The sequence below is a fragment of the Grus americana genome, chromosome 4 (assembly GCF_028858705.1).
Source record: "Grus americana isolate bGruAme1 chromosome 4, bGruAme1.mat, whole genome shotgun sequence".
NCBI lineage: Eukaryota > Metazoa > Chordata > Aves > Gruiformes > Gruidae > Grus > Grus americana.
Window position 1 is genome coordinate 18175713 of NC_072855.1, and position 493635 is coordinate 18669347.

General features: G+C 37.3%; 1 protein-coding gene across 2 annotated transcripts; it reads left to right on the forward strand.

The window, feature by feature from the left end:
- Positions 1 to 206433: 206433 nt before the first annotated feature.
- SLIT2 (slit guidance ligand 2) lies at positions 206434 to 474659 on the forward strand. 2 transcript variants are annotated; one of them, XM_054825078.1, is made up of 36 exons: positions 206435 to 208041; positions 209922 to 209993; positions 211192 to 211263; positions 228571 to 228642; positions 362947 to 363018; positions 373880 to 373951; positions 377905 to 377976; positions 380703 to 380866; positions 382892 to 383030; positions 402073 to 402144; positions 402801 to 402872; positions 403370 to 403441; positions 405319 to 405462; positions 405591 to 405754; positions 410001 to 410151; positions 416633 to 416707; positions 419698 to 419841; positions 421223 to 421366; positions 422460 to 422626; positions 423216 to 423348; positions 426397 to 426465; positions 428923 to 428994; positions 429217 to 429288; positions 430672 to 430743; positions 433249 to 433412; positions 438602 to 438726; positions 438860 to 438957; positions 440363 to 440502; positions 453294 to 453387; positions 455272 to 455409; positions 455501 to 455741; positions 456078 to 456208; positions 461471 to 461625; positions 466711 to 466999; positions 471412 to 471623; positions 472702 to 474659. In XM_054825078.1, the coding sequence occupies exons 1-36, from the start codon at positions 207866 to 207868 to the stop codon at positions 472941 to 472943; spliced, it is 4563 nt and encodes a 1520-aa protein (XP_054681053.1). In that variant the 5' UTR covers positions 206435 to 207865; the 3' UTR covers positions 472944 to 474659. The 2 variants fall into 2 exon arrangements, with proteins under 2 accessions (XP_054681054.1, XP_054681053.1); XM_054825079.1 differs by lacking the exon at positions 428923 to 428994 and having other exon boundaries at positions 206434 to 208041.
- The last annotated feature ends 18976 nt before the right edge of the window (positions 474660 to 493635 follow it).

Genomic DNA, 493635 nt, shown 5'->3' on the forward strand with positions numbered 1-493635 from the left:
CAACATCTTCTTAGTTACTTCATAGGAACCTGGACAAAGAAACTGCTGTACACCATAAAGCTATTTTACTTTAGAATACTATAACATATAAAGTAAAGGACATACTGAAAGGATATTTGGGCCTCAACGCAGTAGTAGAATCTAGTGTAAGATTCTCTCCGCAGTGCATGTGGAGAGTTAGTCAGTTCGGAAAAAGGATCTAAAATATCAAGAAAGCAGGAGGGCAACCTGCTGTTAAGCAATAGATAAGTGCTGAGGAGTCAGGTGTGTCTTAAATCCACTTCTCTGTGGGATTTAGATGATATGCTCAGGGTTGTTGGGAAATACTTTTATTCACTTTGCGCTGGCCACCTGGAATTCTGCTGCAGGTAGGACCTCTGCTGTCCTAAAAAGAGAGCAGGACAACTTTTGTAAAGCATAGCAACATGATTGTGCTGTTCTTCACCTTCTGTACTAAGTTCAGCAGCTACATGTTTATCCAAGACATGCACAGCCTGAAGACTGGTTCTAACTGTTAAAAGAATAAGTGACTGTTTAAGGTAGCTGGCTCTGGGCTAACTATGGCAACAACATCTATCCTCCAGGTGTCTGCTTCTGCTCTTTGCCACAGTGAAAAGTAGAGCCAAATAAGGAAAAAGGAAGAGGAAAGGAGTGATAAGAGATGAAAAATTCCATCTACAAGCACTAGGTTTCAGTATTGTGGGTTTTGGGTTGTTGGTTTTTTTTTTTTTTTGGGGGGGGGGGGGCGTGGTGTTTGTTTTGGTTGGGGTTTTTTTGGTCTTTATCTCCTTGTCCAAGTAGGAGAGCAGAGGCAGAGGTAGGATTGAGTTAGACTATACAAGTGATGTCCCAGGAGGTAGGCGAGTTACCTTTCCAAATAATAGGCATGGTAAAAGTCCTAGGATGACATCAGACAGAGAGAGCAGTCCCCTCTCCTTACTCAGATCTAACCCATCTGTGCTGTAACCCTGCATCCACTAATATTTCCTGCTCCACTGCACCGGTATGACAACCCCAGTGAAGGTGTCCAACAAATGGGCTCAAACTGATTACAGAAGAGCAATGTAGGTGAGTAAGAGAGATTCACTGCCTCCTAGAATGTCTTTAATCTAATTTTCCTACCTATACTGGTTGTGGAAATTTCCCTGGTTCCTCCCAACTCCACCCAGCTTCCATCACACCACAGCTTAAAAAATGTGTATAAATTCATTAGCATTCTGTTGCTGGTACAATACTGGATGTTTCTGGAAAGCAAGGAGAATGAAATAAGTTACCAACCTCATGATGGCAGGATCAATTTTGCTTACTTTCCAGAGGAGCTAGTGCTGGTTGATGCTGCCTGCACTTTATTTCCCTTTCTTCTTGAAAGACTCAGACTAATCCTGTTATGTCCTTGAAGGTATTGCCTTAGCCACATTTATAGGTAAATGTAAATGCAAAATAATTTCATGCTGGAGCTCTCCCATTCTGATAAAACTTGTACAAAAAACCACAAGAACTAGCAGGACTCCTTGCAGGTAACCTAGTAGATGGAGAAAGACCCTGGAACTGAGGGAAGTCCATAACTAGTCCTTAGAATAAAATTCTTTATTTCCATTCTAGCCACATACTCTAAGCTGAAGGCTACATAAAAGAGTATTCTCATCCTTTCCTCTCAGCCAACAAATTTGGAATTCTTTTCTGCACTGAACCCAAACTTAAAAAAAACCAACATGAGAACTGCATGCTTAGAATGGATCATTGCATGATGAGTACCATTTTCCTCAAAGAAGTGTTTAACAGAGGTTTAATCCTTTAAGACAACAAAATGAGGCATGACCCGGAACTTCCACACCTGTGTACGTGCTGAATCTAACAGCATGTGAAAGCTGTAGGCATAGACTAAAACCAGAAAACTAGTTTAAACAGTTCACCTGCAGCAGTGAACCTGTCAAAAGAAGCAGCTGGATGAGGGATCAGGATCAGAACCAGAGAAATGTAGGTGTAAGATAAACACCGAGCTGCTTGCCTCTGACAAGAGTGGAGTCCTTGGGAACGTTAAAACTGTAAAAAGAAAGGCATGTAAAGCTACAATTTTCAGACCATGGTTCTCGACTAAGATACTGAAATTCAGTTCAAGTCCCAGTTTAGCCACCTGCTTTCTTTTTAGACCTTTAAAAGCCCCAGATCTCATCAGAAACAATCTTTCCTCTGTTGTAACGTGCTTTGATCATTACATGCTCCTTAGAAGCAAAACATTTATGTTAATAGGAATAAAAATGTCCATTTCATCACACCTTCTTTGCAGCTTTCATCTGACATGTTATAACAAGCCAAGGACCCATTTCATTACTAAAAAATCCGATAGATAATAATCTCATTCTTCTCTCACCCACTTTTGTGAACTGGCTACAGAAAGTGGCAGTGTTCTGCACAGCGCAGTATTGGCAGCAGCTATTGCCAGCTCAGGCTGTACCTTTGGATGAATTATCAGCTATGCGTTGTGTTTGTCTGCTTTGTGTCAAACTGCTTGCAAATGTGTTTGTCTGCTTTGTGTCAAAGTACTTGCAGGTTACCTTCGCATCACTTTCATAAACAGCAGTTTCATATAAAGTGAATTAGTATTTTGCTTTTCAGTAGATTATGTTCTGAGCAATGTAATAGCTTGCAGAGGAGGAAACTAAAGAGCAAGTGTAAGAGGGATCCATTACTACTATGTAAAATGAATGAGCGATTTTAATTGCAACATGGAAAGGATTTTTTTTCTGTTTAAGTAGAGGGAAAATACAGACAGTGATTACTTCCAGTGAGTTCGCTTTCAGATTGTGCTTCCAAAATATACAGCATTTAGCAACTAACTGGAAGAATACTTTTTATGATATGCTCCAGCTAGACAGATAAACACCTCCACGGTTCAAAACCATCAAGAAAATTCACAAACCAGCACACTTTGTGACTGAGCAGCTGTTCTGTACTTTAATGCTGCTGAAATTTAAAAAGGCAATAGCTCTCCTTAAAAATGCCATGCAGTTTTCAAGGATGATAACTGTTCTGCTTGGGTTTTCTTTACTTATGTTTGACATTTTGAAACAGTTATAATTGACATTATAACTGACTACCTGTCAGAATTGAATTGCATTTAGCTGCTCAACAACATTATCCCTATTGATAGTATTGTCCATCACTGACTAGCATTACCTTATGTGTTTGTACTGCCATACAAACTCTTGTAATTAATAATGGCCAAATCACCAGAGTTTGAGATTTGCTCATATTTGGAAAAGGACCAAAAAATTCATGACTTGAGAAACTTTCCTAAGATGGTTATGCCATTCAGTCATTCAAAAAATGCCGGGTATTGCAGGTAAGAATATCCATTGTGCAATCCAGGATATAGGAAGAAGTATGGTTACATATATACTGCTCCGTGACTTTCTGTGACAATTTCTAGCAGAGGAATCCATCTTTCATCCCTATCCACACTGCAGACCTTCAGCCCCTTTTGGCATCACACATTGCTCCCACTCCTTAGGGGATTCATTGAGCCCTTCCATTTCAACAACATTGTTCCTGGTCAAACAGAGAACCCAGGCTGTGACACAGAAAAGGGCTCTAACACATTCTCAAATTTAGCAGCCCAAGTGAGACCAAACTCAAACCTTTTGGTCACCAGCCTCCCCCACTACTCTTCTGGTGGCTCTGAAAATAGGCAACAGGTAGGACATAATAAGAGAGTGCTTCCTTCCAGGAAAGTCCACATCCCCAGTACACACATGTAACACCCTGTGCTCTGTTGTTGACCTCTCCTTAGCATTCATCCCAGGTCTCAGAGGCCTTTTCCATGTGCCAAAATCACCCGACAAAAAGGATGGTGGAGAATGATCCTTCTTGCATCTGAGTATGATGAACAAAATATATTGATGGTCCTTCCTCATGGGATCAAATCAGGAGGCAAACATCAGCTCCCTGCTGCTTTATTTCTGGCAAGAGCATTCACAGTCATCAGGAAAGGGTGCTCCAGTAGGAACTGTGCCTACTGGACTGGTTCTGTAGAAGCAAACCCAGATGTTTGATAGGAAGTACATAATCTCTTTTATTACTGCAGAATATTTTATCAGTGACCTTCTGAAATAAAGTCAGGCTTAGGTTACCTGTGCCAATGGTAGATAGGCAATATCAAGAGAAATTTCTGCACCAAATTAAGTCTGCTGAAGTGCCAACGGCTTCTGATACTAACCAATAGAAATCTCAGAAAATCTACAAGCTACTTCAACTGCCCAGCTTAACTTTCAAATTACTATTGAGCATGTATGTACAGGAGTTCAGCAAACACTCCTTAAGGAATACTGCCCTTGGCCTTTGCCCCCTTTCAGTCTTCTTTTCCAGTCTCAAGCTCCTGAGTCATCCCAGCCCTGTTCCCGTACTTGCGCTGATTTTGACAATATTCCAAAGCAGCTCTGGAAAGGTTCTTTGTAGGTTCTTTGTAATCATCCCAATCATTGCTAAATGTTTTAAGGAATTTCTCTGATTTTTTTCAAAGGCAAAAAAATTTTGCCCTTCTTTTGGGAAGAGCAAGCCTGTGAGTTGTCACTGAATAATTCCACCTCCCTCCTGTCTCTTTTCTCCAAAATGGCAGCTTGATGATGAGGCCCTGGGATTGGGAAACTGGGGAGGGGCCAGTGGGGAGATCACTAGCTTGGAAGTGGCCTGATTATGTCTGTAAAAAGAACAGGATAATCGGGAAAGAGAATAGGTTCTTTGGACAAAGAAATTGCGGTGCCATAATGATTGCCTACAGATTAATTGTCACTGTCCTCAATATGTTTAGCCCCTGAGGACATCAGACTTAAAAATATTATATCTGGGAATGCTGAGAAAATAATAACTATGTGAGTAGCTGTTATAACCTTTGGGTGAAATGTTTGTGTGTGTCCACCTTTTGTTTAGAAAGAATAGATATTTCCTGAGCTCTGTTCTCCTCCAGAACTCACCCACTTTCTAGCTCCTAGTTTGCCATTGCTGCTCTCTTTGCAGATATCTTTTCACAGTGAGACACGGGGTAGGCAGTAGACCTGGTGGCCCAGTCAAGCTGTTAGGGATATTTCTGAAAGAGCTGGAAGTAAAAGTTCAGTTGCTCCTGATTTTACCGCATAGAAAGCGAGACATACTGAGCACAAGATGCGTGCTGTGCTTGCCTTTCCTGCTTCATGCCAGGTCAACATCACTGCCCTATCTCTTTCTTAAAAGTTTACTTTCAATGGGCTAATATACACGCAAAAGCCAGACCAGCCTATGAGTACACCCGTTCACAGTAGAGATCAAGGATGTAATGGCAACGTGAAGGTACCAAATCGTTCCTACAAGTAAGAAAGTATTGGGACGTTGTCCATAAGTTTGTCTGTGTCTATCCTAAAACTATGCCTTACTGGGACAACCTAGACTGCATTGAATTGTGTTTCTTCTGTGCAAGAACAAAGGCTGAGCAGTGGCTGCTCCAGCTTGCAGGAGTTACCTTGCTTCTCTCGTAACATGCTGAAACTGTAACCAAGGTCAGGAGTGTGTGCTCAATGTTAGAGGACAGCCTAAGCTTTACAGACTTTTCCTTTGGGGGGAGAGGGGGAGGTGTTAGTTGTTGTTTTGGTTTGGGTTTTTTTGTTTTTCCCATTCATTCTTTCCTTCTAGCATGTTCCTCTAGCACTAGTAGCTCGGAAACATTGCTGCTGCCTGAAGCAGCCTGTTTTCACTGTAGCAAGAGAGGAAGGGCAGGAATTGGTTGGCTGAGCAAGCACTGCCACACTGGATAGTTTTCCAAGAGGTCTGATGGAGACAGGAGCATTCATGTGTGTGGAGCAGCCAGCTGGAGCACTGTGCCTGGCAGGGCCATTCCAGGCTCTGTCTGCGGCTTACAGCCAGGAGATTTGGATCTGCTGGCAGCACTCATCTTGAGGTTTTGCCAGCAGTGTCAGAGGAAAGACTCCAAGTGAAAGAAGGAGCTATGACTGCAAAGCCAAAGGGCTAGCAAGCTGTGAGAGGACTAGCTGTGCTGTTCATCATTTGAGTAGTTCTCTAGTAATCCTTGTGAAGATGAGGCAGGCTTTGACTCTGGTCATGGCTCAATATCTGATAGTTTAATAAACAGTTTTATGTGGGGCTCCTCTGGTGGATGTACAAACATCCTGTTGCTGTAAGGCAGTGTACTTAGCTCTACTGAGCCCGGTGCTCTGTTGTGCCACCGTGATTTCACAGGTGGCTTCACACAAGGTTTTGGGAGCCACTCACCATATTCCGGTTTATCAGGTGATAAAAGATATGGATTACAGTACTGTCTGCATGAGAACAAGGTAGAGTAAAATATACAATGTCTTGATACATTAAAACCTTTTCTATGAATGATCTCTAGGTTGTTTGGGTTTTTTTCCCTCTGGGGCATAGAAATAACTGGCCAGGTCATTAAGTTCAGCTTGACTGAAGATTATAAAAAAATAGCAGAGATGGATTTATTCCCTGAAGATGTAACATTTAAGCATTGCTAGACCATAGCAAAATTCATCCATTCATAAAAACCATTTGCTAACAGTCCCAGCATGCTTCCAGTATTTTAGAGAACATGTTGAGGGAAGCAAGAGCACATCAGAGAAATGCTCAGATTGCCACTTCAGTCATATTCTAGCCAACCTCTACCTATACATGGTGCAAAACCAGCAACAAACCCAAAACTAGCCCAGTTTTCAGGAAAAAAAAATGTGTATTTTCCTTAGCCAGGCTAAAGAATGTCATTTAACAGAATCTCTTAAAAGATGGCTAACTTAGTAAAGTAATTGATCAAATTTTTTTACATCTGTAGCAAAGGAGTTGACAATAGAGAAGTTTTCAAGCAGCACTTGTGGGCTACAGTAGATCCAGAAAGAGAGCAAAGTCTTACAGGCAAAGATGAATTAATTAATGATGTAGACGTACCTAGCTGAGGGAACCTAAGAAAAAGTCTAAGATAGAAGAAACAGAAGTCTAAATTATCACTTGCAATTTCTTTTTGGCGTCTTTCTTCTTTGAAAAGATTACCTCAGGATTACTGCAGTGACATCCCTGAAGTATGATTTCTCCTTCTGGATTCACTGTTGCAGGCACTTAAATCCCTGACAGTCCAAATGGTTTGTTACTGTAAAGTTACTTGGAAACATAAATAAAGTGGTACATCTAGATAAGAGTATGCTAACCAAAGTAATGGATTAAACTTTAAGCATCATAATTCCTAACCTGATTTTCATGACATAGTTTTGTGGCAGTTCATCCAGAGGAAACACATTGGGGTGCGTAAGGCTAAACAATAACCCTAGAACTTGGTAGTTGGTGTCTTTAAGCTTCTAAACACAGATGAATGGTCTCACATATGTGTGTGGTACCATGGCACTGATTTGAGTAAGACTTGGTGACTTAGAGGACAGAATTTTCTCTTCTCCAGTTGATCTTGGCGAGTATGTTTGGACAAGAAGCATGAAAGTCTTTTTAAATTATCTCCTGACTTGTGACTGTTTGAACCTCCTCCTGACACTTTTACACCTCTTGACATCTCATAGGACTTTCTGGCCAAGGGAATTTTGTACTATTTTCTCATGATGATGATCAGCAAGGGGCTAGTGACTCCACTGGAAGTTAATGAAGACTTGGAGGACAAAATAAATGAGTTGGTATATTTTTTAAAAATAAATTCATTTAGTCATTTACTCCTTCAAAGTTACAAAAATATAATCGTCAAAATGCTAGCCTTCGAGCTGTTTTCTTGGTTATTTAAAATGAAATTATTTGCTGCATGGAAATTTCCATGGAAAATTCTCTATTTTTTCTCTCTTCCAGGAATCCGCACTGATCCTGGAGTACCAGTAAGATTAATCAACAGTTCAGAAACTATTAGAAACATGTTTCCAGCTGCCCACACTGATTGTCAGGACTTCACAAAAGTTACGACTTCACTCATAATATGACTGAACTTCCAGATCTTAAGAGGAAGAATACTTCAGATACAATACTCCTTCAGCCTACAGGATGAACTAAATAATTCAAATTCATGAACTGCCTTTGAGAAACTTAAACCATTTTGAATCGTAAAACTGAAAGTAGCTCACCACAGAAACAATGAGGGGGAGCAAGAAACAAAGACTATAGTAGTTGGTGAAAAGATGTATGATATTCCCTTTTCTCCTTCCCACCGATTTATTTTTCATCCCGCTTCCCCATAAAGCCTGTTTTGCAAAACATTTTTAGTCTTCTTCCACTGTAGAGAGCCCAGAGTCTTTTTATGGCGCCAGAGCCCAGCTCTCTCTTGGCCCAAATTCTCCCACATTCAGATTCTTCTTTTCCCAAGAGTTTTTTTTCTCCTCAGACATTGACTTGTAGCTATTAAAACTTTCCTCACCAGAGTATTTCTTCCTGATTTATCATCCACAGAAAAATCCAGTTAAGATTATACTAAAAGCATGAATTAAATGCTACATTACTAGGCAGTTAGCATCCATGTAGATGCTCTCACATGCTGTTACTATTCTCATTCCAGATCCTTTGTTATTTTCAGTATCTTTCCATCATGCTACAGTCTGCCAGTGTAGACATGCCCTGAGATTGATTAGAAACGGCTGCCTCCCTTCTTAATTTTCACAGATGTTCCATTCTTTAGCTGCCTGTTTGCTTCTGCTGCAGCCCAGATATCTGGCTGTAGCTTAAAGACAAACCTGAGTTAGTTTTAAAAATGCTTGAGTATCAACAGCAGTATGGAGAGCAGCATCAGCTGAGTGTCTCAGCAAGCATGAGTATTTGATACGACTCTTGAAGTCAACGACTCAGACATGTCTGTATGAGCTGCAAACACTACCCTGACTTGGGTGGTCATCAGGGGAGGTATGTTCTTAAAGAGAGGAAAGTTCTTTGGGGCTGATTTGGTTTTTAATCCAGGTGATAGAGTACTCTCTTACAGAATCCAGCAGATTTTCTCTGTCTTCCTGTTCCTCATTGTATCGTCTGTGGGAAGGAATAGGCTATCTGTCTGATCATTATCCTCACGCCTTTCTTGGATTATCTCTTTTTTGCAATGAAAGTTACTCCAATTAAAAGTTGAAGAAAATACTGTGGGTCTGTTGGTTTTTAATTTATTATTTTCTGACGTCTTGCAGTGATGTAAGAGTGCCAGGGGATACGTCTCAACAGTACTCGGTAAATCTGGCTGAGTGACTGAGAGGTTTGCATTGGGGTTGCAGGACATTTTTGTTTCTTTTTCTTAACATTCTGTATCTGTTAGAATTAAAATCCAATTTATTTGAACTGTAGGGTTGTAGTGAAATCCATTACCCTAAAAATCAAGGCATTTAGCTGTTAAGAATAGGTGTTCACGAGGAAGATATTTATTTACAAAGGTATGCTTTGTGATAACATTGTACCAGACAGCAAATAAAAAAATGTGCAATGGATAAATGTGTTTCAAAATGTATTGCAAATTATTGATTTCTTTCAGGTACCAGCAAAGCAAATATGAAAAGAAAGATAGTAATAATATACATCATGGCAAGCATGTACTTTCCTTGACAGTAAATATTTTATTTTAACATTTTCTATTTAAGGTGTACATTGTAGTGGTGCAGGGAGAGATCCGTACTGATTTATGTCCTTAATAAGATATTGGCTTTTCCTGACAAAGAAAGGGATAGTTGCAAAAATGAGGTACTTTATTGATCAGTGTTGATTAACAGATTTAGAGCACTTTACTTGGTGAAGGTATTCTTTTTTTTCTGCATAGTGATTTTTGTATGCATTAATTAAAACTATTTAACAAATCAATTGTGTAAACATATTGGAGATATTTTGTTGGCATCAGCTAGTTAAGTCATATAGATAATGATTTAAATTAATTATTTTTTTTAATGCTAGGTGGTTGATGCACATTCTTTTTTTTATCACTGTTCTTTGACTGAGAAAACACTGAAACATATTCTCAAATATATGCATGTACCTAAGTCTCTCCATCATTCTCTATTATAACAGATTTAACACATCTTCTGTCCACACTAAGGATGTAAACATATCATGTAGGACCCTTAATTTCACAAACAGCTTCTGGTTTTAACTGAAAGCAACAAAGAAATTGTGATTTATTTTTTTTTTAATCTGAAAGCAACAAAAGAATTTCCTTCATTAAATAACTCTTAACTGCAAGCCTAAAAGTATCATGCCATAACTACTTATGTTAACCAAACTTCAGTTACGTGCATTGTGAACAGTAGCTAGGAACTGAGTGCAAGCAAACAGATCTAAAACTCATTTATCAGTACAGCGCTTTGGCTGCCTTGCCTGTTGCAACTATTATCACCAGGTACCCTATGAGAGACCATTAGAAACACCAGGTTCCCCAGTCCCATTGGGCACTCTTAATGCACTTGTGCTGCAAGTGGACGAAGAACACACATTTAGTGTGTTAGCCTTTGAGTTGAAAGGAAAATGTCATTGTCCTGAGCTTAGAAATTCACCCTTATACATTAATTATATTATCACAGAGACAGCTGATATTAGAGTGTCCTGGGCTTGTAGAGTAATCAGCTCAGCTGGACTGATGTATCCAAGTACCCGTGTTTTGTACAGATGTCAGGTAACCACCATAGAACCTCTTTGATTTGGGAAATCCTTAACTTCTTAAGGAAATAATGTCATGAGGAGTGATGTCATGAATGCTTTATTTTCCACAAGAATATGTCTAGAAGACAAAACAATGAATCTTAATGCCACTCTGAAACTTTAGGCAGTGAGATACCATTGTAAATCTGGCCCTGAGTCAGGAAAGCAGAGGCAGGCTGTGAGACTGCTTTATCTTCATAAAGTAAGCAGAGAAAATAATCTCTGAAGTATTATGGTTTCCATGACACAGATTGGGTTTTTACTTTTCTTTTTTTATGACATTAATACTTAAATCAGTAACAATATGAATCAGTCCTTTGTCCCAAAGATATGAGGGAGAAAAAACCCACTTAGATATAAAAGCTCAAGCCAAACATTTGAATACCTTATGTTCTAATCAGTTGGTTATTAATTGTAATCATCCTGCCCAAGACAAATAGTATTCTCATTTAGCTAGTATCTGATTGGTTTTCAGTCAAACTTGCTCAGTGCTCAAATTGTCATTTGAGACAAAATGAGCCTTACCACTTCAGAGAAATTTAAAACCAAACCAAACCAAACCTTATACATGAAATAGATCAATTCGTAGTTTATTTTGGAGTTTTCTTCCTTATTGAGGGTGTGTGTGTTTATATGTTTGCTTGTTTGTTTTAGTTTTGAGCTAGATCTTCAGTTGATGTAAATCAGGAGAGTTTTTCCAGTTTTAGTGAAGCTATGCACTTTTACCTGGTTGCCTATATAAATCATCTCTTGGTTAGAAGAGCCATCATTCTGCATAAAAAGGTTGCTGAGGTTATCCTGATACTATTAAAGAAAGTTTCGAGTGACCAGGAAAAGGCATTAAAATATATTGCAGCTTCCTACTATTTCATGGATTGTTTCTGTGCTATTGATAGAAAATAGTGCTCATATACACACTGTTTCCCCTAGAGCAGCAACCAAAATTTGTGAATAAATTTCATGTATTTCTTTTTTGTCAGATTACATGTTAACACTAGCATCTAAGCCTTGCAGTTTTGATTCAAGTTTCTTATGACAGTCTTGAGGCCAGGAAATCACACAAAATTAATTTCATTCTTGTAAAAAGAACTGAAAAGAGAAGACTAAATGGTAAACATCAAATACACTCGCATGATAATTCTAATGCTATTCTGTTTACTGTCATATGGTCTTTCTCAGTTGTCATACAGTTACAAAAAAAGAAGATAAATTGTTGATGGGATCTCTGATAAAATTCTTTTTGCAGCATCGACATTAACCAACAATGTAAATGCATTACATCAAGAAAAAATTTAAAAGTTATCTATGAGATTATGTGTTACCTGGGATACAATGGTAATAATAGAACATTCATAGAATCATAGAATCACAGAATGGTTTGGGTTGGAAGGGACCTCAAACATCATCTAGTTCCAACCCCCTGCCATGGGCAGGGACACCCTCCACTAGACCAGGTTGCCCAAAGCCCCATCCAACCTGGCCTTGAACACTTCCAGGGAGGGGGCATCCACAACCTCTCTGGGCAACCTGCTCCAGTGCCTCACCACCCTCACAGTAAAGAATTTCTTTCAAACATCTAATCTAAATCGACCCTCCTTCAGCGTAAACCCATTACCCCTTGTCCTGTCACTACACTCCCTGATAAACAGTCCCTCACCAGCTTTCTTGTAGGCCCCTTCAGGTACTGGTAAGCTGCAATTAGATCTCCCCGGAGCCTTCTCTTCTCCAGGCTGAACAACCCCAACTCTCTCAGCCTGTCCTCATAGGAGAGGTGCTCCAGCCCTCCAATTATTATTTTGCAAATTCCCAATTTTCAGCCATCTGCTGAAAGAGTGATTACTGAACTTTATACTCGTTAAATTTAGGACTTTTTTATATATTTAAGACTTTTCACCTTCTGTCATAAGAAAGGGAGGAAGATCCTGATGTTTTATGTCTATTGCCCAGCGAAAGAACACTAAAGTGCTTGCTGGCTGCATGGAGTTCTTTCAGCAGAAAAGAAAGGTTGAACTAATGAGTTTTTTCCAGTTGTATTTAAAAACATTTTAACAAGAAATAGAGAAAATGTAAATTCTGAGTTCCCAAATACCAGTTAAGGAAAAAAAACAACCCAAGTAATATTAATTTAATGTATATATAAACTTCCTCCAGTAAAATTTCAGCATTTGCCACATTATCTGCCCAAATCTTAAAAATACTAAAAAACTTCTAACATTGTGTAGAGTGAAAAAATTACTGGTAGGTTTAGTTCAACTGTGAAACTGTGAATCTACTCTTTTAGCTCAACAGTAGGCCATGTCTCATGAAATGGTAAAATCGTGATTAGAAGTAATGACCTTCACTGGATTCCATCTACTGATTTTTTTTCTCCCATTGGGAATTACGTATCTGTTTCATACACCAAAAAAGGCAGCTGCATACAATGAAATACTGTAACAGATTTATATATGTAAACATATGAAGGTCTATAAAAGGACTGTTTCATAGTATTTGCTCTTCTGAAAGCATAGGCGTCACTAAGTTGTTATGTGAATAAGAGGAATGTCTCCAGCCTGCATTTTAAAGGAACTTATATCCTAGAAGTACTCTTATAATTGGACCATAATCATGGTTCAGGCACTTGAGTGCTAGTGAAAAAGTGCTAGTAAGGAAGAATCGCATTGAAGTTCTGTTTCATATATCTAGCTGTCATTTTTCCTTACGCTCATTTAATTGGTGCTAAATAGGATTTCATTTCATACCTTCAAAATCACCTATATATCCTTATAGCTGTTCTTCATAATTGACTGAAAACCTACTAGTTAAATATACAATAGAGACACATGCAAATACAAAAGAGTTTTGTTAAGTAAATTGCTGCAGGTAGTAGAATGATCATAACCTACAGTGTACCGCTATGCTATGAACGCTGAGGCAGAAGGCCAGGGCAGAGGGAGATCTAAAGAACTGTAATTCATAAGTCCTTATCAGTAGACACACAATATGTGCTATATGGCAATGTACCTGACTACTTGATGAAAATAATGGGCCTCAACTGAAATGTAAAGTTCTTAGTGTTATGAGAAAGCTGTAGCATTCAAAAGATCTCATGCAAGAAATGAATCTGCGGTAGCAGAAAATTATAGCTATCATCTCAGATCCCATTTCACAGTACAGAAATGTGTGAAAAGTTATGACATTCAGCACCAAGGTATGTGTGCTCTGAAAACAATTTTACTGGAAAATGAGTATGCATAAAGTTCCCCAGCTTTTTTGTAAGATCTTTTAACATTGAATGATAATTCCAAGTTAACTCCTTCCAAAATAGAATAAATAAAAAATTGGACCCTCAGGCTAACAATAAGCGAAACTTCAAAGGAGCCTCTCTGGATCTCCTGGAGAGTAGGGGTTTTTTTACAGCCTTCTCTCCTACATACACAGAACCTGGCCTCTGAGTTCAGCACCCATTTATTTCACATACTATCGTAGCACTGAAATATACTGAGATGTATTTTGTTAAAACGTTTGTACTTGCAAACACACACACAGGCACACACAGACACACACACACTTTTCTTTGTTAGGAAACCAAGAGTGTAACACCATCACTGTATTTACCACAGTCCAAATCTGGCTATGCAAATATGGAGTCTTGTTCGATCTGCACAAAGAACTCCATGGCAATGAGTGGGCAAATGTCAGCAACTTCAGCGGATGTTACAAAGGGCAGACAGCATCCTTTGTTGTACCTACTCAGCACGCTCAGCAATGCTCCTAAGGGCAGGAGCTCCTAAGAGCTACCCCGGCCCTTCTATGGCTGTCTCATACAGAACTGTGGTAGCATAAGACTTTTTTTATTAGGCTGTGCAGGAGATTAAGCTACATGTGTTTGCCCTTGCTTCCCTTCAGGTGTTTGCACTGTAGAGAAATGGAGTAAAAGTAGAAAATATTAACAATGACTGACTGTAGACATTTCCAGATCAAACTCATGTGAATACACGGGGCCAAAACCAGTATTTGTGGCAGGATATATAGTGTAACAAATCCGATGATGTCTTTCAGAATATGTATGTATGACCCATGGACTGAGCAGTACTTGAGAAGACGAGACCTTTTCACTGAGTCAGTATCCTGGTATGTAATCACGGGTTATAAATGAAAAAGGTTATCCTTTTTAAGCAATATTATTCATGAGGTAATAATGGACATCTCATTTACTTTTAACCTCTTCTTTGTACTCTTTGTCTTTTTACTGTTTTCAGTTACAAACAATCTCCTTGGTAATGCCAGCGGTGGTGTTTGCACTGACGTCAGTGGAGTCATCCTCCTGTAAATGAGCCCAGAATTAGGTCTGTGACAGACCAACAGTGCTGCAGAGCTCTCCAGATGAACGATGATATTGTTTGCACTACATATGCTTTTTCCTACAATCATCTAATGTGGAAGACAGCTTCAAACTGTGGCTTTTACTGATAATGTTATCAGCATTCTTTCCTTCCCAAAATCGGGGATTTGGAAGAATGAATTCATTCCTACAACTTTTGATGCTATGAACTTTTGAGGAAGCATTTAGATCAGTTATGTTTTTAAAGAGGGAAGGATCTTCAAAGAAATAAAAATCATTATCTGAATAAATAGTACAGCTAATCACATTTTAACAAAAAAAATTGCTAGCAAGCTTTTATAAAGAAAAAATCTTGAGTTTCAGCAACATCTAACAAGCACACAACAGAATGCTGCTTATCCAGGATTTTTGCAATGAGACCACTCAGGGGCTTAAAATTAAGCAAGTGCTAAGAGCTTTACTGGACCATAGCCAAAATGCTCAGAAACCATGCAGTTTCTCTAAGGCTTAAATAATTTTGAGATATTTTCTATTATACTATTCACCATCTTCCCCTGATTATTGCTCAACATAACAAAAAACATTGTACTTAATACAGGAGCATGAGATTTCCCACTGTTGACCATTTTCCATGCTGGAAATGAATAATATATTCTTAGTCTGTAAACTTGATTGTCCTCTTCATTTATCAGTTTTATGCCAATGGAATTATACTGAATACCTTTTTATTCGAAAGGATTTTGCAAAAGGCTTTCTGAAAATCAAAATATATTATGTTGATCTTAGCTTATAGCCTCTGATTATTGCTTTTAAATATGGTTTTACTCCCTATAGCCAATATATTTTCAATCATTTACATGGTTGGTAAATAATTCTTGCTGTAATCTCTGTAATGATGACATGCCCTATGAGCCATGAAAATTATCTAAATATAAGAATTAAAGCTAGAAAAAAACACACCAAAAACCCAACTCCCACCTCCCCCTGAAATCATAGTTACAGTGGTAGCAGAGTAGGAACAGGTTAAAGCAAAATCAACATGTTTGTTCATTAAAACAATCTGAATAACTAGAAGTAACCATGGCATCAGATTAGTAATTTAATGCCAATTTGTCTTATCTTCAACAGAAAAACAAAACAAAAACCACCTACAATTTTTCATTTCTAATTTATAGTGGATCCATGTGCTAGTACCATAGCAATTATCCAGGAACTGTCAAGAATAAAAAAGAAGAAAATATTTTTTCTTCCTTGGTAACCTTTAGCTTAGTACTGCAGAATAATATGCTCACTCTAGCACAATTAGGCACAATAAATATGAGAATGACTACTCTGATACTTTTTATAAAAAAGAAAAAAAGGTATTTTTCAGAAGGAAAATGCAATATGATATAGAGTTCTTATTTCTACCTTGCATATGAAAAGAATTTCAGAAGCTTTCAGATGTAAACTATGGCAGGAAAATCACTCTGAATGCAGCCAGACTTATTGGATCTGCATATTTGAACAAGAAATCTCATGAGGATGGGCTATCTTCGGCGATTGCCTGCATAGTACTTGCCATATAAAATTTGAGTTACCTGTAGTTACTACTCCCTAACAAGATTCTACATTTTGTTCCTGTGTTTGGAAGCAGGAGGTTGTCACAACAAAAAGTTCCACGACCTATTCCAGGTGCAGAGGAGTAGCATCAGTTCTCTGATGTCTTAGTTGCCTTGAGTTCTGAGAAACAATGCTAAAAGCAAGAGTAAAGAGATTGGAAGAAATGTGGGAATGTGCATGGAAAGAACTGATTAATATTGCCCAAGCTTTGCCGGGTGCAACTTAGCAATAGTTGCTGACAACTTACCTGGAGAAGTGGTGGTAATAGGGCCCCAAATGCATAGAAAATTACTTGATTTGAACAAGTTTTTGATTAACTTAGAGGTACAAAAATTTGGCCAAACCTGTAGCCAAAGAGGACATGATGGAAAAGCGTATGGCTGGAGAGCAGAAAGATTGTTCACTGGGGATTGTCCAGCAAGAGAAAATAGCTGGGTAACAGCGTCAGTGCCTGATGTATAGCCCCCTGAAGTCAGTGGGAATGCTTTAAAGGGATTTAAAGTCTGGATAACAAATTAAAAGCAGAAGCCTGGAAGCAGACATACACTGTCAGTACGAGGGTCAAAGGGTGGCCCTGTGAGAGAGAATGGTGGACCCCCAAAAGCAGCGCATGTAGAATGCAGGTGATTTTCTCCAAGTTCTCCTGTGCAGATTTGTGCAGGGGGACGCAGGACACCTCAGAAACCAGTGCCTCTGGTATTTCATCAGAAGTGCATGAAATCTCCAGTCTGTGGAGATCTGCTGGTACTACATGCGGATTGTGACAGCTGCCATCCCGGTTGTCGTACGGGGGACTGGAAGAGGAGCTCCAGCACTCAGAGCAAAACCTACTGAAGCCTGTAATCAAGCTTTCTGGTATGGATTAGTACAATCACATCCTGTGGAGAGTAAGCACAGATGGAGACCTGTAATACATGTTCACTGGTGAGTTACACAGACACGGACAGGATGTAGCTGACCTCATGCTCTTTAATTTGTTAAGAGCCACTAAAATTATTATCAGTGAGTTTGTGCATCTGACTTGTGCCCTGGGAAAGAGAAAAGCTCTTCTCTTCAATCACTAATTCACCATCAGAAAGCACACTATTTAATCCCCTGGGAAATAATAGACTGTTTAACTGTGTGCCTTGCTTAGAAGTTTGTAGGAATTAAATCTTCATAAATTTATCATCAGAACAAAGTAACATGTTCTGGCAAAAAAAAAAGCCATCCCAAGCCACTTAAACACACTAAAGCACAACCAAAATTTAGTGCTGATAGCAGGGCTTGCTTTTTTACCATAGAAATGCCAACAAGCCTTATTGGTAACAAAACTTGATTTCCCGAGTAGTATGAGATATAAACTTACAGAGAAAAGGTTGGAAAGAATTGCTGGTGGATGGGTGGTACTCCCTCCTTCAGAAGAAAACCTTGCATAAATGAGCTTTGTCTGAGAGAAGCTCTTGTTTGCTAATTTTCAGAGGAAGCGTTTATTGTACTACAATCTCTTCTCCTTCTTCTTAGTCTTTAAGTGGAAGTGTGGGGGAGGACAGTTTAATACAATGCTCTACTGTGTATATGTGTATATTTTTAATTGCAATATATTTTAATGGAATATATTTTCATGTATTAAATAGCAGCAAGGTAGTGCTTATTTCCTCCCAGGAATAAAGGTGCACTAAAAATCTAGTAATATTTTCATTTTGATGTGTTAATATGAATGAGAAGAAAGCTAGTATCTTGTTTTAAACTGGTGTGATATATACATGAGAAAACTTGTTTAGTTGATTTATACAGAAATATGTAAACACACATAAAACCACCCAAACATTGACATGAACAAGCTTGTAATTTTTCCTGGGCAGTTCTGACTAGTGACACAGTTCAGTTTAACGTTGACCTCACGTCAAACATGATGAGAAAACTGTTGGCCTCCTGGAAGTAGGAGCTCACCATATATTTACACATATCTGCAGCAAGGCAGAAGAGCAGGCGTGAGCAGGGAAGAATAACTTGTCAAACAGTTTTTTCTGTGGCATCTGAGATATTCATAGAATCATGGAATCTTTAAGGTTGGAAAAGACCTATAAGATCATCACGTCCAACCGGATACTCCAGTGTATCCCACCTAGTGTCCAGCTGCTGGTGCAGAACTCAGATGTTGGGTAGGTGCTGTGTTGTACTTGCCAGCTCGAACGGCACCAGATGCCCCTGTTTAAGCAACTGCGTTGTCCCTCTTTGCATTTCAAACAGAACTGGAGATCTAGATCTCATGCCTTGGAAAGGTCACAGCTGGGTGTTGGCTCAAGGCTTATCTTCCCGTGAGGATGGTGGAAAGCAGCAGCCCCGGGCTGTAAAGACCGCAGGTTTTCAGTCCAGCAGGAATAAGTTAACTTTCAGAAAAGTCTGGCCAGAATTTCCAAGTTAATACTCACTGGACAGAGATATATATCACTATTTTGTCTCCATGTTTTCTTCTACATCTAAATCAAAGCTTTCACATAGTTCAAGCGCAGTTGTAGGAGTATGTATATATATATATATATATTTTTTCATCCTTTACTCTCCAAATTCAAACAAATTTTCCTTTTAAGGTAATAACATCAGGACATTTCTTGAGGTATTACTTCAGAAATGAGGTGTATTTCCTCTTTTTGATGCTTCTGAAGGATAGGGTGTTGAGAGGAACTATGTCTATTTGACCAGCTGGAGTTTTGCCTAACTGGTCACAGGAAAGAATTGCACAACCTTATGTGTCTAGTACACAGGAAAATATAAATGTCTCAGCTTCCCAAAACTCTGCTAGAAATCATGAGACATTTCAAATTTTTAACTGATACAGACATTTCTTAAAGACAGACATTTTTAGTTCAGATTTATTAACAAAATTTGAACAGCTTAATCACGTTCAAAGTAAAAATATTGCCTCTGGGAGTCAAATGCTTTCTGTTCTGAGCCAAACCTGACCTGTGTGTGTGTGTTCCAGATACCATAGACTCACTGCTTTCTTGTGGGAATTCTTTGCAACATGCAGCTTTTATTAGGGTTAGGAGTTATTGGATCAAATGTTGATGTAAATTCTCATCCTAAAAAAATAATTAAGAATGCCTTTTTTTTTTTTTTTTTTTAAAGCACAACATTTATTTTACTGGAAACATTTGTTTCTCATTTTGGATGTTTTTGGTTTAACATTGTTCTGCCTTGTGAAGTTCATTTTCTTAGTATTGATCATTGCAGCTTCCATTTTGAGTTTTGTCACTGGATTATATTGAGAAAAACCTGTATGTCTTTGTTTTAACCAAAACCACAGAATGTGAGAGAGCTTGCTAAAATCCATCAACAGCAACCTGTGCGGTTGTAGGACACTGCATATTAATATGCTAATCTCATCTGTGTTGAAAACCATCAAAGTTTCTACTGCCATATCTTGGAAAGAAAATTGTCTCTCAGCCATGGATTGTCTTCGCAGTTTGATTCTGAGCAGAAAGCACAACCTTTATGGATCTTGCTTAAATTACATCAAAATATGTTTGGTAGTAATACTTATGTTCAGGAATCTTTGAGAATAATGGTGCTGACATGAAGAAAAAATAAGAATTCCATCCAAAAGACATTTTACAAGGACGCTTTGCTGCATTATTTCATTTTTACACACTTCCTTCCAGTGGTTTCTCAACTTTACTTGTGATGGTAACAGGAGTGGTGATGTAATCTGTGTAAGACTCGAGCAGTCACCAGGATGGAGATATTGTGGCCTTGCTCATTCTTTATGAAACCTGAATGGCTCTTGATCTGACTCTCATGCAGTCAGTGGAATTCTTCCGATTCCCAATGACAAGGGTGAGACATCTGTACTTATCCAGTCCTAGGAGGACTCCTTGTTTGAACCTGACAAGACACAATGATTACAGAAAAATAGAACACTGTAGCAGAGGCTTCCCTGGAGGCTTCCTACCCCAGAGAAACACCAGTCTCTTCCAAGGTCTCTGCTGGCAGCTAATGGGTGCAATAAGGTGGGTTTTTTATTATTATTATTTCCAATTGGACAGATTTTATTTTGTTTGCATCTCTATAGACAAAATGAAACATTTTAGTGAAGAAAATAGTTTTAGATTGTTTTATTCAAATAAATTGTCAGATAAATCTCATATAAGCCTGCCATTAAATTTTATGATTGTGTATAAAAATGGAGGAAAGTTTAATTTTATATTAGTCGGGTAACATCAATTATTTCAAAGTCTAAAAATTACCAGATATAGGAGTACATTCCAACAGGGTTTGGCACATGAAGTTCTCATTCCAGCACCATAAGCAGAAAGTCAGATTTTATAATGAAGGTTTATCTATTTCTGACTACTATACAAAGTGGTCAAATTTCGTGCTAAATTTTACCACTGAGAATAATGAAACTGTTTCATTAGCATGCTCATCTGAAAATGCAACTAATGAAATGTGAAAGAAAAAAAAAAGCATAATAAGGAAGTATTTCCTTTCTCTATGTATTTCTGCATACATTTATGGATGAGAGCATAGTATTCACATTGAATTAATCAAATATAATTTACACTGAGGATCTTATGTCTTTCCTGTGTCATGTAATCTATTTTTAAACTACTGAGAGAGTGTAAAACCAGTGGGATTGCATAGTGTAGAACTACTGTGGAGAAAGCTAGCGCCTGAACAGTAGTCACGTTTAATTTGGGTTTGAATTTGTTCCCTAAAGATGCAATCAAAGGAGCAAATTTAGTAGACTGATATTCAACTCTGATTCATATTCATCATATATAATATCATGAATCAGTTGTATAGGTAACATGAATCAATAAAATACAGTTTGCTCAAAAGATCAAGATACAACATAATTACAGAGGTTTTCATTGTCACTCCAAGTTTTTATTATAATAAATGTTGCTCTTTGTTTTGTTTAGATCCTATGTATCATAAATTATAATTACCCTTTTCTTACATTAATTTGTCCATCCGCCCTTCATATCTCCTTTCATATAAGAACTTCACAGGTCACAAAAGCATCATGAAGCACAGCAGAGGTCATCTGAAATCCATTAGCCTCACCTGGTGGGTGGTTCCAACTAATGGGAAGAAATAGATATAAGTACTTTGCTTGGTTTGTCCCATTCCTCAGGGAGAAAAGTGCTGATAAGATCAGTAGCAAAACACTACAATATGTGAATGTGAACATATGCTGTTTGTTTCTGATTAAGGCAGAAAGTGTAGGAAAGAGAGAAAATATCATTCATCAATAGTCTGTATTTGTATATGCAAAACCCCATCTCTGTATGGATGTACATAAAATATATGTGAACACCGTGCTGTGATTAAGAGGAAATTCAGGGAATATCGCATGTAAATATGACTGTCCCTGAACACACAAAGTCATCATGCAGGAAAGTACTCACATGCATATGAGAAAGGATATTAAAGAAATAAAATGCAACCTCAGCTATGCTTCTTATGGTGCTCCTTAGCAAGAAACTCTGTCCAAATCATCTTTAAATTGAGTCTCTGATGTCCAAGGTGATTGAGTCCAAGGTGGATTTAAAGTTCCAGAGCTTGACTGAGCCAATCCCTCATTTGTTCTGCACTGTACAACAACTTACAAAGTGCAGGTTTTGGGAGGTGCTTAATAAAAGCCCATTATTATCTCTCACATACAAGCAATAAAAAATATAAGAAGGAAAAGGCCCCATTTTTGTATTCAGTTCCTTGGCATATAACTGGAATGCTGTCATCTACATCCAGTCTTGAGGCAAAATTTGCAGATGAATAATGGGAGTTTTGCCTGTTCAAGGACTTCAGGCCAGGTCTGACTTACCAAAAAGCACAGTGCAACTTACGCTGAGGAAGATAAACAAATGACGTTTGTTTAGTTCCTACCCCATCCTTCTGAATCTGAGCATTCCCAGAGTTGAATCTGGGGGGTAACTCTTCTTAGGATGGAGTTAAAACTCAGATCTGAATTTGTTCAAAGCATTTGGATCTGGCAATTTGGGTCAAGCTCATCTCTATCTAATGCTAAAATAAATGCATTGGAATTCCTATGACCTTTTTTTTCTTTCAAGCCTGCCAAAGTCCATGGAATCAAAATCACTATAAACAAATGAACTGTAACTAGACACTATGAAAATTAGTTGCTCTCCAGATCCCACACAAGATGTTTCCAAAAGGCCAGGTAGGTGAGGACCATTTCTCAAGAAGTAGAATATGGGGGTAGGTGAATTCCAGAAAAATCAGTTATACCAAGATTATGATAACTTATAAAATAAACATAAATAGCACTGGAGTGACCACTGAAAGCAACAGACTGAAAGATAGTTTGGCAGAAGAAAATGCTCAGGCACAGTTTATAAAAGTCATATGAAAACATTTCTTAGTACTTTCTAGGTCCTCTGTCAAACTACAGGATCCCTGCTCTTATCAGCACAGATCTTGTAGTGTATCATGCAAAGAGCAAGAAGTGGAATGCGGTTCTTATCTCGACTTGTGATAGAAAACCCAATAAATCTCAGAGAAAGGCTACAAGTGAATTATGAGGGCCTTACTGTCTTATTTATACAACATATTTTTCTTCTTGTAAGAATGATGGTGTTGATTTAATAGTGTGGAGAGAAAGAAATGGAAAATAGGAAAAGGGAAGTGGAGGGGTTTTCTACAAAAAAAGTACGCTGTTTCTTTCACATTTCAGGAAAAAATACAGATTTTATAATTTGTGGAAATGATGACTGTTGTACAGCAGGCAATGGTTTTGGTTTTTCACAGCCTTTAGCTATGTAACCATCAAGCTATGCTATCCTATGTCATTGCTGGGAGCTTTCTGAGCTCCCTGTCCTTGTCACTGTCATAGACGTGCTGTAGGTCAGGCATGACACACCCTAAACTCTAGCTGTCCACGAGAGACTGGATTACAAAACACTTTGATTCACACATCTTCCCAGTGTAGCCAGGTAGCTTAAGTGTGCTGCAATGAGATATTACTCCCCTCGGACAATGGCTGAACTTGGAGTAAGGCGGTTTTTGAAATAATAAGCCCAAAGTTTGCCTTCTGAATAATGGGTGAGTGTGTTCATGAGACAAAGCTTGAGCCTGCCTCTGTCAGCATAGCTAAAATCTTGGATGTCCAGAGAAAGCAAGCCTCTCTAGGGAAGCATCTGAATAACAGTTTTAAAACAAGCCACACATAATTGCTCTGCATTGTAGGGAAAATACAGTAGCCATTCTGGGATTACCTGGCTTCTCTTTCACAGACCATTGGAATGAAGGCCACAAGAATTTCAGCTGCTTCAGAGCAGGTACCTCCTCAGTTCAATTCTTTATTCTCTGCTGACTGGAGTCATTAAGCATATATTTCAGCTTCATGATGCTGAAGCCATAGAAACCCTAAGAACAATTTTAGCCAAGACCGATAAAGAAAGATTAAGGAAGAAGAGATAGACCTTCCTAAATAAGGAATGTTTTAAAGGAGTAATATTATTTTACAGGTGTTGTATTTTTATAATTGCTACATATAGACTTACTTTCCTTTAAAAAACCCCAATGTATTCTTATAATTTATTAGCAATTAAAATATAGGGAATAATCACAGCTGATACAGTATTATATATTGCCACTGACATAACTTGTACCTACTAAAGTTCTGAGCAATGTAAGTACCTACTGAGTTCCAGAGACACCTGTGCAGTATCTGAGATGATACCTACAGCATCGCTGCCATGAAGTCAAGTCTCTGTATGGTTATATGATCCCCTCTGCCAAATTTCTTAAATTACAGTATTAATTTCTGAGCACAACTACTCTGCTTGAATGCATGGGTGGACATTCAATGTGTCTCATTTACAAAACTTTTACATTTATGTTAAATGTGAGACTGTGGCTTGTTTTAGTATAAGAAAAAGCCTGACAAATATTTTTCTAAAGGATTCCACTCTCTTATCAACAATAAAGTACTCTAGAGCTGTCTCACAAAAACTTACTATGTTACTAAAATTGCATACTGCAATATTGAGATTGGTTCATTTTAGCCTGTGGACTGCAGCTCCAGGATGGGTAAAAGGATTCTGAGATCCTATTTCCATTTTTCTCTGTCCAAGCTCTTGGGAAATATGCTTAGTTTGCAGCTTTCAACCAATCTTTCATAGATGCCAGGAACCACAGCGGGGTGTTTTTAGGGTGCATGTGAGGAAGGGCTGGTTGAATGTGAGGTCATGATATGAAATATGTAATCAACTCCTTTCCAACTAGAACTCTATCCATTTAAAACATAAAACCTGTGGTTCTTACTATTGCTTTATTTTTTCTTTTATTTTAAATGCATCCTTTACAGCAAAGCCAAACTGGCTCTGTCTCCTACTAAAACACTCCCACAGAACAAATGAGCATTTTTGTTAAAGCATGGGGATAGCAGAAGAATTATGATTCTGTTGGATAAAATCTTTTTGTTTTAAATAGTTACCATTTTTCCATGGAGAAATCAGACACCTTGTTGGTGTTTTCCTATAGTAAACATAAGGTCACTGAAAGGAAACAGGCTAGATGGAAGATCACCATGGTATTAAATTACTTCCATCTGCAAACACTGTAAATCGTGTAGACATAAAAAGAGAAGTTATGATAAGAACTCTGAAGTGCCGTGTATCTGGACTTTAAGATGTTCTTCTGCTAAGGACTTTATTCTACTGCCAAGATTAAGAAACATGAAGTCATGACTCAGGAGCTGGGCCCTATCAAATATATTCTGCTCTAGAAAAGTACTCCTTCCTCTTGAATTTTCTTTTTCATTCTTTATAGGAAAGATGATCTCAGAATATTGACTGTCCATCGTGATTTCTTATATACACATTTTCTAAGTCCCTGGTTTGACACTAGTTCTAAGAAAGAGCGAAGCTGGGGAAAGTGTTCGAAAAATACAAGCTTATTTTCTTTTTCTATTTCTCAATTGTCCCTAAACAGGCATCACATTTTCTTATTTTTAGTTCAAATATATCTCAGGCTATGAATCCAAATAGAGCGCTTTCTACACACACAGTTCTGCAAGTGCAGGGTATTCGTATGTGCAACTTTAAGCACTTAAATTACTTTCCATTTATAGCACTTATATTAAAAACTTGGGTTTCCAATTTCATCACAGGTGTTTTGGTCACTCATTTCATATAGCATTCTCTTGCTTGATGGTTAGATGACTTCTAAATCTATAAAACCTTTCAAAATTGCTCTGTAAAGACTTTTACTGTATCATCTCATGAAAACGTGTTAATTATGCCTCCTTCAAAAACTGTATGACATACAAACACAAGGTGAAATGAATGCAGTTCAAAAATTTTGCGATCCCTTTAAGTATTTCTGGGAACAATGATATACAGATCAATAAATACATTTAGTCCCCATTCTTTGAGCATTAAGTACTTTCAGTGTTATAAAGAAAAATTCTTCTCTCAACTGTGATTTTTTTTTTATTATTCCTGCTTCTTTTAAAGGAATTTACTTACAATTCTTCAAATGTGTATTTATTTTTTCCGAAAGGATTAATGTGTTTTGGGGATTTCTATCAGTTTAGAACAGCGTGTTCATTGCAGTTCATTGCATGCACTGAGTAAAGTCAACATGTGAATTAAAGTTTTTTCTCAAGGAGGTCCTGCATACTTGCCTAACAAAATACATTACAAATATAACAAAAACATATATGCACAGACCACAGATATAAACATTTTACAAGGGTAATTCCCATTCCCGTCTGTCTTCTCCTTGTGTATCAAACAAATTACTGTAATGTAACAAAGGAAGGGCTGTTCCTTAAGTTGCTTTTCAATTGGAGCCTTGTCTTTATCTATGCACAGAGAGAACAAAAATGTTTATTTATACATTTGGCTCTCTATAGTTGCTACTCAGAAAGTGCTGCGTACAAACATCCAGGATTTCTCCAGCAGAAGGAACACAAACACACATATTGAAGATAATGACTATAGGTGAAAGTTCCATTTGGCAGTTGTCCACACAGCCTGAAGATATTAACAAGGGGACTTTAGAGAGAGATGCCAGATCTCTCTTCATCACTACCCAAAGCATTGTTAGAGAGATGTCTGGCTCCAGGTTCAAGAATTTCTTTCCAGCTAAAAAGAACTCCAGGAGTTTTCTTTGATTCTGCCTTTGATGGGCCCCCAGTAGCCCTCCCAAGGAGATGATGATGAAAGATGGTGATGAAGAAGGTTATAAATTTTTTAAGGAAAATCACCCTCTCCAAAGACCTTCAGTCTTGAGGACTAAGCTAAGAGGAAGAAAAGATGTAGACCAATGGGTCCCTGAAACTGATGTCTCTGACCGTGTTGGAAGAGTATCAGAATTACACAGTAGGAACAGAACCATTCTTTTTAGTCAAACTATTTTTCATTCAAATTCTGGCTTCTTTCTGAAATATTTTAGCAATATAGAAACTATCTTCTCTCTTCAGTTCCAGTTGTTTGATTCTGACAAACTTTTCCCTGCTTTGGTCTTCTCCACAGTTGATCAGAACAATCGAAAACAGATTTACAGGAGAGGATCATTGAATCTTAGGATTTCCATGTCATTTGAAATAATTGGAAACAAAGAAATTTTCCTTCATTCATTGACCTGAAAGGCTCATCTACCTTCTTAGTCAACAGTGGATTTTATTCAGCTAACACCGTACAGTGAAAGCTAACGAAAGTTATTTCATTTAGTTGCCGGCAGAAGAATAAGTCGTCTTTTAGTGCTTGCAGGAGACATATTGGAATATTTCCATGCCAAAATAGCAGTTGAGCATGTTGTAATGATTGTAAGTGGATCATGAAGGAGAAAGGCAAAGTACTTTGGAAGTGGCTAGTCAGTGATCTGTTCTTTTATTTATAACTTCTGAAATTTGTTCCAGCTATTGAACAGTTGAAATATTTATTCCAACTGTTACACTAACCATTAGTCTCTATTTCTTTCCAACCTGTTGATCAAAACAGGTGAAAAAAAGTTTTTTCTTAAGATGGGAAGAGTCAGTTAGCTACTGACAAACCCTGAATTTTAAGATAAACATCTCTATGAAAACTATGGGGGAAATAGCTTTCCACAGAAATATGGCCAAGTGATCTCCCTGTAATTTTTTTACATCTTTTAAATCAGTGGCAGACATATTTACCTTACCAAAATACAGATATTCATAGCACAAATATTTAATCTGAACTTGCAAACCTGAAACCCATTTAAGGTCATTGAAGAGGGACAACAATTTTTTTTTTAATTAATCTCAGCCTATTGTAAATTACAAAAAGAAGAAAGTTTTCACTCTTAACGGACTATTTCTCCTTTCATGATTGACGTGGTTCAGCCCCAGCCGCAGCTGAGCACCAGGTGGCCGCTGGCTCACCCCTCCCCTGGTGGGATGGGGAGGAGAACGGGAAAACAAAGGCAAAACCCCGTGGGCTGGGGTAAGAACAGGTTACTGGGACGGCAGGGGAGAGGGAAACAATCAACAACAGTACTGATAACAGAATGCTCACAAAGGGTGGTAACAGAAAGCAATTTACCAATCTGACAACCCACCGACCAACCCACCGACCAACCCACCGCTCACGGAAGCCACCCCTCTCCAACCAGCCCCCTTTTATGGTGAGCATGATGTCATATGGTGTGGACTACCCCCCGGCCAGCTTGGCTCACCTGTCCTGGCTCCTTGTGAAAATTAACTCTATCCTAGCCTGAACCAGGACAATGATACTCTATTCTGAGTCTTTTTTCCAATGAAAAAATGCTGACACCACAAAATTATGAGCTTGTCCAGATTGTTGCACTTGTTAATATAAATGTGAACTGACTGGAACTGGAAGGTAAGCTACAATAACAGTGTTATATCTCTTGTGTTTTCCTGTACGTTTGTTGTACCCATAGTTGTCATTTGCCTTCCAGTATGTTACAACTCTATTGGACAGAGACTGACTGACCTGTGTATCTACCACAGAACGATATCTACATCTAGCTGTGACTTCACAAAGTCATAATAACATGGCCCTGTCTGTTGGTGGTAATGAATTGCTAGTCCAAAGTTTGGAATAGGCAATTTAAATATATATGTTTTTATATCTATTAATTTCTAAGTATTTAAAGAAAACATTTTAAGCTAGACCTTATAATGTGCAGAGCACTGGGAACAAGAACAAATGTAAAGTAGACCTGAGAATGCATGTAGGTAGAAAACTCAAGTAATGATTTTTGTGATAAGAAAAGTATTGTAGATAGACTAAACCTGGTTTGAATTGGAAAAGACTATCAGTATTAGGAGATTAAAAATGAATATGTGAAGATAGCAGGTGGATTTTAGGAAAGGCTGTATCAGAGCTAAACAAAAACTTTGTTTAAGGATGATTTCACTCCAAGAGGGCAAATACAGATTGCTGTGGCTTTCGGATATGTATATATACACACACGTGCGCGCGTGTGCACGTATACTTTTTATATATATATATGTATACATATGTATCTATTACTTGACACATTCTTGCAGGAAATAATGGGTCAGTTTTCCAGGCATTTTTGGTTTAGAATACATATTATTTTTCTCACTGATGAACCTTATTTCAACAGCATTCCTCTAAACTATAGTGCTTTCTCTAACACAAAATCTTAGGATCCAAAATTATAAGATACAAAATCTCAAGCTGTCCTCTCTGCTTGCCATTCAGACTGTAATATTCTCTTCTCTGAGTTACTTCCCTGATTCTTGAGTCTCTTAATTCCCTGTAATTCCTTGTTCTCTGAGTTTCTTCCCTGCTTCTTCATTCATGTCACACCCCTCCTTTTCCTTTAAAGCCCCGCAAAGCTTAATTCCATTAATTATAAGTATGAAGTTAATACTTACTTATCAACTTTACACACATAATTAACAACTTCTTAGACCAATGATCTCTGTCTGTCTTTCATCTTTGTTTCCAGTATTCAATTAATTACTCCAGCTTTTAACATTACACAACTTCATATTTTCCCTCACACACACAGAAGATATGGAAAAGTATCCCACTCTCTTATACTCTCCTTCAAATGTTTCCTGAAGACTTTTCCGTAAGAGCAACCTCATTATTGATTGTTACTCAGCAACTGGTAAGTATCAGCTATCAATCTCCCTTTGCTGAGTTTGTCTCCCTGTGGTGGGTTGACCCTGGCTGGGGGCCTGGTGCCCACCAGAGCCGCTCTCTCACTCCCCTCGTTCACTAAACAGGGGAGAAAAGGCATAACGAAATGCTTGTAGGTCGAGATAAGGACAGGGAGAGATCACTCACTAATTGTTGTCACGAGCAAAACAGACTGAACTTAGAGAGGGAATTCATCTAATTTATTACTAAGCAAAACAGAGTAGAGGAATGAGAAATAAAATCAAATCTTAAAACACCTCCCCCCACCCCTCCCATCTTCCCAGGCTCAACTCCACTCCCGGCTTCAACCTCCACCCCCTTCAGCAGCACAGGGGGACGGGGAATGGGGGTTACAGTCAGTTCATCTCACGGTGTTTCTGCCGCTTCTTCATCCTCAGGGGGAGGACTCCTCTCATCGTTCCCCTGCTCCAGCATGGAGTCCCTCTCCCATGGGGTGCAGACCTTCAGTAGCAAACTGCTCCAGCGTGGGTCCCCCACGGGGTCACAAGTCCTGCCAGCAAACCTGCTCCGGCGTGGGCTCCCCTCTCCACAGGTCCACAGGTCCTGCCAGGAGCTTGCTCCAGCGTGGGCTTCCCATGGAGCCACAGCCTCCTTCAGGTGCCTCCACCTGCTCCAGCGTGGGGTCCTCCACGGGCTGCAGGTGGAATCGCTACACCCCCTCATCCTTCCTCCATGGGCTGCAGGGGACAGCCTGCTTCACCATGGTCTTCACCACGGGCTGCAGGGGGATCTCTGCTCTGGCGCCTGGAGCTCCTCCTCCCCCTCCATCTGCACTGACCTTGGTGTCTGCAGAGTTTCTTACATCTTCTCACTCCTCTCTCTGGCTGCAAAAGCTCTCTCTCTCTAAGTGTTTTTCTTCTTCTTAAATATGTTATCACAGAGGCGCTGATTGGCTTGGCCTTGGCCAGCGGCGGGTCCATCTTGGAGCCGGCTGGCATTGGCTCTATCAGACACAGGGGGAGCTTCTAGCAGCTTCTCACAGAAGCCACCCCTGTAGCCCCCCCGCTACCAAAACCTTGACACGCAAACCCAACACACTCCCTTCTTCTTCTTCTCACTCTTACAATTATTAACTCTCTTGAATATTCTTCACATTAAAAAAAAAGTACCTAAACAATAACTAAAATGTATAAACAAAACACTTAAATACACATGGAACTGTTCCTGGTTTTCCTCATTTCTGTTTTCTTATTTATATCCTCATTTTCCAGCCTTTATTTTGTTGGTACATTCTCTAGTCTTTATTTCATTAGTGTCTTCTGAAGTTCTTACTGCACAAGGCAGAGGTCATTTTATGATCCAACTCTTAGTTACCTAGCTTTTACTACAGTCTTCACTCACTATCATGTTATGACCATTTAGTATTAACATTTCTTTAATGACTAAACTGTAATTTTAGTCTCTGATCAAATAGAGAACTCTGCTATCTGGAGCTCTCAGCACAGTACCCTAAGTAAAAAGTTAATAATCAGTAAATTAATCAATTGATAACAAGTAATGAGCACCTTAAATAAACAATTAAAATAAATATTTTCTTTCTCCTTTACTGTCTTAGGCCCATGAATTCCATAGGGAAGGCAAATAAAGGCAATAAAAGTTTATTATTAATATACATGGGTTAAAGGGGATTAAAAAGAAAATGAATCAAAGATATAAAGTGTTTTCATTTTGCCTGCTCCAAGTCACTGCAGAATTTCACTTTCTGTCTTATTTATTAAGCGAGACAAATTACCCTAATGTCAAGGAAATATAGCAGGGAGGAAAATGAAACAAGTGGCCAGCGCACTTAAGTATTGCATGTTGTTTCCCTGTAGACAGAATATTCTTTTAAGTTTTGCTTTCACATTTCTTAAAAAAAAAAAAAAAAAAAAAAGCAGACTTCATGGAAGCACTTCAGCAATTAAAATTCCTCTTTTTCCTGTCAGCTTTAACAATCAAGGTTTGCAGCAGCACTGACATCAGTTCAGACTTATCGCCCCTTTGGCAACTTATGCTTCCTGATATCACCTTCCTGATATCAAAGAAATGTTGTAATAAAGTGGATTGTTATTATATTTCCCTCATTTTTTTCATAGATTCATTGAGATTAACACCAGTAGGAATCAAAAGATCATCTTGTCTGACCTGCTTTATATCATAAGCTATTACTTTTCATTCAGTTACCTTATTTTGAACCCTGCTACTTCTATTTAGTTAAAGTTTGTGTTTTCATAAAGCATCTCATCCAGAAACACATCCTGCCTTGATCTGAAGACAATAAAAAAGTGCAGAATCCACTGTTTCCTTTTGGCATTTTTTTTTTCAAAAGTGCTAATAATTCCAAGCAATTTTTTCTAGATTTTCCTGAAGATTTTGGGTGCCACCTTTATTTTCCAATATAAGACCCATGGACATGTCAGTATAAAACTTTTAGGCTGGTTACTGCTCATTTTTCCTAATTCCTAATTCTTCCAAGGCTTTTATTATCCCTTACTGTCACAAGCATCCCAAGACCTCCCAGCCTGCTGTGACCCCAAGTGTTTTCAGAATGAATATTCCCTATGTATGTAAGTAGGACTGCATTCCTCATTCTTAGCTAATTTTGTTCGTATAACCAAACTTGTCCTTTTTCTTTATTATGGATTTATAGTTTTTCATTCATCCAGTAAATTCATCTTGAAAAATTCCTACATCTTATTCATGTTTTTCTATTTAGATGTTCCTCTGCATTAATTATATTCCTAATTTTCATCAGATATGACAAACTGCCTCCTTTGAATCATGGCCTGTTTCTGTTATTTCTGCTGATTTTCTTTTATTTGCTTGCATTGAATAGAAGTTATGCTGACTAGCCAACCATCAATTTCTAGCCCAGTGATTATTACATTGTCTTTATCTCTTGTAATGAAATTCAAAATAGTGTGATCCATGCAAATACCTTACATTACAGTAACTTCTGTGTTAGAAAACGATCCTGTATGATTCTTTAAATAATTTTACTACTGCCTGCCTGAAACCTTCAATGTTTCTCCAAGTGTGAGTCCTCCATTGTACAGTTTTTTTCTTACTGCACAGTACAGACAGATGTTGAACACATCATGGTTTTGGTGTGAGTCTGGTCTGTCACAGATCTCCCCTTCTGGACAATGTTTGTGGGCATGCTTATCAGCAGCTATTCCAGGGCCCAACCATCCAAACTAGTAATAGTTTTACAACAGATAAACCTGTACAACAGGTATTACAATAGGCAATGCCTGTCATAAAGAATGCCACCTATTATGCCCTCTGTGTACTCTGTTTTTTCTGTAAAATTTACAGCCCATGATTTTAGGATAACAATCATAGGAGTCACCCCAGCTGGCTTCACTGATTCCATCCACGTAACATTTTTCTCGCCAAAAAGAATTTCCAGTTTGTATCACTTGTTACCCAGATTCCTAGTATCTGGAGGCTGGAAAATGCCCTTTTCTTTATGTTCTTCATTCTTCATGATGCTCCAAGTCTTAGTTTGTACGTTGCTTCCCTTCCTCATAATTTCACAGTGTGTAGTTAGGTCTTTGTGGAGATTAAAGGGGGATTACAGCATAATGCTGCTTGAATGCCACAGTTACCACAGCAAAAACTGTGAGATTAATGAGGATGTCCTGAAAATGTTCTCTCTCTATGCTCTGGTAGCAATGCCCACCTTTAGGATATGAAGACTAACAGCTGGGCAGGAGAATTAGGCTGTTTAAATCAAAAATCTTGCAGAGCATCTCAAATGAGTAAAGCCATTTGACAGCTCAATACAAAGAAATAACTTGACTCAAACACAAAAATAAAGAACTTTTGAAGTTCTCCTGATGTGGAGGGGAAAAACTAGTACTCTGAAAACCAGTCTTAGACATCAGGAGTAACATATACCATTTTCCACCTCCAGCATTTTAATGAAGAACAAATGCTGCTGAGTGGGGTTCAGTGCCTGAGGGCCCCTACCAGATTGCTGTCTGGGCTAGTGTAGTTCTACGTAAAGCAGTACTGGCGTTCTGCATTAGAACATTTCTTGTCCTGCTACACAGCCTGATGCTGATGCTTGCAGGGGGCCGGGGGCATGAGGAGGACTAGGAGGTGGAAGTGAAAAGGGAGACAGGACGTTTGGTCGTGAACTGCTTACCGGAGAACTTGTCTTTCAGTAGCCACTGTCAGAACCTGGTAAAAACATGCCTTTGATTTTTCTTTTCTATCAGGAAACATGAAATGCTGCCAGCATACATTTTTCTCCGCCAAATATCCAACAAATCTTGCCTTTTGTGGAATGACTGAAACTGAAATCATCTCCCTGTACGACTAGGGTGATGTTCCCTACGTTTTCAAATCATATTTGGACTTCTTCCATAAAGATGTTATCTGATTTCTGGCAGTACCTACTGGGATGCCTGTTAGGCACTGACTTCCCACCTGACCATCGCCAACAGCTGCAGAGGAGTAATAAAACTGGCAACCTAATTCCAGTGAGTGGGAGGTCAATGCAACATCTGTCTTTCTTATCTTCTGCTTATTTGCACATGACTGCACTTTTTTTCTCTTTTGCTGGTCAAAGAGTCTCTCAAGCATTTCAGTAATGCTTGCTTCACTGCATGTTTTGTTAGGTTGTCAGATTTCTGTAACTCATTTAGAACTTGTTTTATTTCAAACAGAGTGGGTAAAGTGGATGCAGATTTTTCAGCTTATGTATTTCTAGTATATCTCCTAGAGTTTAGATTATGATAATCAAATCACTAGAAAGCAGGTTTATGCAATTTATGTGTATGAAAAAAATAAGTAAATGTAGTTGCTGCTTCTACAGAGATACGTAGTTGAAAGCACGTCTAATACTGCAATAACAACACTAAGAAGAGTATGTCAGTGTTAAGCTTCATTGATATGTGTCTTTTTCCCTAAAGCCTCATACTCTGTCAGTGCTATGAACTCATAAAGTAGCATTTTGGCAATGACATTAAATCATAGGAATCTGGGTAAAATTGGTCACTTCTCTCCATCAAATAAAAAGGGAAGCCTACGTACCCAGTGTTAGGGCACACAAATACGTTCAAAGGTGATTTCTGGATTATTCATGTTCATTCAAAAAAATTGAAAATACTGAAGTTTAAACAGTAATAAGTTTAATTACCATTGTTGCTGCTTTAAGCTATGAAAATAATCTACCATTCTCTGCCTCTATATTGTCTACAAAGCACAGTTGCAAGGATGTGGTAAGTGGTAAGTATCGCTCTATCTGTGAAGCATTCAATGTTGCTGCTCCTCGAGCAATGTTGCTAGCCCTCAGAGCAGGCTGAGACGTGGGTACTGGGGTGCATCACCCATCACATTCACAAGGCACTCACAAGGCAGCAACGTGAGCAGAAGCAGGGGGTGAGGACATGCTGAGGACTTGCTTCTTCAAGGGTAGACACTTCCATTGCAGTGCAAAAGTGCATGGTGATACTGATCATTCAATGAATTATTGTTACACCTTGATCTTAAACTCATGTGTTTGTGGGGGATGGGGAGTTGTGAGATAAAGTTGTAAAGAAAAGGTGGAATAACATGTCTGTCTTTTTTTTTTTTAAATGTCAACCTCATGATACTTTGCATTACATTATCAAATTAGCACCAATTAAAATTTAACAAACTGAATTATATTTTTAAAAATAGTTATTATATTAAACTTAATTTTACATAACTAAAACATTTTACATGTGCCAAAGTTTCAAATGTGCTTCAATTGCCAGGGCATTACCTAAAACAAGAGAGAAGGGAAATAGTAAGACAAAGACTATAGATGAAAGTAAATGGGATTGGAAATGAAGAAGATCATAGAAAATACAAAGTTCTTATAAAAAATGAGAAAGTCTGTGAACAGAACAATGAAACAGTAAGGAATGAATGGAATTTACCAAAACCAAAAGAGAGCATTTGAAATTATTTTGACTGAAAAGTAAGAAGAAAGAGGGTTATTCTACTGAGGCTGCTTAAAGAAAGAAACTAAAGCAGCTTTGAATTAAAAGCCAGAGTAGATAGGAATTTCTCTAAAGTAAGCATTATCCAGCTATTTCTGCATCTAGCTTTTGAAAACAGGTCAATACTGGCAGTCAAGGGAATCCACGAGCTGCACAGTACAAGACATGTTAGAAATATCTTCCTGATGGTAGTGGATGGTGTCCAGAACCTATTTTTCCTATGAGAAAAAAAGATGGCAAATGCAGAAACCAAAAATTTATTCTCAATGCCTGGGAAATATACAAATATGACACATTTTATTAATTGTGGATAACAGTCCACCTGGACAAGGATTTCAATTGAAAATAATAACAAACAGAGGAGTTTTGAGCTAGCATGGATGAATAGAAATAAAAAGGAGTAAGGAAGAAAGAAAAGTAATAATGTACCTATAGACCTGTGCAGAAAGTATAAGTTTATGTACCTAGGTATATAGGTCTATACCTATATAGGAGGCCATAGTCTAACAAAGTCAAACAGAAACAAGGCAAAGAGCAGAGAATGAAGTAGGATAGACATATACTTAAAGATTTGAATGAATTTGTCTGTAATAGCACAGAAATCATTAAAACTAACAAAATTAGAGTGGTGGTGAAATATTTGCCTAAATATGTGGTTTAATAAGGCTGGCTGAAGGATAGCAGAAAATGTTTTGGGAGCACATGGAATGAAACCAAAAGATGGTCCTACTCAAGATGAGAGTTAAGTTTGGCTGGCTTGAGCTGTTTATGATTGAAAAACTAAGATTGATCCACACCTGGCTGAAATAATCAGGAGGGGTTTTTCATAATTCTAATGAGTTTTGGATATGTTTTAATAAGCAGGTAAAAATTTGCATGACACAAAACCAGAAAAGATGTCCATCACAAAATAAGAGAGAGAGAGACTAAATCCAAAGAATCTTAGGGAGTGTAGTAACAAAAAAATGTCTTGTGCTACTGTCTACATGAGAGGGGAAATGAAGGAAGAAACAATTCTTTCAATAGTCATCTAAGCTGTAGAGCACAGACCAAGCACACTTTAGTCATTACACTTTTTGTTTGCTTGTTTGTTTGCAGATTTCCAAAGTAGTGTATAAGACTGATAGAAATGAACGATGTGGATTTCTCTGTAATCTGCTCCACAGAAACATCAATGTTAAATTTTGTTTAAACCACATCCAATAAAGACTTGTGAAAACTAATCAACTGTGAGGAGAAGGTTGTAAGATTTTACTGAGGTGCCAGGATATAGCTTTGATTAATAGGATACTAAATAACAGAGAGTAATTTGACTGGTCATGAATTAATCTCTTTTCTTCCTGTTGATAGATCTCATACCTAACTTATCACTATGTCAGATGTTTGATATAAGGTATTAAATCATTTTGAACATTTTTTTAGATTACTCAATTATAAACCTTGTGACTGTTTTATCTTATAGCATTTGTTTGATGACAGCCCATTACACTAAAAAGTCTAGAGGAATCTAATGACTCAGTTATGAAAATTTTAGAGTTAGCAGTAATTAGTATGAACACCTGGCTGTAAGTAGAAGACAGAAAAACAGTTTCTTGAGGGATGCCTTCATTACAGAATAGAAGAAATACCAGGCTTGGCTATTGGTAAAAAAAAAAAAAAAAAAAAAAAAAAAAAAGGGCAAATCCAGAGAGATCACAGAAAAAGATGGAAAGACACATTGAGGACAGACCATATTTTATCCTGTAGTGCTTTGTTATGACAAACCACAAACAGAAATAATAAAATGACAAAAATATATGTCCATGGAAATGTCCAGAATGTGCTAGAGTGGATACATTCCCATTCAAGGACAAGTCCAAAATGAAAGTATTTAATGGAGGAGTAGAAAGTGCAGTGAACATGTTATTTTTCAAATAAAGCAGGCATTCATATTACACAGGTTATGTAAGTGAGTGGGTACACTAATTTTTCAAATGTGTAGGAAATTTTCAGCTGTATTAAGGTCCACAGAATTTTGCTTCAGTTTGGGGATAGTTTTCTTAAGCATGGATTAGAAATGTAGCCTCTAATCTTGCATTTTAATTGACTTAAACTGACTAGCTTTATTCTGATAGATAACCATTGAAATCAGTTAGACCTGCAAGTATTTAGGCAGAATGAATTGAAGTACCATGGCTTTTCTGCCCACAGATGAAAGGCAGGAGAGGGGAGAGAGGAGAGGTGTGATAGGTCCTCATTACTTATATCGCACTGCATTGTTTCTGCAAGGGCATCCTCAAGGGACCTAGTACTGCTCCCAGAAAGAGAAATGAGAGACCGGGAGACCCACACTCATCCATTTTCCCTGTAGGCCCAGGATCAAAATGTCATGGTAATAATTGACAGTAAAGAGAATGAAAACATGTAAGAACATAATTAAATAGGAAAAGTAAAATAGTATTAGAAAATCCATAATAATAATGACTAATGCAATTGACATCTGGCACCACTTTACATTTGTATAGAGTAATTGAGCTGACTAATTGAACTTGTGTCTCTAAATTTTAATGACAAGGCTTAGTATCTAAAATTTAAGCAAAGGAGATTTTCTGAAAATATGAAAATATGTAGAATTATTATTATAATTTCCAGGAAGTGCTGGAATGACTCATGACCTTGTGAGCTCAGTAGTACCAAAACATATAATTCGACTATATAGACAGTAAAATTACAAGCCAAAATTGTCCTTGATTTTATCTCATTTCACCATGCAAACTCAAAAACTTGATTTCCATTTTTTTCTCCTTTGTGCTGTCATGGGGCTGATTTTACTTTGCGTAAGTAAAGCCAAAGAGAGGATCTAGGCCTGAGAAAATATTGTCTTAGAGCATAGTGTCCAAATTTAATTTCCTTAGTTAGTATCAACATAGAACTATGTTGTACTGTTTTAGAGGCAGACACTGATCTCCTTTCGATGTCCAGCTGTTCTCCATTTCCTCTAGAGAAAAGGTGGTAATCCACCTTTGTGTGTGTAATTTTGAAATAATTTGAGTCACAGACCACTATTATGATAATCAGAATCTGAAATTAAATGTTTAAGATGTTAGGCTAGAAAAGGAGAAAGCAGTGTAACAGTGTATTGCATACATGATATTAAGCCAAGATGAAGAAGAAATCTACCGCAAGCACTACTGTCAAATTTCAGCAAATAGTGACTGACCCTATTCCGAGAAGCCCGTAACTACTAATGACACAGATATCTTCCTGGAGTATCTTTCATATATAGAGCTTCCTCTCTCTTAAGGTAACTAGGCTAGGCTAGTAACTTTTACGATAAAACATTTATATAATATTATATAAATAATGCTAAAAATACATCTACACAAGACCTGAGGCTCTTTAGCATAAAGCCAGTGGTATAAAAAACACCCAGTAGCACTTAAACAATGATTCAAAGAGAAACTCCATTCACCAGCCACCTGCAAACAAATACTGTTCACTGCCTCACTCAGACTTAATGGAAAACTTACCCTCATCCATTTCCAAACTCCCAGACAACACACATAATTTGCACTATCCCCAGAAGAGCCGTTTAGTAGTATGTGGGAAAAATAAGGGCCCAAATATGTTGAACTTCAGGGACTTGTGATATAGCTCGATTGGGCTCTATACAGCCATAGTAGCACGGCAACAGGAGAAAGACTACTCCTCGGTCAGGTCATATGCTTTATGGGTCATAATGAAAACAGCTGTTGACATAAGGATATCCAGCCTGGATACCAAAATATTGTTACATGCTTACGTAGGAATGCTTAATTCAAGCTCAAGACCCTGCATTGTGGAACTGCACAATGCTGGGAATGCTTTAAAACTATATCTCCGTGTTGATTTTTTTCTAATCTTGCGATAAGGAAGCCATAGATAATTTGGCAAAGTTATCTGACAGGCTATGATTTCCAGTTAGAAGCTCCACATCTAGTTAGGTGTATTGCAATATACCTTCACTGAAAGCAGCAAAGGCAAAGAGCTGTCCTGAGTTCAAATTCTTTAAACGGATGAAGAAGACACGTTCGGTAAAGTGATTGATATTCTGCCTGTCATACTCCACGTGCTTCCCCAAACCATCCCGATCACATCAGTCTTACAAAGGTCAAGCTGACCTCATTTTTCTGCCACCTCCTGAACCACCACCGAGAGATTATATTGATCTTTGACCCTGCAATCCCTGATACGAGGAGATGACAAGGCAAGCCAGTAAAGCTTTGCTCAACGGTAAACAATAGGCTCCTACTCTCCTGAGTCTTTCATCTGGTGTGCACTTACAAGGTGTAAAATTACAGAGACAAATTTCCTATGCATGATACGCAGAGTAGCATTTAACACACAAAATGTGGCTGTAAATACCAAAAGATAACAGACTGGCAGGCCATATTCCAAAGGATACAAGGTCTTAACAAGGTTACAATAAGGAAGTGCTTTTGATGTAAGGTTGTGACATGTACACCTCATATCTATGTATAAATGAATGTAGCGTGGCTCTATACCACCACAATTTAGTGAGAAATATAAGAACTCTTTTTTGAGGTTTATGGCAAATCCTCAACTGAAGTTTATATACTCTGTTTCAAATTAATGATATATATGTGTTATATATATATTTGCATGTATATTATATATGTATTCATACATAACTCCAAGCTTAAAAGTTGGTTTACATTAAAGTATCATGACATCAAGAAGAAAAGCAATTTAAAAATAGTTGTACGAGTTCATAATTACTCCAGCTGCTCAGGGATGGGATTCAACACAATCAACACCAGCTTAGCGTAGTCCTCAAATCCCATTTAAACCCTCAGGGTCATAGTATCCACTGTGAAGGCACTTATGGGCCCACTGTCCCTGCCCAGCCTCACCTGGGCCTCCCCCCACCCTGCCCATGGCCCCATTTCAGCACATCTGGGGCCATCCGTCCCTGCCCCAGTGATGCTAGAGGAACACTGGTATCTTGTCTTCTGCTCCTCCTGGACAGACCCTGGATCTGGTTTCTCCCCTTGCTGTGTCTGCTGTGGGACCTTGTCACTGGCACTTCTCTCTACCCATCATGGTCAGGTGCTTCTTGGAGAAGGCATCACCTGTGCTGGGTCATCCTTGGCTCCTGGCACATCCTCCCTTACGGAGCAGCCTGGCACTCATTGCTCCATGGCACACTAGTGCAGGTCCTTTGAAGTTACCAGGAGTGTAGATGTTCAGTCACTTGAATCCAAGTTTCCTCTATGGGAACTTAGAAAAATCTGCTGAGTTCAGAACTGGGTATACACTCATCAAATTTCAGACAGGTCTTCAGACTCCTGTAGGATTTTTAGTTTCATTTTGACCTTCTGGGGTCATTTTAACTCTTAATGCTTTGGTTAGAAAGGGAAGTAGGAAAATTTGGTACTTTGAATACTTTTCTTATAATTCATCAATGAACTTTACAATGTGTCCCCTCCTCTGCCCAAGATGCATATTCTCTGCACAACAATTCACAATAAAAACATTATAAACTGCAAAAACACCGATCCGACAAGGTAGCTTATTGCCATTGGTATGTGATTGCTGAAGTAACAGGAAATATTTGTCGCAAGTGTTTCTGCTATAGTTGTGAGAGGCCTTGTGGGATACTTTTCTTAAATGGGGTTAAACTACAACATGACTAAGATGAACTGTTACTTCATAAATAGTCTCAGATGTAAAAAGTGTTGCTTGATAAAAGGTCCAACTGTATGCCAGAAAAATGATGAGAGAAAAAGGAACGACCTTACTTCAAACAGCTTCCAGCAGCTGCTGAACAATGAGCACCCTGAAGCCCTGTTCTTCAGCAAACCCTCAGACTGCATGTCTTGTAGGGTTAGAAAGAGGAGAGGCTTGGAAAAGAAGATTGAATGAGACTTCCCTTCCGCCAAGAATAACACAGAGAACATACAGCAGCCTTACTGGATTCTGGATACTTAAGCACCAAGAGACTTCTTTCCACTGCGCTGAATGAATGGAAGAAAGAAGGAACTTCTGCTCACTTTGAAGAGCTAGGATGAGAGCTCATAAAAAAAAAAGCCAAATAATTTCCTGGCCTGCCCTCTATACCTTTACGCTCACTGAGATGAACAGAAGACATTACTACTTCAAGGAGGGAATATTTCTCCCCTGTTTTGTCACCTTTGGGTCAGCAGTAGGGCTCATTGAGAAAGGCAGAGGCAAGTGTCCAAGCACTGCCAGCGGGGATTCTGTGTTTCAGGGGTTGATGATCTTTCTACACGGGCCATATAGCTTCCCACTTTTTCTCCCTGTACCTTCTCTTATTAATGGCTAGAATATAGGACATGTAGATAAAAACCTCACATATTTTAACAAAAACATTTTACTTCAGCAATCCCATTTTTCTGTTGTGTTTGTCTGGCTGACTCCTTTTACTCCAAACTCTCTCCATTAGTTCTTGAAAAACATCAGTTTAGCTATAAATTTATCATCAAATGGTTAAAATAAAGAGCAACAGAATGATGTGTTTGGCAGGGTGATAATGGTGGACGGGGGCGGGGGGGGGGGATCATCTAAACGTCCTGTACATTTTTCCTTTCCTCTCTTAGTGCTAAGATTCAGGAACCAAAACCTCGCCTATATTATACAGGAATGAGAACAAGTAAATAAGATAAAAGGGGAAAAGGAAAGTGGAGAACTGTGAAAAAGCTTGTTGGCATTACAGTGAATGATATTACAGTTTTGTGACCCAGTCATGTTTGTTATTAATAAAATATAGTTTTAAAGAAGTATTTTAGATATAAACACATCTGTTGCATTAACAATGGATACCAGCTTTGACTTCAAGTTCACTCCACAAGACACTTTCTTAAACTTAAGGGAAAATATATTATGCCTACTCTTTCCTATACAAAGGTGAAGTTTACAATGAGCAAATTAATGCCATCTGTTTATAGTGTATTGTACTTTGTATTGCTAGCAGTTGGTTTATACTCACAACAGAATATTAAATATTGATAGAACTGTGGACTTAACAGCTGTGCCTATTAATGGTTATACCTTTTAATATACTTGACTTTGCTGTAGATTATTAGGAAATGTTCTGTTGCCTGTAAGGCATGGAACATGAAATGGTTACCATTTGAATCTTTGTGGGCTATTAATATGATACAATAGACTAAATGTGGCTACTATGAGATTGCCTCCAGCTGTGAAGAACCAGGTTTGATATTCCTACGCTCCCTTCCATTCTTACGTTCCTCTCTTCACTATTTTGCTGCTAATATAGATGAGACAGGTTTACTGAAGTGTAGTGTCAAGAGAACAAAATCATTCACTTGTTAATGCATCCCAGAGGGAAAACACTACATTTCCTGTTCAAGCCAATGTAGATTAAAAATTAATTCCATTCATAAAGTAACTAAATATTTTGGGGGGTGTATGATTGTGTAATTTGGTTGCTATTAGTCTTTCTGCTTCCGTAGTGGGAACCAGAAGAATTAAAAGTTCCTTTACTGGAAATCAACTATGAAAATTTTGTTAAGAGCAAAATTAGTCACGTACATTACCAGATCCAAAATGTCCACACAGAGGAGAGAACTTCTTCCTTCTGCATAACAGCTACGACTACACTCCAAGGTCATTCCTAGTACTAAATTCACTAGGAGACTCATTGATAGTCTTTTCTTAATTCAGAGATGGATTTTCATCTTTAGAAATGCAATAGCATAAATGACTGCCTTGTCCTACTCAATGGTTACAATAAAAGTGGGAGTGGATTTATCTTTGAAAATCATTGTACCGGTTATGGTTTTGACACTATTATCATTTGATCTCTACCACGTTGGGTTTTTTTGGTTGAACTGCTGCATTTATTTAAAAATAATATTATTAATACTAATGATACTCCCTAGTTTGGTAAAGTGGCTTCTTTCAGAACTGTACTGCTGAAGGTACTGAAACTTAACAAACATTTGGTTATTAGTTGTTCAGCTTATGCAGGGACCCAAGATTCTTCCTGTACCCTGGAATTCAACTTTGAGGTTCTTGGTCCTCTTCAGGTGATTATTTCAAAACATCTCCTATGATGAACAAGTCTTCTGAGCCTAATGGCTTAGAAAAGAGGCAAGCTCTTTCTGAAGAGCAAAGAAAATATGCCTACTCAAACCAACAAAGAAATCATTAGTTTTATGTTTTTCTTCACTAATAACCTTGCAAATATTTGAAGGGCTATATGTTGAATAAATAGGAATAGTCATCATTCTAGACCTCCCAGGAACATGCCCAACATTAGTAACAATTATTAGGTTAGGTTCTATGACAATTATTGTTTATTGCTAACATATTTATTACTTTATTAATATTTTTAAGTCACATGGATAAAAAATTAAAATCTGCATCTATGAATTTATCAGATTATTTTTAAAGTAAATTGAAATACATTTTTAAAATGTTATAGCATTTGTCCTTCTTTGGTAACAATTACACGTTTGTTTTGGAAGTTAATGGTGTAGCATATGCTTCTGTCAGTGATATATCAACAAACTGTATTTATACTGCATTGTATGTTCTCCTAGCCCACCACAGCTGAGGTTTGATTGAGACTGTAGCCTCAAGTGACTATAAACCAAACAATTATTTTTGAGACTAATGTGTATGCTTCCTAATGATTCACAACATTAAACTCTCACTTGGCAAGACAGCAGATACTCTCTTTTTTTTGCTCTAGGCATAAAAATTCTGCAGAACATTTTTTTAAATGGTCGTGGGTGACCAAAATGCAATTTAAAACTTCAATGGTATTTGCTCAGGGTTGCTTGCTTACTTGTAATTGTTTCCAGAATGTTTGTTTGGAAATTTGTTAGATTATGTATCACACGCAATAACTCTATATGCCAAATTCACTGCTGTAATACTTGGCACTGCAATTGGTTATGCTTATTTCAGCACCACTTAAAATAGCTAGTTCTTTATGTAAGCAAGAATAAAGGTGATTTCAGCCTATGGTTCTTTTTTTTCCACATGCAATAGCATTAAATTAGTTGCAGCAGGAGTTATTTCTGACTATATGTTTTGCAATTTATTATGGTCACTTTTTCTCCTTGATAACAGAACTAAACTTCTCTCTCTCCCTTTTTTTTTTTTTTTTCATTCCCTTCCTTCCTTTCTTTTATTTATTTATTTATTTTTTTAAAAATTTGAAGTAATTTTTATTTTCATATCTGGAATAGACTTCATACTATTGTAACAGAGAAATCATTTACATATATCTCAAATCTAAAACAATTTTCCTAACTAACACCTTAAACTAATATGCTTCAGATGAGATTTTAGAGTACTTGATTTTAGAGAACAGCGGGAATAACAGCACCATAAACATTAAATTGGAATATTAATTTATGAAAAAAAAAGTTCTCTATTGACATTCTGAGCAACGATTATATGTCTATTGGAATTCCTGCTAATATCTGAATTTATAGAATCAGTGAATCATTTAGATTCGTAGATACCTCTTGAAATCATCTAGTCCAATCCCTGTGCTCAAGCAGAGTCACCTAAAGCAGGCTGTCCAGGACTGTGTACAGATGGATTATGAATATCTCTATAGTTGGAGACTCCACAACATCTTGTGTCAGTGCTTGACAGTCCTCACAATAAAAAAATGTTTCCTTGTATTCAGATGGAATTTCATGCATTTTAATTTGTGCTTCTTGTCCCATCAGTGGACACTACTGAGAAGAGTCCGGACTGAGCAGTCCCAGTTCTCTCAACCTCTCCCCCTATGACAGATGCTCCAGTTCCTTAACTACCTTTGTGGCCCTGCACTGGACTCCAGTAAGTTAAAATGTTTCTTGTACTGGGGAGCCAGAAATGGGCACAGCACTCCAGATGGTTCTCAGCAATGCTGAGCAGAGGGGCAGGATCACCTCCCTCAACCTGCTGACAACTTTCCTCATCACGCAGCCCAGGATACTGTTGGCCTTTTTTGCTATGAGGGTGCATTGCTGGCACATAATCAGCTTGTTGTCCACCTGGTCTGTGAAAGGTAGATATCTATGGATGACCTAGTTTTCTTTAGGAGAGAATTTTCATCTCAACCTGAGACAGAGAACTAAAGAGATATAGATGTATCATGTTGACAAGGTTTTGTTTCTCTCTATAGAAAGTGACTAGACAGACAAGTCAGGTTGTGAGGACGTTGTACTGGGTCTAGCTAGGATGGAGTTAATTTTTTTTTTTTCATAGGAGCCAACAGGGTGCTGTGTTTTGGATATGTGACTGAAACAGTGTTATCAGTGTTTTGGTTATTGCTGAGCAGTACTTGTACAGCAACAAGGCTTTCCCTTTCTCCCACTCTGCTTCCCCCTAGCAAGTAGGTCAAGGGTGGACAAGAAATTGGGAGGGGACACAACCTGGAGAGCTGACCTAAATTGGCCGAAGTATTCCATGTAGTGTAATGTCATGCTCAGCAATAAAAACTGAGGGGGGAGGGTTTTAGGTGAGATAGCCATTGTTTAGAGACTGTCTGGGCATCATTCTGCTTGTGGGAGGCCATGAGTGACTACCTTTGCATCACTTTCTCCCCCCCCCCCCCCCTTCCTCTTTCCTTCACTTATTAAACTATCTTTAACTTGACTCATGCTGTCACTCTTCCTGTTCTCTCCCCTGTCCCACTGGGACTGGGGGGAGTGAGCAAACAGCTGTGTGCTGCTTAGCTGCTGGCCTCAGTCAACACACCACAGATGTCCACACTGTAAGTCCACATTTCCCATCCCTGCTACCATTCTGACTTCCAGGTAACACGAGGTTTATATATATTTTGGCTCACTAATTTTGATACTCTGCTAACATACTGCTAAGAGCATGAAGTTTCCAACTCTATGAAAATTTTATATGAACAATAGCTTTTGATAAGGAAAATCCAGATCTTTTAATTAAAAGTAATCATAAAGATTTACTGTAGGTAACCTGCATATCACCTTTGTGTGGTATCATCTAAGACAGTTTACCTGCTCTGTCAAAACAACTAAAATTGTAGGCAATTTACTAATGTGATTTGCATAACTTTTCAGACTATGCTAAATAAGTTAAATATGTATTATTCATGATAATCTACTGCAGAAACATTATTGTCAAATAGATACTCTGTTGATCTGCCACTGTCATATTCACTTCCAATCTAATATTTCTAATACAAACCTCAGAAATTTGTGGTTCAGAAAAGATAGTTATAAAAGGAGTCAGAATGGGGTACTTGCCTTAAGAAATCTAGAAATTCAGTAACCAGAGACAGAGATTTAATTAAATAGATAATGAATTAGGTGTTCACTATTCCCAAAGCTGTGCAATAAAAGTTATGAAGAAAATAAATAAAATTCATGTGTTTTAATGCAACACAAACCTGCAATACATTTCATCACTTTGGTGGTATACATTTGAAGAAGATTAAGTTTTTAGCTGTGGAAAAGTAAAGCCTATTAAAACCGTAATCCTGTATCTGTAGCCTATGAGGTTAGGAAATTTTACAAGCAAAAGAGGACAAAGCTTGAAGAGCTCTTCTTGCAAGTTGTAGTCTGGGCTGCTCACCTAAGAATGTCCCTTTCTGAACAATAGACAATCAACACATGAACGCAGTTTTCTTTGTCCCTATTTTTAGATAACTTTAGACCTATTTACACCTTAAACTGAGGGAATTGAAGGTAAGTATTAACACCTTTTTCCATGAACACAGATGAAACATAAAAGTAGAAGCCAAGAAAGAGTAATAAATAGTGCAAAATTCTAATTGTGAAATATGGTTGGATTTAAGATAAATCAGTCAAATGCAGAGTAGAAAAGATATTAATAAGTATTCCTCTCAATGACAAAGGTGAAAGTAACAGTTCTTTTGATCTATTTTATCTCATGAGGTATTCACTATAAACAAGCTGTCATCCTTTATTACAAGTTACATTTGTGCAAATGATTTGTTTTTCCAAAATTGTCTACAAATGAGGCTGCATTTATTCATACATGGTATTTATATATGAATTGGTACTCTTCTGTGAGAGCATTCATAGTAGAATGTATTCACTTGTATATCTTGTATAAAATTGAAAAAGCAAAATATACAAATTGAATATAAATGATGACTTTCTCTTTACCTGAATCGAGAATGCATCTAAATTGTTTAAATGTGATGCACAAATACAATTGTAATATATTTCTGCCTGAGCAAAGGAGGAGAGGAACACATTTTACATATTTTGATAGTTCCAGGTGCTGCTTATCACTTGCTATGTTGCATTTTCTAATGAATTTGTACTTGCATTTCTCTTTATAATGATTAGGTCCCTTTCTCGGCGAATATCTGACCAAGATTACAATTTTTGCTACTGGCCATAAGCTTTGAATTTGAATTCCAGCTACTTGAAGGTGAATTACCCATCAGACAACGAACATTTTTCTTAAGAATAATGAAAAAATACATTTATATAATCCACCATCAGTCTACAGTTAACTGCAGAATATGCAATTAGTTCAAGTGCTCTGTTTCTAAGGTTGTTGACACAAACCCCCCTCTTCTTAGGGCTGCACTTACTGGAGAATTTACTCTGTGCAACTTGTGTGGCTGGGATTGAGTTAACTTCCTTCATAGCAGCCTGTACGGTGCTGTGCTTTCCATTTGTGGCTAAAATAGTGCTGATAACACAAATATTCTGATATTTGTTTTCCCTATTAAACTGTCTTTATCTCAGTCCACAGATCTTCTCCCTCACCTTCTATTTTCTTCCAGTCCCACTGGAGAAGTGAGGCTGGGTGGGTGTTGGCCAGGATCAAACTGCCAGAGTTACATGATTTTTAACTAATCTGTAAATATCCTATGACTGGAGAAGAGCAATACCTCTATTCATAAATAGAAAAACAAACAAATAAACAAACAAAACTGTTCCAAGCAACTATTAGTCTGTTAGCTTGACTTCAATACTATTTTAAGTTATACAATTAATTTCAAAGGAAAGAATAATTTAGAATATGATGGTAAATAGAGTATGACACATTTTCAGCATGGTTTTATGAAGGCTATATTGCATCAAATAGTATCATTTTCTCTGGTAAGATGTGTTAAATAGCTTAATGCTGTGGAGTTAGTATTTTTAAATTTAGGTACAGAAATTAGATAGTGCCCCATAGGAGGTTCTTATTACAAGTAGAAATGTCAGGATTAATATGAATGCTACAAAACAGAGAAGGTAACCAGAGAGGGAAATAGGTGAGAGTTGTTGTAATTTGTGGACTACACTAGTTGGGAGTTTCCACTAATACAGAAGATGACAGGATCATTGTGTAGAAAGAATTAAAAGACAGTGTTGACTAGTGCAAAATGGAATGAAATTTAATGGTACAAAGTGAAAAGTCATGCATTTTCTTTATTTTATGGAGAGAGATTTAAGGCTTCCATGCTTTGCTTCTTAATCCAAAGGCCTTAAGAAGAGAGTATGATGGTATTTCAAACACTTTTGGAGGATAAACATAAAGATACAGATGAACCACTTGGGTTACAAAATAACACCAACATAAGATCAAAAAAAGTTATGAATTAGTCATGAATATATTTTGACATCAAATTAGAAGTTTCTAACCATGTGAGGAGTGATATTCTGGAAGCATTCCAATTAGGTAAAAGAAATCTGAAGGATTTCAAGGTGGAGTTTGACACGCTTATGAAAAGGGTGAAAAGAGGTAAGAAATTAAGTGTATGGAGTGAGTCTTCAGATAGCAAATTCAAGTCTTAGAGATTGGGACACTGGTGTTACAGTCAGGAAATATTGAAAGACATTTGAGTATGGAGCATGGTCTACTTCCTCAGTCAGTCTGGGAGATTTGTTAGCAAATCCTTCACCTTTGCGGAGATCTAGGACGTTAGTGATAACTGTCATCTATTCTGTCTTCCTATGATACATTAGAGTTGCGACTTTGGTCTTTTACTGCAGGTTTAAATTTGGTATACGACATTGGGATGTGCCACTCTTGTAAGATGCTAAATAAAGTAGACGTTTAGTGGTTCTTTCTAAACTAGACATATTGTACGGTTGCTAGCCTATGCCTGATAAGCTTGTTGATGTGGGTTCTCTTTTTCATTCTTGCATTCTTTTACCACCAAAGTTCATCAACTCTACCAAACTCTATCAAGTTCATAATCTATGAAAAATGGTGCCATGTGATGGAATTGTTTCCCAGCTACAAGGAAACTACACGTGAAAACAAAAATATAATCTCTTTATCCAAGATGAGATTTTATGAAATACTCATCAATATAATACTTTACTGACATTATTTGTACTAAGGAGATGACAGCAAGGAACAGGAGTTCTTTTCACAACATATGGTCTAAGACCCTAACCTAAAACCAGTACCTTTTCAAAAGAATTTCTACCAAAAATACAAAATGTGATCACAAGCAGTTGAAGAAATGTTACTGTGAGATATTGTCTAGTTCAGTTTTGTTTTATGTTTCACAGAACAGATGCATTTTTGGAAATCCTTAACCAAATGTCACCTGAGGGACAAGTAGATTTTTGAGTCTAAGAATAACAGATGATTTTACTCATAGTCTAAACAATTTTGAAAATGCTGTAATCACTCAGAATTGTTACATATTTAAATACATAAAAGGTAAATCAGCTCTGAGAAATAGAAGCTGTTAATTTTATTGAGCACTTCTTGCCAACATTTACATGCAGATAAGGAAGTGTTTGTCTCACTTGAACTTTACATTGAAGTCAGGATCACTGCTGAAGAGAGAGAACAAAAGGAAAATGTGCATTCTTACAGCTAGAGAGGCATTCACAAGTAAATATCTCCTGTAATGCTATGCAGAAATGGAAAAAACCTTTACTTACCCTTTCTGGATTTCTTTGTTATTCCTACAGTATTCCATTTTGCACAAGTACAAAATGTATAGTCCTTTAAATGTTACCAGCCTCAAAAAACCCCCAAATCCAAACAAACAAAAACACCACCAAAAAACCACACCAAAAAACACACACAAAAAATCTGTTACCAATTAAGGACATTTTTAAAACTTTTCACAAAGATTTGTTGTTTATAAGCACAAAGATATGATGGAAATTATTTGGGGCTGACAGAAAAGCTGCTGCAGATATCTACTATCCAGCAGGGATACTCGAATAGCTATAGAGTAATTACTAAATTTGTAAGCATACACATCACTGCGCTCAGGACTGCTCAAGTGTAAGTCTTAAGCTTGTCAATAGTCTGAAATTCTCTGAGACCAGTGCTATAGATCTGTGCTTTAGAAGATAGATTATCTGCCTTCTGGTCTAGCTTATGACATGAAATTCCCACCGTGCCTGGTGCCTGGCATGAACAAGAGCCATTTCTGTAGTAAAAGCTAGCAGAGCACAAAGTCAGTGCAGGACAGAATTAGTGCCCTCTTTAGCACTGGACAGCAAATTGGTAGCACTGTGTAATAGCTAATGTAATAACTGGAATATTCATATAATATGGGCTCATCAGTGATCACAAATGTTGAAGGTCTCTGATTTCACAGCTTGGCTAATGTGGAAAAAACTTTCTGGGATATTGGACTTACACTGACTATGTAAGATGATGTAACCTACTGAGTCAACAGCACCAACCTTTTTAGGTTTCTCATGTTTCTTGGAGAACTTTGCATTGGATTTACGTGGCAAGGTGTTGGTCTTGGCAGCAGGGGGGGTTGCTGGGGTGACCTCTGTGAGAAGAGACCAGGGGCTTACCCTGTGTTGGACACAGCTGGTTGCAGGTGACTCCAGGAGACCCACCGCAGGACACAGCTGAGCCCATCAGCCAAGTGGGTGGCGCCTCTGGGAAAACATATTTAAGAAAGGGCAAAGCACTGCACAGCAATGCGAGGAGTGAGGGGAAAAAAAGGTGTGAGAATTACAGAGGAACTGCCAAGGTCAGTGAAGAAGGAAGGGGAGGATGTGCTCCAGGTGCCAGAGCAGGTATTCCCCTGCAGCCTGTGGAAAGGACCACGCTGCAGCAGATATCCACTCTGCAGTACATGGAGGACCCTACAGCAGAGCAGATGGATATTCCCTGCAGAAGGCTGCAGCTAGTGGAGAGCCCATGCAAGAGCAAGTTCTCCTCACAGGAACCGTGACGCATGGAAGGCCCATGCTAGAGCAGAATTTTTCCTGAAGGACTGCAGACCATGGAGTACCTATGCTGGAGCAAGGGAAAGGTGTGAGGAGGAAGCAGCAGCAGAGAGGAGCTGTTATGGATTGACTACAACTTCCATTCCCTGTCCCCTGGCACTGCATAGGGCAGGGGGGACGTAATGGAGATGGGAATGAAGTTGAGCCTGGGAAAAAGGCAAGGGATGGGGGAAGGTGTTTTAAGCTTTGTCTTTGTTTCTGACCATCCTCCTCTATTTTAACTGACAATAAATTAAACTGGTTTTCCCCAAGGCAAGTCTGTTTTGCCCATGACAATAATTGGTAAGTGATCTCCCTGTCTTTATCCTGACCCACAAGCTTTTCCATCTTATTTTCTCCCCTTGTTCTGTTGAGGAGGGGAAATGAGAGAGTGGCTGGGTGGATATCTGGCAGTCAGCCGAGGTCAACCCACCACAAACTTAAACTCAGATACTAATAATTTGCAAAACTTTTAAGTGTTTTTTTCCCTGAAAGCTGGACAGATCAGGGACTATAAAGCTGTTAAACACTATAGATGTAGCAAACCTTGCACAGGATTCACCTGCCAGTGTTTATCAACAGTATTCAATAGCCTGTTGATTGTAATGTGGAACAGTAAACATGCTGATACTGATTGTCTTAATTATGCCTTTCCTAAAATAAGAAATTCACACTCATAAGAACCTGCAAACGCATACTTGTACTACAGAAACCCCTGATATAACTTAAAACAATATAAATCTGTATTTAAATAGAAATATAGAAACTTTAAGTGCTCTTGGAAAAAAACCATGGCAATCAAATATAATTTTTAACAGCAGACTGATCCTTTGCTTATTGAAGTACATGGGAGAACTGTTATTTACTTAGGTGAATCACCACTTAGGCAAATATCTGCAACAGTATATAAGAGTAAATTCAATGTATTTTGTTTACTACCCAGTAGACCCTAAAAACATTGTGCTTGCCCATGAGGCATAAAGTTAAAAATATGCATATTTGATTAACACCTAGACGCCTTCATTAGAAAAGATGTCTTCACTGACCCACAGCTGATTACCTAAAAAGGATGATAACAACCCTCCTTAGCCATAATGTCAGGACAATTGTGGCAAGAGGTTAGGAGAAAAAGATGCGGGGAGGTAAAAGCAAAAATGGGCAGTTAGCAAACCCTTTGTCACTCTAAGAAAAACTTGAGAGCTTCAAGTGTTACTTTCATACTTTTATTTCTTTAGATAAATTGATTTTTGTTTTCCACAGCTCTCAGTATAACAAAATATACTTTTCCAAAATACTTAATTTCTTATTTGTGTCATCATAGTAAGTCCAAAGGAAAAACGTATTAAATTTGAAAACATACTGGTTTGGATATTCTCTACCTAAACACTCAGAAAAGAGGTTTTGGTTGAATACAGTTTTCTCTGACACAGCACCCTCAATGATTCCCAAGTGGTGGCTTGCCTTTTTTCATTTGAGCTTTTGTGTCCATGTCTCAATTTTGTTCTTTCCCAGCACAATATTCATAACTTGGAAGGGAGCCAGGAGGTATGTCCTTGGTTTAACGAAGTAAAGTAATTAGAATATTAAAAACACAACACTGGAATAACAAGATGATATGTGTGAATTTTTCTAGTTCAATTATTGCTTGGTAGCAAAAGTAAGATATTGCAGTACCTCACACCAATCTTTTCCTGATCAGAAGTAGAGTGAAAATCTGCAGAAAGTTTCTAATCTTTCCATGTGATCATTTTCTTGTGGGCTTCTGGTCTTAGAAAAATATTAGCACAAATCCTGGGAACTCTCCACTATCCTGAGTTCAGGGAGCTCTGCGCTTCTGATAATTTCTTTGCTGCCTTTCTCTTCTTAATCTTTTTAGCCACCAAAAAAAATTCCATATCCTGGACTAAATTCAAAACTTCTGGCAAAGTTTACAATTCGCTATATTCACCTGTATCTCATTGAAAAGTCTTACTTGTGTAATGCTCCCCAAAGCTATGCTGCGGGGCAGGAGGACGGGTAGGATGGAAAGGAGAACCATTAACAAAAGAAAGGAAGACAGGAAGAAAATAGGAAAACAGTAATTTGAACAACAGACAAAACACAGCTTTTTCTTTTTCATTTCTTTTTCTCTTTTTCTTTTTCTTTTTCTTTTTCTTCTTTTTCTTCTTTTTCTTCTTTTTCTTTTTTCCTTTTTCTTTTTCTTTTTCTTTTTCTTTTTCTTTTTTTTTTCTTTTTCTTTTCCTTTTTTTTTCTTTAATGTTCTAATCCACAAGATAGCAATATTCCTGAGCACTCAGCACTGTGGAAAACTCAGATTCAGAGTCAGCCTTGAAGTTTGAACCTCAAGCCCATCTCTCTTCCAAATGGAGACTTCAGTGGCCCTCCTGTGCCGAGTGCCACCCCTGATCCTCCCACTAGTCCTATATATGCACAGAGTGCAAACCCAAATTTTAATTTTCAGTCCTGAAAAGCCTGCCAGAGCCAGTACAGCGAGTTACAGGGTAAACAGCTGTTGTGCTCCTAACCATGGCGAGCGGAATGACATGCCTGCTGCCTTCCCCAGGGCACGCTGCCATTCCCTGAATGATAACTAAAGGGTGCGGGGGGAGCAGCGTTGCTCCAGCATGTCAGCAGGCTTTGCCCACTCAGCCCAAACCCAATATAAGCGACATCAGTCGAGTGAGATGTCACTGGTCTGTAAAACACATCTGTGTCTTTAATTACTAACTTGGAAGAAACAATAGTGACCATATTAGTATGCTGGCTGCGGAGACATAAATGCTCATTATAAAATGTTCAAATGTAATAGAAAAAAGAAGAAATGGCTTGTGGTTAAAGGCTTCCTCCAGGCTATTGAAAGCAATACATAATAATTTACCTTGGTGGAATTAATTACTTTGTTCTCTCCTTTTGACTGAAATGTTACTTATTAATTTATTAATTATTAATTTATTAATTTCAGGGTAATAGATGTTTATTGTCTTTCCAAACAGTGCAAATAGACCTAAACAAGAGGATTTTGGTTTGTATTTGTGCATCTGTTTTTCTCTCTGCCAAGAACCTGAAACACACTATTGTAACTTTTTTATTATCATAATCATTATTACTATTGTTTGTGTGTATTGTCTAATGACTCTGCCCTTTGTCACTCTAAGAAAAACTTGAGAACTTTGAGGCAATGAATGTCTATAGCAAAAAAATATGGATTTTTGCCTCCAGAAGTTGTGTTGAATGAAAACAAAAATGGACAAGTCGCATGAAAGCACAGAAGTTAATTTTTGGGAGAACTGCTTAGAATGTTCCTCAGACTGAAATAGTTGCTCAGTGTAAATTTAAAGTTGATGAACCCAAGCGGAAGGCTTTCCTAAGGTACAACTTCTGTTAATATTTGACTGCAAGTGTGGCTTTTAGAATGAAAGATATATATTCTCGCTAATGCTGGCATTCCAAGGGAACATGATAGCAGTACTTATATTAATCAATGCTATTTAATTTTGTTTCTAAATCTTACACCCCTCATTATCTTCCTTGAGTCATACAGTTCCACTGCTTTCTTTCATGTCTTCATTTTTCCCTACTACGCCCTCATCTGTTCATTTGAAATATCATCCTAAACCGGACCCAATAAAGAACGCAGCCAACATATGCAGGTTTTACAACCAGAAGTCCTCAATAGGATTAGAATACCCTAACTGTCACAGCTATGCAATGCAGAATATGGAATATTCCACTCTCTCCAGCTCCAATATGTTCATAGCTTAGACTGGACAGAATTCATAATAATATATTTGAAGTATTACTTATGTCACTCAAGAGGCCCACAGAATTAGGGGATTTAATAATAGATAGCTTTATCATCAGCCACATTATAGATCATAAAAATGCCATATTATAATATCATGCTATATTGAAAGATAGGATAGTTTACATTACTGTGTCCGTGTAAGTGCTATGCTATATGGCTAGCAAGAAAATGTATGTCTATATATATGTGTACACACAGGCACATACACAGATATGTACACATAAAAACACTTTTCACAGCTCTTCAGAAAACTCATGAACATCATCTCTAGTCTCTAGATACCAATTTTGGATCCTTCTTCACTGTCAGGTCAGAATAATTTCTGCTGAAAATCATTGAACACTAGTATGAGAAAATCCCTCACTCAAACCATTTCATTATACTACATAATTAGACAGCATTATCTGAATCCTGTTATTCTGATTAGGGATATTGGTAGACCTTCGAAATAGACATGTGAATTTTCTTAGCACACCTAGCATCTTTTTCTTTGGTGATTGCACAACTGTCTCCTAACTTTGTTTTCATAAGTACAATTTCTTATCCAAGAAATGCCTCTCTAATTTTAATGTGTCGGAAGGAAGAGATGATTAAAAAATCAGCTGAGTGAAATGCTGATTTGTTACCAATATTACCTGAAAGTTTCATTCAATACGAGGATTTAGAGAAAAAAATCAATCGAAATGCTTTAATTTTTAAAATTACTAAGGTACAGATAATTTAATTCAGTTTGGGCTTTATCTTGTTCTGAAAATACATAACTGAGGAAAGAATCTAGTTCATTAGGTGATCCAAGAAAGTCATATTGTTTTGTGCTTCAGCTGTACAATTCACTGCTTGACCACGAATCTGTGCTTCATTAAGATCAAGTTGTAGAGCATGTGATTTTTTTTTCCAGAAATGGTGTATCATTTACCAGCAACAAAGGAGACATTGTGCAGAAGGCAGAAGAAAAAAAGACCAAAGCTGAATCCTCGAGGTACTGGGTTTTGGTTTGTTTTTTGGGGTTTTTTTTGGGTTTTTTGTCTTTTTTTTTTGTTCTGTACTAAACCAGAAGTAATCCAGTGTAACAAGCCAATCTGCTTCCTCGTCATGGAAACTTTAGCAATGAATTATTGATGTTCTTTTGCTCATCATTTTAGGATTTTTAGCCAACTGAAGGGTATGATCTACCTTGTCATATGCCATAGTCAGGTAAAATAGCAATATTGTAGTGTATCCCACTGGGGGTGCTACTAGAGAGAAAATGAGAAATTAATATGTGGTTGTAATATATGCCAAGGTAGCATTTGCGGCAGTTAACAGACAGAAGATTAAAGTATAGAGAGCTGGAAAGATACCAGCTTTCACAGGTCCTGTTAATAATTCTTGCTTCATGTCACAACATTATCACTCTGCAAGAATTCCAGGATATGACTGAACTAAGATCTTGTTCCTCTCCCTGAAGATATGGATTACACAAAAAGACTTTTTCCAGCTCAGCTTGATGGACAAATTTCCACTCTATCTCTTTTTCTTTAACTTGTCCTAACTTGTACCAGCCTTATAAATATTGAAGGGACACTGTTAAGACTAGTAAGCCTAAAATTAAATCTACCAAATTCATCCCATTTGCGAGCATGACACAATGCCCTTCTGCTCTGTCTATATTTTGTTGCTGTGAGCAAAAACAAAGCAATGCGAATTGCAAGCACCCCTCTCTTGAAACTCAGTGGTGTGTCAGTGTGGGTGCCAATGTGATCTGCATATCTGAGGAACTTCAAAGGAATAAAGAGTGAGCAGAGTGTCTTTTAGTCTTAAATCTGTCACATTTCCATCAGTAGTCTGCTTTAGCTTCCCATCTTTGCCTGTTCTTTTGTTGTATTCCAGGTAGGACACATCCTATTGTTTCCCATTTTCCCAAAAAGCAGCAGCATGAACACTGAAAGATGCAAGGAAAACGCCTCCATTCATGTACCCAGAACCAAAGCAGCCTCCAGAAAGCAAGAAAAATCATCACAACGAAAGTCCCAGCCAAACCCTTCATTTCTGGTACAGAGCACACTACATTTCCCAGAAGAAAGAAAATGTTTACAGGCTTATCGCCATATAGGATCAGTCACAAGAGAGAATACGAAGTGTAAATACTCCACTGAGGAAAATTTAATCATCAGGGTTGAAGAAAACTCCACTTACTGTGACCTGGGCTTGCATTGCAGCAAAATTTTCTTGCATTTTCTTGAAGGTGGCACCAGAGTAAAAACAGTATCAGATCCCTGAGCTGTGGCACAAATTGATGCTGGAGCGTCTCCACGGAACTGTTGCAGTGACAGCAACATAATATAATAAATGTTTTATCAATATTTTATAAATTATACTAACCTAGAAAAAAACCCACAAATCTTTTCACTAAACTTTACACTAGACTATTTATTTTTGTCACTTTCATTGAAAAAACCTCCACATCTTACAGAACACTGCAAAAATTGGGAAAGGTCTATAATACTTATTAAAAAATCTTATGTTGGAGAGTTTCACCTTAGCTGTTCTTAATTCAACTTAGAATAGAGGGACTTTATAAAAAGTCTTCACCATGGATGTTACAGAGAAAATTAGACTTCCTCTGGAACGAATCCACGTTGTCAGTCTTCCCAGCAATCTTCACTTTATATATGTGTGTATGCATGTATATATACACACACATATGTACACATATATATGCGTATGTGTATGTGTATGTTTGTGTTTAGAACAATGTAAAAAAAAAAAAAAAAAAGCAATTGAGTTAAATTTCATACATCCAGACCTCCTTTCTGGGAACTGCAGATAATGGAATCAGGGAAACTGGAGAAGTCCTTAAACAAGGCAGTCTCAACTCAGACAAAAATATAGAAGTAGCATGCTGCCTGTAAATCACAATTAAAACACAAACAAAAAGAGCTTGCATAGAAGAAATTTAGAGATACTGTTCTCAAGTAGTAAAACTGAGAATCAAAAAGTCGTTTTATGAGCAGTGGTATGCAATAAACTGAAAAGAAATGAATTTAAACTTTTTTACAGGAATGACCCATTCCAGAAAGCAACATATATTGTGAACTTGGAAATTTCATGATATTTGATAATCCTCTTTTGTAAACCAGAGAATATCTTTAAATTGATTAATCTCCTTGGCAAAGTTCTACATGAAGCATGAAGCAGGATTTCCTATAGACTTTTCTTCTAGGTTGCTGCAAATTCTAACTAGAGGTTTTCCAAGTAGCTGGAGCACTTCTAAGGAGTCTGTTCTGTGTAGATTCTCTAGTGTTTAATAGTATCTGAGTCATGATTCTGGGTTAGCATCAGGTTGGAAAGTTGTGTTGGAGATTTAGATAGCATGCCTAAACACAGGCATCTAATGCTTTCTGAGATATCCTTGGATCTGATAGAGTCAGAGAGGGCCCTTCTGCTATGGTCGCTGGAGGCGAGACAGGAAACCCTAGGTGTGGTGGGTTGACCCTGGCTGGAGGCCAGGTGCCCACCAGAGCCGCTCTCTCACTCCCCCCGTTCACTAGACAGGAGAGAAAAAGCATAACGAAATGCTTGTAGGTCGAGATAAGGACAGGGAGAGATCACTCTCTAATTGTTGTCACGAGCAAAACAGACCAAACTTAGAGAGGGAATTCATCTAATTTATTACTAGGCAAAACAGAGTAGAGGAATGAGAAAATACAATCAACTCTTAAAACACTTCCCCCCACCCCTCCCATCTTCCCGGGCTCAACTTCACTCCCGGCTTCAACCTTCCCCCCCTCAGCGGCACAGGGGGACGGGGAATGGGGGTTACAGTCAGTTCATCTCACGGTGTTTCTGCCGCTTCTTCCTCCTCAGGGGGAGGACTCCTCTCATCGTTCCCCTGCTCCAGCATGGAGTCCCTCTCACGGGGTGCAGACCTTCAGGAGCAAACTGCTCCACCGTGGGATCCCCCACGGGGTCACAAGTCCTGCCAGCAAACCTGCCCTGGCGTGGGCTCCCCTCTTCATGGGTCCACAGGTCCGGCCTGGAACTTGCTCCAGCGTGGGCTTCCCATGGGCCACAGCCTCCTTCAGGTGCCTCCACCTGCTCCGGCGTGGGGTCCTCCACGGGCTGCAGGTGGAATCGCTACACCCCCTCATACTTCCTCCATGGGCTGCAGGGGGACAGCCTGCTTCGCCATGGCCTTCACCACGGGCTGCAGGGGGATCTCTGCTCCGGCGCCTGGAGCACCTCCTCCCCCTCCTTCTGCACTGACCTTGGTGTCTGCAGAGTTTCTTACATCTTCTCACTCCTCTCTCTGGCTGCAAAAGCTCTCGGTGTTTTTTTTCCTTCTTAAATATGTTATCACAGAGGCGCTGATTGGCTTGGCCTTGGCCAGGGGCGGGTCCGTCTTAGAGCCGGCTGGCATTGGCTCTGTCAGACACAGGGGGACCTTCTAGCAGCTTCTCACAGAAGCCACCCCTGTAGCCCCCCCGCTACCAAAACCTTGCCACGCAAACCCAACACATTCCACCCCTCGCCTCTGTGAATCACATATTTAAGAATTATTAAAATATACATTCAACACGAAAACTACACATACACTAATCACATCAACAAGGAAAAGAAAAAGAATTCCCCCCACCAGAATCAAAGCAACACTATCACAACACCAAACAAGACTGGACAATACACACAGAATCCACCTCTCGTCCCTTCACCAATATTTTGCTCTCAAGCTAAGTTCAGTCAATGTTTTGCCCGTTACCTTTTCCAATTACTGTCCTTATCTCGATTTTCTCATGCCCCACGTTGGGCACCAAAAAGGACTGACGTGGTTTAGCCCCAGCCGGCAGCTGGGTGCCACGTGCCGCTCACCCACCCCTCCCCCGGCGGGCTGGGGAGGAGAACGGAAAAACAACGGCAAAGCCTCGAGGGTTGGGATAAGGGCAGGTTACTGGGACAGCAAGGGAGAGGGAAACAATCAACAACAGTGCTGATAACAGATATTCACAATGGGTGATAACAAAGAACAATTTACTGATCCCACGACCGATGGACCGGACGCTCAGCCTGTCCCGGAGCCACCCCCACCCGCCCCTGCCCGACCGGCCCCCTTTTATGGGGAGCATGATGTCACACGGCATGGAATAGCCCCCGGCCAGCTTGGCTCACCTGTCCTGGCTCTTTGTGAAATTAACTCGATCCTTGCCAGAACCAGGACACTAGGATAGTGCAAATATTAGTACAGTCCATGCTCAGGCAAGTAAATCATGCCCTTCTCCATCTAACCTAGTTTTTATGAAACTTGGAGAAACCGAATACATATGAAACCTTTGTCTGTCACATTTTGTTTAAATCTGTCAACAGTTTCAAACACACAGACGTGATGGTATCCCAAGACTCATTTTCTTATGAAATCATGCTCAAATGCCACGTTGAAATAATGTGCAAACACTCCAACCCACAAATGTTAGGTTAGGAACACGCATGAGGAAATAAGCTCCGTTCAGCTTCTAGGAGTTCTCCATGAACTGCAGATGCCCCTCTAACATCTGATCAGCCTTAGCAAGCTGCAGATGCTCATGGAGAACTACAATAACAGCCCAAGAACTGGTTGGAGTCCCATGGGGCTTTGCTTGGGTTCTTTTTCCTTCTCTTTACACAGCAGGGAACAGCTCATGTTCAGTATCTATCCTCACACCTCTCGTCACTCAGACAGGACTGCCTGAGCTATTAGTGTTAAAAAATGAAATTTAGACTTTAGGGGTACTTGCTCCTGAAAACCTTGTGCCACGTATCTCTTGCTATGTTGCTAATGCATGGAAAATAGATCTTCACTTGTCTTAGGTGCCCAGGTCAACAGTACACCCTGTAAATAATGATGTTTATATCAACAGCAATGACTCTTTATTCTCACAAGGCATCCGTGCCTCCTGTTCACTAACACTTGTGACGTGAATAACAACTGACATCAGTTGACCACTCTCCACAGATCCCCAGCAACACTCTGTAGTTTTGTTAACTCAGCTAAGGTATGTTATCTGTTATTTTATTTTGAAGATTTGATTATTTTATTTTTTTTTTATGGAGCTACCATTAACCTACTTTGAAGTGTGACTGACTTGTCACCCAGACCTAAAGAGTCTGACTGGGATTTGTATGTGTTGGCACTACCAGAGCATTAATACAGAAAGAGGCAGCTCTTTCTGCACACTACCAATTAATTGAATAGCAAGATCTGCTGTAATAATAATAATAATAATAAAAAACCCCAAACCAACAACCAAACAGTCATTTTGTCATGATTCCAGTTCTCTTCCTATGGTTTGCAAAGTGAAATTAAATAACACAAAAAAAACCATGACTGTTTCTGAAACAAGAAGCTGCAGGCTGTTTTATGGGAATCTTTAACCATAAACCACCTACCGAGCCCTGTAATTTACTTACACTGCTTACTGAGAAGATGGTGTCCCAGGGATTTTAACCTGGCATCCAAAGGGTTCCAAGGCTTCCTAATTATTTCCAGAATATTGTCAAAAATATATGGGGAAGAAAATTGAACAGGAAGCACAGAATGCCCAAACAAACTAGTTACTTTACCAGAAAGAGAAAATTTGACCTTTTTTTTTTTTTAATCACTGGTTTCCAAAATGTCAATACAACTCATTTTTGTCAGACTTTCTGAATTTTGTGATCTACAGCTTAGATTTGGATGATAAAGAAGTGGGAAAGGGAAAGAAAAAATTTGAAATCTTACTCTCATATATTAGAGACTTAGATTTCTTAGTCTAGGGTTTTTCCTCACTATAACAAGAAAGAAAATAAAAAGGCCACAGATCTCTTCACTTGCTTGTGCCAGTGAGAGCAACTTCTATTTTCTACAGAGGAGATGATTGCTCATTTCTTCAATTTTTCTTATGTTTTACTGTTAAAAAATCCCCTTTAAACTCCTTCCAGTCTAAAAGTTCCTATATTTTGTTTTAAAACTTTCAGTATTACTAATATTTGGGTTTTTTTTTAAAAAAAATCATAGCTCATTTTCTCTGAAAACTCTGAAAAGTCGTGAATGTTCATTCTGTTTTTCCCAGGTTGTGTCTTCAGACAAATTCACAAGGAGGGGAGTCTGGTACCCAGCTCTACAGAGAACGATTTGGATAATTTATATAAACAGACATCAATATCATGTAATGTTTAAAACACTATAATAACAGTGGAACTAGAGAGAGAGATCCTAAGTCAATTGAATTGCCCTCTGGAGAAGCCTATCTCTTTCAGGGAGCCTTGGATAACTGGAAGCAACTCCAGTTGCCTCAGTTAAGTGCTTAAGAGCGAAGTGGGATGAATCCTGTCCCTCTCCTGTTTCCTGCTGAAACATGGATGTTTTTCAAATAGTCGTTAAATGTAGCTGTATAATAAAGCCTTTCTTCCTTGCTCTTCATTGGAAAAAATACCATTACCAGGGCAGAAAACAGGTTAGGGCATCTGATTCATAGGGCACAACGACGTCCCAAGACTTCTATGAACAACTTACACAGCTGAAGACTGGCTCTTTTGCCATTAGATGTTTCCTGGATTGTTATTTCTCAAGAATAAATTATAATAGCAACTTTTTCCTATTATTTGTCAGATAATAATTTGTCTCTTTTTTTGTGTGTGTCCAACAGAAAAAACATTTTTGAAAACAATAAGGTAATCTCTGACATTTTCTACAAATTAAAGCCATATTGTGCTACTTCTCTGTTGATGTTCAGAGGAGTAATAGAATACTGATTTAAAATCTTCTGTTTCTAACAATCCAATTTTTTTGCAACTGACTGTGATACTTTGGTCAGTAATATGTAAGAAAATGCCTTCTGGAGAGATTTCTCATACACAGAAACTAAGCTACAGGCTTATTCTGCATTCTAGACAAGACTGCATGAATCACCTTTTTTTCCTACTTCCTCTCTTTCTTTCTGGCTCTTCCAAAAGGTCTGTTTCTCTCACAGATCCAGAGCCTGGGGATTCAGATTCTTTGCAGTAGTTCTGTTTTGTTATGGATTAACTTTCATTAATTCTATTGCCTTTGCATGAAAGTTTAGTGACAGACAATTCTTTTTAAGAACATAACGCAAAACAAGATATTAGTACTAATGCTTCATTCACAGCATTTGTTTCATTTTCACAAAGATGACTAGAAACCGTGAGTATACCATAGGCTAATCTAGATACATATATGTTATATTTTGATAAACCCTTTTTGAGTGTCAAAGATGAGAGGTATCCCTCTGTTGCCCTGCTGGTAATTCTGGAGTTAAATTTCAGACACAGATGACAAGATCGTGCAAGACAACTTTAGTTCCTCAAAGCTGTGACGTGGTGAAAGATAATTCACTGCATCTCAGGTAGCTGCATTCCAGACTGGGGACTGGTTTTTTGCAGGGGGAGGGGTTGTTTTAATTATTAGCAGCATCTTGAACTGCAGGTAAAGGCAAACTGAAAACTGAAAGCCGAATTTCAAGTGAGACATACATTTCCTCAGTAGTGTTCCCGTTTAAATAGAGCTACAATGAGTCACACTGGACCTAAACACCACCTGAAAACCTATTCAGAACATGGGGTTTTTTCAAGCTATAACTAAATCCCAAGCCTGTATTTGACACTGTTGTGGAACCTTAATTAAAACTGAAAAAACCCAAACACAGCAACAAAAACAAACAAACAAACAAACAAAAATTAGTTTTTGGTTGAGAGCAACAGCTTAGTGAAACGTTAATGTCCTCTAAAAGGACTTTATTTACTTCAGTGAGGATTTTCAGGGTGCCCATCAGCAGAGGGGCTGCAGTCACACTTTCTCCCCGTCCCCTCCACACTCTGTTCTGTACCAGCCTTTACTTCTGCACCGGGCGACTTTCTGTGCAGCTCTGCCCACCCCAGCAAGGACCTGCTCGGCACAAGGACTGAGGTCTGCCGACAAGAAACTCTAGCTCAAATGATCCTAAGAAAAGGGGTTTATTAGACCCTGCATGATTAGAATGCATATTAAGATGCATCATAATGTCAGAGTCTTATAATATTAGGCTGTATTGTCACTCTAATTTCAGAAGAAAAGGTTAGCCCTTGCTGTCCCCTACTCCTTCTTGGGTTGCTTTGGATATTATTCTGTCTGTGTGCAAGATCTCAGATCGCTCATTTGTTATCGTTTAAGGCTGCGTAAACATTTTTTTAAAATCTACTGAGGGCACGATAACTGTAAACAACCTATCAGGCAAGAAAAGAGTTAAATACTGTGGTGGACTGAACGTACAAATGATTGCATCAACTGAAGTCTATGTCAAATATGACGTGATTTACAGAGCTGCGCGTGAGAATGTCAACCTTCTTTGTTCCCCAGTGTAGTTTAGTGACAGTGACTTTATACAGTCTAGCAGCAGTGTCATGAATATTCTCAAGAGTAGGTGGGTGGCACATTCATTGAGAGATGTACAGTGGATTGCATACAAAACTGACAATATTTTTTGAATAATGTTACTAAAACTGTAATAAATCTGCCACCACTTTACATATTTTAAGCTCATTTGTCTCTATTTGAATCTTAACTATGTTTATCACAAGCTATTGTTTTAGCCAAGGCAGCATTATTTTCTTAGCCAGAATCTCTGATTTTGTTGAAAGAAATATATTTTAGGATAATTTTTAACCTGAAATAACCCCCTTACTATATAAACAAGTGAAATAGCCGCAATAAAGCATGATTGATCTTACATGTATTTTTGTTCAAAGTAAGTGTCCTTTGGGTCAATTATCAACCTTAAATGTAGCATCCACAGGAACTCTGTAAAAAGCAGGTTCCTTCTAAAGAAGACACGAATTGTCTGGCCAATCTGACAATCTATATAAAAACCATTTAGCAAAACCAAAATGATCCAGTTCTGGCTTGCTCTGTAATTTAAGACATTATAAGCAGAAATCACTACAGTAGCGGCTTGGCAGATAAGCACAAGGAAGGGACTTGTGGTTGAAACATAGACCTAGAACACAGGAAAAGTGGTTTCTATTCTTGGTCTGAGCACTGGCTTGGTCAGTAGCCACGGGTGACTTACAGCTCCTGAAAGGTGAGTGTCCAGGGATCCCAGTGACTTCATCTGGGATGTGGTCACACACCATTTCTGGAAAACAGTCCCTTGCCCTCTCTATAATTTAGTTTTCCTGTTTATGAAATGATGTTTAGAGACGGTCGGTTTGGGGGTGATGGGAAGCAGTGCCCATTATTTTATCTCTTCTTAATAGTTCACTCAGGGCAGAACAGTAGAATAAGATGGTCATAAAACATTAGTAAATAAATGATTCACAGTTTATTTTCACTATTTATTAATTACACTACTAATACAAAATGTGCTGTTGATTGCCTCTTAAAAACTTTGATGGCTTTTTAATCATTAGGCACAGCAGTGGCTTTCTGCCCTCTCAGCAACCTTGTACTTCAGGAATCAAACTCCCCCTCCCAGCTCCTCAGCACAGGAATCGAGAAATGGTGGTTTATAGTGCATCAGGGTTACAATCACGCTCTTGTGAACATCTGACATGTCTGCATTCCCTAGAGCAGCCTTTTCTTAAGCTAATACTTCTTATAGCAATTCTTTGATATTTTTCAGTGTGCAGTTCCTATATATGCTTTACAATTAGCGTCCCACGTTCACACACACACATATATATATTCACGCTGTCTATCACCCACACACATGCACACAGTATAGGTGCATTTGTAGCTATACACACATAATAAAAGTTATAATTTCATCTAGTAATGAAAAGTGGGAGACATCTGGAGCACCCACCCTGGCTTTCTTAGTGCTTTTACTATAGATACAGGATTATTTAATCAGCTAGAAATCCATTTACTTTGCCCTAATAGCACACTTCTTACACAGTAACCGATGACAAAAGATGAGTGTCTTGTCAGTACCTAGAAACCTTTCTGCCTGATATTCCTTTTTCAAGAATCTCACCTGTATTTTCAGATGCCAATGGTAAGATTATAAATATAGAACATAGAATATTTTGTGAGTTCTGAGATTTTAAAACTTCCTCATCACCCTCTCAAAAGACTGTCACAGCTGTAGTTACCTTTATTAGCAAAGATCTTAAAATACGGAATGATATTTTAAAAATTGTGAAACATTTACTGCCTAGAAACATAGTCTAAATCACTTCGGTGGTAGATATAAGTCTCCCCTGAGGAAAACATTATTAATAAATGTAATTAATTTGGTGAGGCAATGTATACAAAGATATGCAACAGTGAACTCATTAATTTCTGTTGAAATAATTATTTACAAATATTCATCTGGTTTCCCAAGACATGTTAATGAGTTGGAAAAAATGTTTACGTTGTATGATTGGCTGAAAAATGGCTACTGGCTTCTGCCTTCTAAAATAGTACTCCCTTTTTATGATTTCAAACAGAAATACTAAATTGCATCTGAGTTAATGAAATTTTTTTAAGAGATAATTTATTTCCTGAAAACTGCAGCTTTGAATAAGCTGAAATTAGTAATAGATTTACTTAAAAATTATCAAATACCTTAGGCTAAAAAAGAACATCTATCAGAAAAGTGTCATTTTGTCACTTCATTTTAAAGTAATATCTTCATTGGTAAGGTTGCCTACAGCTAATTTTTGAAAGGGTTAAAAACTGAATTAAATTAAAGTTTTTTATGCCTGAAATATGTTTGCATTTGTTTCACTAAGGAAATTTTTGTTGACTAGATATAATTTTTAAAATATTTTTTTTCTGTAAGGTACAGCATGAATCTTGTATTGTTTCCATGGTTTTGCAGCTTAGGCTGTTTTCTGAGAAGGTTTTATTTGTTTTCTAGACTTTTCTTAGAGTAAACTGCTCCATCAGTAACATGCAATAGATGAGAAAGGGTTCCTTTGACTAATGCTTTCTGTCAGAAGGTATCAATTTGCTAACTCCATGGAGAATTTCTGCATAGATTGAAAATCTCAACACTCTCAAATGTTGAGACCAACATTTGAAAAGCATATTTTAATTGTATCCTTTCACCATCATTTTGCAAAAGATTCTTTACACATAATTCTGCCTTTCCATTCATTGACTACTGTGAGTTGACAGTGTGAGAGTTTCTTTCTTTTTTGCATTTTTGGCTTCCTGCTTCATGTTGCCACTTTTCTGGCATTTGCTCAGATAATTTTGTTTGGGGAATGTTGACCCAAGATCAAATCATGTTAATGGGCTTCATCAAGGGTCAGATTCCGTTGCCTAAAGGCAGGCATCTCGTGCCATTTTTACCCTCTAGGGTATCCAGAATATCTGCAAGGAGCTGGCAGATAGGGCATGGGCCCCTCAGGATACCCGTGCCTTTCTGGAGTGCCTGGTGGAGGTCTGAGACACATCCTTAGAGGAAAGTCCTAAACTAAGGAAGAAACAACATCCCCGATTGTTTTCTCACAACACGTAGTTTTGACTGCCCTGCTGAAAATGCCCAATGCGGTAATTTTGTCTGTTTTGCACCACATAATTATATTTTTAAGGACCTTTGTTGATTCTTCAGATTTTAGCCTTATTTAAGGAAATGCAATCCCTATGAAAGTACCCAGATCACATTTAATGCTGATGTCAGTGATGACATAGATCCTAGTGTGAGTAATAAAATAGGGAATTGCACTAACATGGGGTTCACCATGTTCATACAATAAAACGGATCCTTCACGGTCTCTTTACAATCAATCTTTCTCCCTAAAATTTTTCAGCATTATGAGGTCTCATAATCAGACAGTTTTGTAGGATTGTGTTCACTAAAACAGAAAGTCACAGTTACAGAAAGTTTTATGTTAGTAAAACCAAAATAAGACACAAGAGAACTGTTTCCAGATAAAGTGTCATTAAGTCACTTATCCATAAAGGCACTAAGTGACAGCAATAGAAGGTCGAAAACAAGAGGTCAGGGTGTAATAAAAGTAAGCCACACTATTTTTGTTGAGTTTCAACATATGTACTGTAAGTTTTATGAATTTTAAGCATGAATGGAATGCTGTGCTTGGCTAATTGGGGCTTCAGATTGGCTATGGGCCAGTCAGGACTATAGGGATTCAAAGGCTAATAACACTACAAACCCGTCTATGTTCTGCAGCGCTCACTATTCAGTTTTAGAAAATGTTCAGAAAAATCAGGGGACAGTTATAGCGTGCTGTAGTTTCCTCTTGACATATAGCATAGATATATAGACATATAGCATAGATGCTATTCGTGTCTTCATTTTGTGTCAATTATTTATTTCAATTCCAAAGTCTTTATTCTTCGTGCAGGAAATTGTACAGGCCGTCAAAATTACAAAAACTCCTCTGCAAAAGTCAGGGATTTTTAAGTGTTAGGCTGACAAAAACAAACCTTGAGTAAAGATGTCAATAACTCTGGAAGTTGGTGTGGACTTTGCCAGAAAACTTGGGTTTGGGATTTTAATGAAGATGCCATATAAATCAAAATAAAGTAGGTTCTGGGAGATGCATTTTGTTTATTCAAAGTAGTAAGAACTGAAGTGGAACTAGAGGTATTAAATGCTAAAAATCTTTTAATTGTGAGATTTTTTTTTAAATGTAGCTATTTCTTAAACTCCATTTCAGAGCCTTGCTTTTGTCTTAAATCTGGTTTTTAGTGGAATCAATGAAATCCAGTTTTCAGAAAACTGAAAATTCAGAATTAGCTGTCAAAAATACAGCTAGAAACAGTAAATAGAATTATGAACTTTAACAATTTATAGCAATTAGAGGTATTTCTGTGAGCAGCAAAACTAGCAAAGCCAAGCTTCCTGCAGCTTTACATCTTATGGATGGCTTATCCTTTGTCTCACAAGGTTTGAACGTTCATAGCAGTTCTCTCCCACACAGATTCTCCTGTGTCTGATAAACTATTTGAGTTCATGTAACACAGGATATTTTCATGAACTTAATCCTACACACACATACATACACAGACACAAACATGCAAACAGCATAAATCTCGTAACTGGCAATTCCTTAGCCACTTAGTTTTGTTACATATAATCAGACACATTTCTTCTCCAAATGTCTGACCCTAATTTTAATTCATTATGTTGTTTTATAATTATACCTAAGTCTCTTTTGGGTTCTCCAAATCAGCCATACAACTGTACCTTGATTACTGTTCTTCAAACAGCTAAAATAATTCCAACTAATTGCAATTGTGGTACTTTGTTTAGAGTTAAGATCATAGCAATTGAACAGGAAGGAAAAGAAATACACAAGTTTTCTAGTTTTTCACAAAGGTATATTGAAATAAAAATTAAAATCTGAAAAATTTAAAATGCTGGAAAGAAGCCCGCTGAAGAAGCAGCCAAGGCAATCATCTCCTATGGCTCTCAGATGTTCAGCATTTCTCCTGAGATTGGAGGACTTAATCCCACAGATCAACAAACAGCTCTTCCTTTTTCTTGCTGTGGCATATTTTGTCAAAAATGTTAATTAAGCTTTATTTTTGTAGTGACTGTGGCTGTTCAGAACAATATAACATTGGCTATGTGCTGTACATTGCGGTGGAGTTCAAACAGTAAAGCTAGGAGCAAAGAACACTCCTGAAGGTAGAACAAACAAGGAAACACGAATATTACTCTAAATATTAATGTCATTATACTGTGGATATTGTCTGTAAACCCATATCAAGGATATGGCTATGTACCAGTAGGGGCAACGGCGATGAGTAAATCGGCATTACCACAGACTCAGTGCCGAGGCATTCCTTGGGTATTCAGATACAGCAGGGGCAGGCCGAAGTATCATGTGGGAAATGATGCCTCAGCCAGCACACAATGACATTTTCAACCTTTCTGCCTGCTCCCTCCTGCCCTGAACTTCTCATTACACCTCCCATTTAGCTCATTCAGATTGTATTACTGGTAATGCTAATATCTCCATATTTCCTCCAAAGCACATTTTAAAGCAATTATTAGAAATTAGCTTCCTCTTTCACTTCTCATCTCAAAGTACAAAGTACATCATTTTAATATAATTAAAAAATCCATTGGCAGTCAAGGCGTGCCACAGATGGAACACTAATCAGTTCATATTTTCCTGATGAGAGCTACATTTCTGCTCAATTTTGACCCAAAGAAAGTAGGAAAATGGACCAAATAATTAACCTTCCCCTGCTTTCTATGAGACCGGAAAGAGATGCAATGACATAGTATGAACAGGTGATAAGACTCGAGAGGTGCAGACAGCACAGTGACTAGTCTGTGCATGGCAATGACACAGAACAAGATGACAGGATTTATTATATCCTCTCCACATGAACTCATGAATCTTCTCATTCTGTAAACCTCAAGAATTGTTAATTTGTGTCCTGGTGTTCAGCTGGATAGAGTTAATTTTCACAAGAAGCTGGGAGGAAGCACAGCCCAACTAACCCAAACTAGGCAAAGGAGTATTCCATACCATATGACGTCATGCTCAGTATATAAAGCAGGAAGCTGGCTGGGAAGAAGTTGCTGCTCAGGGATGGGCTGGGCATCAGGCTCCCGGTGGTGAGCGTTACATGTCAACTGCTTTGTATATTCTAAGTACTGTTATTGTTGTTTCCCTCTGCCTTTGCTGTCCCAGTAAACTGTCCTTATCCCAACCCACGAGTTTTACCTTTGTCTTCTGATTCTCCTCTGCATCCCACCGTGGGGGGAGGAGTGAACGATTGGACACATGGTGCTCAGCTGCCAGCTGGGGCTAAACCATGACAATTTGATATCTAGGTGTTTAGTGGATTTTTCCTTGCTCTCCTCATTTAGTTTAGAAAGAAAGGTAATCACAAATTCTTAGGCTATCACTGAAAGGTACACACAATGTTGTTGAGTTTTTTTTTTTAAAAAAAAGTTTCACTATATCTGTCTTTCAAAATCACTGTTGTTTTCATGTGTGGGAAAATATGCACTTAGGGAATAGGCCGTTAAACACTGAGTAAACTGATATCAGTAATAAATCTTGTGTATACAGAATTAATCTTAAGCCTAGGGTAAAATAGTAATACATTACCTGATCAGTTGCAGAAACAATCAAGTAGGATGAAACACAGGAAAGCAAATACTGGAAATACTAGATGAAAAAGATTATGAACTAACCTGTTTTCTTGAGTGTATGGGAACTCAGTATATCACAGTTAGAGATGAAATGGATCAAGCGAAAGCAACTACCAGAATTGACATTCCTGGAGTCTCCGTGGGCAGATCAGGAAAATCAAAAGTGGGCCAAGCATCAAAAAAGGAACTATCTAGTCAACATCATTAGCAATCATGACTTTATCTCTGGGTTCCCAGTTTTAATCTGAAAGATATAGGAAAATAAGCAAACTTTAGGAAAAAAACCCCTTTATTCCACTATTCACAGAGCTGTAAACTTTCCAATTCATTCTCTTAAAGCAAGATCCAAATGAGGAACAACTCATGAATTGCTTCCCAAGATATAATTCACAAGTACAGTTTCCAGGAGAGGGCTCCAAAGCAACACTAGTACTCCAGGGAAACTGCCTGAATGTCACTGTCCCACTCTGAGAAACAGTTAATTAGTGATTAATTAAAGGGCTTATGCCCTTCTGAACCCTGTCTAAAAATTTGTATCCTACACTAAGATGGAAAAATGAAATCTGTGAGCTAACATGGGATGTTAATGTTTTGACTTAGAACGATATAACTAAAATGGAAATATGAAAAAATGGAGAAAATAAGAATAAACCCTCATTAGGGTTTTTTTTTTAAAAAATAGTACAATATACATATATGAATAATATATCAACAATATAAAGATAAAAATAATATAAAAATTACATACTATAGAATAAGAAAACTATTATGCCCCACATATTTTCCTAAGCCATACATTTCTGTGCAAACAGAAGCTGTCTAGTTCTTCTAAGGGACCAGCAAGTAACTAGACTGTAGTCAACAACTGGAAAGAAGGAACACAGAGGAATTCAGATATATATGTGAGATATTGTAACAGTTTTTAACTAATGGCCAAACCAAAATAATGGTTGAGACAAGCCTTTAAAAGAAATATATCCTTAAATGTTTTAAACATTTAAATGAGATATAACTTTAATGGAGATATACTTTTAAATCTTTTAAAGTATGTCATCTTTCCCCACTAGTTCTACTATTGAATTTAAGATTTGTTTCAGGGGTAGGTAGTGAATGGCCTGAATTTACCCTGAGGGTGTGCATTCTCAGCCAAACAAATAAGATTAAAATTCAAATTTTCTTAAATGTTGAGTGTTTTGATTCTGTGTTTCATTTAGGCCCAGCATAGCATCAGCTTCAAGATGAACAAGGATTTAGGTTTGAAACCAGGGTCTAGGGTTTGGCCCTGCCTCCAATTAATTGCATAAAGCTGGCTCAGGGATTTTTAAAAGTCTCTGCTGAACATTGTGAAAGATGGATGAGGTGAAATTCCCAGGCACAAAAAATAGAGAGGTGTAATATGTTACTGTATAATGTACTAAACTCAAAGACACAGCTTATTCCACTCAGACACAGCCAAAAGAGCCACTGATGCCAAAAATCCTAAGGAAATATAAGGTTAGTTTTGAAATTTTTGGTTTACTTCCAAATATTTTCCATCTTCAGGCACACAGCTAGCCAGAGCCTATAAAAAGTGTGGAAACCTAAACATTAAGCCTGCCATGTTGACCTCCCGTTTGTAACACCCTTCATGTGATGGGAAATGTTTCCCCGTGCAGTCCCTCCAGCCTCTGGAGCTGCGGGGTCTGTCTGCTGGACCTCACATTGACTTCGTTATGAGATTGTACGCAGCCGCCTGTGGAAGCAGGCCATGGGGCTTCCTATTAAAGCAAACCGGGACACAAAATGTGCATGCTTGTCACACGCTCGTCTGTGAGCTCAGAGCTGCAAATTTGTGTCAGCTGATGCCCGAAGCAAGAGGTAGGTGGAGTCCCTGACCTAGACTTGTGTCTTTCAGGAACATTACTTCTCTGCCTCTCTGAGAAGTGTTCTTGCTCATACACTTCTCTAGTTTTGAGGAAAGCACTAGTTATATGGTTTGGAAGCTTCATGACAGACTCACCTAGCTTTCAGGTGGTACATTTCAAGTGAGTTAACGTACTTCGGTGTTTTGAAAATCTCTTGTAGTAACAAGTATAACAGATGCCCTCCAAGACCTATTTGTGAAGCATGTGAATTTTATTAATGCTTATTTCATGATTTACAATGCAATACAAAATGCTGTGTTACCGGATGGGCGATCTATGAGTCAAAACACTGAATTCCAAAGAAAAGACGCAGATGTTACTATGACAAAATCTATGTCTTTTGAAACATATTTCCTCATTCTCATGAATCTCAATCTTCGCTAGTACAGTGTAAGAAACCTAAAGCATGTTTCTGGGCAAACAGCTATTTCTCTTCAGATACTTCCAGACTTAAAACCTGACTCATTATAAAATGGCTTTGGATCATTTCAGTTCGTCTGGTGAACCGTCTATGAGGGCTGAGTTAATCCATCTGAACCCTTCTGCTCATTCCAACTGCTGTTTAACATTTTGATCTGACAGTTTAATGCTGTTCCATCACAAAATATATGTTCCCATTGAAAACAAACATTTTTCATATTAGCAATAGAGACAACTTCAAGGGATGAGGTTATCACGAGGCAATTACACCCCAGAGGGATTGCAGGCACTTATATCATGATAACCTTATCTTCAGTGTGCCTTATTAAATAATTACAAGACTGCCACAGCCAAGTATAAATACCCATAAGCTTCTCAGCTATGGGCTTATCACTAAATAAAGGTAAATGTTTATGTGAGCCTGGCAACCTCTACTGCTTGTGCTAAATCATCTAAACAAACCTCAGCTTTCCATTTAAATGATGACAAACATTTCATGTTGAACTGGTTTTGTTCTAACAGGACGTTTGCCATTAGAGTGGGACTTGCACTGAGGACTGAGCTCTTTCTCAAGATTCGCCGAACCTTTCAGATTGGAAGAGATCCCTACACGCTCGCTCACTGCATTGTGAATCCCTGCCGAAGTCCTCTCGAGTGCATCGGCCCACACTGATAAAGTTTATGTTAAGAATGGCTCTGACTCAGAAAATCATAATTTTGTTTCCAGTGCTGTTTTCAATATCTACACTGTCTGTTACTCTACGACAAACCATGCCTCCTCATTCTGCCACGTAGTTTGGCAGAATTGTGCAATAGGTACTCCTGGAAAAGTAGAAATAAACATTTTCTGCGCATACATATTCAAGGTTCAAAACCATTGAATTTGGTCGTGTTGACAGACCTTTCCTTTTCACTTTCAATTAAAATTTTAGTGACTGAATTTACTGGCAAAAATAAATTGTAAGCTTCAGTGATCCAATACTCACCAAAAATAAATTAGCAATGAAATGTGATAAATCCAACCTGCACTGGTTGATTTTATGACTGTAATTAAACAGGAAAATAAAATTCTAAATCATCTCCAACACTGATTTTTTTAATGTATCCAGCAATGTAGTTGTATTTCTTTTGATTAAAAATGCTTCTTTCCTTATATTGTGCTAACAATACCAATAATAGGTAGTAGTAATAACCCATAGTTAGGACAATGCCACTAGGCTACTCCAGTTCCGTCATGAAATTCACATGCAACATATTTCCAAACTACTTACAGAAAGAGATAAATGTCATAAGCGAGTCACAAGAACTGGGAATAGTAAATCAATCTGAGAATGGCTGGCACTGAGAGCAGTCTGAGTAAAGAGCTGTTTGCGGCAAGTTTCCCATGTTCCGTGATATACATAAACCAGCAGATTTTACAGAGTGTACAATGAGAAGCAGATTAGGAGCAGAATTCCTTTAGCTATCCCACAGGCGGGAGTGGGGAGAACAGAAAGCTATTCTCATAAATGAGGAACATGGAAAGAGAAAAATAGTCCATGTTCTCTTACAGAGCATAAGAAGGGCAAAAGAATCAGAGAGTAGGTATTTTGTTACATGTAAAAGGGCCTCAAAACAGTGTGGTTTTATGTCTTCAGTGTTTTATAATGTATAAGTAGATGTTAACACAATTAACAACGTGACCCTAGGAAAAAAAATATAGTAAATGCTGAAAATTTGCCCCAATAAGCAGTGAAAATTTAACCTGATTAAAATTTAAATCAAGGTAAAATGACTTGACCCCTTTTGGTTTCCTGTCAACAAAACACTGCCTTCTGGGCATGTGACATACATGAACTTTTCAAGTTATTCAACATGGTGATAGGTTTCCCACATCCAGTAGTCATTTGAGATAAAATATAAACATTTTATCACCTTCAAACATAGATCCTACTTGTTAAGATGGACACTAGTTTGAACACACAAGCTATTCTGTTCCCAAATGTTCACTGTTTTAAGAAGATATGCTTATTCCATTCTTAAAGACAGATCTGGTTAGGAGAGGAATATTTATGTATTGTATTTATTTTTCATAAATCCACGGTGCCCAGAACTGATCAACATATCCTCTTCTAATTGCTTACAGACTGGCAACTACCAGTGCATTAATCACTCAGCTTGCTCAGTACGGCAATGCAATTTACAGGTCTGTGGTCCCCTGTGTCCTCTTCTTTTCCTTTCTGAAAATAATTCAGAGTGTAACAGCAATAATTTTGCCCAGGTTTCCCCCCCCCCCAATTTCTTGACTAGACTTTACTGCAATGAAATCTCAGAAATAATTGACTCCTTTGCCTATGTGTTCAACATTACATAAGGAGTGTAATAAAGCTTTCCTTGCCTGAAAACCAAAATGTTTTCCTATTAATTCTTTTAAAGGATAATTCTCTTAGATTTAGACTGGGATTCCTAAACCTGCGTCATAACCTGATGGTCTTCATGTCTTCTCCATGCATACAGTAACTATGTTTGCCTATTTATACCATTCTGGAAAGCTAAATTAGACAGCTTAACTCCCTCGAGAGAGCAGGCAGTAACTTTGCACACCTATAATAGTCAAAATTCAATTTACATTCAGCAGGGGAAAAAAACAAAAATAAAAAGATTGGCAGAAAAAAAGCACATCTATCACAGATAGAATGAAAAATGGGATTTGACTAGCCCTGACCTGCAAGTTACCAAAAGGGAGCATTTACTTTGCCCTATGCTGCAGAGCATGTCTCTTGTCTTTTCAGCAGATGGTTTTGTCCGGTCGTTTCTTCTCAAAGACTTGCTCTTGGGAGCACTGCCCATGAAAACCAGAGAGCATGAAATGGATCTCAGCAGCATCATCAGCTTGAGCAAGCCCTCCCCCTCTCCTAGTCTGTGTCATGATGCTTGTTCCCTCCCTGTTACTACTCCCCCAGTGGCCTCTTGCTGGAGCATCTTTATAGTCAGCTGCCCAGGCAGCTGCACAGAGAGCAGCGCTGGTGCAAGGGAACGGTGATGCACAGATAAGAATAAGCAGCCAGGCCACAGGCTGGGGAAGAGGGGAGAAACGAAGAGGAAGTGGTCTTGCTGCAGTGCGTCAAACAACAGCACGCAGACCCCCCAGAGAAAAGCTTGTCTGCAGAGACACCAGCAGTATTTCCTGGGAAGGAAAAGACATAGCATATGAGATGGCGTGTCTGGAAGAAGTGATATGCCATCCTATTATGGTCTCTAATGTGAACAGTGCAGCTTTTCCTATCAATCTGCCTTCCTTCGTAGTATAATGTATAGTGGAAATAAACTTTGCCTGTGCCACTGACTCATCTGTGAAAGAGAGGTCTATCTATGGTCTAGAGTATGTCCATGATGGGTTTTATACATTTCTTTGTGGACCATACTTAATAAATAAGCATGGTGTTACCAATCCTATAAAGTCTATATTTACATTGAATAATACTGAAATTGTGTTTCATAACTGAGTTAGGGTTTAAAATAGCAAGGTGGAGTTGGTGGGAGTTAGGTGTGCAATCCTCTGGGCACTATTGAATAACATATTCTATGTTGTGGTGAGAAAATGATGAAGAGGAATGATCAGTTTTACAAGCCTCAAGATATATTGTAACACAGGCAGCTTTTGCTGCTTTGCTATATTATATACTGTGACTGTGCCACAAGAGGATCAGTGTTTTAATTTACATTCTGAGGAATTTTTGTTCTCTGAACTATATAAATAGATGCAAAAAAATGGAGAGACAGTGATTTTTCAATATTGATGCTATCTTGTATTGATCAACAGGGTGATTACACAGGAAATTTAGGTAACAAGTTATGGAGCTGTTCCATGTAATTTTACCAGAATTTCTTCACATGAACGGCTCCACAGTTCAAACCGATGTGAACTCTCGTTTTCCCCCAGTCCCATTAGATCTCAGCTCTCTCTCCTCCTTACCCTCAAGTACTGCACATATTTAGTATAGTCTGTACGCACAGCTCACAGAGTAACTCATTCATTATCTGCATCTTTTTCCCTGAGTGTACATTCAATAATAACATCGGTCATTCACAAATAGCATGCCCGAATACTCTGTAGTTCCCCTCTTGCATAGCAGGCCCTTGTTGTATTCTGCTTTCCATCTGGGAGAAGGGAGGGAGAGAGCACCTCTTTTTTTACTTTTTAGAATTCTCACAGCTTGCACAAACAATTGGTATTCTTGAAGACTTAGAAGACACTGGTTGCAAAAAGAGCAATAAGATCTTATTCTTCCTTGGAGTAAGTTCTGGCTGAAGAGAAAGAATTGGTGGGACCAAACCCACTTCTCAGCTAATTTATTTTGTATTTCAAGTAATTTTCCCTCAGAGGGAGGCTGGCAAAAAATAATGACTGGTTAGGCAGTTTTAGGTTAACTAACAGTCTAAGGGGGAAAAAAATGTAAGGATGAAAAAGCGAACAAAGTAATATTTTAAAGTATTAAGGATTATGTCTGACAAATCCTACCTGTATAATAATAATAAACTATTAATTTACACAAATTCTTTCCTACTGCCTAGAAAATTTGCCCAGTTTCATCCCTTAAAGAACATACAATCAATAGAAATTACGGTAGCATCAGAGCTTTGTACCATTGCTCCCAGGTAGGACAAGCTAAAAGCTTATCTATATGAATCTTTAATTTTTTGAAGAACTGTACCATACGGCTTGGGAGTCACAATTAAAGGCCTAAAATGGAACAGAGTGGGGTAAATTCCTCAGATCACCATGCCTGAAAGAGTTGTATCCTGGTTTCAGCTGGGATAGAGTTAAATTTTCTTCCTAGCAGCTGGTATAGTGCTGTGTTTTGGATTTAGGATGAGAAGAATGTTGATTACACACTGATGTTTTTAGTTATTGCTAAGCAGTCAAGGACTTTTCAGCTTCTCACACGGCCCTGCCAAGAAGCTGGGTGGGGACACAGCTGACCCAGACTGGCCAGAGGGATATTCCATACCATATGACGTCATGCTCTGTATATAACTGGGGGAGTTGACTGGGAGGCACGCAGCTCAGGAACTAGCTGAGCATCTGTTTTGGGTGGTGAGCAATTGTGCTGTGCATCACTTGTTTTGTGTACTCTTTTATCATTATGGCGATGATGATGATGAAGATGATGATCTTCCTTTTCTGTCCTATTAAACGGTCTTTATCTCAACCCATGAATTTTACCTTTTTTCTTTTTGATTCTCTCCCCCATCCCACTGGGGGAGTGAGCAAACAGCTGTGTGGTTTTTTTAGCTGCCTGCCAGGGTAAACCATGACAAGTTGGTAGCAAAATCATTGCTTTGTTTCATATTTGACTATCTCAGAGCAGTTTCTGCTGTCCAGTTGTCACTGATGTCAAGAAACTACTCAGGAGTAAGGTTCAATCTACTGGGTCATAACCTTTGTTGGCCTAACCCTTCTGTGTCTGCAGTAGACCTGTGGCAAAGAACAATAGCTGCAAGTCTGTGTGTTTTGAGTAAAACCTGCAGAATTTTCTATGTTATACATTTGGCATCCCTGTGGGTCTAGTTTGGTCTAATGTTAGTTCAGAGTCTGAATAAGCAGCAGCAGCACAGGTGTGGCCCCATGGAGTTTTCTAAGTCAGTGAGAAACGCTCTTCCTGCTCTCTGTAGAAGGGAACAGTCATTTTCTGATGGCTTTTAGCAGTAATGAATGACCACTCCTTATGTTGGCTCAGTTAACTCTGGCTAATAAAGAAAGTCAAAGTTTTGCCCAGCTATTTGACTGACCACTAACCAGTTGCCCATCTGAGGGAAGAGTGGTGCAGTCCACTTCCTTGGATGGACTCTATGACTAGTACTTGCAAACTCTGGAGGGTGATGCAACTCAGACTATATTCTTGCCCTATGGATGCAAGCATTTTCCCCACAGCAGCCTGCAGCAGTATTAGTAGGGCAATTAACCTGGTTGGGGCTTTCATGTAGTAATTGTAGTGAAAAAACTCTCCAGCAAATAGCAAAATGCAACTGAACCCACAAAAAAATGAGTAACAAACTGCATAGCTACCTAGCTGACAATGTCCATTTAATCACTAAAACTACTAATGTATATTTTAAGAAACCAGCATTAAAGTAGGACAATTTATTTTGGAAGATGCACGATAAACACATTAAAGTTTCAGCACAGTGCCTTTCACAATTCAGTAAAATATGGATTTTGTTCTGTGTTAGCTGCATATTTAGTTCTTTAAAGAACATCCATTTTCAATGTGTTTCTGTTTTTACATTCACCAGAGACCTGTGTGAGGATCTGGAGTACGTACATGAAACATTCAGGACCAAATGGACCAAAAAGATTACAACACTAAGGAGGACACCTAAATTAAACATTTATTCAGCAATGATGTAATCTAGTACTTGTCAAACAAACACACACAAAAAGTTGATTTAAAAATGGAAAGGATGGCATCCTGTCTCACAGACTGTCTTTGAAAATGAAGGTTGTAGAACAATTTCAGGATAGTTATTAGCTAATAATGTGTGCAGAGGCATCACAAGATATTTTATGCATTTAGACATCTATTTTGATTTCTAATGCAGCTGCTTATGTTGGTAACTATTCATCAGTGTGAATAAAATATTTTCAACCTGTCTCTTCAAATTTTGCTCATTACAGTCCAAAAGCTAACGCATTCACTTAAAGGGAGCATTTTGTATAAAATTTGTAACAAATTAGTGATTTTGCAAACATTACCAGATGCTTGCCTCCAGAGCATTTATATGCTGGTTACCTGCAAGATAAACCATCACTCTCAATTTCAACAGCGTACAGTTTCAAGACAGTTCACTGTTCAGTATCACTGAGGGACAGATGTCAACATATACAATACACATAGTTTAGGCCAAATTTTTAGGAAGATGATCAACACCTAAAGTCACGAGCTCTTTTGACAATCAGAGTACTGGGTCATCTGAAGTTTGAGCTTTGAAAGGGCTGGCTAAGAAGTTTTGAAAATCAGGAGATGAACCCAAAAAGTGTGGCTAATTTTGTACTTCCACACAAGGGTATATGGAATGGTGGTTGCTGTAGGATCCTGTGCCTCAGTTTAATCTAGCTTTAATTTTTAATACATTATGGATGTGACTTTTAATTTCTATATTTAATTTATCAGGCGTCTTTAATTTAGGCCAGTAAAAGCTAGCTAAGTTGGTGACGTCCTTCAACTGGAACCCATCCTTATGGACCTGGCTTTGTTGCATCACATACTTATAGACATCATTCACTTTGACATAAAACCATGTTTAGTCAAGAGGAGCAGCTTTCAACGTTCAGTACTATGGGTCCAAATGATCTTAAACCACTTCACAGAGCTACAGTGATGCTTTCTGTCATCTGACAGATGGATCATAATCTAAAGTAAGTGGAAGATGTAAACCTGACTACCTATTTTGGTATCTACAGTGTGTACTAGTCTGGAGGTAATCCTTTATGCAAGGAGGAGAGACTCAGTTCCATTATTTCCAGAAGACTCTCAGAATCACTACTGGATTCAGTATCACAGCTTTTACTGCAGGTTGTTTTTTTTTTCTTTGAATTTGCCAGAAATTTTGCCACTCTGCCAGCTAGTTGAGAAATACCTTTACAAAACAAGACAGCATTTATTAGGCATTCAAAACATAGTATTTAAGATTAGACCAGAGATAAGTAACAAAGCTTTCATGCATCTGCTGGAGGTGGAACAACCTATCTCCCTGAGGCCAAAAGAACGAGAATTTAATTCTGTCTGCTGTGAGAAGCATTAGTGCTCTTGTGGTCACCTCTTTAGTTCTCTGTTTCATACTGAGCCTGGATACTTTAACATATTTCATTCCTTTTGGCCAAAAATTAAGAATCATGTTCTATCATATGACCTTATAGCATATATGGAAAATGACTTGATTACTAAGTGATGATTCTCATTAGAGTAGTCATTGTTATCGATATCACTCTCTCTCTTCAGAAAGAAAGAAACCTTTTTAATCTCAGTAGATGACCAGATAAAAAAGGCATAGAAGGACACTAGTCACATGTATTCTTCACTAAAAAAAGAAAAGAAGCATTCTGTATATTGTCCATGACAGTCAGATCAACCATGCTGTTGTTTTTTGAGTACTGGATCTGTTAGTGCAAACACTGGATCTGTTAGTACAAGCACTAGCACAAAGACACCTAATTCATTTTTCTGTGTAAGCTAAACCAGTACTGTATTTGTACTCTCAAAAAGTAAACAGTGGATAAAAAACAGCCTTCATATTTTTCATATGTTTGTGGATCTTTTAAATGTACATGTGAAAGCAATACTTTGTAAACTCAGTTATAACGAGAGGAATATGCCAATTAAATCCCCTTTCTCTCATAAAAAAAATGTTGAAACAATTCCTTCATGTTCTACCGTTGGGTTAGCAACTTCACACTCATGCAATGTTGATCAAGCCTTTTCATGCCTCACCTAGCAGTAGTAATTCAATTCAATGACTCTGTTGTACTCCACATTGCAGAATGTCAGAATGTGTTTCATGCAATGTCAGTCATGTGCTAATTTGACAAATTATTTCAGATTCAAATGGTGAGAATTCCTTTGAGGATATTTAAACCCAAAGCACAAAATACACATTTGCTTCCCAAAACTCATGTTTTTTAACCCCAGAACTAGAATGAGCAATGCCTGTTTCACTACAGATGTCAATCAAGTTATGCGGGGATTTTTGACCTCCCTTCCAGGAGGAAAATATACCCACAGCATATATACTATATGCTAAAACATCAGAGGACATTACTGGTTTTAGGACGCTGACAACTTTAAGCTTTGAAGAAATGTTCTTTCATACTAAAGTCTGAAAACACAGTTCCCACCTCCCTGTAAAAGTTATGTGAACTTAAGATTTTTAATTTTTTTAAAATGTGATCCAAAACTCACTGAAGTCAAATATAGCATCTCTGTTTGTGAATGGAATATGAATAATTTCATAACAGGAAAGCAGCTTTCTTCTGTTACTCATTGCTAACTTACTATGCCTGATTCTAAAGGAAACAACAACAGTTTTGCACACTGCATTGATCTCTGACATCTTTCATCCGTTACTGCTCGCAAAGACCGACATACATGTTTAAGTAAATTCAGAAAAAAAGCCTAAGACTTCCAACAAATGTTAAACATCTTAGCATAGCTGTTTCACCGAGGCAATTAAAACTTCCTATAATAATTTCCTTTGCTGAAGAAGTAGATATGTCTGATACAGAGATAAACTGGAGAAGAAATGAAACTTACTTGCCAATGGACAAAACAAAGTTATAAAATTGATGGATTTGTATAAAAGGGAGGTTAAAAAAATCCTTGAGTAAGCAAGAGCAGGAGGGTATATTCGGTTAATACAATATATTTTATTCTTCCATAGGCCACACATTTCCCATGACAGACCCTTGTTTTCCTCTCATAGCTTCTGCAGAGCCTCCCTTCCACTTTTTTTCCCCTCCACTTCAGCTTTTCCACACCCTAGGATGAAACAGGAGGCTCACATCAGATGCACCCCATCTACTACTATAGCGTTATAAACCTTTACAGAGAAAAGTCTAGAGCTGAAAGGTTATAACTCTAACTCCTATTTCAAGAATGTAACCATTTATAGGAACTGCAGAAAGGTAATTTTCATAATAATAAATACAGTTTAACATGCTTATAGCACCATGAATCACCTTTCAATCTTTGGCATTATGAGCAACAACAGCACAGCAAATAGCATTACCTCTCTCAGAGCCATTGATTCCATATACAGCATTTATATCATCCAGCAGCCTGACCCTGAAACACGTGTCACGGGATTTATATCAGATGTTAACATGGAGGAAGTTTCACTGCATAATCAAAAATTGAGACCTGTAAAACTAACCTTAAACACCATTGACAGATCTGTTGTCCATTCAATTCACTCTCACCTCATGAAGCTAAGTACAATCACACATATTTAAATGATCTTGTAAAGATGATAAACACCACATAAGTGTTAAAAAGCCCACTAGGGAGCCATCAATTTGAAGAAGGGAACTTAAGAAAAAGCATACATGTATGTGTATAAAACAATCTCAGCTAGAGGGAGCATATGATATATATCTAGTATAATCTCCTCAGAACTGTAAAAAAACCCCACATATCAGACTGAAGGGAAGCTGGTTTTCTCTAGAAGACAGCACAGCTGGACATGTATAGTCACGGAATTCTGGTTTTTGTGGATGGAATATATTCCATGACGGGAAATACTTACTTTTCCACTAATGATTTACATCTGATTAGATGTTAAAAATTTCTCTGTAGGGGAAATCCTTGTCTCCTCTTAAAATTTTATTTCCTAAAAATGACTCTTATCAATGTTAGTTTTACAAATTATAATACAAAAAACTTTACTTTGACAGAAGTTTTTGAAATGTCCTTTTCTGCTCATCACTATCCATCACATTTTTCAGGGTCACATTGTGTCACATCTGACATAACTCAATGTGACATTATAGTTCATAACCCAATACACTCCACTGAGTGATAGTGTCCAATGAGTTTGTGCTAGACCTGTAGAGAGCGGTGCACCAAATAAGCAAATTGGGTAATGAAGAAAACCTTCAGAAGTCCTCAGATGGTTGCTGCAAGGTTCCCTCTGAGGACTTGATCTTCATTTCTTGCCTGAAGGAACAGGCAAGGAAAGTAGACATTCAATGTATTTAGAATCACAAAAGGCCAGATTGCCAACATTCATTTGGTCAGCAGTAGGGGCAAAACTTTTATAGCAAACCCCACAGCTTTTCTTACATTTCTTTATTATTTGTTGAAAACATCAATATGGTTTATTCTTTTATGAAAAATCTTTGGTAGTCTAGAGCTATGGATCATCCAAGGCCTACCCCATGACTTTGCTGTCGTCTTCTATGTGGTCAATTAACTGTGATGACCCTACAAGACCTTTCCCCAAGCTTTTTCATCTCCAGGACTTTCTGCAAAAGAGGGACAGATTTCCATGTGCAGTTAACTTGCACTATGGCTTGTAGTTTATAAATGAGCAAAACGTCACTGAACGTACCCCACAGTTGCCTAACATGGTCCCGCTCTCTTACTTGGGATTCCAGATTTATACAGATTGCAGACAGGCAGCAGTGGGAAGCACACCATGCTTTCTATGATTCACCAGCCTAGACACAGAGACACTCATCCCTAAAATAAAAGTTAACATTTGGAATGTCTCCAAAAGGATAAAAAGAACAACAAGATGACAGATGATTCCAGTTAAATCTCAGGGAACACGGAAGGTTTAAGTAAACATTTTAGTAACAGGGACTTTTTGATTTCTCACCTTTATTCTTGAGAGCAATACCAAACAAAATGTCCAAGTCATTAAGGACCAGAGTTACAGTCATGCAGTGTTCATAGCTAGGCAAGATTTTTGAAACGATGCAGCTGCAGCATCCAACACCTCCTACTGCATCACCTAAAGCTAAATTTCCCAAAGGTTATTTCAGTATATGCTGAGGTAGACATTTCTAAGCAGGTAATCACTAATCTCATTGTCTAATAGTTAACAAGGTATTTCTTAGCTTGCCTTATGCCATCTAAGCCTGTCCCATTATATTAGCCTCAGTCATATATCATCTGACCAAAAGCACAGCTGAAAGCATAAATTTTTTCTGTGACTTAAAAATTTTTAGTTCCTTAAAGCTTTATATGTATGTTTTGTTAGGGAAAAAACAAAGAAAGAACAACAAACACCACCCCCACCCCCCAAACCTCATCAAACACAGTTTTCATCACCTGGATATTTCTTTGATTTTCATTCTTCATCTTACCGAGACATGCATGACTCTCAGGACTCCAGCTTCAGAGTTTGATAAGGGAGGAAGAAAAGGAAATTTTGGATTTGAATCCTACTTTGGTTCTGCAGATTCCCAGGAATCAAAAGATCCCAGTAACAAAAGTTGATAAACTTGAGTTAGTGTCCCTGGATAAGGTCCCTATAATAAAAACAAAGTTTCTAGATGTGGGTTTAGACAGTGACATTGTAAACCAAAATGTATTTGCATCAACTTCTATTTTTTAGAATTAATGTTATGAGAAATTTCAAGATGATAGGAGAAGATATCAGGTCTTCATCAAATATACACAGATGTGTATTATTAAAAATAATTTTAAGCACATTGTGTAAACAAATATTAATGCTGAGCAGGTAGAAATGTTCATACCAGTTTCACATAAAAACAATAGATTTGAAGAAACTTTGATGCTGAAAAAGTAATTTTTTAGGTATGTGCTACAGTGCAAATTAAAATGCAGTTCTAATAAATGCACTTGGCAAAACATGAATTTATATATCTTTGGGTTTGGAGAAAGAACAAGTATCCGCGTGGTCTCCTCAAGCACTGGAATTTATCTGTAAGGTAATTCTTGCCAGAATAATAGTGCAAGGAGTTGCTGATTTTTTAATGCCGTTGTACAGCATGGCTAGTGAATCAAACTGCCTATGGATAATTCAAAACTAACATCTTCTGGATACCAAATCCCTCATCGAAAACATCCTTTCTGTTTTAATGGGTTACCTTTGTATTAATCTGAAAAATAACCAGGGTGACTTTCTTAAAGGAAAATATCTATAAGAAGCTTCAGAAAAGAAGATTATAGCACAGACCTTATGGACTTTTTTTCTGAAATCCTCTCCGCTGTTAAAGCAGCCCAAAACTGCAATAACTGGGAAAACAGTGAGACTGTAAACAAACCAAGAAACAGATACATTGCAGTCAAACACAACTGCATAGACAGAACAGCCAGTGTTTACATGGTACCGTACAGCAAGGCTGTGTCCTGGTGTCCTGGCCTGCATTCAGGCCTGTTTCTAAGCCTGATGATTACCAGTGTAAGAAAGGAATAATTCCCCAAGAATGACGGGAGTAAGACTGGTAGCCTAAAGGCAAGTCAAACCTTAGGGGCAGATGTAAACTTAAAGTCCAAATCAAGATCCACGTGTCCCAAACAATGTTTGCTTGGAGCTGGTATTAAGGCTGTGATCCATTTCTTCCTGCAACCTAGATACTAAATTGCTTTATTTTAGGCAAAGTGAGTGAAAGTGAAGGGGAGAAATCTCTTCTTTCGGAAGTACTGTGTGCCGTGTGGCTGAGCTGTTAAATTTTCCTATGGAATACAAACAGCATTCCACTCCAGTCGTAGCCTGTGTGGGAAGAAGCACAAATACTGGATTCCTTTGCTCGCGTTTGTTCTCTTTGCACTAATGGACTAAAAAAAGAAGAGAGATAGGTGTCAAATTTTCACACAGAAAGTTCCCCAGACCGGAAGATTTAACAAGAAATGCAGTGTAAGAAGCTTCTCTTCCTGTCACTGGGTTAGGGATATGTTAGGAAGCTCAAAAAAAGAAATGGCTTTTGTGTGCATGGCCATTGAAGCACATACCCTGCTCTTTGACTGGCCTCGCTTGAAACAGCTGGTGAAGTCCCACGGGCCCCAGGGTCAGCAGGACCTGCTGAGAGAACCTGAACGTTCCCAGTAGCTCCTCATGGACAAACTGCAACTTCGATAAAACTACAGAGGCAGAAAACTAGGAAATGAATGGTGAGTGATGGGTTTCTGGATGTATTGTATTGAAATTAATGGGAATTCTGCCCCTGGATTCAGTGTCCAGATTTTCACCCAAAACACCTATGAACATGACAAAATAAAATTCAATACATCATGCTGCATGTGAGTGAAGAAAGTAAACTTCAATTGCTAGAAGTTTTGCTCTTCATTCACGCTACAGGTAACTGTGCACTTCCCACAAATAGCTCTGAAACATCGTGTTACTTGTGGGAAAAGAGGAAGGAACTTTTTCATGACCTCCTGAGGTCTTTAGTTTGTATAATTCCTTATTATATCCAAATATTCACATGACTAAAGACGTATAATGAGGCTTCTCTTTCATATGCTGAAGCAAATTAGGGAGCAAGTCTTTTAAAGTCAAAGGTGGCATACCAGCATAAAGATGCTGTGAAGAAATATAGAGTCAGTGATGTACTATAACAAGGTGGAAAAAAAATAAGCATGCAAAGCATCGCAAGCAGTAGAGCCATGAACAAAGAGCATTCCAAGCAAATGTAGGATCATTAGGTTAAATATCGTCAGCTACATGGAAACACTTTGGCAGCCTAAATCATGTAGGAATTTTTGGCTTTAAATCCATTTTTTAAAGATGTAGGAAAAATATCTATAAAAAAATTACAAGTATATAATCCTTTTTCTCCCGGATGTCTGCAGTTATATATCATTTCTGACATTGGCCTTATTTCTAAAGTGCTTGCAGTTCCTATTACCTTCAGTCAAAATTGTGATTACTCAACTTGATAGTGTTTGTTGATGATGTTCAGACAGATCTGTATGCCAAAGAAGATGCAGTCAAGGAGGGTTTTGAATAAATAAAGAAATAAAGAGTATATATGTGAGGAAGGAGAAGGGGAATGTTCTGCACACTGCCATGCCTGGCTAACACCACAGTCTGACTGCAATACCATGTCTTTGAAGCCAAAATGTTCTGCAGCTGTTTCAGGGACAGTTACAAGCACCCTTGAAAATCTGCCCTGTGAGGAAGCTGTGAATGTCCACCCTGTGAGAATATCATCTATGGGAGGAAAAAGCACAGTGCCAGCCTTTTGTCCTAGCCAACAGACAGAAGCTAGCAATGAGGTTTTCAGCAATTAAATCTTACACTGTAATGGTCGAGCACAGAAGGATAATTATGATACCCTTCACCACAATTTTTTTTCTATGGACATTAGCAGCAGCAAGAGTTTCTTTGCAGTCTGACACAAGAGTAATCTCTCCTCCAGGAAAGAGTCTTCGTGTTGTCTTTCATCTTTGCTTTGACAAGCTTAATAGTTGCCTCCTCTTCAAGACCAGGAACCACTCTCTGATATGTTGTCGAACTTTCACCAGAGTAGGGAAACCACTGTGCAAGTCTCCTCAATTCTCAGCAGTCCTGTGCTTTCCTCAAATTAATCTTTTGAATGGGCAGCATTTAATATAAACAATTCATACTCCAGAACATATTCATCTGCCAAACAGTTGAATTCCTGAAAGCATATCTCCTAAATTTATCTACTGATGTCCTAGTTCCCTCCTATTTAGGAAATGTCCTGAAGTCAAAAGATGTGAACAACTATAAAGTCAAAATATGGACATAAACTTGGATTTAGGTTGCAACCTCTGATGAGGCAATTTCTTAAACTTTGGGGTTTTATAAACCAAAAATATTTCTAGATTCTAGGTTTTGTATAAAGAACAGTATAACAAGCTACAACACTAACTCACCAAAGGGGGTGACATCCCATAATGTGGCAGTAACATATAAGCAGCGCACCTGCCCATTATGGACCATCTGCATTGTAATCTGTCTCCTTATATTTACATAAGAAGTTTGCTGTACTATGGTAATTTCCCATCCTGGGGAAGAAAGAGATTGAAATATTTCAATCCTTAAAAAAATGGCTGCTTTCTTGAATCCATCATTATAGTGGAAATCTCATTTTAACAGACATATCATCAGTTCCATCATGTCACTGGAAAACATGTGAAGTAAAATTTCTTTCTATGCGTAGCTGGTTTATCAGGGCATTTTTTTAAGGACAGCAAAATTTTTCTTATTCTTTAGGAGAAAAAAAATAGTGGAAGACATAATTAGATAAAAATTGAGTAATCATATAACTAACACATTTGGCATCACTTCTGACCTGTGGTGTTTTTAATCAGATGGCTATTATTCAGAATACTGAAAAAAAAATTAAGCTGATCTCTTTAAGCATCCTCCATTGTACCCTGACATTTTCCCCCATGCATTGCCACTGAATGAATGGGTATCTACAGCGCCATTTGACAGTGCACTTGATAGAACCCTCACCTCATGCCTCTGTTATTATCAAGGGCCAGTTAAATTTAAATCCAACTTTTGTATCTGCATATGGAAGAATTATTGAAGATTCCTTTTAAAAATAAATGGAAGTTTTAAATATTAGGGGGAAGAAATATCATTTTGCTAATGACCAAAGTTATGAGATGTTAAAGATTGCTCATTGAGCTTAGAAATTCAGACATCAGCAAACAGAATCTTAGTCATGCTCTATTATTTCAGCTCTGACGGGGAAAAAGAGTTGTTTGTTTTTTTTTTTTAATTAATTGAAATAGATTTTGATTCCTTTTGGAATTAAAGCCATTTTATTAAAATTTTTTTGGACAGCAGAATATCATTGGGCAAAATGGTTTTTTCGGCTTGCTCCCTACAGTTACTGGAAGCCATAAAATGGAGATGTGCAGAAGGTATAGCGCTCAAAGTTAAAATGCGGTAAACCATTAGCACAGAACACATTTCCAGGAACTCTTTCCATTTCATGTAAGAGAGTGACATCTATTTCCACCTTTCATTCAACTGAAATCTTTTTAGGAATAAGAAAGAATAACACTTCAAATTAAATAAATTTTACTGTATGGTATCTACAGAAACTAAAATTTAGATAGATTATAACTGCAACATGACAATAGTTTTCTGGCATTTATTAAAGAAGTAATTTGTGAGTTTGAAGCTGAAATTGTGATCGCAAAAAAGGAACATTTTCTGTTTGAGTTTACCTGAAGAGATCGATGGTGACAATGACATTTTCTGTCAAGGCCATTTCTCTGGAACGCCATATACTGTACCCATGTAGTTTCTTTGCTACTGAGAAGCAAACATTGAAATTTCATGTAAGTTTTAAATTGAAAAATCCTCAAAGTTGTACACAGAAGCTGAAAGTTACTCTCCTGAGCTTTGTATGAACAGCAGCCTGTTACAATCATTCATCATGCCCCCTTCACTGCGGACCTATTGATCAGGCAGATGTATAAGGGAATAAAGAGAAGTGTAAGCCATTTCCAGTTACAGGTAAATTGATTCATTAAATCTGTTAAAGAACAAAATATTCAAAGGCATGACAAGGTTCTGCAGTCACCATTCAGCCCAGACAAGAATGCTCTTTATATTATTTATTGTACCAATTCGATTTGCTAAACTGTTTATTTGACATTAAAATATAATTTAAGGAAGCTTAAAAAGGCCAAATTCTGACATCCTCACTCAAAATGAATAAAGATTTTTCTGGAGGCAGCAAGACAATCTACAGCACAGAATTAATAGGCATATGAAAGGTGAGCAATATATTAATGCAGAGCATGATAACAAACTGAAAATATTTTATATTTGTTATGACTGCAGAGTGAAAGAAATTATTAACTTTGATAAAGCGGGGGGTGTGTGTGTGTATTCTATAATCAAAGAGTGTATAATTAGAAATAATGACAATAAATTATATCAGGAAGAAACTGCCAACAATCATATTCATTACCTTATAGGAAATTCCTCAAACTGAGTTTTTATTACGTAGCAATTTCAATCTAAATTGGATAACAAAAAGATAACAGCAGTAAACCTACAGTTCTGATACTGGCAGTGAATTGGAGTCAATAACTTAATAGACCAGATATTTTCTATCACGCTTTCATTAAAGAATATTCAAAGGAGGAATGAGGTATCAAAAATAAGTTACCATATTGAATTATCTTTTCATCATGTCACACACTGAATAATTTATCATCTAAATTTATTTATGAAAAAAAAACACCAAAACAACCCGGAAACTTTCTGTGATGCTAAACCAGGCTGAATTCTTTAGTTATGTCTTTCACGTGATTTTTTACCAGTATAACTAACGGTGAGAAAGACTTACAAATGAGACAGGATGGGAGAATAAAACATGAGAGTAGAAGAAATTACTTTTAGTTACTTTTTACTGGTCCTTATAGTGGAAAAGAATTGAAAACCAATCTGAGTTATGAATATGGATCATATTTTCATTTCACAGGAGGTGCAGGATGCAATGAAGTAGAATTCCTTACTCAGCCACAGAAGTAATGTTACATGTTGTGAGATCAGACAACCAATATAGGAAATATCTACTTAAAAAAAAAGATAACAGGACAGCCTGGCTTCCTGGCTTTCCAGGCCTAGCCTGAAAATTCAGTGTAGTAGAACTCTAAACCAACAATATTAACTGTATAAAAAGCATATTCTCTTAAATGATATGGCCAAAGGAGGTGAGTAATACAGGGAAATCTGTAGTCAAAATAGTCACTGGATCTTTTGCCCTCAAGCTCCCTCCTGCTGCTAGCCGGGTCACTTCAACTTCCCCGCAGTGGAGTTACTCCTTTCAAGTACTTCATAAGATGAAGAAAAGCCGCAGGTGGTCATTTTCTTCTCTCTCCTAATACTTTTCTTGCTTTCACAGGAAAATCTAAGAGATATTACGAAAAACATGAAAAGCTTTGCATTCAAATTAACCTGACTTCATCAGCTCTGAGTGTTTTGTAAGCTCCATTTGTCCGGCTCCCAAAACACAGGTTTAAGGCTCACCAGGACCAAACAGTAGGTGTAGCCATGACTGCAGCTCAAAACTACAGTCCCAGTGAAACAGGTCTATTCTTTCCTAAAGCAAATAGATGTTCAAGATATACAAACCAGTGAAGTGAAAACTGGTCCATCTGGGGTTTGGATAGAAGATTTGGCTAAAACCAGACGCACATGTTACATCTGTGCTGCTGACTGTGATGCAGGGATACTGCCAAGCCATCTTCAAATTAGCTAGCTGAGATACCAGAAGCGGGCTTGCTGAGGCAACACGGGCTTCAAAACCAGGTGCCCAGCCCACATGAGAAGCAGGCTCAGCCCACACTGAGTTCTTTGCTGCTTTGGCTAAATCATTTCTTGTCTCTTTTAGCTACGTTGCAGTCTGCAGAGCAGACATGCCCGCAGGAAAACATAAATGACTCAGTATTAAACCTTGAAGGTTAGAGGCAGAGGTACATCCGAGGACATGTGAATGGTGATGTTATGGGTAAACACACTGATGATGTCTAACAGTCAATGTGCAGGTTGACATCAGGTGATTTTTTTCTCCAGACCTGCAGCCTTAGCCTGGAGACCTTGGCCAAATATGTTCACTTCCGTGCTTTATTTTTAAAATGGGATGATTGCCTAACTCTATATTCCATAAATATTTGAGAAAATTATTACAACATTTTTACATCATACCAAACCTGAAGCACATCTGTAGTAGGCGACTGGTAAGAGATGTGTAGGGGTGAGCAAAAGAACAGAACAACTTCCCAGAGCTTTCTCCCGGACTTTAGTGAATTACAGACCCAAGAGGGATGTCAAAGAATGTTTCTCCCATAAAATTTTGGGTTACTTTTTGAATGCATACGAACTTCTTCACATGTGTCATGTTCTAGAGTGAAGTTAGTGTGAAGAAGTACCTTTTTTTTTTTTCCTTAAACAGCTGTTTACTGATTTCATTTGATGCCTCCGTAGCTCTTGTAGTGGAGGCCCTATGCATTTTCTGCACACCACTTTGTTTTTTGTGCATCTGCTAAATTCTTCATGGGTCTTTTCTTTTTCCACCTAAAATAGGACATCCAGGCAATCTAAATACAGCCCAAGTCCACTCAGCTGTTTGTATTTTCCTTGTCCAGACCTTCTCAATTCTCACACCTACTTTTTTGAAATGTGGACTCTGCATAGTATGGAAGACACCGCTTAATATGCTCAGTTAAATTACAATGTTTCCCATTCTGCTTTTTGTCATTTTTGTAATTATTACTGATTTTGTGTTATGTTCAGTATTTTTCATTGTGCTAATATTTCATAGAACTGTCTATTATAAATCCAAGATTTAATCCCTGAATGGTAACAATCAGTTCTGAGCTTATTACTGTGTACGTAACATTGAGATTTTTTTTTCTGTCACTTTACATGTTTATTTATTCACTATTTTGGTTCCATTTTATGACTAATTCGAAATTGTGTGATTCTCCTGCAAATTTTTTGATAATACCTTGATTTATCACGCTGATATCTAGATAATGATGACAAAAGTTTTTAGCTCATTGTTCATTCAATTTTCCAGATGTTGAAAAGCATACATACAGTACAGATTCCTGTGGGACTTCATTCTCTTTTCTATGAAAACTGCCCTTTTATTTCTACCCTTTATTTCCTGCCTTTTAAACAGCTGTTTTTCCTTGTGACTACATTCTTTCTTATCCCATGGCAGACTGGTTTTGTTAAGAGCAAAAGCTCTTAAACACCCTCACCAAAAGGTAAGAGACATGGTCAAAGGTGTTTTGGTTATTGGGGTTTTTTAGTTTAAATTAAAGTATATTTATCAACTAAAGGTATATCTGAAACATATTATTAATATTATAATGATGTAAGCAATCAGATAACAAGAATGTTCATACGGCAGTCGGTCCATTGTACTATCAAGGAGAGAAAGAAACCATCAATAGGAGTAAGGACGTTGCAGGGACAACACACAAATGCCTTTAGCAATCTTAACCAGTGACACTTAGTAAGACACTTAACCAAATTTAATTCTTTCAGGCAATAAAAAAGTAATGAATGGCTTTTGACTATGATCATGAAATGAAAGGTGCTTAGAATAAATTAACTAATATAAATTTTAGAACATCACTATGAGGAACACCACTTGAGTCACATTATCCATCTGTGAGCTCCACAGAACACAGTGGCAAGGTCCTGGGCACAACGTACAGCAATCCCGTAGCTGGAGACAGTGTATGGTTCTCAGATAACAGCAACAATTTAGAAACAGTCAGAAGACAATTTTAAAAGTTTAGTTAGTATGAATATGCACAAAACCAATGCAGATTTAAGTACACATCGTTACACGTTGTTTAATTATATGTTGTTGCACGGTTATACATAAACTGACCGCAGACTTATCATGTTCCAACCATGGCAGGGCGGTTGGAACTAGATGATCTTTAAGGTCCTTTCCAACCCAAACCACTCTATGATTCTATGGTTCTATGATTATATGTAGCTAGCAAACAAATTAATACACAGGTATCTTATGACTGTCACCCAGTTTCTATTAGAGTGATATTGAAACTTCTTAATCTTTCATTATTCTCATATAAAAGTTTATAGGAGACAAACCATTCAGCTCTGATTCCAGATCATTCTCATCACAGTGAGGTGTTGAGATGTAAGGACTGACTTCAGTATATCTAGAGCTTTTTCAAATATCATTGAACAACAAAACAAAAGATGTAGAAATTCCATTTTATTTTCTGTGACTTAGCATGGATTTTTGCTATGTGTTACACATTAGATGGGAAATATATCTGTATAAATAACTCTGCCACAGATTTCTTTTGTGCACTTGACCAAAACTCCTGTAGACTGATTATCAGCCAACACACTCCAGTCAAGTTCTTGCAAAATTGAACTTGCGTATACATATACCTTTAGCACTTACCCAACAGGCAGATGTTCGGGCCCTAAACTGAGAAAGTTGATTTCAGCTTTCTAAACTGTATTACATTTGGCTGTATCTGAATCCACTTTGTGATGAGTGTATTTCAGTTCACCAAAGTGAGAGCAAAAAGATGATGTTCTTGCCTTGCCTTGCCTTGCCTTGCCTCTCTTACTCATACACAGTTTTGAAAAGTCCTGTTTCATTATGAAGATTTGGACAGAAATGGATCCTTTGAAAAGAATGTTAAGAATAAATCTTACATTATCAAGGGCAGCTGTCTCTTGTTTGTCTGTGAAAGTAATCTTCCTTCATATCCTGATATCTCAGACATAAGGAAATGATTCACCTTTGACACAAGAGAAAAATGTGTTTAGTTCTAAGGCTGCATTTTTTGTAATACTGGGATATATGATTGAATTATATACACTGGTATTCACATAGCCATATGGGTCAAATAATAAAAGTAATTTTGTAGATTAACATAACAAATATTTATATATCTCATTGGTTTTGAAAGTGTAAGTTTCACAAGCACATATTCTGTTTTATTTCAAATGCATGCAGTCGTCTTCCCATCTCTCCCAGGAGCTAAATAAAACAACAACCAAATATTCTAATAATAAAACTTGTCAGAAAAGTGGACTGATATGTATTTTCTGGAAAACAATACTGTTTAAAGACTAAATCAAAGCAAAGTTCTCTGTCAGTCCAAAGACGGGGTACTGTCTTTGATACTATCCACTCCCATAATCATACTTCTAAGACAGTGAACTGAATTTGATCTCTAGCACGTCATTAAGCTTTTATGTTATATAAGAAAGCTAAAAAGTGATTAAAATATGTTATTAAATTGGTCTGTACAATTTTCCAAATTCTTGGTATCAATTCATTTAGAGAGACAGATTTAGATATGAATTTAATGTCACTTCAGGGAGCATCCAAGCTAGATATGAAAAAATCCAATGACGATGAATTTAAGGAAAATATTAAAAAATACATTTATGGATTGATTTGCAATAAAGACAAAGAAACATATCCTAAGAATGTGGAGTAAAAAGGGTTGTAAACTGATTGTGCTTTCCAAACCAATCACAGGATGCTTGATAGTTTAAAGGGAGCAACACATCTAAATGTTAGATTTGATTCAATGAATGATTTCTTTAGTCATCTTCCATTCCCTGCAAAGAATGTCTCAGGACTACAATGTCCACTTTAGTAAAATAATCCACCATAAGCTTACATGAATTTTTTGGCTAGAGAAAAAATGTATTTAACTGAACGTTAAAGATATTTTACTGACATGTCATAAGCATTAGCCATAAGTCACCCACTAGAGCAGAGCAAAATGTAAATAACAAGATTGTCAGAAAAATATTAACCCTGGGGACATTTTCATGAGGAGTGTGAATTCGCAGTGTTATATAGCCAGTTATGGTACAGCAAGAAGCTCCTGGCAGCTGGAGATTTGCAGCCCCATTCTGGCTGCCATCAAGGTGGGAGATTTTTTTTCTTGCAAACAGGAGGAAGAAAGCAAGCATTTCTCCAGCTTCTAAGTATAGGGTGGTTGTGTATTTTCCCAGTTAATACTCCCGAAATATTCACCTATAAAGAAAGATATTTCCACTCCCCCTTTTTGCTCCCCATTTCCACATTCAAGGTGTGATTTTGTTTGCGTTGCTTCATATATCTATATCTAGATTTTGCAAATTGTAATGTTGGCTTTTCCAAAAGAATTAGAGTTTTGGAAATGGTATTCTTTCCCCTTTCTTCAGTTATGTAAATGGCAGATTTACATTAACAAAAGCTCAGTTCCTGTGCATTTAATTATTATGGTCCTAATTCACCACACTCCATTGGTGGGAGAAGGGAAAGGGAAAGGGGAAGGGAAAGGGAAAGGGAAAGGAGAAGGAAAAGGAAAGAGAAAAAAAGGAAAGGAAGGGAAAGGACCTCATTATAGAATCAACAGAATAAAAAAATATGTTGGCTCCTAAACCAGTGTGAAAACTACTCCTTCCTAATCTTTGTTATTTAATTCAGCTGATGGTCTTTTCACTAATAATGAAGTATTTCATAGAATTTGCTGTTTTAAAAGTTTCACATAGTCATGTCATCATTCCTGATGATAATCTAATCATATATCTAAACACATGAAAAACATTGTCCTTAATCAGAACACTGTGAAACCTTATATTTATTTTCATTAAGTGTTTTTGGAATACAATATTCAGCACAGGGACAGGGCAGGGCCTCTTTGTTTTCTTTTTCCTAAAATTATATTTTATTTTGACAAAGTCATTAATCTGGAGAAATTATTTAAAAAATAGACAAGGACAATAACATTTATTGAATGTAGTTGTGATAAAGCTTAGAGAATGGGACTGAAGGAGTTTGATTTAGCTTTTTATTGTTGCCATAGTGCAGAGTAGGCTGGGAAAAAAAGAATTATTTTCCATGCCAAATAAGTCTCTCCATATTAAACTGCTATTTAGTTTTTGGGAGACTTTTTCCCTCCAGTCACACTATTAATTGAATGACTTCACCCTCTCCATAGACGATTAGAGACTGGAACAAATTAGGATCCAGCTTCATATCATTCCTTGTCAGAGTATTCAGCCTCACTGGCCATCTTTTAGGCAGAGAGCTCACCCAGTTCAAAGCCATTCAATGATATGTTTAAGATACTACATCTTCCCTAGCATGGTAATAACTAATGATCGCACTGCTCCCTTTTGATGTGGAGAGTCTTCTGGAGTCATTCGTTAAGCAAGGCCTCCCAAAAGGCATTCAACTTCAACTGTGCGTGCCCTAATGTATAGCAGAATCAAGGCAATCTATCTCAAAGTTTCCACTTTCCAAATAGTAGCACAAATTTCTTTGTTAGCCAATAGTTTCCAACTAAAAGCACAAATTTCTTGTTATTCTTTATGCCTCCACTTCATAAGATCATGACCTTTAGGAGCGCAGGGATGCTACAGCTCCTTGCTGCCCAGCCATCAGACCCCTCTGTCCTTCAGGGCAGCCCTCATTTGCCGGTAGCTTGCATGTCAGTTCATATCAATATGCCCCACTCCATTGTGCATTCCCTGAGCTTTTCAGCATCATCGGCCTAGATGTGCCCTAGCACTAACAAGGAAAGAGAGAAAAAGAAAGAAAAGGCAACATATGAATACCACGAGACCAGAACCTTTATAATGAAAGGAAGTGCTATTCACACAAAGCATAATTAAAGTGGAGCTCATTGCTACAGGATTGTATGGATACCAGAAGAAAGAAAAGGATACAAAAGCAATTACAGAAATCCATGGAAGAATGGCCTATTGAGTGTCTATCTAGTGAACACAAAGGTGCTAGTTCAGTAACTCCGTTAGCCTCAAACTGCCAGAACCTACACTGGAAGAAACACTGCATATTTCCACTTTGTCACTGTATTTGCCTTGCTCTTAAATTGTTTCTCCAAATATCCCCCACCGACCATTATCAGAGACAGGGTATCACCTAGACAGATATGAGAAAATCTCTTCTGTGGACACTAACACCTTAAATAATGGAAATAAAAACATATTTTTGCTAGCTATTCATTGCAGGAATATTGAATGGAGAATAATCTATTGTCAGCTTGATTATCTTCATGACAGCAGTGCAATGGTGTTAGGAATATATCGAAGCATAAAAAGCCCCTTAGAGTGCATAATATAGGAGAATATGCTGTAGCTGTATCATCGTTTGATCTGAAGACTGAGGAAAACAGTTTTCTTCTCTTTGCTTCAAATGCCAAAAATGTTTCAGAATTATGTTGCATTTTGTCAGACTTGTATGGAAATGTTGAGGAATGTCTCTGTAACCTACAGATGAAAGGATCCTAAAATCTTTTCCAGCTATTAGAATTATTTTTTGGATATAGGGTAAGGATTCCTTATGCATGACAAAAAAGGGGATGCTAGAGAAACATTTTCAGAGTTTAGTATTTCATTAACAAGCTTATTTATTAGAAATTTTGTAAAAACCCAACAATTTAATATTGAATGGACTGAAATGTATGTAGTTATTTTTTCATAGGAGGAAAACATCACAAAAAAGTATTGATGGCATATACTTATGATTTGTTGTAAATATAACTACTAAATTAAGGATATGTAATTCCAAAGGAGAAAGATATAAGGAAATTCCATTCAGTATTACATATTGTCATCGAAATATCTGACTTCATGTTTTGATTTTAGCAAAAAAAATTATTTTTATCTGATTCAGCCACTTCCTCTGCAAAAGTGTGACTTTTCAATAAATCATAAATATTGCAGAAGGATTGAAACTTGTCAAAAAGTTGAATATGGAATGTTTGAGGAATATTGTGTCATGAAAGATTTAAGGAGGTATGTGCGTATGCTTCAGCAGCTTAATGATAGAAATGTTCTTTCAATACTCTAAAACTTACGATATTTATTGTATTCACTGCTGTCACAAATGCAGCAGTGGAATATATATAACAAATACTCATACATACATATGTTCCTTGTATAAATAGACTTGATGAGATTGCAGAAACCTACTAAATATTTATTCTGTTGAGACTAAACTTTTAATTAAAATTATTTTCCTTCTATCTGAAAATATTTTAATGGATCTTTCCACTACATGTTTATTGTTAGGAACAAAAATGTAGAAGATATTTAAACTGGCAATACTATGGTTTTAAATTCTGAATTGACTTTACAATAAGTGAGTTGTGAAACTGAGGTCAAAAGATGGTCATCCTAAGGCAAGGAATTCTGTATAGTTAATAGACCACATTTTGGAGCTTTTATCAGATTTCTTCTTTCACAGACATTAACTTGCAAGTTTCACAAGAATCATGTATTCGATGGCTCTGTTGACAGCCAAGTGAGGAGGATGTGTGTATTCCTACACACATTGAATTGATTAGGGTCAGGCTCAGTGGCCTGAGCACACAGGCAGACGTGCCTCCTTGAATTCTGGAGAAAGGTGAGCAGACTGGAGCAGAGACAAGCACACCAGCACTGTCTCTCTGGAGTCGTGCTGCAGATGGCCATGACACTGCTCAATATTTCCAGGCTCCCCACTTGGGAATGAACAAGTGCTAGAATGAAAACAAGACCTCGCTACTACCTCAGTAGCCACCATTTTATCACTGGGCCTGTTGCAACAAAGGCATTTATCCCTTCAAGTCTAACCCCAGAGTGGCTGAGTGTGTTACATAGATACAAAGACAATATGGACGTTAAAACAGTCTAAAAGTCTACTTAGTAATCCTGCCGTATAAATGCTTTATTGGCATGCTCATTCAGAAATAGATGAATATTTGAATTGCTGGAGACTGCCTATTCCAGCCAAGGTGTACTTCCCAGAAGACCTTTGAGGAACCTGCTTCAAAGGCCAACTTGACACAAACTCTGTTACACAGTGGTGGCTATAGTCTAAGTACCAGACAGGTGCGTTGTGAGACAAATACAGGGCTTCCCATCTCCTCTGTCATGGGCAGCTCCCCAGAACATACCTCTCACAGGTAATTTAGACTGTCTGGATGTGGTATTTTCATGGAAGGAGAAACACTGAAGTAGAACCAAGGTTCATGGGAACAGTTTCTCGGTAGTTTTTAAGTGGTAAGAGTTCACAGGAAGAAGGGTCAGATACAAACACAAGGGTGGGGTAAGATACAAACACAACTGTTTTGTTTTCTCTATGTATCCAAGATATACAACTGTTGTACCTGGAGTAAATTAGCTCTCCTAAAGCAACAAGAGCTCACCATTTCACTTTACCTTCACATGCTACAACTTCAAACCAGGATAAGAGTAAGCAAAAATAAGTGGCCATTCCAGACAGTAGAATTATATTTTTTTTTTATACACAGTTTGCTATAGAGCAACAGTTTATTATGTTTTGTAAAGAAGGATGTGCTGAGCAGCAGTAAGAAAAGCTGACATATTATGTGACCTGGGCTGCTGCACTGTGGTTCAGGTCAGCCATTCTGGGAGGAGGGAAGATTGCTTCTACTTGAGAACAAATAATGGACTTAGCTGGGAGATGCTGAATTTGAGAGTGGGCCAGGCAGGCTTGCTAAGCAGGATGAATGAAAGGACACTGTTTAGAGTTCATTGGTAGTAGACTTGCTCGCAATAAAGCCACAGCTAAGTCTCAGTGCAGGAAGAGAGAAGGACACATTCTTAGACACCCCGAGGAGACTATTTAAGGTTTATACCTTCAGAAAGCCACATGCAGCTGCTGGAAAGCCGGACTATAAGAAAAGGGATTCTCTTCCAAGGGTACAATGGACATAGGTCTGTTTACAGAGGTTCTTATTTTATACATTTGAACCAGAAGGTTTGAGCTTCTTGCTACGTAAGAGGTTTTTGTGTTCTACTTCAGTAATTTTTTAGTATTTTAGCTAATAAAATCTAGCTTTAGGAATTGGAAGACTCTTGAGTCTGTTCATCCTTCCTTGCTAATTAATAGGAGAAAACGCACAGTGATGCTACCCTTTTGAAGCTGCATGAAGACATGTTGACAAAACAGTGTTAAGACTTAAAGGCTGTACTTTTGAGTCTTCTGGGAGAGGCAGAGTCTGACTTTTGGCATTTCCTGTCCACGCTTCCTTTCACAGCTCTATGCTGCAAAGACCAGAGTACCTTCAGTATCCTCCCCCACAGACTTACCAGTCCAGTCATCTTAGTGGCAACCCCACGGGCAGTCCTGCAGGTAAGGAGTGACAGGCTGGCACACCTGGCATCAAGGTCGCAGATCAAAGCGGTCTTGTATAGATGTAGCCGATGTTTCTCTAGGTGCGTGACTTTTTTTTCTTTTCTTGAATTACTTCACTGGTTTCCCATTGCTTATGCCTCGGTCAGCATGCCTCATTAGCATATACCAGGCCATGCATTTGATATGAAAGATAAAATAAAAAACAATCAGCAGCACCAGATTTAGTTGCTACTTTAAATGGACTTCAAGATGACACTGGTAAATAAGAAACTCCTTCAGGAACTGGTACGCTGAGGCCAGAGGCTGTCTTCCCAGACTGTCTGTAGTGGGTCTGTCTCTAGTGACTGTGCTGTCAAAGCGCTTGGGATGAGCTTTGGTATGAAATTAAATTAACAGTTTGTAGAAAACATTTTCTGTTATGAAAGAGACAGAGGGACCCTGCTTTTGACACTTTCTGTCAGACCATTTAAGATCACGCTACTTGAAAATAAAATCTTCTGTCCATTTTATAGGAGCATCTTCCCTGGAGCTCGCTTCTGTCAGTGTAAACCGATCAACACGAGGTCAGATGGAAGCGGTCTCTGCCCCTTACCAGCACTGTTAATGCTGTGATTCACAAGGTTCAGTTAACACTATAAATTCCCAAATCACCCTCAGCTATAAGAACAAAAGACTCTGATTATTTGCAATGTAAATTCTCATGCAACTTGTAACTTGAATGACATAATGGAAATTTTTCACTCTGTGGGCTTCGTGTAGTCTCTTGAGCTACCTAGGGGAATCGGTGCAACTTTGTTGGTTTTTGTCTCAGTTTCCTTTGCTCAAATGCCTTCAAAATGAAGTATTATCAAGTGTAAGATTTTTGTCATTGGTTCTTGCTATTCATGGTTCCAGTGTATTATCATTTTCTTACCGGTAAAAAATGTCAAGCCAAAGAAATTGTGGTTAGACTAGATAAAAAATGTTAGTGTTACTTCTAGGGTGAATACATGGTACATGCACAGGCTACAGTTTTGGAGGGGACAAGGAGCAGAAAGATAAGTAGCAAAGGAAGGTTTTTCTTGGGGCTGCTGTCCAGATTTCAAGCCAGAAACTGGGCTAGTGACTTCTATTCCAAACAAATGAAAATTAAAATAATCTGAAACTATCATAGCGTTCATAGGAAGGGAATATTTTGCAGGCACTTATGACAAAGGTACTAGTATCTTTTTAATGAGAAGTGTTCTCAACTCTGAAGGTTTTATCATTTTTTAGTATTTATTTAATATCTATATTTTTTAAAAAATTAAAATTTAAATATCTGAGTTTTAAAGTTTCAAGATTGAGTCATGTGATGTCATATGAATAACAGCTACCAACTAAAAAAAAAAGTTTATATCACAACTTTAACTATGATTCATTTGCTATCATCTAATTAGATCTAAAGTTTCCAAAACCAACAGAAAAAATAAAAGTGACCTTTGATATATGTGTTAAGGCAATTTTATGACTTTTACATACCTGGTTTGACCTTTGAACATTTTGCTTTACAATTGTGAGACAGTCTAAAGAAATAAAAATAGAGATTTTAAATTTCATTTAAAATATAAAACTTCTGTAAATTAGTAAAGAAATTAGTTCTTAAAATAAATTATTAAATTAGTTATTAAAATTATTAAAGAAATCAGTAATGCATTAAATGTTTGTCAAGAATATATATCAAAATAATTAAGCACAGTGATTCCAGATTATAGCCTTGTCTTTTTTCTTAACTTTTATAGTGATATATGAACAACTGATTCACGGAGACATATGATTGAAGGCCAGATCACATTACTTTTCATCCATTTGAAGTATAAATTTCTTACTATAAATTTTGTAATGATACCTTGTCTATTAGTAGGCTGTCTTAGCCTTAAAGAAAAAAATGGAAATTAATTTCATGAAAGTTAAGCCTCACAGGTGTGGGTTTTAAAACAGCAGACTGATGTATAGGAAAAGGGATATAGCATATTTGGTATGGGCCTGAAGTGAGCAGTTTTGCTTGTAACTACCTCAGATAGAGGTGCTGTCATCATCGTAAGCTGTATTATGTTGTTTTATACAAACAATATCTGAATCCAGTCCGTAAGACTGATATGTCATAACTGAATGGAAGCTAGCAAGTGAATTAATTGTTTTAGCATGTAAGTAGGTCTTGGTAACACAGATGGTGCTTTTTTTGTTGTTGAAAACATGTTAACTAAACTATTTCCATATGTTGATTTACCTAGTTATATTGCTGCAGATTGTAACACAGCCCTTGACGAGAGACGGAGCAGATCTCAAACCTCAGGGGGAAGACAGAAAATCATAGCTACTGGTACAAGGGAGGGAAAAAAAACAAACTGCACTTCTTGAATGTCCTGTGACGATTATGTAGGTAGCATTTATAATTTTGTGTTCAAACCATTATAATATACAGCTCATTTCTTGGTATCAACATTCCTTCTAATTGGCCTTGTTACCGATCTTACAAATTCCTATGAAGAATCTTGAATGACTGTCCTTTCGTGCTGCTCTGCAGAGCAGGCTTGTGCATCATTACAAGTTCAGGAATCATCATCTAGGGAATGTTTCTAATTAATGTTGTCTTAAGGGTTTTTTTAAGTAGAGGGACAGTGGAAAGGTTCACAGACACATTCTTCTGCTACCTTGCCTTCATTCTGGTTTGTGGGGGAAGACTTCTCTTGGAACTGCCAATGGCTTTGAGCTGCCACAGCTGTTCCACAGAATATGCAAATTTATGCAAAATCAGAAAGATGAGTTTGTGCCATTAAACCTAGAATGTTCAGTAGAGCTAACAAATGGACATGAGGCAGAAATAACTTTGAATCCCTGCTGACTTGCTTGAGATTTACTATACCCACTCTACCAGGCTTGCAAACAGAATCTGAAATCAAGGGATTTTTCCTTTTTAAATTCTTGCTTGTAAAATCATGTTTGGGAAACAGGAACCAGACATTACTGCCACTTGTCCCAGTTTCCACATTGTATAATGAAATGGTCTATTCTGTTTTTGAAGGGCTAGTGTTGGTTAACCAGTATTCAGGTGTTCAACCATCATCCACAATCATTGCTGAAACAGTATTTTACAATATAGAACAAGTACACTTATTTCTGGGTCCTTCCTAAGGTTCAGGTGACATTAGATGTTACTGGGTCTTATTATGAAGTCAAAAACCAAATAAATTCCCGAAAAGAATTTGTTTAAACTCTAGAAGGAAAGACCACATATAAATCACTAGGATTTGTCACTTGCATATAATCTCAATGTAAATCAGGAGCAAAAGACTTCCATGACTTATGGAAGCAGACATATAAATCTAAGTTTGCTCCAGCAGCAGTGAATTTGAGTATAGGTTTTTATCCTGGTGAAGAAAAAGAAAGAAAAGCAATGTAGTCTCATCTATACATTTATATAGTCTCTTTCATACACAATTTGTTCTCAGAAGCCTTAAAAGTTTATTTCAAAATATCAATTCAATAGCAATTTCATAAACTAAATATTATGGCAAAAGTTCAAACTTAAAGAGGGAAGGAATGGGACAGTTCTGTTATCAGACAAAATTGTATGACAATTTCACCTCAGTCTCATTGACACATATCATTATATTATATTATTAATTAGGGATATGATTTATCCCAGGGGAATTTCATAGAGATAGAACCTTTTAAAATATCAACTGGAGTGGTTGATGCATTTGAGAGTATTAAAAAAAAATTTTTAAATATGCTCAGAGCATCAGATGTGTGATTCCACTATCTCTCCTATTGTTCTCTTAGCGTACAAAGCCTGTGGCAATTTGATCTCATGAGTAATTGGAATAGCAACAGTTCTCCTTGGAGCTAAGCAGAATCTTTTTGATTAAATACATTTGTCATAAAGAGATCAATCAATTAAAAAATCAGGAAGAACTATTTTCCTCAAAACTTTAATCATAAATTTTTGTGGAATCCATGATGGAGTCTCTCATCAAAGCCATGTGCAAGCAAGCTAGTGGTCGGTTACTCCCAATTTTTGTGGGGAATATGGGTAACCCCTAGTGCCATCATCTCCTTCCTCTAACCATCCAGTAATCTTACATTCATGGAAAATCAAGCATGCAAAAGGAGATACTGAAAGAATATTTCAGAACAGCTAGAAACAGAGTAGTTAGAATACACTCCTCCTCTGCTTCCCCTACTGTACGCTCCCTCTGCCCTCCAGTATAAAGCCTGTTGTAGATTTTGTGAAGATAAGAATTCCAACTGGCACAAGTCCAACAAACAAATCTGTTAAAAACTCTCAGCCACATGCACGGGAGTGAAGTGTCATTAATGATAACACATCCAAGGTGCTCAAAGATATTCTCCATGTTAAAACTTCCCTTGTGTCCCTCTTCTCTTCATCCTGTAGCCACATCTACAGTCCTACCATGTAAAACTTCAAAGGCCGAACTCAGATTTTTATGCACTCAGTCTGTTGTTCCAATGAGCTCAGGCTGTGAGGTTACCATTTCTCTACCAGTATAGCATCTGTATGTATGTGCAATGTCTCGAGTTTCAGTACAATCTACCAATGGTGAGTGTGAAGAGAAAAAGCAGGACATTGGACTTCTTAGCTCTCTAACTTTGATTTTTCCCAGTGGGGAAGTAGCAAAGGTCTTCTCTGCCCAGACTAAATCCTCTAATAAATCAGTCTCTGGGATAGAGAGGAGTTCTGTATCATTCCTGCTGGTGTCTGTGTGAGCTGAGGAAAGTGTGTCCATTCTAAACCACTGGAAAAAAGGGGAAGAGGATATTACCAATCAATGTGTGCTTAGAAAATCTATAACGGATGGTGGAAAACAAAACCCATAGGAGATGGAACATTTTACGGCTATCCTACTAAAAACCACTCACTTGCAATACAGCCTAATACATTTCAATTCCTTGGTTTAGTTTTAAATAAGGATATAAAAGTATAACAATGTTGTCAAATTTATTTTTCACAGGACTTCTTGTGTCCAGTGCAAACTGGTAAGATCACATCACATGAGGGTGATGTCACTTTCATATATAAATTTGCTTTCATACATTTGCTAGGGACAATACTGTCCCTGATTCACTTATATATTTATTTTATTTAATAAAACACTTATTTCATGACGGTCAAGAGAGACAGAGAAATGAATTGTTCTGACAAGGAATGTAATACTACATGATGAATCCACCAAGCATTAGACTCGCTGTTTGGGTTGGTTGGTTTGTTTATGTAATTCCCTATAAAACTAGGGGTCGATAGGAAGGCAGCTGACTGGAAGAACACAGCACCAGCACCACCAGCCAGGATCAGGTCTGAGAAAAGGAGAGAAAAGGAAAAAGATATTTACAAGGAATGCATGTACTACCAGACAAGAATAAGCAGGGGATTCACGTCACAAGGTGCAAGTAGCTAGCCTGGAGCCATTGACACAGACACATGTGATACAAGGACCAAAATCAAAGACAATGAGCTAATTTACATATGACCGTTTGTTTAAGGTTATGATCAATAGTCCCTCTCCAGAAGGACCACAACATTAGCAATTATTAAAGGACATGTGCAGCCATGCAAGGTCAGTGGCAAAGTCAGCAGCTCGAGTCACATTGGTGACTTATGTGAGTGGACGATTAAGCAATATAAGGATTGCTGAGGGGCAGGTTAACCCACTATGAACAGGTGATGACTTGGAAATATGCGGCAGAAAGCTACTAAAAGAGACTACTCTCATATAAAGTATGAGAGTCCTGGTAAAAGGGAAATGACGTTACAGCAGCTAGGCTTTTGTGCCTCGCGCTTGGGCCAGTTATCAGCAGGGCGGAAGAAATGAAATGTGAGGGGAGTACAGAAACCTTCATCTTGCGCTGCTTCTCCCGTCCCTTAAACCAGCCGCAGCCATAACCTGGCTGTTCAAGTCTACCATGAGCAGGCAGGTAAAGCAGAGGGAAATGGAGCCTGATGATTTAGGTGTAATAGATAACTGGTGTAATAAGACAACTGGAACAGTAAGATAAAAGGGAGGAACTTGTCCTGCAAAGAAGAAGGAAAAAGGAAGAGGTAGGGACATGGCAATATATATTATCTCTTAACAGCATGTTGTTAAGTGCAGAGAAAATCATGGGTGATGGCAAAGGTGAAAGTACTGTACTGCTATAATGGAAACCATCCACTATATATCACCAGGGCCAGAAGAAGTGGATGAGGGGTTTTGTGAGCAACAACAGAAGTCATCCAAAACACCAGGCTTACAAATAAATGTGAATTTTAATAGCCCATAAGTCTGTGAAAAGGAAAATAGCAAAGGCTGTGATTCTCAGCATTGGTAAGAACTTTTAAAGATAAGAATTGGAGACATCTATGGAGAGAAAGTGCCTCAAAGGGCAGGAAATGGTTAAAAGCACCTAAATTGAAAATATCTTGGGAGAGGAGAGAGTGAAATGATGAAGTTCACGATCCTTAGGAAAAGAATGAGGAACTATAACAAAACAAAACCAAGGCATTTATAGAAAGTAGGCTTCAGTAAATTCATAGAACCGGTAAACAAGGAGTCCTAAGAGAGAAAAAAAGAAATTAAAGTGAACTGTCAGTTCCATAAAGAAACAATATTGTCATGAGTGCAAAATATACTATTACAGAGGAAAGATTAGAGGTGTAGTAAGAGATGAGCTTGATGAAATCATGGGCTCTTTGTGAATTTCAAACATAAAAAGAAAGTGGAAACTAGATCTGGTTACTAAGGTCAAATACAAAAAGTAGAATGAGAGCATAAAGAGAGAGTAAGGTGATGATCAGCGTAAAACCTACACTCTTTAACTAGGAAGCTAAATTATAACAAGAAATCCTTCCATAATAGGAAAGAGTTGGTTGAGCACTTATTGTAGTGGGGGGCTATTACAGACTGATCCAGGAAAAGTGAGTAGGTCAATACTTTTTTGCAAGTTATTACTGAAAATGTCATAGGGCTGTTGTAATAAATACAAGTCACAGAGGGTAAGACCTCCTTCTCTAATAAGGAAGGAGCAGGTCAAACAATATCTAAATGTTAGATGTTCTCTAAATAGTTGAAACAGCTGGTCGTCACCGCAGTGTAATTAAAAAGCTGGCTGATGAAATCACAGTATCATTAGTTGTTATCTCTGAGACACTAGCAAGAACTGGAGACAGGCAAACAGTTTGAAGAAATGGAAATGGGAAAAGAAGCAGCCAGAAAATAACAGAATAACCAGCTTAACAGCAGCTTCTAGAAAAATACTGGAAGAGCTATTCCAATTGTTTTTAAAAACCTAGAAAGAAACAGAAAAATAAGTAACAGCTGGCATGTCATCAACAAGAAATAATGCCAAATCAGTTTAATTTCTCTCTCCCACAGGATAGAAAACTGCATGGGTAGAGAGAGAAACAGCTGATACATAGCTTGACTTCAGCAAGTTTGCAGCACCACTAGTATAATCTTCGAGAGCAAAGCATGGCCTCAATGGAAATATTAGAAGATGGATACAAAGCTTCTTGTATCACATTCTGAAAACAGTTATAATGAGTCCTGTGTCAAAACAAAAGCATGTAATTAGTGAATTTCTGCTGGGGTCTGTCCCAAGTGAGTGTTCTCATTAGTTATGTGGTATAGTTTTATTAAACGTGTAGATAGGACATGGGTGGGAAGATTGCCAGTATAGCTGAGGATACACCTAGAACTCAAAACAATCGAAACAAATCGAAGGTGCCATCTGAAAGAAAACTAAGGTATTTAATAATGACAAGTGCAAGGTATTAATGCAAGTGGGAAACCTCAGCAAGACAGTAACAGTAAATAGCTGTTTGTAACTGTTTTCAAATATATGCAAGTTTGCTGTAGGGAGCAGCAGAGTTGATGGTATTCTGTGTTCATTGTAAGTAGAAAAGGAGTTAATGTACAGGAGATTTAGACAGATACAAGGAGTAAAGCACTGAAATCGACTTTGTCTGAGAAGTTTGTATCTTCCCAACTTCATCAGCAGTGTCTTCAATGTCGACAAATGTCTGTCATCACTGACCTATATAATTCTGTCTTGGACAAGTCAATGGGCTGAATGATGTCTTGGGGTTGCTTCCCTACAATTTCATGCTTCCACGTCTACCCAGAAGCTACTGCAGCCACCTTCAGCAGCTAAGAGGCAAATGCATACTGCTTTCCTATGTGAGAATCCAGCTGAGATGCAGGAATGCATGACAGGATCACCATATGCTCCGCTCTCTCACAGTAGTATTGACAACAGCTCCTTCCTGCCAGCTCTGAAGTATTCTTCATTCCTTCTGTGTAAACCATATGCACAGGGAGAGTGCTGATAAGGAGACACCCTATAGCTAGTGCCAGTAGGCTTCAGCAGATGATGCCTGCAGTACTGGCTTGCAATTTGTCTTTACATTTGGGATTCTATAACGTATCTGCAAGCACCAAATACAGCAGCCTGGCTAGGTAAGTTTACATAGGTACAAGGGTCCGTACAAAAACTGAAGACAGAAGAATATAGTAAGGAAAGCAAGAGCAAAACTGCAGTAATTGCAGAGCTTTCTCAGTCAATCCAGGTATGGATAGAATGTTCCCGTAGGCACAGCATGCATTTTCCTTGGCATCTCTATAATCTTGAAAACAACTTTTCAAGATATTAGAACATCCATAACTTTTAGCATCTGCAGTAAAATGAGAAGACAAAAAATTATAGGAACATGTTTGCATTTCTTTTAAAAAACAGATTTGTATGCCAAATCTAACAGAAAAGACCCAGTCATCTATCACAATTAGGAGAGATATATCCCTCAAGAAGCATTCAAATCATTAAAGATGTAATTTAAAGACTTTTTTTTGATGGATCTGTTACAGGCTACCATTTAGTGTGGGTACACTTCTAAGATCTAGCAATTAACAAGCCCCCAGTATGTCTTTTTCTTGCATCCCTCTGATGTCTGAAAAGTAATAACAGCCAGTCTTAATTTCCTGTGTGAAGAAAATAAACCTCTCTTTCCAAAGGTATTCTGATTTTGAGCTTTAATCTATTGAAGAACATCTGAGGTCTTTTAAATGAAGCAAGCTGAACAACAACATTCAGTCTAGATAGAATCTCTATGCACATGTGTAGTGATAATGGTAACATAACCAGTGGGAATATAAATTCACTGCCCGTGACTTTGTCACAGATATAAAGATCTTCTGGAGAAGGCATGTACATGAAGCGTAAGAATATATGACATTTCCCCACCTCTGCAGGAATCAGTTCATCAGATAATCTGTTTAAGGAAATTCCAGCACTGTAATTTGCCTTTTTGCTTTTAAGCAACAATGCGATAATGCAGAAGCCACGTTCAATGATTTAGAATGATTTAGTTTTCAGGAAGCCCATTAATTTAACCGTATTTTCCCATACTTTTCAGCACCATGTCCTGTCATCTGGAAATAATAGAAACCATAATAGTAAATTCTGAAAGCTAAGAAAAAACATGCAAGTACAGTTCACGTGGTATTTACTGGTATGCTAATGTTAGCCCAGCCTAACCAAAATTACAGTTTCTTGGTAAACCTGGATTAGCTTTCTAGTGAAAAGGATACTGAAGTGACAATCAAAAGCAAATGTGTTGTAGTTCTGTAGTTATTTATATGACAGCATGAACATAAGCCGGATATATGGATCCTGAATCGAAAATATATGGTAAGTGAGCATTTTCTTCTTGCTGCAAAGATGTATAATATACGCTATGAGTGCAAAATGGGAATAAGGAAGAGAAAGAAGATCAGCATATTTCACATGTGACTAAGTTTTCTTTACCTCTCACTCTTAAGAAGTGTTGCTCAGACAATGTTTTTTTAAATATATGTAATTCCTGCACTTTTATTGTAAATTTATATTTCTGTATTCCAAAAGGAAAATTTTCCATAAGGTATTTGGATCTGTCACTTCACTGTCAGTAAATTTAGTCTCCTCACAAAATTTTTCAGTCAGAATATCAGCCTAAAATGAAGCAAGACTTTCTAGTAAAACCCATAACAAACCTCACATGTTGGATTCTGTAGCTCAGTTATAAGCAGTAAATATATTTTTAGTTTTTGACCATGGGTTTAAGATGGATTTAATGGTCTCTAAAGGCAGTTCTCTTTCTTCAGATTAGAAAATAGTCAATTAAATTGAAAAAAAAAAAAAAAGTTCTCTGCACAATAGAGGGGGGAGAAGAAGAGAAGAGGAAAAGCTTTGAAAACTTAGTGTGCTTCCACTCATGAGCACTTAGTGTGCTCATTATGGCTTGTGATTTCTAGGAAATGGTGTGAATTAGAAAGTCCCTAAACACAGGGCCAGTTCTGATGCCATTTAGTTAATGGAAGGTTAAGTGGCTCCTTGCAACCCCCAGTATATGTCTCTATATAAATATATATGTATACATTCACACATAAATATGTGTAGATTTTTGCCTATTTATTTGAGCATATAGACAGACAGACAGACAGATAGATAGGCAGATTATGCAGATACCAGTGTCAGACGCTCCGATAGCTCTGTTTTGAATAGAATATGAAACAAAATAGAGGACAGGACATCTCAGAGGCGTCATAAAGGGCTGCAGCACCTTTCCTACTTAGAATGTGTAAAACTTAATGGCCAATATGGTCCTGGATGAGAATCATTAATATGCACTCGATATTAATTATATTAGATGAGTCACAAAGTGGCTGCATCACAAACCTGATCGTTATTTTGCTTTGAAGTAAAAGACCTTTGGGTCCCTTATCAAACTTCTTACCAAATCACTGCAAGATCTGTACTAAATAATGACAAAACCAGAAGAAAGATTAACAGATTACTTGGCTTTATAAGGTGTACTTAGTTCTTTCACACCTCCCTTTACTCTTTTCCTAATTGTTATATACACCTATGAATGCGATGTTGGTAGCAGAGTGGTCAGCGGAACTGATGCTAGTGTTGCTGCTCTCATAGAGGAGTGTGCAGCTACTCTGATCAAATCCTAATTTCTGTTAAAATTGAAATTAAACTCTCTCTCCGTTTCCATGCCTCGTATCCTTAGATTGTTACAACTGAAGCCTGAAGCCTTTTATACTGCTGAATTTTAGCCACATGAATAACCAATCTGAGAAGAGACTACTCACGAGCTTAAAGTGATTTCCTAGATTTAGGTCCTACTCAATACGGAAAAATTGATAAAGCTGAGAGGATGAAAAGAGGGATTTTCCCTCAGGACTGTAAGTACAGCATCTCAATCAAGAAATACCCAAAAGCTGAAAAGTGAATAAAGCTGAGGAGTAAAATGCTTTCTTTTCTTCTGTATTACTGTTTGAATAATACTCTCCACTAAAGAAGTTTATGGCCCATAAATACATTTCTGCTGATCAGAACACTTAACATGAAGGACAAGCTGACATATATTTTTATATAATTCAAGAAACTGAACTTAAATGAACTGAGATAGGGAAACTAAAATGGACTGGAAGTTTTTCCAAAGGTATTATATCTATATCATGGAACTGGAAAACTGTCAAATTAGAAAATAATTTTCTCAAATATTAACATTTATCACATTTTTCTAGCAGGAAAAAATAATTTATCATAATTATTAGTGATCCATCTACATTTCACTCTCTTTGCTCTCTTCATGAATAATGAGAAACTGAACTGTTCCCTAAAATCCACAAAATATTTGATATCCAATTCAAAGATGGAAGATGACAATGCAAATACTCAGATGCAAAATTGCAAACTATTCTATGGTTCCTTTGACACTGTGTTTAAGGACATACTTTGGTTTTAAAAGAATAGTCTAGAAAGAAGTCTAGGGAATTAAGTCAACTGAAAGCAGAGACATCTGATAAAATCTAACTAAAATTTATTTTTTATTATTATAATTATTTATTTATAATTTTTAATTATTTTTTATTTTTCAGCCATTATTTTTAAGAATTTTGATACAAAATGAGAATTTGCAGATATTTCTCTAAAAATAAGAGGGGAAAATACGTTTTCCTAATGAATAGCAATTTATGCCATATAAAGAATGTCATATGTTAGTTTGAAAAAACCTGGTTTGGAAGGGAAAGAAAAGATTAAGGTCCTAGTTTGCATGTGCCAAATATTTAGATTATGTTTATATCTCTGTTTCCTGTTCAGCAACAGGAACTTAGTGAAAGAATTCCTTTTAATCCTGACAGTCATAGTGTGTCAACAGAAAGAACCAGTGTCTGAGATACCGGGATCATAGGATTAAGTTCAGTTTCAGGACTAATTGTCAGGACTTTGAGCTGGAGGTACAGAAGCAGGCATGAGGTTGTGCTTGTTGGTCCGTGTGCTTACAAGACCAGCAGTTGTATTCCTGGGCAGTAGCTACAATTCCCTGTTGGTGGTGGTCGGTTTTTTTCCTGAAGGACAACCTTAGCAACTCTGAACAGCCAAAAAACTCTGAAAAGGTACTTCTGTATGCAGAATGCAAAATCATAGGCAAGTTCAGTAACCTACAGTAAAAATGAAAAACAAATATTCCCAACAGACTCTGAAGTCAGAAAGCCACATACAAGCCTTTCTTCATCATATACAGACTAAAATTAAATTTCATCCAGATTTTTTCCTTACATGTACATGAGTATGCCTAGAAAATATCTCAGTCCTGATGCACAAAGGTGTAGTGTCAGACAACCTTCTGATCAACTTCTGATCCAATCTTAGGAAACAGCAAAGATTCTGCCAAGGAGTAACTGCCGAATTGACGAATAAAGAAATGATGAATTAATTTAATCCATTCTAAACAGTCTCCATCTGCTAGCAGATGTGATTATGTTATTGAAGACTATAGATAAAACGGTGCCAGCCTGGTGTGTATAATTCCTATGCACAGTCCTGAAGAAATCCTCCTTCAGTACAGGCAGCGTCCTACAGTGAGCACTGCTGTCACTTCTTGTTGCAACCAATAGCTTAGATGGCTGAGGAGAAGCAGACTGCAGGAAACCAGATGTTCCTGGATTTTACTGATACCATGTTCTCAAGAGAGTTAAGACATGAACATATGATTATCTACGTTCCAGATAAAATAGCAATTCCCTGCTGTATACATACTGGAATCTTAAATCCCTCTGCAAACATCGGTTCAGAATACTTGCCTGAGCGTCGGTTCTCCAGCTGACCTTCTTCTACGAGCCCTTTTTCTGGATTGTCCATGAAGAGATCGAACTGCACATGGTAAGGCAAGCTGCTTTCCTCTACACTGTCATATTTTCTTCCATAGGCAGGAAAGGAAGAGAGGTCATTCAGACTGGGACCTTTGTATTTGAGAGATTTCATAAATGACAAGGTGGAACTAAAGGTTACAGCCAGATGTAAAGTAGGATACTGACTGCTTTTAGTGATGGAATGAAATCTGTCTGTACATCATGCCTGTGTCTGTACCAACATGCTGGGTCCATAGCTGTTCAAGCTGCTTACTGACCAGCTCAAACTCTGCCTGTGGAATGGATCAAGTCATCTGTTTCTCAAGGCAAAGAAATTCCAACACACGGGTGGTAGCTCACAGCCTAGATCTGTCCATACAGGCAAGAAGCTTGAGTGTGCCAACAGGCAATAGAGATAGCCAAATTATTCCTTCCAGTCAATCAGTGAATAGCTGCTTGGAAATGATGATTTGGCTTGGAGGCAATAAAAGCCTATGAGGAAATGCAAGACCAAAATTTGAGATGGTTGCTCTCCCCAGGTTGAGGGTTTTGGAAGAGGGGGGATTTCTGTAAAAAAAGTACTGAGATTAGAGTGGTGGTAGGAGATGTTTGTGTGTCTAGGAGTTAAAGAAAAAATATTTAGAAAGTAAATAAGCTTTCTGTGGCGGGTGGCTGGCCATAGAGTCATGACATTAATATGGAAATCGTTAAATTTTTTTTTTTTTTTACATAAGAGCATATTACAGTGTACCTAACATTATCTGATCATTACACTTTCCTAAGGGAAAAATCACCAATGGATTCAGGAATACCTTATATCACTGGGCAGTGATTTTCAATGATCTTTGGTCTGTGAACCCAAAAACATTTCCTAGGGCAGATGGAGGCCATTATTAGAAAGATAAGATTTATGGCATATAATTATGGGAAATATTCTCTGCAATTAGGATATCTTATGGCTTTTAGTAGATGGAATGTAGAAACTTGATCTATCACCAATCATACACATTCCCAGTGAACAAAAAAATGGTGCATAAAATATCCTTGTAACAATGCGTATTTGCTTTGCATATGTTAGTAAGAGCGTAGGCTGAAATAACTGGATTCCAAATACTGTTTTATTAACAAGATGGAGATATATAAGGGCTAACTCTAGATGTAGCTAGCAGCCCCACCAGTGTTCAGATGACTATAGCAGTCTCAGGGGCCCCTACAGTGTCATTTGCAAACTGATGAATCTACAAATCTCCCATATTGTTCTCAAGGGACGGTAGTTACATTTTGCAGAGTTGTATATTTTCTCTATCCCCTAATTTTTTACAATTTTGCTCTTGAACTGTATACATTATGATACCATGCCTGATATTCAACCACACAGTCAGTGAGTGCTTTCTGCAGTAAGCTTTCTGGTAAAAGCATAATGTTTTTCCTGCAGAGTCTTCGTGTCACTGTTGCAGCTCTCTGATATATTTAGTCAAAAGTAATTATCTCATCAGTCACCAACACCTATTTTTTTTTAATTGATATATTTAAACCAGATTTTACCATTTTTGCCTGCACAATACTTTAAACTGTCATGGAATTTCTGCAATCGAATCCTTTAAAGTAATAGCTTTATTTTTCTCCATGCCATCTTAAAAATGACAAAGTTCTGCAGGCATTAGTAGCTTGGGACAGGTTGTTTCTCAGGATTCCTACAATCTCTGAAAGTATTCTGCTTTCTTGGTTAACTGAGTCATTAAGATGTGCAGCTGATTATAGGTTTTAGCCCCTAACAGAATCTGCCTGCTTTTTATACCACCTGTAATTTCATTAGCTATTATTGTTCAAACCCTGCATTATAAATGGCCAAGTCTTTAACTCAGCCATCAATAATCCAGTTTCCCCAGCAAAGACATTTGAAGCTGTTCACTGAGTATTCAAGTCTTACATGACAGTTTTATAAATTCTAGCCCTACACTTCTGCATTTGTTTCTTTCGTTGCTGTCTTCCTATAGTTTCTCACCTTCTCTGTGATGTATATGACACTTTATAATCTAAGGCAACCACATGAACACATTAAAATTTCAAATTACCATGCTTATTAATTATCAACAAAGATATAGATCTATATGACATAAATAATAGCTGATCTGCATGATTTAGGATTACAAATATAGTAATTTGGAGTAGCAAATTTAGAGGGAGCAAAGAAAAAATCCATCCAGGTGGCCTAGCAATTCAGAAAAAATATTTCCAGCAATATATACAGAATAATCTGGGGAAAAAGAAGCTCCATTTTTATTCCTCCAATTGCACAGCTAATGCCATCTTCATAGCTGGGTAAGACTCTTCATACTGTTTGTCATTTGTTTACTTATTTATTACTTTCTCCAAACAGCAGAAATGTTGACTTAGGGTTACAAATACCGGAGATACACAGGGAAAAGTACAGAGCATTTGATTTATATATGCTTTCCAGATGAAATATTAAGAATAACACCTATATTTGTACTGCAGGAATGAAAATAACAACATGATCTATGGGCCTTCTTATTAGCTAAGAATTTCTACATTGCCTATTAGGAAGAGACAACTTTCTGAGGTATTGAATCCAGCCCCCTCCTGCTGTCACTGAATATGGCCAATATTCTCATTCAGAAACCAATCAACTTCCTTTTTAATACTCATTAAATATTTTGTACACCTACATATTTTCATACACCTATTTGTGGACTATCTTCCTACCTTCCTTAAATAAGGGTGTAACAAGACCATTTTTTCCAATCACAGGAAACCATGATGGCCCTGATTTTTCATAAATGAATTCTACACATAGACTTTCACAGCTAGCCATAATCTCGGTTAGTCTACTTTGTTATGATAAACACAAATATACTATCTCCCAAATGACTCAGGATTCAGTTAAATAAAATAATTTAATATTTTACACTTCTTTTGAATATTTTTCTCCAGTGGTCCTTTTTTGCTACTAAAAAAAATGTGAGCTCTTTACCTTCTTTTCCCACCCAAGGGACATAACTACTTGTCTTCTGTTATTCTGGACACCTAAGTAGTGCAAGCACTTACAGAAGAACTCATGAAAACTGTTAATATCTTGCATTGTAGAATTTTAAAAGATTTTTTTTTTTTACGATTCTGTGAACTAGTGAGTTACCTTTACATTTTCCAATCTGCAAACATTTTACAGAAAGATAATTTTTAAAAGTTTTCCAAATTTTTAAAGACACTGGATGTATGTAAAGTTGTCAAAGCATCAGCAATGCTCTTTCATTTGTATTTTTGGTAACACTGCATTTTTTATATGCTACAGTCTTCCTTCAGACCAAATTTTATTTCTGATATGGTTTTGCTGGGGTTTTTTTACTCTTCTACTAGTTTTAATATCACATAGAAACCATATAAATTGACATGAAAACATTATTTTTCTTTCTGCACTTTACCTTCTCCCAAAACATCCATGAATGAAAAGAAAGTGCCATTTCTGCTCCCTCGCTTCACACGCCGTTTTCCATTCTGAAGAGGAGTGCTCTGTTGAAGCAGAGCTCTGTAATGGTACAGTAGCAAGAGAACTGGTACCCTGGAAAACTAGACTTTTCTCCTTCACAGGTTCACAGTACAAAATAGAACAGATTTTATAGCTTGCTGGCAAAAGAATTCCTTACAGTATTTGGTAATATTTACCAAACCAACCTGCCTTCTTGAAACGCCATCAAATAAGATTACTTCTACATGGGCCCAGATCACAGGTTGATATAAAATAAATGAAGAAGCTTCCTTGATACACAGCCACCAATTCATTAATCTACATGAAGCTTCAGGATATTAAAAAAATCTTTGTAAGTAAAAAGGATATAGCTTGTCAGTCTTGTACACTTAAATTGTCAGCTCTCTAGATCAGTGTACAAACCAGCAAGAAGTTCATCTGTTTGCAGGGACCTCCGCCTAAGATGTATGCAACCAATTGTAACTGGTAATTATCACTGCTGTAATTGATCACTATTACAGATTATTGTTGAAATAACATTTTGTTTTATTTCATACTAAGTTTATATCGTTAAAAGAGATAAATGTATAAATTTATCAAGAAGAATAGTTTCTTTTTCATTCTTCTTGTGATCATAGGAAAGAAAATGCCTTTTAAAAGGGGATACCAGCCAGAAAACGTATGACACTGCACATTACATTTTAAATTAATCAGCTTGGCTAATATGATAATGCCTTCACTCAGTGTGTCATACTGTCAAGGACAGGATTGTTTTCTGCTTACAATCAATCTAATTTTCCCAGAGTCAAGAATGGTCACAATTCATGTGCAGGCAGCTCAGCCCATCACTCTTTCACCCGTCTTTTCTGAACTGTGATCGAGCTTTTATCTGGCAGCAACAAAGAGGAATCATTACAGGGATAATCACAAGAAAAAATGCACAATCAGTCTAATGAGAATACTGGCAAGTACACATGAATCTGAACCACACATAACGCTTTCCTGCCATATTTTTAGTCAAGACATACAGAAATCTAAAATATAAGGGAAGACTGAAGATCTAACATGGTTAGCTTCAAGGGAATAACATTGGCAGAAAATGAGGTAAGAACTGATAATAAAATGAATATTTGATGCAGAAAATTTAATGAACACACTACAAAGGCTTCATAAATGCCATGGCCTTGCAAATATAATTCCATTATTTTTTATGTGTAGCAATAAAGATTTTGACAGCTAGACGGAGTCATTGCAAAATATGCTTTCAACCCCGAGGTAATTTATATTATTAAAGCATTGCCTCTGATAGACATTTAAGATGTACAATAGTAGTCACACTTTGCATGGTAATATATTGCATCATTGTTAGGATGTAATTGTAGAAAAACAACTTGAAGATGAAGAGCTTCAAATAAAGGAAGCTTTAAAGTGACTGTGATTACATGTATGTGTTATTAGCATGTTCAAAAAATGTTGTAATTGCTCTTCACCATTGCCATATGTCCCATTTCCCTATCTATATACCAAAAACTGTTGATGTGTCTAGTAAAACACTTTAAAACCTATTATTACAGACAGCTGTTCATCTGTTTTCTGCTTTCAATTTAATTTAACTTCAAATTTAGGGGAAAAAAATGCACAGATTGTAGACTTCCTAGGGAAAGATGTGTTGCCATTTTAATTAACGGAAGCAGCATAAATACATAAAATAGTGTACTTAATTCACCAATAATATCAGCGTACTCTTTAAGCACGGGTCTTTTTGGTTTAGTTTGGTTTTTTTCTTACTTACCCTGGGACCTAACAGAAAGGGTCGTATAATTGGGGATCATTTAGTAGAAGAAATATGAAAGGCTCATTGAAGTTCAATGAAATGAGAAAACTCAAGATTCAGTGAGAAAGAGGAGAGGCACGTAGTGGAGTAGGGCCTCAGGGGAGTGGAGGGTCAGAGCAGAAGCGTGAGGTCCTAATGAACGGCTGCTCTTCTGCTTCCAGCCCGTGCCAGAGGGTGTCTGGGCTCCCTGGGGTTTTGCCTGCACCAGGTGAAGCTGGCAGAAAGGTCCTAACACTGTGACCAGGGGATGAAGAGAAGCCCCAAAAGATAGGATATTTACATTTTTTTCCAAATTGCTTATTTTTTTGTTGATTTTGGAAGAAGAAAGTTTGCTTTGGCTAGCAAATTAAAATAATCTAGCCAGGCTAATTATCCCGTCGCCTCAAGAGGACTGTGGACCACTGCAGGAACCCAGGCATCGTCTCCTTTTCAGCTTTTGCTCTTTTTTCAACAACAATAGGTTCTGCAATATGAAACACAAAATAACTTGAATTCAGTCTTCTCCCAGTCTTCTCCCAGAAGCAAATCCTTCTCAAAGCCTCTGTTTGCACAGCTATGCCTGGAGATAAGCAGTGTATCATGGTGCAGCACACGTACCTAGAGGGGTACCAACTTCCTTAACAAATTCAGCTGCTGAGATGTACAGATATTTAACGTCAACTGGCAGATTATAACTTTAATGTCCTTCTGTAAGAGGGAGATGTCTTGCTACTGCAACAAGCTGTATATATAGAAAAAAAATACAGACACTGTCACATGGAGCTATTCCCCTCACACCCACCCACCAGTAACATCATAAACAGTTAAAATAGTAAATATAGCATAATTACAGTGTTTCTTCAGAAAACCTACTCACAACTGTCCTATGGGAAGAGAGTCTGGCATGCATCTTAGAATAATTTTGTTCCATTTCAGAAACAAGACTTAACATGAACTCTTACAATATTCAAATTCAGAGATCAGTATATACAAAGCATCAAAGACTGCTCTGTCACTAATATTTCATAAATATATTTAATTATTCCTTAGAACTTTAACAGAGGATCATACAAATTTATAATCCCAGATTTTCATGTAACAGTGCCTGAATTTATTTCATATTTGAGGTAGTATGCCAAAGTGACCAGATTTTTTATTTTTTTTTTTTTATTATGCAATGACATAGCCTCTCTGAAAAAATACCCCTGAAAATCCTGCCCTGGTATTTGGAACTAAAACTTCATACATCAGTCTTTGATCCTGAGTGGAGAAAAAGTAAATCCTGGGTTCTGTCTCTGAACTGACTATATTTAGAAGAATCAGCAATTGCTATATAAATAGAGGTTTGTTTCCACTAGGAACAATTCTTGTTTATTTGTATAGATGTCATTAACTATTTCAAGAATACAGTGTCTTAGTGGGCCCTAAGAACTCAAACTATGTAAGAAACATGAAAATGAGATCTGCAGAGTGATACTTATTACCCTTAAAAATATGTTGCTTAGTAGAATATGAGCTACATGCTCCTCGCAAACTCCCCTTGATGGGATAATGGAATAGTTATCAACGTGTGAAAACAATTAAAAAGATATCTCTAGTTTCAAATTTAACTTTGAGCACTTACTTACTGAAAAAAAAAATGAAGTAAAAACTCTAGTTAGCACATCATAATGGTGTAACTCCTCAAGTTGACATCCAATTGCCCACCAGGTTTCCTTTAAAAAATAAAACACTTCTAAAAATTAGGATAAAGAAAACCAGAAATTGATCATGATATCATTAAACTCAGACACAGTACCAGACTGGACAATGCACTTTGGAATAACAGCTTTTGATTATTTTTTATTTATTTATTTATTTTTATTTCTATGCGATGCTGATTGTGAGCATGGTGATATTATTGTCAATATTTGCAACACCTAGGAATTGGGCATTGGCCTTTCAAAGCAATTTCTACAATCATTCTTACTATTGTACATCTGGTGTTATAAAAGGGTCTCCTTTTGTGGAGGATTGACTCCATCTTTGTAGCACAGATTAAAAATCACTATGCTGCTACAGTGAAGACTATAAACTAGCACCTATCAGTCATTTCTGTGATGTTTCCAATCAAAAAGTGTTCATACCAAATACCAGCCTCCAAACATATTGATCAAAAGTATCCTGCAAGTATGGACTTCATCTGCCTTCAAGGTCTAATGAGTAATATGGTGCACCTGCTAATGACAAATTGTTTGCCCATGACAGGCAGCTAGTAATACTCTTACTTGTTTGGAAGACATGCCAGTGTGTATGAAATTGGCCAAAAATTATATAACAACACCTCCTCCTGAGCCTTTTCAGTAAAAGGAGTGCAGTTCTGGTTTGGTTCAACTCACACTTAATCCTCCTATGTACCTGTGGAGGTTTATGAATTAAAATTACATATAAAAGAATGCAAGAGACCAATTTAATGGTCTGTCTTTGAAAATGTAGTCTGGCAGTGTACATTTGCTGCACGAAGTATCTTATTAATACTCTTTGCATTTAGTTACAGGTGGACTCTGATTTTTTTTTAAACATTAGCAATAAAAAGCTGTGAGAATTATTGTGTGACTCAAATTATAATTTTATTAAAATAAGTGGTCCCATACAGATGACTAGATTAATCTCTCTCAGGCTTACAAAACTATCATAGAGCTCATATAATACAAAAGATTTTGATCATCAGAAGGAAAAAAAATTATATTAATTTATTCAGAATATAGGGCTGAATTTTATCGCGAATAGCACAATGCCTCCTACCTGCTGCTTGGCATGTAGCAGAGGAACGCTTTTGCTTTGGGTAAAAATCCAGCATGTTTGGACTTCTTTGCAATTTGCTTCTCCTTCTTTCCAAAAAAACATGTTCTGTTTTCCCAAATATATGCTCCTTCTCCACATATCAGCAGATATTTCTGTGTAATAGATGTAGTATTGTCCCTGACCCTTGGGTGTTCCAGCTGGATGCACTTGACAAGCTCCGGGAGTAGAATCTATTTGCATGACCTTAGAACTTGATATGTCGAGTGTCTTAACTTCCCCATGATGCCGACAATCATGTTTTGATGGATAGGACTAATGAAACATAATTCTGTAGTTATGAAGCCCCCTTGTGCTAGTAGTTGGGTTAAATCTCTTTGAAGCTGGTAGGCATAATAGCTGCTTCTTACAATAAATGTAAAGAGATATTGAACTCTTTAATGGAAACAAATAGCTGAAACAATATGAGCCATGACCAAAATATGGGTACAAGGGAAGACTGCCGTGGAAGCTAAACCATCTGTCAAATGGCCAATATATGGAAGAGATGGTTTGGTGGAAGGAAATATAAATTTGACCAAGGACACGATCATAAAAGTGTCCTTGAAGCTATTGTGGTTCTCAGGAAAAAAACTATGGCAGCTTTGTAAGTTAAGCCCTAACTTTAAAGAAAAACTTAAATACTGGGGAAAAAAAAAAAGCGCATGGAATGGTGGCCACATAAAACTTTCCTTTTTTGCTGTGTTCCTGGAAAAAAAATAATACACAAACATATTAATCAAATTGATCTAATTCTACATAATAGTTTAGCTCAAATAGAAGAAATGACTACACAAGGACAAAATTTGAAAAACGAAGAAGGTAATGTAAATAAATGATAAATAACATGATAGTATTTTACACTTTTCACCTCAAAATTTTCTCTACTGATAGCTAAAAATAACCCCCAAAATCATTTTTGCCATACTGTCAGAATGAAATGAAAAATAACATTACAGATTTTCAGATATAAATAACACCAAATTAACTGATCTACTATGATGCCAGCTAAGCTTAAATGCTTGCTTCCTGGGGGGAAAAAAAAAAAAAAAAGATCAGAACAGCTAGTAAAGACAGCTATTTTACTTTGCATTCTCCCCTTAGTTATTTTTCAGTGACTTTCCAAGATTCTTCCTTTTAAACAATCACTAAGTATAAAAAGAATCACTTTAGTATAGAGTTATTTCACTAACAATTTGCTAAGGCTTTTTTATTCTAATTTACCTAAAATGTTAACCTTCAATTATTGAGTTACTATTCTGAATAAAAATTATAGAGGTTGTTTCCTCTGCAATTGTTTTCAAAATTCTTAAAAGATGAAACTAGTAAAGTCTCTCTGTCACACAAGAATAGCTTAGCCAGAATAAGGTACCACCTACCTCAAGGTCGGATTATGTTTTGAGAGTCTTTCTACAAGGATGTGGAGGTAGATGTGCGCCATGAATAAATGAAGAAAAATAAATATTCTTTAAGATTTCTCAGTATTTCTGTTACAGGGAGTGGCACTGACTGGCTATGGTCTGCATTTTAAGTTTCTTCTCTGTTTGCTGATAGAATATCCACCTGAATCATAGAATCATAGAATACCAGGTTGGAAGGGACCTCAAGCACCATCTGGTCCAACCTTTCCTGGCAAAAGCTCCGTCTAGACAAAAGCACCGTCTAGACAAGATGGTCCAGCACCCCATTCAGCCGAATCTTAAATGTCCAACGTTGGGGAATCCACCACTTCCCTGGGGAGATTATTCCAATGGCTGATTGTTCTCATCGTGAAAAATTTTCCTCTTGTGTCTGATCAGAATCTCCCCAGGAGTAACTTGCACCAGTTACCCCTTGTTTTTTCCATGTGACTCCTTGTAAAAAGGGAGTCTCCATCTTCATTGTAGCCATCCTTTAAATACTAGAATATGGTGACAAGGTCTCTCCTAAACCCTTTTTTCTCAAGGCTGAACAAACCCAATTCCCTCAGCCCTTCCTCATACAGCAGGCTTCCCAGTCCTTTGATCATCTTTGTGGCCATCCTCTGGACCCTCTCCAGCCTGTCCACATCTTTTTGGCATAGTGGGTACCAAAACTGAACACATTATTCCAAGTGTGGCCTGACAAGTGCTGAGTAGAATGGGATAATGACTTCTTTCTCTCTGCTGGTGATGCCCTTGTTGATGCAACCCAGCATCCTGTTGCCTTTCTTTGCCACAGCAGCACACTGTTCACTCATATTGAGCTGTTGTCCAACAGGACCCCCAGGTCCCTTTCCACAGAGCTGCTCTCCAACCAGGTGGATCCCAGTTTGTGCTGCACTCCTGGATTATGTTTTCCCAAGGGCAAGACCTTACACTTGTCCTTGTTGAACTTCATAAGGTTCTTGTTAGCCCACTCTTCCAGCCTATCTAGGTCTTCCTGCAGGGTGGCTCTCCCTTCCAAAGTGCCTGCTTCCTCATTTTGTTATCATCTGCAGACTTCATCAGGGTGCACTTGATCCCATCGTCAATACCACTTATGAAGACATTAAGCAGCAATGGGCCCAGTGTGGATCCCTGGGGGACCTCACTTGTGACAGGTTGCCAGATGGAAAAAGAACTGTTTACCACCACCCTCTGGGTGCAGCCTGTCAGCCAGCCCCAGCCACTGCATGGGCCACTTCTCTAGACCGTAATGCATCACCTGCAAAATATTCACCCTGTAAAGCACCCTTGCTGCTTTAACCTTTAGAGATCTGATTATAAATACAAAAATTCAGGATTATTTTTATTTTTATTGTTATTCATTCCAAGTACTGAACAAAATGGAAGCATAAGCTGAGGACTAGGCAATGAGCTCTGCTGCGGAAACTCAGACATACTTGTTTCACTAAAAGCAGAGACTTGAATATGTCCCTAGCTTTGCCTGTAGTGATAAAACAAAAATGTCACAACTCATTTACTTCAGCTTTGCACTGAATTTGTCCACAATACTTTATTGTTGTGTATCTTTTCCTTGAAAGGCTTGACTGAGAGTTGGAAGCTCTGATTCGCAATGAATCATAATAATTTTTTCAGTCCTGATTTTTCCAATGGAGTGAACGTGTCCAAACACAGAATGGAGTTAGCATTCTGACCCAACATTGATTCAAATACATGCATCAATTCACTAGGCTTTGAAGCATACCCCAGACAATGAGACCCTGTGAAAGATAAACACACTGATTTTACCAAAAAATTGATCTAAATTAAAACCTAAAAGAATAAGGATCTTGTGATTAGTATCTCTGAACTTATTGCTGTTTCTATTGAACGAAGAGCTCATTTAGCTCATAGGGGTATATTGTAGATGCAGATGTGCTGCTTGGTACACTAAGCCCTGGTCTAGCCTAGACAACGTGGCCAGGAGGAGGTGGGTGTATGTCATCATCCTGACTGACAGAAAGCTGAGATGTATCTAGCTGTCCAAGCTAAGGGCTTCTACGTCCCACACTTTAGATGCAAACTTAGATTAATGATAGGCAAACTGATATAAAATGGAAGGATCCATCACGGTTAAAAAATACAAGTGAGGAAGTATTTCCCCCTATGACAATATGAACAATTCTTAAGTTCCTTTACCATAACCATGTAAAAGTTGAACAGGTGTGATCAGACAGTGAATAAAAGAAACAAAAGGCATTTTTTCTTCTGCAAGAGAAGCTGAGGCACTATGTTGAAATGGAGCAAAGGGAACAAATTTCAACTATCCAATTGTATACTTCTGAGCTGCAGTTTGTGAAGCCTACAGTAATTTAACACATGTCGTGGAGCACTTAGAAATGTAATAAAAATCCTGTTTATTACCAGTGCAGCTCTGGGCCAGAGCATTCATGTGAGACTCATCTGATCCTTATACTTGATGACCTTAGAATCTATCTCCATCAGGAAGAGTAAGAAGATTTATTGTTCTAGGGATTTTTATACCCTGCAATACTTTCAGAGGCAGATTTTATATAAATATGATTGTTTACTAAAGCTTAGACTCCTCTGTGTGTCTCAAAATAGCCCTCTGCAGATCTAATATTCTTTTAGAAAAATAAGATTCCACTGCAAGCACAATTCCCCCCTCCTTTTTCCAGATGGTTACCCTCCTCCTGAGGAGCAGAGACAAAGAATTGATAGGGTTGGATGCCTCCACTCATAGATTTCAGCACAGAAAATTCAGCTGTCAGGTAGCACAGCTCTCCCCCTTTGTTCTGAATCTCCTCTTAATTTGTCTTCACAAGAGGAAGTATAACCTAGCCAGTATAACATGCCTGAACCCAAGTGAAAAATCAGATGAATAGAATGGCTGGGACCTTAGCATGAAGGAGTTACAGGTAAACCTACACTGCAGAATTTGCCATCTCTCTAAACTCTTTCCACTGTAAGAGTTCCTACATGGAGATGAGGAATTTAGCTACATGAAGCGTCTCTTCTTCAGTATTCCAGCTTCCTTTAAACTTTTCCATACAGTATGCCAGAACAGACACCCCAGCAGTGCAAAAGCTGTTGCAAGAGGAACTTGGGGAAAATTCCTCACAAATTCTTTTACCCTTTTTCCAAAGTGTTCTCTCAGCAAATTTTTCTTTGTTAGAACTTGCCCTTTAGGCAGGGATGTAAAGCACTGGAGTCAGGATAATGACAGCTGATCCTCAGGTGTCCTTGGATTTTCTCTTCAGCTGCTATTAGGGGAGATATTCATCAGCTGGATGTTGTTGAGACAATCATGATCAGAAACCTGATCTACGTTGTTAACTGATACAATGGAGGCTGACTGCGATGGGCTTTCGCACAAGCCTGCTAGATGATAATGTTCCTCCATCTTCCAGGGAATGGGCTAGAGTGGGCCCTGTGGAGCACAAAAGTGGGTTTTGACTGGGCCAATTGATGAACAGGCAGCCGAACCTGAGACACGCTCCAGAGATGATCTATTAGGGACCAAAGAAGAAAGACAGAATTGGGATAGGAGGAAAGGATGGCAGAATATTTCATTTTTTATAATCAAAATGGACATAGAATAATCAGTCTTCAAAGCAGTAAAAATATGGGGCATTACTTCTCTAGTAAAATGCATTGTATTTATTAAAAGTGGAGCTAGTACCATCAACTTTTATTGACAAACCTAAGCCAGTTTTCTGGCAGCAGTGTAGGACATTCTCAAGTGAGGGAAGCCCATCTTCAAAATCAGAAGACATTTAGCAGAATTTCACCTTGAAATGTTATTATAATGGCCTACATTTTCTAATATGGACTACTATATTCCTACATTGAACACTGACAAAAATGAGATGAAACTGGCATTCAACAAAGGTCCAGATAATACAATACACAAAGTTTCATTGTTCTAATAAAAATTCAAAACTACAAATATTAAAAGTTTTGAAAAGCAACAGGTAAGACATTCAGCAGTTTTTTATTACTTGTAATAATTCATCTTTGATTCTGCATTCACTCAATCTTAGGTTTATAAATATATATAAACAAAAGGTCAAAACAACAGCTAGAAGATAAATTTCTTGAACAGAAAAAGGAAGTGCAGTCACTTGTATACGGATGATTGTATCACTTGCAATGATGAGGATATAAAAAGATGCTTGGATGATTACAAAAAAATATTTGATCACCTCAGGCACTGTATTTGAGGTGTTTGTGCATGTACACTTTAACCTCTATCTCTCAGTTTCTCCTTGTACTTGCCAACTGCAGCATTTTTTTTAAATATGACTCACTGGCAGACAGAAAAAAACTATTAAAGTCTTCTGAGTGAGGCAGAGGAGACTGTTTTTCTGTAAACTCATCACACACGTGTATTTCTACAGTGGTGCTGCAGAGTTAGAGAACAACTTTTTTGAAACACCCAAAAAGCTCCACACTTCCTTAAAACAGACTATTTTAGGAAAGGAACAACTTTCTTAAGAGATACCTACACACCTCTTTAACCTATACTTGTTCGTTAACCTACATTTTTACTTTTTTGTTTGTTTGTTTTTTCAAGAAAAAATCAAGACTTGGCCCTTTGTCGGAATTCTAGTTACATTCTATATCTAGAGAGAAAAAAGTACCCCTTCCTACACCTTCACCATACCAATGCTGAGGTTTTTTTCAAACTGTATGTTTAACATTTCTATATTAGGTCACTCCTCTTCCTAAACCTGTATTTTTCAAACCTTAAGTATAGTACTTCCACAAATGTCTGTTTAACCCTTCAAGTCAATTGGTTTCTGTTGGGCTTTGCCTATTGTTTTCAGGGAGGCAGCTTAGTTTGGAATTTTGGAGTGTTTTTCTAAAGCTAACATTCAGTTCCTAATCTCTCTTGATTGTTAAATATTAATTTATTGACAGACCACACTCAGTGTGTCATAATATATCTGATATTTCCTGTGCCCAGAGGACCAACAAAAACTCGGGTCTAGGAATGACTGCATGCTGAGCCCTGCAGCAATTCTCTTTTCTTTTTTTAATATGTGTTTATATAACTGTTGTGCCTAGCCAGGTCAGGACCCAATTACATTAAGTGCTGTATAAATATTAGCATCCACTTCACCCTTCACAAGGTTCTTGACCACAACGAAAGGTGTGAAAGATCATAAAAAGGGGTAGATTAATTGAGGACCTTGAAGTGATGTCATCATGGTGGTATGTGTAATTTACTGAGTAAAGGCAGCACAATATAGATGGTCTAAGATCTATTTTAAGAGTTAGTCAATTCTTTTTTACCTCTTTTTTTTTTTTTTTACCATTGTCCCTCATATTAAGACTTACATCCATATCAAGTACTATAGCATCTTACCAGATCATTTATTTCTTCTTTATGCTGTAAATATTTTAGTAGCTTCTACCATGAATTTGATTCACTTACTGCAATAAACTGTTTTTTCCATCATCCAATTAAAACCAGCTCTAGTCCGAAAATAACAGTGTTCTTGCCAGGCAAGCATATCTAAGCTTTTGCTAAGTCTTCCAGCTTTACAGGAATTCATAAAGCTTAATTAAACTTGAGACACAAACATCAGTGAAAAAAAAAAATCTTGGAGGAAAACTGAAGAGCCACAATTACTTTTTAGTCTGAAAATTAAGGTCAATGCAAAAAATGTTTCATCTGTGAATAAAATACTTCGGTGCACTGTTTATTCTTATTATCTCACATTCCAGCTATCCTCTTATGTATTAATTGAAAGGTCATGTAGTTTCACTGTAACTTTGAAAGTATGTCTGCACTCTGTTGAAACTTCCTATAACAATACTCCTCAGAGATACTGTCATTCATTCTCAGCTGCAGTAACCCAGGGAGACTACTTTCTTCCTTTTTTTAAGATAGTAGAACAACATTTTCACAAACAGCTGACTGAAGAGCAAAGCTACACCTCACTGGTAATTGCTGTAATTAATTATTCCTTGCACACCTCAGACTTGTGCAAAGTTTTACAGAACAGGTTGGTCTCTAGTGTGATTTTGCAGCAAAAGAAAGTCATTCTTAGGATCCTGAACTTTATTTTTATCAGCATGGTGCTGGTGTTGAAGATCTCTCTCTTTTTTTTTATTTTTTTTTTTCATTTCAGAATGAAATAAGATTCTACTCCAAGGTTCATTAGCCTCTTGCATTGAAAATGGCAGAAAATATCAGTACATCTAGAATGCGGTATTTGAAGAAAGCAAAATATATTTTATTCAGTGTCCAAATGAATTCAGCCTGAGAAAACAAAGGTTGGAAAGTATAAATGTACAAATTCAAACATCTTGTGAACTGTTCTAACCCCTAATCTTGAGTTTGATTAACAATTAATGCTCCCTCAATGAAGTGTCACCAAAAGTTCCCAGTATAAAACCATCAATTTCTTTGACCAGAGGGAATTTGCAGAATTTTTGCTAATTTGATATATTCATAGAATCATGGAATCACAGAATGGTTTGGGTTGGAAGGGAGCTCAAAGACCATCTAGTTCCAATCCCCCTGCTGCGGGCAGGGACACCCTCCACTAGACCAGGTTGCCCAAAGCCCCATCCAACCTGGCCTTGAACACTTCCAGGGAGGGGGCATCCACAACCTCTCTGGGCAACCTGCTCCAGTGCCTCACCACCCTCACAGTAAAGAATTTCTTCCTAACATCTAATCTAAATTGACCCTCTTTTTTAATTTAAACCCATTACCCCTTGTCCTGTCACTACACTCCCTGATAAACAGTCCCTCACCATCTTTCCTGTAGGCCCCTTCAGGTACTGGTAAGCCACAATTAGATCTCCCCGGAGCCGCCTTTTCTCCAGGCTGAACAACGCCAACTCCCTCAGCCTGTCCTCACAGGAGAGGTGCTCCAGCCCTCTGATCAGCTTCATGGCCCTCCTCTGGACTCGCTCCAACAGCTCCATGTCTCTCCTGTACTGGGGCCCCCAGAGCTGGATGCAGTGCTCCAGGTGGGGTCTCACGAGGGCAGAGCAGAGGGGCAGGATCACCCTGCTGTTCATGGGATATAAGAATGGGTTTTCAGCTGAGGATGATTTTATTGTATGCTTTGAAAAGGAGCTCCTTAAATCAGACAGTATTTGAATTTTTAATGATGGAATTCCTTGAAAACCTTTAAAACAGATAGGCATTTTGTTATTCTCCCAATTGATCTGTGAATGTAAGTTAGATAATAAGGCACACAAGCTCTGCTCCAGAGCAGTGACATTTGTTCACGTTGTCAACAGTATAAATAAATATAAATAGTATAAATAAACTACATATAAACTACATAAATATTCTTATAAATTTTAAATCACAGTTTGGTTAAAAATACAAGACAGAGCAATACTTGTTCTGTTCAGGTAGATACTTGATTTCCTTCCAAATCCTGGAAATGTCTACCTGTCTTTCTCAGTATCATTAATCATTTTAGGAAATAAAAAAAGAAGCGATGGTTTCAAGGAAAAAAATAATCAGAATTTTATTTTAAGCATTCTTTAAGCATATGTAAGTCATCATTCTTCTTTTACTTAACTTTTGATCCTGAATTTATAATGGACTTTACTGTTCTTGTGCTTTTTAAACATTTGTGCTCTTAAAGCACTTGCTTAAGGAAGAGATGTACTGCAAGAACTGTAACAAAGTAGCGGATTTATCTTTATGTCCTTTTCTTCCAAAAACATTCTTAAGGATTTTCTAATACTTTGACACATAAACATGCCCTTACAAGGCAGGAGAATCTGAAACTCACCCATACGTCTTACCATGCCTCTGACGGAAAACGTGAAGCTAAAGTAACGTCTTCTCCAGGTGGGACAGGTGAGCTTCGGCAGGCTGTGGAAAGGGTATGGAAATGTCTGCTGGTGCCAAGCCATGTGAAGCAACTATTAATAATCACTTCCTAGTGCTCCTGTTTCTGCTAGGCTGCTGCAATACCACCTGGAAGCTACCAAAGAAGAGGAGCCCTGCTAGGCTACTCTTTTCCAGCCATATGGCCTTTTCAAAAGCTCTTTGCCACTACAAGCTGGTCTCTCCCTAGCACAAAAAGAATTACTTTTACAGCGTTAGGATCCAAACCACATAGAGCACCACTGAAAGAACTTTTCAACTGCATCTGCCTGTAGACCATAGAGAAGTGCTGGTAGGGTTATTGATATCACTGCCCCTCTCGATAATATGCCTCGTTAATGAGAAATAATACTTATAAGCCTAGTAATGGAGGATGGGAATGGTTGCTATGAAGCGCTCTTCGCTAGATCATGTATGGAGCAGAGTTGGTGTTGCTTTCGGAGGGAGCTACTTATTCTGCTTGCTTGACTGGTTGCTATGGTTCAGAGTAAACAGCAGCTGCTCAAGGAAAAGGAGGGGGAACCTCTAACAAAAGGACATGAAAACCATTAGTCTGAAATTGATTAACTGTTAAGGTAGTGATATCTTGGGTATATTCCTCTGGTAAAGTTGAGAGAGATGGGGGGAAATAAAGGACAGAAGCATTATTTCATGCCATTCTGATACTAAACCTTACATTATTGATATTATTTCTCTCTGAAGCTTAAATGAATAATCAAAATGTGACAGTGGAGCAGTTTATCTTTCTATGTCCGTATTGCTGATAGTAAACAAAGGTATTTGAGACAAAGCTGTCATTTCCTGTTCTGAGCACTGAGAAGGATGTGTAGTATTTTAGATGCTGCTGTATGGTAACTGGAGGGACATGTCATTTTTTTACAGGAAAAAATCTCGCATAAATAAATATCTTTAATAGTTTATTACTTAAAATAGAATAGCTTCAGTATAAAAAATAGCGAAGAATGCTGTGAAAAAGCACAGCAGAGCAATATTTTAATTCCCATTCCCCACCATCAAGAAGTAGAAAAGCAAATTCACAGTGTATAATTTTACCAAATTCTAATTAGTCAATTCTACTCCAAACCAAACATGAGGTTGAATTAAGAAAAAAAATTCAAAATATTTGAAGCTGGGAGAAGCAGATCGTTTCTCCACAAGGAGAGTGGAGAAACTTAGCAAAATAATGGCTGTAAATGTTTTCTTATGTAGGAAACTCATCAAAAAGGAGACTTGGGGAAAAAAAGCTGCTGAGAGGAATAGTTCATGATCTGACCTACAATCTTAGAAAGACCGCATCTATTACATGACTATTTTCACATTAAAATTGCAAAGAAAGCTTTGTAATAGTGTCTGAGGGATTTCAGAAAATGGTTTTCAAAGAAAGGCAGTGTGTTCTAAAACCTCTTGAAATTTCTCCCTATAGAAACTATACACTTATGTTTGTCATTCAGCCAGTTAAGGCCAGTTATATGGTATTTGATCTTATAGTTTTGGATGATATTACTGGTGGAATTTCTGCCACTTCTCTTGGGAAGATATTCCAAACAAACAAATATGTAGAGCTATCTGGAGATCTATACCATTTAAATTCAATGTAACTGAAAATTAGGTAGATCCTATGAGTAACTTTTGGAGTAAATCACAGTGTTTGTATTGCACTGAAATGAACATTAAAGATTTAATGGTACTTGCTACAGTTCTATTCACAGAACTGAAATAACAAACATTTTAAGAGCAGCTTATGAATTGACGGAACAAAACTTTCACTGATTTTTGGTTGCATCATGAATATCAAGAAATATTGAGGGACACCTACTAAGCTTGTAAAGACATAAAAAATGACACATAAAATGGAGCTGAGAATCACCAAAGCAAATCATACCATATATTTTATTTTTTCTTTGATTTCATCTCTAGAGCTTTTAAAGGCTTAAATTTTTTTACTTGATAGTTTTTAATGTTGTGAACAATTCTTTTCATTGAATTTGTAACCATTCTTAAAAAGCAGTGCAGATTTCTTTGTAAGCAGTGTCCACCACTGCACCTGTCCCAGTGCAGTTTATATAAACACCATTCCCTTACAGACATAAAAACTGGTGTAATTTTAGAGGACTTCCTTTCCCTTATCCCTGTTCTTGATTGTTATTGTCTACTCGACTGTTCCTATAAAGCTTGTGCATTCTTGAGAGGTTTGCAGCTGGTTAAGTGTCTTTGGATCTGGACCTACCTTTCTTCACCTGTCCTGCAAGTAATCGGGGATCACCAAACCATGCAGTGGCTTTTAGCTACTCCATGATTGGAGATTTTCCCTTCTTCCTCTCCATCTGTCTTAAGGGCATAGGGACATGAAGAATCTTTATAGAGCCTTCATACTTTTATCATACAATAAGTTCTTTTTTTTTTTTTTTTCTGAATCACACCTCTAATTTAGCTGAGTTTTATTCAAACTGCGTGAAGTCAAATTTGTCATAGTCAAACTATCGCTAAGATATTGGAAATATAAACAATAACTATGAGCTTCAGTATTTGTAAATATTCTATTGTGCAGTATACACTAGATTTGCCTCTCCATTTTCCAAAATAACTAACGATCTTTGATGCTCAACTTAAGAATCTTCAGTCACCTTGATTTTTTTTTTTTAAAAAAAGAATATTCATATCCTACTTACCTTAAAAGTAACTTGAGTCTATTAGAAGTCATATGTCTCAATGTCTTCATCTTGGAAAGAAAAAAACAACAAATCAAAAATTTACAGCTCTGAAAGTGTTAAGAAAAGTTAAGTTGGCATTTTTTTCATAATCATTTTTCTTAACAACTATTTTAAAAGATTATCTAGTGTTCAAAGTGGAGCACCCAGTTGTCACTGCCCAGCATAATGCTCAATACTTCACAAGTAGTTTTTATAAACAAGTCTGTAATTCTGTGATCCTGTGTATCATATTAATTCTGCCAAATAACATGATGTAACAGAAGTCTAAGATGATTTGAAGGCTAGCATACTTGCAACAAAATTAATCAGTAGTTTAATAACAGTATTGTCTTCTGCAGAAAAAAAACCCAAAACCCAAAAAACAACACAGAAAATTAAGATCTATAGTTGTGTTTCTTCCCCTTTTGTTTACCTACTCCTTTGGGTTTTTTATACATTTTCTCTACGTTGTACTTACTCTTGCTGCATTATCTAGTGGGTGGTTGTGTCTTCTTGCACACTTAGCAGTGTGAGCACATTTGAGGCAGATATTTACTAAGTGTCTGTCAGAAAGGGAGGGGGTGGGGTGGGGGGGTGAGGCTTGTTCCATTCCACATATAGATCTGAACAAATGGGTCCAGCTGCAGCCGTAACATTTGCAAAGTATCATGAAAATTAGCAAATCTTTTGTCATTTTTCCAAGGACCCTCTCTGTGCTGTTCTTGTTTCAGTGAATATCGGCTTTCAGTAATAATTTTTCAGCATATATCACTGTACTAGCCAATTAAGCTATTTTATTAGATTATCATGATCTCATCCATTCATGTAAGACCTATGACTATTTAAAATTAAAATCCTTCTTTTTTAAATGTTTTACGTTAGTTTAAGACCTCCATATTATGTGAGAAAAAGATGGGATTTGCATAACTTAATAGAGGAAGAAAAATACTCACCTGTCCTTGCCCAAAAATTTGCAATAAGCCTTAGGATTTTTTTTTTTTTTAGTTCTCAATTGAGATCTTGTTCCCCTTGGGGTTGACAATAAAGATACCATTGATTTTAATGATGATAAAATTAGTTCTTAAAAATTCTTATGTCCTGGAAATGAGAAACAAGATTTTAAGGAGTCTGACCACACTGTGATGAAATCCTAGTTTTCATTGCTCCTGCTCGGTTATGTCTTTTCATTCTTGTGAACATGGTTATCTAAAATGTGAAATCTATTGTAGAGAAGCTTTTGGTAGTGGAAATTAGCATGCAGAAGGTGGCATAGCTGAATGGGAAATATGCAGAAGAGAAACATTTGTTTTACCTTCTAAATGAAATAATTTCTCAGAAAATATTTTTCTGAGCCAAGATGGTTTTGACATTAACCCAAAGCATCTACTTTGAGGAGAAGAAGATATTAAAATATTTAGAGATACTAGAAATGTTATACTAAGATAAATATCTTGAATCCTCCTCTCTCTCTCTCTCTGTAATGGTGCACAGCGCACTGTTGCTGAGATATGCAAGCTATCACAGCTATCATGAAACTATGGAAAAGGGGTTTGGAGAAACAGACCCTGGGAGGGAAAGAACCCAAAGGATAAGACTGAAAACTTGGGTGGTTTAGCAAATGTTGTTTGGAAATGCTAAAGTTACTCCTCTGCTACAGCACAACGAAAACTCTGGAAGGAACAGCAGAAAGGTCAAAAATATTGGTGATAGCAGAAGAGCAAGGTTGAGCCTCTTACAGACACATATTCAAATGACTCAAAACCAGAACCATAAATCTAACTTTGAAGAGTGCCCTATTTTTCATCAAAGACAAGTTACTGAATCCTTCTATTTTTCATTCTATTTCTTTATACCAGATGTAGTGAAAATTGTAACTACAGCATGACTCTCTACAATTGTCCCTGCTTAAGAGATGAGAACCTTCCTTTTAACACCAGTAAAGACTGCCCAAATGACTTAGGAAATATAAAAGGAATCAAAGATTTCTAAAGTCAAGTGGAGTCTCTGACTTCAGGGCACTTGAAATTAGGCCCTGTTTTTGAAGTCTGCAGAAACTCCGTGGGTTTAGAATTTAAGTGTTACAGAGTGCTTCTGTTTGTTTTGTGATTCCGCATCCTTCAGCTGTGCAAGGAGTTTCTGCAAATCTTGCTGGGAGTTTACATGGAATAAGGAAAGGCCTGAAAGTTTCTGTAACTACACAACAATTATATTATTAACAGGTAGTGTTAAGAAAAGTTAAATTTTTTTGAGTCATAAAAACGGGTTTGATTTAGATAGCCACTATTCTTAGAATAGAGAAAGTGGTGGAATGAGAGGTTATAGTTGATGAAATGTGACAAAAATACTCAAAATGAAATATTATTTAATAGTTAAGGAAGACCACCTCTATCTTCTCTTATGGGTTAGCATCAGGAAATTACTACTGTCAAAGGAAACTTTGAGAGGCAGCAAGATTGGTTATTAACTGCTATTTATTGAAACCCTACTGCAGCCACAGAAGTTCCTTAATCTCTTTGGAGTTTCTCATGTACTTTTTTTTTTTTTCACTCTTCAGCAAAAGTATTCCAGCAGACAAATTCATCATCATAGATAGTGATTTATCTTTACACTTAACTCAAATTGAAACTGCTATCTCATAGACAGTAAAAGCAGAGATTTTGAACCAGTATTAAATGAATACACATTTTAAAATATTTTGTACAAATGCCATATCAGTCCTTAATCATCTTTGTATCTGCTTACCATATTTAATACTGTAGCTGCCAAAAGATGTGCCAAAAGACATAGAAAGCCTTAGAGAGATTGGCACACTTGAGAGCCACATAAGTTTAAATAATCTCTTTATATCCCAAAATAAGTGGAAGTGGTATTCAGACCAGTCAAGTGCAACTTCACAGAGCAAAAAAATTGGAGTTATCTGTGAGGGAGTCCCAGGGCAGGAAGGATTATATTGATTAATCTGGCCTAGAATATTTTTAAATTCCAGAAGGACATTTTATTAATTTACTAATAGTCTGCGAGAGGGAGAGGAAGGAATTTTTTTTTTTGCCTGTCCAGGTTTAGGACATTTTCAGTCTTCTAACAAATTAAAACAGGCAAGTTTAAACCTTGTGGCCTGAATCTAATCTGAATTTAACTAAACTGGAACAAATATTTTTAAAGCGTTAGAAAGCCTAAACAACTATGGTTCTAATTTTTACCTCCTGTCAAAGGAATCCATGTAGACTTCCTATGCTAAATAGTCACTGGCTAAGGTGTTTAAGAATGAAAACCAAAAATAATAACAATAACAAAAACTCTTGTCAAGTTAATTGCAAACATCTGTAGCCTGATTTGTATTTCAGCTCTTCAATAAACTTTAACAAGAAAAAATACCCAAAGAACTAACACTTTGGGGCATCCATTTATTGCTGAAATTTGCATCTCTGAAACAGTCAAAACAATTTCAGATATGATTTTCACATTTTTAGCAAAGCAAAATAGGGAGAAAAATTGCAGTAATGTCAAAGCAGTTCTTTTCCGAATGTTAAATATAAGTTTCTGAAGAGGGAAGGGGATTCAGGTATTAGGGATTCTGTATTTTGCAAATACAAAATGGAGTAAAAATAAAGCAAAAGGTAGCAGGCATCACTCACTGAAACAGGCTGGAATCCAGCTGTCTTTCCATCCAGTTGAGTACTCTAACGATTACGCTATGCAATGTCATTCTTATTCTTTTCCTGAATTAATATTTAGTTACATGAAGTAGACACTCTTCAAAAGGAGATTGATATTTACTCATTCCACAGTATCCTACAAACCAAGAGTTATCATATTCTCTTGAGATGTGGAAAAGCCAAGTTCAAGTCTTTGCTCTAAATCAAGTGTAAAGAGAGTTTTGGTCCCAGCACTTCAGCACAGCAGATAAGTGCTCTAGCAACTTTACAGGCTGTGGGCGGAAGTAGCCACTGCCTCCTCCACTTGTTTTGTGGATGGTACTGAGATCTGCTGGTTAATCCAGCTGTCTCTTTCCATATTTCTCTTGTTCTTCTTTATACAAAATCGCTTATGATGCACTATATTTCACTTCATTCTGCGAAGATCTTTATTCACTGGAAAAAAAAAATGGAGATGACTGTAAAACAATTTTAAAACATATTGCCTCTGCCTACTGCAGAATGAAATAATTACACAGAACCATGAATAAGTACCAACAATTTTAAGGTATTACATGCATTGACAGATGAGTAGGTTAACTGTGTCTCTAAACCAATCTGAAGAAAGTATTTGGTTTATTCTTAATTTAACTGTTGCAAAGCTTGAAGCTGAATTCATTGGAGCTGGATTCTATGATCCTCGTGGGTCCCTTCCAACTCAGGATATTCTATGATTCTGTGATTCTACGAGTGGTGTGTGCATGAGTGGTGGCTATTGCTGAATAAGACTGTGGCTCCAGATGACCATCACAAGGTTAGTAATTATAATACAATGCTTAATAAGATGACTCCCTAACTATAATCAAGTAAAGGTTTAGAGAAATGCAATGAGCCTACCTTTTCTTTTGAATGAATTAACCAAACTAAGTCCCTACGCTGATCGAGTCTGCAGTCAGGAGAGTGCTTTAAATGATGGGAACCATAATGAAGTTTACTTTTCTGCGTGAGCAGCACAAGGGGAAAAAAGCCTCTTAAAAAAGTCTAGACGGGGCCTAACCTGGACAGGCACAGGAATTAGAAGAGCCCTAGACACAGAACGGAAGAAAAAAATAAGAATTTATAGGTAGATTGAACGATGTCTCAAAACTGCTATCACAGCTGGCTGGATCTAAGGGAGGAACTTGCAGCAGACTGGCCAAAGCCTAAACAAAGAACTGTTACTATCATTTTGAGATGCCAGCTAGGTGCTCCCATAGGCTAGTGTCAGAAAGCTTTGTCGCTGCCTCTCTTCTGCCTGCTTCCATTGCTGTTGGTCCAACACCTTTCAGGAGTGCTTAAAGAGACAGGCATAATAGAAAATTTTGTCATTAATCAAGTTCTTCTTTCTCATCTGTCTTCTCTATGGGTGCTATTTTATAGGCGCAGAACTGTCCATGCCAAACTTCTGTCTAAATTTGCCTGTAAACACGGTAAACACCTTACAAATTGGTTTCTCCTACAATTCTCTGAGAAAATAAACTAGCCACCCTAGCAATGAAACATGCTTTTGCTCTCTTTTGACTGCTGCTCAGGCTTGTTTCAGAGTATGAGAACTGTTCAGTCTTTCACTTATCAAGATTGTGGGTTGCTTTACTGCTAAGAGATCATAAATAACTATATGGGGGAAAAAAAACCTTCCCACTGAAGAAGGAAGGTTAGATGAGGCTTTAAAATAAAATAATAAAAAAACCCATTTAACAATGTTAACACAGATCATATAGCTTGAGATGTTGACTTTCTTGGTAACGGTTGCTATGTAAGGTAATCTGATTTGATGCCATCAACTATAATGAGTGAATATTTCAGGATTATTGCACTACATTAACAAAAGAATAATACAGAGATTCTAAACAAATAAGTACAATGAATTTCAACAGTCAAATGAAAAGAAATACAATGGTGAGTTAAAATTACAAGAAGAGAAGAAAAAGAAAAGAAAGACGGGTGAAAAAGCAAAGATGTTAGGCACTGATTGCACTTTGGAATTTATTGCAGTAAATTCTATGTAGAAACCATTATCAAATCAGAGATACCAAGCATAAGAAACAAACCACGATTCTGTCTTCGAGCATTTTTCCATTAACAAGAAAAAATGATTTGGTGGAAATTCACTTATCCTTTACTCACAGATTTCTTCAACAACATTTCATTGTTCATTAGCCTGTGGATATTAAACTAACGTTCTCTGCATGCAAGTTCATTAATAGTCTTTCAGTTCTCCAGCGGCTCTTTATGAATGCTCAGCAGATACTGCCTTGATTTTTACAGCTTGCACTCATTCACACTTACTGGTCTATCATTTGTATATAGAACTGAAATTTAGCCACATTTGATAAAGAGGTCATGATTCAACTGTGATTTTTGTAAACATCTTCCATTAAAGTCAATTTTTAAAAATCTGTATACATAGTTTGGAGATGACCTAAAAGATTCTCAGAATTGACTTTCAACCTTATTCAAAGCCAGTATTACAAAATTATAGATGAGAAATCTCTCATGAGTAAGCTTTCTTACAAGATGTACGTGTCCTTACTTTGGCTGTAATATAAAAAATATACTCATTAAAACTGTAATTTGATTCTACAGCTGGTGATCCGGTATTCTGGTAGTGCAAAGATGTGAAACTAAAATATTGACTAAAAGAAAAAAAAAAAAAAAATCTCTCAAATTTTTTTAGGCTTGGTTTAAAGTGTTGCTGATATTTCTTGTCAGCTTTCTTTTTCAGCCATGCCATTCATCTCTGTATGTTTTTAAATTATAATCTTTTAAGCATTTTACAAATTCTCAATACTTCAAATATTTAGTTTTCTGCAGTAACCTTTTAGAGTATCTCAAGTCTAATTTTTCATCACCATTGATTACTCGCATACCAATAACTTACCTACATGGCTCCTTTGTTTGAAGTAAACAAACAGAGCTGTGGGTCTCTTTGGCAGTTCAAGCAGTACACATTACAGTGACTCTCAAATTAGCCCCTTTCAGGAACACTTCATGGTTTTCATATTTTGAAATGTCAGAGTAATGGAGATACTTTATTATGGGCATTGTAGTGCTTATACTTCCTGGTTTAGATTGTCATTCAGACCTACAAAGTCTTCAAAAGTTTCCTGTAATTATTTTCTTGGCATTTCTATCTTTCACTTCAGTCCAAATGGTTTATGTTGGCAGGAAATTTGCAAATGTCATTCCTTTCTTCTGATACTCTCCTTTTATATATATTATACCACATGCTCCAGTCCTCCTGAATCACCCTTTTTAATGGGCTTTATATCTTTATATTTTAGGTCTCTTTTGAGACTAAGCCAAAAGTCATTTCTATGTAATTCATCATGTTTTGCTTACAAAAAAAAAAAAAAAAAAAAAGAAAAAATGTTCACTTTATACCTACAGTTCAGCTACTGTGTTCTCATTATCCCTTCTTATATCTGAAAAGAAACAATATTTCAAAATGCTTTGGCTCCTTTTCTTTAGGAAACCACCACGGTTTTCTTTCTACTTGTTACTTTTTCCCTCATTACACAGTTCTGCTTTAACAACACTTACCTGCCATCAATTTCCTTCTGTCTCTTACTTTCTCATTCAGATGCAGCTCCAGTTCAATAGCTCTCAGCTTCTACCTATGACTGGCAGGAAAGCTTGAAGTACAGCTCGGCACCTTCTTCCCCACAGTCTCAAGAGGAGATGTCTGAACCACGTTTTCAAAAGCTCGAATCTCCACTCTGTCATTTATACCCACATATACATTAGCTGCCTTCCCTTGCCATCTAAATTATCTTATCACTGAGCTGTCTAGGACTCTCTTTCGTGTAACAATTTCATTTCACAGCAAGTACTGCACTTTCCCTGTCAGCTCTTTAATTACGACGTCAGGAAAATTGGTGGAGGTTGAGGAGGAAAAGACTATTTCTCTTCTGCTTTGAGGGTGGAGGTTGTGTGTGTTGGGAGGGGGGAGAGGAAGATAAAGGCAGTGAACAAAAAAAAAAAAAGCTGCCTAAAAAAGAGGAGAAAACATTTATTTTTCCTAACAGGACAATCTCAGAAAGAATTATTTGTGCTCTTTCCTGGACTTGGAGACTCTCAGACCCAGGAAAGAGTCTGCATATCTCTAAAACCATCTATAGTGTCATTGATTATCCAGGTACTGCCTATAATTTTGTTGGCACTTTTTAACTTGTCCTTGGAAGTAGGTTGTATAAACATTCGTCTGAATACTTTCACCCAAATAAAAACATCTCATTATTCATCTAACTAAACACATTACAAATTCCATATCTCTCTTCTGTGAAGGACTTCATTTCTTTTTTTTCCCCCAAATGTACAGTCTCTGGTTATTGAAGTGATTCTAAAACTGGTTAACTGCATGAGAAGATCCTGCTATTGTCCAGATCCATGATGAGTTTTAAGTACTGTAGCTCCCATCTTCAGTGTAAGTGACGGAGGAATGCCAGTATGCATTGCTGAGGACTAAAGCAGCAGAGCTACAAATGCGGAGAGATCTGATGGCTTGGTTTTCTGTGTCACTAAGCACTGAATAAGATAATTTGAGACTCAGATCTTTTGACCTCCCCTGGTACTTTTCTGATAATCATTCACAGAACATGATGCTGTGCAAGACCCTAATTGCAGATAAGAGATTTTGTCATTTACATTTGAAAGGGGTTTTTGCGCATATGAACCCTGCAGAAGTTACTGGAGAAGTGATGATGGAAGGATAGATCTGTGATTACAACCTGAGTCTTTTGCTATTATTGTTCCCGTGATAGATAATCAAACAAACAAGCAAATGCATGCTTTACCTTGTCCTCTGTAAAGCATTGCTTCCATTTTTTTCCCCATGAGCATCAGAAATTCTCTTTTCCTGTCTATTGATAGTGTTCATCTCTCTTCTCCTTTTGGTGATGATACAGTGAATCATATGTATTCTGAAGCAGGATGATATTTTAACAATATACGTAGAGAATCTCAAGAATCTCAAGAATTAGAAGTTTATGTGTGTGGTATGTACATGAGCATATAGATTTCAAACTATGAATTGTTTACTTACCTTCAGACCAGCAACAGTCCCATGCACACTGTGGTGGGTTGACCCTGGCTGGATGCCAGGTGCCCACCAAAGCTGCTCTGTCACTCACCTCCTCAGCTGGGCAGGGGAGAGAAAAATATGACCACAGGCTCGTGGGTCGAGATAAGGGCAGGGAGATCACTCAGCAATTACCAACATGAGCAAAACAGACTCGACTTGGGGAAAATCAGTTTAATTTATTACCAACCAAATCAGAGTAAGATAATGAGAAATAAAACCTAAATCTTAAAACCACCTTCCCCCCACCCTTCCCTTCTTCCTGGCCTTAAGTTCACTCCTAACTTTCTCTGCCCCCTCACCCCGAGTGGCACAGGGGGACAGGGAATGGGGGTTGTGGTCAGTTCATCACATGTTGCTTCTGACACTCCTTCGTCCTCAGGGGGAGGACTCCTCACACTCTTTCCCTGCTCCAGCATGCAGTCCTTCCCACACGAGACAGTCCTCCATGAACTCCTCCATCATGGGTCCTTCCCATGGGGTGCAGTTCCTCATGGGACCCCCAGCGTGGGTCCCTTCCATGGGGTGCAGTCCTTCAGGAGCAGACTGCTCCAGCATGGGTCCCCCATGAGGTCACAAGTCCTGCCAGCAGGATGGGCTCTTCTCTCCATGGGTGCACAGGTCCTGCCAGGAGCTTGCTTCAGTGTGGGCTTCCCACAAGGTCACAGCCTCCTTCAGGTGCATCCACCTGCTCCAGCATGGGGTTCTCCATGGGCTGCAGGTGGATATCTGCTCCCCATCATCCTCCATGGGCTGCAGGGGGACAGCCTGCATCACCATGGTCTTCTCCAGGGGCTGCAGGGGAATCTCTGCTCCAGTGCCTGGAGCTCCTCCTCCCCCTCCTTCACTGACCTTGGTGTCTGCAGAGTTGTTTCTCTCACATTTTCTCCCTCCTCTCTTCTGGCTGCTGTTGCACAGCAGTTTTTTTCTCTTCTTAACTACATTATCCCAGAGGTGCTACTACTGTCACTGATGGGCTTGGCCTTGGCCAGTGGCAGGTCCATCTTGGAGCTGACTGGCATTGGCTCTGTTGGACATGGGGGAAGCTTCTAGCATCTTCTCACAGAAGCCACCCCTGTAGCCCTCTCACTACCAAAACCTTGCGACGCAAACCCAATACACGCACAGAGCTCATGACCAAGATTGTCAGACCCTGCCTCAGTATATTCCCACAGATGTGAGAAAGCAGTACCATATAGTTTCTATTACAGGTATACGTGCACCAGTACATATAAGGGCCAAGATTGGTTGTCACTGTATTATAATGCATTCCCCTATTTAACTGTGTGAAATCAACAATAGCAGGCACCTCAAAAATGTTGTGTGTTTGAAATAAATAAAAAATATATACAAAAAAAATCACATTACCTTAAAGTAAGGCAAACATAGAATGGATGGTATATGATTTATGATATGTAAAGTATGTCAATATAGCCATGCATCCCAGACATCACAGATCACTGAAAAATAGAAATTTAATACTTAAAAGACTGGTTCTGAAGTCCATGTTAGAACTTCAAGAGACATTTAGATTCCAAAGATCTGTTGTCACAAATAGTTTAAAATGATAATTTTCCTATCTGAGCACCTCTTCAAGTTACAGTGATATGGATGGAGATGATCCAAAAATGAGAAATTCAAAAGCCCAATATCAGCCCAGCATTTTATTGCTTGCTTTAAAGCCTTACAGACCTGTGTGACACGTGAACTTTGAACATTTATTACTGAAATGAAGCAGCTGCACATTTTAGTATCTTCAAAGGTATAGAGAGCTGGTTTTGAAAGACAAATTCTTTTAACTTCCTTTATTAATTATTTAAAATCTTTTCTGATGATACTCTTCCTTGATTCCTTGATTCTGATTTCTTGCTATTCTATAATTTTACTCTAGATACAATTTGAAGTTTTATTTTTACGGTAATATGTAAGTTTAAAAAAAAAAAAAGAGGCTTCTTTAAGGTCACAACAGTACCACCACAACTCATCACAACAATAATAAATTTAATATATTTTAAGGAGAAATTGGATAGGCTAAGAAGATGAATGAATAAAACAACATTTAAAGCAAATAATACTTGACCTTTTAAGGATGTTTAATAACTTATATGTATAATCTGAAATATGCAAGCTTAGAATCAGAGCTGATATGGTTTACTCACCTAATGTACATTCTGACAGACTTAAAAGCCTATGCCGATCAGTGTGTATGGATGCCTTAGTCAGTGTACATTAATCCACAGATTTTTGATGATCAGAGGATATTGGGTTAAGTATTAGGACAACGTGAAGGATTTTGGAGGCCTGAATTCCCCTCCATGTCCAAATAAAGGTTGAACTTGAGCAAACTATTTAATACCAGGTCTTCATAGGTGAAGACTGGCTCTCAGTAAATTAGAAGTTGTCATTTCTCTCTAGAAGTCCAGAAATTAACCTTTTGCTTATTTGCTTATTGCTTATTTGCTTATTGCCTTTTGTTTATTTTGCTTTGTTTTCTTTCACCTTGAGCTACCTAAATGCCTACAATTTACCTTTGCACTGGGAAAGTTTAAGTCACAAACTGGGTATTTAAAAAACTAGGTATGTCTCAGGAATGGATCCAGCATGAAAATATGTATGTACTTGGCTATGGACTATTTTGAGGAACTACATGCTACCTGTTAAATCTGTGCCATGTTATAAAAGAGAAGCCTAGGATCCCTGGTCAGAGGAAGTGTTAGTCTTAGGGTACTTTGGGTAGCACAGGAAGAGGAAAGAACAATTTTGGTTCTGATTTGTACTGTAAGAATTGCTTCTACAATTTTTCCAGTGAATACTTTATATGAAATTCATGCACAGACCTTGAAGAGGGTCTGGATTGCACTGCTTTCCCTTTTTGTAGACAAGAAACTGCTCATCCATTCATCCATCATCCATTTAATCTTTCACTATATTTTTTTTTCAGCACTAAGAAAAACAGTTGAATCTTCTTCTACAGGCAAAATCAACTGTAATCTGGTGAAAAGGCATTTTCCAAAATTGTAGGATATATTGTTTCAAAACCCTGAAGAGTTGAAACAGGATTGCCAGATGTCAAAACCTGTGTCTATCATGAAAAGAATTGAGCACGTGCTTTTCCCTGTGCTTTCAAAGCTACAAGGGACTTTTCCAGAAGCTTAGTGTCTTAGGATGGTTAGTTTCCAGAAAATATTGCTCATACAGATAAATTTTCCATGTAAAAAGTGACCATGTCAGTCACAAGCACACTGGCACTTCAGTTGTGCTACAGTTTAGCTGCCCAGAACTACAACAAATTACAAATTTTAAAGCTAGCAAACTTTAATTAAATTGTACTCATTGATTAAAAACACATATTTGCATGTCTTGAGAAGGGGACTGGCTCATGTAAGAGACTATCTAGAGAGGGACCAGACTTTCAGGCATAAATAGACAAGAAAATCTTCACTGCGCTCTAGTCCAAAGATTTTAAATGTATTTCAAGTGTTTACAGTTTGTTAGGTCTAGACCTAAGAAGGCTGCATTGTTTTGTGACCCATTTCCTTTCAATGAGCTGACTGTTTCGGGTTTCTTTTGAAGCATGCATCTCTTCTTAGAAACCTTCTCAAAAGCTTCAGTCCTATTATATGCTATTATTTCCCTTTCCTATTTCTGTAGTGTGTAGGCTACACCAAATTCTACTCCTTCATGCACAAGTAGTGTTGCACGGTTAAGTCTCACAATCAGGACACCAGTCTACGTGAATTTCCTCATACTTCGTGACTGTGGCCTTCAATGTATGATGATACAGTGATCAGTGACTGCCTTCCCAGACAAGTGTGACTGCTCTCAGCTGATCTGAATGAGTCAACCTCCTTGTAGTGTATAGCTCTCATTCTTCAATGTATAAGTCAAATTATGCTATCAATGAATTAATGTATTTATTTCTGTGCAGGCTTTTACTGCATCATGGCCAACATTTTCAGCAGGATTAAACCAAGACTAAAAATATCTTCAAATTCTGTTTAACTTAAATAATCTGATAGATCTTTATTAATGGCAAATTTGCCTTACTCACTGTCATTGTCAGGTTGGCAGGTAGGCTAATTTGTCTAAAAAAATTTCTTAATTCTGGAACTTCCCAGTAACTGGTGAGAAGTTTTGAAATGTGGCAACTTGGTGACAAATTCCTATTCTTGTCCCATTGCATTGCTGTTAAACATGGCATTAATGTCAGCTGCACTTTTGAAAAGTAAGCCTAGAAGTGTTGCATTAATGATGTAAGTGAATGGAAATTGGTCTTCTATTTCGGTTAGGAGTCTGATACTGACTTTGCTGTTAACCATTCATAAAAATAAGATGGAAATATTTTGGTATTGTGTGATTATGGAGCTGCATAACTATTGATTTTTGTCACTATTGGTAAAATTTTAATTAAATTATGCAAATGTGGAAGTGAATATTTTCTTGATTTGTGTCTTAAAGCAGAATTTTAGAAGTTCCTTAGTATTTTCCTAATTTGATAGCATTTAAAAAACACTGTAAAAGAGAAAAAAAAAAAAAACCCAGCCAACAACTTTTGGCTAGTGTTCATAGCTTTTGGAAATCATTAGACATGGTTTTCCTTCTATCATACCTTTGGTAAAATATTTCTAGATATCAGTACTTCATTAATGCTTATGCCTAGAGATACTTATAACCTTTCTTCTGTTTTTCTTTCTTCAGACTATAGAAGGGACATAATATAGACTATTTTGAAAGCCTAAGGCAAGTAGCAAAGCAGTCCATAACTCCTTTGATTTTTTGAGAAAATGAAGCATACATTTTTTCATCCATGTTTCTTCCAAAGTTTTGTATAAACAAAGAACAACAGTTTGATTTAGTAACAGCCTAATATCAGATTGTGCCTGGGGATCCATGGTAAACGCTTATTAAATCTGTAGATCTTGATCCCAAGCCAATGGAAAGACTCCTGCAGACCTGAAAGCAATTAAGACTGGTTCTGTTATCCTTAAAATTAAGGAACATGGAAATTTTTTTCTTTCCAGGTGTCCCTAAATCCATATCCTCCTCAAAGGCACAAAGTAGGGAAACAGCACAAGCCCAAATAGCAGCTTTGTGCTTCAAGAGCAGGGGGTGGGAAATAAAGCTGGCCCATTCAGATACTCTGCACTATTATGGAGCAAAAGTGTTGTGTTACATCACTCAGTTATTGACAAAGTGGTATTTTGTACACCTAATTATATATGAACTAAGTATATTGTATATAGGGTATATTAGTATATGTTCACCTGGTATCCTGAGGTTTAACCAGTTGAAAGTCACCAGTTTGCCTTTGCAGTGGAGGTGGCCAGCAGCGTACTGGACCGTACTAGCAAGAGTGCAGCCAGTACGCAGAGGGGAGTGATCCCTTCCCTCCATTTCACACTTGTGAGAGAGCAGCTGGAGTCCAGTTCTGGGCTCCCCAGTACCAGCTGGACCGTACCATACTGCAGTCAGTGCAGACAAGGGTGGCCAAGAGGGTGGAGGAACTGACTCACTACACATACAAGGAGAGGCTGGGAGAACTTTCAGTCTCCTAACCGAGGGTGTCGGGAAGGCAGACCTAACCTCTCCTCAGAGATGCACAGTGATCGGACATGAGGCAGCAGTCACAAGGTGCAAGATGGGAATTCTGGTTAAATATGAAGACATATTTTTTCACTGTGAGGTTAATCAAACTCAGAAAGGTTGTCCATAGAGGTTGTGGAAACTCTGGAGATGTTCAAAGCTTGACTGGGCTTGGCCTTGTTCAGACCCTAAGCAACCTGATCTATGAAGGTCCTGCTCTGGGTAGAAGGTTGCACTACATGTCCTCTAGAGGATACTTTTAGTTATTCTATGACTGTGATTAAATCAGTGGAGTAAGGGCTGAATCTGAGAGAAGGAAGAGGTATTTCCTGATCTTATTGAGCCCTTTGCTTCAAGAGGGGAAAATGGAATATTAATCTTGTTCAAACATTTATCTATTGTCTCAATAGCATGCTAGGAAAGAGTCAGCTGTGTCTCTTTGTTCATAAAAGATCTAATATTTCCTTATTTTACAGACTAGTGTCCCATTCTACTGGGATAGATCCTCCAGATATGCCAGCCACACACTAATGCTAGTAAGTACGTAAAGAAAATACATTCTTGTCAGTTTGAGAAATTTTTTTTGAACTCTACATCAATTAGTTAAATCTGTTTAAACACTATCTTACATATTTATTGACTCTCCTAAATGTATGTTAGAGTTCTGGTTTAGAGTGTGCCTAACTCTGAAGTCCACAGCAAATGGTAATATATTGTGAAGCTTTTTCAGTAAGACAATCTAACAGCATGCTCCGTGGGACTTGCTGTAATGTTGTGTCTAAACTACAATACTGCCTAAGGGAGTGGCACTGGACAGTGTTTTGATTCTCTTCCTCCTCTGCAGATTGTTATCATTTTTCTAGAAAATAAAATATTGCGATACGTCCAGTCTGGTGCCTCAAGACATAGGCCATACAGTGTTATGCCCTTCCTACTGGCACAGGTTTTCTCTAGTGTAGCATAAGTAAGGGAATATTGGTACTGAGCTTCATTTTATAAAGAAATCCTGTCAAATATGCGTGCTGTTTAAAATCCTGAAAACTATCCTGCTGGTGATAGACCAAGATCAAATTACATAGAAAAAGATTTCTCTGGTCAGCCTCAGTACAATGCTTGGGGAAGAGGGAAAGAAATATTAATAGGCCAGTTACTGTTTTCATTACAATTTATATTATTGATTCCAATAGCTTTTTTTAGCATAATAACAAGCAATACAATCTAAATGAAGAAAATCTTTGAAAACAAAAGGCATAGCTAATGCATATATAAGTGAATATCTACCACAAGAATTTTTTTCTTCCTATCCATGCTCATTACATTCATAACACATTGAATTGATTTATAATTCAATCCTAATGGACTTTATGGGGTCTTTTCTCCCTTTCCTCAGTTTTGGAAATCTCTGTTTGGAGTATGACCATTACTGACAGGAATAGGTAAACTGGGTGCACTGATGTACTGAATGCTAACATTTATATATAATGGAATATATGTTGTGTGAGTGTGTGTGGATGTATAATTAAAAACTTAAAACAATGTCACTGTATGCATGAATACCTTATGGATGGTGTTTTTTTGTCAAAAAATGTTATTTAAGAACTGAAAATAAGCTAAATAGGAATGCCAAAATAATATCAGAAAGCATATTACACAGGAACAGTCCATTCTGTATTCCATATATACCATGTACATTCTAGAAAGATGACATCCTAGAACATTTTATAAGGTTTTTAAAATGCTAAAAGAAAGACAAGAATAAAAATCCTGCCTGTAAATCCCAATATTATAATCTTTAACATGAATCCAAATTGTACAGGGCACAAAGGGCACATAAAACTTCTTAAAATGATCTAAAGTAGCAACTTTCTTCCTCAGCTTAAATTCAAAATTTAAAAACCTGATCAGACTGGAAGCTAGTTTCTGGAATCTCCTCTGTCTCACTGAATTAAGTTTCATTCTCAAACCCAGCATGGGCAAATGGTATGGGACTTTAAAATGATACAGCCATAATGCCCAAAAAAGCTCCCACTGGCCCAAATCTGTACCTAATGGGGCACCAAGGAGATGTGAGGCCCTGTGGCAGACTGATTATTTTTTAAAAGAAAACTGCTTGAAGCTGTTGGGGATTTAGACAGTTAGAAAACATGTTCTGGTAAGGAAATTGATATTCACAGAGCAGATGAAGCACAGAAAGTCCACCTAGGTGAATAGTACAGCAATGCAGTAAGCTGAGCTGTATAGACACTCTCTCCACCTGTGAATTATAAGACACTTATTAATTTAATAGATATGCACAATATTTGCAGACAGCATAAACATGACAAGCTTATTAATACTTAAATGCCACTGAGCATGAGCAAATGCTTATAATCCTCCCTCTTTGACTCAATAAGGAGTATGGTTTCATTTGGCTCCTTTATCAGTAAAATCAACCACCGTGCCCATTCACTGGACAGGCTTGGAAACTGCAGGAGTTACATGATTCACCTTGGAATCTGCTTTCCAACACTAAATTATCGCTGTCAGATTTGCACATTTCTTTTTACTTTGGCCTTTTGTTGACTTATTTTTCTGCACTACTCAAGTTATTATGCTTATGAACATGGTATAAGAACGTTTTCCAGCAGCATGAATTAAAACATGATACTTATCTGTCAAATTACATTCTTTCTTTTCCTTCTTTCTCCACAGAGAAGAAATCAGGTGTGAAAATGTATTGTCCCAAGATATGGGGGCGAGGGGGATGGAAGGTCAAAGCAGCACTCTCTTTAGAGTGGCAATGAATGAAACATACAGTAGTTTGAGATCTTGCAGAAATTATTTCCATCATCCTTTGTGGGATCTCAACAAATTATCTTTGGGTACATGATGGATAATCTCATTGTGACAAGGGACTTGAGCTGGCATCCACCATTCTTCTATTTCTTCTCTTTGGTTTTTCCTGTGTTATTTTAGATGATCTTACAATCTCTGGAGCTAGACCATAAATCAAGCCTCAAGATTATGAACATGATACTGTAACGGCCAGTACAAGCAGAGAATAAAGCAGTTGTTTTCATGGCAATCAATATTAATGAGGATCATAACATTCTACCATGGCTTTAATTTGCTATCAGATGAATGGCAATGCTGTGGAATGGACAAATGCTTCTCATTAGGTTATATGGTCAAGCTGAGGACTGTGAAATTCAGCTATTTTTGTAAAAATAAAATACATTATATACTGGCCTCAAGTTTTTGTACAATTGGCAGTTTCTGTGCAATCTGATGTTGTGTTGTTTGGGGTTTTTTTTTAAAATAAGAGGTTTCAAAGACTTAACAAAATAAATTTGCAATGTTTTTCTTATATATTAAGCGCAGAAGGAACTATTTTGATAACTGTCCAAATTCATGTTCAATACCAGTATCTGATTCTTGCTTAGAAAAATCTTACAGGCTTTATCTTCTATTTTGATAAATAACATGTTTTCAAAACAACCTCTTGTCTTGGACAGAAGACTTGAGGTGATAGAGAATCCAACACTCCTCATCTAAATTTAGTCCAAAGGGTAATATCCTTAGTTGTTAATAAATGAAAACTTTTTAAAAAATAAAGAAATAAAGAAAAATAAAGAAAGAAAAAAAAAAAGAAAGAAAAAAACCCACCTGAAGAAATTAGTCATGGTTTGCCTTTCTTCAATTTCTGTCCCAAGCTAGCTGGAAATTTTCCAGTGGAATACTTTTTGGTTTTAATTGGAAATGGCAGTTTGTCAAAGCCAGAAGATTTATTAGAGCCCTATTTCTTTTCTTAGGAAGGGTTTTCAGGTGCAGGATGGGGAGACCTTAGAATAACCAAAACCCTGATGATTCAGAAATTTGCACTGAGTAACAGGGACACCAGTTTAAGCTCTTCATGACTTGCAACAGAGATATAAACCATAGTATGCCATATTCCACACAGATGCATGAGACATACTGACATGCATTCATACTTTTTTCTGAACAACGTGAGAACATCCTGTTTTTTAATACAAGTACAAATTTAAAGAAAATACAAAAATAATGAAGTTTATGAAAATTACCCTTGCACTACTTCTGACCATTGCTTTTGTACACACCTTCCCACCAAAGTTTGCCATCATATCTTTGCTTCGTAAAGGGTCTGTGAATAAATGACTCTTTAACTGAACAGGAAGCTGTACAATGAGTGCCAAGCAACTCGGGTTATTTCACGGATTTTCAGTCTCAGCTTGACTGAGGATGAAGAAAACACTAGTTTAGAGTCAACTTTCTTCCCTCCATCATTCAGTCTGCCCGAAAGACAGAATTTCTTGCACCAGGAAAATGTACGCTATACAGGCAGAGGATGTGACAGAGGCGGACAATGGAAACCGTGGTTGCCGTAAGGCTCCACTTGTCCCATCCCCCAAAGTGAATGACTGCGATTCAGACAGCTGTGCTAACAAATAGCCAACTTTCACTTGCCATAGTTATTCAATATCATCCTGAAGAGTATGCTACATTACTCAGAGTGGTATCTGTGAGTAAACTTGCTGGGGGAATTACTGCTACCTGTGAGACAGCTGAGCTGTGACCCACAAAGAGCCTTGCTGTACTCTGCGGTACCATCCAGATAAAAAAATCTACTCTCTGTGAATACGTCATTTTCTTCACTTAGTGCTAAATTGGTTTTGTCTCTTGTGAACTGAAATGAGAAGATGGCATGACATGCTTCTCTGACATATGTATGCATCACTAACTTCCTGAAATAACAAGTACACCTCATGTCTGCACAGGGGCAATAGATGGTTCTTAAAATGCACATACATATTTTATAGCCTTATTATAGCAGACTAGCTTTTTATTTCTCTTTTAAAGTCTTGTATTTTTAGTAAGGTATTTTCCCATTGTGACAGTCAATCTAACAAAATTATGATAATTGGGTTTATCAACATATCATTTGTTGCCCTCTGGGTGAAATTCACATGCTCTCTAATGAACTGATGAGATTTGAATGAAACACATACTTCTTACACGTGAGAGAATCAGATATTTTCCAGCAGCATAAGTATATACAGTTATAATTATTATACTTGATTTTATCTGAAATGTGGGAAGAGTTTAGGTAGAGAAAGAAAATAACTTCACATACCATTGCACTTTAAAATGTATAATTGCAGGTGTAAGAAAATCAGACTTATTAAGTTCTAGCAACCTGAAGAGTGGGGTTTATGAATTCAAGCACACGACCAAAAACGTTTTCCTGGAAAATGTGTATCTGAATATACTGTCATAAGATTGGCACTGCCTTGGGTCCCTTAAATCATGTGCTAAAGGTAGAGCTCACAAGAATTAGATTGCTGTTGGGAAATTTACCTTCTAAATCACATTTTCCCAAATGCAACATAGCAGCAATGCCTCTCCTTGGAGCAGGACTCAATTCATCAGGCACAGGGAGTCACTGTATTTGCAGACTTGCTATCAGTTTTATTTCAAAGGTGAGATCCTATAACAAGGAAGAAGTAGTAGCTCTGCACTGCACCTGATGGAATGAAAACATCAGGTGAACCAAAGCAGAGAGTTTCATCCACAGTCTGAGAGCTAGCAATTTTGCTAAATAAAGTGAAAAGTGAATGAAAACAAGCCTGTTACGATGGAAGCCTATCACAATATTGGCTCGCTAACCAATGTAGTAAATATTTGTGTATTGACAGTACAAAATTGAAAACTGTTAGCCAGGCTTCAAAAATCATTGTGTCCACAGATCGCAAATTTTAATACTCAAGATTATTATGGATTGGTCTGTTTTCTAATTTCTCAGGGGATTTCCTCTTCATATTTTCTAATACAACACATATATGTGAATCATGCCAGTTCTTACTCATATATACCTTTTACATTGTATAGAGTACATTGTGTCTCTCTGCTTCAGGGTTTCTTTCTTTGATGATCAAACTAAAATAGCTGACTCACTAGGTTTTTAAATTTTAATTTAATGTAATTGTAAATTTTAAGAAATTTACACAGACACAGTACACTAACACCTTTCAGAGTAATAAGAAATCATAAAGCACCAGTATTCTAGTTTGAGTTTGTTGCCCTAGTACTAGCAAAAAGCCTATATAAGTTGATTTGTATATATTTTGTATCCTCAACTGCAGGACTAGTGAAGCCTGATTTCTAATATATGTCTGTCCTTTTCTCCCTAAAATATGTCTCTTTGCCTATTACAGTAAGTACATCTTGCCACCTTTCACCTATGAAACTTTCACAGACCAAGCAGTACAGGTCTGGAACAGCAGTACTGGTCTGGAACAATGGGGACATTAACTGTCTGGTCACTACGAAGATGCAGGCTAATTTGGGCATGTTTCCTTTACTCAGCTGAGGACAAATATCCCATAGAATGATTGAGCAACTGTATCATCTGGTATGCTTCCTAAGTAAAAAAGTCTAGCAATGAAGCTGGTGAAGGATCTAGAGAACAGGTCTTATGAGGAGCGGCTAAGGGAATTGGGGTTGTTTAGCCTGGAGAAAAGAAGACTGAGGGGAGACCTTCTCACTCTCTACAACTACCTGAAAGGAGGTTGTAGACAAGTGGGTGTTGGTCTCTTCTCCCAAGTAACAAATAATAGGACAAGAGGAAATGGCCTCAAGTTGCACCAGGGGACATTTAGATTGGATATTAGGAAAAAATTATTCACCAAAAGGGTTATCAAGCACTGGAACAGGCTGCCCAGGGAAGTGATTGAGTCACCATCCCCAGAGGTATTTAAAAGATGTGTAGATATGGTGCTTAGGGACATGGTTTAGTGGCGGACTTGGCAGTGCAAGGTTAATGGTTGGACCTGATGATCTTAAAGGTCTATTCCAACCAAAATGATTCTATGATTCTAAAACATGCTGCATGTGGCAAAGCAACTGAAATATTGTTCTACTATATTAGTGGATTGATTTATCTGTTTAAACTCAGGTAACTTCATCCAACCTATATGTGTCATAACTGATGAACGATGATGAGAGAAGAAGGATAAAAACTAATGTCTAGGTTGGTGATTTACAGCACCTCTTCTAATTCATAAGGCAGTGAAAATGATGTAGACCTCTAATAGGCTTTCTAAGTATAGATTTTCCAAGTATAACTTCAGACTTCTATCACGAGGCAAGCCAGAAGAAGATATCAAGGAAACAGAAGCAAGAGAAATGCTGATATGCAAAATGGTGTAGAAGTGGTAACCCCTTTGTCCATGTCAGATCTTCTTTAATCACAAGGAACTAACTGAGACTAACTGCAACTAGTTTTAACCATGAAGTAAGTGACAAAACTGGTACAACTACACAATATATTTGTAGTGATGTAGCTTCATTTTAATGACAAAAAGATAAAACAATGTTTCTGTCTTGAAACTGTGTTTCTCTGGAACTGATAACCTTTGCTTGAGATGTTACCATCTGCAGGTATCATGAAATTCTTCATTTGTTAGGACTCTAAAGCTTGTCTTTTCTTAGTAGGCTGACCATCTGAATTTTATGGGACATTAGGACTTAGATATTATAGATTTTAAGGTTTGTATCTCCATGTTAAGTTCATTATTATTGTACTGCATGTAGTCTTTAAACATTAGTTGTATTTTATTTCTCCTTGTTCAAAATTTTAGCAAATTTCTTTTAAATTAACTAATTTTAAATATATTTGTTTCTTTGTGCAGGTTCTTTAAACTTCCCTTGTCCACCCCAGGGTCAACAGAATTAGATTTCCTCTCACAGTTCTCCAAAATTTTCAGGGCTTCATTTCTGTACTTCAGGCATCTGACCGTAATGGTCAAAAATGCCCTCCATGAAAAAGTTGATAGCAGGACTGATTACCAGAGGCAAGATAGCTCTGTAGCTGCAGGTAGCCACACAGGGACTTAAGGACATCTGAAATGATAAATCGCAGCTATTGCCCCAGAGTTGCTATTCTAACTGCATTAAAGGAGCAGACCAGCACCTACTGTTCTGCCTGCTAAAGCTGAGCTGACATAAGGTGGGTCTCATAACGTGCCCCCTGTAAATGACTACGGTACCTGACATTCCCTCACACTTGCTTTTTTAAAAAGTAATGCAGAGCCCTTCTCATGCAGCTACTTCCCATTGCTGTTCTAACATTGCAAAGCTCAAAAAGGGGCCCTCACTGTGGCTGTCTGGGACAAATTCTGCCCCTGGATATGTGTATCTGATTCAGACTGAGATCAGCATTTTTTGAGTCTTAAAAGTAGATGGTGGAGGAATGTCTTATGTACCCTGAATTGAATCATCTCATAAAAAATAAATGAACAAAATCATCATCCAGGAATACTAAAATATGCTCTTGAGGAGTACTGGGACAAGCAGAAGTCCAGCTTGCCAGCAAGTAATTGATCAGGAAAGCTTTGGGGTTTTTGTTTGTTTGTTTGTGGGTTTTTTTGATTTGGTATCAGCATATAAATATCAGATGAAAATTTTCCAAAAGTAGTGCCAATTCATGGTACTAAAAAATATTGCATAACATATATTAATTTGTATTTTAATAAATAGGTGGGACACACAATGCAGTGTTGCTCAGTCTTAAATACTCCAAGCATTAAAAATAAGTCTAAAATCTGAAATCCTTATTCAATCCTAAAAAAAAAAAAAAAAAAAAAAAAATCTGCTCCTGTAAAAACTTGGTCTTTAACTGCTTCACAGGAAGAATAATAGGATTTTTTTTTTCTAGCAAATCCATATAGGGCAGACAGAACTTTGGCTTTAAAACCATATTTGTGGTAATAAAAAAAAATTTTTCTTAAAAGCAAATAGGCAGCACAAGTCATTAGGCACTTTTCTTATGCCTAAATCTCACACACAGATAAAACTGTATGTGCATGGCTAATAAATTCTAACATTTTGAACTTTTAACTTAGTGCTCTGTATAAGTCAAGGGATGTATATGGGAGGGAGGTATTCTTATCTCTCTGGTTCTTCACATATTGCAGGGTGTTTCTCATATATCCAAATTAAAGTCTTTTATTAAATGAAGTATTCCTTTTTTAATATATAAATGTGGCAAGTGTTTTCATATCTAGGTAAGTTTATTTGTTTAAATAGCTCCCATATAGAGATGAATGATTTGAAAGGAAATAGGAACGCTTGCATGATGGGATATGGTTGCCGAGTGATGTCTGTGGGGACTGCTTAGTGTTGATAAATAACTAAGGAATTTGTCTATCAACATTTTGCATAAATGTCAGTCACAGAACTTGTGGTTGAGTTGAGGCATCCCTGAATGACAATGTATTTCTCATTTACGTACAAGCTTTAGAGAGGAAGAATAGGGAAACAGAGAACTTATCTCAGAGCAGCATACGTTCTTTGAATGTGGGTGTCCTCCAGCAGTCTTCTCCAATTGCTTCCTGTGAGACTTTGTAGAATCCAAACAAAACCGAGACCAACTCATGCCTTTGGCAAGTTAGCAAAGTAATATGAGTGTGTTCCATGCCTAAAATATTACGTTTCAAAGAGTCCTTTACATTAAGTCCAGTATCAGGTTTGTCAAGTCTATAGGCTCTTAAAAATGAGACTGTCTTTTCAGATGTGAGAGGAAGCTAGACAGAAAATGCACTAATAGCCTTTTTTAAGTTTTACACTTATTCAGACAATCAACAAATTGTATGTAAGAATCTGAAATTCCCAGATACCTCCACACAGCTGGAACAGTAACAAGAAATAAATACTATAGGGATGGAACAGATATTTTGACAGACTATGTTTCTCCTTATATTTATATAAAAATAGATCTTTTCATATTAGAGGAATCTGAATCAGCTCACACAAAAAGCACATAGTGTAGGTCTGTTATCCTCCCAGTACACTGAGCCCGCTCTGGTTTAGCTCTGCCTCCAAAGCAGTTAGGAGCATGCATATAATGTTCACAAACAGGCCTCAGTGAGTTGATAAAGCACAGCCAGATGTTATTTCAGATTAGGAAGGCCTAGAGAATTTCTTTAGTATTCAACTTTTCCCTAATTAGTCAACTTAAAATAGCCTGAGATTGGTATGCATAATAGCTATCACAATATCTTCATAGCACCAAACAATCTCTTTGCTTTTAAGATCCCTGGTAAGTGATATATATGGGTTTATCTCTTCTCTCTTTGAAAATGCTGTAAAGCAAGGATAACTTGAGGTCGCTCTTGGTTTACATAAATACAAATGAGAGCAGAACCAGGACCAAAGGTCTTACAAGTATTGTCTACCAGACTGCAAAGCTACAAAATGCAACATCACAGAAACTGGCCACTGCTGAGCCTGACAAGTTTCAGGAAGCTGGGTTAGAATTCCTTCTTTCATAATTTCCCATTATGAAAAGGATTTTAAACTCTAAATTCCCCAAGACTCATCTTTTCAAGGTGAGCCCTAGCATATGCAAACCCACAGAGAATCAGCTATCTGTGACAATTTGAATCTAATACTCTTGCTACTATATAAAACTGCACAAACTACAAAAATAGATGATGATAACTTTTAACTTCGATGTTACTTTGGTTACATTTATATATCCTAAAATCCCAATACAAATAGAGTAAGTTAAAGCTATCTTGTGTGTTAAACATGGATGGAAGATAATAGCAGAGAAGGTTACTACAGGAAAATTAAATATTGTAAGAAATGGTAGTGATCTATCACAGGGCACCTTCCCTGTTGAGACAACCGCTACTTAGTATCCTACTTGATGTGGTGTAGGGTGAGCTTTGCTCTGTTGACTTCAGTAGAACTTCAGGGAACTCTGACAAAGTTAAGTTATTTATGGGGAAGGATTCCTGAAAAATCACAATTAAGGAATTTCATTTGTTAATTTATTGTGGACATCTTAAAAAATATTCTTTTTTATATAAAACTTCAAACTGGAATGAAGCCTTCAGAACCATATTTTCTATTAAATGTAGAGCTACGGTGGGATTGATGGAGACAATAGCACTAACAATACAAACTCAGATATACTAACTCAGTGTAGAGAACAAAATGATGCTTGGTTGTTTTTCCCTGAACTTCTATGAGTGTTTCATTTTTATTTTTTATCCCAACTTCAGTAATTCTCAGCATCTCTAAACCATTGTTGTTTCATTGATTGTGATGGAACTATTGAATTTAATAGAACAATGATATCTACTGAAACCTTTCACTTTCATATGCATTAACTGAAGAAAGACCTTGGATAAGATAAATAGTGTTCAGTAATAGTAACGACTCCTTGTGCTCTCATCAATTCTTACCCCGAAGTCAAACACCTAAAAAAGGTCAACATGTGCACAAACATGTACACTTTGGTTTGGTGTGCACATTTTAGTCTGGGGAAATAGTTTGCAGAGTACTCTGAAGCTGTAGGGAACAAAGCAAAAATAATTAAAAAAAAGTTTCCTCTGTCTTCAATACCATGGAAAAAAAGACAATAGCTTTAGGAAGTGTGCATAGGACTAAGCATTTGCTCAGACTGAGGAGTTTACTGATGTACCTTTTAAGAATAAGTGACAATGCTCTTCTCACTGTATATTTTAATATCTCCAGTAATTTTACGTGATTCAGGTAAGCCCTGAGCCTGAAAATACTGAAAACACTTCACTTACTCTGTTCTCTACTTAACGCTGTTAACATACTCAGTACTTTTCTATATTCCTGTCTCTCCTGAAACTCAAACAAACATCAAAGATGAAACAGGAAACGTGTGGAAAAGAGACTTAAGCCTCTTTTTAATGAGGTTTATTTTCAGGTTTGTTACTTTTTAAAATACTGGGTCCTTCAGCTGCAGCCAAAAAAACCTCCTAAGGAAATGACAGATCACATCTCTATGGAATATAATTTCTAGATACTCGAATAGTTCAGCTTAAAAGCAACTCCTTGGTATCTGTGGCAGACTAATGATACATACATATTATACTATTTCATGTCATATACATTTTCTCTCTTTCTCATTCTCTATGTATATATCACTATAAGTTTGATTCTAGATGCATTCTCCACTCTTATCTGATTAACAATTCATATCATCTCAGTGCAAAATTGGTGAGGGAAGGAATTATAATTTTCTTAAAACATTCCACCAATGATTAAACATGTAAGCTAAGATACTTAATCATAAATAGACTACTATTTTAATTTTATTTGCTTACCTTCGGTTATTTAAAAAAAAATCAGTTTTGGTTTGGTTTTTTTTAAATATTCCTCCCTAGGCACTGTGCATTGTAGAAATTTCTACTACCTCTAGTTTGTATTCATTTTAGTTTTTTGGAAAAAAGCCATTCTAAACTAAAGAAAAATGTTCTGATCTGAAACTACAAAATGTTGTTATTCCAGTTGGCATATTCAATATCAAAAATCAAAAAGCCAATGGAATGTAACTGGTAACAGCTAGTTAACAAATATAACTCTGCTGAATTATTACATTTAGAGAGCTCTTATTGTATTACTTAACCTTGCAGTGAACTAGAAAATGAATGTGGTGATTCTAAACTGGTTAAACCGGAAAATATGTTTTATACAGACATGTCTAATGTAGTTTTCTGACAGAGGAATTGGGTAAAAATCTTAACAATTATACAAATGCAGTTTTAAATTGGAGTACTACTTTTAAATCTCTTCTTCCTTTCTGCTTTTTGTTTTTCATTTTCTAGGTTATATTTAGCATCCTTTATTCATCATTTTAAAAGCTTTTATTTAAGTGTTTCCTTTTTCTCTCTCTATAGTCTTATTGTAGTATTCAAGAAAGAATTTTATTCAGAATTGGGGAATTTTTTTTAATCTTCTCTGTACTGATTCATTCTGAACACTTTTTTTTTTTTCCTTTCATAACACCCTGAGTGTTAACTAAGGATTTTCTCCTTTTCCCATCGAAATCAGCCAGAAAGTGCCTTTGATTTCCAGATGACAATACCCAGCACTCGAGCTGTGTCTACCTGCTCCCTCAGAAGCTGTCCCTGTGAAGTGTCCCACGCTGAACTACCTCAGCTGCGTCCCTGCTTCAAAACCTCGGAGCGCTGCTGGAGCTCTTCGGTTGTGTTTGTCGTTCAGCAGAAATGAGGTTTCTCTGTGAAGACAGCTAGCTCATACCTTTCACATAATTTTTCACCTGATACGGCCTTTTACACCGGCTTGTCCGCACCACACACTACTTGTGACCCTGCGTAAGGAGCAGTGAGGAGAGGATGTTTCCTGCAGGCCTACACAGCACGGCTACAGCAGTGGTAATTACTGATATTACTATACTCAGTAAAAATAGGTGGACTCTCATTTAAATTACTATTATTTAAAAATTTCAATTACCATCCTTAAACATTCCTTTACCTGATCCTTTATGTCTGTCAATCCAGCGGTGTGTTCCTGATCTACAGGTACTTTGTCATGTGGTGTCCTCCATGGCAGTCTGAACTGGGTGTCTGTGGCCAGGTGCTGGCAGCGGGTGGCTGCAGGATGGCCTCTGTGAGGAGAGACCAGGGGCTGCCCTGTGCCAGACATGGGTCTGCAATGGACCTACTGCAGGCAAAATATTTAAGAAAGGGCAAAAAACACCAGGCTGAGAAAGGAGGAGGAAAGAAAGAGTGAGAAACTACAGCACAAACCCCCAAGATGAGAGGAGAGCAGGAGGCACTCCAGGCACTGGAGCAGGTATTTCCCTGCAGCCCATGGAGAGAAACATTCCACAGCAGATATCCACGCTGTGGCCCATGGAGGACTCCACACTGGAGCAGGTGGATGTTTCCTGAAGGAACTGCAGCCCGTGGAGAGCCCACATGGGAGTAGGTTGAAGTGTGAGGAAGAAGGAGCTGCAGAGAGGAGCTGATATAGAGTGACCATAGTCCCCCACTCTCCTTGCACCACTTGGGGCCAGGTAGAGAAACCTGGAGTGAAGCTGAGTCTGGGAGAAAGGGGAGGAAAGTTCTTGTTTAAGTTTGTCTTTATTTCTTGCTACCCAAATCTATTTTAAGTGGCAATAAATTGAATTAATTTTCCTGAAGCTGAGTCTCTTTTGCCCACAATAATGACTTGTAAGCAATCTCCCTGCCTTTATTTCAACCCATGAGTTTTCTCACCCTACTTTCTGCCCTTCCCTGCTTAGAAGGAAGATAGAGTGGATGGCTGGGTGGGAATCTGGCTGCTTGCCCAGGCTAACCCACCACACAGTCCCACATTTAAATTAGCTCTCAAGACTACTTGGGAACCTGGAATTGGGGCAATCCACATTTGTGGTTTGGGTTTTTTTGTTTGTTTGAATTTTTTGTTTGTTTCAATTTGGTTTTTGATTAGAAATTTGATGACTTTCTGAGAAGGATTCTAATAATGCCAGCAGATGAGGCTGATTGATTGACAGTCTTCATTCAACCCAGACCCATGATGTCTATGAGGGCAATGCTAGTGGCTGCAGGTGAGTATAGGAGTTTGCCCAAGATTCAGGATGCTTCCAGGTGTATTCTGTAAGAGGCAGGATAGACAGACTGCCAGAGCTGGACTTGGAGATGGATCAAAGCAGACGTGGAGACATGCCAACTCCAAGAAAGGAGTCCAGGGATTGTAGAGACCAAAAGCAAAGCAGTTCCCACAGTATTCTCTGAAGTTTTCTGAAAGGTGGCTGAAGCAATGTCTTCCTCATTTCATTTTAGGTGCCAAGAACAAACTCACAATTTTTTTGGCTCTCCTATATTAAGGACTATCTGACCGTGATGACTGGACAAATGTGGTAAGATAAAGGACTTTCAGGAGAGATAACTGCTGGCTTGTAGTCAGCAGTATTCAATATGCATTTTTGCCAATAGCTCAAATTGTTCGGGACAAGAGGATGGGAGAAAGAAATAAAAGTGAGAAGAGCTCAGTTGTGGACAGATTAAACCTGGAACTGACCTCAGCAAGCTCCTGAGAAATAAGCCAGTACTTTATGTAATGCTATTTATGAGGGATTTTTTGACCCATTTGGCTTGGAGATGTGTTACTGAGACAATGTGCTCATTTGAAAGCTGTCCAAGCTGAAACATGCCCTAGCTCACCATAAGAGTGACACAGTGACAAATACATTTGTGAAGCTTCTGCTAGAGGTGCTTTCCCTTGAATATGGCTAATATCTGAAGGTATGACAGAGAGAGCATGTCACAGAACTAAACTTCTGGGTAGGCTTACCTGCTGCTCGGGGATATTGTTAATAAAACAATCCAGAAGTAAATAAAAGTTTCTTTCATTAGGCTCATTAGACACATTTCTGACAGAGATACCAAATGTTGTCATACAATAGTGACTATGAGTAGAAAGAGGCATTCTCAATGTAAAGACACTAAGAATCTTATCAAACTGCAGCTTGGCCAGCTTCCCAGAAGACTTCCAACAGCTCAGACTGAGTCCCTGAGAAGCCCACTGTCTTATGATCAGGAACAGAATATGAGTGGACTAACAAAAATGGCTGAAATCAGGCTGGACCTGTAGAGAAACCAGGAACCAGAGATGTGACACTCTCAAAAGCTTGTTGAACCAGAATGATTTTAAGGTCCAGGGCAACCTGCTCTAAGTGACCCTGCTTGAGCAAGGGGGTTGATCAAGATGACCTCCAGAGGTGCTTTCCAACCTCATCAAGTCTGTGATTCAGTGATTCTGTGAGACTGCAAGTGTTTTATCTAACCTGGAAAAATGACCTTATCAAATTAGTAAGACTGAGATTGCTTTGAACTATGTTTCTAATCTGAGTCATAGACCAGGCCAGTTGGTAACTGGGAAACTCTCTAAATTGCATGGGAATATGAACACCATCTTGCTTCTTTCCTGGATGAAAAAGTTTGAAGAAATAAAGCATGATAAAGCATGGTGGGACAGACTGAAGTGGTGTGGCAGCAGAGGGACCAACTAAACCAATGTAGATTTTTTTTTCTTCTCCCTTATCAGTGTTCCTCTATTCTTTTACATGTTGGATAAGGTAAAGGCGGTACCTTTTCAAAAGTGATGCCAGTGACTGGGCTCATCCACATCAATAAGTGGGAGAGGGGAACAAGCTGGGGTAGGTAACAACTGTTATAATTTATGGAAGAGGCTAGGATCAAAGACAACAAAAGCTGTTAGTAATATTGTGTCATGGTTTAACATATTGGACAGAAAGACTTACTGTGATTGATGGGTGTCATCTTAGGTTCACATGCAAGTAGTTGCTAAGTATATTTTGGTCACTTGACAACTCTGCTGGAGCATTTTGTGATTTTGGAGCAGGGCGCCAACAGCTGAGCATGCTGTCAGATATGGGCTAAGAGGAGGGCAGATGCTGTGGCTGTACTCATCCTTCTAGGTGATTCTCTACTTGTCATTGCAGTGGTAAATTGGGACCTGGCTACTGTCAGGAATGAAGCCCCTTGACTGTGTAGCACAGGGCATTCCTCTGAGGTATGGTGATAAAGTATCCCCACCTGAGGGGGTTGCCAGCCAAGAATTAGTGTATTGATGGTATTACAGAATTTCTGAAGACATACTCTGGGTATGAAGGTAAGCTGGTGGCAGGTGCACGTAAGAGGTGCAGGCTGTGCTAGGAGCCTCTGAGATAAGTGGTGGCAGATTCCAGGCATATCAAACAGGAGGAACTGTGAAATGGAGTGTTTGTTTCACTCACTTGTGCCACCAAGGGCTTGTCAAGGACTGAGTGCATTCAGGGATTCTTCCTGTCCCAACTAAAATAACCCAGGGCTCTTTCCTGATGCCCTGGAAGAACAATACTATTGTACATCGCCCCATTGATGATGTGAATGGGGCAACGATGGAAAAAAGGTGCCAAGAATGATCTTACAGTACCTCCCTTGCAGTTCAGGCCAGATTCTCCTGAAATCAGATGGAGCACTTCTAGGTATTTCAGATGTAAAGCATCAAGCACTAATTCAGCTTTTGTTACTCAAGACAGCTAGGAAGTATTAAATAACAACAGTTCAAATATACATTTTGCTGTCCTGACAGTTTAGATGTTGCTGACAGAGGACTACCTATAAGTAAACATGGGGATTTGGGGATCCTGTTTCTTGAAAAGGAGTGGGTAATAGTCCCAACGGTTGCATTTAAATGACTTCAAGAGTAGGACTGTTCATTAGCTCAGCCATAGAACTGATATTTGTCTACCTAGACTGCTGCCAAATTACATACTTTATGAACATGAAGTGGAAAGGAGGACTTTATGACTTCCTTTTTCTATTTACTCTCCTGGCATCCCTTGGAATCCCATCTACTCCAGTCCTGCCCTGCAGACAATTTCCCCATGCATTTATTACATTAATTTCTTTTAATGTTTTAAATAACTTTATATTTCCTTTTTGAAAAACAGATTGAATTTTATGATGCATTTCTGTTGACATTGCCTAGAATATTCAGCCCTTGAATTCATATTGAACTCATATCAATCCCCAAGACTCTGAGAATGATAGTGAATGCACTTGTAACTTTTTTTTTTTTCAATTATCTTTCAGCTATATCAATTATCTTTTGGTGCATTTTCATTACTTTTCAGGTGCTATAGCATCAGTCCACCTATTTACATATGAGGAATATTCCATACTGGCTGATAACAGTGTGCCCTCAGGATATATTTGGATATCAAAGTCAATACCAGAGGCATGCTCACTTGCTTTTGTGAGCACTGATTTTTAAATATTATGACATTATTTAATTTAATTACACAAAGAGTGTCCTATGATCAATACAGGGATGCTTTTTTCTTAATCATTGATCCATTTTTCATAAATAGGAATATTTTTCAGCTGTCTAGTAGCAATGATAATGGGAAAATGCAGAGGGGTTTTTTCTATGGCAAAAGGGGAATAAAATAATTTCACATGCCTTAAAAGCATGATAAAACTGGCAGAGGGGTTATAGTTACATCACAAAAATATATTAATGATTCTTGAAAAAGTAATAAAATATATTACTGTAGCTACTATTTGCTATGAAGATGTCTTATAGTGCCCAAAATCCTACAGCAATAAATTAATTAGGAATTATTTTGTTTCCACAACTAAGAAACCACATCAAAGGCTCTGATGACACCATAAAGGAGATGAGCTCCATTATGGGTAATACCGTTACAGTGAAATATTTAGGCCCAACTGAATGTTTTAGATCAAAGGAATCAGCCTACAGGTACAAAACAAGCAACTGAAGTTAGTTAGAAAACAAATTTGTATGAGGTCTAATGTCGGAGATGACTGAAGGAGAGGTTTACTAGCAGATGCTTGTACTCAGATGGAATTACCTGCAGCGAGGGGACAGGGGGCGCGTCTTGGTTGTAGAATGCCAGAGGAAATCACAAGGAACGGGCCTTGGGTTTTACAGACAGACATTGTGTGCAGCCAGGCTATGAAGTTAACAGAAAGGCTTACTCCAATGCTGATTAATACCTGAACTGAAATACTCTTGCATGGATTTAAGTTTAAAATGGGGTGTATAACAGGCAACCAGGTGGAAGAAATTTTTGCTGAAAGAAAACCGAGGCAGTATATAATTCTGAGAATGGACCAAGGGTGAAACTGCAAAAGTGTGATTGTGAAACTTTCAGGCATGGAAACTACCGGCTCTTGTTTAAGAACTGTGGCCGCTGGCTTGATGTCCTGCCTCCATACAGAGAAAAGCAGGAGCCAAGAAGCACCCCTAATCTCTTAATCTCATTGGTAGAATCCAGATCTTGGATTATTTCCCAACCACTAGACATGTTTTCCTAATCTCTGTTTCCACTGGTGACTAGAGATGTCTGTTATCATGAGAGGTCACCTTCTCCCCCCTCTTCTTTTCAGTTTCTTATGCCTTTCCTACCCCCTCCTCATTCTCTTAATCCTTCCCCCTCTCACTTCAATTCTGATCACTTCTTTAACATTCATCTTCTTTTCCTTCTCTGAAAATTATAATCAAAACTTTCAATTTATAGAAAGAGTTTCATACTAACAGTGCTAACATATCTACTAACATATCATACTAACAATCCCAGCTATTTTGTTGGTTTTATCCATTTCTTTTGTTGTTTTTATCCCTTGTTCTGGTGTCATTCTTTGCACGCATATTGTCTTTTTTTCCAATATAATGTGCTTTTTTTTTTTTTGGAATTCATATAATGTTTCACCTGAAAATAACACTTGAACAATAGTGAATATGATGTGAAAATATAACTTTCAGAGTATTTAGATCAAAAAAATCAAGACTAAATTGATTTTTTTCTAAATTTTGTGATTTGGAAAGAGAGGAGTAGAGGAGGGTTTGTAAAAAGGAAAATCAGGGTTCAACTTTTGTTACAGATTCCAAGGCTTGAAAAAAACTTTGTTATCATCCAGTCTGACATCATCTTTGATTGCTTGACAAGAACTGGAAGGAGTTTTTTTAATTAATTGATGTTTTAGCTGTATGCTTTTTAGAAGGAAAAGCTTCAATCTGTTTTTTAAAATGTGTGGCAGATATGCACATACATAAGCTGTTCCAATTCTTAATTACTCTCAGTGCTATAAAAAATACGGTGTTTTTTTCTAGTCTAAACTTGTCTATTTTAAACTATTAGACATATGATTTTTTATGCATTTATCTGATAAAGAACACTCTAATCAAATTGTCTTCCCTATTAAATATTTTTACACTGCTATAAGCCCACCCTATAAACTTCTCTTAGATGAACCTCAGCTTCTTTACTATACTTTTGTAAAGAAAAGCTTCTCCAGTTTCCTTTCCTCCTAATTTTTTCCTTGCAAACCTCCTCATTTTTCCCTTAGCAGTTTAGCCACCCATATTAATATTTAAACTCTTAAATAAATTACTTAATTTTTCAATATGTTTCAGGGGTCAATAGAACGTATGGAGACTTGGCTCCTTTCCAGATCAGGCCAGGCGTTGTCACTAAATTTGGGCTTATGAGTTTAACCTGGTTCACCCATTTTGGAGAATGAAGTTCTAGCTATGTATTACACCTGCAGAGAACCATGTTTTCTTGTGATTTCACCTAATTTTCATGGTGGTAATTAAGATTTTAGTTTTGGGTTTTTTAAAAGCAAACTCTTACCATTGATCTAATTATTTTATAATGTTAATATTTAATTCACACAGACTCTTATCTCCTCTGTTTCACTGGTCTTACTGCATTACTTTCAGTATTTCTAATGAGGAAATAACAGATCCTGAATTACTTCTACGAAGTAGAAGGGAAATGGATATTAAATGCTTTTTTCCCCAAGGTTGCTATTTCACTTCTAACTCACACAAAATGCAAAATTCCAGTTCTAACTCTAGCAGTGTCCTCTGTGTCTGCTTTGTTGATTCTGTTCCTTCATTGACCAAAGATAAATACATAACTCTCAAGCACTAAATGCATAAGATTAGGCCAAGTTTGTTTTCTTTTGGTGTCATTTTGTATTTAGAAGCCAATCCTTGCATCATCAGGTTAATCTTGAAAAACAAAAAACTCAACAACAATTTCAAACCTCTTCTCAGTTAGCCTGGACAGCTCTGAAACATTGTGATGAACATTATAAATCTTAAATCTTTCAATTCAGATCTATAATGGTAGATATTATCTAATCTGTCTATTATATATGCAGTTCTTAACATCTTATACTAAATATCAGAAAAAATTGTTGCTATAAGTAAAGCTAGAGAGATAGAGAAAAAAAAGAGATACAGACATAGCAACAAAATCAAGAACTAATTAGAGCACAACTGCAACAGCTCACTAATAGATTATGGAGGAATGAATGTTAATGATCTCTTATACATCACTGCAATTGTTTTTATGGAGTACTTCTCATTGAGTAGGTTATTAATGTATTCATGGCAAATGCCCCAAATATAATTTCTCTCTGCATATACATATCCAAAGGAGGAATGGCTGGATATAAGATACTGTGGTTGGATTGCTTTGTTACATTGACCCAAGATGACAAAATAGTGCCTCAGAGAATATTAAAAGTCAGCATAACTTAAAGTAGTTTCCTGGCTGCTCTAGTTTAGACTGGGAAGATTAAGTGGTTCCAAGACCTCTGGAAGCAGGAAAGCAAAAGTAACTTGAAGCCTTTTCTATCCCTGGTCCTCAAGTTCTGCATCCAGGAGAGACTGATCTGACTCAGAGATGGTAGCCTTGCCCTGAAGGCTCCAGGCTCAAGGGATGGCTATTCATACCTGCATACAGCTGGAGATTTCAGACACTGAATGCTGTACAGGAGAACCGCGAGTTCAGAAATATGTTTGTGTCTCTTCTTCCTTGTGTGAGCTCTCCTCTCACACTGATATTCATAGATGTCTTCCCTTCTTTTAATGATCTTAGTTATAAAATCCCCTTTAAAAATGCCTTCAACATAAAAGGAGAAAGAAAAACATTCTGGAATGCAAGTCGTCTTCACACCTCATATAGCTTTTGTTGTTGTTTGTTTTTAAGGCCACCGGTTCAGTTCTACTGTTAATGTATTTTTATCAAATACTTAGAGGAATAATCTGTAGATAGAAATAAAGCTTCTCTGACACATTACAGTGCCAACATAAGGTCACTTTAGTAATGAACAGCATAAGTAACTTCTGATTATTTTGGGGGTTGAAGAGTGGCAAAATTTCTTTCTTCTGTATATTGCACATCATTAATGACTGACATTTCTTTATTTATGTGTATTTCTGTGAAAGTCTCTAGAAATAAGAAAGCCAATGAGAAATACACACCATATTTTCTAGTCTTTTGAAATTGGATTAGCCCAATTGAATCACAGGAAAAGATCCTTGTTGTCTTTGAACCAACTCTTTAATGCTTAAGCAAATTAAGTCATTAATGAACAGCATTTCTACTAAATTATTCAAAGCATGATTTCACGATAGCTGGTCAAAAAAACCCAGAAAATTTGAATGAGTACAGGGGGCAAAATTTGTTTACCCATTTCTATTTATCTCAAAGCAAAGGTTTTAAATACTCTGTTCCTAAACCAAAATAAGCTGCAAGAAATCACATATCATTTTACAAAATGACGTGCAACATATCATAAATGTGAAAACTAAGATAAAGCTAGGCAATGTTTGCCATGTCCAACATTGTCTGGAGGAGAGTACTTAATTCCACACAGCAAATTCATACTATACACCCTAAATATTTGAAACCAGCATATACTTCATCTCAGGAATGAAGAATGGATTCTTGGAGAAATACACTGTCTCTGAGGAAGGGGTTCCTAGAAGCTGGACATGGTAATGTAAGACATGTTGAGATGATTCTAATTCAGAAGGGTGATTAAATAAGGATAAGAAATTAAATAAAGACTCCTAAATTTGTACTTCCCATTCATGTATATTATATTAAATGCTATAGATAACGGAAATAACCCTTTCTGTTTCAACAAAGGTTAGACCAACTTCAGGGTAGGGCTGCTGCCTGTCATATGAATGTTGCCATATCATAACTTTCTGACACAGTTCATTGAGTCTACAATCTCTTGTTTCAAGCTTAACCTGGTCAGTGACTGTCTAGACGATACAATTATTTCATTCCTTGTACCATGGAACCATATCTGTAGCATACTGTCTATACAAATGAGTACTAATAAATTACGAATTGGAAGAATAGTTCATGGATTATCTCCAAAGTGAGGCAAGTATCATGGATTATCTGATAAAACAGAGAGCATTTTTATTGCGCTCTTACTAACATTTTACGTTTTTCTTTGTATTCAACACCGTTGAGTCAGTTGGTATTCTAACAATGTATATATAACATAACTCTTTCTTTCTAGACTTTCTTTAAATATTCATTCAGTATCTTTCTGATGAACTTAACATGGACTTGCTGTTTTCTTTGCTTTATCCATGCTGTTAAAATTGTAAGCAAATTTCTGAGAGAAAGGAGGTAGGATAAAGAAAATGACATCTCTTGAAATACACAAATGTATTATACCAGAATAATCACAGATACATTAGTCTTTTCTAAGCTTTATTTTGAAATATAATCATGCATTTAAATAATGAAGCACAGATTAAATTCCCTTTTTATTCTTTCTACTTTTTTACTTTCTTCTCTCTTTAAGAGTAAAAATGTCAAAATTCTTCTTTTAACAGATCAGAATCTCATTACAATAGATTGCTGACATAATGACACCTATCAAGAACATATTTCAGGGGCACAAAGGTCATTGGTCTTATAATACCAGTGAAATATATTGTTATATCATACATGCTATACCATCTATACACCAAAAAGACTTTGACAAACCAATTTGATAATTTAGGATTCTGAAGAAATTACTATCAGAAGTGGCTGTGATAATTGCATTGGCAATCTGGCCGGCACTGACCATATTCACTGCATGTTCTGCAGCCTTCTCCCTGTGTGCCAGAGTTCCTAATTTCTCTTTTACTAAACCCACAGCTCTTTTGCCTACACTCGCTGGAAGCTTGTTTCCCTCTGCCAGTTTCCATCTGTCACGTTCTCCCTCACATCCCTGTTCCATCCATGCATCACACAAATGTTTATGTCATTGTGCTTTACTTATCCGCATATATCTTATACATATCCATGTCTTATAGTTACCCACATCTGGATGCCCTACACTCCTCCCTTTTTACCTGTATCTCCATTCCTTGCTTTCCTTTGACATCTTCCTCTCACTGTTTTCTCCTGGAAATAAACAATTCAGGGACCGAAGATCTGTAAACTGTTTGGGGTAATGAATTGCAATAGCAGGTACAATGCTGTTAAGCAACTGGACATTTACAATTAACAATTGATTAGCTGACAATTATGCAGGTAAGTGAAACAGATGGCTGCGCTAATCATGTGCAAGAGCTGCATACATTCCTCTTCTCTTTTCAATTTCTGTTTACACCAAAATTGACTAGATTCTTTCCCCAGTGTCCAGAACATCCCCTGCAGCTTTAAAATTGATTAAATAGTTTACAAAATGCACCATGCTACTTCAAGACAAAAAAATAAAAAAAATACCAAGCTGAGCCGAGCCTTGCTCTATCAGACTCTACGGGTAAGAAAACTGAGGGTGAAAATAGGTAAAAGTTTTTATAAGATTCTGCCCTACTACTTCAGAAGAGTTAGGCAGCTGCTTCATCTCAAATCAATGAGCATTGCATGTGTCCTTATGAAAGATAAAATTAATGTATGTAGCTACCCCAGCATCTGTCTCTGCTTCTGCTGAAGTCAGTGAAGTAACTTCTGCCAAGTTCTGGGGAAGCAGGTTCAAGCCCTTAATATTATCCACTACAGTCATTGTTATTCATGGTTCTGTATTGATTAACCTGTCTCTAAAAAAAGGAAGGAGAGCACAAAGCACAGAAAGAATTGTTTTAAATGGAAGGTTGCTGATCCTAGATTCTCAAATGTGATACACAGTTGAACAAATCCTGCCAATGGCTTATGATAAGTAGTTGCAATGAAGTTAAATTACAGCCTGAATATTTTTTTTAAGAACATGTAGTTAATTTAATTACATCTAAACCTTACAGGCACAACACTTGAAAAAATAGCTGTCTGACCACCGTTACTATATTAGCATTATTCAAATAACTGTTAATCTAAGAAAGCAGTTTAATAATATCTGCTTTTGTAACAAGTTGCTATGCTGGTTGACTGAGACTTTTCCCACTGAGCCAAGCCAGTAACTTTGTTACGCTGTGTGATAGGTCACATTGGCTTCCTTCGTTCTTTTCTGTTGTGCAACTAGCAAGGGAGGCAGTGATGAAAAAATTCCTTTGAAGAATAATGAAATAAGGCAATAACTATGTTAGATTACCCAATTCCAGGTCTTATATTTTTCAGATAATTTCTTGTAACAAAGGGTCCTAGTCCTGACTGTGAAACAGCAGCATGCAACATCCACTTTTCTCTTTAAATCAGCTTTTATAGAAAAAAATGCAATAAAGCAAATGTTCCTTATATCTGTTTAATGATCTATAACTCAAAAAGCTGTTGAAACTATTATGCTGAAAACTTTTTTTCAGGAAGATTTCCTTCCAGACCCGCAAAACTACATTTTAGACCTGAATTTCTTCAGTACCTTAAAAACCTCAGTTTTGAATGGAAGTGATTATCTAACTCTATTTTTTCTGGTGAATGTAATGGGGAGATGTCTCTCTAGAATGAAGAAAACAACAACAGCACAGAAACTACTTCAATAATTCCCTAACATTTAAATGTTACAATTTATAAGAATCATTCCATGCAGCCATTAGCCAAAAGTTAAAAACTTTTTTTTCTGCAATAAATATTAGCTTTTCATGAGCTTCTTAAAATTTCTCTATAATGTTTATATCTGTGATTTCTGTGTTTTAGAGAGGAAAATCTTGGGTCAAATAACTAGGTACCTTATGTAGAAAGCCAGTATTCTAATATTCTCTTGCTCAGGCTATATCCTCAGGTGAATGACCTGCACCTCCATACATGTCCTCTTCAAATAAATATAAACTTTCTTCTTGAATTCCATTTGCTGACAGATCAGATATTGGGAGGCCAGTTGAAATTCATGGATCTATGCAGGTTTATGCCAGCTGAGCAACTGACCCTAATCCCCCATTCCTCAGTTTATCTGAAAGTAAAAGACTTCTTTTCACACACCAGTTAAGTCTGCTAAGTGACAACAGTGTATTTATCCAGCACGTCATTTACAAAACCCAAGTGCTTAAAATTGAGGAAATGAAATGTTAAGGATGTCATAAATCTTAGTGTTCACAACGAGTCTGAACCAACTCTTACTGAAGTCCACATGAGTCTTTCCACTTATTTCAGTCAGATTTGGACAGGGTCCATAATAAACAAGTATTTTGTCATACGTATAGCCAGATATGCCACTAAGGGATGCTGATCTGTGCATTTGAATGACCTAATATGGCAGAGGCAGTAGCAAGAGGGTGTTGCGTTCTAGATATTTGGTGCAGATACAAACACTATGGAGAGCTCAGGAAAAACTGGTGTAGCCAAAAAGCACCATTTTCCAAGTGTGGGTAACAGCTTTTTCTTCTCTGATTTCTAGTTTTACAACACTTACTCAGATCAAAGAATCTGAAACACAAGGGGAAAACGCTGGCATTTGTTTCTTCTCACTCACCTAGAGTCCTTATTATCAAAGGTAAGAATGGTCTATCACTTTTCACTACATGTGCAATCTATGTATTCCATACCCCTTCAAGGAAATAGGGCTTTTTTTCAAATAATTGAATAAATGCACAACTACATAGTAAAAAATGGTAGCATGATATGTACAAAAGTAGTTCCTCTTTCTCACTGAGTACTGAATTCGTGTATTAAACCCATAGAACCATAGCACTTTTGTAACAGCTTTATGTCAAGCATTCTTATTCAAAATTAGCAATAATGAAGTATATGTACTCTACACAGCTTGCTACACTAACTTTGAGCATCTTACAGTAACTAACCTTAACATTTTAAACATTGGCAGAAGCCTTTCATCCTTATTCATTCTGTTGCGTGGCAAATTCCATTAACAACATGATTAAAGAAAAAGGATCTGAAGGACTCTGAGATTATCTCTTCTGAGGGAGAATCATTACTTCACATTTATATTTTCTTAAGGATTGTTTTTTAAGATGTCATTGACTTTTCTAAATTCAAATAAAAAAGACGTGATTAAAACAGAGTACAAATATGCAAGCAGGACTCAATTTCATAGTTAAAAGTTTGCTCTGTACATGTAGATGGGATTGCTAGTGGCATAAAGCTTTTGAATGAAAAGAAGCAATGGGAGAAGCACCCATAGAAACATTGTTAAAATGCAGCTGGTCCAAACCTGTGGCCCTGTCAAAAAGTAGATCAAAGAAAGTTTTATCAGACATTGACAAAATTAGTCCACCCTACTCAAATTACGCAGACCTAAAGGCTCTATTTTTCTACTGTAGTCTTGTAAAACATAGCGGTCTGTATCGAACTCATGTTGTTAAAATATGGGTTTTTTTTCTTCTTTTAGGTAAACCGCTAAGTGGTTCAGTAGCCTTTCAGTTTCCATGATTTCTTTTGGAGGAAAAACTAATATTTAGAAAGGAAAATTATGGAATAAGATATTCTCCAGAAGTATTTGCACAGTACTATCATCAAATGATAATAGAACTGATGTTTTACAGTAGCACTCCAACTGGTTATATTTATCCAGACAACAGAGGTGGCTTAAGGCTATGATCTTCAACACTGAAACAGGTATATCCAGGAGAATAACAGATACTATCATTATATGCTGAAGAATTCTTATTTTTCTCATGCAAATGAGAAAGATGTTAGATACATCTTATAACACAGGAAATCCAGTCATTTCCTTAAGAAATAAAGTAAATTCAGTCACTGGAACTACTTATACTCTGATTATAGCTTCAATACAACTAGTGAGACGAGAAGGTGATGCAACATACATGTTCGTTATATTCCCAATTTACTTACCTCCCACCCAGTTCCTGGTTTTATATATTCAACATATTAGCTCTGGCTCAGTACTAGACCTGTCAGACTACAGCTGGCTCCTTAAATCCATACACAACGTATATCATATTGTACCCTAAGCCTGATTCAGAGCATACTATGTTTTTACCTATTTGAACCCAAACAATTATCTTGAAGCATTCATTGGACGTAGAGCCAGACCTTGGTGCATTGGGTTGGCTTGCTTTTATCATGAATTTTAATGGTGAGAAAATTGCATCTGTTCCTAACTGCCTTTCAGCTGTTAGTCGCTGCTGCATAGCTGATACCAGCAACAGATGGGGAAGAGGAGAGTTCCTCTTTCTGTAATCAGGTTCTGAACTCAGCTGGGACACCAGTGTGTGGAATTAATGGCAATGCTTCAGTATGGTTGACCTCAATCCCAAACTCAACATCCAGTGAGGAGTATCTGAGATGGCTCTCGTTGTGTGCATAGTGCTGTACTTGAGCTAATAAGCCTCTGTGGAGACGGCACAGTTTTCCATGTAGTTAGTTCTTTTGTAGCAATTTCTGTACATATGGAGCAATTAATCTGCAATCCAGATAAACTATCAACACTCACTTGTGCATGTACATGCCTGTGAGGGTCTAGATAGTACCTATGTACAACAGATAAGATTCTTAGCATTATTTATATTTAAGTTTTGCATTGTTTATATTTAGGTTTTCTGAATTTTTACCAGATATTATGATGGATGATACTCTTTCTGCTTGTAAAGTCTGTTATGTTTAACAAGAGCACCTGGAAAGCAGAGGAAAGTTGTCTGTTGAATTTTTTGGAAGTTTTACTCTATAACACTCTGGAGGATAGAACCCCCTGAAAGGAAGAGAGGGATTAGTCCTCTGCTGAGAGCAAATGAGCATAGAAAATTAGTTTGGGTAAAGAAATTTCAAATGCTTGGTGTCAGGCAAGCTGGCAAAAGAAAAGATTGGGGATTATATATTTATAACCTGAATATAAAAACTTTTTCTAGGAGCTTAGAGAGGACTCTGGAATTTTTAAAAACTTAGAAACCAATGAAAGCGTTTCTGGAATGATAGTCTACCTTCTGGAAAGGTCACAGTAAGTAAAAGGGAGATTTGGGTATGAATCCTTTTGTTTCTATTTTGTCTTATTCAAAATTCTCTCTGTTCTAAGTTCATTGTGCAAGCTATGCTAATATTAAGCCTAGCTTTACAGTTTTTTGTATATTTTTTGTAGGAGAAAAGTTTAGGTATCCTTTTCTGAAAGCACTGCTTGATTTGAATCCCTGCACAGCTGTGTCAGACAAGGGGCATGTGTACTTGTAAGCAGCCTTAAGCCTGAGGTCAGAACCCAGTTTTACTACAGGCAAGTAAATTTCCACTACTCTGAAAACTAGGGCTGAAACAAAAGAGAAAGATCTCATCAGAAAAGAACTTAAAACTTCTTAAATAAATAGAATAGATCTAGGTCTTCCAGTTAAGTAGCTCCAGGATGGGAAGCACTAGGTTGTAGTTTCAAAGTAACCTGTGAAAGATCTCTCTAGAAAAAAGTTTTTGCCATTAAGTGTTAAATGTATTTAAGTGATGTCTCAAAAAACTAAATGATAGCTTGAAGAAAAGATTAGTTTCAGGTATAGTATTCTTTGGCAACCCCTTCCCAATATCAAATCAAGAATTTAGCTCCATTGCTTTTCTTGTGCTGTACTACCCTTCTAAATAAAAGTCTTTCCTAACATCTGAATTTCCAAGGGTCAATAAGTGAGTTTTGCCCATTGTTATATCAAAACTTTGTTACACATTAATATAAAAAGCTTGACTCCCTCATGTTAGTAATAGCCCTTTAAGTGGTTCTAGATAGCCACTAGGTCACCCTTACTCTTCTTCTAAGCAAGCCTAGCTTCCACAACCTCTCCTTTTAGCCCTTGTGGTCTAAGACCCTAACCATCTTTGTAGGCATCTGCTGGACCCTCTCCAGTTTCCAGAAACTCTGCAGAGCAGGAGACTGAGGGGGAAACTGCCCACTTTTTTCCAGATAGAGCTTCACCAGTCCCAAGTAAATGTGACCATAACTTTCCTCAATCTGCTGGCCACATGCCTCCTAACATAGCCCAGTATGTGATTTGCCTCACTTGCAATGAGAGCGCACTCTTGCCTCATGATACTCAACCTGGAGGCCACCTTATCCTCCAGGCCCTTTTCAGCAACCTCTTTTTCAGCCAGTCACTCCTCAAACAGGCACAGATGTATGGGGTTTGTTCTGTGCTAGAAGCAGAATCTTGAAAATCTTGTTAAACTTCAGGAAGTTTCCATAGGTGCAGACCTCAGATTTCTCAGGGTGACTCTGGACTGAGGATCTCGCAATTGTCGTGATAACTGCTGTCTTAAATTAAAACAATTCATAGGATGCATTCCGTGTAATCATCCAGATAATTGATGAAAATGTTGAAAAAAAATGGGGCCCAGTATCAATAGTGAAGTACCCTGCTGATAGTCCATCTGTGTTGGTATTATTTTACTTCACATAGGCATTACATTTGATAATATTGTTAGTGGTTTGCCTTTGAGGATTTCAATTACTTTTTTGTAGGCATGTGATTATTAGTTTATGGATTTTGTTTTGGGTTTGTGTGTGGGTTTTTAATTAACTTATTTCTTATCTAGCCAAAGACATTTTATTGCCAAATATATTTTATTGTCTTTTCTTTCAGCTGGAAAGTCATTTCCTCTATAATCACAACCTCTCCTTTGTACAAGCTTTCCTCACTCTCTGACTTGAGCAATGTCTTTAATTGTCTCTGTGGTCTTTAGGACTCAGACAGCCTTGGGAAGAACAGCTTCAGCTTCTGGGTTACTCACTGTTACTCTGTCCTGTCTAAACTTAAACTACGTCTTTGAAAAGAATGGTTGGCCATTTGGTCTGAGGGTCCCTTTCGCAGGAGGACTTAAAGGTATATCATGAACTTAAAAATGGTATTATGCAGTTTAGTATTTATTTGAGCTTGCTGCTTCCTTGTAACAGAACTTAAATTTTCATGAAAAACAAGAAATTCCCCTAATTGGTACCTTAGGGCAAATCAAAGCAGGCTGGAAAAGTCAGACTGGATTCTTTGCTTTTCATCCATCACTATTACCTGTGAAGGCTTTGACACTTAGAGAAGACCTTCTTCAGTGTGTTTGCTCATTTGTAACTCAATGGGCTTAACAATTACACTATTAAGCTATTTATCCATTTCCTAGTAGTATTGGCTCTGCTGCCCTAAAAAGTGCTTAAGCTAAAGTTTGAACAATGTAAGCACGCATTGGGAATTATAAACTGATTTCTTAAAATCTCTTTTCAAAGTACAATAACGTTTCAGTGTATGCCTGAATTTGTCCTGTGGCCTATTCCTAAAAATAAAACCTTGGATTAATGTCAAGCTTCTCTCCTCCAAATGGTGTGCTGTATCAGCCTTGGTTCAAAGGGTTTGTATTTCAGTGGTATGTTATGTGAGTGATTATAAAGTACTTTGGGAATTTTTAGATGGGAATTACTGTTTACTAGCTCTACTTTTGGATAATTGGTCACGTTATCCGTTACTGGCCTTTGCTGCAAGTTCACAATATAATATGTTCTGGTACATTTGCCTGATTGTTTTATAGAAACTTTTATAAGACTTAACTTAGACTAATGTTTGCCTAGACATTGAATAGATTTTGGTGGCTTCAACTGTATTACATTTATATATACATTATTTATATATACTATGAAAGCAGTGCAATTCCCTGAGATTGCCAGCTTTTATGCTGGTTCTTTCCATTCAGCAGGGTTCGCATTTGGTTTGGGTAAACTAATGTTACCTAGACCATGAGCAATTTTCCCCATGTTGTGCAGTGATTTATCCATAAATTTTGTATAAGGTGAGGAAGGGAGTACTTAATCTACAGTATGGCTCTTAGATGTACCGAAATATAAAATATTTTCCTGTGGGATTAGTGAATTAGCCCCTTGACCTGAGGAAAACTCTTTTTTTATTATAATTATTTTGATTTCCTGCTACTTTATATTTTTGATTCTGAGCTAATTTTTTATTTCAAGTCTTCAGAGGTTTGCATGAGCAACCATTCTTTTACTATCTTACTTGGGAAATTTTCCCTTTGTGACAGAATTATTATGTACTTTGGATGGTACACCATCTGCTTGCCTACCCCAAATTCCCTTTCTTTTACCTGGCACCTGTTTACTGTGTGGCAAATTCTTTCTTTGGTAATAAGTTCAAATTTGTAATGAAGTCCCCTGGAACCAAAACTGAATAAAAGCACATGAGACTGTATACAGTCCAAACTATACTTTTTTTTATGACTGTCCTGGGTGTGCAGTTGTACTGAAGAACCATGATGAAATGTTCTGCTTTTGCATTTGTTTCTCTGTCTGGTGATCACAACAAGAAAATCTCCTGTTGTTTCACAAAGATCTTCCACTTTTGCCTATTGTTGTGAATACTATTCCTCACCAAGGAAAAATTTCAGCCATAAGGAGTGACAATGGATTTATACTGATACTTGTTTTATGTGTCCCTATAGTAAAAACCTTTGTTTTGATATGCAGTGTGGTGTGAGATCAGCAGACAGAAAGAGACTTGAGGTTCCCCTACTTGAGTTAAGCTTTGAAAATAAGAATTCCTGAAAAATTAATATGGCTGTTTTCTATTTGCACTACAGAGAAAACTAATGTACTTCCAATAAATCTGATGATTGATAGAATATGGCATTGACTTCTGAAGGAATGTTTACATCTGGGGGACATGACTTCTTTCTTGAGTGTACAACAGGATTGTTTGATTAAAATGTAGGTATGTGGTTTTATGTTTAACTGAAAAGTAATTCTTGTGAAGATACTTCCAGCAGTTTCAGATCCTTTAACTCCTATGCCTGTGAGAAACTAAAAGAAGAAAAAACAGAACAAAACAAAAACCATACATGCTGTACCTGAGTGAGATTATGCACTTTAGACTTTTAGAATACAAAAGAAAATTAGGACTGTGGATCAAACAATAGCTCACTATCAATGCATTGCAACACATTGTAATTTCAAGGTCCTCCAAGGAATGGTAGTCCACCTTTAGGAGGATGTAGGAAGAGAATAGTAAACAGTATCAAAATAAAACTCTATTCAATACAATGTTTATAGGCTGTGCTTGGATATACGTGGCTTCTGATTACATATTTTCAAAAAAAGGAATTTTAAATAGTTTGCATATTGTCTAGGTTTTTCCCTTGCTATTCACATTTTTATGGCTCAGGAGGGGTAGAAAATATGCAATGGTGATAGAATTGCAGAGCTGTTTAAAATTGTAACACGTTTTGGGAAGAAAATTTACATTTTTTTTCCCACATATGCAATCTCCCACTCATTTGCTTCAGTCTTCGAATAATTAAATGAATATAGTCTTACAGCAGTGGTGTTGGAGCAGCACATCGCTTTGACAGAGCTGAGAATCAACTGCACGGATAACAGACGTTGTGCCTATTTCTTCCAGTGTGGGTTCTAGCCTATAAGTTTATGTGAGGGGATATTGGTGGCTGGTTATTGTTAATTAACGTGGTTGGTTGATTGACTAGATTTTCCATGAGACTCCTGCTGCACCTGCAGATCTGTAACTACAGAATAGGTCAGTGTCCTGGCAGCAGATGAGGGGGTGGGGGCTGTGTCCCACAAAGTCTCCCTGAGCACGCAGCAGTGCCAGGAGGAAGCAGTGGGGGATTGCAGTGGGAGGATGGAGGTTCCTGTCTGCTGATCTAACCCATCGTCTAGGGAGGTTTGCTGCTTGCTGGTGACTCATATCCAGGATGTGGTGGACAGGCTGTCAAGGTTGGTTTGGCCAAAGGACTATTACCCCCTGCAGATCTTCTGCTTGGGCACCATCAGTAGTGCTAGGGGAGACCTGCAGCATATCAAGTGTGACTGCACGGCTCTGGGAGTGAGTGCCAAGGATAAGAAGGCCCAGATGGTCTTCACCTCATTTCTGTCCATGAAGAGGAATGCCTTGAGGAGGAGTGTATAGATCTTGTGGGTCAATAACTGGTTGTTGTTGTGCAACTCATGACAATAGCAGGGATTTAGTTTTCACATCTCTGAGGATCAAGAACTGCCAGGAAGAGAAGGCATCTATCTGACCAAGTGAGGTGAAAGCATCTTTGCCAATAGGCTGGCCCACCTAGTCAGAAGAGCTTTAAATTAGGAATAGAAGGAGAGAGAGATGATGATGCCCAGTTCAGTAAGGAAGTGGTGGACAGTGTTGGCAAGCAAAGGGTGCATGGGTGGACAAGACAGATCTCATAATCAAGAAAACAGCACTGAAAAGTGGGCACTCCCAAGTGTTGCACACAAATAAGGAAATGAAGACAGGACAGCATGATGGGGAATGTGCTTGCCCTTTTCCCAGGAAATGGGAATGAATGGAGCCCATCTGAAGTGCCTGTACACTAATGCACATAGCATGGGCAATGAACAGGAGGTATCAGAGGTCTGTGTGCAGTTTCAGGGCTATGATCTCATTGGGATCACAGAGACGTGGTGGGATAGTTCACATGTGCTGCCATGGCTGGATATAGGCTCTTTAGGAAGGACAGGCCAGGACGGCATTAATGAGGACTCACCTTTCAGGTGAGCGAGCAGCAAGGATGCGCGGAGCTCTGCCTGGGGAAGGGTGATCAGGATTAGCAAGCAGAATAGTGTGAGTGGAGGGTGTCTGCTACCAACTGCTTGGTCAGGAAGAAGTAGGTGAGGCCTTCTTCAGACAACTGGAAGAAGCCTTACATTCACAGGCCCTGGTCCTCATGGGAGCCTTTAACCACCCTGAGATCTGCTGGAGTAGGAAAATGACAGAGCACAAGCAATTCAGGAGCTCTGCACCAGCACATGCTGAGGATCAACTGGCCAAAAGCAGCTTTGCAGAAAAGGATCTGAGGGTTCTGGAGAACAGGAAGTTGATCATGAGCCAGCAATGTATCCTTATGCCAAAGAAGGCTAAGAGCATCCTGGGCTCCAGAAGGAAGAGAGTTCCTGGCATGGTGAGGAAGATGATCCTTCCCCTCTACTCACATCTGGAGTGCTGTGCCCAATGCTTGGCTCCCCATGATTGGAGAGACATGGACATACTGGAGCGAGTCCAGAGAAGAGACATGGATATGATTAAGGGCTTGGAGCCTCTGCCATAGGACGAGATGCTGAGAGGGCTGGGACTGTAGGAGAACAAGTTCAGGGGAATCTTATCAGTGTGTATAAATACCTCATGGGGTGAAAAAAGAATATGGAGCCAGATGTTTCTCAGTGGTGGCCAGTGAATGGACAAGAGGTAACGGGCACAAACTGAAGCACAAGAAATTCCATTTAAATGGAAGAAAACCCCAGAGAGGCTGTGCAGTTTCCATCCTTGGAGATATTTGAAACCTGACTGGGCATGTTCCCAGGCTGACTGCTTTAGATGACCTTGCTTGAGCAGAGGGACTAGACAATGTCCAGAGGTATCTTTCACCATCCACCATTTGGTGACTTCGTGAAACCAATCCTTTGGAGAAAATGGGAAAATATATCTTGACATTCAGTTTATTTTGCAAGCCCATGATCTGAGCTAAATTTGCTAAAAATTATATTTGGTTTCCCAGAAAAAAAAATACTACTTGAAATGAAAAGAATTAAATGGAATATAAAATCTTTATTTTAAAAGTTGTGAAACCATAAACTAAAATACAATGTGTCATTTGCAGCTATACACTAAATATCAGCAGGCTTTAGTGTATTTTCACCAAAGCATTATGTGGGTTACCATGAATGACTTGAGGCTGTGTCTCAAGATATAAATAAACCAAGGATATAGCTTTGTTTCACAACCAAAACATTTCTCATTCCTAGGAGACTGTGTGCAGAGATTAAGCACCTGCATAATTTAAAGGAGGAGAAGTAGTTCCATTGGCTCATATTGGTCTACTTAATTAAAGTCACATCTAGGCATGTTTATAAACTGAAACTTGTTCAAAATCACAAATATATCATCTTCAAATTTATGTCTTGTTGTATACAATTACTATGTCTTTTTCTCCTGTCAAAACAATATCTTGCTGCTAATAATTCAAAAATTCAATTCTAGATTTTTAAATAAATCTTTCCAAACAGCTTTTCTTCAGACATGCCAATTTAAACCACAATAAATCTGATTTCAAAAAGGTAGGCTTTTAGTAAAAATTCTGTCTCAATTATTTAAGATTTTGTTGTTGCAACTGATTATCTCCCTTGCTTTCTTGTTCTCCATATGCAATGTGCTCTAAAATAAAATACTGTGTAGAGCTTCCAGCTTTATAGAATAGTAGAGCTCAAAATTACAGTAAGGAGTGTCATTCTTTATGTGTAAAAGCAAATCACAGACTAATGGTGCAAACTTACACAATTTTAGTATGCTCCATTGACAAGAAAATATTTCTTCCCTATAAGCGAATTTAAATTTATACAAGCACCATGTATAGGTTTAGATCCTTTCTCAGTCAGATCTACCAGCTAATTTTATCATAAGTAGTAGATTGTAATCTATTAATAACATCCTAAATAGTATAACTAAACTAGATAAAGTATAAAAAATAAGAATAAAATATAGATAGTCTGACCCATCTTGGGTTGGATGAATAAAAAATAAAGAGGCAATAAAATGAATGGAAAATATTATGGGTGACAAATTCTGTACTGACTTTTGTCACTAAACCAGTTAGCTGTGAGCTACCTCTGTATATGTTTATATGTATATGTTTATATGTGTATGTATTTGCTTTAAATCAGTCAAAACAACTTTGTCTGAAGAAAGGATGGGAGAAAGGTTCCCTTTCTATGTTTCTCCTGCACTGAAGTATGCAGAATTTCTCTCCTGAAAACCACCTGAGATCAGCTTTGAAAATAAATCTCTGACCTGAACTCAGTAACACTACATTTCTTCTCAAGTAAACTGGCCACCTGCTAGTGGCCTTCAAGGTAAAATTTAGCCATTCTCAATGCATATACTTAGATAATAAGTGGACATAGATCTCGTATCATTGCCATGTATGAACTTTGCCATATCTGCATTTCACTGTTCTTTAGTTCGAATGTGAAAAAAATGTGAGTAAAGTTTAAGCAAGTAAAGTTTGCTTTGTTTACTTGCTGAATTTCCTTGGAGCCAGCAGTTGTGAAACCCTGCTTTCCTCTTTAGGGTGACCCTTGCCAAAAATGTTAGTCTGCAATAGTGCCAGGAGAGTCAGCTTTCAGAGCAGTTAAACTGAAAATATGTTTTTCTATTAAAACAAATAATAGTAAATACTGAATTCTCAGGTTTTAAAAATGATATAATGAGATCATTACAATGATCAAAGCAGGACCGGTTTTGTAAACAGGATAAAGTTGCATTTCGCAGAAAATATTTGCAAATAAAAATATGGGTAGAACACTCATTTTAAGTCATACATCTCTTTTCTTCCAACTCCTTGTGCAGGAGGCCATTGGGATAAAGAGAAGGAAATGGGGTTCACAACCATTTAAGCCCACTGCCCAACAAAGATTCTTGGCTGACAACAGGTTGTGCAACAGGAAAGGTATGGGGATAGTTTGCTTTGCGCCAGCTAAGTGTTGAACCAACAAACATTGAACCCCATGTGCTTCTAGCATCCTTACTGAGCTAGATGAGATTCCTAGAAACCTTATGTCTAGCAGTAGGTATTGCCATATGGCTCAGAGTGAGGTGCAAGAATTCAGTAATGCAGTGATGGAATAATCTGTTCGTATGAGAAGCTTCCTCTGAGCATTTACAAGAGGATGTTCTCGGTACCAGTTCCTATGAAAGTGACATCATCTGAGAAAGGCTTCACAAATTACATGAAGTGGAAAAAAATATAAGAACAAAAATCCTTTACAGAAAGGTATAACATTGGTAAGTGACTGTACCTAGGAACGAATGAGGCTTCCTGAAGAGAGAAATGATACATTTATATGTACGAGAGGAAATGAAAAGAGAGGTGTTATGTAAAAGCAATAAACAATAAAGTAGCGAAGCATTCTTTTGTCTGTTGTAGGTCTGAAAGAGGAAAAATTCTCAGACAAACATAGTATAGTGACCATGTCGTTATTCTATGTGTGACTGTTAAAACATTTATATAACCTATAATTAGATATGAGCCTATTTTTAAAGAAAGAAATGCATTTTGACTTGGAGCATCCAAATAAAGCTGAAGAGTCAGTTTGTTCTAATAAACATTCATAGACCTTAAGAAGACAATTACTTGATGGTTTAACTCATTGCTCTCTTAAATGCCTCTTACTTGACTTGTCTGTTCTGATACAGTTCTCTGAATTTTATCAGACCTGTTATTTTTTAAATTCTGGAAACTGAAGATAATTACTCATAAAATTTTCAAGTAGTAACCTTTTACAAGAAACCTTTTTAATTCAACCATGCTCCTGCTCTTCAATTAGCAAGTTACTATAACCATGAGGACAAGAGAAAATCATCTAATTTTCTGTATCGACAGGAGAATTTGGGAATGGCTTGCTTCATTATTGCACCCTGAGATATTGTTACATTGTTTGTAATTTTTAGCAATCCAGCCCCAATTCAAACAGAAAGTAGTAGGATTAATTTGTTACAGTTATAAGCTACTTTGGAAAATGTACACCAATGGGGAAAATTAAACAGGATGAATTGATTCTGTCATATAGTCTTGTTCTCTTTGTGAACAAAAAGTCAGGAAGGATCGCAATGTGGAAGATACTGGACCTGGAGGAGAAAGAGATACTCCAGCAAAGTACTGAGGATGCTGTCAAATGTCACATAAACCTTAATTAATCTCACATAACCTAAGCATTTAAATGAAATACCTGAGGTAAGAGATGAATCCAGCGTAGGAGTACTCCTACACTTCCTCTGTAGTCAATGAAGAGAGAAAGGCCCTGCTGAAGCATGATTCAGGTTTCAGACAGGATGACTCACTCTGAAGAGATGTCTTTCACTTTTTATTAACTGTTTAGAAACACCAGGCTTGTAAATTGGCTGTCTAAATTTAGATGAGTGAAATCCCTTACTGAAGTTATCCAGTCAGTCAGTGAAAAGAGCTGAGCATCTCGACAGGGTGATTCCTTCTACCCTAAGAGATCTCTCTAAGACACATAGAATGTTTCACGTTCTAGAGATGCTTCTCTCTCTGCAGTAGTGCAGTGAAAGCCTAACTAGCTCAGGCTCTAGTAATACCACACTTTAAATAACTAAAGTTAGGTGAGACTAATCTTTTCCTTAGACTAGTTCCTTACGTAAGTATTTCATTGAGAAAGCTAAAGCTGAGAAGGATGAACCTCAAATACAACACGAGTGCTAGTGTGCAATTATTTTGTTGATTCCAACAGGTTTGCCTTAGTCTAAGATAGTTGTCCACAATGACTGTTGAGTTTGTGAGGGTTGTGCATATTCTTGTATTTTCCCAAATATTCAAATATGTCCGTAATACTCACCAGAAAACTGAAGGCTAAAAGCTAGACTACTTAAAGTGTTTAGGCCTCTAAAAATGTAGACGTTTTTAAAAGATATCCTTGGTCACCTCTCTGCTGCCTTGAAAGCTTCATTACCGTTTAAAATCTGGTTCCATGTGGCTAGTTAATGCCCTTATACTTTTTCCTCTACTAACTTCTTAACTTTATAATGTTTGAATCAAAACTGAGCTCTGGCTGAGTCACACTGGCACGAATAAATCACAGTTGAGAAAGAAATTCTCCCCTGTACAAAATTATAAAATATCTTTTAATTGTTTCTTCACTGAAGGCAATCTTCTCTCCCCTTCTCAGCAAAGTACCCTCCTAACACAGCACTGTGACAGGTGTAGGGCTTCAATGTTGTCAGTTATAATCCTTTATATGTCACACCTTCAATCATGCAATGGGCCATGCATTTTAAACAGAAGTCTGTTTTCTAGTCTGTGGCAACAGAGTGCCAGGACATACACCGTACAACCATATGGGTGTCTCTTTGCAGGACATATGTTGTACATCCTTAGGCACTAAAGCAATTAACAAGCAACTGTAAAGTAAATGTGATCTCCTCTGAAAAGCTCCAGAGCAGCTTTCAGTTTTTAAAATTATATTGCTAATTTATGCCATGAAGAAATTCAGAATGTCAGAGGCAGGTACAGTGATCATAAATAAAAGCAACATTAAGAGGTAAATACAGGTTTCTTTTCAGAAACAATTGTAGTATTTTTCACGTTAGTAGAGCATTATGAAACTCAAGATGTTATAAAAAGTACTAACATTCAAAGGATAATCCAGCATAAGAATATGAAGATACAGTAGTCAAAAAAGACAGTAAAAGCAGAATGCCATCGTTATGATCAGGAGAACGTTTTACTTGTTGGTCAGTGTTTATACAGAACACCACGGGAGAAAACTATTTTTATTTTGGATTTTCTATTGCCTTTGGAAATCTACTGTTGAACCTGCTAGTGGTCACTGAATCCCACAGCTCAGAAGAGGCGAGGCTGCCACAGCACCGCACGCCCAGCTCCAGTCAGTAGTGGGCTGCTTCGCAGTTGCATCATGAGCACACAGATGCAAATGGGTCTTCCTGGTAGATGGTCTAGACCTAAGACTTCACTGGTAGCTGACCCCAAGCCAGTCTCTCCGGCACCTGGCTTGGACCTCCTACTCCCTCCAGTAGCCAACTCTCAAACCCTCTTGTCTCTCCAGTACCCAGCTCAGACCTGTGGCCATGCCAATACCAGGCTCCCAAGCCTCTTGTCCTATCCAGGCTGAGTCCGGCTTAGCGTTCACTCGTGATCACACACTGAGATACACACCCACGCAAGGCACATGCACTCCAGCCTCTCCAGTTGTGCAGGAACACTGTGACCCGTGGTCTCCAGTCCAGGTGCTGGCACTTAGACCTCCACACACACACATGCACACAGGATAAGCAGCTCCTCACCCAGAAAAACAGAGTTTAATGAGAAGAAAGGACAGAGTGCAATGATCAGGCACAGGGCATGGCCACACAGTCGTACTGACCAGCAACGCGTTTGTACAAACCTTTTATCTCTGTTTTCCTCTCCGTTTCCATGTTTTTCCTTCCCAAACGACCATGATCCTTCCCTTTTCCTGCCTTTGATCCTTCCTCTAAACATGCCCTTGTACACTGTCTGGTACAATCCCCAAATGCCCCTCCCTGCATCCCATAATGACTTTGTCATGGTTTAACCCAGCAGGCAGCGAAAACAACCACACAGCCATTCACTCACTTCCCCCCAAGTGGGATTGGGGAGAGAATTGAAAATGAAAAAAAAAAAAAAGTAAAACTTGTCGGTTGAGATAAAGACGGTTTAATAAGACAGAAAAGGATGATGATGGTGGTGATGATGATGATAGAATATACAAAACAAGTGATGCACAGCACAACTTCTCACCACCCAAAGCCGATGCTCAGCTAGTTCTTGAGCTGCGATCCTGCCTCCCGGATAGCTTCCCCCAGCTTTATATACTGAGCATGACGCCATATGGTGTGGAATATCCCTTTGGTCAGTTGGGGTCAGCTGTCCCGGCTGTGTCCCCTCCCAACTCCTTGTGCCCCCTCCCAGCCTCCTCGCTGGTGGGGTGGTGTGAGAAGCAGAAAGGCCTTGGCTCTGTGTAAGCACTGCTCAGCAGCAATGAAAACATCCCTGTGTTATCAGCACTGTTTCTAACACAAATCCAAAACACAGCCCAATACCCACTACTATGAAGAAAATTAACTCTATCCTGGCCAAAACCAGCACAGAGTCCCATAGGCAAGAAGCCCTCCTCAGTCCAAAAGTGCTCTGGAGACCCTCCCCACTGCCTCATTCCAATGGGTATCACCCCCACCCAGGGCTGACACTCTCCTGGGACAGCTCTGGTGGGGCTGGGGCTTGCTTCTCTGGTTAGGTTACTGGCATTCCCCCCAACCCTCCTGTGGTGCCTCTGCTCTCCTTCAGCTTCTGTCACATAACGTAACACGCTGGCACCATAGCTATTGACAACAGGTGGCACAAAAAGAAGAAGCCATGCTGGATTAGACCAACAGAGAGTTTAGACCACTGTTTTGTCTTTATCACTGCCCCACTTTACGATTTACTAACAAAATTGTTCAGCAAAACTCTGCCGAAGGCAAACATCAGCAAACCTTCCTTATGAAATAGATGCGATCTATAGTTAGAGATATTAAGCCAACAATTTGGAATGTCTTCCAAAATTATGATGTTAAATTTTATTCTGGACAATCTCGAAATATATATGTAAATATGTGAAGTGTGTTCCATCCTGCACATCCCTGGAACTTTCTGTGACTAACAGTGCTGGTGAATAATTATGTACTATGCAAAAATACTTCTCGTTGATTTTTAATCTGACAACTTTAACTTCAGTTGAATATGCTATTTTCTTATACTAGAAAAGAAGCTCCCAGTATGCCTTTCTTCATACTACTGATTATTTTTTTCTACTTTATTACAGTCTTTTTATGCACTATTTTCTATGTAGGCAATCTTTTCAACCATTCTTCGTGTACATTTTTTCGTACCCTTAATCACTGCCATTAGCTTTCTCTGAATCTTTTCTGGCATTTGGTTGGGAAACTTGTGACCAAACATTGTTATCACGTAAACCAACATAGCACCCCACATGCAGCTGAGCAGAGAAAACATATAAAATAAGAAGTGTATCATTTTGCCACTAAGAAAAGCATGGTATAGAAATCAGATCATTTAGAAGATGAAAAATAAGATTCAGCAATTGATATGCTGCTTGGTGATAAAATTGGTATTATGAATTGATTTGGTCTACTTGTTGCATGGATAGAAGATGGCAGTTTTCAGGGCTGTGAGAAGACAGAGAGATGCCTTTCAAACTCGGGATGTGCAGAGTACAGAGTGTTAATGACAGGAAGGATGTGTGAAATAGGTGCTGTTCTTTTATGTGTTTGAAGTAAAAAAGATGAGAAGAGACTATTACTCACTAGGTTTTCTTGTTCTGATGCTGAATTTCATTTCTGGAAACTAACTTTTGTCTTTAGGACTCTAATTTGTCCTCTTCAACCACAGAATACACACAAAGTGCTGAAAGCCAATCCTAGCGTTTGCTACAGCTGCGGCGGGGCAACATAAACTAGGAACAGTTTATAACTTTCAGTTAAAATAGCTGTTCTTCTGAAGACACCTTTGTAGTTCGAGAGAGACCTCCTTTGTCGTGCTCTGAGACTTTGCTCCCAGTGATGACACAGAACACTGGCAAGTCTCCACATTTTATTGCCTGGGAGTTTGTAATCACGGAGTCTGAAGGTCCACAGTCAGTCGGATCACACCTCCAGGTGCCCAAACAGACAACGATCAGATCAGATCAGATGAATAGTACTGGGAAAACTAAACCCCCTACATTAAGAGATTTCCAAGGCCTCACTTTATAAGCTTCACTTTCTAAAATGTTTATTTTTCTAAACTTTTCAGATGCAGCATAGAAATAACTTTGATTTTAGCTATGTATAATGCATTTTTAATTGCACAACAAAAATGCTTAACTTCCTCCCTTTTTTGGGCTGTCTTATACTATTTAAAGAAAAGACTTCTGTGTATGAGGAAAAAATATTTACTCCAAAATTAAAAACATGTTTCCACATGGGTGTTCCAGGCTTCTTGTGGGCTGCCAGTTTTAGAAATATTTTGGCTGAAAATTAGGCTGTGGCCTTCATGAGGTTTTGAAATTATTAAAATGTTTTAGCATTTTTCCATGTTTTAGTATTTCTTTTTACACATACTTTTTCATTTCATTTTATTTTACTTTATGGCATTAATGTAGTTTCTTATGAAGTTTCCATTTAAAATAAAGATTGAGAGTGTGAAAAATTTACTACTACAGAATGTTTTATAGGAGATTTCTATACTAGTGAAATGTCTCAAATGCACATGAATGTAAACAACGGCTAGAAATTAAGCTAAGTGCTCTGATGAAATCCTGTTCCCACAAAGACAGGAGTTTTACCATTGGCTTCAGTGAGGCCAAGAACTGGCTCTGTCATGACTTTACATCCTTCTAGGTTACAACCCTGAAACACTCCTGTTAAGCCAAGCAGATAGAAGTATGAGAAGTATGTTGCATCATCTTTATTCAATGTTGTGTAATCTTTATTAAATGAAGAATAAAAATGAACCTAGGCACTTGCTTACATGGTTTGCTGACTTGGGTTTGTTTGAAACGGGCAGTAGATGTGTAACTGGAACGGGCCAAAAGAGAGATAATGGACAAGAGCGGTCTATTCACTGCGCTGCCTGCAGCCACACAACACTTGGCTCAGCTCTTTTCTGCCCTCCTGCTAGTCAGTTCCTCAGCTGGGAAATCACTTCCTATGCTTTTTTTCTCCTGGAAAGCCTGGGTCCAAAAAAAAAACCAAACAAATGCCCATCTCCTCTTCCAGCTACCTCTTCAGTCTCTCTTCCTTATCTTCTTCCAGTTATCTTATTTTTGTACTTCTGCCCTTCTAATATCATCCCTTGCTTATCAGTCAGGACAGCTGAAAATGTCATTGTTTTTGAAGCTACAAGGAAAATGGACAATTTACATGTATAAGCAAAAGCAGTGATCTATTTTACACTATATAATCTCTTTCACCTGAAGTCTGATTACTTCTGTTCAGCAATTTGATGCCCTTTGCCCCCTCAGCTGTACCCACAGTTCTCTGCCAGGACAGCCTGCAAAAGGAAAACAGGAGTGGATGAAGAGAGAATGAGGTAGGTCACTTCTCCACGGGAATGAGATTTAGATGGGTACTATAATTAATTGAGACCTAGCATGTTGAAGTTTCTGGACAAGAAAAAGAGCTGCCTCTATAAGGAGCAGTGAACACTGACTATGTATTTTATATTACAGGCAGGGCTAGTGGTACCATCCACCATTACCAGGGCTTCTTTACATTGCCTTATAAACTTTGCCAGACTCCAGCAGCCAAACAGAAACTATGGGACTAGTTCACACTTCATTCTTTAGGGGCAGGTTCAAAGTGGTTCAGGATTTTGGGTTGTGGTTTTTTCTTTCCTTTTTTTTTTTTTTTTTCCTCCTACCTCCCCCCCCCCCCTTTTTTTTTCACCTGTTTTTGGTTTTTTGATGGGGGTGGGGGGGCACTAAGACTTGATCTCTTTTGAAAAACTTTGTCATCCATGATTTGAAGAGTTGTCTTGAATTTTAGTCTTGATGGGAGCAGTCCTTGTCAAAGGCATGCCAAGAATATATATCTTCTTCTGTCTGAATCTGGATGGCAATCAGACATGGTTAATCATTGAAAAATTGCTTTTTATCCCTCAGCCAGCACTGGATTGCTGCAAACCTTGCTCACTGAGATTCTGAACCTCTGTACGGAAAGAGGGGCTGACGCCTTGTGTGGGACTGCAACCAAGTACAGACAATGTGAAGCAGAAGTGGTATAATACTAACGACTAAAGCTTCAGGTCATAGGCATCTCACGTTGGGCAGCTGAGATTTAGTGAAAACTTCAGACCTTAATTCCTTTGTGCATATAGAATGGTGATTAAATAGCAGCTTCTCATATAGTTGTTGTAAATATTTATGAAGTGCATCAGATGCTAGAGTGACAAGCAACTCGGGACGAAATTCACCATTTTGTTTTCAGCATAGGATATGATTTGTGTACACGTAAAAACAACACGGGGGCTGAGAAATACCACCGACCACAGAACGAACAATATAGAAAAAGCAAAATACTGTTTATCAACTAAATACCACTTTTTGTGTACTGAAAGAGGTGGAGCCCTGTGGAGAATATCTTTGCTTTTATTATTGCCATACGTATACTCCAAGGATTGAAGTAACAGAGGCACTGGAGATTTTGCCTATGCTTTTAGAAAAAAAAAAAAAAAAAAAAAAAAGTGATGATTCAGATACCACTGATTGCAAGTATGTATTTTTTTCCAGCTGTTAACCTCTGTACTGGTGATCTATAATTCATGGATCCCACTGAGGTTTTCTGGGCTAGATAGAATATCAGAGTATTGCATTCAAATTGACTACAAAGTGTCGAATATTTTGTTCTGCCTTCTGCTGGCTACTGACAGTGAATTTGTGTGTTCAGAAAGGCTTCTCTTTAAATCAACACTCCTGTACAATAATATTGCCCCAATGAGAGACTTTAATAATACAAGAAACCAGCGTGTTTAAGTACATAAAACCCACAGTAGGACAGAGAAACCACAACAACCCAGCAGGCCCCTGCAAGAGCAGCAGTTACCGTACTGAGAGGAGGATCAAGGTGAAGACTGCCATATAAATCCAGCATTTATTAGCTTGAGGAAATTATTTAGTACGGCTGAGGTTGCAAAACGAGAGTGAGAAAGGTGGTAAAATGGAGTTTCCAGGCTGAAATAAGCCAGGACTCTTAGCTGTTTGAAAATAATTTCTCAAGTCTGTCTCACTTGTTCTAATAAGCCAAGTCCTGATCGAAGGAATTATTTGTTTTGTAGATGTTGAAAGACTGGTTCCGGGGAAGTCAGTATTCACAGAAATGGTTAAAAATGGTATCAGGGGAGCAAATACTTTGCAATGTTTATTTTGCTGTTTATACACAGTAAAAAATGTCCTGTATTTCATACAACTTTCTTCCTGTTTCAGATGTAGGTGTGAAGTTCTTTTCATTCCTCATCACTGTGTTAACAGAGAGCTGAGCATTTCTCTGATGTGGCAAAGCAGCATGCTGCACGGATGCCATGGACAAGGTGAATTTCTTTGCCAACAAACTGCACGGTTAAGCTGTACTTGCTTTCTTTTGTACAATCTTTATACACTTAACAAGAGGAACCTGAAGTATTTCTTTCCAAGTTGTTAAACTCCTCTTTTGTACTTTACAAGAAGTTATGTTCATATTTGTTAGAAAGACAATTATGAGCCTGTGGACGTTAGCAGGAGAACCAGAAGAGGAGCTTCTTACTCAGAACTGAATTAATATTCTGCCTTAGTATCAGGCCCGCTGGGCTGGTGGAAGTGATATATTTCAGATGAGACACACATCGTTTTGCATAACTGAATTCTGGTGAATAGTATCGATGTTATCAGGACACTGGAGTATTTCAAATGATGAGTGAAATTATTCCGTGTTCTCTAATCCTACATGAGAGGAATCGGATTTGTCTATATTTTCAGCAAAAAAGGTAGAACCTCTGTAGATTTCAACAAAACTATTCCTATGTGTAGAGCTATACATGTATCTTAGCCTTCGAAATACTGAAGAAAGTCTGTTTAAACCCTCCAGTCTCACCTAAAAACCATAAATAAAAAGTTGCAAATTCAAGTGGATAAAATAATGTTCATTTTCTTATCCCAAATTGCCAAAGCTACGTGTAATCTTTTTTGGCAAAAAATTAAGTATTCTTTAGGTACACCTGCAAGTTATCGTTAATGTACAGAAATAGTCTGATAAACTTGTTCTGCTAAGGACCATAAGAATTTTTTTCAAATGACCTTTTCTAATGTATCTTTGAATCTTATCTGTTTTTTTCTTCACAGTGAATTGTGGTTCCATAATCATTCTGGTTCTTTTTCTTATATCCTAAATTCTTATTTGTACCTAAATACCTAGTTTCATACCTGTGTTAACCTTTTCTCTCTGATCAAGCTTGTACAAGCATGGACAATGTGGTCTTTTTTCCAGTACATCTAGAATACATTCAGTTTCACCTAACTCTCAGTGGAACCTCAATCCTTCCTCTGTTCTTTATTTTTACTGATATAAACATTTTGCTCTTGAGAATTATAAAACATATTAAAGTCTGACATCTCTGCTTTCATCTCATGTTTTTTTTCAGGTGTTTATTCATAAGTTTGGACCTGAAACCATTGTCCTCGCTCGTTCTTACATCCTTGGATTACAGATCAAAATTAAGCTGTTCACTTAAAGCAATTTCAAGCCGCCTTCTCTTTAAGGAGTCAGAGATCTCAGACCAACCGGGTTCATAAACTAGGTTCCTGATTATATCAAATGTTATTGTTGTTTCCCTTCATTTAAGTTTAAAAGAATCAGTCACTCAATCTGGTGTTATATTCTATGACCATTTTTTCTAGAAATATTTCATAAAATAGCAAACAAATCTAAACCAGTAGAACTACCACTTGGTGGTTTAGGAATTGTTCGATGATGAAATCTGCTGCCTATTTCATTCAGAAATATCTGCTTCTTCCCAATACTAGTGGAAAACTATACTAGAATCACACAATTCTCAGTAATAATCTTTCTTGTAATGCTGAAAATCTTTGTCCATTTGTGACTTCCACCATGGGTGACTGTAACAAGCTCCCACCATTAACATAATAAAAACTTCCTTCTTTACATACCTATCCCAGGAATTATCCAAAGGTTCTGCCTATAGATGCCTCAGGGAACTGGAGACTGGATTTATGTGACTAATTAATTTTAAGTTCAGTGACTATACCAAAAAAGGGGAAGACATTTCACATGAAAATTTGGGTCAGTGTGAGGATTTTGTTTTCTGATTTATTTTTTTTTAAATAATAAATAATCAATCAGGCAGCTGATCATAATTTCAAATGAAAAATCAAAATATTTAGGTTTGAGCATGTCAAAATAAAATTTTCAACTAAAATAAAGTAGCACTCGTTATTTCAGTCAACACTGCTTATAAAATCATCTTGAATCCCCACGAAACTGCATTTTTCAGTGAGAGAATTGTTCATCTGAAAAAAATTTCCTTGTCTCTTTTCATCTTCACACTACCTTGTTTTCTTAGAACTAGCTTCATTCTTGCTACAGCTGTGGATAAATGTTGATATGCAATATGGACAGACTACGTATCTTTCATTAGGTATTATTCTAAAGGTCTGCAGTAAAACTTGTACTCCATACTCTTAATATATGCTGTTAGCAACAGAGATTTGGGTAGTGAAAAATGTTACAATTCAGAAACACCAATCACAATTTCTACCATTTCCACTGGGAAATGAAGGTATATATTTCTGCCTTTCTTCTCCCCTGTAGTCTTTGTTTTCTAGCGTCTTCACTTCTACCCAGCAGGTATAATGGAGGTGGAACGGTATATAAAAAAAGGCCTTGATCCTTTCTCTTATACTCACACAATTTTTTCCAAAAGAGCTGGAAACATTACTTAACATTACTTGTTTTAAAATAAACATTTGAAGGTTACCCTCTTGCTCCGTTTAGAGAATCTTCTCCTTTCCAGAACCCTTTCCTAGTGGAACTGCTTCTACAAAAAGTCTTCCCTGTTGCTTGTGCGTCATGTTATCAGACAACAGTGCAAAGTGCCAGGTACACAAAAACAATGGGACGGTGAGAGGCAAAAATATTTTGGTGCAAACACTGAGTCACCAACTTGACTGGGAGGAATGTATTTCATGTTCCTGTTAAACTATTGTTCGTAAATGGTTGTGGCTAATGAGTCAAAATTTGTTTGTGAATAGAATATACCCAGCTGAAAACACCTACCAGCTTTCATAGCTAAATATTATTTCTCTAGAAAATGTCTTTTAAATTATCTACAGAGAGAAACCACTTCTTTTCAGGAAAAATATGCTCACACATTTTTAAACAATAAGTGGAAAACAAAGATTCAGCAATATTCTCTCTAGGACTGATACAGTTTCAGTCCTAATCAGATATGATTGAAATAACATTATACCATCCCATGTGGTGATAAAGAAACAAAAATAAACAACATATACATAATAAAAATAATATGTGCCAGGAAGTTTTTGTAAGCTTAGACAAAAGCAAGTTATAACATTTTTTTCTTCCAGGAAAATTCCGGGAAAGTTTGAGAGATCTCAGTATCCTTATCAACTCAGACATTTCACAAGCAGCCTCTTCTCCCTTTCTCCAAAAAACACCCCTTCCCGAACCCAACCTCCTTCTCTCCTCTCAAAAGATATATACTCTACAAACCCCAAACAAATACAGAAATGTCCAGGGCATGCTAGGTTATGGCAAGACCAGTGGGTAGAGTTATTTCAACCAAAATATGTACTGGAAGATTTCAACCCAGGGGTCTTCTTGGGGGGCTTTTTTTTTTTTTTTTTTTTTTTTTAGAATAGAGTCTTCAGACAGAGGACAGAAAGCACTGCAGCTCTGGTTTTCTTGGTGTGGCCAACAGAAGAGTTAATGGTGAACTGACTTCATTTTCCCTCACAGAGAGGCAAAGGAGGATGACACAAAGACTGCCCATGGTTGTTCACAATATTTTCCACTTCTCCTTTTTCTTAAAGAGAACCAGCCATCTCAATTTATAATTGCAGAAAAAGTACCCTTTGTACTAGCATCAGATTCATCCATTTGATATGAACCCTGAAAGGGAAGAAAAAACTATATAAAATCTAAAAGCTACTGTTTTCAAAGTCTTCGGTGATATTACCAACCTTGAGGTGAACCTGGAGAAATCCTTTCCAATTACACTGGGACACATACATTTCTACAAAAGTCTGAAGAGAAGCTGAGAAAGATTTGGAAAGGTCATTATGAAAAGATTAAAAAAAAATCAGTTGTAGCTTGTTCCCTTGTGCCAGGAGTAAGTGTTCTACTTCTGCTGCTAGATGACAGTGAAAGCAAGTTGCGAGTTGCATTGATGGAATAGGTAACAGTTAATCTCAAGAAGTAATGCCATTTTATCCTCAGATTCAGTTACAACAGAAGCAGCCTGACAAAACGAAGGTTGCGAGAAAGGATATGTTCTCTGTTTATAACTACATCAGAGTGGCAATCCCCAGGGAAGGAAAATAACAATTTAACTTAAAGGCCAGATATTAGCACTGAAACAAATGAGTATAAAGTAGCATGACTATGCTTGCTGTGAAAATTAGGTTTCTGTTCGCAAGTAGCCAAAATGAAGGCAAAACCGAATTGTTTTAAGATTGAGTTTTCCTGGTTACATTTGATGGTAAGAGACTAGATCCTCCACCCTGCAAGGATATGATTAGCTTAGCACAAATTATCAGCCTTCATGCAGAAATATCAGCTTCGGTGGTCTGTCTCATGCAAAATGTCAGGCTCGATAATTTGAATAATCTCTTTTACACTGAAGTGTAATGAATTCCTTAGAATTCGCACACACTAAATTGGGAGTTAGGATTCTCAAATACAAATTCCTTACAAATTACAGAAGTGTTTTTTTCATTGAAATGATAAAGTTCTGAAACTGCATGAGGTGGATGAGGTCCCTTGTGCCATCCCATGCAAGATAAGTAATATAGTGTGTTCATTAATCTATGTCATAGGAGTATCGAACATATAACAGCTAGCAGATTTTCTACGTTTGATAGCACCTGAGAGGTCACTGGTAAGGGTTAAAGACTTTGCTAGCACAAATGATGAGCCTTTTACTGGTAGGTGAAGATACACCACAATAAATACTGACTATAAACCACTTAAATCTGTGTTTCAGGTAAATAATGAAATGATTTATCTTTTGCATAAGAACTTGGGGAAAAGATTGGCAATGTCAGACCAGTTTATCTTCTGTTGGTTTTCTCCGCTGAAGCACTTCTTGCATTCTCCCTTTAAGTTTCAGTATCCTGGTTGTTCTTTGGAAATTCATATTCTTAATACAGATTGGGTAGATTTAGCAACAGATGTAGTGTCACATGACTATTGCTGTTTGGACAGCCTTTCATGTAGCTCCTTAATTTACTAGAAAGCATAAACAAAATTTAGCCTAGCTATCTTGAAATAATCTCATGTTGCTATGTGAAATCTAAGCATAAGGGAATCAAATAGAACCCGAATATAGTGTGTATAGTCTGGGTCGTGTGATATTACTGTGTTCACTCACCTCCAACACTTCCATTTCCTCCCTCCCCAGATCTTTCTAGACCTAGCCATGAGGTATTGTCAATATTTTCACAAAGGGCTAAATTCTAATGAGAATCTTGCTGTACAACAGATCTGCATGGAGTACTTGAAGTTCTACTTATCTGAGAAACTGGAATAAATCCACTCCATTCCATGGAGTAATTCAAGGTTTTCATTTTCGGCTCCTAAAAACCAGGAATTTTTTTCAAATAAATTTCCAATCATACTTTATGGTAAAGCATTGTGAGACTCTAGATAGCTCCATGGGAGCCTAAAGGTTTTACACGTGTGAAATCCATGACCTTAAAAATTTGATAGTGTCCCTTTGATATTGGATAAACCTCAGGTCACTCAGCTTTAGCTTAAGGATACATTTCTGAAATATTTACTACCAGTTGTAATGTTTATTATGGGTGTTGTTTCAGAGAAGTCAAGAAGTTTGATCCTTAGCTCCCTTGGAGAAGTTGTACAAACACAGACATGGTCCTATACCCCCTTCCTGCCAGCTAGAGTTTGCTTTAATCTTGTATTTAATTTGGAGGCATTTCAGACCTGTTCTAAACTTGGCTAGCTAACAACTAGAGAAGATAGCTAGCAACTAAATAAAATCTTCTTTGAGCTAAAATATTGTATGGATACACTTACGATTTCCATGTTGCTCTTTAGGCTGTAGTCCACTGTGAAATACCAAAACAGTTAAAGGTCAGAAAATACAGGCTCAGATTTATCCAATGAGACTGTCACAAGTAGTAAATGTTCGGAAGGATTAAAAGCAGAATACTGTTTAAATAATATTTACCCATAGTTTCCGGTGGGTTGCACCTATCCCTTTGTGTCTGTGTTGTAACAGATTCTTACAGAAAAGTCTCTATTTTTTCATGCTTATTCAACAATGCAATACATGGTTTCCCCATTCTTCTGTTGCAAGATCCTGCTTTTTGTTCTCACTGTATGCCTCTTTTTCTCCGCATCCTTTTTTTCTACATTTTTTTTTTTCATTTCCCCATCACTCTTTTATTGTATATGTGATATTAGCCTGGTGCTGAGGCTCTCCTCATGACTTCTTTTGCACTGATCACAGCACAATCTTCCTCCTCTGTTCTGATCTGAATGCTAGCATCATCTCTGCATTGCTTGTTCCACAAGATCTACACTTGCTTACAGGTAAATTACCCAATGAACTTCACATCGGCTTGACAGGCAAAAGACTTAGTTGCCAGTTTTTAAAAAATTGTCTTACTTTCCCTCTACCCTTCACACATCATGTCAACTTAAAAAGGAAAAGCCAGGGGGCTGTGACCGTATTTTTGTTGTACTACTCTACTTCCAAGCACAATTCTGATTGGAAACGCTAATGATCCTGAATTATAAATATGTGATAACAAATAATAAGCAACTAATACACACAGCCAGATGTCCTCTTTGACAATGACAATTACTGCTAGAAGGCTACTTATTTTATGCCCACAGAAAATCATAGCTAAAAAGAACCTGAAAGGACAATTAGCTAATGTCCCCACTCAGACCCTGTATGTGGTACATCTGGATAATCCCTATCTACTATGTGTTTAACATGGTTTAAAATTTCCAGTAAAAATTTGGCTTGAGGCAGATGAAGCAAAGACCAGTATTGTCTTTTGGGTTTCACAGCCTTCTCTACTACCAGATTTTCTGATTCATAAACCTTCTTTCCTGAAAATGAAACCCTTTACTGGTTGTGAATATTAACTGACCACTGTGTTGCTTACAAACACATTTTAATTTCGGAAAGTATTATTACGTTTTCCTTTTTCTGGGTTTTCTTTGTGGGGGGTGTGTGTTTCTTTATTTTTAAACCAGTTAAATGCATTCTTTCAAACTTTTTTCATAGTTCATGTTGTTAAAACTTATATTTTAAGTTTTGTCCCCTGAAGTCTCTCTGTTTTATTTACAGCACATTTTAGGAATGGTGTCCAAAACTGAACACTTTATCCTACCCATAAAAGCTGACAAAAGCTTTTATGAAGCTTTAGGAATTGGTAAGCATTTAAGAATGCTTACCTCCCTTATGTAATATATACCTCATCAGAATTATGTTTGTCTTTTTGTAATGGAATCTCCTTTATCATAAATTTAAGATGATACTTTTTCATCTCCATATCCTTCTCCAGAGTGCTGCTTGCCCTCCTAGTCATTTTGCATTTTTGCATTTGAATTTATTTTTTGAATGCAATGTTATGTTCATGTCTTCCTTAAGATTTACTAATTCCGCGTGTTTTCTCCAGCTTATCAAAATAATTTCGAATTGTCATTCTGCCTTGCAAACTTCTTACATCCCTTTCCATTTTGGTATCATCTGTTAATAGTTATACTTAATTTTCAATCACTAATGAAATCATTCAGTGGCATAATAGTTTTAACAGCTTTTTAAAAGAGTCTATATACACTCCCAGACTAACCATCAACCATACTCTGAATATAGGGTTTGGGGTTTTTTACTCAGTTAAGTGTCCACGTTCCAGCAATTATATTTTGACTATATTTAAGCAGATTGCTTAGAAGAATGTTAATGTGCTTGCTGGCAAATGACCTGCTAATATCACCATCCATCATACTCTCCCTTTACCCAGAAGCTAGTTACCTTGTCACGGAAGGAAACTAGATTACTTTATACTGGTTTTTCTTGCTATACCTAATTTTTCTATCACCTTATTGACCTTCAGTTATTTACAAACTGATGAGTCATTTGGTTCAGTATCTTTCAGGCATGCTATCCTTATAAAACTGTAGTGATGCTCACAGAGCTGATGTTCACCAAGCAGACGTATCTACACAGCACACAGCTTTGTGCTCAGCCGTAGTTGCTGTTACCAACCTCAATCGAGAGTAGCAGCTTTTTGTATTTTGATGTTCTGCATCCTGTTCTGAAGATGTTACCTATTATTATTGACTTTGACCTCCTTATGCTAATAGTTCTGATCTTCCTAGCTTTTTGAGTATCCCTTTAGATTACCCTCCACAGGGTGGAATGTTGTACCATGAAATCCGGAGAAGACAAAACTGCTTTTAGGTGCTGTCAGTATTTTCTGAAACAGCTGTAACAAAATGCTTGCTCCTCAACTGATGAATTTTTCTAACCGTTTTTCTTTTAACATATCTTGTTATAATTTTTCCCTACCTTCTTCCTCTCCGGGAACATTTTCCCCTCATAACTTTGGAAGTGGCTTAGAACTAATTCTGCAGGCAACTGAGGCAGCCGCAGGGCACTCTGTGGGGCAAGGTTCATACTCCAACAATGATACGATACCGTGCCTGACAGAAGGCCTTGTCCTCAGACAATTTCAGACATTGGGAGTCCTCCCATTGAAGAGTTTAGATCACAAAGAGAGAGTTTCAATGTGCCGGCAGGCAAGACACTCAGGGAAATCAATCTGAACGAATGAAAGGTATGCTTCAAAGGTGGGCATGTTAAAAATCAATGAACCCCCCAAATAGGAATAAAATTTGATCTTGCTTGTACTTAGTGTACTTCTCTTTGAAAACCAAGTGCATTAAATTAAGACTGGTTTAGATTTTTGAATCAGCTCTGCACAGAGTAGTTTAGCTACATTTAATGCTTTAGGAATTGATTCAGATTTTCTGATAATTACTATATTAAAAATATTTATTATTTCTTCTTTTTCTGTCTTCTGCAGCATTAGGCACATTGCTGGTACTTGAAACAAATAACGAAAAATACTGAATGGTTAAAATTTGTATTTTCTGGGTTTTGTCTGCCTGGAGTTATAAGATAAAGGATTTTATTAGAGGCATGAAAGCAATATGTTAGATTAAGTTCTTGTTTTTCTTTTCTGTTGCTCGCTAGAAACTTGCACAATCCTTTCTAAATCCTTTGTAAAAACCTAAAACAATCAAATGGGAGAAAAGAGTGAAAAGCATTTATACATGGAAGCTGACATATTCCCATTACAGTCACTGAATCCTCCTTCCTGCATCAATCTAAAAAACTGGAGCATCTCTGTGTCTCTGTAAGACCTAGGATGCCATTACCAGCATTTGAAAACAGTGCAACAATCATATTTACTGGATGTTGTCTAAACAAATGGATCAAAAAATTAAAAAATTTTGTAGGTATGTACATTTTTAGCAATTTTCATTTTGGCTCACATTCTACAGCAAGAGAAGTCAGGAGTAACTTTGCTGGCTTCCGCTTCAGCAGATTAACTCGGATCTAGAATAGTCTTTCTGTGAACAGAATTTGTCCTCTAGGTAACGGGCAAAAAGAGACAGTAAGCCTCTTGCGGGGATTGTGCAGCAGAGACCCCAGGGATGAAGAGACTCAGCTGGACCCAGCCATATGGAAGAAACTACGGACTCCCTGGAGCATTTCCAAACTACACCTTGCTGAAGGCTTAGTCATCCCTGCTGGGGGTTGCCATCTATGAAAGACAAATCACTTTCACCTATTGCAGGGGTCTCCAGAGCTGTTATAAATCGCGCGGAACTGAATTCACCGGCAAGGAAAACTAAAAACAGTTAAAATTTAGTTAAGAGCCCGATGCATCTAGTATTTTCCTAAGAATGCTGAAGATGCACTGACAATAAACAACACTTCAGGAAAATGTATCAGAAACATTGTGTGTATTTAGAATGCAATTTTTCTGAAATGGAAGGTGTTTTTGAAACGAGCACAGCAGTGTTGATGTTGCTACTCGACATATTTTAACGTACGGAACAACACTTGCCCATTTTTTATTTATATATTTTTTTTTCCGAAAATAATTTATGAGAGATTCTGGTGTGTTTCACACTAGAACTGCAGCCGCAGAACACGCCAAGGAAATCCTCTTTCTCCCGCCGTAGCGACCGCTGCACAGAACAGAAAACAAGACCCTCGGTGAAACGCCCGAGATATTTACAAGTGCGGCGGGCGAGGTTTCAGCCCCCCTCCCTCTCCAGGCAAAACACACACACAAGCATCGCGGCCCCGCTCCCTCCTCTCCTTTCTCCCTCGCGGGGCGCTTGACACCCGCAGGCCACGGCTGCGTGAGAAACTCCGCGCAACAACTCCACACTCCGTGCGGCGGGGCGGTGGAGGGGGGAGCTCCGCCGCGCTCCCCAGGGGGGGACACGACCCGCTTCCCCCGGCGCCGCCCCCTCCGCGCTTCCCCAACTTTCATTCATTGTCGGCGTCGCCGCGCTCGCCCCCCCCCCCTCCCCGCGGTGGCCGGGCCGGGGCCGGGCCGGCGCGGCCGGGGCGGGCGGCGGCGCAGCCAGTGAGCGCGGCGCGGGGCGCTGCGGGCGGGGCCGGGGAGGCGCGGCCCCACCGCCCCTATATAGGGCGGCGCGTGGGGCACTCCCGGCTCCGTGGGAGCGGGGCGAGGGGCGCCGCGCTCGGCCAGGCGAGCGGCGGCGGGGGGCGCCGTGCGGCCGCGTGGGGAGCTCTCGGCGAGGTGCCGGCGGCGGTTCGGCTGGCGGCCGCTGCTCTCGGGGAGCACTTTCCGCGGGCGCCGGCAGGCACCTTGCAGCGGGGAGGAGAGCCGGCCTGCGTGCGGCGGTGCCATCCTATTGTTCAAGCGGAGAGACTCGGGGTGCGAGGGAAGGAGCCGGCGTGTCGCCTCCCTTCTCCCGCTTCCCCCGTTCCCCCCCCCCCCCCCCCCCCCCCCCCCGCCCTCTCCGCCGTTTCCCTCAGCGTCGGAGGAGCGCCGCCGCCAGGGAGCCGAGGGCCGGGCCGGGCTCTTCGGCACCGACAGCTCAGGTGCAGCGGCGGGATCGGGGGAAGGGGCGCGAACCCTTCCCGAGGCGCTGTGCGTCGGCGGGCTCCGGGAGAGGAGGAAAGTTGCTCCCTTTCCTGCAGCAACCCTAGGAGCTGCTGAACTGGCCTCACCTGGAAGAACTGAGCAGTTCCTACCTTTCCCGTCAGGTGCCTTTGCCGGAGCAAAGCCATCGTATCCGGGAGACCACGGGGAGCAGAATAACGCACCCCCAACCCCTCCCGCTCTCGCCGCACATCGCTTGTTATCTGGTCTGTCTCGCCGTGCTCCCGGGATCACAGGAGGATCTATAGCTGTGATCTGTCACCGAGGAGAAAGAGGTCGTGGATGAACTCCCTTCCAGCAGGGCAACGAATCACTTCTCGAGCTTATTATTATTATCGTGCTCTAGGACCAGCCCTTTCCTGCTAAACTTGGCTTGGGAGCTTACAGCAGGAGGGGGCGCGGGGGGTGGAAAGCCAAGCCCAACATCATCTTGTGTGTTTGACTTTTTTTTTTTTTTCCCCTCCCTCCTCCTTCCGTGAGACAGTTTGATGAATGCCTGCGAGAAGGGTATGATTTGCTGAGGCGCCTCTGGCAGGGCGGTGTGTGCGCGGTGTCAGCCCCGCCGCCGCCCCCCGTGGGGCTGTGAGCGGCCCGCGGCGGGGGACGCGCGTGGGAGCGGCTGCAGCGCTGCGCGGGCCGCCGCGGAGGAAGCGCGCCGCTTGGGCGGACGGGGCTCCGCGGCCTCTAGCCGGGGGCTCAGAGGGGAGTCACGGCGTTGAAAGGGGCGAGGAGGAAGATAAGGAGCTAGCCCAACTCCGCCGTGCCCTGAGCCCGTGGGTTTGCTTCGCCTTCGCAGGGAGCGTGTGAAGACGAGACCCAAGTGCCGCCTCTCCCCGCCACCCGACGGGCTAGCGAGGGAGGGCCCGGCCCCCCCTCCCAGCGAAGTTGCCTTCAGCCGCGGATCGGTGCCACCCACCTCACTTTGCCGGGGTTGTTTTCTTGGCTGAGCTTTGGATAGAAAGGACTGCGCTTTCTCCGCACTCTGAAAGTTGCCCGAGCGCTCCCCGCGGCGAGGAGGAGGGCGACGCGCCCCGCGCCTCCCCGGGGCCGAGGCCGGCGGGCCCCGGCCGGGCGGCAGCGGGCGGTGATGATGTGCGGCTGGGGGAAGCTCACCCTGTCCCTGGGGCTGCTGCTGGCGATGGCGGGCGAGGTGGCGCCGCAGCCCTGCCCGGCGCAGTGCTCCTGCTCGGGGAGCACCGTGGACTGTCACGGGCTGGCGCTGCGCGGCGTCCCGAGGAACATCCCCCGCAACACCGAGAGGCTGTAAGTAACCCGGCCGGGGCGGCGGCGAGCGCCCCTCGGTCACCGGCGCCCGTCAGGGCTCTTGCCGGCCGGCGGGGCAGAGGTGGCCCCCGGAGCCGGCTCGGTTTGGGGTCCCGACGCCCTTTTGAGGGGGGTGGTGGGGTTCCCTTCCCTTTCCCTGCTGCTGGCGGTGCCGGTTTTACGGCGATGCGCGGAGACGCGGGAGAGGTGGACGCTGCTCCCAGCCGCTGCCTTTCATCCCGGGAAGCCGCGGTGAGGAGCGCGGTTCCCGCCGCCGCGGGGAGCGGGAGCGGCGGGGCGGGCACCACCGCGGCCCGGGGGGTACCCTGAGGCGGCGGCGGAGCGGCCTCTCCCTCCGCCGGCGCCCATTTCCCGGCAAACTTCGCTATCGCGGCTTTCTTTCCCCGAGGCGCTGGGGAAGAGCCGGGCCGCGGCGCCCCGCTGCGCTCCGCGGGCGCAGGCAGGCCCAGGGGCGAGCGGCGGAGCTCCGCGGGCGCGCAACGCTCACTGTCGCCGCGGCTGCCGCGGTGGTTCCGCGCGGGGAGGCGGGCGGGGACGCGCTGCCGCCCGCTGCGCTGGCGTGAAGCTGGAGCCCGGCGGGGCTCTGCCCGGTGCGAGCCCGCATCCGCCTCTGGGCGAGGGCACGCTGGGGCGTTTTAGCTGCTTTCCCACTCACAGGGCACTAAGTTGTGCCTGAACTGTGATCCCTCCTCCTCATCCGCCTTTTGAGACCGTTCGTGTACCCTCCGGCTAGGGTATTTTATAGTGTTGAGAGAGGGCGAGCATGTGGCCGGTTATCTATCATATCGGGCTGCCTTTCAGAAGGGTCTAAGGAGAGTGGAAGAGGTGAGCACATTATTTCTTACTCTCTAATAAGTCATTTAAATGTTGGCGTACGAACACACATCTCGAGTGATGAATTTCACTCAGGAGGGGTATCAGGGACACGTTTCCATTGAGACTTGTGCGCTTTCTTTATGGTGGTGTTTTGGCTAAATGTGGTACAAACACGAAAAAAACAACCCAGGTTCCCCCCCCCCCCCCCAACTACGTTAGGAATGAGCAGTAACTGTTAGGGTACTTTCCATGTAATACCACTTCCTAATGGCTTACCTCAGGAATTGCCAAGTCTGGTTTTATTTGTAGGGATTGGAATTGAGGGAAGTTTATATCTGGACTCGAAAATGTTACAGAAAAACGCGCAAATACCTACAGAAAAGAAAGTAGTGCTGAAGTAGGAACAGAAATGCTAGGGCCTAAATACAGTTTGCTTCTGAGCATGCTTTGCGTTCTGCAGTCAGTATAGCTTCCTGTGCAGCAAGTGAAGAGTTTAGTTTTCACAAAATCATGTTTCCCATCACGCACCCTCCAACGATCTTACGCTTGTTTGGAAACTAATGTTTGCTATAGGAAGTTAAGCCCTATTCTGCCTTTGTAGCAGTACTATGAAAGCTGAAAGTTGCTTAAAAATGTAGAAAATTGTCTTTATTTCAGTCACTTAGGGTTTTTTGCCACAAACAAATACTGTAGCATATATGTGTAGTAGCTTTAGTGGTTTTCTAAATGCAATTATAACCACATTGAGACAGGTTTTGACTCTTCTATGTTGTTAAAGATAAATGTGGGCTGTATAATGGCAGGCAGAACTGACTTTGTAAGAGTCTCTTATTACAAACTTCGAAACTACTACTTTCAAGGTAAACCTTCGTTCAGTCACTTGGAAATCAGGAACTCACACAGTGTTAGTTGTAGGAATGGTTCATTGGATTCATTTACATGTCCCAATTTCTGAAAATGCTGTGCCCGTGAAAACAAACAAAACAATTTAAAAGTAACTTTTGAATGTTTTAATTTTGCTGCTTATAAATTATTCTTCTTAGGGATCTTAACGGAAATAACATCACAAGAATCACCAAGACCGACTTTGCTGGTCTAAGGCACCTTCGAGTTCTGTAAGTTTTTTCTTTCTATCACTGATACCTTTTAGGACTGATGCTACAGTTTATTATAAAATCCATTGAACTATTTGTCTTTCAGTTTATAATCTGGATGGGTTATCACTTTTTAACTATTGTGCTACTGCATCTGAATTTGCAGCCCTTCCCCCATGTGTGATACACTGATAGCAATAAGTTAGCAATTGCCTTAAGTATCATTTGTTTAATTTTTTTTAATCTCTCCTTAACGTTGTGAGAAAACTTGAGGATTTAATTTGGCATGTAGCTTACAAGTAAGAGTTGCTAAAATTGGTTGGAGTGACTTGAGTTTAAGCTTAGCAAATTTGTAGTTCACACTGAAAATGAGTACTCTCAACCTGAAGTATAAGGGAATTCATTAAGAAAAAAGTCAATCCTTTACTGAATTTAAAAGCAAGTCCCAGGTGATGATTCTTGCTTTTCTACGGTTTCTGGGGGAAAAAGGAAACACTTTAACAGCGATTTTGAAGAAGAAATGATTTGGTTTGGGTTTTTTTTGTAAATGCTTTTGTTTCAAGCATTATGAAGCATTTAAAATTGTGTGGGATTTTGGTTTCTTTGAGGAAAAAAATCTAACTAATACCAGGTTTAAAATACTGCGGAATTTAATTAGCTTATTTGTTAAGGCTATTTAATTTGAGCAAGTAGTCATATAAAATCCTTTTCTGTTTCTCTGAAACAGAATCTCGTGTTGTAGTAATTTTTAATTTTTTTTATAAAATTACTGTTACAATTTCTGTGCAATCTTTCACTGATGTTTTTTTCCAACACCACAGTTCAGTATTTTTCTTTTGTTGTTCTCATGTGAGACTAATACTGCCTTCGTACTGTTCAACTGGAGTCTTATAACTTGCCGAAGAGCGATAATGTGTGTGTGTCTGCACGCAACATGTATGCATATGCATAACTTTTTGACTTAGGACCCTTGAAGTAGATAAGCAAATGTAATACCTATTCCTATGTATTTTAGTGAGGAAATTATTTTTTCCCTTTTGAGTATATGAGCCATGTAAATTGTTGATGACAGGGGTCCGGAAGGTTAGAGTGGATGTCACTGTAGAATAACCGTTGTACTGTTTTAATGAAGATGTGGTCGCCTTTAAATGACTGCTGTTAATGCAACAAGTGATCTTGGAAGTATTAAAACTTATATATAAAATTTTCTATATTTCAGTCAGCTCATGGAGAACAAGATTAGTACTATAGAGAGAGGAGCATTCCAGGATTTAAAAGAACTGGAGAGGCTGTAAGTATTTTTGATTCTAAATGTATGAGGTTTTTTTATAAAATCAGTTGTGTGTTAAGGTACTTAGGCCTCTGATTATTTTTTTTAATTTTATTAATTTTTTTGAACTTGATCATCTAGTCTTATTGAAACATGAGAGAAATAAATTCTCAAGCAGTGTGTATTGGACTTGGGTGGGGGGGAAACTTTCATGAGCAGTCCAGACTTGAAGTGTAAACTGCAATTGTTTTGTACGAAATAGCGTGAATACTATCAAATATTTTCCCTTGAATACACAAGGACTTTATGAATACATCTGAAAAAGCCTGTTCTCTGAGGTATGGTGTTGGATGTTAGTCTTGGAGATGTTGGACGTTTTATACAATGTCTTATTGGAAGTAACTGCTAGTTATAAAGCATTGTCATGTTGCATAATATAAAAGCAATAATTGAATTCTACTCCAATTTTTATATGATTAAAGCTTTTATAAAGGCTTAGAAAAAATATGAACTGTTAGCTTTCAAAATTAATTGGATTTGGACTTTAAAAAAAGATTGAGTACCGTGGGGATGAGAGGATGGAGTGGGGATGAGAGGATCTTGTCTGGTGAAGTTGAAGTGCAAACACCTGCTTGGTTGCAGTAGAACACAGAAAATGAGTAATGCTGCCTTTTTATAATTGCATAATTTTCAGTATGTGCCTTCTTATTCTGTTGCATTTCCTCAAATAAAAATATTTTTTAAAATGTATTGTCCACCTTGGAATGTCTGACTCATTAAAGGCTGATTGTTGGATATAGTTTCTGTTTGGAGCTAGGAAGATCTAAGAACACCACTGGTTTAAAGTATGTTCATGCAGACCTTTAGAGTAGCATCTTCATTATTGGGCATCTCAGTTGCTGCATTTTCATTATATCGCCTTTTCTTTAAGCATGCCTCGGAGGTCTTGTTTAGTTTTTAACTTGCTGCTGCTTTAACTTCATAAAGGTATTTCTACTTTACTCCATTGAAAAAGTAGCATTGGCCTTAAACATTCTGTTTGTCTTGTTATAGTTGTGTTCTGTATCCACAGCTGCTGTGTGTTTAAAGACAAAAAAACCCCAAACAAACAAACACAAACCATTATGGTTTGGTTGGTCATATAGACAAAGCTATTCAAGAGACTTAGTAACCACCAGTGTAATAATGATATTTCTATAATAGTTGAAATATGATGTACTTGAGAACTACCTCATTTTTTTCAAATAAACCAAAGTAACTTTTTAACCTAAAAATTGAAAGTGTTACTATATAGTGCAACCTTTTAAAAATAAATTTTAATGAAATTGATTGCTCTTAGAAATGCAGAGTCAGATTTTTTCAAAGTGATATTAAAACAGCCTTAATATAATGCTTTTTTACAATGTGTGTTAAACTTTGTACAAAGTATAGAGATTTAGTATAGCCTTCCCTGCTGAGGGGTATATTGGAATAATATATACACATTCCTAAATTTGGTTTATAGAGTCTAGCTAAAAAATTAAACAGCAGTGTAGTTCATATTGCAAAAGTAAGTACACATACACGAAACACTAATAAACATTAAAAGATCCATGCTTTCACTGTGAATGTTGTTTGACGCTGAGATACCAAATACTTGCTAAGTTGTTTTAAAACAGTATATAGTCAACTTTATTTCTTGATTATCTCAAAGCAAGATCCTGTTTTGTGATTTATTAACAATATTTAAAAAAATTATTTTAATTAGTGTCATAATTTCAAAGAATTTAATGGTGAGATTTCTGAAGTATAGAATTGCCATACTAGAAAAAAAAGAACTTTAGTAGTTAAAACTTAATTTTCTGATTTGTTTACATTTTGCTATTACATCTTCTGCTTTTTTTTTCTTTGGTTTTCTCTTGGTAAGTCTTTAAAATCTTTGGAAAAAAATAGATATTTTCCAGTTACATAAGATACAACTTCTGAAGAGAAATTCTGATAGTTGTGGCTACTTTTGTAGGTTATTTTTGTTCACCCTTCAGCAGGCAAACTATGACATTTGAAAGTTTAGTCATTTAGACCTATCAAGTTAGATTCTGTTTTGTCTTCAGAATTATTTTGCATCTGCTCCAGTACTTGTCAGAGTTTCTTCATTTGTTGGAATTCAGTCAGTGTTAGGTGTGTGGGTGACTTGTAATTTGAATATATATGCAGGATGTCTTTAAACCGCCCCAGCTGTTGGCTAAGAGCAAATATTTCATATTTGTGAGGAAAAGCTGAGAAAATTCCTCTTGTTTACAACTGCCAAGTCCATCTGATGAAGGCGCATTGTTATCTGACAGCCAATTCATCTCCTTGGGATTCTGAAATTCAAAACGATTTCTCAGGAAACTTGTGGATACTTCCTTCAAGTATTTTCTTTTATACATTAAATAGCAAGCACTTTAAAGCTTTTTAGGTTTTTTTTCAAAGTCTTAAGTGTAGGATGTCACATTTCCACTGTAAGTGTAATGTGCCAGGCTACTGTCAAAGAATACCTGATGCAGTCCTTTTAGCATGCCAATGGAAGGTATAAGCGAACCTTACTGCAACTTAAATGAACTCAGTTTGGTTTATAAGATTGTTTACATGAAATATTTCTTATGTTGGAATATCTTGTGCTAGTGCATACAGGCTGAATTTTAAAATGTGTTTCCTGTAGTTCAGTGCTCTCTTTAATGTGAAGAACAGACTTTCACAGTAGTTTCCCTTTGGGGAAAAAATATAAATCCATCTCTCTAGGTTAAATGGTGCATTTGGTTTTTTTTTGGTTTTGAACTGGAATTTCAGTTACAAAATAATTTCTTTTTTAGAACAGTTACTCTAATTTCCAAGGATCTGTTTGGTTGATCAGTGAGTTACTCGTCGTGAATACTCATTTGTAGCTCTGCTGATGCAAAATGCTGAATATCCTCAACTCCCTCTAAGGGAAGTAAAGACCTGAAGCACTTTGCAGAATTAATCTCTGAGAGAAGAAACTCTCAGCTTGCTCTTCAGAAGAGAACTACTTAAAATATGATTTGATTAAATCTATGTATACCTCTCTCAGGTGGATAGAAATGTTTCTCCTGTAGTTTAGTAGTTAAGCAACAACAAATCTCTAGTACAGTAGATATATGTAGTAGTATGTACACAAAGCTATTTAGACCTAATATGCTCTATAACAGGAATTTGTGTCACACCAGTGTAATTGTAGAAGTGCAATGGAAACCAAAACCACAATAAATACTGCCATAACAAGTGATTGTTACTACAGCAGTCCTGCTGGCATTTTAAAGTAAAAATGTTCAGTTAGCAATAAGTGATTGTATAGTAGTACCTACTATGTAAGAACTGGGAGGGAAAACGAGATGGAAACTAGCAACTTACTTAAGTTTTAGGTTTGTGGAACTTCAGTTGCTGGAGAGATCCTGGTGAGGCTGAAAGTGATGTTGCTATAAGCCTTTTAGTTGGATACTTCTCTGAAAAGTCTTCAGCCAAATAAATGGGTATAGGCTGCAGTGTTCACTTAGTTACAGTCTCCATCAGTCTTGTCTGAAGGCTCAGCTCTTACGGGGCTACTAGCTCTGGTCCAGACCAATTTGGTGCAACGCTACCTGACCTCGTAAGCCTGCCATGAATATGGCTTTTTTCACAGCATGTATCTTGAACAGCTGAATCAGTGGTCTGTTGCGTTGTGTAGATGCTCTGTCTGATGGTACAACCCTCCTCAGTACGTACTGCCCGTTTTTAATCAGTGGGACAGGTTGGACCTTTGTGTACATCCTGAAGCAGTGTCAAAAACTCTTGGATTAATTATGATCTTGGCTGTCCTGTATTTAACATCTGCAAGACTTTCTATATTAACTAGTAACCTGTATGATGAGCCCGTGTTCCTATGAGTAGGGCCTCTAAGAGTATGTGGCTGTTCAGTACATGGCAGGTCCCGTAAAGAAGGGATCGGGATGTGTCGTGTTACGTTGTCTAAACCTGTCTTACATAGGTCACAGTGATGTATCGGTGGTGGGTTTCACTGTGCTTCATGGTGGGAAGGCACAAAGGCTCAAGGTATGGAGAATTTCCACAACATTTTAGAATTTCCAAGGACCACTGTTTGTTATGGGAGACAAAACCTTTTGAAATGATTCCTTACTAGAATGTGAAACTAAACGCTTGTTTCTTCTTTCTTTATAAAGCTGTCATCTTGGTATAATGTTTATAATAGTTTGAAATAGTCTCTTAAGAAACAAGATGAAGATAAACTGAAAATCTCCACTTTCTGAAAACTAACACTGTTATTAGACACAGCTTTAAAAATGACTTTTAAAAAGTGTAGTCAATTTATTTTAAGAAGTGTAGACCACCTTCTTCTGTGGTGTTGAAGCTACTGCTCAAAGTATCCCAATGTTTTTACAAGCTATTGTCATCTGGAGAGAAGTATAAAATTTGGCTGAAGACAGCTGCTATACACTGTTGAACTGGTTCTATTATAAGCTGCTGAAGTCTAAAATTTCCTTACAGTTCTTTGTACTCCAGAAATACAATGCAGTCAGATTTGGAGGGCTAAATATACTCTTCATTTGTTTATGTAGCAAAGCAGTTACCTTTTCATTTATGAATTTTTTTGTTTTAACAATAATTTTTCCTAATAATGTTTCTATGTTTAGTAGTTGAGATGCCAGCTGTGATCATTTTAAGACTATGCTAAACATCCAAAAAATGTAAGGATAGGAAGAGTTTACAGCAATTGTTTGAAAACTACCCACATTTTTTCTTCCTGTATTTGTGAATAATCCATTGAGGCAGCAGTATGCCCCTAAAATGCTAATTTGGAGTCTGATTCTGCAGACATTTACCACGTGAATAACTTGTTTTGCATGAGTAGTCCTACTGATTACTCTTGTGAGAAAGGTTACTTGTGTGGCCTAGAAAGTTTCCAGGCCGAGCCCCTACACTTTTGATAATTGAATTAATAGAATTTATTTCTAAAATGTGTGTTTATTGTCTTAGCAGTTCTAAAGAGCTATCTGTGCAGACTTAAAAAAAAAAAAAACCCAAACAACAAAACAAACAACAACCAAAACCAAATACAAAACCCCACAAAACCTACCTCTGCTAAAAACTAGCATGAGGTAAAATGTTACACACTCTAGAACTGCAACTTCTGGGTTAGTATCTGAATATTTACCCCCTATACCTCCCCAAAAAACAGCCCCCCTGAGCTACATGATGTGAGTAAGCTGAAATCCTGAGTTCAGTGGAAGAATGCTGTAAGGACTGAACTTCAAGTTGGTACTTGAAATAGTTTTTAAACTGAAAGCTATCTATGTTGTATTTTCACGCTTCTTACAATGTATCACTAAATGATGGAGAGGGAAATATTTCAAGAATTAAATGTTTTGTTATAGTTCATGCATTTTTCTAAATTTTTTACAGCACTGTTCTAAAATAACAAACTGAGGAGTTGTCTGTACTTGCTATTTATTGGGGGTCCATCTCAACAAGTACATTAAAACAGGTTATTAAAACTTGAGAATATTTACTTATGAGTGTTTGAGTAGTACTGAAAATTATTAAAGTTTTGTTCACGCTGTTGATGAACAATTTGAAACTTTTAGATGTGTCACTGCACAGAAGGAAAAGTATATTTCAACTACATACTTTCAAGGAAAGTTTTTTTTTTTTCCTACTTGGTAAACAAACCGAAGTACTACTTGGATTTCTTTTCTGGATATAAATCTATATGTGAAACTGCTATATGTTTGCAGGTTCTGTAGCAAGGGCTTAATTAACCTCAATACATAGGAGTCAAGCTTGTCAAAGTTATTAAATGGGATTCAGTATAATAAAGTGGCTTTTAGGTGTATTTCACATATTACATGTTTAGAGTTATCTGTTTGGGCTCTAACCTAGTCTAATAAATGTGGTAAACTATTAGGCTGTATTAGCAGGTTTTGGAATTAGGAAATCCAGAACTCACATATGAGTTACCGTGATCTCTGAATATATGGCGATTTACAGAGCATCTCATCTTATAAAGGCGCGCATAGCAGGATGGCCTAAGAAATAAAATGTTCCATCTAGGATAAAAACAAATACAGCTTGTCCTGGCCAATACTGCCCACCAGGCCTGGGCAATTATTGAGGGAGTTAGCAGCTGTTTCAAAGTAGGCTAGATAAACTACTACTGCTCTTTTTGTCTAGTCTAGGACAGGACCGTGCTATATTATATATATGTTCTTTCTTAGGGTGCAAACTTACTGTATCGCTGATGGGATAAAACATATTTTCCAGAGATTAAAATAAACCTATGTGCTAACTTTTTATTATATATTGATGTGTGGCATGAGATTACCATTTTATTCCATTTATTTGACTAGCTCTGTCCATAAAGTGTAAATTCCAAGTAGGAAAATAGTAACTTTTTTAAAAAGACTAGCAGGATTATCTGTGATTCTTTAAATGTGAGCTAAGTCAATAAATTAATCCCAGAATAATTAATTTTGGTCTGAACTTTTTCTTTCTGGGTTTTGAATCTCTGACAGAATATAGTCCTTTCAGTTGTAGAAAACAGGTGTTGAAAACCCCAGGTTTCACTTCTACAGAGATATGTAATCAAAGTTCAGGAGAAGGGACTGCTGGAAAAAATGCTAGATGTTGGACATAATGACAATTTTAACTGAAGCAAAACCTAGTGGGTTGGTTGTTTGGGTTTTGTTTTTTTTTTTTTTTTAATTTACAGAATCTTAGATGTGAAGTTTAAAGGCTAATGTGGAATTTTAGGACCCCTGGTGAAAAATGCTATGTTAGCAGTGGAGTCACCGCAACTGTTCCAGGAATCATTTGTATCACTATCATAGCTAAAAGAGCAGCCAATAAATGAACGATATTTCATCTTGTTGTGCTTGACTACACGTAGTCTCAATGAAAGCAGGTTTTTTTTGGCAATACGACCTTGTGTTACATAGTATGGAAGTTATACTGAGCTATTAGAATGAGTTCTTAGCTCTTTAGCTAGTCTCCAGTTTCTTCTCTCACTGAATCCTGGTCTTCATTTTGGTGTGCAAATTCATTACTGAAGCTTGAGAATTAATTTTTCAGTCGGGGTACATTCTAAGTAGTTTCTGACTACTGCAGCCGGGAATGTCTGGGTTGGATTGCCTACAACCTGAAGTGCTAATGCATGTGTTTGTTTTTTAAGGCTGCTTGCGGTTTGATTTTTCTCCTCCTTAAAGCACTGATACTTAATCACCTGTCTGGCTTCAGTCTGAATATATGAGCATTTGAAGGGTTAATACCTTCACGCGTGTGTGATGGGTAGTGGAAGAATAACGACTTCAGGTAGAGAATACGTTTCTGAACAGCCCTGAAGGGAGTGAACAGTTACTCCTCGTTAATCACAGATGTTAAAAAATCCTTCTCTCAGCTAATCCTACATAGTTTAAGGGCAATGCATAGTGCATTCCTCATTTTAGAACATGGAGGAGACCACGAAGCCTGCAGTGCGAATCACTTACCAAAGTAATGTGAGACCGTATTACATGAATTGTACTGGGGTACCTGTATTTATAGTTTAAAAATAATAATAAAAATTACTACGGTAATTATTATGTATTAGCAGACTTTTGTCAAAGCAACTTGAAATATCTTCTCTCTAATTTCTGGTAAATCAGAAATAGAAAAAGGCTGTCTTCGAAGACAGTATTTAAAAAGATGTAGTGTTCTAATAGCACCTTAAAAATCAGCTCATATAGCTATATTTTGATTGAAGAATACTACAAAAGGTTTGATAAAACTTTAACTCCAAGACCGATGTTCTTTTAAAAGCCTTGTAAACGTTCACTATTATTTTTAGTATATTTTATTCATCTGAGCGTCTTTTCTCATGGGACTCCTTTTATAGGTCTAGAAGTCAAATTGCAGTGAGAAGTCCTGTTTGCTCTTTGCAGACCTTTTTACAAATTCCAGGGCAGGAAGGCTGTTTATTTTTCCCACATCTGTTTTGTGCTCATCCTTTGTGACATTGTTTGCTGGATGCTCTTCTTTCTCGCTTCCTCTGAAATGGGTAATTTGCACTGTTGCAAAACGCTGAAACCAAATTTGATTCTACAGAACTGTTGTGTCAATGTTTTTGTTTCAGATAGCGTTTTGTGTTCGGAATCTATTTTAAATTGATGCTATAGAGCACTGATATTAAACTTAAAGCTATACATTTTAGTTTTACTGTTTAAAATCACATCTATCTGTTGCAAAGCCAGTTCAATATTTAAAAAAAAAAAAAACCAAAACCAAACCAAACCAGTTTTAATGTTAGATGGCCACAGGTAAAAATTGAGTTGTCATTGCACATTACATTTTAGTATAGCATATTTCAGAGAGCATCTAACATGCTCCTTATTTTAACTGCAGAAGCCACAGTTCTATCTGGAATTTTGCAGTTAAACTCCAAAATGTACGCGGGATCTGGCTTCATGGCTGCCACTTCAGTGACTCATACTGTTATATTACCTCATTTACCCTGAAGAATCTGTTTGAAATTTATCGGAAGAAATGTTTTATTTTCCTTCATAGTATGTAGTGCATTGTGCTGGCTTGTCTTTAAGAATAGTCTAGACTGATAATCAAATACAATGTGGCAAAGTCTCCCTTAATATTTTTTTTTAAGACACACCAGCCTTTCTGACTTTAGTTTGGCAGGATGCCTGTGCAGGTGCTACCGAAGAATACTTGAATGAAGACTTACTGTGGTAACTTGGTGCCAGAAAGACAGTTACAAGCCTATCTAGACTAGTTGCAGGCCCTTTTTGCCTTTCTAAACTATCTGCCAAAACTGTAGCTAATTCCATCTAATAGGTCAACTTCCCCTCCCCTCCTTCTTTGCCTATTTTTTTTTCTTGGAAGTAATCCCAAATGTTGTCAAAGATCATACTTGCTTCATCTGATACTTGATCCCATATTACTTTATGAAGGTTTTATAACTTCTGTTTCCTTCGTTGTGGTATACTTCATACAATAAAATCCAATGAATTAGATTTCATGGGATTGTGGAGATTTGAAGGAGCCTCCATAGGTTGTCTAGTCCCATGCCACTGATTAATGTAAGGTCGGTCAGAGCAGGTGGCTGAGGGCTTTTTCCAGTTGGGTTTTGAATGTCTTCAGCAACGGAGAATCTACAGCCTCTCTGGGAAACCTGTTACAGCGTTTGACCACCCTCACAGTCAAACACTTTTCTTACATTTAGACGTCATTTCCTGTATTTTGATTTGTGCCTGTTGCCTCTTGTCCTTTCACTGTGTACCACTGAGAAGAGTCTGGCTCAGTCTTCCTTACTTGGGAAGGAAGTGCATCACTTATTTATACACATTGAGATCCCTCTCAGCCTTCCCAGTCCCAGCTCTTTCAACCTCTCCTGTTGTGACAGGTGATTCGATCTGTTGAATAATCTTTGTGTCCCTCCTCTGGACTTGCTCCAGTATGCCCATGTCACTCTGGTAGTGGGGAGCCCAGCACTGGATGCAGCACTCCAGATGTCTCACCAGTGCTGCATAGAGGAGATTAACCTGCTGTCGATGCTTTTCCTCATACGGCCCAGGATGCTGCTGGCCTTTGCTGCAAGGGCACATTGCTGGCACCAGTTTAATTTCTTGTTCACCAGGCCCCCAGGCCTTTCTCTGTAAAGCTGATTTCCAGCTGGTTGTCCTCCAGTGTCTGTTGGTGCATGGGGATTTTCCTCCCTGGGTGCAGGACTTTGCATTCCCCTTTGAGCTTCATGAGGTTCTTTTTTGACCAGCCAGTCCAGATTCCTCTGACTGGCAGCACACCCACCTGGTGCACCAGTCTGCAAACATGCTGAGGGTGCATTCTGCCCCATCTTCCAGGTTGTTGGTGAAGGTGTTGAGCCACTACTGTTCCAGTACTGATCCCTGCGATACACCAGTAGTCACTGTTCTCCAGCTGGACTTTGTGCCACTCATCACAACCCTTTGAACTTGCCAGTTCAGACAATTTTCAGTCCACCTCACCATCTGCTTTTGTAGCCTGTGCTTCATCAGTTTGTCTGAGGACAACTGTTCCGGGAGACAGTGTCAGAAGCTTTACTAAAGTCAAGATAAACATCCACTACTTCCCCCTCACCTACAGTCTTCCTTATTTGTTGCAGGAGAATATCAGGCATGATTTCCCCAGTTGTAAATCCATGCTGACTACTCCCAGTCATCATTTTGTCCTTAGTGTGTCTAGAAGCAGCTTCTGTTTTGCTCTGTCACCTTCCCAGGCATCAAGGTGGGGTTGCCAGCCTGTAGTTTCCTGAATTGTGCTGTTTCACGCTTTTTTAATGCCATAGGCAGAATTAATAAGAGTAATCACCAGCTATTTGTAAAAATATCCTTTATGTTGAAAAAGTAAGGAATAATGAAGTGTTCAGAGAACAACAGCCTTAGTTTCTCCCTTCTTAGCAAAAAAAAAAAACCCAAAACCCAACTAAACAAAGCCCTTGCCCTAGCTCTGCTAATATTTGAAAACCTCTTAAAAGAAGCAAATTGAGTATAGATTCCTGATTCTCTGTGAAGAACAGCGTTCTGCATAATATCTGGAAAATCAGTAGGGGAGGAATGTGGTAATTCTGGACTTGACAGCAACCCCTTGTGAGAAGAAAACGATGGACAGAAAACACATGAGGGTTCAAGTAGTGTACACTAGTACAATGTACTACTATAGTTTACAAAGTGGTTTTTCACCACTTCCTACAGAAGTAAGAAACTGAGTGCCTATCAGTAGTGCCTATGTAAGAGTCCTGCTTCTTTCAGAAAAATTTTTTACTACAATGAATAGCTAATTGGAATTTAATATAACATTGAAAGTAACTTAGACGTCTGTCTTAGCTAGTCACTATTTAGCCTGGAAAATGGAGCCCTGATTAAGTGGTTATTGACCTGGGGAAAATTGTAGCCTGGGCATCCAAATGCTGTGAGATCAGCCCTGAACTTTTCAGATTCCAGTTTTTATTCATCTGGTCAGTAAACTTGATATTGCTAGGTTTAATGAGATCATGAGTAGTTTGACTAGAGAAGATCTTTCCAGAGAATTCTTACTGGAAGAACAGGCACAATCTTTTGCTTAGCTCTTAGTTGTTGGGCTTTCTTCTGGCTTGATGACATGTTCGTGCAAGTCACATTCACAAGTAGCAGTTGCCAGAGGTGTTGAAGTTCAGTAGATTGTGGCTTTGGACACAGATGCACAGATTTTCTCTGCCTCTGGCAGATATAGTTACACCGTTTTTGTGGAAGAGTAATAAGGCTTGCCTTCCTTGCAGACATAAGCCTAAGTTCAGGTGCTGTATAAGTTCTCTGGTGAGGAAGTAGGCATCACTTACTCTGACCCTATTATATCTAGGGTCAGGTTTCTGGGACTTGATGGTTAAACCAGTCCATGGAGATGATTTGGGTGCTGTGCACTAGCTTTCCGTCTTAAGATACTTGGATTGTTTTGTAGGTTGATTTTGTATTTCCTGAGCTCATGAAGCCTGAACTGATATTAGACCTTCCCAGCAGATGCATATCCCTGTAACCTCCTGTAACAACTTGAGGAGTCATTTCTCATGAGTCATTGTGAGTAGAAAGTGCTGTTGCATGAACACTCAGCAGTTTGTTTACTGACATGTCCTTTCATTTGAAATTGAAACTTAGTGAAAAAATGTTTGTGTCCTTTTTAAGGTTATGCATATTCTGCAAATGAGTTTCAGTGAAAAGATGTTACGTGGTATTTTTAAATGGATGTGATAGTAATGTCTTCTGCAGATGATCAAACAGTAGGTATGGATGTGCTCCTTTGAAGAGTAGGACTTCTAAGCTACACAGTACTGTGTGTTACTATGTGTATTTACTTGTCAGCTAACTTTGAAGGAGGAATGAAAAATAATGACTTCTGCTATCATTAACTTTGAGTTGGAAGCCTTCTATCCTTCTTCCTGAAGCAATGGTGGTAGAATAAAAAGCATCTGTGCCTTATATTTAGGGTTTTGGAAGGCTTTCAGTCTTGCATCCAATGGGACAGGCTGTTTCTAATTAGAGTGAACTGATTTATAATTTACTTGGAACAACTCTTAACTTCAATCATTTCTCAAGTTATCTTTGAAGGGTTCTGTTATTTTAGGTGACCTATGGCTAGAATTGCATTTACTTGAACTCAAGCCCCCTGGAAGATGACTTATGGAGGACAAAGTAGCAGCCTTCCAGTACCTGTGAGGTGGTTATCAAGAAGTTCATCAAGGCTCATCACTGTAGTGAGACAACAAGCATAAGTCGAAATGAGATGTTATGACTGGCAAAACTTCTTCACTGTGAGGACAGTCAAGTACTGGAAGAACTCAGTTGCCCGGGGAGGCTGTGCAATCTCGTCCAGCTTCTCTGGCTGTGTGTAGTTGATTACAATGGGATGAGAAGCAAGTTACAGTGAAGGTTGTAACAAGTCTGGGAAACAAATACAGACCTGCTCATGAGCAATTGCAGAGACTGTAATTAAGACTCTTCTTTTTCTTTCCTCACTTGTGCATGGTTGATACTGGATCATAGTTCTCATGCATGAAAACTTGAGAGGGACATCAGAACGGGCTGGTGCATGGCCAGACTTCATTGGGTTAGGATACCTGTCACTGGGAGCATAATGTGCTCTGCCACCAATTTACTCTAACTCCATCATCCTCTACATATCCTCTGACTGCATGCAGAAGACAAGTAAAACCCAGATATGCACCTATTTCTGCAAAGGCAGCCTGTTCTCTAGAACCAATAACTTAAATCAAGCTAGTATTTTTGCTTACCTTACTGTTGTCTGTTTGACAGTGTAACCTCTTGCTTGTCCGTACCTACTTTTTATCTGCCTGTTGGTATCAAGCTTCCTTTAAAGACTATTGCCTGCCCATCTGTCAAAGATTGTCCTTTTTCCTTAAATTAATCCTTCTGAAAGTTGTAATAACTTTTGAGTATATTTGTATGTTTCTTCTGTCACTTCACTTTTAAGATGGTTTTTCTAATCGTTACTATGTTTAGAAGACTTAGCTCTGGGAGCTTTAAGCTGAAGTATTTAAAATACTTTGTGTAATTTAGGTAGTATGTGGACTCTGAATTCGTCATGAAGAGCTCAAAAATTTACCTGTGCCAGTCTGTCAGTTTGCCCAGGCTCTTCCTAAAGCTGCATTCATTAACAGTAGAAAAATAAGTTATATATATTTTAATTGCAACTGTGCCTCAGTTTTATTAAATTGAAAGAATTATGTGATGTTGGACCCTCATCCATTTATTTCTGGCCACTACCAAGGGACTTTACAGTCCAAGGTATTGCAATATTAGAAGAGATTCTCTAGAACGTTTTCTGTTGCTTGCCCTATTAACACTTCATCTCTTCTAAGCTCTCTGCATTTGCCTGAGAAGCACAATTTTTTCTAGCTCAGCTGGGAAACTGAATGGTAGCAGTGCGGAATATCTGATCATTGTTTCTTCAGTGTGACTTCACCTTGAACTTCATGCCAGTTCTGGGAGAGCAGTGAAGTTGATGCAACTGAAATTTCTCTTCTCACGTTGCCCTAAGGGAAACGCTGTCTGCTAGCTAGCTGCGTGCCAACACACATTGAAAGGAAATGTAGTGGTTTTTTTCTGGTTGTATTTACTCTGCAGTAGCTGTAGTTCTTTGCAATCTAGAGTCATGGATTCTGTGATCCATTTTGTTCTTCCAAGTTTTTGCTTACCTCAGGTTTCAGCTTCTGGGGAAAAAGGAGATCGTGCCTGTCTCGCTCTTATTGCATTATGTCTGTGTGTCCTGGACAGGTGTTGCTATTTCAGACAAAATAAGGCATGAGATCAGCTGAAAAAGTGGAAATGCCATTATTGGAGAACCATGTGCATTAGTAGTAAACTTTTTAAAAACACGAATGTGTTTTCTGGACTCCTTGTGTGGCTCTGTCTCAAAGATTGAAAACTCTTCATAGTGACTGTACAACTGGAACCTCTTGGGTGCTGTGATACTAGTCTGTGTATTCCAGATTTAACCTGCATCCTTTTTCATATTCACTAACACATGCATTCATAGTATTTTTTTAAACAGAACTATCTATTGTAGTCTTGAAAAATTCATTTCAGTCAAGTCTCATTGATAAAATCTCCTTATAGAAGACTTAAGAACAAAAAATTGACCCCTTTGAAAACATCTGTTATAACTTGTTAGATGTAGAGAGTAGCTGAAGCCTCTTTCTAAAGTATGATAAAGGACATGTTTCCCATTATTGCCTTCATGTACATTAGTAATGTTTGATACTCTTAGGCACAGGCAGTAAGGAATGGTCAGATTTTTGACAGAGAAAGCTTAGTTCTAAAAGAAACTACAGTGAGTGGGATGAGATCATTCCAAGCAGAAGCTAAAAAAACCCAGGATTCATTAAAGATCGATAATTCAGTTCGTGTGTTCCCTCAGTTCACTTAGTGCTCAAAGAACAAATGTTTTAATTTTGTGAAGGGCAGAGTAAAAATGTAGGTTGAAAAGCGAAGTGCCAAGCTCACTTGGTAGAAGCTGTTGAGTCATGAGGGTAGTGCTATTTATTGTTAGGTCATTTCATGAGCTTGACTTACTGTCTAAAGCTTAAATGTTAAAGTCTGCACATGCATCAGTATGTTAACAGTATACTCAGTTGTGTGGGCCATGTGGAGTACAGGTAATAACAGAAACTCCTGATCTAAGGTGGTGTCGCTACTTGTGCTAGTACATAACTATTTTGCCTGTGAAGTATCCTTCTAAAGTGACGCTAAGTGTGTCCTTCTAAGACTGTTACTGCATTTAGCAAAAGGCAGCCTGCTTGAAGAACTTTATCATCAGTTAGTACTATATCGTTGTATTATACGGAACTTCTACAAACAAAGAGATAGAGTGATTTCACTGCACCTTCAGTTACAGCTCACCATTATTGTCTAGTGTCAGACTAGTAGAGTCCTTATAAAAATATCAACAGAGATTTCTGTCCTGAATAGCTTCTGGTTGGAGACTAACTTCCCAAAGTCTTTACCCTGCATGTTTTCCTATGTACTTTTGATCTGTAATCATGGACTTAAGAGGTTTAAGTCAGAACTACCTATTTAGCAAAGAAAAGGGACGAATGAATTTTACTTCTCTTTATTTAACCATTTGTTCAGGTTCAGTTGTTAAGAATTCCATTTTTACATGACTCTTCTGATCACAAATGTAATTGTTACTTTGAAACAATTTTCTTCCTACTACAGTTTTGTGGTTTTAGTATATACTTTTATATGTAAATTTTCTAAAGGTAAGAAAATGTCTATTTTTAAATGACCTTATTTTGAAAATGCAGTAGGTCCAAAATCTCTACATTATTACACTTTCTTGGTTTTTATGTAGGTAAGGTTTTCTTTCTTAACAATGTTCAAAGCAGAAGTCTTCTACTAGTCATTAACTTCTTTATAGGTCTATATTTCTTTTATACTGAAAACTTCCTTTCTACTGATTTGGAAATAATGACTTGCAAGATCAAAATTCTTGTTGTTGTTACTGGATTAAGCACTTTTTTCTATTTCTTACTTGACTGCATCGTCACTCATCTCACTTATCCCAGTACTGTAGTCTTTACTTTTTGAGATCTTTCTTTCACTCTAAATTCTCTTTAATCTTCTAAATGTGATTGAAATTTCATCTGCTTAAAGAAATTAGGTTTTCTGATGTTTGACTAAGGATAAGGAACCTGACACTAAAACTGGAAAATTATGGGTATCTAGATCTCAAAAAGCTGACTGCTTTCTTATTGCTTGAAAGGTGGGAGCAAACCTGTGAATACATAAAATCACTCTGATTTTGCTCTCATCAGTAGTCATGTTGAACTTTAAGCAAGCAGTAAGTATGTGAACTACAACTGGATCTTGAGTGTGTAAGTGTGTGTGTACATGGGAATTTATGGAAAAACCTTTGAATTGAAAAGACCTTTAGATGGAACAGTGTTTATGAAACATCAGCCCTGAGAGGCCTAAACAGTCTTAATTGTTTGAATTCAACCCTAAGACTAACAAAGAAGAAATTCTGAAGCTCTATGAAGTTCTAAAACTTAGTTTTGCAGAACTGCTGTCCAGTATCTTTTTTTTCACCTTGTAGAGTGTCTTGGTAGCAGCCTATTGGCTTGTATAACATCACCACTGTAAGGATGAAATAAATATCAGAAAATACCATGCAGCCTGGAGTCCAGGAATGCCTTAGAATTAGTATATTGAGAAGCACTGTGCATTGCAAACTAGGACCCATGATGAGGTTGGTGGAACAAACCAGGTTTTTTCAGTATGTTGCTTTTCTTGAATGGCAGGTGGCATGTGTGGTGCATTGCTTAAAAGCAACTAAAACCCTGTTTTGAGCTTGAATTCTGGACTGATACAACTGTATGCTCCAGGGCTGTCACTTATACACATTAGAAAGAATAATCTGCATTGTATGTTTGAAAAAAAGATCATGAAGAGGGAATATATTTGTCTTGGCTAGTGGTTGTTCTGTTGCCTATGGCTATACTACAGTGGGCTTTGAACTTGTCACCTCAAACTGAGCAGGTTTAACCCTGGTCAGCATGTTCAGTGAGAAACTTTGTAGACAAATGGGTGTCCTCCAGATTCCAGTTGCCGTTTTTCTTTTGTACTGTCTTATGTGCAACTTATTTTTTTTAATTTAACTTCCTCTTGGTGTATATTTACAGCTATAGAAAGAAAACTGCATGCAAAAAAAAAAACCCTGCAATGCCAAATACAAGCTCAGACTTTGATTTTTTTTTTTCCTGACTTTTATTTGATCAGTGTTTCTGTAACAGCTTTCTTAGCTTTTTTTATTTAAATAGGTTATATGGATCTTTAGATACATTATCTCACTATTTAACTAAGTGTATGCATTTGGTACATGTTCCCTTGAACCTTTTCACAGTCACAAAAATGTATGTCTGCATCGTTATACCAAGAGGAACACAGAGTTGGTGGCAAATTGGTTACACTGCTGATTTTGTATTTTTTAGTTTTCTGGTTGTTTATGCAGGATAGAGTCCTGAATTAGTGATTGATTCACACTACAGAAATTCAAAATCTTTCATAAAATAGGTAATATGGTCTGTTGGGGAAACCAGAAAATGTAATTAGGCCATGGTAAATTTACTGCTGGACCATGTCTCCGCTAATGGACCGGCATTACATAGCCTTTCTGGTCTTTAAAATCAGCTTGTTACAGTACTGGGATGCCTGCTCAAAGTGGTTGCATTGCATTGCTGTAGCACTTGTAATTTAACGCAATTTTTTCTTTTTCTTTCTAAAGGCGCCTAAACAGAAATAACCTCCAGTTGCTTTCTGAACTGCTCTTTCTGGGGACACCGAAGTTGTACAGGCTGTAAGTAGGCATGATCCAGTAACTATTATTCTGAAAAAATTGCAATGGGTCTGTTATTCTGTCTTGCATTAAGTCTTTTGTCTTTTTCCTCAAACGCATCTAAAATGCATCTAGGAACACTGATCTCTTAAGCTGAATACTTTCTTTGCTTTGCAAATTTGTGGGTCTTTTTAAATAGGTTAAATATTTTGTCTCTTAGAACTCTTAAGTATTGTTTCATCCATTCCCATTTTTGTAATGAAGTTTTACTGAAATAATACTTTCCTTTTCTCCTGTTTATTTTTTGGTTTCTGTGTTAAATAAAAAAAATGCCCTTGGAGATTCTGACCCAGGGATGTAGCACTGTATAAGCACTTTGGTTTTGTGATGTTCTGTTTTTGTGGCTGTACATACTTGACCAGAAAAATCATAGCGTTGGCAAATGGTAGGTCTGTGGAGAAGTCTCTCCTGTGTCTGCTCAGAAAGAAAACAAAGGCAGTAACATAAACTCTGGGAAGAAAAAAACTATGAAATGTTTTAACTTAAATAGAAACAATATCAAATTGGGTAATGAGTTTTTGTTTTGATTGTAGTCGTTGGATTGATAATGTTTTACTCTTGGTAATATTTTTAAATTAATGTTTTGACCTATTGGCCCTTTTAAGAATCCGCTTATTTCTGTTGCAGTAAAAACATAGAATGAAGTTTAGATACTGATATCTGTGTTTATTTACATGATCAGTTATTGTAATAAAATAAATTTCAAGGTACATTTAAGTTACAGTATATAGTATGGAAGGGAAACGACGTGCTTAAGTGGGCTTCGAAAAGGAGGTACAAATTCAGCCCTGTTTTACTTAGATATGTGTTTGATGTTTCTTTAGATTTCAGGTGATGTTTCTGCTGTTGAAATTGCTGATCTTGCTGAGTTTCACCCCTTGTGTGCTTGGGGGGAAAAAAGTGAAGGTGGAGGAAGGTGGGGTTCCTCTGGTTTATTTCGACTTTAGTATATGGAAATATTCTTGAGAACAAATTTTGTAATGAAGCTTTTATTTTTAGGAGTTGATTTCTGGTTTAATATTGTGAAATAATAGTTCTTTTTGCCCCTCTCATAGTCATATGAAATGGTAAACTGAAAATGACTCTGTTATACAGAAGTAAATGTTTACACTAATATTTTTGTTTCTTTCCTTTGCATGCATGTTTTATTTCCAGAACTTCCCTGTAGATGCTATAAGTTGTTAAATTACTAGGCCAGAAAGCTCCTGAAGGCTTTTGTTCTGACAAACTAAAGTATTTTACTCTGCTATAATATATTCATATGTGGTTTTATATATTAACAATTGAGTCTCTTATAATTTCCATCAGCCATGATAAAGATATTACTTCCATCAGGAAGGAAAATGAAGGGAATTTATGATCATTTTATTATTCCACCTATAGTGTAATGGTTGTTATCTAAATTCATATAAAATAGAAATGAGCCGTAATTCGCAGACAAAAAATGGATGCACACTTCAGGCAAAATCATACTTGAATATATTTAATTCAGAAGTGTATATTTGATGCTAGTCTTAAATCTATAATGGCCTTTGACATAAAGAACACAACTGCTCATAGCATATATGGTGGAAAGTAAGAGATCACTGGCTTCACAGTATTAAATTTCCTCTGCCTAAGGGTTATTGGTGATCAGACCATGAAAGTGAATGTCTGGTTATAATGTATTCATGTTTAAAAGAAAATATGAGCGATACTGAAAATCCACAGTTGCTTAACATTGAATTTATAATTAAAAAAAAGTCAGGCCAACAAAGGGATTGATGCTAGTTAAATGTTCTTCATCAGTTTTCAGATTATATGTAGCTTGATCACTAAGAAGAATATAAAATGATTTGATTTTTTTTACATGTATCATTGTAATGCTTATATGTATTTACATCCAAATAAATATATTTCTAAGGAAAATTAAAGATCTCTAAACATGATCAATAAAATGTATAATATGCTTTGGGTTTAGTATTTATTTTTGGCATTTAACAGCTAATCAAACAGTATGTGTACTGCGAGTTTTCAACATACTATTGAGCTTCTGTGAATAATAATTACCATTTGACCCTTGGCTGTAAATGAGATGCCAGGTGAAGAAGCACATATGCTTGTTGTGTAGCCTAAATGCAATATAAAAGAAAGAGGGTACACTGTATATGAATTATGATTAGACACAGTTGGTTGCCGCCAGCGGCCGGCTATGCTTTCCCTTTGCTGTCTGCTCCAATTTCTCTTTGGACGGGTTGAGAGAGCACTGCGTGTTCAGGTCAAGATGTTTGCCTAGAAATAGTAGTACAGTTGCAGCTGTGTTTGCTGGAGCAGGAGACTAGTTTAAATAGCATTACCATTTATCCAGTCCATTAACAGAACTCTGTAAAATAATACCAACTCTGCATAAACTACAGGACAGTGTAATAAAATTACAAGCACTTGTTGACAGATGGGAAGTGTAAGTAAAGGAAAGCGATAGGTTGAGAGTTTAAAAGAGACAGTGCATAATTTTCTGTGTCTAAAGACACTTGATTTTCAAAGGCAGTTAAACGAATTATTTTTCACGTTCCTTTCCTTCTGATTTAGCAGCCTTCCAAGAAATCTCCTGGAACTAGTTAAAATGAATAATTGTAGTCAAAGCAGAAACTGATTTTCCCATTAAGAGTTATCTGCAAAGGTGTTTTGACATAAATATTTCAATGGGAAGTAGTTAATGCCAAAAATAGTATAAGTAGTGCTGTAGGGTATATTAATCTTACCTTGCAAGGTATCTTTTAAAGCAAAATGTACATGAACCTCTGTTTTGATCCAGTACCGTTAAAAGAAAGGTGCTGTTGTAAATCCCCTGGGGCAACAGAAGTCCTCGTTCAACAAGTATTTTTCCTGCGAGAAGGGGATGCGTTGTTTTCAGTGACCTCTGTGCCCACTCACACTATCTTGTCTAGCATCGGCGATTGGTACCTTGGTACGGAGAACTCCTACAGGCTAGTGAGTGCTTATCTGAGGCAAATAGATTTTGACTGCTTACTTTGGCTGGTTAGATCACAGTTCATTGATTGCCCTTTGCTGCAGGATACCAAGTGCTGGACCTAGAGCTGTTTGAAAATTCAGTTTTAAAGGATACCTTTATTAATCAGTGGCATGTAAAGGTTATTGAATTCCATGCGCAAAGCTTGTCCCTTTTGATTTACATTTCTTGCGCTTGGAATAAGGTTAAGTTTCCTTACTGACCAATATTTGCTCTATAAGTTGGCTATATTGGCTTTGAAAAAACAATCCTTCTAGTGGATGTGGTATGATACTAGATACATTTTCCTTCTAATAATATACTTGAGAAGATACACATTGTGAATAAGATGTTTCTCCTGTAAAGGATAAAAAAATCTTAATATAGTCTGATCAATAAACACTCAATTTTGACATGTCTGTTAGTCACTATATAAAAAAAAAATCCTAATAGCTAATAATTAAAGGAAAAAAATACTAAACATCAACCCCCCCCCCCCCCCAACCCTTTAAAAAAACCTTAGGCCAGAGCAGCAGCAACAACAACAACAAAACACGCTGCATGGGGGGCCCTTGCAAAAATTCCTCCTGAATTAATTTCTGCCAGCTATGATTAAAGTGTGTGGTACTAGATGTGTCAGACACCATAGTTCTCTGCTTCATTTTACTCTTGGCCTCTTTGGCCCCTGCCACAATAAATCCCACAATGGTTAGGCAGGAATTGCAGGTTACAGTTGCCAGGGTTACCGTTGTCCGGTCGGACCGACATCATTACTCATCCAGCCCGCTACCCTGAGTGCTGCTGCCCGCTCCCAGCACGGGGAAGCTGCGGGCGGCTGACGCAAAGAAGAGGAAAGTTCTCCAGGCGGCTCTCGGGTCTGGTTTTAGAGCTGCTGCACGAGAACCTGTGATTTGCGTCATTTGCTGAGCGCTGTTTTGTTTTTACCTTTGCCAAGAGAGAAAAAAACAAAACATCAGATAGGAATGAAGAAAAACAGATAAAAAGCTGGTGTGTGTAAGATGCTAAACCAGCAACTTTTAAAATACTTTAAGTGCTGGTCTAATTGTTAAGGTAGCTGCATTTGAGGCTTAATTTTTGGTTTTGTCATTTCCCTTTTAACAGTAATCATGGCAAGTGAGACTATAGTCATAAATCTGTAGAGAAGATACTGATACTCAGTCTGAATCTGTTTTAACAACTCTGGAGAAATTGCTCATTAGAAAAATTCTCATTATCCCAAAGCCTCCAAAATCTTATTCCAATTGTGGACAGGTGGCTGTGGATGTTAAAAATCCAATGAGGAGCAAGAATGAGTTTCCCCTTTTCAAAAGGCAATATTGGTGAATGCCTCTCCTACATCTATCCAAGTAGATGAGAGTAATGGGTAGGTTTCTACCGATGTATGTGCCGCAATAACGTTACGGTGTGCTCCACCTTGTTGCAGGAGTGTGCTGGATGTGCAGCAATTAAAGATCTATTGGAACATGAATTGTGAGGCCACCTTGTTGCTAGATCCTTCCTAGGAAAGTGTTAGGTTTTTTCAGTAATTAATTTCAGTTTTTGTGATTTGTTATGGGGCATTCTAGGAGCCTGCATACAAGGAAACTTGATTATTTAGTGTGTGTGCGTGTGGTAGATTTGAGTGGTATCATCTTAGAGGTAAATAGAAAAAAATAAGTTTTCTATACATTGTGTCCATCCTACCAGTGTTACGACTTCTTGTGTTTTTTCTACCGCAGTGGTTTAGTTCAAATACGATGTTTAAATTGTTTTATCGAAACAAATAATAGGCTCATGAACAGAAAAGTTGGTAAGAACATGCCAATTCTAATACTAGTTAACTTTTGATTACCAGCATTATTTTATTAGCATCACTTCTGAACAGTGACTATAGTTCTTAGAAAACAAGAAGGCTTTCAAAATTATTATTATTAAAGAAAAGCTACTGCATATAGTATATGTATAAAATGAGTATACAGTTTTTGCTTTGTGGTATCGTAAGCCAGTAACTAAATAGAAATCCCTAATTTAATACATCAGAGCAATTACTACTCTTTCTTGCAGTGTGGAAGCGCCATTATCATAGTTTTGCTATGTTGGTGCATTGTTACTAATACAAGGTCTTATTGCCTCTGTCTTGGATGTTTTTGGAGTGAATTTGGTCCCGTGTGCTGCAAGTCCTCTGTCAGTCTGTTCTGTGAATTTTATTTTTGCTATAATTACAATCCATAGATAAAAATAGGACTATCTAAAAATGGGTATTAAAAAATGTTTGTTTGAGGTTCATTACCTGTAAGAAGAAACTAAAGTAACTAAAACCATGTTGTGTCTCTCCTAGGTTTGTAATACCTCATCTCTGGCATTCATTTCTCGTATGGAAGATCTAGGTGATAAACTGTTGTAAGACATTGTAAGGACTGATTGTTGCTTCTCTATCACCTGCTCATTTTTTAATTGAGAGAGAAAAATGAATTAGGAGCTTGAATACTTTATGCAACTTGGCTTCCATGTGCGTCTTTTCTCTTGTCCTACCATCACTTGCTTCTACCTTCAGTTCTCATTCTCTGCCATGTTTCAAAACTGAAAACTTGGTTAGCCTTCACAACATAGTGAGCAAAACAAATATGCCATGGTAGCTTTGCTTTAAACATAAGCCCTACTTATGTGGGGTTAGAGAAGGCAAGATGACTTTTTATGGATTTTGGAAGTGCTGCAAAAACTTGTACAATTCATCAGGTGATTTATTTTTGGAGGACAGAAACAAGAATTATATATGTGCATTTGGTGTACAACTTGCAGTAGTTATATCCTAGCAACAGCAAACATTCAGCCTTAGATTTAGCTGAGTGAAAGTGTTGGTGGAACCGGAATGAACTTTTGAAATGTAGTCAGAAAAAGTCAAATGTGTTATCACGGCGTGCAGTTATTGGACTTCAAACTTTACTACATTACTCTTCCTGCCCTTTGTTTTAGAATCTCTTAATCTGTGGTCTTTTCCTGAGCTATGCTTTCTTTTGTATTTTCACAGCACCTGCCATGATGCTGTGCAGGGAAAAAATGGTGTACCAAATTTATATAAATCAGATAAAATGTTGTTACTTGAAGTAACAGTATGTGATTTGTAAAATTGGAAACAAAATTTTTTCTTGTGAAATATTTCTCTCAAGACGGATGTTTGTATTTTTCATTTTGAGATAATTGAGAGGTGTCTCTAAATTGCAGTTAAATTTGCCTTTATTTCTTTAATTTTAAAAACATAATTTCATTTATTTTTTTAACAAGCAATATTTCCTTTGCTTCTGGGCTGTAAACTAATTCTGCAAGTGGGCAGCTCACTGAATCTTTACGTAATCTGCATTACCAAGTGATATAGTTGACTAATTTCGGCAAAAGGCATCTGCAGGGATACTTATAACTATTGATTTTTTTCATTAGAACAAACACTCTGAAACTGCTTATAGTGGGTTTAACCTTAATTTGAAAATCATGTTAAACAGAAAGCAAACAAAAATATGGCTTAAGGCTGTTCTTCTGGACCAACATAAATATCTGTGGCATGCAAAAATCTTTTATGCTATTAGGAGTAGATATTTAAATATGTCTAATGTGAAAACATGAATCATATTAATTACTTAACTTACTCAAGCCATAGCACTTTTAAAATAATGTGGTGGTATTTGGAGTAACTGAGACACCTAATTTAGCTATTATGGCTTTGTTACCTTGACCTGTTTGACCCCAAGCAGAAATAACTAGCCTCCATATTTTTGTTGACATGATAGCAATCAAAGAAAACTGAGATAATTGCTTTTTAATATGAAAATGAAAGTAACTGGTTTTGAGTCACCTGTAACCATATTCATCTCCAGTCTGAATCAGTCCCTGGGTTGTTCCTGGAGGGTTAACCTTGAAAGCTTTGGTAAATTGTGATATAGGAAGCCTTTTAGGCAGGAGTTAAGTAGGAAACTGAATCTCGGTGAAGGAAGTAATGAAAAGTAAAAAGGCATGTCAGAGGAAATGCCATTATTATGTGGTGCAGAAACATGGTGTGAAATGTTATAAAGAGGACATCTGTAAGTCTTGGCTTGCACAGATTGGACATTTAAGTGCAACCGTGTCATCTTGATTAAAAAAAGAATAGAAAAAAAGGAATAAATCAGGCCAAGGGAAAACGTGAAAGTATAGAGGCTTGTCCCTATGATGGTAGGTTTCTTCTGCGAGTGGAAGATTAAAGCCTGAAGTAACTGAATAGCTGAGAAAAGTCCAAAGAAAGGTTGATTGCTTCCCCTCCAACAGTTCCAATTGATTGAAAAAAGCCTAATTTAAAGTTCTGTTTGTTCTGTGTCTTAAACCATCAGAATTTTCTTTTAGAACTGGGGGAATGCTCTGGAAGAGAAAGAATCCAAGGATAAAAAGTCATTGCAGGCCAACAATTGTTCCTAATCCTCACAAAATGCTGGAGAAATTAAATTTATTCTTTATTGCTCAAAGTGTTACCTAGGTCACTGGGCGATGGGAAAATTGAACTGGAAGTCGAGTAGGCACAATCTTTGTTTTGTGCCTAGATGCTTAACCTTAGACACGACAAGGCATCTTAGTGTGTTGTGGGAACTTGGTTCAGAGTATTAACACCAGGACGTTTATTACCCTGGATTTATAATAGGCTATGCTGTCAGTAGATGAAAATGTTGTGTTTACATTTCAGTGTTAAATGATCATTTAATTAACACCTAAGGAAAAAAAAAACCTTGTGAAATTCTTAGCAGCTTTGATTGTTGGTTTCCTTGGAGGTTTTAATATCCAAGTTACGCTGCAGTTGGTTCTATAAGTACAGCTAGAAAAGACATTTATGAATGTAGTCAAGGACAGACAGTTTAACCCCTGTTGACCCTTCATCCTAAATGTTGATTTATATAGCATTTTAAATGCATTGAATTTGTTTTAAAGCTTCTCCAAAGTTACTCACACAGCACTCAAACAACACATGTATTTTTCTTTTCAAAAGTATACCCAAAGTGTATATTCTTATAAAGTGCATATATTTTTCCTGGAAAATTACTAATATGTGTAGAATGTATCAATGTAAAAAAAAAAAGTAAAGGTTGTTGTTTTGCTAGATTTGATTGTATGTTCTCAATAAGAATGTATGAGCTTTCATAAGAAAAAAAAGTTTGAAACAGAAAACATATCATGTGCTGGTTGGAGTAGCCACTGTCTGAATTCTTCAAAAGGAGTAGGAAATTGGCAAGGGAAACACCATTACTACAAAAATGCATATCCACTTTAGCCAACACAGATCTACTTTCATATGTTCCATTGTATCAAAGAAAGTCAAGGCTATCTAAAAGCTTTAATTTGCTCTTGGTCCTTAATAATGCTTTTTGTTGTAATGTTGATCTACAAATGCTTTTTGCAATGTTGCCCTACAAAGCATGTTTGAATAGTTTTTTGCATCCTAGAGCTAAAGCTAGATGAAATGCTCTTTGTTAAAGAGCAGCTGCTTTTCAACTGATGTGTTTTTATAAATGCGCTGTAGTAAAAACTGAAATTACAGCTAGGTTTAGAGATTGTTTTGGGGTTTGTTTTTTTTAGGGGTGTGTTTTTAATCAGTCTCTGCTTAGGGGATAAAACCTCCCACTTTAAAGTATGTTAATAGATTAATAATGATATAAAACTCAGCCTAGCTTAACTCAATTATTGATGACCCACAGATTTTTTGGTATACTTTTTGTTTTTCCTGATGATCCTATCCTTTACACATGTCAATAACTGAGCTGGAAAACTTAGGAATCTGCTGATACAGTAAATGTTCCTTTTCTCCACACAAATGATATAAAACATCCAACACTTGATGAAATATTACAGCTGCAGTGTGAGTTCTATCTGCCAGTGGGATCTCAATGTTTTTCAAACTTCTCTGAATATATTTATGAAGTTGAAATTTAATATTCAGATGGAGACTTGTCGGAGGTACTTGCATTTGCTTTTGTCTGAAATACTTGACCATTTACAATTAAAGCAGCGTATCACCATTTGAGTACACTTTTCAGTGTTTTTAATTGAAAAATATTTCTGCAATATCAGTTTCTTGAACTGACATGTCAGATGAACGAGTACTTAGGATATGCTTAGGATAGGTAAGAGAGGCTTACCCTGTACAATGCTTAGATTACTCTCTTCACTCCACAGTCCTGGTAGAGGTTTTAAGTTTGAACTGGTGATTAAGATGAGTAGTGCGTGCAGGAAGGCATAGGCTAAACTTTCCATACACAGACGATAGACTTTAGCTGAAATTATTTTGAACTGCGTGGGACTCAGAGTCCTGGTGGGCAGGTCACATTGATTATCGAAGTACCAATTAAAGGGACTCTCATTATGGTGAGGAAAAGTGCCAATATACAAAGTGCAGCATTTGGCCTCAAAGAGGAGAACTGAAGCAAGGGCTGCAGCGATGAACAACCCAGACCGTTGCCCTCATCCTTGTAGCTGTTGTAAGGATACCGGGGCTGGCGGTTTTATTTGGGGAAGGCTGCTTATGAATGCTGAGCGGAGTTTATTCTCTCCCTCAGACACTTGAGGGGCCTGCTCTGCTAAAGGCTGTTCAGACCCACCTCGTGGGGAATAAAGCTGGGACTTGCTGAACTCTTTTCATCTTTACAGCCAAGCCCAGGTGCAGGCCCTCCCTGGCTTAAGGGTGTTTAAAGGCCCACTCTCTGAGGGCTTCTTTCCAGGGCCCTTAATCTTTAGGGGGGAAGAAAAAAGGGGCTGAAATGGGGGGGTAAATCTTTTGGTTAAGTACTCCTTGAGGATTTGCAGGGTAATACGTACAAGAGACAAAATCTTTGCCTGTTTCTTTTCATTGCCCCTTCTGTCCAGACAGTTCAATGACATTTTTATTTTTGCTGTGAATGTGTAATCCATACAGTTGCAAGGAAAGGCTGCTCGTACTTTATAAGGTAGTATGTATGAGGAGAGGTTTGATGGCGGCTGTTCAGTGCTTTCAGTACTTTAATACAGGGGAGATAGAAGAAACATCAACTCTTTTTTCCCTTTCTGTGGATTTTTGCAGGAGTGGTGGATAGCCGGAAGGGATTTAGATAGTTGATTGACCTCGAAACTGAAAAGGTTGTATCTCAAGTTTGATAAGGCCCACAGGGGAGGGTTGCAAAGATAGGATAACAGCTAATGTAATGAAGGGGTATTTGTAGTAGCTGCTTCCCAGAGTAAAAGGTATGAAAGGCTAAATGGGGAGAAAAGAGTGTAAATGTGCGTCTTAAATAACTTTTAGTTCTAAGCTTTTCAGATTTTTTTTTCTCCCACTTTATATGAACTGAAAAACCGATGCACTCAAACACAGTCATGTATGTTGCAGGAAAGCAGTGATCATTTCTGAGACTGGAGAAAATTCCTGTCTGATCCTTTCTACTTATACATCAGTGTTAAATCTAGTCCATGATTAATTGGTTCTGTCATATTCTGGTTTTTTGAATTGTACATTCTTTGAAAAGATAAGAGACTGACTTCCTTCCTTGATATTACTCTTGTGTCTCAGCTCAATAGAGCAACTACTTTTGTGTAACGCTCCTATGCTACAACTTGTTATTGCAACGGTACTCCCCTCATCAGTTATGCCCCTATGACACAAGAACAAAATGAAAATACCACTTAAAAAAAAATCATTTTTTAAGTCACAGTGATTTTTAAAATGAAAACTCAGAACTCTTATGGAGAGCTTACCAAATGTATGTAGGAATGCTTTTGTGCTTGATGTCCAGTACAGCATTCATGTCAGAGGAGCAGAAGCCAAAGCTTCTCACCTGACACAGAGTGCAGATATGTTGTCTTACAGCTAAATTTTAGTTTTGTATGTAGGTTTGCCAGATGTCAATTAAATTTCATCTAGAACAAAGAATCATAACCATAGTGTTGCTCTTCCTTTGGCTCACCAGTGAGGGTAGCCAGACACGTTCAGATTTGAGGGCCTAACTGCCAAAGTAGGTCATCTTCACCATTCTTGCTGATAACAGTGGCTTTATCTGTGCAAAAGAGAATCTTTCACCATGCTATAACACTTCTTGGGCTAGAAAATAATCAGAAAATTGTACAACTGTTTTAGGATCTAAAATAAAGATTACTGTTAAACTTGTTCAGCTAGCATGCCTTACCTAAGATGGAAGAATTCTACAACGTGCAGTGTACTGTCACCTTTACTTTGAAATCTCACATCCAAAATTAGGTTCAAAGCTGCTGGGGTATGGCCAGTTGTGCAACAGACTGTTAAAGTTTTAGATATGGCATTGGGGTGAAGTATTTATTATTGGGTCTGTTTTGTAGCCTGTTGATTACAGGTCTAAATTGTGTAAACAGCACACCAGTAAATTTTGTTAGAGGAAATAGTATTAAGGGATTTAAATAATAAATAAAGTATGTCAGAATTGTTTGTCATGTGGATGTGGACTGGAGAACGTGGGAAATGCAAAATAGTTATGGCAAAGTCAAGACTGTGATCACTAGGAAGAAAACTATTGTTAAGAGACTTAATAATAGCTGTAAGTGTACAGTGCAGCATGGAACAGTAAGATCATGCAATTTTGTGCATATGTATCAAAGACATTGCAGGAAATGGAAAAGAAAATATTTTTAACTATGCTATGTAGTTTTGCAAAACCAATGGCAAGGTAGGTTGCTTTTCTAGCTAGTGGTGTGGGATGTTCACTTCAAATGTGTTTTTTCCATTTTGTTGCGACATTAAAAATATTTCACTAGGATTTTGGCTAAACTGAGTTTTTGTCTGTTCTTGTAATCAGGTTGCAAAACCTATTGTGTTTTCTTGCTGGTTTGTTTTTTTCTCTCAGCCAAATGAAATAAAACAACTGGATTTGAATTATGGTGAGGGCTTTAAAATGAGTATGTGTTGTTAGCTTAGTTATGTAAGACTGGAATAGTGAAAGAAAGGCAGTATTGTGTGTGCATGTATATGGGGGGAACAAAGAGCAAAACTGGGAGAAGTGTAATTGAATTAGGAGGTTGATTGGTCAAGAAAAGATTTCTGTCGCAAGTTGCAAGTGTTTGAGATGGGTGACCTAAGAGTGATCACTTGTCATATATTCAGTACTCTAGTTAAAATACTAGTAATGCTTCCAGATAAATGAATTCTTATTAAAGAAATGGAACTTGAGTCTGCTGGAATTATAAATTCACAATATTTAACATCCAGGCATAACAGTGGATGCTGGATTTTCACTGTAGTAGCAGAAAATCAAAGCTTTTTCTGCCATTAATTTTATTTACTGCTGGTCTCCTAACCACTCTGTTACAAGGTGTCTTCATAGTGATTTTATCCACAAAGGTGCCAAGTGGGGAGAACGGCCTAATTCTGTTTTGCAATATGACAGTTCGTACTATTGTGTTTCGTGTAATGTATTTGACTAGGATGGTGAAATGGAGTCAGATGGAGCAAGTATTGCTAACAAGCAGTAGTTCTCACACCTAGGTAGACCCTAGACAGTGAGTTGGTAACAGGGAGAAAATTCTGAAACATGAAAAAGCTAACATTTATCCAAAAGTGGCAAATACCGTGTTAGGAATCTGCTGATTGCTGATTTGTCGTCTTGTCCAGGGAAGGCTATTTGTCTTACAAGAGCTGCAGATCATCATCATAGTTTGTAGTGTAGGATTCAGTCTAGAGAGCCTTTCAGTGCTGGCAGAAAAGCGTTGAAGTGTTATCAGCATATTGTTTCACATGCTTCCTCTAAAGAAATTTAGATGTAGGTACACAAGAATTGTTGCACATTTTAATAAGCAAAAGTAGAAAGCATTTTCTATTGGAAAAAAACCCCATATGGTTCTGTTACTGTTGCTGTAAAAGACTTCAAAGTTTGTTTCCTGAAGTAAAGCACTGTTAGCATAACCACTCAGTTTAGTGTGTTCCCTGGAATAGGAATTTGAGTGTTCATGACTGCCTTTCATGCATATAGCAAGGCCTTAGTGTGTGAACGTGTGGGTATGCAAATGCATTAGCACTGGTAATTCTTTGGGCCTTCATTGTTGATATTTAAGATGTTAATATATTAAACAACAAAACCCCCTGCCAAATAAACCTCAACCCCCAAAAAAACCCCAAAAGAAACCACAGTTTTAGAGAAGTATCCAAAGGGAAAATGCAATAAAGCTGGAGATGCCTGTCTTGAAAAGATTTGAGTTTGTCCAAAAGAAAGTATTTAAAAAAATATTACTTGTTTCCATTACATGTTGTGTTATTATTTGATGAATTAGAGGTATGCATTTGGAACTTAATATCTTCATATAGAGAATAAGAATGCGGTGCTATAGTTCCAGTTTATGGTTCCTTAGAAATGCAAAGCTATTTGACTATGTACTTTGTTGAAAATGGAACTTAAACTAGACTCCTGTAACAATATTCAGTGCCACTCTTTTTGCATGATCTAGCTGTGGGTGGGATTGTTTTGCAAGAAAGTCTGCTGTTCTTAATCTTTCTTTTTGTTCACTTCACTTTGCTTGCATTTTTTAATTATGGTTGTGTGACTGTATTTGTCCATTGTGTTTTGGCTTCTGAACTCGGGATGACTTTCCAATTAGTTTGCTAAATGTGAATGTTGCAGAAGACTCTTTTTAATGGTGCAGCATCTCATTCTGCACAGTAATAGTGCAGGTCCCATGTGAATTTGGCAAGTATTTAAACAAAAAGGGAGAGTAGTCTTGGTATTCCCGAAGGAAGATACAGACAGAAGATAATCGATATATCCCTAGTGCTCAAGTGTTCGCTCATCATCATTTTCGTACGCCATGCCTAATGAATTTGCCCGAGTCTTCTAGGAATCTCTTCTAAATCAAGATATGGAAAACCCTGGGTCTGTTTTCTGTAGATATAGATAGGAGAAGAAACAGTGTGCACAGAAAGCTATGACCGGTAATTAAAACAAACCAAACAAAAAGCCAAAACAACCAAACTTGGAAAATGTCTCAGTTGAAGTTGGGTGGTCCAGAAAAAGATTGAAAGGATGTTCTGAATTTGGTTTCAGTTCCTTACCAGAGAAAAATATTGTATAACCAGAAATCATTTAATTGATGCTTTGTTTTGCTTTATCCTTAATTACAATATCCTGCTGGGTGTAGTTTTATCAGCAGTGCTTTTGAGATTGTGTAATGTTTAGAGAGGATTACACTACGTAAAACTTTCCAAATATGAATCTTCTTTTGAAAAGGAAATGTGGTGTGAATTAACTGTAGTTTTGGAAAGGAACATGGTAAGCTTTTGGGGGGAACTTAAAGCATGTATGATAAATATGGGTTCTCGTCTGGTTTATGCTTTTTGTTTTATTCTTGGATGTTCATTGGAGATGTGAATCTGTAGAAACTGCTCCAGAAGGTATGAACTGTAAAGGGAAAGTAAGGAAATACCTATTTGTGCTGAAGTTTTATATAGAATTGGTACTCTGAAATAAGCCTAGGTAGTGTTTGAACACATGGGAATTTCTTAAAATAAACACAGCCATGAAGGGAAAATGTGATAATGACATGATGATGATGAGTGTCTGCTGTTACGAGTCCAGTGAGATGCAAGTGCCAACACCCCAGCCTCTACACCGCGATCCAAATTGTAACGAAGGAATTTGGCAGCTCTCATGCCTTTATGTGAATGTATTACCATGGCTATGAAGATAAATAGTTCCAAAGTGGAAATACTAACAAATATTTAGTCATTTCCAAGCAGATTAGAAGTGAAAATAGGTATAGTATAGGAACCAAGATAAATAGGAAATATATCTTCTGAGTATGTGTGTTCCATTCCTGTTTCCCTGGGCTGGTTCTTCCTTCTAAAAATCAGTGTATTTAAAGAGATTATGTGTATTACCTTTTGTAAAGGTCACATCACAATTTCTTAATTTCTTCAGTCTTCCTTCCTGCTCTTCCACTCCTGTGGCTCTCCTCTTATGCAAACATTGGCCCTGATTAAAGCCTAAAGCTCGCTGAAAACTTAGTGTACTGACTTGTAGACTGGTGGGCTGTCTGATAACCATAAACTGTCTAATGAAGTGCAAGAGTTCAGACTTTTCCTCAAGGGCAGGCTCCCCCTTGTGGGTGCTGAGCTGGTTACTTCCCAGCTTTCCGTGAGCTTCCTGGCACTGTACTAACTTAACCCATAATTCCACTTTCTTTTTTTCTTCTTTTTTAGTTAATATTTGTATATAATTCCAAAGTAATTTTTTTGTATCCTCAAGTAGTTTTCAAGCCAGACTGGCCTGAAAGCTCTTTAACTCAGAAAGCAGATTTGTAGAATGGGAAAAATATTGCCAGAACACAAAGATACTAACTTTTTTGCTGGTCCTGTTTTTGATGCAACACTGTCTGCTGCTTTTAGATATAAACAATTCCGATGTAAAGTGATATATTAGCTTTTTCTACGTGTACTGCTTAGCTTCTCTGCTAAATCACTGGATGTCTACCATATGGTACTGATACCTGTGGGGAGTATCATCACTGGTGGCTGGCAGATTATTTTCCATCAGGTTCTCCAGGTTCCTCTGCCAAAGATCAGGGAGAGCTGTATTGCTTGGGTGGAATGAGGAGTCTTTTGTTTGGCTTGAGTGATGATGCCGGATTTTGCAATGGAATCTAGGCCATGGCAGATTTTAGAATTTCAGAATTTAAAATTCAGAATTTCAAGTTTAGAATTTCAAACTGCACACAATTTTTCTGCTCTCTTCACTTGACTGACTGTTTCTTGCAAGGTGTTTAATGCAGCTCACTGACTTGTCTTATTTACACGGGCTTAAGAAGCTTTTCTCCTTGCTCGCTAGCCTGAGCTGAATGACTCATGTGAGATCAAGCTGTTGACAGAGGAGATGCTTTTGGAGCTGCAGATGGCACTGCCAGCATCTTAATGAAATCTGATGCCAAGGGAAGCATATGAAAAATGTAGGTAACAATACTGTAAATTGCATGTGAATCTTGAAAAATAGTGATGTGTCTGTAGATGAAAGATGTGCATTTTTCTTAATGATGAGGAAATCAATCTTCCCCACTTTTCCACTTCCATCAGTGCCAGCTCTAGCCCTGAAGATTTCTTTATGGCCTACAATTAATTGGTCTGATGAATCGATCAATGCAATGTCCTAGTGTTTGGACACTGTGTCTGAAGTGAATGACAGTCTGATGGTAATATGCTTGCCTTTTGAAATTCAGAATCCTTCTGGTCCTTCCAGATTCTTTTTTTCCTATCACAGTACTAGGCAGTACTGTTAATAGTGTATGTATTTGAGGGGTAACGGGTGCAAGTTACTCCTGGGGAGACTCCAGTTGGACCCTAAAGGAAATTTTTTCACAATGAGAACAATCAGCCATTGGAATAATCTCTCCAGGGAAGCGGCGGATTCCGCAACATTGGACACTTAAGATTCAGCTGGATGGAGTGCTGGGCCATCTTGTCTAGACCATGCTTTTGTCTAGATGGAGCCTTTGCCAAGAAAGGTTGGACCAGATGATCCTTGAGGTCCTTTCCAACCTGATATTCTATGATTCTATATATGGGATCCTGGCTGAGGGAGCTAATTATTAATTTGTTGTTTGCTGTTTTCATGCATTTGTCAGTATGAAATGGATGACTCTGTAAGAAGGAAGCGGCAGACTATACCACCAAACAGTGCAGCCTGCATTGCAAACCAGGACTAAGAAATATAAGTATATAACTCACTTTGTTGTAGATGGTCACTTGAAAATGCAGATTGTAATTCCCAGGAATGTTGTTTAGATATAAAATATTTGTAAAACATTCCAGAGATGAAGAATTCACCTTGCGTGTCTGAATTATGACAGGTCTTGCAAAGTCATCATCAGGTTTATATTTGGAGAAAGATGCTATGGTTTCTCCTGTTTTTGTGGATAGATTTTTTTTTTTTGCCAGCTGTTAGAGTTGCATGGTTTTTTGTTTATTCAGGAAATCAAAGCTTGCCAAACCTGAACCCAGAGTGACAGGACAGGGAATATTTCAGTACAGAAACTTGTATTTCCTCACTGATACAAACTCTGAAAGTGTATTGCAATCAAACCCATAATTTGACAATGTTCCAGATCAAGTTTTCTGAGTAGTCAGGAGGAGCTTTATGCTAGTCAAATCCACTTTTTAAATGTCATGGATCAATGAAAGAAAATATTGTGTGCAAAGAAATAGAGGATCATTTAATGGATAAGATATCAGCAATAATTTCTGGTGACTCTTGTTCTTATATAACTTGTCAGAGCTCAGGGGATATCATGTTTAGTCATGCTTTTTCCATTCTTCAGTTATCAACATCATCAATTTCTTTGGAGCCGTGAAAGCTTCTTGTCTTCTCAGTTTCTTCAGCGTAATATTTCTCATCACTGTCCTGAAACTTGCTATTACCTTACTTGTTGGTGAATTTCATTGTGATCTCAGTGAATAGAATAGTTTGGATTGGAAGGGACCTTGAAGATCATCTAGTTCCAATACCTCTGCCATGGGCAGGGACACCTTCCATGAGACCAGGTTGCTCAAAGCCCCATCCAGCCTGGCCTTGAACACTTCCAATGGTGGTGCATCCACAACTTCTCTGGGCAACCTGTTCCAGTGCCTCGCCAGCCTCCTAGGGAAGAATGTTTTCTTAATATGTAATTTAAATCTATCCTCCTTCAGTTTAAAGCAATTACGCCTTGTCCTATCGCTCCATGCCCTTGTAAACAGTCCCTCTACAGCTTTCCTGTAGGCCCCCTTCAGGTACTGGAAGGCTGCAATAAGGTCTCCCCGGAGCCTTCTCACCTCCAGGCTGAACAACCCCACTCTCTCAGCCTGTCTTCATAGGAGAGATGCTCCAGCCCTCTGGTCATCTTCGTGGCCCTCCTCTGGACTCACTCCAACAGCTCCATGTCCTTATGTTGGGGCCCCCAGAGCTGGACGCAGTACTCCAGGTGTGGTCTCACAAGAGTGGAGTAGAGGGGCAGAATCACCTTCCCTTGACCTGCTGGTCACACTTCTTTTGATGCAGCCCATGACACGGTTGGCTTTCTGGGCTGCAAGTGCACATTGCCAGGTCATGTTGAGCTTCTCATCCACCAACACCCTGAAGTCCTTCTCCTCAGGGCTGCTTTCAATCCATTCTTCACCCAGCCTGTAGTTGTGCTTGGGATTTTCGTGACCCATGTGCAGGACCTTGCACTTGGCCTTGTTGAACTTCATGAGTTTTGCGTGGGGCCCCCCCTCAAGCCTGTCAAGGTCCCTCTGGATGGCATCCCTTCCCTCTGGGGTGTCATCAGCACCACACAGCTTGGTGTCATTGGCAAACTTGCTGATGGCACACTTGATTGTACTGTCGACGTCGCCAACAAAGATGTTAAACAGTGCCGGTCCCAATACCCACCCCTGAGCAGCACTGCTCGTCACTGGTCTCCACTTGGACATCGAGCTGTTGACCGTAATTCTTTGAGTGTGACCATCCAGCCAATTCCTTATCCACTGAGTGGTCCATTCATCAAATCCATGTCTCTCCAATTTTTGAATGTTGTGCGGGACAGTGTCAAATGCCTTGCACAAGTCCAGGTAGATGATGTCAGTTGCTCTTCCTTATCCACCAATGCTGTAACCCCATCATAGAAGGCCACCACATTTGTCAAGCATGATTTGCCCTTAGTGAAGCCATGTTGGCTGTCACCAATCACCTCATTTTCCATGTGCCTGAGCGTAGTTTCCAGGAGGATCAGCTCCATGATCTTGCCAGGCAGAGAGGTGAGACTGACTGGCCTGTAGTTTCCCAGGTCGTCTTTTTTCCCTTTTTAAAAATGGGGGTTATGTTTCCCCCTCTCCAGTCACTGAGATCTTCACTGGACTTTCATGACTTTGATGTCTAGATCTCTGTATTTTCTGGAGAAGATGACTTCTCATGAACAATTTTCTCTTCTGCATTCTTAATGAAAAATCTGGTTACTCTAGCTTTCTTTACCATAAATGATTCTAAGATGCCTTGTGTAAAAGAAAGTATTTTCTTTGTTTTCTTATTTTTTCTATGGGAAGCATGCAGTGGAGGAGAAAAACAAAAATTACCTGTTGACTTTGAAGACACACACACACTTATTAATGCATCTTTTTTTTAAACAAAAGGACATAATACCTGAAAAATAAGCATATGTTTTAAATAAATAACTGTTGTGGTTTATCCTCAGCTGGCAACGAAGCACCACGTAGCTGCTCACTCACTCCCCCCACAATGGGATGGGGAAGAGGATCAGAGGGGTAAAAGTGAGAAAACTCGTGGGTTGAGATAAAGACAGTTTAAAGAAAGCAAAAGCTGTGCACGCAAAGCCGAACAAGGAATTGATTCCCCACTTCCCATGGGCAGGCAGGTGTTCAGCCATCTCCAGGAAAGCAGGGCTCCATCACGCGTAACGGTTACTTGGGAAGACAAACACCATCACTCCAAACATCCTCCCCCTTGCCTTTCTCTTCCCCCAGCTTTATATACTGAGCATGACGCCATATGGTATGGAATATCCCTTTGGTCAGTTGGGGTCAGCTGTCCCGGCTGTGTCCCCTCCCAACTCCTTGTGCACCCCCAGCCTCCTCGCTGGTGGGGTGGGGTGAGAAGCAGAAAAGGCCTTGGCTGTGTGTGAGCACTGCTCAGCAGTAACAAAAACATCCCTGTAATTATCAACACTGTTTTCAGCACAAATCCAAAACATAGCCCCGTCCTAGCTACTATGAAGAAAACTAACTCTATCCCAGCCAAAACCAGCACAGTAACTATGGGAGATTTTTACATGTAACTTTCCTAATTGCAGAAAGGTAACCACAACATTTTTTTTCTTGTGTATGTTAGTGGCTTTAACTTACTAGATTCACTAAATGTGGCTATCATTGTGTTAGTTTTAATTACTGAGGTTTGTGAACCTGTTCCCAAATACAAGGAGTATTTGTAGAAAGCTGGATAGATTGACAAGTGATTGACAGGGTAAACAGTCCCACTGTGTTCTGATATCCCATGCTGTGTTGCAATGCTACAGATAACCACATAAGCCTCAGGGAGTAGGTGCAATCCAATTTTTATTAAACTGTTAGTGCCAGTATATCTTGACATTATTGTTAATGAGGAAACTAAATGTACCACTGTCATCTTTTTCTTCCTTTCTTTAGAAAGCTTTGCTGTTATGTTGTATTCCTATAAAGCCTTAGTATGATATAACCTAATAGTGATATATCTGTCTCTCTTAATAGAAACAGTGTTGGCAAGAGGAAGTTCAGACATTGCACTTCCCCATATTTGTTTCTGGTAACTTTGTTATCCTATTTTTGTCATGTGAAAATCATTAAATGACAAAAGCCTTGTTTAGTATAACAACTGTAGAGTAGCACCTATTGTCCTAATCAAAACAAGACCCACCTAGAAAATAACTATCCAGGCTGTGTAGCTCTTAATGTTCCCTAACAGAGCCAGGTACACTTTCACCTTTCTCTCACCCTTTCCTTCCCCCTGCCTCCCTCTCTGCCATCCATAGGAGAAAACAAACAAACAAAAACCCCACAAAAAACTTGGAAAGACAGGTAGCTTCATTGATTCACCCTGAAGATCTTTGCTTTGTAGCATGAAGACAAGATTGCTGAGTCCCAGGATCTGAGGATCATCATGACAAATACTGTGTTTTGCAGCTGAACCTGGTTATTGACACTTGAGCAAAGAAAGATAACTTGCATGTATTGAAGGCTTTGTAATTGTAATTTAATACATATATTTCTTATAGGGAGCCAGGAGGCAGCTTGTGTAAATTTTGGGACAATGCTGCAACTTAGTCTTGAGGTGTCACATGTGGATCACATAGGTGCACATCTACCACATTGATCACATCTAAGGTTAAAGGGGCTGGTGATGTCATCTTGCTAACTGGATCTTTTGCTGTGAATGAGGCTCTGTATCAGTTTTTAGACTAGGCGCTTATTTCAAACAAGCAGGCATCTTTTCCATGTTGCCTAGAGATTTCATTCAGTTTGTCAACTTTTCTTTTCGTACTGAATCTGAACTGAATGGTCCATGGCCAACTGTGTTAAACAATGTTAAGGTTATGCTAAAGAGTATTGTAGTCGGAGTTAAAACTTCTTTTCACCTTCTCTTAGTGCAGAGAAGTCCAAAATGTCGAGTGAATAGAGCCTTCTGAGGGTGCTACTGCTTTTTTTTTTTAAAAGAAAGCAATATCTTTAGATTTTTACCTTTGAGCATCTCTCTGTTAAATATAGTAAGTATTTTCACTTTTCTTCATAAAATGTCAGTGTCCTGCTGTAACCTTGCCATATAACTTAAGATATTTCAATTGTGGATGATTAGATAGTGACCTGCATAGTGGACTTTGCCCTAAAAGTATAGCTTTTGTGGATGTAAGTGTTAAATGAGCCATAGACTGGGGAACTGTGAGCATAGAGCAGAACTTAGAGCTACAAATGTTATGGCTGAGTTAAAGGGAAAATGGATTTTGGGAATGAAATCAAAGCTTTCTTTACACAGTATATGCTACTACCTTTCATTGGACCTGTCTGTTACGTTCCCCAAGTGCTTTGTCAAGTAGTAGCAAAACCTACAGAATTTGGTCAGGTTCATTCTGCTGCCTCTTAAGAAATTGCTGAACAGTGGGGATATTTGGAGCTTTCAGGAGGATGGGGGACCCAAGTAGATGGTGAAGGATGAACACACTAGCATTCAGGCCTTTTCCAAAGAAGCAAGGATGCTTCTGGCATCTGGGAAGAAGATGATGAACGCTCCTCTTTTCAAATAGTTCTTTGCTGCAAATAGTTTACTAGCTCTTCAGACGTTTTTAGGGACCTGTCTGGAGAGGTGAAATACTAGCTCTTTTCCTGAATATCACTGTTGGGGAAAACTAGCTTTTTCATTTATATTGCCTTTTGGACACGTTGGGCCTTGTCTTCGAATGTTTTTGATCCATTGGTACTACTTCTTCAGATACAAGGTTGTAGTAGCTGTAAACACCAAGAAATAAGAGGGTGACTGAATAAATTAATTAATAATAGGCTAAGGGACTCTTCACAAGAGATCAAATAGAAGAGACCAATAAAACTGCATCTAGAAATTACTAAATTGAGAGTTAAGCTCCAGGTATATTTTATACTTTGGCAAGAGTCTCAGTATCTTGAGTACTTCTTACTTGGCAGTACATAGGAGGAGAATTTTTATTCAAGCATTGTTTATTTGAATCTTTCATAACAGAACCCAGGTATTTTAATGACAAAATTACTATGTTTCTTCTAATAACCTGACTCGCAAAGGTAAATGTTCCTTTCTAGAATCTAAAAATTCCTCATGAAGATAATTCTAAAATAAGAGAAAACTACAGAAGCATTTTTTGTGTAATTTTTCCACCTTTATGTGCTTTAATGCCTCTATCATCCGAACATATTACTTGATATTACAATAAGTGAATTTTCAAAAGGTTTTTGGCCAAGTAGTTATCTGTAACCTGCAATAAAGAAACTTGAGAATTAACATAATTTTAAAAAATGTATGTGAATGCAGAAGATAAGAATTAGTATGGGTAATTTCTTGCACTTCAGAACGATGCTGAAAGTACTACTAATTCTTGACACTGTTTGATTCCAATTGCATTGGTTAAGTTGGGCATATAATTGGCAAATGAATTCAGAATTCACAAACTGGATGAAATTTTACAATACTTTCAGAAACTTTTTTTTTGAGTTAATAGAATTAGATTGCCTGATGCCTTGTCACCACAATTTCTGAATGGAATAATTTGCTTTATATTTTTTAGATAACAGAATACTTCTAGAATTTGTAAGCTAAAAAGTATTCTTCAGAACTGTGTTCCTCATTCAGTAGTCTGTATTTTGTAGTCTGTATTTTTGCCTGTGGAAAAGGTGTAATAAGTAGTAACTTGTGTTCTGTTCTAAAACAATAAAATTGTTCTACTGCTTTATCACCAATCCTGTTAATTGCATGTATTAATATAAAATAATGTTGCCTTTTCATGTCTGGGTAAATACCTGCCTCATTTCTAATGAAAGTATTTTTGTTGTGCAATAGTTATTTTGGATGTTTTGTGGGAAGATACCTGTAATTACAATAGTATTTAATTTTGTGATGACTTGCATTAATCTGCTGTTAGTTTATTCTTTGTGCAGTAAAAATACCTTTAATAAAACATGACTTTATAACTGCATTTTTTTCCCCAGTGGAGCATTCTAAGATTCATATTTAGGTCACAGATTTTTGGGGAAAAATATCCTGAATTCTAAAGAGAGTTGGGTAATAAAGCAGATTATTGCAATTGCCACTGAAGGAATAGCTTGTGTTGAAGGCGGGGGGGGAAGTCATTGCATTTCCTTCTGCCTTCAGGGTTCTCCATTTCCTCTTGCCTATTCCAGAGGCTAATATACCTGTCACCTTTCTGGAAGTCTAGGGGTTTCCTGGCAGCAAAACTCTTTGCAGACCTTGCTCTAAATTTACCTTTCCTCACCCATGTTCCCTGATCTGCTACCAGTATCTTACTTCTGCCAGTCTGTGCTTTGAGTTAGCTAACTAGCTTAAACCAATTTTTATATGTATTTGTGAATTCTGGCCCTGTCTGGGAGCAATCTGTTCTTAGATATCCAGATGAAAAGGGCAAGGCTAGAAGCGGCATGCCATAAAAGCTTCTTTCTGACTCCTTAAATAGATTTAAGGAGATGGACGCAGAGACAAATGGGCTACAGTACATTACTTGGATCAAGCTGTCTGCCACTATGTGTCTAACTGGTGGTGACATATTTCTGGAATAAATTGTGGAACTCTAATACTCCAAGTGAGTTTGGTAGCGCTAGTCTTCTAATCTATGTATGTAGGTGTGCAGTTCTGCTTGAAGCGCAGTAGTGCAGTCAGGATGAGGGTAAGGTAGCTGAGAACCCATGTTGCTGCTAAGTCATAGTTCTGTTGCAAGAAAGGCGTATACTGTCTATGACCTACTAAAGGTCCTGCTGTACGTAAGACACCGGATGTGATTTATCCTTTTCTGTTTGGTGCTCATCTGTGTCTACTTTGGGGAACTGGTTTTAAGATTGTAGAAAACTGTGTCTAAAAAAAGACTATAAATGAGTACTACAAAGTTTAGGAAAAGTAGCTTGTGAGGAAAATCTCGCAATAGTTGGGTTTGCTTATCCTAGAGGGGAGAAGACTGGACAGTAAGAGAAGGATGTTACAAAGTTATTAGCATCTAATAAACAATTGTTTTTTCCATTTCTCACCAGCAACTTCATATAGAGTGATGAATTTAGGTTGAAAAGTAGGAAATACTTTCTAATGTCTGAATTAGTGAAAGGCTACCAGGCATCTTGGAAAACATACTTCAGTGGATATTTTAAAGAATGGGTTGATAAGCATCTGGTAGTGGACGGTTTAGCAATAAACTAGTTCTGAGGCAGGGTGATGCTTTCCCAAGGTAAGCATTGAGAGCTCTTTTCAACATATTTTTCTGTAATTGTAAGAAAACTGTAGTAATTCTTATAATTATTGCTGATATGACCATATTTAATATGAAATCATATTTAATCATACTTAATATGAAATACTTTCTTACACAAACTTGGTTAATTCACAGCTGAAATCTTGTAGATGATAAACTGTTTTTCTTCTTTTTAGTTTCATCTTGCTAAGCCACAAACTAGGTTATAGAAAAAACTAAATTATTTACACTATTGTGATTTCATTCCTGTTGCTCGTGTTAATAATGTAACAGAAGAACAGAAATTTATTTCTTGAGCTGTTAAAGGGTCTTAACCAACCTTTTTTTTTTTTCCCCTCAATGGACTATTCTTTTTTTGATCTGTATATAAATTACAGTGTCACTGTATTAGGTGTTCTGATATGTCATATTTTAATTCTGTTGTGGAATACATGAACTACCACCCTCCTGAAGTCATAATTGGTTTAGTAGGTGTAACACTTCTTTCATGGATTATAACTATGAAAAGCTATAGAATGTCTTTGGACAAAAGGTTAAGGTCGTGTTCCAGCAGCAGCAGTGAAGTTAGGTGGCCTTTCAACCCAAGCTTCTGCTTTTGACAGAGGAAAACATCATTAACAAAGAAAAATGCATTTGTATTCAGAGTCGTGCAGAAATGCAAACCTTCACTACTTTTATAGTGAAAAAAGAGTGTGAAGGTGAAAGAAAGGCTTTAATAAAAATAAGGCTTAGAATTTTTTTCTGAAATTCCTCAGCTATTCCTTATTTAAAAATTTCTACTAAAGTTTATATTTTTCTAGTGTTGCCTTCTATGTTTTATTATGACTGGAAAACATGTATCATTTAAATTGACATTAGAACTAAAAAAAAAGTATTCAGTTGTTTTCATATCTACTGGCATCTTATTTTTAAAATCTCACTCTCAAATAATGCATTGAGTGTCACTGAAGATTTTCAGATAGTTTTCAGACTGGTGTTAGTTAACTCAAGGATCTGGCAGTTTCTGTAATTGGAAAAAAAATAATCAAAAACCCACCACAAAACCCCTCGTTCATTTACGTCTAGAGCATTCTATTTCCATCCTTCAGTATATTTCATTGTGAGACATGCAAATTTATTATGTTCTTCCCCAAGTGGTTTTGAAGTATGATATATTTCATGTCACTGGTTATCTGTTTCAGATTATTTATGGATCAACATGTAGAACTATTTTCAGAAGAGCAGAGAACTCAGTGTTCCCCCATTAATTTATTCTATTTTCTTATAATTTCTTTTTCTTTCTTCAGCACTCTTACAACTTTTCCTCTCTTCTGATTGGCTTCATTGCCTCAACTTTGATTTTAAACTTTTTAGGATGCTGAAACAGAGGTGCATTGTACCTGTCTCATGGGCTTCAAGTAACATCTTTTTTATAGCAACCATGGCATAACTTAAAGCTTTAGTTGTGGTGTTTTTATTGCATTGTGATTCTGATATCTTCTCTATTAGTATGAAATAATCCCGTTTTCAATTCTTACTAATTATTTGGGGTTATGATCTTATCTTTGCATTTAGTTGACAGAACACCTGGAAGGATAAGTAATCTCCTTGGCACCTTGTTTTAGCAATAATGTTTTTACTTTATTGTGAGAGTTATTATGATAAAAGGAACTGTTTGTGTGTTAGTCAAGTAGTTGGCTGTTGCTCTATTGCTAGAACATGTTTACAGTATTGTCATGGTTTAACCCCAGCCGGTAACTGAGCACCATGCAGCCACTCGCTCACCCCTTCCCACTGAGGGGATGGGGAGGAGAATGGAGAAAAAAACCGCTCGAAACCTCATGGGTTGAGATAGACAGTTTAATAGGATAACAAATGAAGAGAATAATAATAATATTAGTAATAACAATAATAACAAAACAAGCAATGCAAAAATGCAATTGCTCAACTCGTACAAAAAACCCCTAACCTGATGCCCAGTCTGTTTCTAAGCAGCTATCATGCCTCCCGGCTAGCTTCCACAGTTATATCCAAAGCTGACATCCTGTGGTAGGGAATATCCCTTTGGCCATTCTGGGTCAGCTGTCCTGGTTGTGCTCTCCGAGCTTCTTGTGCACCTGGCAGGGTGTGGGAAGCTGAAAAGTCCTTGACTTAGTGTAAGCACTACAGCTACCTAGCAACTAAAACCATCAGTGCCTTATCAACCTTATTCCCATACTAAATCCAAAACACAGCACTATACCAGCTACTAGAAAGAAAATTATCTCAGCTGAAACCAGGACAGTATAGTATACTGCTGGGATTTTAATTATACTTTCCTGAAACATAGAGGTGAGGGAGAATTTGGTCATCTGTGATATGGAGTAAATAGACCAGAGGTGAAGTAGCAGAACTGAAACAGAATACACTGATCTAGGACCATGTGTTTCTGTTCTAAAATGGCAAAAGAGGTCATTATTTACATGCTACACTGTAGGATTTTCTTAGAAGTAGAATATCTTCAGGTCTTTCCTAAGGCAAGGGGACTAAATGTTTAACTTCTTGTAGGCTGTCTCTAACAGTCATGATGCAGGGTTTTCTGAGGTATTTCACGACTTAAAGAATCTAAAGCAAATTGAGTCAAAGAGTGTAACACAATGTTTTAGTGTGTAGTCTACAAAATTGGGTCCATGGTCTTCAGCTTTTTCAGGACCGGGATGATTCTTGGCATGAATAAAGGCAGGAGTGTGGCTATGTGATATATTCCAGGTAGCATAGTTGAAGTGCCAACTGAGAATGATTGCCCCTGCTCTGTTCCTCCCCCTATCTTTCAGCTTCTTATTGCTGAGCAGACGTCATATGGTATGGAATATCCCTTTGGTCAGTTTGGGTCAGCTGTCCTGTCTTTGTCCTCTCCCAGGATCTTGCCCACCCCCAGCCTACTGCTGAAGGGGGTGAAGAAATGTTGGAGAGACAGCCGTGATGTGTGCTGGCACTGCTCAGTAGTAGCCAAAACACTGGTGTGTTATCAACACCTTGCTAGCTACTGATACACAGCACAGCACTATGAGGGCTGCTGTGGGGAGGTTTAACTCCATCTCAGCCAGACCCAATACATGGGATAGCCAGGCTTTTCTCACAAGAAACAACAGAAAGCTAAACAAAAGTTATCTTAATAGGAGAGATGGCTGCTTTGATTTACTCACTAGACAAATGGGACATTCCCATTGAAGGCTTGATTTCAGATGTATTTTGGTGACACACTGTGTGTGCCATGACATTGTTCTACGCATGCAGTTTATGGTTTGGAACTAAGTTCTCTTAATGTTTGGTTTTGAAAAAGTTCTACTTCACAGTAAAAATGTAGCTGTGGCTGCAGCATTGTTTTAATTCACAGATTCACAGAACAGTAGGGGTTGGACGGGATGTCTATAGATCATCTAGTCCAACCCCCCTGCTGTAGAGGCAGGATCACCTAGAGCATGTTGCACAGGATTGTGTCCAGGTGGGTTTTGAATATCTCCAGAGAAGGAGACTCCACAACCTCTCTGGGCAGCCTGTTTCAGTGCTCTGTCACCCTCAGAGTGAAGAAGTTTTTTTTCTCATGTTCAGATGGAACTTCCTGCTTTCTGACATTGCAATACCATTGGTAATTCCCCTGTCCTTCTTTTCTCCATTCCTTCTACTGAGTATTTGGTTGCTCTTGTAAAGCAGTTTGCACAAGAAGACTGAAATTTAGCTGAGAGGCAGCCTGGTGGTTAGAGCAACCTCCTGGGATGAAGAACATCTAAGTTTAAATAACTTTTTGAAAACGGTGCTGTGAAAATGACTGCGTGGCCTCTCCAGACACTAAAATCAGCCTGGATACTGATCTGTTCCTTGAAACAGAGTGATCATCTTATGCCTAGCTATATTTTGCACAAAATCGGTAGTTTGAGGAGGGAGTTGCTTTGCTTTGTCAGGTATAAGGATGAGTGCAAGTGTCTGAATGTTAGAACTTAAGTGGTCTTGTACATAAATGCCCCTGTTGTAGAGGTTTTAGTTGTGTAAAGGGTTAGGTTGCAGTTGAGGAGGAAATTTGAGGATATTAGCGACATCTGAATATTGGTACCTGGAACTAATTTTGTGGATTTAGCTCTTAGCGTTTCTTAATTGACATTATGCTTTCAAGCCCAGCAGTTGGAGTCCTTTTGTACCTAGGAATATTCATTATTTGGTTATTAACATTAAAAGAGCTTTTGCAGTTTGTCAGGTTAGAAACTTTAAATGGCTAACCTGAAAGATGATGCCATATTAATATATCATAGCTTTAAGATACCCGGATTCCCGTCATACTCATGTTCATTTATTGAGATGGAATGGCATTGATATCTATAGAGTTCATTTATTAAAATGTTATCATATGTTCATCATCTCATGGAAGAATATATTTAAAATATTAATATATTTAAAAAGAAAATTCTCATGATCTAACAATTTAGAGCTAGATTTGTTGTACAGGAATAAGTTCCCCCCTCCCCATATTTAATAAGAACATTTCTCAAAGAAAACATATAGAAATAATTTATGATAAAAGTTCAGTCTGTGTTTTTTATACTACTAATAAAATGCTGGTATTTGACAGAGAGCTTTCAGGTGCTAGATTTATTAAGAGCTTTCTTCTTTTTTTTTTTTTGAAGGCTAGTTTTGGAAGAAGGCCATTTTGAATTTTATGAGGAGAAATTTGTTACAGTGGAGCCAAGATGTAATATCTGTGATGCAGTGTTAGAAGTAGAACCACTAGCAAAAGTGTCTCAGAGTATTTTTTAGGAATTGAAAGGGGTTTTTTTAAACAAATATTAGAAATAACTTCAAGTATCTGAGATTTTGTATGAAATTATGTGTCTGAAGTTTTTTATAATGTCTGAGGACTTACATAAAAGGCATAGAGTTTCCCTCCCTCCTTCCCCCCTCAGAAGTTTTTAGTGCTTTTTAAATAGCATCACTAAAGACATCAGAAAAACAAGGACCAATCCTGACACTTGATTTGTGCATTTCATAGGTAGCCTAATCTGGAGGGACTTCAAAAGTAGGCAGCAGCTCCCATCCTCACTCAGCACCAACTCTTCTCTCAGTGTAGCTCTACATTAAGTTTTGTGTTTAAATTACAGTTTGTCTGCTTCTGTGAGTGAGTTGGTCCATATGTGTCCACCTTCATACATAACTCTCTTGATTAATGCAAGCAGTCCTATTCAATGTTGTATCAATATAATTTTTCCTCTCAAAATTGGAAATACAATTCTCTTGACAAAGGATAATGTTTCTGAATGTAAGTACTGTATCATGTCTGGAATTTTTATGGCAGTGTGGGCTAACTGTGCAGAGCCAGTTAATCCAGATATTAACATGTTTCAAAGCAAGAGATAGCTTTTCAAAGCCCAAGACAGCTTTTACACTGAACAGTTAATTATGCTACTACTACTCTGGACTTACGCTGTGCCTTTCATCCTGGGATTTTCAAGCACAGAAGCAACATTAGCCTCACAGCATCCATGTCATTGATGTAGGTAACTCATAAATTACTTTGAGGCTTGGTTTACTTTTTTGTAAAGTAGGTAAATGGGCTTGTCCAAAGTTTAAAGACTTAAGCATCTGATCAAGAGCTGCATACAGTCCTGATTCTCGGCTTCCATCTGTATAACTTTTTGAAATATACGTTCTCAAATAAAGATTTTGGCACATTCGGAGGCTGAGTTGGTCTTCTTTTGTGTTCTCAAACAAACTTTGGGGTATCTCTGCTTCTCAGGTACTGAAAGTGCAGCTTCTGGCATTCCAGCTTCCAGCAGTGGGAAGACCGTCTTGGACTACACACAGATGCATTGAGTTTGTCTGCTTTTTTGTTAGTGGAAGCATTTTTAAAAAACAGCAACCAATTTAAGAAGTAAGCCAGTTGACATGTTGCCTGCTTAGAACACTAGAGTTGCCATGTTTAACAAGCAGTCCCAGTGGGTTCATGCCTGGAAAATGGATACATCTTTTAGCAGGACTCAACAAATGGTAGCTTGTCATAATATTGATTCTCTGGATTGGTCCCACTAAAAAAGAGCTTTCCTATGAATAGATGGTGATTAGTTTAGTTCGATGATATATTCAGCTTTCTAGGTTAAATTGTAGTGTTTTGCAATAGATATTTCTGGATGTGTTGTATTGACTTGAACTGAACGTATTTTGGTATCTTAATAGGAATTTTTTAGGTGTTATATAAATAATGTGGGTGTTCATTCTGGTACTATTTGGATATCCCTATGCCAGCAGAGCTGTGATGTAAATGTCACTCTTACTGACATCCCCCTCTCAATGCCATTAGAATGTAGATTAGTTGCACACTTTAACACATTTGAGTTGATAGGAAAGTTGAGGATAGCACTTTCTCAGCATTTTGCTCGTTCCAGGTGGGTATATTAACGTATTATCTGATTATGTTTTCTTTTGAAGTTATGGTAATTTGGCTTAAACAATATGCTTTTTCTCATTGGAATTGTACTGAAAATGCACCCTTTGCCAAAAAAAAAAAAAAAAGGTAAAATTTAAAAGCACACTTTTTCAGTAGGAACAAACTGAAATGATATGTTGATAAGATACTGTTATTTTGGCTGATTCTGTTTCTTTCTCTGGAGCATTGCATTAAAAAAAATGTTTTCCTCTGCAAGACTCCCCCTCAAAAAAATAGCACAATACCCAGAGCATTTTGGGGTAAAATGAGTGGTTTAGGCATAGAAGTACAGTAGGTGGAAAAAATGTGCTTCAAATCCAGTTTCGTGTACAGAGACAACCTGCATCAGGTTCTAGTCAAAGGTGAGTGTTTTCGGTCTGAGAGCTCATCTTTCTTTCTCTTCCTATGAAACAACTCAGAATTTTTAATATATACTATTTACTCTATTAAAAAATACTATCAAAATTATTTTCAGGTATTTGTAACTTTTCAGCATGACATGATGGAGCCTTGTTTACAAGAAATATTGTGAGATGCATTTACATTTCAGAGATCACCTTCACTTGCATTTGCCAATGAAAAAGTGTATGTATTAGAGTCTTTACTTTAAAGTCTGGGTATTAGGAAAAATATATGGAAGTCTGAGAAATTATAGAAATACTAACTTGCATAATACTTTAATTATGCAATATGCCTTTAATTATTTTTTCTTATAGCTAAATGTGCCGCCCCCCCCTCAGATTATTTCAGATTGTTCAATTAGTAGGAAGTTGTGCAAGTAGATTAATACTTGTAGATCTCAGTAAATGCTTACCATTTCTTTGTATTGATAACTGAGAAATTCACTTTATCAGGTGGAATTCTTGTCGAGTTGTAGTACAGAAATTTCCTTCTGACCATTTGTAGGCTGCACTAATTCGTGTGCATGGCACATGAAAGCAATTTGTTACTGGCATATTCAGGGCCAGGTTCTTGCTGGATGTATGTGGCTTAAATCTTTACTTTCAGCTCTGGCTGTTGTAGAATCATAGAATAGTTTGGGTTGGAAGGGACCTTTAAAGGTCATCTAGTCCAAATCCCCTGCAATGAGCAGGGACATCTTCAACTTGATGAGGTTGCTCAGAGCCCCATCCAATCTGACCTTAAATGCTTCCAGGGATGCGACATCTACCACCTCTCTGAGCAACCTGTTCAAGTGTTTCACCACCCTTATCGTAAAAAGATTCTTTCTTATATCTAGCCATTACCCCTTGTCCTGTTGAAACAGGCCCTACTAAAAAGTTTGTCCCCATATTTCTTATAAGTTCCCTTCAGGTACTGGTAAGCCGCAATAAGGTCTCTTTGGAGCCTTTTCTCCAGGCTGAACAACCCCAACTCTCCGCCTGTCCTCACAGGAGAGGTGCTCCAGCCCTCTGATGATCTTTGTGGCCTCCTCTGGACTCACTCCAACAGCTCCATGTCCTTCTTGTACTGGGGACCCCAGAGCTGGATGCGGTACTGCAGGTGGGGTCTCAAGAGAGTGGAGTAGAGGGGGACAATCACCTTCCCTTGACCTGCCGGTCACGCTTCTTTTGATGCAGCCCAGGATATGGTTGGCGTTCTGGGCTGCAAGTGCACATTGCCGGCTCATGTTGAGCTTCTCATCCACCAACACCCTCAAGTCCGTCTCCATAGGGCTGCTCTCAATCCCTTCATCCCCCAGCTGGTATTTGATACTGGGGGTTGCCCTGCTCCAGGTGCAGGACCTTGCACTTTGTGCAGACCTGTACAGTCTGTACATATGCAGTGGAAGATCGAAAGATGTGTAGTAATTACTGTAACTTTGGGATAAGAAGCTTTCTCTTTGCCTGTGTGGCCACCAGCCAGGTAATGCATTGACTCAGTGCAGAATTACTTGGAACAGTCAGATAATTTTTCTTACAAGGTTGAGAACTTAAAAGATAATTGTAGTGTTCATTGCATGACTAAAATCACTATTATAATCAAAGTAGTGCCTTCACAATTGTATGCATATATGCATATGTATCCACACACAGTATTCATTGTATTCCAGGAAAGACAGCATCTCTTAACAGCAAATGTGTTTTTACATGCCTTTTTCACATTAGAGTCATTTAATGAGACCAAAATTTTCAGAGGTACTAGTGACTTGGATATATTGCCATAAGTCAATCTATATTCAGTCGTCAATACTGCATAAAACTGAAGAGGACACACTAATGGGAAGTGGGGAGGTTATGAGAACACGATTCAAGTTCAGAGGCTAAGCAGCTCGAAAACAATTAGGGGAAAAAAATAAAGGATGAGAACAAAAGGAAAAAAATGGTTAATTCTACTATATACATGTGGAAGAATTCACATTTTCAGTCTGACACATGAGCATTTTCATTAAAGCCATCTAAGGAGTGCTCTAGAAACACTAATACTTGAAGGCAGTTTGGTCTTTTAACACTATCAAATTTTTTTGGCAGATGCCTCCATTTGAAGTTCAGAGATTCTTTTATATTAAGTAGTAGGTGCCTAATTAGAATGGGTGAGAATTGGAGGAGTTTCAGTGTAAGCAAAGAGGAAACTTTAAAATGTTAAGCTATTCATTTTACTTTGTGTAATGTCTTAAAGCAGTAAATGTTGAAGATGGAACAATTTCAATTTTTTATTGAATCAGTCCTAGCGCATGAACATTAAAATGGAAATCACTGAGAATAAAACATGTGTGTGAATTTATGCACATTTATTTATAATGATTTACTTTTTATCTTTTTTACATTACATGATAAGCAGTCTTATTTTGTGATTAACTCATTATCTATTTTAATCAAATGTTTACATTTTTATCAAGCTAAACCTCATTTCATTTGTGGTTTATACAATGCCATTATAAAGTATGTTTGTAATAAAGACTTGCTTTATGAAGGCAGAGTAACAAGCAGAGTAACTATTTCTTCACCATCACTGTGGAGTGCTCTGAGTACCATTAGTTATTCAGACAAGAACTGTATTTCAGGAATAATACTTTGCATTACTTTAGAGGAAAATGTTTTCCCTAAGTATTTTGTCATGGAATGAAAGGACATATAATCTTATTTTGATAGTATACCAATTTAGGAAGGAAGTGAACAACATAATTAGAATAAAGATAGCATTATAGTGAAGTAAATTGGAATTTACTCCTGTCTGTTGTAATCAAGTACATTTTTTCTTTTTAATCTGTTTGTGGGTAATCTCTGTATTATACATTTTGCTACTCTTCAAAAAAAGTTCCCAGTAATATTTAAGGCTAATAGCTGAATATAAAATCAAACCAAACCAAGTGAGTGTAGGTTTATTAATTGTTGTGTGAATCCTGCCCACAAATGATAAAGCAATCACCATTTATAGGATAAATCAGGCGGGCCTTTAGCCCAAAGCAGAGCAAACACTGAATTTGGAGCAGGTTGCTCCAGGCTTTGTCCAGGCAGGTGCTGAGGGCCTTCACGGCTGGCCATCCTGCAGCCTCCTGGGGTAGTCTGGGCCAGTGCTTCACTAGCCTCATCCCCACAGGCTTTGCCTGCACAGATTTTTAAAGAAACTACTTATTTATTGAAAGTCGTAGTGCATGAGTGACATACCCGCTTAAGATTTGCCCTAATTTCATCTGCCTAGCTATTAATGTCTATGTTTCATTTCACTTTATAATAACTCAGTAAAATGAATTGCTACACTGTGATCAGGGAACCTGCTGCTTCCCCTGCAGCAATCAGTATGTCTCTATTCATGAATTTTATATTTATTGATACATCACTCAATTTGAAATACTGTAGAGTTTAATAAACCTGAACTGAGGAGGATGAAATCCATTCAGAAATTTTTCTGTTCCTTGGTATGGAACTTCATGACTTGAGTCTTTTGTTCATTTAGCACTTTGGCCTGCTACTTGAGTTCTGATACAAAGTTCAAAGTTGTTACGAAGAGAGAAGACTTTGTGCCTTTACCTTTAAATTTTTCTTTGCTTTAAACTGCATATTGAAATAAAATCATTCAAATTTACCACAGACATGGTTGGGTTCCTTATCAGTGATTAAATGTGCTAGCATTGCTTCTATTTTCTTCAGTACTTATCAATTGCATTTATTGCATTACTTGCTATGGTGCATGTAAATCATTATTTTGATACATGAGTGCACTATGAACCAAAATCCTAAATTTATGCACGTGTAGGCTGAATTTGAGATAAGGCAGTAAGGAAAGCCTCTACTTTATGAATGCTGTCTTTAGATTTTTGGCCAGGACACAGCAGCCAGAGTGGGCCTGTGGCGTCTTCATTTAACAAAATTCTGAGCTTAGAGTGGAGAAGATATCCTTTGACTTGGTGATGGCTTCCTGATTCCCCTTCACCCAAGAGGATGGTGCACGTTCCAGCTTGTACACCTTGGTCAGGTGCAACTTGACAGCAACAGGTCCAACTCCTTAGACTTGGGATACTGTGCTTGTTTCCATCCTATTCTTTCTCTTACTAACCTGTCACTTTGCTCTGTGGGTACTGAGAAGAGTCATGCAGTAGTTGTTTCTGTTCAGTATCTTTATTGAGCTGGTTTGGTTATGCCAAGGGATATATCAGTGCTACAAGGATTTTTTGCTCATCTCCCTGTGATGTGTCTTGATTGATTTGTGCCTGTATTGTTTACTCTCTTCACAATTCAGCTTTTCATTTCAAAGACAGTTTTCTCATGTAAAACTTATTGTATTTCTCTTTGCCAATGCCTATGGAGGAGCTTGTTTCTCTTTCTCCTCTTGTCAGGAATAAATTATTGTGCTGAGCATTTAACAAAGCCCAGTAGGTTCTGTTTCATGCTACTGCCAGTTCAGCGGACAGAACTTTTAGTTCAAAGAATTAATATCAAGTATTTGATAGATATCTAAAATAACAGGCAGTTATGTTATATATTAGAACAGAAGCATTTTTCCTATATCCCTTTCTAGTGTGTAAGATCAGTGTACTTTCCCTCACCTCCTTCAGAGATCAACACACTAAAATGAGGTCACAGTTCCCTAAACGCTAACATGAATTGGCCAGTTTAATTTTGCTTCCTCTTACTGTTGTTGAAAATGTTTTAAGTTTGGCCTTTCTTCTTGCCTTTGTAAGCAATTAATGATTCTGTTGAGGTACAAAAGAGGGGTTTGTGTAACTGCTGCATCCCAGTGTTATTTCTGATTGAAAGAGATTGGGAAAGAGAAGTACATTTATTCACACAAGTATTGAAGAAAATATTTTAAAAGGATGGTAGGAACACTTGGAGGAAAAAATGCATCTTATTACAATTCTGTTATAAAGTCAGATGAATGAAAATTACTCTAGTATAGAATTCCATTTTTAATATTTACTTTTATTTTTAGACAACTTTTTTTCACTTTTGATTTTTTCACTTTTGATTTTTTCACAAATAACTAAAAAAATAATGAATACAATAGAATTGAGGCAAGGAGTTGAAGAATTAGTAAATCTAAAGATAACTACAGAAGTTTCCTATAAAGACTTATCAGTTCATGTATTTTAACCCTTTTCCTTGTAACTTTGAGAAAGTTAATATGTTGCTTAAAGACAAAAGAACAGGATTCCTTGGGTGAAGAGGAGCAGTACGAATGGGAGCATCAACGAGGCAGGCAGTACCTCTTGATAGTGCATTTCGCTATCTCTTACCATCAGTCCCAGCTCATTCTGTTCAAAGGGACACTGCAGCAAAAGTGCAAGGACGGCTGAAGATCTCTGGGTGTCAGCTTCTAAACCTTGCAAGTTACCTGTGGAAAAAGTGTTATTATTCTAGTAATTGTTGTTTATTACTGTTAACTGAAAAATAGAAAATAATTTTATTATTTCTTATCTGTGATGCATAATTGTATTTAAAAAGTGTCCTTGAAAACCAAGTTTAGGTATTCTTTTAGAGCAGTATTGCATTTCTGCTTCTTAGTTCCTGCTTACTGGAATATAGAAACCTTATAATTTCTGTTTCCTTGTTACTCTTCTGAGTTGCTTGCCTGCAAAAACTGCTGCACAATGGAGAGTGGGCCTGTAATCAGAAAAATGAGGGTATTAGGTCAGTGCCAGTGACATATCTTGGCCTATTTATGTGTGTACTGGATATGAGATGTCAAAGAGGTCCACAGGGCGAAGAATTGATTACATGTCAGAAAAAATGCTTTTGGCTACTGCAACCAGTTTGTTCTATTCCAGTCAGCTTTTTAGAAGATGTAGCAAGAATGAAGGGAAAAGAATACAGCATAGACAAAGTTTTTCATATTGTTTATCAAAAAATTTTTAGCTTTTAAGAAATGGCAATTTTTCTCTTTTTTTAAAGAATACGTTTTTTAATTTGTCTTCCTTGTTGCTTAATTTATACTTGAAGTGCTAGCAAAAAGACTGTTCTAAGGCATGAAATTTAAGCCACTGAGATGAAGCCAAATTGAAAAGGTAATATTCTGACCTTCCAGTTTTCTTAAGTAGATTATTCTCACAGTCAGTATTTATCTCATCAGTAGGTGATAGGGTAGCCAAACATGTAATTTATATCACACATGGATGCAATTTTAAAGAAATTTAATTGCATATGATCTTTCTGCATAACTTTTTTTTGACTGTTCTGATAAATACATTTTAAAAATTAGAGATGAGCTAACATTTTAAGAAAATACTGGAACATCCTTAATGAGAAAAACATAGGCTTATAGGCTTATAAATGCAATTGCATTCCTCCTTCTCCCTTAAGGAAGAAAAAAACCCTCAGACAGAAAAAGGAGAAACCTTGTTATATATCTTGAAATACCAGTAAATGCATTTCAGCTGCTTTTGGATTGAGGGTGGGAGAAAACAAGGCCATGCCACCTTACCAGAGATGGGTGGAGGAAAAACCTTTAGAAACTTGAATCTGTTCTGATTTGCTAGAATATATGAGTAAGGGCACAGTGTGGAAGGAGTTCTGCCTTCTCCTACACATCCTTCAGAGGATCCACAGTCTGAGACAAGTGTTACGCGAGGTACTAAGAAGATTTTAATTTTAAAAGTTTGGGAATCGAAGTTAGTATAAAAATCTTCTATCCCTGTTTAAATTAGTTGCCCGATTTGCAAAACTGCTGTGAGGTCTCAGTACTTGATTTGAGTCTTGCCAAACCAATCTCTGAAAACTAACAAAATTCACTGAATTCATTTTTCCTGTGCTAGGAAAATTACTCTTCCATGTGTGAACTTCATTACTTGTGCAGTCATAAAAGCATCATTTAAATAATGATGCTCTTTTTAAAGTAAACACAGAAGACAAATGTCTTAAAGCCTGTTCCTGTTAACAGTTTAAAAACACTTCAGAAAAACAGAACTTGTCTGCAGTAGTCTGCTTCGGCTATGATTAATGTTAACTCTTACACTTGTGTAACTTTTCAGTAGCTGATCCAATTTCAATTCATCAAGACAGAATTAAAACAAAAGCAAGTTATTTTTAGAAACCTAAATTGTAGAAATGTTGAATGATCCTTTCCTGTCTAGTTGCATCTTGGAGAAGCTTAGCATGGTGCTTAAAATAAACTGGTTTGTGCTATTAATATAAAATCTTCACTGCTGAAGAATAGGATTTCTGAAGAAGGTTAGGATGTTTTCTGTAATTTAGCTAGCATGTACAATGATTTACTCATGAGTTAGTACTAGATCAAATATATTATATTCGTTTACTTTCATAATATCAGAATTTTTCACTGTGCCAAGTACTTTGTCAGAAAACTTGAATTCTTATATTTGTAACTGGAAGTATTAATAAGCATCTTCATCCATAGGAGAGTGTTTGGGAAGAGGTACTTACAATCTGCAATAGCATTCCAAATCACAAAGCATGCTCAGCCTGGGGTTTGTTCATTTATTTTTTTCATTTGTTGCATTTTAATTTTGTACAAGACCAATTTTAGTGATGGATTCAGGAAACATAAGAGGAAGTGTTGAAGCAATCCCAAAGGATTCTGTTAATATTTTCAAACTTGAATTAATGAGATTTGAGTTCTAACTGGCCAGATAAATGGATATGTGTTGTGAAACCTCAGATTCCACTGACTTTAACAGAAATTTGCAGCATTTAGCGCCTTTGAACATCAAGTACTACACTGAGGATGTAAAACGCCAGCTTTTTACAAGCATGTTCTTCCATTCTTCATTCCCAAATTAAGGATAATTAAATTGGTTGTGTCTAGAATAAAAGAGAAGACAAGACCTCCTTTATACCATTTGATCACTTAGTTATCTGTTTTGTCCTTTTCTCCAAGTTTGCTGATCTTGTCAGTAGTTCATGATGAGCTTTTTGGGAGGCTATTTGTCCATTTTCATGTATTCTGTATGGCTCTGAAAATGTGAGTCTGTATGAAAAGCATGTAGTGTTTGCCTTGTTCTTACATCAGAAGAATTTTTTCTTTTGTCCATTTTATGCTTGTTTCCAAAGGCTTAAAATGCAAGCTTTGTTTCTGCAATAATGGCTTAGTGTAGGCTTACATTGTTGATCCCCTCAGTAGATGCAATGTAATCCACTTTGGTAATGTGAATTTTCAAACAATCATCAGCCTTTGCTATTAACCCTTCTATACTAATGGTAATACCCTAGAAGAACTACAAAGGAATTTGGTGCTCAAGCTTAACATAAGACTTGAAGGACACTTAGCGGCATTTACATTCCTTAGTCTAGTCACAATGAATTGCAGAACTGATGTTGAACTTGATTGGTACTGTATTCAATATAAAATAGTTGATTGTGAGGTTGATGCTGAAATACAACTTTGCAGGGGATTTCTTTGGGAAAATATGAAAAATTCCTTGAAAGGTCCCTTGCAATTAAGTGCTACTTGAAGAGTCTTCTGTTCCTTGCTTTTGTTTGCTATTTAACTAGGTCAGTAGTGTACTTTTCTCAGGATACTTGTTTTTTCTTTAAACTAGATACAAATACCTGCTGAGAAAAGATATGCAAGAAGTATTCAGTCATTTTTTTTTTATTTGTCAAGCTATTTGAGAATGATTTTTCTATAAAAACAGGAAGAATACCTAAGGCATTATTTTTCCTTTTAATTAGTCCTGTTACATTTTAGTAACAGACAAAAAATTCCTGTTGCCTAATAATATGAATTTTCTTAATGCAATTTCTCTCAAAGTTTTTTTTATTCTTACCTATTGACTGTTCTACCTACCTCTGTTCTTGTTTGAGAAAGGTGATCAGCCAAGTAACAACTACCTTGATTACAGCATATGACCTTTGTTACAAAAAGAACATGGATGATTGGATTTTGTGTCTCAGCAATCAGAATTACTGCCCTGGATATCAATAGTCCCACTGCAAAGACCTATCAAAGTTAATCTGTGCTTTCTGTCTCCCCTTGGAGTATTTTAGGTATCTCTTGTGATGCAGTAAAATGAAGAGCTCTCTTCTGTTTCAGTGCACTGTGGGAAAACTACTCCATGTTTATTGAGATCCAGGTTTTATGAGGAATCACTGAAGGACTATTAACAGTGTCAGTAACTTAGTTAACAACCTAACTGCAAAATTATTAGCTCAGTTTTGTGAGCTGAACTATCTCAATCAAAAAATGCCACCTGGCTTTGTTGAACATGTCAGTTTAATACGGTTTTTGTGTTTGGGAAGGTAAGGGCAAGAGGTTAGGACAAGTGCAGAAGGGAAGACTAATTCATCAAGAAACATAAACTCAGGTAGTGCGGATTTTCACTATGGTCTTAGAGTGTAGAGATTCCCAAAAATTTGGGAATTAGTTGATTATAAGTTCTGGTCTTGTTAGTTGGTCTACAGATGAGTTTGAGGACCAGTGTAAAATGTTCATTCTAAAAGGAAATATTTTCTACCTAAATATATTGAATGGTTGTTGAGGGTTTTTTGAGCCTAGCTTAAATGTTTTGAAATTTTTGGTTTATAGTGAGAAATTATACATTGCAAAAGCATTTTGCCTCATAAATCCAAAGGTATCACTTTGTTTATGTCTTAGACCCTGTGAAAATGTTGTACATAATATATAGTAATATTCTGTCACTCAATTTCAGGAAATAATAAAATGGTGAATTGAGGAATTCTCAAAAAATAAAATTAAGTGTAGGTACAGAGCATAGAGTATTTTGAAAAGTTGTTCCCTACTCTTCCATTATTGCATAATGAGTAATACTTACAATTTTTTCTGAACTTAGGAAGAGAAATTCTTTGAAAGGCACAAATCAAAATGTAAGAAATTCCATTTATCGATTAAAAAGTTCTTTTTATAAAGAGTGGTAAGCACTGGAACAGGCTACCCAGGGAAGCACTGGCTTCCTCCTCCTTGGGGATATTCAGTACTTGACTGGACCCAGTCCTAAGCAACGTGCTGTGGTTGACCCTGTTTTGAGGTGGGTTGACTAGATGATCTCCAGAGGTCCCTTCTAACTTGAACTTCAATTCTGTGGTCATAAAACCCCACAAATGTTTAACTTTATAACTAAGCAAAGCAAATAGTGTTCTATTTCAGCTCTAAGAAAAGTCACAATTTCACGCGCTGAATGCAGGCTGTTAGGTGCAGACTGGTTTGAGGCAATCATTGAACTCTGGAATAAACTTTATAGTTACTGTCTTTTTTCTTTCTGTTTCTGAAATGTGTTAATTTTGTCTGCTATAATAGCAAGCACTTATTTTTTTATTAATATAATCAAAATAAAAATAACTTCTGGAAAAAACCCCAGCGAACATTTTAGATTCAGGTACTAAACGATCTGGATTTATTGAAGTAGACTGTAGAGGATTAATATACCTGAGGGATCTTAGAGCAAATGTACAATAATCAGCCAAGCACACAATTAACAATTATTGTGCGCTAACACATTCAAATGTTGTCTTCTGACTTCAGTGAGCAGGTTTTGGAAGATATTGGAAGAACAGAGAACTAGTTTGTAAAAAGAAGGAACAGTGGCCCAGCGTTTAAGAGCAGCCTGATCTTCAGAATCCAGCTCAGAAATCAAAAACTGTCTGATAAACATATACATTACATTGAAACAACTTTTAAAACTAGTTCAACAGCATACTAAAGGTTAAAATATGTCAAGACAGAATTAATTTCTCAAATACCTGGACAGGATAATTTTACAGATAACGTCTTATGGTATAGAAGCTGAAAAGGTATAAAAGATGCTTCTGTGTTAATTTAACAAAGTTCTCCTGAATTAGATGGTTCTGTGTGGTGGTTATGCCCAGGGCTAATGAATTTTTTTAAAAATAAACATAATGGAAGCCAATTAGGATTTAACGAAGGATTCCACCACCACCCCCTACCTCGCCCCCCCAAGTCAGTTCTGTGTTTAGGACTGTGTATATTTTCACATTTGGGTGAAACTTGAGCATTCTGATGATTATGGAAAAGGAAGAATCCTTACAGTGTAAGTTTCAGTAAATAATTCAGTTTCTATTTATTCTTTAAAAGTTGTTAGTTCTAAGATGACAAATAAAACAGTCAAAGTAAGCATCACTGGGTTAATTATGAATTTTATGCTGTTAGCCAAATACAGTAGTTAATGCTAACAAGCAGCTCTGAGTTTGAATCTCATGATTTAGCTTCAGAAAACAAGAGACTATTTTAAGCATTTTGCTAGTGTTCATTTTTGATGCTTTTTCATAAAAGGCTTATTTCTGAAAGAAGGTGGAATTCAAATGCCAGTTAAGATAAAGGTGCCAAGCCTGTTTTACAATGCAGCCTGGAAGGACACAGGTTACGGAAACCTTGTCAGTAGTTAGAAGTACTGAAGAACTTCAGATCTGGGTGGCACTGGTCCAGAACAGCTTCAATATGAGAAAGATTGAAACTCAGAATTTGTGGATCTGTGTGGATATGTATGATAGTATTTCTGATTTTACTGTCCTCTTAAATATGGGTATTGTGCATGTTTTGTCCCTTGATGCTCCATCCTGTGTCTGAAGTTTGTATGAATTCTGGATAAAGATTTATGGAATGCCTCTTCAAATGGATTTTTGTCCCGTAAAGTCTCACAAGCTGCCTTTGGTGATGGTTGGAGATGATAGGGATGTGTCTGAAAACTATAGCCAAGGGGTGATGAGTTGTGAATCGTTTCTGATTTTGTATGTATATTTGTCAGAAACTCTGTGTGCCAGGAAGACTACAAATGAATATGGTACTTTCCTGATTTTTTTTTTTAAAGTACATTATATGTAGTAATTCCTAAGAGCAATTATCTAGAGCTCGTAATAGAAGTATTTAAAACTTTATGAGCTTAGTTACATGGATTTAGTCTTGTATGATTTGGTAGTTACTGCCTAGACAGATTACTCTGCTTAGTTGTCATCCCACACAAACAGAGGATTACCCATTAAGAAAATCTGATTACCTGAAAGTGATGATCTGGGGTGGGGTTGCATAATGTCAAAAATTATTGGAGGGTTTAAAAGAAAGGGATAATCACTGGCTGTTTTAGGAGAGGAGGCCAAAGAGAGAATCTAGGTGCAGGAGATCCTAAGTTTTGAGTTGAATCCAAGTATAGGAGGGTAAAATAAGAAACAAAATGCTAGACTTGGGGAAATTCGTCTCAAAGTGTTAAGAGTGAGATTGGCTAGGGGTCAGAGAACCACAAAATTGCTATGCTCTTTGGTAAACACCTCTGTTTCTTCTGCTGCCTGACTATACTTATGTACAAAATGATCTCATTAAACTAAACTATCAATAATGTTTATAAGTGGGGAAAAATACTATTAAGAAATGCCTTCAATGAAAAATGCTATGTTTAAGAGAGTAATGTCAAATACACTTAAAGTAAGTGATAATAGCCTATGCGGCAACAGTATCCAGGATATTAGTGTGTTGCTGGATATTTGCTCAGTATTCAGCCACTATGTTACTCAGAAGTGCAATGCTTTTTCTATAAATTGAATTTTAAGACTACAGTATACAGTATGTGCATTTCAGACATAGAGTAGGGTATGCTGGTCAAGTTGATATTGAGGGGATGTCAGAGTGCTGTTTCCAATTTCAGTGCACCTCTCTTGCAGAAAGTTGTGGACAAATTAAAAGAGGGATCCAGTGGAGAACAAAGTAAGTTGGAGGTTTAGTAAAAGCGTTGAATGAGATAAATTTGAAAGAATCAGTTTAGTTTAGTGTAGAAAAGAGAAGATACAATGGTAATACAGCAGCTTTCAAACATGAAAGCTCGCGTTGAAGGCTGGTACTTTGATCAGGAGGGGAAATAGGAAGGATATTTCAGTTAAATATATAAGCAAATACAGTTGATTGCTGAGATAAGCTGGTTGTGAGGAGTACCTACTCAAGAATACTGAAGGTGGACCCCTCTCAGTAGAGCTGAGCTTGGAAGAGAAGTTAGGAAACCAGGAATTCTCTAGAATGGATAAGATATACTGGGATGCTCTTGAGTTCCTTCTAAATCCTTTATTTGCATATTTTTTGGTATTGTATTATAAGTTGAGTCATACAACAGGATGCTGTTACAGATGATTTCAGATTATGAATTTTAATTATATGAACATATGTAGGAAAGAATGAATTTTAAAGATATTGCACAGGAAGAGTATGAAAGATTTTAGAGAAAATTGGAAAGAGGCCCTCTTAGCTACCACTAAAGAAGAATTATAATATTAGAAACATTTGCAGAGCGCTCTGCTAGAGAACATATGGATTCAACATGCCTAGTGTTTGTCCAGCTGGGAGCTTGGCATACTTATTGTGAACTGTTCCTACCTGCGTGATCCAGAGGTCCACAGACTGGTTGGAAGTGACTGCTGATCTGCAGTGCTCTTTCTTTTTTTGCTGAACAAAGAACTAGGAACGAGCAGCAAAGGAATACTGTTAACTTGAAGAATAGGTAGAGTTTAAAAGATTGTGAACCTGTGTGATGATGTTGAATCTATTTGAGGGAATAGAAATCATCAGGACAAGTAATGGGCTGGATTTTTCAACCTTAGATTTTAGAACTTTCTCATGCATTTTCCTCTCAAAATACTTGTGTTCTCTTCATTTTTTTTTAATCTTTCTCCTCTTCCTGATGTTGCTTCAGTCTGTTTGGCTACCATGAGATCTTATCTGCTATCACGCTGCTTCTTTTCAAGTTTTACTTTGGAGTACAGATGCTGTAAATGTAGTTAAATCCTGTGTATTCTGTGGTGCTACTCTGTTCATTAACTGAGTATAGATTTTTTTTTCTTCACATGCCGTAGAGATCAATATTCCAGTAGAAAGGATAGAGAACTGTAGCAGTTCACAATAGGTGCTCATCATAATACACCATTGATGGGAATTTAGCTTGGTTGGAAGTATTGATGTGCTATTGGTATTGTGTAATATGTCCACCATTTTCATACAAAGTTGAATAACAAATGGTCCAGATAAGTATTAGTCAGAAAAATATGTAAAAAAATAAATAACCTATATAGCTTACTCAGCACTATATGTTCTGTGTCAAAAGCTGGCAAGTTGCTGTTTCGTTTCACTTGCCATTCTTTATCTTGGGATAGGTATGAGTGACATGGAATGGACATGAGGGAGGTTGTTGACTTTGATAAGGCATTACAGTGAGAACTCTTGCTTATGGTTATCCTTAGCTTAGGTTGGAGAAAGTGTCAATATGTTGAAAAGTCTTGTGTCTTTTTGTGCACTTGGTTTTTTATACACCGTATGGATTGTCAAAGCTTAAAAAAACCCAAAACTTTTCTGTGTATTTCCTGTGCTAAAGTATTGTGTTTTAGCGATACTAATACATTGAAACATGATAAATGTAATTAAATTGATAAAATGGACTTCTCATACCTGTAAACCAGAAGTCCATTAGGAAGGATGATCGTCAGTTCAATTCATATTTTCTGAGTGAAAAGTATCACAGCAAACTTCTAATGAAGTTGAAAAGGTCTTTTTTATCATAGCATAATAGAGTAGCTCCTTCAGGTGGCATAAACTCAGTGGGAGAATATGGCATTTCATTGATTTATACTTTAAAACATTAAATTAATTACTACCCTTTCTTCTGGATCAGTGTGATTGTTTCCAGTAATGCCATGTGCCTACTCAACACTTCTTGTTTATTGGAAATTGAACAATTTTGGACAAGTCCCAAATTGCTTGGTATTCATTTTTTCATCCAAGAGGAACAGTTTTTGATCACTTCTCTAATCTCTGTCCAAACCAAACCAGCTAATTTTAGACAAAGAATCAGTGCAGCTGATGAAGCAGTGATCTAATATAGCAGAAACATACAGTGTGATGAATGACCATATCAGAACTTGTTATTCAGTGGATGAAAGCATAAGAGAGTTGTCACTAAGAAACATAGTACTATGATAAATTCAATGTCAGGTGATGTATGTTATGATTTTTCTTAAAGAAGAAATAAATACTAGGAGAAACTGTAGCAACATGTTGCTATTCTGTAGTAAACTACATGTTGCTACAGTTTCTCCTAGCATTCCCTATTAATTAATCACTTTCATGTCAGAAGTGTCAAGCAGATTTTCTGGGCACACAAATGAGGAAAAGCCTTATCAGATGCCTGGCATATGTACCTGATACACAGCGAAGAGACAGGCATAAGCATCAAAGGCTTGTGAAAGCTGACTTCCATTTTAATGTTTTTAAACAGAAATTTAACTCTGCCTGCAAAAGATGTTTCAGAAAAACAGAAGAGAGAATGAATCTCTTAAATGTGCTTAAGTTCTTGTATCTGCCAAGGGTGAGAGTTCGTTTACAGGGTTAATTCCATACGTAGGCCTGAAAAAGAACCATTATTTATCTAGGACATTTTGCTCACTTATAAATCTTAAAAAACACTGAAGCTACATTGTGACTGTTCATTAGAAAGTATAGACCTGCAAGACAATAACCTATTTAGTGTGCTTTATTCCTCTCATCCAGATCTCTGGTCTACATTTGGCAGTAAACATAAATATGAGGGGATAAAAGTGCTAAATACAAAATTTTCATAATGCATTTTCTGAACATATAATACATTTTCTGAATACAGGTTCTGTTCTTTTGGTAATATAGGTTAGTTTACTAGGAAGTTATTGCATATTTATATGAAATGCAGAAGAATTTCAGCTATGAATTGCTAGGCAGTGTGTATATAATCTTCACTTTCAGACTCTACTGTCTCAAAAAGTAGGAGTGAAACTGTAGAGCTGGTGACTTTTTGCACTAGAATGCAGACTTCCCAAAGAAAGAAATTCAACTGTGACACCACCATAACTGTAATAGCTGGATGATTTGGACACCACTCAAAAATGTTTCTGTCTTAGTGGCATACCATAAGAGTCTATGTGTCGGTGACTTGTATTTGCATGAGTACTGCTTTGTCAGATGTAATTTATCTGGAGATACTGGGAATAACTCTCCCTTGCATTGCAAGAATGCAACCCAGTTTTTTTCCCCTCTTTTAAGCCCAAGTTATTACTATATTATTTGTATTATGCTAGAGACGCCAGTGGGTTTTCAGGGAAATCCACTTTTCTGAGTACTTGGCAACCGTACAGCGAGACAGTCCATGATCTCAAGAGCATGCGTAGATAATATGGGAAGAAAGAGCCTTGGGAGACATGTTGGTTTGTTCAGTGTCATGCCGCTCATTCATGCTGGTCAGAAGTACTCATGTTCTTCACTACCCTGACAGCCTACTGTGTTGTCAGATATTCGGGCTAAAAACAATTTATTTGAACTTAAATAATGCAGCTCTGTTGACATGATGAAACTTAAGGGTCTAAAAATAAAAAGAAGTGCAAATGGAAACAGTAAAGCTATATAGTTTATTTGTGTACATACGGGAAAGTTGAAGGACTATATTCTCTTCAAGGAGTAGGTGCTCTGGAGGTGGGAATTAGTAATATTTCAAGACACCTGAATGGTCTCGATCCACTAGTTGAAAAGGTATTTATACTCAGTTCTTGTTTCCTACTTTCCATGGAGACTAAGATGCTTTCTAAGTTTTGAGGGTCTTTGTGGGTTTTTGTTGTGGTGGGGTTTTTTTTGTTTGTTTTGTTTTGTTGTAGTCATCATTTTAACCTTTCTGTGGAAATGCAGCTTAGAATATGGCTGTGTTCTGAGATTTTAATCTCAGTCCTTCTGCATGCTTTGTGTTTTGACATGTTTTGTGAATCAGTCATGACAGCAGCATCTGCTGGAGGTTATCTTTATTGCCCCTTGAAGAAAAGCCATTGACTTGCAGCAGAATGGTCAAGTTGGTCTGATGTTTGTCAAAAATATATTTAGGACCATGTCTTGAGATAACAGTAATAAAAATCTGGACATAGCAAGTATGTAGTTTAAGGACAAACAAGTAAGTAAAAACAACCAAGCAAACCTACCCAGCTCAGTGGTGTTTTCTAGATGTTTGCCATGTTGGAGATCATTGCATTCTAATTGCATAATTTTACAGGGGCCTGATTTTAGGCTCCCACAACTGATAAAATCTCAATGGCTGAGTTTGTTGAATGTGGATATTGTTAACACTAAGTACCCTTAATGAATTTACTTTTCCTTCCTTTTCTTAACTTTTCTTTATGATCACAGGGGTTTTTTATCCCAGCTGTACAGGTTAGAGACGTAGCTCTCCATCCTCAACTCTATTATTTTTAATCTTTTTTGTTCTGATTCACTGATCTCTTTTTTTTCATTATCTATTCTTTTGTGATACGTATTGGCCATCTACTCTTTCTTCTCTCTCTTAGTGCTTCTTTTCCTGTATGGAGGAAGGAAACTCTCCAATTTTCTGTCTTCTTCCTGATTATCATCTTGGTTTGAGCTCCTAGCAAATTTGTTCAGGAAATAATTTAACCTAACCTAATCTCCCACTGTGCTTATGTTCAGGACAAAAAAAATTTGCAGGATCTTCTGAGGAACAGACCTGGTTATACCAGTGGTCTCATCAGTGCAAGATGGAAAAAGCTAATGTAAAACATTACTGATTATTAGAATTACTATAATTTAACGTGTCACCGAAACAGCCATATTTTTCTGTCTGTCACTTAAAGCATGTTAGCCTTTAATAAGCAATTAAGGCTAATGTTCACATTGGCTATTACAGCAATCCAAGGAACTTTCTATTTCCTTAGGTGAAATACGCTTTCAGTGGCACGGGTGGACTGTATTATTGCCTTAGATTTGTTTTTACAGGTCTTGGTTGTGACAGGTATGTCAAAATTCTCTCAATTTAAAGTCAGTGATGCAACCAGGTCACAAAAAAAGCTAGCCTATGTAAAACTATGCTTTGGTTCTTAAAGCAGTAAGCATTTCATCTGGTACAAACAAGAATGGTTTTGAACAATTGTTTAGTAATTTTATTAATTCTGAAAGTGAGTATGTTTCTATTTTGAAAGACAATTCATGAAACTTGCAAAGTATTACTCAGATAAAGCCTGATGGTTACAACTGAGGTTTGCTATCTAATTTTGTAATTTTGACTAAAGTGTTTGTGTATTTAGGTAATTTTTTTTCTAGCATATCCTTTTTCTTGATAAAACATACTTGAACTGTGTGCCTCTTTGACAAGGCTTTTATATTTGATATGTTTGTTGTGAAATTGCATGAAAAAAATGGTTGTAATCAGTCTTTATTACAAGAAGAAAAAATAAATACTGGGAAAAAATGTTGTGTTTTTTTCCAGTAAAGGAGTGCTAAATAAGCAGGCTTCCATTGAAACGCATTATGTGGCAGAATTTACCCCCTTTTAAATTATTAGATTAAAGAAAATTCATAGTTGCCTTTTGAGTGGTTTTGTATTCATCTCTGCAATTAGCAATGCTGTGCTTAACAGATAGTTATGCCATTCTTAATGGATCTAAATATTTGCATGTTTTTGAAGGATGAAAAATGGTTAGAAGATGGAAGTAATAGTGTGTCTCAGGATCTGAAATTTTTTTTTAAGGTACCCTCTTGAATTTGATGTCCAGAGACAGACAAAAAACTTACCACTGCTGTTGAAATTAAATAAGAGCCAATAGTGGCATTACTGCTTTCTGATTGCTTTTCTTTAGGGAGCAGCATATTTTGTCTTACCGATTGACAGTAATTGGTCGGAGTGACCCGGCCAGTGCTGTCTTCCTGCAGAACTTAGGGGATTTGGAGCCTGCCAGTAGCAGGTGTTAAGTTTATAACTTTCCCTATGGCCTTCTCACTCTTAGCCAAATTGTGTCAATTTTGTACCCAGCTGTTTTTACTTGTTTTCTTTTAACAAACTTCATTTGCACTCTTACTTCATAAAATCACCTAACTTGAAAGACGGGTGAGGTTCTCTGGGTGAGGTTAGTATTCCTCTTGATTCGGTCTGAACTACGTTAGTTTTTTCTCTTTGATAACATGTTCCTTATTGGTTCATAAGGTAGAACACCTGACAACAAAACATTCAAACAGCATTTTTCAATAAATCAGTGGGGTTTTTTTTAGCAAAGCATCTTCTGGTAAATTGGCTTAGAACCTTTGTATAACAGATCACAGAGGTGGTGTGCAAGAATCCTTGGTGTTGGCCATGGGGCAAGGAATTAAATGGGGCTTTCGATCTGTCTGAATGCTGGTGGCTACTCTCACTTTCCCCATCATCATAGACTCTTGCTTGGAAAAGACATTGTGGAAAATGGGCAAAATTATTAGCTCATTCGGCTGAGCCAACAGTCTCTCTTCTTGTATTGATCACACACTTGTGCTTGCAAACGTTCATCAGCTTCTGGCATGGCTGCCTAGTGGCCCAATTTAGAGGACAGCAGAACTATTTCTAGAAGATGAGCTCCTTGGGAATTGCATGGGGTAATTCCTCTGGGGTTCTTGGTTCCAACACATTTTCACCTTATAGAGCAGATCTGTGCCTTTAAAATACAGTTAAATCCTAAAGGTATAAAACTGTAACAAATAATATATATAAATCTTAACTGCATGTAGTGATTTAGCAGTGTACCTGGGATGAGAACAGCTGATTTTAACATCCACACCTACCCCACTAATTCTGAATGTTCTTGATAATTGCTTTCAAAAGTTTCCATTTTCCGAATGCTGGTTTAAACATCTTATGGATGCCTTCTGAAAGGCTACCATCCAACTTATTCTCGCTGCTTCCCATGGAAACTGTTGACTTTTATAACTTAATACTGCTGTGTTTTGATTTCTTTTACGTAGATGGACTTCAATGCTGTATTTCATAGAACATTTGAAAAAATGCATTCAGTGAAGGTTTTCTCTGTCAGCCATTTGTACTCACATAGCAGGTTCTAGCATTACTGGTCTTGGAACTGTTGTACTTTGATATTAACTCCTGTAGAGAAGTAGGACATGAAGTAGGTACATACTGTCAGTCTAGTTCACCAGCTATAAAAAATATAAATGTTGTAAATTTTATGTAGATATATATAAAGAGTAAGGACACATCCATCTCAGCCCCACTTAGTGTCTCCCTACAAATAACATTATATTTAAATTAATTTACAATTAATTTTAATACCATATTTCTAGTTTATACTCATAAAGCAACACATTCAAAATCTGGCTAATAAATGTCTCTTTATGGCTCATGATCTTGCATCTTTCTTCCTACTTCCAAGTCTCTAATTCACCCTTGCCCCCATCAATGTATTACGAGTTAAAAATCATTATTTGCCTTCAGATTTAACATTGTGAACTTTTTATCCAGTTGATTATAACCTTCCCTTGTTTGGATTTCTTTGTGTTTCAATATACTTCTTTGCATGAGTTTGGAAAATAAAAAGTGGTCTCAGTATTTGTCATTCTTTATTTAGACAGGAATTAACTTCAGTAGAACAGCAAGTGGATAAAATGAGCTGTTTTCATCCAGCTGAAAGTTTAATCTAGCGGAACACTACTGATTGTATTCACTTGACAGGGTTAGTAATTATATTTAGGGAAGGCATATTGTTTCTTTCTGCCATGCTGCCATAAAATAAAGGTTTGTTGATTGTTGTTGCAAAAATTGGGCCCTCTTTCTATTGTAATATTCTAAAAATAAAAGTGAAGTTCCTAGTGGAATCTGATACTCTCTGGGCAACCGTTATGGTTTATAGCAACTGATGTCACATAGATTCCTGAAATGATGCCCATGTGTCGAACACCCAGAATTTTCAGGCTTTTTTTCCATTTTAATCAAAACCAACTGTGTCATTATTCTGTTCCCTCTCCCTTTTCCAACCAATACTTGGTTTCTGTTGCATGATTTATGAGTAGCTGTTGTAGTCTTTTTGCGTTGATAGTGTTTACCCATCTGGGCTGTCTTAATTTTAGCCCAACATAATGTGTCTTTTGGCCAGTTGACTCTGTGCTGTCGGTCTCTGTTTCCTGAAATCAAAAGGCGCAAGGAATTTAGCACCTGTGAAGTGATTCCAGAAAGAGGTAACATCAGTGAATCCATTACTTACTCTTGTTGTTGCAATAAAATAATGCTTAAGATCAAGAAAAAGCCTGAACCCAGTGATTTAACAGTCAGTAGGAACAATTTAAAGAATCAGGATTCGCTTCTTGCTTAACATACCTAAAAAAACAAAGCTCCTTTCTTCTCACAAAGGTAAAATCATTTTCTCTGTACATTTTTGTATTTTCCTTTTTGTAGTCTATAAGAAAGGATATTTACATTGAAGGGTGTTTTTCTGTTCCGTGAAAGTTCTGGCTATTTTACTAGAAAATAGAAGAAATTTATACAAATATGGAATACACTCTAGATTACAAAAGAAGCTTTTCACACTGAGATGTGAATTCAGTGAGCCAAATTGCATTTAGAAGAAAAGAGCTTTATATATATCCCTTAATTCACCAACTTGTCACAGGCTCAAAAACCGTAAGATAAAGCACCCCTTCTTGTGTCTGAGTGCCATTGTGCATCAGAAGTAATCGCTGATGATCTGGTTGAATGGTGGTGGATAAATATCATCTGGAATTGTTTGCTGGATGGCAATTTTGCCTGTCTTTCCTAGACCATAAGGTTTTTCTTCCCCACATTTGAAAGCTTTGATAAATGAAAAATGTACGTATAAGTAACGTGAATTAGATTACAGTAAAAAGTTGTATAAATAAAGAAAACTTATATAAGCACTTCCTTTACTCTTCACCTATCATTCAGTTTAAATAGGTAGAGCTGACTGACAACGCAGGCTAACAGTTAAGTGGAGAGCAGAGGACACTTTCTGGGAGAAACGTGGGAGGGAACGTTTGTTTTTCTCCAGAGTGCCCCCAAGTGACATCTCTCCAGTGGCTGTGCAAGGAGCCTTGAATGTCTTTGTTTGGTGTTCTTGCCCATTTTTTTCAAATAAACCAACCTCTTTATGTAAGCATTTTAATGCTTCTTTTAAAAAAATCCCTGTATAGGTTTTACATTTTCCATATATTTATTACACGTATAAATTGGATGGAAATAGGAAATATCTACAGAACTTATTGTGAGACGACTCGCAATATCTTTTCATTTTATCAGAGAAACAGTAAGTCTGTGCTAGCAATTTTTGTTTTCCCATTGTAGTGTGGAAAAGAACTAGGATTTTTTGAATCCTAAATTGCTTTCTTTGAGGAGTTGGTTACAGTACATAGTGCTTGGTGTGTTGGTATATTTGCTCACTATATTTGCTTTATTTCTGTGTTCATATAGATCATAAGTATGCTTATCCTTATTTGCCTTAATTGTTCCATGTTTTACATCTTTGCTATCTTCTAATAAACATCTGTAGAAATACATTCACACTTACATATTGTTTGGGTTTTTTTTATTTAAAATGCCTTCTATTTATATAAAGTTAGACAGCTGGAAGGGAGCACTGCATATTACTTACTGGGGCTAACATAGAGTGTTTTATTGTACACCTGAAAAAGCAGATAGGTTGTATGATGAATCTGGTGACTAAACAGACTTAAAAATATTCATGCTGTAATGATCTGAACCTGACTGATGACATGCCCCTGCTCCTTTTCAAGAGATTTATAAAAAATTCTAATTATGCCATTCATATGAAAATATTACATTTAGACTCATCTTCTTTTACATCAGATGTGCATTATCAAAAGATAAACATCTGGGATTACTTTATTTTCAAAACCAACAGGATGCATGAACAAAATGTGTGAACATTTCTGACACTAAGTATTTTTTAAAAATATAGTTAAATATTATGCATTAATTATCATAAATATTAAGATGTGTGTGCACTGTTTTGTACTTTTATCATCTGCTTTCAGAATATGAAGCAGTAATAGCTTAATCATACCATAGTTACAGTTTATTCTCTAGAAATTAAGCAAATATATAATTCCAAAACAACTGTTGAATTAGCGAAATTCAAGAATTTTACAGTAGAAACATGTTGGTTTACCCAGGATATGCAGGTAAAGGCAGTCCCTGGAATAGATTTCAAAAATCAAACTATATTACCATAAAGTATGGTAGGAACAGTGCATGCCTCTCAGTCAACTTTTCAAGGAAATATTGTAAAGCTTCCTAAATTGTATCTGGTAATACTGAGTCCCCTCTCCCTGCACTCAGCAAGTGTTTCTTGAGGATCCAGTACATGTGTGTTTCTCTAAATTCCTTGACTGCTTTGTCTTTCTCTATTCAGGTTATGGAGGTTGTGAGCAGTGATCCTCTCTACTAGTGCTGGTACATGTTTGGGGAATGCACATTCTTTCTACATGCTACATTCATGAAGAACCTTCATTAGTGTAGACCCTAAACATGAAACCTGCTGCTTCATCCTATCACATCATTAATTACTACTGGTTATTTTCATATGGAGACCTGTTGAAAAGCATACTCTCTTAACCTTTTTGGGTTATATTAGTAGCTTCCTGGCAGTGTTGCTCTCTGACTTCTACAGGCAAGCTCAGTCTGTGTTTCATCTGTCTCATCTCTCTGTCTTGGAATTTGCTTTAAGGCAGAACACAATGTCATCTATCCTATGAAAAACAACCATAATATTTGTTGCTTGTAGTTTGCTTTTTAATGAGTAAACTCAACCTTACCCTTCAACGTGACCTTTCTGCCAAGCATCTAAGTTGGTATTGAAGCATCAGTACTTGGACGTTGTGTAAGATGGAATCTTTGTTTCCTGATTACCCGTTTGTGGGCTCAGTGCATGACCAAATGACTAAAAGTCTGGGAGATGAGGCTTCACCATTACCTGTACTCTGTCACGCAGAGGTAGTCTGAAACCTAACCTTGTTCTGGTAAAACATCAGTGAAGCAGATACTGACCTTGCTTAAATTGATACCTGTAATCAATGTTTGTGTTATATATGCAAAGTGCCCTACTACATAAATCACTTTTGATGTAATTTCTGTCTACACTGTTTGAATTATCTTAATAGTGATATTGCTGTCAACGAGCTTTGGAGAAAATATGGTGAAATTTGTACGTTGATATATCCACTTGAGAAGTTTCTGAACCTTTTTCATTGTGGCCTCTTTGAGAACATGACAGTGATATCTATCATTATATTGGGCTATGGCTTTTGTGTTGCTTGTATCTTCTAATTTTTGTACAAAATTGAAAGGATATAACATCTCTTATTCGTTCAACGGTCTCCCAGTTGCTGCTGGCACAATATAGGCATATAGGAATGATACCGGTGTGACATTTTTGTGTGCTTGTTCTCTATCAGTTTCCTTCCAGCTTTTGGTGCTTGATTGAACCAGTGTGTCAAAGCGATTGGTACTTAGTGTCAGTTCACAGATCCGAAAAATACATTCCTGTAGCTCATTTTGCTCTTACTCTGCTGGACCTCTTCAGTTCCTGCTCAGAATGCAGCAGAAAATGTTTGGGTTTTTTATATTGCTTTTACTTTTTCACTGGATCAAGGGTTATTTAATACGTATTTCTTCTCCGATGACATTTTTTACCTTTTCTATACTATAGATAGTCACAACTTTGCTAGGTAAAAGTTTAAAGAGGTTGTGTGATTTTGTTAGTATGTACACTGAGTACTAGTTACTGTGCCTAAAGATTATGGTTATACAAATTTGCCAAGTTAGAAAAAGTTTATTATTCTTAAATGATTCCCATGAATTATCAGCTTAGACCATTTCTGTGTTGTAATATTGTTTAAAAGCTTGCTGAGAACTATGGTATCTTGTCACAGTACTTATTCAGTCTTAGAAAGTAAAACAATTTTTTGAGAATAGAGATGAGCAAGTATCAACGACTCTGACTTTTAACTGGGCTCAACTACTCTCTGCCAAACCATGCCACATGTTGGTGCAAGAAGGACAGTAGCAGGAGAGTCATCACAGCAAAATCTGTTTTCTCTTTTATAAACAATTAGCAGAAAATACATTTTGTTCCAAAATCTAAAGCTCTACAAATGCACAATTTTGATGACCTAGCACATCTTACTATTCAGGTTGGCTTGGCTGCCTAATGTTTGGTAGGTGGATATATGGCAAGGGAGAGAAGATTGCACTTCTTTCTTGGGGGAAGAATAAGGAATATAAATAAAATGCAAGATAGGATTTAAAACTCAAAGTAAACCTCTGTTTTATTTATTTTGAAGGATCTGAGGATAGAATTGATGTCTTCCCATTTTCAGTTCAAAGAAAAGCGTAGAAAATTTTAGCCTGGTTTTTCTTGTGCTTTGAATTCGGCTGACATTTTCCTATTTCTTACAACAAAATATTTTTTTGGCTTTAATGATTAATTCAAATTCACTTCTGAAGGTGGCACTTCCGGATGAGTAATGTAGTATGGACAAGAATGAAAATGTCATGTTTTCTTTTAAAATGAAAACAGAACATGTCATGTATCTGTGAGAAAAGAAATAGTGCATTCTGCCCTACACAGCACATAAGGACTGTTCATCATGAAGTATCAGAAATTAATTTCAAGTAGTTCCTATAGTTTGTGAAGCAAAAGCAGATACAAAATTGGTAAGACTTAGTTATCATTATTTCTGAAATGAGTTATTTTTCCTCTAACTTTCACTGCGGTATTTACAAGCTCATGAATGTAAATACTGGAGATCAAGGATTTCACTTCATAGGATAAAAGCTTTGATGACTAAATGAATATATTGCAAATAGCTATACAGTTTGGCTGAAATTATACTAAATAGATATATTAATAGGAAACAAGGGCACTCCATTGTAATTACAAGTGACACCTTGAGTAATCAACCTAATGTTTAGCTGGTCAGTTCTGGAGTTGAAACAATATCGTGGCATTTAAATAAGCAATCATGGAAGTGAGTTTACAGAAAATGAACAGGCAAAGATGCTGTTGACATATGCTTTGTATGCAATAAAGCATTTACTGCTGAAAGTGTGTGTGTGTTTTTTAAAGTAACATACTAGGCTGAAAAGGCAAAATGTGGACTGTGAGTTGTTAACTGGGGAAAAAAGCTCTTCCAGTTCTGATGATGATAATTGGAAGCTCTCCACTTCTGTTACGTGTTTTCACACTCCCTTAACTTTTAAACCATGAAATATTGTGGAGAGAAGAAGCAGGAAGTAATGACAGGAATGCCAGACATTTTGACAAGTACAGCGAAAGTGGAGCAAAAGTGCCTGTGATACCTATTTCTTTCCTTATTTTTCTTAATTTTTAAAATGGAAGATTAACACTAAACACAGGTAAGCACTTCTAAGTGGTGCATAGAAAATAAGTGCAGATGCAGTTGTTTAAAGAATAGGATGGAGCTGGCTTCCCAGTTTTGCCCATGCCAGATAAGGAACTGGTTTTCCTTGGACAAGAGGATTAGGAATGTATCTCCTAAAGGAAAACTAGATCCACATTTCTTTCTTATAGACAGGAAGAGCTTGCATTGGGTGTACAGAAAACCTCCTTCACTGCTCTTAAGCAAAGCTATAAGCAAAGCTATAATGATGTATATTTTTATTCTTTTCCAGATTTCCACTTTCTAATAAAAGCTGTGGTAAAGCTACCATTATATTACTTTAATTTGATTAAGACAATGTGAGCTCCCTGTTACTTAACATATATTTTTGTCATTTTAAGTTTGTCTCAGTGATTTTATGAGTATCTCTGAGTTACAAAGAACTAAAAAGTCTGGAGTAAAGCATCTATAATTTTTTCCAAACATGGAATGTATCTTTAGAGTGTTTGACAAAGAATATAATGGCTCTCTAGTCCAAACAAGATGTTTATGTATTGTAAAAATAATTACCAACACTTAGGATGAGTTTTCATGGAAGTATTCTCATTATATTGCCTTTATCTTCTCTTCTGAGCCTGCAATAACAAAAATGACCTTACACATGGCCTTCTAATAAATTTTAGTAGTTCTAGCGAAGTTGTGTAGTTGGTCCCAGTTTTGTTCAAGATATCAAAAGTAGTTCTGTGAGTGTGTTTTGGTGTGTTTGAGGAGGAGGGGAGAAAATATTTACCATTGGTTTTGCTTTCTATTGTCTTTTTTTTTTTTTTCTCCGTACAAATAATTTGTGGTCAGTGGAACCCAGCAAGGAGTCTCCTTTTCCTCCAGATGGTTGTGACATTTGAGTAAACCTTGGAGGATTAAAGGCACTCTAGTGAGCACTCATTGCAAACTCCTGATGCAACATGACAGTCCTAATCTGGGTTCTGGGCTGATTAGATGGCTAAGAGCTCAAAGGGGAAAAAAAAAATCCAACTGTGCAATAACCATTTACACTGATGAAAGACACTAAATAAAGCCCTGTATTCTAAGTTTAGACTAAGGATTCAGTGTATGTATAAACTTATGCAAGTTAAATTTTCAAGTATAATAATTTAACGGCTCTCTGTACAATAAATTTGGTTTGTGTCAAGCTTTTCTCTCTGTGCCTGAATGAGCACAGCTTGATGCAAATGTCTTTTCTGTATATTAAAGACGGTTTGCAAACAATCTAAATGGTTAAATGATGGTAGAAAATAAAGAAATTGATCTGAATGAGACTCTTAAATCTGATTATGCATCATCACCATCTGCTGTAATAGGATAATAGAAAGATAGAGAAAGATATCTTCTACCTTTATTTGGAATAATGCAAAAAAAAAAAATCACTGTTTTACATTTGTTATGCAAGGAGAACTTGTTTGCATAATGGCAAACTCATTGGAAATCATGCTCTTTATTGCTCAATATGGTTCTAAAGATCTGAAACAAATATTTGATAAATTATTGTTTTGATTTGATTAAAATAAGAAAATAGGGATTAGAATTACTTGATTTTTTTTTTCTGTCCTGAATTTTAAAAGAAGTATATTGAACTTTCAAGCAACAGGTGTAATTATTCTGTATTACACGTCTTAATTTATTTGTTTTGGCTCAATGAATTGTACTGCTCATCACCTCTCCTGGTACAAGAACAATGCTTCAACCGCTGCTTGTAAATTGGTCTCACTTATCTATAGATTATTTTTACTGCACAGCAACTGAGTAATTTGTTCCTCTATGTTTTTTTTCTAAGTCTGTCAGAGCATGACAGACAGTCTAGTATTTTATTTTCAGAGGAACCTGTGATATTTTTAGTTTAACAATCTCTACCTTTCTGAATTGTTTTTTTCTTCCAAGATATTTGAACACTCTGGTAAGGTGTACCACAGAAATGTTTGCTGAAAACAGGAAATATGTTTAATGATTTATTCTTGCAAATGTAATTCCATTTACATTGTAGGAAATAAATGACAGTGTTTAGTGCCAAACACAAAATCAACCATAGTACCAAACATATTTCAAAATTTCAGTTATTTGTTTGGTATTACATCTGTGTTTCTACAAAGCTCAAAAAATTCATAATTATGGCTGGATATTTGCTGAAAAGAAACCAGTTGCATAGAAGCTGTGAGAATTCAAAGGAAGTCCTCTTGGATGAAGTTATTAATGAAATCTTCTAAATTATTTCTCCACATACTGAATTTCCTTTATGAACATTTCAATTAAAACGTCAGGCTTCTTTTAATAAAGAAAGAGACAAGCTTTAAGGCTTATGCAAAGTGATCATAAATGCTCATGGTAGAAAATTGTAGGATTTCATATCAGGTTGCCTCACATAACAGAAATAATTTGAATACAGTGTTTAAAATAAAATGCTTTCATTAAAAACATGGCCGTAAGAAATATTAAAAAAATTCACCATATTCTTAATTTTTCTCCCTATCTTGCAATTTGCAGTCTAAAACCACTGAGTAGCTGTCTGGCATCCAAGTTGCATCTCTTCAAAACCACCAATTCACTCAGATGTGTGGGCTGGATTCCTTAGATTTTGAGAAATCCTCTCTAAGCAGGAGATAAGAATGTGAAAAAGACCAAGCCTGACCTACCTTAAAATGTCCCAGCAAGGATCTAAATTACAGCTTTAAGAGGTTGAACTGGTAATTTGTTGTGAGACTGACTGGCAGTTTCACAACACCTGGTTATCTTTGCTGTATGTCAGGACTGTGCTTAGACCAAAACTCCAAATGTATTAGAAATATTACAGTACAAAATTTTGTGCTTTAAGCAATGCTTTTTAGTCCTTTTACTATATTCTGTAAGAATTGGAGTTAAAACAATGCCAAAAATTAGTCAGTCTGCACAGCCCTCTGCTCGCCCTATTCTCAGGTTTATTTTTCTTTTATTTCTTATCCTATTTAATGTAGCCTGTATTTATAGCCGCTGGTGGTGGGAATACAATGGTGTTGCTGCAGGCTTCCCTTTAATGGATCCTTGCCAGAGATAGCCATTGTTCCCATTGCTTGAGGCTGCTCAACTGTGCAAGGTTGCTTGGAAACCCTCTACAGAGTAAAACCTTCCAGTCACTTTCCTTTACCTCCCAAGTCATACCAGTCGAGTGCTTAGGGATTCAGAGGAGGATCACAGTCAATGTGGTTGCTTTTTGTGACCTTTTTGATGCTAAACCAATGACCTCTTAAATGCAGCAGAGTAGCCGCATATTGTAGCGTGCAGGACTATCTAGCTAAAAAACAAACAGCGCACCAGCCAGGAGGTAACATCATCGGATGCCCACAAAGGCGATTGACGATTTAAAAAATGCTGGAATAAGGAGAAAGCCTAACTAGTAGGTTCTGCTTTAGGTTACACCATTGAGAAAAGCATTACCTTTAAGTTGTGCTGAGGTGGTTTGTTTTATATGGTATGTAATTAATGCTAAAACAACATAGTCTGGCCCTGATGCTCAATATACCTAGGTTTTCCCTAACATGCACTTCCTTTTATCATGTTGGTTCCTTTTCTCACATTGCCAAAATCAATTGTATTTGATACAGCATTTTGGAGTGAATAGGTCATTATTATCTTGAGCAAGCTGGTCAACAGGACAAGTCAAATTCTATGCTTATTTATAACATTTAATTTGACCCAACTTTCTAAATAAGTGATCCAAATGATCTCACTTGCTCTTTGTCTGTTATGTTAAACCAATGACTGTTTTCAGCAGCTAGTACACCAAATCTTTTCAATTGTTTTATAAGCATGTGATTTATATAAATGATAAATGCTGAGGCACGCCATTTGAGCATGGACTGCAGGGCTTCTTGGTAGTAGATATCCCCTTAATATGAAAAATACAAACAGTCTGTTGTAATATTATTAGGTGAAACATTGGCTGCTGTTGTAGTTTCTCGCTGGGGAATTGAATATTGCCATTGCTGTTCTCCAAGTGGCAGGAGCTAAACATTTGTGGAAAAAAAGATTGCTATTCCTACATGATAATTTAATCTGTTTTCTATTCTGATGGTTTTCAGTTCTCTCTCTGCCACTATTTTGAGTTAGTGATTTAAGTATTAGATTATAAATAGGCATTTTCCTGTGTATCAGGATGTCACTGCTGACTTGGCTCCATGAGGTTTCAGGAATAATTTTGTGCTGGCACAGACCTCAGGACATTTTCAGTTTCTTTGGAACGTATTTGCCCTGTGCCCTTCTCTTCTTCCTGACACCCAACTTTCTCCTTTCCTCGTAAGGCTAAACCTTTACTGATCTAACTGGCAAATATGTATTTGTTATGCAACCCTAATCTTAATATTTTAGCAACATTGGATGATGCTGTGCATTGAGTTCTGAAAATATAAAAAGATGAGTGAATAATGCTTGAAGGATAAATTACATGTATGCCTTTTTTCACCTGCACCCAGACTTTTTAATTAGTTCACAGAAGCAAAGGGATTGCGTCTTTTCCCGAAAGAAATTAAGTCCAGTTGTAAACATAAGATAGGAAGTCGGACTGAAACAGTAAGACTTCTCCAGGATATGAAAGAAGAGAGAGCAGAGTGACTCTGAGACGTCCTAGCCTGGTTATAAGCACTGCATGAAATGAAAGAGATAAGTAGACTTGGGATGTGCTTGTTTCTTTCCATCATCCCTAATAAAATAAGGGTTGTGACTTGGCGTTACTAACCTCCAAGTTTTCATAGTCGCACGTAAAGTCTAGTCATATGTAAGCCAATAACTATATGACAGAAGAAAGATTTCAAAAAAGTTTAGGGAAAAAAACGATACACCACAGCTACCTGTCCCACTGCTAGTGTGCTGGAAACTGTCCTGCAGTTGATAGCATGCCGTTTGATGCAATTTAATAAGATATATGGGGGTCCATAAGTAGAACAGAGTCAGTCTTACTACAGAATGAGATTCACAGCTGTTGTATCAAATACTTGTAACTTCTCAAATCAAAAGGCTGTCTTATAAGAACATCTTTTCTGTCAGTAAGAATCCCAAAGTGATTTTGTTATCTACTGCCTGGGAGATTGCCTGGAGCATAGCTCCAGGCTACCAGGATAACCAGTAATTTCTGTAAATGTGTACGGATAAAATGCCATTCTGTATTTTTTCTTTTTTTTTCCTTTTTTTTTTAATTCTGCTAGCTTTGAGTGTAGATTTCAGTGTCGTTAGTCTATAACTGTAGTAGCAGCTTTGTATTTTGTTTTGCTATAGATAAGACCATGCTTAGAAAATCTTTACTCAAGTCCTTTAACTGTTCTTTTAGGCACTGTGAAAATAATAACTTATCAGTGTAGCGTAGTACACAACTGTGAATAGAACAGGTTGTGCTCAGCTGGAAAGAGAAACTATGACATTATAAAACTTAGGACCTCTTTGTTCTTAAGTAGTGCCTGTTAGAGTCCTAAAAGGTCACCTTTTTCTGCTTGTTTTGTGTATATATGGGATGTAGCCATGTTTACTTCAGTATCTAAATTAGCCTCTTAATATTTTATTTTCCCCAAGTTAGTTGTATAATACTTTGAGTGCAGGAAAATAGTAACAGTGTGGAAAAAACTCAGAAGGATTTGGTCACTCCGGCTGCATGAACCCACAGGTGCTAAATGCAGTTTAATACAGAAGATGTAAAACAGTAGATCTAGGACCCAGAAACCATCATGGAGAACCTGGGCTAAATGGAGGAAAATCCATTCTGTTAACTGGGAACCAGGGGCTTACTCTTGAGGGGAAAAAAGAAAACTACACCTGAAATGCAGACATGGCAGGGCTTATTGGGAGTGGGAAATAGGAGCTGCAGGCACCTCGTAGAAGCTCCGTTTGCTGTATTTCTGTTGCTGCTTTGGAGGCTGTGCAGAGGACTGTAGTGACTATGGCATAGTACAAAGACTGTAGTATAATCCTATCAGTCCAACAGAATTAGTTGTTCAACAAAATTAAAGAGGTTGGACCATTAGTTGCTTTGAAAATAGCAAATTTAGTGGAGAATGGGTGAGGAATTTTGAAAGATTGTCAAGGAGCAGTGAGGATAATGTACGTATGCTGTTCGCACTGGTCAAGGGAGATGATGCTGTAACATAAATCTACATAGGAGACACGAAACTAGGGAAATAATTGTAGACGATTATGTGATTCAACAAAGAAGCTGCTGAAGAATTCTTGATCTCAAAACGTAGCTAAATATGCCTGTAAATTTGATGGGATTGAGAGATATTTATGGGAAATCAGAAGTAGAAAATAGATTTCTTTTGAGTAGATACTTAACAGCAATATAGACGGTTGCTTTGCAAAACGGGTTTTTTTCTTCAAAAAAGTATTCTTGTATTAAATCAACTTCTGTTAAAATGAAATTTGTTTTCACAACTATTTATTATCTTAATACTGTTCTATTCAAGAGTGTTTGGAAAGCTAAATACAAGAAAATAGTTTCAGTTTCTTGCAGCAAATTTTTATATATTAGTGTTTGTTTGAAGTTTTAGCTTTTTTTAGTGTTTTGGTTTTTGTTTTTTTCCCAAAAGTAGTCTGCGAGAAGAGTCAAGCTGTACACCTGATTGCTGTACACCTGATTTTTCACAACAAACTAACTTTCAAAATAAATACAGTACAGGAAACTAGCTATATTTGGACTTCTGTATAAACCCAGAAATTGTGATATTCCATATCGAAATGGTGTATCTTCCCTCCAGAGTCACTCAAAACATTATAGACTATATACATACATAAAGTATCCTTGTTCAAGAGAATTCACCCTTAGAGACAAGCAAGAATTGAAAGAAGAACAAAAGATTCCCAGACCTTTAATCAACCTGACCCATCGTATAGGCTGTCATTCTTGAACTAATTGTCAGGGTTATTATTATTATTAATCACTAAAAGAATATCTGGGAGGGTTTGATAGTATAAGCAGCTCAGATGTAATACGTTCGGTATCAAAGACTTTGCCCTAGAGTTTAGTGATGCCCCAGGCAAGGAGAACATTCCTTGTGCATCTACAAGAGAGGTGGGAAGGTGCACTGAGGTCCAAGGTGTGACTGAGAGAGGAGTGGTACAGGAGGAAAGCTGACAAGGACATTTATATATGAGAGTATAGGAGAACACCATGAAAGAAGTCTGAGACTCAAAGAATGATGGTGTATATACAAAGAGGAAGGATATTAATGAAGTAGGGATTAGAAAAAGGAGGTAATATAGCTGACCCCATGAGTGCTGGGGGGGAGAAGTACTGTTTTGTGTTGGGAGTTGAGTCACTCGTCGTGACTTCCCAAAAAGGAAACGATAGTTTCCAGTGCCCAGACTCACACTTTGAACGTTATTTCTCTTTATTGCTTTGCACACATGCATGTAAATGCATACGAATAGAAGCAGCACATCTGTGTAAAAATGAAGGAAAATCTCTCTTTTTGCCCTGCTGTGTGGCATCGGAGTGAAGTCCTGTTTACAAGGTAAAACAGTATTTTAAGGTGGTCTTCCTCAGTCATAATTTAGTCATTACCCTAAAAATATCTTGGCATTGGGTGATTGTTTTCAGCTATGATCTCATACACCTTAGGTCTTTTATTTTAAAAACTTGCTTCTATAATTTTCATGGTAATGTGTAATATATTATATGATCATATACATGTGTGTTCCTGAGTTTCCTTAAGAATTTCCTGTCATAATTCTTTAGTTCTCTGGCATTAGGTCTTAAATGACATATAGTCCCTAGATGAATTTACTTTTATTGTCTAATACAACCTTTGAGCAGTACTGTATATATTTATACGAGCCAACTTTGTTTCTGATCATCTATCAAGACGTAGTAGGAAAGTTTTAACAATGTGTAAGGAGGCTTCAATCACACTTTATTAACAGTTGTGAAATTCTCACGTGGTATGTGCTTCATGGCATCCACAGAGTCCAACAGGAATAGGTATGTAATGCTTTGCAGTTGAAGAAGTATAAGTAGACACGGGCAGATTTCAGTCCTTAACTTCAGCAAAGGTTGAAACAAGCATCAGGGTCACTACCCTGAGCACAGAGAGGTCTGTCAGTAGGAGTCTAATGTTTCAGTAAATTTCTTGTTGCACTGATGTTGCACAAGGTCTTATTCCATTGATTCCAACAGGATTGCCTGACCATGCCAAGGCATCACCCAGAACAAAAAAAGAGAAAAAACTGGCAAGAATAAATGCAGCAATACTTTGAACAAAACGTTTAATAATTTTCTTATGTAGAGGAAAAAATCTGCTCGAAACAATGGAAGTCCATTTTGAAAATGGAAGTGAAATCACTGACAGCTCATTTAAAAAAATGTGCTCATTTTTTGTCAGTCAAGAAGGAAAAGCTAGAATATTTTAGTACTGAAAACAGAGCTTCAGTTAGTGCATATTTTTCTTCGCATACACACATCTCCTTGGAAATATTTAATGTTGGCAAGGGAGGGAGAGTCTACCTCTGTTTTTGCTTGCTGTTGAATTTACTAATGAGATTGACCTGCACTACTAGTTTGAATTCTAAATTGATACATCTCACATCCTTGCAAGATAGAATCAGATTAGTGTGAACACTATGGAGGAAAAAATAACATATGAACGTATCAAACTATCACAAAAAAAAAATCAAATAGGATAACGTGTGGATTTCATTTCAGAAATAAAATCTTCTAAACCATAGGTTGCTTCTTTGTGCAAGAAAAATGAGTCACTCTGCACCCAAACCCGAAGAGTTTCTGAACTGTTATGAGAGGAGTTTAAAGGAAGGCAATAATAACTCTGTATAGTTATGAATGAAGTTACGTTAAAGCTCTATTTTTGAAATACAACTGCAGTTACAGATTCATTGTATGCCAAATTAAAAGGTTCATTTTTAACTGGAGTAATAGATATAGAAGGCCAGATCAGAGAATTGTCATTAAGTATAACTGTAGTCAGAAACCAGAATTTTATGAAGTGATTCCTGCATTAAACTGTATTTTGTACTTAACTGAGATAGAGCAGTAGAAGTGGGCCAAGATAAGAGTTTTCAATTAGCCTCCTTGTCTTTTTGTCCAAATGAAGAAAAAAGCCAGTGTGCGCTTTTAGGGCTGGGAAATAGTAGTTAAATGTGCACCACCCCTTGAAACCGTTTCTGCTCTGTGAGCCTTCATTGTCTGAAACAGTGGGAAGAAAGATTCTCAGCAATAGAAAGATGTAAGGGGAGAAAAAAAAAAAAAATCTACATTCATATAGATTCCAAATAAAAGTGAATAAAAACTGAGCCATGGATTTTGCTCCTGGATTTAGCCTCCATTAGCTGGAGCCTATTTGAATTTTTAAATCTCATACTTCTGTTTTTATTGTCAGCTTTGGCATGGTGAGGAAGCTTTCCAATGAAGATTAATAGAAGCAGTGCAAAAATTCTTTAAATGCGTGTGAACGTAAACCAACTAGAAAATGGATATTATGAACACTGAAATGAAGTGAAACTTTGTGGATAGCTATTGCTCCGATGTCTCATATGAGTATGAAATCTTCCGCTTAAAAATAAAAGGAAATCTTTCGGATTAAGTTTTTTATTAAGTGAGAGAGAAATATTAGAGAACTATTAGCTGTACAGACTAAACAATTATGATACTATAAAATAGAATCTAATATGTGTGGCAATTTTTTTATAATGTAAAACACTTGCATACTGTATAGCATACTTGGTAGGTTTAAAAAAAACGGAAAAAAGATGTAATCTGCCAGTCTGTACAAAGAAAATGAGGAAAGAATTGGGGTCATATATGTATCATCATTGCTTTAGATCTTATGTCACCAAAGAAAATAAACTTAGAAGAATTTGTATCTGCTTTTCTTAATTTTATTTTGTTTTTCTCTTGAGTCTTAGTTGTGTCCCAGAGTGATGAGTAAAAATGGGCCACCTGTTTTCCACTGGGCCCTTTTTAGTTTCTGTAAGTTCATAATACAACATGCAAGTATTCCTGTCAGAGTTATTTGGGAAATCTGTTGTGAGTTAATAAAAATTAAATAAATGAAAACAAACCTAGGTGGCAAGGAAAACCCTACAAAATGGCTGTTTATGGTGGAAACCAGTGATGTTTCACGAAGAAACTTTTTTAGTGGCATATGAAAGATTCAGGGTGCTTTATAAATTATATCAAAGTATGTTGTTTTACTAACCTGAATTCTTTTGGTCTTATATTGCCAAAGGTGTCACGTGAAGCACTCAGCCTCTGTAACTTGCCAAAGTGGCAAGATTTGAGAATGAGGATATTGCTTGAGGGGGGAGGTTTGGAATCCCACATCCAAAATCTCACATTGGGTATTTGAGTTGCTGAAGACAGTGAGGTATATTTGGGGGGAATATTGGGGAGAAATAGTTGGCTGTTTGCAAATCGTGTTGGCTGGGCAAATAACATTCAAAGAACTCCTGGTACGTTGTGCGGCAGTTTGTGTTTGCAGCTCAGGCCAGTGGGTGCAGGAAAAGGCTTTCCCTGGCACTTTGTGGGCCCTCCTGTCCAACCCAGTGAAGAAACAACTTTCTTATCTCCCAAAGTCTCCATAAAAAAGGCAATCTACTACAAAATCACTCGTGAAAAGGAAGAACGAGATCTGCTTCCAGGAAGTTTAAATGACCTATGTAAGAATTCATATAGGACCATAGCTGTATTGAAATCAAAATTGTTGAAAAGAGATTTTGGTAGTCTGAAACACAAACCTTTCTCTTGAAGAAATAAAAAGAAGGAGGAATCGTGCACGTAATCTGTGTTTGAGGGGAAAATGTATATACCAAGTCAACTGCATGCATGTCTCCTGCTCTACTTTTTTGCAGGGTAGTTCTACACCCTGGGCATCATTCTGAAATGAAAGAAAGAAGCTCAAGGAGTCAGGTAGCACTACTCTCTCACAAACGTGGCAGGGAGTTAGGGGAGGAAGAGTTCAAGGTAGAAAAAAGATAAATTATTGTGAGTTGAGAGAGAATATTTTTATATTTTTTTCCTAGAGTAGAGTTAGGAATAATGTCCTATTCAAAGTGTTGTTATTACTGTGCTTAAAAAGAGAAGGATTGATCATTACATCACGTGGCAAACAGAACTTTGAAGTGCATCAGTAGTACGGTATGAAACTTTCCTGAAATTTCACTGAAAATCTGAGTTACCCATCAAAAGCACTCAAATATTATTTTAAATAAAGCTGGTTTTAGTTTTATGTGATACTTTTTTGAATTATTTTTAAATTACAACTTTACCTTCGGTGTTTTTTGCAGTTTTTGTTCCCATTCTCTCCTACAATTGTCATTCCCTGGAGGATCACAGTTTCTGTAACGCTATAGAATCATAGAATGGTTTGGATTTGGAAGGGACCTTTAAAGATCATCCAGTCCAACCCTCCTGTCATGGGCAGGGACACCCTCCACTAGACCAGGTGGCCCAAAGCCCCATCCAGCCTGGCCTTGAACACTTCCAGGGAGGGGGCATCCACAACCTCTCTGGGCAACCTGTTCCAGTGCCTCACCACCCTCACAGTAAAGAATTTCTTCCTAACATCTCATCTAAATCTACCCTCTTTCAATTTAAAATCATTACCCCTTGTCCTGTCACTACCTTGTATCTTTCTTATAAGGCCCTTTTTGATTAGTCTTTGCATCAGATGAAGTAACAGGACATTTTGGCAGTTGCACCCTAGCTAATAGAAATTGCTGAGGTACGAACTTCAGCCAGTTGGTGTGTTTCACTCAGTTCATAACACCATTTTGTGTCCATGAGTAATAGTGAGAAGATGGTTGAAGGAAAGGATCTTGGCCTCAGAACTGGATGTTGCAATTAGCCATTCATGAAAAAAAATCACAAATTGGGAACAAATTAAGTTCTGCATGTTGAAATAAAGGACTTGGCAAATGATCAGTAAGTGGGAACATGAGAATACTTGTGAATGGTTTTCAGATTTTTTTCAGTTCTGAAGTTCTACTTAAATATGAATGTGAAGATGTAAAATGTTGAAATGTCAGAATTTTCCGTAACATGGAAAACTTCCATTTTGTTCTGTTTTGAACATCACTATTAAATTTGCTTTTCCTTCAGATATATTTTTGCACTTGCAAATGATAGTGAAACATTTTATAAAAGCCAACAGTCTTTCTGTTTAGTATTCCATTTAGTAGAATTTGAAAATCATACTAATTCTCATTTGGGTGATATACTTAAATGGCATTTTAAAAATAGCAACTTCAGTTAATTTAAAGATTTACAAATCTGTTTTCATTGATACTTATGATCACGCCCTATTTTCCTGAAATTTTTGGTTCCAGTTTTACTCACTTAAGTTTTAATTAGGCATACAGGTTTTTGTTTCCTTTTTTTTTCTTGATGGGGAGAAGAATTGATTAAATAATGTTTTATTTGATTAATTAATTTGTAGATTGCAAGAAATACGAATAGCATTGATGAAGAGTGATTTTTAGTTTCACTAATCCTTACAGATGTGTATCTGTGTATGGCTGGTGACTAGAAATTCTTGAGTTTCTCGGTGAAATACTGTTACTTCCCACAATTTTCCTCCCATCTTTTCTGGTGAATTTGCAGAGAGGTTTTACAGAACTATGTGATGTAACATTTACAGGGTGAGATCCAGTTGCTTGTGCCGTACTGTATTTAGACAATAAGACATCTTTATCTGCTGTTAGGAAATAAGTAATTATTTGTATTGAAAGTTGTACATGACAGGGGATGTTGTACCTCCTGTGAAGGTAACGAGTGAAGTATCAGTTATACTGATAGTTATTTATATAAGCTGGAGTTGACTTTAAGCAAGAAATTATATAGGACTGTCTCCTCCTACTCTTGAAATCTTCCAGGGTTTTATATTGTTATATTTAAGTATTTGTGGTTTATTTAGGAGATAATGGCAAATATCTCTTGAGAGAGTTTTAGAGCATTTTTTTTAATTCTCTGGCTCCTCAGATTTGGCTGCTGCGAAAACAGCTGTGCAAATTTGTTGCATTAAAACCTAACTTTCTTTACTGATTTAGAAAAACGATAGCAATAAATATCCATGAGCTTAAATTTGTTAAACTTATTTGAGAATTCAGTAGGATAAGTGCATCAGAATTCAAGTATTTAAGGAGTTTCTGTATCTGCAAGTTATAAACAAGGACCTCTGGTCGTTAATGCACTTTAGATACATCCTTTCATCTACCTTTAAATGTAGACGTAACACTTCTGTTTAGTCCAGATGAGCAGTAGGTAATGCCTGATATAAACGTATTGGTTGGTTGTTGGTGTTTTTTTTTTTCTTCTTACCACTTTTCTCTAGTTGAATAGTACTGTCTTTGTTTCTGTATGTGCAGGGCCCTGAACAGATCCAGGAGCTGATAAAGTTAGTGGTCTTGAAGTGTGGTTGCACTAAGACTCATAGATGTCAAAGTCCTATTGAAATAAAATAAAAGCTCCATAACTAAGTGGGTTTGTACTTTGCAACTGAATTAATGGGTATAATTTGTCTGATACTGAGAAAATCTGAAATGTTGTGATCATTTTCATCCTATAAATTTCTGTTGCTCTCTGACTATAAAAGATGCATAGATTAGTTACCCTGTAGAAGTCCACATTACATACTCTGGAAGCTTAGTGAGATACCTTTGCTGCTCCCTTGTTTTCTAACTAAACATCCTATTGAACTTAGATGTCATATTTCCCTTTATAAGTATTTAGGGGTTTGTGGGTTTTTTTTCTGATCTGACATGCAACTCTTCAGATTTTTAAGTTTATATAGAAACTTGAATGTTGTTGTTTGTTTTAAACTTTTCTCTTTGCAATGTATAAAAAGTGCACACTCTTAATACTTCCTTGTCTTGCTTCCTGAAGAGAATAAAAAAACATTTTAGGAAAAGAAGGCTTACAGATTAATCTGTACTGAGTGCAGAAAATTAGAGTCCACCTAGGAAGAGAAAAAGAGGGATGATATATAGTTGTTGATGTCACGGTAAAAATACCGTCTAGTATAGCAGACACAAAGAGCTCACTGGAGCATTCAGGTATAAAGAGCTAGCCTGAATGCCTGTTAGAGGACTAAGTACTGCTGCCTCTGGGATATTTAATACATGCCTTGCATTTTCTCATTTCAGCAGTTCATATGAGCTATATCTAACCCCTAGGGTTTAAAGAGGGGAGGTTCATTCTAACTATCAAGTTTGAAGATTAACAGTCTTTTGAATTAGTGGATATCCCGAATGCCTTTGCCTTTATATGAGGAGTTTTTATTACTCCATAGTTAAAGTTCCACTTGGTTGCATAAGTGATTCATTTACTTAATCAGCTCTTAGTTCTGTGCTCTATACATTGTGCCAGCAAAATCCAGTTTTCTTTAACCCTAATGTTGTTTCTATTCTATTTCATGGCTATTATATGTTAATTTCCCTTACTTACATTTTTGAAAACACTTGTTTAGTTAGGGGATTCATATCTTTTGTCTAGGAAACCCCTCTGCCAGCAGTTCTGGGGAGGGAGGAAGGTTTGGGAGTGATGATTGACTTTTTGTTACATTTTCACCTAGTCGTCATCGACCTGCTCAACAGTGAGTAGGTCGATGCTGTTGGTAAAGAGCTTCCAGAGGCTAGACACATTCATTTCATCCTTTTGCACTTCTTAACACTGTAATGAGTCTAGGAGCCTATTTCATGGGAGCTTGCTCTGCAAGAGCTTTTGGCTGCTTCTACTTTTGAAGACCAATTTGGGGAGAAACAAAAAGAGAAGATGTCTTCTTTCCTCACGTCAGTGATCTTTCTGTCCTGGCAAAACTCAATGCTCATGGTTCACAGAGACCCAGAATAGAGTTGGCAAAAGAGACGGCAAATGGCTTTCTAAATTTAAAATGACATTGCATGTTCGCAAGTCACTGTTCAGGAGTAAATGACCTCAAAAGTGTAAGAATCTGTGCTTGAAACTGTTACGGTTAATACTAGACAGCGGTCAATGGTTTCTACTACCTACCAAATCCCAACTGAAAACGTCTTATCTTGTTCATTAAAAACCAAAAAAGTCAGTGATTATCACGACCTGGTTTTCATTTCATTGATAACTGAGGATGGTGGTAAGCAACAACTACTAAAAATGGGCATTTTTTAATCTGCAGGTGCAGATTACTTGTATCTAAGTTTTTTAGTACTTTGCTGAGGAGCTCTGTTGCTTTTGGATGCATCATGAAACTCTAGGAAGTTGCAGTAAGCAAGCTAATTTTTGAAAGGATAAATGGATTTGCACTTAAAATCAAGTTTATAAGTGCCATTTCTCCCTAGGATTATGCAGTTTGCAGGTAAATCCTGAGGATGGTGATGGAAAGGAGGGAGAGATGAGAACAGTGGTCCTTTTGGCTTTATACTCCATGAAGCTCTTTCAGGATCCCAGAAAGAAGACTTGGTTTTTTTAATAAAGGCACTTAAACTAATTATTAACTTCTTTCTGATGAAGAGTGAACAGGAGAATTAGGGTCTGATACCTGAAACTATCCTGCTAATAATTTGTGGATCTCTGTCCCATAGTTATCTCAAAGTCAATTTAAGTTAATTTATTTAATGGTATTTCAAAGAATGCTTAATTGTCTGAGGGTCGTCTGATCTTCATCTCTGTGTGGATCTGGCAGCCTTACAAAACATTATAACAATGTGATGAAAAGTTTGGCAGAAGAGATAAACTCTACCCCAAAAATATAATTTGGGGTTAAAAGCAATTTTGTATCTGAAAACTCTTTCACCACAGGAAAGAAAAAAAGGCAATGAAAAAACCCCAGATCATTAGATTGTATGAACTGACGTAGCTCCAGTAAAGTCTATGAGATAAGTCTATAGAAAGATAAGTCTTCCTATAGGACTTGAGCTTCTTGACCTGAGGGAAAAAAACCCCACGCATTTTCAGCAGTGAAAATTTCATTATTTGCAATACTCCTGAGAGCAGCATCAGTTAAATTGTTTAAAACATAATACAAGTCCTTTCACCAAGCATCTACTGCCTTTATGTTATCAGCAAACTGTATTGACAAAACATCCTCAAATTTAATAACGTGCAGAATGCCTCAGATAGCCAAGAGGCCTCTTCAGCATCACAGTAACATGAGATGCAATTTATTTTTTTTTCCTGCTTCATGCTTTGTTTTAGCTCTTCTCAGATCATCTCCTCAGACCTTAAATACATCATTTATGTGTTCATGAATGCCGTGGAGCATTGTGAGACACCCATAAACTCCTTTATAAGTGTGCAAGGGAGATCTTACAAAGATATGAAGAACAAACTTTCATAATTTTTTCCACAATATTGCTCCATTGCATGTCACTTCTGTGACAATTTTCAAGCCCATGACATCATAATTTCAGGAAAGAGGACAGAAGGAAAATAGAAATGCTTAATCAAAAGACCTTGCACATATATAATTTGAGATGGGTTTTTTATCTTTTCTCCTGAAGGCATTCACATGTGCTATAAACAGATACGCCTCTCCTTGCCGAAGGTTCTTAAAACTTGTACTAACTTCTCTGCTCTATGATAATGATACTTTTTTCTTCAAGAAAGTGATCTCCTTTTGGTCTCTAAAGGGGGTTCCTTTAGATACAGTTGTTTGTGAGTCAGTCAGTAGGAGTCCAGGCACATAATGTGCCTATGTCCTTCACTAGGAGAAGATTGCAGAGGGGAAGCATTTCAGTTAGCAAATTGAAAACTTTATTCAAATGCATGCTTCTAAGTAGAATAATGCAACTTTTTCAATACAGAAGTGATTTCCAAACTCAAATTTAGTTATCTTTTAGTTAGTTATTTTTTAAGCACTGAATTCTTGCTGCTGACAGAAGAATTTGGTGGTGCTGTGGAAAAAAACCCCACAAGCTGCTTATTTTTAGGCACCTATAAATCTGCCGATGGACATGCATAAAACATCTTTCACCACTCTAAGCTAAATTTCCGTATTATTAAAGATAAAAGGTTAAGATAGGTTCTTGTGTAGCTTTTGGAATTGAATCAGAGACGGTCAGTATAATCATAGCTAAGACAAGGTGAAGCATTTCTAATTTATGCTAACACATATAAAGAAAAAACAGATTGTAATTATTAGACACTTGCATATTTACAGGAAGATACATTTTTTTGGCATTTTATGCCAAGTAAGTTATTTCACTACTTAACGTCTTCTCATGTCATGTCTTCTGACTGCATTCATTGCACACACATACACAACTCAGAGTCAAGTAGTATGGATGCAGCAATTTATGTTTACTAATATACTCATTCTGGCTGCCTGTAAGTGTACTACAAACCCATTTATATGGTTGCTTAATACCCCACCCCTGGGCATTTCATATAAAACTGTCTCAGATTGCCAACTTTATATGTTCTTTCTGGGGATCTTGCATTTTCAGGGTATCGGCTTGTGGAGAAAACAGTTACTCTTTGGAAGTCAGAATCAATTGACTGTTTTTTCCATATCATTTTACTTAAAAAAGCAGTCAGGCAGAGCTTCTACACATGCTGATGTGTCGTCAGGTCTCTAAAAGTGTGTAGAAGGCAGAATCCTATGCTTCTGCTGCAAGCTGCTAATCTCCAACATAAAAATAATGTTTCAGTACAAATTGCTCCTAAGTTGCTGTTGACAGTGGTGAAACCTGTTGTGTGTTCGTATAGCAATGATCTCTTTGGATGGAGATCTTAGAGCTATCATTTGATTTACATTTCAGTAAAAATCAGAAAATGCAAAGGTTAGTAAAGCCATCGGGCATATCTATGTTTTTTTGCTCCAGCTTTCAAGTGGAGGCTTGAAAAGACCATTTCCACTTGGATTAAATAAATAAAGAAATAAAAATTATTTGTAGAGCATGCTGTATTCCTATTCCCTGCAGACTGAGCATTTGAACTCAGCTACCATTGTTATGATAGCTGTGTCCCTCATCTGATTTCTAAAGGTTAGTTTGTGTTATCTTTATCTCTGCAGAGATTTCCTAGGAAGGATCATGACATGGTTCAGCGATCACAGTGGGGTTTTTCCTTCTACAATTTGTAATATTAAAAAATACCAGAAGATTACTGTATAGACTTTATCTATGTCCTTTAGTATGTACAAAGAATAGCACAATTGTGGTTGTGCATTGGTGTGCAGTGATATGAAACATGAGCAGGATTTGAAAAGGTAGCACTGCCACAAGGAATCTATGAAAAAAATGATGCATATGCATCAGATATAGTATTCTGGTAATGTCCTGTGGCACTAGTTTTCGTCCCTGAATACAATGATTAATTAACAAATAACTGTGAAAAACTCCGTTAATAATTTCATTTTGTTTGTTCATTGTACTGGGACCTCAAATCATTGAAATACAGTTTGTTAAATTCTTACTTGAGTGATGATTACATTTGAGTACTGGGTATTTCCCTTGTACCTCCTCAGGAGTTTAGATCTTTAAATGACAAAAGTTGGTAATGATTTTTTAAACATATGGCCAAAATCAGAGAAGTGTGTATTGTGTTTTTTTCTAACCCATCTTGTGTAGGTGTTGCATGCGTTTGAAAGCTTAACTCTGCAGAAATTACATTAACGTATACATGGACTGCAATGTCTTGTTATTGTGTTTATTTTTAGAATTAGGTTCTCCTTGAATAATTCATGATGTATGTTTAAATCCTGCAGAATATTTTCAGTATGTAAGACTAGTATTTTAAAAAAGGCATAGGAAGATTATCATTGTATGTATACAGAAACTTTATTGATCTTTTTAAAGACTTATGAAGGGGAGTATAGCTTGAACAGTATATTTACGTAGAGAACGTCCCTGAAAAATTCATTCCTGTGGGGAGGAAGGCTTCTGGGATTAGTGAACACCAGCTTTTTGCTTCAAGCAAAGCAACTGAGCTCTGATTTGGGTCAATGGTGACAGAAACTCTTACTGGGATCCCACCCTGAGCCCATTAAAATCGATGTTGCTGTGTCACAATTTAATTGGAGTCAGGATGAGGCCTCCAGTACAGCGCTCCTGTGCCTGTGTGCTGTTAAGTTCTGACACCTCATCGTGGCTTTCCTTTTTTCAGCTCTGGAAGTGTAAAACAGAACAAGCTTGCTACAGTATGTGTTAACAAGCCTAACGTTTTTGAAGTTAGTTATTTCACTGCGGTGTGATCTTCCCTATATTTAGAATTCTTTAATGACTATTACTATCCTTGTGTATTTCTGTAATCAGAATAATTTGATAAGCTTTCATGTCATTGTGCAGATTTGTTTTGTTAACACCTTACACGAGTATTTTTGTGACCCTTCTGTTTTTGAGAGGTAGGGCGGTAGTGGCAATGTGATTGTGTTCTTGCGCCCACTTTGCCAGTGCCGCGGTTGCGGGCAGGGGTAAGAGCTGGGGGCAGCTCCGTTAAGAATAACATGATGTGCAAGAGAGAACCCTTAAGAATTCCTGTGCAATTTGATAACAGGAAAAAGTCGTTCTGCTCTCAGGGGCTAACCTGCCTAGGTCGGGAGTAGGACGTGCTGGTTACTGCTTCAACGGGAGAGGCTGGTAGCTGATGGCATTGTATTTGCAGGACACTGGATACTTGGTTGCTGTTCACTTGGTCTGTCTTGGATTATTTTGAACAGCTATGTTTGTTCTGTAGCTAGCTGATGGGGAGCACTGAGCACTTAGAGAGAGCTTGTTACTGCATCTCAGCTGGGTACCAAAAATTAGACTTTGTGGATTTGACTTCTACTCCACTGGGAGCTCTGTTGAGAGGATGTGTTTCGGGTTTCCTTTTCGCCTTTAGTTTTTCCTTTCTTGTTATTGGCATGATTTTTAAATTGCTGTGTGCCCTGTTTCCTCCTCTGGAGGAGATGCTGTGCTGTCTTTTACTCCTTTATTGATTATTCCATAAAGTCTTTCCCATGAGTATACTGGCTTAAATTCAAACACTCAGGGGTTGAAGATAATGTGGTATTTTGTTCTAGCTTATTGATATTAACAGTTCACAACATACATTGTAGGTACTCATGCAAAAAACTAAAACCCGTTAGAGGTTCTGACAGTAAGGCACAAGCAGGGTAAAAGCTGGATCAAGTTAGGCACGCACTGGAGAATTAAGTCTGCTAGTATTACCTGAATAATGTGGTTTACAGTTGATTTCAGAAAGAAAAGGTTGTAAGTCTGTGTGGTCCTGAAGCACTGTGGATGACGTTGTCCTAATGCATGTTTTTATGAATAGCATTTCAGTGGATAACATTATGAGCACACTGTGCATTAGCACATCGTTGTAGTTGATCCTGTGTTCATGTGATTTACTACTACATATTCCTGTGGCCAGATTTGGCCTGCTCTTTGGTTCAGTTTTGCTGGGGATGCAATTTCCCATGGTGGTGGATCTGAAATAAAGGTTTGTTGCTTCTGAAAGGTGCTGTTCCTCTCGCTTCCTGAGCCCGTGGCTGCGGTGCTGGTGCACAGAAGGCAGCACAGACTGAGCTGGGTCCACAGACAAGCCAAAAGAAAACATGGTTAGTTTTTCTCTGGATCAGCAGTCTGATCGGACTTGCCACACGTTTGCTAGGTCTGATGCAGGGGAGATGGCTGTACGTGCGTGGGTGGACACTGCAGGGAGCAGTCCAGTGAGAATGGATTAAGCATAGCGTGAAACTTTGCTCCTGATTGTTATTAAACAAAAGCTGCAAATAATTAGATCCCAGTGTAACAATTACTATCTTTATTACTATTCTGTAAACATGCAGATGAGCTATTTTTGTTCATCCATGTGTCTGTTTCTGCAGTTTTACATTACTGATGTAAAGCCTGAACTGATGGTGATTGTGGATATTTATATACACAGCTGTACATATATGCTATGTACATCTATATATATTTTCAATCATTTAGGTAAGAACAGGGTTTCGAGATTGATACTTGAAAAAAATTGCATAGTTGTGAAATTCGTCCAATGCAGAGAGCTCACATAAGCCTGAGGGTATTTGGGTTTTTTGGTTGGTTGGTTGGGGTTTTTTTTTTTTACTGTATTTTCTGCTGTATAAATAAGGATGAAATGCATCTTTCTTTTGTTGTCTCTGAACAGAGGTGAATAGAATTCTGTCAGTATTATTTTGCATATGCCTATTTTTACTATAGATGTATGTGTATTTCTACAGTCTGTTGTGGCATAATAGCGAAACATATAAATATTGAAAGATTGTTTTTCAACAACTTTTTATACTGAGAATTTTTAATGTGCCTCTTTCATTCTTCAGACTGCCTAAAGAGGTAAAGGCTATTATACATTTGGAAGTAGATGATCCTGAGCCACTTCCAAATGGCTCTGAATTGTATGTTAATTAATGCTGCGTATACATAGGTATTCAGTTTATATATTAGCAAAAAAGGGAAAGTGGGATACATAATTTTCCACCTCTAGTTTTAGAACACGTGTTTGAAGTATGTACATGTGTTCAGCCTTTTGTGTTATTCTTAAAAAAAAAATTTGTGGGTTGGTTTCAGAGTATGTGTTACACAGTATGCTGTAATACTTGAATTAAACTATTCCTTGCGGAAGTGCTCATTGGGATTGGTGTTAAACTAGCAGGGAGCTGTAAGGTGGATGGGCTGCTAAAAAGTAAGAAAAAACCTATCCTTCTTCTGTCCTGTTATAAATTGAAATTAACCACTAGAATTTCTAACTTATTCCTGTTTGAGCTTTTTTACTAAACTAATGTACTTCTCGTGTCCAATCTTGTACACAACTTTCAGTTTTGTATTCTGCCCACACTTCCCCGTAAGCCTTCAGAGTACTTTCTGCTAACCATAGTTAGATTTTTATTTCTTAAGAATTGTATTAGTCATGGTTTGCATTAGATTTTTCCATTTTCCTGTTCCATGCTGCTTTGTGAGCCACAATGATTGTACACATAAGAGCACTGGGAGGAGGCTTAAAGGTGGCTGATTTTTTTGAATCTAATTACTCAGCCTGGCTCTGGAGCACACTCTCACGTACCTGAAGTTATTATCTATGCAGAAATCATTATTCTTACACTAAGTATGGCCTCTAAATTGCCTTCTGGCTTTGCAGCTCTTGAAAGCTGACTGCAGGCAAAAAACATTGATAGTGGAAAGCAGATTCCTTTATGTGCCAGAAGTAGAGATTCCCCTGTGTCAGCCACGTATACATACTCCAACCTTCAGCCAGTGTTCATGAGGTCTTTGTCATTAGTCTGAGATGAAAATGTGTCTTGCAGTGGGGGAAGAAAGTACTTGGAGAAAATTAGTGGCCTTTGGCAAGAGGTAGAACTCATATTGGCAATTGCCAGAAACAGCAGAAGACATGGTTGGATGGTGAATGGGATGGCGCAGTGTTATTTTGCAGTTATAGGTGGAGGCTTTATTCTCTAGTCTGTGTTTTTAGTCTGTCTCCCATGAAACTACATGATAGTAGGAGTTGAAACCTCTTTATCTGAAATTTAGTACTGAATTTAATCTTTGCAGTTAAACACAGTTTGCCAAAAATAATACATTAACCCTGCAGACATTAAGTATTAGATATACTTGAATGTAATACATTTGATAAAATTTTACTTGTATTAAAATGCCAAAACCTAGCTTTTTAAAATTTTATTTACTAGTAGAATCTTCTATATTACCTCTAAAAAAAACCCCCCACCAAACCCCCCCCCCAACACATTAAAAAAAGTGTTTTATTCATAGTGGTTTGGATAGTGAATACTCTGTCCTGTCAGCTTTTAGAGCTAGTAAGTGCTGTCCTCTAGCATTTCAAGCTTTGGAAGTGAAGAATCATTTTCTAGTTGTCCAGCTTTAGATGAGCTGGTCATTGAACTAAATTACTTGAATAAATTAAAATGAAGGATTTTTATATCGACTGATATAAACTCCAAAGACACAGTTGGCATATAGCAATGCATTGGTGCTGCAGTAAATTTTGATCCCGGATGCTTAGCCATAGTTTTCAACAGTTAAAACTTCAAGTGCAAACACACAGGTATTATAGTGTAGCTTCACCGAGAGCTGTTTTCTAAGAAATTCAAGGAGCTGAGTTTACGTTTGCTGGAGGAAGACTTTCCAGAAAGCTGCCTGGTATAGTTGCTGCTGCTGGTGGAGGTGCTGTATTCTGTAGCACAGGTTGCAGTATTACAGAATTTACTCAGTTTTTCAGTTTTTTGAATTTGTGGAGAACGAGCAACAAGAAGCTTTACAACCCGCACTGCCCTTGATCTTGTAGCTCTCCCCCACACCCATTCCTATTCAGACTGCAGTCGAGGAGAGTTAGATATTCGTTGTGTGAGATTTGATTGTTGGCTGTAACTAGATACTACAACCTATTACAAGTAGGTTGTAATAATTACTTTCTGTAACTTGATCAGTATCCAGTGTTAGCGCATAGACACCAAGGTTTCCTTTAATGTTTAGTGTCTTTAATGTTTTTGTGTCTGTAAATACATTTATTAGAAGCTCGGTTAGCTACATGAACTCAAGAATAAAATACTAGACTAATTATTGTTTTTCTTTTAATAATTTAAGGATACATCTAAGCCTTAGTTAATAGTTACATGCTATTTCTTAATGTATATTGCAACTCGTTTTAGAGTAAATATAAATTGTGCTAGTAAGTATATTCAGTGTTGGATTTGGCTGAAGTTTCTATTTGGGAATTCCTGCTAAGGACAGGTTGGCTCCGGTCTTCCTTACATCTCAGGGCATCATCTCACGTGAGCTCTGGTTTGGCTCTTGTACTGCTCTTCTCTGATTATATGTAATGACCACCTGATTCAAATGAATAATAGGATTTCTTCTTTTAGAGGAAGGGTACTGAGTTTCCATTTGCTACGAAGACTACTTCAAACACAGAGAAAGAAAAGATCAAGCTTTTTGCCTGTTTAAGAACAGACTATCTAAAACTAGATAGCAGAGAGAATCTTTCAGCACTTCCCATACTGGAGGAAAAGCACTTTGGGATTTTTTCTCTCCCTTTTCCATTTCTTGATAGAAAGCAAAGCCAGACAGAGTTAGAGAATCTCCTGTAATTTCTGTACACAAACACTCATGTCTGCTGACACTTTTCTCAATATATTATATACCTGAGGTAAATAAATATTTAACTTAGTCAAACCTCCCATGATGTGGAGGTAGAAACCTGAGACAATTATTCTGTTTAACTACATGAGCTGATTGCTTTAGAGTTAAACCAAACTGTACATCTCTTTTGGAAAAAGCATTATTGCTAGACCAGTAGAAACTGAAAAGCCTGCTTTTCAAACCGTTCAGATGAATTCAGTTAATGTTTTTCCTTGAAAAGCTTCAGTTGGTGAGACACTGCTGTGTACAAGAATGTAGTAAAATGCTACACCATTTCATTTGCAGTGTCACAAGATTTGGACCATGAATATGAAAATACACACACATATGCACACAAATATAGAAACAGACTGATTGCACAGTGAGAATATTAGGATGCATGCCACGCATTCTTTGATAACTGCTGGCACACGGCTTCAGCACATGAATTTGAGTTCCTAAAACCACCTGGTAGGTTGAGTTGAAAAACCTTTTGAAAAATACATCAAAAAGTTGCTATGGCACTGCAGGGGATACTTATGCATAGAATAAAAGAACTAGTGTAGTGTTCTGTTCAGCAATTCTTCACCCACAAACATTTCTGAATTCTAAAAGTATTTTGACACTTCTGTGTTAAAACACTACTTAGTATTAGTGCTTAGCATTTTGCTCTAACTCTTTTAAAGTAAAATCAAAGTCAGACACTTAGTATTAGATTTCTTTCCTTTTTCTTCTGCATCTTTAAAAATATCTTGTAAAACATTTTGGATAAATTCTCTGGTTCCTTTCCTGAAAGGCAGTGTGGGTGCCTCTGAAAAGTAGCAATCCTCTGCATTCTTTTAATAGAATTCTGATTATATTGCAGGGAAAAGGAAAATATAAGTACATATAGGAAAACCAAGGGGAAGGGAGGTTTTACCAATACCATAGGGTAAAGCTGTCTGAAGATTGCAAGGGACAGAATTACACGGCTGTGTGTTTCTGTCATTGACTGCAGGTAGACTTTGCGTAAATCCAGCTTGAGATGGCTGAGGAAGACCTGTGGGATTTGCTGGTGGCATATCCAGTGGCCCAGATTATTTGCATTGAAATAATAAAAAAGGACATCAGTTGCTACTCTGCTTCATTGATAGCTGCAGAAAGTGTAGATGATAACAAGGTTTTCTATTGTTTTATACGTCTATGGAAGTTGCTTTTTCTGCTTCTACTCTGACACACCTAATTTCGTGGAGATACTTTTGGCTCAAAATTGAAAATACCACATTAAATTAAAAAAAAAAATTTCTAATTCTGGCTTCCGTGTTGAAATTTGTTTTGCAAACATAAGTAGCATGATCATCAGGGAACTTGTTAACAAAGGCAGGTATTTTCCATATTATATTATGAAATCATATCTGTATTCCAAGCTGTCATTTATGTCAATGTTTCAGTCCTTTCTTAAAATAAATCAGTACAATGTACTGACTCATCCAAGAACCATCACAATGTTCTTGATGCATGAAAAGACTTGTGTGAACAATAGGAACACTGTGTGATATGGACATGTAGAAGACAGGAAAATAGAGAAGAACTGAGACCACCAAGTGAAATCCCACTAACCTCATTGCTCCAAAAATTAATAAACATGACAAATAATACATTTTAGCATAATACTTACATATTTTTTTGAAGAAGTTGATTGCATTTTTCATTATATGTCCGCTGCTGGTTGTTTATACATTTTGGCAATTTTACTGGACATTTTAGGCAAGAAGCATAAAATCTCAGAATCAGCTAGTAGAGTGTTCTTAAGTACCTAAGTGGTTCTCAGCATGTTTTCAAAAGGGACGTTAAAAAGAAAATTTTACGAAAAGAGAAGCTTTGTTCGTGTAAAGACTTCATGAAAAGCTGTTTTTTTCCCCAGCAAGCTTTTCCAATTTCTATTTGTTGTTTACTGTTGAAAATGTACCTTGCTTTCTGTGGGTTGTCTATCTTCAGATTCTAAGTATAGGATCTTCTTTTAAATCTTTCATAGTGTCAGTGTTCAATTAACCTTCAGATCTTCTGCTGAGTATGCAATTTGGACATCTAAAGTATTGTCATTACAGAGCCTGCTTTCCAGATCTCATCTCATTTCATTTAGTTTTCTCTTTTCCATTTTTTCAACACAGTATTTAGAAATGTTGGAACCAGAAATAGTGTATTTGCAGAAGTGTTTCTTTTATGCTCCAGGTCAAAGTAATATCCCTGCCTGTGTGACACAGAGTTTACAGAAGTCTCTTGTGTTAGCTGTTATCTTTGTCAACTGATCTGATGAGTCCATGAGACAGGATGTTTTGACAAGAAGCATTTTCCAGAGAAGTCCATTGATGGGGGGGCATTCATCATGTTTGCATTCTTTACGTGCAATTTCTCTCTATGTTAGACTGAATTTGAAGTCCACGATCAGGTGAAATTGTGGTCATTGTTAAACAATAGAGAACCTAGGACCTCAAGCGTTTTCTAATTAAGTAGCCAACATCATATGACTATCTCATTATTTAGAGCAACTATCCACTTGTGTGGTTTAACTGTCAGTTAAAATGATGCCAAATGCAATTGAATGATGGTCTGAAATTTATGAGAAATGCTTTCAAACCATTGTTAAGTGGTTCTCAGACCAAGCTTTTGATTGTGGAATCTTTTGTAGATAGAAATAAAGCGATCATCTGAAGTTCCTTGAGCTAATAATTGTTAATAGGCACACAAATGTGAGCACTATAGGGCAATAATTAGTGCCCCTGACAGCTGTCGTATGGAAGCATCATCAGTTGTAAAGGGTACTTGCATGTTCTTACAAGAAGGACAGCAGCTTTTTTATAGTTTCTGGAATCTCTCCTCCTCCTTCTAGGAGAATTTAAGAGAATAAGTAGAGAAGAGAACTCGGGAGTTTCTGTACTGAATCTTTTTTAGGTGAAGAGAAGAACTGATTCTATCAGGATGAATTTAATCAACCTAAGGTTACGACTCTACTTCCCATCCTTTCTATTGCAGTGTATGAAAAAAAGATCAGGTATCAATATTCATGTGTGTAAACTAAACCATCATTTGATATGAATTTATTGGTATAACCTGCTGTTAGCATGATGCTTCACACAAGTTTCTGTGGCTTCATTTCTGCTTCTTTGCTAGCATGGGGAAAACTTCAAGAGTGTGATTATGATGTTTGTATGATATTTACATACTCTCTGTTGATCCGCGTGAGGCACTCCTGGCTTTTATTCTCAGTCCCACCTGGCACAGTCTCTCACAGTTGACAGCAAAGCGTGGTCCCTAGGAACGTAAAACAAATTGTTACAGCACGTAAGTTTAGGAACTAACCTTGTAGCCTAGCTTAGGTTTACCTTCCGCTCATCACCTTGCTTGTGCTGTCACACGGAGGACCCTACAAAGGGATTGAAGTCGGCATCGTTTCCTTTTGAAAGGTAAGCATTCTTCTAAACGACAAATGTCTTCACAGAGACCAGGTTTTCATGGAACGTGATCATTAGCGGTTGCTGCCAGTAGGTTATCTTCTTGTCTAGTTCAGTTTTGTATCAGAACAGCTGTGTAACTGATCAAATCTCTGTGCTGATATTCTGGTTGTGTTTGGATTGAAACGCAGATTTCCAGAGTACAATGAGACTATTGCATCCAAAGGTACTACTTGGATATTTTCTGTGTGACAGTCTTACCGGGAACAGCATTACCATTCATGCTCTAACTGCTAGTGCTGAGTTTAGGATGCATCATCTTCTGCGACTTTGTTTAAACAGTCACATATATTTGCTCTGTAGAAATGCTCAAATTATGTCAAGATGCTGCAAGTAAATAATGGCTTTTTAAATTACAGTAAGCTAATTAAATAAAACAGAAATTCTAAAACCTCTACAGGACTGATAAACAATTAAAGTGTTATTTCTAGACAGCCAACACAAATAGTCTTCACTTAAACATCTCAGTACATGCTTTTAAATTAAAATTAAATTAAATCTATTCTTAAGGCCATAAAATTAAATATTATAATCGCAAGATAATTTTCTGTGAATAGCAATCATAGCTTTAATCATTCTTTCAAAAGAATGCATTCTCTCATAAATAGACTGTATTATTTTTCTAGTCCTATTTCAATCCACATGGCTAGAGTGTGTGATCAGAGTTTCATAAAAAGGTAAACCTTAAATTTTCTTCCCTCTCTCTCTTTTTAATGCTCTTCGGGATTGAATCCATTAGGAGCCAAACAAAGCACATCTGTGTTGTTGTCCCTACTGACTGTCAGCATACAGTACATTCAAATATTGCAGCCAGAAGGCGTTTTACAAAAACAGCTTTCAAGATGTGCTCTTGAAATGCGTTTGTGTACTCATTATGCAGCGCTATCTTTTGTCAGTGGGGAGTTCTGTAAATAAAGCACCAAGGTCTAATATTGCAATAGCTGATAGCAATAAAGTAAACTAGAACAGAATAATCCGCTTTCCTTCATGCAACTTCCTCTTTTACAGTTGTGACCAGTGTCTAGGAAAAAAGTATGAAAATAAATTTTTGTTATTTTTGCAAAACCTTGGACTACCTAAAGTGGTTTTGCAGGAGGAAATGCAGTAGTTGTTTATAAATATAACAAGATTGACAACAGTCTGCTACTTTAGCTACCTTGTGTTCGACCTGTTGGAGTAAAACAACCATTTTGCATCAATAGATGCTGATGGAAGGAGTACAGCTGCCTGGAATTTATAGTCCTTTCTTTTCCCAAACTCAGAAGAATTGTTAATCCCAGAGTCCTGTTGCGAGGTTGGTAAAAATGAGTTGTGTAATTCAGATTCTATATCTTAAGAAAACAAAATAGAGGCTCAAATATTTTGGTGACATTCACAGAAATGAAAAGTCTGAAGCTGAAAGTCAGGAGTTTGAACAGTCTATTAGACCATCTTTTCTTTTGAGACTTACTCTTCTGGCATCAAAACCAGTGCTTACCACTTATAAAATTAGCATTGAGGTATCAAGTTCTTATTCAAAACATAAAGGAAAAAAACCCTTAGGACAGGTGCATATATTTGCTCTAAGTGCGGCTTTAAAAATGAGATTTAAATGCTGTCTGTTACATTACAGTATTATTGAATGGCATTGTAAGAAAAATGTACTGTTAATTATTTTTGCCACATATTTGTAAAATAATGCTATGCAAGAAGCACAAAACATGAAATAATCCTAATCTTTCAGAATATTGAAACAATTTAAAAGAAAAACCTCAACAGGTGCAGTACTGCACTTTGACTTTTGAGAGAAACGCTTGCTTAAAGGTACTTACCTCTTCAATAACTAATTTAAGGAGGAAAGATTTTGATGAGATGAACTTCTTTTGTGCAAGGAGCGTTCATTAGAGATCTTACAAAGGTGGAGTGCTTCTGCTGCATTCACATGAATGAGTCTAGCAGTACGGGAATATCCCCCTGGCTTTTCAGTACTGCTGCCCTATTTTTATACTCAGTAAATGTGCTTTTGCTGAACTTAACAATAATATCTACTGGAGACTGCCTTACAACTGGGCATTGAACTTCACTTTTTCAAACCTTTGTTGGTGGGACACCGGTTCCTGGATTGCTATTCTGTTCGCATGATGAACTAATTGACCTAGCAGGACTCCCCGTGGAATTGCAGCTTCTGCTTAGATCATCAGGAGCACAATTTGTTGTTTCATTTCCTCTTCGAGTCCCATCAGGGAAATTGAATTGTGAAAAGACTACCTACTGGGAGCATTCAGCCCTCATGACTGAATAAGTAACTTTATTTTTTTGGTACTGTCTTAATTAACAACAAAAAAGAGACTTTGTTATGAGGGAGTCCGCTGTGATTCTGATACAGATGACTAACCCCAGTTACAGGAGCACTTGATCCACACGGCCTCCGGGAGGCTGGGGGCCCTGCGCAGGTGCAAAGTTAACACAAAGCTTCAACAAGCTCTAAGTGCTGCATTCAGGATAACTTGTCAAGTGTTACCAGACCATCACCAAGGCTGAAGTCTGCAGGTATTAGCTGTTTGGCAAAAACATTCCAGGGCGAGAGGTCTGGCTTGTCTAGACTTTTAATTAGTAACATTAATTAATGTTAATTGCTCGGAGCAGTTTGTACTTATCTGTGAAAAGATACGGCCCTTAGTGTTTTCTGTGCTCTGACATCATAAGGCAGTGATGTGATCTTATTATTAAAAAGGCTGCCTGGCGCTTTTTATGAACAGGACACACACATTTGCATATCTTACTTTTCCTGACCCTGAGCTATATTCTGTTAAAAAAGGGTGAAAATAAGTCTGTTTAAATTTTTATCTTCCCACTATTAGACTTATTTTTTCCTCAGTCTTTTCAAGTTCACTTTTGTGTACAGGTGAAAAAGGGTGATTTTGTAGCCATTCACTAAAAGGAAAAATTGCTAGGTTTTTCTTAAGGAAACAGGTGAATATTCTCCTTTTTGAAAGTTTAATGCTGACAAGCCTTTTCAGGCTACCAAGTTCCAAAGGAAAAAGCATGCGAAAATTAATACTACAGAAAGCTATCTTGGTGTGAGGGCAGTTTCTTCAGCTTAAATGTTCGCCGTATTCTCATTTGTGAAATTTAGCATTTTGAAGTAATAACAATTTTGAAATAGTAATAGTTACAGATGTACTGTAGGAAGCTGAAGGCTAAGGAAGGATGACAGAGAGATCATATGCATGATATACAAATCTGTCTTCATAATAAAATGAAATTCACAGGGATGAATTAAATTTTATGTTTCTTTGACACAAGTTTATATTACTAAGTTTATGTAGTAAAAATAATGTACAATGTTGTGTGATTTTGATTTCTGTGCTGATTTTTAGAGGTTCTGGGACAGAGACTAGTATGAATAGCGAGATATTCCCTGCAGGTCACTTGACTTGTCCATCACCGTAAAGGTGATGTGCAGAGTGCCAGCCGCTGAGCTGGGGGGAAGGAGCAGGACAGTGGGGCTGGGAGGTAGGAGATGGGGCAGTGCAGCAGTGTCGGTCCGGGAGAGCAAAAGGGAAGGAAGGGGTGGGATGGTGAGCAAGGTGAGCCTCATCTCGGTGTCTGAAGGGATCGTATGTTTTCCTGGAGAAGACAGAATACAACTTTCTTCAAAGGCAAAGAACAAAGGTACGGGTTAGCTTCTGGAACACAGCATTATTTTGTCATGCTTATTAGTCATGGCTCAAAATCAGATGTGCTTATTTGGATGTTATAGCTTAAGGAGTACCATTTCCAGAAATTTGTAGATAGCCATTCTATGGGTTTCACGTTCATTCTCTTTCCCTTGGATTCCTGGGTTTCATCCATAAAATATACAGGTACTTCAAAGCAGGGGTATATCAGAAAAATTTCTTTGGTTGAAAAGGCAAGAAAACTGCCTGTAGTGCAGAAGACGGGATTAGAATTTTGTTCAGTGTAGTTTAGCGATGGCTGTGGTGTATGGTGTTTGATTTTTTTCTTGTTTATTATTCCAAACGTATGTGTTTGTGGTGTTGTGTTTCAATGTTATCAAAAGACCCTCCAACAGTGTAGTGGACAGATTTTTGTTGGCATTACACCAGTTCTTCTATATTTGGACCTTTTGGCTAAATAGAGTTTCATTCCAATTTGTGGTATATACAAAAATCCACAAATACAACAGACAGGTGAACATTCTTTTCAAAGGAGACAAACATCTGAAGAAGGTAATCTTCGGCCACGATGAAAGAGTTCTTCCCTGCCAGAGTTACACAGAATTCTATGTGGACCACTAATCGTGTTCTTTACTTATGAAAATTTTCCTATCATTTTCTTTAGATTTGAATGGAATTTACATAAAATCAGACATTTCTTTGGCTTCCACGTGAGGAATAGGTGTTGCAGAAATTATGCACGTAGAAAATTGTACTGATAAGTGCAATCTTACTGAAACCAGTGGATCTCTTGTAGGAGGAAATCCACTTCACTTTTGTAAATATTAGCAGGGGTTTTCATTCTTGTAACTTGGTACCTACTTATCATCCCCTTCTCCTGCAGCTTCAGAACTGAGCAAGCCCCTTGTCTGATCAACTCATTGAATGTATTTTAAGATTTTAATTTCAGGAAAGTTGAGCAAACATGTCTAGAAACTTATTAAGTAGATATGTTTAGAAAGAATGAGAATGCATTTATATTAGAGAATTTCCTTTTTTCATTTTAGGAAGGTTGGTAATCTAGACTTTTTGCAGAGAAGGAGAATGTATGTGTGTGTCTATGGGTGTGTATACACATATATCTAAATATACATATATATAAACACACATATATATGCACACCATTTTAACATGTGGAGCAAGACTTTTTGCCTATATCAAGTTATTTATCAGTTTCATAAAAACCTTCATTATCTCTAGGTTTTGTGTTGCCAAATAAAACAAATTATCCCAGTTTCCAGGCAAATAGATTAGCAATCCAAAATACCCCTTGGAGACCTGCAGATCCTCAGGCTCAGGCTGTGGTTGAACCATTATACATTTGAATGAGGAATGGTGTCTTTAACACATATTTACTTATCCTTGATGGTGGTTACTCAGAGGCATGACTGGTCTTGGTGAAAGTTAGGGAAGCCATTGTGTTCCTTAGCGTTACGTTGGCTGTGCTTCTGTCCCAAGGAGTTGTATTCCTAATACATCTGTGTCTGCGTGCTGGAAACTCTTAAATGAGATTGAGAATCTGGCTAGCAGTACTGCGCTGTTTCTAATTAAAATCTCATACGTCACTTCTACAATACCCTGATTGAGCCACAGAGACATTTTCCTTTTTGATAATTAGTTCAGTCTATATGCTGCATTCAGCATGGCTGGTTTATAGAGGTGCAAAATAAACAGCATACTGAAGTACAAGAAACCTTTACATAGGGAGTTTTGAGAAGTATTAACATTGTTTGCGTATATGGTGGAATTTTCCAAACTGTCTCTTTCTGCTGCTGTTGTTGTTGCTTTTTGTTTTCCCTGGCTCAGAGGAAATCTGCAGTTGAAATTCTGATGTAATTGTGTTTTAATTTATGCCAGTAATTTTCAGGCGCCAGGATAAGAGGTGCTTAAAAAATTACAAAGGAAGAGTAAAGGCAATAACTTGCTATTGTATAAGAACAGACATTAATGTAAATAATGCTATTAAGAAATACAGTATGTTTATGCATACAGGAGGTTTTGTTGCCAAAGAATTTCATACTCAATTTTCATTTTCTTTTTCTCTTAAATCAGATACTTTGATCAAAGCAGGTGGCTTGCCAAATAGCTTTTTATCTTATAACAAAAAATAATGTAAAATATGAAGTAATTAAATTTGAAGCACCTCATAATGAGGTGAAGAACTGTATTCAAGAGGTGCTGTGAAAGGAATTAATTATTCATGTTCATAGGATGCTTGCATTGCCTTCTGTGGCAGGTATTTGTGCTCCTGTAAGGTCAATGTCAGTAACAGTAAAAGTTGCCAATTCTTCTTTGTTTCAAATGTTTAATGTTTTCTTTCTCTATTTTTATAACAATATTGAGGATTGGTATGCTGCTGGCTTGAAAAAGAGAAGTGAAATGAGAGAGGATCCCTTATAATGCATATAAAAATGCATTAAAATTGCGACTTCCTTTCTTACAAAGTCTTTTTAATGTAATTTTACATTCCTCACCAACTCATCTGTAAAACAGAATTGCATTCCTGCTAAAAGAAATCTATGATGTAATTTTTTAAAAAAATATTTAAAATTGTGTGAGTGGTAGTGTGTCTGAGAGGACTTTTAAGATGCTACATAACCGTCTGTACCATGTAGCTTGTCATTACTGGGTTCTGTTTTTTACAGCTTTCTGCCTCAGGAAATTTTTAAATATTTGCATAGAGAGCATTAATAGTAACTCACATCCTAATACCGTAGTGTGATTCTGAAGTGAGTCATCTGCATGCAGAGATAGCAGAGTTCCTATAATTGTTTCTTCCTGTATTTGATATAGGAGATAAGAGAATCTTTCGAGTCAGGGGAATTCCCAAATAATTGCTCTTCCATTATTAATTACAAGTTATTTCTTAGTTCTGAATTTCCTTCCACTCTTCCACCTCAGTCTTGTTTGGTTTTGTTTCCTTGAGCCTTCCCTCCCGCCTCGCTGGCCGAAGGGGGTTAGCAGCATTGCAATTAGATCATATATAATAAAACAACTGTGTTGTGAAGTTACAATACTCAGGAGAGTTGTGAAGTCCTTTGAAACTCGTCGGGGTAACGCCACCACAGTCACGTTGTTTCCATTCAGATACAGTCCTTCTGCAGTGTGACAATTTTTTGTCCTTGAGATGTTATCACTGGCTCTGCTTGGAAGGCTTTGGAGCCGTGGAAGCAGCCCCACACCAGAATGGTCAGTCTGCATAATCTATGTTTTGTATAGGTGCTTCTTTAACCTTATTTCATTGTCAAATTGAGTGGACATCTTTGAACCTTTCAGATGTAATGATCTGCTAATTTTTATTCACTTCTATAGACATAGTAAGTGTTTAGTCAAGCCTCATATACCAAACCCCAAAGATATTTTATTGTTTTGTATTAGCACTTAGATGTTTAATGTATGGACATTTTGGCTAACCTTTCATAAACAAATAAAACCAAAGAATCTAAATGGCATTATTGATGTAAAGATGATGAGAAAACAGTTTCTTAGAATCCTTAGTCTTAAATAGTTATTTATTTATATTAAGTTGGTTTCTATTGATTTTTGGCAGGGTTGAAAAAGAATAGGTTTAGAAGTGGAGGAGTGAGAAAGGCAAAAGGAGCTTAAATCCGTGTTTTATTAAATTAGCAGCAGCTGTTGGTTTAAATTGTGCTGTTGTAAGTACAAATAGATATTACTGCTGTCGTTACTTAGAGTTTGCCATGTGTAAGAAGGCATAGTGCTTAAGCGGGAAATACTCATGCAAAGTAGCATCGACAGGCAAAACTGCTCCAATGTTTTTAAACTGTAGGAAGTAAATTTGTGACTCAGTGCGTGTGTTCTTTTGTTTGAGACTTTTTTTGTTGTGATTTTCTTGCATGTTTTGACTTGAACTGAACACGTTTCTCTGCCGTCTCTTCCTTCAGCCTCCCTTAACTCCTGTTTTCCTTCTGTTCTGTCTCACAGCTATTTAGTGTGAGAAGATCCTCCTTACTTGATCTGCAGGAAAATATTATGTCATGTGCAGTATCCCCTGTAGCGAGATCGAGTTCCTGCAGATATATGCGTCGTTCATACTGAGATAGGTAGTACCCACAGACTGTTGTTTTGTACTTTTGGTAGGTGGTTCTGTACTTTCAGAAAAGAGCTATCACTATTGCATTGATTAACTGATGTTTCAAGCTGATTGGGTAAGTCACTCAGATAAGCATTTTAACAAGATTTAATTTCGACTCCAAATTACATTTTCATACACCATTAAGTGCCAGTTGCTATGTGAAATAATTTTATGTTGGAGATTAATTTCTTTTAAGAATGTGTTTGAGGGAAGTATTACAAGCATAATGCAATGAACTATATTTAATCTTAGACTTAGTAATCCATGCTACCTCTTTCTGTACTGATAGAGTTTTGTTCGCTCCTTTGCATCTTTACCTGGATTTGCATTTTTTTTAGTTGTTGATAAAGTTGTTCTTGCTGCCTAATTTTTGTTACACATGTGTTAAACTGCATGTAGACTTTGGGCCAGCACTAGAGAGTTATCCAGGCACAGCTTTGACATAGACAACTGCATTTGGAACTTTTGCATGTTACCCTATGGAGAGGGTCACCCTAGGTTGAAGGGAAAATTTGGTACCTGGGCCTTCAGAGGAGACGCATGCATGCCAGTTGAGGGGCAAAACTGTCTGTTAAGCAGTGGTAGCAGCAATAAAAAGTCAGGTTGAATTCCTGACCATCTTTGAGACTTCTGGCACAAACAACTTCAATTTTCTTTGCTCTTGCTTCCTTTTTACTTTTTTTTTTCCTCTCATCTACCTGAATCCCTTTCTTGCTGTGCGTTTAAGTGCTGCCAGGCAGTTCTGCCTTCCTTTCAGTTGTGGCCTCCAGATACTACTGGATCCAGGTGAAAAAAATAACAACGTTATTTATAAATAGGAATATTGATCTAAGCAGAAGTGAGCTACCTTAGGGCTACATTTGAAATAGACGGTATACATATAGCTACATGAGGAATCCAGGCCACCCGGTGCGGCGATTTTCAAATGCCAATGGTTGTCACTGGACCTCATTCAGCTAAGGGGGGAGGAGCTTTAAACAAAGCACATGATTAGCAGAATACTAATTTGGCCTAAAATGCATAATTGTAAATTATGCATACTGTAATTCAGTAGCCAAACTAGTATTTCTATCCGCCTACCAGTTCACCTAACAGCAAAGGACTATAAACCATTAACTCGTATTTGTGCTAATCCAATTCCAGGTGCACACTGCATATTTTTGTAGTAATAAATATTAAATAGTATATATTTTAAAGAGCAGTGTGTGTCTTAGCATTCTTGTTAGGAAAAAGGAACTCATAAATTTTAGTCCTGCCACTGATGTTGATTCACAGCATTGCTATGGGCAAGTCACTTAACTTCTGTCTGTGTTTCTTTAGCCATAAAACAGAAATAACAGTGCTTATTTTCTTGCTTCCCACAGGAATTGAAAGAAGTTCTAACATTTGTGTAACTCTTCAGAGAATGTTAATTTAATGTACATTTAAGCTTTTAGGTGTATCCAAGATAAACATATCCAATGTTTTTTTTTAGATAAATTATTTACAACACTTTTACAAATCTATTCTGTTTGATATTTTACCCAAGAAACAATCTTTTCATGGTAATAGAACATGGTGTTTCCTTGTAAATAAGAAAGCTGATTAACTTGAGGGGAAAAAAAAATAATAATATCCTGTGAAAAAAAACCTAACATTGAAAAATTCATATTTTTGACATTTCAGTATTTATATGCATCTACTCCTATAAATGTGATTTCAGAAGAGTATGACATAAAGATCATTGTGTGTGCAAGAAAGAGGAACACTACTAATTCATTTTAGAAATTTCTTTTCAATTGTTCAGCTGAAAACGGATGAAAATAACGTTACTGTTATTCATGCAGATTTTCAAAGGATTGCTTACTGCTTGCTTCTTGAAGCGTATGTTAGGAGTGAAGAGATTAATTTAACCTGCAGCTGGAGATGGAGACAGGATGAGGAGGAAGACTCTGGAAAGTTCATGTGGGTTTTGGCACGTGTGAGCAGAGTAGCATTTTGAGGTCTACTTGCATACGTAGAGAGTAAAGGAAAGTATCAGTAAGGTGTCGCAGATGGTTGTATTAGTAGAGTGAAAAATTTGGCCCTGGAAATGATACTGGATAGAATGAGAGCTGCAAACACGTGAGGGAACATGAAAGAATATGTTGAGCAAGCAAAGTTACGTCTAAAATGGGAAGCCCTCAGGATGACACCAGATGAGATTACCACAAATGTTGGCCCAAGAATAGCCCACCTGTGTCAAAATTAATGGCTTTATTATTGAAATAATACTTAGAGTCTGTATTCTGCAAGTCAAAAAGTTCAGTAGTGTTGCCCACTGACAGGTTGATTTATACATAAACTTGGTGAGGTGATCTACGGCAACTGAAAGTTAGTTTTTAGTTCTGCATACTGCTAAAACCCGAGAATGTGAGAATAGGAAAATGTGGATCTAGTAGCTGAAAATTGGCATTCCAAGGAACTGGCTAAGAGAATACTAACATCATAAGCTTATTAGATTTCAGGAAATAAAATTTTTTCAAATCTTAAAATATGCACTGAACAGCAGTCACTGGAAAGACTGATTATCACCTTTGTAAAAGAAATAATTGTATTTTAAGATTTACTAAGCTGAGCACATTAGCAAATATAGTTCTACAATATATTGACTTTATTCTGGGGAAAAAAAAAAAGGAAGAGGTAGTCAACAAGACTTGATGAAAAGAGCTCAGTTGACTGGAAGGACAATCTACTACATTAGTTAGGAAAGGAAAATGAGGGAGAAAAAAGGAAAAGTATTATGTGCTTGTGTTTTTATTTTTTAGATCAGTTTTCAAAAACATAAGGTTTAGAAAATTCAAATTAGGTTTCAAAAGAGATGTTGTAAATTTTCTTTTATTAGCCTTTCCTGTAATAGAGGTTTGACAAGTCGTGTCCTGTTACACCTGCACAAATCCAGTCACACAAGTACAGCTGAAAACTATTTCTGAGACTGAAACTAAAACAGCAACAGAATGAGGAAACAAAAGAGTGAATGCTTTTTTTTCCTCATTCTGTTGTTGTTTTAAAAAAAAAAGTTTCAACAATTTTGTAGAAAAACTTGAATTAATAAATACTAATGAATATATTGTTCTTGCAAAGTTATGTGTAGGTCCCTAAAATTAGCTGCTGTGATTAATCCAGTGTTGCTGCTGTGAATCAGAGGATGAAATCTTGGTTCTATTGAATTCAGTAACAGAAGTCCTGTTGAGTGCATATAATTAAATGCTTCCAGGATTAGGACACTCAGAAAATAGTTAGAAAATTTGAACATTTATCTGTAAGATTTCATTTGATGACATACTTGCAGAATGTCAAAATTAGCATGTATTTGAATGTTTTACTGTACCAAGGTCTGCTTCATCTGCTGTAGCTTATATTAAGCATAGTACTGTAAGAAAGTTAATAATTTTCTGTAGCTCTGAGAATTGCATATCGAAATCACTGCTTTATTGGGGAAGAGCATAGGATGATGGGGGTGAGGGAAAATAAAAAAAATAGTACTGCTAAGGAAAAAAAAAGTGATTGGGCAGAAGATGCTGTAAATCAAGTTGTATGTATCTGTCATCTAGTAAACAGTTTTAAAGCTATCAAACAATAAGAAGAAAAACTTGACCTGATTTTCAGAGCACTGAGCACTCGCTGTTCCTATTGACTTTAGAGAGAGCTGCAGGTCTCAGGCTCTGGGTGGGTGATTGACTGCCATAACTGGGCATCTGTATGTCCAGTGTTCTTCAGAGTAAACATTTGTAAAGAAGTAATCCAGTTAACAAAATCTAAATACAGGTTAAAGTTTCTTTTTCCACAACACTTTTTTTTTTTCCCCCCTCAAAAAAGACAAAATCCTTTTAAATTACTGAAGATAATGGAGTTAAAAGAAACACTCCACTTTCATGAACAAACTTTTATCATTTTCTATAGAACTTCTGCAGTATTTTCATTGAAATCTTAAATGATGCCTGGACATAAGCAAACACATTTAAGTATCACATGGAAAATTTGTCAGACGGGCCTGGCAGTAGGCAAGCAGATCTGACCTCTTCACCAGTCTCTTTTCCAGACTCGATGGAGATGCCTAGTTCTTTTCTTCTACTCTTAGAAAAACTGTGAACTTTATAGTGCTGCAAACAGGTAACATTTTACTCCAGTGCCATTTGCCACTGAAGGTGGAACTAAATGTTTTAATTTATCCTTGTCTGGCCTAACTGAAGTTGTGTAAAACTATAATGATCTTGACAGTTAAATCCTGGTCAAGTTCCAGGTGCATGGGAGAAGTGCATCATTTGGTGTGAAAGATCTGAAGATCTGCAAAAATTGACAATTCTTGCTGAAAGTTCTTGGTGTAAATTCCTATCAAGTAATGTTGTCAAAGATCAGTCTTGATTTTCTTTGGGGGAGCCCTAAAGAAGAGTGGAAATGTACTGAAAGGCCCTGCAAGTCCCACATGTTTTTAGTTTTTCTGTCTTGTTTCATGATTATATGCGGTTCTGAGGAGTTACTTCCATTTAAGTTGACCCATGATCAGTAATAGTTAGAGGAAACAGTTTAAAAACAAATCCCCAAAAGTACAAATAATGAAGCTTGAGCACTGCTTTGTTCTTCTTTTAATGAGATGATAGTAATTTGTAATTGGTAATAAGTAATTTATAATTAAATAAGTTTAATTTATTTTCTGTTAATATGTAAGCTGGTTTCCAAGGAAGAGACAGCTCAAATGCGTTGCTTTCACTATTCACTTTAAAGTCAATTCATCACAGTCATGAAGCTGGATATAGCAAGAAAAAAATGCAGAGGAATCCTGCAATTTGTGTTCATAGACAAAATAACAAGTCACGTCAAGGGAAGTTTTGTTCGTACCAGGATTAAAGATCATGTCCCAAGTCTGAGGTGAGATAAAAGTGCATAGAAATGCTCTGTCAGTCCTTTTCGGCTAACCTTTAATGTCTATCAATGTTAGTATTGTAAAATCACAGGAAAACTTAAAATCTATTTTAAAAGCATATTTTTTCACTCTCATAAAAAATGGAAGACAATTGCTCATAGATCTGTAATGGAATTTGGTTGTTCATGGTAACAGTACCACATATAAAAGACCCATGCAGAACATAATTTAAACTTGATTTTATGGATGCAGGAAACTGGCCTTTGAAGTGATCTCCATAGAGATTCTATTTGGCATTCATAATATCTTGTGGAATGGCTGTCTTAATGTCTTACTTACCTAGTGCCTAAAAGATTTATAATTGGGATTTCTTTAAATTCTACTGGCATGTTACCATCCATAGCATTGTTTGGAACTGTATTCTTTGTGACTATACATACTAGTTTATTCAAAAATTCTAATCAGTATTTTATTTTTCTTTAGATTAATTTTGAATCTTTAAAATACTTAATTATGAAAATGCAATCTGAAAGATGATACAGATTTTTCAAAAATTTTGTAGGATACTAATGCTGTCTCCCTTGTTTTAAAGCTGTACTTCAGTCAGCAGTCTTTTCAAGTGTGTATTCTCAAATAATCCAGAAACTGTGTCCCGTTTGGGGCTCCTCATTAGCAAAAGATCACACTGCAGTGACTGGGAGCTGGAGCACATGAGGCAGAGGGAACTGGGTCTATTTAGCCTAGAGAAGAGCAGGTGAAGGCAGACCTTATTGCTGTCTGCAACAACCTGATCGGAGGATGCAGAGAAGATGGAGCCGTGCTCTTCCCAGAGGTGCGCAGTGATAGAGGGGCAATTGAGAAGTTGAATATATGGAATTCTGATTATATATTAGGGCTTGAAAATTCACTCTGAAGGATGGCTGAACGCTGGAGCAGGTGCCCAGACTGGTTGTGGAATCTCTTTCCTTGGAGGTGTTCAAGACCTAACTGGGTGTGGTCCTGAGCAACCTGATCTGATTAGACCTGCTTGGAACAGGGCATTGGACTGGAGACCTCTGAACGTCCCTTCCTGCCCAAATTATTCTATATTTCTATAAGCTAAAATAATAGAAAACAGCAGTGGAGAATATGTGTTAAGTCATCTAACTCATTTCACTGCCAGGTGAGGACTTCTCTTTGCTGAAACTAATTTAAAGTAACAAATTCTAGAATGAAATATATTTATGTTATGGCAGAACTATTTTCTGTGTATGTCTCACAAGACACTTAGGTCATTACTATTTTCAAAACTCCTCTCTTTCTGTGGATGATTGCCAGAAACCCATATGGTCACATCCTTGCTTGTGTTGTTCCTTTTTAAAGGAACATTTTTCAGTATCTTCAGATTATACAGATTCTGCATTTGTTATGACTTTGGTTGGTAAATCTTCTCCAGGATAACATTGACAAGCTATATAATGAAGAAAACACTATGTATGTATTGCTTGTCCATTTTCCCCCACACTATTGAAGCCTCAAATACATAAGTATCTTAGTTGCTTAAGGTACAAAGTTATGTACATTAAAAAACTTTCTAAAGATTATAAAGGCTGTTGAAGTAGTTTCTGTATACCAGTTCTGGCTTCAGAGCCTCTGCTTTAACTCTTTGAGAGGATTCCTAACTATTCTTCAAAAATTGATTTTATAGACAGTTTTCCTTTATTCCTACTGAATTTAATTTGTGAGCAGATTGCAGAGGCTTTACTCTGGGAGAAACCCCCTCCATGCAACTGTGTTTATAGGTAAGCAGTTTTATGGATTACATGAATTATTTATTATGGAACACCTGAAGCCAAGAACAAGCTTGAAGAAAATTGGAACAAATGGACTCATGGCTGAAGACTGACTTAGCAAGGACTGTAAGATATTAATTTGATTAAATATTTTTTTTTAAGTACAATTCTGTCTGGGTAGATTTGAAATAGAAAGCAAAAGAATAAGAATTGTAAATTTTTAAGTGTCTTCTCATGAGGTTTTGGAGCAAGATATTAGAGCTGGTGCAAGCATATCCATTTGCTATGGCATGCTGAATACAAAAGTACTAATACACCTCCATATGTAGCAAAATACTGTTATATGATTAAGTGATGTAGTTGGTCATGGGCCTACTTCTGTGGTCAACAAGAACAGCACGTCAGTCTTTTTCCTTCCACATTAAGCTAGAAAGCCTGTGCTGCTTTGTGGAAAAACGTACCATAATGATTCTCAGTTTGTGAACTGTTGCCAGTATAGACTGTTTGGTATCTTGTATAAAGTGTATCAGACTTTAAAACTGTATTTTACAGTGCAGAATCATTATTCTTAAATAATGAGGTTCTGGGTCGTTGGGGGTTTTTTTTGTTTGTTTTGTTTTGGGGTTTTGGGGGTTTTTGGTTTTTTGTGGTTTGGTTTTTTCTTCTTTTTTTTTTTCCCCCAAAGTCATTTCTTTGTCTCCTGATACTGCTTGGTCAATTTATGACAATACAAGTGTCGCCTCCTCCCAGCTTACAGCAGTGCTGTTCCCTACATGAGCTCACCCTAATTATGTATGCCGTGCCTCAGCAAGGAAGGGTCTTTGGAATCTCGTTGAATGACCATGGTTTGAGAAGTGCAATGCCTCAGTTTGTGTCTTAGAAACTGATGAAGCTTATAGCAAAAGGAACATAATCTGGTTAAAATCTGTCAAAATACCTACTATTGGAATTGATACAGTGAGACTATAGAGTAGAAATGAGAAAGATTTTGAAACCAAAAGTGCAGCTTGCTTTCATTCAATGCAGTAATTGATATGGAAGCACAAAGACAATACACAGCCCGGGCGTTAGAAAGTATTAAGAATTTTCTCTTTAGAGGTTGTTTACCTCATATTTAACTAATAAGATGGATATGTTATTCCTTACTTCCAATAAATGCTCATGTGCCCACTTGAAAATCTAAATAACATAATGAGCACTACTCCAGTTAATTCACATATGTGTATAAGCGATATAAGTTTGTTGAGCCAGAGAAATAACTCTGCTGTAGCTTCCAGGGATTGGCAATGAAATGCTCGCTTTGAATACTTGGCATAATACTATTTCCTGTTCTTTGAAGGCATAGCAATACTCATGGTAACTGTGGTAATGCAAACCTATTATAATCCGAGGATTCTCAGCCTTCTAGTTTTTGGCATCCAGATTCAGATGATGAACGCTCCGACTCTGGTAGTGAAGGAGGAAGGCTTGTGTTACAAAGCCTGACCAGAGTTGCTGCTCAACCAAAGCCTTCCAAGCGCTGCTTGAAATCATTTATGTCCGGTTTCCCAGAAGTGCACTGAAAGCCAGACGTAAGATAACCTCCTAGAGATTGACATTTTGGGGGGATAAGATAGCTGTTTATCTTCTTTTGGCGTATGCATTGGTAGAGATAAAGATGGGAACATATCGTACAAAACAGCTTCAAATACAAAATGAAATGAAATCACGTGAACTTTTTTCTCAGGTAGCTGAAGGATTGAGGTCTTTACAGCTACTTGGAAACCTGTTTTTATAAGTAATGCATGAAATACTTCACTAGGATTGTCTAGTGAGATGAGAATGCTGTCTTAACCTATAGAAAAGATATACAAATAGCATCTTAAAAGTGATTTTTTAATTTATTTAGATCTCGAAGCGTGTAAGTCACTGGTGGTAGAGACAGCTTTTTTGTGAGTTCACCAGTATGTACATCCTTAGGCAAAATTGTCTTCAGTCTGAGAGCAGCATGAATCCTGTCTCAGTTGTTATTTTACCTTCTGACAGTCCAGAGTTTTTTCAGAAATGCTATTTGGTGTTCATCAATTCCAGCTTTTCCAGTGTCTTCTATCTATGCCGATATCCTATGAGGAGTAATGTAAATTTTAAATATACTAGTAATTTATAGGAAAACCTTAGAGTAATTTCTGGGTGCATGCACAGTGCACAATTTCAGTGTTCCAGGGTGGCTTATTAATTATTGTGAATTTGCTAATGATGGTTTCTCCATAGTATTGATAGGCACCATCCAGACAGATACAGTGCAGTAGTGTGTGCCCAGAGAGCTCACATGAGGGAAATAAAATCAACAGGAAAATATTTCCAACATAGTAGAGCTTCTGTGAGGATAAAGTCATTAATGTTTTAAACACATTTGAGGATTATCAGATAAGGGGCACGATGTAAGTGTGAAGTAATAACATATGTATGTGTATTCATAATGTAAAATACATTAGTGAAGATCTGTTCCCATTAACTATCTTATGTATGTTAAGTATTTTCCGTGGGGAAATTAATCCTCATTTCCATTCTGCACTGGCATGAAATTTTTTAATTTTATTTAAGTTAAGGTAGGATCTGATGAGTATTCTCTTCCTGAATTAAAAACTTTGCTTTTAAGTAGTAAAATAAATCCATGTGGAATATTATTTTTGGAAAATAACTGTGAAGACTGTTAATAATGGCCAGGAAAGGACTTTAAAAGTCTTACAGTTATTTTTAGGGACAATTCTTTGTAATAGGGAAAATAATATTAAAAATGTTGTGTAATTTAGTATGGAAATTTATAGTTTGACTCAGTAGGAATTTGTTACAGATTTCCTTGCTACCTGCCTTCATTCCCACTTTGATATATGAGGCGGCATTCTGACAGAGCGCCACTCTAACAGCTACACTTAAGTGATTTCCATGGAAAGTTTTACAAGGGGACACATATGCTTTTCCCCGTTTTCCCTTCCTCCTCATTCACCCTCAGGAAAGGGAGAAGAGAGATCTCAACTGTATGGTGAAATCTGAAATTGTGGCTTGTTTTAGGGAACAATGTGAATTTTGTGAGACTTACTTTACTTACAAGATCTTCAGATTTTTGAAGAGAGCTCCAAAGAGCTATTATTTCTGAGGACCTGATATCCATGGTCCTGGCATTCTTCATCTTTTGCCTGAGAAGTTCCCTGGGAGCTTAAAAACCACAGCCCTGCTCAAAAACTCCATTTTCTCTGTGTTTTCTGGTCTTCAGCTGCCCTTCCAGGATAAGTCTATGCCTCTTTCCCTTGGACATGTTTTGTTTGTGAATTTGTTTCCCATGCTTCCCTTTTAGGTTCCTTTAAATAAATAAAGGAAACTTGAATTTACTTTTGGTCAATTACTTTCAGTAAAGCACTTCCAGGAGATATAATCTAGGCTTCAAGGAGAAAATACTGAAATGTGGTATAATTGCCTCTTCCCAGCAATCTTTGGGCTCCTGAAGAAAATGTCAATGGAGCCCTAATGCTCTGCTGAAAGGCATTTTGATGGATGACCTTGATTACATCCTCATAAAAATACTGGAGTCAAATTGTTTTCCAAAGGTTTATTGGGACAATGGCAGTCATCTGATGTCTTGATGCTTTGAGTAACTCCTACAGGTTACTAGCAATACATCAGCATCTTATAAGAGCTCAAATTTGGACAGGTCTGTTTTATAGTTGATGCAAATAAGATGTGTAAGGTCCCTGCTGATTACATGTGTAGGTAGTTTAACTATGGTTGCGTGTTGACATGTAATCTTACTTTGTTCAATGTTTTTCTCAGACTCTCTGAGCTGGTCAATAATTGTCTAATCTCTCTGCCATTTTGGGTGCTAGATTCAGGCATGGCTTGGTTTCAGTTCAATACCAAGAGCCCATATGATTCTGATTTAGATACTCAGTGCTTTCAAGAGTTAACGTGGTGGCTGGCAGTTCAGATGTTTTCCATTCAAGATCATTTCCCAGGTAAAAGAGACTTTAACCACTAGTAGACTCAAAGGTTTGGGGGCGGATTTGCTTCTAAATTTTGCATTGTAGGCACAGGCTTTCATTAACAATATATGCCAAAAAGGTACTCTCTGGAGTCTTCTGGTTTTCCTTCCAAAGTTTTTCCTCAGCCCTTTTTATAGCCTGTGAGAAGGAGGGGATGTCCCCTATTTGAGGCTTTATAGACATTACTAAACACTAAAAACTTCTGAAAACGCTATTCAATTCTGTTTTCTTATGCGTCATCTAATTGTTAGAGCTGGTGGACTATCTCATATTGATTTGAAATATGTATTTTACAGTCTAACTTTGTGTTTTCTGTCTCTGAGCCACTTTTTACGAAATTGAGGAAAACAGTTCAGTCAATATTAAGCAAATCTATATACTGCCGTAAGCCATGATTATAATTCAACCAAATAAGGTTCCTAAATAAGTACTTAGAATCAATCATAGAATGGCCTGGGTTGGAAGGGACCTCGAAGATCATCTACTTCCAACCCCCCCTGCCATGAGCAGGGACAACCTCCACTGGACCAGGTTGCCCAAAGCCCCATCCAACCTGGCCTTGAACACTTCCAGGGAGGGGGCATCCACAAATTCTCTGGGCAACCTGTTCCTGTGCCTCACCACCCTCCTAGGGAAGAATGTTTTCTTAGTATCTCATCTAAATCTACCCTCTTTCAGCTTAAAGCCATTACCCCTTGTCCTATCACTCCATGCTCCTCTCCAGCTTTCTTGTAGGCCCCTTCAGGTACTGGAAGGCTGCTATAAGGTCTCCCTGGAGCCTTCTGTTCTCCAGGCTGAATAACCCCGCTCTCTCAGCCTGTCTTCACAGGAGAGGTGCTGCAGCCCTCTGATCATCTTCGTGGCCCTCCTCAGGACTTGCTCCAACAGGTCCATGTCCTTCTTGTACTGTGGACCCCAGAGCTGGACGCAGTACGGCAGGTGTGGTCTCACAAGAGCAGAGTAGGGGGGCAGGATCACCTCCCTCAACCTGCTGGTCACACTTTTGATGCAGATGGTTGGCTTTCTGGGCTGCAAGCACATATTGCCGGCTCATGTTGCACTTGTCATCAACCAACACCTCCAAGGTCTTCTCCTCAGGGCTGCTCTCAGTCCAGTCCATTAGACTAGTTACCAATGGCTTTACATGCAGTAGAGGTTTGGTTTGGGGTTAAGTTATTGTTCATTAAATAGTACCTCATGTCTACAAATCAAGTACAAAATTGTATTAAAAATTCCCGTGAGACTCATACTTTCACCATGCTACACTTCAGAGACTCAAGAATTAAATTCTTGAATGGAAATTCCTTTTTCAGAGAAGCAAATACCTTGCTGTCCTCCACCCTCAGCTACAACTTCTAAACCTCTGTGTTTCTTGGTGTTGTAGTGCTCTTTACAATAGACTAGAGTTAGAGAGTGAATTTTAATATATCCTAAATTTGTGAAGTAGAGAAGCATATCACAATCACCTGGAATGTATTTACATGGAATTTTTTAATAATATGTCGTCTCATAATACTCTTTAAATAAGTGAGAATAATGCTGAGAGATCAGTTGCTGAAACATTCTGTAGTTTTCTAGATTGCAAATATTTAAAGAGTTTGATATTAATGTTTGGGAAACTACTTTTATTTAGTATTTCAAAAACTTTTCTTCCCTACATACGTGTACATGCTGTTCTTGGAATCACTATCAAAACTCAAACCTAAATTAGTCTTAAGTTTTTTCTTAATGTCTAGCAGTTTACGCCTTATTTAGCATTTTACAAATTTATTCCTTTAGGTCAGTGCTTGCTAGGCTGACTGCTGATGCTCAACTTTGGACTAAATTCTAAAATGAACGTGTTTTAGCAGAAATTCTCTTGGGTTGAAGGTATGTGGGAAACAGGGTTGGAACTGAATAGACAGAAAGGTGATATCAGAAACCTTGGTACTAATTGCAGTTTGTCTCTAGCTCCCTGCGTATGAAAAGATTATACTTAAGTTAATCTAAAGGAATGCTTGAAATCTTTGTTGAAAGGAGGGATGTTTCCAATCTTTGCTGGAAAGAGAGATGCTAAGTACAGAAATAAGTAATACTCATTTTCAGTTTATCATTTAGCTTTCTATTTGTTTCAAGTTGTATAATTTTTTCTGAAGATTTCAAAAATAAAAATAAATATATTATTTTTTTTCTATTGTGGACAGGAAAGAGAAAACCTGATTTAAGGTGATAAGCATCTTGTGATTCAGTAATGCAGTATACCAAATCTGCCACGGACAAAAATTGATGTGAAGTGATCTGAAATTCCCTTTGGCGTAGTTTTCTTTTTCTTTTGCTGTTTTTGTAGAACTTGCACATGCCCTCATGGCATGTTTGACACATCTTTGCTCTCGTTTCAAAACTCATGATTGCTTTGCTTTTCAGATGCAGGACAGATCATTCTTATCAGAATCCAGCAGAAATTGTTTTTTAGTGTTTTGCCGTTGTTACGCCATCAAAGCTTGTGGCTATCAAAGGAACATGATAAAGGATAATAGTCATTTGGAGTTTCATTATTTTCATTTGTGCGTATTTGTCATTTGCATTTCTCTGACTTCAGAATGATGACTTCTCTAAAAATTCTGTTTTTCTCTAGAAATAACTTTGTGGACATATGTGTCTGGATTAGACTTGTTTTATTATGAAGCAGAACATCCCTGACGGTTGTTGAAGGTGTTAGCATGACTCTGGTTGCTACTTCCTTTTTCCTTCTCTCATAAATAGTCAATCAACATGCTTCGGTATGGAGCTATGAAAGCAAGTTTCAAGGAATAAGACGTATGCATACTGTTGCCAGCTTCTTGGGATAGAGCTCTGGTCACAAGGCAGAGCTCAGTTTAAACCATCACATGGCTTCTGATACTGCATTTGAAATGTGAGGGCAATTAGTTTAACACTATGCAGATATGAGGGATAATTATGCCTTGCAGTGCTGCTGAAATCTCCGAAGAGCTTTCATGCCAGGATCCCTGAAAAGTTGATTGCTAACATGTAATAAGTAACAAAAGAATTATACATAGGAAAACAATAATTATAGGAAAAAACTCTCGTAAATTTTCTTAACGATATTTACTCATCACCTCTCTGCAAAACAACTTCCTATTGCTTGCTGGAACAGGAAATTGGGCTGCATTTGCTCTAAAAAGCTGTCGGTCACCCATAAAGTATATTCGCAGGATTGTTATAATACCTGTGACATGAAACATAAGACTTGTGCAAGTGACCACGAAGACGTGATTGTTGAACAGTGGATTTTCAATCTTTGCTTAGTCAGTTGTGTGACACTGTATGATGCTATTGACATTCGGCTAAATAGGCTAAGTCTGCATGGTGGTTAGCTGCATGGGATGGAATTAGCATCCCCCAGTAATGGAGGTGCCTGCTGTAATAGTTGCCCTGATTTAAATGTAAACCCAGGAAACACAGAGGAGTAATCCATTAAAGAATGCCTGTTCTTTAAAGAACTGTATTTTCTCCTCTCCTTTAAGAATTACTTACATTGGAAAATTTTTACCGATGTGAAATCAGGCATGAATTAAAGATTTAAAGCATTTTTCATATGTTCATTACAAATGGTACTAGTACTTCAAAACATTAATGGAAAGGTGGAAATTTAAACAAATTTCTGTATGTTGACAATCCCGTTGGTATGAGGACATTTTGTTCATTATCTTTTTATTCAGCTTAAATGATGATGCTTTGCAGGAGCTGCAAAGGTTATGAGACTTAGTAGATACAGCCAAAATAACTTCATAAAATATAACATGCTTGCTTTAGTAAAGAATACCATATTTTAAGGTGATGGAATGCATTTGTTTAATTAAATTTACAGTAACTGAACTGCAACTTATTGTGGCTTTCACTGATGAAAACAGAGCTGTATCTGGGCCATGGTGTCTATTAACTTAAGATAAAACAAATGTTCCTCCTAAATCACAAGTTTCTCCTATTGTTTTTCCTACTGCTCTGTTACTGTGCAGATACACATTTTACCATTCTACATACGAAATATGTCATATTTTGCATTGCAATAAAAAGGTCTGTTCTCTGAAGAAGCCGACTATTTGCTTATTACATCTTACCTTTGATGTACAATGTATTTATTAAATGCTCTGTTTCATGCGTGCACGTATGTTTAAAACATAGAATACTTTAATCATTGAAACTTCCATTATAGAGTTAAAACCTATGTTTAGTTAAAACATAAAAATATTATTAAACTAGTCAAGATGTTGTTTTGCCCTTCTGTGGCTCTCCCACTCTCATTACCGGTGGCAAAATGCTTTGAATTTTACATAAAGAGTTGTGGCCTATTTTTACCAACCTTAATTAAAATCCTTGGATTACTTATGCTGAAGCAATTGTAAAGGACTTACTGTAAATACTGACAACTTTTTAGTCTAAAATAATTGTGAGTCACTCAATAGTGTCACACAGAGAAACATATGAATACAGTAGTATAGAAAGGATTTTTTTTGGTTTTGTTAAAGTAAAGGTCCCTGTTCCAAAAGCAGTAAACTTCCAGTACCAATGAAGTGTTCAAGAAAGTCAAGGGAGATAACTTACACCATGTACTACTGGCTAAATCCTCATAGTATATGGGTAGGAATGCCAGTCAGAATATCCATCCTGGTTTTGCTGATAATGTAGCCTGCATGCATCAGTATGGGAGAGTAGATAAATTTTAATTGGTTGCTTTAGCTGGCTGATACTGCTTTTGGAAAATGACATGAGATTTATTGAAAGGTTTGAAAAGTATCTGTGTTTTTTCTGTTAGTTTCCTATACATGTTTGAAATACTTTTAATATTTTAAATAAAAATGCATCTTTTTCTTTCTTGATTATGTGTTTTTAATTTTTAAGTGGTCTGGAACCAAACTAAGGTGAAAAGTGTGTTAGAAATAAGTGTATTATCTAGTGGATACTGTGAAAGTTCCAGTCAGTGAATGTTCACTTTGCCACTTTCATTCTAATGGATTTTCTTGTATCTTGTATTTTGAAAGATTTAAAATTATTTTTTTTCTCAAAGAGAAAACATAAGCTAGAGGTTTTTAAATTACTCCTGGAAGGTCCACCCTGAACATTTTTCTAAACTGAAAAAATTCAAACTTTTGTGTTTGACTTTTTTGCAGGAGAGCGGAGGCTCCCTCGGCTCCCCCGCTCCCAGCAGGTTTGTGGGGCTGCGCTGGGATAGCCGGAGGCAGGGAGGGCTCCGTCGAGCATCCCCAGAGCTCCCTGGGTCCAGGCTGTCAGGCTCCTGGCTGCCAGCCAGGGAGCGTTGCCTTCACAGAGATGGAGCGCTTCCATGAACCTCCTGCGTTACATCTTTGTGCAGTCAGTGGAGAATGGGGATCCCTCCCTTCAGGGGTCCCTGTGTGGTAAAGCTGTGTCATCCTGCAAGACATGGGCTGTTGAAGAATTTGTCCAAAAGCCAGATTAAAAAAAGCCCCACAACTAAACCAGCACACAAAAGCAACCAAATGCACCCTCTCCCCCCCCATATTTTAGTGCAATTTCATCAGAAGGAAATGTTTCCAGAAGTTGACAAATGCTGCAATAGAGTATAAATAATAGATAACAGGTTCTTCTTATTCAGAAGTCTTTTTGGCCAGCTACAGGTGAAAGTTTATGTGGATATTCAATAGCATTGTGTTTTCTAACACAATTAATATTGGGTATTGATTGATGAGAAGCTCAACATGAACTGGCAGTGTGTGCTTGCAGCCCAGAAAGCCAACCGTGTCCTGGGCTGCATCAAAAGAGGCGTGACCAGCAGGTCGAGGGAGGTGATCCTGCCCCTCTACTCCACTCTTGTGAGACCCCACCTGGGTGGGGTGTTAAATATGTGTAGTATTTAGGCAACTTGATAATGGGATTCTGCAAGTACTCAAGATACACAGCAAATCATCCTTTAGTGGCTAGATTTCTTATAGATCGACAGCTTGCTTGGGTTGGGCAATGTCTGCCCATTTATCTATATATAATTCTTGGTAGTTCTAATAGTATTCCTAATGCAAATTCTGCTGTCTGAGAAGTAACATATCTGACACATGGAATATCCCTGGATTTTGGGAAAAGTGACCTGGATTTAAATACATGAAGGTAAAGCTCATTATGGAAAAAGAGAAATTAAGTCTCCTGGGCTTTTCTTGTCATCCACTAGAACAGTAGCTTGGATTTGTAAACATATTTCCAGTTATTGTTGATTACTGCTTAGAATAGTTGGCTACAACTAGAATGGGAAAATTGCCTTGCATTAGGTGGTTGATTACATGGTAATAATTTTTTTGTCTGTCAGTCCGGATAGGCATGTTAAGCCAGTGACAACTTCAACTTAAAAACTAAATTTCTGTTGATATTCTGTGGTATTCCTCCAGTAACTAAGGAAATCCTTATAGTAGCTGTAGAATCTGAAATTTGTGAACTCAGCTCTGATGTATGCTGAACTGAGACTCACCAAGATCTTCACTAAACACTATTAAGGTATTTTTAGAGAATCACATGGGAATCTTTAGAACAGAAACATAAGAGTTCAGCAAATAACTGTTGGGTTTTGGTGGTTTGGTTTTTTTTCCATTTCAACAAGGTTAATAATATTGAATATCCATTTCAGGACTGGTACAAGTACTTCAGTGAGTGAATAAGAAAGGTTCCTTCGAAAGTATTGTGCACATGATGAGGCTGTGCTTGTCCAGAGAAATACCTTTCAGTAAACCAGCTGATCTATCTGGAAAAAAGGGACAAGGAGTTTGGCATACAGATCCTCCTTCAGATCTGAACTGGATCACATAATTGAAAACTAACGTAATGTATACGTACATAAGGCCAAAGTAAAGGTGTAATAAGCAGTGCTAGCTTTAGCTTTCATAAAGGAGAGAATGCTTTTCTATGCAATAGAAACATTCACATGACACAGATTTTTATTGTTATTTAATGCTGGTTTTAAGAGCGTGGTGGTTTTTAATTTGTGTCCAGTAATAAAGCCTGTTGAGATCTTTATACCTATAACCAGTTGTTCCTTTCATTGAAATCAGCTCCTGCCTTTGGAATACTACAGTACCACTGTAAAAATGAAATATATATTTCATAACTGTAAGGCAGTCTAAGATAGAAAGAAGTGTTGGTTTATGTGTAAATTGATTTGTATTTTTAAAGTAGTGAAAGAGGTTTTTGCTCCCCCCCCCCCCCCCCTTTTTTTGAGCCTTTACATTGTAGGTTAAAAAAGCTGAAAGCATATGGTAGCAATTTTTTAACCTCTCTACATGAGGTGCTTGTCAACGGAGGTCCATACGTCCAAAGCTAGTTAATAACAGCTGCAGGCCAAAGTTCCTTTAAGAGCTATTGCCGTGTTCCAAGATTCTCAAAGACTTTGAACAAGTGAAGTTGGCCACAAGGGAAAGCAGCAGGTCTGCATTCTGCTTGTTAAGTGAACCCTGTTTGAACAGAAAAAAATGTGGCAGAAAGTCAGAATTTTTATACTATAAACCTTGACCATAAAATATCAGATAGGATTGGCTGGTAGGCTGCTGCAGTTTAGCCTAAACGAACCATTTGCTTCAATCTAAAACTTGATTTTTCTGATTGCTTCAATGAACATATTTAAGGTTTTTCTGAGGAAAATTTGGAAAACTTAATTATACCAAGTACTTTTTTTTTTTTAAGAATTCAGAGAATCCCAAAACATAGGAATACAGTTCTGTTTGTGTTTATATTTTGTATATATAAAATATGAAGCAGAAAGGGAAGAATGTATGTGAAGAAGAAGAAATTGCAATTCTCTTGACCTCGTACCGCTTTCTCAGTTTTATATTCATTTCCATTTTTGCCATGTTCTTTTCAAAGCTGTAGTGAATTATAATTAAGAGAATTCCCTCCAGACAGCTTTCCATGCAGTTTGTAGTTGCTCTGCAGTTTGGAAGAAATCCAGACTTAAAATGTGAAATCACTTTCTCAAAAGATATGGTCTGTATATTTTTGCCTATTGGTTGAAAACCTTCATGGTATATTAAAGCCTTTATCAGAACAAGCTCTTTAGAAGCATTTAGAGGGAACAAGGCAGTCTGGTTGGTTATCTGCCAGTAATAAAGTATCAATAAACAATAGTCATCATTGTTGTTCGAGTAGAATATAAGGCAGGATGCTTGACAGAGAATATGTTTTGTGCTCTACACCAGAATGGTGCTGGATCAAAATCTGAGATTTGCGATACATTTCTAAGACGCTGAGTGCCCCTAGGTGGTCACAACTAAAAGTACAGCAGCAACAGTTTTCCGCTGCTCATCTCCTTCCTGCTGATGGACAGCTAACCTCTGCTGGGCGCTGGGCGCTGATTTCAGCCTCTGTGGCACATTTCTGGGAGGCATTACTGTTAAAGAAGCGCTTCTCTTCCTATGATAAGTCTCTGCTTTACAGAAGAACGTTTGTGTGGTATTAATTTTAATCTGGAGATTGCTGACATACTGAAGTGGCAGTCTATCATTACTCCCACTTATGGCTCCAATTTAGCCCTTGTCATTGCAGTTGTCAGTATCAATTGGGGATTAGATGGGGATATGGCATGCAGAGCGGATGCTCGCTGGATCAGTACCACTTTTCATTCCTTTTTAACACAATCTTTTTATTATCAAGCCCATTGGTACAATTTTGTTACTGCTTTTTAGGTTTTTTTATATACATAAAATGTTTTGGGGATAAATTGCTTCCGGAGTTGATTTTGGGTTCATTGCGTTCCATTTCTCCACTGTATTTGAAATATGTAAGTAATGAAATGACACAGAAGTGGTACCGTTTCTAAAATATGCATTTCTAAAGTCATGCAGTCAGTTGTTTTGAAAATGATCATTTATAATACATTGATCCTTAGAAAAGATATGCATTGTAAGACTTATCCTTCCAACTTCTACGCAAATGTGTCGTTGACTTGCCGTTGTAAGGGAAGCAAGCTTCATACAATTAATGGAAATATGATTTCCAAAGATTGTAGAGCCAATTCCACATGTTAAGGTTTTTAAACTGAATAATGGAATGCTATGTATTAATGCAATTTATTTTAATTGTCCTCAGATAAACAATGTCTCAAAACTCTAAGTACAGTATGTAAGAAAACAAAATTTGTATTTTATCCTTAGAGTTAGGTTTTCACTGATAGACGTTTGTGCAGGGAAGGAGAGGGGAAAAAAGGTAAATCTTTCTCTTGCTCTCTGAGAATTCTGGTGAATTTGCTTCTATGGTAACCAATTAGCCAGAGCTTATTACTCATGTAAAACAGGAACTGTTTGCATTTTTAAAACCTTCATTTGCAAAACAGCATGTCTAAATGATAAAGTTAAATTTCTTTCCCAAGACCACAAGTCTTCTTTGTAGGTGGAAACAACTAAGTTTACAGTTTAAAAAGCAAGGGAAAAGGCGCTCCTAGGCAGCATCATCCATCCACGCTAAAAGCAAATATTTGTTTTTGGAGGAGAGAATGGCTGTCCCCGGAGCAGCCAGCTTAGCAAAAGCAGGAATGGAAGGGCAGAACTCATCTTTTATGGAAGTCAGATAAATTTCATGCTCTTTAACATCGACTGTGACTGCAGGCTTTTCACTGAAGCCTGGCTCCTTCCCCAGTGTGAACAAAATAGGAAAAGTGATTAAAGTTCACTCAGTACTGGACAGCAGGAGGCAACCGCTCCAGTATCTTCAGCGGAGGGAGAGGGCGAGAGGGCTCTTTAATAAGGCTTGTGAGGCTTCTTTGAAGAAAAGAAATAGGACTCGTAGGGCCTATAGATGCCTGCACTAACATTCATTCATTTCCTGTACTTCATATGGCTTCTTTGACACGTTGTAATATTGTCATCCCCTTCATTAAAATGTTCATTATGAAAGGGGAAAGAGAGAAAATGTAACTGTTAACCGGAGTCAAGGGTCAGCAAGTTCTGCTGTGAGCAAAGGGCTCGGAGCTGCCTTGGATAATAGCGGCAGCTCTGGGGCAGATGCGACAGGCAGACGGAAAATGGAAATGCGGACCTTACAAATTGTCCCGTTTAGTGTCCCGTCTTGTGACGGACGGGAGTCTTGAGCATCCTGACAAGTCACAAAAGGCTGAAGTGGCTGGCAGATCCGCCTGGATCCTGCCTTTTGGCTTTTTCCCTCTCTCTCAGTCTCTTTTTCTGTTTCTCCCTTTTTTAAGTTGTGCAATCAGTATTCACACATTCTTATAACTAATAGGATTAGAGGCGTTGCAAAGGGATTTGAACAAGATAATTAGTTTACTGCTTAGCCCACAATATAACAGGCAAAACCCCTCTGAGAAAAGGCAGACAAAATGGGTCAGAAAATGTGTGGGAAATGAGGTAAGGCCTCTCAAACAGGGCCTCAATCAGCTATACCATTATGAAAGGGTGCTGGAGTATTCATTCATTACTGCAGGCTGTTGACTTTTTCGGCTTGGCCACCAGAGGTGTTGAGGAAAGAGAGCGAGCCGAGCAGTGGGAAGTGTTGCTGGACACCAAGGAGTCCATTTCAAGTGCTTAAATGCATTTTCAGGTTCTTTGCCACCATGCCATGTAGAACAACACTGGAAAATTGAAGGACGCCGCCTCAAGCGCTTTACAAAGTTGAGGCTGTAAAAGCAAAATTTCTTGTAAATGTTGGGCTGGATCTCATGCTCAGAAACAGGCAGCTGAAGTGTTCGGGAAACTTAGTTTATGTTTAATATTATGTTTGAACCTCTATTTAGCTGAGTTATTTAAAACGTAAATTTTCTAGCAGTTTCTTGAAGCGTTCCATTGAAATATATCTTTTCTTGTTTTAAGATGTGCCACACAGAAAAAGCCCCCAAATCCAGTTCCCCACTGTCCTCCCTCGGTGATACTACTATGGTGCGTGAATTACTAAGTGATGCTACTTGGTTTCCAAAGGAGCATCAGGAGATACTTCAAAGTTCCTGCCCTTTTTTTTTTTTTTTTTTTTTCACCTGTGAAATTTGTATGAACCACCAGCCTGATGAAAGCTGCCAGGAGTTGTTAGGAGACATGTTGACCTGGGTTTGCCTGTGTATGGTAACTTAGAGGTGCCTCCTCTTCGGTGGAAGAAACAGCAGGAGCTGCTCTAATGAACTGTCCAGCGGCTCCACCTTGCAGTGTAGGTACAACCAGAGGTGAGAAGAGGTTAATTCAGTCTCCTTTTTGTGTTGCTTTTTATTGTATGTATGGAAAAGGGAATCATGAATATTGAAAATACTGTGGAAAACAGATCCTGTGAGATATATGTTGATTCTTCAGGTCAGGCATTGTGCCATACATACGTTGACATACATGGAGGGTAATTTCCCAATGGAAGAGAAGTGTGTCCCTAATTAAAAAACAAAACAAGAAAACCCCACAGGCAGAAATTGATATAGCTATGCAGAGGTCTATATAAGACTCTTCTTCCTGTTCTATATAAAAACAGGCGTTAATCACTACTATAAATAATATGTATCTATAATGAAATTTCAACTAGGTTAAAGGAAAAGGAAAATTAAAACAGAAATTCAGGAGAATAAAATACATATCTTGAAGTTCATCAGAGCATTTCTTTTTAAGCATAGACTGAGCACCTGAATAAAATCAATACGACTGACACAAACTTATGGTTTATTTTGTATGGCCATGCTGTTTTGAATGCTGGCTTTGAATCTGGTAAGTCCTTTTCCTTGGGATACCAGGATTTTAAGTTCTGTTTAGCATAGGATTATCTAATATCTCTTTTCACGTCTATATTTCTAGATGATTGTTTATGTTTGGTTAAACTGTTCAATTAGTATGGCTGGACATATTTTCCCTTCAGATATTTATGTAATACATGATACCAGTGAGGAAATTTTGGCTTAATTATTTATAGATGTGGATGGGAAGATGGTTAACAGAGGGCAAAAGAGATATGGAAGAAGAAACTACAAAAAATTTTACTCCACAGATCCAGGGCTTAATTAGATATTCTGTATCCCTACTGAATGCTGAATTTGATCTTTTCGTTTTCACAGATTGCAGACCTTTCATTCTCACCCACGGTCTAGTTAAAATTGATACTAAGGGAAAATATTTGAATATTTTTATCTCTGTTTGGAGCAAATATTTGTAGACATATCCTCATGACTCCTTGGTTCCTTTGGTGTTTTTAGTGTATTTTTAGTTCACATATCTGAAGCACTCAGTACCACGGCAGTCTAGCTCTCAAATTTACGCAGTTGTAAGTCAGAGATGAATCCTTATCTTCCACTATATATTTTAACTATTTTTGACTTTTCCCAGAAGACCTGCCTCCTACCATGCTGTCCTTGGTAGCACAGTTCTTATGTTATTCTGCAGGGATGGAGAAATTTTGAAGTATAGTATTATCGTGAATGGTTAATCCTCCTGAAATACTTACCATCTGCCCCAAAACTTTCCTCTGCCTGACCAGGAGCTGGAGGAGATGTCTGTCTCTGAGATTGAGAAGAATACTTTAAATGTTGTCATAAGGAATGTGAGGGTAAAGCGTGTGATTACTTTCCAATTTCAAAATGAAAATCCACATTTTTTACAAGGGGTAACTGAGAACTTGGTAAGATCCACCCTCTCAAAGAAAACCAGAAAGCAGCACCAAAACCCTAAGTTTTCTTAAATATAACAGGTAATTTCATTAAGGATTCATATATGGTCCAGTTGCCTTAGATATTATTTGTGGTGTCACAATGTGTTATACGATAGTTTGTCATGGCATAAGGTGAAGATTTATAGAGTGGTTATGGAAAAGAAAACTATTTTCTTCCTTGTTCTATCTCTTCACTTGAGGAGGATTTTGTCCTCAAATTAAATATATGCTTAAGTTAAGGAAATCTATAATTAAAATGTGTTCACTGCTGTTTTTCAATAAGTAGTTTGTGATCCAGAAGAATATTTGGTCACATGTTTAACGCTAAGCATGTGAGTAGTTACAATGAATTGAATGGGATTTATGCACATACTTTAAATTGAACATGCTTCAGTGCTTCCCTGAATTCGGATGAGATTGTTTGTATGCTTGCAGTTTAATAAGAGCTATTTTTAGCTGAGTTAGTGTAATTTTCCATCCTACATCTCTGAAGGTGCTGTACCATAACCTATACACGTCATCTTGTCACAGTCCATCTTACAAGAGTGTAATAGATTTTCATTTAGTTGATAGCTAAGAGTTTTAAAGAGTAAGGCTTTTGTTTGTTTTCAGAATTGGTGGGAATGAGGAGCATTTCCGTAAATACACTTCATTCCTAACCTATCAAAATTAGGGTTATTGATTAGTTAAAAACGAAACAAAACAAAATAACCAACTAAAACCAAAATGAAAACTAAAACCAAACCAAAACCCCCTAGAAATGATCATTAGGGGTTTGGGGGTTTTCTTTGAGTTTTGGGTTTGTGGGGTTTCTTTTAAGGTCAAAAAATAGTGGCACTGTTTATGTACTCTTTGTGAGTGAGGGATGGGTCAGGTGTGTCTGGGGGTGAGGGAGTGAGATGTGCAATAAGTGGTTTTGCTGACACTATTGGAACATGTGTTCATTGAAAATAGTTTTTCACTCTACAAGAGGCAAAGCAGAAGCTGAACTCAAACTTTTCTGCCTGTTTTCAAGACAGACACTTTCTGTGTTCAAAAGGCTTCTTCAAAGTAGGTGTAAATGCTGGCAAATAGTAGGTATTTAGAAACTACTTAGTGTACATCACTTTTCCAAATCACCTTAAACATGTAGAATAGATAATTCAAACAAAGTTGTGACTGACCTGAATTTACTATAAACATTTTGATTTTAAATTAGGGAAATCAAGTTGTGTATTTCTGGTGCACTGGTTAAGAATTAAGCAGGAAATCATGCTGACAAATGAACTGAATGGGAATGGGATACAGAGTTACTCTGTGATTTAATACATTGTCTTAAACATGTTAGATGTATAACTCTGTAGAAATTTTAGCTCTTTACTGCCATAAAGCCATCACTTTCTTAAGTGATAGAGCTTCAATAATTCTACAGTATTTTGATTCATAAAAGTTGAGCAGATTGGAAGTGGCTTAAAAAATGCATTTCAGTAGGCCTTTTGACAGATGTGATTTAAAAGCTTAGAGGAAGCAATGCACCTGTCACTTTTAATTGCAGAAAGCTTTCCATCTATTAAGTTTATTTTGCCAGGGCCTTCTAATGAAAAAGTTCCAGTATCTAATTTAATTTGATTTTCTTTGGGTTTGCCAGAAGAGCAATTAATTTTTAAAACTTCCAGCTATTAAGTTGTGCTTCAAAAACAGTCTATCTTATATACCATTAAGTTTCATCATATGCTTGTCATACCTTCGGAACATCTTGATATCCTTGAAGAAATGTGGCAGTGAAATGTAGACATATTGTCTGTAGCACTAGGTAGGGTTTACAAATACAAATGTTCGTATGATTGGGTTATTCCTATCCATCATTAGATTGCATCTCTCTGGAGCTATAAGTACATCTGTGCCTGGCAGGCTTGTGTTATCACCAGTGCATATGGGGACCATGTGTCAGTCTTCCAACAAAGATATATAGCCTTGTGTAGAAGCAGGATTGGATATGCTTGTATTTCAGCCTCTAAATCAATTTCTGGGACCTTTGCTACAGATGTTGGAAGCTGCAGGTCTGTAAAACAGTATACTGTAATTCGAACTGCAACAGAAGAATAGGCATGAGAGGGAATTAGCCATATGGCAGTAGATAGCAAGTGCAGTGGAGCCTGTGTAGAAGCAAATCCTCACACCTTCTCAGCTATCTGTATAAATATTGTTTAAATTCAATCACCTCAGAGCTCTGAGCTGGTCCCATTCTCAGAGGAGGTCTGTTGTTACTCTGCTAAAAGAGTGAGTACAGATACATGCGCTCGCTGTTGTAAGATATGTGTCCTAGGATTTTTGAGCTGGCAAAACTCTTCCTGAATTCCTTAGAAGTACGGATGGATTTACACGCACTACTTTAGCAGAAAGCCTGGCTGCATAGTGTAGAGATGTTGTTGTTCCCTTTAACAGCTATTATTGATATGAGCTCAATGTCATGTAGTCTTATATTTAGGCTTATTTCTTGAATCCCACTTCTTTTTAATTCATGCTTTAAACAAAATGAAATCAATTTAAGTCTTTAAATGTTTCATGGTGTATTTCAGAATTAGTCCCCAAGCAATAGGGAAGCCTATGTATTGTTTGTTGGGGGTGGGGGGTGTTAAGTACATTTAACAGTTCTTTCTTCCCATTACCATCACTGTGGCAGTTTCCCTATGGTTACCTAAACCTCTCTGTCCTGAAGTCATCTGTTTGCTCACCACAAGAGTGTATAACAGCTTGTGAATGGAGACATCAGTGTCACCCTTATTCATCCTAGGTATGCTGGCTCTCATTTGATTGCAATAACTGATATGCATCCCATCCAACTGTCTTTGTGCCCCCAAATAGCAAAACAAAACAACCCCCCTCCTAAATAAAAAAAACCCAAAACACCCCCAAAAAACCTCATACAACAAAAACATCCCACCACATTGCACACACAATCACTTTTTATCCTAATTATTAGGGCTTCTCAATAGGGTTTTCTGGATATTTACTTGAGCAGAAGTTCCATCAGCTACTTTAAAAAGTCTGTAAAATAGTTGAAGGGAAAGAATTTTGCATGGAAGCAATTTGGAAAAAAGACTTGAAAACCTACAGATAGAGGAAAAAAGTCTGAAGGAAGGAGGGGAGATGAGTTTTTAAAGTGCAATTAAAAGCAGCCACTCTTTGATGGTGTCAGTGGAAAAGTGCAGTCCTGGAACAGAAAATCTGAGCTTTGTGGACTTTAAGCTTAAGAAATGTCTGAATCAAAATTATTGCTAGTGCAAGCAGCTGAACTTTTCTGTAACTTTGAGGGGAAAAAAAGAAATATGGCAGAAGTAGAAATACAATTTGAGCTTTTCTTCAAATAATAGTAAAGTCAACTTTGCATGGATTATTTTGTAGATGCGTTTTCCTAGAACATTTAAATGTAATTTATGTACTGGTATTGTGGCAATAGCATACAGCCAGGGCTATAATACGCAATGCGATTTTGCACATTCTTACACTTGGGAGCACTCTGATCCAGGTTTTTGTCCTGAGTTGTTCTTTGTAGATTGCTGTTAATGAAGAAATTGGTTATGATCAGTTCATTCTGGAACTGCCCATTTCCTTTTCATTGCTTGTGTATGTTTTCACCATTTTTACAAGGGTTTTCAATTCTAAATGGCCCCTGTGTTCAGCTAGGATACACTGTTGTTTTATAGACCAAATGTACTACTTCTGCCATCTTGTCAGTTCCTTTTACAACAGGAAGCCATCTCTTGAAATTCTGATTCTTTGCACGGCATTGAGAGGAAAGAGATTGTGGTGAAAGGAATTTTGGGGAAGTGGCTTGAAAAGCCAGAGAAAGGGGAGGCAGGCTCAAGAAGGAAGAGAAGCCTGGAATCCTTGAGCAGAAACTAGAATGCTGGGAGACTTGAGACTTCTATTCTGATCAATGAGAAGTTTTAGTGCCAGAATACTTGAATGTTCATATCAGTAGTTGCCCTGAAGTTTCCCAACAATTTCTTTTCCCTTTTCTCCTGAGAACTTTTAATTGACTTTTTTAACCAGCACATACACAACACACAAGACAGAATAAACAAAAAATCCAGTCCAAAAAACCTATTTGGTTACTTAACCTAAATAATTGAGCTTGTTCTTACTATTATGTATTTCATTATCAGAGTAATGGAGGATGATATGAATGCATGTTTCCGTCATCCTTTCCATTATTAGTTTACTTGTACAACAGCTTAAACTCCTAGCTTTTTGGGCCAGAAACCCAATGGTGGTAGGCACTGTACAAACACAGATTAGAAAAAAAAAAATCAACACAGCGTAAAACAAAGTGTTTCTGTGAAAAATATACAGTATAAGAAATGACAGATGGTTATAAGCAGATGGGTGAAGCCCAGGAAAACAATGATATAATATTGGTCATCTTGATAAGCAGTAATTATGATGGTAGCTTAGCTGTTGTCAATTTTTTTAATCATCCATGGTAATCCTTTTATAATTTGCTTTGGTTTCTTTTGCTGTTCTTAGTGCACTTTTTGGCACAGACAGGCAACAGCCTTAAAGGCTGAAGCATCAGTGCTTCACATATATTATGTGACTACACACATATTGTATAAAGCTAAGACTGTACAATAAATCTGTCTTGTTAAGCAATCAGCCTGTCTCAAGAGACAATCCCCAAATTGCATCATTCGACTCAAGTGAAGGAAGAGTGAGCACAGTGCCATTCAACATTAATGATCTGCAAGATCATTTCTAGTTTACTCTCCAAATTTTGGCTGTCCCTTGACAAAATGCTCAAGGTTAGTTTTACTGTTAGGAAACACTTGGAGTACTCAGCTTATTATTAAACTAACACTTTGGGCCTATACTTGATGAAAAATGTCTGTGTCCAGGGATGTAATTATTACTTGCCTGGATTGGAATAGCAGTTATGCATAATGGGGCTGGATCAGGAATCAGCTCTGCTCCGTTTTGAACAGAGTGAAATTGCCATGGTTTGCTGAGTGATATTTCAGAAGAGAGTATACAGGGTTATAGACTGTGTAGTGAAACTAGACAACATACCAGACAACCTTTCAATCAGTTCCTAAAAGTGCTTACAGTTTCAATTCCAAAGCAGGTGAAACAATATTAAATATTAAAGACATGTTGACAGCTGCAAACTCCTGCTAAAAAAAGAAGTTTTGTTACAGGGAAAAGTAGTGATAGATTTTTCAGATACTGTTGAAGAGGTCTTTTGGAAAATTAAGTATGCCATCTCATCTATTCTTAATGTGGGCGGATCCTCAAACCAAGCCAAATGGATGTTTCAGCCATGCATATGCTGAGTGTGTAACATACCAGAAGAAGTGAAAGCTACCTGGCAGCATCTCGCTTTATCCTTTTTAAGTCCTTAACTTGTAGTGCATTTTCAAGTCTATCAAGTGTAATAGTTGATTAAAAATTAATCGCCAAATCATCTATCAGAGACTGGTGGAATTAAAATAGCAGAATCTTCACTCTTTCCTTATAAAGAAATGGTCTTTTGTGGCCTTGTGTGAAATAACAACATATAAAAGTTATTTTCTATTTTGCCTTCAATTTCAACCTGGTTAAATAAAAAAGAGGGAGGAAAAATGCATGAACATATATGCTTTACAAGTTATTGGCTAGACTAGGGTATCATTTTTGAAACATTAAATTCAAGATCTACATGCGTATGGCTAAAAGTCATCTCCCACTCTGCAAACCCAGAGTAGGGCTGTAGGTCAACGATACCCTCACACTTCGCAGCTGTGCTGCTGTCTCGGCATTGTTAGGGGAATGGTACTGCCGTTAGAAATGCCTGACAAGCAGCAGTCAGTAAATGTTGCTCAGTACCTTCCTTCAGCTTGACCAATTCGAGACTCTATGGGGCATAAAGAATTGGCAAGTTTTTCTTTGAGGGGGCGAGGGTGTTCGTAAGAGCTTCAAGTTTTTCTTTCACGGGTCTTTTTCTATCAAAAGAATCACATTGAAGCCAAATTTGTAGTAGTATTGCAATTCTCTCTCCTTGAAATCGTGGGTGGTCCTTTTCTCTTTAGGAGCTACAAAGTGTAATTATTTCCTTTTTTTTTTTCCTTCTTTTTTTTTGTAGTCCTAAACAAAAGAGAATTACATATTAATTTAGTGGAACACACTAATAAAGACTGCTTTCCCTTTCAAAAATAATTTCTAAGACTCCAGTAAAATACATGTGTGGTCCTAATACTCCTATTTTACTTCACAGTTAGCATTTGCTACACTAGGACACTCTAGCACAATAAAGAATAAATGGTGAAGCTACTTAAGCAATTATTTTCAACTGGTACCAGAGTATACAAATTGATTTAAGTGCACTTTTGGAGATATTGTACAGTAGAATTGATTTTACGGCCCACAGATTAACTTCAATGCCAAGACTGAGATTGAAAGTTTTGGCTTATTCCAAACTGAAAATGTGGTCCTATTAAAAAGTAAGACAGGCCTTATACTTGCACTCTGTGATATTTTAATTCTGTAGAAATTACCAATTACTAATACTAAAAATTATAAACAAGTCAATATCTTATGGTACTGGGTAAGTATGAAGAGTCAGGCTGTTTCTCACACAGAAGAAGATGAGCAGTGATTGTCATTTAGGTTTTTGATGACTTATCCTAAATGTTAAGATTGAAGGTACTGATAAACTCTGGATATTATCAGACTACCAGTACTCCTATTGTGTAGTTCATTAATTTTTCTCATTTGTTGTATATATTCTATACTGTATGCATAAATGATCTGCAACTCTAATAAATAAATAGATAAAATGGATTAAAAAATCTACTGCTTATTGCAAATAATAATATACTAATTGCTCTAATAACTACATTTCCATTCAGTTATAGATTTATAAACAGATAATGTATAAAAACCCTGAAGCATTAAGAATGAAAGAAACTTCGGCTGAACAGAGGGCCTTGGCTGGAACTCAGGAAAAAAAGGAGAGTTTATGACCTTTGGAAGAAGGGGCAGGCCACTCAGGAGGACTACAGGGATGTTGTGAGGTTGTACAGGGAGAAAATTAGAAGGGTCAAAGACCAGCTAGAACTTAATCTGGCTACTGCTGTGAAAGACAATAAAAAATGTTTCTATAAACACATTAGCAACAAAAGGAAGACTAAGGAGAACCTCCATCCTTTATTGGATGTGGGTGGAAACGTAATGACAAAAAATGAGGAGAAGGCTGAGGTACTTAATGCCGCCTTTGCCTCAGTCTTTCATAGTAAGACCAGCTGTTCTCTGGGTACCCAGCCCCCTGAGCTGGAAGACAGGGACAGCGAACAAAATGAAGCCCCCATAATCCAAGGGGAAATGGTTAGCAACCTGCTTACACCACTTTGACACACACAATTCTATAGGGCCAGATGTTGACCAAGAGGACTGAGAGAGCTGGCGGAAGTGCTCACCAAGCCACTTCCCATCATTTATCAGCAGTCCTGGCTAACTGGGGAGGTCCCAGCTGACTGAAGGTTAGACAATGTGACGCCCGTCTACAAGAAAGGCCAGAAGGAGGATCCAGGGAGCTACAGGCCTGTCAGTCTGACTGTCTGTCAGTGCCAGGAAGGTTATGGAGCAGATCGTCTTGAATGCCATCACACGGTACATACAAGACAACCCGGTGATCAGGCCCAGTCAGCATGGGTTTATGAAAGGCAGGTCCTGCTTGACTAACTTGATCTCCTTCTATGACAAAGTGACCCGCTTAGTGGATGAGGGAAAGGCTGTGGATGTTGTCTACCTAGGTTTTAGTAATGCCTTTGACACTGTGTCCCACAGCATTCTCCTGGAGAAACTGGCTGCTCATGGCTTGGATGGATGTACTCTTCGCTGGGTAAAAATCTGGCTGGATGGCCGGGCCCAAAGAGTTGTGATGAATGGAGTTAAATCCAGGATTTGGCGGGTCACAAGTGGTGTTCCCCAGGGCTCAGTACTGGGGCCAGTTCTCTTTCATGTCTTTATCAATGATCTGGACAAGGGGATGGAGTGCACCCTCAGTAAATTTGCAGACAACACCAAGGTGTGCAGGAGTGTTGACCTGCTTGAGAGTAGGAAGGCTCTACAGAGGGATCTGGGCAGGCTGGATCGATGGGCTGAGGCCAGTTGTGTGAGGTTCAACAAGGCTCAGTGCTGGGTCGTGCCCTTGGGTCACAACAATCCCATGCAACGCTACAGGCTTGGGGAAGAGTGGCTGGAAAGCTGCCTGGCGGAAAAGGACCTGGGGGTGTTCGTTGACAGCCAGCTGAATATGAGCCAGCAGTGTGCCCAGGTGGCCAAGAAGGGCAACAGCATCTTGGCTTGTATCAGAAATAGCGTGGCCAGCAGGACTAGGGAAGTGATTGTCCCCCTGTACTCGGCACTGGTGAGGCTGCACCTCAAGGACTGTGTTCAGTTTTGGGCCGCTCTGTGCAAGAAAGACATTGAGGTGCTGGAGCGTGTCCAGAGAAGGGCAGCGAAGCTGGTGAAGGGTCTAGAGCACAAGTCTGATGAGGAGTGGCTGAGGGAACTGGGGTTGTTTAGCCTGGAGAAAAGGAGGCTGAGGGGAGACAATCTCTCTCTCTACAACTACCTGAAAGGAGGTTGTAGTGAGGTGGGTGTTGGCCTCTTCTCCCAAGTAACAAGTGATATAGGGCAAGAGGAAATGGCACCAGGGGAGCTTTAGATTGAATGTTAGGAAAAAATTCTTCACTGCAAGGGTTGTCAAGGCTGCCCAGGGAAGTGGTTGAGTCATCATCCCTGGAGGTATTGAAAAGATGTGTAGATGTGGTGCTTAGGGACGTGGTTTAGTGGTGGACTTGGCAGTGTTAGGTTAATGGTTGGACTTGATGATCTTAAAGGTCTTTTCCCAACCTAAATGATTCTATGATTCTGTATCGTTAAAAGTGGTATCATTAAAAGTGGTATCATTAAAAACTGAGAGATGAAAGTGAGCAGAGAAATTTAATCTCAATATTCTTAGAAAAGCGTAAGATTCATTCCTTACCATAGAAATTGCTATGACTCACATCATTCATCGATATTGCAGTGGTGATTGCCCTATGATGTGAAGTATGAAATATTCATTTGCACAATATAGCACACCGTGGCATAGGGAGCGATCCTGCTTTAATGTGGGAATAGATTACGCATCTACTATGTACAGCATCTGAATCTCTAGGGAGTCAACAGAGCAAATGGACATTAGTGATGCAGAGAGATTCTGCAATTCTGTGATCTAAATTTTTCTCATTTGCTTTGTGCTTTTCAGCATGATATTGATAGATACTGCTGCTCACATATACTATCTTAGGTTGTCCATCTCTAAAAGGAGGTTAATGGTACCTTTCTCCAACGTGAAATCTTTTTCCTCTTACGGGAATCAGGTTGGAATGATGATATGACCAGCAATAGTGATTTATAGAATGAATGCTAGAATTTATAATTCATATTTTTGATCTCCACAAGGAGATAAATATGTGTCTAGGGACATATCGGCCACTGCTGATAGTAATAGACTCCTTTTGTATCTTCATTTGAAGAGGAATAGCTGCGTTGGATGTTTCACTGTGGAACAGGAAAAAAAAAGCATTGAAGTTAGTAGGAGGCTAAATTGTTTATTTCATAGTCAAAGAATAATGGTACAGCAGAGTTCTTGGGTTTGGTTTGGTTTTTGCTTTTTTTTTTGTTCCGAACACGAGTTTAGACTGAGTTGTCAAGTATATATTTTTTTAGACATTTCCTTATTCTGTCTGTCTTAATTGCTCCGTAGATCTGCCAAAAAGGTACACCTTGCTAAAAGGACATGAGAAACCATTTGGGTATAAGATTATTTTGATAAATAAGTGATGCAGTACTGTAACTTGTTATACAATAACTCTATAAAGCCAAACACATGTCAGTATTGTAACAATTAACTGGGTAAGCCTCATTTCAGTAATGGGAAAGGTACTTACTTGTTTGCATATTTTAATAAATTTGCTGAACGTGGGATAAAAACCTGTTGTGTTATAGATTAAAACATCTATGTTTGTTTAGTAAGCTCCTGCTACAATGTGATATATTTCTACCATGATGGAATTCCAAATATGCTTCAATAGATTCAGTTCACCTGAGCTATTAATTTTAGAGGAACTATCTGTCCAGGATACACCCCCTATATTTACACCATAATGTAATAGTTCAGTAGCATCTTCTTGAAGACTTTGTACTTTGGTTTGATTCTCGTTACATAGTTCTGAAAATAATTTTCATGCTTACATACTTTATCCTAATACAGTAAAACTAGTGGTTGCCAAAGCGTGTCTCTGTAGCATTCAGAAAATATCTTAGATTAAGTAATCATATTACAACTTTGCAACTTATGAGTATGGTTGTGTGATGGTAAATGAAGGTTCATGAGCAGTAAAAAAAATCTGATCAAGAGTTTGCCATGATAATGCAAACTGCTTAATACGGAGTAGAAATCCATATTTATTCTTCAGATTTAGAAAGTGGAAAACTGTCTGGCATTTTAGGAGTGAAATCCAAATCAGAGATCCAGCAAAATAAAAAAACCCCTATTTTGCCGTTTCATTCTGTCCTCTTTGCTTTGGAAAGCCTACTGCTACAGCAGCTTTTGTAAACAGAGGGAGCTGACAGTGTTAATGATAAAATGAAATAATCTCCTTCTATCGAGATATATCAAGACACAGTTGAAGCTTGGCGCGTGGGTCGCTTCTCTTATGCTGTCACGTTGCAGCATGTTCTTGCCTTCCAGGAGCTCAGGTTTTACTGCTGGTGTCTGCACTGCCTCCCAGTGAGGCACAGTAATTCGTTTTCCATAACGTCAAAGCCAGGGGAATATATAATAATTCGTGCAAACCTAGGTGTTGCTCTGGAATAGGTTGGAGGTTTTTGATAGCATGCCTCGTTAAGGTGACTCTGGCTGGAGAAGAGTCCCGGGCCATGCAAGACCTCATAGGCACCCTGATGAAGTTCAGAATCCAGCGAGTAGCCTGTGCTGGAGCACATTTCACAGGCTTTCCATGCAAAGAGCTCCTTAATGAACGAGTAGTGTGTGTCTTCTCCCTTCCACCTAAATTTCTGTATTTTTTAAGGTGTACTCAGATACACATATGTTGTAGGGACACTGAATAGTACTGAGGAAAAAGCAAATCACAGTGAAAACAGCTGAAAGGGAGAGGACCATTTGATATTCATAAATGGATTGTTTAGTCAGTTTTATTATTTTGGGATAAATATCTGTGGTGGGTTGACCCTGGCTGGGGCCAGGTGCCCACCAGAGCCGCTCTCTCACTCCCCTCGTTCACTAGACAGGGGAGAAAGAAGAATAACGAAATGCTTGTAGGTCGAGATAAGGACAGGGAGAGATCACTCACTAATTGTTGTCACGAGCAAAACAGACTGAACTTAGAGAGGAAATTAATCTGATTTATTACTAAGCAAAACAGAGTAGAGGAATGAGAAATAAAATAAAATCTTAAAACACCTCCCCCCACCCCTCCCATCTTCCTGGGCTCAACTCCACTCCCGGCTTCAACCTCCGCCCCCCCTCAGCGGCACAGGGGGACGGGGAATGGGGGTTACGGTCAGTTCATCACACGTTGTTTCTGCCGCTTCTTCATCCTCAGGGGGAGGACTCCTCTCATTGTTCCCCTGCTCCAACATGGAGTCCCTCTCACGGGCTACAGGCCTTTACGAACTTCTCCAACATGGTCTCTCCCACGGGGTGCAGACCTTCAGGAGCAAACTGCTCCAGCGTGGGTCCCCCACGGGGTCACAAGTCCTGCCAGCAAACCTGCTCCGGCGTGGGCTCCTCTCTCCACGGGTCCACAGGTCTTGCCAGGAGCTTGCTCCAGCGTGGGCTTCCCATGGGGCCACAGCCTCCTTCAGGTGCCTCCACCTGCTCCAGCGTGGGGTCCTCCACGGGCTGCAGGTGGAATCTCTACACCCCCTCCTCCTTCCTCCATGGGCTGCAGGGGGACAGCCTGCTTCACCATGGTCTTCACCACGGGCTGCAGGGGGATCTCTGCTCTGGCGCCTGGAGCACCTCCTCCCCCTCCTTCTGCACTGACCTTGGTGTCTGCAGAGTTTCTTACATCTTCTCACTCCTCTCTCTGGCTGCAAAAGCTCTCTCTCTCTCTAAGTGTTTTTCTTCTTCTTAAATATGTTATCACAGAGGTGCTGATTGGCTTGGCCTTGGCCAGCGGCGGGTCCGTCTTGGAGCCGGCTGGCATTGACTCTATCAGACACAGGGGAAGCTTCTAGCAGCTTCTCACAGAAGCCACCCCTGTAGCCCCCCCCCGCTACCAAAACCTTGCCACGCAAACCCAACACAATATCTAATTCATGCTTATATTCATAAAAAGAAGCTGTTACTTGTTCCACCAAAGTCATCTGATTGGACTGGATGATCATTGTAGGTCCCTTCCAACTGAACTATCCTACTCTAAAATGTGTATATATTTTTTGCCCACCATTGTATTCCAAGTGAAAATCTCCGTGTCCAAAATCATATATTTGATTTTCAGTCAAATAATCTAAAGAAATTACCATTCTGTTTATTTCTTTGAATGCCCTGTAGTCTCATTATCTATGATAGTTTGCCACCTTGTATGGGCATGGGGTATTTAATGCAAAATATAGTTAGCTAATGTTAACATTACGGTTTTCCAGTAAGAGAGGAGTACTAAGCAAGGCTTACTTTATTCATGTCAGATATATTTAAATAATTATTAATGATGCTGATCATGGAATAGCCACCTTTTGAGCTGTTTTTATGAACTGGCGTAGATAGACTGCTAAGTATTCAATACTTAGTTTGACTCAGTACTTCTGCCTTTTCCTTTACAAATCAGGACACATTACTCATTTCCAGTACTCAGTGTTTTACAAAGTAGAGAATGGCAGTATAGATTTATGATATCACTGGTCAGACACAGAAGGAGGTTAAACCATAGAGGAAAATAAAATTACAAGTAATTAAATTTACAAGCAGGTTTGCCATCTTCAAAAGATTTATTGTTTCAGAACGAACAATGGTTTTAGCCACACAAGAAAACTGTAATACAGCCTTAACAGTGTATGATATAGATATTATATGTGATGTTTCAATTTATATAATTAAAAATTTAGCACTCCTTTTAAGGGTAAATGGGATATTCAACTGGGAACCATACACGGTGAGTAATAAAATAGCTGCAATGCAGTACTCTCTGCATTTTTTAAGAGCTGAAGCACTCTATCAGGCTCATTAATATCAGGTTATCTGAGGGCTTTATCCTCAGATAGAAAAGCAACAGCATATGTAAGTTTTTGAGGTTTTCTGTGGGAATAGGTTATTATATTATATTGGTAAGAATTTCAAACGTTAGCAAGATTCTAGGTTGTGTTTTTTTCCTGATACACTTCTATCTCCTAACCAGTAAATACGATAAATAGAAATGTACCATTTCCATCCTGTTCTTAGGAAGGATTCAGTAGCAGCAAGGTTTTGGCAAGGTCTTTCTGCTATTTCCACAAAGCATAATGCATTGTGATTACTAATGTATTCTGGAGCAAAAAAAAAATTAACTGAATACATAAAATTAAGCTGATTTTTTGGGGGAGGGTGGGGTGAGAGGTTTGATTATTTTTTTAATTAATTTTTTTCCTATTTCATCATTTTTTAAAATACATAAATTTACATTCTTTCAGGTATAATTTAAAATTAAACAAGTTCTACTGTAGTGTCATTGAAAATATCAGAATTAAATCCTTAATCTTTGGAAATTAGTTTAAAATCTGAGGCATATGTGATTACCAGTATACATTGCATATAAACTACCTTGTCCCAGTTTATTTAAAAAGAAATTATATTTTATGTAAGCACGATAATTTGAGGACTTACTTGATCATGGATCTGAGAGATGCTATTGTATTTTCTGCTTTTATTGCTGAGTTGGAATATTTGGATAGACTATGTTAGCTGAAAAAAAGTTATTTAGGTGCAACATATTTAGTCCCTGATTTAGAAACACATACCCGACCTTCTGTGGGAGAAGAAAAATGTATGCAAGTTTTTCAAAGAACCACTGTAGTTGGGGAAAAAAAATCAGAAATCTTTGTGCATTCTGCTCTGTGTATCTTCAGTTAGAGTGGGATTCTGCTTTGGCTGGTATATGGATTTGGTTTTCTTGTTTTGCTTTTGAGAAAATGGGGTTGAGACTGCAGTTATATATGGCAGCTCTGGCCCCGAGCCCTGGTTCGGTAACGTATGGGCGGGGAGGTGCGCTGGAGGCCCGCTGGGTGAAGGTGCTCTGCTGGCCACTGAATGGAGTGAACGAAGCCCACAAAGTTGCTCTAAGAAATATTCTTGAAGGGTCAATGTCTAAGGCACTCCACTTAATAATTTGGAATGATATAGTAGAGTCAAGCACAATTTAGTTGAGAGAGGCCTGTAGGACGACTAGAATCTATGTAAAGATGAATTCATCAAAACATCTTACTAGACCATAGTGCTTTATTTAAAAAAAAAAAAAAATCTGTAGGATAGCCTTGACTTTTTCACTCTAGCTGTATACAGAACATTTTTGATTCAATTCTCCTGTTCCAGAGGTATACACACCAAATTTTGATATAAGGTCTTGGGCTGTAATAATAATGGAGAATAATTTCTTCCAATGAAAGTATCTTGGTCAGATTTCTGGTTTCAAATGTGAAGACAGACTCATGCCTTTTCTTTCAAACATACAGATTTGTTCTTGTAAAAGTAGTATGTTCTGTTGTTCGGTGGCTTAAGTTTTACTGAAATGCTTAAAGCCTTTTTCATTTTAGGGGTATCAAGTGCCATCATAAATTATACTCAGATTCAAACGCTGCCTCTATTTGAAATGGGAGATGAAGTTCACATAGTTATTAGTGCGGAAAACAATGACCATCAGGCTGAAAAGCAGTTTTGCACCTTTCTTCACTGCAGAATATAAGCTGCAAAGTCAAATCAATGTAACATAACGGCTGCAAGTTTGTCTGGTTTTATCTGCACAACAGATTTTTGTGCCATTTCCCCAGAAAGTCAGAGTGCACCCTGTGTTGCTTGTGACATTCTTTTTTGTGAACAGTCTAAGAATTGCAGTGGAATGAGTTAAGACTTCATAAAAAAAGACCACACAGCAACTTCTTACTGAGTCCTAGGTCTGCAGCGTGAAATGTAGGTGTAATATATGCAAGAAGAAAAAGCTGAATGTTTGTTTAAACCTCTCCAGGTTTTTATAAGGAAACCTTTTCAGACCGAGCAGATGAAAACTTGAAGCAATCAATAAATAATTACTAAAAACTTTCCTGCTATAAGTAGGCATAAATTGTGTTGAAAATCATATTTTTTATGAGAGGTAGAATTTTGCAGTGAAGAAGTTAATGAATAACTTACACTTTTGTTTCATAAACTGTTCCAAGAAAGTTTCACAAACCAGCAGATGCATTGCAAAAACATTTCTCTTGGAAAATGACATTTGCCAACCTTACTTAGCTCTCCACGTTTAGAGGGATGCTTTAAACAGTGCCTTGCGCAGCAAGGTCGGGAACCTTTGCAATCAAGTAGTTTACATTTCAAATGTGCTAAAATTAGCAGGGAACACTGTATGTTAGTCTGCATGAGCCTGTGCTATATGGAAAAGGTGTTGATTGTGCAGACCCAGCGGTAAATCTAGCATGCGATTAGTTAGTCTGCTGTCTTTTGCACATGCATACACGCAGACGTACATATGCACACATACAGCCTCAGCGTATTGTTTATTGAGGAACCTGCCTCAATAACGGTTACTTGTGAGTCCTTGCATTTGTGCTAAGATTTACATTTAGTCAAGGAAAGAAAGATTTTGACCATTGATATTTTTATTAGATTTTAAAAAATATTTCACATATTGTCTCAGTCTTGTTCATCTTCCACTTTTTTAATTAAATAAAATGGTGAATGATGACACTCTATTAACTGTCCTAAAAAGGGTAATGCACCATTACCCATTACCTCCTGCAGTATATATTTATGAGTATGGCAATGGTTTACATAGATATATACATATATCTGTATTATAAACTAATCATTGATCATGATACAAATCACTACTGCTAACTTAACCACTTTACGCATAGTTTTTGTGTGGGTAAAATGTATTAGTCAATTAAACAGAAGTGAAAATATATATATTTGCTGTTTAGACTTATAATGGAATTTTTTTCAAAGTAGGCTGTTAAATCATGTTACCGTAACAAATGCTGAAGGCTGCTTTTTCATTCATTGCCACTGAATTTATTGTCAGAGCAGTGCAGTCATATCCCATTTGAAGATTACTTAGGTGGCTTGAAAATTAAATCACAGCTCACAGATTCTCTTTTTTCACACACGGTTAATAATAGTAAAATTTGGTCTAGTTTTAAATATACTTTGCAAGATATTGCAGTGCAGTTAGATGCACGAACGATGAAAGATTAAGTAAATAGAATGTGATTTTCTGTAAATTAACAATGAATTAGATAAAACAAAGTTGCTGTCAATATCTGTAAAATTATTTGGAAAAGAATTATATTGATACAAATATTGTTCAAATTGGGCAGTGTGGGGTTTTATAAAGCCCTCATTATTTTTTTAAGTTCATCAATCTGAAAGAGATCTTCAGGAGTGATTACTAATAACTGGAAATATGAGCTCATGCTAGATTACGTTTTAGAGAAAGAATATGTCAAAAGCATGACTGTTTATGTCTAATCAACTAAATGATTCTTGCTTATTCACTTTATCTGAGCTAGATCTCTTATTTCCATGCACCATTTTACAATGTTTCTCCTAAAAGCTGTCTCTTGAAAGGTCATCTAAAAGATGTCTCTAAAACATTGCAAAACTGTAGATCTCCTCTTAGGGATTGGATTGCATTTGATGTGGTTTTGGAGTGAAGCTCCTGATTTGGTTTTAGCAAAATGAAATCTAGTTAGCCACAACAAAACTACTTTGTAAACGGGCTGAAAATCCTAGTCTGGAGACAGCCTGTATGCATCTGATTTGTTTCTAAATTTTATTCAGATGCAAGCAAGCCTCGTCACTTAATTTCTTGTGTTCTCCATATTGTCTATAGACAGATGCATCTCTGAAGGCAGAGAAAAAGAAGGTCTGATTTCATAATTTTAAGACATCAAGGTAGATAGGTCCCTTTGAAGGCCTTCAGACATTTGTGAGCCATGTGCATGGTAGGAGTGTTTGGTCCGGAGTAGCAAACTGTTTTCTGAAGTGAAACCTCCAAACTGCACATGGTGTAGATATAGCAGTAACGACTTTAATATATTGATCATCTCCTATTGCACTGCATTACTTGTTAACAGCGTGTAACATAAATGAAAAGCTCTGGGTTCTAGTTTGGTTTTGTTTTCTTTTTTGTTTTCTTTTTTTTTTTTTTCTTCCTCCTCTGCAGAGGAGCTTTACCTCAGTTCTCTGGATTTTATTTCCAATATGGAACTTTGAGGGCCAAAAATATTTTTAAATTCCAGAAAAAGGTCTGTTATTTATATTAATAGCAAAAAATACTACTGTAGTTTCAGATAGCCTGGTACAGCTGGTCATGCAGGGATTTTGGGGAGGAGCGTTAGATATCTGCTGCAGGATGGTTTTTAATGCCTTCTTTTAAAATATATGGTGCTTGTCACTCTGAAACAAAATTCAGAAATACATTAATCTTGGATATTACACAGCTTGATAATTGTTTTTCAGCAGCTCACTACTTGTTCTTTTTTCTGGTTTCCAGTCTTCCTTGCATAAAGCTGAAAATACTATCAAACATTTGATGTCATGGGTTTGGAATGGGCTGAAAAGTGAAATCAATCAGTTAAAAATTAAATCAGTTTGGCCCTCATTCTTAAATTATATAATGCTTCAGCTTTTTGTTTGGCATATATATATTATTTTGTTAAAGGAGCTACTTAGTGCAACACAGATAAACTAATTAGACTATTATTGCTGCTGCTGTTTCTTCAGTTACAAAAAGGTTAAGGTAATAAAATAAGTTTCATTGGAAACATTGACTGAACTGTAATGGCTGAAATGATTTTCTTATATGTTCTTTTTGTTATACACAGAAAGAAATATATATGGCAGATTTTAAGTTTAATTAATTTTTTTTTCCTTAGTGATCTTAGTGAAAATCAGATTCAAGCAATACCAAGGAAGGCATTCCGAGGAGCAGTAGACATAAAAAATCTGTAAGTATTTTCCTCCTCGTATATATTCTGATGACTGTGCTTTGTCAATACAGTGTCCTTGTGTTGTATCAGGTATCTTTTTCCTAAGCGCTTTCATAGCTGCTTAAGAAATCTCTGCATAAAATCAACACTTACAGTTTGTTTTGGCAAAATACTTTAACGTATCTTAAGCATCCTAAAATTGCCCTATATGAAATCTAAAACATTGAAATGGAGTTGAATACAACACGGCATTATAGCTATTTGTTTATGTTAACTTGAGTTTAATATTTGAATGTCAAGCTATTTTAAACATTTTGTTGTTTCATGTGGAAAAAATAATTTTGCCTTGGGTCTAAGAGTTTGCCTTTTGTTTGCTTATATAAAAGAAAGAAAAATCATGCTATTATCTAGTTTTGCTGGCATATACTTTTGTACTTGTGTGACTACTTTTCTTACGCATTTTTCTTCTGTGGTAAAATAAGTCTTTTCTAAAAGATAGATACTCACTCTCCTGGAGAGAGTGACCCTGAAGTTCATGGGCAGGTTTTGAATTCTTATGGCTTCTAAATGTGGAAATATGTGAGTTTCAAGGCAAAGGAAAACAGTGACTTTTCAACTTTCTTTTTGGAGTGGTAGATCAGTTTAGTTGACTGAAAGAGCTGAACAGCTTGAAGACGGTGATGAATTTGTATTGTAGGAAGTGTTAGGTCATGCACTCAAAAGCTGTAACCCCTGCTATAAGCTGAGGACTCATCACTTACAAACAACCAACAAAGACAGAAGGCATACTCTAGTGAGTTCCAGAAGGACTATGAAGCTGCCAGTGGGATGCAGCTGTGAAAAAATATAATTGCTGTCTTATGTGGCATCAATAAAAATGGGGAAGTATTAGGCCAATATATGAGGTTTTCATGTAATTTCTATTGAAATATTTTTTTATTAATTGAAGTTGCGAGTGTTAAAAGAACTATCTAGTTATACTACTTGGAAACCGGAGTGCTCTGTGATTATGAAGGGGACGAGGTGATGTTGTACCCCCAGTAGGAAGAGACGGGACAGGAAGCCCTTTGCTGTTCTGTCTTCCTCTGATGGACTCCGCTTCATTCTGCTGCCCGCAGCACTGCACAGAAACCAGTTAGCAGGATGTTTTTTCAAAGATTTAGCAGAATGCTCAAGAGTTTGGCCTACTTGATATGATATTTATAAATTTTGGGTGGGTTGGGGTTTTTTTTATTTAACAATGTTTGTGATAAGGTTCTTCCCCACAGTGAAATCCTACCACAACTCAGTGGAAAAACTGTTATGTTCAAATCTATTATTTTCAAAAACATGCAAGAACAACTCAAAGTAGCTTTGTTACTTTGTTTAATTGATGTTTTATGAGTTTCTATTCAGATCTGGTCCCATCATTGTTCATGGTCTACAAGAGGCTTGGCTACAAGTAGAAGCCTGCATTTTTCTGCTTGATTTTTTATATTTGAAAATTGATACAGCTACAGAAAGGAACTTTGTAGTGAAAATAACAGCATCATTGAGAATTTTCTAGTGGTAGGGCAGTACTTTAGAATGTAATAAGTATACTTATATATTATGAGATAGCTCAAGTCAGAAACTGAATTAGGACGCTAATCTTTAGCTAAGATAATATTTATATCTTTGTCTGTTTTCAAGATGAGGATTGAATTATGTCTAAAACTTGCATAAAGCGGTAGATCCACCCTTTAAGGCTTTAAAGCCTTTCTCTTTTGGGAGATAATTTTTAAAAAAAAAAACTTCATAAAGGCCATAGCATTGCCACAAAGTCCGAATTGTATCTGTGTCATATAGTCTATTGTGATAGCATAAATGCTACAGATATCTCCTTTATTGGTGGTCCCAGGGAAGAAAAAAAAAGGGGGAAAACCCCACCAAACCCGTAATCTGAAATCTTTATGACCATGCTACAATTGAAAGTACTAAGAAATACATTTCTCTGTCTTGTAAATGCTACATAAGTTCCTGTAAGGAAGAGCACCTTATATTGCGTGAGGTATAGATGTGAGTTTCAGAATGACTGGTGAGGTCAGGGAGTGAGTTGGGTGGATTCTAGCACAGCATTTATCTAACTAGATAAGACAGTTGTGCCTTTCCAGAAGCTTAGGCAAGAAGGAGATCTGAACCCTAGCCTTTCATCTAGCCTTGGACATCACACTTAGAGTAGGGTGATGGCAAGAATTTTGCTATTTTTATTTCATTGTTCAAGAAAATTAAGGAGACATTTGATAAATGATAGGTATAGGAGGCATCACTTCATAAACAAAGGAAACAGTGAACTACCTGAAAGGGGGTTGTAGCCAGGTGAGTGCCTGTCTTTTCTCCCAAGTAACAAGTGATATAGAACAAGAGAAATGCCCTCAAGTTGTGCCAGGGGAGGCTTAGATTGGCTATTATAAAAAATATCTTCACCGAAACGTTGTCAATCATTGGAACTGGTTGAGTCACCATCCCTGGAAGTATTTAAGATGTGTAGATGTGGCATTTAGGGACATGGACTCAATGATCTTAAAGGTTGTTTCCAACCTGAATGATTCTATGAAGGAATTTAGCGTATATTGGGTGATTAACGTAAGGTTCAGGAACCAAATATTTGTATATACTTACGGAGAACTGTCATAAACAGAATTCAATATTTGTTCTAATGCAGCATTTCTTCAGTAATTGTCCAGTTAGTTGAGCATAACGTTAAAGATGTTAACCAAACTTATGGAAGAGATAGGTGAAGGTACAAAGACTAAAGAAACCTGTATTAGAACATGTTGTAAATTCAAGGTTTGCTTTGTGTAACAACATTAATTACATCAATTTCAATATAAATTACAGAGACTTTTTTTAAATGCAATGATTGATAACCATCCCATACAGTAGCTCTAGTAAGCTGTTTCAAAGGCAGTTAACAAATCTCACAGATCTTTACCTGATTACATATTTTATGTTCCTGAATGGAGACTCACCAGTCTCTCAACTCCCCATAAATACTTCCCCATCTGAATCAGGAGTTGGAATATTTTTGAAAACGTTTTATTGTAAGTTCTAGTCTTTGCAGAGCAAAGCAAATTAGATATTAACCCAGATTATTTGAAAGAAATTGCTTCCTTTAATGTTGATGATACCACTGTGAGCTTTATGATTTCCTGCTAATATGTTAGCTGTAGAGTCATCTTGATGTTTCTCAGAAGCAGCTGTCTAGTTTCCATAAAATGTGGGCATGATATTTCCTTTCTGGCCATCTTCTTAATAATGTTCACAGCATAGATTCTGTAGAACATAAAAACAAAATGGGCAAGCTATTATGAGAATTGACAACCTGGGCAACCTGCCACACCCTTATAGTAAAAAGAATAAAAAAACCTGAAAAAACATCAGGCCCCACAAACCTACTATATAGCTAAATGGAATTTCCCATTTTCCAACTTGTTTCTTGTCTCTTGTCTTAGAAGAGTCTGGTTCTGTCTATACCCTGCCTTTAGGCAGCTGTAGGCTGCAGTAAGATCCCCCCCTCACCCTCTCTTCTTAAGGCTGAACAAACGCAGTTCTTGCAGACTCTGCCCAAATGTCACCTACTCTAGCCCTCCCATCTTGGTGGCCCTGGTTGGACTTAGCCCAGCATGCCAGTGTGTGTCTTCTACTGGCGAGGCTGAGACTGGATGCACAACTCAAATGTCATCTCACAAATGCCAGAAAGAGCATCCTGGCTTCACTCGTACCAATACAGCCCAGTTGTTGGTAATGAATCAAGTTCTTCAAAAGTAACAAAAAAATGAGGGATGCTTATTTTGTACAGGTTCCCCAGACTGGAAGCCTAGTGTCCAGTATTTTGGCAGTTCAAATGTAGAAAAAAACCTAGCTGCTCTGTCTCAAAGTCTCAATTTTCTTGTTCAAGGGGAATGACTTGAAGAATAATCTACTTTTAATATAGCTCCTGATCTGGGACTTGACAGAAATCAGGGTGCAAATTCTGGAAATATAATTCTGAAAGTTACTTCTAACTTGTTATTTTTTCAATGAGAAAAATATGCACTAAGAAGTTAGGTTCTTCAGAGAACACAGTGGCACCCACTGTTTTTTAAAAATAAATAGAAAATATTATATAAATTGGAAATTAAACACAGATTTTTTTTTTAATATACATGTTAATGATGGTTTTGCAACCCTCCCTGGTGATACAGTACATACAATGGGTATGAAAGATGCTTAAAATCTCCCCAACCTCAGGAATTTTATTTGTATTTAACGTCGTAAGAAAATTCTTTAGCTGCCCAGATTATAAATTTGTATGAGTTGTTTCTTGAATCTGCTTACTACGAAGAGAAATAACTGGGATTAAAAAGTAAACAAATGTGAAAAACCACTGAAAGAACAATAGTGCTATGCTCAGTTTTTCAGAAGTAGATTTTGGCCCCTGCTCTGATGATTTTGATAAAATTATATTACGACATTTCCGTTTGAAGTATATAAAATTTTCTAAGGTTCCAACTTCATCTTCCACTGTGTAATCGATATTTGGCAGAGGATGGAAAGGAATACACCAACATCATGCCAGACTTGTGATGCTAAATATGTGCAACATCAAATGATCCCAAAAATACGAAGTAACATTTTCATTATATCTCCTGCAAATACCTTGTGCCCTGTTTTTCTCATCGCGGTATGACCTTACTTCAGACTACACTCTTCTTTGGTGCCTTTGTGTTCATTCAGTTCCATTTTTCCTCAACAAGTTGGGGACACTGTAGCGCTCACCCCAAGGATAAAGGCTGCAGGGCCATGAAGTAGCTTCACAGCTTAAATTGGCTGGGAAAATGGAGAATTTGTGGAGAGAGAGACAAGACACCAGCATCCACTCGAAGTCCTTCCCATTACACTAATTTTGTCCAGAATGTTGACTAATATTACTTGGTGTTGCCCTGATGCCTCATTTATGCCCATTGTGAAAGATGTAAAACCGTCATTGCCACTAAAGGCATAACTGAATTTTGTATTAATCATCGTCGGCTATGACTGGATATTTTTTTGAAGTTCAATTTTATTAGTAGTTGAAAACCACAGAGTCCTGCTGAAGATGTTCTAGTTACTGATTTCTTCTCAGATCAAGGACAAAATTCCACTGGACCTGGAAGTATGTTTGTCTGCTCATCAGTATGAGTGCTAATCCAAATGCATTGCTTGTCTAAGACATGCGTTAATAATTTATAGTTGGCATATCTCTCATGCTTGTTCTTAATTCAACTACTACTCTGTTCAGCCATCTGCATTTCAGGTATACGTCAAGAAGGATTTTCACAGGATGTTAGTGAAATGTATTCAGTGTATGCTTAAGATTTTTATTAAAGTCAAAATAGCTGTGAAGTAATGAAGAAAAGAAGAGGTACACTTTTCTAGTGCCTCCTAAAACTCTTAGTGTCAAACAGGTCAGTGATCTTGTGGCCTTTGGGAAAAAGATGTTTAAATAAGCACCGTTTCAATATTATTTTTAAAGTTGTTATTTTCATTACAGACTACTTTCCTAAAATTTGGCCTGCTTAAAAGAGTTTCTTTTTTTGTCAGCAAATTGATTTATGAAATGTTAAAGTCAATTATGTTTTTAAATCAAGCTTTGAAGATGAGTTTCAAACCAGAAATCTCTGAATGTAAGTTGAGAACTTCCTTGCAAGTCTTTTTTTGGCACTTGAATCACTGAGGAAAAGTCTAAAATAGGTAGATCTATCTGAAATTTATTTAAGTGACAATAAATGTTAGTTGAATAAAACTTAGGCAGCTGTAGTAGGTGTGGTTTCATCTACTAAGATAACTGAAAATTTTACATGGTATCTGAATGAAAAATGTGGCCTATGCTTCTACTAGGAAAAGTACCAAATGTTGCTGTGGTTTACGTAGTTTCCCATAGATTTTCCTGTGATAATACAAAGCAAATTGAGGTAGATTAATTTGAACTGAGTTGATAAACTCTGTTGTAGGAAGAGTTGGATTCAATTTTATCCTTAAATTTTATTTGGCTATGTTAAGTACTGAGAATAACGCAAATCCTCTTTGAAGATTTGAATTTTGAAGAAAAGTAGTTTATGGTTCTGTTCAGTGTTAAAGTCTCATGCAAAAGTTAGTTGGACTCTCAGGAGCCTTTAGACCCTTTTGAAACTACGCTACTTTGGAAAATGAGGCTGCCCCTGCTTTACTAAACAAGGTGGCATAATCATATCAAGGAGACTTGCAAGAAGGTTTGTCGATGTGTAGAGTAAGTAGAAACGGTTCTCCAGATAAAGATTTTCTAATTCATATTTAAATAAACCGCTCTAACAGAACTTTCATGGGATATGTGCTTAATATGGCTTCCATGTGAAAACAGGAATATATTTGCTCCCCATGTTATGATAGTCTTGATACTATTTGTCATCTACTTGCTAAATTGCATTATTTTGGAAAATCATATCAATGTGATAGTATGTTTGCATCACATAACTTATAGATTGTTCATTTTGTGTACATCCTCCTTTTCATGGCATTCTCCTGTTTAATTTTGACCTCTGTATTTATTTATTTATTTTGCTACTGGAAAATACTTGTGGGTTTAGCCAAGTAGAGTGCTAGATAATTTTGAGGGGATAGAGCTATTGAAGTACAGATCTTCCTTTTCTTCTGGTTTATTCAGTAAGTGTGCCTTGCTTGGAAGTATATGTAAGTCTTGCTTTTTAATTTTGGAATAAAAGAAAAAGGTTAATCATTTACTATATTATGTATATTAGGAAAAAAAGTATTCATTCAAAATGTGTTACAGGGAAAATTTAGCAAAGAACAAAATTAACTACATTAGCAAAATAAAAAAGCACTTCTAAATGAAAGAATAATCACAATAAATAGTAATAGTCACGGGAAACAAGCAGTTTTCTGAAGTTTGATAAAAACTTAGAATAAATTCTTGCAGGATTTTGTTACAGCTTTCTCAACTAATGCCTCTGAAATTATTGATTCGTCTTGAAATTGAGAAGGGAATTGAGAAATAGGAAACATAACTCATTTCTGTTGTAAAGAATACAAGGAGACATTAAAAACAGTGACTGTTTCCAAAAATTGTACTGGAGTGATAAATATCATGCACTCTGTTCTTTTCCCAAGGAAAAAATTTAATGATACAAAATCCAGCATACAATGTGCTAAAAGTAGAAACATGTTCTAGATGTTTTACTGGGGAGGAAGCTATTGTAGGGACCTAGAAAGGCTTCTTACTTTTTCTGATGACTTCTTAAACAATATTTACCATTAAGTTGATTCACTAGGAGAATGTAATCATTTCTGAACAAAGGAGAAAATGATAAAGCTTCACGGTGCCTCTCTTGCATGGGACCACAGTGTCCTCAAGCCGTGAAGAACAGGAGAGCAAAGCAGACAGATTGACTGAAATTATCTGAACTTTTAATGCAGCATCTAGGAATGAGTAAAGAAGGTTTTCTGTCAGAGTCAGATACAAGTTTTTTTCTGTATGAGGGTAGTAGTTTTCAAATGTATGCAACATCATCTGTTAGTCATTAAATGCTCTTCGCGTGGGATAACAAGGTTTATTTTTAGAAATTTATTTATCGTTATCTGGTAGACAACATATGCTAAAAGGGAAGAAAATACAAGTTAGCAACATGTTTCTACAGTGTAAGATATATCAGAAAAAGCAATAAATAAAAAAGTATTTTAAAGCAGACTTCCTTATTAGTTGAATGCTTTTTATTTAGTTCTTACTAGTTTTTATAGCTGAACTCACATAAACATTAATATTTTAAATAGCAGTAGATTAATAAGTATATGAAATACTCAGGTAACTCTGCAGATATGGGAGCAAAACCAAATTAATTCTCTGCCACAATGGAAAGTTTTTGAGTGTGACATCTGTTGTTAGGCATTTTATGAGCTTCACAGGAATGGCACTGCCTAAGGTAATCAGCTGCTTTGTGGAAGGAGGGGCAGAAAGGGAAGTACAGGAATAGAGCAACTTTTCCAAAGGGATGGAAAGATCCCACATAGAACAGACCCAACAAGGAGATAGGGGAAGGGGAAAGACGATGAAGGAGAGACTGGGGAGAGGGGAAGGATGAGCATGGGCCAGAGATGCTGGTCCATGTCTGATCAGCTTCTGTTCTCACCGTGTTTTAATAATTTGAAAAGAAGAAAAGAAAATCTCAGGGAAAAAAACAACCAACCAGCTTTCTAAAATGGAGTGAGGATTATTGGTATGCTCAATAACTTAGCATTGAGAAAAGTTTCATTATAATACTGTAGATTTTTATGTGTGGCTTTGAAAGTCATAATGCTAAAAACAAATAATAAAGCATAACTTAGAGAAGTATGTGCTTTTTTTCCTCTAGTATTCTTACTTATGTCTTAAGTCATAGGACTCACACAACTTGCTCTCAGGAACTGGTCTTATCCAAAAAAATTCAGACTGCATCAGTATATCCGTTAGAGAGGCATCATAATTTAATGACATACTGGTTGTGAAATATTGTCTACCTTTCTGTTTTGATTATATATGCAGTGGATATCTTTACAGTTTTCAGTGGATATCTTTACAGTTTTCAAAGTCGTGTATGTTTCATAGCTTAAAAAATACATATCATGCCAATTGTTCTTCATGGTGTGTGTCTGATCGTTTTATATCATGGTCATAACTGATGAAAGATCATCTAAAACATAAAGAAGGTGGTATCTTTCAAAGACAATAATGTATAAAACCAGGAAACATTTCTCCTCTCCCATCTGCAAAATTCCCTTCCCTCAAACTGAAACCAACTAATTATGTCAGTGCAAACAAAATAATCTTTCTGGTGAGAAGATTTAAATGAAAACAACTCACCCTTCACTAAGGTAGTGGTAATGGTGACTCACTAAAGGAAGAAGTCCAAAAGTTTTCAGGTGCACCACAACTGCTGCCAGTCTGGTGGAAGAAATCTGCATTTCAGTTTGTGTAGGACAAGATTTACTCAAGTGCTTTCTCTACTGTTAAAAGATTTTCCTTTGTGTATAATATGGATGATTTAGAAGAAGCTGTGTCAGCACTGATTTATACATTGACAGCTAAGGATAATAAGATACGGGCAAACATACAGCTCACCCTTTTACAGATTAACCTGCAGACTGCATTAGGCAAATTTGATGGCATTAAAAGATTTTTCCAATTTGTCTGGAAACAATTTCTCTTTTGTATTGTGTCAAGGGTAACATTTCATGCCATTGTACTAATTTAAATAGCTTTGATAAATTGTTCAAGGGGTTAGATTATTGTACCGTGTATATATTTTACCTCTTTAAAATAAAAAGGCTATTAACTTAATTGTTAAATGAAATTCATTAGTAAAAATTGAAGGAGCCTGGGAAAGTAGGCTTAAATATTCCAACACTGCAGCACTGGTGCTGTAACATTGCACCAAAATGATTAAAGATCATATTCAGGAAATGATAGTTTGCATTTGGCTTTCAGTACACAGAAACACAGACACTGTTACAGTTATGACAATATTTTATTCCTGTGTAGTAGTAATTCAGATGAAAAATATGGATGAAATCAGAAGAACTTTATAGAAGTTGGTACATTACATTCAACAGTGGGTGTGATGATTTATTAATAAAGTAAAATGTTATCATAGATTCAGAAGAATCACAGAAAATGCTTTAGTAAAAGCCTCATTAGCCCTGCTAGCTAATATATAACTGAAGACAGAAGGGCAGAGTTCATTTGTATTTTGTTCATTTTCTTAGTATTGGTCATATACGTTTACTGATATTTATTATCTGACACTGACAAGTTACTGGCTTGGAGAAGATCTTCTGGTTGTTTAAAGTGAGGTTGTATCATCTTTGCTTTGCAAGTCGTGCCCTGAAATGCCTAAGACGTGCAGCAGTATTTATAGGAAAAGCTTTTATCAGCAGAGAAACTGGGATTTTGTCTTTGCGCGGTTGTTCATTTCAGCAGACTTTTTTAATTGGGCAGTGTGTACTGTATCAATGTTTTGAGTTGAAAAGGTAATAATATTCTTCAGAGAAATGAGTGTAAATTTTTCATAACTTAATACTTAAAGATTAATAATGTATGGGATGGATTGCTGAGTTTTATGTCCAGAATTCAAGTGCTCCGTTACAGCATCCTATGCGCATGTAATTGCAGGGAGCACAAAGTACGTAGGAAAGCCACGTATTGAAGGTTACAGCAGAAATACTAGTTTCATTTGGAGCAGAATTAAAGGAGATAGGTAACCAAGTATGTAAATTCCTTGGACACTATTATTTCTACATATAGAAATATTCTGGAAGGTAATTATTCTAAATCCCCCCCACGCCCCCGCAGCTCCCACCCGATCCAGGCGTGCACGCACGCAGAGAGACCCCTAAAAGTGGTGTCTCTCACCCGTCCCTGCCGCGGCGGGTGGAATTAACATGCAGCTGGGCTGCTCTGATAAATGGATTCTGTTAGGTCACCGAGGGGATGCGTGTGACATTAAGTGATTTACTGTCCTTTACCTTAATGAAATTGTTTCAGCAAGATGACGCTGAGAGCTTTTAATGGATAGCTTTTCTTGATGTAATGAAATTGCATTCCTTTGGCATTTAATATAAGGTGCAGTTATTATTTACTGGAGCTTTCCCAGCGCCGCTGTTTTGCGCAGACAGTTCAGAACAAAAAGGGATTTCTGTGGCAGCATGCAGGCCAGCACGCCGTGTGACAGGCTCAAGCGTACGAGCGTTATTTGCGGGAGCATTGCGGTTAACGTGGCCCGGCTCTGCCGGCCCGTCAGGAGGCTTGCTTTGCACCTAACGCCGCCAGCGCTCATCTCCCTTACAAATACCTTCCTAATCTGTTTAACAGGCAACTGGATTACAACCAGATCAGCTGTATTGAAGATGGGGCGTTTAGGGCTCTGCGCGACCTGGAAGTGCTGTAAGTATTCCTGTATCTCTTACTTGTAGCAAGAGCTCAGTATCTGGGGAGTACTGATGTAAAAGCTTATCTACGAGCTGCAGCCTGGTGTCAGGATGGTCTAGTGAAAAGATGTCTTGAAATAATCCACTGCGATGTGCTATAAAATGGGAAAAAGATGTGGAGAGGCAGAGCTATGCCTTTATTCTGCAAGACAGCCATTACACACAATTTAAAAAAAAAAGCAGATGGCAGATACTGTAAGGAAAGATTATATTTCCTTTTAAAATGGAAGGGGGGGCTGTAATAATGAGTACAATTTAATTTTGTAAATTATCCATCACTGTTGAAGGGCTGAACATTTTCAGGATTGCCTTTGTTGTATACTCTGACATCAGTTGGATCTTCCAGACTCTGTTTAAGGAACAATGTACTATATATATTTGACAATCTGGATGTTTTCAAAGAAGCACTTTTCTATGAAACACTGCCGTTACATGTTAAGATGTTTAGCATGTCCACGTTAACTGCTTGAGTTTTCACATTTTAAATGTGATGTGTATACATATATACGTGTGTGTCGAAAAAAACCTTTTTTATGTCACTGAAGGTTAGTATTGCAGTACCCTTTTGCATACTTGTTCTCACTGTCTCAAAGTGTCCATCGGTGAGGTTAAAGGTAATAAAATTATCATCAGTGGCCTCTGACCTGAAAATAGTTACTGTAATGAGCAAAGTGCCTCACTTCCCAAAGAATCTGAGGCACAGGACACATTCCTGAAATATTTACTCTGTCAGTCAAAATGTCACATTTTTTCCTGGGCTTTCTCCATTAAGTGAAAGACTTTGTGTACCAGTGAGTTTCTTCACGGTAGTTTGAATCACGCTTGGTAAATCCCAACACCTTGTGAGAGGTGAGGGAGGGTTTTGTTTGTTTGTTTTAAGAATCTGAAGTGAAGATGCATCTCTGGCAATAGATAGTGTCTCTATGTCCAAGAAACTAAAGAATATGTGAGCTGCTGGTGGTAAAGTTTTTTACTGTTAACCAGTAACAACAATAGTTGGTCTTTCTTATGAGTGAATGGATCTGATGGCTAAATTTGATTTTTTTTATGTTGTAATTATAGAATAACAAGCCTGTTGTTAATGTTCTGGTATAGTGCCCTGTAAAATGTACTGTAGGTACAATGTTACATCTAATTGTGAAGTTGATGAATTGTTGGTTGTCTGACAATAAATGTGATGTTCTGTGAGATTTTTATCTTTGGAACTCATATATGTGACAGACTAACTTTTCCAGTGATGGCTTAATCTGGTTATGTTTTTTAATAGGAGCCTTTCTTTACAAGTAAAAGTGTAAATGTATATTTAAAAAAGAAATTCAAATACTTTCTGCATTTTTTATTGCTTGCAATTTTTAGTGTTCTAAAAAGGTCATCCTTGCCAGTTGAAGTCAGTGGTAAAATTTTCACATCAATTTCAATGAATGCAAAAAAGGAAAAAAAACTCTGTTAAAATAATAGTCTGCTGAAAAAGAAGGTAGGTAGGTAGAATTTTGTGAATGAATATGCATAGAATATTAGCATTGTTCAAATATACAACTAAATGTTCACTGTCTTGACTTATGTGATAAGCAATGATGTAAAGATTAGTTTTTGAAAAATTGAGATAGATATTTCAAACAGTACTGAAGAGTTTGTATCTAATTCAGCTTCCTATCCAATATGGCTTAAAGAAAGAAGATGTAGATCAGACCATACTGTATGTGCACTGAGTAGCAAATGAGACTCCTTATTCTGTTTTCATTGGGACTTAATTATTCTATCTAAGCACAGAATATGTAAATTACTTCAATCAACAAGTAAATGATAAAGCTTTTAAATAATCTTTAAAGTTACTTAGGTTGTAATCCTGTTTAGTGACAGTTTGAAATGTTTACCAAAGTAACAGGTCTTATATATTCGTTAAATAATTGCAGAATCTTAGAGGCTGTTAGAGATAAAGATACAAAATCAACCTGAAATCTAGACAAAAGCAATTATAGGTATAATCCACCCTGTGAATTTCTGCGAAATTTTATTTTTTCTTTTTTCTCTTTATCTTTCTTTTTTTTTTTTTAAGAGAAAATCTGCTCCACTGGGGAAACAGTGACTATGGGAAAATATATAGTGCTGTCATATTAAAAAATTAAAGTATCTAAGAAATTTTAAAAATGTCAGTCATCACACTCTTTGCAGTAGTGTGTAACACTTAAGCAAAAGTATTGAGCCAACTTTTTTTAATAACATCCCAGTAATGAAATGAAGCATTTTCATCATTAGATAGAAATAGTTATGAAAATTATTTAATCCCTTATGTGTCCCTTACGTCTACTCCTGATACTTTTCTGTACCCTTGCAAAAATAAATTAATAACTCATGTATACAAAATAGCAAGGCAAACATCTGAAATTGAAAATAAAATCATGTGTAGAAACACCTCCTTTAACAGCCAACAGCTATGGAAATAGGTACTGATTTCCATAACCATCATTGAAATGATATGATTTTAAAACCTTGTAAGTAGTCATGCAGGAAGAACTATGGGAGCTTTCATTAACCGTGAGGACATTGTAAGAAAATCCTGCCAAGATTTACTGATTGTCATTTATTCGTTAAGACACCTTTTGCACATAAACCCACTTGGCCATTTTTTTGTTGTTTCATTTTTGTTCTGTTTTGAAAAAGGTCATGATTCTCCCTTTTTCTTCTTCTTTTGATTATTCTCCTCTCTGTTTATGTTACCCTAAGGGCACACAGGGGAGATCCCTTATGCACAGTGAAGAATGCATTTAGGACATGGCATGAGTAAGCACACAAAGGTAAAATGCAGCACATTGCACCAGTAATTAATTGCTTGCTTAGTGCGGAGGTATATAGCCTCATCCTGTTCGGGGTGCTGTGAATTTACCTTTCTGTGTTTCAGGATCAGAGAGTTCTTAAAAATTTATTCAAAATGAACACAAATTACACTTTGTGGTTTAAAAGAAAAAAGAAGAAAAAAAGAAAAAAGTAAACCACTTTTTGTTTCAAAAGGGAAAAAGGATTTGGTCAGTGGGAATTATTAATTTTTAGTGCCACAGTTATGTGTTTAAAATCCCAGAGCACATTCTGCATTCTACTCACATGAGTAATCTCTAAGTCAAAACTGTAAATTCCGTCGCTTGTTTCCTTGTTCTGGAGTCAAGCTTGTTTGCATTTTATTTGCAGCCTAAAGACAATATTTGACTGCAGGATTGTTCATAAAGTTTCATTATCTTTACAAACTACATTTACCGAGTATGACGGGTCTGTGCTAGCCAACAATTGGCTAAGGTTTGTTCCTAGTTTCTATCTCACGTTCCAGGCACCTTGTCTTTCATTTAAATTATTAGTTTGCTAAAGTATTAAGATTCCCGACTCCTTCCGTTGTGTAGCAGAAGCTCCCCTATTATTCACGCAGCTCTGGATCATCTATGGCAACTCTGTTCTGTATAAAACCTAATTGCAGCCCAGAGTTAATCTTTTCCTAAAATTCTTGAAAAAACAGGCAGATTTTGTACATGTATCCTCTGTCAAAAAATACAGATGCTCAGAAGCTAGGAAGAGAAACCTGAGTCCTGGAATCAAGGCATTTTCTCCAAGAAATCTCTTTTTTACATCACGATGACAAGCTTAGCTTGAATGCTATAGGTGTTCTCAACATTGGTGGAAGCTCAATCCCCAAGAGGTTATTGGGACCTCAAATTAGTTAGGATTATTAACGGAATGGTCAAACCACAGTGTTGTAACAGGGATTGAATAGAGAGGAAAAGTATGTCTAAAAGCATGGCTTTTTTGCTGATACCCATCCCTAAAACCAGTACACTGTGATCGTCATTAGCCATGCCTTTTTCAAAAGTGTAGTAAATGTGACATAACTGTAACATGTTAATATGCTTCTTCTTGACTTTGCAGCACTCTCAACAATAACAACATCACTCGACTGTCCGTGGCAAGTTTCAACCATATGCCCAAACTCAGAACGTTGTAAGTAGTCCCACTGAAACTGGCTGCCATTTTTATCAGTCCCGTAGATAATTTCTACCTCTATCAAGTTTTTGTCAGTGGTCCAGAAATACAAATCCAGGCAAATAAAGCATAAGCTGAATTAAAAGAATATTGAGGTGTCATGAGGTTGATGGGTGTGAGGTCTGTGTGCACGTGTATGGCAGTTAATTATGAAAGGTAAAGCTGACAAGTGACCCCAAAGCTGATACTTGGGGCTCAGCAGATAAAGGAGCAGTTGCATCCTTTTCCATTCGCTTTTTTAGGGTGTGGGATGAATAAGTCTACAAAAATGGTTTCATGGCCTTTTCCCAACTGGGTTTTCCATGGTGCTGTATTCAGTCACAGAAAAGCTTCACCATCTAACAAAAAAGATGGGGGCAGGGGGGATTCTCTTTCATATGTTGCAGCTGTATAGAGAAAGAAATTGATGTTTTTTGAAAGTCAAAAATTTGTTTTACTTTGAGCTATCGAATGGGTCACATTTCATTTAGGAACATGGAAGAATCTTTGATTGGCTGTCAGATGTGATAAATGGGAAATCTTTATGCTTTTATTACTGTACTGCTAGCAGACCTAATTAAACTAAACTGGCTCTCCAACATTCTTTGTAACATAAAATTATAGCATCATCCGGTAGTGCTATTATAATTAAAGTTGTGTCAGCATTTACAATAAGGTCCCCATTTTTAGAGGTTATGACTTTCACAGAAGAAAACTTCAGGCTTCTAAAAGAAAACACAGTGAAAAGATTGTGTGTGCAAGTGATACAGTTTGGTGTTATTTCCTTTGTATGTTTATACTGAACTAAAAATAAATGTATATTGGGTTGAGTGGCAAAACCAGAATATATCAAGGTTTAGTCCTGAGACTCTCTTTTAAACAGATTTTCCAGTGAAGTGGGAATCACAAATGAATGGGATGTTTCTATCAGAGTTCAAGAGTAGCTCTCACTCTTAAAGAAATACTTTTACAAAGAGCCTGTCCAGTTTCTTTTACGTATGTTGGGTTGCAGAACTGTTTTGAACTCAGTAGGGCTATTCACTCGAGTTAACATACCATTCGTAAACTTCACACAGGTGAGTAGTTCTGTTGATTTCGTAACAGAATTGTAACTATTCTTGCGTGGACAAATACAAGAGTACTTAAATCGTGCTGACCATGGGCTTTTGGTGGCCTCAGTTATATTTTGAGAATAGAATTTCATTCCGTTCTTTTAGGTCTGAGACTTGAAAACATGAATGTCTGTGCCTCTTTCACACCTTCAAATACAGTTCATATTCTGAACCACAAATTACAGTGAATCAAATTAGTAACATTTACACTTTTTTGGTGGGATATGTCATCTTTTGAAAATTTATTTTAGAAACAACAGAAAATAGACACACAGAGCCCTAGATTATAACTATAACATCCCATTTGCAGTCAGAATATGCTTGTATAACCGTATTGATTTCAGCGGCATTAGTTCTGATTTGCAATGGTGTTCTTGCCTACAGCTGGCCGCAGATTGTACTGAATGAGTGTGCTGTATTCTGAACTATATTTGCAAAGCACCCACCCAAGAATTAGTATAGGAAAATACATTGCCTTTAATTTCTAGCTGTTTGGGGTGGGGGGGGGAAGTGAGTTTGTTTTGGTTTTTTTTATGTTGTTTACAAATTTCATGTTGCTTTACAGTGTTTTTTTTAATGTATTAATTAGACCTTTTGCCTAAATTCTGATTTTCTTGCAGTTCCTTTCGAATTATTTAGTTAGGATTGAGCGCATTAGCTAGAAAGGACCAAAGTGACATTACTCTATTATGGATGATTCTGAGTAAGGATTTGATTTATAGCTGTGGACATCCTAGTTTGAGAAAATGTAAGAGTCAGAGAAAAGTAAAAGCCAGAGAAAAGTAATTTACCTAATTTAGTGAATACATACCAATGGCAAAGTGCTTTTTGCACTTGGCAAGGAGCCATGGTCTTGTGTCGAACTGCCAACAGAGAGGCGACTTACTTAATTCCATCGCTTGCTGCCATTTGGTCTTTTAATTTCAGGCATTGCTTAGAACGTAGGTGCCTAGGAGCCAAGAGCAGCTAATCCCCCTTTCTGTGATTAAACAAAAAGAGAGGAAATCAGGAAAGGGATGTGAAAGAAGCTGTTTTATATTGAGTTATTACTCTGTCTTGTTCAGCAGAAAATGAATATGACCTGTTAAAGGGATTTTGCAGGCTGTTTCTATAGAGACTAATAATGGCCAGACTTACAGATATATCTAATTGGAAACCAAATCTTTTATTAACTCTTTTTTTCTGACGGTATAGTATCACTATAGGGCAATTTACTTGAGACATTTTTGTCTTATTCACTATTTGTACAGATCTGGACTAAAGAGTCCCATGGCAGCTTTCAAGCTCTTGCATATTTACTTTCTTTCTTTTAGACAAGAGAGAAGAAACTACAGATAGGTTACTTTATTAGGAAGCCTTCTTTTTGCTTCCAATTAATTAGACCACAAATAAAAAGTAATTTTGCTGCTTGTATAGTTTTATTTATTAGCATTTAACTCCCAGATGTGAAAAATGTGAAAAATTGATTCCTCATTAACAATTTTTATTAATAAATTGGCATAGTTGCTTGCTGAAGAGGGGGCTGAGCAAATTGGTTCCTTTTCTGTTTGTTCTTCCTAATTTAAAGGCACTGACCCGTTTCTTTCCATGCAGTCGTCTTCACTCTAACAACCTTTACTGTGATTGCCACCTGGCCTGGCTGTCCGACTGGCTGCGGCAGCGGCCGCGGGTCGGCCTCTACACCCAGTGCATGGGGCCGTCCCACCTCCGGGGACACAACGTAGCCGAGGTCCAAAAACGGGAGTTTGTCTGCAGCGGTAAGGGAAACAGATTCGCTCACCGAGTCTTGTTTTAAAACACACCTACTGCCAGCTCAGCGGTGATTGCTGGTGCTGCGTGGTGCCTTTTGCTAGCTTTTGCATAATCCAAGCATTGATGTTTATTAAAAAATAAGCTAATCCTTTTCATTGCTATTTGTATCTTGTGAGGGGGTGCTTCTGTCCTTACAGATTTTGTGTAAATGCTGCATTTGCATATATTATATAGCCTTCTAAAAGTATAATTATGGGGGAGAGATGCTGAAAATTAAATAAAAGGTGCACTGACTGAGAGCATAAGGCCTTTAGTAATAAGGAATTAATCTCTTTTAACTTTACAGGTTGTTGCTTTTTCTTGTTGTTATTTTCTGCAGTTTAAATAATATTCTGAATCCCTCAGTAACTTTCTGAATGTTATTGGAATGCTTTAGTGCATCAGGTTATTTTCTGATATGAAATAATAAAATGACTAACAGTTCGTTACTAATCACATTTTCTCTATTCGATTTTTTTTCTTCATTCATATCTTCTAGATGAGGAAGAAGGCAAGTTTATCTTTCTTATTTAAATATTTTTAGACTCAGATTGAAAATTTTCTGTGAACTTTGTCTACTGTTTCAAGTTTCCTAAAAAACCCATTAAAAACCAGCTGGCATATAGCTATCTGTCCTTTCAGTGATTCAGCAGGGTTGTTTCTACGGGTTCATTTTCTGCAGACCCCCAGAAGCCTAAATAAATATGCCAAAATTTGCACAGATTTATGCTTGTAAAAGACTTTTGTGGAGAGCATAGTGTTTTGTTCTTATTAAACAGCCTCTGACATGAAAGTCATCTTTCGTGATAGCACTGCCATCTAAATGTGAAATCAAATTATTGTATTGCAAACTGCTACCTCAGGAGACTAACCTTTTCAGTAATTTAAAACTTGAGCAGTTGTTGTTTGAAATTGTAAGTAGGAACAGCATTGGCTGCAACTTACATTATCAATGTACCCTTCCTATGTTAATATATCACTTTAAATATAGTGAGAGAAATCTTAGATTAAGTTGTGGTTTCATAGTCAAGAAGTTTTTTTCCCTGAGAATTTCAAAACAATCTCCAGCTTTTTTTACCTTAATAAAAAAGTAAGAAAAAGAGTGCTTCGTGCCTTTCTCATACCTTTGTGCCTTTCTGTGTCATTACAAAACAGTAATTCTGTATCATGAAATCTGTAGAAGAATGAGTGCATTAATATATTATAAAATCTAGCTCTTTGCAGGAAAATATAATGTTTTTTACTTTTTAAAACATACCTAAGTATGAAGTGATTATGTTTAAATGCAATTATAAATGCACATAGGCATGTAGCACAAGAACTGGGGGGGAGAAGTTGTGTAAATGAGCCACCTGAGTTTGTAAGAATGGTAGATTGTGGGAGGAAGAAGTCTGCTGAGCTAACACAGAGAGTGAGAGTATGAGCTTTTATTTATTTTTGTGTGAGCGAATGAAAACACCATAACTCCCAAATTGTCTGTAAGGGATATATAACTGAAGGACTGTACTCAAATAAGTATTTGCAGAACAGAACATAACTAGCAGGACACCTTCAGTTTTTATAGCAAAGATCATTCATGTCTGTTGACGTGCATTGTTAATACTACACAAAACTCTGAAAACTAAATAAATCAGTTATTAGTTTTTAAAAACAAAGACTAAATAAAATATACTTGAAAAATGGATCACACAATCTTCTTTAACAAGATGATTTTGAATGCAAGTTGCTAAAGAAGTTGAAAAATGATGTAATGCTAGCACAGTAGTTGAGCATTTGTCTTTCGTCTCTCAGTATTGTATTTAGATGTTGCTATTAGCTAGGTATTTAAATTAATGCAGTTCAAAAGTATTGGTAGGCTACAATGGTTATTTTAGAAGTTCTGCCTTAAATTTTTCAAGGAAATGTAAAATGTGATGTTTCACTTTTGAGGTAAACTGGACTACTGTTTGCCAGTATTGTGCTGTTTTAGGAGAAACTCTTTTCCTTTGCAGGTCACCAATCCTTCATGGCTCCGTCCTGCAGTGTCTTGCATTGCCCTACGGCATGCACCTGTAGTAACAACATTGTGGACTGTCGTGGGAAGGGCCTTACTGAGATCCCGACGAACCTTCCAGAAACCATTACTGAAATGTGCGTAATCTGACTTTTTTCGATGAACTTGCAGAAAACAGTTTTTTCCTATGTATTAATTTTTGTTGTTTGTATAAATTCATGCATTATACAGGGTAGGAATTTTGGAATACCCATTCAAATTCAGATATAAAAGAAATACGCAGGTATATAAAAATATTTAGGACCTTTATTTTCTCCTGTTAGTTAGTTTTGTATGTACTACTCACAATCCATAGTTAAAACTGCATTCTGAGCTGGTTTTAAAAGAGTTCAGGAATACTTACTTTTCCATGAGTGGCTTTTCACTGCAGGCTATAAACTCTGTTGCCTTCAGGGTTGCTTGCTGTGTGGGTTTTGGTTGGGACAGTTAATTTTCTCCCTAGTAGCTGGCATGGGGCTGTGTTTTGGATTTGTGCTGAAAACAGTGTTGATAACCCAGGGATGTTTTCGTTACTGCTGAGCAGTGCTCACACAGAGCCAAGGCCTTTTCTGCTTCTCACCCCACCCCACCAGCGAGTAGGCTGGGGGTGCACAAGGAGTTGGGAGGGGACACAGCCGGGACAGCTGACCCCAACTGACCAAAGGGATATTCCATACCATATGGCGTCATGCTCAGCATATGAAGCTGGGGGAAGAAGGCGGCAGGGGGGGATGTTCGGAGTGATGGCGTTTGTCTTCCCAGGTAACCGTTACACGTGATGGAGCCCTGCTTTCCTGGAGATGGCTGAACACCTGCCTGCCCGTGGGAAGTGGGGAATGAATTCCTTGCTTTGCTTTATTTGCATGCACGGCTTTTGCTTTACTATTAAACTGTCTTTATCTCAACCCACGAGTTTTCTCACTTTTACCCTTCCGATTCTCTCCCCCATCTCATTGTGGGGGGAGTGAGCGAGCGGCTGCCTGGTGCTGAGCTGCCCGCTGGGGTTAAACCATGACACTCACCTTCAATCACTTTATTCATCAGAGTCCCTATTAGAGAAGCATATCTTTACACGAAAGATCAGCAACCTACACCACCCATAATAAGTATTCCGCTAAAGCAGTATCCTCTGAGAAGGCACAAGTAGGGTGGTTGAGTGGGATCTGTGGGATAGTCAACGTGTTAATCCCATGTCCCTGTGGACAGAAGAGCACACATGCTGATAAGGTTGCGTGACATGTCATATACAGCAGAAACATTTATAAAAAGTGCAACTATGTCCTGACCGTAGGGCAGAGTCGTAGCGAAGGTGCTACAGGGCGTGCAGGCTTCAAGAGCAATGTGGCTGAGAGGTTGTGCAGGCACAGAAGGAACGTTACTGCTGGGTTGTCTTCTGTGCAGGGCAGGCAAAAGGTGAGCTTGCTGACAAGACGGGCAGGGACTTGGCAACATGAGCATCTTTCTACACTGGGGTCAGCAGAAGGAGTGTTTTGGAAGAGAAACTGGGAATTCCATTTAGGGAAATAGTGGGAAAGTAGCTGTGCCTTCAGCCTGGTAAGGAGGGTCTGGCTAGAAGTGAATGAGTTAGGGAGCGTATTCAGAATAATATCCTTGTGAACACCTTATGATATAAGATAACGTTAAGAATTTTGGATAAGGGAGGTGAGGGGAACAGGTGCTTGAAGTGAAAGGGAAGAGGTCTCCTGAAGGTACATCTTTCTATCCATAGTGCATAAGCTCTTGAAAATTTAAAAAGAGGCCTCCACAATGAGATTTTAAAAGATAAAGTAGAATTCTGTAATTTTATGGCAATCTCATGGCTTGTTGATATCTGACCTGTGTTTTTGAACTTCACAGAATTGCAAGTACTGTGGTTTCTTCTTAAAATGTGAATAATAATCATGTCTGTCAGTTCATTATTACTGCTGTTAAGACTGACCTGGCTGACCCCACCTGACCCAATGCAGTCATTTGGCTATATAATACAAACACTACTTCTACCTTTCACCCCTCAGAAAAAAACACTCTGCTTGCAAATAAAGGGACTGCTTCAGAAAATCCATGCACAGTGCCTGGGAAGGCTGCACAGACTGTTTTAATTATTTAACTAGTTGTATACTGGCTCTTTTTCTTGCATATGTACATCTGTACGCATAGAGAAGAGGGAAAAATATTACAAGAAAGAAGTAAGGAGTATGTCTCAAACATTCCCCACTATATTTCTGCTGCTAACCGACCTAATCACTGAATAGCGATTACAGACACTGGAAGACTGACTTTTGCATCACGATCTTCTAGACCTACGTAGTTTAGTGGAGATACCTACTTTTAACATCTGTACTCCCTTGAGAAATTTGGTGCTAGAGATTGCAAGAGTGTTCCTGAATCTTTATTTTAAGGGTCATCACTCCCAAAGTAATGATAGGATATGGAAGTTACTAGTTGACTTTGAATTCCCTGTTAAAAGAAATTAGTATAGGGTGAAAACAAATGGGAATTTACAGAATGGAAAGATGTTTTCCACTAATCTGTTCACTGTACTTTCTATGTAAGAAATGCTATTGAGTTTTACGTGTGTACTGGTATGATCTTCAGCAATTTATTGGCCTGGAGAGTAAAAGCCATCATAGAACAATACCTCCAGCATTTGGCTCAGCATTTAACTGATTGCAAACCGAGGCTGAATGCTTCTTGCTAGACTGGGCACAGTGTCCAGATCCCAGAGTGAGACCTTTGCACATTCTGAGATCCATAATTCATTAATATAGATAAATATGTGTGTGTGCTCATATAAACATGTATAGTATATATACCATGCTACAATGTGTATTGTTTATGGTGATACAGTGTAAATTATCTGATATCTATCTGTATTGTATCTAGTTTATAAGTGCTGGCTAAATAAAAAGCAGATGACAGTATTTTGCACAGTTAAATAACATCATTCATGCTATAAGATGTATGAACATACATTTATGCAAAATCTAGTACAAGAAGAGATAGAACATTAGAAAGCCAAACTTCGGTGATTATTTTATATTAAACATATATCAGTGAACGCCAGCGTGGTGAGAAAACTGGACTTCAGTGATTGATTTCGTTTTTGAGTAAAGCAGACAGAAGGACTGAGATATGATTTGAGCCAGTGGTAGACTGCAGTTACCATACAGTGAGAACAAAACTTTCTGGTTGAGTGGAAGGAGAGAAATGCACAGGGACAGAAGGAAATAAAATAAGGCACATGAAAGGCTCTGAAACTGAGTGGAAGAATTAGGTTAGAGGCTGTTGTGAGTATTTGATGAGAATCACATGATCTTTGCTGCTTCCTTGTCAATAGGTTGAAGAGGAGTTGAAATTTTGACAAATAAGTATTTTTTTATGGTTGTATGGGGAAAGCTTTACACTATACTGGTTGCTTTAATGTGAGGAAAATAATAAGTGATAATTCTTTTATGATTGTCATGGGTGGCAGGTATATTTACCATCATAGCATCGAAGAGAATTAGAGAGAGAAAAGAGTTTGGAGAATGAGTGGTTTATGGAATAAAAAAGGTTTTACCACTAATGAAGTGAGGGAAGCCTACGAGACTGGATCAACCCAGCACTCCACCCTGGCCAGTGGCCTACATCAGTTGTCCCTGAAGAATGTTTTGGAAACATCAATATATAACTTCAGAAGTAAAACACCAGTAGGACAAATATTTTCCTTGCTCCCAATGTGTGTTGCAGTTCTTTTTCTGAAACTGGAAAATTTGCATAGCTTTCAGGAAAAAAAAAAAGTTTTCTTTGAAACTTCCAATCTCCTTTAAACCCTACTATGTTCTTAATCTTCATGTTATTTTAAGCTAATAATTTTTGGGGGGAGGGGGTTGTGCTCCAATCCTTCCAGTTTAAAATACAGTATTTTAAAATTTCCTTAATTTTCCTTTGTCTTTGCAAAGGGAGGGAAAATGCATTCAGATTCATAATTTGTCCTGACACCTTCTATTTTGCATGCCACCTTCATTCATCTCATCTCTAAACTAACTGTTCCAAATCCATTCAATCTTTCTGGATGCCAAAACCTTCCATGTCTTAATTAATCTCCTCCCTTTCCTCCGAACATTTTGTTTTCTAAATTTTTTTGACCTGCAATGACCAGAGTTGAATGCAATATTCCAGATGATAGGGAACCATCACTTTATATTAATGGAATTTCAGTTTTCTTTCATTTGCCTTTTGCAACCTAACACTGACTTGCTTTCTTCAACTGCCAGTGCACGTTGCACCACATTTTCTGTTGACCTATCCACGAAGAGTCCTAGGCCTTTTTTCTTAACTCGTGCAGTTTTGTCAGGAACCAGATGTTTGAAGATGTAATCCTGTTATTCCATCCACAGACATTTTGAACATTGAATCCAGTTATATGGTACTTTTTAAAGCTGCTCTATGCAGGACTTCAGTCCTCTCTGCTGTGGTGGGTTGACCCTGGCTGGGGCCAGGTGCCCACCAGAGCCGCTCTCTCACTCCCCTCGTTCACTAGACAGGGGAGAAAGAAGTATAACGAAATGCTTGTGGGTGGAGATAAGGACAGGGAGAGATCACTCACTAATTATCGTCACAAGCAAACCAGACTGAACTTAGAGAGAAAATTCATCTAATTTATTACTAGGCAAAACAGAGTAGAGGAATGAGAAATAAATCTTAAAAACACTTCCCCCCACCCCTCCCATCTTCCTGGGCTCAACTTCACTCCCGGCTTCAACCTCCGCCCCCCCTCAGCGGCACAGGGGGACGGGGAGTGGGGGTTACGGTCAGTTCATCTCACGGTGTTTCTGCCACTTCTTCGTCCTCAGAGGGAGGACTCCTCTCATCGTTCCCCTGCTCCAGCATGGAGTCCCTCTCACGGGGTGCAGACCTTCATGAACTTCTCCAACGTGAGTCCCTCCCACAGGGCGCAGACCTTCAGGAGCAAACTGCTCCAGCGTGGGGTCCCCCATGGGGTCACAAGTCCTGCCAGCAAACCTGCTCCGGCGTGGGCTCCTCTCTCCATGGGTCCACAGGTCTTGCCAGGAACTTGCTCCAGTGTGGGCTTCCCACGGGCCACAGCCTCCTTCAGGTGCCTCCACCTGCTCTGGCGTGGGGTCCTCCACGGGCTGCAGGTGGAATCGCTACACCCCCTCATCCTTCCTCCATGGGCTGCAGGGGGACAGCCTGCTTCACCATGGCCTTCACCACGGGCTGCAGGGGGATCTCTGCTCCGGCGCCTGGAGCACCTCCTCCTTCTGCACTGACCTTGGTGTCTGCAGAGTTTCTTACATCTTCTCACTCCTCTCTCCGGCTGCAAAAGCTCTCCCTGACTGGTTTTTTTTTCCTTCTTAAATATGTTATCACAGAGGCGCTGATTGGCTTGGCCTTGGCCAGCGGCGGGCCCGTCTTAGAGCCGGCTGGCATTGGCTCTGTCAGACACAGGGGAAGCTTCTAGCAGCTTCTTACAGAAGCCACCCCTGTACCCCCCCCCGCTACCAAAACCTTGACACGCAAACCCAACACATCTGCTTATAACTAACTTCAACATGCACAAGATTGTGACATTACTGTGTTGTTATCATACAATAAAACGTGTTCTAAAGGTTAGCTTTTAAAGTAGTACTTTGCAACTGTTGCTTATAGCAACCCCTTGAGATTAAATTAGAAAGAATGATTGTATCCCAGAAAATAATTTGGTTTTTCACTTATCCCTTATGTGATAATGTTGAAGGTATGCCAATGGTAGCTGACAGTAAACATTTGCAGAGATGAGACCATACTGTCACAGTAGCGTTGAGAATGCTGAGGAGCGGCTGAACGCAAGGCAGAAGGGTATAGTGAAACTGTATTTCCACCACCGTTGTACAGTTCCCACACACATGGCTTTATTATCTTAATCACCGTTTTAAGCACATGCTTTGGCAGGAACTCCCCAGTTCTCAGGGAGAGAGAGAAATGTGCTGGTTCCCTGTTATTTTCTGAAGGATGTACAGGCTTTAACAGCCAAATTATTATTTTTTCACTCATCTTTATAATACTACCACCACCAGATTCTTGTGTACACCACAAGAAAATTGGCATTATACTTCTATTTTACATGTGGCAGGTGTTGTCCAATCTTTTCAGTGCTTTTCCATATTTGAATCTTTTTCTGCATTTTCAACTGAGCATTTTCATCTGGTTTTCTAAACATACTTCATTGACAGGAACATTTGAAAAATCCGTAATACTTTCAAATTCCCTTACTCTGGACAAGTTTCTCTGCCCTACAATGTTGCTGTCACCTGTTTATAGGCTGTATTTGCAGAATCCAGTGCTGAGTACTACCAGCCTGTCATGTTACGCTTCAGCCAACTTCATGGTCCGCAGACACCTCTGGGGACTCTGTCTTTCCTGCCTTTTGTATTTGCTTTATTGTGTCTCATGTGAATCACCTTTTCCCATGAGGCTGACATTAAACGTTTTTTGTCAGCTCTGTATAGAGATGCTTAAAATTTGACAACTTATTTTGGGGGATTTCATTTTTCCATCCATTTCTGCCTCTTATTTCTTTGTTATTATGTGTATAGCAGGTTGCCATTAATAAGAATATAAGCCATATTTATTTTTTGAAGGTCCATAATCCCTTTTTTTTTTCCTGAGGCTCTTGTGAAGTTTGCCTTCAACACATGCTTATGATGTTTTGCTATATTCTCTATCGATTTCTTCCATCCTTTCTGTCAATGGGAAGCCTGACCTCATTCAAGTCCTCAGTACCCTATGAAGCACTGATTTCTTCCTCTTTGCCCAACACAAACTTCCTTTAGATAAAATGTTGTCTGATCTGCTTCTGCATGAAAATAGTTTGTATTTGTTACATTGGTAGTCCATCTGGGACAATGCTGCATAAAATCTAAGTGGTAATAATGTTGTTATTCTTTGTCCTTCTAGTGTATATAATTAAACTGCAGGTTTAAAGTGTACATTACATGTTGACAATTTTATGCTTCCCCCACGGTTGATAAATTAACCTGCATCTAAATCATATGCTAAAAAACCCTTTAAATGGAATATTGAATTTCTTAAATATTGCACATTGGCAGTTTCAGTTGAGTAAAATTTTGCATGTTGAAGCTCTGAGTGAGATCTTCTGGGAAAAGTAAAAGAAAAGGCGTTCTGTTTAGAGGCTAATGGCATGGGTGTCATGACTTTGCATTGCCTTCATAGTTCTGCTGGACAACTGGTTTGGGATGACATTTTAAGACAGTAGGACCTGTCTTCTCTGCTGATGGCTACTGCTTCTGTAGCAGAGCTGGCAGGGAGACTCTGTGCCTGCACTGCACTGCAGCCTCCCTGTCTCTGAGCTTGGTGTCATAGCATAAACACTGAAGAAAATGAGTTTGCACTGAAAGCTGAAGTGGTTGAGGAACAAGCAGGTGTTCTGTGCTGGTGGGAGCAGGAGGAGGCAGAGCCAGTTGACGAAATGCTGTTTCATTCCAGTGCAGTTAGATTTATTGCCGAGCGTCAGTGTGTTGCTGAGAGGGTTTTGTCGTACCGCTCTGTCTGACTTCTTGATTGGTACAGAAGTCAGTTGGCTAAAACTAGCAATTCCTGTTGCGCAAAGTCAATTAGCAGGCAGTGCATTGTCTGCCAAGTGCCTCTTGGGAAGATGCCTTCAGTAACAGGACTGCTTATCTCCAGGTAGCTGCCAGTGAAAATGGAAAGAGAATAAAGCCTGTGGTGGTCTCTCTTTTTCCCTTCTGGTGTGATAAAGCTCAGAGCAAAATTAAGTATTCAGCATCTCAGTAAATGTAATTCTTAATCTTTATTGACTTAGTACAATTGTAGCTGTACCAGTTACACCCTTTCTGCAAAATTAATTCTCTTCTTTATTATCTAAATAAACTCACACACAGCTAAATAAGAACACCTAAGCTTTTCTTTTCAGGCTCTGTCCGATCAATGTGATATTATTTGAGAAAGAAATATTTCATATTCCATACATATCTTAAAAAACAAAGAGCACCAAGACTCCTCGAGTTCCAGTGCACTTACTAATTCTACAGGAAGGACAGAAGTAAAAAAAATGCACAGATGCACCTGTGCCTCTGGGCCAAATGAAAAGGTTTCATACTATGAGTGACCTGCAGGAAACATTTGGGGAACTTTAAAATATTTCCCATAGCCCTATTATTTCAATGTCCGTATTGTAAACATTGTGAGGCAAAACAAATTGCCAATAAATGTTACCTATTAATAGTCTTCAAACTTTTGTATTTAGAGTGCCTTACTTGAGCCTTTTTCCATTGACTTAAGCAAAGCATGATATATTATTCATTCATTAGAAGCATCATAATGAGTTGATTTAGATTCGTTGTTTAAACCTCTCCCCTTTTCCAGAAATTCTTATGGGATGCTTTTTCACTGGCATGTTTGGTCTACTGAGCTTAACCAACTCCAGGGCTCTAATGCACCTAGCGCTTTCCTCCTTTGCCATACAGCTCATACATTAAAGGCATTAAAGGTCATTCTTAAGGTTCAAAACTATTACTTTAATTGGTTTTAGAAAGTATAGCCTTTCTAATGGCAATAGCATTTATCAGCCTCTATGCAGACATTCCTTCCACATTTTAGTTTTTCAGCGCTGTTAATCTCTTTTCACTTGGTCGCATTTTAGAACTCATGTTCTGCGTGAAAATTCTTTGAGTGATCAGCAGAAGTAACTCTGGTTCCCTTCGAATAGAGACTTTTTGGCACGTGTTCAAACAGACTATCAGAAACCTTACAAAGAGCCACCCAGCAGCAATTCTATTAAAGGTACTGGTACCTTCTTTTAAACTGGTGAGTAAGTGACAGGCTCTTATTTCAAAAGAAGAGGCCAAAAAGCCATTAATGAGCTGGACTACCTCGTGAAAATGCTGCTCTTACATTCTTCTGCTTTTCTCTTCTCTTCTGTGGCTTGAACTACCAGTCAAAGTGGTTCCAAAACCTCTTTCCTTACTGTAGTATTCTGAATAAAAGAAAATAAATACAATTGTAATAAGGGTTTCTAAGGATGATGTGGGGGGAATTACCTGCTCTGATGACCACAACTTTGTATAAATTATTATTTAAGCAAACAAGAATGGCATTAAATAGATTTTTTTTTTCATTTTTGTTTATATTAAAACCATTTCAGTAATCAAGGGAAGGACCTAATTAAATTTGCTTCATTTTTAGAAGGGTAGCAGTCACTGCAGTGGTGTGTTGGGGAGAAGGAGGGTTTGCTGGAGGGGAGGGTGACTGGAGGGTTGCCCCTGTTAACTAAGCAACAGTTGTATAAATAATTTTATCCTTTGTAAGGGGCAGAAAAGACCCTAAACCACATAATATATGAAATGAAAAAACCATAGAGGAGTCAGGAATTTTAACAGTTCGCCTTCATAATCCAGTGTAGTGAAAAGTCAATGACTTCTTAATTACTGCGGCCTTCAAGGTAAAGTTGTTCTTTCTTGTGAATGCAGCTTTCTAATGTTTGAATGCCAAATCTGGAAGCTGTATGGTTGTTTCATGATAACTTTATTTACATTTCCCATGATAGTTTCCTAATTTGTCCCCTCAGTCTTGTTTTGTCTAACCTTCCTGATTTCTACTATTTTTCGTGTTTTCATCTTTGGCCATCTCATTCGCCCTTATACTTTGTTTTCATAAGCCTGTTGATTAATGATTGTGTATTATGCCAAGCACTCAACTACATCTTTGTGAGCCCTGTGATATTAAGCAGGATTAAAAGCTCCTGAGATTGCTTCTCACAGTAACACTCAAATTATATTAAAGGAGAAGGGGGAAAAAAACAAAGGGAAAGGAAAGAAAGGGGAAAAAGAAGAAAGAAAGGAGGGGAAAGGAAATGAGCTCTGACAGAACTGAACTTGACAGATAGAGTTTAACCAAGATAGAGTGACGAGTGACCTGATCACGCCGCAGACACTGGGGAAGTGCTTTGCGTAAATGCGGATTTTTGTTTGAGAACTGGGAGATTTATGTGTGTATCTTTTACAATCTAAGCTTGGCACGTGTGCAGTTTCACCATTTCTGTCGTCTTTTAAAATTCATCCTCAGCTAAAAGTCCAAATCACAGCCTTAAATAAATAGCTATTGAACAGAGAGACTTACACTGAGACACAAAAATGCTTCTAAGGATGACCCTTTACAGAGAAAAGTCACTTGGGAAGGGTTTAGGCACATTTATTGAAGACGGTTCAGACTCACATAGCAGGAGAACTCTGAAACGTCAGAGATAAGGCAGCTTTCTCTATTTTTAGCAGCTCAAAGTGTGATTCGCCTTCTACAGTAGCCTGACAGAAATGAGCGCAAGCCCTGCATCTTCACAGCTTGAAGGGAATGGGTCTGAACGCTGAGGGGAGGATGCAATAAGTTGCAAGACACTGAACTGATGATTGTTTTTCAGTGTCTGCATTTGTTTCTGCTTTCTAGTTTAAATCAAAACATTGGCTTTTAAGGACTTATACGGAATGTTAGCTCATAAATATCATTTGCCTCTTAAACAGTTAAGCTGTCAGCCACAAGTCCTGCACATCCACTGAAGTTCTGGAAAGGTTTTGCCAAGTTGGTTTCTGTAAATAGAAATATACATATATTTCAATACATAGTCATTAGTCTTGTTTCACTGTGTATTGTTAAGATTTTTAGTAGGTTGCAAGAATCCTCTATATCTTTCTTCTAGAACCTTCCATTGCTTAACCTGTATTAACCTTCCAATGCTACCCTACATAGATGGATCTTTTTGTTCTCACCATAAAATGTTTTACAGCCATTTCATTATTTGTATGGCTCTTTTTGAAACTTTTCTGATTTATCAGAATCTTTTCTTAATTCCTGAGATGGCAAATGCATAGAATAGTGCCAGTGTATGCAGATGTCAAGTGAAAAGATGATGTGTACTTATGGATACAAAGATTAAAATTATTATAATAGTGTTCAATTCCTTATGAATACTGACACATACTTTGGTCAGTAGGAAGCCAGAAAAATGTGCCAGATTTTGAATTTTCAGAAATTGCTGGATTGAAATAAAGTGCATTAAAAGATACGTAACTAAATACTTTACTATTTGGTAAATGCACCTTTGACAAATTAATATGATCTGAATAATATTTTCTCAGCTCTTAATCATAGAATTGTAGAATGGTTTGGGTTGGAAGGGACCTTAAAGATCATCTAGTTCCAACCCCCCTGCATCTAACGTTCCAGGCGTTTGAGCAACTTCATGTAGCTGCCATGTTTTTAAAATTAACTTTTCTCATATATGCTTTTCTTCACCTGTACTTCATGTGTACTTTTCTTCAAATCTTCTCTTATCTTCTTCCCTTCCCAAAGGTTTTAAAGCCAGTATTTTTAAGACCAATCCTGACTGATGCATTGGACTTGATACTGAAATGTTTCACGAGTGGACTGGGGAGGCATTCTGATTTTTCAGTGAAATATAGAGCTTTTGCTTCTGTTTTGCTTAAAAGTTACTGCATTTTTTTATGTCCAGAAGCTTATATCAAATAAAAGTCCGTGATTTTTGCATGCAATACTATTAGTTACAATGTATTAGTTGTATGCTTATCTTTTCCCTAGAAGTTTGTTCAAAAGAATTCACAGGAGTATGGCTTTACATATAGAGGAGGACCAAAAAAGAATCCCAATAAAATGGAAATATCTGGTGCGAAATAGCTGACATGAAACTACAATATTAGGATCAATATACACTGTGACTGAACTTTTCCATATTCTTCAGCACTTGGCCCTGTTTAATCTATTAATGCAAATATGGCCATTAACTTTGAAAATCTTTGCATGAAAATACTACTTCATAATTTTACTAGAAAGGTTTTATGGCTTGCCACTCCCTATCATAAGTGACAGTCAGTTTAGACTATTCATCTGTGTCAAGGATGTGAATACAATTCTCTTTATATACCTTTTTTTTTTGATGGTGGGAAGGTCACTAATTCTTAGCAAAACCAGCATTTGTGCCCATTGCAATATAAAACAAAATGGTTTGTTTGCTTTATTGAAAATGTAGGTATTTGTTAAAATCTTAACATCTTTCATATGATGTATGCATAGAAACATACACTAATTACATGTGAATAACGAAAAAGGCATTGTCTGTGAGGCAATGTATTGAATAAATATGAAATAAAATTAGGTAGAGGAATCTGTTGAGGTATTAACTTCTTTACCTTAATATATTTAATTTGCCAATACAGATTTCACTGAATTACATTTAAATTTATCTTTGGGATTCCTACCTTAATATTTCTCAGGCAATATATTCCATTTGACTGCTTCAAATATAGATGATTTTGCTAATTTGATAGCTAATCCCGTCTGCTTAACAGACACAAGAGAAATGATTTGTCATGCTCTTACTCAAATATCTTCCTAATCTGAAAATTACTGGTAAATCATGTGGCTTTATGCTTTTTTTTTTTTGACATTCTTATGTTACTTGTCAGACATAGTGATTTTTGTAGGTAGAATATTTAATCTGTTCTTTATTAGCATGCGTTCTATGCTGCATTTGTTCACATCTTTGCGTTTCTTCATATCCTGGTATCCTCTTTTAAAACCTAATTAAATTCAGAGGACAAGGGATAATTTCAACAGTCAGGAGGACATAGAGACACAGAACGCAACTGGACAAGAAACGTGAAACCAGTGCTGGTGTCCAGAGGTGCTGGAAGTAGGTACTGGCCAGAATGAATGCTGTTCCACCTCTGGGAGTTCTGTGCAAGTTTCTGGTGGGTATTGAAGTAGAAGAGGCACCTTGAGGGACCTCTCTGCACTCTGCCAAGGGAAAGAAAATAACTCAAGCATGGAATAAATGAATATTTTATACAGCATGAAGGGAAGCTGGAGAAGGCCCATCTAGCTCTTCCAGCAAAACCCTCATAGATCTCTGACAGCTGTGCCACACTCCAAAGGTGTTGTTGCTCTTAGATTTTATTTTCACGTATGGCTCTTCACTACTGATAACTTTTTCTCAGCAATAATGTGAGTGAAGTTACTGTAAAAGAAACTATGGATACTGATTTTTCACTATTTTGTGTTTCATCATCAATGAAATGCTTTCTTCATTATTTACATGTTGCTAAATACATGGTCCAGTAAGCAGCTGGTCCAGTAAGCAGCAACCACTTACGAAAAGTGTTCTCAGTTAAAAAACCTCATTGACATTTTTGCGGCAAATTTACAGTGTAAGTCCGGGTGGTGTTTAACAGGCAGTAAGGACTCCTGCCACCCTGGCTGTCTCGCGTGGCGATGGAATTCTCAAGCTAGTGTTTCTGCTCAATGAGAACAGGTTGACAAGTCACTGCTTGTGATGAGCCAAGACAGTAGTAGGATTACATCTATTTTTGTGAACTTAATACAGTTACTCTGAATAGCTCGAGTAGTTTTTTAGTACAACAACTCTCATCAAAAATAGGCTAATTAGAGAGGCTTTAACTTGACTCTGGGTGACTCAGGCTAATTGCACTGGAGCCGCACTCTGACAGATGCCAAAGTACTGAGCAAATAGTTCTTAAAGAAGTGGTGCATTTTGCCTACAACCTGAATCTGTAACAATTAAGGAATGTAAAGCCTATCATCATTAATGGTGCTGTAGGGTTCAGAGCATGAGACGACCCTTTCTGTGATGAAAAATTAAATGAATACAGGTCTGGGACTTGCTTTTCAGTAAATGTGATGAATTGTTTAATGGCTTTAGAATGACAATTCTTGTTACTTTTTTGATGTAATGCAGACTAAGAAGTCGTCTGTCATTTACAATCAATCCCCTGAGGAAATATTTGATAGAACAATTAGACTGGATGTTAACAGTTTGGCAAGCTTTAGAGCAACATTGACAGTGATTCTTTATATGCAAACATTTAGGAAACTGTCAACCAGATTTATTAATACACAGAATTAAAGCCTGAAATTCTAAAGTGCAAGTAATATAGTCATTCAAAATACATCTTTTGTTTTGTTAGACATGGATGATATCACAGATTTCAACAGAATTCTTTTGCTGCTAAAGTTAGAATTGACATTTAGTGGATATAAGCACTCCGGAGGTGCAGTTGTTGAGAAAGAAAAAAAGGTACTTTGTTTAATAGCCTGAAGGATTCCTGTAGCAAAGGGAGACCATTACTGTCTCCTTATTTTAAAAACAAACAACAAAAAACCCACCAATAATCTGGCAGATGTTGCATATGATGAGAGATGTGTTGGCTGTGTACTGCAGTTCTTCAGATTCAGGAGCTGCACTGAATCCCATCACTGAAATCTATTTTCTGTTTTCTGACAGCTGTTTTTGCCATTTACTTTAAAAGCAGATGGGGAAAATGCAGAGAAGAGCTGTCAATTTTATTACCATGTATAATCAGCATCTGTGCGACACATCAGACTCATTGCACAGCTTACACTTTCTTCTCTGTAGTAAAAATACTTTTGGGGTTTCTTGACAGGCTTCTTGCAGACTTTTTGTAAATGAGTAGATGCTGGAATTAAAAGTATAGATTAATTAATGGCTAAAACCACTATCGTATTGAGTGAATTTACTTAAGCTGATAGTTTAATTATAAAATATATGGCTAATTTGCTGCTCCATACACAGAGATTTGTGTTTTCCTAAGGAAGAACTTTTATTTTATTTTATTGTTACGAAATACATTTTTAAGATATACCTCTGACCCCTTAACGTGCCTTTAGGTGCAGCACATCTCTGTGCAGTATTTTTTACCTTTCTATACTGAGCAGGCTTAGTATATTGCACCCCATCTGCATGATTTAAAATAAAAATGATTCTGTAGAGAACAGGGTGTTCTTCATTCCCAGTCTGCCCACTTTCCTGGTGCAGAAGTCTTTCATAGAAATTACTTTTTAGAGTGGGAAAATAAGCTAGTTTAAAAGTGTCAGTATAAATAAGCGTGTTGTCTGTCTCTGTAAGTGCGGAAGTAGTAATCAGTAATGGTGTGCTTGCAGGCTTATAGCAGAGAACAGCATCCTCCTGGAAAGTGTCAAGTGATTTACATGTCACGGGGCACTCTGGGGACCAGGTGGGAAGAATCTGGCTACTGGCTGGGGACCTGCTTTGATTTGATTTGATTAGGTTGGAAGTCACAACCGCAGAAGCACCTTTGTTTCTTAGAATAGTAGGTGGTTGTACATTATGATGTCTGCAGTGATAAGCACGGGGAAGGGGGGCAAAGATTTAGAAACAGAAATGTTCACAGTACATTTCCTAGATAGGAGAGATTAGGGAATAGTGTTCAAAAAAAGGTTTCAACCAATTTGGCAGTGTTAAAAGACAGTAAAACACTTATGCATTGATGCAGGACTTCAAAGAAGTGAAACACTAAAAGGAGCAGGAGACTTAGTATTAAGAGCATTAATTAGCGTTTGTGTGGGGATGGGCAGAGTACTCCTTATACATGAGGCAGTGCAAGCTTTGATGAAGCATGTACTTAACTGTCTTCCTCCATTCTCTTATTAAATATGCTACTAAAATTGTGGCTTTTGAAAAAGAAACCACCAAGGCACTGTTTATGATACATAGACGATCCTTCATAAAAAAGAATGACTTCTGGGATGACTTTGAAAGGAGATGTTATGCACAAGATTTAATACAAGTTGCATGGAAAAATACGGATATTAGCTTTTTGTTCTTCTCTAATATAATGGTACTTCTGCCCATGTCATTTGGCGAGCACTTAATAGCTGCTTTTTTAGGTAATAGATAACTACAACCCATCCTATTCCAGAATTAAAACTGTTTCATTTAATATGAGGAATTAATATAAAGGACAGTTTTTAATTACTATGGCGTTTATCAGTAGAATGCAAATTTCCTTTAGATATTAGTCTATCTGTGCTTTGTGACCCTGGAATATATCTAATTAGATTTTCTCTGGAATAGTGGATGCAAATTTGCACTCTCTAAAATTCAGCTGATTCTAGGAAGATAAAGCAGAAGATTAGAGGATAACAGAGCTTGAAAATGTGAATTTGATCTACTTTCTTTACAGACAAAGTGGAGTATAAAGAATTTTTCTTCTATATTTATATAATCTTATTTTTCCTTTCTTATACTGATCTCATTTTCTAAAATGTGATGGGTTTAAGCACATACATGTTGGCGTGAGTTAAGGAAAGACATACTTAGATGATCCTACTATAACAAATCCTTTATCCAGAAGAGCTTGTAAATTTATCCCAGTACTGCACAGTCTGTCTATTAGACTGTAAATTTCTCAGTAAAAGGAAGTGTTAGGTAAAGTCGACATGGAGTTCATTTTACATGTCCACCAGTGAATCGGTAGTTCACTCTATTAGAACTGCTAGAAAATTAGCTTTCAGAAGTATACTGTAGTAGGACTTCTTCAGGTTTTGGACCCATCTAATTTGTGGACAAATTAGACAGCAGTAAATTAAATCTGCTATTCCATCTTCTCATAAAAAATGGCATACATTTATCCTGCAAGTTACTCCAGTTTGTAGAACTAACATATTTTTAAACTAAAAGAGTAAACTGGAAAATACTTTGTGTCTTAATTTAACACCAGACCTTGTCTTTCTCAAGTAGTACGCCATACTGTGCTTAGTTAAGTAAGAGCTTTATATGTTTAAAGACAGGTGAATGTAAGCTGGAGCCCTCCAGCACTAGGTTACCTCATGGGCTAGTAAGCAGCATTTATAAATGAGGCTTGTGACAGCCTCGTGGGAGCATTGCCACGGCAATGTCTGTCTTTCCCAGATACACGTAAGAATTGTCCCCAGTGTCTCAAGTCCTCTGCTGTAACATGGCCTAATCCTTCCCTGTCCCTTTTACTGCTCCCTCCCCTTTCCAGTCCTCTGCATATGCCCTGCGTGTTTCCCTATGCAAGAGATTTTTTGGCTGGTTTTCAAAGCTACACACCTGATAAACGTGTGGTCACGCTATCCCTGGTGGTTAGGCAGTTGGTTGCTGCCAAATAGAGTGTGTAACAGGAATGGATGGATGGCTGCCATTCCCTTCATGGCTGGGTTAATTTGGTTTCTCAACTCCTTCCCGTTGCTAAAATAAGGAAATTTTTAGAAATTTATTATCTGAAAGTGTTACCTCTCTTTGACCTTGCCACCTGAGTAGAAAACTATCTAGGTGATAAGCATCTTTATTTTCTGGGGATGATAAGGAATCTTTATTTTCTGGGGAAACTAAACTGAAAATGTAGTGTAAAAACAGAAAATACTTGGGTTTGGTCTAACTTGGTGTTGACCTTTAACTTAAGCAAGTTTTTACTTAGATGTTTGCCTTCTGCATCTACTCAAGTGCACTGGAGAAGAGTGACCTTGATCCATTATCACCTGGTCAGTACTCCCGGTCTGATGCAAAATGTGTTTCATGGGTCCAAAAGGCTCAGCGGAGGCGAAGGAAGTATGTAAAAGTGTATCGTGTTTATGGAAAAAGTTAGCAGTCTTGTGCCATGGGATTCCCTGCAGTGTTTAAACTATACCTGAAAACTGTAGCAAGGTGGCAACATTTTCCTAGTTAAGGACTTTTTTTAAATATGAACCCTGTCTAAAACAGCTCCAATGAAGTGAGATTTTCTATGTGTCAGGAAGATTTTTTTGAGGCTTTTTTTTTCTTGGTGTCTTTATAAGCCATTCAAGAACAAATTATGTTAAGGTAAAGCATGGTCAGACTTAAGAGATTTTGAGTATCAAATGTCTAAATATCTCCATCTGAACAAAACTTCATGGAAGCAGTAAAAAAAAATCTTTCTTTAGTTCATCTGTACTGTAATCTCTGGAGAAACTTTACAAAAAGAAGTAACTGTTGTAAGAATTGTTTCTTGGAAAGGCTTACTCAGAGTCAATATATGAGTTTATTAGTTACACCGCACACTCAGCAACTCATATGTCTGTCTATCAGAGCAAAAGTGAAACAGAAGAGAGTTAATAGGACAAGGGTAAAAGGAAAAAAATAGGCTAATATTCCTGTATCTAGATTTAAAAAGGCTTTTTGACCTTAGATTCTGAGTCAATGTCCGAGTGATTTAAAATAGTGCAGTAAAATCTACAGAATCGAAATAGTTTTCTGGCATTGTCTTTCTGTACTTAGATCACAGTAAGAGTTGATACCTATGCATGAAAGAGGGAAATAGAAAGCTTGTTAGATCAGTATGGTGTATACGTTTGAATAATACTGCCTTTTCCTGCTGTTCCTTTTAGTCTAAATAGTTTCATTCCTTATGTCTACATAATAGAAATTTTTGCAATGCCATAACCATGAAATACTGTGATGTGTGAAGAAGTAGCTTCTATTTTAAATGTGCTTATTGCTGAATCTGTTTTGACTTGTTGGCAAGTGGGCCATAGATATCAGCATAGATTTCTCAAATGCAAAGCTCTGGAAGTTCAAAAATTCTTGGAAAACTGTTTCCATCAGCAAATTCACACTTTGCAGTATGGCAAGTTTCAGTCACAGTCACTATACATACAAAGCAAACACGGCCAGTAACATAAACTACAGTCTTAGTTAGAAGAAGTTGGAAGTACGGCTGTGTAATCCTAGTGTTATATCTTAAAGAAAATGTGTTACGTACTGTATCTAAAGAAATCATGTGTGCGCCTTACTGCAGGTAGCAACATATGTTATTTGTTCTATAGAAATATTCCTCCTCCCATTCTCATGGTTTGCATACTTGAATAATTAACTTGCAGAAGTCTTCGGCCATTTCTAAATAAAACTTACTATAAAAATTGCTGTATGTGAATAATACATTGGGAGTCAACACCAACACAAATTTGAATTTTTTAATGACAATTCTTGCTTAAATTTTACAAAAATCCTGTGTGCTCTGAAAATACGTTTTCTTTAGAAACAAAACCAAGATTGGGTCTTAATTTACAACGTTACACTCTATAGGTTAAAAGGTTTAGTTTTACAGACAAAACCTGATTTTTTTTAATGAAAACTGAAGTGAAATGACCTTGTTTCTCACAATAAAAATTATACTGAAAAAGAAAGCAAAAATAGCCTTCTTTGTTAAAGTCTATCCCTTCTAGTTTGTTATGGCTTTAGATTGCTGTTGGGCTTGGGGTTTGTATTTTTATGTTGTTGCTGTTCTTTTGCAGACGGTTAGAACAAAATTCAATCAAGGTCATACCTCCCGGAGCTTTCTCACCATATAAAAAGCTTCGAAGAATGTACGTACCCAATAATTTCAATTTATTTTTTTTATTTTCATATATATATATATACACACACACACATACATATATATGGATATATAAAAATAAAAAACAAGTCAAGGTCATACAGAGGAACTGCAGTCAATTTGTGAGCATTTAAGAAAGTTTGACTGCCGGAAGATTAACTGATATAGCAGCCTGATTATTAAGACCATATAGCATCTTTGTCACATCAGTAATAATTGTTTTTTACCAAGTATTGAAATTATTTAATATGGTTCTACATAGAAGCAGTATGTTACTAAAGTTAACATTCTATTAAAAAAATAAATTAATGGGGATAAACCACTGTTATTTCAGAATACCTTTGAGGCTGTATAGTGCTGTGGCTATAGCAGAGAATTCTTTATAAAACGTACTTAAGCAATTAAGAAAAGTAAATCTTTTTGTCTTTTTTTTTTTCTCAAGCATTTGAAAGGTCTATTTTAAACCATGCATTTTGTTTCAGTGTACTGGCAATTTTAGTGGGTTTTTTATTAAAATTCTTAGGCAGTATTTCACATAAATATTTTAATTTGTCTCTCCCTTCCATGCCTAATTTTAATTACATATTATTTTAAGGTTGGCTATTTTGAAAATAGATTAATTGAATCAAATTTCATTTATTTCAGTGACCTGAGCAATAACCAGATCTCTGAAGCAGCTCCAGATGCTTTCCAGGGCTTACGTTCACTCAATTCTCTGTAGGTATCTGTTTGACAGGTAAAAACAGAAGCAAATTCCTCATATTCTTATAGTGAAATTATTTTGGATTTTTGGCACTCTGTAGAATTTTCATAAATGGTAAAAATAATTTCAGAATGTGAGAATGTTAATTGGATATTGTAACACAGCTGGACACTGAAAATGTCTTTTTTTTAATAAATATGTTCATGGCAAAGAGTTGAACAAAATCAAACATTTCCTTTATTCCCCAGTTAGTTGTTCCTACAAACAGCAAATGCACTTACCAAGGTCCCTTGGTAAGGCTGTAAACAGTGAGGTGCTGATTCTAAAGAGAGCTCTTTGGGCAACACACCTTTGGGGAAAATGTGTGATCCTGCTACCTCACAGGACCACAAGGATAAAGTTGTTGCCGTTAAATTCCCTTCAGGAAAATGGAAATTTCTTAAAGTCAAAATGCCGTAGTATATGCCTTTCATAATGGCAGCTTTGTTTGCTTTATTATTTCCTGGTACAGTGTCCTCTATGGCAATAAAATCACAGAACTTCCAAAGGGCCTGTTTGAAGGACTCTTTTCTCTGCAATTGCTGTGAGTATTTTTTTTAATATTTATTCTATTTTGGGATAACTCAGAAGGGTAAACTTGATGAGAGATATATGCCTGGGGAAGAACTGGCAGGAAATCCTGTATGTAATATCAGAGTATAATAAAAACAAATTATGTTAAAGCCAAAGGAGTCAAGACTGTTGTAGGCCAGCTTGCCATTCATCCACAAATTTGATCCTATCTCAGTTAATGTCGCAGCCTAAAATGATTAAAATGAAACTATTCCCTTGTGTTGAATTTATAAGGAAAAAACACGTAAGATATGACGCTGTCTCGCCCTGTAAATGGCAAATATGTATAAAGTTGTGGGGGACCCACAGAAGGAATATTTGTATGTTTTATACAGAGAAAATATGTAGTGGAAATGCTGTGTAATTGTATTTCTAGTTGTACCCATGGAAGAACAGAGTTGTAGTACAGTTTCATGGAAGACTTTTAACGTTTTCTGATACTCTCCTCTACAATTCTTTGAGTCTGTGAACTCCAGCTGCTATTTCGTTTAAGACTTTGGAAATTTCCATGTGTAATCTTACAAACCATTTCTATTTAGATTTAATCCTTGCAATAAAGAAGAATGTCATGGTGATATGTTTATCATATATTGTCAATATGTAGCAGAAGAGGCTGGGCACTAGTTGTACTACATAAAAGAAATTTGTGGAATGGGCCATAATACAACGGTGGTGTTTTTGGAAGAAATTGTCCCAGAATAACTGACTTGTTGATTTTAAGTTTCTTCTTAAATAATGATTACAAGTATTTAACGTCCAGACTTCATAGTGTAGCTATTGGAAAAATGTGAATTAACAGCTTATTGAAGATGGCGAAACAGTAAGTAAATACAAAGAAAATGCAAGTTCTAGCACCACCTAGAGGTTTACATTTTGATTTTTGTTAGTCACAAACTAGTATAGTAGGGGGGATATGCATTCCTGCTTTTCTGTAAGGAGATTTTAATTACAAAAACATATTTCAGAATTTGTAAATAAAAAAAAAAGAAGAGACGTCTCTGAACTTCTGTTTATTCTGTATTAAAAAAATATCCATGGCTTGATATACTTTGCATAGACAATACATTTCAGTCTAAGTAAATTTCTAGTTGTGTGGTGAAACTGTTTATCAGAGCATTGGTTTCCAAATCCACTATTCCATTCCATTTCTGGCTGGATGTGGGGAAAAAAATAAAAAATACTTGGTTTTAAAAATGCATCTAGTTGAATGACATTATTTTTTTTCCTCTTCAAAAGCATGGAGGAGTTGGTTTAGATTGGCTTGTTTGTTTTAACTTTAGAAGTCCGGGAGGTACAGGGAAGAAAAGGTTCCCTTTGAAGATGGAGAGGAAAAAGGATCCAAGACAGATTTGGATATATTCCATGCCACCAGTTTTTACTACAACTCTGTTAATGCGGCAGCATGCTGATTAGTAACATATAATTAAAAGTGCCACTGCACATCTCTTCCAGCTAATGAACACAGTGTTCCGTTCCTTTTTTGTTTGTTTATTTGTTTGGCAAAAGGAACTAGTTTTCCTTGCCGATACTTGATTTTTTAAGCTTGTTTCTTTGCACAGACAAATACCACACACACACGTTCTACCACCACATACCAGAAATGTGATTTTAGCTGAACAAACCCACACATTTCAATTCCAAGGTGCAAATATTTAGAAATAATTTCAGAGCACTTAAGTAAGGTATTTCAGTTCACTGAAATCCCTTATGTCACTGTCAATTACTGTTTGTTACTGTATTTCTTGTTCTGGTTACAAATGCGCACAAAGAATTATCGGTGAAAAACGCTGAAGCTGCAGCAACACTGAGCAAATTCTTTCAATTTTATAATTGTCTTCCATTAAACAGATTATTGAATGCCAACAAGATCAATTGCCTGCGAGTTGATGCTTTTCAAGATCTGCACAACTTGAATCTTCTTTCTTTGTATGACAACAAGCTTCAGACCATTGCCAAAGGCACCTTCTCACCCCTACGTGCGATTCAGACCTTGTATGTATGCTCTTGTTTATGGTTGGCTTTAGTATGACTTCATATTCTACAGTGTACTAAAAATATCGGGAACTGCTGAGACCAAAGGGAAACAATGTGTGAAATTACCGTTTTTTTCTTCATGAAAGGCATTTGGCTCAGAACCCATTTATCTGTGACTGTCATCTGAAGTGGCTGGCGGATTATCTTCATACAAACCCCATTGAGACCAGTGGTGCCCGTTGCACCAGTCCCCGCCGTCTGGCAAACAAAAGGATCGGCCAGATCAAAAGCAAGAAATTCCGCTGCTCAGGTAACTTTCTTAGTCAGCTGCTATTTTTCTTTTACTGGCAAAAACAGTGGTTATAGAAGTTCTAATGAAGGCAGCTGGCTCTCTATGGAATTATTAAACATTGCAGAATCTTTTTTAGTTCTTTGACTGAAGGGGGGAAATCATGGAAGTCGTAGACTATGGGATCATGGAACATTACTATAGTTAACACATTTGGCACTATTTCTGAGTAGCATTAAATCTAACAAAAGAAATGCAATATATAATGCTTCAGCATGAAGTGCTAAAGTTATTCACTACAAGTATCACCAACATAAATCATTGTGTAAAATTTCCACAAGGCTCTGGAGTATGTGAAAGATCTAAAAATTTCTAGCTAAATATGGAAACATGACATATTCATTTTATACAGGGAGCTTACCTCATACTGAAATTTACTGTTTTCTTTTTCTAATCTTATTCCATTTCCTACTTACATTTCTCTAAATCCTAACTTTTGTCATATGGTATCCAGCTGTTCCAGGTGCATTTCACATTCTACAATTTATTCAGTCTCAAGTGCAAATACCAGATGAGAACTGTTTGTTATCCGTGTTCCGGATACGTTTATGACTATTCACACTTTGTTGTTTATCAGCTCTCGTTGCGAATACACATTTTTTCACTTAATTATCTGTAGTTAACTGTAGTCCATACTTAATCTAATAAAACTCATTCTTTGCTTGCTGACATTCAGGTGCATCTTCTATTTTTTTTCTCTTTATTTAGCTAAAGAACAGTATTTCATTCCAGGTAGGTTTGGCTCTGCAGTAAGATTGACTAACTGCAGATACTCTCTCCCTTTCCCCCCAAAAAGCAAAGTTTGTTATAGCTTTTAGGAGACTGATGCATGTGTATTAACATTAGTCAATACCTGTAGCTAGAAACAGTTTTCCTTTGTAGATTACTAGTAGTTCTGTTTTCTGAATATAAGAGCTTAGCATGCAGCTCCATTTACTTTTTTTTGTCTCACAAATTTGCACACTACCTACCAAAATTTTACCTCTACTTAAATTATTTAGAAGGTTGCACCTGCTAGTTCATATTTCAATTGACACCTTTACTTACCTTGTACTTTGCCTTTCTGCCACTACTGTTTTTAAAATGTAGCTCCTGAGCTGCTTTTAAACACAGGAAACCATACTACCATCAAAGAGCTAGTACAACTTTAAAAAATAAATGTTTTACAAATGAACATTTTCTTGCCTTGCTTTCATGCTCTCCACCGGCTGCAGCTACTGCTTGCTCACCCTCCTTGTGTTTGCGAAATCACAGAGGAATGCTTGGAAAAGAAAGCTGATATTCTTCATTAAAGGCATTCTGTGGTCACATGCATACAATGACTCAGAAATGCTTTCCATTAAAGAAAATATGACTTTAGAGTTGGGGTGAAACAGCAATTTACACACTGCTTTAAGCTACAATAAGTCTATGATATTTCACAAAAGATTTACTGATGTTGGCCCTAGCTCTTTGAAATATGTTTCTTTCTTTATTTTACCTTGCTTGTCAGGTGTGTGCACTGATTTCTTAATAGAAAATAAAACAATGATGCACTTGCATTATGTTCCTAACAGATTATAAATGATTGATTGGCAAAATAAACAAGGGCATAATGAATCTATTGATGAATTACAGTATGTGATTTGCAAGCAGGGTTTTCTACCATAGTTTAATATCTAGAAAAATATCTATAGTAATTGATTATGACACCAGTGCACTTGTTCTTTCAAGTACTACAGGTATATTGTCATTCTGCAGTGTTTGAAGTACTGATTTATTGATTGGTCTTAGTCTTTGTCTTTTAAGCTGGTGTGTTTAATACTCTTCTCCGAATGCTGTGTGATGTATCACTTAAATTTGCAGCAGTCGTGAAGTTCTTCATGCCCTCATACTAATGCGTTGGTTTGAATATGAAGAAAAAACAAAATGAAATACAAAATAAGGCAGCAATTTGTCAGCATTGGCAGCCGCGAAAATGTGTTTTAAAGCAGCATAAAACAGAGGGGGATTCAATTTCTCAAACCTGTAGTACCACTCAGTTCCTTAACGAGTAGAACAGCTGTATTCCTGCCACAGAGTGACTTCTACTCAACCTTGCCAGCACAACTTTTGTCTCTGAGTTAGAAGTGTTTTCTTGCCAGCAAATGTCTTCACAGCCTGTTTATAATATGGCCACACATGCAGTTTAGGTTTGTATACGTACCCTTTAAAAAATGCTATTCTTGAAAAAAAAGAAGAAGAAAAATAATTAAATTAATCAAAAAGTGCTACAGACTTGCTTCTGTGTTTTCTGTTAGGTTATCAGGGAGACGCTGCATAAAATTCTTTTAGTTGTTGAAGACCTTGCCCCTAAATATTTTAGTTGTCTGCTTTTAACTGGTAACAGTGATTTACCCTGGACACAGGAGGAGATTGCATTTGGGGTATTAAAAAGTGGTAAAGCCACTTTTTTACACTTCAGTAAATACTGAAAAAATGTTAGCATTTCTTTAAAAATTTAAATATTTTTTATGTTTGTTTTAAATATGTCATTGGGAGATCTTGATCTGCAGACACTAGGAGGTCTGAGTAGAATTTCATTACAGTAATTTGGAAGACTAAAGGTTATATAAGTATTAAATTACTACTTTTTTTCTGCTAGCACATAGAAATATTCCATGTAGTTATATCATACGTGTTACTTAGACATTTACAAACGCTAGATAACATAATATGCGATGACTATTGGAGTGGTTTTTTCCCCTCCCCCAGGGAATCTGTTTCTCCTCTGTTTCTTTGGTTTATTAAGGTTTTAAGTGGCATAGCATGTATGTATGTTCAAGGGAGCAGCTTTTAAAGAATACATTCGAGAGAGTGAAGAGTAATGTATGGGAGGCATTATCATCCTATAGGAAATCCGTAATTAACCCCAATCTTTTCTTCATTTTTTTTAATGCCACTTAAAATGAATTATTCTTTCTCTCTGCTGAAGACGGTACCCCTTAGCAACATCTTCTAATCAAACTGAAGTTGAGTAGAGAATATGAGAGCTTAGTTCATGTTTTTGTCTTAATTGGGATTACTCTGTCTTTCTTTCCTTCTTGGCTATCTTTACTTTTGCAGGAGTTCACCATTTTGGCTGTAAGTAAAGTTCAGTGTCTGAGCTAAATCACAGTGTACCTCCCAGCCCTGATGCACCTTCTACTAGTCTCAGTCTTTTCACCTTTGTCCAGAAGAACCCACAGGTCCTTTCAGCTTCTCTTTGTTTCCTTTGTCACCCACCCTCAGTTCCTTACTGGATGTTTTCTCCTGATATGTTTAGGACGTTTTCTTTGACTGACTCTGGGAAATGGTGGAGGAAACTTTCAATGTGGTTCTTTTTTTTTTTTTTTTTTTTATTTGTACTTTTTATTTAATCCGTGACAGTAATACTGTTACTGTGGCACTGGACATTCAGTAATAAGAATGCCATGTCATGTAAGCAAGTATTAAACTTCAAATGCTTCTGTAACTTATACCTACTCCTTCCTCTTTTCCCTTGCTCTTATCCTTGGCCTAATGGATGCAGTTTTGATAATGTAGCGAGATTTTCTGTTGTGCTTGATCTAACCATGTGGTTGTGAGGTATGAGTAAAACATGGTTCTGTCAAGCACCATGGAACGTCACGCAGCTTTCTACAGCATGGCAAGCTGCTGAGGCTTAAGTCAGGATCACACATTTTTTTAAATTAAAGCTGAAAATAGGGCTTTCAATCTTATGTGTTTGAGATGATGTGGAGTATCGAGACTATAAAAAAATCACAGAGGTTAATGAAGTCCGGTCAATAATACAAATTTGTAACAAGAGAAAGAGAAAAGGTGGCATTCAGGATCTATTTATTCTTGATACAGAGAAAGAAAATAAATTCTAAAAGAATCAGTGGCATTTGTGTGATTGATTAGCTATAAACAAGACTAGATTGGCTGACAACATAATCAGCAGAAAGTACAGCTGTGAAAAGCTCAAGTTAATGTTATCCTGTTATGTGAAGTTGGTCACAGTTTCTTTTTCCAGCATATCTTAAGACCCTATATTTAACCCTCTCTTGAAGCCCTTGTGTCTGTTCAGTATCACAAAGTTTATCATACATTTCCCAAGTTGCCCACCCGTTATCTGCATTGCAGACATCTTTTCAACCTTCTCACAAGAAGCAAATCTTATACTTTATTGACTCAGTATCTGTATTTTGACTTGACTCTTCCACAGGCACTGAAGATTACAGATCCAAATTGAGTGGAGACTGCTTTGCAGATTTGGCTTGCCCTGAGAAATGTCGCTGTGAAGGGACCACAGTGGACTGCTCCAATCAGAAACTCAGCAAAATTCCTGATCACATCCCCCAGTACACAGCAGAGTTGTAAGTTGAGCCAATAGTAAAACATTATTTGCTTATGGAAAAGCTAACTAAAATTTTCAAATATAAAACCTTTACTTTTTTCGAACAAGAAAAATTAAATGTAATCTCTGTGGTGCTCCTCAAAGGACTAGATACTAATAAAAATTATTTATGAATCATTTCAGTACCATGTAGCCTTAAAAAGTTATGATAGATAAATAAGGTAACTATTCTATGTTTCTAGTTCTCCAGTACATGAGCTACCCACTTGGATTTTTTTGAAAGGTAGTGGGGTTTATTTTGCTTTTTATTTTAACTACAAGAGCAAGTAGGACATCCGGTAACTAGAGGTCTGTCTTAAAAAGTGCTATCTAGGTGTTTAATAAAACAGAGCTGATTCTTCTTACGCAAAGCACACATTATGTGTGTCAGGCAGGAGACCAGAGGAAGATAAAGCAGGCAAACAAGACAGAGTTGGGTTAAGAAGATGAGATAATAATATAATGAACAGAGATGAGCAGAAAAGAAGTCACAGATTATTACTTGCTTAATAAGTGCCATATGGGAATGATTTGTAGGCATTACAACTGAAGTGATCTTCAAGGAGGGATTGAAAGATAAAATTAAGACAGTTTTACAAGGTTTTCCCATGCTCAAAGCGTAGTATGCAAGGGAATGCAGAGACGCTTGAAGGATCAGCAGAAAGGCAGGAGATGAAAGTGGCCATCATTGGCAGAGCAAGGACAGGAGGAAATAGCTGGTTTTCCTAGGAGATTTAGTGTAAAGAACAAGGCAGAATGTTGAGGGGGAAAAACAGAGGGACTTTGATTTGATGTAGTAAAGCAGGGACAGAGATGTGGAGACAGGAGGTCTGTGATCAAGTTTTGACCCACAAGGGTGAGACGAGCAACAGTATGGCACATCTCTTAAAAGATAAGCGGTCTGCAGCTGGCGTCAAAGCAGCAGTACAGCACTGAAGGTATGAAATAAAGAGACCAGGTTAAGGATTTGGCCTATCTGGACAGGAAAAGGAATTTGAAACTGCAATATTGTGTAAATAGAGGTGGAGATTTTTGTCTGTCTCTGAGCTGGGAGGAGTTGAACTTAGTGATGTTCTAATTACAAATCTGAATGGTAATTCTAGTTGTACCCGGAATGATGGCAAAGTCAATCGAAGAAGTGGCATATGTGGGAAAAGCAAAGCTCTGCTTTTGGCCATGTTCACGCTGTTCTTTACTGTGCATAAAGTAGTGCCAGAGAAGGAAAAATTGATACACAGGCTTGGGGAAAGGGAGATAGATTTCAGTGGAAAAATATATACTACTTTTTTTTAATTATTTATTTTATAATATAGGATTTGCTAGGTATGCAATATAGAGGGTGAAGAACCAAAAAGGAGGGAAAAATAAAGAAGATTTTAGTGTGGAGGAAGGTCCACAAGAAGACAGAAAATAACTCATCAAATGTATATAATGTTATGCTATAATATTTTGACATAAAATTACTTGAAGAATAAAAACTGATGGAATGGATAGCAGGTTAAAGTGTAAGAGGAGATCATAAAGTAATGGTTGTAAAAATCATAGTTACTGAACCAATAGATGAGAAATGAAGTTGTTGAAGTGACAAGCATGCATTGTCTTGATTCTTAGCAGGATTCATGTTTAATTCTCTCTGCTCTGAAGAAATAATAATCTTAATTTAGTATTTTAATTGTTGATTTTCATATTCATTTATTTACATGTGGAAGATAAACTGTCAAGTGTTTTCTTTCTATAATTATGATTCATACATATTAAATTCAGAAGAAACAATTAAATCATCAAGCCTCATCTGCTGTGTATCCTAAACTCTCAAATTTTAGTCAACAAAAAAATTGTGTTTGACTAAAACATAATTCATGTTTGGTTACAATACTTCTTTCAGAAAACATCCAGTCTTGTTTGAAGATATCAGTGGATTAAAAATCCACCATTTCCCTGAGGTTAATCATCTCCCTTCACTTCTGTTAAAATCTTTTAAAATGGGAACTTTTACTTCCGGATGGAATCTGCCTCTCTTCGGTTTCCATCACTGCTTCTTTTACATTTTTTGCCGTTAAAGAGCCCTTTTCTATCCAGCACTTCATCCAAGTAAGATGGTCTTAAACTGTAACAAACTCACTGTTCAACCTTCTTCTTGATAAGCTGTACAGATTGTTCTTCAAGTCTTTTGATGTAATAAAAAGGAGGATAGAGGGGATCGAGAAATTATTTCTGCATTTTTTTCACTTCCTCTAAAAATCCAGGTGCTGTAGTTAAATACACTCTTCTAGTATTTGCCTCACTGATGCAAGAGTTACAGCTCTTCCTCTTGTTTCCTCCTGTTATTCCTGGTCTTTTATGCACTGCCTTTGTTGCTCCTCTTGGGACTTCCCAGTCTAGTTCTAGGGCCACTCTGTGATTTCCAGTTAGCGACATTTACTGACATATACGAGAGGAGCAGCTAGTTAGCCTTTCTTTTCTTTTCCTCCCAGAATTTGAGATAAAGATACTTGTTAGAGTCAAATGACATTGATGCTTCTCTAACAGTGACGAGGAAGGCTAGGTTATTGTCTACAGGGTGTTGTTTGAAGCTGAGACTCAGCTTGGAAATGAAGATCAAAAGTGAGGAAATGTCTAGATTTCTTTAAATTTCTCTGGCAAATATTTATGTTTCTCACATAGTTTGTCTGTAGAGCTGTGATACTCCAAGGACATGGGAGAAGAAGGGAGGGCAGGAAAAGAATGTGGCTTCTTTTCATCCCTTAGCTCAGAAGGTTTTGAAAACAACAGGAATCCTGTAACCTCCAAGAGAGCTTGTATCATGAATCCCCAGAGGCATGGCACTATCTCAGAGGGATATAGGGAACAAAATAAGTGTTTTGATAGTCTCATAGAAGAATATAATGCAGCTTCATTGGCACTATCCTAATATATGGTATGCCATGTGCAATTTAATGAATTAAAGATAGTGAACTACTGTTGTCTCTATCATTCTAGGGCTAATCGATCTACTGAAAAATACTGCACTAATCTTGAGTTCAAGAAAGTATGTAATGCTTCTTTTAAATCTACTTTTAAAATGTCCTCTTGAAAAGAATTTCTTTCTGTACTTGCAACAGCTGGCAGCTTTGGTATTTCAGCTCAACAAATGGCAGTGAACAAGAAGAAACTTTTCTGACAAGGAGTTTGAAGGTGTTTTTTCTAATCAGTTTCTCCTCCCTGCTTTATTTGGCCATAGGACCTGGCTAGCATATCAAGTGTGTAGATTACAACAATAATGATATAACATCAAAAAAACTATTTCTTCAGAGTAGTTTTTAAAAAAAATCTGAAAATAATAATACAGTTCAAGATACATACCTAATTGTAAAAGGTTAAAAAAATTATAAATAAGCTAAGTGCTGTTCTGTTTCTGTTTTGTCACTTGCTCACAGTCTTCCAGAAAACCAGTGAAAGATCTGTCTGATCTGTCATTGAAGTATTTGAGATAAAGTATGAGCCTGTAAATTCATCTCAGAAATAAAATATTTTTCAGGTAGCATTCTAATATATAGGAAAATTCAGGAAGCATTTGATAAATCACTCAAACTAGAGTCCCCAGGAGAAACACTAAAAAAAAACCAATTTCAGTCTTATTTGTTCAATTTTTGTAACGATTGTACAATATCTGATAAAATACCACATCCTAACAAGATAGTTTTCAAAAGCATGAATATCACTGCAGTACAAAGCCTTCCAGAAAGGTTCAGCTATTGTACCAAAACATGCAAATATCTTACCCATTGTGTTAATAAACCAGCAAGAAGCATCACATAAAACAGAGAAACAGAATATTTAGACATCATTATCATCAAATACTTCTTTGTTTACTTTTTTTGTTTTGAGAATGACATTTCAGTACCTTTCTTCGAATAAAATAGATACAAGTGTTTCTAAGATCCTTTTCATGATCCAGTGATGTACAGGTAACAACTATCATTATTGTTTTTACCAGTAAAGAGCACTGGGCTCAGAAAATAATGATATTAAGATCCAGAAGGAAGATATCACCACATCTGTTAATTTTCCAATCATCTGCAATAATTTTGGTTCCTCTGTGTGTGGTCCATGATGCTAGAATGAAAACTTCTTGCACAATTATTCAAGAACTCCAGATCTAAAGCCAGCAATCTCCAGCCATCGTAACGCCATGTGATCCATGTGGTCAATTCTCTGACCACATCCCATAATTTGTAAATCTTGATGTCCTGTTATTTGTGGATTTATCCTCAGTGATGATGCATGAATTGTGATATCACCATATACAAACAGTTAGAGAGAAGATACAATTTGTGCTACAGTTTTAACCAAACACAATACAGTGATTCAACCCATGCTTTTTTCCCATAATAGAGAAGTATGGAGAAACTTCTCAAACACTGAAAATCTTCGTAACACATGGAAAATTCTTAAAATTGTTCTGTAATATTTATAGTAGACTAAGACTAGTTTAAATAAAATAAAAATTCAGATTCTACATATGACATTAGGTAGGCCTAATTAGTGCCACGAATACAAAATTGAGGAAGGACCAACAAGTAGTTCAAGAGAAAAGGCTATGGTGGTGTTATCATATATATTAAAGATGAAGGAGTGCCATTGGGCACTGCTACGGATTTCATTTTGGGATATATGTGCAGGAGTGTAGTATGTAAGTTTTATGAAATAATTGTTTTATGGTAACTAAAAATAGTAAAATACCAGCTGGAATACAAAGTCAAGGACTTCACTTTTCAAGATGGATATGGATCACTTGTAAAAAAATTCTAGGAATACAAGAATCATCTAGAAAAGAAGACAAGGAAAAACTGAAAAGATAGAATGCATTTGTGTGAAGGAAACTTGAAGGACAGACAAAGTAAATTATTTTTAATATGTAAAAGATTGTTGCCAATAGGAGAGGAATAAATTGTTTGAATTTGTTGAAGGGTTAGAAATATTTGCAGTAGACCACAGCAAGGAAGAATTACTAGAATCAGTAGATGTTTTCACAAACAAGTTATTCTAGATGATATAGCACTTGAAAAGTATCTGAAAATGTCAACATTATAGAACACTTGCTGCTTCTGTTATTGACGGACAGGGGAACAAAGGCTGTTTACAGTGATGATGTAACTTTGTTAATTAGCACTGTGCAAAAATTCATTTGACATGGTCCCACTAAAAATCACATTAAGTCATCCAACTGATTTTCAGAGGTGGTAACATCTTTTGAAATTCATGTTTCTTCTACTTCAGTGTGGTATACAAATGTTCTATGTATATCCAAAAGCCTCTTCCTGTCTTCTCTCAGTTTGGTTCTGTGCTGAAGCTATTGTGATATCCATATTGTACAGCCATACCTTCAGATTTACAACCTTAATTTCCCTTCTGGCTATCATTGAGAATGAGCAGGAAGGAAGGATGAACGAGCAGCTTGCTTTTATTTTCTAGGGTTTTTTTAATCTTGTCTTGCAATAAGGCAATTCTGAAAAGCATTCTGGGTTTAGAATTATGCTGAATTTCATTTCATGGTGATCTTGTCAGTCATCTCTTTTCCTTCCTATTTAAGATCTTTAAATAAAAGCTGGACAGACTCCCTCCCTTAATAAGATGACTCCATTAAAACATACAAAGAATCTAAGACTCCTAATTTCCGTTTTCTTTTCAAGAGAGGAAGTAGAGAATACTGGGTCAGTGCAGGTATTTTTGAAATATAGATGATCCCCTAACCTAGCAGCTGCTAAAGGCATACTGTGCTGAAATGGCCTTGATACCTGAACAGGAAAGATCAGTATCCAACTAGTATTTGTTGCTCATTGTATACCTTCTTGTAGTGTTACAAAGCAGCATTTAATGCTTCCTTACACAATATATGTGTGTTAGGAGTAGTGGTCTGAAGATAAACCATGATCAGAAGAGTGTTTTTAAATTCTTGGGAAGACCTATGCAGTGTGTTTCAGTCCCTATTCAAAAGAAGCATTGAGCATAAAGTAATTATTTCATTCTTATAAACAGTGTTCTGTGAGCACCTCCAGATGTCTGGCAGACCCCACCTGATATCCTTTAAAGAACAGTAAACTAATCTTCAATGGTTTATATGTACTTCTTAAAGATTTTTATTTATAAGTTGCCATGGAATCCTTCCTTAGTTACTTTTTTGTTTTTCTTCCCTTGAAAGAAAAATTAAAAACATCTTCTTATATTTCTCAGCAGTTTTAGTTGTATGATATTTTGTAATCTGGTTTTGATTCTGTATGATTTATGTATGCCTAAGTTTAACTAATGAGAATGTTCATTCACAGGAATTACCATAATTAGAAATGTCAGTATATATGGAATTGTTCTTCAGCTACCAGTTGAATATTCAGTTAAACCAGTCTGAAAAGCTTACTTAGTGTGGAACATTTTGTACCAATGCCTGAGTGTTTTTTTTCTGAAATTAACTTCATTTCTTGTAGGCGACTAAATAACAATGAATTTTCAGTCCTGGAAGCTACTGGAATCTTTAAGAAACTTCCTCAGCTGCGTAAAATGTAAGTGCAACTTCAGTGACCTTGTCTATTCAGATAGATCCTTGCTGTGTTTCTCCACCTTTCTTAGTTCTTGTCAAAAAAAGATTCAGTAAATTCTAATCAAAAATCAAGAATGGGTTTAAATTAATCATTGAGGTAGATCAGAGTTGGCAGCTCTTCTCTATGGGGCTGGTCACTACCAATAACAACTTCTCATGGTTTGTAGCTCCAGCATCTTCACTGCAGTGTCCAGCCAGCTGGTCTGTTAAGCAGCCACAACAGGGAACTCACAGTATAAGCTGCTCAAAAAAGGTTCCAGTAGTCTTTTGCCACTTCCTGTACTACTCCCTAACCAGGCAATTTTGCCTCTTTCAGCACATTCAAGATATGCCTTTGATTCTGTGCTTCATTAAACTGTCATTAGATGAGGGAAATATTAAAATTAAATGACTGAGAAAAAAATGGTTTGATAGCTCATCCATGTAAATCCATGTTCACAGTTCATGTTCTAAGAGGAGTTTATAATCTTACCGGTTACAGATGTTATTAAAAATACATCTCTGAAAAGCTTTTCTTTCGCTTATGTAAAAGACATATTTGAGGGTAGATAATTTAGTTAGACTTAGTGACTCCGTGCTAAATCTTTTCAGGATTAAATCCAAACTTTAATAGTAAGTGAAGAAAAATGCAAGTAAAAATAGATCAGATTAATGAAAATGATGCACTACTTTTTGAATGTAGTCACCAAGTTACTACCATTTGCAGTCTACATTACTAGTGACCAAAGTCTCAAGGGGAGCAATAGTATTACTTAAACTTAGCTTTTTCCACATCCTTGCTGGCAGCTCTCATGATCACAATTAGTTAAATACTTATTACTGATTATTTTTTTTTTTTTAGTTAGTAGACCAAAGATTAAAAACAAAAAACAAACCCAAACAAACCAAAACAGAAAAACCTTTGCTTTTAACCTATCCATTGGAATACACCTTGCCACTTCAGATTGGGCTGAGATACTTAAAAAAGGAATGCTGGCACAGCAGTGTTCTGGTGCTATACAGTACATACCCAGTTAAGAAAAAGGGGGAAAAGGGCATATGCTGGCAGTAATTACATATTTTTAGACTCTAAAGGTAGCTTAGTAAATGTTTCATGTCATCTAAAGCTAGTTTGCTGCTTTTTCGCTGAGGAGGTGTTCAAGACGAAAAAAAAGAAAAGAATATTAATCAGTCTCAGTGTATCTGTCTGCTGGAACTCCCAAAACCTTTGAAATCTGGATTGTTGAGAAGGAACAAAACTGAGAAAATGTTAATGAAAAGTTAACATTTTTAATAATACTGCTCCGTATCTGTCTAATATAGTTATCAGTTGTTACAACATTCTTCAATTTAGAGAATAATACAGTGACTGGTTAAGCATGACTGGAAAGTAGTGAGGTAGTGATGTTAGAGACACCAATACGAGAGAATTCTGTATTTTTGTGGAGCTCATATTTCTTCTGGAGGTTGAAATCGGTGCAAAGGTCTTTCTGCACAGATGACATTGAAAAATTTGGGCCTAAACGTTTAATTGATTTGATGGTTCATCAGTAATAAAGCACATGTATGCACTGCATCATTGATTAGCTATGCAACATTAATCCTTAAAATATCCCTGTGAAGTGGGTGAAGTAGTATCCATGTTACACTAGGAACAAGTAAGATTTTCAGAAACTAAGAGGTTGACACGGATAAGCCAGCTGAGATGAGAAATAATGAGTTTTTTGCTTCCAGTCTTGTGCAGCACCTTACAGGAGACTGAAAAGCTCCACTGTGAAATTAAATGAAAACGATGATTGTATCCTTCATCACAGGCAAAGTGTATGTTAAATTACAGCTAGGCTAGAGATGAGTCAGTGATCAAGATTAAGTCGCAACTCCTTGTTTTCTATGTCTTGGATAATGGCACCAGTTCATTCTGGCAAGCGTATGAATTTCTCTTCTGACATATAGTATCTTTCTTGATTTGAACAATTAAAATGCTGTTCTACAAGTTGCATCAAATAATGATTGGTTTTCTTCCCAACGCCATTAATTCCATCAAACAAAAAGTTTTTAGCTTCGTGTCATTTTGTGTTGTCTCGGAGCATTTCTAAGAGTTTTTTAAAAATCACTAGTGTCTTATAACACTGTTTAGCGTTATGTACTTGTGTCATGTGTAGAAATAGTTATATGAAACAAACGAAACAAAAGGAGGCAAGAATACCATGAAAAATCTTTAAGAAAATACGTGTTGTTCAGTATGTATGCCTTTGTATATATAGTACAGATCCTACCCATTTGGGATGTAATTTCCATATTTCAACTAAAAACTAAAAGCACTAAATATTTTGGCAGTATTTTAGGTCATTTTCCCACATTTTGATCTGCTTTGCATGCGAAATGCAGATAAATGAACTGTCTTGCTTATAAACCCTCCTTTTTAACTAATGTCATAAATGATTAACATTTCATTTACTGTTTACATTCACACATTTCATTTACATATGTTGTTGTTTATACTGTTTTCTTACATTTGTGTCTACCAAGATGAAATAAAGAAATCAGAGTGGTTAGTTGTGCTGGTACTCATACAGTATCATTTTGTTATTGTCTAATAATGCTACAAGGACTGGAGACATGAAAAAAATACACAAGTCATTGACAGGATTCAAAATAATGAAAAGACGTTCTTGTGTGGCAACAGCATGGGCTGCTAGTAGAAATATATATTATATATACATATATATATGTAATATATATACAGAAATATATGTATTTAGGAACATCTTCCGAAGATTGCTTTAAAAATCTTTACTTCTTTAGTTAGCAGGGCATTGAATTTTGCTTTTATTGGTTTGAAGTTGAACAATATATTTGTTGCTTTTACACAATAACTCAGTATCTTGAAATCTATGCAGTCTGCAGCATTTAACAGTTAATTTAGGGTATTTAAAAAAAGAAAACATGTTTGTTTCTGTTAATGTGCAATAGAAACCTGAGCAATAACAAGATTACCGATATTGAAGAAGGAGCATTTGATGGAGCCTCTGGTGTGAATGAGCTGTTGCTCACTAGCAACCGCTTGGAGAGTGTTCGACACAAAATGTTCAAAGGACTAGAAAGTCTCAAAACACTGTAAGTGTAACTCTTTGGGTGGTTTTCTTCTTTCTTTCTGCCAGGTATTTTTTAAAGTAATATTCTATCTGTCCTAAAAATGGTGATTTTTGAGGATTAGCTATGGATTATTCAAGCATATCATAGTTTTTGTCCCTATTTTACAAAAAATGAATTCATTAATTATTAATTATATATGGATATAATGTAGCTGAAATTCTTTGTTGTGGTCACTTGACTACAGAAATTATGAGTCGTATAAAACGATGAAGTGGTTGAGAATGGATAAACATCCAACTGCAGAAATGGAAATGGGAATAATCATCTGCTTTGAAGTAACAGAATTTTGCACGGGAATTACACATTTTACGCAATGGAGTCTGATTCAATTCAGCTCAACCATTACTGGGAATTTTGCTAGAGGAAAAAATTATTCTGCTAGATATTGAAATGTGGGAAATGATTCTCCTCTAAGTAATTTTAATGTCATTTCAACAGTGAAGGGAGGAGTAAAAGCACTATAGCTTGAACTCATTTCATTCTTTCCATGAAGGCAGTTTAGCTCTTTCCACTCAAAAAAAAGAAGTTTATACAATCCACAGCTTCTGGGACTTCTTCAGAGAGCCAGTCCTTCAGATCAGCAGAGCAGGGCCAAGATTAAATTGTCTTTTGGGCTTCAGCTGTCCATAGACATGAGGTATTTTTAATAAATCAGGCCTATAATTTCTAACTTTGCATTTAAAACTGCTAAAATTGTTGGAAACAGCTATTTTTAGACAAGAGCGTGGGGAAAAATAGTCATTTATTGATGGACAGATAAGAAAACAGCAGACTTCAAAGCTCACGTTTTGCAGAAATATGAGAGATTTTAGAATAGGTGTTTCTTGCTTAGGTTTTTACTAAATCTTGGAGTCATGCTGAGGAGGAGTCAAGGTAGCCCGATTTCACTTGATTCCTAAGAAAATTCATGTCAAAGGGGCCTCAGGAGGAGGCGAGCTGGTACAACCTTGTGCTCTATGTAAACAGCAGTTCTGGAGTCATTAGGCTTGGAAACATGAAGAGGGGGCTGCCACGTATGTCTGATTTGGGGAATTTCAATCAATTTAATTCATTGCCAATTAAACTTATATTTACCGATTCTGGTATTGAAATAAAAAAACCCAAACAAACAAATGCTTGGGGGGAACCTACCCACCCACCTTTCTGTTTTCCAGTCCCTTCCACGCACACTGCACTCAGTCCCTTCAGTGAGGTGACAGGCGGCACAGGGACGCTGCACCATGGTTCCTCCACCAGCAGCAGTCCCTTTGGGGTCATACCTCTCGGCCCCTGCTCTAGCCACCTCTTCAGCTCCGGGTCCTGCTCGGGCTGAGCTAAGAAATTCTGATCATTCCTTTCTCAGGATGCTGAGGAGCAACCGTGTGAGCTGTGTGGGAAACGACAGCTTCACGGGCCTGAGCTCGGTTCGTCTGCTCTCGCTGTATGACAACCAGATCACCACCGTGGCCCCCGGCTCCTTCGATACCCTGCATTCGCTCTCTACCTTGTAAGTCACATTCATGGTTTACCTTTTTTCTGTTAATGGTTTACTGTATAATTTCACAGTGTGAGGTAAAGTTAAGGGGAAAAAAGAGTTCCTAGAGGGATTTTTGAGAAAGTTTATTTTCTGGACCATCTTGGACGCAGGAAGAGGATGTATTCATGGTGCTTTTTGATGCAGCGTTAGACTGGTTTCCAGAAGTGCCTGAGAAGGCAGGAAAAACCTCCTGCTTGTCCTTCTCGCAGAAGCCCACTGATCTGAGCCAGGGTAGAAACCCACATTTTGGGTAGGCATCGTATGATCGCAGCTGGTTGAATCGCCATTTTGTCTGTCTTTCTGCACTGTGCCGTCCAGTTATTAAATTTCTTCGGCCTATTGAGGTTCTTAATTCATACATGTGTTATAATGAAGCTTCAGTCTTATTTTCTGTAAAAAGAAGCATCCCTTTTTTTTTACTTATATGTGATGTAATTTAAGGGAAGGGAAAACAGCGAGCAAACGCTGCCACTTGGTTTACTGAAGAAACGTTTTTCGTACGTAGCATCATTCAGGAAAGTACTTAATCCCCTTTTTACATAAAAAGTGACTAATTTGTGCATATTAAGGATGGCATGTTTATAAATAATGGAATTGTCGATGGGTTTGTGCTGAAGTAAGGAGATGCCAGAAGTACTGAGATTTCTAGAAGTAAATTCATTTTTATAACTGGCATGTAATCAACTTAGCTGTCACTTCAGATAGGAAACTTATTCTCTGGAGCAAATAAAAGATGGAAATCTTGAGATGACAAATTAATGGAATAGCTGTTGTCAGGTTAAAGCTAATAATGTAAAGTAATCACCCTTCATTTCTATATGAAATTATTGCATTATCAGTACAGAGTGGCTTGGCAACAAGTCAGGTCTTTGACAGTTTTAAATTATTTCTAAACGAGTTATATCAAGATTCACCGCACAGAGCCTCAATTACAGCTTTCACCTATGGTTCGTACATAGTATTGTTTGAAGAATGGTATTTAAGCTTAGCTTTGAAAATGGAAATAGAATACTTAGAATGAAAAAATAGTGCCATCCGAAGTAAACTTTCCTATGGTTCTCAGAAACCTCTTGGCCAATCCCTTCAACTGCAACTGCCACCTCGCATGGCTCGGAGATTGGCTAAGGAAGAAACGCATTGTGACGGGGAACCCTCGCTGCCAAAAACCCTACTTCCTCAAAGAGATTCCCATCCAGGATGTGGCAATTCAGGATTTTACTTGTGATGATGGTAAGAAAATTCATATTTGAACTTTTTATAATTTCAGCTTTCATATGCATAGCTCCACGGTTCCCACAGATCCCAAAGTGTTACGCTTTAAATAACTTCATCTGTGCTTCATGCTCAGTTTCTACATCAGTTTAAAAATCCTTCATCCATTTTTGGATGATCAGCAAGCACATGGCTATTGTATGTATGTTTTCAAAAGTTTTTCTCGTGTATGTTCAGTACTGTAAATCATAATTTAGAGATAATATAAAAATTAAATAAATTGATCAAATGTTCTAGTTCAGATGAGAATATTTTCAAATGCCAATGCTTGAATCAAGCGCTCTTTCAGGTTACTTGATCAAATAACATGCCATTTTGCTTAGTTTGTGACTTCCTGAATGTCAGAATTCCCTCAACACTTAAAAAAAAGATGGCTGCTGTCTTGCATCTCTGTCAAACATGCTTCCATTTATTGCATTATTAGTTTGTCAATTATTAGTTCCTCGATTTTCAATGTAGAAATACCATGTTTGCCTATAGGAATTCCAGGTGGGATATTACTGCATTTGTGTAGCAAGCTTAGCATCTGTTTGTCTTTATTACCCAGGAAATGATGACAATAGCTGCTCTCCACTGTCCCGCTGTCCTGCAGAATGTACTTGTCTAGACACAGTAGTTCGCTGCAGCAACAAAGGCCTAAAAGCTTTGCCTAAAGGCATCCCAAAAGATGTAACTGAACTGTAAGTGGCACACCACACTTTTTTCCCTTTCATGAAAATCAATGTCATATTTATATTGTTAGGTTCAAGAATGAGAGGAGAAAAAGTTTAAGAATTGGATTCAGTAGAGATCAGTTGAAATGTATTAATATACCACTTTATAGATATAAAGACTTGCACAGTATCTCGAGAAATTCGAAGTTAAGTTTGAATTAGCAATGCTCTGTAAGTCCCAAAACTCTCTGAGAACTATCTGTTACTGAAAAGCTTTGAAAATATATGTATATAAAATCATAATCACTCTCAGCATTTATATCCCCAACACTGAACCATCATGTAACTGAATGTGGATATCACATTATAATGGGTTAAATTATGGGCAACAGTGAATCTGATTAATCTATGGTCACTGTTTAGGAAGGAGTTAAGTTAAATTACATGAAAAAGCCAGAAGAAAACAATCTATTAATGTGTTTGCATGTTTTCATAATAAACATAGTTTTGTGGTATTTCAGAAAGGTTGGTTTTAATAGAAAGTCTTACTGTTCATATAGGTAGTCTTTTACAATCTGGGATATTTTATTAACCTATTGATATGTTTTTATGTGAGAAAATTTGTAAAGATTGCATTTCATGAAAAAATATAATTTGAATATGCACCTGGACAGTGACATTGATACAAAAAGGAGCTTGCTACCTTATGTACTGGTTGAAGATAATAACTGAATATGCTACTCATAAGACTAGAGGAGTCAATTTTTATGCATGATGAAGGAGAAAATATAAACCCAAAAATTGGGTTAATCATCTGGTTTGCATCTTGATCAGAGAGGTCATAAGATTGAAAGAAATAGAAATTCTTGACAAGAAGAAAAGGTGGGTTTGTGTTACATATGGCAAGTATCTAATATTAAATTCTTAATGCTTCATAATGACTGATTAATGTCGTGCTTTTTCAGAAGACATCATAACTGTGTATCTTAAGTCACTAAAACAGTTTTATTGTTTTACTTGGTATTATATAGAATATTCTGAAACGTCCACCTCTAGTTTGGTACTTAATAACATCCAAAATACTTTAGTCATTAATGAAGAGAAATTTTTAAGAACTCAAACTAGCACACGGCTGTATAAACCTAAACTTGATTCATTAGGGTTTGGTGTTGTTTTGGTTTTTTTTCTCAAATAGAAGATGACTTAATTAAATATAGTCTGGCCTAATAAATACAATTTGGCAATGTAGGGGCTTCAATGCAATGTAAAATTAAACAGCTAAAGAGAGATACTTTTGGAAGTGCAAGTGGAACCCTGACTGACTGAAAACTCATTTGTGTACAATTTTGTATGCTTTAATTAGTGTCTAAGCATGCAATTTAGCATATTTTTCAAAAGGATAATGGAGGTGGTTCCTGCTAGCAGTTGCATACTGATTGATTCGTCTTCTTCATTAGCATGCACAACCCTTCCAAGCTGTACTCTTCATGTGTTTTATAAAATATCTTAATAGTTGCTTCATTTGAACAAGGAGGAATTTTTACCAGCCAAGTGGATACTTGTAATACTTCAGTTCTAATGAAGCTAAAGCAACATATCTTAATTTATCTGTTGATAAAAGAATTTTCTCAGAATACTTTCTCCTTCAAAAAGTTTAAATGTTGTTGGTTTCTTTTTTAATAATTAAGTATATGAGCCCATGCTCCATTCACCACCATTTATGGAATGCCATTAACATAGTGTAAGCATAAAACTTGTTGAGATTGGTTTTGGCATGCAGCTCTAAGGAAGGCACAGTCCAAGGGGATTAAAAAAAAAAAAAAAAGAAAGAAAGAAAAAGCTTTCTGATTAGATGTAGATAGTTATTTCATTAAGTTTAACTGTATTTCAGCCCATCCATTTAGTCAAGACAAAAGTTCTGAAAGATGCTGCAGCATACTTAAAACCATTAAGCTCAAAAATTAATCTAAGAATGTCTTTATCAGAGGCTGCTCTTAAATCAAGTGTGTTCCAAGCATTTGGATGGCTAAAATATCTTCTTTGTATAGGAATAATGAGGGTGTAGTTTTTACTTGGGTTCCAGGAGACACAAGTGATAACCACCATCAGCAAGTCATTTGCCCCAGTTCAGAAACTAAAGACCATTAATCTTCCTGCCACCATCTGCTCCATTTCAGAGAATCGGGTAAATTCTGCACTTCTTAGCTCTCTAAACTACTTGCCCTGGTTACATGAAGATCCTCTCCACTTGCACTTTGTAATGATGGGCTGCACACTGTAAGCTTTTTTAGGCAAGGCTTGTTACCTTCCTTGCCTGTAACTAAGGTGCTGGTACAGCTTGATGGCTCTGCACCTGTAACTCTTAAGGGTGAACAAGTCTGTTATTGAGAATTAGGAGCATGAAAGAAGACCAAGCAATATAATACAGGAGCTGTAAACCTACAAAGAGGGAAGAAAAAACCGCTAACTTTTCTAGTGAAGGGTAATTGATTACCATCTTTAGTCCCTAACATACTCCATAGGAACAGACTTGTAGTATGTCATGCCTGATGCATCATGAGATATACAGGGAGAAGGTAGGGAAGGTGACCTGAACTGCAGGCATGACAAATGAATTTGCTGTTAGAGATGGGACCAGCCCTTGCTGTTTCTAGTCTCAAGGACTACCTCTGCAATATCAGGGTCTGTTTCTATTTACGATAGCTCAAAATCCACACTTAATGTGACTTGCAGAAGTCAGATTTACTTTTTGTTTGTGTGTGTGAAATGGAGATGATAAAGACCTCATTTGGCAAAATCTTTATGAAATAATAGAAAGTACTGTGTGACACTTGGTTTCTATTACTGTTACTTCATAATATTCATAATATCTGATACAATAGCATTTGGATCTTAGGCTGCAGTTCCCGAGTTGTGTCTCTAAAAACTAAAATTTATAAGCAAGGTTTCTTATAAAATGGAAATACTATGTATTCATTTGTTATTAACTTTACTATTGGATTCTAAGATTAGCAGATGTAGATGCTACTGTTTTAATGAAAAAAAAATGTTCTATGTTTTATTTTTCTATTTTAGTTATTTGGATGGAAATCAGTTTACCCTTGTTCCAAAAGAGCTTTCCAACTACAAGCATTTAACACTCATGTAAGTAGTTTTAGACCAAAATTCTCTACTGGAATAAAAAAAAAACCAAACCAAACCAAAAACCTCTACTTCATTATATAAGGGTTTAGTTATAAGAAAAAAAACCCATAAAATGTATCGTACCTTTTAGCAAATATAATACCCAACCACATTTTATAATGAAGGATATTTTATTCTACTTATCACATCCTACATATAATATACTCTGTCATGTTTTATAAACAGGGGTATTTCATTCCAGTGACTACATCACAAAGTAAATAAGCAAAAATTATAGCTAACCTGAAAAGAGATGTAAAACTTTACAGAATGTGTCAGGGTAGTACAGCATTTTGTTACACAGCTCCATAAAGGCACTAGAATTATTTCATTTACAAAAGAACCATTCTGTGATATGCTTCACTCCGTGGTATGCTTCACATAGGAATAGCACATACTGCTGTTACAACACGTGAATGTAACCCCTTCTGTTTCTCCCACAAGATGTGGTTTAATGACTCAAGAAGAGAGCTTGTCTAGAACGCCTTACTCCCAACTCTATTGCTGACTCACTCTGTGATTTGAGGCAAATCACTAGCTGCTCTAAAATTTATTACCTCTACTTCGTGAGTGATTTGAATATAATTTCTGTACCTTGTAAGAGTACAGTGAGAGAAACAGGAAGACTGTTGATGTAAATGGCTGTAATTCCATGGCCTTTGTTAGGACTATAAAAATTTATACCAGCTGAGGTTGAACTGTGTAACATTCTGAAAGTAGTTTGTGGTTTCATTATAATCAGAATAAAAAGTGGAGGGGAGTAACAAAATCCCTTAAATTTCTTTTTGACTGGGTTTAGAGCTTTGCTGCAAAAATTGAAAATGGTTAGACATTTAAAAACAAGAACTTGATTTCCTGTATTTACCTCATGCTAGACAAAAGTGGTCACGGTCACAAATTTAGAAAAAACAGGTTTCCAAAACTTGTTGTATTTTGCAAATAACATCAGGGAAAAAGCCCTTACAATATTCTCAAATGTATAAAGTGTAGAACCTATTGGAAATATTTGTGGATTGTTTAGAGAAGTTCTACAAAACCTAACTTGCAGCACACAGAAAATATAAACTTTGGAACCCCAGTACAAGAAGCAAGCATATAGATTGTACTGTGTGCAGTAACAGTGTCAGTGGAGACTGGATGTATGTCTAGAGGTGAGATTAACTAGCGTCATAGTGACGAGGCTTCCATCACAGAGATTAGGTACTCCTGGTCTATTTTGACAAACACAGCCAGAAATTGTGTAACTTTACCTCCTAATCAGAAAATACACACAAACAATTTAGCAGACAAATGTAATACAATAAATTATCGATGAACAGTAAATAAAATGCAAACAAGATGAGTGTTAACAGTCTGTTTATCAGACCTGTGGGGCACATTACTGTAACCTCTTCTGAAAGTATCTTCATACAGCTGTTACAAAGCTGAGAATGTTCCTCAGCTGTTTGGAAAACCAAAACACTATGTATAGTTCTGTCACCAAACAAGGAATTACATATGAGTCTCCTGAGTTCCAGATCAAGAAGGAAAATTGTTTATTTCTAAATTTTTCCTTCTGTTTTGAATAGATTGCTCTGTTACACTTGCCTAGTATGTTTATTATTATGAATCAATTGTCTTACATGCTTTCATGACATTTCAAGGGGAGAAATATGTATATTGCATAGCTATTCAACAGTACTCAAATTAAAATATCAAGGTCCCCTCAGAAACAAATGCTGTATTTCACCACAAAACACAGTAAACAATAGTGAAATAGTCAACATAAAATGAAACCTAAAGCACAATATGAGAATAAAGAACAAGCAGTATTCACATTTAATATAGCTTCTTCAAAGCTTCTTTGAAGCTAATATCTTTGAAGCTACCAGCATACCACTCCAGCTTCCATCATACTTATGCTTAAGATTTTATTCATTAGAATATTGAACGACAAGAAAGATGTTAAGGCTTTCTCTATAAATCTTAGATAGTGTTCGTTATAATAATAGCTCTGGGCTTTGATGTCTTCAGCATGTAAGTGTTAAGTAGAGTATTAGATGATATTTACTCAGGTGTCATTAGGGACATGACTGGAATGATTTCCACTTTAAAACATCACTTTAATTTCAATACTTGGGTTCATGTAGGATCGTATTATTAACTCAGTAGCATGATGGACATTGCGGTTGTATAAGAATGCATTGCGCTGCTTTTTCATCTGTGTTGAAATGAAAGTGCTTTTCATTGATCAAGCTAAATGCTTGCTGGGCTTGTGTATGGCATGTGAAAATAAAAATATGTGCTGCTTTAAATATTGTCACCAATGATGATACTACTTCTACTAATAAAAATAATGTGTCTGTCAGTTTAACTTACAGTGTTTCAGGACTGGGGCAGTCATTTTAAGGTCTGAATTTCTGAATTTATTTTTTATAGAGATTTAAGTAACAACAGAATCAGCACTCTTTCTAATCAGAGCTTCAGCAACATGACTCAGCTGCTCACCTTGTAAGTTTAAACATGTAACAATGACTCTTTGGAAGCATTACAGTGGGTTTTTTGTCTTGGAAAGAAAGGGCATTTAGTTGATATTAAAGCTTGCTTGTTGTGGAGGCTGTTAAATAACTTGTTTTCTAACTAGCTATGTGTGCAAAAGCTGGTTTTGGTCATGCTCTGCATTGTTTACTGAATGGTTGATATACATGCTGACAGTATTTTATATATTTTCAGAATTCTTAGTTACAACCGCCTAAGGTGTATCCCTGCACGGACTTTTGATGGGTTGAAATCACTTAGATTGTTGTAAGTATTATTTTTTAACTATCGCTATTTTCCAGAATTTTTATTTGTATACCACAGGTAGCAAATCTGTAGGAAGTTAATAGATTTTAAAACCTATCAAGTATTTGGAAGTGGTAATTATGTAGCCTTAAAAATCTAAATGGCTTCATTCTGGGGAAGTATACTCTCAAAATGCTGCACAAGATGTTATATGACCCTGGACAGCATTGAAAATACAGACATACACTTTTTTTATTTTCTGCTTTATAATCTTGACTGTATTTCTTTTTTTGTGTTATTTTCTTCCTTGTTACAAGCATTAAAGTCTAACAAAAATGCAGTATGCATAAATTATTCAGTATACATGAGGGGGTTTTGCAGTTGAATTTTGAATATTTTTATTCCAGCAATAAATTTCTTTCTTTGTTGTTTCATTTAATATGGGAGTATTTCCAAAACCATTACATCATGGTTTACTATTGAAAATCAATAAAATTACTTTTTGGTTCCAAGAAAACTTTCCATTTTACCACTATGAAAAACATGGTTGAAAGGGAACAAAATGGGACAAAGGAAAATAAAGAACAGTCAAGTCGAGTTTACAGCTTCAGTTTGTCATTAAGACAAAAACCGAACCACAACACTGCAAAAATTCTTTCTCAACGTTCTCCAGCAGAACATGTAATTTTTGCCTCCATTTGGGAAATTTATAACCATTTAATAGCTTAGTTGGATTAAATGTCTCAAGCATGGTATTATTTAAGTGTGCTCACATAATGTCAATTATTTTATATAAATATGGATAATTTCAAGAACCATAATTCTGTATGTCTTAGATACACATGTAACTGAATGAATTTACAGAAAAGGAGAGATATTTTTGTGCAGGGTTGCTACAAGAGATATAGCACTAGTCCCAATATTGATGCTTAATAAGGTCTTTAGTTCTTTAACTTTACTATCAAATTAGGGCAACAACCTTAATACTTACATTAATGAACAATCAATGCCTGTATTTTCCATGAATCCATGAAAGAGTGAAAAAAACCCTATGAACATAATTAATGGGAATTTCAGGGAATTGCTGAAAAAGTCAGAAATAATAACTCATTTGCTATCCCTAAATCCAATCAGTACTTTGCAGAAGTGTGTCTACTTTTACTGACCTTTAGTCTTTCAATTTAAAAAGAATCATATTATTAACATCTCTTATGAAAATTCAGGATGAAAACAATCAACGTTGCCAGTTGGAGCTAAAAAAAAAACCCCAAACATCTGGAAACACCGAGGAACTGGAAGAAAAAAAATGTGAAAAGCTGAAAACTGTTTACCAAAGATAAAATTTGCAAAGTTAACCTGCTGATTTTTATAGATATATATTATTCTGTTTATTTTCTCTTTAAGGTCCTTACATGGAAATGATATTTCTGTTGTTCCTGAAGGAGCTTTTAATGATCTTTCAGCATTATCACACCTGTGAGTATTCAGATGAAAACTGTATTTTTTATGTTAGATTTAGCAAATTCCATATAGTTGAACAAAGGCAATATGCAAAGGCCTGCTCTGGAACAAGCTCATGCATCAGTAAAGGCTTAGGACTGGCCAGAGAGCTAGCAGCTCAGCAGAAAAATCCAGGGCTTCCTCTTGGGCAGCAAATCGAACATGTCTGCCATGTGCCCTTATGGCAACGAAGGCTAAAGATGCTTTGGGCTGAATTAGAAAGCAGGCAGCCAGGTGACTGAGGGTAGTGGTCACTCCCTTCTGCTTGGCAGAATATGGAATATGTGATCAGTTTTTCCAGTACAAACCAGATGTGTGTGAACCAGAGCAAATCCAGGTTAGGGGCAAGCAAGGTGGGGAGGTGGCTGCATCGTATGAGTTGTGAGGAGTGGCTAAAGGAACTGGGCTTATTTAGCCTGGAGAAGGAGATGCCAAGGAGGGACCTAATAGCATCTAAGGGGATTACAGCAATGATGGAGACAGATTTTTCTCAGAGGTGCACAGTGAAGAGTAAGAGTCAACAGTCACAAGCTACAGCAAGGTGAGTTTGATTGAACATAATGAAAAATTCTTCACTGTGATGGTGGTTCAGCTTTGGAACAGGTTGCCCACAGAAGCAGAAGAATCTCCATCCCTGGAGATTTTCAGAGCTCAGTTGGACAATGCCCTGAGCAACCCTGCTCTGACTTTGAAGTGAGCCATGCTTTGTGCAGGAGGTGAGACTAGGTGACCTCCGGAGTGTCCTAAATTATCCTATGATTCTGTGTTGGTATCTGTTAAGTTGACATTAAATACATGGCATCTGATTTCAGAACATCATTGAGGTACTTTTCCTGTTTTTAATTTTCAGCGGGAACCTAGATTAGAACAAATTGCCTATCGGTAAACCTTGTTGTGTTTATGGATAGTTATTAAGTCTTTCTTGCAATTGAGGAGTAAGTTGACTAGTGCCTTTAGATATATCTGGGGTTTATGTTTCTGAACAGCTGCCATTGTTAAAAACTTAATTATCTGCTTCTAGCTCAGTGTTGGACCTTTACACTTAATTTGCCATTACTCAGAAATTTGATGATACTGATTAAGCTGTAAGTCATTGGTAATTCATTCAAATGCTACTATTAAACCTAGCTTATCTGCATGAAATATCAGTAAAACTTACATAGATTTGATTGTTGTTGCTGTTATTTTTTCTTAATGGCTCCCAGTTATCCTTGCTAACATTCTGATTTTAGCAGAGCAATTGTGTTATCTCAGTTCAGGCTGGCATTCACTCCTGCAAATATGGAATAGACAAATTCTAGGTATTTATCCTTCCATGGGAAGTTCCCTATCACTAAGTCTGATTTTTACTACTGCTCTGACTTAAGCCTGACTGAACAAGTATATATAATTTCTTGTGTTCAGCTGGAAGTATGTAGCAATAATTAAGAGAGGGCTTCCTGCTCAGTGTGGCAGAAAAGAGTGTTTCAGCAGCAGTAGTTTCTATGGCCTTTGCTTGCCAAAGATTTTCTTGTATCTCTAGAAGACCGACTGATCCAAAGTTGGGGAACAATCTGAAAAAAAAGTACTGAAACATCTGGAGAAGGAGGATGTTTTAATATTGCCATTTGACAGTGCGTGCACATGTTAAGATTATCTGTTGAAAGTTCTATGATTCTTGTATTCCTTAAAAGGAATATGAGTACATCTTTATAGAATAGCACCATGCTTCTATCCTTCAAATTAAATACATTGTTCTTAGAGTTTTAAGAGTATTTAAACATTCTAGCAGAGAAAATAGACACTTAAAAAGCCTTTACAGAAATTAATTCTGAAAATCTCTAGCTAAATTGTTTTTTTAATTAAAAAAATCAGATTTATTTAAAGAAATGGATTTGTTTTCATAATGGAGTAATTATTATGTAACTACTACAAAGCTAGGGTAATGTAGTTTTATTTACTTATGCAGCAGAGACCTCTTACAGAATTCTGCACATAGCTGTGAGTTCAGTGGGAGAGCTCCAAAGAGGAAATAATTAAATCAAATTTGGAAGCTTAGAAACAGATGGTTTGTACCAGCCTGGGAGCCATAAAATGAAAAGGAAAAATATCAGGGTGGAACTCTGTGGGGATGCCTTGGCTGCTTCGGAAGAAATACTTTATTCTTCCTAACTTAATTTCCTAGTATCAGTTTCATTCTGCTGATGCAGCTGATCTTGGCCATTACATACCAACGGTGAAGGAGAGCTAGTTAATATTAGCTCTCCAAAGTTCACACATAATGCAGCTAAGAATAGCTAGATTTCTGGACAAGTTTACTGCCAGAACTGTCAATTCTTGATTTAGAACCCAAATCCAGACACTTGATGCTCTTAGGGTCAATTTGATGGAAGGAGGGCAGGTTTGTAGTTTGAAGGTTTTTTGCCAACCTGTTTTCTGGGTTCTCTTTTTAAAGCACTCATTTAAGACTTTACTCCCTTTTTGTTTGTCTGTTTTCCATAGGGCTATTGGAGCAAATCCTCTTTATTGTGATTGTAACATGCAGTGGCTATCTGACTGGGTAAAATCAGAATACAAAGAGCCTGGTATTGCACGTTGTGCTGGTCCTGGAGAAATGGCAGATAAACTTCTTCTCACAACTCCTTCTAAAAAATTTACTTGCCAAGGTACTGTTGTTTTTTCTTTCTCTTTGAAATGTCAGTTTTGAATTTTTACAAATAGTTGAGCTATGAAATAAGAGTCCTGTGTGCTCTAAATACATTTATTATAGCATCTTCATTCAGCCTTGTCATCATTCCTCCTCATACCGAGGGATGTGGATGTAGCCATTGGTTCCATTCAGGAAATGTATTTATTTTAGACCTCAATGCCTATTTCTTTTCAAACAGTAGATGGAGAAAAAAAAATTTTGGACTTGCAGTACAGTATTCCTCAGTAGTGGTACATGGGTACTTGATACTGTCTCAGTCATGAACTGCAATTTAAACATCTACATTTCCCTTAGCTAAAGAATGTCCTTTTCCTTCAAACTGTTTACAGTAAAAATTGTAAATACATCCGTAATCCTTGCAGTCTGCATTATCTCAGTGGTATGTAATTGCATCAATACATCCAGAATGTTTTCTCTGATATTTCAGAAGAAAGCATAAAAAAAGATATGTGATTACCTCTATAGAGGTCTCATTCTAAAGTGTTGTTATGTGGGGAAGTTTCTCAGGGTTTGGACCAAGAGTATTTATCTCCATGTTGGTACCAAAGTTGCTGGCATTTATTAACACACTTTAAATTATTGTCTGTTAATTCCTAGGTTCTTTTTCTGAACCTTACTTTTTTTTTGTTAGAAAAGTACCTTTTTTACTCATATGTGAGAGAGAATTTGGTTTATTTTACTGTTTAATCTTCCTCTATTCCATCCATTTCTCCTTTCTTGAATATTTTGAAAACACAGAAGACTTGTGCTGTAGCTTCATTTTGCACAGTCCTGATTTAGAAACACTGAAATCCCCAACTGGAAAAAAAAAATCAATAAAATTTTTGTGTGCTTATACGTGTAAGCCATTGTTAAGCTTATAGTTATTTCTGAGGCATCAGATAAATATGATCTTAAGTCTTGTAGAAGTAACTTATTCTTACAGTGTAGGTAATCTTCAAGCTATGTTGACTTATTCACCTGTTAATGCATCTTCAAAGGTGAGCTTAATCCCTCATAACTTCTTAAAAATGCGATGGGACTTGGTTGGAGTTTCTCATCCAAAGTTGTTCTTTAGTGCATGTTCATCCTATTTAGTCTTCTCTCCTTAGGCTTTCTGTCAAAAACTTTTGTTGTAAACAAAAACCACTGGAACCCATTCTGTTGCGTATGATGCCAATGAATTGTCTCTCCTTCCAAATCCTTCTTGCAGTTTTTCAGCAATACATTTCCGAGGTCATGCCAATCTTCATTGCATATGACACTCATCTGTTGCAACGTCCCTTGGTCTGATTTTAGATAGGACATTTGCCAATCTGATCATTTTCTCTACAAGCATCCACCGAACATTATTGCAGAAATTACGCACTGTTGTAGGGATATAATTGAAAGAATATTTGCAGGGACATGAAGGACTTGTTTGGTTATTTTCCAGCTCTGACAGTTTTAAAAACAGTATCACTCCTGCCTACAGTCATTGTTATTTTCTGTCATACAGTCCAGAAAGTATATTCTACTCCCTCTTCCCCATCAGAAAACATCCTTTATATTACCATGCAGGGTAAGAACTGTATTTGTTTCACTTCCAAGAGTGGAGATCTGGTATTATGGATACCTTTGAGAGAAAATAATTTTTCTGCCACTGTCCTATGAAGATGCTCATAATTACAGATTGCAAATAAGCAGCTTTTCAATGACATGATGGCCCTGTAACACATTATGTGTCTGTTTCTCAAAGATAAGTAATTTTATCTTTTGCTTAAAAATGAACTGCTGAATAGAAATTAGGAAGATGCTATATTCCTGTTAGAACCAAAATTTTAGGCTGAGAGAGGACTGTTTTCAGATATATCTGTTGATGGTCTGCTATTGTGTATATATTTACAGGAAAAGACCAGTGTGTCATTCCCTCTTATCAGGATCTCTGGATTCAATTGAAAGTGAAATGGGTGCTTGAATTTGACTTAAATAATGAGTAGTTCCCAGTGAAAATGAGAATTTTAAAATGAAGTCTTATCTCAGTTGTAAAGCTTCATAAAACCATTGACCTTACTCTAATTTTATGAATTCTTTTACTCCAGGAATCATCCCTTAGTATTTTCTTCTTTCAGTTGTTTTTCTAGGTTTTTTCTTTTTTATGTGGGCTCTAACAGATTCTCAATCTTTTACTTTTACCTCTTTACCATCCATGCCCTGCTTCTAGAGATTCCAGGGCCTTGTGGTTTTCTGATACCAGGTAAGGTTATAAGTAGATCTGGAATGGGTGATCTGATTAAGAACGGACCTTCTGACCTTCCTTTTGTGTACCTCAAGCAGACTTCTTTCCTAAGACACGCATGTTTGCTGTTTGTTTTCCCCTTTGATGAATTTACAGCTGACTCTTCATGATATATCATTTAACATATTGTATGAACAGTTTTGTTATTTTAAAAGCCTGAGCTTAACGTCTGAAAATTATCTAACTGTAATGATTGTTTCCACTGCATTGTACTAAAATCAGTGATTTTTTTAGCAGCTTTAGTATAAGTGACTCAGTGTAGATAGTGATTTTGAGGCCATATACAAGAGAGAATAGGAGTTCCTGAGTCTCAAAAAGTCAGAGCTTAAACTTTTTCTTGCAACAGGTTTCTCTAGAAGCTGATTTTGAGAGGGTTTGTGTCATGTTTTTCTTCAAAAATATTAGATAGCTACGTGTGTGCGTATGTCAATAAAATACAGTTAGTTTTTAACTGTTTACAAAAGAACACTGCTTTATTATTATTATTATTATTATTATTATTATTATTATTATTATTTGTTTCCAGTTAGGGCTTATTCAAGAATATATGTCTGTAACGTGAAAAACTAAACAATAGGTTATGAACCCAATTCTTTTTCATTGCAAGTCTTTTAACACATGCAAGCAGAAAGAGGAAAGGAATGGTATAGTGCAAGTGAAAATAGGTTCCAGAACTGCCTTTCCATTTGACTTCAGTAAAAAGACCTTACAACTGAAGAATGATAAAGCAAAATGTCAATTTTTATTGGATACTACATATATAATAGTTTGAAATAAACACAGCACAAAATCAGATACAGTATTATTCACTATCTTGTTGAGACTTAGGTTCCCATTTTCTGGCTCTGTTTCGCAAGTAAAATTTAGATTGCTAATCCATTTAGGAAAATAACCTTAGTTACTGAATGTTTTTTAATTCATGCCAAATAATTAGCATTTTATTGCATAAGAAGTAGAAAAGAGGATATGATGTTCAGAATAAACAGTTGAGACGAAGCCTAGACTTCCAGGCAACAGCACAGTGTTACAATTTTTTTTTTTTCCAGTATGTGCCTTATTTTTTTCACAGAACCTCTCAATGTCCTTTAGCAATAATCAGCAATAGTCTAGGTAGGACTTTCTAGATGTTAATTCTATGGTGTTTGTTTCAACTCTTCTACCTCTGCTGTTTGTTGCTCTAACAGAAACTTTAATCAGGTATAGATTTCTCTTTCAAAATAAGGTAATGAAAACAAAAGTAGTCAATGATCCATACAGATTGTGGCTTTGGCAATAAGCATCTTATAACAGATTACCGTGTTCATCTATTTGGATTTGCTTGCAGGCTGTGACACAAAAAGATACCAGCAACTTCAGGTTTAAAAAAAATAAAATAAAAAAGTCAACGTCTCCCTGTCTGACATCCCTTACTGAATCCTTGTAATCACATAGCTTCCTTCCACATGATTTACAATGACTTACCTGAGATTAATTTTGCAAGGAAAAATATGTAAAGTAAGTTAAGAAATCTAGGTTTTTAAAACCAAAACCCATATCTCAGAAAAAGTCTCCTGTTAACTTGGAAAACTTTGCAGTTCAACTCATTTTGAGTAAAACCTGTTATGAAGCAATCAGGCAGTTCCACCAGTAAGTAGGTCTCAGGAGTTTGGGTTTTGTGTCTGGTTAGAGGAAATCACTGGTTATTCCTTAAAATGTATAAATCACCTGTGCATAACTAAAGGTTTTTTGATAGATGAAATCTGAAATCAAGCTGGAGGCAGTAATGTCATCAAGCAATTGAGCTGGAGATAGTAGAGAATGTATGTTCATTCTCTTAATAGGCATTTAGCCAAATCACCCCTGTTTTCTCTTACAGTAATAAAACTTTTGTCTGTTACAAAGAGTATGAAAATAAATCATTATTTATACACAGGTGACTTCTAATTTTTACAAATAACCAGTGATTTCTTTGATTGACAAAAGAAAAAATTAAAGAAATTGATGGTTCCTAACTTGAAAATTCACCATGAAAAGGTTGTATTAAAATTGCCAAACAACAGAAAAAGAAATATCTAAAAAAAATTTATATAATATGGATAAGGTTTATGTAGGGCAAAACTCTAAGTCTGGCTTCTGAAACTTAAGATTTTGTCAATATTACTTTCTGAATTCTGTCATTATAATCATTAATATAAGAAACTAGTCTGCAAGCATGGATTGCAGCCCTCATTTGCACATAGATTCATGGTACAGTTTGTGTTATGTGTGGGCTCAACTAATGCAGTAATGCACAGAACTGTGGCTGACTCCATAAGGTAGCAAAGCTCAATATAGAGCTAACTACAGTGAGATAGCTTGGACAATGCATTCTTCATTACATTTCACAGATGTTCAATCAGTTTACAGGTACTTCTACAGTAAAATTTTACATTTTGCCATCTCTGTGATCCTGCAGATAAAAAATAAATTAAAACAAAAATATATTTAAAATAGTGTTCTCGGTAACACCATCAAGGGCGGGATTGCAAACTGTGATAACCCTTTTTCTTATAGGCAATTTTTACCCCTTAGAGAGACAAAAGCTGAAATAGTATTCTTCATTTTGTTAATACAAAGGGAAGGTAATTATCATGGATCAGAACCGTAGAGATTTCAGAGAATGGGGATATGGGAATCATTTTGGGATCAGCTTCTTTTTAAAAAGTGATCATTAAACCTAAAATCCCACCCCACATTTATTTGGTCATATCAAAAGAATTAAGGACAGTCCAGCATTGCATTTATATAGAAACACCACAAAGTCTAAAATATAAATTTAATTTTAGAATTGAAACCAATGTAGCAGATATATCCTGTCAAATATAAGTTAATACTTGTTTGTTTCTGACTATTGAATTTGTATTTTTAAGGGCCCGTGGATGTTAATATTCTTGCTAAGTGTAACCCCTGTTTATCAAACCCATGTAAAAATGATGGAACCTGCAACAATGATCCAGTTGACTTCTATAGATGTACTTGCCCATATGGTTTCAAGGTAGGTACTGAATGAAGAGGAAAAAGCTTACTGCAATGTAAGCTTTTCCTTACCAACCTTTAAGTTTTGTTTGGCTCCCTTCCACTATTGTTTGTATTTTCTTCTTAAATTATAATTGTTGTTCCCTGCATAGGGTCAAGACTGTGATATTCCCATTCATGCTTGCATTAGTAACCCGTGCCACCATGGCGGAACTTGTCATTTGAAAGAAGGAGAAAAAGATGGTTTCTGGTAGGTTGTTTTTAATTGTAGTAACAGGGTGGAAAATTACTGAGTTTTATATGCTGAAATAATTTTGGTGTTAATCTTTGGGTTCTCTCTGTTTGCTGGTAAGTGCACCACAAAGGCAGATTTTTTTTTTTTTCCTGAAGTTTTCAGAACATGTCGCCATCCTTGGAAAGCTTCTAAAGCTTTGAAACTGCTAAAAACAGTAACAAATGATTGTGATTAGTTGAGGCATATCAGGTCCAGACAACATAGTATTGACTCCATTATGCTAATTAATAGCTAGCTAGATCCCTGCTGAAAAAAATCTCACAATTCATCTGTTGTTGTGTGTATTACTTCAACAGACAGCATGTAAATGATAAAATGTAAATCCCAGTGAAACAGAAAATTAATGATTCATTTGAAACTCACTATGCCAGCGGATAAACATGCTGTGAGCATTTTTAATCTTGAGTTATTTAATCACACAATGCAATTACTCCAGATGTACTTCATGAATTATGAAATAAAGTTCTTTAGCATTCTTATGTGAAATTATTAGTCATTTAATAATCTACACCTCAAGCTTGTTAGAAATGACACTTCAAAAAGATATAATTCATTATCTTGCAATTCATTATGACATTATTCTTAATTTTAATCCAAATTCTGCCCAAAGATTAAATAGTTTTCTATTAAAAATTAAGTGTATACATCTTAATACTATGCCTCTAGAATTTAAAGTGACATAGTCATGTCTCAGAATTGGACCATTTTCATTTATTTTGAAAATCAAAGCAATTGTATAATCAAAGCTGCGGAAATCATAGTGCATATTACATGAAAATGTATGTGTAGTCATGTTTGAGTGATCTTTTCCATTTACTATCTATTTTGATGTATTTGTTTTGTATAAACATGTAAAAGCAAAAACAATTACTGCTTTGAACAGTTTATACAGGCTTTGCTTTTATATATTAAAGCATGTATTGTGCATGGAACATTAAACAGAGCTTTCTATTGATTGGTCCATTTCACTGAATGATAGTGGAACACTACTATTACATTCTAATCCCTGATTCCACAGTCTTTTCCATGTGTTCAACTTAAAAAAAAAAAAAAATCACTTTCCGTAAGAAATATAATGTAATCTTATAATATCAAGGTAGTACACTTTTCAAAAGGAATGTTCAGTGATTTAATTTAAGAAGCTCCTTAAACTAAAGATTAAGGCACAAATTCAGAAGCCTTTTTTCTGTAATTTAAAATATGAACAATAAATATTTATTACATGATGTTTTACATTATATCAACCATTTTCCTTTATGGCAGAGTGATTATGAACTCTTGTACCTATTAATTACAGAACTTGTGTCTGGTCTCCCCAGCTAAAATGTCCACGTGGTTAGTGTTGTTTTCTGTATTACAGGTGCACTTGTGCAGATGGATTTGAAGGTGAAAACTGTGAAGTAAATGTTGATGACTGTGAAGACAATGACTGTGAGAATAATTCTACTTGTGTGGATGGAATTAATAACTATACTTGCCTTTGTCCACCTGAATATACAGGTAGGAGTATAAGAGAAAGTACAGGTAATTCAAGAATTCATAGCAGAACTGTAATATTTTTCAGTTTGTAGGTGAATTAATAGTTACTCTACAATTGACTTAAAGCCAGGTTTCCTTCCATTTTTCTCTCCTGTATGATTTGTAGTCAAACATAGATTTAATGCCCACTCATTAATTCCTTTGTTAGTTTGGAAATTACAGCAGGTTTGATATTTGAAAGATCATTCAAAATGTGTCCATCCTTGCTGTTTACCTAACCCAGACACTCCAGTGAAGAACCTCTGTAGCTGTAGAAATCTGAAAAATATTCTGCTTTTATACCTCATGTTACTTACAGAGCAGAAAAGGATCTGTCTGTGCCAGTAGGGAACTGAATTTGGCACCCCTGGATGCTGCACTGCCTTCCGTTAGAAACATTAATGCAGACTGTTAGGCTTTCTGTTCTGGCACTGAAAAAAAAAAAAAAAAGGAATCATTAGAGAGCGTCTAATTATTTGTTTCTATCAGTTGTCAGCCAGCCCGAAGTATTACCCTCTCTGAAACAGAGGATCTCTTTCTTGCTGTCATCATCTCTGTGGGAATGGAGGATAGTTAGAACAGCAACACTGGAGAACAAGAAGTAGGATCTATTGTAGGATCTATTGTTTACATTGATCTGTTTTATAGTTTTTCTAACTAGACAGATCTATTTTCTGTCAGCTAGTTGACCACTAGGAGAACACAGAGCTTAAATTCACAAAACCGTGATTTGAAATGCATAAAAACAACATGTAAAATCCACCATAACTTGGGAATTAACTCCACTCAGTCATCCTATATCTTTACTTTAATCGGTCCTATTGTGTCCATCCAATGAGTTTTTCACTGTCATCAGGGAGTACTAAATTTGAGCTCTGGAAAACTGGGAGAGGTGAACTCCTGAATGAATTTAATTTACTGAAAACATAGCTAACTCCTTTTTAATCCAAGATATTTCCATCACTACTTCTGCAACCTATTGGATTGCTCAAATGTCTTAAAGTCAATATTCTAATCTTGAAACCTACGGTGAGTGAAGAAGATAAAACACAGGTGTAAGAAATACAACTTCATAATCTAATAAATGTATTCATCCAGTACTTAAGCTGGGTAAATGTTTGGTAGAAATTTCCCCAAATAGCATAAAGTACAATACCTAAAGCAATACCAGTTAAAAGTGTAAGTAGCCAGAATAAGGTATTTAATAATAAGTGGATGCTCCACATCTGGAAGAACAAACATAAACTTCTGCTTAGACAAAATACTGTTGTGCCAAGTACTGATACTTTAATACCTAAGAGCAATTGACAATTCAAGCCTTAGAAATAAATAATAGATAGCAGCATCAATAAGTAGAGACAGGTGTCTGCTGTTTCTCCTATATTTCAGCTATATGTGAGTCAAGCTTCAGCTCCCCTGGGATCAATTGCTATCTCTTTTGAAAGTGTGATCAGATATACTATTGTGTAGGCTGGAGGAAAGCAAACCAAACTCACATTGGTCCAGTATTCCTGTTCAGTGGCTTCATGCTAAGAGGTTTCATATATCTATTAGATAGTAGACAATTCATTTGCACCTGCAGTCCTCCTCTGCAGCTTTGCAGGTTTTTTTACCTGTGTCGTTCATTTCTTCATTTTTGACATTGTTCTAGGTGCATTTAACTGCTCGAGTCAATCGTTTGCTGTATTCACAGTATGCCATGGGAGGGACTGTTTTGTATTAAATATCCATGGAGTGGATACAAAGGCTTGTTTATATGTGCTAGCCTAAAACTTTGATTAATTGTGCCTGTTGCATTTCTGTAGCATTGTAATTGAAATGTACATTTTACATTTACAATTGAAACAGCAATTGTAGCATTTCTCTATACATCTGTATGGTTAGAGCAAAAAGGAGAGCTTAAACATTGGTGACATTTTTGATGTTTGTATTGCAGTTGTGCTTCTTCAGTCAAAATACAAGAAAGTATTTTTAAATTTGATTTATAATTGTGCATAATTCTAAAAGGAAAATACTATTAGTTTACATGGCATGTGGTTTTGTTTGCTAACTAATTCTTTCAGAAAAAGAGGTTTGCTTTTACAGATGCAATGCCTATTCATAATCACTACTGAAGTCAGTAGGTCATGTGAGTAGGTGAGAATCTTCTCACTAGCTCTAAAATAAATCAAAACAATCTACTTGTAATCAGTAAGTTTGTTCAGTTTTTTTCAAAAGTATTAAGAATTTATACTATCTCATCAGATTTTTTTCACCACCTTATGAGAAACAAAGACACATGTATTTTTTTTAAACATACAACACCAGAGCCTCAACTCATTTTATAGATAAAATGGGCAAAAATTGAAGCAAAAGTTCAGGTTTTTCATTCCACAGGATACAGTACAGAGTTCTACAGTATACTATCTATCTTACAAAGTATCTGAGGATAGGACACAATGTGTGAGATCCTAAGTCATTTTTGAGATTAATTCCAAAGAGAAAATATAAAACATTGAGCTAGTCGAGGAGTCTTCACGTCCATCATCCTTGATCTTGCATGACAGTTAAACAACCTTCAGTGTGAAGAATTAGACTGACAGTAGTCTGGACACATCAGGATCTAGAAATGGTAGTGTTCAGAATATAAAGTCATCTTACAGTCGTCTCAAGTGTGTATGAGGTACCAAATTATTTATAGGACTTTTTTTCTCTGACATACAGCCTGATTTGAAAGATAAGTAACAGAATCCCTGTCCAGTATGGATACAGTGATTTTCACGAGGAACTTTGTAAACATTTGGATTTTGGTATCTGTTTTAACAGGTTAAAATCAGATATGCATATTGCTCATATGTTTTTTTCTGAAAGATATTTTTCACTAAATGAATTCATGTATTAGCCAGGCAAAAGTAGGTTAATGATTAGGAACACAGGCTATATATTCAGTAGGTAAAAAGATTTTTAAATTCAAAGATACTTACCTCTAGCTCAGAAAGTCCCTGAGCTGTGAGTTGCTGGAGACTGGGACAATATACATACCAGGAAAATACCACTGTAGGCTTGTCCTGTTGTCTTTTAATTCTCTTAGCAATACTTCGAATTGTCTGTGTTCAAGATGTCACAGCATATATGTACTGAATGTGGAAGTGCACCAGCCCAGAATATTTTTCTGGGTGAGTGGTTATCTGCAAATATGCTTTACGTTTCAGTAGCACAGTGTAAGGAAGAAGTCAGCTGAAACCTGCTGGTAGGAAATGTAAATCATTCTTCTTTAAAGTTTTATTTTTATGTGGAGGACTTGTTAGAATCTTAAAGTAACTCTGAAAATACATACAAAAACTGTGAAGAACGTTGTAAAGAATGTTGCAGTGCAAAACCAGTGGCTTTTTGACTTTCCTAACAATCCCTTGAAAATTGACACTTCTCAAGTACGCAGCGTTGTTTTAAAAACAAACAATTAAAAAAAGCTTATTATTTCATTGCTTAAGAATCAGGAATCCATTTTTCTCTGCCTCAGTTAAGTTTTACAATGACCACCACAGTTACAGGTGGAAAGACAAAGAATGGTATTTGCACTATATTATGAGCTTTCTTAAGATCAGAGACTGTAACTGAAACAACATTAAGCAAATGGAATCAGCAGACACTCAGAGTGTCTAATGAAGCCTTGAGAAATAAAACATTTAAAATACCTCACTATGTCCTGCACTCTTTAACCTCGCTATTCTCTTAACATTATCATCTCCTTTATTTTAACCTCAGTCTAGCAACCTTCAGGTCATTTTATGTACATTCTATAGAGTACAGATGATCATTTCTCTTGCTCATTCTCATCAGTCATTAGATCACAGATCTAATTGATCGAGAAGTAAAACCTTTCTTATGCCGCCAGTGGCATGTACTTCTTACCTTTTCTGTTTGTTTTGCTCTGCTGTAGGTGAGACTCTGAAGCTTGCTTCATTTTGCTATATCAACCTCTCTGCTGCTATAGTTGTGCATTAGCTTAATGTGCTATGCTGTTGTATTACAATGTAAAAAGTCTCTTGTCTCTTCTGTCTTTGTCACTGCAAGCTGCTAATCTGAATGAAGTGGAAAAAGGTCAGTTGTCTTTTAAGCCTATTTTCACTTACTTTGGTTTCTCACTTTCCTTTCCTTAAAGGTGCATGGATTTCAGTTCTTACAAATGATCAAGTAAATCATATATAGATATAATTTAGAAAGCTCACTGCAAATCCTCAAATTAGGTACTTGGCTCTTGCTGTGAATACATGTCAGAAGAATGTCGTTGAAGATGCAGGTTGCTGTGCAGGAGTACTTGAATAATACCTTCATTGTCTTTTATTCAGATGTATTAAAAATTTGTGCCACCACTGATAGGACTAACGAAGTGTACATGGTGATCTTCTGAAATCTCTATTGTCATCACCTTAAAGACATAGCTTGGTTCTGTTCTAATATATTCTCTGTTTTATACCACTGTTTTGCTTTAATTTCTTTGTTAGATTATGGTACTAGGAAGTATGGTGGAGTATAAAATGGCAATCTTCTTGCTCATCATTTCTGTGGCCTTTTTTTACTGTAAATATCTATAGAATCTGAAATGACCACATGAAGCTGAGGCTATGGTATAAGAAAGGTAATAGTGGAGGGATTTATGACACTAACTTTGGGTGTTCCTGATTTTTTTTAGTGGGTTTTTTTTTTTAGTTTCTGCCTAACACCTATCTCACTAACAGGAATAAGCCATCTTCTGTACAATCTGATCATCTATGCAATCTGAGAGCAAACATAATCATGACATACTTAGTTTTAAAAGCAAATGAATCATCTTAGAGTGTATTCGCCATTAATTTAATTTGATAAATATATTGTGCAGTCTATAAAGCAATATAATTTTTCACTAGTGATAAAAATATTTTCATTATCCATGAAATAGCATGTTGAGCAAGGCTGCAATTATACCATCTGTGTTGATTAATTTAGACATCTAATGAATAATTCTTAGAACTTAAACTCAGAGCCTAAACTCTCTCTGTAATTGATGGAGAGAGCAAGACATTTCCAGAAAGCAATTCCATCCACAGGTCTTCCATGCTTAAAGCTGAATTCCTTTTAAACATGTGGCAGTATTTGCATTTTATTGTTACTTATCTGGACAGCAAAGATAGCCTACTGTTTTTCTTTCCCCTTGTCACTTCCTAAGTTATGTTTTCTACATTGTTCTGTTACTGTCCCAGTATGAAACTGATTGATTTTATAAAAGAGTACTTCTCCCTAGAAAAACTAGAAAAAGTGCAATCTCAGTATTAATAAATATAAAAGTTGAGTTCTTTGTTATTCTTGGTTTTCGTTAAAAAAAACCCCACAAAACAAAACCAAAACTAAGCAGATTACAATAACTACTTCGACATCTGTGATTCATAGATAAAATTTTACTTCGTCACTGATTTTCAGTACTGTAAATTACAGAATTTTAGGATTTATTTCTGGAAATTAAAATTTTAATTTCTACGTTCATGAAAAATAGCTTTGCAAATCGAATGTAAAGGGAAAATGCTCCTATGAAGAGACTCAAGTCTCCATTTCAAGTTGAAGCAGCTGTTACCTGTGTATAATTAGTCTTGCTGATAGTTTAAATGTCTTTAAATGTGATTAAAGGTAGAAAGGTAATGAATCCTGAACAGAACTGGAGTCACTGTAAATGTATTACATGAGTGAACTACAACATATTAAAATTACTGATTATATCAAGAACAAATTATCAAACATCCAGAGGATGTGAACTAAGTTCAGCACCAAAATTAAGCAAATGTCTCTGTGATACATACCTGTATTAGCTTGCCAGCTGAACAAGAAAGTTATTAATGGTCTGTAAGTTGCTTGGAGGATCAGTCAGTTTTATCACGCCAGACATCTTTTGAATCGTGACAGTAGTAGGAAAAAAAAAAAAGGATAATTGAAAGTAATCATCTCTCTTTAGGCAAGCCCTAGACACAGGGATATATATTATATATTTATATGTTTCAAAACTTCATTACACGGCCTTCTTGCTACTACGATAAAGGAGTTGATTTACTACTTTCAATTCACTTGGTAATCAAATAAGTACCTGCCTAAAATTTAAGCATGCAAGTAATCAAATGCAAATCATGTCATATCAAACTTGATAAAAAGTTCAATTATTTCGTTAAATCAGGATCATAATCTTCATTCTTGTGAGACCTACATATAAGTGTTACAGCTTAGAATAAAGAGATACCTTTTCTACTCTTGCTTTTCATCACTTGTAAAATTTTCTGTTTCATCTAGCTTAATATACTTCTAATGACTATTCTATATTAAAAGCTTGAGTATTAAAGTAATTTTACTGCATTTTCATAAAGGGGGAATATAGGTGATATTCTTTGCAAGCTGAGCTATCTGCCACTCGTTTGATCGCTGCCATTACTGATTCTGGTCTATGATCCATCCTTTTGTTTTCCTTAATTGTCTTAAAGCTTACATGCCTTGAAGTTACTATTTCTCTATTGTTGCCAAACAGCATATGTAAAACAACCAGAAATGTTAAACTAAATAAGCCCCATCTTACACTGGGGTCCACAAGCATGGTGCATAGATGAACAGAGTTAAGCAGCGGTGAAAGATAGGAACAGTCCAGCAATGAATTGGATCTAAAATTTGACTTTAAAATCAAATTCGAACAAAATGTTCAGATTTGTGGTTATAAACAGCATCCTACTGTAATTGTGAACTTTTTTTAATTGTAAGCAACTTTGTCCCTCATATAGTAAATATATTTATTTGTCTTTCCTGAATAATGAGCTCAAGACTTTAAATAATTTATGTTGTCTACTGTTCATCAAACTCAAGACTTCATAAAAATGCAGCACTTCTCTGTATGTAGTTTGTTAAATGGCACTAACATTTTCCAACCACTCCTACACTTTTGGCTATTTGAGTCAAAATAGTAATTAAACAGAGACCTCCAGTCAAAGACTCAGGTAATAATAACTAATTGATAAAACATAAATACTGCGGAAGTTGACTCACAATATATCGTAACCAAGCTCAGAAGCTGGAATGGACATATAGGTACTTACATAAAATCCTGCTATTCTCACAATTACCAGTAAGCCTGTTACATATATATTTGTTATTTTAGCTTTGGAACAGCGAATAAGTCTTCTAGCAAAAATCTGATTTTGATAATTAAAACTGACCATTCTTCCTTTGTATTCTGTCTCTAGTTTTTATTCTGGTATCATTCTCACCTTTGCTAATACGCTAGTGATTTTAAGCTTGTTTCTTCAGTAAGCTTGCCTGTAATTAGCAATGTGCTATTATATTCAGAAGCTCATGTCCATTTGTGTTAGAGCTCTCCTCCTTACTCAGAAATATAGTGGCTGACATTGCTTTATTTGACTGTGTTTTGAATTTATTGCCCAATTATTCAAAATAACAATGATGTAAATCCTTTTTCATCTCATTGCATTGTTCCTCATTATTTATTACACTACATATCTTTATATATTGGAAAATCCAGAGTTAAGTTTTTCTGTGATTTGTAATCTCAAGTCATATGAGTGAATTAACATACACAGAGGAAACACAAACCGACCTGTGAATCTAGCAAACTTATAACTTTGTTTATCAAGGGGTACACACAATTCATCATCAGTATTTAATAATGTTGTCTGGCTGTTTAAGTCTGCATCACCTGCATCTATATGTAGCTGCAAAATCTCAGTAAATATTCCAGTTTGACCTTGGAAGGTTGTGTTCCTTTGGACTGTGCTGACCACACAGAGTTCTGCTGGTTGCAGTGCTATTCCATACCAGAATCCAGACTCCCTAGATTAATTAAGCAAGATGTCTCATGAAAAGAGTTATTGCTGGTTCTAGTTAAACTTTGGAAGCTTTTCATAGGATTTTTGACACTTTATCCACTGCTTATTTTTAAACAAACTAGTCTGTTGCTTATTTTCCTACATACAGAAATGTTCCCATCTTTCAAAAACATAATTACTGAGCCAAGCTCTTACAGAAGCCTCAGTTACAATATTATTAGATGAATAAAAGAATTTACATACACATTGGTGTCAAGCTGCCTTGAATCGAGACATTTGTTTCACAATCTTTTTTGATTATTTTCAAGTATGGTTTTTAAAACATTGTATTGTGATTCTCAAATCAGAGAACTCTCTAACATTTTGTTCCAGTAAAGCCAAGGAGCCTAACTTGGTAAATCTGATATTTCCTTCAATGAGTGTTTCACTTTCATCACTATCTTTTCATTTCAACAAAGTTCCTTTCTCCCCTTCTGTCGTGGTTTAACGTGGCCAGCAGCTACAACAACCACACAGCCATTCACTCACTCCCCTGCCTGTAGTGGAATGGGGGAGAGAATCGAAAAGGAATAAAACCTCAAACTTGTGGGATAAAAATAGTTTAATAGGACAAAAAAGGAAGATTATGATTAATAATAATAATAATAATAAAAGAATATACAAAACAAGTGATGCACAGCACAATTTCACACCACTTGAAGCTGATGCTCAGCTAGTTCCCAAGCTGCCCTGCCTCCCGGCCAACCCCCGGTTATATATGGAGCAAGACGTCACGTGGTATGGAATATCCCTTTGGCCTGTTTGGGTCATCCATCCTGGCTGTGTCCACTCCCAGCTTCTAGGGCACCCCTCACCTTCTCGTTGGCAGGGCAGTATGAGAAGCTGAAAAGTCCTTGACTGCTTGGCAACAAGTAAACATCAGTGTGTTATCAACATTAATCTCGTCCTAAATCCAAAGCACAGCACTGTACTGGCGGCTAGGAAGAAAATTACCTCTATCCTTGCCAAAACCAGGACACCTTCACCTTGTCCCAGTTAAATTGTGAATAATACATTGGTTATTGAGTACACTAAAAGAGATGCTGCTTTACCAGGAAACTGTTCTTCAGTGGTTCAGCTTCCATGTCACATATTTTTACTTACCTTTTCTATTAACTTTTTTGCAAACAGTTGTATTTTGGTTATGGGAACGCTCCATTCAGAATATAAATCTGTTAACAGTACAAATGAAAACCTCACACTTGGGTTATTTTGGTTTGTTGTTCCCGTATTTATATTTTCATTCAGAAATTCAGTATCTGATGTACATATTTGGGATTCCATCTTGAATTTTTCTTGTTTTTCTTTTTACTAATCCTGTGTGCAAGTCTGTCATGAATTTTACTCTTTCTTTATAGTGAAGGTTTGTACTTTACATAAAACTGACTTTTTTTGTTCATAGGGTGTTTTTATATTATTTCTCTACATGGACCGCCATGTCTACCATGTCCTTTTCTTGATTCCTGTTTCTTTCCTTAGGCTAGCTGCTAACGGACTGTTTAACTGAAAGCTCCCTCCAGTGATATAACTCTGACTTATTTCACAGTGCATGCAATTTGCAAATGCAAGGGGAAACTTTCCTTCCTTTCATGCTGTCACAGCACAAAAAGTCCTGTCTTCTAAAGACAAGTGGGTTTTTGAATCATTGTTTCTCTTCTCAGTCTCTATGCAGGATTCACAGCTATGACTTGGGAATTAAGACTTTTTCAAGTGCCCCATAGCTTTTCATGAGGTGATACAGCTTTCAGTGTAGTTTAGAAAATATTAGGACCAAATGCAGTATACTCTTAACTAAGAAATCATGTATTTTATAAGTATCTGAAAAGGGATGGGGGGATTAAAAAGATGAACATGCTTAGACACTACTCAATAAAGCTGTTTGCCACACAAGAAATTTCAGAGGTCTGTGCCAATAATAATCTAAGCCGTGCCCAATTACTATCCTGTAGCAAAATCAACACTAGTTCAGTAAAGTTGACAGCAATGGTGAGATTGCTTGCTCCTATTATGCTAGTGGTAATTTGGCTTTTTCTAGGTATTTTGGGGATTTTCCACTGAACTTTTACTGTGATTCTAACTAGAGCCAGCAAACTTCCAGCCCTGCTTGAAAGATAGGCTCTATGTGCCTCTTTCAGAAAGTCTCTGATACACTGTTAGAATTAATAATCTTGGGAATGTTTAGAGGTGGTTCTGTCCAAGTCTTGTAAGTACTGAACAGCCATATTTTTATTATTTGTAATTGAGATGTCACATATTTTGCGATTCTGCATGTAATTTAATGTAGATTATATGCCATAATAAGATATTTGTATGGGGGGGTGTGTATATATACATACATGCATATATACACATATATGTAGGCACATATATACATTTGTAAGCCATAGGAATGTGTATAAACTAGGTTAAAAAAACAGTGATTTTTGCTTATGCCACTCCATGTTCCTGAAAATCTGAATTCTCTGTTCCCATATTTATATCTCACTCTTAATTGTTGCTGGCCTTTAAATGGATTTCAGCTATTACAAGTTCTGCAAATTGACTAAATGCTATGTGAAGAATTACTTCCTCTTATATATGTACTTGTTTGAACAAAACCCTTTGAAAAGAGAAAGGGATCTGGGTTTTGTTTGATATATCGTGGGATGCAAAGAATCCCTGGTATTTCAGGATTCTTTGTGCACTGACCTAGTCATAACAGTTGCACATTTCCAGACTAATAAGTCCATTGAGAGTTTGAAGAGGCTTTGAGGATAGAATTAAAATTCTTTGTATTAGTCATCTTCAGTGGCCTGCATTTGATCTTCATTCAGTTTCCTACATATATTGACTAAGTCACATAGTTACTGACAGTTTTCCTGAGGACTGTTAAGTAGCCTGTGCTTGAAGGCCATTTTCTTGCATTAACTCAAAGCTTTATTTGGTTTCGTAGGGAAAATGCACCACTTGCAAATTGGTAATGTGCTAACAATTTATTTTTTAAAAAAATCTTTGTGTAGAACCAGTCTGGATCTTTTGGATAGCTGCAAAGTACTTGTTTAGCTGGTTTTGGCTTCTCCTCTCATTTTTGAAGATGTAAAGGTCCCATGTCTTATGACACTTAGCATACATGTTTCAGATGTGTTTTTATCCAGCATAACCGTCTTTGGTTCTGGTTCAGTTTTGCCTTTTTCTCTGTCCTTGCTTTAATGTAGACTGTTCCTCAACTCTTTTAAGTTTTTGCTTATTTGCCCATCATTTGAAATAAGTTTACATATCCTAAGAAATAAGTCCTGGAAATAACGTCTCAAGTCCTGGATAGTCAGTATTCATATTCACGATACGCAGTTTTAAACACTAGTATGTAAACACATTTGGTAAGCAAGAAGGCAGCTTCTGTGTGGTGCTAGGCACTTGGCAAGGAGCAGTGTAAAATGTCAGAAACCTCACTGCTTAATGACAGTACCAGCTGATGAGCTGATACACATACACACACATGCATATGTATTCTGGAAGGTATCTTCATTCCTATACTCTCTCCAAAATCTCCATTCCAATGTTGTTATCCTATACCTTTCTCCCTTTTTCCAATCTACCTGTTCCTGATGCTACCCAAATTGTGTCCCTAAATGGTCTGTCCTTCTTTCCCCATGCTGTATTCACAGTGATGCTGTCCTTATCCTCAGTTCTGTGTTAACAGTTACAGGAAGGAGGTGAAGCCGTTATATGCTATTTTAATCTCAGGCTGCCCTCCAGCAGATACTGACTCTTCAGCTAACTCCACTGCAGACCACTACCACACTCAGATAACTAGAACTGAGGGTTACCAAATATTGTGCCTCTCTGAAGGAAAGTTCAGCTTGAGCAGTGAAAGTATTTGCTCATCCATGGCTATCTTCTGCTCTTTTCTTCCTCATTTTGGTATATAGCTCTACTTCTCTTTGCTCACTAGCTCATCTTTTATGACTTGATAAAGGCAAGGGGCAACCCTACTCCTTCCATAGCTGTAGGGCCTGATAGACTTGTGAGTCCCTAAATTCATCAGGCACAAGTTTTATACCTGTTGATTATGCATGTATTCTTCGTATGGATGCTGGAATAAGTATATCTATCTTACAAATTAGTGATAAACTTTGTGAGTGCACTATTCATGATATCTTCTGATTAGTTAGAGAAAAAGACATTGTTGATCTGTTTACACACCTGTAAGTGTTTCCTTTTCATAAAGTTGCAAATGAAATAATACTTTAATCATATTTAAATGTTTTTATAGATTATACAGCCCATGCTGGAAATTAGATCCACTGTTAGGCTTCTAGCAGCAGGGAAGGGTAGACATTTGACATAGATTGTAGATAATTATGGTACATTAACAAATGTAAAAATTGGAGAGTCATATTTAAGAAAAAGTAGAAAGCAAGTTTTCATTTTGGGATAATTGGAATTATATTGACATACAGTAATACTAACAGGGTTTTTTCAGGTAATAGATTACTTAGAGTGCAAATCTGGCTATTTTTGTGTGTAATGAGCTTAGAAATAAATAAGAGAAAAGCATATTGATGGGTGTTTGTCCTAGTAAGAAGGAATTCAATCACTAGTGTTCTGCTGTACCAACAGAGCTAGATAAATATTGTAAATAAAAATATTTTTTTCACAAAATCATCATTTACATCCATGGATAGATGATTGACATCAAACTAATGTTTTTAAATAGAGGCATTATCAGAAAGATTAGTATTTATTGTGGTTGTTTATTAATATTTATTTATTAGTATTAATTATAAAGGTAGTATTTATTATCATATCATGAAGTATGCATTTTTCAGTTTAACAAAGTTGTAGCAGTTAGTTTTAAAACAGAAACAGCTATTGTCAGGTCACTGTGATATTTTCACTGAATTGACAGTATACATTATGTTTCAGGTGAGCTCTGTGAGGAGAAACTAGATTTCTGTGCTCAAAATCTGAATCCTTGCCAGCATGACTCAAAGTGTATCTTGACACCCAAAGGATACAAGTAAGTCTAAAATATTGTCACAGTCCAACTGAGGCTAAATTTCTACTTTTTTATCCTGCTCAACTTCTTTTCCTTTTGTTTTACGGGAAGCAAGTTCTATTCTCAAAATATTCAGTTATTATCAAGCATTACCGCAGAATAGGCCATTATTTTCATGTAGATCTTAAATATGTTTTATTGAATTTTACTAAGCCTTAACAGTTCTAATTCCAGTCAGATTTTAAATAGGAATGCAGAATAAAGCATGAAGTCTATGTGACAGTCTATACAAAACCCTTTTAGTAGCTTGGACAGTAGGAAAATAATTGCATTTAATTGAAGTGGAATAATTATACTGCTTTCTGAGAAGTAATTGTGAAAGAGTTTATTAGGAGGGCACACCAGAAAGTATGAACTAAAGAAGTCCATCCCCAGGAAAAGTAATCTTTAATTACACCATATCCTTATCATAATTAATTAGTATGGACTATTTAAAACGTTTTTAATAGGCTTTAGGTTAATAAATACAGGAAACCTGCAGCTTTCAATTGTTGTCATGAGCCCGTTTTATGCACAGTATGCTCTTGTGCTAAAATCGGATTATTTATTATCATTCCTACTACTTACAAAATGACATTTTATTTAAAATATGGGGAAAATAGTCAAATATATTAAATATTCAAATTAACATGAAAATAAATTGATAGTTTTCAGCTGGAAAATAGAAAATTTGTTGGATTTAAATGGTTGCGTGTTATGTTTATTTTCTTCGTGCTACTTGAGTAATCCTAGTTTGGCATCTGATACTTTACTGCCTAGTTCATTAATTTTTCATATTACTTTCTGAGATTTTAAATTAGAAATTAGCTCATGCAGTAACTTCAAGCATGTATCTCAGTCAGCTTTTTAATAGTGTTATAATCTTTTTTTCACTTTTCTTATTTGTATATGTTGTGTAAAAATTGAGACATTTGATTGAAATACTTAATTTAAAGTTACACAGCTATTTAAAATCAATCTTGGCACTTTAGAGCAAATTTTAGATAGTAGAACAAACACCACCAAGGAGGGAATCACAAGATCTAATGAAATCAGTTACATACATCTTAATTTCAAAAAATAAAATCATGTGGATGCACAAGTTTGTAATCTTTTGCGTTCATTTTTCACAGAGTTCTGGGCATTCACTCAGTCTAATATATGAGAATTCCCTGAAGAAATGCCCCTAGCATTAACATTGAGAGTTGCACAGGGAAAAAAACCCCACAAAACAAAACCAATAAGCCAGTTATATACTATCTTGAGGATATGCTGTTTCTAGTTCAGAGGGCAGAGGATGTGTTTCAAGACTTCTGTTAGTTCACTAACCGTGAAGCTATTTATAGTAAATCAGGCTGGTGGAACTTCAAGGGGAAAAAATTATGCATAACCTTTAAACTGTATAAATGGAGCATTGGTCCAGCCATTCACAGCTGTTCAGTTGACAAAGAAAATACCCATCAGTATAATAGAAGCCTTGGATTATTTGTCTCGGTTTCAACAACTAAGCACATTGATTATTTTTAGTGTTCACAGTCACTTACAACATCCTGTAACATTCCGCGTTACTCATAAATTCCAAGAACAACTGTCAAAATGATTCATGAGGGCTCTCTAGATTGAAACCACAGTTCTTCAATGTAATGGCAGATGAGTGACCATGTGTAACAAGCAAACCTGTATTCATTACGTATGTAGATTCCCCATATAACAACATGATTAAGCTACATAGTCTTTATGCACAAAGTCACAGTAATGCTTTTATTTCTTGAGTTTTAAACAATTCGGTAGTTCCTTAACTTTGTCATAAGCGCACCGTATTGTTAAAAGGCACGGTACTATCCCACTTGCTTTCCTGTTTCACAGATGTGATTGCACACCTGGATATGTAGGTGAGCACTGTGACATTGACTTTGATGACTGCCAGGACAACAAATGTAAAAATGGAGCACAGTGTACTGATGCAGTTAATGGATATACATGTATTTGCCCAGAAGGATACAGGTGAGAAAGATCTGAAGACAGTACAAACGTGTATGTCTTATGTCAAAGTTGCTTTCTTTCGGAAATACTAATTTTTTCTGTTTGTATTTAGTGGCTTGTTTTGTGAGTTTTCACCACCAATGGTTTTACCTCGCACCAGCCCTTGTGATAATTATGAATGTCAAAATGGAGCCCAGTGTATCATTAAAGAGAGTGAACCAATCTGTCAGTGTTTATCAGGCTACCAGGGTGACAAATGTGAAAAGCTGATCAGTATAAACTTTGTCAACAAAGAATCCTATCTACAAATCCCTTCAGCTAAGATACGACCCCAAACCAATATCACTCTCCAGGTAAGATTGCTTGTGTTGCAGATTCTGATCTGGAAAAGACTGTAAATGACTTTTCATGGTGTGGAAAATTAGCCAAAGTTGTCATTGGGTCACTTAAAGAGCTTTTCACAGTTTGAGCTAAAAATCTAGTAGAGTCATTGGAATAACTCTGTATTCATATTGAAGTAGATGGGCTTATTGATAGGAAGAGAAAGAATTGTGTCAAGCTGTCCTTCAAGGAAGAATTTTATAGTGAAGTAATAGGCTATGGCAGTAAATTCAGAGATTCACTTAATACAGCATTTTGATTTAATATTTATTTTCAGTTCTTTCTAAATGTTTCTTTCTTTTAACTAGATTGCCACAGATGAAGACAGTGGGATCCTGCTCTACAAAGGCGATAAAGATCATATAGCGGTAGAACTGTACCGGGGTAGAGTGAGGGTCAGTTATGACACAGGATCTTACCCAGCTTCTGCTATTTACAGGTGAATTCAGATGAAACAAATTTCTAACTGAAACAAAACATGTATTAATTCCTTATATCAATGTCATTTTTTAATAGATGGTTAAAAGAAATATATGTAAATGAATGTATTATCAGACATTTAAAACCTATTGCCAAGGACATGATTTGGTATGGAAAATAACTCCAATGCAGGTATGTCAGAAAGATAATGTATATCTGATCCATTAAAACTGAGTAAAGGTTAGCTTTCAGCTGAATATTTATACATTTGTATAAAGCTCACATCTGGAAGTGGAGGTTTTTTCCATGATGTTACTGCCAAATAATTTCCTAGTGTGCAGGGTAAATTGCAGAACTATACTGCATAAGCAGAAATTAAATTGAAGTTTCTCTTCTCTTCTGTGTTAGGCAGTTATATAATGTGGGACTTTTCCCTGGGAAGTGAAGAGAAAGCTAAAAACTTGATTCTGAAAAAAGGCACTACCCTTGAAAAAGAAATGGGTTTTGCTTCAAAGTCATTATGAGACAGAATCCACATCTGCTTCTGCAGCATAATTTTTCAGGTTTTTTTAAGTCAAATTTCTCTGATTCTCTGATTCTCTGAAAAATTATCACCTGAATTTCCAGGGAGGTTTTATGTGACTTGTCAAGTCAGACAGACATTGCAAGAGTGAGCAAAAAGACAGCAGGCATCACTTCTTGGCCTTGATTGCCCTAATGTTGCTACAAATACATTCAGAAGTAAAGGGGAAGTGTTACATGAGTTTTTCTTGAATCTTCTTTTTGCTGTATTTACACCTTTTGTGTTGTAAAATTATATCTAGCGTATATTTACTTGCTGGAGTTTGTAGCAGCTGACATTTTTCTACTTCTATTAGGGACGTTTCATTGAAAGTAAATGATTTTTAGAAATGATTGCACTCAAATGACAATATAAAATCAAAAGCTTAAGTTTATGTAGCAGGGAAACAATGCTAAACTTTGTTAGGTAATAACACCAAGAGAACTGTGGTTTTAGTAAATTGGTAAAAGCATTCCACAGGAAAAAAAAAATCGTTCCTGTAAAATACAATATAAAGTTGTTTTGTAAAAACATAGCCTTTTACAATAAGCATCTTAAGGTTGCTTTTATTTTCTGATCTGATATGTATTTCATAAAATATTTTTACAATTCCATGAAATGCTTTAACATGTGGAAATAGTATATGTATTTTAATTGTATAAATTTTCATATATTAAAAATAAGATTTGGCTTTACAGGATTTTGAGGTATTTAATATGAATTTAAAATTGCATGAAACATTCACTTCTCTTAATGACTACAATTCAAAATAAGATTTTTTTTTTCTATCTGGGATAGTGCTAAAGAAGAAGTTTAGATTGTTTTGTCAGGAGTTTAATTATTTTTGTTGATTTTTATTTTGATAGGTACAGCTGTCTGAGAATAGGAAGCAATAGGAATCAGGATCATATGTAATTTCAAGTTATGTTCGCTCCCATTTATTTAATCTATTGAGAATACTTCTTCCCATTCAAAACATATATTTCCTTCTCATCAATTTAACATTTTTTCCAGTATTACTGGAATATAATATATACTGGTAATTCATACTTATCCATTTTATTTTTCTAGAAAAAGAATGGAAAACAATGCTCACACAGGTAAAATTAAAAGCCCTAAACATAGAAGGGATTCATAACAAAGTAATCAGTTAACAAGCAGTCCCAATTAGGTTAGTGTTACAGAACAATTAGCACCATATCAGCTGTTATGATGCTGTTATGATGATATTAACTCCATCCCAGCTAGGCACAGTACAAATATGTGATGAATTATAAAAGAAAACAAATTGATGTATTATATTTTATCAGATATGAGGAAGACAAAAGAGCATTTTTGTCACAATGTTTAAGAACAATAAGGTTTAAGAACGATTTGGTAACAGAATAGACAGTTTGCAGACTCAGATGGGAAGTTGCTTACAGTGAGGACAGAAAGGAAATTTAAAAACTGAGAAGTTTATCAAGAGATTTACGGATTTTATTAGGGAAGTGAAGATTCATGGATAGTATAGGCAAAAGAATAAGACAAGTCATACTCTACTGAACAGTGATGAGATGCCTGAAACAGAGGCCAAAATAAAAAAAAAAAACCCAGCCAATAGAGAGATTCAAATAGAAGTTTTATATTATAAGTGTCAGTCAAGAAATGGTGTGTTAAAAAGGAGTCAAATGGGGGCTATAAAGCCTACAGAGGTGCTTGCAGTAGCAGGAAAACAAAGTTACAAATAGATGATTTAATCATGATAAATATAGAGAATCAACAATAACAGCAGTCTAGCTTGTGTAGCATGGATGAGAACTGCTTTACCAATGGGAACTGACTGCAGAAAGAGCCTTCATCCCAAAAGCATTCATCAGTCAATCTGAGTAACAAGATGAGATGATGGCAGTGCCAAGACCAATAAAGAAAATGAATTCATTGGAGATGGTTATTCGGGAAAAGTTGATCTACTTGGGTTTTGTTCTGTCTGGATGTCCATTTTTAAATGTTAAATGTTTTTTACACAAAAAAAAAAAAAAACAAAACAAACTTTTCATTCTGTAAACTAGATTTCATCATATATTTATTGGAAATATGAGAGTATTTCTTCCCAAATCATTATTCTTCTGTGGAGTTCAAGAAGCTTTAAATCAGTTTTTCTTACAGCTTTTCATTAGGATCTATGCATTCAGCTCTCATTTCTCCAGTGGAAAATGGGCTAGAAGTAGTGTAAGTGCATTGGCAGGAAATATTGCAGAGATATACCTTGTGTTTATTTCCCCTTAATTTAAACCACCCTTACTTAGGAGGGCTCCTCTTTCTGCAGTAAAATTTTACCAGTAGAACAGTTTAAACTAGAAGCTTTTAATAATCACTCTTAACAGAGACATATTCCCTTTAGACCTTATGTTTTATACATCCCTGGAATGACCTCTTGCTATAAAATGGCATGTTCTGTGTTGCTCTCATCCTTTTAAATACTATTGTGTGAAAGGTAGTAAGATGTAAAATAACATAAGTTTCCTTGGAACAAGAAGATTATAGTAGGGTTTCTTGCTTACTTAAGTCAAGAAGTCATATAAGCACTTTGATTTCTTAGCACAACTGTTTTTCCTGGATTCATTGAAATGAGTTAAATAAATGAATCCTGGTGCTTTTCTTATTGCTTGATCACAGCAAACAAACCTCTTAATACCTTTAATAGACCTTACTCTTTAGGAATGATGAACCCTGACCTTTTTCTTCCTCCCATGGAACCTGGCAGTCCCTCTCCTGCCCACTCCCGAAAAGTGTTTATTCTGCCAGTGTCTGCTCTGTTGTGTGTTTGCACTTTCACATAGAGCTGAGTTTATGTAAAGCATGCATGCCGTCATGCAGATCTTTTATCCATACTGAGCTGAGCCCGTCCACATAGTTAAGAGTTGGTAATAAATAGCTAAGAAGCTATTTAATGTGTCACAGCTGTAAATGGCCATGTGAAGTGCTTCTGGTCTGTTCCAGGACAAAAGCAGTTATGTTAATTAAAACATCGCTAAGGATGTTATAAGGTAATTTGCTTGATTTTTGCCTTGAGATTTAGGAAGCTAATCCCTTTCAGCTATGCTGCTTTCCTAATGAGAAGAGCTAACTGACTGTATGACTGTTCAGTCCATCTCAGGCTATCATACAATTGGTTCATTTAAATAACTTTTTTCAAAGGCTTAAGCTCACTTACTTGATGGTGCCCCGAAGCAAATAAAGGCTGTCATGGGAATGGTTTATAATGTCTGGTCTCTGGACTGCAGCTCATTGTCATAACTCCCATGCAGCCATATATTCAGCTCTTAATTCTCCAGTGGAAAATGGGCTAGAAGTAATGTAAGTACAATGACATATTCAGTCCCAGCATTGAGTAATAATATTCTTCCTTCTCTGATGTACTTAAACTGTGTTCAAGTGCAGAGTAGTCACCCTGCATGTAAACATTTGCTGTGCAGATACAGAGGCTGGTAGGCATATGCAGCCATTTCTTGTACTTGGTAACATGTAGGCTTGTCCTTACACAGCATAAGCACCATGCTTGAAACAAGCCTTTCCTGCATGACACCCTTTGGGCATTCTTCTACTAGTGGGTTCATATTTTGTTAGTAAGGAGAAAGAAATGGTATATGTGGGCAAGAAAAAAAAATGAATACAGTATTCACTGTACTAGCCAGAAGCAAAATACACAGCAATAACCATGCCTAGCATTAGTGGAGCTGTCTGGACCAATGATGTGATTTTGTCTGGCAGAACTAAGGTTAGGTGCAGTTCCATATTCCAGTAGATTTGTATATCACTGGAGTCAACTCAGGCCTTCAGACTTGCAAAATATGTAAATTGAATACTATGCAATATGCACATACAGATGCATAGGCACAAATAATATCTTGAAATAACATTAGAATCACAGAATGGTTTGGGTTGGAAGGGACCTTTAACGATCATCTGGTTCCAACCCCCCTGCCATGGGCAGGGACACCCTCCACTAGACCAGGTTGCTCAAAGCCCCATCCAACCTGGCCAGCATTTCCAGTGACGGGCCATCCACAACTTCTCTGGCAACCCATTCCAGTGTATCACCACCCTCATATTAAAAAATTTCTTTTTTACATCATCTTCTTTTACTTTAATATTCTGTCTAAATCTACGCTCTTTTAGTTTGAAATGGTTACCCCTTGTCCTATCACTCCATGCCCTTGTAAGCAGTCTCTCTCCAGCTTTCTCGTAGGCCCCTTTAGGTGCTGCAAGGCTGCAATTAGATCTCCCCAGAGCCTTCTCTTCTCCAGGTTGAACAACGCCAGCTCTCTCAGCCTGTCTTCATAGGAGAGGTGCTCCAGCCCTCTGACCATTATTGCAGAACTCCAAACTTTTTTTGTTTCAGCTTCCTGCCTTGTAAATGTATTTCAACTGATATTTAGAATATCATCTGTATTTACACAGTTCATTACTTGATGAGGACAGGAATAACTTTGAATGAAAAACGGCTATTAATTTACAATATGTGTTATTAATAGAGTGTTATTGACCGTGTATTATATTGTATTAGCTCTTAAGCATACATGCATGTCCTTGCTTAAAAATCTGGTTTTCAGGAGACTGCACTCCTAGAGAAGTTCTGTTCTGAAGCTGTATTAGCTATTAAAGGGGAATAAAACCAAAGACTGTCCTAACCTGACCATCAACTGTTTAAAATTAATATTAATGTTTATTTTGCAGTGTGGAAACTATTAATGATGGCAATTTCCACATTGTGGAGCTGCTAGCTATGGATCAGATTCTGTCTTTATCTGTTGATGGAGGAAGCCCCAAGATAATTACCAATTTGTCCAAGCAATCTACTCTGAATTTTGATTCTCCGCTGTATGTTGGAGGTAAGAGGATGTTGCTTCTTCTACTGACAGTATCATAGCTAATTTACTCTGGTAACATACATTAATAAAAATATCGTAAGAGACTCATTCATTGAGATAACACCCTAAGATGAAACTTCAGCAGTTAATCTCAATAGTTTCAATTATAACAAATCATCTGTCCTCAAACTGCACCTGTTGCTTTTTTAGCAGTACAGGTATTTGATGTCCACTGTACAATTCTGTAATTTTATACTGTTATGTAGCTTTTTATTATACTGAAGAAGTGTGTTTAACATTGTTTAGCTACCCGAAGATGCAGTAACACCTATTGAGAAAGTGTAGAATGGTAGCATTGTTTCGATCACATTTTACATTTCTATTTCACTGTACACGTATCTGCAGGAAATGATAGCAAGATATAAAGTCATGAAGTAGGATTTCTGTTTGTAGATCTTATTGGTTAGTGCTATTAGGAGTTATGACATTAGGTAAGAAGGGAGCCAACTGGGCAGATGTCTCACAGTATGTGGCAGGGTTTGGTTTTTGTTTTGTTTTAAGAAAGAATTGTTTGTGTCAGTAAAACTGGTAGTAGGTGATTGTGGAAATAAACTATTTCAAACGTTTTTGATCATTTGCTGCAATTTACTCTGCAGAACTATGGATTCAAGCCCATTGTTTTAACCAGCAGTGTCTACTGAATTTCTGATGGGCCTGCATAACCTAAGTAAAAGAGTCAGAAACTTCAGCCACCACTTTGTGCCTTCTTACTGTCCTTGGTAGCAAGTCTAATTTCTTGGTGATCAGAGATTCAGTATGGTTTTTAAATACTGCTGATCTTCTACCAGTCTTCATCTTCTACTTAGTTTAACCTTACACTCTTATAGGAGACATGTAAGGAGTCTTTGATCTTTCTGTAAAAAGAATACCTAGTTTTTCATTTTGTCTAATTCTTAAGAACTGTTTTTGTGTCTGAAAATAAGTTTTTAGACTTGAGCATCTTGCCTCCTTGCAAAAAATTATGGTACCAGTAGTGCATTTGTGCGATGCCTAGTTTCTCTAGCAAAGATGCTATCTATCCTCTTTCTAAGTATACAGAAAAGCTCAGGGTAGCTGCTTAGATTTATCTCTAAGGGGAAAGAAAAACAGGAAGCTGCTTTGATTCAGATCAAGAATAGTCTGTTTCTCCTATAAAACCAGTATAACAAGTGCCTCTCTTACATGGGATAAGGGGAAAGTTGACTTGTCTCTGAAAATCCCCATTCTTCCCTTGAAACACTTCGGCTGTTTTGTCAAATCTTTTCAAATTTTCTTCATTGCCTCCTCCCATCTATAATGGGAAGAAGTACAAGATAAAATTCAACATTAGTCATCACTCCCCATACTAGCAGAAAAAAGAATTAAAATTATCAAATGTATGAGCTGTCTTTAAAATTGCTTCATATAATGAATCTTCAAAGGAGGATTGCCTTGTGGAAGCACACCTGCGTTTTTTCTTGTGTATCACTTCTGCAGTGTTGTTTACATAGTGTCCTATGCCACATTTTTTTGGATGGAGAGGTGGTCCTAGATTCTAATAAGACACTGTGCACGTGCTTACTTGTATTGTCAACATCAGTTTGTTACTTAATGACTGCTAAGGCCAATTTTACCACTTCTTGAAAACTGAGCTTAGTGCAGAATGATGCCCCTGTCTGTTATAAGCACCTTTTAATGAAATGAGGCTAGACTGCCAACTATAAACATTAATTCTGTGCCGTGCTAACACTTACATGTTGATTTGTGCATGTGGTTCTCCTCCTTGCTGCTTCACCTTGCAGAGCTGTGTCTCCATTAGAAGAATCATACTAATCTGCAACATCATTTTGAAGCATCAGAAGAAATAATTTTTGGAAATAACCTTTTACTTCAGTGGCTTGTTTCCTAAGAGCAGGAGTCTTTTTCATCCTAGTATATATTCTTTGGAGAGGCCTTGTGTTCTATTTCTATTCTTCACATTCACCTCCAAGCAGACAATTATTTCTAAAATGTTGGTCCAAAACAGAATGAAAACCATTATTAGAAGCACATTATTACAAAATAAAACAAAAAACCCCCAGTAGATTGATATTCAGCTCTTAAACTTTTCTGTTCTTTATCTATGTTTATCTATTTATGATCTTTAAAAATCTTGAGACAGTTAACTTTCACTCTTGCATCTTTATATTACCCAACTTTTTGAGATTCATTCAATTTTTTCTTATCCAACTGTATCTAGAATTTTTAGAGAATTCAATCACACATTTCCATCAGTTAAGAAGTCAAATTCTCACTAGGATTTTATGCAGTATTTTTATCTTTGCCAAAGTCTTAGTTTGACACCTATATCATCATGTAGCTTACACTTACTCTTATCACCTTCCTGTTAAAATGGCATTTCTGGTAAGCATCACCTCAGCTGGCAGGATGAAATTCAGACTTGACAGCAAGCCCTTGTATGTTTTTTTCTCTTTCTCCCTCCACCCTCCCCGCCCCCCCCCTTTTTTTTTTTTTTAGAAAGTTATTCTTGGGTCACAATATTTGGGTTGATTTGAAGGGGTAGTTTAACTTTATTTTTACAGAAAGTGGGCTAATGAATTTATGCTCTCTTTTTTTGACCTTTTTCAAACTGTGTGGCTCTCTTGTGTGGTCAGAAAGACACACACTAGAAATGTTTCAGTCTTTCTATAACAGATTTCAGTAAATCATATTGAAAGCCCATAGCTTTTTGTAAGAAGTCTTAAGGGACAATCTGTTTCTTCTCAAAAACTCTTCAAAGGGGTCACAGACTTCTCTGATACTTCACATTCTTCTCTCAGGAATTAGAAGATATTTTACTAGTTGAGAGTGGCACCTTGTTTCACGGCAGTCCCTATTTCTGAGACAGGTAGGGCATCAGCTGCTTTACATTTGTGCCTGATCTGTTCTAGCAGCTTCTGAATGAGGTACTCGTTTTGACAGTGTTATTGTATGACTGTTATTTAATAGGGGTCTTACCATCTGCCTCCTTGAACAATAGGTTGGTAATTTACCTGTAGTCAGGTTCAGTGACCAAAAGCTTAAGAGGAGATGGGAACTACGTTCTTACCTTTTGGAAAATAGAGCTGAAATATTTGTCTGCGCCGTTTCTGTGGCAGTTATTTCCTAACTGATAAAGAACTTTTATCTAAAAATTACCTAGGAAATATTGCTAAAGAATATGAGCAACTTTTATACACACTTTGGCCTTCTAACACTTGTTAACTTGCTAGAAGGAGCAAAAAGTGTATAGGCTAAAAGCTTGTGTATATGCTTGCATTGTGTTTCCAAACGTCTTCCATATTAGAGATCACAGACAAAAAATTCTCTGAATCACATATGATATACCTCATATTATCTGGTGTGATACATGCTTATATGGTTCCCAGAAATCATATCTAAATTTCCTGACACTTACAAGTATAACATCTAGTTTAGCATTGCATTGGTGTACTTAGTTTTATGCAGCTTTTATTTTTACAATGGATAAATTCAGTGCATCTATTCTGCTATTAGATACCTCAGGCCATATGGCTAAACATTTGCTGAGTGTTGCTTTCAAAGGAGATATCAGGGTGAAGAGGCCTTGATGACATTGCCTTGCCCCAGGATTTTGAGAATATGGCAAATAGTTTTGAGGAAATGGGAACTAGTGATTGTTTGCAGTCCGAGTCCTTTAATGTAATAGTCCCAATCCTATTTTACTTAACTGCTAAGATCAAAGAAGATTAGACTCTTCAGTAGTATGGATGCAATATTGTTCATTTCTATAATCACTGAAGCTTACCACAAATGAAGTTATAATAACCTCTAAATGAAAGGCAGGTCTACTTCATTAGGTTGTGTAGCACTTCTGCATTACTCTTAACTGTTCAGAGTAACTATATAAAACGATGAGAAGTATCAGTTTACATGGTTAAGGAGCAACTATGCAGAACATTACCTCTTTTCTGTGGTTGTTATCTTACTAAACACCAGAATAAAAATTGTTAATTTTGCCTATGAATAAACCTGTGCAGTTAATAAGCACATTTATTTTCAGGTAAACAGATCCTTTTCTAATGCTCAGTACAGTTTTATTTCCTTTCCTTATTCGACTCAGGAGGTATTTAGGCATTTGTGTATTAGTTATTTGAATGTAATATCTTAAGGACTAACTAATATAGGCCAATATGTTGGCAATAAGTTTAAAAAAAAAAAAAAGTGGAAGAAACTTCATTTCTACAAGGAAAGAATGTTTAACAGAAGTGTTCCTTCTGAATTAGTGTTAAACGATTAACTGATCACAACAGGATAACTGCATTGCATACATCTTCTGCTCCAATTACACCTGTAACAATTACAGACTACAACAGAGGAATTACTCTGAAAATGGTCAACATCAAGAGCATTTGCACCATCTAGAAATATATATGCATAAGTATTTTGATGATAATTTATTGTTATTATTCACTATCTTTGTTTAAAACTGTAATGGCAAACTATGAGTGCCTTTTTTATTAATCTGTTTTTGAGACATACTGAACAAAAATATTTTTGAAAGTAATGGAACTTCCTCCTGTTCAGCTTTTCCTTCCAAGAATTTTCACTAGCAAAATTTCACATCTGAAATGCGTATGCCAGCTCCAAATTGATGACCTGGTCCTACTAAATTCTTCTGGATTTGAGTATCATAGCAGCTTACAAAAAATCATATATCAACTCCTAAATTTCAAGAACTTTTGTTTTTCCAAGATTCAGAAACTATGCACTATCCTGGACTTAATTGCACTGGGTCAAAACCAGGCATGTATCTGAACCTTTTCACAGTTGCGAGCTTCCTGTAGGAAGCCCTATATACGTCTCTTTAGTTGGACCCAGAGACTTACGGGTCTGGAGCTGGTTTACATGCATGCTTGACAACCAGGACAATTTCTAAATACTAGATCATTGCTCATGTTGTAGACTGAATATCTAAGAATAATTAATTAGGAAGAAATATTTCTTTTAAAATGTTTAAAAAATAGGGGAAATGGTATAGAAAGCGGTACCAGAGATTACGTTGATTATTTGCTATTATTCATTTCCTAGGCATGCCTGTGAAAAATAACATAGCAGCTTTACGCCAGTCTCCGGGACAGAACGGCACCAGCTTCCATGGTTGCATCCGTAATCTGTATATCAACAGCGAACTCCAGGACTTCAGAAATGTGCCACTGCAAGTGGGAATTCTGCCAGGTTGCGAGCCTTGTCATAAGAAAGTTTGTGTGCATGGAACATGCCATGCTACCAGCCAGTCAGGCTTTTCCTGTGAGTGCGAAGGAGGATGGACTGGACCCCTCTGTGATCAACAAACTAATGACCCATGTCTTGGAAATAAGTATGTCCTTCCTCAAGACAGAACAGTAGTATAATATGCATATGTGTCTCCTGTTATGTACATTTTTTCATAAAAGTTCACACTTTTTCTCAGCAAGAAACAAAGTATCCTGGGCATGTAAAAGTCAAAACAGCATCCAGGTTATAGTATATTCTTTCCATAAACTTAATGCAGAAATTCCCCAGTTTAGGGGAGCGGATACACGCATCTCATTGAAGTTCTGCCTAAAGCCTGGGATATGCTCTTAACTTCTGTATGGGCTACTTCTGTAATGAGTTACACTGATGCAAGTGTTGGTAGACACTTGGTACAAAAATCATTTAGAAGTTGCAAATGGAAAAAAATATTTGCTTGCTTATTTCTGATTGTATAGAATGAGGAATAATTATAATTATCATCATCATCTAATATGTTTCAAAAACTTGATACAACAGATATATCTAATATTTTTGCATTTTCACAGTACCCCAGGTTTTAGCAGGAAAATAGATTTCTACCTTTATGGTAAACTTCTGTGTAAGTCCGTGTGTGCTAATTCTTTTTGCTGATTTGACTAGAATATTTAGGTTGGACATTTTATATAGGTTTATAGAGAGGGCTACCTATATATGTGTGTAGAGAGAGAGCGAAAGATATGTACATATGTGTATATGAGAGTATTGATATTTATGCATTTCATCTTTTAAATTTACTGTAGAGACAGATTCAATTTTTTGGTTCATGGTCTCCCAGCACAAGAAGATCAGAAACTTCAGAAGTTCAAAGTTCTTCAGGATCTATTAGTCATGGGCAACAAGATGTCATTCTGTTTGCTCTTGTCCTTACTACAGTTTGGCAAACAGGTTTTGATTTTGGTTTTGGTTTTTTTTGGTTTTAAAGTAAGCCTGCTTGGATCTTTTGGCTACTGCTTTTTCAGTGTTCTGGCCTATATAACTTTTGACTTGAGGACAAGTGGCCTGAGTTTGCTAAGAGATTTTAATAAGATGATTTTCAACTCCCATATAAAATCATGTTTAAGTGATCTTTTCACATAGTGTGTGTGGAGCTTTATAAACCAGTTAGCGTGCTTTACAATGCAGTTAGCATTGTTTACATTGGTTATGGACTCTTTCAGTACTATTAAGTTTTGAACTCTTCCCAAAGCCACAGCAGTGAGTTTTTGAGGCCTATCATTATAGCACTTCATTGTTTATGGGTCTTTTTCTTACCCTGTCCTCTTTCACAGTAACTTAAGAGATAAAGCAAAGAAGTCACAGCAGGTTAAAAAATACAAAATATGATGTATTAAAAAATACAAATGTGATGAACTTGTGGATGCCCCATCCCTGGAATTGTTGAAGGGCATGTTGGATGAGGCTTTGGGCAACGTGGTCTAGTGGAGGGTGTCCCTGCCCGCAGCAGGGGGGTTGGAACTAGATGATCTTTAAGGTCCCTTCCAACCCAAACCATTCCAGGATTCTATGATGTCTATCACATCTATTTTATACTTTAGGAGTCAAAAATAACATGGAACTGTAACCATCAATTTCTACAATGAGAAAACCCAAAGGGTTTCTTTGAACTGTCCTTGAAAAATTAGATTCTGTATAGTTTCTTAAAACTATACACATCATCACCCAGACTGAGTGCTTTCTGCAGTAAATTACAAAACTTGGCAAGTGTCAGATACAGGCAGTATCAAAGATAGAGTTAAGTATTCTGTTAGCTCTTGAAAGTATTGGTTTTGTTTCAGCTGTGAACTTTTAGGAGAGAAAACCAAACCAAAGTTGTTTATTTGGAGTGAAAGAGGGTTTTGTTGTTATTTAGTTTCTAGGGAATTTGATTCTGTATTTCTTGATTCATCTCTTAATCCTGTCTATTGAATAGCTGCATTTTGTCCATCTACTACAGTGTAACATTCCACTTTATCTGAGAAACAGACTTATCACTGTGATCTCTGTTTTGAAAATGTAGTGGAACTCTTAGAGATCCATGTACACCATGAAGAGGCTAGATGCTTGACTTAGGAACATAGTGACCAAAGTTTGCTCTATAGTCAGTAAAGGAATAAACAGGTTTGTAAAGAGCGAATTAGACCTCAAGTGGTCTAATCACCCTCTGGATAAGCTCATCTCTCACCATGACTGTGTGGGGAGCTTATGGCAATTATACATCTAACTTGAGTGCCTGACATAAGTACCTAAAATTAGATAAGATGAAACTGTGCCCGAGAGTTTGCACTTCGCTTGATGTTCCTTTCAGCACCGTCTGAAGATGAAATTTAGGGCTTCAAAGAACAGGTGGAAGCAAAAGTATGAAAGTTGGCCTTAGCTAAGATTTAATCATCTTCTAAGTCAAGCAGAACTTTACCACAGATCATGACACAGATTGCTTTTATATCTAAAACAGCCTGTATAGAATATGACATGATGTCATTGTCACCTGAGTAACTTCATAGACCAGATGTCCTAAAAGTGGTTGTTTTGTAAATGGTGAACAGATCAAATGCTAAAGGCAGTGAAAATTAAACAAAAGCTATCTGCCTTGTGATACTGTCTGAACTTTCAATTTTGAGTTGCTTAATCTAACAGTCTTGGAATATCAGATTTCAAACACTGGAACAATTTGCAATTTTTTAGGGAACATAATTGCCTCAAAAGTATGGACTCTTGCATAATAGGGAAGTTGGAGGTGCTTAAGCTATTAGTTATGTTTTATAGTTGCAGTTTTTAATCCCGAACTGGATATGTGGATGTAGGCAATGTGTTGTGCCTTCCATTTGAATATCCTGTGATGACAGTGACTACCCATACTTTTTCCTCCTAGTTACACCGTGCTAAAGCACTTGCACAGAATTAAGGGTACAGATGGAGAGTTGTAATGTAGACTTCATTGATGAGTAGAACGTGTTGATGTTTATAAACTGAAACAGGTTTAAATAGTTAATGCAAGTTTGTCAAAGTTAAAGTGTTGTGCATTCTTTTCAATTTAACCAAATTTCTTACTGTGCTGAAGGAGTAGAGTGCAAAGCAAAAAGTTTCCAGAAATACGGATTGTTATCTAAAAATTTTAAAATGAGACGTTGTTCTTAAGACCTCTTCTTTTACTATGAAATGCAATTTTATATTAATTTTGCCATCTTTAAATTTAAAAAAGGATTTTATTTTAGATTGAAGGGGATTCTTTTTTATCTAAAGCTTTTCATTTAGTTAGTTAGTTAGTTAGTTAGTTGGCTGCCACAACCTGCTAAGGAGGCTGTGTGCTCAGCGATCTTAACAATACAGAGAGGAGAAACATTAGGGAGGGTGACTGTGACCATAAATGTCAGGATTGCATTCCTCCCTACAGAGGAATCTTCACTGTGGTCTCCCTAGGAAACAGTATGTCGATAGAAAACTTGTATATCAAGACAACAGTTAAAGAAAATAACGTTATTTCTAGGAAGAAAGTTATTGACCCTGTGCCACCAAATGAACAAAGGGAAGTGATTTTATTCCAAGTCATTGGTGATGTTTTCAGAAGATGAATTCCCCTAATCTTCAGCTTACACCTAGGAACAGGTAATTAAACGTCCTCCTTTTGGGAAACACCACCTCTGTCTCAAGAGAAGTAAGACCAGCTATGTGTTTCCATACTGTACCTCAGAACTTAGCAGATGCAGCTTAACGCACAGCCTTTTTTGTTTAACAACAAGATTTGAGCCTGCTACAAATGTTTACCAAAGCTCAGCTGAGAGAGTAGCTAGTTTAATCGCTTGAGTGAGACTTGATAATATGCAACCTCATCTAGTGTGAGTTTCTGCATGAGTATTAGATGAGTGCTGCTGGCTTTCGGTGGAGTGAAGAACCTCCTCACACATTATATGACCATGCTACTGGCAGTTGGCAATGCAGACTACTGTATTTGATGGGGGAGCATGTGTTCAGCTTTGAAGCTCCCATTGCTGGGTCAGAGAAGTTTCAGTTAGGAAGTGCCTGACCTGTCTTTGTGCTGGGAGCTCCATACTTCATAAGTGACAATGTGTGGGTTTTTTAAATGATAGAAGAACCAAAAATTCAGGTGAGTATCCTTTTTCTGTACTTCATTCTAGTGGATTATATTTGGGCTTGATTTTGCTGTGTTCATCTCAAAAGCATGCTGAAAATTTAGGTAGACAGGAAATGTTGGTTTTAAGAACTGTGGCCTGTAAAAGTCTTCCATAACACATCTACAGTGGCTGTTTTCTGGTGAGACAAGAGTTCCGTACTGCAGCTTGTTTAGTGTAAACCTGCATACCAATTATAAACCACTTCACTGCATCTCACTGAAAAAGTCCATTAGAAACAAAAGCAATTTCTTCTGAGTACAGTCCAAAGTATTTGTAGTTAATGTTGCTTAGCCTGAACTTTGATGAATAATTTATTTTTATTCTCTTGGGCTTGTTTCCCCTGTAGATGTGTGCATGGTACCTGCTTGCCGATCAATGCGTTTTCATACAGTTGTAAATGCCTGCAGGGACATGGGGGAGTCCTCTGTGATGAAGAGGAAATGCTGTTTAACCCCTGCCAATCCGTCAGGTGTAAACATGGCAAATGCAGGCTTTCAGGACTTGGAAAACCATATTGCGAATGCAGCAGCGGATACACGGGGGACAGCTGTGATAAAGGTAAAAAAAAAAATTAAAAATCATGTTGTTCGTCTTAGAAAAGAGCTTTTTTTATTAAAACATGAACAGCCAAAAACATTACCCACTTTTTTTTCCCACAACACACACATTTGTTGCTTTTTTTTACCATAAGAATTAATCTCAATGAGAGAAAAATCAAATTTTTCCCATGAATTTGTTTACATTTTGAGGATTTTTTCATCAAATGTTTTGCTGTGAAAACATTTCTCTTTTTTGCCTTTATTCAGAAACACATTTTTACTATATTTAACTACCTTTTACCTGCTGTATCTTTCTGTATTTATTGTTTCTCTGCCTTCTGCAACTGAGAAGCCAAATCCAATGATTCTGCTCCTAGTTTTATCACAAACTCTACTTTTGACCTCTCAGCTTCAACTGATTTATCACAGCGAATTATGCAGGTGAGATGGATGAAAACAGGATGACTTTTCCCCCTACCTTTTTCTTTTTCCTTTGTCTATCAAAGCTCTCCCTCTCCCTCTCTTTCCCGTACCCCAGATGGCATTTATTTTGTATTGTACATAGATGTGAGTAGAATAGAAGAATATGGTTGTAGAACCTTGAACAGATGTCTCATTTTTAGCTAGTTTAATACCTCAGTAATTTATGAAGTTAGTGGAATGTAACTTGTATTAAATAACAGTTTGAATAATATTAAACTCCAGGTCTAATAAATTAAATTGCATGCTCTCTGAAACGTTTCCCTATGGTAAATAGAACCAGCTGCAAGCAATGTAGGAACAGAAGATGTGTATTTTTATAAAAGAGGAAAAGATTTAAGCTTCCAATTTTCTTGTCATTGTAATAGCTTTGTATTTATGGTTTACATATACATAATATAAACTTTACTGAAAATAGGAGGGATAGGAAATAAAACTCAGCATTAATCAAATTACGTTTGGTAGAACCACTAGTTTCCCATATACAGTCTAAGTCAAACTTTAAAATATCAATCCCAACTGCAGTTCGAAACACAGCATCTTCCTTAGCAATGTCAGCCATTCTTTGACCTGCGTCTCAAAAGCGTATCTCTTATTTTAAATGTTGTTTTCTACAGAAATCTCTTGTCGAGGGGAACGAATCCGAGATTACTACCAAAAGCAGCAAGGGTATGCTGCGTGCCAGACGACCAAGAAGGTATCAAGACTAGAATGTAAAGGAGGATGTTCAACCGGGCAGTGCTGTGGACCACTAAGGAGCAAGAGGCGGAAATACTCTTTTGAATGCACTGACGGGTCGTCATTTGTGGATGAGGTTGAAAAAGTGGTGAAGTGTGGCTGTACAAATTGTCCCTCCTAAGTGTCCCTGTCACACTTGTCTTTTGAAAATGTTGTATACTTATTGACCGTGTCGGACTAATTAATGCTTCATAGTGGAAATATTTGAAATATATTGTAAAATACAGAACAGACTTATTTTTATTATGAGAATAAAGACTTTTTCTTCATTTGAAAAAAAGATTCAAGTGCTTGAACTGAGACTTCTCATAACCAAGAGGAGCTTTGAAGAAAAAAAAAAAAAAGACCTGGTAACATTGCAACAGAGATGGGAAACTTTAACTGCTTTTAACATGGATTCTTCTTTATAACATGCTGAAGATACACTGACACTATACACACGTGACTTTCAACTTAACAGCTCAGAGATGAAATATTGACCAGAACATGAGGCTGGTTTTTTCACTTTTGTATCAGTATATTTTATTGTCTTGACAGACCATAGCAATCACTTACCTATGGATGAGGAAGCATTACAAGTGAAAAGAATCAGATTATACAGAAATAACAATTGTATGAAATACATTTTATCTTTTGGAATTATTAATCATCTTGAGAAGATGGGGTCCCATTTAATGGATGGGCAGTGGGAGATATGAGAATATACTATAATCCTGAAATCTCCTGATGATGTATACTTTTATGTCAGCATGTTAGCGAAAGAAGCATAAAAAAAGTGTTTATCTGCCCTTTTCCAGTATTAATTTTTTGTAATATAAATGTTTTGGGGATGATAAAAATAGATTATTGATGGATAAATTAGTAATAATATGGATTTCTGTTTCTATGAGTTCTAAACAACTCTATACAGTATTCGGTTTCATTGAGAAATATTTATTGTATCAAAGTACATTGTACTTAACCCTTTTAGGCCATCCCTTTTACTGTTTTTCAATGCTTTAATATATATTAATTTATATTTGTCCCAGTATTTTTGTAATTTTTTTTATTTTTTTTTAAAGGACTTAAAAATCAGGACTTTTTGCAATAGAACTAACGTAGCATGTCGTCTTGGGGTAAATGTTTTCGGTCTGTTTTTTCCTCGCCTTCCCCTCCCCTTTTTCTTTTCCATAGAATCTGACCACTTGGTGTTACTGAATCTGAAAGTGATGACAATCTGCAGTTTTCACATGCAGCAGATATTCAGGACACCTTCCAAGAACCTGTAATGTATGACAGAAAATGTCTTTACACTAGGTGGCAATTGTAGAGAAGTTAATTTTCCCTATATACAGTACTTACAGAAAATAAGATGGCGTGTAGAAAATGACATTAGAAGGTAGATCTTTATAAATTAATATTCCCATGGAGCTCTTTACCTTTTTTATAAAAAAGAAAAAAAAGGCTGTGCTATCAAGAACTGTGACTTTCCCCAAATAATAAAACTACTTTACTGCCCTAATGTTCCCCATGTTAACATGTTGCTGCTAAATTATAATGTAGAATTGGTAATCAATAGTGGGTTGTGTTCTTCTTTCAGTAAAACCCAGGGTACCCTGTAAAAATGCAGATGTTTTTCAATTTTATTTTATTATTTTTTTTACAAAAAAAGTTAGATGTACATGTGTAATGCAGTGTGCTTTGTCTTATTTGGACTGATATCAGTAATGCTACTGATGTTTGTAAATTAAACAGATATTTACTTCATTAACAGCTTTTATTTGTATTCTTCTGAGAAGTTTAAATTGTCTAACAGCCTTTAATTAAACATCTGTAGTTGCAAAGAATATTTGGTAAAAAACAGAATAAAACTCGACCCTAGATCTAGTGTATTCATTGCTGAAAATCTGCAGAAGGAATTAACTTGGGATTATTACACCTATGGGCAGTGACATCTGAAAATGTCGGTTCGTTATGAACACAGCTGAACTCATACCAAAATTAACAAAAGACTTATAAATAAAGTACACTGCATGAAGAGGCAAATTGAGTCTATCCTAATATTTTAATGGTTATACAAATGGCAGTTTGACAGTTGTTTTAGCAAGTAATTAGATTCTTCAGAGGGATTAATTTTCACTAATCTTGGACTAAGCACTTTAAGCAGTTGGATGGGATGATACTTAACCTGGTTTCTCTTCTGCAATATAATTTTTACAGACACTTCTGTATTTATTTTACTTACGCTACTTTAGAATTTCTCTAAATATTCAATGAAACAGCCTTTGGCACGGGGCCTTCTTTGCAGTTTTTGTGACTTCTAAATAATCTTCTGTAAAAAGGGGTAGTTTTGAAGAAAAAGAAGCCATTTTTGCATATCAATTCTTCTATAGCCTTCTTGGATAAACAGTATTATTTTTCTGTGTATGATCAAAATCCCCGTACCAAGTATCTGGAGTTGAACCGCTTTCTGTCCTCACACTGACAGAGAAAGAGGAACTTTGCACTGGTATTCAAGCAATGCTACCAGCTACTGCTGATCCTGAGGGACTTCTTGTGGTCTGTAAGCAGAACCAAGCTAAAACTTAAGAATTAAGGAGAAAAACAACCAACCAACCTAAAAAACCCCACCAACTTTGGCGCCTACATCGAACAGTGACTCAGCTTACCTAAGCAGCCCTGTATTCTCACTCCCTGCAACAGTCCTCAAGCATTGACAAGGCGTGCCACCATGTGTGATGAGAGGCAACTTCCTCAGTGGGATGGGTCACCCTGACACCTTTCTCGTGCCTAAATCAAGGTTCCTGTAATACTGCTTTAACCTCGTACCTGTACTCCCCAAAAGGTAAGATGGGGGGCTGAGGGGACCGTAGCTTCAGGCAGAGTTAACATGGTGGAGAATTCAGTTTGGTGCAGAACACTCCAGACACATAGGTCTTCATTCGAAAACTTAAATTACTCAGCTTTTAACACAGTGCTCAAGGATTAGGTTTCTCTCCTGGGGTCTGCTGCCTGCTATAGGAATCATTCTCGTACAGGCTGCCGTTAAGGTAGTGAATATAATGCATAAACAGCACTGGGTCTGAAGGATGCGGCTCAGTACAGTGACCAAGTTCCTCACTTCGAGTTAACACTGCATACAATTCAAATTCTTTTTTCATTAGAAACCAAGAAAACTGAAACTTGCAGATTCCATCATGTTCTGCCAGTATTCTTAAAAGTTATAAAAGAGGAAGTACATGAATACTGCTTAATTTGTACTGGCTCATGCACAGCTCCTACTGTCATCTTACAGATGATAAAAATGTGAAAGCATGGGAAAAAACCCCATTCTTCTCGAAACAGTTACACAAGTCATGCTTTTTTGTTAACGTTGAAAGTCAAGTCAGATCAGGAACTATCATGCACAGAAACAGATTCTGCAGCCTGCGTTAAAGTTTCTGGGGAAAATGGGTATGTGAGTGATAGAAATATTGATTTAAGCAAACCAATGGTGGGCTTCGAATAAACTTTGAGAGATACAGTTTATTTTCTAAGCTCTATTGTAATAACAATTTTGTCCTGTATTCAGAATACTTTTTATTGCCATGTGGGCTCATACCATGAGCCTTGGTATTAGAAGAGTCATTGTAATACGATGATGCTCTGTGTAGGTGCCGCAGTCAATACGATATTCATATGACGTTATGAAGGTGTTTGCCTGGGAAGACCAGAATGCAGAGGTTTTGTAGATGACGACAAATCTGGCAGACTTGGAGATCCACGGTGTACTTGCGGGGATAATAGCAAAGCAATAGAGAAAGTAGATGTCACCGTGTTCGTTTTGATGAGATGAGTGATGATTAAGAGATGAGGGGGAGAGTGGTACATTTTGGAAAGGAGCGTGCTGTTAAGAAGAAAATGCCCAGAAGTTCTGGAAAAGTGTCAAGAATGTTGGAGGCTGTTTGCATTGAAACTATTTTGGGAGTTTTATCTGTTATTGCTTGAAACTTACATATTTAAAAAAAAAAAAAACCTCTTTACAGTTCTGAAAAATGCACACTTGATCTTTCTATCTTGAGTGAGTGAGCTCTATTGTTTGAGGAAAAGTTTATCGTTCTGAAGCAATTCAAAATCCCATCTTTTGGTTGCTTGTCTCCTCCCTTAGAAGCGAGTGTTACTCTGGCAGTAGCTCATTAGGCATGCGAGCGTCTGTGCTTCAGCTATCCCACCTTACAGACGAGAGCCTGGCACGTAGTTTCAGTTCCCATAAAGTGCAATTCCCCAGCTGAGCCATTCAGGATTCTTGGCTTTTAGAAGAAATATTTATACACTGAGCTGGTATCTCCAATCTATTTAAGATTCCTGGAGTGGAAATCAGAAAATCGTTGGTAGTTGTGACTATGTAGGGGCTGTCAGGAGTAAAGTAAAACTGCAGTGTTTGCCTGCATGCCTGGAAAGCCTGGCTCATCCCAGAGAGCCTACTGTTTTACTGTGTTCTTTCTGTATTGTGTTCCTGGGAGAGCGGGAAGTCATGCTCATCCTTTCAGAAACGCCTGAGAGCAGAGGGATTTTGTGTCCTTTTGCAAATAAATTGTCTAGGCTGGAAATCGTAGGCCTCGTTGGCCCTCAGCCAGGTTAAATTGTACGTGTATACCTTAACATGAACCATCATCTTGGACACCAACGGCTCCTGATGTTAAAAAAGTGAATAAATCTTGCTCTGAGTTTAATAAAACACAGATGGGAAAAGCAAACCAAACAGAGAGTTAACAGCTCTATTCACTAGTCTCCTGGGCTCCGTGTGATTAAATCAGAGTTGGAGGGTATGTTCCTGCTGCTGCTGTTCTGGCCAGTGTCCGTAGGGGTGATGGCCAGCAAAGGAGAAGTATTCTGTCAGTGCTGCATGTCATTTGTCAAGCTGAGAAAAAACAGTCATCTCACTGAACAGCAAGACTTCTGGCTATCCACAGTCCCAGCAAATATGCTCCAGCTCTACAGCATGACACCCATGCTGCAGGAATTTTGCTCAGCCATGGGAACAGACTTTAAAACCGCCTCCCAGATCCACAGCTTAACTGCCAAACACTGATCTTAGTAATGCTTTCTGGTCTTTACAACTCCATCCTTTTACTTCATTCCAGTTCAGAGGTAAACTCCTCTAGTTCTAAACATCGAGCCCCACTACTCTCAATCGCTGCCCTATGCTACATCTAGGAGATTAAGACTTGAGTTTTGTTCCTTTTTTTTAGGACTTCAGTAACATTCGTACAGGGATCAGAAGACCTGCTTTAAAGAAGAAGAGACAGGTTACACATCCAGCTACAGAGATCAGACATTTTTGTGTCCTTTATAACTCAGAAAATGTTACCTTACCTCCTATGGAACAGTGTGACATCCATAGATTGATATAAACTTACATATTTTATGGATTTATAGACTCAGACAAGGGGAATTGTTATCTGGTTTTGTCTGCTAGAACTTTTTTTTTTTTTTTTAATTCCTTTTAGGATACTTTCCGTATCACAAGAGACAAGTAAAGAGAGAATTAATGTGCCCGGGTTGCTTATTCTGTCATTAAAGTTCCTTAAAAAGATCCAGTAGCCTTTTTCCAGGACATTTTTCTTCTTTCTCATAGTATTTCACATTCTGGGCCTCAATCTGTTGTTTCTGTATGATGGCCCATTTGTCCACTTTGGTTAATTTCCAGGACAGATTTAATCCTTCTAAAGAAAGGGAAAGGATACCTTTTTTTTTTTCCTGCAGCTGTGCCTAAAATCTCTCACAGCACATCTTTAGAAGTATGTTTTCTTTCAAAGTCCTCTGAGAATAAGTTAACTTGAGCTGTTTTTACTGCAAACTTGTTTTTTTGCTTCTGATTAGCTTTATTTATTTAATCACATTTCTGTGTTTCTGCTATGGTAACAGCAATAAGACCAGTACCAGCTGACCTGTGATTTAGAAGTTGCTTGCTGCTTTGAAATAGCAAGTTTAAATAGTTTGAAGTTTGACTGTTCTCTCTCCTTCTTTTTTTTTTTCTTTTTTCTTTTTTCTTTTTTTTAATTGGATCCCTTTCCTTATCCGTTCACCCATTTTTGAGCAGTTTTATGATTATTCTCTAGGGGAAACATAAGGGCATGAGTCAGCATCAACAGTAAATAAAATCGAACACAGGAAACACATAGATCTATCAAAAACGTAACTTCTACCCTCTCAGAGAAATCAGAAGTAATATTCATTAGTTGTTGCCTTCTATTTCACTGAACAAACTGTTACATGATTAGTGAACAAAGCTATTAAGCAGCCTCCAAGTACACCCCTAGAAATAATTAATGCAGTGTGTCCAGGGCTAGAGAAGGAAGAAAAAGGGGCCTAACAGTTACCTAATTCTAGCACAGCTTTCATGGTGAGGAAGGTTTGGGCACATTTCTGTGTGTGAATATCCACAGTGAGACCATGTGGCACCGCATATCATCCACTGCAGAAAAAGGTTCACTGTTATCTTAAATAGAAAAATAATGATAATAATAAACTAATGAAAAACTTTGCAAAGCACCTTAAAAATGAGAAGCAAAAGGTTTGTTAACTCCCACTTGATGAAAACAGTGCTCATCGTCCACTACCACAAACCAGAGGCCAGCCTTTGGCACTCACCCCTTCTCTCCAGCTCCAGGCACAGCTTGCTTCCCCCCCTTCCCAGCCACCCGGCTCCGGAGCTGGCTGTGCCTGCCATTCCCACCGCCCCCCCAGAGGAGACGCTTCTTCCGGCCCCTTGCAAGGAGTCACAGCAATCGCCTTCCCGCGCGCACCTGCACAAAGATAACTGGAGGTATCTGGCGGGGCAAAACACCGTGCTCGTGATGGAAAGAACACTCTGCAGCTAACTAATATTTAAGCCTTTAAAGAAACAAGTATTATTTATTAGACTGTTACAGCAAAGTGCTTGTACCAATCAGCAGGAACGGTGGCAGACAAAATGTTTAAGTAATAAAACCGCCCACTCTGTGTGTGACATGGAGAATGAGGCCTCTTCGTTTGCATTCTGAAAATCATGCATAACTTCAGGTTAATTGAAAGGAAGGATAAAGGGACCTAACTGAAAAATCTGCTCAGCAATCACATTCAAAAGCTAGAAACAAACAAGCAAAAGATGCCCCAGTTTGTGGGGTTTTTGTTTTGGTTTGTTTTCGTTTTTTAACTAAGACAACAAAGAACAAACAATCAAATAGGTAAGGACGAGTGCCCGGGAAATAAGAATTCGAATGATAAAAAGGAACCAGGTCTGGCTATATCAAATTGCTGGGCAGTGAACACACATGGGAGTTAACTGCTGCAACTGCTCATGTTGCCATGTATTTTCAAAATTCTGTAGAAAGGGCACTTAGAGCCCGGAAAGTAGGGACCAGCCACAGAAGTCATCCTACTGTTACTTTATGCTGACATGAAAGAACCGTTTGGGGAAGAACTTCTTTCAGCAGAAGTGACCACAGTCCGTTTGAATTTCACATGGTAATGAACAGGCTTGTAAAATGCAGAAAAACAATGGTATTAGACCAGGGAGAAGAAAATATTACAGATTCTAGGGCCAGATTCACTGTAGGCTCAAGCGGCTTCATGCTGTTTCACAGATGCAAAGCAGCTGTAAACCCAACTTAGCTGGCCTGGAGCCACTACAACTTCTCTTGGCTAGAAAAAGGACTTAATGGTTTCAGTGCCCAAAACCTGGGTTGGGAACTGTGGCCCGTCCTCCAGCGTGTTGGCTAAAGGAGCCATCGCTTGCGTTACTTTGGAAAAACCTTTGTGCCCCTTTCGCTCGGCTCTGCCCCTCTCCCCCATGGAACCAGTGCCGAGGATTTGTGGGAAAGGAGCTCGCTTTTCATTGCTGCTCTCCAAGCTCTAGAGGAGCAAAGAGAATTGGCAATTGCGCTTCGGCAACAGCAGTCAAAAATGAAAGACAGGAGGTCTTTAACAAAAAATAAATAAATAAAATTGAGTACTATTGTAGTAAAAGTGCTTCTAGTGAAGTCATTTCTTTAATACTCACTTTTAAAGACTCACTTAATTGTGGCTCCATAAGAAAGCATTATGGAAAACAGATTTTTCTTGTAAAATCTTTTCTTTAGGTAGAAAAGGGTATATAAGGGTAGAAAGTACATACTTCCCCCCCCCCCCCCGCCCCAGGATGTGAACTTATTTATGCCTTTTGGTTCCCCTGAGCAGCTCTGAACAACAGCAAGTATGATTAAGAATTCAAGGTAGCTGGCAGTGAGGAAGTTTGACCTAATCTATCTTGACTTTGCACTCTATGCATTTAAATACAGCTTGTCTGTGTGGAACACACTGAGTTCACTGGGGTACAGCCATATCTATTTTAGTCACATGCATCCACTGAAATAGCTGTGTGCACATGGAGATCACTTTTTTTTTGTTTTTAGCCAAATTAGGGGATCAAAGCCATGTAAAACCTTTTGTAATGAAACTTGAAGCCACATGTAATGAAACCAGATAGTTTTTCCTTTCTGATCTGAAGTCTTTCCTGTTTTCAGGCATTACTATAAACCTACATCTTGGTCCAGTCTGTAACTTGGTCCAGCTTGGATTAGATTTGCAAACAGTTTGATGAATCTGGGATGATTTATAGCTTGAGGTAGAAAGAAAACAAACAACAGAATCTAAGGTTTGGCCTGCTTTAGGCTCAAAATCAAGCGTAACCTCCTACTGACTCCTTTTGGATTGTTGTGTCTTTTCAAATCCTAAAAGGAAAGCACCCCACTGAATCTTAAATCCAGCAAGAAAAACATAATGCAGTGGTAAATGTAAAAGTAAGTTTCACAAATATCCTTTCCTTTTCTGGGAAATTTCCATTTAGACTTAAATCAGGAATTTGGACAGAGGGAGATTAGGGAAAGTATTTCTTCCTTAGTACCAAGAGCTGAACGTACTCTTCTTTGTTCAGAAGACAAGAAGTATATCTATCAAAGAGCACTTTATTCATGCCATCCCCAAACTTGTTCATTCTCTTTTAATTCAGCTGAAAAGGAAGATGACAAACATCAGCAGGGAGCTGTTTAGCTAAAGGAAGTGTAACATTCAGGAAAATCAATACAGATTTGCAAAGAGAGCGTGGCTTAAATTTAGCATGAAAATAATGTGAGTTATAGCAGCTCTAAGGATTCCTATTTCCTATCTACTTTTAAGTATAGAGAGTCTAGATATAAGACATGTCTTCAGAGAATAAGGGGATGTCTGTGAAGAATATCCTGCACCATCATTTCACAAAGTAAGTGGATTCTTTCAAAAAAGCTTCTTTACTGATTTAAAGAAATCCATAGGGCCAAGTTTTTCTTCAGAAGTTGTGCTGGTTCTTGGTATTTCTACCTGCTACCGATGCACACGCACCAGGTAACACTCTTGTCTGGGCCAGGCCATCTCCGCTTTTGGCATCAGCACGCAGAAGGAGAACAAACCAATCCCACAAGAAACAGCTGTGCAAAATATGCCTTCAGCAAAATCCGAGAGAGCAGATGCTTTGCTCCGTTGGACTGGTGTGGGTGACACTCTGTCCCACTTAAGGGAGAAGCTCAAACAAGGAGCTGATTGAAGTTGTTTCTGTATTCCAGTATTTGGCCAGAAGGAACGGAGTATACATTTTGAGACACCTTAATTTTTATATAACTAGAAAATAATAGTATCAACCATCGCAGATTTTTAAGAACATAATACTGAAGGTATCTCTGATTCGTGATAAAAAAGCGTTTTGTGCACACAAATAAGATCGCAGACGTGTAGCCCTACAAGCCTGAAACTACAACTCTTTCCGTCATCAAAATTTAATTCCTGGGCTAAAAGGATTTCAATCTGTATCACACTACAGTACATTCAATATTTAAATTCTCTTTCTTATTTAAAGGCGTCCTAAAACAAGAGATCAGTGTTCATGTTCCAACAGGTCATGTTTCCTACTATTATCAATAGTGGGTACTCTAAAAGGGCAGATGGACAGTTGAGGCTCAGCAGCCTAGCCATGAAATCTATCCACACCTTGGGTAAGGTCGATCATGCACGAACCCATTTAGCCACCCTTTAGAATACACATGAATCCTTTAAATCAATCTAGATCAAAATGCTGTTTTCCTCCATCTGAGGCATGAAAATGTATATAATGGATTCAGAAAAATTCCACATAATTATCCTGGTTGGATGTGAAGTTTCCTTCAAACTTTGATCTATAATGTAGTAATGCGTCAGCTCGACCAAAGTAGTTTTATGTGCAGGAAATAAGACAAGCTGAGTAGCTTCATGGTTAATTGATTAAAAGGTTCTAAAGAAGGTGCAAGATCAAAGAGCAACTTAATGGTTTTATGTTACTCTAGAGAACTGTTGGTCCACTTGTTTGACAAGACTGACCTTGGGCAATGAAGTAACAGGCAATTAAAAAAACCTGCAAAACTAAAACACAGATCATATTTATCTACTTCAGCATCCTTATTTCCTTTAGTAAGTAATAGGTGGCACACCCCAGTGCTCTAAGACAATTTGCATTTTGTTAGCCTTTTACACTACACAGTCTAAATATTGAGTACACAAAATTGATTGTTACCTATACTTGCCCTGAAGAGGGGAGAAAAAAAAAAAAACCACAGAAACTCAGAATCACAGGATGCCATGCCGTAGTTAAAAAACCTATGAAAGCAAACAAATGTCAAACTATAGCTGAAGGACAGTTCCTTGTAGAGTCCTTGGTCTGTGGAACCACTGAGCTCCCTCAGCCATTTTCACTGGCACTGGGAACTGATAACACCTCATAGCTTACAAGATTGACTCATCTTGAGAAGTATATTAGGAAATGGGAACTGCTCTGAAGTAATATAACTGCTTGCAATAAAGGAAAGAAAAAAAAATTGTTAATGCATTGACTCTTAAAGAAGAATTTAATAAGGCCATTCTCTAAACGACACTTTAAAACACCAGTACTTTCTGGTTAGGCTGTCATCACTGGGCTATTCAAGACTCTCATGAGCACAGTTTGGTTTATGGCTTCTGAATATGAGCATTATACTTACACAGAGGTAAAAGAGAAATACTGGGAATATTAGGCAAAAGAAGGCAAGAACTGCACACAATAAGATTTCCGCAAGCTGCACTGTGACCTGAATCCAAATTTTTCTGACCCCCCTCATCTAGCGTGGTATTTTGTACCCACGACCAGATAAAATTTTTCTTTACTTGAACAATTAGGACAATCAGTTAAGGCACCAACACTAATAAGACTGGAGTTAGACTCAGTCTGGCATTCGATTCTACCAATAACTCAGTCTCCAGTGCTTGGGCTTCTGGACAATGGTGTTCCAGGTGCTTACAAGTCCGATGCAGCCTCCCCCTTGTGCAGCAATGGCTTCACAAGTCAAACACAAGTTACGTAAAAAGAAGAAGAAAAGTCACATTTTTTTCTGTTCTGCATTAATCCTGTTCTTATCAAAACCAAGGTATTGTATTGTTACATGTTTTTCCATGTATTTTCTAATGCTTATATATATGCTCTTGCCCCTCAGCAAATTCTCACCTCATTGCTGTGAAGTAAGGCCCCTTTGTCAGGCAGTCCTGCCACTGTTTCCACCTTAGCAGAGAACTCTTTCTCTAGGTATTTATCTCCCCTCTAATATCAGCAGAAGACTTTGGCCACGTGACAAGACATATCACAAGATGCCCATCACTTAGAGCAAAAATGTGAAGGCATCATTGAGTCCAAAAACAACTTCCCTTGAAGGAAAGCCATTCTGTTAGGGGCATCTAGCAAACGACTTGAATAGACTGAATTATCGCAAACAGAGATAAACCATCACAGAAAATGTCACAAGACAAGCAGCTTGGGAAGACTCCTCTCATCTGTTGATTATAAATTAATTAACACATCTGACCAGTGTGTTAATGACACTGTAGTATGCTCTACCATTAATGTCTTCTATTTACAGGAACATGACTTTCAGGTCAAGGATGTAAAAGTTCCCTGTTGTTCTATTTACTTCAAACAAACAAACAAACCCCTGCTACTGCTCCTGCTGGCCTGCTTCGCTCCACAAAGAAGAATACCCCACTTGAGCTGACCAGCTGACAGCTCTGCTCAGTGCCTGATAAGCTGCCTTTCCTGGGTCACCACTGAGTGGGAACTTCTGAGCTGTGTAATGGGATTAGCTTTCCCACACCATTCCCGGAGAGCTCATTGTCGAAAGAGGAATAGTTTTATTCATGGCAACAAGTCAAACACAAACCCTTGGCAAGTCAAATTAAGAAAAAAATAAACAAACAAATGGAGTTTTGGCAGAATCTGGGATTTGCCCTATTGGAAATGTCTTTGTAAGCTGATGGAGAAGTTGACTGATCTGGAATGGACCACTACATTTACAATAGAGCTAAAAAGTAACTCATTAAAGACTCCTCTTTTGTTTTGATAAAAGATCTTTCATTACCTCAAAGCTCTTTCCTTCACAAAAGTCCAAAAAAACCCAATCCCAACCCAGCAGCACATCTTTGGGACGAGGAGGAAAAATACTGTTAGACTTTCTGAGGAGGAGTCTTGAATTAGTCATTTTATAGTTTCACAAGTAGAAAAGCCAGGGAATTGTTGTGATTTAAGGATATAATAATTTTCAATGCGCAAATTCCCTTTATTGGAGTATAAATGGTGCCTTGTGGGCACATAACAGCACTGAACTAGGCCTGGCAGAATCAGTTTTATTGTATTCTACTGTGCAGAAACAATTACTTTAGTACAAATTATCATATGCCATTTTTCAGCCTGATCAAGTTCAGTCTTATGATTGTAAATTACTTTGTAGTTGAGAGGTATATCCAATTGTCTGTGTTTAATGCTGTCTTGAACCTTCTCTTTCATAATCCGAAGTTCTCTTTTTGTTTTGCTCTAGCCATGAACACTTTTGTTCCCATGTAAAATTTTATAGCCATACTTCCAGTTTGAGCACTTTTCACAATTCTTTTCTAAATCTCAATTCCATTCTCCAAATGGTTCTGCTTCAGTGCTTAACAGTACTTCAAAGAGACCCACGGGAACTGGCACTTCCTATTTTGTTTTTTCTAAATCTTCGCTGGACCTGATGTGTTTACAATGTGCTGTTACCAACAGATTGTCACTGAGGATTTGATTGTCACCTCTGCTTTTTGGCGCTTCTGTTTTTCATAATGAACCTCTGGCCACATATATGGTTAAAATGCATGCGCACGTGCACTTGGACCTTAGGCTTTTCAGCTTGGTTAACCTTTCACAATTTAGTTAGCGATTATGGTATCTTCCTATATTACCTTTTTGCTGATGCATCAACCAAGCACCTGGGGAAATAGTCGGGGCATTGTGCAGAGTCTCACAAACTTCCCAAACTAAGCACGCCTGAGAGGCGGGGTGAATCGTGCTGGGGCAGGGTCACATAAATGCAGATATACTGCTGTAGGGATTAGCACAAAGCTCTCTGAAAGCAGCTAGCTTATGCTATGTCGACATATTAGCTCAGCTGGAACTAATTTGGGAACCCCTCATCACTACATAGTGTGATTTTAAATCTGAAATATCTCAGGGTCTTGCAAAAATACTTTTCTCTTATTAAAATAACTATGGAGCTTTCAGATTGCAGAGAGGATTTCTCGTACCTACAGCCACCACACCAGGAACTGGAGAAATGTGGTGCTGAGCTGCAATTAATAAGCCCAGTCAGACCTCGATGAGAGCTAATGAACTCTTATGGCTTCCTGCTGACTGTGCGGTGCCATGCAGATTTCTTGCCATCTTTTTCCTCATCATTTCAGGTCCAGGGGTGCAGGGTCGGGTAGTTGCTGGCATCCGTCCATAGGCCTTATTAACACCACAGCCCTGCTCTGTGCGACGTAGGCTCGCAGGGCTTCTGGGCCCACCTTGGCTCTAGAAGCAGTACAACGTTGGTACTTGCTCTAGTTTCACAGGCTCCCTGGCACAGCTGATGCTCAAGACCCACCTCCTGGATTTGCTCTGCTTAGTGGTCAGGGAACAGCACTCCAGAAATTTGTATTTGTACCTGTAAAACTAAAGGAAATAATAATATAAGCAGATTAAAAAAAAAACCCAAACCCACACACATCAAAACAAGAATACCTAGATATGTTTGGGTCTAACTATCAGATTCAGCTAAATAAATAAAATACCTGGAGCTTGTGAAAGCAGTAGACTGATCTTTTTTGGTTTTCCTTTTGACAAGGTTTAGTGTCTGAGAGTAGTAAGAAATAATAGAATATTCATGGCTGAGATGTGAAATGTTGTTCTAAGTAAAAGACCAGTTAAACAACAGAAATCAAAGAATAGGTTTAAATGGTCATTGCCTCTTCAATTTAAGAACAAACTATTAAATAAATTCCTAACTACGACTGTCACTATTCAGAGCCATATCATAAAACCAATTGAGTGGAAATTTGCACTTTGGTGGAGAAGAATGGTGTAAATAATATTACTAATATTACTAATTTTGAGTCAAATAATGTAAATGATGAAAAATCACTCATGCAGCACTCCTTGCCCTTGATGGATAATTAGTACTCAGCAAAAATCTCGAAGTATTAAAATACTTATTCAAACAAGAACGTAGCTAGTCAGAATAAATAAATCCAACCAACCAACCGAACAAAAAAATTCCAACTGGTAAGCTAACCTCCCCCCGCAACTCACAGCTTTTCCGCGCTACCTAGGGAACGCACGCAGTATCTGCCATAGCAGGTACAGTCCTTTGGTGGCTGTGCAAGGACACCAGTGTATTTACTACTATTCACCCCTTATTGATTGCTTCACTTTCCACACGAATAATACCACTATCAATTATTCGCTAAGTCACCTTTAGAGCACTGTACCAGTTTGCAAGACTGAATTCCACACTGTAACTTATGGGATCATTTTAGAATGACATTCATGGTTTATATGCTAAATAAAATGAATGGACGCAGAGAATGGAATAATACTGTAGACCTGAGTCCGCATTGCTCTCAAGAATGTGTTTTACCAGTATGTTCAGCGGGACACTGTGCTTACTGGATTGGGCTTGTAATGAAATTGGTGCCGTTTTCAGTTTTGTGGATGGAAATTTGCATAAACGGGCTGATACATGAGAAGTGGGGCTGGAACAGGGAACAGACTGGAGTGGCCTGTCCAAAAATTGTATCTATTTCCAGAGTAGCAAAAGAAGTAAATGAGCAAAAGAAATAGCAAAGGAAGGAGGATAACAGGAGAAAACACCTTGGGGTCTTTTGTGTGTAGCAAAATACAGTGTGAGCCATCTGACAGTTATAAAGCACACTCTGGCCCATTACAGACTGAAGTGCTTTACACATTGCTGATTAGAAAAAGTGTCGTAATTTAAACAAATTGTAATTTTACAGAATGTCTAAAAAAGTTAAAACCTAAGGAAGTTTGGAACAAAGAGACGGTACTGAGATTCTGAGAAGTGACACCATACTTTTCATTATCCAGTCAAAAACCCCACCTATGGGGTGACATAACCTTGTCCTACTCTTGCTGCAACCTTGAAAGAGCCGGGGCAGAAGAACTATTTGATAAGAAATAAAGCTAGCAGGTAGCAAATTCACAACCAACATAAAAAGGTGAGGGTGAGCCATAAGACTCCTTGTCACAGGCTACTATGAATACTAAAAGTCTCTTGGGGTTCAACAGGAGAAATCCACGTAAGAGAAATCCATTGAAGATTACTGAATATGCAGCAGTCATCCCCGGCTCAGGATGTTCCTGCATAGCAAATGGCTGAAAGCTGGGAGAATACTCATGCAAACTGTTATGTACAGTTGTCTTGGTTCGCGTAGTCTCCCCTAGGCCCCCTCTTTGGCTGTCTCAGATGGGACACTCGGTGACAGGACACTGTGATGTATTAATCTTGGATCCGACCCCGTGTTCAATTCAACAAAATTCTTTCAGTTAGACAGAACGTGCAATACTGTTAAAATTATTTTTTGGTGAGATGGCAAGTTCACAGTATTTTTTTTAATACATAGTTATCTTGTGAACTGAATTACATTTCAAAACTCAAAGCTGATAGCAAATGTTATACTGGCCACTTGTCTGTACCTCACAGTAAATACCTGCACCTGGCAGGCTCTCGGTAAGCTTCCCCTTTTTGCATCCATGCTGTGTAACTATTAGTGTTTATCCTACAGAGACTACCAAGTTTCCAGGCTCTTGCATTCCCAGCCTTTCTGAGAATAACCCTACTCTTTTCAACCTACTCTTGAGAGACCTGCTTACAGTCCTAAGCCTTTGAGCTCCCACTGTGGCCAGAATCTGCTCCTACGTGCTGCAGCACTTCCACAGGGACATCAGCCCATGAGATTCACCAGCCAAGCCGAACGTGTGGGATGACCTACGCTGGCATCGAGTGCAGCTGGGCAGTGCAGTGAGGTGCTCATTTCCCACCCTTATTCTCCCCATCCTTTCTTTTTTCTTCCTCAAAAATACACATGCTTATATTCTACTATTTCAAATAAAGAAAACAGAAGTGAACTACGATGAGGAATATAGCAAATGCTTCTCTCCCTCCCACCTTTCTCTCTGATTCATTTTGTAGTTCCTCCTTCCAATCTTTCCCATCCTCTAGTTTCTCTTTCCGGGTCTCTTCTCATATCAGAAACTAGAACTGTGGGAAACCAACAGTTGATGTCTGAATTACAGGAACTAAAATCCATGAATAGAGGAAGCCTAAAAATCATGAACTTGAAGCATTTGCTGTGCTTTGCTTCTGGTTCCCCTCCAATATCCTCATCTTTAATCTCCCCTCCCTCTTCTACATCCATTCATGCATCCTTTCTCACTGCTTTCACTTGGAACTCCAGTGCACTGCCCCCTCTCCATGCCCACCTCCCACGGCCTTTCCTGGAAAGATGATATTTTTTTTTTTTCCCTGGTTTGTTTGTTTGTTTTACAAAGGGCTTTAATTCATCCTCCTCCAAAATCCAGTAGAGCAAGTGACAGCAGGGCAGCCTTACTCCCCCAGTTGCTACCCCTGTGTGCAGGGACAGAGGGGCTGGAGGCTGTTGCTACACCACTTTCTGAAAAGAGAAAAGATGAAGAGAAAACTATTACTACCACCACCACTTTTGACTCTATATCTTTTAATCATGACTGTTACCACAGCTCCCATCCTCATCACCATCACTACAGCCAATACTCCTAGGCTATTACTAGCTCTCAACCACCAACTTGAATTGAGTCCTATGGACCTTAAGGCTGTCTTTCAAACCTTCTCTATATCATAAACAAGTAAATGTTTTCTACCATCCCTGGACTTGTTATCTGAAGTGCCAGCTGTGCTTGGTGTGTGGGAGACATTAAATGCTTTTGTGAAGCAGCACATCCAAGCTGCGTGTGCCCCAGAGCACAGCCCCATGCTCTTACTGCAGCTCTCCCCTATCTCTGACGCAGCAAAGGGAACCTCACGGACTCAAGAGAAAGCTGAAAGGTCTATTAATGTTATGAAAGACAACGTTGTACCCGGCTACAGCCTATGCAGCTATACGTTAGGTTAGCCAGAGCAACGACACCTCCGCCCCAGCATGTGCTCTGCAGACCAAGTCCTAACTGCATGGATTTATTCCTGTTGCTGGAGAAAAGAAAAAAAAAAAAAGGAAAAGTAGAAATGCTCTCACTCTCCTGATGCCTTGTGAATTCATGCGAGTACTTGTTTGTATTTATTATTATTTACCTCATTCTGTGCAGGGCTATAAAGTCCAGTAAACTTGCTTTTAGTCAATACTTTATATACTACTACTGATCTATGCTCTACAGTGGGAAAAAAATTGGTAAAAGGTTTCCTAACGAAGAATGAAATTTCTCTGACAACTGAACTATGAAATACTTCCATTCCCACTTAACAAACTCTTCTATTTTGCCACCTTTGATATTTGAAGTAACAGAAAACTTTGATTTTTCCCTTGTTTCTTTCCCCAAACCGAGAGAGGCTGCAGAATGCAGAGCAGCAGCCTTCTCGAGAAGGCGAAGGGGAAGGAAAGACAGTGAATGATTGCCACCAAGTGGGAAAACACAAAACTGCAGTGCGTGCCTCTGAATTGGTTCTTTCCCTATGCAATCCTGATAGGGAAAACATGCCAGTCAGCTCTCATAGCAGCATCCTAAAAATCAGCTGCAAGTTTTCAACTTTTGATTAATTAATTCCCTCAGTAGAATTTAATTTATATTTATCCTCCTTCAGAAATTTAGTAGTGAGGTTTGATTTTCAATTAATTATAGAGAAACCATTTGGTGAGCACAGTTAAAGCCTGAGTATGTCTGTCTTGCATTTACAGAACATTACCCCATAACTTTTTTTATATGTCTAAAAGCAAATTCCAACTCCACAGAAATCACCAGGAAGAGAATAATGGTATTCCAGCAGGAGGAAGAGAGGGGACCGTCCCACTTCTCTTTTTTTATTTGCATGATGTGGCACTCATTATATTCTGTAAAACTACCTGCAACATAAAGTAGTGGTGAACATTCCTGAATGCACCCAAAGTTATGATAAACTAGTCACGTTTGAATATCCTGTCCATTTTTTAAAGGCAGATTCTGGTTTATATGGAGAACAGGTTGTTTCTAGTGCTGTCGCTATTTTCATTATTGGGTACCACTACATCTTTTAGGATCGCGATGCTTGCAGATACGGTCTTTCACTATGCTTCTACTTACAGGTACCTGCACTTGTTCAGTGAAAAGCATAATTAATAAAAGTTGGTACTCTGGGCTAGTTCCGAATATCATTGGGATATTCTGAGCAGCTGAGAATAACACTTGGATGCATCACCAAGTGTTCATCAGGTCTGAGAAGCTGAAGAGCCTGGGTTCAAGTCTATGCTCCAAATCGGGCAAAGGCAGATTGTTAACTTGAGTTTTCCATAACCCAGTGAGTCTTCTAGCTCTGGGGAGCTACTGCTTCCAAAACCTTTTCTTAGCTTTGAACACTTTGAGCGTTGTGAATTCCAGAGAAGAATTCACAGATATATATCCAACTCCCTCTTTTCTTCCCCCAAGTGTTTGGCACCTACTTTTCTCCGAAACCACGGCTCTCTCCTTAACATTTTCCATGAGCTAGTGCTGGCCACTGCCTGCTCAACTTTGGTACTTTCTGTGAATCTTGTTCTTAGGTGTTTAACAGTTGACACGCTGTTATAAGGACTGCTGAAACAAATTAGGAATGAAGATTCCAGTGAACAGCAGGGAGGCAGGAAATCAAGTATCATAAAACTCAGATTTAGGTCCAGTGACTCAAAGAAATATAGGTTCCTAACTCTTACTTTTTTGACTGTACTAGTGTGAATGGATCTCTCTCCATAAACAAGCAAAGTACTTTTACAGAAGTAGTAGTGATTGTGCCGTCATCTGAGAGATGGCAATGGAATGACTTGTTCTTCCTGAGCAATTGGCATCACCGAAATAAAGAACGAATTCCAACTGCCATTATTGATGGCAATATGAAAACTTAGAAGAATCAGAAAAAACCAAATCCTGATACGTCTCATTTTAATCCCAATTTCATTTTTGAGGTAGTATAGTTCATTGATGGGTGGGCATAACTGGTCTCTTTTGGCTCCTACCAGTACTAGCTAACTACAGGAGACAGGAACATTGGTTTTGTATGGCCATGGGTATGAGATGAGTACAAGTATAACTGAACCATTGCAGAGCAGCTCTAGACACTTCAGTAAGTACTGAAAAGTGGAGCAATGATGAGTTAGTATCTCTGTATCTATTTGGGCATAAGTTTCTCTGACTCACTCAGGTACTGATGAAAAACCTGAATTTCCTAATTATTTCAGATCAGCAGGATATTCTTGAGAGGCAATCAAAAAGCCTAGTGTGGAATTTAGCTTCAGTTGTCCATGCAACTACTTGATTTTGCTCAGCCTTGCGCCTTAGTTAAAGAATAATACCCAAAGCACCATGCACGCTAATAGTAGAGAGCTGTGTACTCCATCATACCCATTAAGAGTCCCATTCAGTTCCTAAATTTGGGTGTCATAGCTATATGCATTTTTGTTACTCTGCAATATCAAAACCTGAAAGTATTCCTGTGGGTCAGTCTGCTTCTTGGGAGTTTACCTCTGAGTTTTACACAGCCCTTGCAGCAGTTTAGCGCTTAATAATAGACAATCAAGTCATTTCTGGTGTATTACATAAAAAATTAAGCAACACAGTAGTATCTATGGACTGTTATCCAGAGTTGTTCAACTGAAATGGCACTGTTTCACACCAATTTTCACTGAGGATATAAGGGAATATTCACAGGTCCATCAACTTCTGACAGGCACGGAACTAATCATCTGATACAGCACTTGTCAATGAAAGTGCCTGGAGCATCTAAATCTTTGCAGAGGAACCTGAAAACTACAATTAGGTGTCTACAGTCTGTTCTGTAGCTCCCATTTATTGCCAAACCCTGTAAAATAACTTTTCTTTTATAGAGTACTATTTATAAAGCATGTAGAGTGGTTAAGTTAGGATAAAAGCTCTGGGGAATGATATTTGAAGGCTATCTAAGGAAAACACTCCTAGAGACTTCAGTTTTGAATGTGCACTTTTTGAGAGACCAGTGAGAATTTCTAATCCAGAGTTACTGGAGAAATAAAAAGAATTACCAAATACATTGAGCTGAGGAAACACATTTTGTTCTTTTATTGTTCCTGCTAGGTTGTAAGAGTTGTTAGGCCCCAACTGGGGTTAAAATTGCACTTGGTTTAGAAACTTCTAAAATAATCTCACATGAAAGTATATCAGCTTGTGTACTATTAGATGAATCTGAAAAAATATAGTAAAATGTAAGATG

Excerpts from the sequence above, each read along its gene's own strand:
- SLIT2 (XM_054825078.1), top strand. The coding sequence starts at position 207,866 with ATGATGTGCGGCTGGGGGAAGCTCACCCTGTCCCTGGGGCTGCTGCTG. Across the intron at positions 426,466-428,922 it reads TACAAGCATTTAACACTCAT|AGATTTAAGTAACAACAGAA; the intron begins GTAAGTAGTTTT and ends TATTTTTTATAG. Across the intron at positions 467,000-471,411 it reads GACCCATGTCTTGGAAATAA|ATGTGTGCATGGTACCTGCT; the intron begins GTATGTCCTTCC and ends TTTCCCCTGTAG.